This window comes from Dermacentor variabilis, chromosome 8 (genome assembly GCF_050947875.1).
Source record: "Dermacentor variabilis isolate Ectoservices chromosome 8, ASM5094787v1, whole genome shotgun sequence".
In the NCBI taxonomy this organism is placed as follows: Eukaryota; Metazoa; Arthropoda; class Arachnida; order Ixodida; family Ixodidae; genus Dermacentor; species Dermacentor variabilis.
This window is the reverse complement of record NC_134575.1, coordinates 129,457,263-129,968,091: the sequence shown is the minus strand read 5'-3', so window position 1 is coordinate 129,968,091 and position 510,829 is coordinate 129,457,263. Positions and strand designations below refer to the sequence as shown.

The window sequence follows — 510,829 nt, the reverse complement described above, 5'->3', positions numbered from 1 at the left end:
ACTATTATTAATATTAATATTATTATTATTAAACCATATAGTTAGATATAAGTTTCCAGATAAGTTCCTCCCAAGTATTCTTATGTCTGGCACAGATTATTTATTTATTTATTTAACTACCTTCAATTGCAAAAGCTTTAAAGAGGGGAGCATGGTCACAATTTAAAAACCAGTTAAATATTCAGGAAAAAATTTCATATGCAAGTGTCAAAATATACAATACCAAGAAACTTTAACAGTAAAGATGGCATAACACTACACAATAGTGCTTAGCAAGGCGCGTAGTGGAATGGAGCAAGCTGTCTGAAGAACAAGTATGTTGCCAAAATAAGGTTATCTATATCTATGTTGTAACCCCTCCTGCTGTAACACACAAGGGCAAAGTGGGGTCAATCTTGATTTTAAAAACTTGGCCGACAATTAGACTTCTTGGTAATGCGATGTTTCAGCGCAGCTGCTGCCTTATTTCAACAACAGGCAGCCGCATACAGAACATGCAGTGCCGAACGGAGGCGGTTCTGCATTTCGTATTCGGCAGCACACACTGCGACCCGATGCTATCGAGCCAGCGCTCCGGCGACACGCCGTCTTGTAGTGGGCCACCGTCGCAGAGGTGGGGGGGGCGATTAGGAACGATTATTTAATGTTTCCTCCGAGGTGGGATGAGAAAATGGGTGGAAAACAGGGGTAATTCACACACTCATACTCACACACACTCAATCACTCACAGACAGACCTCAATGTGGCCGCAAAGGTTGGGGTGGAAAATAGAAGTAAGAGGACGAAACGCTATAACTGTCTTTCAAGTCATCGCAACGGCACTGCGCCAGGTGAAGGGAGGCATAGGGCAAGAGTGGAGGTGGGAGAAGGACAGCCAGGCGCAGCACTGCCAGAGACAACAAATGCCACTGGGGAACGCGCCCTGCAAACGGGGAAGCGAGAGACGTGGCAGCATAGGTCGGCGAACTAACTTGCACTCACTCGCATTCATTTCAAAGACTTGTTGTGACGGCGAGCGAGTGGCAATGAGTGTAAGTGCAGATGAGTTTGAAAATGAGTGAATGCATGTGAGTGTGAGTGGAAATGAATGTGAACGTGGCGTTTGCGAACGAGATTGGAGGTGAGTGTGAACATGGGCGAGTGGAGGCAAGCGTGAACGTGCGTTATTGAGTGCAGATGGAGCGTGAATGGGAGTGAATGCTTGTGAGTTGAGGTGACTGAATATGAGTGTGAATGATGGTATGAATGTGAGTAAGTGCCCGTGAGCGTTAGTAGACGGGAGTATTAACGTGGGTGAGTATAGCACAGCTAGCGCAATATAGCACAGCTTGCGCAACAATTGAAGGCGTTTGAAGTTCCCTCTAAGACTGGAATGCGATAGCGTAAACATGCCACGTTCGCATTGGAATTCATGGGAGGTGGTTGTTGGCGGGATCCTATCAAAGAGGAAGTGGACGCAGCATCAAAGGTACGTGTATGTGCTGCATCCAAACTTCTTCATATACAACCCCGTTCAAGAGCTTGCGCACCACCGACCGACGGTGGCCGAGTGGGTTAACATGGCAGTCTCGTAGCCCATAGTTCCTGGGGTTGAATTCCCACCCCACAGTCTTACTTTCAGGTTATCGTCTATTTATTTATTGCCTTTATCGGAAATTTTCGCTCACGGTTAACAGACGCCAACATCGGATTTTATGTGGCCCTCCGAGAAACAAAAACAAATGGCCATCTTCACAACTCAGGCTGACGAGCACGCCACTGGGATTCGGCCTAGTACTTTTCCGGTGATAGTAGGCGTAGCAAGAGAGGGGGCTAGCTGGGGTGTGTTATTTTAAAATTTTGCCTTTATGGTGAATGCATTACGTATGATTCAGCGACTTCTCATATCAGGGTGTCTACCAACCGGGGAAACCAGGAAAGCAGGGAATTCTCAGGGATTTTGAGTAGTCTGGAAAAACTCGGGGAATTTGTGCCTCTATCAGGGAAAATTAGCTGAAATTTTATTGAAAGGGTCGAAAGTCGCGGTAATGCTGGCTCAAGTAACAGCAGGAATCATAATGAATCGTCTTTGACACCTTGTCGTCGGCTGGAGGAGTTGCCAGTGTACTGTCAACGACAGACTTTCCGGATTCCCGATAATTTGGGCGGTTCGCGGCACCGCCACGTACCCCATAGAGTCAATGTACGTATCAGAACGTCTGAAATTTCGGATGCAAGAACTCTTCGCTGTGACCGCAGGTCCGAAACGGCATTAAAAGCCACCACCACTTCCATTTTGATTACCTCGCCGCCTCGAACCGGCGCTCTCGCACGCAGATCCGCTGGCAGCCGTAGCCACCACTGCGGCAGCGCTAGGCCTAGCTGCTTCGACGTTCGCTATGCAGCTTCTTGCCGTTGGGTGCCGCGCTTTTTATTGAAAGAATTCGCTGCTGTCAGCAATGGCACGGACTACGCCGTTGTGGTCCTCGCGATTGGCTTAGAAGGCTGGAAAGCACGCTGCGTTGCATAATGCCGGTCCTCGAAAGTCAGTTTCGCCGCTGTACAGAAGTGTTACTTGGTGAAGCATACACAAAAGTATTGCAGTGAAGCATAACAAGCGTGGGAAGGGTCTATTGCCACGGGACACAGCATCCATTGCTTAATTATACACGCGTGCATCCGGTATTTCCTGCCACAGTACGAGCACCAATATGCATAATACGTGTACCGACAGGCCTGCACAGCGTGTTAGAATGTGCCTGTGGCGGATTGAGTCCTTAAAAGCAGTAAATGACCTGCATTTATTTTTTCCAACTGTCCGATTTTTCGGACGTTTTTGCGGCCGAATTAGTGTGTTCGAAAAATCGGACGTGGACTGCAGCTGACCAAGAAGATGCTTCAAATGGTCCGTGGGGCGAACGAGTGCTGGAAGGAGGACAAGAACAGAAATGACCTACGCATTGGGGAATGAACTAGAAAGGAAGCGTGCTGCCGCCGTTTTGAGCTAAAAAAAAAATGTTGGCTGATGCCGAAATGTAGGTGTCCCTCATCCAAACCAAAATAAACTCTTTAAAGCAGTCAAACACAACACTGAGGTGTCGTGCGCGGGCTGAGAGTATGTCAGCACAGTTGAGGTCGACTTACGAGCTGTTGAGAGAGAATCTCAACTGTGACAAAGTTCGGGCCTCTTACCACTGAGCTTGCTATCAGTTGAAAGAAATATCTCGTATTCGAAAATATTTGCTTCTGTATGCATATCCTTTTTTATTTTTATTTGATAATGACCGACTCGATTTGTAATTTTTTTTCGAAGACATTTGGTCTGCATTTTACTTACCCCTCCCTTTTATTCTTTTCTTGAATAACGTACACACTACTCTTTAGTATTCAAATTGGATTTGGTCGTTTTTTTTATTTTTTTTTGCATATGCTTACTAGAGAGTGACAGCATCGGGCGATATAGTTTCAGCCCATCTTGATCGACATAGAGCATAGTTCTGTATCACTCAGGCAATTTTGCAGCGGCACTAAGGGAGAACCTGGAAAACTCTGGTAAATTGGAAATGTCAACTTGGTAGACACCCTGCACATAAGAATTTCTGAGGTTTCACTTTCCCAAACTAAGATATGATTAAGAGGCACGCTGCAGTGGCGGACTCCCGATTGAATTTGAACACCGGGGGTTCCAGCATTCCGCCCCCATCTGAATGTGGCCGCCGCTACCAGGGATCGAACCCGTGTCCTCGAGCTTAGCAGTGCTACTTTTCAAATATAATGACGCTTGGCAGAACCACAAGAATAGCCTCAAACGATAGCACAAGCACGAAAGCCAACGGATTTTGTTATGCTCAGTTCGATGTGCCTACTGGTGTAAATCCTAGGATTACAGGTCTTTCGGGCTGTTCACCATGTTTGTGATATTTCCGCCAAGAACTGCTTTGGTAGCAAAGTGAAACAAAATCTGCAAAATGTTCCAAGGAACTAGTTTCTTCAGGACTAAAAAAACTAAGCGTAGCGACATATCTCCTCATCCCAAATGCCTTGCGAGCTTCCTCTGGTCACTTGACACCACCTTCCCAGTTTCGGCACTCGGGAGTAGTAGAGCAGCCTCCTTAGGAGCTACGTGAGTTGAGACATTAAATCATAAGTCTGCTGCTTGCGCAAGTGTTTTTATCGTATCTTATATGGTGTAATACTTGAGAAACAATCGGAGAGTGCTGTTAACCTGCCCGAAGCAAGTGACTTTAGTGCATTTCGGCAGAATATCTGCGTTTCTCCGTTTTTTTATTTTTTACTTTTGTCGCGTTGTGTTGGCTGTCTCCTGCTAGTCGGAAGTGATTTGAAGTCGGGTCACTTTCTCCAGCCCTGCGAAACTTGCATGTACCACATTGCTGTAGTTTATACAGTTTTTTTCGTGTTCTCGGCATTTATTGTGCGAATGGCACTTTTGTTGAATCCTCGTTGTTAGGCAGGCCAAGGGTGGAAAAATGTTTCATTTCCTGCAGCGAAGAGAGCGCGAATCTAATGCGCTCAAGCAGGCAAACGGAAGTCTCACTTTTAGGAATACTGCCGATCTCATAAATGGTCTTTGCAGGGAGGGCATACATATTGTTACGGGGATGTTGCGAGTATATAAAAACTATATTTACAATATATATACAGGATGAGTCAGAACAGCTAAGATGGCTGACCGCCAACAACACGCAGTAGCCAGCGTCTCCAATCTTCCTCCTCTCTCTTCTCTCAACCTTCCGTAACAGGACTCCCGGGTGGCGAAGCGCCGTCTCGGCGCATGGCAGGCGAGGAATTGCGAGCGAAGTATGGTTTCAGCCGCGAAATGTGCGCAACGTCGACAGGCGTCTGGCTTGAGGACGCATAAAGATGTAGCGACGAAATCGTGTAATTGACGTCGTTAATTTGTCGTAGGACTTCATAAGGCCCTGTGTAGCGAGAGAGAAGCTTTTGGGAGAGGCCAACCCGACGATATGGCGACCAGGGGAGCACCGAAGCACCTGGTGCGAACCTAACATCGCGATGGCAGAAGTCGTAACATTCTTTCTGTATATGCTGTGAGGCTAATAAACGAGATTGGGCGACTTGAGGTACCATGCGAGCACGGAGCAAGAAACAATTAGGAGTGGAAACTCCGCTGCTTGCGGCGACCAGAAAAGGTTACAAGCCCGCGGAGCCGTTATCGTGCTGGCGGCGCCTGGCGGCCTGGAAAGAAATTACCGCCGTTGAGAGCGCGCCAGAAGCGCGCCTGCGCCTTCTACGACGCGCCGCATGGCGCCGCCACTGTATACGGCCCCGTCGGCGCATACAACAATTGTGACCTTATCTGGTCGCCCGCGCTCGCTCGTGCTGACGGCAGTTTCACCTCCTAAATGTCTTACTCCGTGCATGCGAGCGCGATCGATGACTTCACGAGCGTACTCAGTTGCAAAACGTGGCACAAAAGGGAGGATGGTGTGAAACGGCAGTGTGGGGTCGCGACCATACAAGAGATAAAAGGCTGAATATCCTGCGGTGTCATGTCGGGACGAGTTATTCTCAAACGTCACGTAAGCCAGCGTGGTGTCCCAGTCGCGGTGATCGTTGGAGACGTACATCGACAGCATCTCTGTGATTGTTCGGTTGAGACGTTCCGTAAGACCGTTCGTTTGTGGGTGGTATGCGGTGGACAGCTTGTGCTCACTGGCACAAGAGCGGAGGAGGTCGTCCACAACTCGAGGCAAGAACGAGCGGCCGCCGTCTGTAAGTAACTCTCGAGGTGCACCGTGCTGGAGAATGACGTCGTGAAAGAGAAAATCGGCGACGTCAGTTGCGCAACTAGTCAGCAACGCCTTTGTTACCGCGTAGCGTGTCGCGTAATCAGTAGTGATGCCGATTCACTTGTTCCCTCTAGTCGTCGGAAAAGGGCCAAGCAGGTCGAGGCCTACGCAAAAGAACGGCTCAGAGGGAACTTCAATGAAGTGGAGTCGTCCGACAGGTGCCAGGGGCAGTTTCTGCTGTCGCTGACACAATTCGCAAGTTGCGACATAACGACGCACAGAGCGGTAGAGACCCGGCCAGAAGAACCGGCGCAATACGCGGTCGTATGTACGCAAAACTCCAAGGCGTCCCGCCGTTGGTGCATCGTGAAGTTCGAGAACGACGGGTCGCAGATGACGAGGAAGGACAAGCAGCGACTCAGGGTCGTCAGGGTTGATATTGCTGCGGTAGAGGATGCCATCATGCAGCACGAACATGCGGCACGTGCCGTCGGTGCTGCCAGATTGCACTCCGGCGACGATGGACTGTAAGGATGCGTTGCGTTGTTGTACAGCGCGCATGTCAGTCAAAGCCATAACGCAGGTCACCGGATCACGCGCAACAGGATCGGGAGGATCCGCGGGGTGACACGAGAGGCAGTCGGCGTCCTTGTGGAGGCGTCCAGTCTTGTAATGAACACTAAATAAAAATTCCTGGAGCCGCAAAGCCCAGCGACCAAGCCGTCTGTCTGTCTTTCCTCCGGGACCCGACTGGTCGGGTCCCAGAGGAAAGACAGCCAGCAGAGTGCGTGGTGGTCTGTGACAACCGAAAACGTTCGGCCTTACAAATATCGCGGGAACTTGGCGACAGCCCAAACTAAAGCCAAGCACTCCTGCTCGGTGATAGAGTAATTTCTCTCGGCAGGTGACAGCAGGCGGCTGGCGTAAGCTATCACGCACACCATTCTGGTGTTGGGCGAGAACAGCACCAATGCCATAGCCGCTTGCGTCAGTGTGGACTTCGGTCGGTGCACACGGATCAAAGTGGGCAAGTATGGGAGGGGTGGTCAGAAACCCGATGAGAGCAGCGACGCGTGAGCTTGCTCAGGGCCCCATGAGAATGGTGTGTTCTTCTTAAGAAGATCTGTCAAAGGCCGAGCAACGTCGGCGAAGTTTTTGACGAAATGGCGAAACTCGCGAAAGTAAGAACACAGGGCGACGAAGCAGCGCACGTCAGAGGCAGAAGGTGGCACAGGGAAACTGCATACGGCGTGAACTTTTTCTGGTTCTGGTCAGACACCGGATGCTCATCGTCAACGAAGTGACCCAGCACGGTGATCTGACGGCGCCTGAATTGACACTTCCTAGAGTTCAGTTGAAGGCCGGCTTTTCGGAAGACCGCAAGAATTGCATCGAGTCGGGCAAGGTGACTGCCGAACGCGGGAGAAAAAATAATGTCGTCAAGGTAACAAAGACAGGTGGTCCATTTGTAACCCCGCAGAAAAGAGTCCATCATACGTTCAAATGTCGCAGGAACATTGCATAGGCCAAAGGGCCAATATGTTACGGGGATGTTGCGAGTGTATAAAACTATATTTACAATCTATATACAGGATGAGTCGGAACAGCTAAGATGGCTGGCAACCAACACGCAGCAGCCAGCGTCTCCGATCTTCTTCCTCTCTCATCCTTCTGTAACAATATATATACAGAAGAAGCACAATCAAGTAATTTATGCAATGGAAAACACTAAAACACTAGCAGAATTAATGTGCGAAATTAGTAGTAGCAGTGCGCTTGGTATGAGTAAAAATAGAACTCACGAAAAATACAATGACAGGATGCGCCATGATGCGATCAGATTATTCAACCAAATTCCGATACAGGTATTAAAAAATTGTTCTCAGAAACTGTTCAGCTTGGACATTAATTTCCACCATAGCTAATGTTACGCTTTGCTTGTGTGGCAACTGTTCGCGCGAGCGCAAATACAGTGAAAATCAGGCATGGGAAGACATTTGCAGACAGCGCCAAAGGGCCGGGAAGAGAAGGCACATTTACACCGAAAGCGGAGCATCTAAGCGGCCTGCGGATTTTCAACGCGGCGAGGCGGTGAGCGTGCGCGCCTGTTCAGACCGGACGGCTTGCTTGGCGGCCCGCGCCGCCGAGGAGGCGGAGCACCTAGCGTTTTCGTGGCGGACGTGTCGCCATCTTGTGGGACCGGTCGTCCGTCTTCAACGCGCGCGCGAGAGCGTCGTCATAGCGCCACCGTCGTCTGGCATTTTGATTGGCCGCGTGAAAGCGGAGAGCTCCGGCGGGCGGAAAAAGATCGGTCCTCGAGCGATCGGGCTCACCGCCTGGTTTTCCGCCTGCTTTTACCCGCCTAGCGAGGAGGTTTGACCGCTTTCCGCTTGCACGCTTTGGCCGCTCCGCCTTCGGTGTGGGTTACTCGGCTCGCCGACGAGTCGCCGAGACAAGAGTGTTGGAAGTCACGCGAGCCGTGTGTGTGTGTGCGTGTGTACCAGCGGCGCCCACTATTCCTTCGAATGCTCACCTCTTCTACCAGTCCGCCGACGCGACAAGTTGGCGTCGGATGCTTGCAGGTGGCGTGCGTCTATTTGTCGTACAAAAATCCCTCACGTGACCTGATCCCAGGTGCCTAGGGACTGCATCGTTTAGGGATTTTTGAGAAGGCGCGATGCTGGCGCCGAGCTACGCCGTGGCGTGTTCGTCCTCGGCGTGATCGTTCTCTGGACCCCGCGTTGTTCAACATTGCTCATGTGATTGTACGTGCGTTGCTTGTGTGTTGGTTGTAGGTTCTGCGTTACTTGGCGGAAAGCCGCGAGTAGTGGTGGTGCGGCAGTGCGGCTTTCGCCTCGGTGAGCTCTGGCAGTAGAGAATCTGCGTTGTGTGACCCGTGCTTGCTTGACAATTGAAATGTCGAAGTGGCCTAGCGCATCGGCAGCGAAGTTCTGCGAACCGCGATGTGGCGTCGCCGTGTCCGACTTTTAACGGACATCGAGGGATGTGCTGCTCGCTACAAGTCATGTAAATGCGACTGCGTCGACCGCCCACTGTTCAGTGCTGAATGTGTGTTAGGTGTGCTGTGCTTGAAACGAGTGGTTCAGCCGTGCAGCGGGGGGTGGTGGAGGAGCAGAGTGGCTTAGGGTCTCCATTTGCACGTTCACAGATATGTGCTCCCGTTTTGGTCTCATTAGCGGCTGTCGCGTGATTGTGGTGTGCTCCTTGCCTAGTATGAAGTTTACGATGCTAACACACAGCATGTTCACGTTTTTCCGTGCTATATGTCATTTGCATGACGACCGAGTTGAAAACAAGGCATATGTATCTGTTGTTTTCGTTTGTGTGTTGTAAATTACTACCTGTTGTGGAAGTTCTGGAAGTCTTATTACGCAAGGAGTACGAACGTAAACATATAAACATATTTCTGTGTGTGTGAAATTATGAATTACCCAGAATAGCCTTTACGACTGATAAGTGGGCTACACAGCCTGTGTGAATCAGCTACCTTTTGTTGCGACGCTCTTCCATGTGGTAGACTGATGCATGGTGCGCGTTTATTTCTGTACTGTTGTAAAAAGCATTTGTTTATTCACTCAATACAAATGTACTGCTTCTTCGCCGCAGTGCATTTTAGTTACGCGGTAAAGGATACTAAAAGTGGGAGGGGGCCGCTATCACCCAGCATAGTATGTCCACTCAGGCGACCTGAGAGGCGGCGGTTGCGCGAGTGTATAATCATAGGGTATAATTAAAGAACTCTTTTTATGTCCAGTGACAGTGGCCCCTTTCCACTTTTAGTATGCTTCAACGCAGTACATTGCTTAGGCTTCACCGCAGAACATAGGTGTATTGCAAAAAAGTTAATCTTAAAAAGCTCAATTATGCAACGTTTCTTTCGTAGCTTGCTACACCGCAATACAGAGGTGGAAATAAGCATTGTGCAGTAAAGCATACTAATAGTGGAAAGGGCACATAGGTTTGCTCATTATTTTCAATTGTGATATAATTTGCAAGTGCATCTGTGCTCTTGGTAAGCTTAATTGACAATTCTTTGTACATTACAAATTCATATTGCAGGGAAGCTTACTAAGGCACATTCGTCATTTTGTAACGCAGTATTCACCTTCAATGCAGGAGCACAATGCGGATTCATACCTATGCTTCTGGCTGGACTGCACATGCTCTTTGAGAATTGATTCGTTTTGCGTAAGTGCACTGGTACTTTACTCTAAACTGGAGGGCTGAAGTTTATACGGAAGCACAATTTTTATTAAGGGGACAAGATGTTGCCAAGATGGTTGCAGCACAGCTTTTTTTTCTTCCAGGCACCTTTTATATTAGAAGCTTCCATTGCAGTGTTTCGAGCCTCTTTGAGCCAGCATATAGTGTATATAAAAATTGGACACCGATTGGGAACATCACCTATGCTCTCTGCAATAAGCTGTGCACAGGATAAGTTCATGCCTATATATAGAAAAAAATGTAGCATGACCAGACAAAATAAAAGGGGGTGGGCTGCAGCAATACTAGGTGTTAAGTGGTGCCTTATCTTTTGCCTTCAGTTTTCTGTTTTGTGCTTTCTATTATGGATCCTCCACAGTAACCACATGAGTGCTGAACTTGAGCTTGTTGGTTTCAGATCTGATGGTTGTTACTAACAGAACAGTGTGATACACGAACAAGGGCTTGGAGGCATCCGGTCACCTTGCTTGTCTCATGGTGTCGCTTTGTGAGCACCATGAGCCTCCAGACCAACTCGGAAGAAAGGTTTCTTGCAATCGCTTCTGAACTGTATTGCCACCAAACCAACAGTGCTCTCAATGACAACTTTTGGACAGTAGAATGCTTGCACCCAGCAAAGTCTAAGAAGGAAGCATTCAGGATGTGCCAAGTGGGCCTTTTGAAGCTGGCCGCATTGCTGAAGGGGCTTTGCCTATCCGCCCTCTTTATGGATGCACAAGGATGATTACTTCTTTCAGAAGGATTGTTTCACAGGTGTCACATGGCAACAGTGTTGGGTGTTTAGTAGCAGATAAGCTTGCCTTTGGCCACTGTCAATAATCTGTTTTTTCTCCAATGCCCCTGTGAAGTGCCTACTTTTTGGACACAACGTGCTCTCCATGCATGCATGCATTTTTAGCTTGTAAAGATGTCTATTACCCCTTGCCTCAAGCCGGTCCTTGCTGATGTCAACCAAGAAGGCAGTGGGGAGTATGGCGATGCATACTTACAAAGCACTGCTAATACCAGTGAAACCAGATTAGTGGAGCTGCCGTTTTTTTTTGTCCACTCCATCTTCATCAGTTACAATGAGCAGTTCTTTGTCCAAACAGAAGGCATATGTAGTTGCTCATGCATAGCCTGCACACTAAGATTTGTTGGCGTGTTACAAGAGACGTGCCTGAGAACCTTAGCAGTGTCTATACGCAAAAACCTTCTGATGTGTTGATGACTTCCTTCTCTTTATCACAGTTTGCCTGATGAAGTCAGCAACTTGGTCAATTAGATGTTCAACAGGCTTCCCACTAGTTTTCCCAGCGTCTCCTTTACCAGTGTGCTGCTCATAGATATCTGTTTTCTTGACCTTGCACTGCACTTCAACCATGGCTACACCTGCTGAACCTATAGTATGCGATCAGAAAAGTGCTATACATCACGTTGCTCCAAACTCATGACAAGCTAGAAGGCCTTGAGGAACACCTTCATTAATTTCCGTCCTCATCATACTGTAGGAAGCTTCGCATGACAAGTGCAACAATTAACATCTGCTGGTTTTTCAGTGCTATTCCTGTCCAGCTTGCTGAAAGCTATCCTGAGTGTTTCAAAAGCAAAACTGCTGCCGGACAAGAAGTGCATAAAGCAAGGGTAGCTATAACCATATATGTCACACAAAATGAAGAAGGCCACCGAGTGTACAGGCGGTTTAATTCATATCCAACAAGCTTGGTTCTCTCTTTGCAAGTGAGTAAACCCAACTTGCCCCAAAAACATGGCCTGTGACAAACTATGTGCCAGATGCTGTGTCCCCTGCAAAGCTGAAGATGTGTACAAGATCCTGACACCCGCAGTGGCTTCTACACTGCGCAAACAGTTTACTATAAGAACGACTGCCTCAACTAATATGCTAATAACATGAAAACGGGCAGAAATTTGGCTATTCATTGGGCCCCACTGCAGCTGCAAGCCACTCTTCCGCCAGATGCGTGTTGTTCACAGGAACTGGAGCTATACAAATGCAGATAAAAACAATGATGTTTGAAAGTAGTAGAGTTGAACTATATTCTGCACAAACTTGCAGTGCTGGTAACTTATAGCTACAATTCATGGCTGCCCCACCATGCAAAGGCACTATTCTTGAATTAACTTCTATTTATGGTGGCCATATATTGCAAGTACATATCATCCACATTGTGTGCAATATGATTAAATGATGTCAACTTTGATAGCCATTCCTAATCTGAGATACAACAAAAGAACTAATATAGGCAACAAATCGTAATTCAAAAAGACAACCAGTGCACAGGATAAGTGACAGACTTCCTTTTATTGAACAAAAGTCACATGTCAACAACAGTGGGTAGCAAGCTTGGGTGACAGAGGCAAAACTTAGCGAACTGCTACACTCATACTCAAATGTAAAACGGCCTATGAGACAAAAAACATTATATTTTACTGAATGAAAGGGCAAGACTCCATCCAAGAATGCACTATGGCACCACATAATTGACATGGTGTAAAAGATGTTAACATGCCCTCTCCATCAAAAAAAGAAACACTTAAAACATGCCTTAAAAGGCAATGTGCAGAGTCTGAAAGCAAGGAAAAACAACCCAAAAAAGGTTTCGCTAAGTCTTTCAATGATTAAAATTGTCAAACTGTCTTGTCACTTCTTAATCTGCACAGCGGAAAAGGATGAAAAGAAAGCCCAATAGCAGGGCCACAGAAAATGTCACCAAATAAATAAACCTTGCTTACCAAGGATACTGGTTTAGTTCTCTGACTCAGCAAAATAATTGTGTATGAGCTTTTCTTGTTTAGAACGGTTTAGCAGATAGCTGAAAAAATGGACATGAGAGCACCAGGTGCATGCATAGTCGATGCACGAAGAGCCACTGTTTTCTTACTTTTTTTCTCTATTACTATTCACGAATATGTAAGTGCCTTAATAGCACTGCTAAAATCCTACTGCAAAACACAAGATTGGGCAAGTTGTGGCAGAACGAAAATTGGAGTTCCACTCATACTGTGAAAGTGATGCAATAAGTGGTGAAATATGCGCAGGAAGCTTGCTTCATTCGGTGTTTGTTGAAGTGAACACTTGCCAGCGCAAGTCAGTAATCTCCTTTAAAGAAGTAAAATAAGTGGGAGTTGTGCCTCCCAGTGTTGAAGTGGAAAGACTAGTTTGCTTCCTCCTCTTTCACATCCAGACTTGGTCTCTGGTCTCCAGAAAAACAACCCTTTAGCTTCCTACTGCTGAATTAATTTGGTTTTCTCAAAGCTATATTTGAGCTACCCATTGCTAGGTCTCGCGCTCTGCCCCATCAACCAGCCCCATCCAGCAAATCAGAGAAGCCAAGCACTAGAAGATTAATAAAGCAGATGCATCCAATCACTGTCATTACATGTAAGAAGAAAAATTAACATAGTACTGCCTTCACAAGTAGGGAAAGTGATGAATAAGAATTTGAAGGCGTGGACGCCAGCTCTATATACAGCACGCAGACATTGAACAGGTGTTAGCCAATCATGGCACCTGTTGGCTAGATCGCACTCTCCAGGATCGGTATTCGCCACGACTGTACCTTCAGCAGAGTGGCTGAAATGTAGAATTGTGGACTGCCAATCTTTTGATCATATGTTTGAATGAATCACAATGAGAACTTTATCTGCAATATTCTAGCAATAAATTTGGGAATTAGAGTGACAACACCAGAAGACATGAGAACCAGGGGAGTTGGCCCATAGCAGCTATTGGTGTAAAAAAGAAGACTGGCATAAGAAGAATTGAGATGTGCACGCTACATGCCTTTGTTCTGGTAGTGTTCCACTACTTTGGTGCTACAGTTAATGATCTCGAATGAGTTCAAGGAGCAAGAATTTAGTCCAGAAAAAAATATTACGCATAACAGCTGTATCTAGTTGTATCATTTGCCTATGCCGCTGTATATAACCCTGTCCACACTGCTAGGAAGGGAAGCGTAGCAGAGGGCGGCAGAAAGTTGGGTGGGCGGATGAGGTTAAGAAATTTGCAGGGACAACATGGCCACAATTAGTACATGACCGGGGTAGTTGGAGAAGTATGGGAGAGGCCTTTGCGCTGCAGTGGGTGTAACCAGACTGATGATGATGATGTCCACACTTACCTAAAGCACATGAGTGGCATCCTAAACAAAATTGAGCTTTTGATATTGCTTTGGAGAAAATTAATCTGTTTCAGCCTAACAGTATGTATACATATTGCGCATACCTGCATTCGGTGTACCTTATCACCAACTGTTAAGTCACCTTCTTACCTCATCAGCAATTCACTCCTGCAACCAAGTGTGCTGGTCCGGGTTTTACCTGCATTTCTACCTGTGCAGTTGGTAAAAGTCTTTGGCTGTTTACTATAACTTCATATTCAAACATATGGTTGCATTTGAGGCTTTCACACCACTAATGACTGGGCAGGCTTCACGAAAGGCCACCAGTACCTCCTCATTGCAGACTGTGCTCAACATCCTTCTTGGTTGGACTGTGACTAAGAACCCATACATCTTTCCTCCAAAGCGGCTGGCATTGACGATGGTTTGATGCAGAAAGAGGCTATTGTCTTTCCCAGATGCTGGTTCAGCCTCGCGAGGCACATTCCTTCAGTCAATATGCACACTGTCAATGTGAGTGAGACTGATCAAAGGTTGTCTATGGTGTCAGGTTTCTTGCCTGGTTTCGGTAGTGGCATCATGACCAAGTGTTTTCACTCTGTGGGGAATTCCAATATTCCATATTTCATTGATTACAAGCAATAGTGCTTGCTTCCTTGTTTCAGCAAGATTCCTCAACATCTGAAAAATGACTCCATCTTTGCCATGTGCACTCTGTGGTGTCTGCTTCGTCAAGGTGGCATCCTCTTGGCCGTATGTCTTTGCATCCCCAGTGCGGGTGATGTGCATTGAGCTCACCTCGACTGAGTATTACGTGCTTGTGAAAGCGAATTTGAAGCTATCAAAGCCAAGTGAAGTCGCCTTGGCTGTGGTGCCTGGTTTTGGGACAGAGGTAGACCAATGCCAAAACGGCTTTTAGCCTGCAGCACACCACCGCAACTTTCTGATGAGACATATGTTTATTCAAGCCGTTTCTTCCTTGCCCTAATTCAATAATAGCCAATTAAATTTAGCAGCTGCAAATCAAGCTGACTTCAGAAGACTGCTGATTTTTTAGCCACTTCTAGTAGATTATTGCATGGTTAATTTTCTAGTTGGCATGACATGCTTTGTGCTTAAAAATGAACTGTTTAAAGAATTATTGGAGTAATATTAGGACAGGCAACTCTGATTGAATCATCACTGCTTTTGTCGCAAAATGTGGCAATGAGCTAGGCAGATGCTGTCACAAAACCATAGGTTGTACAAGTACAGAAGAAACAAAATTGGAGTTGTGAAATTCAAAGCCATATTTTTACAGCCTCTCTTTATACTGCTGACATTAGAGAGCGTTAGATTAGTGGACGCAAGCAGCGTGTGTAAACAAGCACCATGTTTGGGTATTTCTGGCACCCATGTGGTTTGCATAACCAAGCAGCACACGAGTCGCTTGTGTCCTCTTATGCAGTACTATTATTTTCATTGTAAAACAACCAATATCAAAGTAAGTCTGATCAGCCTGCATCAATATGCTAGAAATTTTTAAGCACTTAAGGTGTGTTGGTTGAATGTTTAAAGCACTTCACCACACCCTTGGTCACTAGACTTGAACTTTCCAGTATTACTTGCTAATCAACTCTTGAGGTGTTTACGTTGCTTTTCTGTGCTGTAAGATTAGTTTGACAGTCCTAATAGAATTGTTAAAGTGAAGGTATGAGCTGTTGTATTGGCCATGTCATTCCATAACTGTTAGATCTGACACTGTCAAAGCACTTGGCAACATTAATCAGCTTCACCTCACTATATATATGTATTGCGGTAGGACCATTCAGCACGTGAAAATAAAAATACCGGCAAATAAAGAGTTCGAGAGCACCTGAGATTACAGTAAAGCGGGCGGGGCAGTATGTTCAAGGTAACAAATGTGTTGCGGTGAAGTTATTGCAGACGTATATACACATTCATTCGTCCCAACTTTGCACCGAACCCTGCGTCCCGTTGCTAAAACTAAGAGCGCGAAAAACGGGCACAAATGCAGCTGAAGATTACAGGGCACAGTATTAGGCTCCACCTCACTGTGCTTATCGCGCCCTTAGTACGAATAATATTAAACATCTACTCTGCATTTCGTGGAATTCTGGCAGATCATGTGACATCACTAAAGCTCCGTTATGTTCACAGCACTACGCGATAACTGTCGTAAAGCCCACGATAAAAGTAAATCACATGAAGTGACGGATAGTGCACTAGCGCTGAACACGATTGAAAACATGCGCTGCCCTATTTCAAGGACGCGTCAACAGTTGTGAGCGAACACCACCTTATGCATTATATTACTTACGTAAGTCGTGGCGAAAAACACGTGCAATACCTCCGCCTACGAGTCCCGTCAAGTAAAAGTGTATGTGCGATGTGATGACGCTGCCGAAAAGGGGCGAACACGACGACGCTGCTGCACAGCGCCGGTTCGCAAATTGCATTGCCGTGGCGCAACGCCACTTGAATATTTCAATCGTCAGCACCAATGAATTCTTCAGAAATACGGATCTCACACCACCAGAGTTCACCGAGACTTAAAGCCGACATGCCACACCACTACTACTGCGCGACTTTTGGCCAACAAGTACTGATCCCACTGCGGAGACACACGACCAGCGGTCGGCGTGGGCCGGAGATTCAACGCACGCCACGGCATCGCGGTTCGCAGAACTTCGCTGCCGAGGCGCTAGGCCACTTCGACATTTCAATTGTCAAGGAAGCACGGGTCACACAACGCAGATTCTGTACTGCCAGAGCTCACCGAGGCGAAAGCACAGATGGCGAAAGCCGCACTGTCGCATCACCACTACTCGCGGCTTTCCCGCTAAGTACGTACAACCAACACACAAGCAACGCAAGCACAATCACATAAGCAACGTTGAACAACGCGCGGTCCGCGCGAGCCGCTGAACGATCACGCCGAGAACGAACACGCCACGACGTCGCTCGGCGTAACCATCATGCCTTCTCAAAAGTCCCTAAACGATCCTGTCCCTAGGCACCTAGGATCAGGTCACGTGAGGGATTTTTGTACGACAATTAGACGCACGCTTGCAGGTGCGCACATGAGACGGTTATGCCCATCTTGCACCTGCGTTCCTGAATGGACCAAACCGTGCTAGGGTGAGGAAGGGTGAGAGTTTTCCGGAGAACTGCCATGCCGCCGCGCCACTCTGCCGCACCCACTAGCACCCTCGGGCTTTCTCCGCTGTGGAGGCTGCGCCAAAGCAGCGGGCATCCGCTATGTGTTTGATATTTGGTCGCTATTAGCCAACATTGTGATAACTAAGCTCCTATAATACGCTACGTAACTGCAACATAACACTGCTGCGACTCGCCACACAGAGAACGCGTCTATGTGCTGTAAATACGGGGATTTTGTATAGTTCCTTCTATGATTGCAGGTTTGTGACCGCAATGGTGCGAACTTACGGGGCTGTTTCTGACACACATTCAGCGCGCACATCATTGTGAGTGGAGGTACTTAGTTAAGTGTGGCATGACGAACGTAAACGTGCTGCAAAACAGAATAAGCACCAGATGACGCGCATAACGGAGAACGAAGCAGATGTAAACGGTAATGCTCATGCTAACGCTTTGCGCCTTCCATTTACTTTCTTTTACTTCATGCGTTGGATTTGCTTTACAAGACCGCCTCCCGCGCTCTGCTATTTGCTTTTTAACATGGAAGTAACTTTACCAATTTATTCTTTATGCTCGCCGGTTCATGCATACACAGCAACTATGACTTGCTCACCAATTAACACGTAGTTGTAATTACATAATTAAAAGAGAGAACTTATAAGGACGTAAACTTTTAACCTTTTACTGCCATTGAAGACAATTTAAGTACTGATATTTAGCGTTAATAGAAATATTTGCTGTGCATCAAGGGTGGTAATTTAATGCAAACACATAACATCGTCGTGCACAATAAGTGCTTGCTAGTTGGACTTGCGGATTATATAACAAGGCTGTTGTAACAGTTAAACTTTAACATAATGAATGCGTAAACGGCTGGGGTAGTAATAGTTGTATTGTGACGTCACAGTTACGGGCCGACCTTTATTGAGCCTGAGAGACGCGGCGAAGGACGCTGGGCCTAGTGCACTATGATGATGCGACTACCCGCACGATGAAGAGGAGCATACACATGATGATGATAATATACAGATTATAAAGGAGTGCACAATAAATACCCACACTAATTTCCCCCGCGCGAAAGCGGCCATCCTGGCCGCAGCCTAGAGGTAGGGGGAATGCCGCGTGAAGGGCTGCATACGAGAAACGTGGACCACTTCGGTAGAGCGGCAACGGCGGTCAGTTGAGGGAACAACAGGGGTCACGCGATAATTAACGGGAGAAGTCATTTCCAGGACCGTGTATGGGCCAATAAAGCGGGTCTGAAACTTCTCGCACAACCCAGGAGTGCGAAGTGGTGTCCATAGCAGCACTTCATCGCGGTGCTGGTAGAAAACTACGCGATGAGATGCGTCATAATGATCCTTTCGATCCTGTTGTCTGGCTTCGGTGTTGAAGCGGGCACGCTGGCGACAATGGTCAAGGCGGGAAACATATTCTTCGCAGGAAGATGGAGATGGACTGAGAGGGGCAGAAAAGAGAAACGTCGAGAAAGGGACTGGACGAATGGCCATAAACAAGGTAGAATGGCGAGTAACCGGTTGTGCGTTGAACGGCGGTGTTATACGCGAAGATGACGAATGGCAAAATTGCGTCCCAGTTTCTATGATCTGGTTGAATATAGGCGGCTATCATGTCAGAGAGCGTACGATGAAACCGCTCAGCCAGGCCGTTGGTCTGAGGATGGTAACCTGAAGTAGTCTTGTGAGTTGTGCCAGAGGCTCTGAGCACTTCGCCTGACAATTCTGGAAAAAATGTCTTTCCGCGGTCGCTCAGAAGGACACGAAGGGCGCCGTGACGCAAGGATTGTGGCTTGAAGAATGAAGCTAGCAACTTCGGAAGCAGATGCGGAACTGACACAAGCTGTTTCGGCATAGCGCGTGAGGTGGTCGACGGCTGTAACTATCCGTCGACTACCAGCTGGAGTCATGGGAAGTGCCCCATAGAGATCAATGCCAACAACCTCGAACGGTTCCGCAGGGCACGAAACCGGTAGTAGCTGCCCAGCAGGCCTGAGCTGATGTTGGCTGCTTTGGATGCTGACAAATGACGCAGGAAGAGACGTATCTTGCCACACTGGTAGACAGGCCAGGCCAGTAGAAGCGGCTTCGTATGCGGTCGTAAGTTTTCTGGATGCCAAGGTGACCAGCAGTCAAATCGTCATGAAAGGCCTGAAGGACACGAGCACGAAGGCAGCGAGGCAGTACGGGCACCCGGCGTTGTCCGTCAAGATGATGGATATGGCGGTACAGCATGGAGTTTTGTAACTTGAATTGTGTCAGCTGTCGACGGAGCCTGGCGTTAGGCGGGCGCCCAGCTCCACGAAGGCGGTCTATAATACGTCGACAGTACGAATCGGCGAGTTGTTGAGACGAAAATGATTCACGGTCGTGCGAAGTGAGATGGTCGAGTGGCAAAGGACAAAATCGCCTTTGAAGAGACGTTAGGGATTGCGTCCCTGGAGGTGGTTGCGGAGTCATTGATAAGTGCGGCTGTAGGAAGCGGGAAGCGAGAAAGAGCGTCTGCGTCTTGATGCTTTTTACCAGACTTGTAGGTGATCTCAAAGTCATATTCTTGCAGACGAAGAATCCAGCGACCAAGACGTCCTGACAAATTCTTGAGTGTTGAGAGCCAACATAAGGCGTGATGGTCCGTAACGATGGTAAAATGCCGGCCGTGGAGATAAGGGCGAAACATCTGGATGGACCAAACGACAGCTAGGCATTCCTGCTCGGTGATGGCATAGTTCTTCTCGGCAGGTGTGAGTACGCAGCTTGCATATGCAACGACTCTCTCACGCAAAGAGGTGTCTCGCTGGAGGAGGACAGCACCACTTCCATGGCCGCTAGCGTCCGTGTGAAAGATTGTGGGTGCAGTCTCATCAAAATAACAGAGGACAGGTTCAGATGTGAGGGCGCCCTTCAGCTGGTCAAAGGCAGATTCACATTCCGGTGACCACACGAAGGGAGCACCAGAACGAAGTAGGTTGTTTAAAGGAGCAGCTATAGAGGCGAAGTCGCGTATAAATCGGCGAAAATAGGAAGCGATGCCAAGGAAACTGCGTAGTTCTTTTGTCTTTTCTGGTCGAGGAAAGCAAAGCACCACCGAAATTTTGTCGGGATCAGGTCGAATACCATCCTTGCTCACAATGTGACCTAACACCTTGATCGTGTTGCTTGCAAAACGGCACTTTTTGGTGTTGAGCTGAAGACCAGCGCTAGCGAGGCATGTGAGGACCTCGTCCAGACGTTGTAGGTGCTGGGCAAATGTCGATGAGAAAATAACGATATGGTTCAGATAGCACAAGCATGTTTGCCACTTCAGGCCGCGCAGAACAGTGTCAATCATGGACTCAAAAGTTGCGGGAGCATTGCAGAGGCCGAAGGGCATGACGTTGAACTCGTGAAGGCCATCTAGGGTTGCAAGCGCTGTCTTTTCTTTGTCGTCTTCGTGCATCGGACCTGAACGCAGATCAAGGCTGGAGAAGTACTCGGCACCTTGCAGAGAATCGAGGGCATCGTCAATGCGAAGCATAGGGTATACATCCTTGCGCGTTATCTTGTTGAGCGCTCGGTAATCGACACAAAATCGCACCGAGCAATCTTTCTTTTTGACCAAAACGATGGGAGACGACCAAGAGCTAGCAGAGGGGCGGATTATCTCACGTTGCAGCATGTCGGCGACGTTTTCCTCAATAATCTTGCGCTCTCAATAATCTTGCTCTAGCGCTCAGCTACAGACACCCAATACGGCCGGCGACGTACGATGGATCTGCCGTCTGTCTGAATGCAATGCGTTGTGACGGACGTCTGGTCCAATGTCGAAGAATGGGCGTCGAATGAAGTTGGATGCCTCTTCAACAAACTAAGTAACTGCGAAGGGGTCAAGTCGCGGCTGATTACGGCTGCAAGAGCGGAGGTAGAGGGAGAATGTTCAGCATAAGTGATTTCAGGTGTAGCCGCCTTAAGGGGAACGACACAGAGAGGCTCGGAATCAACAACGCAAGCCAAAGTGGCGCCTTTAGGAAGGAGAATTTTCTCGGGTGTTGTGTTTCTTGCGGCGAGAAGCGCAGAACCATTGTTAAATCTAACTATAGGCCTGATACAATGGCTATCCCTTTTGTGAAACAACGCGCAGAAGGTAACACTAACGCATCTCCATGGTCGATGACTTCGGACGAGATGGTCAGAATTTGCTGAGAGCCTGGAGGGAGCTCGGTATGTTCTGCAGCGAGCAGACAAAGTGGCTGGCACTGTTCATCTCCAAGCAAATAATCGGTGTCGGTCGTATGTACGAAACGTTGCCCACAACATATAGCAGCAGAAGCAGAGGCAAGGAAATCCCATATTAAAATGAGCTGGTGGGAGCATGGTGACAGCACAGCAAACTGTATGCGGTATCTACTGCCGTCGATCATTACACGCACAGTGTAATGATCAAAAAACGCGGAAGGGCGGATAGAGTCCCCTTGAGCTGCAAGCAGCAGTGGTCCATCGTAAGGCGTTGTCACGTTTCTGAGACGCTTACACAAATCAGCATGTATAACAGATAAAGTGGCACCAGTGTCCACCAAAGCTTCAACTTGAACACCCTAAACGAACACAGACATCATATTACAAGGGCGCGCTGGAGGAATTGTAGTACTGTCGGTAAATGCAGTTTTGCCTCCTAAAACTGCATTACTTGGTTTTCCGGGCGACGGTCAGAGGTGAACGTGGCAGGTCGTAGCGGTGACGAGGAGCGGCGGAAGGGCGAAGGTGAGTGGCGTCTGGTATTCGATGTCTCGGTTGTTGCGGGCGGAGATGTGGAACGGCGCGGAGGGGACGCGTAACGCCTGTTTTGGGAAGGTACCCCAGCAGAATACGCATCGCGTTCACTCGTGTCGTACCCGCGACGCTCAATTTGTTGGCGCTTGCGGCAACAAGATGAGATAACTACAGCAATATATAGCATATAGGGCGAGAAGGTCGCCGAGGCGGGTAGTATAGGGGCCGCTCGATACGCTGGGAGATAGTGCGGTCAGATGGGGCGATGAAGGGTCAGTGGTATCGAGGGGACATTGGCCGGAGAAGCGACACCAATCGGCGCGTATGTGGGTAGAGACAGCGTTGAACGGACGTCGGTTGGAGACGCGTTAGCAACCTGGGCGTACGTTGGCAAGGGGCGAGGACAGGAGGGTCAACATGCGCAGAGCAAGTGATGGACGCGAGCTCCTCCTCGATGGCGTCGCGCAACGCTGCGCCAGAAGACTGAGGAGGAAAGACCAACGGAGATGAAAAGCCAAGGGATTGAAGTTTCCCGAATCATTACACGCAGGTCAGGGTCAGCCGTAGAACGGTGTTCGCAGTCCGGCTGCAAACGTACGGACTCGAGCTCGTCGAGGCGCTGGCACGTCAAGACGATGTCAGCAACTGTAGCCGGGTTCGTCACGGCTAGCGCGTTGAAGGCCACAGTCCCAATGCCTTTAAGAATATGACACACCCTGTCCGACTGAGCCATAGCATCATTGACACGGCGACAGAGTGCAAGTACATCCTCGATGTACGATGTGTAAGACTCACCGGAGTGTTGTTTGCGAGCATCCAGAGTTTTCTTCGCAAGGGCGGAGCGAACCGCCGGCATTCCAAATATTTGTCGAAGCAGCCGCTTGAAGGTGGTCCAATCGGATAAATCAATCTCATGGTTGAAAAACCTGGTCTTCGCCACACCCGTCAGATAGAACGAGACATGGCGGAGCTTGATGATGTGTGGTGTTTTACGGCGCAAGGGCCAGGTATGGCCAAAGAGCGCCATGACAAAGGTAATGTTAACGGTGCATTGTGAATGATGTAGACAATGAATTAGACAAAGAATTTCTCATGGTATATGTGACATGGCTGTAAAAAGGCCTAAAATCGGTCGCTGTGGATGGCGTAAAATATATAGTTGCTAAAATAATGACACTGACTGAGTAGTGCTGTGGGCTATGGTAATGGGGTTTCGTTAAAAGCATGATGCAATAAAACATAACATTGACACTTTAGCTTCAAGAAAGCCTTTGAGTATAGGGCTGTTATACGTGAGCTAAAAATTTCCTGGCCAAATGATTTCCAGAGTGTCTGTTTCAGCTAAAAACTCTAAGACTAGTTTCGGATTAAAAAGCGGTTCATTGCTGAGCAAAAATTTCGGGTGAAGAGGAATATTTTCGCTATATGTAGAAATGAAATACCTTTTCCTCTGTGTTTCTATTGCAGGGCATTGAATAAGAACGTGCAGGACTGTGAGATTCTGGCCGCACTTACTACAAGTGGAAGGATACCCCCAGTTAAGAGGTAAGAGTGAGTGCCGTAAGTGTGTCCTATTCTTAATCGGCAAAGGAGCACTTCGTTATATGGTGATGTTCTCTGCGATACCCGATATCCTAATTTGAGTTTTATCAAGTGCAGTTTATTTGATATTGAGCATTCTACTGTTGCCGCCAATGGATTTTCAGCTTGTGACGCAAGTATGCTTTAAGATCTGCGGCTGGGATGGGTATGTTTATGTCCGTGTCACTAACAGCTACTGAAGTAGCTTTCTCGTCAGCAGCTTCGTTGCCGTTTATGCCACAGTGGGCAGGTACCCAGCATAGGAAGATCATTTGTTTAGCACTATAAGCTGAGCATAGCAATATATACAGTTCAATAAAGACAGTGTTTTTATGTTTACGTACATTCATTAGGGCTCGCACTACACTCAATGAGTCTGTGAACACAATAGCCCCAGTCAGATTTGTTTGCTTGATGTGCTTTAGTGCAGAGAGTATTGCATATGCTTCCGCAGTAAAAATACATGTATGTGGGTTCAGTGTACCGGATGTTAAGAATGCTGGTCCTAGTGCTGCGTAAGCAACACCAGAAGAAGACTTAGAGGCATCCGTGTAAAATTCAGCACAAGAATATATCTCCTGAAGCAAAAGAAAATGTGAACGTATGTGTGCCTCAGGTGCTCGTTTTGATATTTCTGCAAACGAGACGTCACATTCGATAGTCTGCCACTCCCACGGCGGTGGAAGCCGCGTAGTTGCCATTATGACGTTCTCTAAAATCGGCGCATCCGTTTCTTCGGACAATGCTTCCAACCGAAGGGACAGAGGAGGTCTAGTGCCTGGGCGGTTACGGAAGCGCCTAGCCGCAGACAGGTCTTAAATAACTGAATGGCATGGATGATGGAAATCTGATTTCACATTGAGGGCGTAAGAGAGGCTTAAATATGTTCTTTGAAGATGCAGGGACCATTCGTTAGATTCAGCATACAGGCTTTCTACAGGGCTAGTCCTAAAGGCACCTGTAGCAAGGTGGATACCTAAGTGGTGAATAGGATCTAGCATTTTTAGAGCACTAGGTCCGGCATAATTATAGACTATTGCTCCGTAGTCAAGGCGTGTTAATATTAGACTTTTGCACAGCTTTAAAAGGCGCCGCCTGTCGCTTCCCCAAGATGTCGCTTCCACAAGAGCTTCAGCAGGTTCATAGACTTGAGGCACTTTGATTTCAGATACTTCAGGTGTGGTACAAAAGTCAGCTTGCTGTCTAAAAGGATTCCTAGAAATTTGTGTTCATGGCTCACAGATAGCCGCTCTCCATTTAGATCTATTGCGGGGTCCGCAAGTATGCCTCTTTTGTTAGAAAACAGGACGCATGTGCTTTTTTGTGGGTTCAGCTTGAAACCGTTTTTGTCCGCCCATTTAATTATTTATGCAAAGCTGTACTTGTCGCTCGCAGATACTTAGGTTACATGATTTGAAACCTATCTGGATGTCATCCATATATACAGAATAAAACATAGTATGTGGTATGGCAGTCTGGATCGAGTTCATTTTGACAATAAAAAGAGTGCAGCTCAGCACACCACCTTGTGGAACACCAGCCTCTTGCGTAAATGGACGAGACAGAACGTTACCAACTCTAACACGGAAAGTGCGATTGGAGAGGTAACTCTGAATCACGTTCAGCAAGTTGCCTCGAACTCCCATTTCAGACAGGTCACGGATGATTCCATAGCGCCGCGTTGTGTCGTATGCCTTTTCCATATATAAAAATAGTGACAGGAAAAACTGTTTGTGGACAAAGGCATCACGGATATTTGTCTCGATGCGGAGAAGGTGATCTGGTGTAGATCTACCCTCCCTAAAACCGCACTGAAAGGGATCGAGTATCTTGTTGCTTTCAAAAAAATGGATGAGGCGACGGTTATTCATCTTCTCAAATAATTTGCATAGACAACTTGTCAGAGCTATAGGCTTATAACTGTTGGGTGACGAAGGGCCCTTGCTTCTTTCCAGACAGAAGGAATGTAGTCGGCAGAGAACATGGAATTGAAGAGTGACAGTAGTGTTTTTTGGGTTTCAGGATGTAAGTGTCTGATCATCTTATACATTATTCTGTCACTTCCTCGAGCGGACTTGTTGCAACAGTTCAGTGAGGCCTGGAACACAGCTATTCGAAATGGACGATTGTATACTTCATTTGATGTGCTTTTCCGACCCAAATGCAGCTGTTCTGCTAGTCGCTGGTATTTCAGGAATGTATCTTTAATGAGATGTACTGGAAATGTGCACCTAGACAATCAGCTTGGTCCTCAAGAGTGTCTGCTTGTGCATTTACTAATTGTAGAGGATGAGTTTCGCGGCCTTTTATTTTGTTTACTCTGTTCCAGGCTTTTCTTCGTCTGCATATGAATTAATACTAGAGATGTATTTTTGCCAACTTTCCCTTTTGGCAAGGCGGCGCGTTCTTCTACCTTCTGATTTTATTTTCTTGAAGTTGATCAAGTTCTCGGTAGTTGGGCAATCGCGAAGGCGACTCCAAGCCTTATTTTGATTTTTGCGGGCTTCCTTACACTGCTCATTCCACCAAGGAATACGTCGTTTAGAGGGTGATCCATTCGTTTGAGGGATACATATTGATGCAGCATCAGTTATAAATGCCGTCAAATATGACGCTCTATCATCGATTGAGAGAGTACAGATGTCATTCCAGGTCAATTGTTTCAGCTCTCTGTATCGTTTCCAGTCAGCACAGTCGACCTTCCAACGGAGCAGATGTGGAGAGAACTTATCGCTTTTTGTTAGTTTTAAGACAATTGGCAAATGGTCACTCCAATATGGATTTTTGATCGCGTCCCACTCCAGGCATGGCACTAGTGTACTTGATGTTATACTTAAGTCAATAGATTAGAACGTTTTGTTCGCCACGCTGCAGAATGTGGGTTGTTTCTTGTTTAGTAAGCATGCATTGGAGGTTAAAAGGAACTTTTCTAATAAGCGCCCTCTCATATCACAACGAGAATCTCCCCAGAGGGTGTTATGTGCGTTTAGATCACCTACTACAATGTAAGGTTCGGGGAGTTCCGCGATAAAGCTCTGGAATTCTGTTGTAGAAAGTTGATGGCACGGAGGGATGTACAGAGAGCTAACTGTGACTAGCTTATCAAATAGCACGGCTCTGATTGCCACTGCCTCAAGGGGCGTTTGCAGATGTAAATGTTGGCAGGCCGCCTGACGAGGCGAGAGCGTTACTGCGATCTTTGCGGTAAATGGCATACTGTTTCAGAAAGTTAGTATGTGAAGGACTGAGGTGGTGTCTCTTGCACACACAGCACCCTTGGATTAAACTTGCGAAGGAGTTCCTTAATGTCATGGAGATTGTGTACTAGACCTCTCACATTCCAATGCATTTTCTGTGTGGCCATATTGGAAGTGTTTTATGGTGCGTGTCAAGAGATATCAATTAGGTTGGCTCACGAGACCTTTCCAGGTCCCTTAATGCGGGGTCTTTCTTTTTTGTTGGCGCGCTCCAGGGAGCAACGCCGTTCTTTCGGCGTCTTAGACGCCCGCTCAGCGGGCACTCTCGAGGTTTTTTCGGGCCTGTCTGCACGAGCAGTGGCCCTGGGACCGGCAGGCTCGGAGGTCTGCTGGCCCTTCGTGGTAGGGGGCGGAAGAGCAGTGGCTGCTCCCGCCAGGGGGGCTGATGGCGTAACCGCCGTCACACACTGTGTCGCGCGGCCACCAGAAGATGTGGCGCTGCCCCCCGGCGCGTCACGTCACAGTAGGACGGATTAGATTGGTTATGGACAGAAAAACGCTTGCGCGCTTCTGGAAAAGAAATGTTTAGTTTGACCTTCAGTTCAATTATTTGTTTTTCTTTCTTCCATGACGGGCACGATCGCGAATAGGCGGGTCGTCTCCGTCACAGTTAGCGCAGTGGGTTGTGGAAGAACAGTTGTCTGATGTGTGGTCTTTAGATGCCCATTTTGCACAAGTAGCACGCCCTCGGCAGCTCTGAAACCCATGCCCAAAACGGTGGCACTTGAAGCATCGGCGCGAATTGGGAATGTACGGTCGTACGCGTAGTTTACACTATCCCGTCTCTAATGCATCAGGCAGTTCACTTGTTCCAAATGTTATTATTAGATGCTTTGTTGGAATTTCCTTGTCATCGCGCCTTAACTTAATTCGTTGCACCTTTACCACGTTTTGCTCTTGCCATCCTTCCAACAGCTCGCTCTCACTAAGTTCAAGGAGGTCGTCATCGGAAATGACACCACGTACAGGGCCCACAGAAAACAGGAATGTCACCAAACACAACATGTTTAATCAGTTTGCTGTATTGGAGATTGTCATGCACTTCCAGAAGAAGGTCGCCGCTTATCATCTTCGTTAGCCGATTGCTTCTGTCAGACATTTTGCGACCACAAATGGGGATATTGTACTGACTGTGTTGGTTTCATGTTGACTATTAGTTACGTGATACTTGGGAAATATTTCTTTTGGTTTCATCAGAAAGTTGAAGGTTTCATCAGTACGCCCCCTCTTCAGGGAGCGATCAGGGAGTGTGGGGAAATTTGAAGCCATCTATAGGATTACTGTATTCGGCAGGAATGCCCGCCGCCCACCTCGGAGCCCAACCTGGGGACGTCACAGGATTATAAAAATTCTATTCTGCGTACGCCAGCGGTACGTTCCCACTATAACCTAATATATATATATATACCCAAGACTGCATATATCACACAAGGTTAACCCTTGCGGCCAGGAAACAGGAAGTTAAAAGAAATGAATACAAGACAGGAAAGATCGAAAAGTGGGAGAGAAAGACGAAGAATGGAGAGGAGGACATGAAAAGGCGACTGCCAATTTCCTCCAGGTGGGTCAGCCTGGAGGTGCCGTCTATGTGAAGCAGAGGCCGAAGAGGTGTGTTGCCTCCGCCGGGGGGCCATAAAGGTCCAAACACCCAGCATTGGCTCAACCCCCAGGATCCCCCTTTCCCCAGACACGGCTAAGCCGCGCACGGTTACACGCGGGAAGGTCCAACCCTCGTGTGCTCGGGTACGTGGTGTCGCAAGACACCAAACGCCGGCTGACGCAGATGCCCCTGCGGGGACATCGCGGAGCTTGAGTAGGTCATCCTACCGATTAGCAGAGCTTACGCGCTCGTAATCGTCCAGACAGTCCTCAACATCTTCACCGCCAAGACCAGCGACCAGATGGGGATCACGCTGGTTGCCACTGATGATCAGAGAAGGTGCGGGTTGCGGTGTTGAGATCGTTCATTGCATCAATGAAGCGCCAGGTTGCTCGTCCTGCGACATGCTGGCGGACAGTCGGCACAAGCGGCGACCTGAACGAAGATCCAGGGAGTATGCTAGGCGTGCAGAGGACGGGGGACCAAGAAGCACCTCCGCCACTTGTGACGTCACAGTTAAGGGCCGACATTTATTGAGCCTGAGAGACGCGGTGAAGGACCCTCGGCCAGTGGCGTAGCAACAGGGGGGGCCGGGGGGCCGTGGGCCCCGGGTGCAAGGGGCCAGTGAGAGGGGGGGGTCATATATGTCTGAAGACACCCCTCTTTCCGCCGGCTACACCCGGGCAGGGGGTGACAGAAGACCTATGGGCCCCGGGTGCCAGACGACCTAGCTACGCCACTGCCCTCGGCCCAGTCCACTATGACGATGCGACTACCCGCACGAGGAAGACGAGCATACACATGATGATGATAATGTACACATGATGAAGAAGTTCAGAATAAATACCCACAATATAGTCATTTCAATCTAGAAAAAAATTTGTGTATATATCGAAAATTTCCTAAAAGGAGGAGGGGCCGGACAAATGCAGATGACGCAGATGTAAGATTCAATGCTTCTGGCGGGTTGACCGTACGTCTGCGTCATATCACTTTGAGACCTTGTTTCTTTCTCTCTTCTTATTGAACTCATCATCATCATCAGACTGGTTACGCCCACTGCAGGGCAAAGGCCTCTCCCATATTTCTCCAACAACCCCGGTCATGTACTAATTGTGGCCATGCCGTCCTTGCAAACTTCTTAATCTCATCCGCCCACCTAACTTTCTGCCGTCCCCTGCTACGCTTCCCTTCCCTTGGAATCCAGTCCGTAACCCTTAATGACCATCGGTTATCTTTCCTCCTCATTACATGTCCTGCCCATGCCCATCTCTTTTTCTTGATTTCAACTAAGATGTCATTAACTCGCGTTTGTTCCCTCACCCAATCTGCTCTTTTCTTATCCCTTAACGTTACACCTATCATTCTTCTTTCCATAGCTCGTTGCGTCGTGCTAAATTTGAGTAGAACCCTTTTCGTAAGCCTCCAGGTTTCTGCTCCGTAGGTGAGTACTGGTAAGACACAGCTATTATACACTTTTCTCTTGAGGGATAATGGCAACCTGCTGTTCATGATCTGAGAATGCCTGCCAAACGCACCCCAGCCCATTCTTATTCTTCTGATTATTTCCGTCTCATGATCCGGATCCGCAGTCACTACCTGCCCTAAGTAGATGTATTCCCTTACTACTTCCAGTGCCTCGCTGCCTATTGTAAATTGCTGTTCTCTTCCGAGACTGTTAAACATTACTTCACCTGCACCTGTTTAGTCCTACGGCGTAATCTTAGTAATGTCGACTCCGCATTATATCATCACTTCCAGTCTCCTAACGTTTCTCACTTCTCATATTGAGCTATCATACGGCGTAATGTCGTCCCCACAATGCATCACCGCTCCCGATGTTTCTTTGCTTTCTTATCTTCGCTCATTCCGCGGTTACGCGCCTCCGCCGCATTGCATCATTGTATCAATTCAGAGCCAATGATGATTTAAAGATGATGTAGGTGTTGCAAAGCCAGAAAATGTGGCTTGATCGAAAGGCTGATAGAAGAAGGCAACCAGTCCGGTGCATAACCGAATCACGCCGAACGCATGTCTTAAGAAAGTGTTGAAAGTCTCATTTTTTTAATATTTGCTGCCATGTGACTGGGAAGTTTGCTCTGAAAACAAAGTGTGAACATTGTCGCGATATTCTACGAATCAAGAAAGAATAATGCTACACGCATGTGGTATTTGAATGTTTAAACGAGGCGCGTGGGCGCCATCACTCGAGAAAAGACGAGGAAGAACGAACTGGGCTCGCGCTGTGAATGTAATCGGTCACCGCTGCAACCGCTGTTGTAAATATAACCTGTAAATAGTTGCTCGTCTTACTCGCCCTTCACGTAACAATATGTTAACCAATTCAGCGCAGCTGATTACACCCCGCAGGGGCGTCTGCGTCAGCAGGCGTTTGGTGTGTAGCGACACCACGTACCCGAGCACACGAGGGTTGGACCCTCCCGCGTGTAGCCGTGCGCGGCTTAGCCGTGTCTGAGGATAGGGGGATCCTGGGGTTTGAGCCGATGCTGGGTGTTTTGATCTTTATGGCGCCCCGGCGGAGGCAAAACACCTCTTTCGCCTCTGCTTCACATATACGGCACCTCCAGGATGACCCACCTGGGGGAAATCGGTAGTCGCCTTTTCCTGTCTCCGTCTCCTCAAATCTTCGTCTTTCTCTCTCACTTTTGGCCTATCCTGTCTTCTCTCTTCCATTTACTTCCTTTCTCCTTTGTAGCAAGTGTTAACCTTGTGTGGCTATCCTACCTTGGGTGCGCCATATTTGGTTATAGTGGCGGCGTACGGCTGGCGTCGCGCAGACTTGTACACAAGCTCTGCCGCGTCCCCATGTAGGCCTGCGTGGTGGGCGTTGGCGCTGTTGCCGAACATACATATTTTTCTCATGGCAGCGCAAGCCTGTGGTGTCTATGATCGGCGTCTGAATAGATGCCGCACCGAAGAAACGTCCCAGTTGTCTTTTCAGAGCAACGCTCCATCATTTCTCAAGTACTATGTACTGCACAGCGAAAACAACATACCAGTAAGAAAGCTCTCCCTATTCCTCGTGGCCAAGTGTCTAAAATAAAAAATCGGGCCTATATACAAAGCCTGAAAAAGGTCTAGCGGGGACCTCCTCCTAGAACTAAATGACAAAGATCAAGCGCAAATGCTCTCAGAACTTACCGGTATTGGTAACGCGACAGTGACAATTTCACCACACAGAACACTAAATACAAGCAAGGGTGTGATATCAGAGGAAGATTTTATTGGCTTGAGCGATGAGGAACTGCTGGAAGGTTTCCAGGGGCAAAATGTTACCAAAGTACAAATTGTCTTCCGCAGGAACGACCAAGAAATCCCGACAGGACATGTACTCGCCTTCGGAACAAGTGTAATACCTACCTCGCTGGTTGCAGGTTATGTAAAGGTAAATGTTAGACCATATATCCTGAAACCCAGACGATGTTTCAAATGCCATAGGTTTGGACATGTTTCCCATGCATGTCGAGGACAAACAACTTGCGCTAAATACAGCTGCAACGATCACCAATCTGACAATTGTACCTCTTCCCCACATTGTGTTAGCTGCAAAGGAGATCATCCAGCTTACTCGCGGTCTTGCCCTTGCTGGAAAAAAGAAAAATACGTAATTGCACTAACTGCCAAAGAAGAAATCTCGTTCTTTGAAGCGAGAAAGGGATTGTCATTCCCTTTACGAAGAAGTTACGCCGATGTGATGTTGGTGGGGGCAGTGCCACAGAGGTCTCGGGAGTCCTCCGAGCCCACGCATCAGGCTCGTACCAAGGATTCTTTTTAGGGGGGGGGGGCAACCCAAGGTAACTTTTCTATGCAAATGGGGGGGGGGTACCTTTACTAGTACAAATGTTAATAACGCCGGCCATTCGCCATAAAGACGCGTAAACCCGCAAAGGAGAAATGCAATAAGGTGTATCTCACAGGTACGCCTGTGAGATACACCTCTCCTTTACTTGACAAACAAAGAACCACGTCAAATGGACTCGCGCAGAAAGTTAGTTAGTTAGTTAAATGGGGTTTAATGGCGCAAAAGCGGCTGAGGCTATGCTGCGCCAAACACGAGGTGTCTTAAAATCCAGTTTATGAAAGAAGGCTTTGTTAATCTATATTTTATGTAAAAAGCCAGTGTCATCTAGAAACTTACGGACTTCACTTAATGGTACTAGCGGATCACCACCTAAAATTAGAGCAGGTTGTAAAGGAATGTGTAGTTGATATAATTTGTACAAAAGTGCTCGTCTGTGTGTTTCAATATGCGTACATGTCAGTAATATGTGCATAAGTGTTAGTGGTTCTTGACATTTCTCGCATGTTCGTGTGTCTTCTTTTGTAAGTAAATAATTGTGTGTGAGGTGTGTGTGCCCAATGCGTAGTCGGCATAAAACTACGATGAACCGCTCCCGATGATAACATGATTTCCAGTGTGTGTGTGTGTGGTTTTTATTGGCGCAAGGGCCAGGTATCGCCAAAGAGCGCCAAGCCAGTGTTGTTGAATTAGCAGTGTAGTAAGAGTTCAATGAGGTTGATGTGACGTGGCTGTAAAGGGGCCTTAAAAATAGTTGCTCTAGAGTGCGTAAAATTTATCTGTTATAAGAATATGTCGATGATAATGACATGTTCTATGAGCAATAAAATCAATCGTGAGAGAATGGTGCATTATAAAAGATATGTGAGATAGTAAAATTACCTGGAGCACTACTGCCTCGCCAGAGCCCTTGAAACACAAGGGCGTGGTGGCATGTGTTATACAGTATGACTATCAAAGCGGCATCCTCTCAAGAGAGGAAGCGCTACGAATGTATGGGACTAATAACGTGTAGGACAACATCTCTGAGGAAACCTAGGACTGTGTTTGTATTAAAAAGCGGTTCTGGACCGAGAAACATTGCAGGATGAAGAGGAATGTGTTGACGGTATGCGAAGAAAAAATGTCTCCTTCTCTCAGATTCGGCTTTCCGACACTCCAGGAGGACGTGGAGCACGGTCAGCCGCTCTCCGCACCAGCGACAGGTTGGAGGGGTCATTTCCTGTGAGTAAAAAGTTATGGGTGCCAAATGTGTGTCCTATTCTAAGACGACAGAACAGGACACACATATGATGACATGCTGGTTACATATATACGCTTCACATAAGACGGAATATAGTTCATTGATTACTGGATTTTTGTGCTTACAAAATGACTTCAAAGCCTTCACAGCACTTAGGGAGTCCGTATATGTAACAGATTTCTTGAGTTTTGTTTTCCTTATATGCTTTACAGCCGACAATAGTGCGTAGGCCTCAGCCGTAAAGCTGCTTGTTTCCGAATGCAGTACATTGGATTCCGAGAAGGATGGGCCGACGGCTGCATATGACACCCCCTCGCGTGACTTCGATGCGTCTGTGTAGAACTCCATGCAGGAGTGTTTGTATTGGAGTTCCCGGAAATGCATCTGGATTTCAATCTCTGGACCGTGTTTTGTAACTTGCATGAAAGATATATCGCATTGTATCATTTGCCACTCCCAAGGAGGTAGCAGCTTAGCTGATGGCATTAGGCGATGTTTGAGGATTGGGACATCCATTTCAACACTAAGCTCCCTCACACGAAGTGAAAAGGGCTGTCTTACAGAGGGACGATTACGAAAGAGTGTATCATCTGTCATATCGTTAAGGGTATTAAAACACGGATGTTGAGGATTAGAGTGGACTTTCAGGAAATATGTTTGGCTGATGTATGTTCTCTGGAGATGGAGTGACCACTCATTTGATTCTACATACAAACTTTCAATGGGACTTGTTCTGAAAGCGCCAGTGGCTAGTCGGATTCCTAAATGGTGAACCGGATCTAGCATCTTTAGTGCGCTCGGGGCTGCAGAATGATAAATCACGGCACCGTAATCCAATCGTGATCGAACGAGGCTTTTGTGAAGATTCATCAAACATTTTCTGTCGCTGCCCCATGTTGTATGGGATAAAATTTTCAGTAAGTTCATTGTTTTTAAGCATTTCACCTTCAGATACTTTATGTGTGGAATAAATGTTAGTTTAGAGTCAAGTATGATACCTAAGAACTTGTGCTCTTTGTTCACGGGGATTTGCTGGCCATACATTCGATATTGGGATCTGCAACGAGCCCTCTCTTTCTTGTGAAAAGCACACGAAAACTTTTGTTCGGGTTCACTTTAAATCTGTTTTCGTCAGCCCATTTAGATACTTTGTTCAAGCCCTGTTGTACTTGCCTCTCACACACTGCAAGGTTGCAGGATTTGATACCTATTTGTATGTCATCTACGTAAACAGAATAGAAAATGGCTGGCGGTAATGAAGCACGGAGCGTGTTTATCTTAATGATAAAGAGAGTGCAACTGAGTACGCCTCCCTGGGGTACACCAGTTTCCTGTGTGAATGTACGCGACAGTGCATTACCTATTTTCACCTGAAATGTACGGTTTTGTAGGTAGCTTTCGATAACGTTTAACATATTGCCGCGGATGGCCAGCGCCGACAGCTCGCGCAATATTCCGTACCGCCAAGTTGTATCGTAGGCCTTTTCCATGTCAAGAAATACGGATAGGAAGGATTGTTTATGTACGAAAGCATCGCGAATGTTTGATTCGATGTGCATGAGATGGTCGGTTGTAGATCGCCCTTCCCTGAAGCCACATTGAAGTAGGTCAAGCATATTGCTGGACTCTAGACAATGTACGAGACGGCGATTGATCATTTTTTTTCAAAAAGCTTGCAAAGACAGCTCGTAAGCGCTATAGGACGGTAGCTGGTCAGCAGTGATGTATCTTTACCGTGCTTCAAAACAGGGACAACAATAGCTTCTTTCCATTTAGATTGGAGGTACCCGGCAGCCCATATAGCATTGAAAAGTGCGAGTAGCGTTATTTGAGTATCCTTGTGGAGATGTTTAAGCATGTCGTACATGATCCTGTCAGGTCCAGGTGCAGAGCTCTGACATGCAGCCAAAGCAGCTGTCAATTCGGCAATGTTAAAAGGCTGGTTATATAATTCGTGCTGTCTGCATTTGGGGTTGATAGCCTCACGTTCTGCTATTTGTTTGTGCTTTAGGAATGCATTAGAATAATGATTTGAGCTGGAAATCCGCTCAAAATGTTCCCCGAGTGTGTCAGCTTGATCTTCTAAGCTATCGTCTTCATCGTTTACTAGGGTGAACGGATGAATTTTTTGTCCCTTTAGCCTTCTAAGCCCATCCCACACTTTAGCCTCTTGAGTATATGAATTTATAGCTGAAAGGAACCTCTGCCAGCTTGCCCTCTTTGCCTGTTTTCGCGTTCGTCTTCCCTGGGATTTAATCTGTTTAAATTCTCCATAAATTTTGGGCGGTAGGGCATTCACGTAGTTTGCCCCAAGCTTTATTTTGTCTCCTCCGTGCGTCTCTGCAATCGTTATTCCACCAGGGGACCCGTCTTTTCAATGAATTGCCGTTTGTCTGAGGGATGAATTTCTCTGCTGCATCAATGATAAGAGCGGTAAAATATGATACGGCATGATCTATGCTAAAATCACTTATAAAATCTGGTAATATGTAGGTAGATTCCTTAAAGCATTCCCAATTAGCCTCGGCTCATTTCCAGTGAGGAACAGGCGGAGGGGAGTCATGTTGTGTTACTAGGTTTAGAGTTAATGGGAAGTGATCACTTCCAAATGGATTTTTAATTACAGACCACTCTAAATCAGGGAAGATAGAAGCAGAACCGATAGAAAGGTCTATTGAGGAGTATGAATTATGCTCTGGATTATAGTAGGTCGGTTCTTTCTTATTAAAGAGGCACGCACTAGAGTTTAAAAGGAAATCTTCAATGAGACGACCTCTCGCGTCGCATCGTGAGTCTCCCCACATCGGGTTATGGGCGTTAAAATCTCCCACGAGTATGTAAGGCTCGGGGAGCTGGTCAATGAGGTTATGAAAGTCTGTTTTTTCGAGACGCTGGTTTGGCGGTATATAAATGGAACACACTGTTACTAACTTGTGAAAAAGAATGGCCCGAACTGACACTGCCTCGAGGGGGCGCGTTAAGGGCGACGGGTCGGCAAGCGACAGATCTTTGGGCTACTATTGCTACACCGCCAGATGCGGTAGTCTCGTCGCGGTCATTCCGAAAGATAGAGTAATTACGAAGGAAATTAGTGTTTGTAGGTTTCAGATGTGTCTCTTGAACACACAGCAACCTTGGATTATGTTTGTGTAACAGTTCGTTAATGTCGTCGAGGTTACGTAAAAGTCCTCGTACATTCCACTGTAGTATTTGTGTTTCCATTATGATTAATGTGTTGGGTGCTGTGTGTTTAAGGGTTTAAGAGAGAAGGATTAGCTCACGGGCCTTTTTCAGGCGCCGTGACGGGAGTTTTGTCTCTTTTGGAGCGGTCGAGAGTGCCTCGCCGCTCCTTAGGCGCTGGTGGCGCCGTCTTGCTGGTGGTTGTGTCCATCGCCTCTTGCGAGGCGCTCGATAGGCGCTCTTCCGAGCGCTTTGTTTGGCGTGAAGGCCTCGGCACGTTGGACGAGGCCTTTTAAGTCACCTGCCCGGAGGTAGATGGCCCCTTCTGCTGGGTTGGCGTAGCAGCGCTAGCTGCAGCCGCCGGGGGGGGGGGGGGAGGGCGGATGGCGTTTCTGCCGCCTCACTGGGTGTGCGTCGGACAGCCGCCAGAGACCGTTGTGGCGCTGCCCCCTGACGCGCCACTTCGGCAAATGTGTTTTTGGGCAGGTAGGATACCCGCCTGCGTGCCTCCTTGAAACTTATATTTTCTTTTACTTTTATCGTCACAATTTCTTTTTCTTTTTTCCAGGATGGGCACGACCGCGAGTTATGCGGCGTGCTCCCCTTCACAGTTTACACAATGGAGAGTGTTCTGCAAGCTCCAGAAGTATGTTCATGGGCAGTGCACTTGGCACAGGTTTGACGGCCTCGGCAGCTCTGCGAACTGTGGCCGAAACGTTGGCATTTGAAACATCTGAGCGGATTTGGCACATATGGCCTAACACGGAGCTTGATGTACCCTGCCTCAATTGACTCGGGCAGGACACTTGATCCGAAGGTGATTATCTAGTGCTTCGTTTGGATTTCTTTGCCATCTCGCCTCATCTTAATTCTTTTGACATAGGTTACATTCTGTTCACTGAAGCCCTCCAAGAGTTCAGCCTCAGTGAGCTCCAGCAAGTCATCGTCCGACACAACGCCGCGGGTGGTGTTCATAGTACGGTGCGGGAATACTGTTAGTTGGTTATCCCCAAATGACACAAGCTTAGGCAGTTTCTCGTATTGCTTCTTATCGCGGAGCTCCAGGAGGAGATCACCGCTTGCCATCCTGGTCGCCTTATAACAGGCTGCAAAAACATCAGTCAAAGTCTTCGATACGAGGAAAGGTAAAATGGTGCGCACTGGTTTGCCTGGTTTTTCCGAGTGAACTACATGGAAACGTGGGAAGTTGTGGACTTGGCGTTCGAAAAACTGAAAAACTTCATCGGTGCCCCCTATTTTCTGAGGGCGATGAGGGAGTTGAGGAAAGGAGCTATCCATAAATATATGTGATACTTCGGCAGTAACGCCAGCCACCCTCCGTGGAGTCCTACAAGGGGACGCTGCAGGACCTGTGAAACACGGCCTGCAAACGCCAGCTGTACATTACCACTATAACCAAATATGAAATAACCTAGGTTGGCTATTCACACAAGGTTGACCCTTGCTGCCTAGAAAAATTGGAATAAAAGGAAGCCAGAAGAAGACATGAAAGGTGGAAAGTAAGGAAAAGACGAAGGCTGTAGGGAGAGAGAGACAGGAAAAAGCAACTACCGATTTCCCCCGGGTGGGTCAGTGCGGGGGTACCGTCTATGTGAAGCAGAGGCCAAAGAGGTGTGTTGCCTCCGCCGGGGCCCTAAAGGTCCAAACACCCAGCATCGGCTCAACCTCCAGGATCCCCCTTTCCCCAGACACGGCTAAGCAGCGCACGGCTACACGCGGGAGGGTCCAACCCTCGTGTGCTCGGGCACGTGGCGTCGCAACACACCAAACGCCTGCTGACGCAGACGCCCCTGCGGGGAACATGACTTCCGCTCGCCAACTATGGGTTTAGTGAGATGTAGCTTGTTGTCGGCACAACGGTCGCATTCGCGTTGCCATTTTGCCGTTAAGGCTTTTTGAATCGCACGGATGCTATCTTTGTATGGAAGTGTTGTGTTTGTTAACTCTCGGTACGCTGCCATCGATGCACATCTATCAGCTGCTTCGTTACCCGGTATCCCAACATGGCTTGGAAGCCAGCAGAAACGAATTGACCTCCCGTATTTGTTAAGCGCCAACATGTTTAAAATGTCTCTTATCAGGGGTTCACACTCAAATTTCAGCTGTAGAGCCTTCAGTGTGCTTAAAGAGTCAGTGTATATGAGTGCATGTTTGTGTTTATCAGTGATAATCTTTTTAACAACAACCCAGATAGCGTAAACTTCGGCCGTGAAAACAGAAGCGTGTTGTGGCAATCGAATACCCTTTTCCCAATTTTCCTTTACGGCCCCCACACCCACGTGATCTTTTGTTTTAGAGCCATCAGTGTAATATTGCATGTTATTTTGATATTTGTCCTGAAGAGCATGGAATTCTTGTATAATGTGTTCGCGTGGAGTGTCTCTTTTCCTTAAATGTGTTAATGTCCAGTCGCACAACTGTGCGAAATCGTACCACGGGGCCCACCGTTGTGGTTCCTTGGCAACCTGGAGGACTTCGTGGGGAATGTCATAATCCCGACAGTATTGCTCATACCGCAGGACAAGTGGTCTAATCATGTTCGGTTTATTTGTATAGTGTAAGCGTGAGTTGCATTGTGTGAGGATGTTGTAGCATATGTGTTGCGGTGATGAATGTATTTTGACTACGTAGGAAAAAGTGAGTAATGCTCCGCGCTGCTCTTAGGAGGGTTCATTGCACTCGACGTATAAACTTTGAATAGGTGAAATTCTGTAGGCACCACTTGCCAGTCGCAGTCCAAGGTTATGTACTGGATCAAGTCGTTGGATGTAGGACTGTCTGGCTGCGCCGTAAACCACGGCGCCGTAGTCTAAAAGGCTACGCACAAGAGACCGGTAAATGCGTAAAAGGCATGTTCGGTCGGAACCTCAGTGCTTATGAGACAAAAATTTAAGGATATTTAGAGCTCTATTCGCTTTAATCTTTAGTGCTTTTATGTGAGTTATGAAGTTTGGTGTCAAAAATTACTCCTAAAAACTTATGGTCATGTTTCACCGGCAATATGGTGTCGTTCAATTTTAGGACTGGATTGCTGTGTAGCCTTCGTTTCTGTGAGAACAAAACAGTAACTGTTTTCTGTGTGGAGAAACGGAAACTATTTTTGTTAGCCCATTGTGTAAGTTTATTTATTGTCACTTGAAGCTGCCTTTCAAAGGTTGGCAAATTTAAGGCGCGGCAAGCCACTTGGAGATCGTCTACGTAAACAGAATGCATAAGAGACGACAGTATAATTTTATTAACTGAGTTCATTTTTACTATAAACAGTGTCGTGCTGAGAACACAGCCTTGTGGAACGCCATTTTTCTGCGTAAATGTATGAGAATATACTGAACCCAGACGTACCTGAAATGTTCTATTAGACATAAAATCAGCTAGGCAATTCAGTATTTTACCGCGGATGCCGAGGTCAGCCAGGTCTCTTAAAATTCTATATCTCCATTTGGTATCATAGGCTTTTTCTAAATCGAAGAAAGCTGCAAGACAGTGTTGTTTGTGTAAAAATGCATATTGACACGTGTACTTATATTTAACGGGCGACCACGTTTCGCCGCCTAACAAATGTTATCGCACAGCGCGGGACGCGTCTGCATGTATCCGAAGTTTCTGGAAAGTTATCGATGCTTCTATCCGCTGACGGTTGTCGCCGAACCTTGTGTTATCTGATTTCATCGCGTGACTCGAATGTTGTAGAACTTTGTGGTAGGCATGCGGGTCCCAACGATTAGTCTGGAACGTTCGATGACTGCTGTATAAAAGCCGACGCACTTGACCCGCTGATCAGATTTTCGACGATCGCCGACTGTGTTCGCCGCTGTTACCGCTCTTCTAGTGTAGCCTGTTTTGTGGGCACAGGTTCGCCCAATAAAAGCTAGTTTTGCCTTTCACAGTATTGCTACTGTGTTCCTTGACGTCACGACCACGTGACATCTGGTGGAGGTGCTTTGCGTTCATGTACCGGACGCCCCCACAAAGCCGTGACCCAAGCCCTCACGCGGAAGACACCAACGTCGCCAAGAACCAGCGAGGTAGCCGCAGGCTGCAAGGACTGCCCCCGGAGCACGGACTTTTGCCTGAGACGACTAGGAAGATGGCCACCAAGTCCACCCCAATGGCAGCCCCAGCGTCCCCCGTCATGCTGCAGCAGCCCAAGGAGCCTCCGACCTTCCGCGGTTCTACTTTCGAGGACCCGGAAAGCTGGCTTGAGATGTATGAGAGGGTCGCTACGTTTAACAGTTGGGACAGCGACGACAAGCTGCGACATGTTTATTTCGCATTGGAGGACGCCGCCAGGACGTGGTTCAAGAATCGAGAAGCCACCTTGACGACGTGGGACCTGTTCCGAAGCGGCTTTCTGCAAACATTTACAAGCGTCGTGCGAAAAGAGCGAGCCCAAGCTCTACTGGAGACCAGAGCGCAGCTGCCGAATGAGACGATCGCGATCTTCACTGAGGAAATGAACCGTCTGTTCCGCCACGCCGATCCGGAAATGTCCGAGGAGAAGAAAGTCCGCCTGCTGATGCGTGGTGTAAAGGAGGAACTTTTCGGCGCAATGATACGAAGCCCACCGACGACCGTAGAAAAGTTCCTTCGCGAGGCCACCAGCATTGAGAAGACGCTCGAAATGCGGAACCGGCAATTCAACCGCCGCACGAGCTCGGCAAGCTACACCGGAGTTCAGTCACTGGCCACCGACGACCTGCGCGAGACTATCAGGGCAGTCGTACGAGAGGAGCTTCAAAGGATCTTCCCTTCATCGCAACCTCAAGTGGCCACAGTCGCCGAAATTGTCAAAGAAGAAGTTCAGCGATCGCTCGGAGTTCCCGAGTTGCAACCACAGTCATCGCAGCCCCAGCCAGAAGCGATGACCTACGCCGCCGTCGCCCGCCGTCAAGGTCCCCCTCCACGACCGCGCCAGGGCCCTGCAACGACGCAATTCCGTCGTCCGCCGCCGCCAGCACGCCCACCCGTCGCCCAGCGCACCTACGCGAGGAAGACGGATATTTGGCGAGCCCCCGACCACCGCCCGCTCTGCTATCACTGCGGAGAAGCCGGCCATGTGTATCGCCGATGCCCATACCGGGAGATGGGACTGCGAGGTTTCGCCGTCAACGCTCCGCGCCCGCAGCGAGGTGAACGCCCTCGCGATATCGACTACTACCTCGCCGCTACTCAGTGGAACTCTCGACGACCGTCGCGCTCGCCATCACCCGGCCGCTACCTCTCGCCGCAGCGCCGACCATACTCGCATATGGGCTCACTGACCAGCCCGGGGCCGGTCAGCGAGCCCATATCCGGAAAACTAAAAGCAGCAACCGATGGAGGTGCGGTTGCTGTTCGTCGAACTGACGAACATCCTCCGCCGCCGACGAAGACGAAGCAGATCGCATCTCTAAGACATAATAACGACACGCCACCTTCCCGATGAAGTCAGGAAGCCAAGACTACACCGACGAAAGACGAGTTGACGACGCGACGTTCCAGCTTCAGTTCAACACGACGCAGTCGTGATCCGACGCCAAGACCCAACTGCAACGCCAGACAAAGAACCACCGACCTCGACGTACTTCTCGACGGCCACGCAGTCACTGCCTTAGTCGACACAGGGGCCGATTACTCCGTAATGAGTGGACACATCGCCGCCCAGCTGAAGAAAGTTAAGACCGCATGGGAAGGCCCTCAAATTCGGACCGCTGGAGGACACCTCATTACGCCGACTGGAATCTGCACGGCAAGAATAACCATTCATGACCGGACTTACCCTGCCACCTTCGTTATCCTCCAACAGTGTTCGCGAGACGTCATTCTCGGCATGGACTTCCTGAACCAACACGGCGCAATCATTGACCTGAAGTCGAAGTCCATAACGCTGTCGGAAGATCGAGCGATACCGCCGGAGAGCTCTAGTAGTCACCATGCCTTAAGTGTGCTCGAAAGTCAAGTCAGCATCCCGCCTCGCTCCAGCATTGTCATATTCGTAGGCACCAAAACGCCTGCCGACGTAGGGGGCGTCATCGAGGGTGACCAACGTCTTCTGCTAGAGCGTGAAATTTGCGTCGCAAGAGGCATCGCTCGACTGCATGGAGGGAAAACTGAAGTGTTGCTGACAAACTTCAGCCACGAGTTCAAGCACATCAACAAGGGCACGACGATCGCGTACATCGAGGAAATTCTGGAAACCAGTAATGCGCTTGTCCTCTCGGATTCCACCGCATCTACCCCGACGACCATGGTTCCCGAACCAGACTACGACATTAATCCAAGTTTCCCCGTGATTAAGCAACAGCAGCTCAGAAGTCTGCTTCAACGTTACAAAGGCTGCTTATCGACGTCATCGAGGATTCGACAAACACCAGTCGCCAAGCATCGCATATTAACCTAGGAGAGTGCTCGACCACTCCGCCAGAGCCCTTACCGAGTTTCGCCGCGAGAACGTGAAGCTATAAGACAACAAGTCGACGAAATGCTGCGCGACGACATCAGCCAGCCGCCGAAAAGCCCGTGGGCATCCCCTGTTGTCTTGGTGAAGAAAAAGGACGGCACCTTACGTTTCTGCGTCGATTATCGTCGACTGAACAAAAGCACAAAGAAGGATGTATACCCCCTACCACAGATAGACGACGTATTAGATCGGCTCTGCAACGCAAAATACTTCTCGTCGATGGATGTCAAGTCTGGCTACTGGCAAATAGAAGTCGACGAGAGAGATCGCGAAAAGACCGCCTTCATCACGCCAGACGGCCTCTACGAGTTCAAGGTCATGCCATTCGGACTCTGCTCGGCGCCTGCAACATTCCAGCGTGTCATGGACACGGTGTTAGCAGGATTGAAGTGGCAGACCTGTCTGGTTTATTTGGATGACGTCGTCGTCTTCGCTGGAAATTTCGACGATCACCTCAGGCAGCTTGCGACAGTACTAGAGGCCATCAAGTCGTCAGGGCTTACTCTGAAGCCGGATGTTGATGATGTCTTTGATGTCACCTAGATTGTGCATGAGACCTCTACAATTCCAATGAATAATGAAAGCCATTTTGAAATTAAAAGGTAGGAATTGGCACTACGGAGATAATAAGAGGTGAGATGTTAGGTGACATGGGTTTAAAAAGGCTAATACAAATGAGCGATAACCTTTAGGTTATCACTTTCTTATTTTGAATGGTTATTGGGATTTTGTCCCTCTTACCGCGCTCGAGAGAGCGCTTGTCCTTTGGTGTCAATGACACCGGGGTTTTTGCGTCGACCTCCATCGCTCTCTCTGAGGCGCTGGAGGATCGAGAGTTAGGCGCCGATACACGTGTTTCGGGCCTTGGGGTTCGCTTGATCTTATTGCCCTGCGGGACTGGTGTCTGCAGGGCCTCTGAAGAGGATGGAGCAGCGTCGGCTGCTTCCATCACGGGGCGGGAGAGGTCACTGCGGGACCACTGCGCGTGGGCTCAGAGGACTCCTGAAGCCTCTGTGACGCTGCCCCCATCTGCGTCACATCGGCGTAACTTCTTCGCGGAAGGTACGATAGCCGCTTTCTGGCTTCATAGAACGAGATTTTTTCTTTGACTGTTACAGCAATTACTTCTGTTTCTTTTTTCCAGCAAGGGCAGGACCGCGAATAAGCGGGGTGATCTCCCTTGCAGTTGACACAAAGTGGCGAAGAGGTGCAATTGTCAGTTTGGTGATCGTTCGAACTGCATTTAGCACAAGTTGTTCGTCCTCGACATGCATGCGAAGCATGTCCAAACCTTTGGCATTTGAAACATCGCCTGGGGTTCGGGATATATGGTCTAACATTTACCTTTACATAACCTGCATTCAGCGAGGTAGGCATTACACTTGTTCCGAAGGTGAGTATAGCATGTTTTGTGGGGATTTCTTGGTCGTTCCTACGGATGACAATTCTTTGGGCTTTAGTAACATTTTGTTCCTGGAAACCTTCCAGTAGTTCTTCGTCGCTCAAGCCAATCAAGTCTTCGTCTGATATCACACCCCTGCTTGTATTAAGTGTTCTGAGCGGTGAAATTGTCACTGTTGCATTACCAATGCTGGTAAGTGGTGTGAGCTTTTACGCTTGTTCTTTGTCATTTAGTTCTAGGAGGAGGTCCCCGCTAGACATTTTTGAGGCTTTGTATGAAGGTGCGATTTTTTCTTTTAGGCACTTGGCCACAAGGAATGGAGAGAGCTTTCTCACTGGTGCGTTGTTTTCGCTGTGCAGTACATAGAACTGGGGAAATGATGGAGCGTTGCTCCTAAAAGAGAACTGGAACGTTGCTTCGGTGCGGCATCTTTTCAGACGCCGATCATAGAGAATAGAGGCTTGCGCAGCCATGAGAAAAATGTGTATGTTCGGCAAAAGCGCCGACCACCCACCACGGAGCCAAACGCGGGGAAGCGGCAGAGCTTGTGCACAAGTCTGCACGATGCCAGTCGTACGCCGTCACTATAACCAAATATGGTGTACCCAAGGTAGGATAGCCACATAAGGTTAACCCTTGCCGCCGTGGAGAAAGGAAGTAACTGGAAGAGAGAAGAAGACAGGAAAGATCACAAAGTGAGAGATAAAGACGAAGGTTTGAGGAGAGCGAGAGAGACAGGAAGAGGCGACTGCCGATTTCCCCCGGGTGGGTCAGTCCGGGGGTGCCGTCTACGTGAAGCAGAGGCCAAAGAGGTGTGTTGCCTCCGCCGGGGGGCCTTAAAGGTCCGAACACCCGGCATCGGCTCAACCCCGAGGATCCCCCTTTCATCGGACACGGCTAAGCCACGCACGGCTACACGCAGGAGGGTCCAACCCTCATGTGCTCGGGTAACTGGTGTCGCAACACACGGTATGATCTTATTAACTGAGTTCATTATTACTATAAACAGTGTCGTGCTCAGAACACAGCCTTGTGGAACGCCATTTTCCTGCGTTAATATATGAGAATGTACTGTACCCAGCCGTACCTGAAACGTTCTATTAGACGAAATCAGCTAGGCAATTCAGCATTTTACCCCGGATGCCGAGGTCAGCCAGATCTCTTAAAATTCCTTATCTCCATGTGGTATCATAGGCTTTCTCTAAATCGAAGAAAACTGCAAGACAGTGTTGTTTGTGTAAAAATGCATATCGAATTTCATGTTCTAGACGGACAAGATGATTAGTAGTTGAACAACCCTTTTTATATCCACACTGGTGGGGATCAATAAGGTTTCTTGATTCCAAAGTAAATGAGAGTCTTATATTGATAATGCTTTCATATGCTTTTGCCAAACAGCTTGTGAGGGCAATAGGTCTGTAGCTGCTTGCAGGTGTTGGGGATTTACCGGCTTTTAGAAATGGAACTACTATTGCCTTTTTCCACTCTTCCGGTATTGTTGTGGTCGTACCGCTGGTACGATTTGTTGGGAACTCGGCGCTGACGCCCGTTGTTGCACCTGGGTCGCAAGCCCCAAGGGTAGCGTTGGCCTGGCGGCCTGGGGTACAACTGGAAGCATCCGAAGGTCCCGGCAAAGCATGAGTCGACTGGTAACAACAAAACAACTTGTTTATTCTAACATCGCAAAGAGTTGGTGGTCAGGTTGACCGAAGTAGAGAGACGGGAGTGCACTTTACTCAACAGAAGAAATCGGAGCCCTCCTTTGGCGTCCGGGGGCAGCTGCTTTTATACTCTCGCAGTTGAGGGCAAGAAGGAACCCCTCTCTAGATGAGCACGTGACTGTGCCGCTCGGGCACAATGGGATAAGGTGACGCATACTGTCGTGTCGCCGCCGGTCGGGCACAACGGGGAGGAGAAGGTGACGCATACTGTCGTGTCGCCGCCGGTCGGGCACAATGTGGAGGAGAAGGTGGCTCACACTGTCGTGTCGCCGCCGGTCGGGCACAATGGGGAGGAGAAGGTGACGCATACTGTCGTGTCGCCGCCGGTCGGGCACAATGGGGAGGAGAAGGTGGCTCACACTGTCGTGTCGCCTGTCAGACCCCCTCGCTTCATAGGGGTTGGGAGCTCCTCTCCCCGGCTGCCGCGCTTCGACAAGCGTGGGCACCAATATGCACATACACTCACACACGCACATGAAGACACGTGGCATCGGAACCTGCCTGGACGCGCTTGGCGGGGAGGCGTAGCGGCGACGCCGAACGGGCCAAAATGTCTGCCGCTTTGTTGCAGCCGCGCCGGCTAAACCGCGCGTCGTAGGCGAAACGTAACAGACCGCCCCGCCGGGGGAAGGAGATCCCGATGGACAGGGGACTGCATCCGCTGTCCGGAGGGATGTCGCTCGATGATGCTCATAACCGAAGTCGGGCGTCCCTCGACGTTTCTTGAGCGCAGCGCACAGAGAAGGCCTCGTTCTCTCGTTCAGGTTCGCACAGGACACTGCAAAGTGACTTCGGGAGAGTTCACATTTTTGTTCTCGTTCCCGGCAAGCGTTAGAACTACGCTGAAACTCAACCGCTCAGTCAGCAAGCACGGCACAACCCTCACTAAGCCCTGCCAGGCTCTTTCCCCTTCTATACCACTGCCTAGTTCCTTACAGTAGTCTAGCAGCACTTAGAACGCGTCCACAAATTGGAAAATTGCACTAGAAAGCATGTCATCACTTTGAAACACTAAACAAAAGCAATATGTTAAAAATCCTGCCTCAGGAAGAAAAACATCAGTAACAAACAATTTTGAGGCTGATTCCTACGTTAGGGGCTTCGACTTAAGCCATCGGCGTTACCGTTGAGACTCCCCTTTTTGTAACGCACCTCAAAGGAATATTGTTGCAAAGCGAGGCTCCAGCGCAGGAGGCGGCCATTTTTGGGAGAGATGGTCTGCAGCCATTGGAGAGGGCAGTGATCCGTCTCAATGATAAACCTCGAGCCGGCTAGATAGCATGACAATTTCTGAACGGCCCACACGAGACATGCACACTCTTTCTCGGTGGCGCTATACGCCTGCTCACGACTGGTCAGCTTACGACTAGCATACAGGACGGGGTGTTCTACTTCTCCATTTTCCCGTTGGCACAGTACAACGCCCATGCCTCGCTCACTAGCATCGCACTGAACAACGAACCCTTTTGTATAGTCTGGCGATCGTAGCACAGGCTGGCTTGTTAGGGCACTCTTTAGGGCCCTAAAAGCTCTTTCCTTTGTCTCGTCCCAGACGACTGTTTGAGGCTCTGTTTTTCTTAGAGCATCCGTCAGGGGAGCCGCGATATCAGAGTACCTGGGGATGTACCTCTGATAGTAGCCGGCGACACCTAAGAACGACCGAATATCGGTCTTCGTGCGCGGTTGCGGGAAGTCTCGCACAGCGGCCACCTTTATTTCAGAGGGGCGGCGACGACCCTGACCAATCACGTGACCGAGGTAGACAACCTCGGCCTGTGCTAACTGGCACTTAGGAGCCTTGACTGTCAAGCCCGCTTCGCGCAGGCGGGTTAGCACTGCCCACAAGTGTGCCATATGCTCAGACCAGGATGCGGAGAATATCGCTACGTCGTCTAGATACGGTAAAGCGAATTCTTGCTGTCCCCGCAACACTTTATCCATGAGGCTTGAAAAACAGTATGGCGCGTTCTTCAAACCAAAACTCAACACTTTAGGACGGAATGTTCCCATTGGTGAAATGAACGCCGCATACCTACTAGCCTCTTCTGTAAGTGGAACCTGCCAATAACCCCTGACAAGATCTAGGGTGGAAATAAACTGAGCGCTACTAACTTTCTCAAGGCGCTCCTCGATGTTAGGGATCGGATAAATTTGATCCTTAGTGATGGAATTAAGCCTGCGGTAGTCGACGCAAGGACGAGGTTCCTTGCCTGGTACCTCAACTAAAATCAAAGGGGAGGTATAATCACTCTCACCTGCCTCAATAACACCGAGCTGTAGCATTTTCTTTACCTCAGCCTCCATAATATCGTTCTGGCGGGGTGACACCCGATACGCCTTGGATCGTACTGGCTCTGGGGAGGTAAGTTCTATGTCATGAGTAAGTACAGAAGTCCTACCAGGCCTCTCAGAGAACAGACCTTGAAACTCTTGTAAGAGCTGGTGTAGTTCGGTTTTCTGCTCAGGCGACAGCGATGCTCCACTGACTAAGTCACTAATGACCTGATCGGTGTCTTTCCTGTTCGTCACTGAGCCTAGTCCCGGAAGCTCGACCGGAAGCTCTTCAGGAACGTTTACCATCATGCATACTACTGCTTCCCTTTGTCTATAAGGTTTGAGCAGATTACAGTGGTAAACTTGCTGTGCTTTCCGCTTTCCTGGCAGACTTACCACGTAGTTAACGTCCGACAGTTTCTGAACAATTCGTGCTGGGCCCTCCCACTGCACGTCTAGTTTGTTGTTTAGCGATGTGCGCAATATCATGACCTCATCGCCCACCTCAAAACGACGGGCCCTGGCTGTCCGATCATAATAAACCTTGGCCCTCTGCTGGGCCTTTGCCATTGCTTCACCTGACAACTCCTGTGCCCTTCTTAAGCGTTCGAGGAGCTTAAGCACGTACTCCACCACGACTGGGTCGTCGCCCCTGCCTTCCCACGATTCTCGAAGCATGCGAAGCGGAGACCGAAGCGAGCGACCGTACACCAGCTCAGCTGGCGAAAACCCCGTAGCTGTATGCGGCGCGGTCCTTAATGCAAACATCACCCCAGGCAGACACAGCTCCCAGTCAGTTCGATGTTCAAAACACAATGCTCTCAACACGCGCTTCATGACGGAGTGGAGCTTCTCAACGGAATTCGACTGTGGGTGGTACACTGAGCTGTGTAGCAGCTTTACCCCACACCTTTCGAGAAAAGTTGTCGTCAAAGCGCTAGTAAACACTGTGCCCTGATCTGATTGGATTTCCGCAGGAAAACCAACTCGCGCAAATATGGACAGTAGTGCATTGACTATCTCAACTGAGCTGAGTTCTTTAAGCGGCACTGCTTCAGGGAACTTTGTCGCTGGGCAGATCACAGTCAAAATGTGTCTGTACCCCGTGGCTGTTACCGGCAGAGGTCCCACTGTATCAATAACGAGCCGTCTAAAAGGCTCCGTAATGATAGGTACCAACTTCAACGGCGCCCTCGATTTGTCCCCTGGTTTGCCCACCCGCTGACAGGTGTCACATGTCCTCACGAAATGGTCTGCGTCCCGAAAACACCCTGGCCAATAGTACTCTTGCAAGAGACGGTCCTTAGTTTTCTTAACTCCAAGGTGTCCGGACCACGAACCCCCATGCGTCAAGCGCAACAGATCCTGACGATAGCATTGAGGAACGATCAGCTGATCGAACTCCACTCCTCTGCGGTCTAGATACTTCCGGTACAGGACTCCACCTCGTTCCACAAAACGCGCATTTTTCCTGGCGATACCTTCCTTGACATTGCAGCGTATGTTTTCTAGGCTACCATCCTTCTTTTGCTCGGCTATCAAAGCCGACCGGCTGACTTTTAGCAACCTATCAAGTCCGTCTGACGTAGGCGCGATGAGCAAATCTGCAGATAGCTCTTCTAACTTTCCCGCATCGGGATTTTCCTCTCCAGTATCTGGTGCCTTTAACGTTACAGACTCAATTTTATTCAGTTCGGGCGTGCTCTGAATATCGGCTTGCTGCGCCTCTGACCCTTTTTCATTGTTCGATAACGTCGGCCCCGCAACTACCGCCTTTGCAGCGAGCTCCCGAACCTTCGATCTGGTTAATGCCTGAACGCTAGCCTCACCAAACAAAAGCCCTTTCTCGCGCAGGAGGTGATCGGACCTGTTTGAAAATAGGTACGGGTACTGGGGGGTGGGGGGGCAGCATAGATGACACTGCGGCCTCCGTCTCAAGCGCTCCGAATGGTCCTTCAATAAGCACTTTTGCTACGGGCAGACACACGCTACGAGCTTCCACGGCTTGCTTGATCCATGCGCACTCGCCTGTGAACATATCGGGTTCTACGTAGGAGGGGTGAACTACATCCATCGTAGCTGCGGAATCGCGAAGCACTCGGCACTCTTTCCCGTTCACGAGGAGGTCTCGCATGTAAGGCTCGAGAAGCTTCATGTTCTCGTCAGTGCTGCATATTGACAAAAACACAATTTTTGGTTTTGTTTCTGGACACTGCGCCGAAAAGTGACCCGGCTTCTGGCACGTATAACAAACGCGCGCTTGCCTCGTCTCGAACCGCTTTCTGCGTTCGGCTTCGGCTGCCTCCGTCTCTTTACGTTCGGTCGCACTGCTTTCACTCGCCTCCGCACTACGTGTGTTCCCCTTTGCTCTCATGGGTGTGAACTTCGGCCTCTCAAACTTGGAGCCAAATTCACCCTTTTGACCGTCCTTAGCTCCGCGAGCCCGACGCGTCACAAACTCCTCGGCTAGCTCGGCGGCTTTAGCCACCGTACAAACGTCTGGCCTATCCAAGACCCAGTACCGCACGTTCTCCGGTAACCGACTATAAAACTGTTCTAGCCCGAAACACTGCAGAACTTTCTCGTGGTCACCAAACGCTTTCTCTTCTTTGAGCCACTCCTGCATGTTTGACATAAGCCTGTACGCAAACTCTGTGTATGACTCACTTCTGCCTTTCTCATTTTCCCGAAACTTCCGACGGAACGCCTCTGCTGACAGCCTGTACTTCTTTAGCAGACTCGATTTCACTTTGTCGAAATCCTCTGCCTCCTCTCTATCCAAGCGAGCGACTACGTCGGCCGCCTCGCCGGGTAACAAAGTGAGCAAGCGCTGTGGCCACGTTTCCCGAGAGAACCCCTGCTTCTCGCACGTTCGCTCAAAGTTAACCAGGAACAAACCAATGTCCTCTCCAAGTTTAAACAGCCGCATCAGGTCAGTCATTTTGAACAATACTCGTTCTCCTGCACCGTGTGCCTGACCTCCATTACGAGCGCGTTCCATCTCTACCTCGAGACGCTTCATTTCCAAAGCGTGTTCGCGCTCTTCTTTTTCTTTCTGCTCTTTAAGTTCGCGCTCCTGTCTCTCTTTTTGCTCTCTAAGTTCGCGCTCCTGTCTCTCTTTTTGCTCTTTAAGTTCGCGCTCATGTCTTTTTGACCTCTCCTCAATAGTCTCAAGGCATTCCGACAGCTCGTCATCCTCAGCCTCTAACTCAAGAATAGCCTTTAGCAGTTCTGGTTTTCTGAGTTTGTCTGAGACATCCAGACCCAACTCTCTTGCAAGCTCCAGCAATTTCGGTTTGCGCAACGACTTCAAATCCATGGCTGCTCTGAATGCTGCTTTCTCTACTGCCTACTATTGTCTTGCCGCAAACTAACCCGGCAGCAACGACAACCACAATTACCAGCTCTGTTTCTGACACTAACAAAAGCCTGGCAAAGCTCAGAAGAAGAAAGTCCCGCACTCACCAAACCTCGCAGCCAAGAGTTCAGCGCAGTCGTTCCGCTGCAGGCAACCAGTCATCACACAGGGCTCGTTGCACTGCTCCCGGATCGTTGTTGAGCTGCTCAGCATACCGTCAACTGCATATCTTCGCTGCTGGCCTCCGTTGTCGCGATCTCACCGCTGGCAGACAGTTGTTGCGGTCGCACCGATGGTACGACCTGTTGGGAGCTCTGCGCTGACGCCCGTGGTTGCACCTGGGTCGCAAGCCCCAAGGGTAGCGTTGGCCTGGCGGCCTGGGGTACAACTGGAAGCATCCGAAGGTCCCGGCAAAGCATGAGTCGACTGGTAACAACAAAACAACTTGTTTATTCTAACATCGCAAAGAGTTGGTGGTCAGGTTGACCGAAGTAGAGAGACGGGAGTGCACTTTACTCAACAGAAGAAATCGGAGCCCTCCTTTGGCGTCCGGGGGCAGCTGCTTTTATACTCTCGCAGTTGAGGGCAAGAAGGAACCCCTCTCTAGATGAGCACGTGACTGTGCCGCTCGGGCACAATGGGATAAGGTGACGCATACTGTCGTGTCGCCGCCGGTCGGGCACAACGGGGAGGAGAAGGTGACGCATACTGTCGTGTCGCCGCCGGTCGGGCACAATGTGGAGGAGAAGGTGGCTCACACTGTCGTGTCGCCGCCGGTCGGGCACAATGGGGAGGAGAAGGTGACGCATACTGTCGTGTCGCCGCCGGTCGGGCACAATGGGGAGGAGAAGGTGGCTCACACTGTCGTGTCGCCTGTCAGACCCCCTCGCTTCATAGGGGTTGGGAGCTCCTCTCCCCGGCTGCCGCGCTTCGACAAGCGTGGGCACCAATATGCACATACACTCACACACGCACATGAAGACACGTGGCATCGGAACCTGCCTGGACGTGCTTGGCGGGGAGGCGTAGCGGCGACGCCGAACGGGCCAAAATGTCTGCCGCTTTGTTGCAGCCGCGCCGGCTAAACCGCGCGTCGTAGGCGAAACGTAACAGTATAATGCCAGATTCCCAGATTGAGTTAAAAAATTTAAGGAGAGGGTCTACAGATTCTTGGGATAGATGAGCCAGCATGGCGTAGTGAATACGGTTGTGACCTGGCGCTGTGTTTTTCCCTGCAGAAAGAACTCTGTTTATTTCTTGTTGTGTGAGGGGGGAATTGTACGGTTCATTTGATGCGCCAGTAGTGGGCAGCTTCTGTTTTTCAGCAGACTGTTTGTACTGTAAAAATTCCTTCGTATAGTTACCTAAACTGGATACATCGCGGAAATGTTCTCCAAGTGTATCTGTCTGTTCTTGTATTTTTGTTTGTGCGCCTGGACTTGTAAGTAACGGTATTGCGTAAGATGTGTAATCTCCCCGAAACTTTCCAACCTGTTCCCACATTCGTTTAGATGTGACTGAACTGTTTATTAAAGATACGTATTTTTTCCACGATGATTTTTCTGCCTGCCTTCTGATAAATCGTGCTTTGGCTTTGGCCTGCTTAAAGCGTAAGAGGCTGGTATAGGTGGAGTGTCTTTGTAACATGCCCCAGACCCTATTTTGCAGCTTTTTTGCTTCTGTGCACTCAGGAGACCACCAGGGGTAGATTTTCTTGCGCAGAAGGCTAGATGTTTGTGGTATTGTCTTTTCTGCAAATGAGATTATAACTTCAGTGATCTTTTTATGAAGTTCATCAATACTAAGCTCTGGCGAAAAGACATTTTCCAGTTTCGCGTTCTCCATAAAAACCTGCCAGACAGCGAGCTATAATTTCCATCGGCGTGGTCTAGTTACTAGGGTTTGTGGTGATGATAGGAGTTTGATGAGTGCGGGTAAGTGATCGCTACAATATGACGTGTCGAGAGCTTCCCATTTAAGATGAGGAAAAAGAGAGGGCTTACAAAAAGCTAAATCTAAACAACTAAAGTCCGGGAAGTCGATGAGAAATAACTTGGCGCACCTGAGTTTAAAAGACAGATGTCATTTGATAGAAATCTTCAACGAGTTGCCCTCTTTGGTCAGTTTTGACACTGCCCCAAAGAGTACAATGAGCATTAAAATTTCCTACTAACACAAATGGCTCCGGTAACTGATCGGTTAGATTTTCTAAGTCTTTAATAGTAAAATGTGTGTGGGGTGGAATATATAGTGAGCAAATGGGGATGGTTCTGCAGGATAGAATGGTGACAGCTACGGCCTCTAAAGATTTATTTAATTGGACATTTCGGGTAGGAGTGCCGCCCTGCACGACTATAGCCACTCCACCTGTCAAACGGCTGGAACATTCGCTGTCCCTTCGGACTACGGTGAAACCTTTGAGAATTTGACTATTTTTTGGACCGAGATTTGTTTCCTGGAGACATACTGCAACTGGTGAAAAGCTGTTGATGATGTCTTTGATGTCACGTAGATTGTGTATGAGACTTCTACAATTCCAATGGATGATAAAAGCCATATTGAAATTGAAAGGTAGGAAATGGCACTACGGAAAGGATAATAGGCGAGATGTTAGGTGACATGGATTTAAAAAGGCTAATACAAATGAGCGATAACCTTTAGGTTATCACTTTCTTATTTTGAATGGTTATTGGGATTTTGTCCCTCTTACCGCGCTAGAGAGAGCGCTTGTCCTTCGGTGTCAATGACACCGGGGTTTTTGTGCCGACCTCCATCGCTCTCTCTGATGCGCTGGAGGACCGAGAGTTTGGCGCCGAGACACGTGCCTCGGCCTTGGAGTTCGCTTGATTTCAGGGCCCTGCGGGACTGGTGTCTGCAGGGCCTCTGAAGAGGATGGAGCAGCGGCGGCTGCTTCCATCACGGGGCGGGAGGGGTCACGGCGGGACCACTATGCGTGGTCTCGGAGGACTCCTGAGACCTGTGTGACGCTGCTCCCATCTGCGTCACGTCGGCATAACTTCTTCTAGGAAGGTACGATAGCCGCTTTCTGGCTTCATAGAACGAGATTTTTTCTTCGACCGTTAGAGTAATGACTTCTTTTTCTTTTTTCCAGCAAGGGCAGCAAGCTGGATGATCTCCCTTGCAGTTAACACAATGTGGGGAAGAGGTGCAAGTCTCATATTGGTGCTCGTTGGAGCTGCATTTAGCACAAGTTGTTTGTCCTCGGCATGCATGTGAAGCGTGTCCAAAACTTTGGCACTTGAAACATCGTCTGGTGTTTGGAATATATGGTCTCACATTGACTTTAACATAACCTGCATCAAGCGAGGTAGGCATTACGCTTGTTCCAAAGGTGAGTATAAGGTGTTTGGTGGGGATTTCTTGATCGTTTCTGCGGATTATTATTCCTTGTACTTTGGTAACATTTTGTTGCTGGAAACCTTCCAGCAGTTCCTCGTCGCTTATACCGATAATTTCTTCTTCAGATATTACTCCCCTGCTTGTATTAAGTGTTCTGTGGGCTGGAACAGTCACTGTCGCCTCGACAATACTGGTAAGTTCAGACCGCTTATCTGCCTGATCTTTATTATTGAGTTCTAGGAGGAGGTCCCCGCTAGACATTTTGGAGGCTTTGTATGTCTGTCCGATTTTATCTTTCAGGCATTTGGCTACCAGGAATGGAGAGAGCTTTCTAACAAGCATGTTGCTTTCACTGTTGACTACATAGTATTTGGGGAAAGATGGAGCGTTGCTACGAAAAGTGAATTAGAAGGGTACTTCGGTGCGGCATCTTTTCAGACGCTGATCATAGACTACAGAGGCTTGCTCTGCCATAGGAAAATGTGTTTGTTCGGCAACAGCACCGACTACCCACCATGGAGCCCAACGAAAGGGACGTGGCAGAGCTTGCGTGCAAGTCATCACGACGCCAGTCGTACGCCATCAATATAACCAAATATAGTGTACCCAAGGTAGGATAACCACACAAGGTTAACCCTTGCCGCCAAGGAGAAAGGAAGTAAACAGAAGAGAGAAGATAGGAAAGGCCAGAAAGTGAGAGAGAAAGACGAAGATTCGAGGAGAAAGAGACAGGAAGAGGCGAACGCCGATTGCCCCCGGGTGGGTCACTCCGGGGGTGCCGTCTACGTGAAGCAGAGGCCAAAGAGGTGTGCCGGGGGGCCTTAAAGGTCCAAACACCCGCCACCGGCTCAACCCCTAGGATCCCCCTTTCCCCGGACACGGCTGTGCCGCGCACGGCTACACGCGGGAGGGTCCAACCCTCGTGTGCTCAGGTACGTGGTGTCACAACGCACCAAACGCCTGCTGACGCAGACGCCCCTGCGGGGCTCGCGCAGGAAAGAAGCGCAGGAAGAACACAAGAACAAGTAAGGAAGCGAAACTGTAAAATAAAAATTACATTATTAAAATAGAATTAAAAGAAAGAGCAGTTGGCAACAAAGGCACACGGACCGCGCGGAGTTGTGTTACTCCGCCAGCCACTCAAAGAAGCAAACAATATCGACGTCATACGGCCTTCTCAAAATCGCGTCGTACTCAATACCTCCGGAGCTTTTGGTGTTCTTGAAGACTCTTTTCATCGGCGGAAGCAATGAGGTGTGCAACAGACATGGACAAAATGTATGTAGTCTGAGCATTTCAATCTTCAAAAGTCTGCGGTGCAGTTCATTTCACTGCTGCAACCGTTTTACTTATGAAACTTCACCGCCAACTGAAGTGAAACATCACAACAAATAGTTGTAGCGAAGCAACCATGTTGATGATGATGTTTGAGGTTTAATGGCGCAAGGGCCAGGTATGGCCAAAGAGCGCCATGCTAGTGGTAATGAATATGTAGTCGTCTGATGGGTTCTGTGAAGTTAATGTTACGTGGCTGTAAAGAGGCCTAAAACAGTTGGTGTAAAAATGCATAAAATGTATACGTAAAACATTATGGCAACGATTAATGACGTGTGCTATGATCACTAAAATGCATTAAGGAAAAATGATGTATTATATAAAATATGCGAGATGCTAAATTGCTTAGAGCACTACAGCTTCGCCAGAGCCCTTGAAACACAAGGGCCTAGAGGCGTGTGCTATTCAAAATAATTATCACAGCGGCATCCTCTGAAGAGAGGAGGCGCTACGAACTAATGGGGCTAATAACATGTAGCACAACTTCTTTCACGAAACTTAGGACAGCGTCGGTATCAAAGAGCGGTTCTGCACCGATTAATATAGAAACATGAAGGGGGATGTGCTGCCGGTATGCTAAGGGAAAATGTTTTTTTCTTTCAGATTCGGCTTCCCGACACTCCAGAAGGACGTGGAGGACGGCCAGCCTCTCCCCGCATCTACAACAGATTGGAGGCTCGTTTCCGGTGAGTAAAAAGCTGTGTGTGCCATATGCGCGTCCTTTTCTTAGACGACAGAATAGGACATATGTCCGGCGTGATCTTGTTACAAGAGGCCAGAAACCTAATTGTGGCTTTATTACATGCAGCTTATTATTTGTTTCCATGTCCCACAAGCGTTGCCAGTAGTTTCGCAGTTTCCTTCTTAAGAAAGGCTTCAGGTCTGTGACAGGGACCGAAGCAGTACGATTAACTGCATGCAATGAAATTGATTTGGCCATCTGGTCCGCTAGAACGTTGCCCTCGATGCCCATATGTCCACGCACCCAGCATATAATCACATCTTGATTAGATATATATGCTCCACACAGGACGGAGTAGAGTTCATTATTTACCGGATTTTTGTGGTTTACGAAAGACATCAAGGCCTTCACAACACTAAGGGAGTCCGTATAAATAACTGATTTCTGGAGTTTTGATTTCTTTATATGCTTTACAGCAGACAACAGTGCGTAGGCCTCAGCCGTAAAGATACTAGTTTCCGGATGCAGTACATCGGTTTCCGAGAAGGATGGACCGACGGCTGCATAGGACATCCCGTCGTGTGACTTCGATGCATCTGTGTATAACTCCGTGCAAGAGTGTTTGTACTGGAGTTCCCGGAAATGCATTTGGATTTCAATTTCTGGAGCGTGCTTTGTAACTGGAGTGAAAAATGTATCGCATTGTATCAGCTGCCACTCCCAAGGAGGTAGCAGCTTGACTGGATGCATATGGCGAAGCTCGAGGAGTGGAACATGCATTTCTTCCCTAGGCTCCCTCACACGCAGCGAGAAAGTCTGTCTTACGGAGGGACGATTGCGAAAGAGTGCAGCATATGTGATGTCGTTAATGGTATTAAAACACGGATGTTGAGGATTAGAGTGGACTTTCAGAAAATATGTTTGGCTGATGTATGTTCTCTGCAGATGAAGTGACCACTCAGTCGATTCTGCATATAAACTTTCAACGGGACTTGTCCTGAAATCGCCCGTGGCTAAGCGGATACCTAGATGGTGCACAGGATCTAGCACCTTTAGCGCGCTCGGGGCGGCAGAATGAAAGATCACGGCACCATAATCTAATCGTGAACGAACGAGGCTCTTATAGAGATTCATTAAGCACTTCCTGTCACTACCCCACGTAGTCTGGGATAGAAGTTTCATTACGTTCATTATTTTCAGACATCTTTCTTTAAGATGTTTAATGTGGCGGACGAAAGTGAGTCTATAGTCAAGTATAACACCCAGAAATTTGTGCTCTTTGTTTACAGGTGTCTGTTGTCCACATAGTTCTAAACAAGGATCTGGGATCAGGCCTCTCTTTCTTGTAAAAAGAACACAAGAACTTTTGTTAGGATTGATCTTAAATCCACTTTTGTCTGCCCACATTGACACTTTGTTCAGGCCACGCTGGACCTGTCTCTCGCACACTGCGAGGTTACAAGATTTGAAAGCTATTTGAATGTCGTCCACGTAGACAGAGTAAATGATGGCCGGTGGTAATGAAGCACGAAGCGTGTTCATCTCCACGATGAACACGCTTCATCGATGAACACGATGAACACGCAAGTACATTGCCGACTTTTGCCCGGAAGGTACGATTGGACAGATAGCTTTCTATTAGGTTAAGCATATTACCATGGATGCCCATTTCTAACAAGTATCTTAAGATTCCATAACGCCACGTTGTGTCATACGCCTTTTCCATATCCAGAAATATCGATAAGAAGAGCTGTTTATGTATAAATGCGTCCCGGATATTTCCTTCAACACGTACGAGATTATCAGTTGTGGAGCGCCCTTCTCGGAAGCCGCACTGATAAGGATCAAGCATTTTGCTCATTTCAAGGAAATGGATGAGTCGCCGATTAATCATTTTTTTCAAATACCTTAAAAAGGCAACTTATGAGGGCGATAGGGCGGGAACTTGCCACTGAGCAAGGATCTTTGTCTTGTTTCAAAACAGGAACCACAATGGCTTCTTTCCATGCAGTTGGAAGGTATCCTGCAGCCCAAATGGTGTTGAAAATTGTGAGTAGTGTAACTTGGGTGTCATTGTGTAGGTTTTTGATCATTTCATACATGATTCTGCCGGTCCCGGTGCAGAGCTCTTGCATGAGCTGAAGGCAGCTCTCAACTCGGCAATACTAAAAGGGAAGTTGTACGGTTCATTCTGTGGACATTTTCTTATGGTTGGCTTACATTCTTCTATTTGTTTATATTTCAGAAAGGATTTCGAATAATGTTTTGAACTTGACACGCTCTCAAAGTGCTTCCCAGGAGAGTCTGCCTGATCTTGCAGTGTATCGCCCTTTGTGTTTACCAGAGGGAGTGAATATGTTTGCCGCCCTCTAATCCTATTAACCCTGTTCCAGGCTTGGGCCTCATCTGTAAGCGAGTGAATACTCGATAAAACTTCTGCCAACTTTCTTTTCTGGCCTGTCGGCGGGTTCTCCTGCCTAGGGACTTTACTTTTCTAAAGTTGACAAGATTCTCTGCGGTGGGAGAAGCGCGTAGCAGCCCCCACGATTTGTTCTGTTTTTTACGAGCGATCCCACATTCGTTGTTCCACCACGGGACACGCCGTCTGCATGCCGAACTACTTACTTCAGATATGCAGTTAGATGCAGCGTCTATAATGAAGGCTGTAAAATACTCCACAGCAGCATCAATTCCTAGCGAGGACATGTCATGCCATGAAATACTAGTAGGAGTTCGGAATTTCTCCCAGTGGGCTGTGTCAATCTTCCACCTAGGAGCCTGTGGTGGATATTCCTTTTCTTTAGGTGTTCTTACCAGTATGGGGAAGTGGTCGCTTCCGTAAGGATTGTTGTTAACTTCCCATTCGAGTTCAGACAGTATTGACGGGGAAACTAGGCTAACATCAATTGAAGAAAAAGTTCTGTTTGCGAGACAGTAATAAGTGGGTTCCTTTTTGTTCGGCAGACACGCACCGGAAGAAAATAGGAATTGCTCAACAAGGCGACCTCGCACATCGATACGACAGTCTCCCCATAGGCTGCTGTGGGCATTGAAATCGCCAAGAACAACATAAGGTTTTGACAATTGATCTATCAAGGACTGAAATTCATGTTTGTTTAGTTGGTAATGCGGGGGTATGTAAAGCGAGTAAAAGGTGATGAGTTTGTTTAGTAGGACAACTCGAACCGCCACTGCTTCAAGGGGCGTTTGTAGCTGTAAAGGTTGACACGCTATACTTCTATGAGTGACAATGGCAACACCGCCCGATGATGCGACGGCATCATCGCGATCTTTGCGAAAAGTTACGTAGTGTCGGAGAAAGTTTTTGTGTTTGGATTTTAAGTGTGTTTCCTGTAAACACAGCACTTTTGGATTGTGTTTTTGGATGAGTTCCTGCACATCATCAAGATTTCTACGAAGACCTCTGACGTTCCATTGAATTATTTGTGTATCCATATAGGAAGTCAATAGGTGCTGTGTGTACAGAAACAGAAGTATTAATTACAGAGATTTCAGAGATTAGATTACAGAGCTCTTTCGAGGCCCTGTAATCGGTGTTTTGCCCTTTCTGAAGCGTTCGAGGGAGCCTCGCCGCTCCTTAGGCGCTTGGCGCGCCTTGAGTATAGGTGTAGTGTCCATTGCCTCTTGTGAGGCGCCGGACACGTGCTCTTGCGATCGAGAAGTTACCCGAGAGAGTCCCGCCTTGGAGCGCAAGACTCCTGGGCCCACCAGCCCGGAGGTCGATGGGGTTTCCTGAGGGATTTGGCTGCGCTGGGCAGCCAAATCCCTCAGCCGAATGGGCAGGTTGGGGCAGCCTCGGCTGCGCCCGCCTTCGGGGTCGATGGCCCCGTCTGCTGGGTTGGCGTAGCAGCGCTAGCTGCAACCGCTTCGGGGGCAGATGGCGTAACTGCCGACTCACTGCTTGTGGGTCGGACAGCCGCCGGAGGCCGTTGTGACGCTGCCCCCTGACGCGCCACTTCGGCAAAGCTTTGCTTTGGCAGGTATGCTACCCGCCTGCGTGCCCCTTTGATCGATATATTCTCTTTTACTTTGATTGTTACAATTTCTTTTTCCTTTTTCCAGGAGGGGCACGACCGCGAGTACGCGGCGTGATCCCCGTCACAGTTTACACACTGGAGAGCGTTCTTACAAGCTTCAGTGGCGTGTTCATGGGCACTGCATTTGGCGCATGTTTGGCGGCCCCGGCAGCTCTGCGAACTGTTGCCGAAACGCTGGCATTTGAAACATCTTAGGGGATTTGGCACATATGGTCTGACACGAAGCTTGATGTACCCGGCCTCTACAGACTCGGGCAGAATACTTGAACCAAATGGGAGTGTTAGGTGCTTCATTTGAATTTCTTGACCATCCCCTCGCATCTTAATTCTTCTGACATTGACAACATTCTGCTCACTGAAGCCCTTCAAGAGCTCAGCCTCTGTCAGCTGGAGCAAATCAACATCCGAGACAACGCCGCGGGTGGTGTTCAGAGTGCGGTGTGGAGTTACTGTCAACGAAACATCCCCAAATGATACTAGACTAGGCAACTTTTCTTATTGTTTCTGATCATGCAGCTCTAACAGGAGATCACCACTTGCCAGCCTTGATACCTTGTAGCCTGGACCAAGGACATCAGTTAAGGACTTGGAAACTAGAAAAGGGGAAATGTTTCGTACTTGTTTATCGAATTTTTCTGAATGGATCACATGGTACCGTGGGAAATTCGGTCTTTGGCGTCCAAGGAACTGGAAAACATCTTCGTTGCGCCCTCTTTTCTGAGGGTGATCTGGAAGGTGAGGAAAGGAACTAGCCATAGAATAATGTAATTTTCGGCAATAACGCCAGCCACCCATCGTGGAGCCCTACAAGGGGACGCTACAGGGACTGTAAAAACAGGTCCTGCAAACGCCAGCTGTACGTTATGCACTATAACCAAATATGAGATAACCTAGGTTGGCTATTCGCACAAGGCTAACCCTTGCTGCCTGGAAAAAGTGGAAGTAAGCGGAAGCTAGGAGAAGATAGGAAAGATGAAAAGTAAGAGAAAGACGAAGGCTGGAGGGAGAGAGAGACAGCAAAAGGCAACTACCGGTTTCCTTCGGGTGGGTCAGTCCGGGGGCGCTGTCTACGTGAAGTAGAGGCCAAAGAGGTGTGTTGCCTCCGCCGGGGGGCCTTGAAGGTCCAAACACCCGGCATTGGTTCAACCTCCAGGATCCCCCTTTCCCCGGACACGGTTAAGCCGCTCACGGTTAGACGCGGGAGGGTCCAACCCTCGTGTGCTTGGGTACGTGGTGTCGCAACACACCAAACGCCTGCTCACGCAGACGCCCCTGCGGGGAAGCAACCATGTTATCTCAGTTCAATAAAGAATTAGGCATTCCCAAATCCACTATAATAGGCGAGTGAAAGGTATAAAATTACGCGATAATAATTTTATTTTTTTGCAGTTACCGCCTTATTTGGCTTGCAGAAAAAGTTTGAAGTACGAAGTATCTGCAGTCTCGCGGAGGAACAGTGGCTGGCGGTTATGAGGGCGTGGGCGGGGCTTCATTACAGACTTAAGTTGTATCCCACTATGTTAGCGTTTTTTGAATGAGCTCTGGAGGAATTACACGGAAATATATATTTGCGGACCAACCACAGTTCTTTTGGATCCCTCGTTTACTGCTCTAACAAGTGCCACAACCGGCTCGTATTGTTGTTTGGGAAGTTACGTAACGATGCGTGGCCGCCAGTCGCGTACAACCGCGTATGCCACAGGAAGCTACGATTCTACACGTACTGCGCCCAGCGTGGAAGGTTAGAAAAATACCTACATAAGCACAGCAGAGGAGTGGCTACGTTAGGCGGCTCGAGTGATAACTATAGAAGCGTCATTCAGCACACGGAATCGTCCCACCACTTCGCGCGGCGTTTTCTCTACTTCCTTTTTAAATAAAAAGATGTTGGTCTATAAATATTTTGATAAACAACGGTTAAATTTGTTAATTTTCGCTTTTCCTTCCTGTTTCGCTGTTGCCTTGGATCTTTCCCTTAGTAGATCGCTTAATTTCTCAAATCCTTGCTACTCTTGTCGATTATTCACGAAAAGAGCTGTACAATTAGAGAAAACCCAGACGAGTTACCGGGTGACAGTCATATTGCCTATGAGTTTAAGGGTTATTGCAGGGTTTGATCATGGACGTTGTCTCGCAATATTTTATTTTCCACCTTATCTAACCCATATCACGGATGTATGGTTCCTAGCATCTGTCAGCGTCGCGGCGAGCCGTCACTCGAGGAAATAATGAAACAAAAAGAAAAGTTAAACGCAATTGGCATTTCCTCTGGCCGCAACTAGTTCCACGTGCATACAGACCAGCTGACCACGAACTGAACCCCTTTCCTGGTCCCTGGATCAGTCTAAACGAATAAGGTTGAACTAACGAAGCAACAACGATGCGCGTGACCGTTATATAGACGGTGACAACTGAATGCACCGAATCGCGCGGGCATCGAATCGGTGAGGAAACTGGCCTTCACATCCCAGGAGACGCCGATAACTACCGCCATCCAAAAGGAGTGAAAAAGGCGGCAAAATATTGACCGCCGAATAGCTGTCAAGTCTCAACATTGATTTGGCAGCGCTTTAGGAATGTGTGTGAGAAGTGGTGGCGTGGGCTGGGAGTGGGGGGAAGTATGCATCTTAATTTCGAGGGGGGGGGGGGGCCCGGGCCCCCCTTTGATTACTTGCCTGCCACGCATAGTGGTCCCGCAGTGACCCCTCCCACCCCCGTGGTGGAAGCAGCCAGTGCTGCTCCATCCTCTTTAAGGGCCCTGCAGACACCAGTCTCGCAGGGCCCTAAAATCAATCGAACTCCAAAGCCCGAAACACGTGTCTCGGCGCCCGATTCTCGGTCCTCCAGCGCCCCAGAGAGAGCGATGGAGGTCGACACAAAAACCCCGGTGTCGTCGACGCCGAAGGACAAGCGTTCTCTCGAGCGCGGAAAGAGGGAGAAAGTCCCAATCACCACGTTAAATCAGAAAGCGATAACCTAAGGGTTATCGCCCCTTTTGTATTAGCATTCTTTAGATCTGTGTCACCTAACATCTTCTTCTCATTTACTTTTAACGCCATTTGTTACATTTCAGTTTCGAAATGGCTTTCATTATCCATTGGAATTGTAGAGGTCTTTTTAACAACTTACGTGACATCAAAGACATGTTAAGTGACATATCTCCTGCGGCTTTCTGCTTACAAGAAACAAACTTAGGAGAAAAGCACAAAAACATTTTAAAAGGCTTCACTGTTGTGCGGCGCGACCGTACTCAGGCGAATCAGCTTTCGGGTGGTGTAGCCATTGTTCTGCAGAGCGGCATTGCAGCTTGAGAAGTTGCCATTAATACTGACTTAGAAACCGTTGCTTTCAGTGTTTTAGCACACACAACCATTACCATTTGTTCAATATACGTTCCACCGCATTCATATATTACTGTAAGAGATCTGGAGTTAATTTTAAACCAGCTACCTAAACCTTTTTAATAGTGGGTGAGTTTAACGCTCATAACATATTATGGGGTAGCAAAACAAATGACACCAGGGGACAAACACTTGAAGATTTTATCCTGACAAATGAAATATGCCTCTTAAACACTGGTGCGGCAACCTACTGCTCCCCAAGCACAGGAGCTATGAGCTGTCTAGATCTGGCGCTGTGCACTCCATCTCTCTTTATCGATTTTAAATGGAGTGTTATTGACTATTCTTATGGTAGTGATAGTATGCCTGGCATTATTAAAACATCTCATTTCCCTACAGTACCACTAAGACCACCCCGCTGGAAACTCCATCTAGCAGACTGGCCTCTCTTCAGCGAAAAGGCCAGTCAGGATAACATATCATGTGAGCTAACCACAGACGAAACGAATGATAAGATTATCGCCTGTATACTTGCTGCAGCAGAACAGACAATCCCACAATCCTCTGGCTTCCTAAAAAAAACCCTAAAACCCTAGTGGACAAAGGAATGTAGGCAAACAAAAAATCTACAAAACAAAGCGTGGGGTATCTTTCGACGATACCCAACACAAAATAATCTACTCTCTTTCAAAAAAGCAAAAGCGAAAGCCAGGTACACACGCAGACAAGCCGAACGGCAGTCCTGGAAAATAATGTCTCGTCAATAGATAGCGCGATAACTTCCAAAACAATGTGGGATAAGGTTTGTAAGTTTAGAGGCGAGTACGTTCCCTTACACGATTCCTATATACTTTCACCCCAAGGCACACAAGCAAATTTAGTAGAACGAGCAGACATATAAAGGCAGCATTTTCATGATATATCCATCTCATAAGCTATTCTGCTACATTTCTAAAGTATAAGCAATCAGCAGAAAAACTAAAGCATCCGACCACAGGAAGTTCAGAGAGATCGTATAATGCCCCCCTAACACTACCGGAAATCAATAACGTACTCACCACTCACAAAAGAACAGCACCTGGTCCGGACAGAGTACATTATGCAATGCTCGCTCATCTATCTCCTAATTCAGCTGAAACCTTTCTTCGCTTTTTTAATATAATCTGGGAAACGGGAAAAATGCCGAATGAGTGGAAGAAAGTCATCATAATCCCTTTCTTGAAAAGTGGAAAACCTCGCACAACAGCAACCAGCTACAGACCTATAGCACTCACAAGGTGTCTTGAAAAGCCTTATGAAGCCATTATAAACATAAGATTGACATACGTTATTGAAACGGAGAACCTGCTAGATAACCATCAGTGTGGGTACAAGAAAGGTTGCTCTACAACGGGTCACCTAGTCCGGCTAGAACACGAGATACGCGCGGCCTTTCTACACAAGCAATACTGTCTCACTGTTTTCGTTGATCTAGAAAAGGCGTACGACGAAACATGGAGGTTTGGTATTTTAGGGGACTTAGCAGGTTTACGTATCCGCAGTAGCATGCTCAAATGTCAAGCCGATTTCGTGTTGGGCCGAACATTCCAAGTGCGTTTAGGAACGGTGCTGTCACGTGTATTCATTCAGGAAAATGGTGTACCACAGGGATGCGTATTAAGCACAACATTGTTTGTGGTGAAAATGAACTCGGTCAATAGTGTAATTCTATCCTCTGTAATGCATTCATTATATGTGGATGATCAACAAATTGATTGTCGTGCATCGAACCTTGCAAGCTGTGAACGGCAAATTCAAATTACATTAAACAAACTAACGCAGTGGGCGTCTGAAAACGGTCTTCGCTTCTCAAGTGAAAAATCTGTTAGTGTTGTCTTCACACAAGAAAGAGGCCTACGACCAGATCCCATCGTTAAGCTACAGGAAGCCACACTACCGATAAAACAAGAACACAAGTTTCGGGGTGTTCTGTTTGATAAAAAGTTAAACTTTGTCGCGCACAAAAATAGCCTTAATATTAAAGCGAACAATGCACTTAACATCCTCAAAGTACTGTCCCCGAAGCGCTATGGCTCTGACCGTAAATGCCTGCTACGCATCCACCGTACTTTGGAGCGTAGGATATTAGACTACGGTAGCATCATATATCGTTCAACCAGACAGTCTTACATCCGACGACTTGATCCAGTTCATAACCTTGGACTACGACTGGCAAGTGGTGCTTACAGAACATCGCCTGTCCAGAGTTTATATGTTGACTGTAATGAGCCTCTTTTACAGCAGCGCCGAGTGCTACTAACTTTTTATTACGTACTCAGAATTCAGTCCTCACCACAACATACATGCTTCAACATTGTATAGTGTAAGTTGCACTGTGTGACAAACAAACCGAACATGATTAGGCCGCTTATCCTGCAATACGAGGAATATTGTCGGGATTATGACATCCCTCGGGAAGTCCTCCAGGTTGCCAGAAAGCCAAAACGTTTGCCCCCGTGGTGTGATTTCACACCGTTATGCGACTGGACACTAACAAATTTAAAGAAAAGAGACACTCACACGAACTCGTTATACAAGAATTCCGCGCTCTTCATGACAAGTATAAAAATTACATAGAATTTTATACTGATGGCTCTAAAACGAAAAAAAAATACGTGGGTGTGGGGGCCGTAACAGAAAATTTGGAAACAAGTATTCGGCTACCACAGCATGCCTCTGTCTACACAGCCGAAGTATACGCAATATGGATGGTAGTTCAAAAGATCGTCACTGACCAACTCGAAAACACTGTCATATACACAGATTCATTAAGCATACTCAAGGCACTACACGTGAAATCCCAATGTGAACCCCTGTTAGGGGATATTTTAAAGGCATTATCGTCCAACAAATACGGCAGATAAATTAGGTTTTGTTGGGTACCAAGCCATGTTGAGATCCTGGGTAACGAACCAGCGGTACATGCGCTTCAATGGCAGCATACAAAAACATTAAAAATACAGCACTTCCATATAAAGACAGTATCAATGCGATTCGGAACGCCTTGACGTCAAAATGGCAGCACGATTGGGGCCATTGTTTAAACAACAAGCTACATCTTATTAAACCTGTAATCGGCGAGTGGAAGTCATGCAGTCACCAGCAACGGTTCTACAAGGTGATCTTGCGTCCGACTTCGAATTCGACACACACATGTGACGCACAATTTCCTCCTCAGAAAAGAAAACCCGCCAAATTCCGAAAAATTTCATGAACGTCTTATTGTCACGCACATCCTAATAACATGTCCACACATCGACACACAGAGACGGAGGTTTTCACACAGTCTATACTATTTGCATACTCCATTACACCCTGCCCTATTACTAGCAGATGACCCCCTAGTGCCATTTACTAACCTGTTCGACTTTTTAGAGAAAACTGGTTATTTACACCAACTATAATGTAATGCAGGTTGACCTGCTCTAACGTTGCGTTTCATTTTGTCTTGTGACTGGCGCAGCATGGCCTTGGTTGCCTTTGTGCCATTAAGCCTAAACTAACAGCTGGTTACACACGTCTAGCTGCGGGACAAGGTGGGCTTGCTGTGCCCGTCTGGCCATCTCTTTAGACGTATAAGAGATTTTGAGAAACTTTTCACAAGGTGTTTCAGTACTCGGGAGCTTCATCACGAAAGCGTGATGCATGGACGTTATTGAACTCAGCAGGAAAAAGCGGGAAGTTGCGGTCGGGTGCCCCATTCGCGTGCACTCACTTGCCGCTGAGATTATTGCTTTCTATGTAGCTACTCGTCTCCATTTTTTGCAAAGTCTTTGAAACGCGCGAACGCTAACCACCGTGAATGTTCAAAATATCCGAAGTTAAGCTGCTCTACGTGAGAGTTGGTTATTTGAGCCTGTTTAAAACGTTCTCATCTATTGCACTTTTTATCGTGAAGCAATCCAGCACGTCGGATGAATATTTTGTTATTGATGTAGAGTGATCCTTGTAGAAAGACACAAATCCGATGCATGACTGACCCCAGTATACTCTGAAACGTCCACTCTGTACCTGTTTATAATGAATACTTGTGTTCTCGTTATGTTTTTGTCAGGCACGGAACATAGGAGACCCCTATGTGATTATATTTGTTATCTATATAGGGCAGGTTTGTATTCCTGAAAATTTTCTGAAGTGATTGAGATATCACTTTTACGTTTGTACATTGCTTGCCGTATTTTTGATTCGGCAGTTATATAAATTATACAGCGAAAATGCTCGTGTCTATGCCTTCAATTTAATTTTATCTGGATATTTGTAAATTCTCTTTCTCTGGGACACGTTTTGTGTAAAACCTTGTGGAATAAAGTTTACCTGGCATTTCTTTTATTTCTAATGCCTGCATTTAATGCAAGCTTCGTGTAAGCATGGCGAAGCTCGTTGCTGCACGCTATCTCTGAAGCGAAACAAGCTAACATGATTACGGCGCTACGGCCGTCTCAATTTTTCATCTCGTTTCCCTTAACCTCTCTTTCGGTGCTCCTTAGATAATAAAGTACTACAGGAAGGCTGATAAATTGGCGAATGAAGACATCTGGACATGGCGGTATACCACTGACAACCGTGACTGGAAAGCTCGTAGTAGTGAGCGAAGCTGTAACTGCACCTATGTACTGCAGTTGACTGCGCGAGCAATTTAGTTTTTGCCCTTTTGCCCAATTACCCATGCGAATAACTTTGTTTTCGTTCTCTCCTTGTGCGTGCGACTTCATTTTGCGCGTTTCTACGCACGTACAGCTCTCACATTACCGTTTCCCAAATCTAGCACCGGAACTAGGCCGCGCTGGTGCCGTTCGACACATGATTTTTGCATTATCTTGCTGCTCCAGCACTAAGACAACGCTTAAAGATACGTAACTTCCACGCCGTCCCGCACCATTGAAGTTAAATGGCTTCCAAGTGTCTTGCGTAGAAACTGAACGCAAGAAAACTGCAGCGCGTAGCAGACGCCCCTGGCTTAACACTTACTTCCTGAGCGCAGAAGGAGGAGCAGGAAACAACTTTTTAAATAGTAGAGGAAGGGGGAGCCAGACCATGGGGGAGGCTAGGTAGGAGCCCAGGGGGCCGCAGCTGTCGTCGTCCATTCCGCCAGCCTGGACTGTGATTCTTGGTCGACATTTCTCAACGCTTTCTCTCATTCCTCAGGTGAGGGCCGGGGCTAGCCGCAGGAGCGCTTTTGGGGGGCGGGTGGCGGTCGCATCCCCATAGAATGTGGTCCTGTCCAGCCTGAGCTAAGCCGCAAAACGTACCTGTCGAGATGCTGTCATCCTTCAGGACGACCGCTAGTCTCCTGGGGCTGAGCACACTGCGCGTTTGAGCTCCGCGCAGGGCCACGGCCTGTTGTCTGTTTAGACCGCCGCACAGAGGCGGGTAAATCTGTTGTTCCTCTTTTTTCCGACGGAGGCAATCTCCGTAACTTAGTGACAGTGTTTCAGTGTTTTCCGGAGGAGGTTGCCCCTCGGCCCGGTTAGTAGTTGCGCGGGCTGTGAGGTGGGCAGCTTCCTTGCCGATGTTTCCCTCGTGGCTAGGGACCCGGAGAAGCCTGATGCTTATTTCCGGCCTCTGTAGTTTTCCTGCCACGGTTTGGCTTACTTGGTCAGATCTGAAGCTTTTGAGCTGACATTGAGTCCGATACTATGAAGAGCGTCCCTGCGACAGCGGTTGCACGAGCAATGACGGCCTCTTCCGCCTCTAGGATAGACCTCGCTGCGATTTCCTCAGTTCGGAGGATCCGCCCCGTTCCGACCACAGCCGCTATCGCATATGTGCCGTTCCCACAGGCGAGGCGTTCACATACGCGGCCGGTTTGACGGGGGGAAATTTTGCAACTTGTTGCCAAGAAATTGAAAAATATCTTCGGTGCTCCCTCGTTTCAGAGGGCGATGATGGAGTCGGGGGAGCGACGAAAAGCCATAGACGTAACCATAATTTCGGTACCTATGCCAGCCGCTTACCACACAGCCCAAGAAAGGGACGATACGAAACTCGGAGGCAACGAAGATGCCAACTGTACATAGCTACTATACCCTAATAGACCCAAGTTTGGATGCAATACACTAGGCTAACCCTTTGTGCCTGGAAGATTGGAAGTAAAACGAAGACAGGAGAGATAGAAAGCGAGAGAGAAAGATGAAGATTGGAGAGAGAGAGAGAGAGAGAGAGAGAGAGAGAGAGAGAGAGAGAGAGATAGGAAAAGGCAGCCACCGATTCCCCCCGGTTGGGTCAGTCCGGGGGCGCCGTCTACGTGTTGCCTCTGCCTCGGGGCCGTAAAGGTCCAAACTCCCGGCATCGGCTCTACCCCCAGGATCACCTTTTCCCCGAAAACAGCTAAGCCGCGCATGATTAGACGCGGGAGGATCCAACCCTCGTGTTCTCGGGTACGTGGTGTCGCAGCACAACGAACGCCTTGCTGACGCAGACGCCCCTGCGGGGACTGAGTGTACATAAAACATTTCAGTAAACTCATTTTGTTCAGCTATTCTCAATGTTCGAGCACCATACCTGTAAATTGTCCTACATTTTCAGAGTTAGACAGTAGAATTGTTTGCGGCACTAATGGAGCAGTATGCGCATACCATACTATGCATTCCATCTGTTGCTTAATCACTTAAGCACCATATCTTTCTGAAATATTACAAAAATGTACTATTCCATTTCCCTTGGTCCACAGGCGATGAGTAGATTGCACTGCATGTGCACCTTTCTGCATCGGTATGAAAATGCATGGATCCATATGAAAAAGCCACGTATGCCATTTCTACAAGAAAATACAGCCAATAAATACCACTATCAATTGAGTTAAACTGCACTCTAAAGGGCTGCATGCAGTACTAATGGCAGCACAATTGAGTGGAAGTGTGAGGAGACTGCATACTAAGCAAGAGAAAACAGCATACAGAAAGCTTGTTTCCCGTCTCTGCACGGACATAACATTCCAAATGGCTCATAGATGCTTAAGGGAGCAGTAAAAAATGCGGTTTATTTCATAAATACAATTGTTATTTAATATGATTGCTACAAATATGACTAATACAGCGGGTCCTTCGTAAGTGCAAATTCTTTACAGTGAACTTAAGATTATTAATTATCAATGCAACAAAAATAAAATCCTCTTAGTTAAAATAGGTAGCAAATGTTTATAAAACAGGTAGAGGGACCAATTCAATATTTTGAGAACATCATTAAATTTAGTCGTTTTTATTTCCAAATAAAGCAAACATCATATAGGAAGAACAGGCTAAAATTTGAACAGAATTGTAAGCTCAAAAGGCAGCAAAGGTGCATTCACAACGTTCTCTTGAAGAAATCTTTCTAGTAATCAAAAAAACTTATTCTGCCCAAATCATAACTGCAAAATCTATAAAATTCTCAAAACTCGCATGCACAAAGCTTATTTGTGGTGCTTTCGAAAATCGGCAATTGGAATTACAACTGAACTGTGGCTGGCCTACTACAAAGAGCTCTTTGCGACCTGGAGCTTTGTTTTGATTAGGAGGCCCACCATTTATGCCAACCGAAAAGGCTTGATTTTTACCATGGAATACTTTGTTGCAAACTTCTATGGACAAAGGGACTCCCATGCAGAAAGCTGGCCGATGAGATCACAGCTACGTAACTGCCTTCTTCGTGGTTCCTCGGGTAAAGGTGCAGCTACTTACACAAGGACTGGCGGGCTCAGTGGTTTCTGGTATTCTGCACAAGCCAACATAAGACATGAATAGTGTAAAACAAATTGTGCATCAAAATTGTTATTGTCTTTTAAGATCAGTTCATGCACCTAAGAGAAAGTTATTAAGGGAGTTCTGGCACAAAAATTGTGTGCCCCGATTTTGTGATTTTGTGACCCCACAATTATGACATGGAGCCCCAATTTCTTGAGCAGCACAAATAATTATTACATCACATTTTATGCAGCTAGTTTAAAATGTACAAGTGCAGCACTACTTTAGACATGTAGCAGTATACTATTCACAAATCGAATCTATTGCTGGAATTCATGCCGTAGCACAAAAAAAAACTCAAGCACGAGCCCGTTGGCTCAATGCAGTTGTTGACGGTGATGTAATGACCTTGTCACTAAAAGTCATCAAATTGACCCTTCCAAATGCCCGCTTCTTTTTAAATTGCCCCCCAAGAGAACTCTCGTCCCTGTTATCCTTTCGAGATTTGAATTATCTGCTTTCACAGCATGGTCATAGTGTGTGTGTATGCGTCAGTTGTTTCTGGTACCATGAAACCGTCACACTGAGTCCTAAAAGAGAAAAAATGGTGTTAACCGAGGGGCACGATTTTTATTAACCATATCATGAGAAGCCAACAAAGAAACCAAGGAAAACACAGGGGAAATTACTTGTACTTACTAATTGAATTAAATAAACGATTAATTAATGGCAGTGCAAGTGGATGAAAAAAGAACATGCCGCAGGTGGGGAACGATCCCACGTCTCCGAATTACGCGTGCGATGCTCTAACCGATGGAGCTACTGCGGCACGGTTTCCCCACTGGCTTTCTCGGATATTTATGTGTTACTACTAGAATTAGCCTTGGGAGTGTTAGCCAGCGCCACCACTCACAAACCTTGGTGGAGGATGCGGAACATCCTTCCTGCCGCAGGCGTCACGAGTACGTGATCTTTCTCGGTTAATAAAGCCGCACATTTTGACTGAAGGAGTCAATGTTGCCGTATACAAGACCGTCGTTATGTAAGAACGAGAAGACGGGGGTTAACCGAGGGCCTCGTTTTTTATTAATCATATCATGAGAAGACAACAAAGACACCAAGGATAAAACAGCAAATTACTTGTACTTTCTAATAAAGCTAGAGTTCAGATTTATATTATTGACTAAATTAAAAAGCTGTAGGTTCCTCACCAATAAATGGAAGTGCAGCTCACTTTCATATATGCCAGAAAACTGAGTAAGAATTCTATGTAATAAGGTTATAAAATGCATCACCTTTCAGTCGCAGCTGAAGCTCAAGCAGCAGTTTTGTCAGCCGGTCTGCCACTGTTTTGATAGAGTGTGACCGCATATTAGCTCCCGTTGTGTCGTTCCTAGCAGCCTCTGAAACTCGAGAGAACATTGATCAGCTGGTGCACGTAGCACAAATGACTAGTTAGATTAGAATAGGAAAATAATAGCACATCGGCTATTAGACGTAATAGTTCTGCGGAATGCCGCAAGGTTGAGAGAAGTAATTAATGAAGGGAAAATTAGACAACCACCCGTTCGTCGCAATTGCTACAAAGGAAACCCTTACGGGTTCCTCGAAAGAAAAGCCTCGCAGTTGATGAAAAAGAAAATGCGAGGCTTTTCTTTCGAGGAACCCGCATGGGTTTCCTTTGTAGCAATTGCTAAGAAGGGGTGGATTTCTGATTTTCCCTTCATTAACATCCACTATTAATAGTTTTAAATTGCACTGACCTATGTCAAGGAAACAGTTCAAACGTGATAGCTCACTACTCAACAAACAAAATGCACCTTGTGTTAGCCTTTGTTGTCTCAAATTTATCGTCATCGCTTCCTCTTTGCAGCCAAGTTAACCCTACATTACTTGAATGCCACATTCAAAGGCAGCTGTGAATCGCTTCCTCCAAGGTTTTCCTATTGCAGTGAGAAAGGTAACGTCATATGAACAGTGATAGCTTACACATAATTCTAAGTGCCACCTCCAAGTGAAGACAGCTGCTCCGAAAAAGAAGAATTCATATGCTCCGAAGAACAAAAATGAAAAAAAGAAGATGCATACTACATTCACTTCACACTACTGTGTGACAACACTGCAAGTGACACAGCTGTCCTGACATTCACGTGTGTTAGTGCGGCACGGAAACAGTTCTTTAGAAATAGAACGAAGGCCAACTGACAGGTAAGGTGTATTACTTAAACAAATTTAAAAAATAATTTATATCCATTCAGCCAAAACAATACAGGCAAAAGTTATTAAAAGTTCACCACAATTACCGTATAGGCTTTTTACATTTCTCACAGGATAATTGAAGAGTCACGGGGTACTAAATTACTTAACCGTGAAATTGCAAGTTTCATTTAGCTAATATGTAAGGGTGATATTTTTTTATGGACACGAAGTAGATTTTTTTAAGCAAGCTGACAGCTACACCGCTTACAAGATTGACCGTGTCGCCCCCCCCCCCCCCTCAGTTCACTGTATGTATTGGGGAGCTGCCCCGCTCCCTCTCTGCTATCGTTGAGGCTGCCCTGGATCCTCCATGGCAGTGCCTTCGAAGTTTTTACACTTATTCTAATTGTATTCACAACGGTAATTGGTGACATCAAGTGCTAGCCATGGCGTTGAAATTTTTTGGCATATTTTTTCGAACTAAACGTCTTCGCAATGGCTAGTGAGATTAGCCCAGAGACATCTAGTGCTAGCCATCTTGAAAATGTCTAAAATAAAGCTTGACATAAATATAGCTGCTTCTAGCCTGCTCAAACTATATCAAGCTAGCCAGTAGCCAACTTGCGCTTCCTAGCGCAGTCCTAATTGTGAGTAGCTATGAGAAGCAGCGCATTTCAGCATGCATTGCATTCGGCGTTCCTAAACGCTTGGAATGCAGACCAATAAGTTGCTCGAAAGACCACAGGAGAAGACGTACTGCTTATACCTTTGATGGCAACGTAACTAAGGATGTGGTCATTTTCACGGGTTTCCAAGTCAGTAAACCAGTGGAAACTTGAAGTAAGTCATCGCGACGCCAGCGTCAGATCTAGGGAGCTGCGGCACGACGACCTTCTCAACAATGTCTAATCGGTTCCCGGTGCCAGTCGTTTGTGAGCCGAACGTGTCATACCCTCAGATTATCAGGATACGAAGCTTTTGTTTCCGCGACGTCTGACAGAAGTGGTAAGGTCCTCTGAAGGAGCTCACCTACGTGGCCCAGGCCATGCCTCCCCGTGACGCATGTGTGCCTTAGCATAAAGAAGAGGTTCTATCTTTCACGCTCATTGCAAACTACATTTCCCCATGTTTATGAAAAAGATCACGTTCTCGTGACGCCTGCGGAAAAAAGAACGTTCCACGTCCGCCGCCAAGGTCTGTGAGTGGTGGCGCTGGCTAACACTCCCAGGGTTCTACTAGGACACATAAATACCCAAGAAAGTGGGTGGGGAAACGGCGCCGCGGTAGTTCAATTGGTAGAGCATCGCACGCGAAATGCGAAGGTTGTGGGTTCGGTTCCCACCTGCGGCAAGTTGTTTTTTCATCCACTTTAATTTCCATTAATTTATCGTTTCTTCATTTCATTTATTAAGAACAAGTAATTTCCCCTATGTTGTCCTTGGTGTCAGTGTTTCTCGGATTCTTATGATATGACTAATAAAAATCGGACCCCTCGGTTAACCCCCCTTTCTTCTCGTTTAGTACATAACGAGGGTCTCGAATCCGGCAACATTGATGCCTTCAGGTAGCATGTGTAGGTTTATTGACCAGTTGCCTTCGCCCAAAAAATATCACGTTCTCGTGACGCCTGCGGAAAAAGGACGTTCCACGTCCGCCGCCAAGGTCTGTGAGTGGTGGCGCTGGCTACACTCCCAGGGTTCTACTAGGACACATAAATACCCAAGAAAGTGGGCGGGGAAACGGCGCCGCGGTAGCTCAATTAGTAGACCATCGCACGCGAAATGCGAAGGTTGTGGGTTCGGTTCTCACTTGCGGCAAGTTGTTTTTCATCCACTTTAATTTCCATTAATTTATCGTTTCTTCATTTCATTTATGAAGAACAAGTAATTTCCCCTATGTTGTCCTTGGTGTCAGTGTTTGTCGGCTTCTAATGATATTTCCCCATGAAGTCGTTTAGATTGCAAAAAGCTTGAAAATGCTTTGACAACGACCTCCGGTTCTTGGATAATCACAGGATATTTTAATGCTCATCACCTACTTTGGGGGACTACAACAACAAATTTAAGAGGCAGGATTGTTGTATCTTTTGTTTCGGAGCATGATCATTGCTTCTTGAACGACGGCAGCCCGACAGAAGCGTAGGCATGTTCACTAAGCGAGGTATGATATGGTAAAGGACAAAAGAGAGATGTAAGGCGCATTTATGAATTACCTCCACATGACAAGGTAAAAAGACGTGACCTACAACAAAAATGCGCCTTCTAGCACTGCATTACTTTAGTAAAGCGAATAGCTTTATGGAAGCTTCGCTGGTTTGTCTTCCGTTCGCTTCGCCAATCGTTTATCGCTTTTATATTGTACATGCATAAAACAAATCGTGGCACGACCACGCGAGGAGCAACTATGCCGTGGCGGAGCAACGCCTTGCAGTTACGGTGGTGCGGCGCCCTCTGCACTACCGACGGTCCAGCCAGCGCCATGAGTTCGGCGGGCCGGTAAGCTCCACTGCGTCGCCGTTACAGGCGACACAAATATCGACTAGAACCTCATTTTACGCCATAATAATGGTCGCTAGAATTAAATGATGTCTATTCTGTACCTTGTACAAGTGCCTAGCGTGAACGAGAGCTGCAGTACCAACCAAGTTCAACTAGAGCAGGCTTGTGCACATTGCAGAAAAAAAGTACCCAATTACAAGTACAAATACTTCATTAAAATGTAATTGGTCGCAGTTACCAAACATTGCCTCACGAAAGTAATTGAAGAATCACGCAAAAATAAGCGATTATTGTTACGCTGCTTTCCTCAGAACATTTATTAACAACGCACAGATACCGTAAGCAGAACGAATCGGCCTGGCACATTCAGTGCACCCTCTGCAGGCCTTTAATCATTGCTTATCTTTGCAAATATTTCCTTTTAAAAATTTCATCGGTCATCTTCCGTCGTTTTTGTCCCGAAGACACAGCGACACAGAAAACTCCCCGATGTGCGGGCTGGGAAGCAGGGCGGTGTTGCAAGATGTGCCATCTTGCGTACAAAATTTTTGTTACCCACCATCTGGTTCCTTGGCGACGCGCGGCGCTTCATTGTTGCTGGGACTTGAAGACCATTCCGTTTGGGCGAGTTAAACAAAGGGAAATAGCAAGGAGAGAAAAGGCAGGGAGATCAACCAAACGAGCGCCCGGTTTGCTACCCCACTAAGGTAAAGGGGAGAGAAAGAGGAAAAGAGTGAGAGAGTGAGCACTGAGTGCACGTGGGATGGTGCACAGGGACACTATAAGCGGTCTCTTAAACTGGTGCACAAGACCAGACTGTGGCCCAGTGCAGTTTCCCGCTTTGCTTAGTCTTGCTCACACTGCGTATGCGCGCAAATTCTCGCTCGCTTCACTGCAATACACTGAATGCTTCGCCGCATTACAAAAGTGCCTTGCGTTGAAACCATCATAAATTACCGTTTTCCTTTTTTTTCATAACTGAAGAATCGCAGCCAGCTCGGTGTTTTAGTAGAGTTTCCCCCTTGGTCTACTCTTTATTCCAATAAGATGCGAGGTACTTGCGTGTTGGCCACGCGCTTTTCCTTCATGCATAGCGGGCATAAGAAAACATATCACGGCAGATCATGCGGCAGATCTAAGCCGCACGCGCGGCAGCAGGAAAGTCCTTATGGCTTGAAGCACGCTTTGAAGGCTTATGGACGCACACTTGTGCAAATATATGCGCGCTTCCCATTCTGCGTGGCATGTACTCAGTCACTCTGTGCGGTGTCGAATTATTTTGGACAAGTGTGCGCTCTGCGTAACGTATGCGGCAGTGAGTCTTACCTCATCGTACTAGCGTTCTCCGAAGTATGCACTTTGAACTGCAACAAAAACTTACCGTGTCGTCGTTATTGTTGTGGCATCAACACGTGGCTCCATGATCATGCCGCCGTCTTCCTTTTGGCTGTGGGGCGTGTCCGCTTTACACATGAATGCTTTTTCAGCGTCATTGAAAACAGAGTGACGCGTCTTTCGGAAGCGAGGCGTAGTGTTGTCAAAGGCCTGCACACAAGCCTTGCACAAGGTTGCACGGGCGCTTGTTGAAGCATTTCAAGTTGCTTTACGTGCCTCGGATACACCACAATGCAAGTGATGCGGGCTGCTATCACCAAATGAGTGTCAGTGCCCACTGCTGCATCATAGAGCTGCATATCGTTCCCCGGGGCGGCAGCCCAGCGTCGGAGCGTAAACAAACTTAAATCTCGGAGGCAACTTCGGAGACCGCGTTCCTTGGTGCCGCCATGCTACCGGAAGTGGCCTGTGGCGAGAGCCACTGAGGAACCAGCTCTCGACAGATGGCGCCCCAAAAATAACGGGATAGCGCCGTCTGTAGTGACGGAAATGCATTTTTCAGTATACACACTGTGCGAGCAATGCTGTCATATCCGCTGCCCGCCGCGTCGACGTAAGTTTTGTGGGCCCCACGGCGAGCACGTTTTTGTCGCTTGTTTCTGTTGTTGTGTCGTGGTGGGTTGCAACAGTTTCACAAGTTTCAAAAACTGCGCCGCCACTTCCGCGGCTGCAGCATGGCACCCGTAGTGCTGCGCTGCGGTTTTAGAAAATTGGCCGGGATCGACGAATATTTCAGTGCCAGTGCACGTGAGAAGGGCCGAAAGTTCAGCACAATGCGTTGTCTGGCTAGTTGGTGCGAATCCATGAATACTTTAGCGCAAAACAATAGACACAAGAAAGACGACAGGAAAAGGCGCTACTGTCAACTGACATTCCGCGCAAGTAGCGGACAGCTTTCAACCAATCGTCATTTGAAACAAATGTCAGTTGAGAGTAGCGCCTTGTCCTGGGGGGGGGGGGGGGGGGGGAGTGTCGTCTTTCTTGTATCTGTTCTTTTGCGCTAAAGTATTCATGGCCGGAAGTTGTGCGCTGCGAAGTACTTTTACGACGTCGAGGAGACCCTGGAACGCTTTGATGGCGATTCACAAGTGGCGGCGAGATGCCACTCGCAAGTGCGTCAAGCTACGTACGACGTCAACATTCAGGTAAGCTCGCATATTTGTTAAGCTTTTTATTATTTCACAATGACCGCGAAGATTGGTGTCTTGTGTAGTTTGACCAGCGTTTACGGACTTCATATGCTCATTAATTTTAAGTTTTATGCGGCGTAGCGAAGCCTCACAAACTAAACAATTTCGAGCGCTGCTTATCTCGTGTATGCCTAGCGCAGATTTCGCTACGTCCGTGCGCGGTAAGAATCACGTTTTCTATTGTTTGACTAAATGGCCATATTTTTGCGTCGGCAGCTGTCATCGCAGCGGCGAATACTGGGTGCGCAGTGCACGTGCAAGGCCGGCCTTGGTGGCGGTTGCAAACATGTGGCTGCCGTCGTCCTGTTTGTCAACGAGGCCGACGCGCCGTTTTCGACTGATCGCCATCAAGGGTGGGGTCGGCCGTCCTCTAAGCCGGACACTTCTCTAAGGGAGGTACACTGTACATTTTGTCTTGCAAAGATGTGGCGTGGAGAACTACTGGTTCTCGGTACAGCGGAAATTGAAAGCCTTTTGGAAACACAATTTCATTGTCGTATTTGTATGCCTGTTTGACAAGGCGACATTAACGTGGTCAAAGTGGTGTCTAGCTGGTTTTGGGCATGCTGATAAGCATACGTGGAAGGAAGCTATGTGCATGTGGAAGCTTGTGTATGTGTGTGGGTATGCAGCAAAGGGGGGGGGGGGGTCAGCAACACTAAGCTGCTGGTCCTGTCGCTTGCGTAGTGACGCCCCTGCATTGACAATGCAACAGTGCCATATCTAATTAGCATGCATTTTCTGAGCATGGAGTCGGTGTGTATGCCTAGCACAACTTTGGCTATGTCTGTACTCAATCACAATCATGTTTTATATTGTTGCACTAAATACTGATCATACTTTGGCATCTGCAGCTGTCGTCACGGCAATTTCTTTGCTTTTAGTTTATTAAACATGTAGTTCACAGCTATTATCTCGTGCAGAGTACAAGCCCCTGTATGTTGGCGGCAAGTGCCCAAAAGAAGAACCATCATCCTATGTTCTGCACCATTTCCCCGACATAAGCTTTGTAATGAATTCAGCTTTGATAAGTGAGGAGCGAGGGTGAAATGAACGAGACGTGCAAGACGTCTTAGAAGACCATATTTCAACGGCAGCACTCCATGCTGACATATTAACTGTAGAAGAGGTGTTGATCTGGAAAGGTAGTCTACCTCACTATACAGCAGGACATTGTGCCTCACTCACTGCAATTGAGCAGCAATTTATTGCCACAAAAGTGGCAGGTACCGGCTACCAGGCAACCGTGACAGCTGCTGAAACTATAATGCAGGGAAAATGCCCCCGGTTTGTAACAAAGCACTGCACATTTCTGAAATTTCGCATGCTTTTCTTTTCTTACCTTTTCTGCTGCATGAGCACATGTAGTACTCTATACTATTTCTTGGTACATGCATGGATGCATGCTTTCAGAATGTGCTCTACGTTTTATTACTGGCCATGAAATTTAACTGATCCTTTTTTGCAGGTGGCACAAAGAAAGGTCGGTAAGGATATCCAGCTCCATTGCACACCGCATCCTGACTAGGCAAAAGGCCTTCGAGTCCCTGGCCGAGCAGCTGCAGAACTCCAAGACACCACTTGTTCCGGCGCTGATGTATGGTAGGCACCCAATTTTTTTTATAGATGACTTGATGCACATAAGACATGTAATAGAAATTAATAAATTTTGTTTTAAAGCAGCAGCCCTGAGCCAGCGATAGCACTAAACACTGTAATCCACTGTAATATACCGCTTTACATCACTTAGTAACACCTCAATCATGCAACTGAACAAATGTTTACACATGCGATGCTAAAGATTGGTCTTTGCTTGAATACTACTGCAACGTGGATCAGGTTATCAGTGACAGTAAAATTTGTAGCTCTGTGTTCCGTTAAATGCATTAGTGAGGAACAGTTCCTCCAGAAGTGCACATCAGCAAGGGAACATACAGCAAGGGAACATACAGATTCTTGCGCAGGCATTTGAACTCGAATGCCATCTGCCTACATACACCCTGCGAGCCTGTAATCAACATATTGGTGTCAGTTGTATTCACACAGGGAGACGGAGGCTTCAAGAAATTGTTTTATTTTCCGTGCTGCCTACTGGTAGCATGAAAGCAACAATTGATGATAGTGCAGTACACAAACAACAATATATATACACCAAGATACAGTCATACATGGAACATCATGGTGACATTCATTAGCCAGGTCATTGTCCTGATCAGCCAGGTCATTGTTTGTCTGCTGATGGGGCCGATTTGCCAGCGCACCACAAGGCACGTGGATGCCATAGTGAATTAAAATAAATGTTCGTTACTCAGTGTGCTAAGAAAAAGAAGCAACTAGAGGTTGAAGTGGCGGCAATGCTTGGGTTGGGGTTTGGACGTCCGTGTTAGTATGCCATCGTTTCACTGACAGAAAAATAAAGTCTTGAGCAGCAGATATGGCCCTTTGGGCATGCGCAATACACAGTTTTTTGCAAATTATTTTTCTTGTATATCTGACGTTGGCTTTGCATGTAGTGTTTGATTACCATGTTCGTAAGAGTGATTATGGCTGGCCATGTGTGTGCACTTTACTCCACTGGGTTTTCATCAAATTTTGAGTCGTAAGCCAGTGCTTGTGTATCATGTAGTATTCCTTCAGTCCTGTCTGTATAATTGTATTTCACGTGGAATGAAAAGTAGTTGTGGTGTACTGGTAGGGCACTTGTTTCAGAGTTTTGCTAGTGTGTAGATGTGCTTAACAGACGACAAAAGAAAGAATGAGATGCGCACAGCTAGTGTGTTACGCGTGTCTCGTCATCTCTTCTGGAATGTCTGGTAAGCACATGAACATGCACGATTGCAATTCTCAACTCGCCCAACTAGCTGTGTTGACCTGCTTGGCAGTCATGAGGTTCTTTGTTCGAAATTCATGAACCTTTTCTTTGTTTTCATTTCTGACACTTCAAGTTTGATGTTACCAGGGGCCATGATGTAAAAGGGATACACTCATAACTGCTTAGCACACTAAAAATGTTCAACACTGCTACTGACAAGTGATTTGTCGAAGGGTTTCAGAGCAAAATCCATGAGATCATTAATGAACATGAGGCTCTCTAAGTGTTTCTATATTGAACTCATACGATGGAAGCATGTGCACATAGCATCTGCATTTTTTTCTACTTTTCTGAAGGTACTGCTATGGAACCAACAGCAAGGGCAGCATTCGAAAAAAAAATTGGTGCCAAAGTAACGCAGGTTTGTAACTATGTTCATCATCATCATCATCAGCCTACTTTACGTCCACAGCAGGACGAAAACCCCACCCGCCGTGGTTGCTCAGTGGCTATGGTGTTGGGCTGCTGAGCACGAGGTCGCGGGATCGAATCCCGGCCACGGTGGCCGCATTCCGATGGGGGCGAAATGCGAAAACACCCGTGTGCTTAGATTTATTGCACGTTAAAGAAACCCAGGTGTTCGAAATTTCTGGAGTCCTCCACTACGGCGTGCCTCATAATCAGAAAGTGGTTTTGGCACGTAAAACCCCATAATTAATTAATTTGGGTGAAATCCTCTCCCTGCGATCTCCAATTACTTCTGTCCTGCGCCATCAAATTTCAACCAGCACCCACAAATTTCGTCGCACCACCTAGTCTTCTGCCGTCCTCTACTGCGCTTCCCTTCTCTTGGGAGCTATTCTGTCGCCCTAAAGGTCCAATGGTTATCTAATCTGCGCATTAAATGACCTGCCCAGCGCATTTTTTTTCAATGTCTATTAGAATATCGTCTATACCTATTTACTCCCTGATCCAAACCAACCTCTTTCTGTCTCTTAAAGTTATGCCTAGCATTCTTCATTGCATCGCTCTTTGCGCGGTCCTTAACTTGTTCTCAAGCTTCTTCGTGAGTATCCAAGTCTCTGCCCATATGTCAGCACCGGTAAAATGCGCTGATTGTATACTTTCCTTTTCAGCGATAACAGTAAGCTCCCAGTCAGGAGCTCACGATGTCTGCTGTATGCGACCCAACCCATTTTTATTCTTCTGTGAATTTCCTTCTCATGGTCAGGGTTCCCTGTGATTAGTTGACCTAGGTAAACGTACTCCTTCACAGACTGCATAGGCTGACTGGCGATCCTGAACTCTTGTTCCCTTGCTCGGCTGCGTATCTACAATTGTTCGTATGTATAGCGGGACGTGGAACTTGCGCAGACGAAGGATGTTTGCGCGCATGTGCGAGTAAGAGCGGTTGCAAGAAAGGAAATGTGGGGTGTTTTGCTCCTTGAATATGTGACTCGGCCTAGGCACTACGAAGGAGTTTCTTAGCGCATGTTCTTGACCGATTTTACTCTTTTTCTGTTCAAACTGAGGTGAATACTAGCCCTCACTAACCTATGATCATTGCGCTTCACCCTACCTATCACTTCTACATTCTGCAGTATGCTGGGATCGGCAGAAAGTATGAAATCAATTTCATGTCTTGTTTCACGATTAGGGCTTTTCCAGGTCCAGTTTCTGTTGCTACGTTTCCTGAAAAAGGTGTTCGTTAATCTCAGCTTATTCCTTTCGGCGAATTCTACCAGCATCTCTCCTCTAGCGTTTCTAGAATCGACGCCGTAGTTGCCAATTGCCTGTTCACGTGCCTACTTTTCCCCCACTTTTGCACTGAAGTCGCCCATTACTACAGTATACCGAGTTTGCACTTTTCTCATCGCTAATGCAACGTCTTCATAAAACTGATCTACTTCCTCATCGTCGTGGCTGGATGCAGGAGCCTTTAATCTATACCTCTACTGCTACGACTGAGGTGAATACTAGCCCTCACTACGACTACTGCTACCCTCTTCATTAAAACTTCTTTCTGGGCGAGTTGGTGCATACTTGAAATAAAAATTCCACAAAGTAACAAGCGCTTGTCTCTCGTCCTTTGTGGATGTATGTGTTGGCGCTGTTACAATTTTTATGTCAAGTATGCTACCCTCTCGCTATTGCTGTAGAATTCGTCAGTATTGCCCGCTATGTCCTTATGGATTAGGAACCCTACCCGGTATTGCTTCTTATCAGGGAGACCTCTATAGCAGAGGACATGGCCGGTATTTAGCAATGTATAAGCCTCACCGGTTCTTCTAATTTTGCTAAGGTCGATAATATCCTAAACAACGTCTCATAGTTCCTCAGAGTTTTGCTAAGCTAGCCTCACTCGACAGAGTTCGGCTGTTAAAGGTTGACAGGGTCAGTTTCCATTGGCGGCCTGTTCGGACACAGAGATTCTTAGCATACTGAAATTGTCACAGCCACTGCTGCACACACGGTGATTGCTACTGATACTTGAAAGCATGACTGTTAGGCAAGACATATTGAATATGGTGTTCGTGCATGTTGTACATATTATTTGCTAACTTTACAAAATATGCTTTGCAGGTTGGCGTTGTGATTCACCTCTGTCAGCCATGGCTTTGTGCAAGTCCCTATGGGCTTTTCCAAACAACCAGTGGTGCCATTTGGCTTGAAATGAAGTGCCTCTACAGTCGTAAAGATGATATAATCATAGATCATGCTCTGTGCGAAAGCTACGTTAGCTATGTGACATATCATGATGGAATGCTTCAGTTGCCTCGCAGCCACCCATATTATTCACAGGTTCAGGTTGCCATGTATGTCACTAACACTACAGAATGTTTCTTTTTTGTTTATACAAGCAAGCAAGACATTACTATAGTTGTTGACAGAGATGAAGACTTCCTTGGTCGAAACATTCCTCGGTTGGATGCGTTTTATTATTCATATTACATTAAGCAGCTCATGCGTTAGACCAGATTCCTGCTTGCAGGAAGTAAGTTGGCTCTTAAAGGTAGATACAGCCACTCAGCACATGAATTCAGATAACCCTGCTTATGGGATGATTCCCTATCGTAGCGGCTAAAACAAGCCATGTTGTTCTCATTAAATTTGAAAATTTAGTTTTTAATCCATCACTAAAAGTCGCGAAATATTACCTTTCGCGCACCACGTGGCACACACATGAAGCTGCATAAGAGCTCTACCACGTGACTTTCTACTAGTGTACGCGGCTACTGGTCTTTTTATTAGTACTGAAATGCAGCATACTTTCTATTATACGTTTTTCCTGACTTACAGAGTGCAGATAAGCCTTAGCTTATACTGTGCAGAAAAGTAGCGCTGCCTTCATTTTCGATGAGTTGGCCCACTTGTGGCATAGTCGACGTCATATTGTATTTCATAGGGGGGACCACAGAACTTAGGTTACTTGCATGCAAATTCGCCTGTGTACAAAAGCATCCATGTGTACCATTATGCATGCTTCTTTACCTTTTAATACTCACAGATTAAAGCACCTGTGATTTTAAGGCAGGTAAAGCACAAATAAAAAACAGCGGAAAGAATGAGAATATACATTGTGATTGCCATACATGCTTTACCAAAACATGTTACTGTCTCAATCTTCCACTGTACCAACTAGTTTGGATACAAACCCTAGGCCTGTGTAATATAAAGTCTGATTTGTAAATTATGCTGCACTTATTAACAGCTAAATTACCTACAGTATGTTAGTATCAAGGTTTCACCTCCAGTGAGAGTGACAAAGTGTTTTTCGATTTCTGTGCCAATTTAAAATTATAACTGCTACCTAAAACATGTACAGCATCCTTGTTTCTATCAATATAAATCATGGTCTTTTCTTTTCCACCATTTCATGACACATTTTTTGCACTTGTCGGCCCTTTAAGGAAGTTGCTAGAGCGTTTTTACACTGTCAAGCTACCTGATGGTGAAAGCTGGTTTTAGTCTGAATCTTCTTCTGAAATTGCCTGGCCTCCAGGAACTTGCAAGTGAACAGCAATGCTTTATTACCACCAATTTCTTTGCTTATTGTTGCTTTATAACTGCAACATGAAAGACTGCATCAAAAAGATTCTGAATGTGTGCCATGGCTTTTATACGTCCGTTCTGTCACTGAAGGAGTTGCAGCGATTCTTTCAGTTGTATCTGTAAGCTTGCAGACTGTATGTCCTTATTGAGAGCCTTTGCTGTTGCACAGTTAAGGCTAGTTCACAGTTGCAGTGTTTAAGCCCTCTTTGATGCCTGTAGTGAGTGTAGCCTTGAGGCCCATCCATTCAAGACATCTATATCAGACCAGAGGTCTGATCGCCGTCGACCTGATCATGTCTTCTTTAATTTTAATTGATGTCTCCCATTTTTGTGTATGATGGTTAAGAGCCACACCATATCTTTTTAGGTACATTTGCAAATTTGTTCAGCCTAGTGCTGTCCCCTTGCTTTACAATTTCTCATCCAAGTTTTCAATTTGACAGTCACAGATAAAGCTGCTAGCTTTCCTGGTGACCTGGGCACTACTATGTTAGCTCGCTAAAACATCACTGCTACGAGCAGTTTCTTCAGTGTCCATACTGCACTTAATGTTCTAAAAATAAAGCACAGTAATTTGTTTCTGTATTGTGCTAGCCTGCAAAACAGCAGTATTGTGTTTGCAAGCTAGACACATAAGTCTACACATGTTTACACGAATGGATTGGTCCGCTTTTTATTCTCAAAAATGATGAAAAACATACATGACCAGAATATTTTTCAACATCTCGGTGGGGAAGTTGGCATTTAAATATCACAATTTTTGTAAAAGTGGGAGCAGTGCTTATGCCAAAAATATGTTTGTTACTCTGTGCTTGTGTATATCAGTGAAAATAAAGCACCTTACTTTCTGTTGCTTTGAATTATTGGACTTTGCAGATTTGCCAAAATGCAGCACATATGAAAAATCTCACTCATGGCAGGAATCAAACTGACAGGAATACGGTGCTCCAAAATTCCATGAGTTTTTATGCGCTGTATCACTCTCTCTACATGGACGCGCACTTGAGCAACATTGTACGTTTCTTGCAGTTCTGCAGGTGAGAAAGGCTGGTCGCCAGTCGAGAATGGTGGCACAATCAGTACGGCCCTTTTACCTGCTACACCTGCTAGTATTCCAGGAAAACCCTTATCTGCAAGAATAACATCATGTTGACCAATTATTTCAAGGAATCCTGATTCCAGCACGATTTGTGTGTCTGAGCAACGCCCACCATAGGATTTGGACTCGAATACAATGAGGCCAGAGTGGGCAACCGCAACTAAAAATTTCAATGTAAAGCCACTGTAACGAAGAAGAGTAGCCGCCTGCGCCACAGCACCATCGCCACCGGCATGAGCTCGTGGTTGCTGTCTTTCGCCGGACGCTTGTGACAGCTACCCGTTCGCGCCCGTTGCTAATAAATCTCTTAGCAAGTGGTGGACGTGCTGGGTTTCGACCACCCTGGAACTTCGGAGTCGCACTCTACCCCCCATTATGCCCGACGACGCACGCACTCCTCCTGCTCCTCCAACGGCGCCGGCCACCTTGGTTTGTGCCGGTGCCTTGCGTCAGCGAGATCCCCCTATCTTCTCCGGCACAGATGACAAAGACGTTGAAGATTGGATCTCGTCTTATGAGCGAGTGAGTGCCCATAACCAGTGGGACGACGTTACCAAGTTGAGAAACGTCGCATTTTATCTTACGGACGTTGCGAAACTATGGTTTCTAAACCATGAAGCCGACCTCACTTCGTGGTTGGTCTTCAAGACCAACTTTACCCAAGTTTTCGGTCGGCCTGCAGTAAGAAAGCTTCGTGCAGAACAACGTTTGCGCACACGAGCCCAAGAGGCCGGAGAAAACTTCACAAGCTACATTGAGGACATTGTCGACCTTTGCAAACGGGTGAATGCGTCGATGTCAGAGGAGGAGAAGATAAAACATATAATGAAGGGTATTCAGGACGACGCATTTCAAATGTTATTATCGAAGAGTCCTCACACTGTCGCTGAAGTGATAGAATTGTGCCAGAGTTACGACGAGTTGCGCAGGCAACGGCTTCACACCCGACGTCCCACCCCACCCGCCGACTCTCTCTCAAGCCTTGGAGTCGACGACAACCATGCTGCTCTCTTCGTAAAAATCCAGGAATTCGTTCGCGCAGAGGTCGCCCGCCAGCTATCTTTGATATCTTCTGTCCAAGAACCACCCCCTGCTTTGCATCCTACGATCCGGGACTTCATTCAAGAACAAGTCTCTCAAGCCCTTCCTTCAGCCGTTGAGCAGACACCAGTCACGGCTCCTCTCACTTACGCTGAAGCAGTTTCCCGATCTCGTCCACAAACGCCCCTGCCGCCCTCTATGCATCGACCACCGACATTTTTGCCGCCATCTATGCCGCTTCACGACCGCCGGCATTTTCCTCCTATGCCGCTTCCCGACCGACAGCATTTTCCGAATCCTCAACCGCGACTCGGACCTTACCCCCACCAGTGGTGCACCTTCGATGACCGCCCAATATGTTTTGCTTGCGGTGGTGCTGGTCACGTGGCGCGCCATTGTCGTCGTGGCATGCTTCCTCTTCAGAACATCCGGCGAGCGCCACCTTTCCCCGCTCCGTTTTCCTCTTCGCCTTCCAGCCTTCCTACCTCTTCCTTTTCCCCTGACCGCCCAACCACCTCTACTCGCCGCTCACCATCTCCCCGTCGTCGCTCGCTTTCTCCGATGCGGCGTCGTCCCGTGTCCACCGAGCAGGAAAACTGATGGCCGCAGTTCCCGAGGCACGAACTGCGTCCACGTCGCAATGCCCAAGTCCTCGTCCCTCTCCAGCCAACGTCATTGACGTCTCTGTCGACGGAATCGCCGTCCTGGCACTTGTAGATACAGGAGCCGCCGTATCCGTAATTTCCGCCGAACTCTGCCGCACACTACGAAAGGTTTTGACGCCTCTCTCCGACTTCTCCCTTCGAACCGCGAACGCTCAAAATATAACGCCTCTCGCTGCCTGTACTGCTCGCGTCTTCATTCAAGGTCTACTGTATACCGTCGAATTCGTCGTGCTGCCCACTTGTTCCCATGACATCATATTAGGCTGGGACTTCCTTGCAAATAATAACGCCGTTATTGACTGTTGCCACGCCGAACTCGAACTTTCTGCACTTCCCGACGTCGAGCCTATCGAAAACGACCCTTCCAGTGTTAAACTGTTTGTGTCCGAAGACAATTCCGTCCCTCCACGCTCTTCCCTGCTTGTGCCTGTGTCGTGCGCCGCTATTTCTGATGCCACTGTTCTCTTTACGCCCTCTGAGCTGTTCATTCGCCGCCGATGTTCTCCGCTGCCCTTTGCTCTCCTTACTCTTCGCGATGGCGTCACGAAAATGGTCGTCGACAATCCCACAGCCTGCCCTTTAGCTTTATCCCATGGTGAATGCCTGGGCCTTGTTCAACCGGTCGACACCTTTTGCATCTTTGACACTCCTGCCGTTTCTACTTCTGCGGGACTTGGCGCACTTACTTGTGACTCTGCGATTGATCAGTCACTCCTCGACGCTTTCCACTGCTCCATCGACGATGGCACGTCATCTTCAGAACGAAGCCAGCTTATTGCTCTCCTGCAGAGGTTCAGCGCTTCTTTCGACAGCCATGCTTCCGGTTTGGGCCGCACATCGACCGTTTTTCACCAGATAGATACCGGCAGTCATGCACCTTTCCGGCAGCGCCCTTACCGAGTTTCCGCCTCTGAGCGCCGTGTCATTGACCACCAGGTTGCTGACATGCTCAAGCGTGGCGTTGTGCAGCCTTTCAACAGTCCCTGGGCATCACCGGTCGTCCTCGTTAAGAAAAAGGATGGCTCTATTCGATTCTGCGTCGACTACCGACGTCTGAACAAGATAACGCGCAAGGACGTTTACCCGTTACCGCGCATCGACGACGCCCTCGACTGTTTGCAGGGAGCTGAGTTCTTTTCTTCGCTGGATTTACGTTCCGGATACTGGCAAGTCCCCTTGGCACCATCTGATCGACCTAAAACAGCATTTGTAACACCTGATGGATTGTACGAATTCATCGTAATGCCTTTCGGCCTGTGCAACGCCCCAGCCACTTTTGAGAGAATGATGGATAATATTTTACGCGGCCTCAAATGGAACACATGTTTATGCTACCTGGATGACGTAGTTGTCTTTTCTGCTAATTTCCGAACCCATCTCAGCCGTCTCGAGCAAGTTCTCAAATGCCTCACTGACGCGGGACTTCAACTTAACTTAAAAAAATGTCGTTTCGGCGCCCGAAAGCTCACTATTCTTGGCCATGTTGTATCACGCGACGGCGTCCTTCCGGATCCAGCCAAGCTCCGCGCTGTCACCGACTTTCCGCAGCCAAAGAAGTTAAAAGAGCTTCAAAGTTTCCTTGGTTTATGCTCATACTTTCGACGTTTCATTCGAAATTTCGCTTCCATAAGTGCACCCCTGACAGCCCTTCTAAGTGGCGACAAAGAACTTTCCGCTTGGTCACCCGCCTGTGATGACGCCTTCACGAAATTACGCCACCTGCTAACCTCGCCACCTATCCTCCGCCACTTCGATCCTGCAGCGCCCACAGAGGTCCACACCGATGCCAGCGGCGTCGGACTTGGCGCCGTACTCGCACAACGAAAAGCGGGCTTTCATGAATATGTCGTTGCCTACGCGAGCCGAACTCTGACAAAGGCCGAGGCTAATTACTCTGTTACAGAGAAAGAGTGTTTAGCCATTATTTGGGCCCTTGGAAAATTCCGTCCTTATTTGTATGGCCATGCTTTCGATGTCGTCACTGACCATCACGCCCTTTGTTGGCTGTCTACCCTTAAAGACCCATCTGGCCGACTTGCTCGCTGGGCCCTTAAGCTACAGGAGTACGACATCCGCGTTCTCTACCGTTCCGGCCGCAAACACACGGACGCTGACGCCCTTTCTCGCTCACCGGTCTCCGCTGACTGCGCTTGCCTATCCGCCCTTGAGCCCACAGTTCCATCTCATGCACTGCGCAACATGCCGTCGGAGCAGCGCAAGGATCCCTGGATCAGTGCTCTCATCAGCATCCTTTCTGATCCATCCACCTCTTCACCATCTCGCGCTCTTCGCCGCCAAGCTACCCACTTCTGCATTCGCGACGGCCTTCTTTATCGTCGTAATTACCTCTCTGACGGTCGCAAGTGGCTTCTCGTGATACCCCGCCATCTCCGTGACTTTATCTGCGACGCTTTCCACACAGACCCTCAGTGCGCACATGCCGGCCTCTTCAAGACCTATGCTCGGCTACGCATCCGATTTTATTGGCGCGGCATGTATAACTACGTCAGAAAGTTCATTCGCTCCTGTGCTCAGTGCCAACGTCGAAAATTACCTCCCGGACAAGTCTACCCATCACAACCCCTTCCCTGCCCTCGTCGGCCCTTTGATCGTGTTGGTATAGACATCTACGGACCGCTACCCTCCACTCCAGCAGGCAACCGCTGGATTATTGTTGCAGTGGATCACTTGACCCGCTATGCTGAAACAGCTGCTCTGCCGACTGCCACCGCCCGCGACGTTGCATCGTTTCTGTTACGACATTTCGTTCTTCGCCACGGTGCCCCTCGCGAACTTCTGAGCGATAGAGGCCGCGCCTTTCTTTCCGAGGCTTTGAAGGCACTACTCGACGAATGCCGAATCGTTCACCGCACCAGTACAGCGTACCATCCGCAAACTAACGGCATGACCGAGCGCTTCAACCGTACTCTTGGCGATATGCTCTCCATGTACGTCGCCTCTGATCATTCAAATTGGGACCAAGTTCTCCCTTTCGTGACGTATGCGTACAATACTGCGACCCAAGCAACTACTGGTTTTTCCCCTTACTTTCTCCTATACGGACGAGAACCTTCTACTACTCTCGATACCATTCTGTCATATACACCTGACGCCTCCGAAAGTACTCCGCTATCTGAAGCTGCTCGCCATGCCGAGGAATGCCGCCAGCTTGCCCGCTCTTTTTCCACCGAGGACCAGTGGCAGCAGCAATCCCGTCAACCTGCCGGCCGTTCTGCACCAACTTTTTTGCCTGGCTCTCTCGTATGGCTTCGGGTACCCGCTACTACACCCGGCCTCTCCTCAAAACTTGTCGCAAAGTACCTAGGACCCTACCGCGTTCTCGAGCAAACGTCCTCCGTCAATTACATCGTAGAGCCCCTCACGCCATCGGTGGACCTACGCTATCGTGGCCGCGAACTTGTCCACGTCTCTCGCATTAAGCCGTACTACGACCCCATAGTAGTCTCTTCGCCTTAAGCCGCCAGGATGGCGCCTTTTTCTGCGGAGGGCGATTGTAACGAAGAAGAGTAGCCGCCTGCGCCACAGCACCATCGCCACCGGCATGAGCTCGTGGTTGCTGTCTTTCGCCGGACGCTTGTGACAGCTACCCGTTCGCGCCCGTTGCTAATAAATCTCTTAGCACCACTTTTGTACGTGGAGTAGAGGACATGTTGTTGCCTCACCTCTGATGGTGTTTCTGTAAGCACCTCAGTGCAATCGACAATGAATGTGCAGTCAGGATAGTTGACCTTAAAACACTCTGGACGTGTATCCCGTATCACTTGCATATGTGGCTTATATATCCACTTTCTTGTAGCACCCGCAAGCGTCCCCAGGACTGCATGAAACTTTTGTGCTGCTGTTGTTTCATGATTGCCAAAAATTACTGCAATTGCACTAAAAGACACTCCATGTTCATTTTGAATAGAAATATTAAAGGTTTGTTTGGAAGGCTGCCATCAATATTCTTATCTCTCGTGTGAGGCAGGGGACTTAGCAGGAGCGAGAAAACATTGTCAGAAACGCCACAGAGGTCTCTCACTGCACCGGGTGTTAAGGACACTGTGTCGAATACCCCCAAAGAGCAAACCCTAGTGTCTGGTCCTGCGGCACGGTGCAATAGACATGGCAAATTTCCTGCTGGTGTTGTGAAACACGGTGTGGCTGATTCTTCTTTCCGGCACACCTTTTGCACTGTAAAGTCTTATGCATCAATGTGCTACTCTTCAAGATTGTAATCAACCTGAAAGTCGCAAATGAGAGAGAGTATGAATCAGGCTCCAGCAAAAGGCGAACGTACCAGCTCCAGGCTACTGTGTCCGTTTGGCGGTTCAAGGCATGACTGCTGCTAATACAAGTTTCCAACCAAACTGTGAGTGTCCTTGTCCTGTATAAATGGAAAAAAGTCAATTAACTGCTGCTGATTGGAGCCTCCAACCAAACCGTGAGTGTCCTTGTCCTGTGTAAATGGAAAAAGTAAATTTTTCTATGATTTCTGAACAAAAATGCAACAACATTGTTTTCCACTTGCCCTCCTTTCACTTTGTTGTGATGGCACCTGCCAATTCGTGGGCGATTTCGCACGTGCTCGAGCTCGCTCTGCCCATCTGGTAAGAAAAGAACAAAGAATCGGTGCACTTGTATGTACGAATTTTAACGACATCCCCTACTGCATCAACGCGACATTAATGTGATAGGTTGATGAAGACGTTTAAGATTAGTCGAAAGGCGACTCTTGGACTTTGAAAGCTATCACCTCGTCAGCCGCTATAGTATTTGTATCGTTGAAACCAATAAGCTATAACATGGAGTTTGGTGTCGCAATAGCCCGAAAATAAAACCGTCAGCTGTGTACAATTAAGTGACTGGGGTATGCGAACGTACCAAGCAGCAGTGGTGTATTGAGATGTCGACGCGTACATGGAGGCTTTTACTATAAATCAACAATTTGCATCGTTTCTACTGCAATACAGAAATAGCCGAAGAAATAATAAAGGCGGCCGCGATCGTTCGTGGCCAGGGCGACGTTCGATCGTCCGCTTTATCTAACGGGATCAGCCGGCCTTGAACGGTGGATGACGAGTGGCATAAAACGAACAGTGTGGCCTTTAGGGTTGTCAAAGACGTGCTCACTGGCACAGTAGCCGAACGCAGCGCAAATTTCTAACCGCCTGGCGGGCCCTTACGCGCGCGTCGTGCAAGCTCCGCTCCTCTCGGCAACAAGTTGACGGAGCGGCTTTCGCGAGACGCGATCGCTCGATGCCTAACCAACGCAATTTAACACAACCCCCAACGATGACACGTAGTTTTGCTTTAAAAAACCTCACCGGTGGTAACGCTCTGTTGGTGCCGAAGGGTCGCAAGGAACCGTGCAGCGGTATGCTGAAGGAAAAATTGTTGGCACGTAAACGGGATGGTGCATGCAATTACTCTTTGCATTGTCGAAGAACTGCCGGCTGCATATTCTGGCGTTTGCATTCAGCTGCCATGGCTTGCTGTCAGGCCTGTCGAACAAAATTAAGCATATAAGTTCAAGCGTAGTCCCACCTGTTTAGGTGCCACGCTTTAAAATTCAGCACACTCACCCAGCACGTCGAACCGCTTGTATCCAACGCTGCCGCCGCTCTAACTCGTACGGCTTTGAAGGGAATGTGTAAAAAGACACGCTGCTATCAAAGCCTTCTTGGCTGTGGCACTTAAAAACACAGCAATACCGCCGGCCTCGAAGTTTCTTTTTCCGGGTTTCACCTATGATTTCACCATCATGCACCGCGGTGTGGTTGACGTTAGCTGCCATTTCTATTTGTTTGTATTACTGAAATCTTCCGGCCGCGTCCAAGAGAGCGGCGCTGCATGTTTGTTGAAACTCCAACGCTGGTTCCCCATAGGCGCGCAGCTCTGACCCCACGGCGCCGTGGGGATGTATTTTCCGTATACGCCCCCATTCCCCGCCCACGCCACCACTCCTCACACACATTCCTAAGGCGCCGCCAAATCAATGCTTGGACTCGACAGCTATTAGGTGGTCAACATTTTGCTGCCCTTTTCACTCCTGTTGGATGGCGGTAGTTATCGGTATCTCCCGAGATGTGAAGGCTAGTTTTCTCATAGATTCGGCGCCCACGCGAATAACTCGAGATGCGTTCAGTTGTTACCATCTATTCAACGGTCACGCGCATCGCTATTGCTTCGTTAGTTCAATCTTCTTTGTTTAGACCCTCCAGGGACCAGAAAAGGGATTCGGTTCGTAGTCAGCTGGTCTGTATGCTCGTGGAACGAGTTGCGGCCGGAGAAAACGCCAGGTGCGTTGAACTTTTTCCTTTCCTTCATTATTTCCTCGAGTGACCGCTCGCCGCGACGCTGGCAGATCCTCGGAACCATATACCCCTGATATGGGTTAGATAAGGGAGAAATTAAATTATGCGAGACAACGTCAATAATCAAACCTTGCAATAATTATGATGATGATGATGATGTGTGGTATTTTGTGGCGCAAGGGCCAGGTTTGGCCAAAGAGCGCCATGACAAGTGGTAGTGTTAACGATGTATTATGGAAGATGTGACTTGGCTGTAAAGTGGCCTAAAAATAGTAGCTGTAAAGTGCGTAAAATCTACGTGCTATAAAATTATGGCGATGACTATGAACATTAAAATCCATCAAAGAATGATGCATTGTTTAAAATATGCGAGATGTTAAATTGCTTACAGCACTACTGCCTCACTCGAGCCCTTGAACCACAAGGGCCTAGAGGCATGTGCTATTCAAAATAATTATCGCAGCGGCATCCTCTGGAGAGAGGAAGCGCTACGAACGTGTGGGGCTAATAACATGCAGCACAACATCTTTCAAAAAACCTAGGACGGCGCTGGTGTCAAAGAGTGGTTCTGGACCAAGCAACATAACAGGATGAAGGGGGATGTGGTGGCGGTATGCTGAGAGAAAATGTCTTTTTCTTTCGGATTCGGCTTCCCGACACTCCAGTAGGACGTGGAGGACGGTCAGCCTTTCCCCGCATCTACCACAGGTTGGAGGCTCGTTTCCCGTGAGTAAAACGTTATGTGTGCCAAAAGTGTGTCCTATTCTTAGACGGCAGAATAGGACATCTGTCCGGCGGGATTTTGTTACAGGAGGCCAGAAACCTAATTGTGGCTTTATTACATGCAGTTTATTATTTATTTCTTCGTCCCACATGCGTTGCCAGTGCTTTCGTAGTTTCCTTCTTAAGAAAGGCTTCAGGTCTATGACAGGGACCGAAGCAGTAGAGTTAACTGCATGCAATGAGATTGATGTGGCCATCTGGTCGGCTAGAACGTTTCCCTCGATGCCCCTATGTCCAGGCACCCAGCATATGATCACATGTTGGTTAGATATATATGATTTGCACAGTGCGTAGTAGAGTTCATTAAATACTGGATTTTTGTGATTACAGAAAGACATCAAGGCCTTCACAACACTGAGGGAGTCCGTATATATAACTGATTTCGGGAGTTGTGATTTATTTATGTTTTACGGCCGACAGCAGTGCGTAGGCCTCAGCCGTAAAGATGCTAGTTTCCGGATGCAGTACGTCGGATTCCGAGAAGCATGGACCGACAGCTGCATAGAACACCCCGTCGTGTGACTTTGATGCGTCTGTGTAGAACTCCGTGCAGGAGTATGCATTAGGATTTCAATCTCTGGAGCATGCTTTGTGACTTCCACGAAAGATATATCACATTGTATGAGCTGCCACTCCCAAGGAGGTAGCAGCTTGGCTGGATGCATTAGGCGAAGCTCGAGGAGTGGAACGTGCATTTCTTCACTAAGCTCCCTCACACGCAGCGAGAAAGGCTGTCTTACGGAGGGACGATTGCGAAAGAGTGTAGCATATGTCATGTCATTAATGCTATTAAAACAGGGATGTTGAGGATTTGAGTGGACTTTCAGAAAATATGTATGGCTGATGTATGTTCTCTGCAGATGAAGTGACCACTCATTTGACTCTACATATAAACTTTGTATGGGACTCGTTCTGAAAGCGCCAGTGGCCAGTCGGATTCCCAGATGGTGCACTGGGTCTAGCATCTTTAGTGCGCTCGGGGCGGCAGAGTGATAAATCACGGCACCATAGTCTAGTCGCGATCGAATGAGGCTTTTATATAGATTCATTAAACACTTCCTGTCACTACCCCACATAGTCTGGGACAGAAGTTTCATTATGTTCATTGTTTTCAGACATTTTTCTTTAATATGTTTAATGTGGGGGACGAAAGTGAGTCTGTAGTCAAGTATGACACCTAGAAATTTGTGTTCTTTGTTTACAGGTATCTGTTGTCCACACACTTCTAAGCAGGGATCCGGAACCAGGCCTCTCTTCCTTGTAAACAAAACACAAGAACTCTTATGAGGATTGATTTTGAATCCATTTTTCTCTGCCCACCCTGACACCTTGTTCAAACCATGCTGTACCTGTCTCTCGCATACTGCAAGGTTACAGGATTTGAAACCCATTTGAATGTCGTCCACACAGACGGAATACAAAATGGCCGGTGGTAAGGAAGCACGAAGTGTTGTCATCTTAACAATAAAGAGTGTGCAACTGAGCACGCCACCCTGGGGTACACCGGTTTCTTGTGCAAAAGGACGTGACAGCACATTGCCTACTTTCACCCGGAAGGTACGATTGGACAAGTAGCTTTCTATTACGTTTAGCATATTACCATGAATGCCCATTTCTGACAAATCTCTCAAGATTCCGTAGCGCCAGGTCGTATCGTACGCCTTCTCCATATCGAGGAATATCGATAAGAAGAACTGTTTGTGGACAAACGCGTCACGAATACGTCCTTCAATACGTACAAGATGGTCGGTTGTGCAGCGCCCTTCTCGGAAGCCACACTGAGAGGGATCAAGCATTTTGTTTTGTTCAAGGAAATGGATGAGTCGCCGATTTATCATTTTTTCAAATACCTTACACATGCACCTTGTGAGGGCTATCGGGCGGTAATTTGCCACTGAAGAAGTGTCTTTCCCTTGTTTCAAAACAGGGACCACAATGGCTTCTTTCCATGCCGTTGGAAGGTACCCTGCGTCCCAGATAGTGTTGAAAAGTGTAAGTAGTGTTACTTGCGTGTCATTGTGCAAGTTTTTGAGCATTTCATACATGATTCTATCGGATCCCGGTGCAGAGCTCTTGCATACGCTCAAGGCAGCTTCCAACTCGGCAGCACTAAAAGGGCAATTGTACGGTTCATTCTGTCGGCATTTATTGATGAGTGGCTTGCATTCTTCTATTTGTTTATATTTTAGGAAGGATTGCGAATAATGATTTGACCTTGATACACTCTCAAAGTGCTCCCCAAGTGAGTCGGCCTGATCTTTCAGTGTATCGCCCTGTGTATTTACTAGAGGGAGTGAATATGTTTGCCGCCCTCTAATCCTATTAACCTTGTTCCAGGCTTTGGCCTCATCTCTGAACGAGTTAATACTCGCTAAAAACTTGTGCCAGCTTTCTCTACTGGCCTGCCGGCGGGTTCTCCTACCATGGTATTTTATTTTTTTAAAGTTGACAAGATTCTCAGCGGTGGGAGAAGCTCGCAGCAACCCCCACGCCTTGTTCCGATTCTTACGGGCGGTCCGACATTCGCTGTTCCACCACGGTACACGTGGTTTGCATTCCAAACCACTTACTTCGGATATGCATTTTGATGCGGCATCTATTATGAATGCTGTAAGATAATCCACAGCAGCATCAATTTCTAAAGAAGACAGGTCAGCCCATGAGATGCAAGAGAGAGTTCGAAATTTCTGCCAGTCGGCTGTGTCTATCTTCCACCTAGGAGCTTGTGGAGGATACTCGTTTTCTTTAGATGTTTTTATCAGTATGGGGAAGTGGTCGCTCCCGTAAGGATTGTTCATAACTTCCCATTCGAGTTCAGGCAGTATAGACGGGGAAACTAGGCTGAGGTCAATTGATGAAAATGTTCTCTTGGCGAGAGAATAATATGTGGGTGCCTTCTTATTCAGCAGGCATGCACTAGAAGAGAAGAGGAGCTGTTCAACAAGACGACTTCGCGCATCTATTCGAGAGTCGCCCCACAGGCTGTTGTGCGCATTGAAATCCCCAAGTACAACGTAAGGTTCTGGCAATTCATCTATGAAGGACTGAAATTCATGTTTGCTTAGTTTGTAGTGTGGGGGTATATAAATCGAGCAAATAGTGATAAGTTTGTTTAGCAAAACAATTCGAACCGCCACTGCTTCAAGGGCCGTTCGTAGCTGTAAATGTTGACAGGCTATGCTTTTATGAGTGAGAATCGCAACACCACCGGATGATGAGACGGCATCATCGCGATCTTTGCGAAACGTAACATACGTTCGGAGGAAGTTTGTGTGTTTCGATTTTAGGTGTGTTTCCTGTAAACACAGCACCTTTGGATTATGTTTGTGGATGAGTTCTTGCAAGTCATCAAGGTTTCTAAGGAGTCCTCTGATGTTCCATTGAATAATTTGTGTATCCATATTTAATGTAAATAAGTGCTGTGTGTACGGAAATGGAAATTATGCCTTAGATTACAGAGCTCTTTCGAGGCCCTGTAATCGGGGTTTTGCCCTTTCTGGAGCGTTCGAGGGAGCCTCGCCGCTCGTTAGGCGCTTGTCGCGCCGTGAGGACAGGTGAAGTGTCTATTGCCTCTTGCGAGGCGCCGGACACATGCTCTTGCGAGCGAGAAGTTTTCTGTGAGGGCCCTGCCTCAGAAGGCGAGACCCCTGCGCCCACCAGCCCGGAGGTCGATGGGGCTCCCTGAGGGATCTGGCTGCGCCGGCTGTTGCCAGCGCTGGATGGGGCCGGGGAGGTTGGGGTAGCCTCGGCTGCGCCCACCTTCGGGGTCGTTGGCCCCGCCTGCTGTGTTGGCGTAGCAGCGTTAGCTGCAGTCGCCGAGGGGGCGGATGGCGTCACTGCCGCCTCACTGGGTGTGGGTCGGACAGCCGCCGGAGGCCGTTGTGGCGCTGCCCCCTGACGCGCCACTTCGGCAAATGTGTTCTTAGGCAGGTATGCCACCCGCCTACGTGCCTCCTTGAATGATATATTTTCTTTCACTTTGATCGTGACAATTTCTTTTTCTTTTTTCCAAGATGGGCACGACCGCGAGTACGCGGCGTGCTCTCCATCACAGTTTACACAATGCAAAGAGTTCGCGCAAGCTTCAGACGTGTGTTCATGGGCACTGCATTTTGCACATGTTTGGCGGCCTCGGCAGCTCTGCGAGCTGTGGCCAAAACGTTGGCATTTGAAACATCTCAGGGGATTTGGCACATACGGTCTTACTCGGAGCTTGATGTACCCGGCCTCGATTGACTCGGGCAGGACACTTGAATTGAAGGTGAGTATTAAGCGTTTGGTCGCGATTTCTTTACCATCTCGCCTCATCTTGATTCTTTTGACATTTATAACATTCTGTTCACTGAAGCCCTCCAAGAGTTCAGCCTCAGAGAGCTCCAGCAAATCATCGTCCGAGACAACGCCGCGGGTGGTATTCATCGTACGGTGCGGGGTTACTACGATTTGGGTCTCCCCAAATGATACTGGTTTAGGCAGTTTTTCAAATTGTTTCTGATCACGGAGCTCCAAGAAGAGGTCACCGCTAGCCATCCTCGACGCCTTATAGCCTGGGCCAAAAACTTCGGTAAGGGACTTCGATACAAGGAATGGGGAAATTGTTCGCACTGGTTTAGCTGGTTTTTCAGAATGGATGACGTGGAAACGAGGGAAAGATTCTTTTTCCCGACCAAAAAATTTGAATACTTCATCGGTGCGCCCTCTTTTCTGAGGGCGATCAGGGAGTGGGGGGAAGGAGTTAGCCATAAGATATGTCAGATTTCGGCAGTAACGCCAGCCACCCACCGTGGAGTCCTACAAGGGGACGCTGCAGGACCTGTGAAACACGGCCTGCAAACGCCAGCTGTACATTACCACTATAACCAAATATGAAATAACCAAGGTTGGCTATCCACACAAGGTTAACCCTTGCTGCCTGGAAAAATTGGAAGTAGAGGAAACCAGAATAAGACAGGAAAGGTGTAAAGTGAGGGAAAGACGAAGATAATAGGGAGAGAGAGACAGGAAAAGGCAACTACCGATTTCCCCCGGGTGGGTTAGTCCGGGGGTGCCGTCTACGTGAAGCAGAGGCCAAAGAGGTGTGTTGCCTCCGCCGGGGGGCCTTAAAGGTCCGAACACCCGGCATCGGCTCAGCCTCCAGGATCCCCCTTTCCCCGGACACGGCTAGGCCGCGCACGGTTAGACGCGGGAGGGTCCAACCCTCGTGTGCTCGGGTACGTGGTGTCGCAACACACCAAACGCCTGCTGACGCAGACGCCCCTGCTGGGAAACCCTGCAATAACTATTAAACCTATAAGCAATATGACTGTCACCGGTTACCTCGTCTCGTTTTCCCCTAATTTTACAGTACTTCTCGTGCAAAATGGGCAACAGGAAACAAGAGTCGCAAGGAGTTGAGAAATTAAGTGATCTACTAAGGGAGAGAGCAACGGCAATAGCCAAACAGGAAGGAAGAGCGAAAATCAACAAATTTAACTACTGTTTATGAAAATATTTATGGATCAACATCTTGTTATTTAATAAGGAAGTAGAGAAAATACCTCCTTAAGTGGAGAACAATTCCGTGTATTCTGAGTGACGGTTCTCCAGTTATCAGTCAAGCCGCCTGACGTAGCCACTTCTCTGCTGTGCTTATGTAGATGTTTTTCTAACCTTCAGCCGCGTCCTGCGTTCTACGCGGTTTTACGGGACCGGCGGCTGCGCATCGTTACGCAGCTTCCTAAATAACATTACGAGTCGGTTGCGGTACTTGTTGGAGCAGTAAACGAGGGAGAACCGTGATTGTTCCGCAAATATATAATTCTCTATAATTCCTTCAGAACTAATTGAAGAAACGCTACTGTAGTCGGATACAACTTGAACACTGCAGAGAAGCTCCGCCCACGCCCTCATAACGGCCAGCCACTGTTCCTCCGCGAGGCTACAAATACTTCGCACTTCAAACTTTCCCTGTTAACCAAAAAAGGCGGTAACCACAAAAATAATATTATTAGCGCGGAATTTTATACGTTTTCCCTCGCCTATAATAGTGGAATGGCGAAAGCCTAATTATTTATTGAACTGAAATAAAATGTTTGTTTCGCTGCAACTATTTATTGTCAAGTTTCACTTCAGTTGGCAGGGAAGTTTCATGAGCAAAACGGCCTTAGAAGTGAAATGAACTGTGTCGCAGACTTTTGAAGATTTATTTAATTAATTATGCTATTTTACGTGCCAAAACTACGATGTGGTTATGAGGTACGCTGTAGTAGGGGAATTCCGGAAATTTGGACCACCTGTGCTTCTTTAACGTGCACCTAAATATAAGTACACGGGTGTTTTCGCATTTCGCCCCCATTGAAAATGCGGCCGCCGTGGCCGGGATTGAATCCCGCTACTTCGTGCTTAGCAGCCCAACACCATAGACGCTAAGCTACCATGGAATGTAGCTTTTGAAGAGCGAAATGCTCACACTCTATACAATTTGTCCATGTACATTACACAGCTGATTGCTTCCGTCGATAACAAGATCCTTTAAGAACAGCAGACGCTCCAGGTATCAAGTACGACGGCATTTTGAAAAGGCCGCATGAGGACAATTTGGTTTGCGTGACATAGTTACTAGCACTAACAAGACTAACGAAAAAAAGGTGGGGAAGGTCAGAGCGCGACAGAGCGCTTTTTTTCCCCGTTAGTCTCGAATGAATGAATGTATGGTGTTTAGTGGCGCAAGGGCCAGATATGGCCAAAGAGCGCCAAGCCAGTGTTGATGAGTTTGCAGTGAAGTTATGACTTCTGTGCAGTTGATGTAAAGGGGCCTTGAAATACTCGCTCTAAATTGCATAAGCTATGTGTAATAAGGTTATGGCGATGACAAATGACGTGTACTATGAGCAGTAAGGTGCATTGCGAAATGAATAGTTTGTATATCGTTTTATACGATATACAAAATATATAAGATGCTAAAATTGACTAGAGCACCACTGCCTCGTTAGAGCCTTTGAGACATAAGGTCCTGGAGGCATGTGCTATACAAAACAACTATCACAGCGCCATCCTCTGGAAAGAGGATACGCTACGAATTTGATGGGCTTATAACATGTAGGACAGCATCATTTAAGAAATTGAGGACTGCTTTGGTGTTAAAAAACGGTTCTTTACCAAGAAATATAGCTGGGTGAAGAGGGACGCAATATTGATATGCAAGAGGAAAATGTTTCTTTCTCTCATTTACGGCCTTTTGACCGTCCAAGAGGACGTGGAGGACGGTCAGCCTTTCACCACACCGACCACAGGTTGGAGGTTAATTTCTAGTAAGCAGAAAATTGTGGGTACCAAATGTGTGCCCTATTCTGAGACGACAGAATAGGACATCTGTTCGCCGTGATTTTGTTGGGGAGAGCCATAGACCTAACTGTGGCTTTATAACGTGCACTTTATTATATATTTCTGCGTTCCACATGGGTTGCCAGTGTTTTCGGTTTCTTTCGTAAGAAACTTTCGGCTTCAGATCTGTGACACGGACAGCCATTAGTCTTGTTAGCGCTAGTAACTATGTCAGAGCAAATGCATCAACACCAACTAGCTGAACTTTCTGCAGTGATGTTGTTTGTTTCTGTGATTGGCTGGCGGAGTAACACAACCCCACGCGGTCCGTGTGCGTTGGTTGCCAAGCGGTGTTATTCCTAAATTGTGTTCTACTACAGAAATCTTTATTTTACACTTTCGCTTGTTTACTTGTTCTTTGTAGGGTTCTTCCTGCGCGAGTCCATTTGATGTTGTTCCTGGTTTGCCAAGTAAAGGAGAGGCGTATGTCACAGGCGTACCTGGGAGATACACCTTATTTCATTTCTCTTTTGCGGGTTTACGCGTCTTTATGGCGAATGGTGGGCGTTATTCGCATTTGTACCAGTCAAGGTACCTCTTCCCCCTCATTTGAATATAAAAGTTACCTTGGATTGCCCCTCCCTCCCGAAAAAAATCCTGGGTACGTGCCTGACTCGAGTTGAAGAGTATATGCCGCAATCGGCAGTGCGCGCGCTGCATGCAAGCTAACTTTTTCAACTGCGCTCTGTTACCATGAAATATGTTTGTCCACATTTTATAATTTATCTTTATACAGCCATTGTTTATTATTTATTGGTTAAAACATATTAAAAGTGATTATAACTGTTATGTACTTATCTGCAAGGTGGTGTATGCTGGAAGGCCATGAATCCAAGCCAGTATGAGCTCTGGATGTCATGCTTATAATTTATTGATTAGAATAGTAGCGCGCCACATGTAACAACAAAATCAGAGTACGTTTTCTTATTTTTACATTAACGCAGCTTTCAGGCGATATTTAGCGCTGTCTATGAATTCGACGTTTAATTATTTTACCACTAACGCCGCAAATAATTACGAGGTCAAAAACCTAAAGTATAATCGACAAACAACACTGATTTACCGAAACACTAGTCAAAATTTTATTTTAATGGGACTTTGAACAGGTTGGTACAGTTTTATTTTGAATACACAGTTAAAAAAAGGCGTTTTATCCTGTTCACTGGTAAAAAATATTTACTTGTTTGTTGGTGTATAACCTGAACGTAAGACGGCTTCTCCGCTTTCGCCTTCGCTGCGCAACCTTATTGGAAAGGACCGTTTTGTACTTCCATCCACTTTTCCTTTTTTTCTTCTTGAATACACTAGAAGGAGAAGCTGTTTCGGGAGCGGAGATATCTGTCGACCACATTAAAGCCTGATGAAGGCATCGTTTTCATTCCGACGTCAAGACGCACTGACAGCATGATGATGATGATGATGTTTCAGGTTTAATGGCGCAAGGGCCAGGTATGGCCAAAAAGCGCCATGCTAGTGGTAATGTATTTGTAGTGGTCTGATGGGTTCTGTGAATTTAATGTGACGTGGCTGTAGAGGGGCCTAAAAGAGTTGGTGTAAATTGCACAAAATCTACACGTAATAAAATTATGGCAATGATTAATGAGGGTACTATGAAATTTTGCGAAATGCTAAAATTGCCTAAAGCACTACTGCCTCGCCAAAGCCCTTGAAACACAAGGGCCTAGAGGCATGCGCTATACTAAACAATATAATACAGCGCTATCCTCTTGATAGAGGAGGCGCTACGAACTAATGGGGCTAATAACATGTAGCACAACATCTTTCAGAAAACCTAGGACTGCGTTGGTGTCAAAGAGCGGTTCTGGGCTGAGTAACATCACAGGATAAAGGGGAATGTGTTGCCGGTATGCTAAGGGAAAATGTTTCTTTCTTTCAGATTCGGCTTTCCGACACTCCAGGAGGACGTGGAGGACGGTCAACCTCTCCCCGCATCTACAACAGGTTGGAGGCTCGTTTCCGGTGAGTAAAATGTTATGTGTGCCAAATGTGTGTCCTATTTTAGACGACAGAATCGGACATCAGTCTGGCGTGATTTTGTTACAGGAGGCCAGAAATCTAATTGTGGCTTTATTACATGCAGCTTATTATTTGTTTCCAGGGCCCACAAGCGTTGGCAGTATTTTCGCAGTTTCGTGCGCAAGAAGGGCTTCAGATCTGTGACAGGGACTGCGGCGGTAGGATTAACAGAATACGATGCAATTGATGTGGCCATCTGGTCCGCCAGAACGTTACCTTCGATGCCCTATGACCCGGCACCCAGCATATGATGACATGCTGGTTACATATATACTCTTTACATAGGACGGAATACAGTTCATTGATTAATGGATTTTTATGCTTACAAAATGACATCAAGGCCTTCACAGCACTTAGGGAGTCCGTATATATAACAGACTTTTTGTTTCGTTTTCCTTATATGCTGCACAGCCGACAATAGTGCGTAGGCCTCAGCCGTAAAGATGCTTGTTTCCGGATGCAGTACATCGGATTCCAAGAATGATGGACCGACGGCTGCATAGGACACCCCCTCGCGTGACTTCGATGCGTCTGTGTAGAACTCCGTGCAGGAGTACTTGTACTGGAGTTCCAGGAAATGCATTCGGATTTCTATATCTGGGGCGCGCTTTGTAACTTGCATGAAAGTTAAATCGCATTGTATCAGCTGCCACTCCTAAGGTGGTACCAGCTTAGCTGGAGGCATTAAACGATGTTTGAGGAGTGGAACATTCATTTCAGCACTAAGCTCCCGGACACGAAGTGAAAAGGGCTGTCTTACAGAGGGACGATTACGAAATAGTGTAGCATATGTCATATCGTTAATGGTATTAAAAGACGGATGTTGAGGATTAGAGTGGACTTTCAGAAATTATGTTTGGCTGATGCATGTTCTCTGCAGATGGAGTGACCACTCATTTGATTCTAGAGATAAACTTTCAATGGGACTTGTTCTGTAAGCGCCAGTGGCCAGTCGGATTCCTAGATGGTAGACCAGATCTAGCATCTTTAGCACGCTCGGAGCGGCAGAATTATAGATCACGGCACCGTAGTCCAATCGTGATTGAATTAGGCTCTTGTGGAGATACATCAAACATTTCTGTCACTGCCCCATGTTGTGTGGGATAAAATTTTCAGTAAGTTCATTGTTTTTAAGCATTTCACCTTGAGATACTTTATGCGTGGAATAAATGTTAGTTTTAGAGTCAAGTATGATGCCTAAGAACTTGTGCTCTTTGTTCACAGGGATTCGCTGACCATACATTTCGATATTGGGATCTGGAATGAGCCCTCTCTTTCTTGTGAAAAGCACACAAGAACTTTTGTTCGGGTTCACTTTAAATCCGTTTTCGTCTGCCCACTTGGATACTTTGTTCAGGCCCTGTTGTACTTGCCTCTCACACACTGCAAGGCTGCAGGATTTGAAACCTATTTGTATGTCATCTACGTAAATAGAATAAAAAATGGCTGGCGGTAATGAATCCCGAAGCCTGTTCATCTTCAAAGAGCGTGCAGCTAAGCACACCTCCTTGGGGTACACCAGTTTCTTGTGTAAAAGGTCACGAAAATACATTGCCGATTTGCACGTAGAAGGTACGAGTGGACAGATAGCTTTCTAGTATGTTTAGCATATTTCCACGAATGCCCATCCCTGACAAGTCTCGCAAGATCCCGTATCGCCACGTTGTGTCGTACGCCTTCTCCATATCGAGGAATATCGATAAGAAGAACTGTCTATGTACAAATGCATCGCGGATATTTCCTTCAATGCGTATAAGATGATCAGTTGTGGACGGCCCTTTTCTAAAGCCACACTGATAGTGATCAAGTATTTTTCTCAGTTCAAGGAAATGAATGAGTCGCCGAATAATCATTTTTTCAAATACCTTAAATAGGCAACTTGTGAGGGCTATCGGGCGGTAACTTGCCACTGAGGAAGGGTCATACATGATTCTGTCAGATCCCGGTGCAGAGCTCTTGCATGCGCACAAGGCAGCTCTCAACTCGGCAATGCTAAAAGGACGGTTGTATGATTCATTCTGTCGACATTTTCTGATGAATAGCTTACATTCTTCTATTTGTTTGTATTTGAGAAAGGATTGTGAATAATTTTTTGAGCTTGACACACTTTCAAAATGCTACCCAAGTTAATCTGCCTGGTCTTGCAGGGTATCGCCTTGTGTGTTTACCAAAGGGTGGGAATATGTTTGTCGCCCTCTTATGCTATTAACCTTATTCCAGATTTTGGCTTTATCTGCATATGAGTTGATGCCCGATAACAACTTCTGCCAACTCTCGTCTGGCCTGTCGGCGCGTTCTCCTTCCTTGAGACTTTACTTTCTTAAATTTAATAAGATTCTCCGCAGTGGGAGAAGCGCGGAACAACACCCACGCTTTGTTCTGTTTCCTGCGAGCAATCCTATATTCGTCGTTCCACCACAGGACACGCCGTTTGCATGCCCAGCCATTTACTATTGATATGCATTTAGATGCGACATCTATTATGAAGGCTGTAAAATACTCCACAGCAGCATCTATACCTAACGAAGACGTGTTAGCCGATGAGATACTTGTAAGAGTTCGAAATTTCTCCCAGTCGGCTGTATCAATCTCCAACGTAGGTGCCTGTGGTGGATATTCGTTTTCTTGAGATGTTCTTAGCAGTATGGGGAAGTGGTCGCTTCCGTAAGGATTGTTCGTGACTTCCCATTCGAGTTGAGACAGTACAGACGGGCAGGAAACTATGCTGAGATCAATTGAAGAAAAGCTTTTGTTCGGAAGACAATAATATATGGGTTCCTTCTTATTCAGAAGGCACGCACCAGAAGAAAAACAGGAACTGTTCAACAAGACGACCTCGCGCATCTATACGAGAGTCGCCCCACAGGCAGCTGCGCGCATTGAAATCACCCAGAACAACATAAGCTTCTGGCAATTAATCTATAAAGGAATGAAATTCATGTTTGTTTAGTTGGTAGTGTGTGGGTACGTAAAGTGGGCAAACGATGATGAGCATGTTTAGGAGAACAACTCGAACCGCCACTGCTTCAAGGGACGTTTGTAGCTGCAAACGTTGACACGCTATGTTTTCATGAATAAGAATGGCAACGCCGCCCTATGATGCGATAGCATCATCGCGATCTTTGCGAAACGTAACATACTGTAGGAGGAAGTTTGTGTGTTTGGATTTTAAGTGTTTCCTGTAAACGCAGCACTTTTGGATTGTGTTTGTGGATGAGTTCTTGCACATCACCAAGGTTTCTAAGAAGGCCTCTGACATTCCATTGAATAATTTGTGTAACCATATTAGAAGTAATATGGGTGCTGTGTGTACAGAAACAGAAGTAGTGATTATAGAGATTACAGAGATTAAATTACAGAGCTCTTTCAAGGCCCTGTAACGGGAGTTTTGCCCTTTCTGGAGCGTTCGAGGGAGCCTCGCCGCTCCTTAGGCGCTTGGTGCGCCGTGAGGATAGGTGTAGTGTCCATTGCCTCTTGTGAGGTGCCGGACACGCGCTCTTAGCGAGAAGTTTTCCGAGAGTGTCGCGCCTCGGAGGGCAAGACCCCTGCGCCCACCAGCCCGGAGGTCGATGGGGCACCCTGCAGGACTTGGCTGCGCCGGCTGTTGCCAGCGCTAGAAGGGGCCGGGGAGGTTGGGGCAGGCTTGACTGCGCCCACCTTCGGGGTCGATGGACCCTCTGCTGGGTTGACGGAGAAGCGCTAGCTGCAGCCGCCGCGGGGGCAGATGGCGTAACTGCCAACTCACTGCCTGTGGGTCGGACAGCCGCCGGAGGCCGTTGTGACGCCGCCCCTTCACGCGTCACATCGGCAAAGGTTTTCTCGGGCATGTATGAAAACCGCCTGCGTGCCTCCTTGAATGATATATTCTCTGTTACTTTGATAGTTACAATTTCTTTTTCTTTTTTCCAGGATGGGCACGACCGCGGGTACGCGGTGTGCTCCCCTTCACAGCTTACACAGTGGAGAGCGTTCTCACAAGCTTCAGTGGTGTGTTCGTGGGCACTGCATTTCGCACAAGTTTGGCGGCCTCGGCAGCTCTGCGAGCTGTGGCCAAAACGCTGGCATTTGAAACATCGGAGCGGATTCGGCACGTACGGCCTAACACGGAGCTTGATGTACCCGGCCTCGATTGACTCAGGCAGGACACTTGAACTGAAGGTGAGTATTAGGTGTTTGGTCGCAATTTGTTTAACATTGCGCCTTATCTTTATTCTTTTTACATTGACAACATTCTGCTCACTAAAGCCCTCCAAGAGCTTTGCCTCTGTCAGCTGAAGAAAATCATCGTCTGAGACAACACCGCGGTGCGGAGTCACTGTCACTTGAACGTCCCCAAATAACACGAGACTGGGTAACGTTTCGAATTGTTTCAGATCGTGGAGCTCCAAGATGATATCGCCACTTGCCATTCTTGTTGCCTTGTAACCATGACCAAGAGCCTCAGTTAAAGACTTTGAAACTAGAAATGGGGAGATTGTGCGTACTTGTGTATGTGACTTTTCCCAGTGAATGACGTGAAATCGTGAGAAGTCGGGTCTTTCACGACCAACGATCTTGAATACATCTTCGGTGCGCCCTCTTTTCTGAGCGCCATCAGGGAGGGGTAGGAAGGAGTGTGCCATAGAAGAATTTAATTTTCGGCAATAACGCCAGCCACCCACAGTGGAGCCCTTATTGGGGATGCTACAGGGACTATAAAAAATAGATCCCGCAAAACGCGAGCTGTACGTTATCACTATAACCAAAATATGAGATAACCTAGGTTGGCTATTCGCACAAGGTTAACCCTTGCTGCCTCGAAAAATGGGAAGGGAAGCCAGGAGAAGACAGGAAAGATGAAAAGTGAAAGAAAGACGAAGGCTGGAGGGAGAGAGAGACAGGAAAAGGCAACTACCGATTTCCCCCGGGTGGGTCAATCCGGGGGTGCCGTCTACGTGAAGCCGAGGCCAAAGCAGTGTGTTGCCGCGGCCGAGGGGCCGTAAAGGTCCAAAACACCCGGCATTGGCACAACCCCCAGGATCCCCTTTTCCCCGGACACGGCTAAGCCGTGCACGGTTAGACGCGGGAGGGTCCAACCCTCGTGTGCTCGGGTACGTGGTGTCGCAACACACCAAACGCCTGCTGATGCAGACTGCGGGGGTTTTCGTAGGCTAATTAGGGCTCTCACTACACTTAATGAGTCTGTGAAGACAACAGCCTTAGCGATATTTGTGAGCCGTGTGTGTTGAATAGCCTTAAGAATGGCGTATGCTTCCGCTGTAAAGATACTGGTGTGGGTTTAGTGCTCCAGATGTTGAAAATGAGGGTCCCAGAGCTGCATAAGCAACACCAGCTGGCGAATTCGAAGCATCTGTGTAAAATTCATCACATGAGTACTTCTCCTCGAGTTCCAGAAAATGCGAATATATGTGTGCCTCCAGGGTTCGTTTCGATATTTCTAAGAAAGAGATGTCACATTGGATAGTCTGCCACTCCCAAGGAGATGAAAGCCGTGTAGGAGCCATTAGGACATTGTGTACCAGAGGGACCCCTGTTTTTTCTGAGAGTGCGTTCAACCGGAGGGACAGAGGAGGCCTAGTAACTGGGTGGTTACGAAACAGCCTAGTAGTGGACAAGTTGCATATAGTAGAATGACAAGGATGTTTAACATCTGAGTTAACTTTCAGGGCGTACACTCTAAGCAAAAAGGGACTAAAAAGGGTAGGTAGGTTAGTCTCTTTGGGGAGCAAGTGCATTGCCACAACCATTAGTCCCTCAAGGACGAAACCTTCGTCCCTTCGAGAGTAACTGCAAAAGGACCAACTCTTCCTCCTGTAGCATTTGCTCCCAAGGGGACTAACAGATGCTCCTTGCACATGCTCCCACAAAGGACTAAATGTTCATCCTTCCAGATGCTCCCCCTCAGACTAACAGTTCGTCCTGTCGGACTAAACATTTATCCCTGTACATACTCCCCACAAGGACTAAATCTTTATCCTTTCCAATCCTCCCCCACCCAGACTAACAGTTTATCCTCGCAGATTATCCAGTGGGGAGCACCACTTTCTCCCTTTGGACCAGCTTTTACACTAGCTTTGCGCTGCCAGGAATGAATTCTTCCTCCACAGGGGATTAATGTTTCATCCTCACATGTTCCATATATAGCCTTCTCAGTGTGTTCCTTGGCTGAGGGTTGCATGCTGCAACTTGGTCAAAACAATGTCACAACAGAAAAGTGGGGTGGGGGAGTGAAAAATAGTTTATTTTTGAATCAATATTACTGCTGCAGCAAGGTCTGTGCCACACGGACAAGTGGTGTCACTTGGATGCCACTGCTTATGCCAATCAGGCGGCACAGAAGATCGAAAGTTTTCTGTGCTTTTGCACAAAAAACAATATCGAAAGTCCAATACAATGCCATTTGTGCGGCGACAGCTTGTAGAAGGTTGGGCGCCTGGATCTCCAGCGCTTCCAGTTGGACCGTAAACTATTGCACCTCCAGTATGTTGTTGGTGTGGGTGACGGTTGGCACAACATGCACCGCTTCAGGCTCCTGGAAGAGTGATGCATTGCAAGTGGCCTTAGGAGTAATACCATTCAGAAAAAGCAACGTGTATTCAGAATAAAATACATGACTAGGGTTCAGGCACTTTCAATTTCTTTCCACAAAATCTGGCAAACATTTTTTTGTCTTTGTGTTGATTTATACCCCATATATTCTTTTCAGTGAACAAATCTCATCAGATGAACTTTCAGTGCCTTTTTGATCAGCTGACTAAATTTATTGATGCTGATATTAGCAGTTATAATTTCGTAATTTGCACTTAACATTAAGTTTTACAGTGCCCAGAAAGATGTACTGAAAAGCAGCCTTGCAAGAGTACACTAACACAAACAGAATTACCCCTTATTTGGAAACGTTATGCAAGTACAGAGCTGGAACAAACACTGCAGAAAGTACATGCTGTGTTGCCAGTGAACTTGTACAGTTCATCCACCACAGCAACGTTAGCATAAGGAGTGCACAGCCCCATGTTCCCCAGCTGTCTGCATAATTTAGCTTCTCCGCTGAATTTCTTTTTCAGAGGACGTAAAAAATATAAATTTTATAAAAAGTAATGATTGCTAAGGCAAGAGGGGCTGAAGACTGATCTCGACTTTGCTAGGAGCCTTTTGTATCGAGCACACACAGTTTCTACGGATTCATAGGTGCCCATGAATTGCTTTCTTAGCTCTCTGAGAAATTGTTTTAGAGATGCTTTTCTGCTGTAAATAAATGCCGCAAAAATTTTCTGCACAAGTTTTCATTTTCTTTTTTTTAATTACAGTAAGTGTATTTTATGCCTACTTTCAAACTGGCATCTTTGTACTTTCACATCAAACGCATCACATAGGTATAGGTATAGGCTTAGGTATAGTCGTGTTGCTTATTCAAATCAAGGCATTTTCTAAAATGAGTGATTTATAATAAGCATAAAATGCGTACTTTATGCCTATTCTGAAGTTTAGGAAATGCCCTATTAATGAGACATCAAGACATTTGGTTTAAATAATGAATGCAAAAGTTGCTTCCCCTGGCACTGCTGTTTATTTCATGTATCTATTTTGCTACTGCTGTGGGAATATGCATTTCCTGAACTTCAGAACAGGCATGAAGTAGGCCTTTTATGCTTATAATAAATGACTGGTTTTAGAAAATGCCTTGCATTTGAAATATCCGACACATGGCTACACCCAAGGTGCCTATTGAATGCTCATACACCATTATCAACCTTGATAGCCTGTTTACATACAAAGGTACAACCGAACGTCGCAAAACCATTGCACCTTACAGCAGCTGTGAGCATTCTAATGTGTTCTATTTGTCCTAAAAGAATGAAAGAACTCACGCGACTGCACAAAACGCCTCAATCCGTTCCTTCACCAGGCTGGGCAGCACAAATATAGCCGCGGTGAGCATCAAGTCTGAAAAATAACAAGGTGGTAGAAAAGAAAGATTAATAAATACGGCAAATATGAAAGATGAACTAGCCTCTTGCCGCATACTGAAGTCCAACGTCCTGCTTGCTCTCTTTTCTTCTCCTTTTGCATTCCTTTGTTTGCATTATATACTACATGTGCACAGCAGTTTGTATCCCCTAACTTTGAATATCCAAAACCTAAAACTCTAGTAGCCACAGGCTTTTGTTCATTCTGCTCTTTAATAATGGTGGTAACCACAGGCAGGGATGCCGATGCTGAGATATAGTGTTTGCCACCTGCCTCAAGCTTGAGAAGCATGCGCATGACTAAGTCACTAAGCGCTGTTGCCACACTTGCAGGCACACTACACGCTTTTAATAGATCATAACTAAAACACTCTGTGCTGCTGAGTCGTTGTGCAGGACTGCTAAGTGCATGTCGCTTGTAGAAACGGAAGCAGCTCATTGTCACTACACTGATATCGTCAGGAGTAGAGCGCGTATGAAGAAACCTTACTGCACAGACACTCCCAAGGCATACACGTACACATGGTTCTCTCGCCAATGACAGCATGAGCTTAGTAGGAAACGCACTGCACACAGCTAATTAAAATGTTTCACTCTAGGTGACAGCAGGTGCTGCATTTCCATGATATGGCACCGGTTTTCTCTCAGTAGAAGATTGCTATAGGATCATTCCATGCAAAACATCCCAGACACCTAGAGTGACCGGCCATCAGTCATTTTCTTGAAAAAATTGGGTTAGATGGCTATTGTGTGAAGAAGGTTTTACCAAAGTATTTTAGTTGCAAAATATGTTTTGATCATGTGAGCGCTGAGATTTCTGCAAGGAAGCAAAAGTTGGTTGTAAGTACCTATCTTTTAATCAGGTCTGAAACTAGGTGCAATAGCAAATTTTATTTTAGACAATTGTATTGGCATCCTTCTTTCATATGACGTCATAATTGAATGCATTTTACAATTTTCCATGTTTATTTGGCTCAGTAAAAATGCAATAAAAGTTGCATTTTCATAAATTTTTTCCATAAACTGCGTTATTTTTTCAGCTACCATAATTCTTCTCCCTTTTTGCCTGTTGCTATAGTGTATGCTAAAAATAATTTGGAATTATTAATAAATATATCTTTCGAAAAGAATACCTCCAAAGTTGGCAGGAAGTGAATTTTACGCAATATTCAAGCCAAATTTAATCATTAAGGCTCTCCAGATAAAAGTGTGTGAGGTAGCTCAATATACGCACCAACCTCTTAGCTTGCGATTCAGAAATTTTCGTTCGAGCAAATGTTGCCTGAAGCGAGAAAACAATTTTTGAAGTCGACATCCAGCATCACCAGCAGCCACTCTCTACATGCCGCCACTCTCGTCATCTGCGCCTTCTCTGGCCTTTTCCTTGTCATCTGCCGCCCAGCAGACGACGGCTAGCATACGGGGCGATCATTTTTCAGTTTTATGGAATTTTTCAAAAACCGCATGTTGCAGATACCGCAATTCCAGTCCTTGAGATGGATTGTTCAGAGAGGTGGACATGCACCAAAAATCGAAACACATCTTCAACAAAATTACGAACGCTCACTAATTAACATCCTAATTAGTTATTGTACGGCACATATTGTCAGACGTATCCATTTAGAATGAATTTCCAGAATGACACCGATTTCGAAATACTTCCCAAAGTATGGGATGAAATACAGTTACTTTTGTACTTCAATGCATAAAAGAGCGTTTTGTGAAAGAAAAGTAAGCGGACCAACAGTGAATCTTTACGGAGATTTTGATGACGCATATCGAAACTGGTGGCATTGTGGAAATTCATTCGAAGTGGATATGCCTGTCAATCTCACCAGCTACAGTGTGTAAATTTCAATATGTATTTCAATTAGGAAATTGGTTAGCCAACATTTGTTATTTTGTTGAATATATGTTTCGATTTTTGGTGCAAGTAATGTCCACCTCTCTGAACAATTCAGCTCAAGGACTAGAATTATGGTATCTGCAGTAGCCAATTTTTAAAAGTTACATAAAACTGAAAACGATCACCCCGCATACTAGCTGTTGACTTCTGGGTGGCAGATGACGAGGAGAAGACCAGACGACAACACAAAGACGACGACAGCAGTGGCATGTACACAGTGCCTGCTGGTGATATAGGTTGTTGACTTCAAAAATGGTTTTCTCGCTTCAGACAAAATTTACTCACACGAACATTTCTGAATCACAAGCTAAGAGGTCGGTGCGTATATTGAGATATTCGAAATATCTTTATCTGAAGGGTCTGAATGCTTAAATTTGGCTTGAATATCACAAGAAATTAAATTTCTTGCCAACTTTGCAGGTATTTTTCTAAAAAGATATATTTATTATTATTTCAAAATTATTTTCAGCAAACAGTAGAGCAAGAGGCAGATTGGGAGAAAAATTATGGTAGCTCAAAAGCAACGAAGCTTATGGAAAAGATTTCTGAAAACGCAACTTCTATTGCTTTTTTTTACCGAGCCAAATAAACACGGAAAATTCTAACATGCATTTAATTACGACGTCATATGAAAGAAGGATGACAATACAATCTGTTATTGCACCTAGTTTCAGACCTGAATAAAAGATATGCACCTGCAACCAACTTTTGCTTCTTTGCAGAAATCTCAAAGAACGCTCATGTAAGCAAAACATTTTCTGCAACAAAAATACTTTGGTGAAACCTTATTCACACAATAGCCGTCTAGCCCAATTTTTTTCAAGAAAATCAATGACGGTCACTTTTCGTGTCTGGGGCGTTTTGCATGAAATGACCCTATACAAATGTGCACAGAGGCGTCGGGGAAAGCAGGACAAGTCGGCTGCCTGTTCTACCACATCAGCCGCTGCGCATGTTCCCTGTCATGGTTTGTAAATGCTATTTGGCATTGCATGGCAATGAAATCTTGTTAAAAGTTAGTGCTTTGTGCTGTCTTGTCTATCCCTGTCATTCTCTTTGCACGCGTAATGCGAAGACGTAGGATCATTTCCACTTACGGCAAGTTGTTTTTTCATCAACTTTCATTGCCATTAATTTAACATTTCTTTAATTCAATTAGTAAGTACAAATAATTTCCCCTACGTTGTCCTTGGTGTCATTGTTTGTTGGCTTCTCATGATACAAGTGCTTTCATGTGGCACAAGAAGTTAATGTACCTTTGCTGAAAGTAAACATACCGCTCTGCTCCAGCTGGGGGATGCCATCTTTCATTTTCTCCAGCCCTATGAGAAAATCTTCAAGGTGGCGTTTCTTCTGCGCACTTTGAAGAATTTTGTGGGCTATTGGGTCAAGGACTCCTCTCAATACATCAAGCAGCGTCACATTAGTGATTGCTTTAAATTCCTGGAGGACCTAAAAAGTACAAAGTTAGAAAGCGAGAAATTAAGAGCAAGAATTCCAGGCAGCTTTACGGTGTCAGACACTACAGAAGTGCTTCAATTGCTGTGGTAACTGGTTCCTTAACTTGACACTGGAATGGTGAATAATCTCGCAGCACTTTGATGTTTGTATATCTACAATTGGAAAACGGAGCCTGGTGAATAAAATAGGATGCCACCTCCTTTATCACAAGATCTTTAACAGTGGCTCGAGAAGTAGGTTAGGAATAGAAGAAAGGGTAGAATTGATGCTTTAATGCAGAGATTGACAGAAATTGAGGTATTACTGAAAGCTCACTACAATAAATTATGTAAAAATCCATAAGCAGGAAAGAATATGCAGACATTGACCCGAGTATACCATGAAACTACAGAAATTGAAGAAAAACAGAAGAGCCGATTTGGCTTCATACAGACAGTTTTTGGCGACATGGTCAATGCAGAGTCCTTAAACACTGTGCAGCTTATAAGTTCTCAAGCAATTATCTCATTAATCATTGAAGATTGCATGCATTAGGTCACACTAAAATGTGCATCGTGTGAGAAAAGAATGCACAACAAATGCGTACCACGGAGCCAACAGCAAGGGCAGGATATTTTTCGACAATGTCCTTGACACTTGGCGTTTCTTCCGAAATCCACTTTCTCCTCTCGGCAAATGTGCGCATCATAGCATCTAAGAGGTAAGTGGTGTCCGGAGAGGCCTTCCTTGCCTCTTTCTGCATGGACTCCACAAGCATGAGCAGGCTCATGTCGTCCTCAGCATCGCCCATGTCATGAGCCTGGAAAGGCAAGCACGGTTATGAAATACACGATTTTCATGTCATTTATGCAATATGTTGCACCCCACACACAAAAAGAATGGCATGGCTGTTAGGAACAAGGCCTAAACTACAATCTATTTTCATAATAAACCTTGGCAGTCTGGAAAACAAAAATACATACTGTCGAATCAGGCTATATCGAACTAGCAATAAAACGCCTATCAGTTCGATATAGAGCGTAATTCAATATAAGCCCGCTAAATAATTGGATGTCATAAAAGTGCATAACATTTGTAAAATCACTTTAGTGGTGAACCTAGCTTAGTTTCGCATGAAAGTCCTGCATTTTCTTCTGCTTGAGCAATTTCGCTGCCTGCGACGCACGCACTTCTCCACATTGTCTAAGGAGGCGCAGTCGGAGCAGCTGAGGCCGCAACCTTCCGCATTGCTGCAGAAGCACCAGACTAGTGCGAGCGCACCAATAACTTCAGAGGATATGGGCAAAGGACCGTCGTTGCTTTCCTCATTGTGCCCACTTTCACTTGTGCTCGGTACAATGTCGGCAATGTAGTCTGCGTTTTCGGGCTCTCCCGTGGTCGCCACACCATTGTTTGAACTCACAAACTTATCCACCATCGATTCGTCAACAGCTTCCGACAATTCTGACAGCTCACTGCAAACTTCGGCAACACCGCCAACGGCTTCGTCGCATTCATCGGAATTTAGTCATCACCAAGCATGCAGAAGCCGTGCCGGCACGGCTGAAGCAATTTTGAATGAACCACTCGTGCACGGCCGTGCGTACGCGTCGGGCACCACGGAGGGCATCGGGTGGCGAGTTTGGCCACTTCAGCCCTAATCTCCCCCTTATTCTTCCAAGATCATGCTGAGAGTCCTCCTCGAATTCTTGCATGCTGCGGGGACATCCGACTTCTCACCGCGTTCGACTCGATTTAAGATTTCGAGCTTCACGACGAAAGGCAAATTCTACCGCTTCATCACGGCAACACTGCGGCAGAAGGCACACAAGGCGCGCACACAATTAACCAGAAAAGCAGCGAGACAACTCGCACTTCCGCCATCTTGCACGACGAGGGCACAATAGCCTCTGATTGGCTGTCTGAGCAAGCGCTGCGGGAGGGCCAAGATCATATTTTGCAGGGGGGTGGTTACTACTCGTCCAAGGCAGCGCATTCTTGGTAGGGAGAGCGGTTGGATGGAGCCGCGCCGCCCGGTTTCCCCACCACCGCGAGGGAAAGCCAACTTCTGGGGGCACTTTTCTGCCGCTTGACGTTCGATATATCAGGATTTGCTGCTATTTTTGCTCGATGTAAGCGTCATTTTTTGCTATATATACTCATTGTAACTATACGGTGTCCAGAAATTGTTCGGTATATAGAATAATTCGATTTAAACGGGTTCGATATGGTCGGATTCGACTGTAAATAATAAAATTCAGCTTATAACGCAAGGTTTTCGTAAAACATATTTCTTGCATTACATCCAGATACTAACGTATCAAGATATCTTAAGAAGAAAATGCAGCCTTTAAGCAATTAACAATGGTCAAACAAAGAATGTTACCGAGATTGACAAGGGGACTCGTCTGCCTCAAAGCAGCAACTGGTCTGCTTAGCAGTGTTTATATAAGCAAAGGCCACTCTTCTAGACAGGCAATGGAGAAAGATGAGAACAAGCTGGTGTATAGAGTAGGGTGAAGGAAGTCAAAGTGTTCAATAAAATAGAAATGGGGGGAAAAGTGGTGGTGTTTAGTTGTTATAAGACGGGAACAGGTAGGAACACTGCTGTTGGTTCTTCACCGAGTGGGGACATCAATAATGGGGAAGGACCCACACATCTACGCACACACTGCAACTTGGCTGGGGCCTATTTCCAGAGAACAGGAAATAGAATGATGTGCCACTTAGAACTTTAAAAGGAGAGTGCATTTCTCACATGGAAGAAGATATGCTATCCCGACATTTCAAAAGCAAGCTTCTTCAGATGTCCAAATAATTGCCGTTCTTGTTTTACAAAAGAAACATGCTTGCACTTCATTGCATGTGTCATCACTTGGCCTTCTTGACACCTGCACTTATCAGAGGAGCACCAATCTGGTCATTTCTTATACTAAGCAACCCAAGTTTATTTTTTGTTTTAGCCCCACCCCGTAATAACTCTTATGAGCCCCTTTATTATCTTCCTCCAACGTGGCTGTGGCAGATTGCTATATGAAAGCAATTACGTCCTCGATGAAGATCTCTCAGTCGAAATGACAGATAACCATTCAAATAATTTTTTTTTTCATTTTAAATGATTAGAAAATAAATATTCTTAATAGCTTAATTACATACTCTCAAATTTTGGTGGCACCAATCCTTCCTGCATAATACTTTGATATTCATTAAGTAGGATATTATGGTAGTTGTGTTGTCTTTACAACTGAACAGCCCATGAAATGTTCAGGGTGGAGTGCTACCTAAACAGCAGGGCTGTCCTCAAAAGAAGGAGACACTTCACCACATCTCGCTTCTTCACCAGACTCGCTTCTGTGTGACCTCCTCAGTGTTCCTGGTTCTTTTGAGAGGCAGAGAACCAGCGGCCTCATCTTGCGTCTTTAGCTTTCTCCTTTGATATTTTGCTTTAAAACGGAGCTGAACACGCCAGGAGTCCTGGAAATAAATTAAGCAACTATTAAAAAAATTTTACACATAATAGAAATAACAGTCAACGCAATTAATTAGCAGGAAATTCGCCTAAATTGAACACAGTGAAGCACCATGTACATTTCAATGCGTGCTGCTGAGTGCTATCCAGACTATTAATGACGGTGCTGCCACCTACGGCATACTGTTGCGGCCAGCGCAAAAACTGATTAGCATGTTGCCCTGTCCCTTCTATGTAACAGCCAACATTACAACTGGTGCCAGGGCAATGCCTTGCTCTGTAATGTGTCTTACAGTGTATGACACTGAACAACAAAAATTTATATTACACATTGTGTGTCAGCTAACTTTTGGACCTGTACACTTATTTTGCACATTGACAGCACAGAAAATGTGACATGTGCTTACATATCCAGTTCCTGTTGAGCACGGAGCAAGAAACATTTAGGAGTGGAAACTCCGTTGTTTGCGGCGACCAGAAAAAGTCACAGGCCCGCGGAGCTGTTATCGTGCTGGCGGCGTATGGCGGCCTGGAAAGAAATCACCGCCGCTGAGAGCGCGTTGGAGCCGGCTGCCCGGGCGCTGCATTTTTTTTTTCTCGCTGCGGCTTTTACGACGCGCCGCATGGCGCCGCCACTGTATATGGCCCCGCCGGCGCATACAACAATTGTGACCTTATCTGCTTGCCCGCGCTCGCTCGCGCTGACGGGAGTTTCACCTCCTAAATGTCTTACTCCGTACTGTTGAGTCAGCCTGACTGGGGAAGTTTGTGATGAGTGCTCTCGCTGCCTCTTCATATAGCTTTCCTGGGTACCTATGGAAAGTAAAAAAAATATTTCAGACGCTAATTATAACCACACTGGCAGTTGCACATGCAGAGTTTTTTTCGAAATGTCAGTGGCCTGAACAGTTACATGCCAGAAGGTCATCCAAGGTGGCAGTACAGCACATAAATGAAGCATGCATATTGTTACGTGTAGAAAGACCCCGCACCTCCACCAGAATGTTACGTGTAGAAAGACACAGACGGAAGAAACTATTTACAGGCTGTTTACACTGGAGCTAGAGCGCCAGGCCGACATTCGCTCGCGCCAAGGGCACAGCCCCACTTTGTCGTTCTCGCGGCGGCTCGTCTTTTGAGCATCTCGTGATAATATCGTAACAATATAACTGAAGAAGCCTGTTCCAAATATGTTAACATAGCTTCTTATTTTCTTTACTTATTTATTTGCATATACTGCAGCCAAACATTTGGCTATAGCAGTAATAGGAAGAGAAGAATGAATTTCACAGATACATTACAACTAATAGCTGTAAGAAATTCATCTAAAGGGCATTCATGTACATTCCCAGGCAATGCATTCCAGCACTGAATCATATGAGGGAAAAAACTGCACAAAACCAAGTCTAAATGATAACTATGCGGAAAAATAGTTCGAGCATGATATTGACGAGTATTTGAGGGGGCTGAAAATGAAATATAATGCCGAGAATAACATGGCGAACTTGCATAAATGCGCAAAAACTTCAAACAAAGTGCGACGTTTCTGGCGTGTGATAAAGTTCAGGTTAGAAAGGTTGCAAGAGGGTGAAAAATATCTATCATAACGACGACAGATACAGCTTTTTTCTCTACTGATTCTAACAATTTGACATCTTTTTTATGATGGGGATTTCATGTGATAAAGGAACACTCCAATATTGCGCTTATTAGGGTTATATAGGTTAATAGTCTAGTGTGTTTTGGTGCGAATCGAAGCGCGCACTTCAAATAATCGAGGCGTCGAAGAGCTTCTTGCATGTTAGTTTAATGCGCAAAGACCAAGTCATATAGTGCAAAAAAAGAACTCCCAAATATTTATCCCAGGAAAATCCAACCTTAAGGAGCATAGAGAAATACGCTCACTAGCCTGCTGCTGCTCGGTATGAGAGACTGAAAGATATGAAACAAATGCAGTGCTAGCTAGATGACTGCAGGAATTTGAAAGAACCAAGGAACTACACATTTTCCTGGGTTTCTGCAGCTAGCACAGTTTTGCTTTATCTCTGATGTCCCACTGTTACTATATATTCCTAACAATAACCTCATATGTGCTGCTAATAAGTTTGTTTCGTCACCTTCACCACGTCATACATGTGCAACTTCCAGGAACATGGAAGGAACTTGGAAAGCACATAAAGTGTGTCACTTCATAATTGCGCATGCACTACGCGTCACACAAGCTTTTTTAAAAGGGACTACATATGTGGCTCCTGAATGAACAACCCTGCAAATACTTTCACCGGAGTATGCATTGTGCCCTTGCACAGTTATAAAGTAATGCCATGGCATTGACACTTGCATGGTATTATTAAGACTCTGGTGGGTTCCACGAGAATTTAAAGTACTAGAAGCTAGCATGAAGTTAGCACTGAGCTGCGCTTCACACAAAGGAGGCAATGCTGTAAAAGCTGCGAAACTAGTGCAGTCATGGAAATTTCACTAGGCTTGTCCTGCAGGGAAGTTGTTTATCAGCACATTCTCCAGAACAACTAATTTCTTGGTATATTAAAACAACACTTCTGGCATAATCTTATGTCAAATTTCATATCGTTGTACACCTTTTTACTTTGAAAAGGTGACCTGCTATTTTGGCTGCAACACCTAGCGGTGCAGTGTGGTCACTGGATGCAGAAACTTCCCTTTGGTCGTGATTTAGTAAATATTTTCCAACTGTGAAGCTTGTCACGTAATAGATGTGTCACATTTTTTGACGCACAAGTACGAGACTTAATAGAATTACTTGACACATAGAGCATTTTTCGGTCTATAAGTCGCATCTTTGTATAAGTCACATTCCCTTCAAAATGACAGTTTTTCGAAAAATAAGATTGTGTATAAGTTGCACCGTTCTAAGGTGCATTCGATGACAAATCAAGAAAAAGCCGTGAGTTACACCGAAAACACGGAACTTATATTTTTCACTTTCCTGGTCACAAATGCAAGCAGTGAGGAAAGTCTCCCTAGCCTTCACAGCATTGCCTCCTAGATAAACACAGTACATGTAATTGCCATTACAGCAATTTGTGTTCTGTGCTACCGGATTTTTCAAACATGCTTAAGGTCTTTATGGTACAAGGAATGCTTGGAAGCATAATTTAAAAAAGGGTAGGCGTGCAGACACAGACACAAGAGAAGAGAATGAGACAACACAAATGACAAATATCAACTGAAAGCACACTCTGTGGTGGAAAAGAAAGAGACAAAACTCATTTGTGCATGCTCCAGTATGCTAGTGCCATCTGTCAATCAGGAACACATGCAGGCCTACACCAGAGACCTTTTATGCTCTATTAGTCACTGAATAATACAATGACCTGTCTGCCGTACGTAGAAACGGCCGCAGGTGAAAGAAACTTTATATTGGTGTGGTATTCTTGCCACATTGTTGTGGTATTGGCGCCGAGAATATACCGTGGCGCTGTCTACCGTCAGCACCCGATTATGCAGAAAGTAGGATCACGTGCAGAGCATCTGCTACGGTGTCGCCCACTGCTAGGCTTTGCAACGTATGGTTGCAGAATAACGGCCTGTTGTGGAAAGTATTTTAGCCGAGAGTCTGATTCAGTTGGTTTGTATGCTGTATAAGCAAATCCTCTGGTTAATTTTCATATTTCTGTGCCTTTTTTATACTGCTTCGTTGTGAATTCGTACTGCAAATACATTCTGCTGGTACTGACGATAGAGCTTCTCTAGAAGGCAAGCGCTCGTTAAAAAAAGAAGAAAAAAAAGGTGGCTGGCTCTACGAAGCAGTGACAAATTACGGTGTGGGAATAGATTCACACTTCATATCTGCATAAAAACGATGGCAACGCAAAATTTTTGAAGGAAGTGCAACGAGCAATCCGTCCGCACCTATTTCAAGCAAAAAAAAACTTTCTTTTTATACCGTGCGGGAAGTAAACACGCAGCTGTCGTTGCTGCAGGTATACTTGCACGCGGTATCACAACGTACTGAGTAATGGCGTTTAGCAAGGCTGACAGTTGGGCAAGTTGGTGAGTAATGATGATAATGTGTATGTGAAGCATCCAACAGAATAGGATAAACCCGAGAAAACAGCAGCTGTCTCGCTCCTGATCGACAGGTGGCACTGCCATACCCAAGTGTGCCTAGATAACTATGTCTACTTTCTTTTTTGCCACAGAGTAAGCTTTCAGTTGATAGTTTGCATTTGTGTTGTTTCATTCTCTTCCTTTGTGTCTGTGTCTGCTTTCAAATTATGAATCCATACCAACTAACTCAACTTACTGTCGTTCTAAGCTTGGTAGCATTAACAAAGTAGGTGGGGTGGTGACTCACCATTGCTCATTGATTACATCACATGTTACGATTTGTACTATATTAAAACATTGCTACATTGTTGCCTTCTGTCTTTATGTGGGGTAGTGTGGCTTATCGGGGCGCTCAAACGCAGCTTTTATCCAATTATCTTGTGTTATGTACGTACACCAATGTATGTACCAATCAAGTGAAAAATAAGTCAACTAGCCCCTTACAGACTTATATTGCTCGAAATCCTGTACTCGAAGCATGCACAAGGAAAAAAACTATGTATGTGGTGTAGCCATTGACTGCTGCTGTTTTACTAAGGTGGGCGATACCTGCCCACAAAAATGCTCCAAGATTTTGCTGCGAGGAAGCTACTACCTCAACTGCTGAATCTCCTTTCTATACCCACAACTGAAAAACAGTCTTCTTATGGCTTTTACAGGAAAACAAGAGCCACAATGGCAGCTCAATAAAACGTGTCACAGTAGCACATCACATACATAATCATGCAGGATGAAGTGCAAGCATGAAGACATCTCACAGCAATGACATGCCCATAAAGTAAAAGGAGTGACACAGCAGAGGGATCAGAAAATTGATCACCCTGTCATTTATCCCAAAGATCCTCCTTGTTATACAGCAGCGAAGAGCACCCCACCTCTGTCCAGAGGAAGGGCCACATAACTGCTGCGCCTGCTCAAGGCAAAAGTGGTAGCAAAGGAAAGGAAGAGAAGGCAAAGGTTATTGACTGGTAGAGATATTGCATGTCACAAAAAATGGCTGCCAGATATTTTCTTCCTTTTTATATGATGTAAAGAGGTGGCATAAGTGATCTTAACCAGGGTATCGAACCAAACCCGGACCAATAAGCGTACCCGAATTGGAAGTTCGGCCAGGACTGAACCTGAACCAATATTCTCAAATGTGCCTGAACCTGAAAGAAACCTTAGCCAATATATATATATATATATATATATATATATATATATATATATATATATATATATATATATATATATATATATATATATATATATATATATATATATATATATATATATATATATATATATATATATATATATACGCAGGAAAGAGACGACGAACTTTTTGGGAGACTTCTTTTTCTTACTTAACGTTTTCGGCTGGTGGACCAGCCTTCGTCAGAAGTCTCCCAAAAAGTTCGTCGTCTCTTTCCTGCGTATTTTACGTCGGGTCCTGCGTGCTGAACTTTGAAGAAAACCCCTATATATATATATATATATATATATATATATATATATATATATATATATATATATATATATAGATGAAACTAAAACTCTCCACTAATCCAAATGGAGACTCATCTAAGTGATTCTGGTGCATTGCTGCTGTTGGGTTGACAATTAGGTTCCTGGAATATATATATATATATATATATATATATATATATATATATATATATATATATATGTATGTGTGTGTGTGTGTGTGTGTGTGTGTGTGTGTGTGTGTGTGTGTGTGTGTGTGTGTGTGTGTGTGTGTGTGTGTGTGTGTGTGTGTGTGTGTGTGTGTGTGTGTGCGTGTGTGTGTGTGAAGGAGGTGAACGTATCTAAAATAATTAGCCACCGTTGCGCCAGCGCTTCTTGCCCTTTATGCAGTGCTTGTCAATTCGCTGTTTTGGTTTAGACAAAGCAGTTTATTCCTTCGCCAACCTTAACATGTTTGTATTCCTTCAAAATTATGCACAATACTGTAGTCTACAACTCAACAAGCACTGCACTGCCCACTAGCTGAATCTAAGTACGGCGCATTATTAATGATAACTTTCATTGTGATTGTGCACCAGATGATGCCTTGCCGTGTCACATGTAGAATAAATGTATGTAAATAAGTTTTGTTACCGAACAGACTCTAGAAACTATTTGTTTTATTTCACTTCAATTCATATTTGACGGTTAATTAATTTGCTCTATTCGACCAGGCTCCAATTTTGCTCTCTCCAAACATCAGAGTAAATTTCTAGTGTTTTACTCGCTCTCAGTATGATTAGCAATATAAAGAAATTCAGGAAAATGAGCACGGAGAATTGCGAGTGGATGCATCGAATTGGTGCACGTGCTTGCCGCGCAATGCAGTCCTCGAAAGATGGCCGGGTTTATCAGCATGCCCATTGTAGCTATTTCCAATGATTGCACTTATATTTATATGACAACACCGATTGTCTTTTCCGGTCTGCCAACAGGACAATTTCTTCCACTTCCTGACAAAACTTCTGGTTGTCCCAAGAGCTCGGTACAACATGATTGGAAATGAAAAAGAAATGTAATGAAACTTAAAAATACAAGTCCTGGGTGATTTACGAGTGCAGCCACTTGAGCAGTGTTGTCTGGAGTGTTTAAGGTTAGCCTGTTTAAGTCAATAGCATTGTGTAATGTGTAACAAATAAGTTTATTGCGCTGGACCGGTTCGGCGTTGCCAACTGGCTCACAAACCGTTCTAGGTCTTTATCCAAGATGGAGTGAAAGGGAGCACGCTAAACCCGAACTGAACCCATACTTTTTCCGGTTCGACACCCTGACCTTGACATACATTTTGGTGCACAAAATATAATATGATTATTTTACAGAGAACCTTGCGAGTTATATGCAATATGTCTTGGCAGTAATGCTGTTGACTTGATCAAATAATAGAAGTTGAAGGTTGCCTCATATGAGTGAACACCTAAGAAGCATGCTTACTTGTTTGGTGCAGAAACAACAATCAAAACAAAACAGCAAAACATGCACGAACAAAACAGCAAAAACATACACGAACACTGATGACAGTTGCTGTTGTTCCGATTTTAAAAAAAGCTGTTTCATTACTCAAGTACACGTTTACTCAACGTAACACTTTTTCATGCTTGCCTGCTATAGCTTCCAGCTTTACTGCACCATACTGCTCACAAAAGGAATATATAAACATTATTAAAATTAATTTTTGTCACCAGCAAAGATTTTACCATGCCGCCTACAATCCCTTCACTTGTATGGGAGCGGCAAGTTCGAGCGAAAACCTGGATATAACACATCATCATCATCAGCCTGCTTACGCCCACTGCAGGGCAAAGGCCTCTCCCACACTTCTGCAACTACCGCAGCCATGTGCTAATTGTGGCCATGTTGTCCTTGCAAACTTCCTAACCTCATCCGCCCACCTAACTTTCTGCCGCCCACTGCTACTGCTTCCCTTCCCTTGGAATCCAGTCCGTAACCCTTAATGAACATCGGTTATCTTCCCTCTTCATTACATGTCCTGCCCATGCCCCCATTTCTTTTTCTTGATTTCAACTAAGATGACATTAACTCTCGTTTGTTCCCTTACCCAATCTGCTCTTATCCCTTAACGTTACACCCATAGTTCTTATTTCCATAGCTCGTTGCGTCGTCCTCAATTTAAGTAGAACCCCTTTTCGTAAGCCTCCAGGTTTCTGCCCCATACGTGAGTACTGGTAAAACACAGCTGTTATGCACTTTTCTCTATAACACGTTTCCACCTAAATAACTCTAACCCTCAAATGCAGAGATCTAACTTAGATCGTGGTTGGACTTGAAGTCTGCCTGAAGCAAGAAGCAGACTTCAAAATGCCCAAGTCAGCTTTCGCGTTTCATAGACGCTCAAGCTGACTAACTTCATCAAGTCAAGACTGTGCTTCAATGCGAAAGTAGGTTGCTCGTCTGTATTGGAGGTTAACAATAAATTTATTAGCGTAAGGCACGTTGTACAGCAAAAAAAGTATGTATCTTTCCAAATTTCTACCAGGGCATAAGTGCTGAAGCTTAGTTTGGGTAAATCTATTCCATCTCGCGACGTCCGCCGCTGCTAGGCGCAGTGTTGCTTGCGGAAAGCGCCCGTTACCGGCGGGTTGAAGTGGTCTTAAAGTTTCGGTGTTTTGGCACGCTTTTTGAGTTGCAGGTTTCACAATTTCTTCAAGTCAGTGCTCCAGATTTAGGCGACAGTGTATTTGAATGTAAATTAATTTTATAGTCACATTTATTTTGGTTTTAGCTTCTTTTTAACTTAGAGGTCTTGTTGCGCGTTCGTATATCTGGCCGTAGAGAAGCGAACGAAATGGTTGGTTCGTATGGTGGTCTTTCAACAGCTTTTGTTCTCGATTGCCGCAAGGCGTTCATGCGCCGTCTTGGCCGGCAACCGGATGCAAGAGGCCGAGACGAGGCATACGGTCGGTTTCTGAGGCAACTTTTCGCCTATAGGCATTCCAGCAGGAAGGCAACGACCCTTGTTCTCGTCGGGCTACGTGACCCTTTGAAGAAAAGGCCAACCTATTCGAATGCGCTAGGTCGGAGTCAAACAAGAAAAATTGCAACATGTGCTACGAACGAGGAGTAGCGAGCGCCGTAGAGTCCCCTGTCCGCACCCATATGGGCGACAACAGCCCCCAATAAAAACAGAATAAATAAATAAAATGACACGTGCAAACTATTTGTCTACTTCGCATGTATCTTCGTCGAGAACAACAAGAGGGAGAGTGTGGCACAGTCATAGACATCGCAAATTGGCAGCGCATGTCTTCTGCTAGGAAAACAAGTTGTGGGGCTCGCGCGACGGCCGCGCGCCGCATTTGGTACGAAATTACTGTCCTGTCAACAGGCTTTGACACTGAAATGTCGTGCTCACACACTCTCCTCCCAAGAGAATGCACCGCAACGCAAGACGGCACCCCGTTTTACAGAAGACGAAAAGAGCCTGCTGACGGCCCTCGTGAACGAGTAGAAGCATATTGTGGAATGCAAGGAAACTGATGTCGCGTCGTTGACCAAGAAGAACGAGACATGGAAAGAAATAGCAAAACAATATAATGCCATCCACGGGATTACGAGGCGCGATCACCTGCAACTGAAAAAATGCTGGAACAACCTGAAGCAAAAGCGGAAAGAGGAAGCTGCGAAAGAAAAGCGAGAACGCCAGAAAACTGGTAAGCGCACATGGTCTGCATGACTGGCTCATTTGGGCTACTTTTTATTATGCTCATGCGCATGTTTCGTATTCGGTATATGAATGCGTGACAGTTCGGCATGTTGAGCGTAAATATGGTCGTGAGCGCTAATAACTAGTGATGGCATGTGTAACCATTAGAGATGAGAAATCTTTCTGCGACTGCGGGAAGCGCACCAGCACCGGGCGCAGGTGCTTCGCGATGAGCAGGGTCATCTTTGAAACTGCGCGGCACACTGTTGACTAAGGAAAACGAACCAGACTCACGGTGACTGTTTGAAACGTGCCAGCACCGTAAAACATCAGAGCCATAAGCAACTGCAGCATGAGTGACACACATGCTGTCCTTCCCGAATAGGCAACATAGCGAGAAATTGTCGCACGGCGTTCTTCATGAATCTACTGTGACCAAGGAATCGTTCGTCGTCGTCCAGCTCCATCGGATACCCTCGGTCACGTAGGGCGGGTCGCGGAATTTTCAGCAAGGGCTGCGCCTCTTTAAATGCTGTATCCATGGCGTGGCAAGCAAACTCGAAAGCAACTAACCTCCGCGCGACGTCTGTTCGGGAGGCTGCCATGTTGGAATAACGCAGGAAGTCAGTTTCAAGCTAGCCCGGGAGCAGACTTGAAACTTGGAAGGACTTCGACCCAGCCAAGTCGTTCGAAAGCTCGAGAACAATTTAAGATGCGCGGCGAAGCTGTCTTCAGACTGCCAGGAGTTAAGTTCGAGCCAAGTTAGATCTCTGCATTCGGGGGTAAGCTCCCAAACAACTTAATGGGCAGCACAGTTACCATGTCAAGTATGCCACATAATTTGTACTTGCAGAGTCAAGGAGTTTTTTTCGCATAGGAATAATTTTTCGTCAACTGGGAAGCTCTCTTTCTAGTAGCTTCATGCTACAAATGAACGGATGACAATTTTTCCTGTCATGGGAGTCGGCAAATGCATGAATCTTATGTATACAAAAAGAATAGCTTCAGAAAGTTGATTTAAGAAATTGGGTAAATTTAAGTAGAAACATCCATAAGATCTTCACATTCTTTTGTAGTTGTACGGTAAAGTTCGATTAACAGTTCACTGAATGTAATTTCACCACGTGAGAGGCGAATCAAAGTCTGATCGAACTAACAGCTGTTGCCACACTGAAAGGTGGGCAGTGCCACTAGTATACCCACAGCATGCTGCTAAAGGTGGCCTGTAGTGGCAATGCAGAGTGCAAATAGCTTACTGTATGTTTTACATATTTTCTCGTCATTGTCACCCATCATGCGCCTTTTCTTCCCTCTTTCCCTCCTCCCCTTCCCCCAACACAGGATAGCTGGCTAGAGGAATGTACCTCAGGCCGACCTCTCTGCATTTCATATCATTAAACATTTCTCTCTCTCTGTCTATATATATATATATATATATATATATATATATATATATATATATATATATATATATATATATATATATATATATATATATATATATAATAACGCACCCTACTAAGCAATGCATTGATGAACTGAAGTTGTAAGGGTTAGCCAGCTTACATTGTGCAGGTGCAGAGGTCGTGGTACGGCCACTCAACCCCTCTGCGTCGATTTGCAAAGTAGCGGCCTGGCTGGTGCTTCTCAATGCTTAACCTGATATCTACAGGCACAGACGGCAGGGTGTAAACTCTGCGTGCAGGTGGTTCTTGTGGTGCCGCTTGGAGGACCTCCACATCAATGACATCAACAATTCTGCAGTGCATTTAGAATAATGATAGATACTGCACAATTTGCTCATAAAAACCTTAACATGTTAGGTGCATGTCAAAAAATTTCATCAATTTAACGAAAGCGTCTGGGCATGCTGTTTATTTTTTTCACCCCTAAAGGACTTTCTCTTTAAATTGACAATTCCTAAATACAGCACAAAACTTACCAATACTGGCTCCCTTTTTTATCTCCAACTTCGACTTGTTCCCAATGATAAAGTCATCGGCCACATCGACATGCAATCCAAAGTCGGCATCAAAAACCTGTCAAAAATGTTTGTGGCAAATGAGCAAACACTTCTACGCAGCCCTGGCCTCAGTTTAAGCGTTCGAAAAGAAAAGCGAATTTATGAGGAAGCCATAGCTCGGGACCCACTACAGTGGTCATAGACACGTAAAATCCAGAAAAGGTTTTGTGGTAACCCAAGGACCAATTTAAATGAAATGTGCTCCATTTGGCAGAGAAAGCTGTAATCTAGTAACTGTAGGCAGTATAATATTGAGTAAGGGCCTTTGATGTTTCATAAAAAGAAACAAAAATTGGTAAAGGGAAGCAGCTCGAGGTTTACAAATCTAACTGCATCAAATGGTTATCAGAGTTCTGCAGGCTGTGTTCACAGAGCATCCATAGCGGTCAAATTTTATATATGAAGTCACAGCATCTGTGAATGTCAGAATTTTAACAAGGCTTTCGAAAAAGTCTCACTCGCCAATTAGGTTTATTTATGAGGAGTGCATATATTTTGCACGCCTTAAAATCATGTGCAGTTATTAACAATATTGTCCGACTGTTTACCATTGTCTGTTCAGGCCAGTAAACATTATTAAGAACTGGTATGCAAACAAAGACACGTGGTGCATGCCACTTAAGCAGGGCACATGAGGACATAGAAGAAACATGCCATATGCACTAAGGTCGTGCCTTTTGCATTCAAACATTTATTGCCCTTCATTACAATGAAGTTGAATTCATGGGCAGCATGTTGTCTTGATGTGCCTTGCTTATCTGGCATACAACACGTGTAATTCTTGTATATGTATATAAATTCTTGTCAATGCGATAAAGCGTTCAGTTGAGCCAGTGCTCCTGTTGTCTGAAGCCCTGTCAGTTATTTTCCTACCATATCAATACTTGTTGCTGGGCCAGTAGGTTAATCTTATTACGCAAAGTTAAGACTCGACCACGGGAGGAAAAAGTTCAGGACAAGAAGCAACGTCTAGAACATTATTTCCGCTGTAACCTGTCAAACTTTTCTTTCTGCCGTCGGTTGCATCTTAGCTTTGCCTGACACTGCGTAATACATCAGTAATCACAACCGCATGGAATGTTTTAACTTTAAGCTTGCCGTAGGTAGCTGAATGAAACCCTCACAATCTCCTGAGTTGAAGGCAAACAATGGAACGTGACTGGAGACACCGCAAATATATACTGAAATTACACTTACAGTCAGTGTTGCGCTGCCGAGGATTATACCGGCGAATGCCCGCTCACGCTTCAGGTATTCGAAGAGCTGTGCGCGCTTCCAAGGGCCAACAAAAGGCACGACGACGTTCTTGTCGCCAAACGTCACCAAACATTTGCATGCCACGGCCTGACACACACCTTCACAGCAATAAGCAGATAAGATAGCCCGATAAGCGTTCTAAAAAATGTCGGCGTCGCTATCGAATAAGTGACTACTTTAGCGGGTCAAGCAGTGTCCGCGATATAGGTATTGACAGACAGGAGATGTCGAGCGCGTGAAAACAGACCAATGTGGCATCGGTAGCCAGTGAAGCGAAGATATTCCTCGCCGAGGTAGAGTAGTTGACAACAAGTGTTGGGCCGGCCCGTGTTGTATGAAGCATTATTTCCATTTTATTAATTACAAATTATTATGCAAAATATATCGCCAAACTACTAAATATTTTTTGGCGACCTTGCAATAACTGAAAGGAAAAACGTAAATGCGGAACTACGTCTAGGCAGTGGTCTGAGAAAGCACGTGAGGCAAAGTTGAAAAACCTGCTGTGTGCCTTTCTGTAAAGACAACGATAGATGTAAAGTATTGCCCTAAGTGCCCGTACTTTTCTTGTCAGCTGACAAAAGTTGTCAACCACATAGGCATAACCCACAGCGCCGAACCGAATTTTAGTGTGTTTTGTGGCATGAACGGCTGTGCGAGTACGCACGCGAACGTTTCTTCTTACCGATCGCAGTTGTATCGTCGTCGCAGGAGTGTGCTCGAAGAAAACGGGAGTAACTTCCAACGTGTATTCCAAGTGCAGGAAAATGACGCAGCAGAATCTCAGCACGGGGAATCTCCTCCAAATCGGCAAGCTTCAGAGAATGACTTGCCACATTGACGACCACGCGCCGTCAAGTGATTCATCAGACAAGCAAAAACCACAAGTTCACGGGTTTCATCAGTTTCTCCAGCAGGCGAAGTCAACTATCTGGAACTTTTTTTTAAAGTAACTGAGCAGCACAGTTTGCCTCATACTGCTGCGGAGATACTGTTGACCGAGTTGGAGCTCGTCTTTGAGCTGGTGCTCAAAGCTTATTCTGAAGAAGTCACTCATGCTATGAAAGCACCACAGACAGCAGCTGACCTTAAGTGTCTGCTCCAATGCTCGTTTGTGTCACAACTATTCAATGTTATTAAGGGCAGACGACAAAGGGAGAGGTATGGCAAAGAGAATTTCCCCTTTGTTGAGCCAGAGCAGCAACTGGTTGGCCAGAATGCCGTGTATCACTATGTGCCGCTACCAAAGCTGCTGAACGCTTTGTGCAAAGAGCCAGACATTGTGTCTCATTTGACCACACCTGAGTTCATGGCGTCAGAACTTACTGTGTGCAAAGACTTCAATGATGGCCTTATATACTGTGATGCAAGGTTCGTGTACTCAAGGGTTTTAACGGTTATCTTAGGCGGAGCTTCCGAGAACCTAATTGAGGACAAAGCCGTTGGTTTCGAAAACACACACACAAACTTTTAATGAAACTAGAAAGAGGCTTAAAATAAATAGAAGGAAATAGAAAGCATAAAATAAACACTCAAATATACATCACGGAAGTAAGAAACACACTTGGGGCTAGTATGACGTTAACTAGTACGCGTTTCCAGGCTTGCCACGACGGCAGGGACGCATAACAGTCTCGACGCGGAGACGCGGTGACAAGTTGATGAAAGGAGTTGCGCCGGTCTCACCGAAGGTCGGGGTATAGGATGGTTGACCGGGCGACCGGAGCGCCCTTGCTCTGGCTTGAAGATAGAGGCAGGCGGCACGAGTAGATGGCGGCGGCGTTCTGGCCGGGCAGCTGGGCGTAGAGCTCGGGCCCATAGCCCAACTGCTCTCGTCCTGACCACGGAACAGAAGCGCGAACGCCGGCCTCGGGTAGCAGGCGGCACGAATAGATGGCGGGGGCGTTCTGGCCGGGCAACTGGGCGTAGAACTCGGGCCCGTAGCCGGACTGCTCTCGTCCTGCCCACGGGTGCAGAAGCTCGCCGGCCTTGAGCAGCTGGCCGCACGCTCGGATAGACTGGCGACGCGCAGGAATGGGTTGAGAGGAGGCCTCGGTCGGGTGAAGTCCTGGTGGCTCGGGTCCGGAAGCCGACGGCCCGTCTTCAACTCCCGGTCCGGTGGCCGACCTTCTCCTGGCGTCGCTTCCTGGAGCTCTCCCGGCGTCTCCCCATTCTGCCAGCGCGCCTCGCCTTTTCTTCCGCTCTGGCCGATTAGTCATTTTCCGATTGGCTGCCTGGCGCCCCGTGGTCTTTCCTTATTGGTTGGCATTTTACTCTTGTTTTTTTTTCTTGCGCCGCGCGTTCACGTGCCGGACGCTCTTCGGCGTGTCGTTTTCCTCCAGCACGGAATTCACCTTAGCGCGCGCACTCCTTGTCTGCTTCTGTCCGTCCCGACCACCGCACCACGTCGCGCGCCACACACATCACCATATACAGAGAGGAGGAGGAGGAGGAAGTAAACTTTATTGCCCTAGAAAGAGTAATTCAGCGGTCGGGCCGGATGTCTTGATCTTCTATTGGTTGATGAAGATCTCCGGCCTGCATGGTTGGCGCCCCTATTCCAGGGCACCACTGAGCGTGGCTGCTCGTCGGGCATGATCCACCAGCCTCCGTTGGAGGCTAGGGTCGCCGCTGGAGAGCACGCTCTCCCACTGCTCCGCACTCGGATTTTCTATTTTGTGGAATGCCTTATTCGTATTGCACTCCCATGTGATGTGATAAAGTGTGGGTATTGCGCCACACCACGGGCATGTGTCCCTGTATTGACCTGGGAACATTTTGTATAGTTTATGTAAATTTGGGAAAGTTCCTGTCTGCAGCTTTCGCCAGTAAACTGCCTGTTCTTGAGTGAGTGTATTGTGAGGCGGGGGCTATCTGATCCTCGTCCCTCTATGGTAATTTAGTATGTCAGAGTACGTTGGGATTACTGTCATGAAGTCCTCAGGATCTCTGTTTAGGTCCGCTCGGTTTGTATGCTCGCGAGCGATCCTATCTACCCTTTGGTTGCCCTCAATCTCAGTGTGCCCCGGTGGTACCCAAAAGATGGTGTGTTTAATGCGTTTATTCTGTTGGCCAGCGCGGAGGAAGATTTGGAGCGCTTTTAGACCGATTCTGCCGTTAATGTAGTTTCGGCAGGCTTCCTTGGAGTCTGTTAGAATTATAAGGGATCTATTTGTGCGGTAGCCCTCCACAGCTGCTAGAGCAACAGCCATTTCCTCTCCCTCGGTTACCGTACAATCCCGTGCCGACGCGCAGGCGATTTCCCTATAGTCCGAGCCTATTACTGCCGCGACGACTCTTTGTTCTTTTTCCCTCCGTTCTCGAGGATATACCGCGGCGTCCGTGTATACCGTGTTCGCCTTGGTTGCTAGGTATTTTTCTACATACTTTGCCCTAGCGTTCCGCCTGGCTGTGTGTAAATTCGGGTCCATGTTTCTTGGCAGGGACCCTACCTTGATGGTACTGCGATACTCATCGGGTAGGTATGCCATTCTTTGTTCTTCCCTTTCAATTTCTTTATGCCCCAGTTTCTTTAGGAGCTCTCTGCCCGTGGTAGTCTGCTGGAGTCTGAGTAGCTGCGACCCTAATTGTGCTTCTTTGAGCTCCTCGAACGTGTTGTGGAGTCCGAGGGCCAGCAGCTTCTCTGTCGAGGTGTTGGCCGGCAGGTGAAGCGCTGTTTTGAACGCTTTCCTTATGATGGCGTCGGCCTGGTCCCGTTCGCCTTTGTTTGTGTTGTAATATGGGAGGGCGTACGTAATCCGGCTGATTATGAGGCTCTTAACCAACTTGACTGTATCGTCCTCCTTCATGCCACTTCTTTTTTGCGAGACGCGGGTGATCATACGTGCCACCTGTGCCGTCGCTTGCTTGAGTAGTTTTATGGTGTGTGTGCAGCGTTGATTGCTCTGCACCCACATTCCCAGAATCCTGACGGCTTCTTTTTCTGGTATTTTTTGCCCTTCTAGGGTGACGCTGATTTGTTCTTCCGAGCGTTTTCCTCTTCTGACTCGCAGGAGCTCTGACTTCTCCGTCGAGCAGGCGAGGCCTCTTTCCCTAACACATTCTTCCACGCATGTTGCTGTGGCTTGTAGTCGTTCTTTTTGGCTGAGCGAGCCTTGGTTAGTCCAGATAGTGATATCGTCGGCATAAATGGCGTGATGTATGCCGTCGATCTCTTCCAGCTTCCGGGCTATCCCAATCATTGCAATGTTGAAGAGGATCGGTGAGATCACGGATCCCTGCGGGGTTCCTTTGTTAGGCGTGTGGAATTTGTCTGTCCGCAGGTCTCCTAACCCCACCGTGGCTGTTCTGTTTGATAGGAACGCTGTCACGTAGCCGTGGATTCCTCGTCCGCTATTGAGATCGTCCAGTCCCTTGAGGATGGCCGCGTGGGTGACGTTGTCGAATGCTCCTTTGACATCGAGTGCCATTATTATGTTTTCTCCGTTGTAGGGGATGTTGCTTAGAACCCCTTCTTTAATTTGTAGTAGGACGTCTTGGGTTGATAATTTGGTGCGAAAGCCGAACATACTGTGGGGATACAGATCTTCATCTTCAATGTATTGTTGTAGCCTCCTTGTCACGATTCGCTCGTACAACTTGCCAAGGCATGAAGTGAGTGATATCGGCCGTAGGTTTTCTACTAGTAGCTTTTTTCCTGGCTTGGGAATCATAACTACTTCCACATGTTTCCATTCCTCTGGCAGTGTCCCCGCTTCCCAATGTGCGTTGAGGAAGTTCGTCAGCTGTGTGACCGCCTCATCACTTAGGTTGCGGATTAATGCGTTCCTAATCCTGTCTGCACCTGCTGCTGTGTTCCGGGTCGATGCCTTAACTGCTGCGAAAACTTCCTCCCTGGTGATGGGTCTGTCTAGGTCGGAGTTTTCTTCGCCTCGGTATCTCTCCGTGTACTCTTCGGGTTTATCTTGCCCGTAGCACTTTACACGGACTTTTTCCAGTAGCTCTTCTTCTGTTCCTTCAAATTGGTGTACTAGTCTTTGGATGGCCTTGTTACTTTCTGACTTGGTCTTGGTTGGGTCCATTAGAGCCTTGAGGATACGCCAGGTCTTTGCGGTGCTGAGGGTTCTATTCAGAGAGTCGCTAAACTTTTGCCAACTTTGTCGTGTGAGTTGGGCTGCGTATTCCTCTGCCTCCTTGGTAACCTCTGCTATCTTCTTTAGCTTCTTATTTATTCGTTGTTTCTTCCACCTTTTTGTTAGTCCACGCCTTGCCTCCCATAGCCTGAGGAGTCGCGAGTCCACCTCCGGTGTTTGCTCTGACCTTTCGACCTCCTGGGTGTATTGTTGCTGTATTTCCTTAAGTTGTTTGCACCATTCCTCTATGGAGGTTATCGCCCCCTCCATGTGCTTGCATTCTTTGCGAAAAGCGTTCCAGTCCGTTATTTTGGCTGTTCCTATCTTGCGCTTGATGTTCTCTGCTGACACTTGCGTTCTTATAATATAATGGTCGCTACCCAGGTTCTCCAGCAGGTTCTCCCACGTGGCTTGCCTAGCTCCCCTGACGTATGTCAGGTCTGGGCATGTGTCGGGACTAACGCTGTTGCCTAGGCGCGTTGGATGGTTTGCGTCCGTTAAAAGGGTGCAGCTTCTGATTTCTGCTGCGTCGCTAACTTGCGTACCCTTCTTAGTGTCTTTTTGATATCCCCAGCTCTGTCCCCTGGCATTAAAGTCACCCATTATAAGCAGGGTGTTGGATTTCGCTAGCTTGCTGCCTCCTACGAAAAGTTTCTGAAAATCCCCGTCATTTTGTCGCGGTGGACTGTATAAGTTTATGATAGAAGTGCTTTTTTGTTTTCCCTTTTTCTTTGGAATTATCTCTGTCACGATGTGTTCTATCCGCGTGCCCGGAATTTCATCGTGTGCTATGGCGACTAGTTGTTTACTAATTAAGGTGGCCGTGCGATCTTTTTCTTGGCACGTGTATCCCTTGAGTGTCGGCACGGTGTTTGTCTCCTGCAGCGCGATTATGTCAGGAGGACTTAACTGTGAATTTATGAATTGCTGCAGCGGGCCTTGCTTTTTGCGGTAGCCTCTGCAGTTCCACTGCCATATATCTAATGTGTTGTTTCTAGCCATGTTGGTTTATCGTTGGTTGTTATACTTTGGTTTTCGGTGCCGAATCTTCTTTCGTGATAGAGTATCTCTGGCCTCATTTGTTATCTTTTGCGTATTTTGATTTTTTATGTAGTTGCGAAAGCTTTGATCTTGCATTGAGATCTTTTGTTGCATCAAATTCATTTGCTCCTGCATTTTTTGCATAAAGGATTGCATTTGCAATTCTATGGTTCCATTTTCCGGCTGCTGTGGCTGTTGCTCCATAGTTGGAGGTGGAGTCTGCTGTCGCGGCAGGCTACCCACCCTTTGCTCTCGCAGTTCCCTGATTAGTTCTTTGATTCTCTCCTCTAGTTGTTCTGTTTTCTTCCTACTCTGCTCTAGTTCTCGCCTTAGAGCCTTGTTTTCTTCCCTTAGTTGTTTAAGTTCGTTGTCGTTATTGTTATTGTCCGAGTGCGGAAACAGTGATTTGGGAGGGCCTGCCCCCCAGCTTACCTTAACTCCGCCCTTCTTTTGTTGTTGTTGTGGTTTTGGCTGCTGTTCCCACTGCCTTTTGGCTGCGGGTGGTGGCCCCAGCGGTGGGAAGGAGCTGTCCCTGGAGTGGCTCCGGTCCCGGCTCCGCGTTTGGCTGCGGCCCCGGCTCCGTGAGCGGCTCTGCTCTCCTTCTGAGCTCAGCCACCTGGGACGGCGCCTACGGCTCCGGCTCCGCCCTCGGCCTTTCTGCGAGGCTCGTCCTCGCAGCTCGTCGATGTTCTTGAGGCGCATCCGGCAGTCCCGGGTACCGGCGGCGTGTTCGCCTCCACATACCAGGCACTTTGGTTGGCACTGATGTCCTTCAACTGGGTTGTTTGCTCCGCACTGCCTGCAGGTTCTCGCTCCCGGCGTTGGGCAGACGTCCGAGCGGTGTCCTTGCGTGCCGCATACGTAGCAAAACTGTCTGGTCGGTCTGTAGGGGTATGTCTTGTATTCTACTGCGCTGAAGATGACCCACTTGGGAATGATGGGGCCGTCGAAGGTGATTAGCGCCGTCTCCGACTTGCCCAGCATCCTTGCCGCCAGGATCTCCACCCCTTGAGTACGTAGTCGCAGCTTGGATTCCAGTATTTCAGATGGTAATCCTATCGGTAGCCCGTGGATGACTGCCCGCTTTACGTCCCCAGGCATGGCCACGTAAGCGTTTACTTCGTAATTGATGCCGCTGTATGGGAGGTGTTTGATCTTCCTGATGACGTCCGCTACTTCTTCCTTGGAAGCACTTGCGATGACGATGTTGGACCCTGGTCGGAGCCTGACCAGAAAGTCTTCTTCCTTGAATTTCATCCCGCAGGCCTCTATGATGGCTTGCGTTGCTTGATATGGTTTCATGTCCTTAATTTTCAGCCCCCCTCTGGGCCGGATGATGATCTTCGCGTCGTCCGTCGGTAGCGGTGGCAGCCTCTGCCTCGGCTGCCGCGGCGCTCCCACCTTTTGTTGTTGTTGCAGCGCTCCCGTCACGCCGTCTTGCGTGACGCCGCTGCCAGCTGTGGCTGCCGGCGTCATCTTGTTATTGTTCTCCGAGGCTTGGGATCCTCTCGTCTTCAAAATGACGTCGCTCTCTGTAGCGCGCTTGAGATTCTTTTTCTGGCGCCTGGAATGGTAGATTTGCCAGTTTTTTTTCCCTGTCTTGCTGCCGGCTCGCCTCGCCCGTGGCGTCCTGCTGCATGAGATCCTCTTCTGCGGCTCCGGTGCCCGCTTCCTCCGTGCTCGAGTGCGTGGTGGCGGGCGCCTCCTCCATATCTTGGAATTCTGCCGGGTTTTGGGCCGGCCCGGCCATAAAATTGCTTGTCACAGGGTTGGTAGCGCCCCGGGGATCCATTTCGGTCGAAGCCTTGTCGCTCCGACCTACTTGGTGCCCGCCCGGGTGTCGGGTGTGGCTAAGCCTAACGCGAGACTTAGCTCCCCGGCCACGTCGGAGATCTTCGAAGTCCGATAAAAAGTCCAAAAATGGGCCTACCGGCTCGAAGGTGGTATCCTCGTGGTCCTGACGATCAGCTGCGTTGATGTTGCCAAAAAATTTGGTGGCCTAATAAAATTGTCCTGTCGAAAACTTCGAAAATTTGCTGAGCCCATGCGACGTGCGTCCGCTCGCTTCGACACTTCCTTGACAAAAAAAGCATATACAGAGAACATTTCAAAGACATAATGCGAGAATGCAGTGAATGCACCATACTGCTACTCCTCTACACAGATGAGATTGAAGTTACAAACTCTTTGGGACTAAAGCGAGTCATGCATAAGCTACTGGCTGTATACTGTATCTTGCTAAACCTTCATGTGAAGTATAGATCACAGCTGCAGAACATATATTTATTGTTGCTGGTGCGCTACACCTATGTCAAGACTTATGGCCTGACAGCCATCTTGCAGCCTTTGCTAGATGATTTGAATAAATTCTATGAGCATGGCCTCAGCTTCGAGTGCAGAGGATAAAAAATGTGCTCAAGTGCTAGTTTTTGGCATCTGTGGCAACAACTTGTCTTTGAATCGCCTTGGCGGCTTCTGCTGTTTCAGCCGTGGCCGAGTGTGCAGATTCTGTATGGTGTTTAAGAACCAGCTGGCAGATAAAACATCGGAAGACATGTGCAAACTGCGCACTGCACAAAGGCACAAGATGCATCTTGCAGCCATTGCTGTTAACAGCACTACCAACAAACGCCTATATGGGGTAAATGATGTATCTCCACTTTTAACACTTCCAAACTTTGACGTAACCCGTCAGATACCCCCAGATATAATGCATGATATCTTAGAAGGAGGGGCAGAGTGTGTGCTGCGTCATGTTCTGAGAGGACTTCTTTCTTCTGGCTTGCTCTCCAAGCAAGACTGGTCTGATCTGTCTGCATTTGAATATGGTCCTAATGACTTGAAAAACAAGCCCGCGTCGTTCGACATTACTTTCATCACTGGCAATGCTGGTTTAAAAGGAACAGTTTCAAATAAGTGGTGCCTGCTCAGGTTCATTACATTGATCCTGATAGTAAAGATACCAGAGAGCAATGAGGACTGGGAGCTGCTGTTGCAGTTCAGAGAAATCCTTGACATTGTGTTTTCACCAGAAATCCCAGATGAAAGCCTCACATACTTGAGTGTGCTGGTGCAGGCATTCCTCACTGAATTTGTGAAGTGCTATGGCCGAGATTCAGTGATACCAAAATTGAATTTTTTTGTGCACTACCCAAGATTTTTGCGTGAGGTGGGACCTCTTAAGCACATGTGGTTGATGAGGTTTGAGGCAAAGCATCAACAGTTCAAGAAGCTGGCCGCAGCCGTAAAAAATTTTAAGAACCTTACATTTACACTTGCTATGCGGCACCAGCTGAAGCAAAGCTACCAACTGCAGAGCTATCAGTTGTATGAGGGTCTTTCGACAGTACAGAGCAAGCAAGTTGTGTGGGATGCTCTTCCAGAGTGTGCAAGAGAGGTTTTGCCAACTGCTCATCAAGTGCACCGTGCAACCCTTGATCATTGCAATTATAGATGTGGAAGCGTCCTTGTGAAACAAAATACAGGGCCAGAGTTTTACAGAATTGAGTCTCTCCTTGTTGCAAGAGGCAAGCTTTCTGTACCAACAAGAATTATGGAAATTGAACATTTTGCTTTTGCGTTAAATGTTCAGGGCAGTCGCAAATGATGGAACCTGCAGGCCAGTTTCAGTCTTGCATGTTGGAGTTGTACCATTGCAGAAACATTGTCTCAAAATGGGAAATATAGTAACTTTCTATGCATTTCAAGTCTCGGGAGAGAACAAGCTTTTGTGTGTAGTGTTTGTATTATCAAGTTTTTTCGTGATGTGTATGCTGCTGCATTATTTGCACATCTGTGACTGTAGGAACTTGCCAATTTGAAGTCGTCGGGGTTGTTTCTCATTGACCAGGGCCAATTTACAGGATTCATTCACATATTTAATTCATGGTAAAACATCACTTTTCATTAGAAATAATTCGTTCAGTTAAGGACATTGATTACCGTTTTCCTGCTGATGAAATGAACAGTCTCAAGAGGCTCAGGTTCACACATTTCTACGCATAATGCGATGAACAGCATGCAGCTACTTCAAGCTTATCAACTTGTTCAAATAGAACTCGTATTATTATGTTGTTAACAAGTCTGTGATGTTTGCATTATAACTACTTGTGACCTTTTTGATGAAAGGAGTGAATGGTTTTTGACCGATTAGTGATGGGCCTGTTGGAAATTGTGGCACGCCTGGAAGAAGACGAAGAAAAGGGCCAAGCACATGGGGTTGAGCTAGCGAAGCTTAGACTGTAATGCATGGCATATCTGAACAGTATCACGCTTGGCACCAATAAAGCCCGCAGACGGACCTTTTGCCACATGCTGTTTTGGTGCCTGTAGCGGCACTAGTAGCAAAGGCTTGCGATGCCTGCCGAGGAGGAAGAAGATGTCGGATGAAGATGAAGAGGATGAAGAGGTCAGGCACGAGCTAGAGAATGCTTCAGACAACCAGGCTGAATGACACCATGATGCTCTGCTGACCAGCCGGTGCTGCTTATTTCTTCTACAAATAAATTCTGTGGTACACTGCCTCCATCAACCAGCCTCGTACAATTGGTGACTTCGAACATAGGGAAAAGCAACAGGCTCTGCAGTGCTGCCGCCGAACCCTGCGTACAGACGTGAACCAGTCAGCTGATGAATAGTGCTCAATGACGCTTTACAACTCTTGGCTTCTGCAGCTGCCGCCCTCACAGCCCTCTCGTGTTCGTACAAGTCTAGGCCCAGCTATTCGTCAATATTCTGTATTCTCAGCTGTGATGGTACCGGCTTTGCAAGTGGGAGATTCCAGCAGATGTTATCGCGCCTCTCCATCTGCTGCTCCTTGATGGGAACATATTTGATGGCCTAAAGGGTGCCTTCTTCATCCATTTCGGCTTACTGCTGCACAATAGAGACAATTAAGTTCCCTGCGGCATCGGCTGCCAGCTTTTTAACATCAGATGCCATTTTCAGTGAGGCTGCCACCAGGAAAGGGCGACTGAGGACAACGCACCTACTTTGCCTGCATATGCCACATTGGCCAGCAGACAGACAACCAGCATGTCGCCCTGCACTCATGGTTTTTCGCACCAGCTACCCAAAGCCATTCCACAACCACAGGCGTGCCGTCTTAGCATGCTGCAGAGTGCATGCCACCTGTAACCCAAAACATACTTCTTCACGAGCCCTTGATGTGCAACACCAACTGCTGGGTGAGCAATCATATGCAGGTACACCGGTCACAACGGCATCAATACCTGAGCTCGATCCTGCACCACCGCATCTACAAACGACAGCAAGAGGGCAGCAGTGACTGCCCGTCCTATGCCGCCTCCGTCCACACCCACGAGATATATCTATCCTGACGACCTTCGCTACGGCGACAACGCGCGCACCATAAGCAGGAAGTGCTTGGCCACAACTGTGACCACGCTGTACCAAGACCAAACTTTTGTTGGTCAGCAGGATCCACCGCACTGCATAACTCCACTGGCACTAGGCCCCACAACACCGTATGCAGTCAGGTCAACTTGCTTCCTGCCACCACTGAGCATCGTCCAGTGACGGTGCACGCAACGTCTACCTGAGACAACGCTTCCAGTGCACAATTTTATCCCGGTCGGGTATGACAGCAACATTACTCCGCCCACGGCTGCGTCCCCAGTCTGGCGCGTGGTTTCCGGACACGCCAGGACACCATGACCTATGGGATCGCGACATGCTTCCGCGCTTTCTTTGGTTACACACCACTTCTGCAACGTCTGTCTCCTGCCCACACTTTATACGTTGATGCCCCACGCTGCTTCTCCACTGTGGAATTCTCAGCCTCGACCACCTGAGTGCTCATTCCGCTCTTTTACAATAACACGGACTCTGCCTGGACTTCCCAACAAACATTATATAAACTGCCCCTCATGTAATAGTTTCTCTTTTAGCTCTCTGCACCTGTTTTGTATATATGCTTTCATCATGCCGAGCGCCGGCGGGGAGCTTTCTTTGTGGCACACGTAGCAAAGGCTTGTGGTGGGGAATAAGATCAGCCAGATGTGAGTTAGAGAATGCTTGAGACTACCAGGCCGAATGGCACCATGTTGCTCTGCTGGCCAGCCTCCGTGCCGAAACGCGGGAGGCAAAGTGTATAACACAAAGTTATGCGAAGCTCTTCAGATGGATGCGATGCTGCCGCTGAAAAGCACAAAGCACTAGCTCCAGGAAGTAGAGTAGTGACAGCAGGAGCAACTTTATTGTGTTGTTCAGCGCGAAGCACACGAAATGCCAAGTGACACTGAAGTATTTGCTGTTCAGCTGTGCGGATGGGGAGACACCCTGACAATTTGCATTATTGGTAGGGTGCCACAAGGTGATGTGCACTTTTTATAGGACACTTCACAGCTGCCTGCTCACAGAACAGGCAAAGCTCTTGGCAAAGCAGGTCAAGTGGAATCAGAAAATGAATGAGTTAGTTAATTGGGTTTCAGTGGCACTAAAGTGACTAAGGCTATGCTGCGTGAGCCGCAAGGTGTTAGATAATGAATAGTAAAAGCTGCATTGTTCTAAGATGTATTTAAGACATCAGTTTCCTGTAAAATGTTTAGCACGACAGGCGTGTTCAAGTGGGTCATCTCTTAGAATCAAAGTGGGGTGTAGGGGTATATGTGCAGCTTGTATGATTCGGGCAGAGGTTCTTGTCTGTGTTGTCATACAAGGACACTTCATTAGGACATATATTACTGTTTACCTTTCCTAGCATTTGTCACATGTCGGTTCTTTCTTTCTAAGTAAAAAGTTATGTGTGAGACGGTGCCTGCCGTATTTAAAGTCGGCACAATAAAACATCAATAAACCATTCTTGGTGATGGCGCATCTTCCATTCACCAAGTGCGGGTTCAATTAGATGAAAACTGTTACCTTTGCAGGAATCTCAATGGTGCTGCCATTTTAATGGCACCACCATACAAATCGTTCGGAGACTCATTCAGTGGTTTTATCATTTTTACCTCCTTTGTATGCCTCTGTATGCTGCCAAGCAGGTGCATTTATCTGCCTTTCTGTTGCCTGGTATCCCAAACTGGTTTGGGACTCGGCATAATTGGATGGATCTATATCTTGTTTGTTTAAAATAAGCATGTTTAAAGTACCGCCAAGTAGAAGTTCATACACCGATTTTAGGTGTACAGCCTTTAATGCACTTAATTAGTGTATTAGTGTAGGTGCTTGCTTTTCTGTGTTGATTAGTGACGAATTTTGGTACTGCTTTCCATGTGGCATAGACTTCAGCATTCAAAATGGAAAAATACAGGCACTCTAACACTCATTATGCACTCTTTTGTCATGAACCCGATGCCCACATGGTTTCTTGTTTTCGAGCCATCATGGTAATATCCTGTATAGTTGTTACATTTCTCCTGGAGAGGCTGGAATTCCTGTATTATGTTGCATTCATTATTTAGACAGAATTAGTGAAATATCACAAGACTGTCATATAAAATCGTGACGGCAGTCTTGGTGGTGTCTTAGTGACATTGGGTGTCTCGTCAGGGATATCGTATACACGACAGTATTTAACTCGTAAAACAAGTGGTTTGATTGTGTGTGGTTTGCTTGGATAAATGAGCATGAGTTACACTGTAAATGTTGTAGCATATGTGTTAAGATGATGACTTAATTCTTAAAACATATGACACGGTTAACAGTACTCTTCCGTGACATAGAGGAGGTTCGTTGCAGTCATTGTGTAAAATCTGCATCGGCAATGTTATGAAGTGTCATTTGACAGTCACAGTCCGAGATTGGGCACAGGATGAAGATGCCAAATGGGTAGGACTGCCGTGCTGAACCATAAATGACACAACTATAGTCTAAAATGCAGCGTACCACAGAACGGTAAATGAGTAGCGAACATAGGTGATAGGAAGCCCAGTGCTTATTTGATAATACATTGAGAATGTTGTGCACTCTATCTGCCATGAGAGCTGGAAATTTTTCCTTTTTCTTGAACGTTACTCCAAGAAACGTGTGTTCTTGTTTTACTGGCATTGTGATTTCACTTAATTTCAGAGAAGGGTCCAAGTGTATTCCTCTTTTTGCATAACATACATAGCAGAAACCGTTTTTTTTTTTTCGGTTGGAGAAGTGGGAATTTTTTGTCTGGCCATTGTGTAAATTTATTTATTGTGATTTGAAGCTGCCTCGCTCAGGTGGATAAGTTTACGTCATTCTACGCTTATTAAAAGGCGAATAGCAAGAATGTGTGAAACGCTAAGCATTCAGCAACATTTAGCATGATTAGACGAGGCGAGGTTTTCGATCAATGTGATGCTGTCGGTTGTTGAAAGGCTGCTCAGATAGGCACAGACAGGAAGGGCTGCATCCTCCATGGCAGCTAGCACGGAGTCCGCAAGGAAGACAAATATTGCTGTTATCTCGTATGTCCACCGCCTTTAATATAACCTGAATAAAATAGGGCTGCGTGGAAAGGCGAAAGTAGTGTTTGCTCCTCTGAATGGTTAGCTTATGTGCAAAAAGAAACTGTAAGTGCAATTAGAAACACATATGGAAACAAGCACCGAAATAAGTACACTAAAACAACACCTGTGTTACTTATTGAGTTCTGTTATTCTGTGGAAAAAATTACATCTAACAAACCAGCAGTTGCATGAATAAGAGTGTCAGAGAACGCTCTAATTAAGTGAGCAAATTCTTGGTGGATGGTTTCCTTGCACGTAATTTTCACGACGTATTATTGCATTCCCTGCTTCAAAGAAACAGAAATCATTGTAAACAACCAGTCTCAATAATTTAAAGCACTCAGATTGAGGTATTTGGCGATACATGTGTAAAAAAATCGTCTTTGTCATTCTTCACGAAAGAAATGGAATTCCTGTAGATGTTTGAGGCATTATATGAATGCCTGGTTTTGTTTGCAATATTTTATTGTCGGGGTGCTTTCCGTTAGCATGGTTAGTAGACACGTGCTCATGATGATAAATGCCACGTATAAAGTGTTGTTAATCAAGGGAAAATGAGACATCCACCCGTGTTAGTTTGGTTTTTCTTCAAGTGCGAACTTTTCTTTCGAGGAACCCGTATGGGTTTCCTATGTAGCACTTAGCTCGTTTGGGTGGATGTCTCATTTTCCCTTGATTAATTACTTCTCTCCACCTTGCGGGTTTTCCGCAGAACTTACGTCATAAAGTGCTGTTCTGTCCCAGAAATAAATATTGTTGTTTGAAGTTAATGCTTCGTGTGTGTCCTGTTCCTTTCTTTTTGCTCCCATGTATTGGGTGCACTAAAACGAAAAAAACGTGCAAATTTTCTCATAGGTTAATGAGATCTTATGTTGAGAAGGCGTGTAACAAGCTGAAAGAAAAAAATAGGCAACTTAGCTTTCTTTACTAGATGTTTTCAATCTTTCCTTTCATGCCTTCTTGCAATACGCAACGTCTGCCCGAATATTCACAGCCAGATTTTTTAAATGTCCAACTATTGATGATGTGTGGTGTTTTGTGGCGCAAGGGCCAGGTTTGGCCAAAGAGCGCCATGACAAGTGGTAATGTTAATGTATTATGGAAGATGTGACTTGGCTGTAAAGTGGCTTAAAAATAGTCGCAGTAAAGTGCGTAAAATCTACCTGCTGTAAAATTATGGCGATGACTAATGACGAATACAATGAACACTAAAATGCATTGGCAAAATGATGCAATGTACAAAATATGTGAGATGCTAAAATTTTCTAAGAGCACTACTGCCTCGCCAGAGCCCTTGAACCCAAGGGACGAGAGGCATGCGCTATGCGAAACAACTATCACAGCGCTATCCTCTATAGAGAGGAGTCGCTACGAACGTATCGACTAATTACATGTAATACAACATCTTTCAGGAAACCTAGGACTGCGCTGGTATCAAGGAGCGGTTCTGCACCGAGTAACGTAACAGGATGAAGGGGGATGTGCTGCCGGTATGCTAAGGGAAAATGTTTCTGTCATATTCGGCTTCCCGACACTCCAGGAGGACGTGGAGGACGGTCAGCATCTCCCCGCATCTACCACAGGTTGGAGGCTCATCTCCAGTGAGTAAAAAGTTATGCGTGCCAAAAGTGTGTCCTATTCTTAGACGACAGCATAGGGCATCTGTCCGGCGTGATTTTGTTACAGGAGGCCAGAAACCTAATTGTGGCTTTATTACATGCAGCTTATTATTTGTTTCCAGGTCCCACAAGCGTTGCCAGTAGTTTCGCAGTTTCCTTCTTAAGAAAGGTTTCAGGTCTGTGACAGGGACTGCAGCGGTAGAATTAACAGTGTGTGATGCAAATGATGTGGCCATCTGGTCCGCTAGAACGTTACCCAGGATGCCCCTACGGCCAGGCACCCAGCATATAATCACATGCTGGTTAGATACATATGCTTTACATAAGGCGGAATAGAGTTCAATTATTATAGGATTTTTGTGCTTACAGAACGACATCGAAGACTTCACAACACTAAGGAAGTCCGTATATATAACTGATTTTTTGAGTTTTGATTTCCTTATATGCTTCACGGTCGACAATATTGCGTAGGCCTCAGCCGTGAAGATACTAGTTTCCGGATGCAGTAAATCGGATTCCGAGAAGGATGGACCGACGGCTGCATATGACACCCCCTCGCGTGACTTCGATGCGTCTGTCTAAAACTACGTGCAGGAGTCTTTGTATTGCAGTTCCCGGAAATGCATCTGGATTTCAATCTCTGGAGCGTGTTTTGTAACCTGCATGAAAGATATATCGCATTTTATCATCTGCCACTCCCAGGGAGGTAGCAGCTTAGCTGGAGGCATTAGGCGGAGCTCGAGGAGTGGGACATGCATTTCATCACTAAGCTCCCTCACACGCAGCGAGAAAGGCTGTCTTACGGAGGGACGATTGCGAAAAATGTAGCATATGTCATGTCATTAACGGTATTAAAACACGGATGTTGAGGATTTGTGTGGACTTTCAGAAAATATGCTTGGCTGATGTATGTTCTCTGCAGATGAAGTGACCACTCATTCGATTCTATATATAAGCTTTGCATGGGACTCGTTCTGAAAGCGCCAGTGGCCAGTCGGATTCCTAGATGGTGCACTGAGTCTAGCATCTTTAGTGCGCTCGGGGCGGCAGAGTGATAAATCACGGCACCATAGTCTAGTCGCGATCGAATGAGGCTTTTATAGAGATTCATTAAACACTTCCTGTCACTACCCCGTGTAGTCTGGGATAGAAGTTTCATTATGTTTATTGTTTTCAGACATTTTTCTTTAAGATGTTTAATGTGGGGGACGAAAGTGAGTCTATAGTCAAGTATAACACCTAGATACTTGTGCTCTTTGTTTACAGGTATTTGTTGTCCGCCCAGTTCTAAGCAAGGATCTGGGATCATTCCTCTCTTTCTTGTAAAAAGGACAAGAGCTTTTTGTTAGGATTGATCTTAAATCCATTCCTGTCTGCCCACATTGACACTTTGTTCTGGCCATGCAGTACTTGTCTTTCGCATACAGCGAGGTTACAGGATTTACAGCGAGGTTACAGCTATTTGTATGTCGTCCACGTAAACAGAATAAAAAATTGCCGGGGGTAATGAAGCGCGAAGCGTGCTCATCTTCACGATGAAGAGTGTGCAGCTGAGCACACCTCCTTGGGGTACACCCGTTTCTTGCATAAAAGGACGCGAAAGTACATTACCGACTTTTACCCGGAAGGTACGACTGGATAGATAGCTTTCTATGAGGTTTAGCATATTCCCATGGATGCCCATTTCTGACAGGTCCCTTAAGATTACGTAACGCCACGTTGTGTCGTACGCCTTCTCCATATCGAGGTATATGGATAAGAAAAACTGTTTGTGTACAAATGCGTCTCGGATATTTGCTTCTACACGTACAAGATGGTCAGTTGTGAAGCGCCCTTCTCGGAAGCCACACTGATAAGGATCAAGCATTTTGCTCTGTTGAGTCGCCGATTAATCATTTTTTCAAATACCTTACAAAGGCAACTTGTCAGGGCTATCGGGCGGTAACTTGCCACAGAGGAAGGATCTTTGCCTTGTTTCAACACCGGGATCACAATGGCTTCTTTCCATGCAACCGGGAGGTATCCTGCAGCCCAAATTGTGTTGAAAATTGTGACTAGTGTAACTTGGGTGTCTTTATGTAAGTATTGGATTATTTCATACATGAATCTGTCAGATCCCGGTGCAGAGCTCTTGCATGCGCTCAAGGCAGCTCTCAACTCGGCAATACTAAAAGGACAGTTGTATGGTTCATTCTGTTGACATTTTCTCATAAGTGGCTTACATTCTTCTATTTGTTTATATTTCAGAAAGGATTGCGAGTAATGGTTGGCACTTGACACGCTCTCAAAGTGCTCCCCAAGTGAGTCCGCCTGATCTTGTAAGGTATCGCCTTCTGTGTTTACCAAAGGGAGTGCATATGCTTGTCGCCCTCTTATCCTATTGACCCTGTTCCAGGCTTTGGCCTCATCTCTGAACGAGTTAATACTCGATAGAAACTTCTGCCAACTTTCTCGTCTGGCCTGTCGGCGGGATCGCCTGCCTTGGGATTTTACTTTTTTAAAGTTGCTAAGATTCTCCGCAGTGGGAGAAGCGCGTAGCAACCCCCACGCCCTGTTCTGTTTTTTACGAGGATCCTACAATCGTCGTTCCACCACGGGACACGCCGTTTGCACGCCAAGCCATTTACTTCCGATATGCATTTAGATGGGACATCTATTATGAAGGCTGTAAAGAACTCGACTACAGCATCAATTCGTAACGAAGACAGGTCAGCCCATGAGATACTAGTAAGAGATCGAAATGTCTCCCAATCAGCTGTCTCTATCTTCCACCTAGGAGCGTGTGGTGGATATTCGTTTTCTTTCGGTGATCTTAGCAGTATAGGGAAGTGGTCGCTGCCGTAAGGGTTGTCGGTAACTTCCCATTCAAGTTCAGGCAGTACAGACGAGGAGACTATGCTAAGATCCATGGAAGAATAGCTTCTGTTTGCAACAGCGTAATATGTGTGTTCCTCTTATTCAACAGATACGCACCAGAACAGAAAAGGAACTGTTCGACAAAACGTCCTCGCGCATCTATACGAGGGTCGCCCAGCAGGTAGTTATGTGCATTGAAATCGCCAAGAACAACATAGGGTTCTGGCAATTCATCTATAAAGGACTGAAATTCATGTTTGCTTAGTTTATAATGCGGGGGTATATAAAGTGAGCAAATAGTGATCAGTTTGTTTAGCAGAATAACTCGAACCGCCACTGCCTCAAGGTCCGTTCGTAGCTGTAAACGTTGACAGGCTATGCTTTTTTGAATTACAATTGCAACACCGCCCGATGATGCGATAGCATCATTGCGATCTTTGCGAAAAGTAACGTGCTGTCGAAGAACATTTGTTTGTTTTGGTTTTAAGTGTGTTTCCTGTAAACACAGCACTTTTGGATTGTGTTTATGGATGAGTTCTTGCACATCATTAAGATTCCTGAGAAGACCTCTGACATTCCATTGGATGATTTGTGTATCCATATTTAAAGAAAATTGGTGCTGTGTTTACGGAAACGGAAAGGGTGCCTTAGATTACAGAGCCCTTTCGAGGCCCTGTAACAGGGGTTCTGCCCTTTTTGAAGCGTTCGAGCGAGTCTCGGCGTTCCTTAGGCGTTTGGTGCGCCTTGAGGAAAGGTGTAGTGTCCATTGCCTCCTGTGAGACGCCGGACAAGCGCTCTTGCGAGCGAGAGGTTTTCCGAGAGAGTCCTGCCCCGGAAGGCAAGACCCCTGCGCCCACCAGCCCGGAGGTCGATGGGGCTCCCTGAGGGATTTGGCTGCGCTGGCCGTTGCCAGCGCTGGAAGGGGCCTCGGAGGTTGGCTGCGCCCACTTTCGGGGTCGCTGGCCCCGTCTGCTGGGTTGGCGGAGCAGCGCTAGCTGCAACCGCCGCGGGGGCAGACGGCGTAGCTGCCGACTCACTGCTTGTGGGTCGGACAGCCACCGGAGGCCGTTGTGACGCTGCCCCCTGACGCGCCACTTCGGCAAAGCTTTTCTGTGGCAGGTATGCTACCCGTCTGCGTGCCTACTTGAATGTGATATTTTCTTTTACTTTGATCGTTACGATTTCTTTTTCTTTCTTCCAGGATAGGCACGACCGCGAGTACGCGGCGTGCTCCCCATCACAATTTACACAGTGGAGAGGGTTCTCGCAAGTTTCTGTGGTGTGTTCGTGGGCACTGCATTTTGCACATGTTTGGCGGCCCCGACAGCTCTGCGAACTGTGGCCGTAACGGTAGCATTTGAAACATCGAAGCGGATTTGGCACGTACGGCCTAACACGGAGCTTGATATACCCGGCCTCGATTGACTCAGGCAGGACACTTGAACCAAAGGTGATTATTAAGTGCTTCGTCTGAATCTCTTTAGCATATCGCCTCATCTTAATTTTTCTGACATTGATCACATTCTGTTCGCTGAAGCCCTCGAGGAGTTCCGCTTCAGTCAGCTCAAGCAAATCATCATCCGACACAACACCGCGGGTGGTGTTCATTGTACGGTGTGGGGTTACTGTTATGCGGGTCTCCCCAAATGAGACTAGTTTCGGTAGTTTTTCACATTGTTTTAAATCGCGGAGCTCCAAGAGTAGGTCACCGCTTGCCATCCTGGACACCTTCTAACCTGGGCCAAAAACATCAGTCAAGGACTTTGACACAAGGAATGGTGAAAAGTTTCGCACAGCTTTGGCTTTTCAGAGTGAATAACATGGAACCGGGGAAAATTCTGGATTTGGTGTCCGAAAAACTGAAATACATCTTCGGTGCGCCCTCGTTTCTGAGGGCGATCAGGAAGTTTGGGGAAAGAAGTTTCCATGAAAATATATAAAAATTCGGCAACAGCGCCGACCGCCCACCACGGAGCCCAACGAGGGGACGCGGCAGAGCTTGCATGCAAGTCTGCACGACGCGAGTCGTACGCCGCCACTATAACCAAATATAGTGTACCCAAGGTTGGATAACCACACAGGGTTAACCCTTGCCGCCAAGAAGAAGGAAATAAATAGAAGAGAGAAGGAGACAGGAAAGGTGAAAAGTAAGGCAAAGACGAAGGTTGTAGGAAGAAAGAGACAGGAAAAGGCGACTGCCGATTTCCTCCAAGAGTCGGTCAGTCTGGAGGTGCCGTCTATGTGAAGCCGGGGCCGAAAACGTGTGTTGCCTTAGCCGGGGGGCCTTAAAGGTCCAAAAACCCAGCATCGGCTCAACCCCCAGGATACCCTTTTCCCCAGACACGGCTAAGCCGCGCACGGCTACACGCGGGAGGGTCCAACCCTCGTGTGCTCGGGTCCGTGGTGTCGCAACACACCAAATGCCTGCTGACGCAGACGCCCCTGCGGGGGGCTACGCGCGGGAGGGTCCAACCCTCATGTGCTCGGGTCCGTGGTGTCGCAACACACCAAATGCCTGCTGACGCAGACGCCCCTGCGGGGGACAATTTGCAAGTGCATCTTTGCTCGTTGTAAGCTTCATTGACAATTCTTTGTACATTACAAATTCATATTGCAGGGAAGCTTACTAGAGCACATTCGCCATTATGGTACGTGTTATTCACCTTCAATGCAGAAGCAGAATGCGGATTCTTGCCCCTGCTTTTGGCTGGACTGCGCATGCTCTTTGAGAATTCATTCATTGTTCATAAGTGCACTTACTTTACTTTAAGCTTACTTTACTCTAAACTGGAGGGCTCAATTTGATATGGAAGCACAATGTTTATTAAGGGGACAAGATGTTGCCAAAATGGTTGCAGCACAGATTTTTTTTTCTTCCAGGCACCTTTTCTACTTGAAGCGTCCATTCAAGTGTTTCGAGCCTCTTTGAACCAGCACATAGTGTATATAAAAATTGGACACTGATTGGGAACATCACCTGAGTTCATGCCTATCTATAGTAAAGAGATGTAGCACGACCAGACAAAATTAAAAGAAGGGGGTGGGCTGCAGCAATAGTAAGTGTTAAATGGTGCTTTATGCTTTTCCTTGAGTTTTGTTTTTGTGCTTTTTATGGATCCTCCGCAGTAACCACGCGAGTGCCGAACTTGAGCTTATTGGTTTCAAGTCTCATGGTTGTCACTAACAGAACAGTGTGATAAACGAACGAGGGCTTGGAGGCATCCGTGCACCTTGCTTGCCTCATGCATGGTGCTGCTTCATAAGCATCGTGAGCATCCAGGCCAACTAGGAAGGGAGGTTTGTTGCAATCGCTTCTGAACTGTATTACCACCAAACCAACAGTGCTCTCAATGACAGCTTTTGGACAGTAGAATGCTTGCACCCAGCAAAGTTTTAAGGAAGCATACAGGATGTGCAAAGTGGGCTTTTGAAGCTGGCAGCATTACTGAAGGTGACATGTGCTACAAGGCCTTGAGGAACACCCTCATTTATTTACGCCCTCATCATACTGTATGAAGCTTCGCATAATAAGTGCGACAATTAACATCTGCTGGTTTTTCAGTGTTATTCCTGTCCAGCTTGCTGACAGCTATCCTGAGTGTTTTAAAAGCAAACGACCGCTGCTGGACAAGAAGTGCTTAAAATAAGGGTCGCTATAACCACATATGTCACACAAAATGAAAGAAGGGCACTGAGTGTACAGGCGGTTTACTTCATATCCAATAAGCTCGGTTCTCCCTTTGCAAGTGGGTCAACTCAACTTGCCCCAAAGTTACCAGATGCTGTGTCCCCTGCAAAGCTGAAGATGTGTACAAGATCCTGACACCCTGCAGCAGCATTCACCTGGGAAAACAGGTCACTATAAAAACTACTGCCTTTACTAACATGCTAATAACATGAAAACAGGCAGAAATTTGGCTATTCATTGGCCCCAACTGCAGGTGCAAGCTACTCTTCCACCAGGTGTGTGTTGTTCACAAGAACTGGAGCTATACAAATGCAGATAAGAACAATGATGTTTGAAAGTAGTAGAGTTGCGCTATATTCTGCACAAGCAGTGCTACCTGCACCGCTGGTACCTTATAGCCACAATTTATGGCTGCACCACCATGCAAAGGCACTATTCTTGAATTAACTTCGATTATATTTATGGTGGCCATATATTGCAAATGTCACATGTGTCATGCCACCAGTAGTGGGTAGCAATCTTTCAAGCTTGGGTGACAGAGGCAAAAAAGCAAAATGCTACAATCACACGCAAATGTAAAACAGCCTTGGACACAAAAAACCGACAGAATGAAAGGGGAAGACTCCATCTAAGAACAGTCTATGGCACCACATGACATGGTGTAAAAAATGTTGACATGCCCTACCCATAAAGAAAAAGCAACAAACACAGAAAACACGCCTTAAAATGCAATGTACCGAGTCTGAAACCAAGAAAAAACAACCCGAAAAAGGTTTCGCTAAGTCTTTCAACGATTAAAATTGTCAAACTGTCTCATCACTTCTTAATGAACCTGCACAGCTGAAAAGGAAGGGAGGAAAGCCCAACAGTAGGGCTGCAGAAAATGTCACCGAAAAAATATACTTTGCTGACCAACGATACCTGTGGTTTAGTTGTAGTCTGTTTATAAACTAATTGTGTATAAACTTTTCTTGTTTAGAATGGTTTAGCGGATAGGGAAAAAATTACCTTAAGAGCACCAGGTGTATGCATAGCCTACGCACAAAAAGCCACTGCTTTCTTATTTTTATTTTTTTTTCTCTACTTTTCATGAGTATTTAAGTGCCTTAATAGCACTGCTAACATCCTACTACAAAACACAAAATTGGGCAAGTTGTGGCATAAAGAAAATCGCAGTGTCACTCGTAATGTGAAACAATGATGCAGTAGCTGGTGAAATATGCGCAGGAAGCTTACTTCATGCAGTGTTTCTTGAACACTTGCCAATGCAAGTCGGTAATCTCCTTTAAAAAGTCAAATAAGTAAGAGTCGTATTTATTTGTGGGAGTTGTGCCTCCCAGTGTTGAAGTGGAAAAACTCGGCTTTTCTTCCTCCTCTTTCATATCTGGATTTGGCCACTGATCCACACCAAAACAACCCTTTAGCTTCTTACTGCTGAATTCGTTTTGGTTTTCTCAAATCTATATTTGGGCTACCCATTGCTAGGACTTGCGCTTAATCAAAGAATGAATCAATGAAATAATCAATTCTCAAAGAGCATGTGCAGTCCCGCCAAAAGCAGAGGCAAGAATCCGCATTGCGCTCCAGCATTGAATGTGAATAACACGTACCATACTGGCGAATGTGCTTCAGTAAGCTTCCCTGCAATATGAATTTGTAATGTACAAAGAATTGTCGATGAAGCTTACCACGAGCACAGATGCACTTGCAAATTATGTCACAATTGAAAATAATGAGCACAGTGTAAACCTATGTGCCCGTTCCACTCTTAGTATGCTTTACTGCACGATGTTTATTTACACCCCTGTATTGCGGTGTAGCAAGCTACGAAAGAAACGTTGCATAATTAGGCTTTTTACGATTATCTTTCTCGCAATACAAAAACATTTCGCGGTGAAGCATACTAAAAGTGAAAAGGGGCCACTGTCACTGGACATAATAAGAGTTCTTTAATTACACACTCGCGCACCCGCCACCTCTCAGGTCGCCTAAGTGGACATACTATGCTGGCTGATAGCGGCCCCCCCCCCACTTTTATTATGCTTCACCGCGTAACTATAGTGTACTGCGGCGAAGAAGCCGTACATTTGTATTGAGTGAACAAACGAATGGTTTTTACAACAGTACAGAAAAAATTGGAGGACGCTTAAGCTTCGCCTTCAAGAGTGGAACGCGACAGCGTTCCCATCGACCCGCCAAGGGGTGTAAGACAATGCGCTACGGCGCAGGGATCACTTACGAGGCGCCCCGCATCGGACTTTGCGGCCACCTATCACACGGAGAGCGTCGAGCAACGCAGCGTTCGGCGCGGCAAAGAAACGTGCGCCTGAGCAAACGGAACGAACCAAAGAACTCGGTGTCTCGGAGGGGGAAACGATCTACGCCAGCCAAACGTCGTGATCGGCACGGGCAGAGAGATAGATAGATAGTGATCTAAAGAAAGGAACGGCGCTTGATTCTGCAACCCGCGTGGGAGCACGGCGAAGCGTCGTCAGGGGAGAGGGAGTCGGAGCCGCGACGCGCCTGGCACCGGTCCGCGCACAGCCCCAATGCGCGCATGGCGCGCCACCTGTCGGGGCAGCGCCGTACATTGAGAGGAGGGGGTCTTCTGTGTTTGCCGCAAGATGGCTCTGCGTGTGCGGTAAGCGCAGAAGAAATTTAGCGGAAACTTACTTCGCTACTCTTGTAAATGCAACTTCTGTAAGTTACATGCTCATAATTACCGATATAAACCGCAGTATAACTTTGTACGGCACGTTTTTAAGGCAACACCGCGTTCACTAGAAGCGCGTTTGTACCGCTTTCAAGCGTCGAACTCGTGGCTGAGTGGTAGCGTCTCCGTCTCACACTCCGGAGACCCTGGTTCGATTCCCACCCAGCCCATCTTGGAAGTTGCTTTTTATTTATGAAGTGCCTGCCATGATTTATCGCTCACGGCCAACGCCGCGGACGCCGACGCCGACACCCGACACCGACGACACCGGCTTTTCTGCGACACGAGCTCCTTAACGCTATCGCGTTAATAAACGCGCATCATGCATCAGTCTACCACACGGAAGAGCGTCGCAACATACGGTAGCTGATTCGTACAGGCTATGTAACACACTTATCAGTCGTAAAGGGTATTATGGTTAATTCAAACTTTCAGAAACACATATGTGTTTATGTTTACGTTCGCACTTCTTGCGTAATAATACTCCCAGAACTTTCACAATAGAAAGTAATTGACAACACACAAACGCAAATAACACAGACATATGTCTCATTTTCAACTCGGCCGTCATGCAAGTGACATATAGCGCGGAAAAACGTGAACATGCTGTGTGTTAGCGTCGTAAACTTCATACTAGGCAAGGAGCTAGCATACCACAATCCCGCGACAGTTGCTAATGAGACCAAGACGGGAGCACATGTCTGAACGCACAAACGGAGCCCCTAAGCCACTCTGCTCCTCCGCCACCCCCGCTGCACGGCTGCACCACTCGTTTCAAGCACAGCACACCAAACACACATTCAGCGCTGAACAGTGGGCGGTCGACGCAGTTGCATTTACATGACTTGCAATGACCAGCACATCCCTCGATGTCCGTTAAGCAAAGTGGGACACGGCGACGCCACATCGCGGTTCGCAAAATTTCGCTGCCGAGGCGCTAGGCTACTTCGATATTTCAATTGTCAGCCCCGCCGAGTTCTCAAGAAAGCACGGGTCACACAACGCAGATTCTGTACTCCCAGAGATCACCGAGGCCAAAGCCGCACTGCCGCACCGCCACTACTCACGGCTTTCCGCCAACACAGAACCTACAACCGAGACACAAGCAACGCACGTACAATCACATGAGCAATGTTGAACAACGCGCGGTCCAGAGAACGATCACGCCGAGGACGAACACGCCACGGCGTCGCTCGGCGCCAGCATCGCGCCTTCTCAAAAATTCCTAAACGATGCCGTCCCTAGGCACCTAGGATCAGGTCACGTTAGGGGTTTTTGTACGACAAATACTCACGCGCCAGTGCTCACTGACGACGCCGTTCCCACAATATTCCCTGACGCACTCGCCTATATGTCTAAGAGTGTCCCGAAAAAGAGAAAAGAGAGGAACCTCGCAGATAGTTACGCCCCAACACCGAAGCGCAGAGCGGGAAACGACCCCCTGGAAGACGGCAACGCTCAGGAACACGGCAATGTAAGCTTCTCAGAGGCAAGACCACACCCATTCAGCGACATTCCACTGCCTTCTGTCTGCGGCAGCTGAATTGTGCTGGAAAATGAGCCTGCAACGTTATGCTTTGGTTGGCACTGCAGCTATGGGGTAGAAAATTTGTATGTCAGTAAGCATGTTGCTTTCATGCCGTATTCAGAGGTCGCTTGTGCTGAGACGAGTGCTTACCGTTGCTGTGTGTACTGTCGGTACGTAAAGGTTGAAGAATTTTGTGTCAAGACGCCTGACGACGCAGCGGCGGCATTGACAAAGATATTGACGATATCTTAATACCTTGCCCAGGCTTTGAAATCTACCCAATCCAGCCAGGACAGTGCGTTGAGTTTGGAGGCAAGCACTTTGCAAAAAAACTACCTCAGGAGATCAACTGACGGCAACTGTTTGCGATGAAAGTACACGAAGAAGCTGGCACTAAACAGAACATATCGGCTTAAGAAAAATCCAAGTATATCATACAAACAATGAAGTGCCAGGAAGGCCCTCCGATTGCTGCGTGCACGGAGGAAGCTGGCAAACGCCGAGAAAAGTGTTGCAGAGCTTCGGGTGATCAATGAATCTATTTCCAGCTCTGTCTTGGAAACAGAAACAAAGATAAACGGGCTTCCACCAAAGCAGCGCCTTGCTGTTAAAACGTGTTTTGATGCAGCCCGCAGAAAGTCGAGCTGCGGCATGCGGTACGACAAATTATGGATATTGGAATGCATCCTTATGTGCATGCGAAGCCCCAAGCTCTATGAGCACATCAGGTGGCACGAAATAATGGCTCTGCCTAGCAAATCGTGCCTGGATAAACATACGCAAAGTTTCAATGGTGCATTTGGGTTTATCACCAGCATTCTCTCAGGTGTGCAAAGAAGACCCAGGACATGGATGAGTTCACTCGCCATGGTGGACTTGTCTTCAATGAAATTAAGCTTTCAGAAAACATCAGTGTGAGACCATCTGGCGAGTTTACTAGTTTTGTAGACCCTGGACCACTTACTGACGACACAACAAAAACGGCAACAAGTGACCATGGCCTTGTCATGTTCCAGCCATTACAAGGTAAGTTATGCAAATTGAACGGTTGCAACGCTAAAATGGCTGCAAAGATTTCAACATGCAGTTTTATCCTGTTATTTTGTTAGTGATGTTTGTCATTGCTTTTATAATAAAAGTGGCTTATGTTGTGAAAGTGCTTCACCTTGAAATTGATACAGCTACCTATGTATTGTTTTCTGTACGGCTCATCAGGGTGTATGCACGAAATCAGGAGGCGCGGTGCATTGTGGGTGAGCGGCCATCTTGTTGTACTTCTTAGCAGACGCCCGCTGTAGCCTCCGCACCCGCTAGTGCAGCATGCTGCGACGATAAATGGTATAACCGCTCCAGTGACGCGCTACAAGTTGCCTGTTCGCAAAGACAATGACTTCAGTTGTTGAAGACTATGCAGCGACGTTATCTGAACCTGACAGACAACGTTACGAGATCAAAACAAAAGCGATTGGCCTGGACCCTTTTACGATGCGTGCGACTGCATCAAAGACATCGGCTTTGATGCGTGGATAGCTCAGACATCTACGAATTCTTGGTTCTGAGGACTAGCTTCACGACGCGTAAGCAGTTGAAGTCGCGGAAGGCGCTGGATGGCCACAATTTTGTGACGAGCGGCTGGGTGCACGAGCCGTCTGTGAAGGTTGTGTCTGCCGATACCGTAATCATCGTAACAAAGGTAAGGCGTCTTCTTTTGCACCATAACATTTGCTGATTGCGCATTTTATTCGCAGGTAAACCACTCACAGAGCCTCAACCAGGCTCCGCTAACAGTGTGGGTGTTGGCCAATAGCGACGGCGACATAAGCACTGCGCACTGCACTTGTATGTCAGTGAACGGCGAAGCCTGCGCTCATGTTTCTGCCGTTCTTTTTTTCCTCGAGTACGGTGGCGTGGGCGGCAAGAACGTTCTTGAACTGACAGCGCGAATGCCTGGCTTCCAGCCCACGTACGAAAAGTGGAAGTGCGGCCCATTGCTGCCATGGATTTCGCGTCGAGCGCGCGGAAGAAACGTCGGCTCGATTGTGAAGGAACTTCAGTTTTCGCGGCCAGTGTGTGTTTGTGTGGCCAGTCGTGATGAGCACGGATCCCACGTACAGCGACATGTATGTCTGCGGCAAGAGCTTGCAATGGTGCACACCTGCGTCGACTGTACGACCGCAGTGCACAGAGCTTGTCTTATGGCCAGCTGGCACAACATTGCAGTGTTGTTTACAGTAAGCTGCAGATTAGTGACGATGCAGTCAGCAGCATAGAGGCAAGGACTAGGCAACAGTCGACGAGTACTCGATGGTTTGCATACAGGGCTGGCCGTATCACAGCGTCCACATTGTACCTCTGTCATTTGCTACCCGCATGAAAATAAAGCGTCATCGCCTGCACTTAGGTACGGCAGGCAAAACGAATCAAATGCACTCGGCGAATACGAACTGACTGCCACAAAGTTACACCAGCAAGTACAATTTAAGGAGGCAGGGTTGGTAGTTTCACAAGCCCACATTTACCTTGGTGCCATTCCCGACATGCTGGTAGAACGTGCATGCTGTGGTGAGGGCCTAGTTGAACTGAAGTGTCCCTGGAAAGCCAGGGATGGGAACATAAGTGACCTCCTGTGTGACGCTAACAGCTGTGTCGTCCAACCTGATGGTGCACTTGAGCTGAAAAGTAATCACCGGTACTATTACCAAGTTCAGCTCCAAATGCTTGTGTGGCAGAGAACTTACGGTGATTTTGTGTTGTGGAACAAGAATGGAATGAACGTGCAAAGAGAAGGCGGATTTTTCTTTTGTTGTACCTTTATTGACAACAGCAGAGAAATTTTTCTGCAAGGTGCTTTTGCTTGAGCTGGTAGGCCGTTGGTACACAAGGCAAGAAGAAAATCGACCTCCGACACTGGGTCAGTCCGCTACAGCCTTAACTGCTAACATGCCTCTGACGGCAGTGATAGCACGGAGTACTGCATATGCAAGGGACCAGAGAAAGGCAAAATGATTGCCTGCGATGGCTCGAATTGCCCTATTACATGGTTTCATTTTAAGTGCATAGGTATGACAAGAGCCCCAAAGGCTGACCAATGGTTTTGTCAGTTTTGCAAGCAGTGAGGCTTGTTTCATTTTTGTGAAGTGTGACGTGCATATGCGAGTTATGTACCTCAATAATCATGTAAAGTGAGTACATGATTCAGTCATGTAAAGTGACTACAAACGACTTTTGGATTTTAAAAGCCTACTTTTGGCAGCTGTGTCAGATACAGGTCACATTCTTTGCCAGGGCCATCTTTCACTTCTGAGGTTCAGGTTACAGCAACGTAAACTGCAGGAGCGTAGCCACCCTTTAATCAAATGGCACTACAGAGTTGCAACGATTTGTAGGGGCAGAACACACGCGAGCAATTTTGTCTATTTGGCATTCCCCGTGCTCATTTGCTTCCAGGGCTTCAACAGGGAGGTTCCCTTTCAGTACGGTGAACTTGTTTCTCACCATTCCTATTACTCTCTCCATGTGGATTCTTACGTTTGCTATCTCTCTTGTCCGCTCAATGTCACTGCTACTCAATTGTCTTTTTTCTTTAGTGAAAGCAGGTGTAGCCGGTGATGCATGGCACAAACCCACACTTTCCGCTATCAGGAAACTGCTGTCGGCTAGCACAACATCCCCGTATTCAAGCAGGTTCAGTACCCCACATTCCTGTGTTATGGCTTTGCCACTGGCTCGACCACCAAATGCCTGTGACAAAACGTAACTGAATTCTGTGGACATATTCCCAACAGAAATTTCACAGTATTATTATGTTTGTATGCCGACCATGTCTCTGCTCGAGGCAGGTACGAGCTTGGTAGATTCAGTACACTCGAAAGTAATTGCGGCAAACAGCCGAGCTGCTTTTCGCTAACTGCGCCACTACGCCGAGCGCGGCCACTGTGCTTGAAAAGTACCCCAGAAAGTAGCGAAATTAGTTACAATAATGTCTGGGGTCAGTGAAAGAGCCAAAACTTGCCCCGGTAAGATTCAGTACATGCGAAACTGCGTCACACGGCCAAGGTGCTTGTCGTCGCAAAGCCAGGTTCGGCGAGCGTGCCCAAAAACTACCGAAATAAGTTATAATTATGCTTGGGCTCATAGAAAGCGTTGCAAACATCTCCCAATACGAGTAATTAACTCACATTAACTAGGCTTGGACGGCGGAGCTGTTTTTCGATAACTGCGTTACTATATACGTTGTTTTCTGCAGTAAACCTAAATGTGCTTGAAGTGCGTCGCAGACTGTCAAACAAAATTCCTCACCTTGCTGTAGTCCAGTAGTGCAGTGGTGCCGTGTAGAAATGCAGATGGAACACAAGAGAACGCCGGGAGCCCAAAAAACGGGCTACATCCAAAAGAGACGGGTCGCCGAGCACGCGAGCTTCACATGCGCGGCCAGCCTCGCCCACTCCTGCGGCTTGTCCGGCGCATGACGTATGCACGCGCGCCTGGCGTGCCGCTAGCTTGTTGCTAGGCAACGCAACAAAAATAAGTTGCAAAGTATAAGTTCATTTAAACGCAAAACTTTTTCATTTTTAGTGGGAAAGAATAAAAAAAATAAAATAAAGTTAATTTCACATTCTTTTTTTTTTCTAATGCTCGTGTCAACTAACGGATGGAGTTGAAACTAGGCGTGACGTGGTTCCTGTTGCCAGTTTTTGAAGAGTGTCCCCTCTTGTTGAATTTTGGTCTCTTCAATTTGGCTGCACTAGCTGCACGAGTTCAGAGAGTGCAGCACTGTCGTATACGTTTTGCCATAAAATCCCTTGATATTTTGCAAGTAGCGACACTCTTTGAACTCTGCCGCCGCCGCGCGACCTCGTCGCCCCTTGCGCGTTCCCCCGCGGCAACCAGTTCTGCCCCCGTTTTTCTGCACGACGATTGGTCTCCCTGACGTTGCCCTTGGAAACGCGCGGATCTTGAGTTTTGCTTCTGCTTTTCTTTTTCGTTCGCGCCATTTTCCTCCTGAGCACGGCTGGCTCGGCGCTTTAGCTCGGCGTAGCGAACGTTGTACGCTGTGTTTCCTGCTCTATGTGCTAGCGCTATGCCGAGCTGTTGCGCATATAACTGCAGCAAGAGGCCTGAAGATGGTCATGCCGTTTTTATGATACTACAAGGAAAGCGTGACGGCTTGCGCAGGAAGCAGTGGCTGCATGACAGTGGCCGAACGAACTTTGTTCCGACAAAGAACAGCGTTGTTTGCGAGCTGAGGCGTCTTTCTTATAGCTCGTAGCAAAGCCTCCCGTAATGCTGCATTTTTTTTTTCATTCTTCCGGCCGGCCACCAGCGTTTTTGTTGCGGTTGTCCTTAGTATACTTGATATTCCGGGGCGTCTCCATCACCTCGCACGTCGCTAACTGTTGTTATTCAGTCGGAAATGAAGCACTATAGATTCTGCATTGCGCCCTGAAAAAATTAGTGGCAAGTGTACCCATGGCATTGCAGGTGATGAGCGTTAGCTTGTCAACATTGAGTTTTTTTTTTTAAAGTTTTAAGGCGAAATCCTTTAGTAATCCTGTGTTTCAATGTCGCGTTGTAAACTGGAAGTATCACGTGACCCAAGGAAGGCCAGAGGTGACCCAAAGCACGTCCACCACTGTATTAGAGAATGATTACCAAAGTTAATAAATGAATCATTAGTGATTGACATAAGGTGGATTATGGAGGATTAAGGTCGATTAGAGTGCATTAAGAAGGATTAAAATGCATGAAAAAGATTAGGGTGGGTGGAGGAGGATTAAGGCGGATTATGGTGGATTAAGGTGAAGGGTTGATGAAAGGGTATTAAGACCGATTAGGATGGATTAGGGTGCATGAACAAGGATTAGGGAGGATTAAGGTGGATAAAGGAAGATTAAGGACGATTAATGTGGATTAAGGTGATTTAGGCTTGGTAAAGGAGGATTAAGTCTGATTAGGAACCATGGAGCTGGATTAGGTTTGATAGAGGTGGATTAGAGTGCATTAAGATAGATTGGGACTAGTAAGCGGAATTAAGTTAGATGAAGGTGCATGAATAAGGATTAAGGTGGATGAGGGAGGATAAAGGCATATTATGATGGATTAGGGTTGATAAAGGAGGATTAAGACCGTATAGGGCAGGCTAAGGTGCATTAGGGGCGATGTAGGTTGATTAGGTTGTATTATGGTGGAATGGGAGTATTCAGCTGGATTAAGGTGGATGAAAGAGCATTAAGGTGGACTAATGTGAATTAGGGTTCATTGAGTATTTAGACCAATTAGTCTACCATAATCCTCCTAATGCACATTAATCCACCGAATCCACATTCATCGACCTTAATCCTCCATTCACTTTAATCCACCATATTCCAGGAAAGTCCTTAACGCACCCTAATCCACCTTCATCGGTCTTAATCTACTCTAAGCCTCCTTAGTGCATTTTAATCCTCCTTAATCGACCCTGTTGCTTCCTCATTCACTTTAATCCACCCTAAACCACTATATTCGTCCTTAATTTACCTTAATCCACATTCATCTACCTTAGTCCACCCTAATCCTCCTTTATTCACTTTAATTCACCCTAGCCCACCATAATCCTGCTTAATGCACCTTAATCCTTCCTAATCCACTCTTATCCTTCTTCATGCACTTTAATCCACTATAATCGTCCTTAATGCACCTCAACGCACCTTCATCCACCCTAATCTACCTTCATCGACCTTAATTCAACCTAGTCCTCCGTTATACACCTTAATTCATTCATACTAATGCACCTTAATCAACTTTAATCTACCTTAATCCTCCTTAATACACTCGAATTCATCTTAATTCAATCACTAATCAATCATTACTTTGCTAATCATTAATCATCTCTCATACGCGGCTGCACATGCTTTGGTTCGCTTCCCGTCTTTCTTCGGTCACATGATATTTTCTATAGCTCACAACGGGATCTTGAAACAGAGGTCTAAGGCTTTCGCTTAATAAGCCACACACAAAGGGGTGTGTCACAAGCAATACTAAATCAGAAGCACGAAGTAAAGCATCTGATCATGTGGCAGAAAAATTGTCTGGAGTATAGATCTCGCCTCAAAGCTCCCGTTACATCGGTATACCCCGTTCATACGGCTTTAAGAAAAAACCAACCTCCTCATAAACGTTGCCTCCAGCATTATCGATGCTGTTAGCATTTCTCAAAATTTTCAACCCCACTGGGGCGCGTAACTGGCCCAAAATAACACGCCTCCATAGAATCCTGCGGCCCTTACGCGGGAGCCCAGGAGGAAAAGCGCGCCGTGCGCAGCCGGCGGGCAAGGAGAATCGAGGAGGAAAGCGCAGTGAGGAGGAGAGTCGCTGCTTTCAAATTTTCAAGGGGCTTTATTTTGCCAGTGCAGCGCGCGCCCTCTGCACTTTCCTCTTCTTTTTGTACAAGTGCAGGCCTAGTTCTCGACGAGGTCACGACTGCGCTGCACTCACTTCGGATATTGGCCTCGAGCTCCACCACTGGAAAAGCTGGCGCCACCGTCGGCGTGACGTGCTAGGAGGGATCACGTGGACATAGCGGCCGCGTCGGCTGCTTCGGGAGCGCCGAAGCGAGCTGAAAGCGAGTTTAAATTCCCTCGTACGCTGCGGTCCTCATTTAGTGGCGAAATTTTCCCGCTTCGAGTGTCTCCTTTACAACGCTTGAAAGCACCACAATAGGTAGTGGCTGCCTTTGAAGGCGCGCAACATGGAAGGCTACTGCTCGGTGCCGCAGGGCCGCACGCGCGTAACGGAGGCCGGTGTCAGCCTTATTCACACGTAGCCGCAGCACAAGAAGCTTCGTGAAGCTTGGCTTGCGAAACATAAAACCGGCAAACAGTCATCGGCTACAATTCGGGTATGCAGCAAGCACAGATGCGAGGAAGATTTCTGCTACGGCGCCCGGTCTGCGATGTTCTGAAAACGCGCACTGAGACGCTCGCCCGAGGCCGCTGCCCGACTAAAGTCATGACGGTTTGGTCTATGAACTTGTCGATGCTATAGATACTGGCAAGTTCAGTGGAGTGAAAAGGCAGCGGTAAGAAGCACATTTAAAAAAAGCATGGCAGATGGTCATGTTTGTGTTATGAATTAATGCACTGGATTACAAAAAAGGAGCAGCGGGAAATTGCACGCTGAGAACACCGATAAACATACAGTGCGACGCAACTCGAGAAATAATATTGAAAGGTGAAAGAATTTAGAAGAAAAAAAAGATTGAATCGTCGCGACGGCACATCACAGTCCCTGTAGGCGTCGAAGTCTCTACAATGAAATTATTTTTGAAAAGCTCTGATAGCGCCCACGCAACAATGGTTGCTTGTATACCGTCAAATGCTCATATTCTGCGGCCTAAAGCTCATGGCACGGTGCGAAAATGCGCGCGCGGCGAAAGCGAAACAGTGCGCGGACAAGCGTGCAGACGCGCAGTCGGTCGCTGCGAAACTGCGCGATCGCCGCATTGAGTCGTTCTATTACGCTCCATTTAGTTATACAAACACTATAAGAACATATTTCACATAGTTTGCTTTCAGCGTTTACCTACCTTTCACGCAAGAAGCCGGTTCGTGAGATTTCATCGCGGCAACCGCGCACAGTGGCGTTCAGTGTACGTATTCGGTAAATCGATAGCGTCTGTAAACGATTGTGTGCTTTCAGTTCGCCCAAGATTATTATTTAGGCAGTAAAAAACGTCTCTCGTTTCGAAAGTACCTACAGAAATGTCCGGGAGAGCTCGCGCGTGCTGTTTTCAGTGAGCGCTGACAGCAAAACCTATGAGGAGCGCGCCGCGTGATCCCTCATACAAGCCAGCGAGGCGCTTCCGATAGATGGCGACTCCGTAACTCCTCGCCGCCAATAGTGTCTAGAATCATAGAGTTTTCACTACAACACCTAGGGGGAAATCTGGCGCCACCGTCTGTGGGGGTTTCTTAAGGGGGCACCGTGCCGTCATGGGAATGACCATGGGAATGACGGTATAGACCGTTTCATCGGGCGAGGAGGATAGGGCGCGCGGAGAGCCTTTCCTCCTCTCTGACTAGGGCTATCCGGCGCGGCGCTGCTTGAAAGTATTGCTGTCGCGTGCTGCGGAACGATTTCGAGATGCTTTAGATGGTACTTTGTGAAATTTACGCCGTGTCCGTTCATATAAGGTCGTCAGGGAAGCCTTTCGGTGCATCGGTAACTACAGTAGGCGGAAATATCTTTTGGGGGCGCAAAAATGTGACGCGTTTTATCAGCCGCGGTGTACGTACATTATCAGTCGCGGTGTGTGTATGTGTTGTGAACCATTTTGCTTATATCTGTTTTAATTCAACAAAGAAAAGCGGTGTGTCTGTATTAGCAGCATGAAATGGTAAATCTGCTCAATATCTGATCGCTTGGCGTAGGGAGTAAAACATAAAGCATAAGAGCGCATGCTCGTGCACGGCCAACCTAAGGCAACCATGAAACACCTAAGCGGCAGGCGCAATCAAATATTTGTGATACACCGGCATCGTTCTCGCGCATTTCAAGTTTAGTAGGCTTCAAATTACCATATGTCTACGCTAGCCTTCCTGCATCAGGCCGATGGCGCTGCTCAACAAAGCGATCACTGCGGTTGGTGAACCAGCACGGTGCATATGTAAGCTGTGCGCTTCGGCATTGCCTTTTTGGCCTGCATACAGCCATAATATATGAGGGATCGCATAAAAAGGATGCGATGCCTATTTTTGAGGACAAAATTTCCGTAATGCGTGTGAGTGCGTCGTAGAGAATGGAACCAACACAACCGAAAAATAAATTCCGTTATCATCCTCTTTCTCGAAAAAGCAAGAGAAAACGGGCTAACGCCGCAATAGGGCCTCGCATAGTCACGCCGCACAACGTTTATAAATATGTAACCGCTGATGCGGTATGCTTGGACCATGCGGTATATAGAACAAAGATATATGTAATCCAGCACCTACCACTGCTTAGGACGCTCGCGCAGTTCGTAAACAGTCCCTTTGCTGGACAAGCGTAATTCAGACTGTAAGGTATGCTGCTATCATTTGCCAAAACTATTTTATTCAGGGGCGGAAACCTCATCCATCGAACCAAGTAGTCACGCAATGTAACCTGCAGCGAACAGTTTGAACGCTTGTCAAAGTATAACATCACAGCTCCTATCGTAGTAGAACGGTACCCACGCTCACGCTGTTACGATCGTCGCGTATGTTTCACGGCTCCTAAACCGCAGCTTAGACATAGAGGATAATACTGCAATAAGGTCACGTTAGTGACTGGAACATTCAGAAATACACAATTCATCTCCGAGGCTGATTGTAGACTCGAATATGCGCGCGCGCATCGTGCTGCGTGTTTCGTCCACCTCAACGCCAGCAGAAATTCCGGCCATGACTCCTTAAACCACTTCAGCACGTCTCACAGAACCGTTTACCACGTAGAAGACACGTCATACTAAGCAGACCGCACGACCGCGAAAACAAACGCCAGAACCTGCCGCCGAGCGTATACCTGCCATGCAAAAGACCGCTTTCACCCAAGCCAGCATGGCGCTGCTCATAGGCGGCGCCACTGCGTTCACAATATGGCGGCGCCTACGAAAAAACGGTCTATATGTTTCTCCGAGGCTCGTGTTGGCTGATGTTGTACGAGGCTTCGTCTAAAACGTGGTTATGGCTACACAAATAACGCGTTCTCAAAAGTAAAATCTTCATGAAATGTTTCCATTCACGCATATTACATCTTTACTCACCTACAATGCATGACCAAGCGAAGAAAAGCAAGAACAGACGACAAACTGTTTCAAAGCGAGCGCGAACCTTGTCTGTCCTCCAACTTTAGCGGCCTGTTGATACTTTTTACGTAACATATAATCGTACACGCAATAACAAGTTCTCATAGTTAAACAAAACATGTTTTTGCGTAATAATAAAACCAAAACAGCTTTTCACGTGCTGTTGTAGTAGAAAATGAATCATTGCGACAGACGGAAGGGTGCTTGCCAAGCGCGTCTTCAAGGTGTCCTGTGTCTCTCCGAGAACGATGCCAATCCGAAGTCACAATATACTGGCATTCCCATGCATACCAAAGCGCAGCAGCACCAGATTTCTCTCTAGGTAATGTAGTGAGAAACTCTATGCCTAGAATATACTGGCTAGTGTGTTCAACGCGCGACGCGCACTACTTGGCACTACGCGAGAGGGTGGCTCCATAGAGTTTCTCACTATAACACCTAGAGGGTAATCTGGCGCCACCGTCTATGGGAGTTTCTTAAGGGGGCACCGTGCCGTCATGGGAATGACGGTATATGTGTCTGCGAGGCTCGTGTTGGCTGGTGTTGTAAGAGGCTTCGTCTAAAACGTGGATATGGCTACGCAAATAACGCGTTCTCAAAGTAAAATCTTCATAAAATGTTTCCATTCACGCATATTACATCTTTACTCACCCACAGTGCATGACCAAGCGAAGAAAAGCAAGAACAGACGACCAACTGTTTCAAAGCGAGCGCGAACCTTGTCGTCTGTCCTCCAACTTTAGCGGCCCGCTGATTCTTTTTACGTAACATATAGTCGTACACGCATTAACAAGTTCTCATAGTTAAACAAAACATGTTTTCGCGTAATAATAAAGCTAAAACAGCTTTTCACGTGCTATTTTAGTAGAAAGTGAATCATTATGACAGACGGAACGGTACTTGCCAAGCGCGTCTTCAAGGTGTCCTGTCTCTACGAGAACGATGCCAATCCGAAGTCACAATATGCCGGCTCTGTCAATAGAGGGCGATGCTCATCGGGAGGGTGCCAGAGCCGCAGCATACCGCAGCTCCGCTCGCTGCGCAGACTGGTCGCCGTCGGTTTTGGCGCGTGTACGAGATTTCTGCGTGTTCCTTGAGTGGTTGTTTTGCGGCCTTCCTACTTCTGTGCGTGTCTTGTGGCTGCTCTGTCATCAAGCGCGAAGTTTCCTAAATTCACGACACAAATGCTAGTGGTGCAGCACGATGTCAAAGGCAAAGCGGCAGTGCAAGGAAAAGACGTGTTTCGTGCCGCTTTGTCGGAGAGGTTACAAGTCGAATAAAGAGCATGTCTCGATGTTCACTGCTCCAAACGACCCTGCGAGGCTCGCGGAGTGGGAAAGGAAAATCAAGAGAGGGGACAGAAAGTTGACGCCGTCAGCTGTGGCGTGCTAAAAACACTTCGAAGACACCTGCATCGAGCGGTCGTTCAAGGTAACAGTCAACGGCGTTCTTAATGAGATTCTCCGAGAGAAACCCCGCCTAAAGCCCGATGCTGTCCCGACTGTTTCTGAGAACTACCCTCCACACCTTGTACGGAAGGAAAGAAACTTATGCGAGCAGCAACCAGCTCGTAAACGCCATAAGCGGGATACAGGGACTGGACACGGCAAACCGGGCTCGGAAATCAACGAGGACTCCTGTTCTTTCGGAGCAGGCTTCCAAAACTGCAACGACTGCTCCAGTTCCAGTGAAGCGGGCACTGTGGGCGACTCTGCAACACTGCAGACATCTAACCACCACGGAGGCCGTCATCCGTTTGAGGACATTCTCATTCCGGTTACATGGATGCGGATACCTACAGTGGACTACAGCCTAGCTTATGGTTGCTGCGAAGCACAAGCAAATAATTTTTCAAATTTGTTCGTGGAAAGAATGGTCAGGTTTGGAAACCCTTCAGCTGACGAAGGCTTGGTCGTGGCCACTGTTTATTTGAGAGGCCGGGAGGAGGGCAAGAAAGCTGTAAGGACACTGAATGAGGCGGAATCTTTGATTGGAGATGTTAATTTGAAATACCTATGTGGTGACTGCCGTACGAAGCCTACCTCAAAAAAGTACGCTTCATACTGGGATATGTATTTTGCCGAGAGGTGCCTCCTCACAACTCCATCCAGAGGGGAATCATGTGTGCACCGCAAATATCAACGCAAGCTTGCACAAAATTAAATGCGCAGAACAAAGGAAGAAAGTGCATGCGATGAAAAGAAAAAGTCGAAGAACATAATTCGCAATTTGGCCAGAACACGAAGGAGGCTTACCAGGGCACAAGCACAAATTTCCCAGATGAAAGAACGCAACGAAGCACTACGTGAACAGGAATTTGAGAGAAGAATCCAAGCACTCCCTCGCAAGCAGCAGCTGGCGGTGAAGAACTGTTTTCTTGCTGCTAGGAGGAAATCAACTAGAGGCATGAAATTCGATGACGAGTGGATTTTCGAGTGCCTGCTGATGAGGATGCGAAGCCCACCGCTTTACGAGCACCTAAGACGAGAATGAATAATGATTCTGCCTGGACGCCGTTGTTTGCAAAAATACCTTCAGCGTTTTAAGGTGGTTTTGGCCTTAACGCAAATATATTCACAGCTTTGCGTGAGAAGACTAAAAACATGGACACATTCAGCTGCCATTGAGGCCTCGTCATCGACGAGATCAAGTTTTCAGAAGACCTGAATGTAAAGTCATCGGGTAAGTTGTCTTATACGTTCATGCAGCTAGGATGACATCCAATAAGCTATGTTTTGCATAAGTTTAAAAGCGCCCGTTGTGTTTCTTTTGCAATTCAGGTGAGATCAAAGGCTTTGTCGACCTCGGTGAGCATACACCTGACAAAAGCAAGGGAGTTTTGGCCAACCACGGAATGACTCTATTGTTTCAGCCGTTCACTGGTAAGTTTCGTTTCCACAATGCGCTGTAAAAAGTGATGCTATCAGGAATAGCTTTGCTTCACGCCAAACTCTTCTTTTTCTAGGCAACTGGGCACAAATACTTGGTTTGTTTGCTTCAAGAGGAAATGTCAAAGCACATACATTAGCCAAGATAATTTTGGAGAGTATTGTGCTCTCCGAACGAGCTGGCTTGTACTTCGACTCAGTTACCTGTGACGGTGCGAGTTGGAATCGAAGCATGTGGCTACGTTTTGGAATCCAAGGTAAGATTATGACAATGCAATTATAATCCACTGCTGTACAAAGCATATCGGTGAATAACCTTCAATTCTTTTGTGCCGGTTGAATGTCACATAGTTTTAACATTAAGTTGGAGCTACTTTACGATAGCATGTAGAACATAGTCGTTTGTAGTGCTTAGATCTGAACTAATTGACATTCTGTATTCCTTCCATAGGATCAGCTGGTCATGTCAAGTGCAGCGCTAAGCATCCAGTGGACACGAACAGGAAACTGTTTTTCGTGTCAGATTTACCGCATTTAATTAAGAATGTCCGGAATGCATTCGTTTCCAAATGATACCTCACGCCCAGTTGTCGTGTTCATAGCTGTATCATTCAAGCTGCTTTAAATGCGGACCGCGAAAATGTAACCCTTAAGGCAATGCCGAAAATAACAGATGCGCACATAAGGCCCAATAATTTTGAAAAGATTAAGGTTGACCTCGCATTTCAACATTTTGGAGATGAGGTAATTAAGGGGCTTTTTCTACACCACCGGCATGTGGAGACTATATACACTCGGGTGCAACCAACAGAAGACTTTGTCAAGCTAATCAATCGTTTGATACGAGTAATGACCTCCAGAGTAACCAACCGTGCACTTAAGCTAGGCAGCTCGGACATGCGTTTCTTGGAAGACTTTTTAGGATATCTGGACAAGTGGGAAGAACATGATAAACCATCTGGAGGTGGTTTTTTATCTGAAAGTAGAGCTGCTGGGTTAAGAGTGACAATAACGAGCACTCTAGGCTTGCTTTCCTACCTAAGCACTAATGTGGGTTTCAAGTATATATTAACATCCCGTTTAACCCTCTTTGGGATCATTAGACAATCGTCGGGATGTAACGATCACCCAACTGTCTCACAGTTCCTGGTGACTGCTCAATTTGATGGCATTTTATAACCTTGCCAAGTCGCCACGAGGAGGCAACTGCTCCCAGGATGTTGTCCAAGCACTGCTGCTTGGACAACAATAAGACATCCGTTAAAACTGTTTTAGATTCTATGGACAGCTTGATGGACCGAGGAAGGGTCGATGAGGCCGAGGATGTAATTGACACTCTGGTTGCAGAAAGTGACCGTACAGGATACACAGAAAAGAAAAGCAACAACGCCCTACTTTACTATGTAGCGGGCTATGTGGCGAGAAAAAATTATTGCAAGAACAGCTTGCCCCAGTTGTGCTGCTCAGCTTTGCATAAGCAATACTGAAGCAAACGCAAATGCGGATGCATATTTCACTACCCACTTTGACAACGGTGGGATCATTTATCCAAGTCAAGCTTTATCGAGTGTTGTAAAGCTCATGGAAGATAGCTTTACATCATGTTTGAGAAAGAACAAGTTGCACATGGAAAGCTTACCTGAGTTGGCCAGCCTTTTACATTCCCTAACGTTTCCAACTCTTGGTTTCCCCGAGCATCAGAAGCAAACACTGTCAGCTGTATTAAAGTTCTATGCTCTATTGAGATTTAGATTCTTTGTCAAGGGTCTTAACAAGGAACGAGATGGACAGCGAGAGAGACTAATACTTCTAAAGCTGCGCCACTGCAATTGAATACACGCTTTTTCGCAGCTTGTGTTCGCCAAAAAGCATTACCCTCCACTCGCACTGGCCCCTTTGATTAAAAATGCTGTATTCGCTCCATTAAACCAAATCTGTTTTTTGTGTTTGGATTCCACCAACCGTTGGCGCTCGCATGTGCGTTTATATGGTTACCGTGTGGTTCACGTACTGAGCTTTGAAGCTGTGGAAATCTGTACGAAGCAGGCTAAAACGTTACATTATTCCTAAGTTCCTGAAATAGATGTAAAGCAAAGTATTAAACGGGAGCCGAAGCTACGCGCAGCGCACTTTCCAACTCTGAGCAGCGCGGCGCAAAACCGTTTCGCCCCGCTGCGCGCGCTCACCATACACGGATGGATGGATGGATGGATGGATGGATGATTGTGGCTCAACCCTTTGAATCGGGCGGCGGCGGCGCGCGCCACCTAGCCTTTAATGGTTCTATATGCATGCATACCTATGTATTTACTCCTTTACTTTTGCGTTGATATTGTCCACCAATCAGATAGCCTCCGTTTAGTTATTTCTACCTGTTCAAAGTCTATTCTACTTTCACTGTCTTTAAAACCCAAGGCTTTGAATAGTTCCCCGTTAGATTCAACTGCAGGGTGAAGTTGTTTACAAGCAAGTATCAGGTGTTCCGCCGTTTCCTCCTCCTCTCTACACGCCTCGCACACCAAATCTATCTCCTGGTATCTGGCTCGGTACGTTTTAGTCCTCAGTACACCTGTCCTGGCTTCGAACAACAATGAGCTTCCCTTAGAGTTATCGTAAATATTTTCTTTGGCTATTTCTTGCTTAAACGTCCTGTATGTCTCCAATGCCGATTTGGTTTGCATCTCTGTACTCCACCTACCCCTCTCTGCCTCCTTAACCTTTTTCTTGACAGATGATTCCTTACTTGTTCCCCCGCTACTGCCCAAGTATTTGCTTGTCAATTTTCTAGTTCGCTTCCTCCACCTCGTGTCAACATTCCTCGTGTATAAGTAACTGAAAACCTTCCTAGCCCACCGAATTTCCCCCATTTTTCTCAATCGCGCCTCAAATGCTATCTTGCTACTAGCCTCTCTGCCCTTGAAAGAAGACCATCCCAGATCCCCCTGCACTCCAAGATTTGTTGTCTTGCCATGTGCTCCCAGAGCGAGCCTACCCACACCACGTTGCCTAATTTCCAACACCATCACGGACCACAGCGCCGCCATGCGGCCGCCGCCGGCAGGCATCACCTCTGGGGCCACTGCGCCGCTCGCGCTGAGCCACGGCCGAACTCGAGCAGCAGCGGCGCGCGTTCTTGTTACGGCCTGAGCATTCGCCCGGCGAGCAAGGGAAAAATTTCTCAGTGCCTCGCGCCACTGCTCGCCGCGTGAGGGCGCGGCGACCCTACCCCTCCTAAAACCCCTTGATAATTTGAAAGTAGCGACACTCTCCTCCTCACGGCGCTTTCCTCATCGATTCTCCTCACCCGCCGGCTGCGCACGGCACGCTATTCCTCCTGGGCTCCCGCGGACGGGCCGCAGGATTCTATGGAGGCATGTTCTTTTGGGCCAGTTGCGCGCCCTACTGGGGTTCAAAATTTTGAGAAATGCTAATAACAGCATCGATAATGCTGAAGGCAACGTTTATGAGGAGGTTGGTTTTTTCTTAAAGCCGTATGAATGGCGTATACCGATGTAAAGGGAGCTTTGGGGCGAGTTCTATGCTCCAGACAATTTTTCTGCCACGTGATCAGATGCTTTACTTCGTACGTCTGATCTAGTATTGCTTGTGACACATCCCTTTGTGCATGGTTTATTAAGCGAAAGCCTTAGACCTCTGTTTCAAGGTCCCGTTGTGAGCTACAGAAAATATCACGTGACCGAAGAAAGGCGGGAACCGAACCAAAGCATGTGCAGCCGCGCATAGGAGATGATTAATGATTAGCAAAGTAATGATGATTAGTGATTGGATTAAGATGAATTCGGGTGTATTAAGGAGCGTTAAGGTGGATTAAAGTTGATGAAAGTGGATTAAGGTGCATAAAGAGGACAAGGTTGGATTAAGGTCGATGAAGGTGGATTAGGGTGGATGAAGGTGCGTTGAGGTGCATTAAGGACGATTATAGTGGATTAGGGTGGATTAAAGTGCATGAAGGAGGATGAGGGTGGATTAAGAAGGATTAAGGTGCATTAAGGATTATGGTGGGCTAAAGTGAATTAAAGTGAATGAAGGAGGATACGGGTGGATTAAGGGGGATTAGGGTGGACTAACGTAAATGAATGTGGATTAAGGTGAATTAAGGACGATTATAGTGGATTAGGGTGGATTAAAATGAATGAGGAAGCAGTAGGGTTGATTAAGGAGGATTAAAGTGCATTAAAGAGGGTTATAGTAGATTAAGGTCGATGAAGGTTGATTAGGGTGCATTAAGGAGGACTCGTGGATTATGGTGGAATAAAGTGAATGAAGGCGGATTAAGGTAGATGAATGTGGATTCGGTGGATTAATGTGCATTAGGACTGTGGTAGTCTAATCGGTCTTAATACTCAATGAACCCTAATTCACCTTAGTCCACCCTAATCCACCTTAATGCTCCTTCATCCACCTTAATCCAGCTTAGTACTCCCAATCCACCTTAATACAACCTAATCAACGTACATCGCCCCTAATGCACCTTAGCCTACCATATACGGTCTTAATTCTCCTTTATCAATCCGCATCCATCATAATCCGCCTTAATCCTCCATCCACCTTAATCCTTATTCATACACCTTAATCCAACGTTATCCTGCTTAATAGTCCCAATCTACCTTAATACACCCTAATCCACCTTAATCTACGCTAATCCATCCTAATCGGTCTTAATCCCCCTTTATCAATACTAATTCACCGTAATCCACATTAATGGCCCTTAATCTTACTTTATCCACCATAATCCTCCCTAATCCTAGTTCATGCACCCTATTCCACCCTAATCGGTCCTAATACCCTTTCATCAACCCTTCACCGTAATCCACCATAATCCGCCTCCACCCACCTTAATCTTTATTCACGCATCTTAATCCTTCTTAACGCACTCTAATCCACCTTAATCTTCTTTAATACATTCTAATCACATTAATCCTCCCTAATCCACCTTATGTCAATCACTAATGATTCGTTAATTGGGTAATATTACCCAATTAATGAATCATTAGTGAGAATGATATCATTCTCTTATACAGGGGTGGACATGATTTGGGTCACCTCTGGCCTTCCTTGGGTCACGTGCTACTTCCAGTTTACAACGCGACCTTGAAATATAGAGATCTAAAGGCTTTCGGCTTAAAACTAAAAAAAAAACAATTCAATGTTGACTAGCTAACGTTTATCACCTGCAATATACGGGTATATTTGCCACTAATTTTTTGAGGGCGCAAAACAGAATCTATAACGCTGCACTTCCGACTGAATAACAACAGTTAGCAACGTGCGAGGGTAATATTAAGCATACTGAGGACAACCGCAACAAAAGCGCTGGTGAGCAGGTCGGAAGAACGAAAAACAAAATGCAGCATTACGGGATGCTGTGCTACGAGCTCTAAGAAAGACGCCTCAGCTCGCAAACAACGCTGTTCTTTGTCGGAATAAAGTTCTTTCGGCCAATGTCACGCAGCCACTGCTTCCTGCGCAAGCGGTCACGCTTTCCTTGTGGTATCATAAAAAATTACCGACGATTACGTTACTTCCTAATGCGAAATTTGAGCGCAGCAAATAAGCTGTTTCACCTTTTCGATAGATTGAGGCAAAGAAATCGAGCAACACATGTATGCGCTATCACAGAATTTTTTTTTATTTTTCACACGTATTCCTTTAACAAAGACTCCACTAACAGTTCTTGACAGTCATGAAGGAAGCTTTGTGGTCGGAGAAATAGACTGATATATGTTCGACTTGGTACACCAATGCTTGATTCTCAAAGACGAGATCTATACAAGTGCCTCGCGAGGTTGTCACAGCCGTGGGACGCGTTACGAGCGAGAGGAACGGGATGTTCTCCCGCATAAGTGTTAGGAAATTGCTGTTTGTCTTTATGTCAAGCCGCCACCGATCTGGCTCTCTGATTGCCACCGCACAGGGCGAACGGCAGCGGCAATTTCGGCTCGGGCGGTGCACATATACAGATCCGCCGCCACCGATCTGGCTCTCTGATTGCCACCGCACAGGGGTTGCATTGGAGGAGGAGCGAAGAAAGGAATTAAGTTCGAGCCGGCGCTTTGACAACCGGAGACTCGCAGGAAGAGGGGGGAGGGGGGCGGCGTGTACACCCAGCGGCAAACGATGGGGGCAGAAGCGCGCGCAGCAAGCAGACAACACGATAAAGGGAGGAGGGAAGAGATAGCAGCGACTGACTGATGCCGCTGACGCCGATAGTGAGTCAACCCCAGCTGCGGAGCTGCAGCAAGAAGCCATCTTGAGGCTTCTTGCTGCAGTTATATGCGCAACAGCCCGGCATAGCGCTAGCACAGAGAGGAGGAAACACGGCGTACAACGTTCGCTACGCCGAGCTAAAGCGCCGAGCCAGCAGTGCTCAGGAGGAAAATGGCGCGAACGAAAAAGAAAAACACAAGCAAAACCCAAAATACGCGCGTTTCCAAGGGCAACGGCAGGAAGACCAATCGGCGTGCAGAAAAAACGGGGGCAAAACTGGTTACCGCGGGGGGAACGCACAAGGGGCGAGGAGGAGGCGAGGAGGTCGCGCGGCGGCGGCAGAGTTCAAAGAGTGTCGTTACTTTCAAATTATCAAGGGACTTTAACCCCTCCGAAAGTCACTGACCCCTCTCTTCCCTGCGCGCTGCCCCGTAGCGCTGGTAGCACGTTGAATCACGGCTGGACTACAGGCAGCAGCGTGCGCTTTTTTCTTGAATTTGCGACTTTTGGGGCACTCCGGCGTCGATAATTTATTCGTCACGGACTTCGTGCACTTTGACCTTTCTCTTACTAGCCAGCGAATCTTCTTAAGTTTCGACCCATGCCACGTACTCAACAATATCCGAAGCCGATTTCTAGAGCGTGAACTGACGGACGGCGCAGGTGTCATCAGTAGTACGTTGATGCAAAAACTATATGAGTACCAAAAAGACATGACGGTGAAATTGGCAAGGAATTTAACGAGGAAGTATGTGTATCCGACAAATCTGGAGAAGATGAACGTGCTGCGAGCTGTGCAGGTATTCTCGCCCCCACTGATCGCAGCGCTGGAGCACCTTCAAGAAAACTCGCACAGTGACCGGGCTCTCTTCGTTTTCAAGGAGGCAAGCTCTTCAACTCACTTCATGACAGCGATGAAGAAATGGTTTGACATTCACGATACAACTTACAAAGGAAGTGGACAAAAGGTGCCGATTTCTGTAGAAGATGACGTTCGTTTGCTGTGCCTTGAAGGCGAATTTCCCAGCTACATAAAGAACATCCAGAACGTTTCACTTGCCACGGGAAAGGATGCTTTCACGAGTGAAACATTCCAAGCCCTACTATTCACGTCAAAGTCAACTGTGGAGACAGTGCGCTACCTGCTAAGGAGAGGTGTGAACTACGTGCTCACAAAAAAATTGAACAGTGAACCCATTGAAGCACTTTTCGGCAGGCTAAGATCGATGTGTGGTGGCAACGATAGGCTGGACGCAAGAGCTGTTACGGCTTCACTGGATCATATCGTGAAAGAAAAAGTCTGACGTCCAAAAGACGTCAAGGTACTTGAAGTAGGCGTTCAGGAACTGGCTGCAACACTGTCGCCAGCTCTGTTAGAAGACCTCAAAAACGTGACAGAGGATTCTGCTGCTCCGACGCCCTCCGTAACATGCTCGGGCCTCGCATATGTAGGCGGTTATATTGTAAAGCTAATCGCTGAATTTGGATGCGATGCCTGCACTCTGCTTGTCACGACTAGTAATCGGAGTGATCCAGTTTTCAAGCTTCTGCAGGGCCAAGACAGAAGTGGGCTCTATTATCCAAAGCCAGAACTGTTAGCCCTTTTGGATAAAATAGTGATTTTCCTTGAAAAGGCTGTGGAGCAGTTGCCGCGGACAAATCTTCTTGGGTGTTTCAAACAATACTCGAACCGCAGCTTGAAAGGTCGTGCCTACTCAGATGCCCAGAAGGGGTGGATAATAGCCATGCTAGAAGGTCGGCCTGCTTAATTGCTGAGAAATTCGTAAGAATACTCCTCATTAATTACACGAAAACGGTCACTGATAAAAATGATAAGTCATGTGCCTATGTGCACAAGCCTTCAAGGAAACATTTCAGGCTCTAAGGTTCCGTAAGTTAGAGTTACCGCTGCGTGTGTGCTTGAGATTTCATATTCAAGTAGCCCTTTGTAACAGAAAGGCGTGTTTCATCATTCGAACTTATTTTAATGGCAAAGGCGTGAATCCATATCTTAGTGTTTACATCGTAAAAGCAGTTATGTATCAGTGATGTTTTGCCATTTATATTACTTTAAGGAAGCTTGCTCATAGTGTCAGATATCATTGATGTGCACTGCTCCGATAAATTGGTTTACTGTAAATAAAATATCTGTTAAACATTTTATTCTGTGTTCTTTAGTAAGGGGAGCGTTAACGCTTCCCTTTTTTCATTACAAAATTTGAGCAGAGTGTTACCGTTTACCGGTATCGTTGCCGTATGGCGGTGCACGTGCCGCCCAGATCCGCAGTACCTGAGGGCAGCTAGAGCCTGACGTAACGGTAACTGCTGCAGAATCCGGTCCCGCTCTGCATTACATCCCACGTATGGCGGAACGCGCAAAAAAGCATTTTCTAAGTGGCGATAGACATTACATTTAAGTCTCCCAGTTACTGAAACAGAAGAATTAAGTTGTACCAGCCAGAACTGCGTCGCGGGGTGATAGTGCTGCTATTTCGCAGCTTATCAGCACAGCAGCTGGGTATAGGCTGATTTCCTGATACTAGAAAGAAAAAGGCAAGCATGAAGCATTTCTGCACACTGCTGCCTGATGCTGCGCAATAGTAACAAGCCCCAAAAGCCCGAAAACCTTTCAAAATTGATCCTGCAGCGAACGCCGCATGCATTCCGCGCGGGCCGCGCCGGCGGAGGGGCAGGGCTGCAGCGCCCCGTCAAAGCTGCGGCCGCAGGCGGCAACTACCCCCATTGCGCAGGCCGTAACAAGAACGCGCGCCGCTGCCGCTCGAGTCCGGCCGTGGCTGAGCACACTTGGCCTCGAGCTCCACCACTGGAAAAGTTGGCGCCACCGTCGGCGTGACGTCCTATTAGGGATCACGTGGACATAGCGGCCGCGTCGGCTGTTTCGAGAGCGCCGAAGCGAGCTGAAAACGAGTTTAAATTCCCTCGTACGCTGCGGTTCACATTTAGTGGCGAGATTTTCCCGCTTCGAGTGTCTCCTTTGCAAGGATTGAAAGCACTACAATAGGTAGTGGCTGCCTTTGAAGGCGTGCAACATGATAGGCTACTGCTCGGTGCCGCAGTGCCGGACGCACGCAACGGAGCCCGGTGTCAGCCTTCATACGTAGCTGCATGCAAGAAGCTGCGTGAAGCTTGGCTCGCGAAACATAAAACCGGCAGACAGCCATCGGCTACAACTCGGGTATGCAGCAAGCACAGACGCGAGGAAGATTTCTGCTACGGCGATGGGGCTGCGATTTTCGGAAAACGCGCACAGAGACGCTCGCCCGAGTCCGCTGCCCGTCATGACGGTTTGGTCTACGAACTTGTCGATGCTATAGATACTGGCAAGTTCACTGGAGTGGAAAGGGAGCGGTAAGAAGCACATTAAAAAAAAGCATGACATATGGTCATGTTTGTGTTAAGAGTTATGCACTGGATTACAAAAAAAAAAAAGAAGCAGCGGGAAATTGCACGCTGAGAACACCGATAAACATACAGTGCGACGCAACTCGAGAAATAATATTGAAAGGTCAAAGAATTTAGAAGAAAAAAAAGATTGAATCGTCGCGACGGCACATCACAGTCCCTGTAGGCGTCGAAGTCTCTACAATGAAATTATTTTTGAAAAGCTCTGATAGCGCCCACGCAACAATGGTTGCTTGTATACCGTCAAATGCTCATATTCTGCGGCCTAAAGCTCATGGCACGGTGCGAAAATGCGCACGCGGCGAAAGCGAAACAGTGCGCGGACCTGCGCTCGTACTGACCGTTTGAGGAAGCATTTTGGTATTCGCAAGCAAAGTCGCACCACGCTAACGCCAGAGACTAGTGCTGTCAAGGGAAATGAACCCTATGCGATTCCTCGGTCACTTCGCTAAGTTTGCGCGTCTACAGCTCGTTCTCCTTATGTTTTTTTTTTCAGACGGCGAACGCTACACTCTTGTGTTTCAAGCTGAGCACACACCTGCCGGCCAACCATGTGCTTCTGACGAAAGCGCTATAGAGACATTTGCCTCTACCTCAGCAGAGGCAGTTGCCCCTATTCGCAACTCCAGCAATTCATGCGACACCTAGCGGCAGTAGGTAGAAACGCCATACGGAGGTCCAGTCGCCGTGTGTGCCGTAGAGGCTGCTGTCGCGGACGGAAGAATGGAGCTGCTAGCAAAGAAAAAGCGAACGGCCAAGCAGTTATGCTGTGTTCCTCGGTGCGTGCCAGCGAGATGGAGGGACAGCGATATTTCCGTTCACCCATTTCCCTCCGAGTCGAAAGGCTGAAGCCGCAGAACCAGGTGGATCGCTAACATCCGCATCGGCAAGGCTGTGACGCTGACATTGACTGTTTGCTCACGGCATTTTGCACGGGATAATTTCTCCTTACCAGGTGAGACACTATTGTGAGCTTGTGAACTCGAACCTAATGCATGACCATTGTGCGTGGCCATTATACATGTCGCTGTGTCACCTTATGTAAACACGTTTCACATTGCGAGCACTGGCGATTGGGCTATGCATTATTTGCTGTATATGTTAGCCACAACGCGAAATTCGAGCACAGGTTCGATACCTGTCACAGCGGTTTCTCCGAGGAACGTCTCCTCTGCACTCGTTAACCACATTGGCTGTAATTAGAGCTCATGTTCGACGCTTCACAGCGGTTTCTGCGAGGAACGTCACCTCTGCGCTCGTTGGCTACACCCGGCTCTAACTCGGGAGGCTTTTGATGCCCAGCACGTCTCGCGCAACTTACACGGGCGTCGGAGATTCAAATGTTTACGAATGATGTACTAGCAAGTTCGGGAAGTGTTGAGTGTAAACGTGCCACGTATGTGGCATGCTAAAGCGGAATAAATATCATGCGTGGCGCGGATGAACTTGCAGCACAGGCGCACTGCACACGGGCACTTCCCAGCGCGACTGATTACGAATTTGGCACTTGCACTTGAGAATCTCCGACGCGCTCAAGAGTGGCCATATGGCACTGGTATTTCGCACCGACGGCGAGCCTATAACGTTCATTGCAGAAGTTTGCCACTTACGCGACAGCCACATGTCAATTTTACACGCGTTTGCTAGTTGCGAGGAAAATTTACGGCGTCCGCCGTCTACTGACGTGCCGCATATGTATGTGTAACGTAGCCCAGCCTAGCGGGAGCGCATTGCCCAGCTGGCAACCCTGAGCTTCCAAGAGGCTGTTGCGCGTTCTCGAGTCGTCGGCGTGCGTTGCAATAAAGTCAGTCTTTGTTCAGCACTCGCCTTGGTGTGCGTGTCGTTACTCACGCTCGTTACATGGTGTCAGAAGTGGGGTAGCCGTTCCCGCGCAAGCGACCGTTGCATAGCAAGCTCGAACTTCAAGCCTGCGCATGGAAGCCCTACCGCCTCCTGCTCCGCTGGTGCTCGCTCAGAACGCGGCAGCCAATTGGAAGAAGTTCAGGCAACGCATCGAGCTATATTTCGTAGCCACGGGAAAGGCACGTATACAGCGCGGAGAAGGCTGCCATTTTTTTTACATGTGGCCGGCCAGGAGGCCATTGATGTCTTCAACACTTTTCGACTTACGTCTGCCCAAGCGGAGGACTACGATGTGCTAGTGCGCAAGTTCGAAGAGTACTGCGCACCACAACAGAATGAAACATTTGAGCGATACGTCTTCCGCATGCGACTCCAGAATGAAGGTGAGCCATTTGAACAGTTCTTGCGGGACGTGCAGCTCAAGGCGCAGTCGTGTAACTTTGGCGATCTCAAAAACTCCATGGTGCGTGACGAGTTAGTCTGTGGAACTCGGGACAAAAAGTTGCGCAACAGGCTGCTGCGCGAGAAGGACTTGACACTCGAGAAGGCCATTGATTTCTGCAAAGCGGCGGAGGCTGCCACGAGCCAGGCGCGAGTATGGGAGCAGGCAGAGACGGCACAGGTGATCGGCGCAGTGGAAGGAAAGTTAGACGGGCCGGCTCGGAGCAAGACTTTGCGGCGGTGCAACTTCTGCGGCAGCTGTCACCCGCCGCGAAAATGTCCGGCATGGGGAAAGGTGCGTGGTGTGCCGAAAACTGAACCACTTCGCGGCGTGCTGCAGAGCGAAGAGAAGCGTTCAAGAAGTTGAGTGCCCTGAAGAAAAGTCGGATGATGATTTTGAAATATTAGACGTGCATATAGCCGGCGTCGCCAGCTCGTCCCGGTTAAAGTTGACATAGATACAGTGCACATGAAGGTCGACACGGGAGCCCAGGCGAATTTGTTGCCGTTATCTTTATACCGGAGACTCAAGCGAAAGCCACCGTTGCGCCCCAGCCCGACTGTTCTTTCAGGCTATGGATGCAATGCTATACAGCATGTTGGTACAACGGTGCTGCCTCTTCAAGTGGGCGATAAATGCGAACAGCTGGTTTTCTATGTGGTGAAGAAGGGCAAACAGGCATTACTCGGCCTTGAGACACGTGAGAAATTCGGCTTTATAGCACGAGTCCGGTCAGTGTCACAAGAGGAAGGAATGGACAAGCAGCGGACTATTGAAGAGTTTCCCGCTCTATTCCGTGGCCTAGGATGTACGAGGCGGAAATACAGGATCAGCCTGAAAGACGATGCGCGACCTATAGCGCTACCATCGAGGAGGGTGCCACACGCACTGAAGGAGCCCCTGCGCCAGGAGTTGGACCGCATGGAGGCGGAGGGCATTATAACTCGGATGCAGGACCCAACTGATTGGGCAAGCCCGCTTGTCATCGTAACTAAGAAAAATGGGAGATTAAGAGTGTGCATGGACCCGCGGCGTGTGAATGAGGGTATCCGAAGGGAGCACTACGAGCTGCCCCGAAGAGAGGACATTGAGGCAGAGCTGGCCGGAGCCAGGTATTTTAGCAAACTGGACGCTAATAGAGGCTTCTACCAGATACCTCTAGATGACTATACGTCCTGCATTTGCACGTTTAGCACGCCGTTTGGCAGGTAGCGGTTCCTGAGGCTTCCATTTGGGCTGAGTTCAGTGCCGCAGGTTTTTCAGAAAGCCATGAGTGATGCCTTGGACAACCTCTCGGGGGTGCGAGTCTACATAGATGACACCTTAGTATGGGGAGCAACCAGGGAGGAGCACGACGCCCGATTGAAGGCGGCGCTCAGAGCAATTGAGACTGCAGGCTTTACCCTTAACCCGGAGAAGTGTGTAGCGGCCGCTGACAAGATCAAGTTCCTAGGTGATGTCCTCTCTAAAGAAGGAATACGGCCCGATCCGGATCTGGTGCGATGCGTAGCCAGCATGCCCTCACCCACGTGAAAACAGGAGGTGCAAAGACTGCTAGGCGCAGTCAACTATTTCGGAAAGTTTTTGCCTTGTCTGTCTGAAAAAACACACATGCTACGCTCCCTCGTGAGGAAGGACAGTGAATTCGAGTGGACAGAGGCGCATGACAAGGAATGGAAAAACTTGTGCGGCATGCTATCCTCTGCCCCCTTGTTGGCCATTTTCGACACTCAGAGGCCCACTAATGTGTCAACCGATGCGTCCAACTTTGCCTTGGGTGCTGCTCTCCTCCAGCTACATGAGGGGGGTTGGAGACCGGTGGCGTATGCCTCGCGTGTTTTAACGCAAGCGGAAACCCGGTATTCTCAAATCGAGGAGGCACTAGGAATAACATTCGGCTGCGAACGCTTCAGAGAATTCATAGTGGGGTCTCATGTCACCATAGAAACAGACCATCAGCCCCTTCTAGCTATTGCGAATATGGGACTGAATGAAATGCCCCCTCGTGTTCAGCGTTTTTTCTTGCGTCTGATGAGTTCGACTTCACCCTGCAGTTCGTGCCTGGAAAGCAGCTCCTACTGGCGGATGCGCTGTCGCGTCTGCGGATCCCACCAGACTCAACTCGGGCAGAGGAATGTGAAGATGTAGCCATACATGCTGTGAACGTACTTTCAACCCTCGTCAGTGACGCCATGGTAAAGAGGCTGCAGGCAGCGACGGCTGAAGATGAAGACCTCAGGCAAGTGATGACGCTCTCGAGAATCGTGAGGCCATTCAAGGGCAGTTATCGCCGGTGGCAGCAGAGTTGTCGGTTGTGAATGGTATCCTTATGAGAGGCGCTAAAGCAATAATTCCTAAGAAGCTACGGAAAGAAATGCTGGACCGCGTGCACGAGGGGCACCTCGGGGTGAACAAGGCAAAGGCGAGAGCTAGAGCCCTAATGTATTGGCCGGCTATGCAAAAGGACATTGAGGAAAAGACGTCGAAATGTGAGACCTGCTGTCGCTACGCGTATCTGCAGCCATCAGAGCGAGTGCTAATGAAGCCTGTCCCTTTGTCGCCGTGGTCAAGAATAGGGTTGGACCCGTGTGAGAATGCGGGAGTGCACTACTTAGTGGGCTATGACGCTCACTCAAACGACCCAGAAGTAGAACAGCTGACTCAAACAACGAGCCACCAAGTCACCCAGAAACTGGAAATGTGGTTTGCCAGGCATGGGATACCTTTAGAAGTGTGCACGGATGGGGGACCGCAGTTCTCCTCGAGGGAGTTTCTAGAGTTTGCCAAGCTACGCGACTTTCGACACGTGGTTTCGAGTCAGAGGTTTCCAAGGGCAAATGGGCTAGCCGAGAAAGGAGTACAAGTGTTCAAAAGACTCCTGAAGAAAACAAAGCATGCTAATGAGCCTCTGTGGCTTGGACTTCTAAACTACAGGTCATCGCCACTAGAGGATGGAAGGAGCTCTGCGCAGCTGCTGATGGGAAGACAACTTCGAGGCCGTCTTCCAGGCTTCTCCACCCCTCAGGCAACCGAGGTGAAGAAGCAGACACAAAGGCCAAGGCCGGAACGACCGCCACTCAGGACAGGAGACACGGCCCGCCTTTTAGAAGATCAGGGTTGGACTAGCAGAGCCAAAGTAACGCGGCAGGTCACACCACGATCATATTTGATGGAAACCGAAGACGGGAGCCTACTGCGTCGAAATCGGCAGCACATCCTGCGGACGGCAGAGCCGTTCCACTCGCCTAGTGACACAGCGGGCAGCCCCCACCATCCTCAGAAAGCTAATGGCAGCGGCCAAGAAACAAGCCCTGCAGGCACCCCAGAACGTCCACCAGCCTCTGGCCTGCACGACGCAGCAACTCCCATGCGCCGCCCTGTGCGGGCAAGGAACCCGCGAGTGCGTCTAACTTACGATGAGAACTTCGAGCAAGAACCTGGACCCTCACGTGGGAGTGAGGGAGGTGTAACGTAGCCCAGCCTAGCGGGAGCGCATTGCCCAGCCGGCAACCCGGAGCTCCCAAGAGGCTGTTGCGCGTTCTCGAGTCGTCGGCGTGCGTTGCAATAAAGTCAGTCTTTGTACAGCACTCGCCTTGGTGTGCGTGTCGTTACTCACGCTCGTTACAGTATGTGCAGTATTAGTACCTAAGGTAGCTTTATGTGTGTTATTAAATCATCCCCAAGTCAGTGGCAAAACTACTCCGGTCATGTGGTGGTGTTTGCACCTGTGTACTTTGCGTTATGAGCAGCTTTCAACTACGTTTTGCAGATGCTACATTCGGTGTACAACGTTGCATAGCCTTGCACACTCAAACCGTGCTTCATTTCCTTGCAAATGCGTTTTTATAAATATTGTGGCCTTGTTTCTGAGTTAAAAAGAAAAAAATTCTGGGTGCAGCCCATATTGAGGCACAATAAAGCATAAACAATTCATTTATTTTTTCAGATGTAGCATGTCAAAGACAGCGGCTGAAAAAAATGCAATACCAACTGAAAACCTGCCTAGGACGTCATGTTATGATGAGAACAAGGATGCTCATATGAAAGAGCTTTCACTGGCAAGACTTCGCCGACGTGCGTATCGGTCAGCCAGAGTAAATTAATTTGACTGCATGGTGCAGCACTTATATGCTTATGGTACATACACCATGTCTACAAGCATGCAATAGATGTCAACACCTTTTAATGCATTACAGAATGAATCAAGCAAAGAAACTGCTGCCTCCCCATTAGAAGCAAAGGTGTTGCTCCATGCACCTGTCAGCACGACCACCATGGTAAATTGGCTGCCTGCAAATTGTGCACACATTGCTTCACCACTAATTCCTTGGGATTAAACTCTGACATTGCAGGACGATCTCCCATCCCCTGACAGCAACAGCATGGACCAAATAAGTGACAAAGGAAATATGGTAATTTCTTTTTGTATATGTATGTGTTGTGGTAGCTGTCTTTACCTAGACGGTGGCATGCTTTCTGGATTTACATCGTAAAAGCATTGTAGCACGTGGTGTGTGATGGGTGCATATTAACTGCAACTTGTGCACATATTGCTTAACCACTGGTTTCTTGAATTGAACTCTATCTGACATTGCAGGAAGATTTCCCATCCCCTAACAGCATGGACCAAAGCCTTGCAAACACCATAAGGGACAAGGACATAGCAAATATGGCAATTTATTTTTTATATATATTTGTGATGTGGTAGCTGTCTTTACCTAGCCGGCAGCATGTTTTCTGGATTAACTTCGTGAAAGGATTGTGGTGTGTGATGGGTGCAAATTAACTGATGCAAAAAGCCTGGCTTTCCTACTTCCAACATTGAATTTACCACATTGACGTGCATTATTGGAATGACAAAAAGAAGCTGCATCTCGCGTCAGATATGTCAGACATTATAACTCTTGCTTTTGTTTTGTGACAGGAATGTGCTTGCCAACCTGGCCCCCAGACATTAATGGCAGAGTACTCAAGATAAGAAAAAGACGTGGCACATTTCCTACTAGAAATGGCTTCAGGGACAAGGCTTACAGAAAGCAAGGCTGACCAAGTGACATCGGGTACTTTTCCACAGAAGTTTGTGAACACGATAAATAGTAGCAACGTAAATACATTCACAGGCCTGCCATCATTCGATGTTCTGAATGCTCCTGTGACGTGCTACACAAAAATTCATCCACTTTCAGGACGGCACCAGTTATGTGTAAAAACAATTGCATTGACATTGGTGAAATTGAAGCATAATATTTCCACTGCATTCTTGAGTCACCTTTTTAACTGTTCTCGAACTACATGTAGCAACATAATTGCAGAGACTGCTCAGTTGATGTCTGAAATTTTAAAAGTAACTGTGGCTGTGCCACCAAAAGATGATGTTGAACATTTGCCTGTCTGTTTTAAACACTTCAGTAATGTGCGTGTCATTGTAGATTGCACCGTAATTCCTATTAGCCAGCCCAACTGTTTGCGATGTGCATTACAGACCTACCCCTTCTATAAGAAAGGTTTCACGGTTAAATATATGGTGACTGTTACAACAAGTGGTCTTAGTGCCTACATAAGCCAAGGATATGGAGGCCGCACCTCAAACAAGGCCCTGTTTGAGCAAAGCTGCCTCGTCAAGCAACTAGACCCGATATCAGATGCCATAATGGCAGACTGTGGCTTTCTTATTGATGACATTTGTGCGGACAACTTAATTGAGTTAATCAGGCCTCCATTCAGAAAACAAAAGCAGATGTCAAAGGGTGATTCACTTAGGACACAAAAGATAGCGTCAGCAAGAGCTTATGTAGAGCGTGCTATGCAGCGAATGAAAATATTCCTTGTTGTCAACAAGAATCCCATGGAGCATGGTGGGATTACTTGACGACATTGTCATAATAGCTGCAGGCATCACAAACCTTTCATCACCGATTTTAGCAACACATCGATTTTTGTGAGTCCTGCATCAATACATTTCCCAAACGTATTATGTGCATCGTAAAAGTGGTTCGTGCTTTCCATGCAAGGAATTTTAAAAAACGTTATAGGAGTGGAAGCGCCATGTTCCTTACCAGCAGAGGTGAAGCCAGAGCTTGCCCTTATTTTACATTTGAAATAGACCTTCGTTGGGTTGTCCTCTTACAGATCAAGTAAGATCTGGCTCTGGTAATGTAATTGCGTGGCTAATTAGAAACTAAAAGCATGTTGTTCCTGTCAGAAGTATTATCTTCCTCTGAGTATTGATTACGTTATTTCTGAAACAATTTACCAAGAATTTCAGGCTTCATCTTAAAACCAGTAACACTAAGATACACGTCAGCCAGTCTCTGTATGGCAAAATAAGCCACGTTAATGGGGTTGAGACATCAAATTTTTGGCTTGCGCATTCTTTGTTTCAAACCTTTCTTATTGATCCAGGAAGCATGGTGCACACTCGAATATTCTTATATTCTCAGTAAACAAGTTAATATTGCATTATTCATGTGAACAATTTTCAGTTTCGGTTTGTAGGCGCAGAGTTGGACAGTGATGTCAATGTCTAGAAAGCTTGGTCACGTGGGCCCACCAAGCTGTGACGCGCACACTGCTGCATCATCTGGTCTCGCACACACATTCTGTACCAGTGCAGGCAAACAAAACCACGCCGACAGTTGTCTGGGCTAGCTGCAGCAGCTCCAATTATGACTCTACGACTGACGCGGCTCATTGCCCTCTAGACTCAAGCCTCTCTAGGCTTGCCCGGTGCTGTGGGTCCCCACTCATTGCACGTCACTGCAATGTGGTATGACGTCACTAAAATTTTCGTTGTGCTTCCAACAAACACAGTGACATCGGTGTCAATCGCGGTAGCGATGGGTTTCGATCACGAGAACGAGCATTTAGGCACTCTTTGGAAGAGAATGAAAACATACTTTAAACTTTTCTGTGTCTAGCACTTCATGTTGAGTGTCTTTGCATACAGAGGAAGCCTACAGTATGCTTCTTATAGCCTCAAAATTTGGCGTCTCAACCCCTTTAAACTAGTGGGAAGTGTGAGGAAAGCACTTCTTTTCCTTCATTGAAAAATAATCTTTTATAGTGCCCCTCCTAAAATGGTGTTGTTGGTTCACTTTTGGCACATAAATTCCCCTCCAACAATTTTTTTATATTCCTTGTTTCCATTGTGTACTTCCTTACTATAGCCTGTTCTAATGTTTTGTTTGCAATTTTTTACATCTCCACAATCTTGTGTATTGTTGCAGCCCATTTGAACTTAACATGTGTTGCTACGTTGCCGGAGTTTATTTTTCTTTGTTAGGAAAACTTAATTGGTGCATGGCTTCGTAAGGGCCCCTCACCAGGCCCTATTGCAAATTTTGGTTATACACTGGTATATGTAAGGTGTCGTCTAGAAAGCCTTTTTTCGAAGATTTTCAAATTAATTCACCCGATGTCACTTGGACAACCTTGGTTTCTGTAAGCCAAGTACCTGAAGCCATTTCTAACAGGAAATTTGCCACATCTTGGGAAATGGAAGAACCTGTCCTGTTACCATGCTGCCAGAAGGCAAGCGTTACTACCAGCAGACATTTTGTCTCTGCCTCGACTAGGGTGCGCAAGTGTTCTTTCCCTGCCTTCTCCAATACCAAAGCGAAAAGACCATGTCACATGAATGTGTCGTACCCCGCATTTTTAAAAAGAAATTCTTCACAATTCCAGTGGCACGTTTGCATATTTGGCATTAGGTGATTCACCTGAAGTCATGTGCCATGGCTGGCGATATTGCAAGTAGCCTGTATTGCATAGAGGCATTTGTGCGTGTGACCTTGGCTCCATCAAAGCGTGGCGGCCTTGAGAGTAAGTGCGGTCTTCTGTTTGGAAATTCAGCATTTTTTATGCCACTCAGCCATTTCATACTTTTCAGACACGGTCGTTGCCATGTGATCTACATGCTGCACTTGTTTGCATTGGCCAAACCTGCAGACTTCAACTTCAACACACTTTTTGTAAATTAGCAATGCACATTCTTTTGCAACTTGTATTCTTCATTGAAGTGCTGATTTACGCTACGCATTCTGATGCAAGTTTTCATCTTATGGTATTCCGAGATATTTGCAGTTCACTTATGATCTGTGTGCATAGAGTTGTGGTTTTTCTTCAATGGCTGTTTGTTGTCCCTTGCCTTACTTGTATTTTTTCACAAAATAAACCACATGCACTCAATATTTTGTTCACTGTACTCTGTGTCAAGGTGTTTGCCTCATACGTTTTACTCAAGCCCATTTTTGTTGCACTTTTTAGCATATGAGGGTATATCTTGCCAAACAGAACATGGGAAGTAACATGGAACAGTGTCAAACCTGCATACGATGAGTATTTAAAAAGTTTGGCCACGAGAGTTGAGTACCCTGAAAGAATGGTTTGATTCAAATGACCCCAGCTGGTATATGTACCATAACTTATGCTTCTTCCCAATTTGTTGAATACAGTGCAAATGGCTGTCCTGGGAAGCATAACTAAACCACTGGTAATACAACATGGGGAGACACTTGTGCAGACTTTATATCAGTGAATGATAATTAGTGACCTCCAGAGAGCATATAGAGCTGTCCTTACTATCAACATATCAATAAATGGAAGGTAAGTGACATAAAAGTTTAACATGCACTTAAAGCACTTAACAAACACTTAAAGGGGCACTGAAACACTTCCGAATGATCATAGTTATCTCACTACAAAAGGACATCGCCTGCTGCAAAAATTTTTCGAATCATTGAACTGTAAGCGGAATTAGTAGTTATTGCACTGACGCATTGCTTTCTCCTTTCGCCTCAGCTAGTGTGCTGGAAGCTACACGGTGCATGGCAAGGTAGCAAGGTCCTGGTCAAGTTTTTTCTTTTACACATTGCTACTTGTGGTTCAGGCATGTGTGGCACTCTCTAAACGCGAGATGGACGCCTGGAGCTACATCACTTACAGAGACCAATAAATACACACGGCTGTCTGATCGTCCTGCGAAAAGAGCTTGTGGTGGTCGCGGTATCTATATTATGCAGCATGCCAATTTCAGGGCCCCTTTAAGAAGGGCACAAACAAAGACAACAAAAGTTGGTTTCATGAGTTCTGCCTGAGTCGCCACTGATATCACGCACTTGCTCGTGCACAAATTGTGAAACAATAACGTATGAGCCATAGGAGAACAGTCATGTCGGCAAAAAGAAAGTAGGATATGTATTGTGATAGGTAACCTCAAGCACCACAGCACAAGGTGAAGCTAAGTTGCAGTTTGGCACATAATAGGATCTCTTCTGCTTACAACGGTGCACGCACATGAACATTTCACTGTATACGATCTTTGCAATATGAACAGCATTGAAACGCAATGTAGAGATGAAACATTAAAGGGACTGACAACTACACCAAATGTTCCAGGATAAGGTGCCAGGAGAAACAGCCGAGGTGTGCTTGCACTTTTGCGACAATCCAGCAGTGCACGAGCACTTTGCCTCCACGATCGATGGGTCCCGGAATGCGTCGGCGATTCTCACCACAATCTCGTGCGGGTCCGCTGTCACGCCGGACGGAGGTTTGCACACACGCGCGACCACTTCTACTTAATTACTCACTGTACCACTGGTACCGACTAAAATGAGGTGCTCGGCGTCCACTACCCGTTCTCCCCCCACAAAACAGCGCGAATTAACATCGCAGTGCAACAAACTTAATATTTTCACCAAGGACAGCGTACGCGGGGACCTCCGTAAAGCCGCCATACTGCACAGTGTAGCCAGACCGGGCCAGGCTTCGCAGCGCCCCCTAATGTTGATTTGAGTTGCGAATACCTGCTTCTGCGGAAGCTGATTCCGAACTTTGGACCGCAGCAAAAACGCGCTTTTTAATTGACAAATATGTTGACCTTAAGGACCTGGTCGGCCAGAAAGGGGGATTCAGGTATGTGTCCATCCCCGATTCTATGCAGCATGCTTGCAAGCGCAAAAAAAATGTATTTGACAAAAGTGCGAGAATTCTTTCCGAGCGGTTACTGTATTTGAATGCATTGGCAATAATTGTAATACAAACCAAAGTGCATTTCATATTTCATCCCAGCATGCTTTTGTAAATATGACCCCTGTTTTTGCAGTTGAGTTTAATAGTTGCTGCAGTACGTGTTTCAGTTCTGGCTTGATTTCTTTAGGACAAAAAAAATGTTGTGGACAAAGTTTGCGAACCTCCTCAACGACGAGTCTGGAGGCACCCTTTCGGCTGTCCAGGTCGAAAACAAATGGAAGTCATTGGAGCGCAGCTACAAATGAGCGAGAACAAAAAATAATACATCGGGGCACCACCGTGTGCCGTGCGAGTATGAGGAGTGAGTACCCAGTCCAATGAATGTCTACCTGACTTGCTGAATAGTTCTAATAGAACTTACGCCTTGTAGGGAGCTGGCCTAGGTGTTGGAATAAGAACATCATATAAAACCACCAGCACTTTTCGAGACTGGAGTCTCTGCAGAAAACTCAGAGTAAGTATACTAAATACAACTGGAATGCTTACAACTGGCTTACAACTGGAATGGCAGAATAAATTTGGTACATGAGAAGGAACACGCATGACAAGGCTAAGCATTGACTACAACATGGAATAACATTTACATTGTAAACAATGATTATTATTTTCCTACGCAGTTAGAGCAAAAGAAACATGTCATATGTGTCCATTCTTGTGCAGCTGGTTTTCTAGTGGAGTACTTGGTGCAAACTACAGAAAGTGATGTAATGTTTGCATTCATGTGTGCAAAGTGTGGCCGCAGAGGACATGGACTCCTACAGGGACATGGAGGAGGTGCCCGCCAGCATGCCCCCCAGGAAGAGGCAGAGGACATCTTCAATGTCCTTGCCGAAACGCTGATGAAAATGGATGCAGCCACAGACAAGCGCCACGAGGAGCGCATGGCTAAGTTTGACATATTCATCGATGTCATGCGAACAAACAAGCAGTAAACACTTGCACGTTGGTGTTTCGTGACCTGTGTGAAAATACGTTTCCGCATTTATTCGCTTCACTTCAACTTGAACAGCACTAGAATTCATGCAAGCACTACACAGACAGCATGGCAGTAGCATGACACAATCTTCATGAAAATGAGGCTGCGTTAGCATTGCTGCTTTGCAATGTATTCCCTCAGAGTCTCACTGTAGCCTAACAAATTAGGGTCAATATGACCTGTTGGCTCTCGGTTTCCTGCATCGTCGAAAGGTGGCAAAGTCTCCAACTCTTCCAAAAAAACCTTTCTTCATTACAAAAATTGTGTAAAAGGCAGGCAGCCATTACAAGGAAGCAGCTCTGTACTACAGTTTTGGCGTCAACGAAGTACAACCTTCGAAAGCGTTGCTCAACAGTCCAAAAGTGTTTTCAATGGTCACCCTTTGTTGGCTATGCCTTCCATTGAAGTTTCTTTTACACGAAGGAAAACTGTTCTGGTTGTCTCTGAAGGGGGCCATGAGCCACGGGATTAGCGGGTAAGCGCAGTCCCCAAGAAGATACCCACCGTCGCATAATGCGGATGCGTTCTGAAAGAAGGAGCTTTCTCTCAGCACACGCGCATCGTGTGTTGATCCCGGAAAACCGACGAACACGTGCGTGAATCTGTTCTTATCGTCGCAGATTCCCTGCAGTATAATGGACGGAAACTTCTTCCGGTTGTAATAAGAATGTGCAGATTGATCCGGCCTAAGGATCTCCACATGACATCCATCGATGGGGCCCCCTGCCACCACTCTTCGCAAGGAATCCAGCCTTCACGCGGGCAATCTCCGCGCTGCCAGGCCAACAGATTACTTCGTCCCTGATGGCGTGCAAAAACTTGACGACTCGGTTGACACAGACATGCACCGACGACTCCGTCACGTCAAATTTATCGCCAATAGCGTACATTGAGCTCTGGGAGCCTATGTAGACTAAAGCTATCAGGCATGTTTTTTCAGCCGAAATCTGCCGCCTTCCTTGTACAGCATCGGGGAAGAAGGCGGATGCCATGAAGCGAGCGCTCAGCTCATCGAAAGTCCTTCTAAACAGCCGGAAGAGTCTCTTGAACTCCACTTCGAAGTACGTGCCCACTACAGTTTCACAGTATTCAGGGATACGATGACGATCGTTTCTGACGACACCACCACAGAACACCTATACAAACTTAGAGAAGGGAAACTGTACCTTCCACAGTGCAACGGAAATAAGCGTAGCGGTGGCGTCGCGAACACAGATGGCGCTGTACAACAGGAAAGCAGCCGAGGAAACTTGCTTGGATTTTGTGGCGAATGGACGTGCTTTTCGGGGCTCCGTGGCGACGACGAAATCATAAGCTTTTGTGCATGCTTTGAGCTTGCTTCTGTTTTTATTTGCTGGTTTTTTGCATTTAAATAGTAATTGGGTGGTTTTCCTTTTCTTGTCTCATATTTCGGGTGCGCGGGTGTGCTTCGTGTACATTTGTTTTGCAGGGTGATTAGAGCGTCTTTTCGTGCCACGTGTTCCAACACATGCAGCCGAGTGGGACATAGTGTGTTTGTAGTCTTTAAATAGTAGCTTGAAAGTGGCAAGACAAATAGCTATTAGTGGTTTTACTGTGCGTGTTGGTAGAAAAGTGAGAGCGTGGCCGCGTGGTTGAGCGCGTGCGAGGGTTCTGTCTAGGAGCGAGCAAAAGAAAAGCTCGCGGAAAATTCCCACGTGCGCAACCTCGTCATAGTAGCAGGTGGGCTAATACCCCTGTTACATGGGCACTTTAACGGCTGTTAAGGAAAACGGCAGTTGGCCTTAACGGCCGTTAGGCGGAGTTACACGGCAGCGCGAGCGCCGTTGGAAATCCAACGGCGATTGACATCAACGGAGCTCGCCGGTCTCCGTTGCGCCGCCGCTTCCGTCCGTTTCGTCGTGCAGTAGACAAGGGGCGCGATCTTGTACGCGTTCCAAAATAGAACGGACCGCCTCCGTTCTAAACGTCACGAAATAGGCGGTTCGCAGTGTTCGCGAGAACGAGAGGAAGCAAACAGCCAATGAGCGAAGTGGAAGCCTGCGTCACGCTTTTGACGTCTGCTTGGGGACCGCATAATATATTGAGAAGCGTTTGCAACATGTTGAGAAATATTTTGCTATTATGAGTGAGTAGCAAAATGTGTTGTTGTTGCTTTTAAAAGATTCAATTTGGAATGCAAAACGACTGAAACAAAATATTGCGGTTAATGTCTTCAATTGGCGCTAGGTGGTGTCGCAGTTTTGCGAAACGTTTAGTGATGGCGCTAGCTACCACCACGTTTCAATCACACGGCGCGAATTTCGAAGCGGTTGGTTTAGTCGTTCAGTTGAAGCCATGGCGCTTAGCGTAGAAGCACCGGCGAAGGGGCCGCGCGTGTGGGAGGCTCAGAAGGAGACGGTGGTCGCCTTCATGCAAGAGCATCCCCAGCTGGCTATAAGATCCAGCGAGCTGGGGCCACGCTTCACTGCTGGCGACCGCCGACGGCTGTGGCAGCAGCTAGCCGACCAGCTCAACACGCAAGGCCCCGCCGTGAAAACCGTCGAGCAGTGGCAAGAGTGGTGGCGGAAGCAAGTCTTCGAGGCCCGCCGCAACGCTGCCGCACTTGCCCAAGAACAAAGGTGAGTGACCGTCCAATGGCCTGGGCGATTTGTCCTTCGACATTGGCGTGTATTTTCAGAAAAAACAGGAGGGGGGCGGCTGCATGGCTTCCATGGCAGAGTACTGCAGCTCACCGGGACGGTCCGCCTCCACGGCGTGACCGACCTCCCCTACCAAGAGGTAAGCACACTGCCGCCGTAATATCATGGATTCCTGAATGGTGCCGGTTTAGAGTTTGCCATTATCTGTAAGTGCTACATTTAGCAGAACGCAACACCGTTGGTGAACAGAAAAATAGCGTAGGAGAGAATGGAAAAGCAGGTATGTTAATCAACTAGAATCTCAGTTGGCTGCGTTTTCGGGAAAAGGGGGGTTAAGTGATTAACACAGAATTAAAATGCCTTCACGGAAGTGCACGAGGACGGTAACACATGGGATCATTAAGCACTCAATAATTGCACAATATTTTCGCAAATATTGTAACATAGGCATTGTAACGAATAGCCACGCTTACGACATTTTCCAGCAGGCTGACGTCCCCACCTATGCGATGGAAGTCGTCGTCGAAGACGAGGCTGCGGGCGTGAGCACAGCGACACGTAAGCATCAGAGGAATGATTGTTTTAATTATCGCCAAGTGTGTGTGCAGTTCGTAAACATTAATGTGTTTACTCTACAGCGGCAGAGGATCCACCGCGCGGCGCGGCGCCTGCCGAAAGGGTGGCCGCTGCACCTGGTAAGTTATTGATCCTCAAGCTGTTAAATAAAATGAGCTCTTGTATTTTATTGAACTAGCCCAATAAGCCATAACATGGCCATAGCCACTTTTATTGGTACCATAAAATGCTGTGTGCTTTCAGTGTTGCAGCACCCTGTTCGGCCACCACGTCGACCGCGACGGGTGGATACCCTGACTACGATGTCGTCGCAGTGTGCCCGCAGCCTGGAACAGGGCGACGAGGTGCTGCAGGTTGGTAGGCCCTTTGGTGTCATTTTACATGAAGGACATAAATATTCTTTATGCTTTGCTATAAGTAAATCATGAATCTGAAAAACAAACCAGCTTGGGATGTAAACAAGAAATATGCGTTGTATAGAGGGCTCGGTAACGTATCTTGCCAACGATCAGCCGCCGGACGAAAGGTTGGTTAGCCCTGAAAACGGCTGTTTGGTGGTGAGAGATGCATTAGAATAGATGACGGAAGAGTAGTTCCAGCAGGTCTTTGTCTGTCCAAACGAAGAGGGTATAGCTTGTACGCGAAGCTTGACACTGCCAAAGAATGCCATCAGGCCCGTGGCTCTTCAGCAGAGAGGGAATCGTTGTGCACGTTGCAGTTCTTCACAACAGCAGCTTGCAGCCGTGAGCTGGTTGCGACTAATCAGCAACTGATGCGAACAGTTCCACCATAATTATTCATTCCAGGTGCTGCGCAGAATCGAGGCTTCCCCAAACCCGCCTCGCTGTCGCGGCAGAACGGACGGCAGCAGCCCAGGAGGGGATCCTGGAACAGGTGCGCGCCATAGCGCAGGACATCGCTGAGCACCTGCAGCAAGCGAGAAATTAATTTATTTTATTCATTTGTTTCACCAGTTCCGTTTGTTTTGTTTATTTATTGCTTGAGTTTCCTTTGAGTAATAGAGGATTTTTTGGTTGAGAGGTGCAATGCGCGCGCCCATTTTTGTTCTGTTTGAGTTTCCTTTGAGTAATAGAGGAGGATTTTTTGGTTGAGAGGTGCAATGCGCGCACCCATTTTTGTTCTGTTGTATTTGCCTCTTTCTATTTATGCTTATCCAGCTGCAATGCCAGCGTGCTTTTCTTATTTACACATTTCGGAGGCGCCTAGTCATTCACACTGGAATCGTTACAAATAGTTGTCGATTTCTGTGTATGGGTTTTCTACTGCGATATTTATATTGCTTCACTGTGTTGTAGCTTACTGCACTCATTATGAAGCGTTACCGCATAGTGTTTGCACTGTGATATTTTCATTTCGGCACAGTGAGGCTAAGGTGCAACGACTACAATGTCGTCTTTATTCCGAAGCACCAAACTAGTCACTCTTTAAGTTGCATAGTTTCACGAATAAAAATGACCATCATCATTGCACCACACCAGTGATTGGTTTCCTGTAGTCTTCGTTCCAAGGGAGTCATTGCAAGAATAACTTTCACGCGTGACACTTTCTGGGTGCTGTGAGATTGTAGAGCCAATTATTCATGTTTTATGTAACATGTTTCATCACAGCTGGCAAGTGCACTCACCTTTTTACAATTATGATTCACCTGTTGTTTAGCATCGCACTACAATTGCTGCCGAGAAATGAATGCTTCTAGTCAGTGACTCATAACACTGACAAGGGAATGGATATACCTGGGATAGTCATTCTTTCTTGCAAGGTCACGTAAATGTAACTGCAAGTTTTACATGCCGTGGTGAAAACGAATTGTGTGATGCTGATGTTGCAATGTTGTCACATGCTTTGCTACCTGAAGCATGTTGTACTACAAGGTTTGTGATGTACTTGTCATCATAGAGTGTGATAAAGTTGACCTATTTTTTGCGCTTTTACGTTAATTTACATCTACCCATTTGGACATGATGTGACGAGTGTAATGCTGTCACTACACTCGGCGTTACATTTTTGTGTTTGAATCCGCATTCATTACGCTTTACTTGCTTGCCTCGCCTGCGTATTCATGCTTGCACAGAAGTTTTGATACAGCTAGCACAAGAGATGGCTAGCAAGCATATTGCCTCACTCCTACCAACGTACACTGAGCGTCAAAATGCACAGGATGCGGCGGTTGCGTTCATTCTGATGCGTTTTATGAAAATTTTTCGCACCTTTTGCTGATGGTGACCATGAGTACAGAGTGCCAATCATATGTATTGCTTCCATCAAGTCTGTCATGACTATGATGGGTCAAGGGATGTTTTTATTTCATATTTCATGTGATATTTAAAGAAAAGGCTGCACTTTCACGTTGCTACCGCGTTTCATGTTCCACTAGGAAAGAAGTACTTTGTGATGTGCATATTGCATAAGACAATGCTAGCTTGGGAGCAGCAGCGAATGCAGTTCTTCAGATGAAGGGGCATTAAGCATTGCCTTACGACTGCTTCACGAGTACTACTGTTATTAAGTGGCAGCCTTGCAGACTCTTGCATAGTGACGAGGGTACAATTGTTTCCGCGGCTGTGGCATTCTATTTAAAGGATTCTTTGTATAAGTGTACTTCATCATCATCATCATCCTGGTTACGCCCACTGCAGGGCAAAGGCCTCTCCCATACTTCTCCAACTACCCCGGTCATGTAGTCCCTGCAAACTTCTTAATCTCATCCGCCCACCTAACTTTCTGCCACCCCCTGCTACGCTTCCCGTCCCTTGGAATCCAGTCCGTAAAGATTAATGACCATCGGTTATCGTCCCTCCTCATTACATGTCCTGCCGATGCCCCCCATTTCTTTGTCTTGATTTCAACTAAGATGTCATTAACTAGAGTTTGTTCTCTCACTCAATCTGCTCTTTTCTTATCCCTTAACGTTACACGTATCATTCTTCTTTCCATATCTCGTTGCGTCGTCCTCAACTTAAGTAGAACCCTTTTCGTAAGCCTCCAGGTTTCTGCCCCGTACGTGAGTACTGGTAACACACAGCTGTTATAAACTTTTCTCTTGAGGGATAATGGCAATCTGCTGTTCATGATCTGAAAATGCCTGCCAAACGCACCCCAGCCTATTCTTATTCTTCTGATTATTTCAGTCTCGTGATCCGGATCTGCAGTCACTACCTGTCCTAAGTAGATGTATTCCGTTACCACTTCCAGTGCCTCACTACCTATCGTAAACTGCTGTTCTCTTCCGAGACTGTTAAACATTACTTTAGTTTTCTGCAAATTAATTTTTAGACCCACCCTTCTGCTTTGCCTCTCCAGCTCAGTGAGCGTGCATTGCAATTGGTCCCCTGAGTTACTAAGCAAGGCAATATCATCAGCGAATCGCAAGTTACTGAAGTATTTTCCATTAACTATTATCCCCAATTTTTCCCAATCCAGGTATCTGAATACCTCCTGTAAACACGCTGTGAATAGCATTGGAGATATCGTATCTCCCTGCCTGACGCCTTTCTTTATTGGGATTTTGTTGCTTTCTTTATGGAGGACTACGGTGTCTGTGGAGCCGCTATAGATATCTTTCAGTATTTTTACATACGGCTCGTCTACACCCTGATTCCGAAATGCCTCCATGACTGCTGAGGTTTCGACTGAATCAAACGCTTTCTCGTAATCAATGAAAGCTATATATAAAGGTTGGTTATATTCCGCACATTTTTCTATCACCTGATTGATAGTGTGAATATGGCCTATTGTTGAGTAGCCTTTACGGAATCCTGCCTGGTCCTTTGGTTGACGGCAGTCTAAGGTGTTCCTGATTCTATTTGCAATTACCTTAGTAAATACTTTGTAGGCAATGGACAGTAAGCTGATCGGTCTTTGGCGAAACAAAGTGTACTTCGTCTGTGTTTAAATTATCATAATCTGTCGGATGTGTTGATTTGGAACATTGACCATCCGTATGGAGGTGCACTTGTTGTGTATACAAATTTTTCAATGTATTTTCCGCTGTACAAACACAGTCCTGTGATAGCCTAAGGGCACTGCACTTTGTATAAATAAATTATGTATTATGAAAACTCACCATTCCTGTGTCCTTCAGAAAAGGTTGACAACGGCGCTGCGCTGCTGCCTTCCTCTGAGGAACACGTCGTGTGGTGCCAGCACCTGGATGTCTCCTGGCTGCTCTGGTTCCTCAGCTGGTGGCACTTCCCCACCATAATCGTCCGATGTCCAGTCGCCCGCGTCCAAGGCAATGTTATGGAGAGCAACGCATGCATAAATAATTCGCGCTGCTCTATCGGGGCTGTATAGCAGTGTCCGAAAGCGCTGCAAGCAGCGGAACTTGCTTTTCAACACCCCGATACATCTCTCCACAACATTGCTCTGAGTGCTCTGCCCTAGTTAGGGGTACGCATTACGAATACTAACCAAGCAGATACTCGCCAGGCTGCAGTTGTGCGGCTAGGCGTGCACGCAGCGGGTTATGCTGCCACACCCAAGAGTCATGGCACGAACCAGGGAACCGGGGGTCCACAACAAGAATGCGAAGTTCCGCGTTGCACACCTGCAATGGGGAGCAATACAAAATAGCGCTGCAGATACGTTCAAAATCCGTTTTGCCATTCATATGCACAAAAGAATACACGTACGCTGGTACAAGTAGCAGACTGTTTCAGCCATAGGCGTGCACAGGGTCTTGCAATTGGGGGGGGGGGCAATGCGCCCCCCCCTTATGTGGACGCCTATGGTTCGCACTAATTGATAGCTAAATGAAAACTCGAGGCCCGATATTGCGCAAGAACCCCCATACGAGCCAAAGCCAGCCCATGTAATGGTTGTAAGTACTTCCGTGTTCAAAATGCTTCCATCGTGTCTTCCCTACAGTGTATCCATTTCTGCTACGACTGCTGCCCATTTAAAACACAATTTTGGAACGGCAGACTGATTATGCACAACACATGGCACTCACCATTACTCCCGACATGTCATATTTCAACGAGCTCGTAAACAGTTCCCCGCATGTCCTCTTTTAATCGTTACATTACTTGTTATGCCAGCTTGGACATTAAACTGAACAATTGCAACTATGGGCGAGTAAAAATGGCGACAACAGTTTGAAGTAAAACATTCCAACGGTACTTACGACCATGACGTTTAAGGCGTAATAACCCTTTCTCGACATGAAGCTCGCCGTGTCGGCCGGGCTGAGTCCCTCTGGCTTCATGATGGCGATCAGCGTGCCGTCGTCGCACGCTAGCACGCCTGGAATGGCGCCGCGTCGCGCGAACGCCGCCTTAGCCTCATCCTTGGCAGACGGTGCGAAGGGAAAGTCCACCAACTTTCTCCGGGCAGACACGGAAATGATGGCCTCCGTCACCTCGTGAATGGTGCTGCTCACGGCCGACTGTGCCATGCCTACGTGTTCCTCGCGACCAACGCTCCTCTGGAAGCTTCCGGTGCCGAAGAATCGCAGCGCGCACAACACCTTCCTTTCTGTGGAAAGGCCACTGGCTCGCTGGCATCCAATGATAGGGTCAAGCTCGTCGCACAAGCTACGCACTGTTCGTTTGGACAGACGAAAATACTGCTGGAACTCTTCTTCCGTCAACTCTTCAAATGCATCATCTACCTCGGGTCGTCGTCTCTGCGCGACTGCAGCAGCCGCACAGGCGACACGAGAAGGCACGGCAGAGAAAAACGCCATCTTCTCCAACTGTTGGGAGCGCGGAATCGGATTGAACCGGATACGAAAGATGCTAACTGTCCCAAGAACTTACGTTCTAATCCAATCCAAGCCGTCTGGTAGCCGTTCTAATCCGTTCTATCGCTCCGGACGGACTCTCCGTCCGTTCCGTGGCGTTCGTCCGTTAGCAGACGACACGGAATGATTATGAGCAGCAAGACGTCACGGCTCACGTGACAATTGACGTCATGGCATTCGTCGCGGTTCAAATTGACCAATTGTGTGCGGCTCGATGGAACGGACCGCCTCCGTTCTATTTTGGAACGCGTACAAGGGGCGCGATCGGAGATATTTTGTTCGATACGCGTTCTGTTCAGTTGCTGCAACGTCACAGAGTTGCAGTATGCAAAATTTGTGACAGCGGGGCGGAGAGAGCAGCCAATCAGGAAGCGGTGACCTCCCCGGGAGTTTACTTGCGTCGTTTGTCGTCTGCTTGCAAACAGTGTACTACAAAACCAAATGTTTCTCGTCTTCCAAGTGAATTAAATCTTTATCTAAAGAAATGTATTTTTTTCTTCTCAAGCCCAAACACGTTTTCAAATAGTAGTACGTGTGACTACTGCAATTTATAACTATTAGGTTCTTTGCGTCGTCCCTAGGTGGTGTCGCGCGCAGCGAGAAGGAAAAAGAAAAAAAAACGACGGGAAGAGTGGCGCACTTTTCAAGAGGCAGCGACAACATTCCAGTGGCTCGCTGGCACCGATGATCTTGTCGATTTCTCTGTACAACCAACGAATTATTTGTTTCGAGAAACAAAAACGACGCCGGAATTCACTTTCTGCCATCTCTTCAAACGCGTTTCGCACCGCCACCCGCTCTCCTCCTTCCTCTAGAAAAGCCAGCGCAACAACCTAAGTTTCCAACGGAAGCGCCATTTTCTAGAATTAAACTATGAATTGGATTCAAACCTCCCATTCCGCAGCCGAAAAGGCCGCCTGTTGGATCCAATACAATCCACCAGACGCGCCATGCGAAGCCGTATGATCGCTCCAAATTTCTCAACTCCCGTCGCGTTCGGACGAAATGCTCGGTGGGCGGATGATTGACAGGAGCGTGTCGTCATTTTGACGTCACCAAAAACGGGGCGGCGCCCCACGGCTGGCGACGTCGGCGCGGAGTAGGCCAATCGCGCGCGCCGGTAACCGAACGAACGGGCCGAACAACCATCTCCGATCGCACCCAAGATGGCAGCCCCCAGCAGCAACGTGTCCCCGCTGCAGGTGAGCGCGCCGGCGCAAAAGCGCTTTGCTTGGACAGCGTCACTGACGCATTTGCTTATTAACCTGTGGCAAGATCACCTGGCCGAACTGCGAGCGCAAAAGCACTATGCGCCCGTGTACCCGAGGATGACGGCGTTGTTTAACCAGCTCGCAAGCGAGGAATGTGGGCACGCTGTGTGCATCACAGTCAAGCAGATTAAACACAAGATGGAAAACTTGGCCCAGGCTCACAAGTAAGTTACCATGCATTTATTAGTGATTTTTAAGCCGACATATATACGCCTTGTCAGGCATGTTCAATAAAATCTGGCGCCCCGCACTGCCCGACGTCTGTTTCGGTGCCATAGGCAACGTCGAATTTTGCTTGAAGTGGGCTCGAACGTGATTTTCTCGACACTTTGGAGTCATTGTAACGCTCATGCAGCAATGCGGGAATAGCAATGACATCTTAGCGTAGTACAATTCGTTTTGATATGTAGCCGTTTGCCGTAATCTAGGCATGGCCAGCGTAGCCTGACAGAATGTATTTGCACCGAGAAGTCTGTTCTATCAGCTACTCGAAATAAGATCTTGACATGTGCAGTAGCTTTCCTGTAGCTTGCGATGCAGTGCAGCTAACAATCGCTAAAGTCGCACTATGAAAGCAGTAGTGTTCGCACTAAATGCAAAGAATACTGCTTTCTTGTTTTATTTGAAATTCCATTAGCCACAAAACAATAATACTATACTAATAAAATTAATTACATGCATTATTCTTTTAGTTGGAGTGGAGTGGCACGTTCTAGGTCGTTTTCGACACAAAACACCAATGTACTGATCAAGAACCTGCCTTTTCAACGCCACCACTCAATTTATTATAGTTACACACTATTTTCAGAGGCTGGGGTGTGGTGGTACTTTTAGGTAGCTGTCAACACAGTGTGCTAAAAGACTTGAAATGTTGTTATCTGACCAAGTCGTGCATATAGCAATGCAGGAAAAAGCACACTATGTCGTGCATATGGCATCAGCCCAAGTGATTGAAATTTACGTCTTGAATAGAGCAGAAAGCGCTGAATGCATATCCTAATCAAGAATCTCACCCAAACTTATGTCTTGACATTGTCTATAGGCTAATAACTTGTATTTTGATTATCAGCTGATTTTGATCGAAGCCTATTGAGCTCGCATGATAATTCAACAGCTTTCTCCTTGTTGTTTACCACTTTGCCTGCAGTTTTAACTTTCAGCACAAGGAGGTTCATTGTTCTTGGCAGTTTGTACTTGTGCAGAAAAAAAATCGTGTTCATCCCTTACGACGTAAAGAAGTGACTCTTAGCTGTACTTTTTATTTCAGAAAGGCAAGCACTGCTGGCACTGGGTCTGCTGCAACTCAGTGCCCATTCTACAAACGGCTTCACACCTTCCTGGGAAACCTGCCTATGAATGACAGAAGCCTGGTTGAAGAGAGCTTTCAGGCGCAACATTTGTTTATTTTGGTTGTATGCAAACACTAGAAATGGGCTGACACACTGAATTTTTTTTCTTTTTTTGCCGGTCAGGTTTGTCGCTGGAGACAGTTGGGAGTAAAGTTGAGAGAATTTCATGTTACTAAAGCACATGACATGAACACGATGCATCGTTGTGTGCCAGAGTACTAAAATGCACAGATAATTTTAATAAGCGTCAGTCTGTGTAGCTTGGAAATCATTGGTTAACATTTCCGACATACCGGAAGGCACAATACTTCTTACTTTTCTTGGAGTTATGAAAATAGGGTGAGATAGGTAAGGCTGGTTATGTTACAAAAGGGTACCAGCGTAGGCCATGTGCTCTAGGGTGTACCAAAACTCTTTTAGAGAAAACAGCAACTATTGCATAAAATTCTAGTATATTGAAGTGTTTCTGCACGTTATGTGTACCATTTCCACTCATCATGCAACGCTGTAATAATCACTTAGAAACAACATTCAGTAACCTTCTGTTCTTATTCTTTTCTTAAGCTGGACATGGTGGAGCGGCTGCCAGAGGGTGCAGAGATTGTTGCCTCAAGACCGGCATCAGAAGCGCCGAGCAGTCCAGACACCGTAAATGTCGAGGCGTCGACCAGTCTGGCCTCTACCAGTGAGGCATCGACAAGCCAGGCTTCAACACCTGCTGCATCATCCGAGAAAAGTCACACGCGCAAAAGGCGACAGCCGACATCATCTATAGATAAAGTTGTGCTGCTTCTAGAAAGGCAGGAAAACCGTGCCGAAAAGATGGCGAAAAAGGAGTACAAGCTATCCAAAAAGACGGTCAGACTCCAGGAGGAGGCCAATGACCTACGCCGTGAGATGGTCACCATAATCCGCCAATACTTTGAAAGCCGGCAGGAGCGTCAACCTGACTGCCCAGAGAGCCCTGAATAAAGACCCGTGTACACACATGCTCCAAAAATTGCCCAGTCTTTCACGTTCTGTTCATTGTTCACAACTGCATGCCTAAAATATAGCTTTTCGAAGTAGTCATGGCTTCAATGAAAAGATGTGCTTCGCCAAAGCACGTCGGACACTTTCACCTGACGAGCTCACTGCGTTGCTCACACAAACAGGATGCGGAAGCTCCCCAGCTGCTGCTTCAGCACTCCACTGTGTCTCACTGATCACGCATGTGCTCGCATACATTGTGACGGATGCAACAAGCTCGCACAATGCTGTTGACATTTTCGATTTGGCACTCAATTGCCTTCAAGACCCTGAACCTAGCCTTCAATCTCTCAAAGGCATTCTCAACGACACGCCTCACTTTTGAGAGTGTGTAATTGAACGTTTGCACTGTTAGGTTGCTTGCACTCATGTGAAGGAAAGGCTTCATCAAGTGACGCTGCAAAGGAAAGGCCTGGTCACAGAGGAGGACAGCTCCTATTGGTATCCCGTCAATAATTTGGCCTGGTAGAGTGAACAGATCAGTTCCTACTACGTCCGGTAATATCGAGCCTCTGTACACTGCTGCATCATGAATGCGCCCTGGAGACCCTACATTAATAAACATGAACTTGTAGTTGTGGTCTACAACAGCAAGCAAAATTATGCTATACCAGCCCTTATAGTTGTAATAGTCCTGCGCATCTTCTTTGGGTGGCGAGACTCTTATATGGCAACCGTCCAGCGCGCCAAAGCCCTGCGGAAAGCCTGTGCAGGCTTCGAACTGTCGCACGCGGTCTCTAACATTGTTCAGTGACGGAAACCGCACAACTTGGGGCTCGAGAACATCTACGACAACGTCACAAAACTCTCGGAAGATCAGGTTCACGGATGGTCGATTCACACCGAAGAGATGAGCCACAGTTCTTTCCTCTGCCGATGTGGCGAGTCTGTACAGCGAGAGGGCGACGCGCTGGTGTAGGGGTATGCAAGCTCGCATGTTTGTATCCTCCCGTGTTAGTGAAGGACACGAGCTCACGATGTAGGCAAATGTGGAACGGCTCACGCGAAAGTTGGCCTTGAAATCTTGATCCTACAACGTCGGCACGGTGGTGTCGTACCAAGACGGTGGTCTGGAAAGCGTCCACACACTCCTTTGCCTGGCAGACATCACCACAGCGAGTGCAGCGAGGCTGCGACATCGCCTCTCGGCCGCCTTCCGCTTCTTCTTGATTGACGCTTTCTGAATGCGCACAGCTTGCAGTTCAGCCCTTTTTGCAGACGACAAGGCCTCGTAGTGCGCAACCAGGAGAAGCAAATCGGGTGGACAATCACGGTCGCATTCATAAGGAGGCCGGCTAGCCGCCATTCCGCGGCTGTTCTCGGGTGCGCGTCGCAAAGTCGTACCACGTTCAACACTGCACCTGCTGAATCGCGCAGACGGTCACTCGCGGTACGCAAGAAAAAAGGAAATGCACAGTGGTGCTGCGGTTAGTACAAGCGATGGAACGTGAAATCGGACGCTTCACCACGTTATGGTGGCTAGAGGGGGGTAGTGTGACGGGCGCCTCATCCGCGCCGTGGAGGAGGAGCGCGCGGAACGCGGTGAAAATTTAGCCACCGCTAGGGGCACTGCTGTGTTCAAAGGTGCCATGCTTGCGACGGCCGGGCACTGACAAGGCTTCGCCGGCTGCGTTGACGCTTCGCTGTCGCCTCTGTCGTCGTCTGTGAAATTTGTCGGCAGTGTTGGGTCGTCGCGTTGCCACATGAGGAATGGACTCTTCAGATTCAGACTGTTGGATGTAATGAACCCTGCCGTCAAGCCGCTCAAGCACGTGCTTTATACCTGGATGCAAAGGCGGGTATCGATCTTGCTCGCAAAAGCTTTCTGTATTTAAAGCCCCAACTGATGTCTTGCGAAGGGAGCAGTGGGCGTGAAATATTAAACGGGCTGAAAAAGAACTTACCAACGACAGCGTGGTTTGTGAATGGCACTTCGACGAAAGGTTCGTCAAAAGGACCTACCGGCACGCAGTCAACGGTGAGGTTGTGGAATTGCCGTGCGATCGTCCGCGTCTGAAAGAAGACGCCGTGCCCACTGTGTTCCCTGCGGCACCTAAGTATTTCACGAAGCTCCGATGAAAAGGAAAGAGAGAAATATATGCGAGCAGCTTGGACCTGCTGCACAACGGCGAAAGCTGAACGCAATCAACATGCAAGACGCCCAGCGAGAAGACACCGTAGCGCACACGCAGCTACGCCAGGGGCCAGATATACCAGATATCATTGCCTCAGATAAACAGCACGCCGTGCAACTTGAGCGTCCGTGTCATAATGTCTGCCTACCTGATGCAACATGGAATAAGGTAACGTTTCCAAGTGAACGTTACAGTGTGTTTTCCGGAGCCAGTGAGCTCGAGGGCGAGCAGGTTGACCACATCTTGGTGCCGAAGTTAGTGAAATTTAAGTCAGAAAGCAACCAACCGGAATCGTTGTGTTACTCTGTATTCCTCAGGGGCCAATTGCGCTCACAGTGCACTGTTTCTTCGCCAGAGGAAGCGCAGTCAGTGCTCAACAGCACACATGCACTTATATTGTGTGGAGGCTGCGGCGTGAAACCAGAGAAGCAAGGAAGATATATATCGTTTGCTGGGTGTTACTTTTCCATCAAATGCACTTACGTATGTGAAAGTAACGGATCCTGCATTCATTGCAAATACTTGAGAAAACTGCTGCAGAATCAATTTTCACGAAAGCGACGGAACGGGAGAGAAACAGTTAAAAAAATAATGAATGAAAATGTTTGGTGCAACAGAGCCCTGACTACCAGCATTGCCATTTCTACTCTAAAAATATAAGCTCTCCAAGGAAAGGAAAAAGAAAAAGAGAAAATTAAATTTAAGCGATTTCAACACTGAACAAAACCTTCGAGAGCGAAAAATAAACACGCGAACCATTGCTTCTTATAAGAGAAAATATTAAGCAGTTTACACTCCAAACAAAGCACATAAAGAAACAAACACTCCAGACACAGTTTCACTGTGCGCTCACGTAAATGGATTAATTCACATGAAGTTGGCGAAACATATCAAATCTGGTCAATGCTGAGAAACATTTAATTATAAACTAAACGCCGCTTGCCAGATGCGTCTATCAGAAATATTGCGGTTTTCGTTTATGTTAAGTAGCACCATTTAAAATTTCAAACGCACGCTTTTCAACGAACTAACAAATTGACTATTTCATGTCCTGTTAACACGGACGCGGCGTATAATTATTGGAAACAAGGTGAAAGTAAAAACACGCGGCCCAACGCCAAACCGGCCAGGGCCGCTGACACCTGCCGCGCAGCCAGCGCCATCTACTGGGCCCGCCATCTTTCATCACAAATTTGTGCACCCCTCCGCTCCCGCCCGTCACACTACCCCCTCTAGCCACCATAACCACGTTGAAACTAGAGTGTACTAGAAAGGTTTCGAGTATAGTGAACTAGAATACTTTCTAGTGGCGCGACCGGTGGCTGCTGGGGCCAGCTCGGCTGAAGCGAGTTGACACTGACGGCCGCCAGGGGCGCTGCTGCGCCTTTTCCTAGCCTCCGGCGCGCGCGTTGGCAGCACATGGCAATGCGGTGTGTGATTTAGCTCGCTTCGCGCGCGCGCTGTCACGCAGTTAATTTTACTTTAGCGTTCGTATCTTGCTGTTAAGTAGGGATAGCAGTGAGCAGGAACTATGTAGCATTAGTGTCAGGGAATTTAACGAAGTTATGGAGAAAAGAAGAACTGATTTCCACTGTTTTGCGCCAGGCTGCCGCACCGGCTACCCGGGCGCGCCTAAAGCATCGTTGTTTGCCGCACCAAGAGACGACGAGTTGCGAGGGAAGTGGGAGCGGAACATGCGAAGGGACGACAAGAGCCTCACGGAACTATCAGCAGTGTGTGAGCACCATTTTGAAGCCCACCTCATATTGCGCGACTACGTTCACGTAATCGACGGCGTTGAGGTGCGTATACCCAGAGGCAAGCCGTCGTTAGCTCCCGGTGCCACTCCGACGCTGCTGCCTGGGTGTCCAGCCTACCTCTCTGTTAAAACCCCTAAACAGAGGACTGAAAGGAAAAGATCTGCTTGTCAAACAATTCCACCACGAAGCAAGAAGCCGTGTCAGGACGTGAACAGCGCTGACAACGAACATCAAGAGCCGGGAGAGCTGGCTGCTACAGAATCCTCGCCTTTCTCGTTTCAGGCGCTCCGTGGACTCGCTCCTTCGACGAGCTGGTGCCGCTTCGAGGACGAACGTTTCGGGTTAATTTTTGCGACGTCTCCTTTGAAAATGCAAGCAAGGCTTGTGATTACGGATGAGCGAGCTGTGGTTTTCAAGCCTGTCGAAGGCAAAGTTTGTGCTGACATTTATTACCAAGGAGTGATGTGCACAGAAAAAACAGTTGCCTCTGTTGGCGACGCTGCAGCTGTACTGCAGGATGCCGAAGCAACTTGTGTTTGCAAGGGAGCAATGACGGATGATGAATATAGGCAGGTGTTACCGAACTTGACGGTGAAACTTCAGGCAGCAACATGCAGCAACGGACTCTGCGTCTTCAGCATAAAAGGCTCCGGAAACGTCCCGTCCGTTGGTAAGTAATTTTAAGAGACTCATGTACTAGTCTCGTATGTATGTATTCTTTATTCCAGCATTTAAACAGTTGCGTTTTTTTTTTCATCGACAGGACTTATCTGCCCAGAGTGCAAGTCGCATCGAAAGTTATTGCTGACCCGAAAGTCGAGCTTAAAAGCCCGTGTGTCCAAGAAAGGAGCTCTTGCTCAGCGTCTAAAACTTCAAAGGCAGAAGACAAAACGTTTGAAGACCAGCGCCACTGCATTAAAGGCCCAACTGAAAGCAATGGCAGCTAAAAAACAAAGACATCAATGAGAAAGAATTTGCCTCTAGAATAGAAAGTCTCCCTCCAAAACAGCGTGAAGCAACACTTCACATGTTTAAATCTGTTTCAAGAAAAAGCACAAAAGGCATGCAGTATTCTAACGAATGGGTCCTGGAGTGCCTCATAATGAAAATGAAGAGTGCCAGGCTTTATGAGCACCTGAGGAAGGAAAAGATACTGTCACTCCCGAGTAAAACAACTCTACGCAAATATTTGAAATCCTACAGAACAGGGTTTGGTTTTTGCCCAAAGATCTTCAATGTCATCAGTGAAAAGACGGCCACAATGGATGAATATGCACGCCACGGTGGAATTATTGTCGATGAGATGAAGCTCTCTCAGCATCTTTCTGTGACAACGGCTGGCCACATAGATGGTTTCGTGGATCGCGGCAAGTTTACATCGACTGAGGACAAACACACACCATGCGATCACAGAATGGTTCTGGTTTTCGTACCGTTTGTTGGAAAATGGACCCAAATTCTTGCGGCATTTGCAACAAGAGGGAACATTTGCGGCAGTACCTTAACGAAGATCATGATTGAAGCCATAATTTTGGCAGAAAAAGCAGGGCTGAAGGTTGACTTCGTAACATCAGACGGAGCAAGTTGGAACCGACGGATGTGGACATTAATGGGCATCAAGGCGTCTTTGGACCACATTAAATGCAGTGCACCACATCCTGTAGACGAGCACCGTCAACTTTTCTTCATGTCAGACTTCCCTCACCTCATAAAGTGCCTTCGAAACCGGCTGTTGTGCTTGGATTTCCAAACACCAAAGGGCCAAGTAAGTATTTGCCAAAGCGACATGCTTAACTGTTTTCTGTAATTTTTGTTCCAGTCATTCTAACTGGCAGTAAATAATTACTGATTTGCCTTACTTGCAGGTGACAATGCGAACTATTCGAAAAGCTGTGGAGCTGGACGGAAGCAATGTTACCCTGCAGGCCATGCATGGCATCACATCCAGCCATACGAACCCTAACAATTTCGAGAAAATGAGAGTCTCCTTGGCGTTCCAGCTCTTCAGTGAAAAAGTAATTCATGGGCTTCAGCTGCAAAAAGCCAAGTTAGAGCCTCTGTGCGGCAGCATAACAGCGACAGTGCACTTTTTTGAGTAAGTATTGCATATCATAGAATGATAACTCCACTACTCCAGGTACAAAGAAAATGCCTTATTTTGTCAACCTAACCTTCAACCATAGCCTAGATCAAACTGGGACTAGCCTGCCTGACAACAAGTCTCACTTAATACAGTGTGCTATAGTGAACTGGTGCACGACCACATGACTAACTGAACGCTTTATTATTTATGTGTCGTAAATAAGTTAAATAGCTCAGTGTGATTGAAATTGAACATTAACATTGCTCTTGCAGGATCATTCATGGTGTTATACAAGTCATGACGTCACGCTTTCCAGCTGAAGCACTGCGTCCCAACTCTGCATCGGCCGACAAGTTGAATTCTTTTCTGTCGTTTCTGTCAGAGTGGGAACGCCACACAAATGGGCAGCGGGGCTTTCTAAGCCAGTCCACAGTAACTGGACTGCGTGTAACTCTATGCAGTACCTTGTCGCTGTTGAAGTACTTGACTCAACACATTGGTTTCAAGTATGTAATGACAAGCAGGGTGAGCCAAGACCCCGTGGAACATCTTTTTGGCATCGTCAGACAGTCATCGGGATGCAATACTCATCCTACACCTCAGCAGTTCATTGCTACAGTGAACTGTCTCAGCTTCAGCAATCTTGCACACTCTGTGTCAAGAGGAAACTGCGAGCCTGCTGTTTTAAGTTCACTCTTGAATGCAGATGCTGGTGAGCAGGACACTTGCACTGGGAGGGAGAAACTCATTGACAGATTTCTCGATGCCGGAAACTTGGATGCAGCCGACGCCCTGCTCACAAAAGCTGTGCCTGACCATTCTTCCATTGTTGTGGCATCAAGCGACTGCAGGCTAACCTTTTACATTGCTGGTTACATCGCGCGAAAATGCGTTCTAAAAACTGGTTGTGAAAGGTGTCTTAACCTTCTTTTGCTCACCAAGGAGGCAGCGGACAATTTAAACATGGCCGAGCTTGTCCGTTTAAAGGACAATGGTGGGTTACTTTACCCTTCAAGCAAGTTGTTTAAATTTGTGGCTGACCTCGAAGAGTCATTCACAACCTGCTTTAGCCTTTCAGAGCTGCACTCTGAAAGTGTGCTTGATGTTTTGGACCTTGCTAAGCAAAAGCAGCAAACTGAGCTTGGATGCCCTGAGCACGCTCATACCATAGCTGCAGAAATAACTGCATTTTACCTAACTACTCGTCTGCATTTTTTCACGAAGAGCATTAATCGAGCCAGCGACAGCAAGCGGCAGGTGTCAAAGCACCTTAAATTGAGTAGGTGCTGAACAAGGCAACGGCAGGGAAGTTGTGGATTTTTGCAAACAAGATTTTTTTCTGATCATTTCTGCACTGAAGTCAGTTGTAAATAAAAGCTTCATATGGTGTTCATGTGTACATAGCTGTGACATCAATTTTATAATTATTACTACATCAAAAACAACACCAAAACTCACATCATAGCGGTAAATCGATCATATTTACAAGACCATTGACTTCTCTGAGCCATATATGAGCTCAAAATGCCGCATAAAATTTAGCTTAAACGGTTTACTTCTGAAAGTGTGTGGACAATAAATGGCTGTGAGTACACACACTAAATGGCATTGCTTTCAGGTCTTGATCTTCATACCACAGCAATGGTCGCGCAAATAATTTGCTCTGTATGTCATGCTGACCGCTTGTCATTCTGCGATGGTGTTTTGCGCCAAAAAATCACTTTTGAGTAAGTATTGCATATCATAGAATGATAACTCCACTACTCCAGGTACAAAGAAAATGCCTTATTTTGTCAACCTAACCTTCAACCATAGCCTAGATCAAACTGGGACTAGCCTGCCTGACAACAAGTCTCACTTAATACAGCGTGCCGAAGTCGGAGTTTAGCAGACGACGCGACAGTAGGAATGTTGTATCCTTGCTTAGGTACGTGGTTTTCGGACGCGTTTAAATAATTAACAAGCCTAGTCACTGTAACTGACAGGCGGAGAACAGCAAGAAGTAATAAATGAGCGATTCTTATTAGTGAATGAGATGAAAAACGCAAGATGACAGACGACCTTTTCAAAACTAAGCGAATTCCTGTGCCTTTGAAAAGTTGCGGTGGCGCCATCTCATGGCGTCTGTTAGAAAACGGCTCGCCAGCGCCTCGCCGCTCGCGCCGCTAGAGAGTATTCTAGTTCACTATTGGCCTCGAGCTCCACCACCGGAAAAGCTGGCGCCACCGTCGGCGTGACGTGCTAGGAGGGATCACGTGGACATAGCGGCCGCGTCGGCTGCTTCGGGAGCGCCGAAGCGAGCTGAAAACTAGTTTAAATTCCCTCGTACGCTGCGGTCCTCATTTAGTGGCGAAGTTTTCCCGCTTCGAGTGTCTCCTTTACAACGCTTGAAAGCACTACAATAGGTAGTGGCTGCCTTTGAAGGCGCGCAACATGGTAGGCTACTGCTCGGTGCCGCAGGGCCGGACGCACGTAACGGAGGCCGGTGTCAGTCTTATTCACACGTAGCTGCAGGACAAGAAGCTGCGTGAAGCTTGGCTCGCGAAACATAAAACCGGCAAACAGTCATCGGCTACAACTCGGGTATGCAGCAAGCACAGACGCGAGGAAGATTTCTGCTACGGCACCCGGTTTGCGATATTCTGAAAAAACGCGCACTGAGACGCTCGCCCGAGTCCACTGCCCGACTAATGTCATGACGGTTTGGTCTATGAACTTGTCGATGCTATAGATACTGGCAAGTTCAGTGGAGTGGAAAGGCAGCGGTAAGAAGCACATTTAAAAAAAGCATGGCATATGGTCATATTTGTGTTATGAATTAATGCACTGGATTACAAAAAAGGAGCAGCGGGAAATTGCACGCTGAGAACACCGATAAACATACAGTGCGACGCAACACGAGAAATAATATTGAAAGGTCAAAGAATTTAGAAGAAAAAAAAAGATTGAATCGTGGCGACGGCACATCACAGTCCCAGTAGGCGTCGAAGTTTCTACAATGAAATTATTTTTGAACAGCTCTGATAGCGCCCACGCAACAATGGTTGCTTGTATACTATAAAATGCTCATATTCTGCGGCCTGAAGCTCATGGCACGGTGCGAAAATGCGCGCGCGGGGAAAGCGAAACAGTGCGCGGACAAGCATGCAGACGCGCAGTCGGACGCTGCGAATCTGCGCGATCGCTGCGTTGAGGCTTCCTTCTATTATGCTCTATTTAGTTATACTAACACTATAAGAACATATTTCACATAGTTTGCTCTTAGCGTTTACCTACCTTTCACGCAAGAAGCCGGTTCGGGAGACTCCATCGCGGCGACCGCGCGCAGTGACGTTCACTGTACGTATTCGGTAAAGAGATAGCGTCTGTAAACGATTGTGTGGGTTCAGTTTGCCCAAGATTATTATTTAGAGAGTAAAAAAACTTCTCTCGTTTCGAAAGTACTTACAGAAATGTCCGGGAGAGCTCGCGCGTGGTGTTTTCAGTGAGCTCTGACAGCAAAACCTATGAGGAGCGCGCCGCGTGATCCCTCATACTACGCCAGCGAGGCGCTTCCGATAGATGGCGACTCCGTAACTCCTCGCCGCCAATAGTTTCGAGTGGGCCGAATTACCGGCTCCGCGCTTGCTAGGAGGTGAGGCGCTCCGCGTGGAAAATGCTGCGGTGGCGCTGCGGTCGAAGTGGATTGGGTTGCGCCGGAGCAGACGAAGCGTCAGGAATGTTCTCGAGCAGCTAGCGGCGGCGGTTTTCTTTGCGTAGCTCGTTCTTTTGTGATCACTGTTTTATCCTGCAGTTACCATCAAAGTGTGTGGCATGCCTAATCGAAGGCATCGTCACTGCTACGCACCGGGATGTCGCACCGGCTACGCGGGCGTCCCAGCCGAGAAGAAGCTGTCGTTGTTCAGCGTCCCGAAAGATGCGGTTCGAAGGAAAGCCTGGGAGCGGAACCTCCATCGCGCTGACAAGCCTCTGGATGAGAACTGCGCAGTTTGTGAGCTGCACTTTGAAGAACGGTACATACTTCGTGACTACGTGCACGTAGTGGCCGGCAAAGAAGTGAGAATCGCACGCGGAGTGCCCGCGCTCACACCGGAAGCAGTGCCCACGCTTTTGCCCAATACGCCGAAGTATTTGAGCTCAAAGGCACCCCCGAAACGTGCACCACGCAAGCGTGGCACGTCTACCGTGCTCGAAAGCCCGGGCTGCAAAAGGAAGAAAGCCTGCACGAGTGTACCTACGGCCGTGCACGACTGTGGAAACTGCGACGACGAGTCGGCAGTGGAGTGCACGCAATGGCCAGCTCTTGACTCAAACAATCTGAGGGACCTGAAGACCCCTTCAGCGTACTGGTCAGTGCATAATTTTTCCGACTACGAAGGCACTGTTTATGCACTGTCAAGCTTGGAAGCAAGTTCTGGCACGGTGACCTCTGAAAGGGCTGTTCTGTTCAGCCTGAGTGCGACCGAGATTACGTACAGAACATTCCTCAAGCGAAAACTCGTTGCTGAAGGTGCTGCGAAGACTGTGCTCGAAGCAGAGCGAGTCATTTCTGAAGCCTCCGATTTTCTTGCATGTCCTGGTGCGCACTCTACCTCTGCTATTTTAGAGAAAGATCTCACTGCAAAACTTCTGGAAAAAATAACAGTCATTCATGGGGCCTTCCACAGCAAGACATGCACAGGGATGACAACAACCAAAGGTAAATTTGTGAAGCGAAGTGACAGATGCCGAGTAGTACACTATTTCATGTGCAGTAAACTGTGAAGGTCACGCCCTGTGCTACTGAGGGCAAGATTAGGTTAAAAGCCTAATCACGATGATTAAGATGCGCGCTACATGTGGTAGCAACAGTCCAGAAATTAAGCAACAAGCGTATTTTGCAATTTGTGTTGCTTTGTATCGCTGACCGAGGCATATGCAATGCAAAAGTGCTGTGATAAGAATTGGAATAGGAGTTTTGTTAATATTACTAAAATATATCAAATTACCCAGGTGTGTTTGCTCAAGCATGCGAACAAAACCTTTTATTGTTCATAAAGCCCTTTCACGCTATAGAGCACTTGCATAAGTAGAATGATAAGTGATGACAAATTTCTCAAGTATTTTGCAATGAGCTTTGGTAGTAGCTTCACTACTTTTGACATTCATTCTTATTTCAAACAATATTGCTCTCCTTACATAATTGTGACTAACTGGTGTGTGACATGAGGGCTTAACAAAATACCTAATTGCTTTTCAGGAGTCCCATGCCTTTCATGCCGTTATCTGCGCAAGACCCTGCTGACACGGATGTCTCGGCTCAGAAACCGTCGTCACAAGCAAATCACGACAGTGGGCCAAAAGCTCAGGTCTATGTTGCAGAAGCACAGGCGCCTCTCCAAGAGACTAATAAGCCTGAAGGGACAAATCGAGAGCATGAAGGCACGAAATTCTGCAATAAAAGAAGAGACTTTGGCGGAAAGCATTGCTATGTTGCCCAAAAAACAACAGGAAAGCGTGCGGCACTGCTTTGATGCCTGCAAAAGAAAGAGTACAAGGGGCACGAACTTTACTAAAGAATGGGTGCTTGAGTGCATTTTAATGAAAATGAGGAGCCCGAAACTCTATAGGCACATCAGGAAGCACAACATTCTTGTACTTCCAAGTAACACCACTTTGAAGAAGTACACTGCAGCATACAAAAGTGGCTTTGGATTCAACAAGAAGGTGATGGAAATCCTCAAACAAAAAACAAGTAAAATGGACAGCTTCAGTCGTCATGGGGGCCTTCTGATTGATGAAATGAAGTTGTCAGAGCACCTATCAATGGAAAAGTGTGCAAAGTTGCGTGGATTTGTTGATCTCGGCCCATTCACACCTCCCGAAGATGCAGGGCTTCCATGCGACCATGGAATGGTTGTCATGTTTGTCCCGTTCACTGGGCGGTTTTCGCAGATAATAGGAACATTTGCAGCGAATGGAAATGTCAAGGAAAACCTGCTATGCAAAATACTTATTAAAGCCGTGATTTTGGCTGAGCAAGCGGGACTCTTTGTAGATTTCGTGACCTGTGACGGTGCCTCATGGGATCGGAAAATGTGGACACTAATGGGCATTAAGGCATCTGCCAGCAAGATTACGTGCGGAGTGAAACATCCTGTTGACGCAAAAAGGAACCTGTATTTCCTTTCAGACTTCCCGCATCTACTGAAATGCCTTCGAAACTCACTGCTGAAAGGTGGCTTTAATACGCCAGACGGACGAGTAAGATTCTATCTGTTTTGAGTGTTCCAGCATAGTTATCCTGTAAAGTGACTAACAATGTGCTTCTTTTTTATGATGCAGGTTTCAACATATTTTGTTAAAGAAGCGTTCAACTATGACAAAGATAATGTGACGCTGAAGGCGATGCCAGGGCTGACTTTAAGCCATCTGGACCCAAACAATTTTGAAAAAATCCGGGTCACCCTCGCGTACGTTCCAGCTCTTCGGTGACCGCGTGTTGCGTGGCTTGCATCATTATAAGGACAGACTTGAATCAAGTTATGGAAAAGGAGCCATAGATGCTACGGAAAAATTCTTCAGGTAACGTGTTTTGTACTCTCAATCTGTGCATGTGATAAGGCAGCATGTGCGACAAAAAGTTGTCTTCAGTTGTTGTTGATGTTGATGTTGATGTTGAGTTTAATGGCGCATAAGCAACTAAGGCCATCATGCACCAACAGCAAGGTATAATGTAGGGAAAAGCTGGGTAACCTCAAAAGGTCCTTTTCTGATAGAGGACCCCGAGGATTCCAACAAATTAAATAAACACCTCAGCGTTCTTCTCAGACATGAGAAGGTGGATGAGGTGTGTCACTAGATGTGAAAGAGAACAGGGTCAAGCTTTACAATTTTTCGAGAAAACCGGTTTCTTTTAAAAAGCTAAATACATGAATTGTGCCAACCAGTGCATCTTCGCTTAAAATCAATGAAGGATGAAAAGGAATGCGTTCGCTGTAAAATGGCGTAAAATATTTTTTTCTCAATGTCTCAAGTCGTCTGCAGGAGAGTAAAATGTGGGTTACTGTAAGTTCGTCTCCGCATTTGTCACAAACAGGCTTGTCTTTTTTTGTCAGCAAGTAATTATGGGTGAGGTGTGTGTGTCCAATGCAGAGTCGACATAAGACAACTTCAATAAAACGTTCTTGGTGTGAACATGACTTCCACTCTTCAATGATGGGTTTTACAAGGCGTAGCTTATTATTCGTTTGGTTGTTCCATGCGGACTGCCATTTTTCTTTCAGTTTATGGCACACTAATTTCATGCAATCTCTGTAAGGAATTCTTATGTTTTTGATTTGCTTATTTCGAGCTTTCGCTGCACTCTCGTCTGCTTTCTCATTTCCACAGATTCCTACGTGGCTCGGCACCCAACAAAATTTGATGTTTTGTCCCCGCCTCGCGGCTTCTGTTATGTTGTGTAGGATGTCACCGATTATTGGCAGAACTGCATTCCTAGGCTGAAGTGCTGTAAGCATACTTAGTGAGTCTGTATAAATGATGCTGTTTTCAATGTTTTCATGTAATATTCTTTCCACAGCCATGGAAATTGCATGACTCTCTGCAGTGAGAATTGATGCACATTGCGGCAGCCGTACTATTTCTTCCCAGCTATTCTGTATCACAGCACATCCCACGTAGTGTGCAGCTTTGGAACCATCGGTGTAAAATGCTGTGTATTCCACATATTTTTCTTTTAGTGCTAAATATTCTTGTAATATATGTTCCTGCGGCGTTAGTTTTTTCTGAAAACGTGTTAATGATAAGTCACAAACAGAAGGCAAGCAATACCATGGTGGCAGTGGATCAGGTTTCTGGGCAATATTAGGCAGTGTGTCCGTTACATGTAACTCTTGTAATTTCTCTTCAAAACGGAGAAGGAGTGGTCTGATAGCCTGGGGTTTGTTTGTGAATAATATTCTAGATGGGCATTTGTTAACTATTGGGTAACATATATGTTTTGGCAAGGAACGGATTTTTAGAACATACGAGCATGTCAGCATGCTTCTTCTGTCGGCAAGTGGGGGTTCGTTAGTTTCTACATACAAACTGGTTATGGGCGACGTCCTGTAGGCACCAGTTGACAAGCGTAAACCTAAATTGTGTACTGGGTCCAATCGTTTCAAATATGATGATCTGGCAGAGCCATACACTATACACCCATAGTCTAAGGAGGAGCGTATGACGGAGCGGTATATTTGTAGAAGGCATGCCCTATCAGAGCCCCAGCGTTTCCGTGAAAGGACTTTAAGTATGTTGAGTGCTCTAGAGGCCTTGTTTTTCACCGTGTTTATGTGAGGTAGGAATGTTAGCTTTTTGTCAAATGTAATGCCAAGAAATTTGTGCTCGTTTTTCACTGGGAGTTCGGTTTCATTAAGGTGTAGGGTGGGATCAGCCTGTAAACCTCGTTTCAGTGAGAACATAACGGCCACTGTTTTCTGTGGAGAAAACTGGAACCCATTTTTATCTGCCCATGTTGCTAGTTTGTTTATAGTTAACTGTACTTGCCTCTCGCATGTTGATACGCTTGATGATGTGCAAGCTATCTGGAGATCATCAACGTAAACTGAATACATAATGGATTTCGGAATTATTTGTGCTAGGGAATTCATTTTTACAATAAAGAGTGTAGTGCTTAAGATACACCCTTGTGGTACCCCATTTTCCTGACTGAACTTCCTTGAGAGAGTTGAACCGAGGCGCACATGGAAGGAACGGTTGGACAAAAAGTCACGCAGGCAGTTTAACATCCTGCCGCGAATGCCCAGATCTACTAGGTCGCGGAGAATGCCATACCTCCAGGTAGTATCATAAGCCTTGTCTAGATCAAAAAAGACGGCAAGGCAGTGTTGTCTGTGGATGAATGCCTCTCGAATTGTGTTTTCAAGTCGAATAAGGTGATCAGTTGTAGAGCACGTTTTTTTAAAACCACACTGATGGATGTCGAGTAGTTCACGGGAGTCTAGAATAAACATCAATCTAATATTCAAAATGCTTTCGAAAGATTTCGCCAGACAGCTGGTAAGGGCTATTGGCCTATAACTACCGGGAGATGTCGGTGGCTTTCCGGTTTTCAAAAAGGGTACAATAATAGCTTTTTTCCAGGCCTCCGGTATTTTCCCTTGTAACAGTATCTTGTTAAAAAAATTCAGAAGTGCATTTATAGCGGATTCGGAGAGATGTGCCAGCATTTCATAATGAATTTCATCGGGCCCTGGCGCAGTTTGTTTCCCTGCAGACAGTACTCTAGTGATTTCTTGATGAGTGATTAAACTATTATACGGCTCATTTGTGCTGCCACTAATCGGAAGCCTTTGCTTTTCAGCCGCGTTCTTATATTTTAAAAATGACTGAGTGTAGTGTGAAGAACTAGAGACTGCAGCGAAATGTTCTCCTAATATGTTGGCCTGTTCTTCTATACTTGTTTGGATGCCGGGGGTTGTCAGGAGAGGAATTGTAAATGGGGAGTAGCTACCATGGAGCTTACGTACCTGCTCCCACATGTTTTTTGATGTGACTGTGCTATTTATTGATGAAACGTATGCTTGCCATGACGCCTTTTCGGCATTACGGCGGACGTATCGTGCTTTAGCTCGTGCCTTTTTAAAGATTAGGAGGTTTTCCTGAGTGGGATATCGGCGAAGGACACCCCAGGCTTTATTTTGTTTTCGCTTTGCTTCTTTGCATTCCCGAGTCCACCACACCTTGTGTTTTTGTCTCACCACTCCTGAAGTCTGGGGGATAGCTAAACGGGCAGCGGCTAAAATACAGGTTGTGAGTTGTTCATTGAGATCATCGACACTAAGGTCTTCAGAAAAGACTTCATCTAGATTGGCTTTTTCTCTAAACAGTGTCCAGTCAGCTGCTTGGAGCTTCCATCGTCGTGGTTTGTGTGGAATGATTGCAGGTGAGGATGGAAGAGTGATTTTAACTGGTAGATGATCGCTTCCGTATAGGTTATCTATGACGTCCCATTTAAAATCGTTAAAAATACAAGGTGAACTAAAAGATAAATCGATACAGCTCATGTTTCCTGAGCTTGGGGAGCAGTATGTTGATTTGCCAGAATTCAACAAACAAACATTATTGCTTAAAATAAAATCTTCTATAATTTGTCCTCTTACGTCTGTTTTCTCGCTTCCCCAAAAACTGGAATGCGCATTAAAATCCCCAACTACCAGATAGGGTTCTGGTAATTGTTGGAAAAGGTCCTCGAACTCATGGAGGGTTATTTTTAGGTGTGGTTCTAAATACACAGAGCACACCGTAATCGTTTTGTATGAGAGCAAAGTGGCTGCCACAGCTTCAAATTTGGTTTTTATTTTGACTTCACGAGCTGCAATGCCACTTTGTACAATGATGGCTACCCCTCCTGAGAGCCTGTTTGCTTGCTCTCGGTCACGGCGAAAGACTTTGTATTTTTTTAGTACATTTGTATGCTGAGGACCTAAGTTCGTTTCCTGTAGGCACATTGCTACAGGAGAGAAAGAATTTATGATCTCTTTTATATCACTAAAATTATTTAGGAGTCCTCTGCAATTCCAGTGTATTAGGAACGCCATATTGATTTATGTGTGTGGGTTCGGGATACGTTTAATTGGTTTTCGCCCCGTGATTCGGGGGTTTTCTTTATACGCAGTATCCAAGGAGTTCCGCCGTCCCTGTGACGTTGACGGCACGGAACCACCCTGGCTCGTCTCCATTACCTCATCAGAGGCGCTGGAGGGTCGTGCAGACTGCACGTCGGCACTTTTTTCAGACCTCTCCTCGTGGGTAGAGGCCTTGAGGCTTGCCAACTCGAGGGACGGCATAGCCTGCTTTGCGGCTGGTGGAGCAGCGTGAGCTGCTCCCACCGGGGGCGAGGATGGCTCCGTCCCAGCCTCACTATGTGTGGTCTGGGCAGGTGCCGGAGGCCGGTGTGGTGGATCGCCCTGTCGCACCACATCGGCGAAGTTCATGTTCGGTTTCAGTGAAAACGTGTTTTTAACTAGGATGCGGTTTCTAGCCTCTTTGAATGAAATGTTCTCAATTGTTTTCAATGTAATGATTTCTTTTTCTCTCTTCCATGAGGGACAAGATCTGGAGTATGCAGCATGCTCTCCTTCACAGTTCGCGCAGCGAGGTGCTGCTTCGCATATTTCAGAAGCATGGTCTTTGGATGCGCATTTCGCGCAGGTTTTGCGACCACGGCAACTCTGGGAGCCATGGCCAAATCTCTGACAGTTGAAGCAACGTCGAGGGTTCGGTATGTATGGGCGAACTGCAACTTTCGTATACCCAACTTCAATTGTCTCTGGAAGTGTGCAGCAAGTGAAAGTCAAAATTAGATGCTTGGTAGGTAACTCTTTGTTGTCTTTTCTTATTTTAATTCTCTGAACGTTGCTGACATTTTGTTCGGAAAGCCCATTTAGCATTTCTTCTTCGGAGAGATCCAAAAAGTCAATTTCAGAAATCACCCCACGCACTGTGTTCAGCGATCTGTGGGTTGAAATTAAGACGGGGATGTCTTCAAACGACACGATATTAGCAAGTTTGCACACTTGAGCTTTGCTTTGGATTTCTAGCAGTAAGTCACCGCTAGCGAGCTTTGTTACTTTATAGTTGGTGCCTATGGCTTCTTTCAGACATCTGGCTACTGTGAACGGGGATATTTTTCTGGCCGGTTTTTCTGGCTTTTCACTGTGTATCACGTGATACTTAGGGAAGATTTCTTTGGTTTTTTGAAAAAAATCAGCTGTGACATCGGTCCGCCCTCTTTTGTGAGGGCGATCTGGTTTGGAGAGAGGAGGTGCCATGGGAAAAATATATTATTCGGCCGCGGTGCCAGCCACCCACCATGGAGCCCTACAAGGGGACGGGAGAGGAACTTGTAAGCAAGTCCTCTCCACGCCAGCTGTACAGCGCAACTATAACCAAATATGGCTGAACTCAGGACAGCTCGCCACACAAGGTTAACCCTAGCCACCAAGGAAAAAAGGGAAAACGCAAGAAGAGATGAGGAGATAGGAGAGTTGTGAGAAAGGAGATAGGAAAGTGAAAGATATAGGGGAGGACAGGAAAAGGCGACTGCCGATTTCCCCCGGACGGGTCAGGCCGGAGGTGCCGTCTACGTGAAGCAGAGGCCAAAGGAGTGTGTTGCCGCCGCTGGGGGGCCGTAAAGGTCCAAGCACCCGGCATTGACTCAACTCCCAGGATCCCCTTTTCCCCGGACACGGCTAAGCCGCACACGACTACACGCGGGAGGGTCCAACCCTCGTGTGCTCGGGTCCGTGGTGTCGCAACACACCAAACGCCTGCTTACGCAGACGCCCCTGCGGGGTGTCTTCAGTTGTGAAAATAGTATTGCTCTAACCTGTAGTGACAGCAGATCTTTATTTTTTTCAGAATGATCAACGAACTGATCAAAACAATGACATCGCGCTACAAGTCTGAAGCTCTCTGGCCAAACTCAAGAGGTGCTGCTGCGTTGGCGGCTTTCCTGGAATACATCACTAAGTGGGAGGAGTGCACCGTCAACGGGGTTGGCTTCATCAGCAAGACAACGGCTGTCGGCTTTAGAGTGACATTGTCTGGAGTGTTGCGACTTTTGGAGTATTTAACCAAAGAAGTTGGATTTAAGTACTTAATGACGGCCAAGTTAAGCCAGGATCCAGTTGAAAACTTGTTCGGGGTTGTACGGCAGTCATCAGGGTGTAATGACCATCCTAAACCTGAGCAGTTCTTGATAACTGTTAACTGCCTCAGCTTTTACAGCCTGGCCAGACCTGTTGATGGTGCCAGTGTTGAGCCACTAGTCCTCACAGCGCTACTTGACACAGGAAACACAGACCTGTCAAATTCCACAACCTTGGAAGACACAATTGACAGCTATATTTCAAGGGGGTACCTTGATTCCCTAGAGGATGCTGCCAGCCAGAAAGGCAACGGTGTTCCCAGTGAGCACAAAAGTCTAGTTCAAAAAAGAAGTGACTCGCGCCTTATCTACCACATGGCAGGATATGTCGCCAGGAAATTTGTGAAAAAAACTGGATGTGATGCATGTCGCACTCTTTTGCTTGTGAGCAATGCAGAGGGGAGGTCAGACCTGCACTCTGGTTTTACCAGCTTCGCTGACACAGGTGGACTGCTGTATCCATCTAAAGAGCTCTTTGAGTTCATTAACTACTTAGAGAGTGCCTTTACGGGCTGCTTCAGCATGAATCAATTACATGCTGACAGCATTCTGGATGTGCTGTCACTGCTCAGGACCAGAACAAAAACAAGTGGATGCACAGTCCATGAAGGCGAAGTAAAGTGCAAGGTTGTGAAGTTTTATATTGTAACACGGCTCCACTTCCTGATTAAGGGCCTAAACAAATGAAATGATGAAAGGCGTCAAAGGATGAAGCACCTAAAAGTGCGCAGGTGTCAGTGACACTGACAAGCAGTACTGCTGGTTGCTTTCGCGAAATAAATGTTGACATATTTTGCATTTGAGTTGCACTTGCCATCAGTGGTTTATAATATACATCATTCCTGTCCAATTATTGGCATGTTTCACGGCCTTTTATTGCCATAACCAAAAATGTATTCATCCTTGTGCAACACCAAGAAAATATTTTGCTTGTACAACAGAACTTTGGTCAGTGATAGCCTGCCTACTCACAACGAAAAGGTTCAGAGAGAAGTAAACTGAGCGCTGAGTGGTGTTCGAATCCCAGTCTTGCACTCAGCTGTTGCGATTTGCGTACGCGGGGGCCCTTGAGCGCTCCGACTTTGTAACATTTCTCGACTCTGCGATTCCAGACTTTCATTTGGAATCGCGCCCGAACGTATTCCTGCGCTTTATTTTTGTGCGCGTCCATGCATTCCGCGTAAATCTATTTCGTTCTCGCGCTGACAGCATGCTTTCGCGATTCTACTGCCTAATACACATCGTCTGGTTAAGGACTTTTTTTTATTACCTTTGCATGACGACGGATATTTCATCAGTATTCGAAGAACAAAAGTTATGGTAGACTCCGTGTAAGCTGCCAGGCCAGACATACACGCGAACTTGTGGAGTGCGCGGCAGTTGCAACTCGCCTGACGCGCACACGGAGGGGACGGTCAAGCGACTACAAGCGTTCCGAAACACCTCGGGGCCTATCTTGTGCCGTACTGCGCCAATGACCCCTGTTTGAATAAAAAGAATCAACCCGTACAGCCAAGACGCCGCAGAAGGGGCCGCAGCGCACAGCTTGCGCCGCGTCTGCCGGCGCGCCCAGCCAATCCACTTCGATCACAGCGCCCTCTATTCTCTCGACAGCCAGCGCCTCGCTTTGAGCGCCTCGTTCGTCTCACTCAGATGTTCTAGTACACTCTAGTTGAAACCATAGAGTTTCCTAGAAAAATTACTAGAGGGAACTCTGGCGCTGCAGTCGTTGTCCTACCTTGGGAATGATGGGAAGTACATGGATTTGTCTGATCTTCGTGCTTGTGGATTCAAACGTTCTTGTGGCTTTGTATATTACGGTATATAAATCTTATTGTCGTATATTTCCGCGCAATCTATATTCTTCGAAGTGCAGAAGACGCCGGGAACGCGTACAATTGCTATTACTTGCAACGATTGAGCTTGTCCATGTGGCTAAATCGAAACGCGCCAAGCGTCTCAAGGCACTGGCATGCCCGCGATAAATTCATAAGGGCGTTTCATTCGCTCGTCGATACATGCGTCCGTGGCTTAATGGTTTCAATATCAGGCTTCTGTGTTAGAGTCCCTGTGTTCGAATACTGTCGTCGGGCAATTTTAATGATGTTTATTTAATTATTTATTGTGCAATATACTGTTGAATATGACGAGTTTACAAAGTCACAAAGCCGTTTGAAGCCAAAAAGACGAAGTTTAGGCAAATCCATGTACTTCCCATAATTCCCATGCTGGGACAACCGCTCCCATTGCAGCTCATGTAGAGACTAGCGCCACAGTTCCCTCTAGTAATTTTCGTAGGAAACTCTATGGTTGAAACCACAACAAACGCAGCCATTTTGCAACGCCATGGATCGGATTGGATCGCCTAACTGAGCTTCTTCGCTAGTTTTGCAAACAACTTTTGCAAATAGTTAAACAAACACATTGTACAGCATGTAGCGCAGAAAATAATTGGAGAAACAAATTTTTTTTAGAGTTGGCGAGGTAAAAAGTTCAAGAGTCATGTGATCAATCGTCGAAACGGAAGTGAACCGACAGCATGGAAAGTGCCGTGTGAGCGCTGCCATCACCGTTCCGTTCCCACTGCCGTTACAGCGTTCAACTACCGTTTGCGTTAACGGCCGTTGCAAGTGCCCGTGTAACAGGGGTAATGACGTTCCAAACAGGAAAGGGCCAGGACTAGCCCAGCTCTTGGCGAAGGGGGTGGACGACTTGCGTGAGCTATCCCCTCAGGTGCAGATTGTGGTGTGCACGGTGCCGGAGGTGCCTGTGCGTGACAGTCATGTGCAAGAGCTGTAGTGGCTGCTAATGAGGCAATATGGAAAATGAGCCGAGAGAAAGGCTTCGAGGTTGTCAAAGTAAACAGGGAAGTGAGAAGTTGTGGTGGTTTTAAGCGAGACGGGATCCACTTCAATTACAGGCTAGCACGAGAAGTGGGCTGGCGACTTGGTGGTCGCGCCGTTGCTTTTTTAGGGGGCCCGCGGGCGCTCAGGAGGTCAGAGTAGATAGTAATGAAGAAGGTCCCCTAGGGGAACATCAGAAGAGCATCGCCGTCGATAACAGAAAAAGGAGGAAAACAAGAAAAAGAGCTCGCCATGCAATAGGCTACATAAACATGCAGAGCGGCAGAAGAAAGGAAAAGTGGGCAGAGATTGAGGAGCGGTTACACAAAACAAATAGGGGTGTATGTGGTTACAGAAACGAACCTTAGAGACTCGGAAGAGCCGCCAGTTATTGAGAATTATGTTTGGGAAGGGTGCAACAGAACTAAGTCGGAAAGAAAGGGAAGGGGAGTCTGAACGCTCATCCATCAGGGAGCCAAATGGAAAAGAGTAAATTCACAATGTCAAGAGCATCTTTGGTTATCAGGTACAATGAGTGGGAAAGAAACTTGGCTGGGCGTTACGTATTTGTGGACCGGAAAAAATTGCACAGAGAAGAATAAAGAGTTAGTGGAATGCATAAGCGCTGATATTAAGGGTTTCGGGAATGGTGCTGAGATTGTCCTATTAGGTGACATGCATGCCCACATACAGGATTTAGATGGCTATACCGACAATAACGGGAACTCAATGCTGGAACTTTGTGAGCAACATAACCTCGTGATCGTGAATACAGGGCCGAAATGTGAAGGACAGATCACGTGGGAAGTTGGAAACCGGCAACCGACCATTGATTACTGTCTGATGACAGAAGGAATTCATGATAAGTTGAGAGAAATGGTCATCGATGAGGAAGGGTTTAACAGCATAGGGAGTGACCATAAACGCATCATTTTGAAAATGGTATATGTAGTTGTGAAAGAGAGCAAGGAGAGCAAAATGGCCAGTCCAAATTTGAACGCTGAACAAATAGCAAATACAGTCACTAGAGTTGAGGAAGAACTTGGCAAATGGCCAAGTAAAGAGTGGGAATATGGTGAGCTTCTAAGTGTAATAACGACAGAAATACGGAAAAAGAAACAACATGTTCGTTGGAAAGGAAAAAAAAACCGAAAAGCTGGTGGAACAAGGAGATACGAGAAGCGATTGCCGAACGACAGATAGCCTCTCGAGAGCACAGGCAGGCAAAGAAGGCGCAGTTGCCACAGGATGAAGTAACCAGTAAATGGGAAATATACCGGGAGAAAAAGTCTATGGTTCAAATACTGGTGCAAGCAAAATTAAAACGTGAAAGTGAACGTTGGTTGTCAGAAATACGCGAGAAAAAGAAGGCCGCACCTAGAATATTTTCGAATCACATAAAATTATTAGGCAGGAAGTCAACAACAATACAACAACATATCCTAGACGAAGATGAAAACAGACTGGAAGGATAAGCGGCAATAAATTACATCCGAAAAGCAACAGCCGAATCTTTCCAAGGCAATGGCGAGGTTGTACTTGATGGAAAGAAGAGCATGAAAGAGACCCAAGTGAAAAAGGAGCTGGTGCTGACAAATTTAAACATGAAGAAAGCGGAAGAGAAAATTCCTGAGCGCACAGCCACAGGGCTAGACGAGGTTCCCGTTAGGCTGATAAGTGAACTGGGACCAAAAAGTAAGGAAGCTGTGGTGAAAGCAGTGGAAAAAACTTTAACAGATAGACGAATACCAGACAGTTGGCGACAAAGTAGAATGAATTTAATTTATAAAGGTAAGGGGGAGAAAGACAGAATTCACTCGTATAGACCGTTGACCATTACATCGGTAATATACAGGCTAGCAATGCAGGCAATCAAACTAAAGCTTCAGGCATGGGCAGAGAATAATGGCATTTTGGGAGAGCTTCAGAATGGCTTTAGAATAGGTAGGCGTTTGGATGATAACTTGTTTGTCCTTACTCAGTGTATTGAAATATCAAAAGCAGAAAGCAGACCGTTCTATGTGGCCTTTTTGGACATTACAGGAGCCTACGACAATGTAGACCGCAGCATTTTGTGGGATATTGTGGAAGGGGAAGGCTGAGGTAACGATTGTCTACAGCTTTTGAGAGAGATTTACCTAGAGAATACCATTTGCGTTGAATGGGAAGGGATGAGGAGCGCGGAGAAAGTTCATATCAACAAGGGACTGAGGCAGGGGTGCCCTGTATCCCCGCTGCTGTTTATGATGTACATGGTGAGGATGGAGAGGGCGCTAGAAGGAAGTAATATCGGGTTTAATCTCTCATACAAACAGGCGGGTACAGTAATAGAGCAGCAACTCCCAGGTTTATTTTATGCGGACGACATTGTGTTGCTAGCTATCAAGCAAAGTGATTTGCAACGTCTGGTTAATATCTGTGGGCAGGAAGGCAACAATTTAGGTTTGAAATTTAGTGTTAGAAAATGAGGTGTTATGGTATTCAATGAAAACAGTGAACAGACAGTGGAGATACAGGGCCAAGAAATACCTCGGGTAACAGAATATAAATACCTTGGTATATGGATAAACGAAGGCAATGGATATATGGAAACAGAGGAAAAAACCATAACAGTAAAGGGGAAGAGAAATGCAGCCATAATGAAGCACGGAGCGCTATGGGGATACAATAGGTACGAGGTCCTCCGAGGTATGTGGAAAGGTGTAATGGTTCCAGGACTTACTTTTGGAAATGCGGTTGTTTGCTACAAATCAGGGGTACAATCAGGACTCGACGGGAACCAAAGGTCAGTGGGTCGACTCACATTGGGCGCTCACGGGAATACTACAAATGAAGCTGTGCAGGGTGATATGGGCTGGACTAGTTTTGAAGTGAGGGAAGCTCGCAGTAAAATTGAGTATGAAGAACGGCTGAGGAATATGGAAGAAAGTAAATAGGCTGGGAGAGTGTTCAGGAATCTGTACAGGAAATACATTGATTCACAGTGGAGGAAAAGAACTAGGAAGCTTACCAGCAAATATGCGGCCTGTAGGGTGGACAACACAGCAACAAAGAAGGTGAAGCGGAAAGTCAGAAAGGCTGAATTAATCTCATGGGTGGCGGCAATGGAAAAGAAACCTGCCATGAGTAACTACTTAAGAGGAAAAAAACGAAATCAGAAAGAAACCATTTATGATAACTCAGAGAAAAGCTCATTACTTTTCGAAACGAGATCGGGATGCCTTAGAACACGCACCTATAAAGCGAGATATAAGAAGGAAGAAGAAGCATGTGTTTGCTGCGGTAAAGCTAGGGAAACTACGGAGCATGTTTTATTAGAATGTGAAGACGTCTACCCAGCGGTCGATTTAGGCACCACTGGCCTCCTTGAAGCCCTTGGGTTCAGAGGGAGCAGTGGTAAAGCAAAGATGTCCGCAATAGACATTAGTAAGAGGCGACTGGAGGATTGGTGGAAGTAGGGAAACGACAGAAGACGGAGACGTACAAAAGCACAGTTCGCAATAGATCAGAAAATTTGGGCGTGGTAGTTGACAGTGTTTTTTTTTCTTTTTTCATTGTTTAACCTAGGTAGGATATTAGGCAGTATAGTAGCAAGAGCGTGGTGGCGCAACCCACCGCACCGTTCCAAAGGGGACGCTCACAATATCCATCCCATCCGGAAACGGGGCTTTGCACAGTATGGCCGCAGGTGTTCTGTGGCTTTACTGGGTTTCTGGCTGCTGCGCCTCGATCGTGCTCCCGCCAGTTTGGTTGCCGTGTGGAAAACGTAGCGCCTAATTATATAAATATATGTAGCGCTGAATGATATTGAGTTAAGGCACACTCTGAACTGACTTTTAAGGGCATCCCGAGCGGTTTTTCGTTTATTACACCGCCGTTACCCCGAGTTGTGCCGCCGCGCTCCAGCTGTTGCATTTCGAGTAGGGCTACTGACCGAGTGCAGTTTCCAGGTGGCACGATGACCTCGACTGGAATAAACGCACACGACACCAAAGATTGAGTAAGCCTGAAAATATTTTATTTGCATTTTACAAGTACAATAAAAGCACACGTCTACGCATCCACACAAACGCGGTTACATACAAGAACATAGTCAAGAAATGGCTCATTAATAAGGGTAGCACAAACGCACAAGAAGGAAGACCTAGGCTACAAAACGTACGGTCGGCTGCTAAGTATAATAATTTCCCTGTCACCGCGTGTCACTTTTATACAGCATCTTTACAGCACTACCAGGCCGGGTAGTTTGGCGGAAAGAACGCAACAGCTTACGGCCGTCAGCTGCCTCTTCTTTACGGGTGTCATAATTATCCTAATCTCCGCATCAACGTCGTGCAAGTCCGCATACAGGTATACCAGACAACACCAAATGGCCTAAGGACGTCCGAAGCAAGTACTGAAGTCCCAAGTCCAAAAAAGGAAGTAATATGGATGTCCCATGGACTTAAGCGAACGGATGTCCAATAAACGTCCCAGAATAGCACATGAATGGGCACCTGCATGCAATATGCAATATATATATATATATTATTGTCGCATTATTGCCGTTATGTCGCTGTGTTTACCGTTTGGTTGGAATGTCGCGTCCGTAACTTTTCTGTCATTGTTTTTCGTTATTACTGTTTAACACTCTGATCTTATTAATTACACGACTTCACTGAAAACAATCTGTGTGATTTATTCCTTCTTATTAAATTATGTTTCTTATGTTTCTTCTTTTCCCTAGTGAATCGTGAACTAAATAATGTTTTTTTTCATCTCAGTTGTACTTGCGGTTGCAGGTTGTAAACAGATACGGTTTATAGATTTCTTGTATTCTATGTATTTTCTATTTACTGCCCCCCCTTACTCGATGCCTCACTTTGAGGCCTGTAAGGTATTTTTACATAAATAAATATATTGTAGTGGGTAATATAATCTTACGGCATTTCGTCTTACGGTACGGCGCACCGCGAGAACTGCTCAGTGACCGAGGCCGTGTCTGCTTGTCCGAAGTTATTAATGAGCTACTCGCCGCGTGCCGCACTATTCACCGCACCACTACGGCGTATCACCCACAGACTAACGGTCTAACGGAACGATTCAACCGCACTCTTGGGGACATGCTTACCATGTACGTTGCGTCTGAGCATTCCAACTGGGACGATGTCCTCCCTTTTGTGACGTAAGCATACAATACCGCCGTTCAGGCTACCACAGGCTTCTCACCATTTTCCCTTCTTTATGGACGTGAACCATCCACTACCCTCGACACCGTACTACCATATCACCCGGATGCCTCTGAATTCACCCCTCTTTCCGAAGTTGCTCGCCATGCTGAAGAGTGCCGCCAACTGGCTCGCTCGTTCACGTCGGATACCCAAGGAATCCACAAAGATTGCCACGACAACGATCAGCCCACACAGTCCTTCGCCGTAGACTCTCACGTCTGGCTTCGGCTGCCCTTCCAAGCTCCAGGCCTTAGCCAAAAGCTTGCTCCGAAATATCAAGGTCCGCACCGGATCATCGCGTGTACTTCGCCTGTGAATTATGTGGTCGAACCGGTGACGCTATCTTCGGACAAACGCCGCCGTGGCCGCGAGACCGTTCACGTCAGCCGCCTGAAGCCGTACCACGACCTCCCTATCGTATTACCTTAGATCGCCAGGATGGCTCCTCTTCGCCGCGGGGGAAGTTGTAGTGGGTAATATGCATGTGGCACAGTGCAGACTGCCACCGCTGCGGCGCGAGACCTGAGCCCGGGCTGTTGATGCGAAGCGCTAGGACTCGTGATCTAGAGCTACCTGCGATCCCTCGAACGAGCGACAATAAACCCCATTCAATATATATATATATATATATATATATATATATATATATATATATATATATATATATATATATATATATATATATATATATATAGTCAGATCAATACGTATGCTTCTATGGTGTTGAGCTGCTGAGCACGAGGTCGCGGGATCGAATCCCGGCCACGGCGGCCGCATTTCGATGGAGGCGAAATGCGAAAACGCCCGTGTACTTAGATTTAGGTGCACGTTAAAGAACCCCAGGTGGTCGAAATTTCCGGAGTCCTCCACTACGGCGTGCCTCATAATTAGAAAGTGGTTTTGGCACGTAAAACCCCATAATTTAATTTAATTTTAATACGTATGCTTATATTTCACGAGTATTTTATGTGCCATCCCAGTACACGTACGCGCTCAAATTAAACTTGCGTAACCCTGCACACATAATACGCATTACGGAGGCGAGAACACAAAATGTCGCTTATTTACTGTAATTTTGCATATGAATTGTGCCGTTCGCGCGTTAATTAGCAAGCGCAATACGTACGTGCGTGAACAACATCGCGCGATAGGCTACGTTGGTCGTTAGTCCCACATTTATATATGCATCAACCTAGCTTGCGCACTAAACTGGTTCAACTCCGATGGCGCATGAATGTAGTTCAACGTAGATTATTGGGGATTGAAACCATCGATCCGTGCGACAGACCTGCCTACATGCTTCCAAATTCTCGGAGAAGCGGCGAGCAGTTTCGGTTTCAGTTCTTTTTGAATATATATTTTACTCCATAAGTAATTCTAAATAGGCAGCAAAAACACAATAAAACAAGAACTTTATTATTAGTACTTAAAATACCGAATAGCTTTTTTTACTTTTGATTTTATTATATGTTTATTATATACGGCATGGCGGCTATGGCGGCTGTGCCTTCTCTGTTGCCATGGTTTCGCATTTTCTCCCGTGGGCTCCGATGGGCTCCGTGTTCGCATAGCACGCATAAAACCTCTGCATCTACGCGCCACCGCCGCTTTCTTAAGTAGCGACAACCTTTGTTGTGCGACGCCTTTTCCCCTCACACCAAATCCGGTTCCGGTATTTCCGGTTCCGGCATTCCCGGTTTAAAAATTTCCGGTTCCGGCGTTTCCGCTTCCTGTAGTTGCGCTGCGGGAATTTCTGCTTTGACTGCTGTTAGACGATGGTGAGACGCCCCCGCGTGCTTAGCAGAGCTGTGGCAGTCACCACAAGAAGAATGCAAAGGGGACAAGCTGTTGTATTCCGCTGAAGTAGTAGTTCGCGGTCGCTGTTGTCCAAATGCACGAATAACGGCAGTGGTCTCCAAGCGCCCAGGCACTACATTCCACTGTACGTTGTCGCTTGTGCCACAACCCGTCGCAGGTTGACGCGAAGCAGCGAACACGTGCACATCGCTGGTTACAGTAGGCGGTGGTTCTTGGATGGAATCGCATTCGTAGTTTCAACCGCAGCTCGTGCAATTAAAGCCTCTCCAGCGGCGCGAAAGTAAACAACGCTAAAAAACAAAGTGTCACTTCCACTCGGAACAGGAAGCTGCAGCTACGTAAGTTCCGCTTGACGCCGGAAGCTAAGGGGGTGAGTGGGGGAGGGGCGTGGAGGAGGAGGGCAGGTTGGCGGTACTTAACCTGGTCGGCGGAAACGTGTATGGAGGGGCTTTAAGCACGCATAGGTCCTAGTAGTGCGGTATACCCACATGAAAATGGGCTCTGAATTTCTAGCTGGAAATGGTCTTTCCAGTCAGGTTTCCAACTGGAATCAGCCCTTCCAGCTAGAAATTTTCCAGAGCCAGCTGGAAATGGCACTTTCCAGCTTGAAGTGGAATCCACCTCAGCTGGTTTTTCAGCTAGAAGCAGCACTGCCAGCTGGAAGTTTTCCAGCTTCAGCTGGAAACAACTGGATACAGCATTTTTTAGCTGGAAACAGCGCTTCAAACTGGAAACAACTGGATGGAGCATTTTCCAGCCGGAAGTAGAATCTATCGACTGGAAAGTGGAGCTTCCCACTTGCATTAAGACATCTTTTGTATCTGCAACATGCCCATATTTAGCCCTAGGTGGTGTTTGTATCAGAACGAAGAGCTTTTACTCTTGCAGCAATATATATATATATATATATATATATATATATATATATATATATATATATATATATATATATATATATATATATTCGTTTGTGTTGACAACAATCATAATTGCATGAACTGCATGGAAACGCTCGACACTCCGGGTACCTTTGATCGCGATCGGGATTGATTGCAATCTAAAGTGTCCTGTGGGATCGAGTTGCCAAAAAAAATATTTCCAGGAAAAACTGCCTCTTTTATTGAACCTTACTTGTAGTAGACAAAAGCGACGCGCTCTTGGTCGACACTGTGTTATCTTGATACATTGCCGACGTCGTCTAGCGAGGAGCTTGCCCGATTCGTCATGATGAGCCGTTGCGCAAACGGCTAGTGTTTACAGCATAGCAATTCCTTCCCTAACAAAAAAGAGCCTTAACATGTGGCACCTCCAGCAGTTCAGGCTGCAATGACCGCTGCTCCAATTTTTTCCTTTCTGCACGTCTTTCTGCACGACGCCGCTACAATCGCCGCCATATTTGTTGAGTAGTTAGGAGCTTTAGTCTCGTATCTTGTCTTGATGTACTCTTTTGACAGTAATAATAAAATGATAGCGTGTTATTGCAATATCAGTATTTTTTAGAAAAGCTCGGGTTTTTATTCACAGCAAACAGCAGCATTATAAATGCAGGCCGAATATAAAAAATGTGACGACGCCACAGGGGCCCTAGTTTCGTACAGCACATGGCCACGGCGAGGCAATTTTATGAGACAACGAGAGTCTCTCGGGTGTGCGTGTGATCAAGTTTTTGTGAGGAACCTGCATGATCTTGCACATGAAGTAATTATTTTGGGACAGTTTCTTCTCTGGACGGCGTTACAAGTACAGGAAAGCGGGTATCAACGGTTGTTATTGCTGTACTTTGTGGTGTTGTGATTCACCAGTGCGGATCGAAGAGCACCGTTTTCTCCAGCCCTGATTCTACAATTTGGAGGTAATTATTTCACTTGCTTATGTTTTGAGCGTAAGTTAATGTTTATTTTTATCCTGAATGTTGGCACGCTTGAGCATGATATCATAGGTCCCTGCTGTACGTGATGTTCGTATACAGGTTGATCATTTTTATGTTTTACGGAATCTGTAGAAATGGCCTGTGGCAGATATCATAATTCTTGTCGCTGAGCGGAATTATTCGAAGAGGTGGACATTATTAGCATGCGAAATCGAAAGACATCTTTAAGTAATTAGCAAAAATTGATAAATTAACTTATTACCTTGCTGCACATATTGCAATGTACGAATTGTGTAGCCTGTGTGTTTGCAAGATGGATCCAATTTAAATGAATTTCCAGAATTACATCAGTTTCGATATATTATTTTCTAAAGTGTGAGACGAAATAAATGGACGTTCCAATTACTTTTGTGCTCCAATACATAAAACAGCGTTTTGTTAAAAAAGTAAGTAGACCAACAGCGCACTTTTACGGCGAGTTTGATGACACACATTTCCAACTGGTGTCATTCTGGAAAGTAAGTCCAAGTGGATACGCCTGGCAATCTCAATGGCTACAATTCGTAGATAGCGATATGTGCCGTAATGTAATAAATTAGGAAGTTCATTATTGAATTTTTAAAAATTAGTTCAATATGTGTTCCGATTTTTCGTGCAAGTAATCTCCTCCTCTGAAGGATCCAGCTCAAGGACTAGAATTACAGTATCTTCAACAGGCGATTTGTTAAAAATTGCATAAAACTTAAAATTATCACGCAGCATATGTGAAGTGCTTGCCAGTTTGCGTAAGCCCCTTTTGTCTCCAATAGCCCACTTGAATATAGTGCCATGCAGTGTTTGTGCCCAATGTTGCACACACGTACGTCTATTAAATACTAGTGCGTATATGTCAATCTGCCCAACGCAATAGAAGCACATTTATGGCGTGCTTTCACTGCAAGTGCGTGCTCGCAGACACGTTGCCTCGAATGGCAGGCATTTGAATTGGTGCAAAACAACGATAACATAAAAAGACTGGCCCTCAAGCTCCTGTGTTATTCAGCAGAAAAATGCTTCTTGGGAGGCTGTTGAGTTACATCACACGCCTAGTTCAAAATACAAATGAGCTCAATTGAATTCTATTTGCACTAAAGCCACAGTCAATGGCGTTAAACAATTTAGCAATCATTGCATAGCTTCTGCAGCTCAAGTTGAGAGCCTCTTGAGAGCTCAGGTTGCGGCCTTGCGCCACATAAACTGTAGAAGGGGCTGTGATGAAGGTAAACTGTGGTACTGTCCAAAGGCTGTTGATACAATCCACATGATTTTGGTAAAGGTCACTGTTTACTAGAACTGAGTGGATTAAAGTGATGATTGTTTTAAAGTTCACTCACTATGTCTAAATATTTCTTTCAGATGGTGTACAAGGAGATGTGCAAGTGTATTCCACATCTTCAGGGAGATGCAAGATGTGCTTCCGCAATCCTTGCTGCAAGTGTTCAAATAAATGGTTGCAAGTTTCAGCACCGTGCTCTTTTGGCTGCATGTATTTTCACCGAACCAGTTGGTCCAGTGGCCAGTCACATTAGGAACTAACTGTTACTTGCGACAGCAGGCTAAGATCCATGCGAGTTCTGGCCAATTTGTATCCTGCTTCATGCGAGCTTACACCCTGGTATTTCACCTGAGCATGGCTCAACACCATGGCGACCGGTGCTGTGTGCCAGCCCGATCTGTGGGTCTATAGACCCACAGATCGGGCTGGAGATTCTAGCTGGAACCTCTTCCAGCTGACTTACAGCTGGCATTTCTTACAGCTGGATCCAGCTGGAAGACGTTCCAGTTGGGACATATTCTAGCTGGATTATGGAACCGGAAATTTCACCCAGCTGGATTTTTTCCAGCTGCCTTCCCAGCTAGAAAAGTATGCAGCTGGGTGAAATTTCCAGTTCCATAATCCAGCTGGAAGTAAAAACATTTTCACCTGGGTAGTTTCGGCGGTTTCGCGCGCTTTCTCTAATAGATATACTTGGGCTCGCGGAGCCAGTCTGCGTTTCAATCGAAGGTAACTGTTGTCATTTGCTAACTGTTTCTGTTCGGTCTGGCCTGCGGACATACGTGTGATGGCCTTATTTTTCACCTTCTTTAGAGCTTGCGGTTGGCGGGAAGCGCGCCATGGAAAGCGAATACGAAAGTAAGTTATCGTCGCATTTTTCATTCCTCTATCTTCGTAGCGTTCATCTGCCGCTTTTAAAGTGCAGTCCAGTGGTACACTCTCAATGTCACTCGCGTAAACAACACGCACACGTCAATTTACTGGCCATTGAGAATCTGAACAACGAGGAATACAAGCGAGCAGTAACGTCAGCATGGCTTTTATGTCGAGAGCGACTGCCTACCGTCGCGTCAGCCAAGCCCTGCAGGCCGATGTGCGCGCAATATTGGCAGCTGCTGACGAACAGGGAATCTTCCTGGCGTTGCTGCCACCTCCTTTCGGCCAGTGGAAGTTCGCGAACCACCTCCGAACCTTTCGCTCGGCCAAGTTGCAAGTGGCGGCATTTGTGGCGGTGCGCAGGAATTTTGCGGTGTGGACCAGTCTGGTGACAGCATGCATAGCAATCGCAGCTTTCCCGTGGAGCCCGACAACGTGCTTGGCAGGTGCCACAGAAGCGTTACAGAGCAGGACACCGTAGCGGATTCTACTAGCACAAGCACATTGTTTAAAGAACTGGACATTGCTTCATTGAAAGAAGACCTGCGACAATAGAGCTTACAATCGAGTGTACCTGACGACGTCATCACAAATCTTTTAAAGGTTCTTCGCTCATATTCTTGCTTGCGTGAGCTACCAAACAGCGCCAGGGTACTTTTGTCTACACCGAGAGTTGCAAATGTCACACTGATGGATTCTGGACAGTATTGTCATTTTGGCTTGTGTGAAGGGCTTCACTCAGCTCTCACACATGTTGTTCATGTGCCTGATCCTATTGTTATCCATGTAAATGCACACGAGGTCAGTTCTGGCCCATTCTTTGTTGTGTGTCCAACTGCAAACCAAGCGAACCATTTCCAGTCGGTGTCTTTTTTGGGGAGTGCAAACCATCTCAGGCCAATGTGTACTTGCAACCATTCGTGCGGGACCTGAAAAGTGTACTCCAAGAAGGCCTGACATTAGGAAGCAAAAACTTTGCTGTGCAAGTTGGAGTACTAATCTGTGATGCACCTGCAAAGTTGTACGTTCTTGGCATCAGAGGGCATAATAGTTATTTCAGCTGCTCCAAATGCGTAACTGAAGGAGATTTTGAGCAAGGACGAATCTGCTTTCCTGAATTAGGTGCGCCATTAAGAACAAATAACAGCTTTTGCACAGCAGAACAAGAAAAGCACCGTACCATGAAGACCATTTTGTTGGAATTACCTATTGACATCATTAACCATGTTCCACTTGATTACATGCACTTGATTTGTCTTGGCGTGGTACGGAAGCTCCTGCTACTTTGGATCAAAGGTGAAAAAAAATACCGTATTGCAAAAGATTCAAGAGACGCAGTGTCGGGAGCAAATTCAGAAATGAAGCACTTTGTGCTATCTGAATTGTCCAGGACGCCCCGAAGCTTGTTGGAGCTTGATAAGTGGAAGGCCACAGAATTTCGCATGTTTCTGTTATATACAGGGCCTGTTGTTTTAAAGTCGCACATTGCACAGTGCCTAATGGACAACTTTATAACATTGCATTGTGCTGTCAGCCTGCTTTGTAGTCCGCAACATTGCAATCAATACTTGGAGTACTCGAGAACGCTTCTGAGGCATTTTGTAGAGGTATACATCACATTGTTTGGTAAGTACCCAATGGGCCATGAATGTCCGTTGGACGTCCCGTCTAAAGCCGAACGTCCACGTCCAAAACGCAACGTCCGTAGGACAGCCAGCGGATGTTTGTGTTCGGCTGTTTCCGAACGTCCGTTTGGTCTTTTTCTCGGCCGTCCCTGGGATGTCCTCACTGGATTCATAGCGGATGTTTTCAAACCGGATAACCCAGGGACCGCCAAAGGACGTCGCCTCCCGTCCCACCCGAGTGCGTCGTTTTATCACATGCAAGTTTGAAAACATATATCTGTATGGCCTTAAGGTCCGGTTCAAAAACGTAGACCTATCTACAATTGTTGATAGGTCTACTTTTTTGAACCGGACTGCATTTTGTCGTGTAACTTAGCGCAGCTTGCCATCAGATCTTTTGACTACGCATGACCGGAGGCTGAAACAGAAATAATGAGTCGACCAACCGTGTGCCATTAGTGCTATTTTTGCTGCTTTATTACCCTTATTTGCCTCAGATTAGCCCCTAAGTTGACACGCAGGTAGCGCTCTGTTGATGGAGCCTAAGCCAGTTAGGTAAAAGAATTTTGAATGCCAGAAAGGTGTCTCGAGAAGTCAGACTCGGTGAAGTTCCTCTAGCCTGCTATTCCACACTTTGAGAGGGATTTCGTTTCGACGTTACCCAGCCCTAGAGAAAACGTGTGGTGCTGAGCGATGGATGCACGGAGCGCGTACATGTATTTTTTGCATTACATGAAAAGTATTACGTGCCTTTGTGTTGCAATGTAACTGCATTCAGCATCCCAATGATCCCCCAATGCTCACCAGTGGCTAAGAAAAAGGCGCCGGATGCCATGCCGTGCGAATGTCACGTTTCAAACCCTGAGAACTGCATACGTACATTATTTTTTGGGGAACTGCGCATGAAATAATACTTCCAAATATTTCAATCGAACTGGCAAGAGGCCGCATGTCGTCAGCGCAATAAGCATTACGTGACGGTTTAGCCAGCAACTTTTTATTATTAGTACGTAACGTGCAATGAATAATTTAAAAAAATCTGACTATCAACGCATTTCTTAAACAGTGCATACCAGTACACTTGCGTGTTTACAATTTGTTGCTGCGCCCGCCATTACTTAATCATAGTTGCCAACTGTTATAACTGCCACCGCCATCCATAAACGTGGGCCGCTACTGTTTAGTCACCCCTGTTTTTCATTTCAGCTGCTAGTAAATTTGTTGTCACCGCATTTTCTAAATTTTAAATTATATACAGTGGAGTTATTACACATTTTTATTGAGCTCACGTTTATGTCGTTTTAAAACTAAAATTGCGTCTATCATCATCACTGCCACCAGTCACTCTGCGCGGGATACGCTGTAGGGGACGGCCGCCATTTCTTTTGTGTGCTTTCGCGGGCTTTTCAACAACTTCCTCTTCTAGAACTGCGAACCTGGCTTCGCGCTCGGTAGAGGTTCTTCACGACTGGAGATCCCGTGTCCGACTTGCGGCCGTGGACGAGCTCCTTGTCTGAGGATTACGCGACCAAGGTGAGCGGGACCGCGCGCTTGTCAAGGCTGTGATCGCTTGTATGCAACCAGTGCTTTCTTGCTTGTAGTCGCTAGAAGCCAGGTGACAGTTGTGACTATCAAATTTTGTTAGGATTTCTACAAACATGCAGAGGCCTCGCAAAAAGCTCGTTACGGAGAAGGCATCGCGGGAAGCACGGAGGACACATCTGCTAATTGATCCTTTGTGCGCTTTGCCGGAGTGTTTGGGAGACAATGCGTGTGCGGCCCCCGTCACCCAGCCATGTCGAGAAGAGCCACAACGTTTGGCAGTTGCAAAACATGATGACTTAGCTGTGCATAGTGATTCTACTAGTGCCTCGCATGAAATCGCAATATTTTGCGAGTAGTGATGCCGATTCCACACAATCGTCAAATAGTTCGTCAGGTGATTCAGATGATTTGCCTGGAGCCTCATCTCAAACTTGCATTTTTCTTCTGTGCCCATTGTTTCATCAGATGAAGTAGCACCGCAAAAAGAAAGCTTTCGAGAGGCACTGCGTCAATGGGCAGTTGAGATTAACATCAAGCGAAAAGCATTAAACCAGCTATTGAAGCTGCATAAATGTTACAGCATCTTTTCCGAACTTGACCTCCCTGATGACGCGCGTGCACTCCTCAAAACGCCGCGACTAGAAAACACCGAGTACCCCGTGGTGGCCCTGTCTCCAGGCGAATATTGTCATTTTGGTCTCGCTGCCGGGCTTAAACATTCGTTGAAATTCGTGAAAGACCCTCCTAGTATTGTTTCACTCATTGTCAATGTAGATGGTCTGCCCCTTGCAAGAAGCTCAAGAATGCAACTTTGGCCTATACAATGTAGAGTTAGTAACTGTGGTGAGGGCTTTGGGCCATTTGTTATTGGGGCTTATGCGGAACCTTCAAAGCCGCATTCATCCAATAATTTTTTGAGAGCTTTCGTTGATGAGTTGCAGTATTTGCTGGCAAATGGGCTTGTTGTCAATGGCAAGCCAATCGAGGTTTGTCTGAAGGCTCTTGTTTGTGATGCGCCAGCACGGTCTTTCGTAATGATGACCAAAGGCCACAGTGGCTACAGTGGCTGTCCCAAGTGCTGCATTGAGGGTGCATACATTGGAGGCAAGGTTGTGTTCCCCGATTCAGACTGTCCCCTCCTCACAGATGCTAGCTTCAGGCAGCAGCACGACTCCGAGCATCACAGAGGAACGTCAATTCTTGTTGAGTTGCCTCTTGACACTGTGTGTGATGTTCCTCTCGACTGTATGCATGTTGTTCTGTTAGGTGTTGTGAAAAAGCTTTTTTCCCTGTGGCTTTCAGGTCCTTTAAATGTTCGACTGGGACCACTTCAACGTCATACTTTCAATGAGCAAAGCACAGCCTTGCGTCTCTACATCCCGCACGAATTTCCACGTAAGCCTAGGGGTGTCAATGAGTTAGATAGGTGGAAGGCTGTTGAATTTAGGCTTCTTCTGCTCTACACAGGGCCTCTTCTTCTCAACGGCATTCTCGCAGATGACATTTATAAACATTTCTTGCTTCTCCATGCCTCGCTGTCAATTTTGGTTAACAAGCAGTTGTGCAGTCATCATGCTGACTATGCCGGGGCACTTCTGAAACATTTTGTTGCCAGTTTTGCCCATTTGTATGGAAAAGAGCACATGTCGTTCAATGTCCATTGCCTGTCACACTTGTCTGATGACGTCAAACGCCATGGTGCATTGGACTGCTTCAGTGCGTTTCCCTTTGAAAACAATATGAAGCAATTAAAGAGGCACCTTCGCAAACATGGGAAACCATTACAACAACTTGCAAATAGAATGGCAGAGGCAAATTCAGCTGCTTCTGAAGTGCCTTGCAGGCGATATGATCTTACTCCCAGACAACCTTGTGAAAATGGTCCACTCCTTCCCACATGCTGTCTTCCGTGCTTCAAAACTCTGAAGTATCAAAATTTTGTGCTGAGCACAGAAGAGCCGGACAACTGCTATATGCAGGGTGAACATATTATTATTGCAAGAAACATTGCTTCCAAGAGGGGTACAGAAGAGATTTGCATCATTGGTCAAGAATTTTTGCATAAAGAAGATTTCTATGCACACCCATTTGAATCTTCAAGACTTGATATTTATATTGTTTCAGGTCTTTCAGACCTCAAAGTGTGGCCTGTGAGCAATGTGCGAAAAATGGTCAAGCTCCCATGGAAGAAGCAGTTTGTAGTAATGCCAGAGTTGCATACCGTTTAGTATGTGTTCCAAGATTAGCTCATTTTAGTGTCGTGTTCTGTGCTTTTTCCTTGTAGCAGTGAGGAACTTGCTCTGGTGCTGACTTTTCCCTGAACACTCTTATCTGCCTTCACACAAGCTCTTGTATGAGTGTGGTGGCGAATGAGAGGCCTGACTGGAAGTTTTTTTCTGGCTGTTGTAAAATAATTCTTCATGCCACTAGACAGTGCCACAATAGTGAGGAATTTGGGCATCTGCAGCTGTTGTAAAGTATGTGTATTTCTTTTGTTGGCTCATAGCTGCTTATTTCGATTCCCAAGAAATGTTAGAGAGTATAGATTGTTTTCCAAGCATCTTACGTGGGGATCCTTTGAAGCATTTTAGCAGGACCATTGACAACAGTTCTATAAAAACTGCTGTGGCCTCCCTATGTAGCATCTTATTTTGGTATTTACCACAGCTATATTACTTGAACTTTGAAGGAAGTGCGGAGCTTGTTTTCTACTGTTGCCATGTAAACTTTTAATCTATCCTGATTCTAAAGGTCTGGCTTCACTTGCAAATGCATTTCCTATGGCTTGTCAACGATGTTCTGATTTGAGGTTTTATCATGTGGCGATGAAGGCATTTTGGTGCAAAATTTATTTTTGAACAGCCAACATGACTATGTTTTCGCCGTATAGGTAGAGTTGTGGCTTTTCTGGCCAAACACTGAGAGCTATAGCTTGAAAAAGCATGAAAAATTATTTTGAAACATGCATCTCCGAGACCAGGTCAGTGTATTCTATGTTCAACTTAACTCTTGATTAGCTCTCTGCTATTGTGTAATCGTGAAAGCCTGATCATGATTGAGCATGTAATGGTAAGTTATATACATAGTTTCCATGGTACTATTCTTATTTGAAGCAACAATGTGCTTATAGTAAAGAAAATTTGTACTGTTTGCAAAGTTGAAATGCTTCCTTGACAAAAAATTAGGAAGTGCTGTTTTGTGCAATGCTGGCACTACAATTCAGAATTCTTTTCCAGATGAGCTATGCTATTGTGGAGTTCACTGCCTCTAAAGAGGTTGAAATTATGCCAACTACTTGGGTCACCGGGAGCATGTGCGTCTGGCCGCATAATGTAAAAGTGGAGAAGGCTGGGAAAATGGCACGGAAGCAGCATCCACCACAGTCATGGTGGAAGCAGTATGAAATTGCTATGAAAGGTTTGTTTGGTAAGCGCATTTCAGTCACCTTAAGTCTTAAGCCAGGGGTGATTATATTGATCACATTTTGCACTTTTTCAGATACCTATGAACATGCCCGGAAAAAGCTAAATGACAGTCAGTTCCATTCAGACCTGGCCAGTGAAACTGAAATGCCCCCATTGAAGAGGCGTAGACGGCCACCAGCAGCATGGAGCAACTCTGACAGTAAAGAAGAGGAGGGAGAAACTGCCACAAGCCAGCCAAGACTGCCAGCCATTCCAAATAATTTTCCATCTGGTAGTGTAAAATGTATTTGCCATTACTTTTCAAGATGCAGCTGTGATTTGCATTGCACTAAGGGCGTAGCTTTAGTCTTGCAAGCAGTCAGTTGGTGCATGAGGCCAATTTTTTCTCAACCCTCCGATGTTACAATGTACCACCTCTTTTCTTTCATCTGCATTGAATATTTGCATACCAGCCATGAAGAACTGCTCGTTCGAAGAGAAATGCAGGCTGGTAGCTACATTCGTAGCTAGCCTGTTCTTAACAATGCTCATGTGCCATTATCAATAGGATTTTTAAATTTACAAAGCACATTTCCAAAAAGTAAAATTAAGATGACGGGCGAGTGGGCATGTTGGTAACAATCCATAACGAAGGTGGCAGCGCACGGTTGAAACACACAAGGACGAGATGGGACGAAGCGCTTCGTCCGTTTCGCTCTTCCCCTGTGTTTCAGCAGTTCACTGGCAACTTCATAGTAAAATAGAAGCAAAGCTTGGAATGCCTCCTCATAATTTCACATTGAATGTCTAGTCAGCATATGTTTTCAACAAGTGTGAACAAGGTATTTACCTTGCATATACACCGAAACTTTGCTAGTTGCCCCTCTGGCATTTATTCACCTTCCATAAATGTTTATCATGGAGTATAGCATGAATAGAATTGTGACATTCATGCAATTGTAGCAGATTGCTGCAAAGGAAATTCATCCTGCAACACTGAACTGCGGAATTGTAACTTTGAAGTTCAGTATAAATACTGGAGCTCTTGTAAGTTTGTTTTATATAGGAGTATACTGTGCTCCACGGCCAGTGTATGGCTGTGATTAATGCTAATAGGAATCATTACATAATGAACTACATGTGTTGCTTTCTAGGAATAACCTCGAATGAAGCAACAAGTGTGCCCACATTTGGCCAGGGAGACAAAGGCACACCAGGTATTCTCACACATATACAGCTGCCTCATTACAAAATTAAGATTTATGTGCATATTTATTATTTTTTGTGTGTAACAAATTTAACTTTCTGTGATTCTAACCTATAGGTTAGAACCACAGATAGCTGTAAAGTTTCTTAAGAGCCATGCATAGATGAATTCTCCAGCATTGTAGAAGTAAGATGAAGCAAAATATGTTAACCTCTATAATTCAATTTTATAATTGAACTGGTAAACCTTTGCTATTAGTAATTTTCTTTGCTCTGCTGGGCTCTTTGTCACTATCTGTTGCATATCAGATTTTCCAACTAGTGGAGCGGCTCTTGTGGCTCACTGCTCTCTTCTTTCACACTGCAGGGACCCAGTTGTCAGAGACAAACTCGCCACAAGGCATGTCTGATAACCACTCTGCTGATGCAGGTATGTGCCAGATAAGGAAGGTCAAAGTTAAATAAATCATTAACCATTTACCCCAAACTACTAATGAATTGAAATTGTGCTTTTCAGGTGAACAGATAGAGCAAGAACGGCCACAAAACACACCTCATCATTGTTGTGTAGAGAAGAGTACGCACCTTTTGAAAGATATGAATGCAGTTTTCAGTAAAATGGTTTGCTTAAAATGTTCTTGAATCATACTAAGTTTTAATAGCGTTTGTTTACTATATTTTTCAGACTTCCAGCGGCATGTACTACGACTGCTCAACACGCTTCGCTTCATGCTAGAACAACAAGCAGACACCCTGAACAAGTTGTGTGATATGCTACCTACTTCTTCAGTCACCGAATGCGCAGATCTCTTAAGCCAGCCACTAAGCAGTCTTGAAGAACTACAAGAGTTTGACGACAAGCTCGATGCTGGAAAATTGAAGATCCTGGTAAGCTATGTTTCTTTTTTTTCATTGTTTTCTTGTTTCAGTTCATCGAACTCATAGAATATTCAAGATGTTGAAACACTGAACTTTTGCAATATCAAGAATGCCATGGGTTTTCGTTCATTGCTTACTTGCTTTATGACTTAATACTCTTTTTCATATTCTAAAACATTCACATCATCCAACAAGTTTCTTTGTTGAAAAGAATTTCTTCTCTTTTGTACACAGGTTCATGAGTTGACACAGCTCGGCGGGAAAGATGCCTACTGGGCAACAAAAAGAATCTTGTCATACTGCATCACAGACGAGGTTGCTGCACAATTTTCCTGGATGGGTCGAAAAGGAAAACTGAGCTTCTCCGCCTTAAAGATTGCTAAAGCCATAGCAGGTGTGCTCTATAATACACCTTACTTTTGTGTTTTACGCAGAATTAGCCTTCCTCAGGAAAAACGAAAACATGCTCATTGTTCTAATTTTTGCCACATACATATACGAATGTCTGTTTTTTTTTAAATGCTGCCTGTTTATCTATTTTGTAAGCTTGCAGTGTCAGTTATCACCATTGCTATGGGTTGCATATTTCAACACTGCAAGGATGCTGCAATTTCACTGTGTACTTAAATTTTAATGTTGACTAAAAAAGCCTACATGGTAAAAAATGAACAATTTGGTAACACTCCAAAGGTCCAGGCTTAGCTTCAGAAGCTAAAAACTTAAAATATTATAGTTTGTTGGGTAAAAAGCAAAGGGCATAAATAGAGTGTAAGATCACCATGCAGCCCTTCAGTGGAAGGCAGTGTGAGATGATTGAAATAGCAGTCTAAATAAAAAATGCAAAGCAATCATTAGACCGTTTTGGCTGGTGTTCTGCCTCATTATCATTTGAAAAAGCAAGTGCAACTGAAATGCCCAACTCTATTCAATATACCAAATTTATAATGTGTGGAAGGACTTTCAGTAGGCAGTAATTTATTTCTCAATTTTTTCGCAGGTTCAGCAGACTGTGTACGACTCTTGAAATTTGTATTTTCACCAAGACAACTATATATTGTCGAGAAGATTTAAGGAATCTTGTAAATTTCAGATGCTGCTCGCAAAGCGCCAAATGCAACTGCTGCTGACATTGAGGCCTCTATCAAATCGTGGCTCCGGCATGCTCCCGAGCGCCTTGCCACCAGGTTTCAGAAGTCAAAGCAAAGACTACTTGAGCAGGCAGCAGGTAATGGGATTCACATTGTGGCATCATGTAAAATCCTGAACAGTGCACAAAAATGTATGTTGTGCCAGTATTCCTAATGTGCAAGTGTTCTAAGCAGTCGATATGGTGAAATCTGTGTTGAGCTTGCGACCGACTTTTATACTCTTTGTATAATCTGCCAGGCTCCTGTACACTGCACAAACTGGCTCGGAAGAAAGGCCCCAAAGTTCCTTACTTGTTTTACCCTCTGTTGCTGCCCTTGTTCTTAGTCGTGTAAAATGTATGTTCCCATTTTGCAGCCGACTGAAACCATGATAATGAGATGTTGCACAGTAGACGCCTATAACAATCCCATTTCACAAGTAGCTTCTGACATGGCATGTTTGCTGTTTCAGATACTGACTGAAACTGTCATCACGGCAGAGGGTCCAAGGCTTCCAGCTTCCGATTCCCTGGTCATTCTGTGGAAATTGATGGCAGCAGATAGCCAATGGCAAAGACAAGGACCATGCACTGTTGGCAACCAGCTCAACTACAACTTCATGGTGGTATTTCTCAACCGATGTGCCACCTCCACACTTCAGTATAATACCTTTCCTTTAAAAAATGTGAAGGGTGCTGCCACAATTCGTGTTTTGCAGGTAGCATCCACTTTAGGCGTTTGAGGTTATGGGCAACATAGTGTTTCTTTTTATTTGATGAATAATTTCTTTAAAGATACAGCTGAACTAAAGGACATTGCAAGTTTGACTTTTGACTTGTGTCCACAGTATAATGTATGTGTGTTATCCACTGTTATTGTGATCCTCAAAGTCATGTGCAGTTTCTGTTGCATTGTCACCATGTGCTTCGGAGACTGTTGCCGTCATACGAGATAGGTGAAAATGTCTAGTCAGCTGTAAAAGCTGTACAGGTCTAGTTTCTACGTATTGCCCACTCCTCTGGAACACACGGTAACTCTCCTTCCATTGCTGCTTTCTGTACCTGCCTTCAGGCAGCAACACAAGCTTATGCTAGTGCCACTTTGGAAGCAGCTTGCATTCCTGGAAACGAAGGCAACCTTACATTTTGTTTACTTAAAAGCCAGTTAACTAACCATGTGTTAAATTGAATGATCCAGACCATAAAATGCTCTTTTTGCCTAATTTGAGCAAGGATGGGGAACCAATAAGTGCAAATTTTTAAATAGGAATTTAAGCTAAATATTGTTGCTCTTGCATGTATGTTTACCATTTGTAACAGTTTCTAGCACTTTGAGGCAGTATCTGTGTTATAAGTTTTGCTACCAAACTCTTGAATGCAGAGTTCTGTATTTCTAAGCAAGTAATTTCATACTCGAAAAGGTCACATTTTTTTTTTGAACCTACTGACAGAACTTTGTTCTGCAGTTGTGCACATAGTGAAGTACGTGGTTTTTTGTTTGCACTGTTAACTGGATTCAATGTTCAGATATTGTGAAAATAGTTCTATAAGTTAAATTCTCCCGCTGCAGCTGTATTGTAATATGCTAATATAGCCCTCAACTGCTTTGCAGAGCTTAGGATACTACAGTCACTCACTAAGTGTAATTAGTGGCTTTATTGTGATAACTAAAGCACTTTACTCATAGTAAGCTCAACAGCTCTTACATGACGTTCTCTGTTGCAAATGATGTGATACATTTTTATTCTTACCAATAGTAATGTTAAATTTCTTTATTCAACTTCTCTTACTATATAATGCAGTATTTCCCATCGTGAGTGTCAGTGGCTGCATTTTTTTTTGAGGTAGTGTGTAGTTATCTTTATTGGTTATGCTGAAACAAGGTGGCCTGTGTGCAATTATGTATATGTTTAATGCAATCTAGTCAGAATCTGTAAGCTAATGGTGTGCTTGGCCCACATGTCCCAGCTATGCTTGGTTTTCTTGGTGTTTCTTAATTTAATGTCATAAAACTGAACTTTTAGATGTTTTATGCCCTCACTTTTTAGTAGGGTTGACAGAGTAGAGCCTCTGGTCTTTGTGTTGGAATTTAATGTCTTTAAATGTTTTTAGATGTATGTCTCATGCGCTCATAGTTTAGTTACCTTAGTGGTCTATTTTGATATGTAGAAGCCATTTCCATTTGTACGGATATTGTTGTGCTTGGTGAGAATAAGGGCTGTGAAAGATTGATGGCATTATGTTTCTTTGAAGGAAAGTGCCCTTATGTATTGTTTCTGGTGGCAAGAGACAAGTCTCTCATCATATCGTGCTTTGGAGTATATACATTTAAGGAAATCTAGTCAGAATCTGCAAGCTAATGATGGGCTTGGTCCACATGTCCCGGCTATGCTTGTTTTTCTTGGTAGTTTTTAATTTGACATCATAAAACAGAACTTTTATTTATATTTTATGCACTCACTTTGTAACTGGGTTGATGCAACAGAGCTCGTTGTGTTTATGTTGGAATTTAATGTCTTTAAATGTTTTTAGATGTGTATGATGCACTCATCTTTTAATAAGGTTGCTTTAGAGGTTTATTTGCATATGTAGAAGCTGTTGAACGATAACCATGTCCATTTGTACGGATATTGTGCTTGACGAGAATAACGGCTGTGACAGATTTATGGCATTATGTTTCTGTGAATGAAAGGGCCCATATTTATTGTTTCTGGTGGCAAGAGACAAGTCTCATCATATCGTGCTTTGCAGTTGTATACTTTTAGTGCCTGGTGTTGTCTTTGTGTTAGGTTTACTAAAGTATAGTTTCCTAGAAAATGTGTAATGATTTGAGTTGATCTGCTGATCACCCCCGACATTTCTAGATTTCTTCTGATGCACTAGAGCTGATGACACTACATCCACTTGCAGGCTATTTGTCTTAAGCATCGGAGATAGGCTTTGCAGTGCTTGTTCTCTGGATGCAGAATCTCTTCTACTGTGATAACACAAGACCAAAGACCACTGTATTTTTGCTTGTTTTTGCTTTACTGTGAATAAAAATGAAAGCTGTAACATTGTCTTTTCCTAGCTGTGCCCCAGTATGACGGGTCTCCTTCAGGATCAATGCCTTAATTCTTTGTGTGTTGTAGCATTTAATAAATATTGCAGTAAAAACGCATATAAATGCTGCAACAACATTGAATATGGCACTGACCCAAGAGGTTGAAGACCACATCTGGTGCCAGCATGGTACGTCCAATCAAATTTAAAAAATCGCTATCCCTCGGACATCCCATATTAGCAAAATATGTATCCAACGGATGTCCCTTGGACATCCTGAAAGAGCAAATAGCCTGCTGTAAATGTCCCTGGGACATCCACATATCCGGCTTTGACGTCCATGGGACACACGCTGGATGGCCACCTTGGTTGCGCCTTAAGCTCCAACGGATATCCATAGTACATCCGGAGGATATGTGCGGATGTCCGCAGGACATCCAAATGTCCACTAATTGTTGTCCGCTGGATATCCAGTGGACATTCATGGCCCATTGGGTATGCAGTGTCCCACAATATTCATGGGCGTATTCATGTAGCAGATGATGTTAACACTTATGGACCATTGGACAACTACAGTGCATTTCCATTCGAAAACTACATGTGTAGGCTAAAGAAGTATGTGCGAAAACCCGAAAGGCCACTGGAGCAGCTACACAATCGTATTTTTGAAGAACGTTCTTTCAACAAGCCTTCACCTAGTAGCTCAGCCCAACCACCATCTAGCTGGGGTGTCATTTTTATAGGTACAGAACGTGCAAAGCTGAAAGGAAGGCACAAAGAGGGACCTTTGCCTCCTGGATGTGTTGGGCCACAGTACAAAGCCCTTGAAGTTGATTCTGTTACTTTCAAACCAGGCAAAAGGGACTCCACAAGTATGCTTGATAATGGCACAATTGTAAAAATGGAGAATATTGCACACTCTGATGATTGTCAGCCTGTAATAATTCGCAGAAAATATGAAAAGTTGGAAGACCTTTACATGTACCCATGTAGTTCTTCACTTTTAAATGTACATCTGGCAAACCAAGCTTCTGGTCTGCAACTCTGGCCTATTTCAAAAATCAAAACGAAATGTGTGAGGCCTCCAGTTGGCAAAAAATTTGCAGTATTTTCGTTTGTGCACCAAAAGTGACTGTGCTCTTCAGAACATTTCAGCTACTGTTATTTATTCTTGTGTGTGTGTGTGTGTGTGTGTGTGTGTGTGTGTGTGTGTGTGTGTGTGTGTGTGTGTGTGTGTGTGTGTGTGTGTGTGTGTGTGTGTGTGTGTGTGCATTCAGCTTGACACGCCAACGTCACAAACTGCACAAACCTTTCAGGCTCCATGTTAAATGACAAAGAAAAGCATTCTGATGAGTTTGATAAATTGAATAATTGCTTGTGGTTAGGTGACCCCTTTGCTGTGATCTCATTCCCTGAAGAGGAGGACAGTTTGGCCATCATTCACACGTCATGGCTGAAAGGAGACCACCGCTCTACGTTTCGGCCAATAGAAAAAAAAACCCTGGCAAACGGTGAAAACTAACGATGCAAGGCACTAAGCCAACAGACTCTTGGATTGAAGTGCAGTGCGTCGTCAAACACTGGGCTGGTAAGGTTGACTGTTGCTTTCTCAATTTCTGTGTTGTAAAAAACTTTTTTCCCCCAGATGCCTATGAGAGGGCGCAAAACAAACTTAATTCCCTCCAGTACTCATCTGACAGTAACAGTGGAAGAGAATTGGGACGGGGCAAAAGAAGGCGGCAACGTGCAATGCATTTTCGAGATGACGAGGAGAATGGCAGCTCAGACTACGATGAAAGTGATGAATATGTCCAACCCAGGGCACCAGCACCACCTCAGCCACTATCCGTGACAGGTGAGGGAGATGTTGTCAGCATGCTATTAATTAGAAATGTGAATGACATTTCAAAGATTTTGTAAAGCTACTTTCAAGTTAGTTATCGCCTACTCTGCTGTGCAAACAGTAAATCTTCTGTGGCGTGTGTACGGGTGTAGAATAGAAATTTAGTTTCTAATCATTTTTTTCTTTAGGCAGGTGTGAGCCGACCTCGGGAGAGCCGTCTTACCAACTCCCGCACTGTACAGGTAACCTGCCTGAAGCAACTCAAATGCTTTATAGTAACCATTCTTTTACTTCAGTTGTTTGGGACTGTTCATTGTCACTCATGGAGGCTTCACAACCAAGTTCACAGGCCAGTATGTCTTTCACTTTTGTGGCTCTCTTTTCATCTCTGACTTTCTAAGTTTAGCCTAATGGATTTCGGGTTAACCGTAAGCTATATAATTGTCTACGTGGTAATTTCATTTTATTTCTAGCATCATAGAAAGTTTACTTTCACTGCCGTTCAGATTTTTCAGCTGCTTATATGCTTATGTCTAGGACTCATTCATACGTCCTGCAAGAAATTGCAATTGCTGCATTCTACTCTAGTTAGGTCGCTGTTAGGTGTGGATGCAGTGCCTGGTGTGTAATTGCCAAACATACGGGCCAGGATAGTTGTCCACCCCAAACTGTTCTGTCATTTATGCTGTGGTAGCAATTAAACCGGTATCATACTCAAAAGTTAATTAAGCCTTTTTGTACCCGCCGTGGATGCTCAGTGGCTATGGTGTTGAGCTGCTGAGCAAGAGGTCGCGGGATCGAATCCCGGCCACGGCGGCTGCATTTCGATGGGGGCGAAATGCGAAAACACCCGTGTGCTTAGATTTAGGTGCACGTTAAAGAACCCCAGGTGGTCAAAATTTCCAGAGTCCTCCACTACGGTGTGCCTCATAATCAGAAAGTGGTTTTGGCACGTAAAACCCCAAATATTATTATTACTATTATTAAGCCTTTTTGTACACCTTTGCCTTGGGACCACTGGTCGCACCATATCGAGTCTTCAGCCAGGCACACTTAAACTTGCTCTACCCTTTACTCAGCTGTTCTATTTGAGTTCTAATCAACAAACAGTTTGTTGCCTGTGAATTCTATTGCTCTTGAGGATATGAAACTACGACATGCTTAGTGCACTGTTCTTAAATTCTAAATATTTCACAGCATGCCTCACTTGGAACGTTGGCTTGACGAACTGAGTCTGCAGGCCTGAGTCAGTGCAGGGACAGGCGTTCACTTTATGCATATTGTGAAGCATTGTGCTAATCTTTAACTTCACCTACAGCTCCTGACTTAGTAACTAGTTATGCTGATCTAACTTTCCATATAAGCCTCCAGATTGAGGATGAAATCCATTTTCTGAACTGGCAGGAATGACAGCATCTGCTTAAGACTGTCAGATTGTTGGAAGCTTCATCCACAGGCTCAGCAAATTACCATATTACATTTCTTTCAAGGTTTCTAAGCCGGCCTTTTAAGACAGCCACTCCAACATAAGAATTTCGTTCTGCAAAGTTGTTAGCAAACTGGTGCATAAGGTTTGTAATGTAACTTTACACGACTATGTAAAGCTATTTATTCTCCTGCAGCTTCTTGATTGTCTCACCAGCCGTGAAATAATGCCTCTGTGCTGGCACATAGCGTTTTCTTTCTTTTTATATGTATTTTGTGTTGAGGTGAAGCATAACCAGTGGCCTCTTTCTGTTTCAGCTGTACTGTACAGACCAGCATCTATACAATTTGAGAGAAGGCAGGTAGAAGCACAAGTGCCTGGTATGACTTTAGATACGTGATTGCAGTTTAATGTTGCTTTGTACCACATTTGTGCACTGGAGCACTGCATATTACGATTAAAATGCATTGTACAGATCATAGAAGAGGGGGTATATTCTGTAAGTATCCACACAGTGGACACTTACAGAATACCCCCTTGCCCCACCATCTCAGCTTCTGCACCTTTTGTAAAAAACTAACTGGCTACTGAGGCTTTTTTGAATGAATATCAGCATAAGACATAACAGGACATGACACAAATGCTTTGTGTGTCATGCATGCAGTTTATTGACACATTCAGCTTTTTGCTTGTCTCAGCTAGTATATTTAAATTTTTGTCTGCTTGTGCATTCTGCTATCAAACAGTGTAAGCCATGGTGTCCCTGTTGTTTCAGATGCTTCGCACAGGTCTGTAGCTACCCATGCTGAAGCTCCAAGATTATACGCAGACTTGCAAACTCAAGGTTAGTCACCTATGTAATATGCATCTTTGTGCAGCTGTCATTCGCTGTTCCTAGTATTCGTTTTTGTGCATTTATTACACTGTGGTCATGAGGAGCATAACCTATGGTCTGTTTTACATTCAGGTTCAGCCTACAGGCCAGGATCCACACCTCTTGCTGAAACTACAAGGTCATGCACAAATCCACATGTGCTCGGTGTGTAATTCATATGCAATGTTATGTTCTTTATGTTGCTGCTGTTCGATTCTTGCTTTTTTGCTTATGCATTCTGTGGCCAGGTGGAGTTTAATCCACAGTGTTTTCATTTTAGATGCTTTGCACAGGTCAGAAGCTGCCGGCTCATTCACGGAATTGCAAAATCGTGGTATGTCATTTATGGGATATCCATCATTTTGTTGCTGTCATTCATTGTTACCACTTTTTTATTTTTTTTACATTTATTAGCTATGGTCAAATGCCTATTTTTTATGTTCAGGTTCATCATACACACCAGTATCTACACCCCTTGCTGGAGCTACACGGTCACGCACGGAACCACATGTGCTTGGTGTGTCATTCTGATGTCATATTGCTATGTTTGTTATGGTGCTACAGTTCTTGATATTTAGTTTCTTTAATGCAATTAGGATTCTTTGCCTACTTCAGGCGTTTTGAGCCTATCTAACTATCCTCTTGCGTCTTTGTTTCAAGTGCCTTATGCAGGCCTGCTTCGACACATGCTGAAGTTGCCAGCTTCACTGAGTTGCAACCTCTTGGTATGTCCCACACGTAATATAAATCTTTATGCTGGCTTTGTTCAGTGATTATAATTTTTGTTTTTGGACATTTAATGCACTGAAGTCAGGCAGAGCATAACCTGTGGTGTCGTTTATGTTCAGATTCATCGTACAGGCCGGTATCCACATATCTGACTGGAGCTACAAGGTCACACGCAGATCCACAAGTGCTCGGTATGTCGTCCACCTTCTACTAATCGTTATAGTTAATAGGGTTCAGTGGTGGATTTTAGTGTTGCTTGGGCGAAATTTTCAGGGTTTTATCTGTGAAAACTGATTTGTCTTCCTTTCTCATTTAATATTTACTCGAGACAAGTTCTTTTTTGTATTCTATATGTACCATTCACATTCATGATAGTCCATTAGCACAAACATTGACTATTGTTCATTGTAACGTATTGGAAACAGAAGGTGATGCTCATAGCACTAAATCAGCTTTCTTCTTTAGTTATCTTGCTGCTTCATGACAGAAAAAATTATGATAGAACCCATCTCATGATGACTGTTGATTGTAAGGTGATTAGCAAGCATTCAAACAATTTAGCAGCACACCACATTGCTGAAGCCACATTCGTTTAAAATCTACAGTGGCCATTCTGAGATCATCGTTGCTTTGGCTATAGGCGAAGTATGGTGTCTCTGGTATCAGCTCACTTTGTTACAGAACTCGCTTGGCGAGGTTGTCCATGAGCATGACAGCATAATGAAGACTGTGTGACGAAGATGTAATGATGAAGTGTGATGTCTAAAGAACAATGAAGGTATTATGACGACAACGCCATGGCGACAAGGAAATGGCAATTTTGAAATGATGACTATGGTATATCATGACAATGTGACGACTACAGCATGCATACAATGGGATGATGCACATGGCGACGACTGTGAGTGATGAAGGTACGGCAACAGCTGCATGACAACGATGGCGACGACAATAAGATGACATGTTTGAAGTGATGACAATCGAAAACAACAGTGCGATGACTGGTGTGATGATAACCATGTGATTACGATGATGCGATGATGGCATGGTGAGAGTCGGTGATGATGTTAGAATGACGAAGGTGGAACGACCATTACGGCATCACGACGGCAATATGCCAATGAAGTGTCCAACCATTCTGCCGTGGAGATAGCCAACTTTTTTGTTGGTCAAGGCAACTGAATGCGGGCTGACCCTAAAAATTTTAATTCTGGCTTTTTACATGCCTCCAGCAATATATGATTATAAGCCAGGCACACCGTAATGGGGGGCTCTGGAATAATTTGGACCACCTGGGGTTCTTCAGCTTGTACCCAGTACATGGCACATGAGCATGTTTGCATTCTGCCCCCATCAGAATGTGCATGCAGCAGCCAGGAATTGAGCCTGCGAGCTCAAGCTTAGCAGCACAACACCATAGCCGCTAAGCCACTGCAGCAAGAAGTGAGCTGACATATGAAAGCCCTTTGCAATGCACAGTGGTGCATAGTTTCCTTGACCAAAAAAGAAAATGGCTATCTCCGTGACTAAGAGATTAAATGCTCGTTTCGTTTTCATTATGGACACATCTGGTATTTAGGTGCTTTTTTTAGTGCCTTCTTTTTGATTTTCTAAAGCGTATATATTGCAGTTGCAGAATAAATGTGCTTGATAGCAGCTAGTGCTTAGTCCTATTCTCTCTTTCTCGTCCCATTCGTCACTCTGCTTTTCTGTCATGAAGCCATACTAACAAGCACAAGGTCAGAATTTCTTGCAATATTGCTGACTGTCCAGTCATTAATATATCTGCATTTTTATTTTTCAGCATGCATTCACATGTTCCCTGTTGAATGCTTTGGCGTAAATGATAAGCAGCAAGTTCTTAGAGCTCCATCTCTTAAGCTTGCGTAATTGAACAATATGTTTCTTTCACTTGTGCTATGTACCTGTGTAAATTGAAACACAGACAGCAAAGTACGTAGCTTCTACACAGTTTGCCTCACCTAGCTTTCGCTTCACGATAATGGTGTGAGCGTGAGTATTCATTAGCCAACCCTACACAGCTATGCAGCATGTAAGAAAATCTTTTGTATGTTGCCGCTGGCACACTACCTTTTCTCAATGTCATCATGATGGAGTGACACTGCCATGAGTCAGCGGCGCAGTTTATCGCTTCTTCCTCCTTTAGGAGCGCGCCCCATCATTCAAGCTATGACGGTTGGTAGCGTGCAAGCGGTGACTTAGAAAAGCACTTGTGGTCCATGGCGTGGCTGCAGCATTGTACAAATCGTGAATCCTAACTCACACTGTTATCACAAGGCCAGTGCTAGGTGATGAAAACTATAAAGAAGACATGTGCTCCGCTGTGTGTGTTCCAGCTATGGATTATAGTACGTTTAGTAGTGCTCATCACTGTTTCGTTTTTCTAAGTGTTGCCACATCAACTACCATATGTACACGAAAATAGGTTGACTACTGACATACTTGAACCCTATATAATAAACTCGCTGAAAAATTTTTAAAATATGATTTGAATATAGGTAGACCTATATATTTCTAGAAAAATGAAACACTTTGACCATGACACACCTTTATTTACTGCTCTGCTACTAAATCTCGTTAGTTGATGCCACAAGCTGTAACTTCGTCTGAACTGGCAGAGAAGACATCCTCGCTGGGTGCTTCGCAGGCATCTTTGGCGTCCCAAATGATGTTGTTTGTGCACCATTGAGCGCGTTAAATAGGCAGCATTCTTTAAAGCCAGTCTTAATAGACTGGCCTTACGGCAGGCGTAATGGTGGAATTCAGCTTGGTACTCTGGCTAGCCGTGTTCACAAATATGGTCGATAGCTAATATTAGGTAACAGTTTCGAGAAAAAAAAAGGTCTACCTATATTCGAATAAATGCCGTAATTTTTAATCTTGCAAATAGCGCTGAAATGAAAATTTACATAATACTAATGCCATTAATTTTTTTCTTTTTTTGTAGCCTTCGTGGAAAGGGTCTTACAGATACTTAATGGTATTAAGCAGACCCAGCAGGCCCATTCACAATGCCTTAATGAGCTGCTCAGCAATGCCAACAGTGCACCTTCACAACCTTGTGACCTCCCTGATTTGCCTTTTTCGGATGCGACTATGACAAAAAGCTTGAGACAGACAGACAAGCTCGACATCAGATGGTAATTTCTCTGCTTCATCTATTTTTGTAATTTTGCCAGTTTTGTGGCTGTAAGCATGTTTTAATTAGTGCTCCACTCCCTAATCATGTTGCTTCATGGTCTAAGCTCAGCGTAAAATTGCCTGTCTTGTAACTACAGTGGCCTGTAGTTACATGACAGAAATTGATACTGATGTTACTTATGACACTAAGTCTCATTCATGACATGCTGTAGGATTTTACATTAACTGCCTATGACAATTTTAAAGAATATGAGTAAAAGTAAAAGCCAGTTAGCATTTTTCTATTACAAAGAAATCATTTAGCTTGCAAAACTTTCAATGTTAACTGAGTCCCAATTTATCTTTATAACTGTATATTTTGTTTCTTTCTGACAGAAGAAGCACTTGGCTGTCCAAGGAGGGGACTCAACAAAACAGAAAACAACACGCATTCTACAGTCCCTCCTTAGTAGGAACGCAGCAATAAGCTTCAGTTGGTTTGGAACGAAGGGGAAGAAAAAATTCTCAGAGTTGAATCTGTGCAAGCTAATGGGTGGTGAGTTAGGTGTAGCAATTTTGATATCACTTCTTTTTAAATCTAGTGTCAAGCAGTATACTCACTATATTTAGGCTGCTTTGGCAGATTTTATACCTGATTGCCTAACTAGATGGATTTTCCATGGCAAAATATATATAATGTATGACATTGTAACAGCTTATGACTTATACACCTATTATTCACATTTTGCTAAGTTTAGTGCTGGTATTTAGTTTTATCTCTTTAGTAGAGTATATACTGGTCTAAGTTCTGCGTGGTGTGAAAAATTTATAGGAATAATTTTTCTCATGCATGCAGGCACATTGACTAATGACTTCAGGCACCCAGATGCCACCCTAAAGGATGTCGAGAGGGCCGCCATGACGTGGTTCCGCCATGCTGCCGAGCGACTTGCTGCTCAACAAATATAATTTTTTTTTAATTTCGCCACCAAATACGATCATGCTGAAGTCAGCTTTCTTGTTGCAGATTTTCTGCATGGCCTGTATGAACATATATTTTTTCACTAGTGTTTCATCCTTCTTTTTGTTTTGTTTTTATGTTACCATTTGCCACATTCAGTGCCATCATTTACTTAATGTATTGTTTCCTGTGCCTAGCTGAAATTTTTATTCCCTGAAACATAATTTCTTTATTGGTGCACACAGCTTGCACTGCCCAACTCTCTTCTAGCAGTGTAGGATTAAGAGTTAAGAGAGCAGAACTAAGACTAATTAAATGCATCATTGGCGTAACTGGGAACACTGTTGTACAATGTTTAAAAAGTGCACAGCAATGTACACAAAAGCACCTTAGCAAGTAAATACAACCTTGAATTCTGCACTACTAGATGAGTGTTAAGCAGGCTGTGCAAACCAGTAAAGAAATTAGGTTCCAGTAAATCAAAATTTCTCTTGGGCACAGGAAACAACACAGCAAAAGATTATTTTAAACTTTGTATTAATAGGTTCTGTGAGAAGAATGTGACTTAATTACATATGTGTTCATCTTATAATGGGAAGCGTGCAATAAAAATTAACATTTCGAAAGTTCAACTCTCGTGAACTATTGTCTAAGTTATAGTGCATTGTCCAACATGAAATTAATGTCGTGCATTTACAACAAGAAATCCAAAAACACTACATGCTTTAACAATTTATTTTTCTGCCAGATCATTTCTAAACTTCAGCCATCTTCAGTGTACTCCAAAATTCGCTGCCTTGTCACATTACTTTTTCTTTTATTTCTGTTCTAAAACTGTTTAAAGCATGATGGCCTTCAGTGCTTTTGTCATTTGCTCCTTTACCTTTTTCTCGTCCTGAAAACGTCTTCAAGCTCTTGTTCCAGGCTTGGAATTGAAACACAGAGGGCAAAATCCATTGTTGTTCATTTTATGTTGGGAACTTACACCCATTGCTGTGTAGCTGGATATGCGTGTACTTCTGTCCCCTCAGCAATGTTTCCAGTGTTCTCAAGATTTGGTAAATACAAAAACAAAGGAAAACAACAGAACCACTGAAAGCCATAAGCCTGCAGTCTTGGGAAAAAGCAGGAAAACGAGTGAATTACATCTCGGGAAGAATACGTTGAAAGTGATTGAAGTGAAGAAATGTTTAAAAAAAATGTACAACTTTCAAAAAGACAATTCTTTGTATTTATGGGTACCTGCCCTTTAAATGCCTCATGCACTGGTAATTTCTAGGAACAGCGGAATATGTAACATCCGAATGTGATCCCTGAATGTCCCAGAGAGCACATTTAATGGACGTCCTGTGGATATCCAAATAGGATCCCGAAATGTCCCGGGATCCATAATGGACACATAATGGAAGATCCTGTGGATGTCGTTTTTGTCTCATTTGGGAGGATTTGGGGATTTGTATTGGACATCCCAGGGACATCCCACACCTCCTAAGCAGGACATCCCAAGGATATCCAAAGGACGTCAGTGTGTTGTCTGGAATCTGTATCTCAACCATATGTGCCAGCTTCATACATGTGCAGTGAAATTATGATAACCACTGCGTCTTATCAAACATGTATTGGTTTTGCAAATGCGCATTACAGCTGACGGAACGACATACTGTAAGTGAAGCACAAGAGAACAAGGACAAAAGGAGGATACAACACTTGAAGAAGAAATGAAGAATTAGTAGGCGTACAGCAAACAAGCGATGACGGAGAACACACAATGATGCATCGGGTGTTCTGCGACATCGGTTTGACTACTTACGGTGTTATGGAGATCGACGGCATAAAAACGTACCTTCAAGTGTACTCCCTCAACCTCCGCCGCATTCAATATGATAATCAACGCCTAAACAAAATGAGGCACTATTTGTTGCCAAGAGTAGACCTCTTTATAGCAAGTCTATGTAATGACTCGCAGACGAAACCAGCATGCTTTTCGAAAATGTTTTACCGCCGTAGTATTCGAATGCCAACGGCCAGGAAACACATCGATACCAATAGGCTGTCGGTGGTTAATCAAGTACAAAAACCTTGACGCTATGACTAAAAAGCAGCTTCAACAATCAAATAAAAAAAAATCAACTGCCTATTTGCCTGAGGTAAAAAAACATCCTTAGACACTACGATTATTTATGTCAATGGTTTGTGTAAAGTGAAAAAATTCAGCATGTTCAGCGCCCCTAGCAGAGAAAGCACAAATTAAAGCAGCTCCACTTGCGCGCTTATGCTGAAACGCGCCTCGATTGATTTTTCGTTCTCTGTGGCCATTTGTTGAACTTGAGAGTGTGCGGGGCCGACACCACATGCAACTAAAATGCACATCTCGTCGAATTCTTCGTCGCTGTCGGACTAACAGCTCCATAGCCGCTTGCAAGCAGGCAGCCATCTTGATCACGTTTATACACACGCACAAAAAGTTCGATGCACCACACAATAAAAAAAAAGCAGCACGAATCAGTGGAGCACCCGGCCACCGAACACCTATCTATCGCGGAACTAGTGCAGCCAGTCCAGACAAATCGAAGAGACCTTTTCTTTCTCTATGCTATGGTTTTTTCTGCAAGTCCGCGCATGCAGCTCAGTGGTGGATGCACGGTGTCGCATTGCGACCTGCGTCATTTTCTCGTGTTCGCACAATCGGTGTGAGACATGTCGCACGTGAAATGTTTGATAGAAGTGCCTCACGTCCAAGTGATGTGGCCGTACGGGTCACGATGGAAGAATACCACAGTGCGCTGACAGCGCTCCGTTCTCTCACCTAGCCTATCTTCCACCGTGGTACGGGTGCTGTGGCGGTGTGCCCCGTTCTCGGAAGCGTCATCGGGTTTTCGGCATGCAGATTTCAGGTGCAGGGTCGTTCAAAATATGTGCGAACGCGGCGAATCGTGGCCACGCTCCGCGGAGTGTCAGCGCATCCGGTGCGGTCGCGCATCGAAACAATGTGGCGCAGGCGCACAGAAGACTGGAGACGGTGCTTCGTGTCATCTGCTACAGCGCGGAAGCGCACCGTGCTTGCTTTGCTTGGAAGAGCACCTAACTGTGTGCTGGCAGCACCCAGACGCGCCGAGATGGAATTGCCGTATTTTACTGACTGCAGCGCGTTGTTCAGTCCTGTGGAAGGGTATCAACTGGCAGAGAGAGCTAGCTTGGGCACGGCAATCTCTTATCCGCTGGTGCGGCTGATAAGCTGCTGCAAATAAGTGCCAAGCTAAGCGACTGCTATGTACTAGTGAATGATTGTCGGATGATTTGTGAAAGCACAATCCACAGCGAATTCTTTATGTTCATCGGCTGACAAACGTCAAGCTATTAGTTTTAAAAGTAGTGATGCCACTTTTTTTCCTTTTCTTGCTTATTTCTTATGCTGCCTCAGTAATAAAAGCGGTGTAATAGTCGAGGGGTGTGTCATTTTTCGCTGAACCTTGGGAGAGCAAGCGATGTCTTGTGTTCCAAAGAGCGAAAGATGGCGAATTGTAGCGCTAAGCCTACAAGCATACTCTCAGAGGAGGATATCAATGCTACCAAAATCGGCCACTTTCGACCGTGAACCGGATCGTTTGGGCACATCGAAAGAAGCGAAGAATCAAGGATCACTCACGGACAGGAAGTCCCAAAGTCACCAATGAAGACGACGGAACATCGTTGCGGCCGCTGTGGACAAGCCCACTGCCAGTGCGACTGAAATTAAGAACACTGTCGGGCTTCTGGGTGTGTCGAACGCAACAGTGAAGTGTCGCCTGCGCGCGGCTGGCCTCAAGTCAAGAATAGCTGCACAGAAGCCACTTGTGAGCGAAAAGAACAAGCAGAAGCGCCTGTCATTTGCCCGAGATCATGAGCAATGGACAAAGGAGCACTGAGGAAAGGTCGTCTTTACTGACGAATCTGCTTTCACGACCAGGTGGGACCAGCGTCAGCGAGTCTGGCGGCCTGAAAACTGCCGGTAAGTGTAATCATTTAAGCAATTGTATCCTAAAATGAAGGATCATTTTAGGCACTAGTATTAACTGTTATTAAGCTTTAAACATTAATATGCATGTTCTAACAAGTATCAAGAATAATTTTTGCAGTGGCCTAACAACTGTAGTTTTGCAAAGCGCGTACGTTAAGCAAAATGGCACATTAAACTTGGACAAAAATAAAGAAATTCTTTAAAATAGCGGCACAGCTATATTCAGTGACGAGCGCTGCAATGACGAGCTGGAGTTTCAGAGTTTGTGTCAGTTACGGCTGAAATCTATTGACATCAAATGTCATAAGCTGGCGTGTACATTTATATCGTGCAGAACATCTTATTCATCAAGAAATATGGGAATGGGGAGAAAGTGACTGTAGCATCGATTAATATTAGGAATATATTAGTGGCAAAGGAGGCTGCTATTGTCCTAACGTGCGTCAGTACTAAAGCCAATATCGTCTTGTCTGACAGTAAGGCAGCTGTTCACAACTTTTGTAAGCGGGTGGTCTCCAGTCAAGCCACCAAATTACTAAGAGGATACCCCTCAAGCAGAGAGGTATCCCTCATATGGGTTCCTGCTCATGAGGGCATTACGGGGAATGAGGCTGCTCACAGCCTCGCTCGAGAATTATACGTCCGAGCTGCTCTGGAAGCGCCCCTGAGTGGGAATAAAGACGCTCTCATGACGTATGAAGAAACACCTAGATAGCATAGGAGAACACTCACTTCCGGATGGGTCACCCATTCCAAAGGAGTGCAGGGCCTGGAGGAGGCTTCAGGTCAACAGATTCTTTCCGTACTCTATGCTGCACGATGAAGACACTGGGGAGCCTGAGCTCTGCAGTGGCTGCCACAGAACGACTTCGCAATATCACTTAATTTCGGAGTGTCAGGATTCTCCTGGGGCTAAATCACAAAGCATCCCAGACCTTGCCACCTGGGAAGAGCTGATCCGGAGCTACGACCCGGATCAGCAAAGACTCATCATCCGTCAGGCGGAGACAGCTTACTACCAGACTGTCTCCGCGGTCTCCGGTGCTGAGAGCCGACTGGGAGGCACCGCCTCCTAATTGCTGCGCCCCGACCGTGAGGCCCCATTATGACGGAAATGTTCATTCATTCATCAAGAAATAGGTGCCGATAGAGAGCCAATTTTTACAGTGTGGCATACGTAGGAATCACGCTTTGCCTGAGTCTTGGAATATTTGATGATCTCTCAAAACAATTGAATTCATAAATGAATGGCCTCGTTCGCAATCTTTTGTTGATTGTGTTAGGTGGCCCGGTAATGACTGCTAGACAATCCTAAAAGATAGTCATTGATATTTTTATTCCTTCTAGTTTGCTGGTTGCACCTGCATTTTTTACCAACGCTAACACTTTTTTTTTTCATTTTCTGCCAGTACATGCCTGAGTACATGCAGCAAGTCGCTGCCAGCGGCCGGTCCACTGTGAATGTTTGGGGCGCTGTGACCGCTGAAGGCCTGGTACCCCTGGTTCGCCTAGAGAGCCGTTTCAATGGAGACGCCTACTGCTCAATCCTAGACGATGTGCTCTTCCCGTACCTCCTAGAAGGACCATTTCCGGACAGCGACTTCAGTCTGCAGCATGGTAACTCCCCAATACACAAATCGAAAAGAGTTGCTGCATTTCTTGAGCTCCGTGACATCGCAGTGCTGGAATGGCCTGCTCAGTCCCGTGACCTAAATGCTACTGAGAATGTTTGGGGCATCATGAAGAGCGCTATGACCGACCGACAGCTGCACGGCCTCTCAGCGGACGCACTATGGCTTGTTGTTCAAGATGAGTGGGAGCGGCTGAGGTCCAATGCGAGCCTTTGTAGGTACCTATATAGGTCCCTCCAGTACAGGATGAAAGCCGTCATAGACGTAGGAGGCGAACCGACCTGCTACTGACGTTGGTCATGGAACTCGTTGAAGAGCAGCACATGCGAGAAAATAAAACTCCACACCTGAGCAAACCCTCAACGGACTGGGTGGATAATGAATTTTATTTCCTACAATCAGTTTTGCGTTCTCAATTGGATGCTTTATCTCGATGTCTACTTTTTTGGTCCATGAAAGGATACCTGATGTGCGGGTTTGTAATTTTCCTGCCAGTTGTCGACTCTGATGGATGGTTGCTTGTTTCATCATGTTGGCGATTTTTAAACGCGTACTGTATTCCTACCATGTGCAAAATGTCCGTAGAGGAGCACGGACACCTTAGGCGTCTATAGCAGGATACAATCTCAACTTTTGACGCGCTATCAGCGCAACTGTGTACAAACTAAATTCGCACATTTTTCTGGGAGTGTGAGGCACGTAGGAGCTTTTTCTGTCTCATGACGAAAGTAGTAAATAATATTTCGGGACACACTGCGTAGGGTTCAGGGTAAGCTAAGTGAAAAAAAAAGCTGACAGCAGAAAGTCAAAGGGAATCGGTGCAATGCTTGAGCGGGAGCCTTAGTTCGCTGTGCAGAGTAGGACTGTGAGTAGGGCTTTTCGTCGTTTACATTTTTATGCAGCAATATTCTGCGAAGTAAGAGAGAGAATCGGTTTTGTAACACGATGCGTAATCAGCGGCTTTGGAATTGCAATTTATTTCACTCTCTTCCAAGTGTTTACTTAATAAATCTTGGCATTTGGGAGTTCCATTTCTATGTGTTCTGGCATTATGTACGTTTTCACATCCCCGCAAAATATTAGCAGCTGGTATTTTAATCCGCAAAACTAAGCAATTTCATTGTTAAGAACTGAAAAAAAAATACTTCTTTTCGACGCGATGAACTTGACTGTAAAAGGGTGCAAAAAAAGAAAAAAACTGCTAACGGTATATAGCAGTGGGCCGTGTGCCATGAGCAATCACAACAGTAAATAAAATAAGCTTTTTATGTCTGACAACAACAATGACCGCAGAGGCATTGAAATTTTAAAGCTAATTATTTCGTCTAAGATTTTTCTGTTGTGAATGAATTCTGTGTGCCGATCTTGAATGTGATTCCACCTAAAGCCTTCAATCAACCTACGTGCAAACGTGTCATTTTGTCGCTTTCATTCCTAGAGCCATTTATTATGAGGTTTCTGGCCTCAAATATCCTGCTGCAAGGAGTGTTTAACTGGCATAGAGCCCAAGCGCCGCATTCTATTTATTGCCACCGTCACCACCTGAAACTTTTCGACTGGAAGCCTATAGCAAATGTGCTTCCTGCAATAAATATTTGTTCTTGATTAGGCCCTTTTGTCGCGGTTACATACGGCTGTTTCCTTGGTGTTATGCTACGGCACACCACGTTCGAAGAAAGCGATGCCGGCAGAAAGCGTCAGCGGAGACAAGAAAAACACATGAGTGGCGCGGATACCGAGAAGAAATAATTCTAATAAGGCATTTCAGTGCTACGATCAGGGTCCTTTGACTTATGGCATGAGCTTCCAACCAAATACATTGTTGTTCAGCCTTCTTAATGGTGCAAGTAAGGATATCTGGAGTAAAGAAAAAGTCACACGATTGTACAAATTTACCTTGATACCTTTTAAAAAAATTGTGCAAGGTTCGGTGATTTCTTTCATTTCTATAGTAAAATTCCAAGTACTATCAAGCAAGCTGCGGGCTCTTTCGCCCTAGGCTGATCACGGACCAAGAAGAGCAAGGCTGAAGCCAACTCCGTGCACACGGTTTAGCAGCGCTTGCTGTAAAACATCTCATTCGACTTAGGAAGAATGCACAGAAGACAAAGCTGTGCTCCGTTACCCGTCGCCTGCAGAGTGCGGTCAAGTGCTGAGAATGTCTCGCTGCGTCTGCTCTGCGGGGAGCGCCTGACTTCAGAGTCGGGGGAACGAAGTTTGATCTCAGCCACTGCGGCCCTCTTTTGAAGGAGGCGAAAGGAAAGATGGTCATTTAATGCGCTATATCCGTGCATGGTAAGAATCGCCGGGGGTCGAAATGATCCAGATCCCTCTACTACGTCGACATCTCCCATAGCATGAGTCGCTCTTGGGCATTTAACAGCATAAACCAATCCAGACTAGAGCTGAGAAATTTGAAACAACACCTGCATTTAACCGAGAATGCTGCACTGCGAGCACACGCTGCTGATTTGCCGTATGCGGAACCACCAACAACGCGCTGCAGTCAGTAAAATGCGACAATGCCACCTCGGCACGTCTGGGCGCTGCCAGCACACAGATGCGCTTCCCAGCAAAACAAGCACGGTGCGCTTCCGCGCTGTAGCAGACAACACGAAGCACCGCCTCCAGTCTCCTGTGCACCTGCGCCACATTGTTTCGATGTGCGACCGCGCCGCGGAGCGCGGCCACACTTCGCCGTGTTCACACATATTTTGAACGACCCTGTACGTGCAAATCTGTTTCGCCCTCCTATTGAGCTCCGGAGAAAAGCGTGCAATAATTCATGTTAAAGATGCAGTGCCCGTCATCATGGTGTGAATTTCTAGCGGCAAACGAGAACTGCGGTCCCTAAGTCAGTGTGGAAATTGTTTTACGTTGCTGTAATATATTGCTAGTGGCAACGATAGGTATGTAAATGGGAAGCGGTAATAATATTAGAGAACAGACAGTTGTTTCGCTCGATGTTTGGTCGTGTTCATGGCGTTATGAAGGCTAGAAAACTAACTGGCTTGATGGGGCTTAGTTCTAAGTTCAACGGGCGTAACGTTGGGGCTGTATGTGTTTGTTTTCCGTGCCGCGAGTACCACTTTCATGTTTTGTTGCATGAGTGGTAGCTGCTACGTGCGGCCTGGGCAGAATAAAATGAAAGCAATTTCCTCATTTCATATGTATGCAATGTGACGTGAGAAAATTTCCAGCGTTTTATTCGGAGCGTAAATATCCAATATAGTTTAGTAGGAAACTCAAATTGTATCTTGGATTAGTAGCCGTGAGACAAGTGAAACTCGCATTCCTTTTTTAAATGTTCGCCCAATTGATCTGCCAGGGGCGGTGCGCCCCTGGCAGATGCGTCATCGGGTATTTGACAGTAACTTCGCCACATGAGTCGTTTTATGCGCAAATATTGCCCGGTTACGTATCCTGTTAAATTATGCAGACACTCGTTCATCTTATTTTTAAGCGATAACTATCCCCGAGTACCGGACAATGCTAAACTTGTGACGGTAGCAAACGCGAAAAATTCAAAGTGGCGTGGCTGCAAGTTCCTGTTTTTACGTTTCTTGCATTCAAAGGAATCACTGATCTATTTTCATTTCTGCTGTACTTGATCAATCTAATGTGACAACTGTGTTTGCTCTTTAATTTTCTCACTTTATTGTGTATTCAGCTTGTTATATCTGTTGTATCTTGATTACTGTGGATTACTGTGGAACTGATAAGAGAAAGGACAACGGATGCCATGGTGAGCGGTTGAATCAGCACTGGCCTATCCCCAGTTGAAAGTGGCGTTTATTGTGCAACTAGCAAAGGGAAACGTAGAGGGCGCTAGCGATTACATAACACGCCGCCACACAAGAACTGACAACAAAAGACAAAAAAATAACACACACACAAGACGTTCACAGGAGAAATCTTGAAGGAATTCTCACTGGTCTTCCCGAGCGCGTCTTTTTCGGGAATGCTTGCGTTGGCACCGTTCTTGGGTCTGAGGATCGGTCAGGTGGAAGACTTTGGTGTGAGGAATGGTGTGGCTCACTTTCTCCTGTTGACTCAACAGGATAGTAATCTTTAGGTGTTTCCTGGGGATCCCTTGAGTGGCTTCGCACTCATAGGTGGTGTCGGTTGCGCATGTACGCTTGACCATTGGCTCCTGTGACTGTGTACCTCCGTGGCTCTGGGCATACTTAGGTTATGACTGCTTTTTCCCATTTCTTTCCATGCCAGGACCACACTGGTAGGTTCTTGCCCAATGGTGGCAGGTATCGAGCATGCTGGTGTGCGTACTTGTGCTGTGCCTGCTGCCTTGTTTGAAGCTTGTTCTGGAGCACCTTATGGTAGCAGTGTGGTAACAAGGTTCTGGGATGGGCTGGAATAAATGTTCTTATCCTTCTTCCCATAAGCATCTCTGCTTGGGATAGGAGGCCATTCATTGGAGTTGCTCTGTGGTTCATGAGCACCATTGAGAGTTCCTTGCCCTCAGAAAGCGCTTTAGTCATTGCTGCTTTTATGGTCTGGACCGTTCTCTCAACTTGTCCATTTGAGCGAGGGAAAAGAGGTGATGTGGGTTTGTGGACGATGTCCCATTCCTTGTTGAAGTTTCTAAACTCAGTGGAGTCAAATGGAGGTCCTTGATCAGTCACGACTTCTGAAGGTATGCCAAACCGTGCATACATGTCCTTGGGCACTGAGATCACAGGTGAGGCTGCAGTTGACATTTTCTTGACGTCTACAAACTTGGAGTAGTAGTCTACTAAAAGCAAATATGTGGCACCATTGTGATGCAAAAAAACCATTGCCACTTTTTCCCACGGACGTGTCGGCAGTTCTCGGTCAAGGAGCGGTTCTCGCTGATGGTGTTGGCAGAGCTCACAACCAGACACCATCTCCTCAATGTCCTGGCTTATTCGAGGCCAGTAGACACTCTGACGAGCTGTATTCTTACACGAGACTATGCCACGATGGGTCATGTGGATCCTTGAGAGAACGTCCATTTGGCATGCCTGGGGCAGAACAAGTCGTTCACCGTAACGGAGAAATCCATCAGTTGTGTACAGTTCACTCCTGATTGAATAGTAGGGCTTCACTATTGGTGGAACTTTTGAGATTTTGTCAGGCCAGCCTTTCTGGATGTACCAGGCTACACGTTGAAGTGTGCTATCAGTAGCTGTGCAGCTTCTTATCTCAGCTAGCTTTGGGGTTGAGGCCTGCACCAATGTACAGGTCAGAACCTGATACTCTTGTTCTGAGGTCTTAATGGTTGCTGCTGGATCAGTGGCTCGAGACAACGTGTCTGCAACTGTTAAGTGTTTACCAGGTATGTACACCAGCTTCACATTGTAGCGCTGCAGTCGAAGTAGTAGGCGTTGCAGCCTGGGGGAAACTTTGTGGAAATCCTTACGCTGAAGACTGATGAGAGGTTTGTGATCAGTCTGAACCACAATACCGCGACCACAGACATAATAGTGAAACTGTTCACAGGCAAACACCACAGCTAACAGTTCCTTCTCAATTTGCGCATAGCGCTGCTGGGCTGGTGTGAGTGCTCCAGACGCATAGGCTAGTGGATGCCCATTCTGAAGTAGAACGCTGCCGATTCCATAGGAACTTGCATCTGTGGATATGGCTATAGCCTGTGCGGGGTCGAAATAGTGCAACACTGGGGCTGTTGTCAGCTTGTTCTTGATCTCATTGAATGCATCCGTCATCTTAGGAGTCCAGTGACATGCGATGTCAGACTTAAGAAGTTATTGAAGGGGCTGTGTCTTTGCTGAGAAATTTGGGACGAACTTCATGAGGTATGTTGCCATTCCCAGAAAGCGAAGAAGCTCAGCTTTGCTAGTTGGTGCTGGTATTGCATTGATCGCCTTGACTTTACTGGGATCAGGGGTGATGCCTTGCTGTGTCAGTTGATGTCCTAGGTAGGTGACTGAGGGCAAACCCAGTTTGAGTTTGTCATAGTTCAGTTTGAGGTTGTTAGCTCGTGCTGTGCTGAGCACTTTACACAAGTGTGCCACATTCTCTTCAAATGTTCTTGATGCGATCAAGATGTTGTCAAAGTATGGCGTGACAAGGCCTTGATGTTCAAAGATACTGTCAATTGCTTGCTGAAAAAGTTCAGGGGCTGTATTGAGGCCAAATGGTACCCGAAAGAACCTATAGCATCCCCAAGGTGTGGCAAATGTGCACAAATACAAGCTGCTTTCGTCAAGAGCTAACTGCCAAAATGCACTCTTAGCATCCAAAACTGAGAACACTTTACACCCACTCAGCCGCGCGAAAAGTTCTTCTGGAACTGGAATGCGATAGTGATGTCGCTTCATGGCTGCGTTTAAGTTCCTTGGGTCAAGACAGATTCGCACACTTCCATCTTTCTTTGTGATTATGACGATAGGATGCACCCAGTCTGTTGGTTCCGTCACACACTTGATTATGCCATTATGTTCCATTCGTTCGAGTTCAGCTTTCACAGTCTTTTCTAGTGCACTAGGTACACGACAAGGGGTAGTAACTGTAGGCTTAGCATCTGGCTGGAGGTGTATGCTGTATTCTCCAGGTAGCCTGCCAGTGCCTCTGAACACATCAGGAAATTCTTGGAGCACGGCGTCAAGCTGTTGAGAAGCTGAGGGGTATGCCTTTTCCACTGCTTTAATGTTCCTGACTCTGTGCACCAAGTCCAGCGCTGTGCATGCAGCTGCTCTAAGTATAGGCTTGAGGCTTTCTTTGACTAGCAAAAATTTTAGAATGCTTTGCTTGTTTTTCACTGAGCAAGAGAGCTCGCATTCATAATCAATGTTGAGCTGCTCACCGAGGTAAGTTGTGACCTTTGCTTTTGTTGTTACAGTGGGCTGGGGCTTCCATTTCAACACTAGCTGCTCAGGGAGAATGTTCACGTCAGACCCCGTGTCCAACTTAAAGTTCGCGTCGCAGCCATTCACTTTGACGCATTCGAACAAGTCTGATGATGCATTTTCCACAATGTCCACGGTGAGGCTTCCCAAGAAGAGCTCGTGGTCGGGGTCGTCACTCTGGTCGGCGCCAAGCATCCAAACTTTTCTCTGTATTGTTCGTTGCTTCTGACAGCAAACATTCGCGTAGTGTCCTAACTTCCCACACGCGTAGCAGGTAGAGCCGTAGGCTGGGCAATGTCGGGGTTAGTGCAAGGTTCCACATCTGCCGCATGTGCGTTGAGGTACTGTTTCTCTAGGCTGACTGTTTTTTCGATATAATGATGGTTGTCCTCTCGGCTGTTGCTTGTCGGGTGCTTGTTGTCGAGCTTGCTTGTGTTTTCTGTTCAAGTTGTCCACATTCACTTCTTGTCCATCCACTGTCGCTGCTAGCAAAGACACATGCTGCTTGGATATTTCCGCAACTCTGCACGTCGCGACAATTTTCTCCAGTGTTAGGTCTCTCTCGCGAAACAGCCTTTCTCGAAGTGCTGCATCAGGAATGCCGGCAATGATCCTGTCGCCCAGGAGGCCGTCATGCTTGTCACCGAAGTCGCGTCTTGCTGCTTGCTGCTGGAGTTCAGCAATGAACTCGTCAATGGGCTGGTTTTCTTTCTGACACATGCCGTTGAAGACGGCTGTCGCTTGCGTCACATTTTTGTACTGAAGGTATCTCTCGTCGAACTTCGCAAAAATGGCTGTCACTGTGTCGCTTCTTTGCTCACCCTCAGCTGGCAGAGAAAAACAGAATGTCTCCACGACCTTCCGCGCTGTTGGACCCATGACGTGAAGTAGCAGTGCTCGCCTTGTTGCTTCTGGCTTCGCGCTGTACTCGCATGCTGCTTCGTAAAGCTGATAGGCTGCTTTCCAGTCCGAGCACGCTTTGGCGGGATTGCTGCCCGGCTCGAAATGTTTGGGTGGTTGAATGAGCGGGAGTGCCATGCTTAATAACGTTGATGCCGCATCACTGAAGGGCCTAAGAGCTGCTGCGTTGGGTTAGTTGACTTTTGACACCATGTTATATCTGTTACATCTCGATTACTGTGGATTACAACTGATAAGAGAAAGGACAACGGACGCCATGGTGAGCGGTTGAATCAGCACTGGCCTATCCCCAGTTGGGAGTGGCGTTTATTGTGCAACTAGCAAAGGGAAACGTAGGGGGCGCTAGCGATTGCATAACACAGCTTGGCTGCCAGAAAATGTTAGAATTTGTTTCAGTATTTGAGTGACTGAATGTTTCACTGACGGCCGTGTGTGAAACACACAAGATCACAAAACTGATAGCAAAATGATCAGATGTTTCTTTATTTATAGAGTTTGGACTCGACTTTTGGTGAGGATGTCGATTGACCTTGGGCCTGGTGACAGCACACCTGACATGGCCAAAGTGCAGCCTGTCAGTTGAGTGCCCCCGAATGGACCATCAACATCAGAAAATGAAGCAGAGCAGGTAGGAGCAATTTTCACTTTGGAACAGAATACTAACAGCTGCCTTTTTTTTGATGAACTAAATAACATATTTACAAAAACAATCCTTTCTCTTCGTGCAGCCTACATAGAATTGTTCTTGCTTGTTATACAGATCTTCGGAAAGCAATCCTTCTGAACCCATTTTGCATGCACAAATAAAGAGGAGTGCACTTTCTGAAGAAATTGATGCACTGAAATGTGCATTTGCTACACACAGAGATGCAAAATAACCAAAAACATTAAAGCAGTAAAAAAAAGAGGTTTGAAAGATGTTCTAGTTCTAGCATCCCAACCCGCCTTGGCATATGGAATTAAATGTAACAGCAACAGAGGTGCATGCAGAGAAGTGTTTGTAAATGTTTGCAACATATGGACATTGTCCAAGAAATTGGTCTTATTTAGTCGGAGCTTCTGAATTTGTCTGACGATGGGAAGCACATGAATTTGCCTGATCTTCATGTTTTTGAATTCAGACGTTCTTGTGGCTTTGTGTATTATACGCTATATAAATCTCATTGTCATAAATTTCAGCGCGGTCTACACTTTTTGAAGTACAGAAGACGCTGCCAACACGCATAATTGCTATTAATTGCACCGATTGAGCTTGTCCAGGTGGACAAATCAAAACACGCCAAGCGTCTCAAGGCACTGGTATACCCGCGATAAATTCATCAGGGCGTTGCACTCACTCGTCGTTACATGCCTCCGTGGCTTAATGGTTTCAATATCAGACTTCTGTTCTAGAGTTCCTGTGTTCGAATCCTGTCATTGGACGATTTTAATGATGTTTATTTATTTATTACACAGTGCATTGTTGAAAATGACTAGTTTACAAAGTCACAAAGCCGTTTGCAGCCAAACAGACGAAGTTTAGGCAAATCCATGTACTTCCCATAATTCCCATGCTGGTACAACCTTTCTTGTTTCATGTCCTGTAGACACTAGCGTCAAGAGTTCCCTCTAGTAATTATTGTATGAAACTATGATTTCTGCACCTCGCTCGTACAGAAGCAGCACCACACCTGCTGCGTAAACATGCACTGCCTTTCGGCCAAGTGCAGGGGATGCTGTGAACTCGCCCCGTAAAAAGCCTGCACTAAGTAAAACAAATCACAACGTGCAGTTGCTGCCATGTTGAACTGGTGAACGAGTAGTGAAATGCAGCACCTCCTGAACTAGTTCAGAAAGTGGAGGTTAATCGAGTGGAGATTATATAGTAACAGAAGTTGAGTGATTCTGCATTACATTCATGAAATTACTTCATGATACCTTTCCATTCATTTCTTTCGTTATTAAGAATCCCTTTTGCATTGTTGGACAAAACTACACAATGCCAACATATTTTCTAGCATTCACTGGTAGCTAACATGTCAAAACTTGTTCTAGTTTCTGGATTGCCGCTTTACCCGTAAACCCCCAAGTTAATTCCGGAAAAATGTACCAAATTTTCCAAATTCTTATGTACTCATTTTTTTGGTCTCATTCTCATTCTAAAAATATATTACTTCATTGGTCTCTGGTTAGAAATACACACAAAAAAAGCTGCTCTTGAGGGTAGCTTTCCCTGAATGCCGACTGTAACATCTTTGACACTCGGAGCAGCATAACATCAGGCAGAAAGAGTGCGACTCGTCATTGGCGATATTGGTACTACCTCCAGTCACTAGTACAGCTCGGGATCAAGGGTTAAAGGTTGCGACTTCGTTGCTGCCCAATTTTAATTCTGCAGCTGTTACACTGGGTGTAGCGTGTGTATGTACGTGTGCATGCATTAAAATGACTTCATGCTAGAGCAAAGCTACTGTAGTGCAGAGAGGCATCAGTCATCTTTATATATTTGCTTTGTAAAGATGCGCTAAGTTTATCTTTTGGAGTATAGACTTGGCGCTCTTTGACCAAAGATGCTCTTGTGCTATTAAAACCTATCAATTATCTTTTTGCAGTAGCAGGTGCTTATTCTTTTTTCAGGATTGGTGCGCCAGTTTTAATTTGTTTTTCTTAAACCGTGCAATTCCCACTCACAGGACTGCATGTCATCCGAGGTGTTCCTTTTTCAATCAAGAATGTTGAGGTTGTCTTTGTGAAACTCGATTTCTTGCCTCAAACAAGCTTGTACAAACTGACCAAGCTGATAATTCTACCTGCTTATATATGAAATATGTTGCGGTTATGAACCCTCATAATGAATGACACATAGTACAAAAATTTTATGTATTAAAACAATTTCATGAAATTTTCGTGTTTTTCGTGTTTGTGTTGTTCACTTCTCTACTCTTGTGTCCTGTCTGCATGCCTCACCTCTTTTTTTGATATTTAATTTTGTCTAAACTTAACCATGCTTTTTTACCACAATGCAGGGAGAAAAAGTTCCGGTAACACCAAGTAACTCGAGAAGCAGTTGGCAAAGAACGAGCCTTTATTAAAGGTCAGTGTAGCTTTTATAGCCTTTATCTTGTGACGTCACCACAGCCACTGCCGATTCACAAGAGGCGTGGCCGGTGAATCTAACACAACAAACACGTGTCAGCGGCACATGCTGATTCACAATTCTTCCCCTTTAAGGAGTGAAGCGGTCCGGGGGCCGGGGCTTCCGTTTCGACCTACGCAGTGTCACTTCAGCGCGGTCAGTCGCTTGCGTCTCACTGGTAGCACCCTCGGCTTCGGCCCGCCCGTCTGACGGCGTTCGAATGTCGGTGCCTACTTGAGACTGCTGTCGTGTCCTCGAGACTGCGAGTCTGCCGCTGCCTTCTGGCTGCCTTTAGTCGTTGGTACTTGCATGGGAGCCTCGGGTTCCACTGCTTCTCCTCCCACGCTGGTTCTCCTGGTCTTTAGCTGGTCGTGGTGGTGGCGATGTTGATCCCCATCTGCAGTCTTTACCATTGCATTCGCGAGCCTTCAGTGGACTCTACCGAGCCTGGTTTCCATTTGTCACCCACTGCGTAGTTCTTGCACCAGACGTCTTTGCATAGAGGTTGGCCACTGTTGCACGCACCTGCAGAAGGGAATGGTCCGTGACACGACGTTGTGCAATAAAGAACGTGGCTGATATCCGAGAAGCATAGAAGCTGGGGTTTGCCTATTTGGCAAGGGAGTGCGCTGATAATGTGAAAGAATGTGGTCCAGCCGAGCTTGCAAACTGCCGCGTGTGTTTTTGTTTAACCCTTGTTTGACAGTCCGTACTGCTCTTTCCGCCAGGCCATTAGATTGCGGTTTGTAGGGAGCTGTCCACAAATGAGCGATGCCGTTGCGCTTCATAAATGCTTTGACCTCTTCGCTAGTAAACTGCGGCCCGTTGTCCATCACAAGGGTCCTCGGCAAACCGAACCGGCTGAACATAGTCTGCAATGCTTCAATTGTCTTTGCCGAACTAGCGGTCTTCATGGCGGTAACCTCGATCCATTTTGTATGGGAATCAACCACGATCAACAGCATGTTACCTTCCACAGGACCCGCAAAATCAACATGGACCCTAGACCATGGCTCCTCTGTGTCCGGCCAAGGCACGGGTTGTCGAGCAGGAGGCATGCTGCCCCATTCTATGCATGTTGGACACGCATTTACCAGCTTCTCAATGTCCCGATCGAGCCCAGGTTACCAGAAAACAGAACGTGCCAGGTTCTTCATAGCCGTTATTCCTTGATGTGCATCATGCAGCATACGCAGCATTGACTGCCGCGCACTTGTTGAAATAACTGCTCGATGGCCCCAGTACACAATTCCATGGCTATACGTCAGTTCGTCTTTCCTGTGCATGTACGCGCATAACGGCTCCTGAACAGGTTGCAAATACCGTGGCCAGCCGTTCTGAATGTACTCCTGGATTTCCGCGAGTTCGCTGTCGTCAACAGTCATCTTAGCCAAGTCACTCACCGACAGAGGACCGGTATTGAGGTGATCGGTCAGAAGAACATACTCACGAGTGTCATCTTCTGCAGTCTTAGTGTTGTTATGCTCCTGCCGCACCGGTAAACGGCTGAGGGTGTCTGCAGAAATCAACGGCTTTCCTGGCTTGAACTGAATTTTGTAGTTGTAGGCGCTTAGCAAGAGGAACCAACGCTGAATCCAGGCAGCGGCCATAGCGGGAACGGGCTTGTCGGGGCTGAAATGGCTCAGAAGAGGTTTGTGATCTGTAACAAGCGTGAAATGATTCCCGAGCAGATAGTCCCGGAACTTTGTACCCCGAAGACAACAGCCAATGCCTCTCTTTCAATTTGCGCATAGTTACGCTCAGCAGCTGAAAGCGTTCTCAACCAGAACCCAATTGGTCGATCTCGCCCACTTACTCTGTGATATAGCACTGCGCCGACGCCACACGACGACGCATCGGTTTCCAAGACAAGCGGCTTACTTGGATCGTAGTGCGCCAGGAACTTAGCTTCCTCTAGCAGCCGCTTTGTTGCTCGGAACGCGTTATCTTGTCTTTCTCCCCACTGCCAGCGTGTGTTCTTTCTTAGCAGCTCATGCAGGGGCTCTAGCACAGTAGCCAAGTTTCCCAGAAATGAGTGGTCGTAGGTCACGAAGCCCAAAAACGTCCGTAGTTCCGCAACACCGGTTGGCTTCGGCATTTTCATTATTGTAGCAATGTTGTCCATCTTAGGTAACAATCCGTTCGTATTTATACGATGTCCCAGAAATTCGACTTCTGCTTGTCGGAACTTCCATTCCTGTGGATTCAGCTTGACACCGTGTTGCCGGAAACGTCTGAAAACTTCACGCAGCGTCTCACAGTTGCCGCGTTTCTCCGCGACTACCACATTGTCCAAATATACTTGAATGCCCGGAATGCCTTGCAGGATGTCGTCCATAAGTCTCTGAAAAATCACAGGAGCAGAGGCTACACCAAAAGGAAGTCTATTAAAGCAAAAGAGGCCTTTCGGAGTGTTTATGACCAAAATCTTCTTCGTTTCCTCGTCAAGTGGCAACTGACTGTAAGCATCCTTCAAGTCGATGGTGCTGAATACTTCACCACCATTTAGGTTTGCAAAGATATCCCTTATTTTTGGCAATGGGTACTGCTCCGTGACACACGCAGCATTTGCGGTCACCTTAAAATCACCACACAACCAAATAGAACCATTCTTTTTGATAACGGGAACCAGAGGCGTGGCCCACTCTGCACTGTCGACAGGCGAGAGAATGCCATGCTTAACAAGTCTGTCTATTTCATTTGACACTTGCTCCCGCATTGCATATGGCACAGAACGTGTTTTGCAGAACCGCGGCATCGCATTTTCCCGCAACCGCAAATGATCTGAGGGGCCATCAATTAGCCCTAGACCTGGTGTAAACAAATCGCCAAACTCCTCTAAGCGTGCGCTAACCAAAGTACTGTCAGGGACATTTTGCTCACCGGAGGTTTCCTCGCTGAGAATGCTGAGGACGGGCCTTCCGCTACGCTCAAATGCGCTGATGACATCGCGCCCGCACAAGTTCGGGCCATCGCATTGCAGTACGGTTAGAGTTGCATCTAGGGCCTTTCCCGCGTACGAGACAGGAAGCTTCAGTTGACCCCTCACGGGAAGCTTGCCAAGGAAGCAAGACAACTGCAAGGACGTCTCGCGTGCTGATGCTTGCAGTATGTTTTCCACGTAATGATGGAGACAGGCGATCCGGTGTCCACTTGCATTGTCAGCGGAATTGCGCTCCAGCAGAGGGTGCGAACCACAGGCTTGACCCAGTTTACCGACGTAGTGTACAAACTCAGTAGACAAAGTTCGTTGCCATCGCTCTCTGAAGAATGCTCCTCACAAAGGGCCACCCCTTGTTTCCATACACACATTTTAGCTAGGTGCCCTTTACGTCGGCAGCGAAAACACTCCGCCCGGCGAAACTTGCACTTTGCTGCCTTGTGCATCGTACTACCACAGCACGGGCAAACGACGTCTTCGCTTGGTCGAGAAGTGCTCGGATGAGTCTTGTGGTAATACGGTTGACCTTGGACCTTGCTCCTCACGGCATGAACGTCGCCATAATCCTGTGTCCTCTCCATGTGGTCAACGTTGAGAGCTGCCATCTCAGCTGCTAATGCTATATCTTCGGCTTCTTTCAGCATCAGCGAAGGTCTTGCCAAAAAGCTTCCGACGAACGCCGGCATCACGTAGACCAGAAACAAGTCTGTTTCGTAGCATCCTGTCCCGTGCCTCGCCAAAGTTGCAACTGCAGGCCTTCTTCCGAATTTCCACAATGAAGTCCTTTGTTGCCTCATCGGGAAGCTGGCATCTGGTGAAGAACTTGTAGGACTCCGCTATTTCGTTGCTCTGTGGCGCAAAGTGTTCTGCCAGCAGTTCAAGCAGCTTCTCGTAGGTGAGGTCTTGAATCTTCGCCGGTGCACACCGTACTGTTATTATGCCGATTGTTGCCGTGCTTAAGGCTGCCCTTAGCAGGGCTCGTCGTTTCTTCGAGTCGACGATTTCGTAAGCTTCAAAGTAGGACTGCAGACGCACCTGGTAGGCATCCCAACTGTCTTCCGCTTCGTCGAAACCCGGTGCTCCGGCGTGGGCCCCCATGGAGCAGGCACGGCCCGGTGGTGGACAGCCTTGTCGCCACTAATGTAACTCGAGAAGCAGTTGGCAAAGAACGAGCCTTTATTAAAGGTCAGTGTAGCTTTTATAGCCTTTATCTTGTGACGTCACCGCAGCCACTGCTGATTCACAAGAGGCATGGCCGATGAACCTAACACAACAAACACGTGTCAGTGGCACATGCTGATTCACAACACTTTTTTTTGCATATTAAATGTTGTCTAAACTTGACCATGCTTTTTTACCACAATGCACGGAGAAAAAGTTCCGGTAACACCATGCATTCAGTATGGTGGCCCATATGTGTATGCAAGCAACCTCCTTCATGTGGACCAAGAACTACTCTTTAGTGTCTCGCAGACTTCCATACGAAGCCCTCAACATTTCTCGTCTCAATGGAATGGCTGCTCATCTATCTGCGTGTCCATCACCAAGACTGCCAGTTGTGAAGCTTCTGAACCCCTTCAAGAAAGCTTAATGATTTTTTATTTACTTTTCATGGTTGGTCGTAGAATCTGAACATTTTTGATGTTTCTAACATTTTTACCTGGCACAAAGTGGTGCAATAACTTTTATACCAGTGTAATGTATTTAAGTGGTGCTCACTGTAATGCCTACCTGGTTTTGTTAGTGTTTAAGAAATTTGAATGTCTGATGAGGTAACAGCATTTGAATTTGTCATCGTGACTCCTTTCAATGAGCTGCTAGGAAATAAGACGCAAAACTTATTACAGGCCAGTTGTAGCATTCTTGTTTTCATGACTACAGTATACACGTTTCAAAAGATTGAAAGTGGGGAAAAAAGCCTCAAGAAAATAATCATCCTAGGATTGCCATGTTTGTCATGTCCTTACAGCTTTGCAATGACTAATGCCTCATACATCTTGGGAGCACATTGGTCGCAGTGCCTACAGGTATATTTGATGAGCATAGCTTGCACCCAGATTTGCAGCACAGTTGATGGCTGATGGCTTTCTTTTTTTGTCGTCTTCATGTTACTACTATGTATTCAATATTCATTTGGATGTAAAAGACACTGCAGACACTGAAGTACCAAATGGCACTTGCATTTCAGGGGGCAAAGTGTCCAGCATGCCCGTCACAAAACGTGTTCTAGGGGCTACCTTGCCTCTATAGGTAAATAGACACCAGATGCTCTGTGTACAATGTAATCGGTGTACTTGTCTGGAGTGCTTGAAAGATGTGCTACGAGCTGTACTGGCACTGTCTGAAGATAATGCATGGTTCTAGAAAGCCTGCAGCTGAGCATCTGCTACCGTACTGAAGGAACCGTCCTAATTTATTTTGTTGATGTGGTTGAAATTTAGGAGCTGTAATGAATAAAGGCGACTGTGGCAGTGCTGCCGAACCAAAGTGCAAATTACACACCTCGACTCACACAATGCATTCTGAAAGTTTTGCTACGTGGTATCAGTGTTTGCTGCCTGACCTTATGGCACCTTTACGAACAGTTGCAGGTGATTGCAGCTGCTGAGGCTTTATCAACTGGCAAGGTGAAAACAAGAATGCTGTGCCACCAGTGTGGCTGCGCACTCCGAGATACAAGCTATATTGAACCAGGTGTTCGGTAGACGGTACCTGTGCAGCCAAAACATGGTGTTTGAGCCCTCTAGGCAACTGCGTTCACGACTGCACACAAGTGTGTGGTCACAAAAGAAAGTTGAGAACAGGCAGCATTTTTACCGGTGTTTCTTCAAAACATTAGTGCAAGTCATTCTTTCACCAAGGCTGGTAATCATGCATAGGTAATGAGAACAGGGCATTTGTGACACACAAGGGGTCATATGCCTAAAGTTTAATTAGATCAGTAATCTATGAGATGGAATTATAAAAAGTATACCTTTTCTTCTCAGTGGTCTCTTGGAGAGACATGACCATTTCCGGCAGTTTATTTTTGGCTTTTTATGTCTAGATTTGGTGTGCATATTGCAACTACAGTCAACGACTGAAGTTTCGGACATGCCTGATATTTCGGACGTCTTCGCGGCACCGCCACGAGCGCCATAGAATTAATGTACAAGGACATCTCAAGTTTCGGACGCTTGAACCCCCCGCCGTCCAATTTTCCGGACTTTTTGATGCGACGGAAGGTCCTTTGGCTCCTCACGCAGCGCCCTTGCAGCCGAAGCATATCACCGCTTTGAAACACAACTAGCCGAATCTAGCCGTCACACACCGATTTGGTCTGGCCACGCTGGCTATGTTCATCGCCGCACTTCCGCCTCCGGCGGTGTTTCCGGAGTGGCACCATTTCGTTTGTTTGTGCAGGCCTCGTTTTGGCTAGCCTGGTGTGTGGTTGTGCTGTTGTGTCAAGTGTGCTCTGCGACGCTAGGCCTAGGTGCTTTGACGCTCGTCAGTGAACTCGACTGTTCGCAACTTGAGGATTTCGCTTGCCTTCGATGGCCCCCACTCCGTCTTCGTTGTCCTCGCCGATGGTATTGAAGCGCGGAAAGCAGTATCGTTGGTTAATGATGGAGAAGAAAGCCGCCATTATTAAGCAAGTCGTGAGCGGCCAATCGCAGGCTGATGTCAGCAAGGAGTTCGGCATGATCGCATGCAACCGGAACGCCGTCCAAACAACAATCAACAAGTTCTGCAAGCTACTGCAGCAATAATACCGGCTGCCCGACGATGCACATATACATAATGAACTGGCAGTCGGCTGCATACAGGGTTTTTGAACACCTCTTTTTACAGCCACTTCACTGATGCTTTGGCAGGGTTTCGGAAGCCTGGTACTTCGCCCTTTACCTCTAGATCTGAGAAAAAAAAAGAAAAAAAGTGCGTTTTTTGCGTGCATTCATTTTTTCTAACTGCCTGAATATTCGGACATTTTTACGTTCCCTAGAGGGTCCGAAAAATCGGTCATTGACTGCATAACTAACAGTCAGTGCTCTGTCCTGCCCAGTTTTTATGCTGTCTGTGATATTTGCATTATCGTGCAGTTCAGCTGAGCGAAGTATATTTCTTTACTATTACTAGTTTACATGTTCAACTTTTGTGCAGTGCTCACTAGTTATTACTAGCCATGTTTTGTTCACATATGTTCTTGGATTGTAGCGCGAAGTAACACGGACACTAGAAGCAGACAGGACAAGCGCTAACTCAACTAAATTTTATTGAAACGAAGAACGTATATATATATATATATATATATATATATATATATATATATATATATAATGTATAGGTGATCGCAAAAAACCGCAGCATAAGAACATGACAAGGTATGAAGACATCAGTTAAACCTATCAGGAAGTAGGGAAGTCGAAAAAGGAACAACAAAAAGACACTACTTCAGATTAACACATGTGTTGTGAAGATACTGAAATTCGCATTCTAACAGAGAAAAAGATGCATGGCTAACACAAGTCCCTCCTAATCTTTTAATGTGTAATGCCTAGATTATTTCCCATGTGGTTCGGCATTTGTGTCTTGAAACAATGTGACGCTAGATGTGAAGCATTAGGGTTGTTAAGTGAATGTTTGTGTTCTTTTGCTCTAATGTTAATGCACCTGCCGCTCTGTCCAATGTAGGTCTTCCCGCACTGGAGAGGAAAATGATAAACTATACCAGTGTTGCAAGGCACAAAAGGGGACACATGTCTAACGCCACAATCATCTTTTCTTTTTTTGCCACCCTATTCAAATTTCCTATTTATCATAGGGCACATGACAGACAACTTGCGGGGGCCAAGAAAACTGTATCGACGTCATATCTATTGGCCACGTTACGTAAACCATGGGATAATCTATGTACATAGGGCACCACAGCAAACCTTTTTTTTTCTGTTGCTCTTGTTTCTTCGCGAGGCTTTTTACCCATTTTAAAAGTTTTTCACATGTTAGTGATAATAAATGCACAGGATAACTAGCCTTCTGGAGCCTATCTATTTGTTGTGAAAAACTTTGTTTCATATTGTGTGGACATGACTTAGTAATGGCAGACTGAAGAGCTGAGTTAGCTAGTCATATCCACACAATATGAAACCAAGTTTTTCACAACAAATAGATAGGCTCCAGAAGGCTAGTTATCCTGTGCATTTATTATCACTAACCTGCGAAAAGCTTTTCAAATGGTTAAAATGCCCTGCCAAGAAACAAGAAAAAAGGTTTGCTGTGCCCTTATGAATAATCTATGCCCTATGTACATAGATTATCCCATGGCTAAGGGAACGTGGCCAATTAATACGGTTCTCTCGGCCCCCACAAGTTGTCTATCATGTGCCCTGTGATAAATAGGAAACTTGAACAGGGTGGCAAAAAATAAAAGATGATTGCAGCATTAGACATGTGTCCCCTTTTGTGCCTTGTAACACTGGTACAGTTTATTATCAGATGCCTCTCAAGTGTGGGAAGACTTACATTGGACAGAGCGGCAGGTGCACTAATATTAGACTAAAAGAACACAAACATTCACTTAACAACCCTAATGCTTCACATCTAGCGTCACATGGTTTCAAATGCGGTTGTAAACCTTTGTTTGAAGACACAAATGCCAGAACACACAAGAAATAATCGAGGCATTCCACATTAAAAGATTAGGAGAGACTTGCGTTAGCCATGCATCTTTGTCTCTGTTAGAATGTGAATTTCAGTATCTTCACAACACGTGTGTTCATCTGAAGTGTCTTTTTGACTTCCTTACTTCCTGATATGTTTAACTGATGTCTTCATACCTTGTCATGTCCTTATGCTGCGGTTTTTTGCAATCACCTTTATATACATACACATACATATCTATATATATACATATATGTGTTCATTTCAATAAAAATTTAGTTGAGAGTTTGCGCTCATCCTGTCTGCTTCTAGTCTGTCCGTGTCACTTCGCGCTACAATCCAAGATCATGTTACCGTACCAACTTGCCCAACTTTCTATCCTTTTGTTCACATAGACACACTCAGATTTGTTCTTTCTTACGTGGCCGGGTATTTTCGTACTTTATGATAAGATGCAGTACTTTTCGAACGAAAACATGTGATAGTTCGTAGTGAGGTTATTTAAATAAGCTTTTCTGTTTAAAATTTAATTGAACAAGCCTGTGCCATTATTCGGTGCTTATGTCTGTATTGGTATGGTTTTACTCTTTATATTCCTTTTTACTTTTAAAATGTGCAACCATTTCTCTTTAACGAAATAATAAACACAGTTTTACAATGTTTTTATTCAATTAGGTAACCTTAGACTAGCTGATTGTTATTCTGGTAGCTTAACTTGCAATGCCTGTGGGATGTTCAGTGCAAGCACATGGTGAAAAATAAACGAAATTATTGGGTATAAGCAGCTCACTGGCAGTAAATGGAGCATACATAAATTTCAGGAAATAGTGCATGCTTATATATTAAGAAGCATGCACAGCTACACATGCAGTTTTGTTTGTAAATGCTGAAACATTATTCTAAGTGAAAGCGCTTTGTTGCACATTGTTCTTTGGGTTTCAGTGCTACCTTTACGTCATTATATATGTGAAGGTACTAGTAGAAGCATCCCGTGGAGATAAATGACAACTTTGATGAATAGAGGTATAAAATATGTGCTTAAAATGGCAAAAAACTGCTTGACAGGCAAACATTTGCTTCTGTAGTACTGCACTGGTTACTGTCGCCAATCCATGCATTGCTTGCGCGCTATTGCATTTAGTGAGCTACGACGAGCTGTGGTGGCTTTCCCTCCTGGTCGAGCTGGTGTTGCTGCGAAAATTTTTGACCGAGAAAACTGGATGTTTTTTAATTATTTCAGAAATGCATGTAACATCATGCTTTTGGTTGTGTGCTGTTTCCATGCAGTGATAAGTACTGGTGCACCAAGGTGCAGGAGATCCTGTGTCCTTAGTGCTGCGCACTTTGTTATTGCGCTCTGCATCCTGCCAGCAGTGTACTACCACTGCAGAGGAAGATGACGAAAAGCATAGGGTGTGTGCATTGCTGTCATTGGGGAAACATAACTTTTTTGCCTGAAAGGGTCGCACGTTATATATGCTACCACGACAGACCAGAAGCGCAATATGACGACGCCTCACACATTCTCGCTCATACTGACAAGGTAGTACCATAGCTAAGGCTAGGCAGCATTCACAACAGCTAGTCTGTCTATCAACTACATGGCTGTAGTGAACGCTAAAATACTTGCAGTGATAACACCCTTTTGGAAGGGTGTTATCCCTGCAAGTATGAGTGTATAGAGTATATAAGTATGAGTGTTTCTTTCACGCTTCCTTACATTCATTGTTCCACCAGAAAACATGTCGTTTAATAGGCGATGCATTTGTTTGTTGGATACATATTGAAGCTGCGTCAACAATAAATGCGGTTAAATATGACACTGCATCGTCAATACTAAGCGCACGAACATCATCCCATGTGATATATGTCAGCTTTCCACTGAGGCGCATGTGGAGAATATTTGTCCTGTTTCCTTCATTTTAAAACAATTGGGAAATGATCACTCCCGTGTGGATTCTCATGTACTTTCCACTCCAAGTACGGCAAGACTGTACTTGAAACAATGGTTAAATCTATAGATGAAAATGTATAGTTTGCAGCGCTGTAAAAAGTTGGCTCCTTCTTATTTAGCAAGCATGCACCTGTACTTGACGATGTGTTGTGTTTTATGGCACAAGGGCCAGTTTGTAAGTAAGTACATCTATCTGTACTTAAGAGGAAGTTTTCAATCAGACGCCCTCTGGAATCACATCGAGAGTTGCCCCACAAGGCATGATGAGCATTTAGGTCTCCAACAACAATGTAGGGCTCCGGTAGTTGCACAATAAAGCTTTCAAACTCAGTTTTGGAAAGTTGACAGTTTGGAGGAATGTATTAAGATGCAATTGTCAGCAGCTTACTAAAAAGCACTACTCTGACTGCAACTGCCTCTAGGGGCGTATTAAGCTGTAATTGCCGGCAAGCAATACCCTTATCTACAATTATTGCTACACCGCCAGACGAGGCAAGGGAGTCGTTGCGGTCTTTTCGGTAAAAGGCATACTGCCGGAGAAAGTTCGTGCGTGAAGGATTAAGATGCGTTTCTTGGATTGTACTTATTTAAGAGTTCCTTAATGTCGTCTAGGTTGTGGAGTCTGACGTTCCATTGTATTATCTGCGTATCCATCCATATTGTATGTGTTTTGTGCTGTGGTGGTGGTGGTAACAACTTTATTAACAATCTGGCAAATTCGTGGCCTGGGCCTAGGCCGCCCCCGAGGAGGTCCGGAGATCCTGTCTCCTCGCCGCCTCACGGGCTTGCTGGATGGCCCATAGTTGATTTTCGAGGCTTGAGCTGCGCAACGCGGCCGTCTGGCGGTGTAGCAACTTCATCTGGGAAAACTGCATTTTCTCTGCATATAACCTCAATTCCCAGAGAATGTGTCTAAGAGATGCGTGAGCCCTGCCGCATAGTTTGCAGTTATCATCTGAGTAGATGTCCGGATATATCCTCCTGAGATGAACGGGGTTGGGGAAGGTCTTTGTTTGTAGCTGCCTCCAGTCTACCGCTTGGGCCCTGCCGAGTTTGGGGTTAGGGGGCGGATAAACCCGCCTTGACTTTTGATAAAATTTTGTAATATCACAGTATCTGGTCATTCTGTCCCTCTCTGTCCATGCCTCCGTTGGATTTCCAACCCCAACAGAGGATCCTTCTTCGCGGGCATGGAATGTGAGACCTCGCACTACGCGGTGGACCTCCTCTTTGAGGTTGGGTACGGGGGTGTCGGGGGACGCATGAGCTGGGAACCATATAATGTGCCGTTCCTCCGTCGCCTCGGAGGTGACATAGTTCACGTTGGCTTTGAGTATAGCCTTAGCCTTCGGCGAAATTCTGCCTTGTGCATAGTTTCTGACCGCCGTCTGCGAGTCACTGAGTACGTATCTACAACTGGGGTTAATGATGGCTAGAGCTATCGCCACCTCTTCCGCTAACTCGGGGTTTTTTATACGTATGCTACAAAAACTGACCAATTGTTTCTCGGTATTGAGGGTGGCCACTGCAAAAGCATGTCGATCCTCATATTCTGCCGCGTCTACGTACAGCGCTTCCTTGTCCCTACCGAAGACTTGGAGTAAAGCCTTGGCTCTACTCTCTCTTCGACCCTGATTGAATTCGGGGCTCATGTTCTTGGGTATATTAGCCACCTGCAGCTTTTCCCTGATCGTGCTTGGAAGGGATGTCTTTTCGCCGTGCTGCTTGTGATAACTTATCCCGAGTTTGTCCAGAATGCTCCTGCCCGTTCGTGTCTTTGCTAGTCTCTCGAGTTGCGAGATTTGGTGTGCCTCAATTAACTCTCCAAGCGTGTTGTGGACGCCCAGCGCCATCTTGTGTGCTCTTCTAATGAGGGTGTTCAGTTTGGCATATTCGGCTGCGTACCAGTTGTGGTAGGCGGCCACATAGGTAATGTGGCTAATAACGAAGGAGTGTATGAGTCTGACGACGTTGGCCTCCCTCATACCCTGATGTCTGTTGGTGATTCTTCTGATGAGCCTCATCATATTCGTGATCTTAGTATCCAAATGCCTGACCGTTTCTCCATTGTTGCTGTTCGATTCTATGATGAGTCCGAGCACCTTAATCTGCTTCACCCTGGGTATTTCTTGTCCGTCTTTGGTGCGTATGCAAATTTCTTCGTATGCAGCATGCTGGATGTAAGCCTTGGGGGGTCTTCCCCTAAGCGTCGGGCGGTAGAGGAGGAGTTCCGATTTTTCTGGCGAGCAGACGAGACCGGTTCCGACGAGGTACTCTTCCACCACCTCGACCGTGGTCTGTAATCGCTGTTCGATTTCTCCGTCGCTTCCCTCGGACACCCAGATCGTAACGTCGTCCATGTATATTGTGTGATGCACTCCCTCGATGGCGTTGAGGCGCTCGGGGAGGCCGATCATAATGAGATTAAAGAGCATCGGCGAGATGACCGAGCCTTACAGGGTGCCGACGCTGCCTATGTTCCTGTCTTCAGATGCGAGTTTGCCCAGCATTAAGGAGACTTTCCTGTTTGTGAGGAAATCCTGAACATAGCTGTACACTCGGTTTCCTAGATTGAGTGCGGCAATGCTGCGTAGCATGGCTGCGTGAGCTGTATTGTTGAAGGCTTTCTTGAGGTCTAATCCTAGAATGGCCCTGGTACCTCTTGTCTTGTTGTCGAGTATCTGGTGCTTGATTTGCAACATTGCATCCTGCGTGGAGAGATGAGCTCGAAACCCGAGCATGGTGTCTGGATACGCTTCCACGTCGTCCAAGTGTGCGTTGATCCGGGTGAGGAAGGCGTGCTCCATCAACTTGCCGACGCACAATGTAAGGGATATTGGTCGAAGGTTGGCCAGATCTGGGGGTTTTCCTGGTTTGGGGATGAGCACCATTTTTGCTCTTTTCCCCTGGTCGGGGATGCATCCTTGGGTCCAGCAATCGTTAATGTACTTGGTCAGTTCGGAGATGGTCTCGTACAAGTTACGAAGGGTCTTATTAGTTATGCCGTCCGGTCCCGGGGCCGACTTGCTGTTGAGCTTTTGCAAAGCGGCCCGGATTTCCGCCTCACCAAAGTCTCTGTCCAGAGAGAAATTGTGTGTCTAAGAAATATAGATTAGCTCACAATACCTTTCCAGGCCCCTTGATACGAGCTCTCTCTTTCTTCCTGGCGCGTTCCTTGGGCGTCTGAGTTGCCGGATTTGTGTTCGTATCCATCACCTCGTCTGAGGCGGTGGGCACTTTCGCGGGAATGTTGGGCCGATCAGCACGGGCAGTGGCCCTGGGTCCAACAGGCCCGAGGTTCTGCTGGTCCTCCTTTACGGGGGCCGGTACAGTGCTGGCTGTTCCAGCCGGGGGGGCTGATAGCGTGACCGCCGTCACATGCCATGTGACTTGGGAGGCCGTCAAAGGATGTAGCGCTGCCCCCGGCACACTACATCGGTGTAGGAAGGACTAGACTGATTGTGGAGAGCGAAACGTTTACGTGCCTCTGGAAAAGACAGGTTTAGTTTGACTTTCAGTTCTATGATTTCTTTCTTTTTTCCACGAAGGGCACAATCGCGAGTAGGATGGGTGATCTTCTTTGCAGTTGGCACAGCGCATTGCTGAAGTTTAGATGTCTGAAGCGTGTTCTGTTAAACTACACTTAGCGCAAGTATCACGGCCTCTGCAGGTTTGCGACCCATGCCCAAAACGCTGACACTTGAAGCAACGACGCGGATTTGGGATGTACGGCCTGACGCGAAGCTTACAGTAACCGGTTTCTTTTGTTTCTAGTAGGTTGCTGGTTCCGAAAGTAATGATTATGTGTTTGGTCGGTATTTGTTTGTCATCTCGCCTTAATGTTATTCTTTTGCACTTTTACTACGTTCTGGTCTTTCCATCCTTCTAGTAGGTCATCTGAGACGACCCAGCGCACCATGTTCATAGATCTGTGTGGGCCCACTGACACTGGAATTTCCCCAAATGCTACAAGTTTTGAGAGTTTGTCATATTGCGCTTTGTCGCGAAGTTCGAGAAGAAGATCACCACTTCCCATCTTCATTACTTTATAGTCTGGGCCAATTCCTTCCATGAGGCATTTCGCTACACCAAATGGTGAGATCATTCTGACTGTTTTGCTGTCGTCGTGCTGACTGTGTAAAACGTGGTACTTGGTACCTGCAAACGCCAGCTATGTATCGCCGCTATAACCTAATATATATACCCAAGATTGGATATATTACACACGGTTAACCCTTGCCGCCAGGAAATGCGGAAGTAGTAAGAAGTGAGAGAAGACAGGAAAGATTGGAGAGGAGGACAGGAAAAGGCGACTGCCGAGATTTCCTCCAGGTGGGTCAGTGTGGATGTGCCGTCTATGTGAAGCCGAGGCCGAAAAGGTGTGTTGCCTCCACCTTAACGGTCCAAACACCCAGCATCGGCTCAACTCCCAGGATCCCCCTTTCCCCAGACACCGCTAAGCCGCGCACGGCTACACGCAGGAGGGTCCAACCCTCGTGTGCTCGGGTACGTAATGTTGCAACACACCAAACGCTCGCTGACACAGACGCCCCTGTGGGGAACATTACAGGATGAAGAGGAATGTGCTGCCAGTATGCTAAGGAAACATGTCGCCTTTCAGATTCGGCTTCCTGACACGCCAGGAGGACGTGGAGCACGGTCAGCCTCTCCCCGCATCTGCCATAGGTTGATGATTGAAGTTTATTGGAGCAATAATAATAATATTTGGGGTTTTACGTGCCAAAATGACTTTCTGATTATGAGGCACGCCGTAGTGGAGGACTCCGGAAATTTTGACCACCTGGGGTTCTTTAACGTGCACCTAAATCTAAGCACACGGGTGTTTTCGCATTTCGCCCCCATCGAAATGCGGGCATCTAAGGCCAAGAGCACCAGGACATGTGTTTTGGTTTAGTAAAATTGTGAGTTTAGGGCTATGACTTAAAATAATAGACTTAAGTCATATAAAGACTTATTAAGTCATAATAATATGACTTTAATAATAAAATAAAGGCTGTATAGAGGCCTACACGTAAGATAGATCTATAAATACTAGTGCATAAATTCTAAAGTAATTACTAATATAAATATAGGGCATTAAATGCATTGGTTACAGGCACACATGTTAAATTATTGTGGATTGTCCGAGTCCCTTGCTGTACAATTCTTGCTTACGCAAGAAGTGCAAGAGTTCAGACATACTTTTGTGCATCAGACTGTACCTCACCTGTGAGGCACAATCTGATGGTTAGGATGATATGAGATGATGTCTAGAAAGTTAACTTCTGCAAGATAATTAAGCACTCTTTTAAAGTTAAAGAATGCATTCTCTGATAAGAACATTGAGGGATGTGGGGTATACGATTTGAGTAATGTTCCCTAAAATGAGCCACTTGCTCTTGGTGATGTTCAGGACATTGAATGAGGACATGTAGGACGGTTAAGATCTCACCGCAGCATGTGCACGTCGGTGGGTCAGTTGCAGTCAAGAGGCATTTGTGTGTGCCATAAGTGTGTCCTATTCTGAGTCGTGCAAGGGTGACTTCGGTGTGTCTATCAAGCTTCAGTGGAAAAGATTTGGTTAACTGCGCTTTAAGCAGGTGCAGCTTATTTTCAACTTCCTTGTCCCATTATGCTTGCCGATGATTACGGAGTGGCTTTTGTACCACAGGTTTCATGTCCATACCAGGTATCCAACTTACATCAACGGCATCCCGATGAGCTGCTTGTCCAGCATTTTTGTCCGCCATTTCATTGCCTGCGATTCCAGAGTGGCCTGGCACCCAGCATACAACAAAAGCTAGGTTTTGTTCATATGCTTAAGGAGCATGTTTAATACAGGGTTTCGGCTTGCTGTGTATATTATAGACTTTTGTATTTCGTGCTGTACTATGTGCTCAACAGTTATCAGAATACCGTACGCTTCCGTTGTAAAGATGCTGCCATGGTTGTGCAAGGTCTTAGAGTTGGAGAAGTTTGGGCCATGGGCTGCACATGATACCGAAGTTGCAGACTTTGAAGCATCAGTGAAAAATGCCATAGATATATACTTGTCTTCAAGGGCCAAAAAATGTTGCTGGATGAGGGCATTTGGACAACTCTTTTTGTTAAGTTCCGTAAAGCACAAGTCACAGGAGACTGTACATTGCTTCCAAGGTGGGATGGGTTCAACGTAGTCACTTTCCTGCAGGTCTGTTAAAACTACTCAGAGTTTTTGCGCAACAGATTTTACTGCTAACAGGAATGGCAGGGCTTGTGACGGCCTGTTTAAATACAACTGACTGATCACCAATGAGTGCTTTGCATGAATCTTGTTTTAGCGACATGGTTCTTATTGTATAGGCGATTCCGAGATATGTACGCTGATAATCCAGTGACCACTGATGCAACTCTGCATAGAGACTTTGGACAGGGCTCGTACGAAAGGCACTTAGTGCTAGGTGGATACCTAAGTGATAGACAGGATCAAGTAGCTTAAGTTTTGTCTTTGAAGCGGACTGGTAAACAGTACATCCGTAGTCTATGCGTGACAACGCAAGGCTTTTAAGAAGAGATAGGAGGCAATACCTATCTGGTTCCCCACGACTGGTGAGATAAAATCTTTAAAAGGTTCATAGTTTCAAGACATCAGCTTCAACTGTTTTATATGCTCCATGAAGGTTAGCTTACTATCGAAGATTACACCCAGAAATTTTTGTTCTTTTCTGTTTAAGAGGCTTCTTCCATGCATCGTAATGCAAGGGTCAGGACATACCCCTCTTCGTCTAGAAAACAGCACACAGGAAGTCTTTTCTGCACTGAATCTAAATCCGTTTTCGTCTGCCCATTTTGTGAGCCGATTAACACTCAACTGTATCTGGCATTCCCATATTGATAAGTTGCAAGATTTAAAGCTGATTTGGATATCGTCCACATAGACAGAATAAGGCACCATGGATGGTATAACAGAGCGAAGAGAGTTCGTTTTGATTACAAAAAGTATGCAACTTAGCACTCCTCCCTGTGGTACACTATTTTCTTGGATAAAAGTGCGCGATAGTAAACTTTTAGGTAAAGACCTAAGCTGCAGTTTAGGGTCTCATAAGGCAGATTCTTGATTATTTCATATGTTATTGTGTCAGAACCTGGAGCCGAGCTACCACAAGAGCCTAGGGCAAGCTCGAGTTCATGGAATGTTAATGGTCTATTGTGCCGTTCTGATGACTTGTTTGGACGCAGAGGAATATTTTTAGCTATTCTTTTATGGTTTAAGAACTTTTCGGAATAATTTTCCGAACTTGATACTCTCTCAAAGTGCTCGCCAAGAGTGTTTGCTTGATCTTCTATCGAATCGCCAGAGCCAGTGACGAGAGCAAAAGGATTTGGACGTTGTCCTTTTATTTTACATACCCTGATAATACTTTGCTAACATCCGTGTATGAGTTTATTGAGGATATTTAGCGTGTCCAGCTTTCTCTTTTGGATATTCGGTGATTACGGCGGCCATTTCCTTTGCACCGCTTAAAATTTATTAGATTTTCTGTTGTTGAGTAGCGTGAAAATCTGCTCCATGCTTTGTTCTGGCGTTTCTTTGCAATTTCACAGTCTTTGTTCCACCACGGCTTTGGACTGATTTTATCTGTGCAGGACTGAGGTATGCAGTTTCGAGTAGAACAGAAGATGTGTTCAGTGATGTAGCTGGCCAGCTCCTCTACACCTAGGTGGTCCATATCTTCCAGGCACAGTTTACATATGTTTCTGAATTTTGACCAGTCTGCACTATGAAGTTTCTACTTTTTGGGGTAAGCTGGTCCATCGTTCCACTTTGTTGTTTCTGGGAGTGTTGGGAAATGATCGCTCCCATGTGGATTACTGATAACTCTCCATTCCAGGTATGGAAGTAGTGATGCTGACCCTATGGCTAAGTCTATACACGAATACGTGTTGTGTGTAGGACTGTAAAAAGTTGCCTGTCTTGTTAAATAGGCTCCAGATGAAAGAAGGAACTTTTCAATGGCCCATCCTCTCGCGTCACCCCAGAATGTGCTGTGAGCATTGTAGTCTCCGATTACTATATAGGGTTCGGGAAGCTGGTCAATCAGCTTTTCAAATTCTGCTGTGTCAGGGTGTCTACCAACCGGGAAAACCGGGAATTCTCAGGGATTTTGAGTAGTCTGGAAAAACTCAGGGAGAACACAGGGAATTCGTGCCTCTATCAGGGAAAACTAGCTGTAATTTTATTGAAAGGGTCGAAAGTCGCGGTAATGCTGGCGTGAGTAATAGACAGGAATCGTAACGAATCGTCTTTGACGCCCTGTCGTCGGCTGGAGGAGTTGACAGTGTGCTGTCAACGACCGACTTTCCCGATTCCCGATAATTTGGACGGCTACGCGGCACCACCACGTCCCCATAGGGTCAATGTATCAGAACGTCTGAAATTTCGGACGAATGAACTCTTTGCCATCCGATTTTCCAGATGTTTTGCCGTGACCGCAGGTGCGAAACGGCAATAATCAAAGCCACCACCACTGCCATTTTGATTAACTCGCAGCCTTAAACCGGCGCTCTCGCGCGCAGATCCGCTGGAAGTCGTAGCCACCACTACGGCAACGTTAGGCCTAGCTGCTTCGGCGTTTGCTATGAAGCTTCTTGCCGTTGGGTGCCGTTGGGTGCCGTATTTTTTATTGAAAGAATTCGCTACTGTCAGCAGTGGCACGGATTCCGCCGTTGTGGTCCTCGCAATTGGCTTAGAAGCTTGGAAAGCACGGTGTGTTGCATAATGCCAGTTCCCGAAAGTCAGCTTCGCCTCCGTACAGAAATGTTACTTGGTCAAGCATACGTAAAAGTATTGCAGTGAAGCATAAGAAGCGTGTAAAGGGGCTATTGCCACGGGACACAGTATGTATTCCTTAATTATACACGCATGCATCCGGTATTTCCTGTCACAGTATGAGCACCGATATGCCTAATACGTGTACCGACAGGCCTTCAGAGCGTTTTCAAATGTGCCTGTGGGGGTTTGAGCCCTTAAGGGCAGTAAATGACAACCATATATTTTTTCCAACTGGCCGATATTTCGGATGTTTCGGACCCTAGGGAGTTCAAAAATCGGACGTGAACTGTGAAACTGACCAAGAAGATGCTCCAAGTGGTCCGTGGGACGAACGAGTGGCGGAAGGAAGACAAGAACATAAAGTACCTACGCATTTAGGAATGAACGAGAAAGGAAGCGTGCTGCCGCCGTTTTGGAGGAGCTTGAGCTAAAAAAAAAGAAAGTGTTGGCTGATGCCGAGATGCAGGTGTCCCTGATCCAAACCAATATAAACTCTTTAAAGCAGTGAAACGCAACACTGAGGTGTTGTGGGCAGGCTGAGAGTATGTCAGAACAGTTGAGGTTGACTTACGAGCTGTTGAGAGAGAATCCCAATTGTGACAAAGTTCGGGCCTCATACCACTGAGCTTGCTATCAGTTGATAGAAATAGCTCATATTTGAAGATATCTGCTTCTATATGTATCTCCTTTTTATTCGTATTTGAGAATTTCCGACTCGATTTGCATTTTTAAGACATTTTATTTGCTGTGCGTTTTACTAACCCCTCCCTTTATTCTTTTTTTGAATAACGTAAACACTACTCCTTAGTATTCAAATTGAATTAAGTCGTTCTTTCTAAATATTTTTCATATGCTTACTAGAGAGTGACAGCATCGGGCAATAATGGTTTCAGCGAGTCTTGACATAAAACGTAGTTCTGTATCACTCAGGGAATTTTGCAAAGGCACTCAAGGAAAACCTGGAAAACTCAGGGAATTTGTAAATGTCAACTTGGTAGATACCCTATGTGTCAAACCGTTCATCAGGCGATAAATATATGGCGCAAATAGTTATAAGTTGGTTGAACAATATAGCCCGAACAGCCACTGCTTCAAATGAACTTTGGAGTGATACATGCTGGCACGCTACTGACTTTTGGGCTATGATTGCCACACCACATGAAGAAGAATTACCATAATTTCAATCTTTACGGAAAATTATGTACCGTCTTAAGAAGTTCTTGTGTGTAGACTTTAAATGTGTTTCTTGAACACAGAACAGTCGTGGCTGATATTCCTCTAGTAGATCTTCGACATCATCTAGATTGCGAAATATGCCTCTGGCATCCCACTGAATTATTTGTGTAGCCATATCGAGGAAGGCTTTTGTTGTCTGTGTTGAAGAGCACGTGGTAAAGATAGAGAAATATGTATACAATGGCGGTAAGCGTTTAGGTTACCGGTCCCTTTCTTTGAACAGTTACAGGAATTTTCTCTCTCCTAGCGCACTCCGAAGAGTGCTGATCTTTTGACGTCGATGACACCAGGAATTTTTGATCGACCTCCATAACCTTCTCTGAGGCGCTGAAACTTACGTTCCAGGCCATGGAGTTCGGTTTAGTTTTGGGACCTGCGGAACTAAGGTCTGCAGGCCCACCTTCGATGTTGATGGAGCAGCACTTGCTGGAGCCACCAGTGCGGCAGGCGGAGTTATTACCGGACCACTATCACTGACCGTGGTAGACTCCCGAGGGATTTGTGACGCTGCCCCCCGTCGCGCCACTTCGGAAAAGCGTGTGAGATTTAAGTATGAAAGATGTTTCCTTGCTTCGTGAAATGTTATATTTTCTTTGACCTTTAGTGCAATGATTTCTTTTTCTTTCTTCCATTTAGGGCACGTTCTAGAGTAGGCTGGATGGCTTCCATCACAGTTCACGCAATGTGGAGATGAGTCGCAAGTGTCTGATGGATGATCGTTCGAGCTGCATTTCGCGCAAGTCTGCCTTCCTCGGCATGTCTGGAATCCATGCCCATACCTCTGGCACTTAAAGCACCGTGGAGGATTTGGGATGTACGGCCTAACACATACTTTGATACAGCCTGCATCCAATGTACTAGGCAACACACTGGTACCAAAGGTTAATACAATGTGCTTTGTTCGAAGTTGTTCATTATTCCTGCGGATTAGGACTCTTTCTACCTTGATGACATTTTGGTCCTGAAAACCTTCAAGCAGCTCTTCGTTACTAAGGTCCAAGAAGTCGTCTTCAGAGATTACTCCACGGCTTGTGCTCAAGGTTCGATGAGCTGACATAGTGAGTGACTGCTACATCGCCAATGCATTTCAAGTCAATAATTTTATCATGTTGAGTTTTATCCTTCAATTCAAGGAGGAGGCCTCATTTGGATATCTTTGCGGTTTTGTAGCCAGGTCCTATCGTGTTTGCGAAGCATTTTGCCACCAAGCAGGGGGAGAATTTAAGCACACTCGTGTTGCATTCACTGTGAATTACTTGGCACATAGTGAAGTGTTCTTGATTGTTCGTCCAAAAGAATTGAAAGGTTGCATCGGTGTGCCCTTGTTTTAGAGGGCGATCATGGGAAAGTGGTTTACTAGAAGCCATATTATAGGGGTCTTGAGTTCGGCAGCAGCGCCCACCGCCCACCACCGAGCCCAACATGGGGACGGAGCAGATCCTACGAGTAAGACAAGCCCTCGCCAGTTGTACGGTGCTAGTATAACCCAGTCTGGAGTACCCAAGGTTGGCCACCTACAAAAGGTTAACCCTCGCTGCCAGGAAAGTAGGAAGTAAATAGAAGAGAGGAGAAGACAGGAAAGATTGAAAGGAAGAGAGAAAGATGCAGAATGGAGAGGGGGACAGGAAAAGGCAACTACCGATTTCCGCCGGGTGGGTCAGTCCGGGGGTGCTGTCTACGTGAAGCCGAGGCCAAAGAGGTGTGTCGCCTCCGCTGAGGGGCCGTAATGGTCCAAACACCCGGCGTCGGCTCAACCCCCAGGATCCCTTTTATCCCAGACACGGCTACACGCAGGAGGGTCCAACCCTCATGTGCTTGGGTACGTGGTGTTGCAACACACCAAATGCCTGCTGATGCAGACGCCCCTGCGGGGGAGCTGCAAGGTGACCAACCGCCTCCGAGCCCTGCTTCGCCTGGCGGCGGCTCACCGAAGACCACCCCGCAAAGCATATATCGCTCCCTGGGGAGCTGTCTCTGACGAGCGGCGACACGTCATCCTCCAAGAGTGGTGACAAAACCCGAAAGGCGTCGCCGACCAGGCAGGGGAGCCTTATCCCCAGGAACTTGGATAGCAAGCGTCAGCGACGTAGCAGCGTGAGCTTCGTCAAGACTCCCACCGTTCACTAAATACCACCGAGAAACCGAAGCGCTCCTGTCTCCCCGCCCGGGTGTTTGGCCGCGGTAGACAGCACGGTGGAGCTTATCAGCACCAAGATGAGAAAGCTCGTGAAGGGCAAGGTCCAAACGCCTCCCGTGAACTCGTGGATGAAGGAAGTGCAGACCAGGCGCTATTGATGCGTTTGCGGCCAACTCTACAACTGGGGCGAGCACCCTAGTGCAGCCAGCGTGGCCGGGCCCAGCAACGCAGTGCCCGAAGGCAAGTGCAATGAGTGCAACAACTCGGGCACTATGGCGCCGCTCGCGGGTTCAGAAGACCTCACTGAGTCGGAGTGCGAAGAACCTGCCATTCAACATCCGCCAGTCTCCATCGTGGTGCACCCTCCCACGGATGAACTTGTGCTCGAGGAGCCTTCGGCGTAGGAGCCTCAGCCTGAAGAACCTCCGTCGGAAATGCCTATGCTCGAGGAGCCTCAGCCGGAAGAACCTTCGTCAGAAATGCCTATGCTCGAGGAGCCTCAGCCGTTCCAGGATAGAATCCGTACTAGGATAGGATCCGTCCCAGGATATTTTTAGGATTCTATTTCGACCCCGTCACTGATCTTGCTGGTTTAGAGATGGAGTGGGAAGGTTTGGCAGCGATAGCTATAGATTTAAACCTGTCAAAACACGAGACGATGAAGTTTTTCGAGTGTGCTCGACAAGAAAAGGAAAAGGAACACGAACGAACGTGCGAAGAGCACAAAAGGGAAAAAGAAATTTTAGAATTGAAGATAAAGCTTGCAGAGATGGGCGCAGGCGCTCGTGAAGGTACGAGTACTTCTGGGTCGGGGTCATCCAGCTCACCTTCTTTCAGGCCAAGATAGATTTGCCCTAGGAAACTGATGGCACCTTTCGATGAGCGGAAGGAGGACCTGGATGCATATTTGCATCGGTTTGAAAGAATAGCAATCAAGCAAGGCTGGGAGAGGAGCTAGTGGGCTAACGCTTTGAGTCTATTTTTAGTGGGTGAGGAGTCATTAGACTATGACAAGGCAAAGAAAACTTTATTGCAAAGATTCAGGTTGTGTGCAGAAGGGTTCCGAGAGAAGTTTAGGTCATGTAAGCCTGAAGATTCAGAAACAGGGAAGCAGTTCGGGTGTCAGCTCACAAATTAGTGTGAGAGATGGATAGAGCTGTCCGAGACAGACAAAACGTATGAAGGGGTTCGTGACAAGGTCATGGGTGAACAGTTTCTTGCCAGGTATAGCAGCAGTTTGGCGATATTCCTTAAGGAAAGAAAACTACAAACTGTGGAGTAGATGGCAGAATAAACTGATCTATGAATGAATGTATGGTGTTTATTGGCGCAAGGGCCAGGTATGGCCAAAGAGCGCCAGGTCCATGGTGATGAGTTCGCAATGTAGTTGTGAGTTCTATGAGGTTTATGTGACGTGGCTGTAAAGGGTCCCTAAATATAGTCGCTCCAGAGTGCGTAATATCTATCAGTAATAAGATTATGTCGATAACAAATGATGTGTTCTATGTGCAATAAAATCCATCGTGGATGAATGATGCGATATGGAAAATATGTTAGATGGTGAAATTACCTGGAGCACTACTGCCTCGCCAGAGCCCTTGAAGCACAAGGGCCTAGAGGCATGTGCTATATGAAACAGCTATCACAGCGGCATCCTCTAAAGAGAGGAGATGCTACGAGTGTGTGGGGCTAATAACATGTAATACATCTTTCAGGAAGCCTAGGACTGCGTTGGTGTCAAAGAGCGGTTCTGGGCCGAGTAACAATACAGGATGAAGGGGTATGTGCTGCCTGTGTGCTAGGGAAAAATGTTTCTTTCTTTCAGACTTGGATGCCCGACTCTCCAGGAGGACGTGGAGAATGGTCAGCCTCTCCCCACATCTACCGCAAGTTGGAGGATAATTTCCAGTGAGTAAAAAGTTATGCATGCCAAATGTGTGTCGTATTCTGATACGACAGAATAGCACATCTGTTCGCTGTGATTTTGTTACGGAGAGCCAAGAACCTAACTGTGGCTTTATTACGTGCAGTTTGTTATTTATTTTTTTGTCCCACATGCATTGCCACTGGTTTCAGTTTCCTTCTTAAGAAAGGCTTCAGGTCTGTGACAGGGACCGAAGCAGTAGGATTAACTGCATGCAATGAAATTGATGTGGCCATCTGGTGCGCTAGAATGTTACCTTCGATGCCCCTATGTACAGGCATACAGCATATAATCACACGTTGGTTAGATATATATCCTTTACACATGACGGAATAGAGTTCATTAATTACCGGATTTTTGTGGTTACAGGATGACATCAAGGCCTTCACAACACTAAGTGAGTCCGTATATATAACTGATTTCTGGAGTTTTGATTTCTTTATATGCTTTACAGCGGACAATAGTGCGTAGGCCTCAGCCGTAAACATACGTTTCCGGATGCAGTACAACGGATTCCGAGAAGGATGGACCGACAGCTGCATAGGACACCCCGTCATGTGACTTCAATGTGTCTGTGTAGAACTCCGTGCAGGAGTGTTTGTACTGGAGTTCCTGGAAATGCATTTGGATTTCAATCTCTCGAGCATGCTTTGTAACTTGCATGAAAGATATATCGCATTGTATTAGCTGCCACTGCCGAGGTAGCAGCTTGGCTGGATGCATTAGGCGAAGCTCGAGGAGTGAGACATGCATTTCATCACTAAGCTCCCTCAAACAGCGAGAAAGGCTGTCTTACGGAGGGACGATTGCGAAAGAGTGTAGCATATGTCATATCGTTAACGGTATTAAGATATGGGAAGCGGCTTTCTCGCCGTTTCCCATCGACCGCTCGATGGCACTTGGAAATCAACCGCCCGACGCAACTGCGCGTCCCGGACCCTCGCAGGTGACGGACACGCACCGCCAGGACCTTGACAACATGGATTTTCAAGACTCTACTGCTCACAACCTCACGACACCAAAAGTACCCAGCCACCAGAATGCCGGGACAGAGAGCGAAAGTCAAACAGATGGGGATTGGCAGACGGTCCTCACGCTTCGGCAGAAAAAGAAATGATGCGAAAGAAAAGACCAGAGCACTGGAATATTCGGGGACCTTGAAGAATCAGCAAGTTTCCGCTGGTCAAGCAACCGGAAAATCTAAACACAAACCAGCATACAGGCGGTTACCCCCCCTGCCAAAGGATGATTTCAAGATAGTGGTGCGACCGCATCAAGGGCTACCGGTCAAGAACCTGACTAGTCCACTACTGGCGGATGCCGTGATTGCTGCATGCAACAGGCAAATATCAGGTGAGCAATTTGTGCTCAGAATCAAGCCGGGTTCCAACATCTTTATCATGTCCGCGCTGCACCAGACAGTGGCGGACTGCGTTAGGTGTATTGCAATGCTAAACATCAACGCCCGGCCTCACTCGGTCAACGCCTATGTAGCGACAAGTGACGGGACAACCAAGGGTGTCATTCACGGCTTGGACCCGCACACGACGCCTGAAACGCTAAAAGCGAATCTACGCATACGCACGCAAGGAGTAGAAATTCTCCAAGCGCGCATGTTCCTTAACACTAAAACGGCCATTATCACCTTTTTTGGAGGTATTACGCCGCGGTATGTCTACTACAACGGCGGAGAACTTGCTTGCTATCCCTACAAAATTACCACTCTGGTGTGCAAAGTGTGTCACCAAATTGGTCACAGATCGGACGTCTGTCCCCAGCCGGACACTCCAGTATGTCGTACATGTGGACAACGGGACCCTGTCGAACGCCAAGGACTGGCGTTCAACGGACTACCCGGAAGGACAGCTCAATGACACCACCTCAACGCCTACGTTGGTTCAGTTCCAATGATGGAGAATCTGCATCGGATCCCTCGCCAGAGGTATCAGAGACTCGTCGTCGATCCAGGTCAAGATCGCGGACCCGAAAGAACTCCAATCTCAAAAACCCACCTCATTCCCAATCACCAAAATCGCCTAAATCGGGGGCTTTCGGCACTGCGACCAAGCGGGCGCCACAATATAACATGGTAAGCTGGGCACGAGTCGTTTCTCCTACTGCTCCTGTAACAGAAAATCTCGAATATCGGAAGATATTCTAAGCACTAAGCTTAAAGAGAAGTACGTAGGAGCAGTAATCACTTCCCCATGCACCTTGCCATACCAAGGGCAAGAAAACGCAGTGCTAGACGCTCTGATAACTAAGGCAGAATGCTTCGCGGCAGCACAAGCTGCGAAGAGAAATACTGCTCCAGGACCAGATCAGCTCACAAATGCTATGATCCGGAACCTGAGCGACGAGCACCTAGAACAGCTTACCCGGTATTTTAATGAAGAGGTATGGGAGAGGGGCGTAGTTCCACAACAGTGGAAGGAGGCCAAAATCTTGCTTATTCCGAAAGCAGGAAAACCTCATGATCTACAAAATCTCAGGCCGATATCACTAACCTCCTGTCTTGGCAAATTATTTGAGAAGGTGATCCACACACGTCTCGCGTCTTACGTTGAAGACCGCAACCTATTTCCCACAAACATATTCGGCTTTTGCCAACATTTTTCGACACAAGATGTTTTCCTGCTACTTCGCGAAGCTTTTTGCAACACCACGGTTGGTGCGGAACATCTCGTCCTGGCTCTTGATTTGAAAAGCGCATTCGACACTATTTCACGTGAACTTATCTGAGCTAAATGACATCAGTTGTGGACAAAGAATCTATGACTACGCCAGCTCTTTCCTGACCTCTCGCATCGCGACAATAGGCATTGGCACTACGAGATAAGACCCTTTTCCCATTCCCAATAGAGGTACACCGCAAGGAGCGATACTCTCCCCCCTTCTTTTCAGTATCGGCATGAGGCGCTTAGCCAAAACACTCGACGTCATACCTGGGCTAGGGTACGCGTTATATGCAGACGATATTACCCTATGGGCAACCAGCGGCTCGTTAGGACAAAAAGAAGAAATCCTGCAAGAAGCAGCGACCGTTGTTGAAACCTTCGCTCCAGCAGTGGAATGAGCTGCGCTCCCGATAAATCAGAATTTATCAGGATACGAGGTCGAGGCCATCAAACTCACAAGCCGGTCAACCTCTTTCTAGGAGACAGCCAGGTAAGGGAGGTCCAGAAAATGCGAGTCCTCGGACTGTGGCTGCAAAGCAACAAACGAGTAGACCACACCATTAAAACCCTTAGGACTACGGTGAAACAGATCTCCCGTATGATTCGTAGAGTAACTTACCACCGAATTGGTTTCAAGGAAATGGAGACGATCCGGCTCGTTCAGGCTTTTGTGCTAAGTCGTCTCACATATAGCTTCCCTTTCCAGGACCCCACGAAAACAGAACTAAAGGCTCTAGATGCATTGATCGGAACGTCATACAAAGGAGCTCTCGGCCTACCACAGGGAACCTCTACTGAACGCCTGCTGGCCCTCGGGATTCTCAATAACTACGAGGGGCTACGAGCAGCGACGCTCATATCTCAACGGGAGAGGCTTAGCTTAACCTCCTCTGGCAGAAAATTACTTTGCCGCGTGGGTTACCCTACTCGTCCACAGTATGTGGGAGAAGAACTCGAATCTCTGCCCAAAGTCCTTCGTGAAAGGATCATAGTACCCCAATCCCTAAGAACATGAGTCCGAAATACCACCGGGGACGTAGAAGTGCTCGAGCTCGTAAGTTAATGCAGCAATTCGATGGAAACCCGGATACAGTCTACACAGATGTTGCTCGATGTGGTGCTTAGAAGTACGCCCTCGCAGTGGTAGGAGCGGCCGCAAATCAAGGGCTTGACTTGCGCCACGGCTAGAGTTGCATCTGCGAATACTGCAGAAGCTTCAGCCATCGCGCTAGCTATTAAAACTAAGGACGCTCTAGGACAATCGTCAATAATTCTTACAGATTCCCAAGTCGCATGTAGACTCTTCCTCACTGCGAGGCTACCACACAGCACCGCTCACCTATTAGAATCCAACCTAATGCAGAAACACATGATCATCTGGTGCCCAGGTCACGCAGGACTCGAGGGCAGTGATAGAGCAGACGGCGCAGCTCCTGCTTTTATCAACCGAGCGGCCGACCGCTTTGACGAAAACCCCTTTTTACCAGGAGACATCCTTGAGCACCAACGGTGCGAGCGAAGAAAGTACAGTCCACCACACCCTGACCTATCCAGGCAGGACTCTTATGACTGGCGCCGAATACAGACGCACACATTTCCAAACCTTTATTTGAAAAATACCATTCACCCAACGCTGTACAGCATTCACTCTCCTTGGTGCGGAGGCCGGCCAACTCTCGCCCACATTACGTGGGACTGCCCGAACAGGCCACCCAAAATTAATGCACCAAAAATAGCCGGCAAACTTTCCTGAAGGGAGCAGTGGGAGACTTGGCTCGCCATCGAGGATCGGGAGATGCAACTAGCGCTTCTCGACCAAGCACGGCGGACCGCTCAAGCCAGTGGGTCCTGGAATAAGGACTACACCCACTCGCTTTCTGCATTTTTTTAATAAACGTTTTGATATACATATATAACGATATTAAAACACGGATGTTGAGGATTAGAGTGGACTTTCAGAAAATATCTTTGGCTGATGTATGTTCCCTGCAGCTGAAGTGACCACTCATTTGAGTCTACATATAAACTTTCAATGGAACTTGTTCTGAAAGCGCCTATGGCCAGTCGGGTTCCTAGATGGTGGATCGGATCTAGCATCTTTAGTGCGCTCGGGGCGGCAGAATGATAGATTACGGCACCGTAGTCCAACCGTGATCGAATGAGGCTCTTGTAAATATTCATTAAACATTTCCTGTCGCTGCCCCATGTTGTGTGGGATAAGACTTTCAGTAAGTTCATTGTTTTGAAGCATTTGACCTTGAGATTTATTTATTTATTTATTTAGTACATACTGCAGACCACATTGTGGTCCTTGCAGGACGCGCAGACATTGAGTACACGACATATACAAGATACGTTCAGATACATTCCTAAAATATATAGACTCTACAATGATATATTGCTCACAGAAACATTTAGTAAAAAGATCATAACGCAATACCTAAATCAATTAATGGTGCAAACAGAACAATGTAAAAGAAAGGCAAGGGAGTTTGAGAGCCGAGTACCTGCCCCGCTCATTCAACAGAAAGAACACATTCTATACAGAAAAAACAACACAATAAAAACTTACATAAAACACAGTCACATGTTGTAAGGGGCGGGCAGCGAATTCCATTCAGAAATAGTTCGGGGAAAGAAGGAGAACTTATAGCTGTCTGTACTAGCATAGATAGGTGTCAGTGTATCCGAACGATGGTGTCGTGTATACCTAGTGGAGAGATGACTTACATATTGTGAAGGGTCCAGAGCCAATTTGTGATTAATTAGATTATGTAAAAAGTCTAGCCTGTGTTTCTGTCTTCTTTGTTCAAGCGAAGGAATATCGTTAGCCAACATCAACTCTGACGGGGAATCCGAAATTTTGAACTTAGAATAAATAAAACGAACAGATTTTCTCTATTCTCTCAAGTTTGTTAACATTGACTTTAGTATAGGGATTCCATGCAACGCAAGCATATTCAAGTTTTGGCCGGATATAGGTTAGGTAAGTGAGTAGCTTAACGTTTGAAGGGGCATTTCTTAGTTTGTGTCGCAGATAGGTTAGCTTCCGAAAGGCGGAAGAACATGTGTTGTCAATGTGAAGGTTCCAAGAAAATTTATTAGTGAACATTACGCCAAGGTACTTGTAACTCTCAACTTGCTTTAATGAAACAGATCCCATTTGATACGTGTATTCCAGGGGATTCTTTTTATGCGTTATGCGAAGAGAGACAGTTTTATCTATGTTTGCAGCCATGCCCCATTCTTCGCACCACAAAAATATATTATTCAAGCTAGAGTTAAGTTCCTTCTGATCATCCACGGACTTAATAGTACGGAATACAACGCAGTCATTTGCAAACAGCCTTATTTGTGTTCCTGGTTTGACGACAGTAACAATGTCATTAATATATAAAAGAAAGAGCAATGGACCCAGGACATTGCCCTGGGGAACACATGAAGTGACTGGTAGATATCCCGAGTTGTGATCATCAACTGAAACATACTGTTGGCGATTATCCAGATAGTCTGTAATCCAGGTAATTATGATGTTTGGAAGATTAATGTTCCTTAATTTTAAAATTAGCTTTCTGTGAATTACCCTATCGAATGCTTTACTGAAGTCCAAAAATACTGCATGAATTTGACCGTTGGCATCCAAAGCTTTGGCAATTAAATCAATGATTGTTACTAATTGTGTGGTAGTGGAACAACCTTTTCTGAAGCCATGTTGAGCACTTGTTAGTATGGAGTGTTCATCTAAAAATTCATTAATGCAAGTTGCGATTATGTGCTTGAAAAGTTTGCAGCAAGATGACGTTAATGATATGGGGCAGTAATTCTGAAGCAATAATCGATCGCCTTTCTTAAAGACCGGAACAACTCGAGCCATCTTCCAATCTTCAGGCACTTTCGCGCATAACAAAGATGCTCTGAATAATATAACTAAGAATTTGGCAACAGTTTCGGCGTATCGCCTAAGAAACACATTCGGGAGGTTGTCAGGGCCAGGGCTTGTTTTGGTTACATAGACACAATGCCATGGTAAGATATAAAGTTCGCCTCATGCTCTTCAAACACTGCAGAACTCAAAGGTGGGCCTGATCACGCACGGGAGAATACGCTATGAGAATAAGTGTTCAAATGTTGTGCGATGGCATTCAAGTCGTTAAGAATGGTTCCATTAACTGCAATTTCCGTAATAGTCTTCTTGTTATTGCCAAGGTATCCCCAAAGCTTATCCGGTGCGTTTTTTATAAAGTTGGGCAATGTTGTGGAAAAATAAAACATTTTTGAATCGCGCACGGCGCATGACAGCTGTTTTTGGCGTTCCGTGATAACGACTGTGCGTGGATGCTTCTTCTTTATTCGTTTGATCTTGCGCTTTAGTTGTATTATTCCATGCGTCATCCAAGGCATACTCTTATTGACTTTCTTAGTTTTAGTGGGTATGAATGTATCTATACAATGCCTGTACATTGTAGAAAACGCGGTCCAAAGTGCAGACACATTACTACCACTATCTGCAAAGTGCGTAAGACAAGTTTCCATGTAGTCGACTATGCTGGCGTCACCCGCTTTGTGTGTGTGGATATTTTATGTGTGGAATAAAAGTTAGTTTAGAATCAAGTATGATGCCTAAGAACTTGTGTTCTTTGTTCACAGGGATTTGCTGACCATACATTTCGGTACTGGGATCTCCAATGAGCCCTTTGTTTCTCGTGAAAAGCACGCAAGAACTCTTGTTGGGGTTCACTTTAAATCCGTTTTTGTCTGCCCATTTGGACACTTTGTTCAAGCCCTGTTGTACTTGCCTCTCACATACTGTAAGGTTGCAGGATTTGAAACCCATCTGTATGTCGTCTATGTAAACAGAATGAAAAATGGCTGGCGGTAATGAAGCACGAAGGGTGTTCGTTTTCACGATAAAGAGCGTGCAGCTAAGCACACCTCCTTGAGGTACACCAGTTTCTTGTATAAAAGGTCGTGACAATACATTGCCGATTTTAATGTGGAAGGTACGTTTGGACAAACAGCTTTCTAGTATATTTAACATCTTTTCACGAATGCCCATTTCCAATAAGTCTCGCAAGATCCTGTATCGCCACGTTGTGTCATACGCCTTTTCCATATCAAGAAATATAAGAACTGTTTATGTATAAATGTGTCCCGGATATTTTCTTCAATACGTACAAGATGATCAGTTGTGGAGCGCCCTTCTCTGAAGCCACACTGATAGGGATCAAGCATTTTGCTGAGTTCCAGGAAATGAATGAGTCACCGATTAATCATTTTTTTCAAATACCTTGCAAAGGCAATTTGTGAGGGCTATCGGGCAGTTACTTGCCACTGAGGAAGGATCTTGGCCTTTTTTCGAAACAGGGACGACAATGGCTTCTTTCCATGCAGTTGGAAGGTATCCTACAGCCCAGATGGTGTTGAAAAGTGCGAGTAGTGTAACTTGGGTATCATTGTGTAAGTTTTTGATCATTTCATACATGATTCTGTCAGATCCCGGTGCAGAGCTCTTGCATGCACTCAAGGCAGCTCTCAACTCGGTAATACTAAAAGGACGGTTGTATGGTTCATTCTGTCGACATTTTCTGATGTATGGCTGACATTCTTCTATTTGTTTGTATTTGAGAAAGGATTGCGAATAATTTGTTGAATTTTACACGCTCTCGAAATGCTCCCCAAGTGAGTCTGCCTGGTCTTGCAGGGTATCGCCTTGTGTGTTTACCAAAGGGAGTAAATATGTTTGTCGCCCTCTTATCCTATTAACCCTGTTCCAGACTTTGGCCTCATTTGCCATACGAGTTGATACTCGATAAAAACTTCTGCCAACTCTCTCTTCTGGCCTGTCGGCGGGTTCTCCTGCCTTGGGACTTTACTTTCTTAAAGTTGATAAGAGTCTCTGCAGTGGCAGACGCGAGTAGGAACTCCCATGCTTTGCTTTGTTTCCTGTGAGCAATCCTACATTCGTTGTTCCACCACGGGACACGCCGTTAGCATGCCAAGCATTTATTCTGATATGCATTTAGATGCGGCATCTATTATGAAGGCTGTAAAATACTCCACAGCAGCATCAATTCCTAATGAAGACATGTCAGCTCATGAGATACTCTTAAGAGTTCGAAATTTTTCCCAGTCAGCTGTATCAATCTTCCACCTAGGAGCCTGTGGTGGATATTAGTTTTCTTCAGATGTTCTTAGCAGTATGGGGAAGTAGTCGCTTCCGTAAGGATTGTTCGTGACTTCCCATTCGAGTTCAGACAGTACAGACGGGGAGGAAACTGCTTAGATGAATTGAAGAAATGGTTTTGTTTGCAAGACCGTAATATGTGGGTTCGTTCTTATTCAGAAGGCACGCACCAGAAGAAAAAAGGAACTGTTCAGCAAGACGACCTCGCGCATCTATACGAGAGTCACCCCACAAGCAGTTGTGCACATTGAAATCACCCAGAACAACCTAAGATTCTGGCAATTCATCTGTAAAGGACTGTAATTCATGTCCATTTAATTTGTAATGTGGGGTATGTAAAGCGAGCTAATGGTGATGAGTTTGTTTAGGAGAACATCTCGAAGGGCCACTGCTTCTAGAGGCGTTTGTAGCTGTAAAAGTTGACACGCAATGCTTTTGTGGATAACAATGGCAACTCCGCCCGATGATGCGACAGCATCATCGCAATCTTTGCGAAAAGTTATATACTGTCGGAGAAAGTTTGTGTGCTTTGATTTTAGGTGTGTTTCCTGTAAACACAGCCCTTTTGGATTGTGTTTACGAAGATAAAGAAGAAGATAAGAAAGAAAAAGGTTGAAGAGGCGGACAGGAACAGGCGACTGCCGATTTCTCTCGTGTGGGTCAGTCCGGGAATGCCGTCTACGTGAAGCAGAGGCCAAAGAATGAATGAATGAATGTGTGGGTTTTATTGGCGCAAGGGCCAGGTATGGCCAAAGAGCGCCATGCAAGTGTTAGTGATTTCGCAGTGGAGTTGTGAATTCTGTGAAGTTGATGTGACGTGGCTGTAAAGGGGCCTAAAATATAGTCGCTGTGAATTGCGTAAAATGTACGTTTAATAAAATTATGGCGGTGACAAATGACGTGTACTATGAGCATTAAGGTTCATTGTAAAATAATGATACGATATAAAATAATGCATAGGTTTCTAAAATTAACTAGAGCACCATGGCCTCGTTAGAGCCCTTGAGACACAAGGGCCTGGAGGCAGGTGCTATATAAAACAACTATCACAGCGGCATCCTCTGGAGAGAGGATGCGCTACGAGTTTATTGGGCTCATAACATGTAGGACAACCTCATTTAAAAATTTGAGGACTGCTTTGGTGTTGAAAAATGGTTCTTTACCAAAAAACATAGCTGGGTGAAGAGGTATGCAATAACGATATGCAAGAGGAAAATGCTTCTTTCTTTCAGGTTCGGCTTTGCGACACTCCAAGAGGACGTGGAGGACGGTCAGCCTCTCACCACATCGACCACAGGTTGGCGGTTCATTTCCAGTAAGCAGAAAATTGTGTGTACCAAATGTGTGCCCTATTCTGAGGCGGCAGAATAAGACATCTGTTCGCCGTGATTTTGTTGGGGAGGGCCAAAAACCTAGCTGTGGCTTTATAACGTGAAGTTTATTGTTTATTTCTGCGTTCCACATGCGTTGCCAGTATTGTCGCAGTTTCTTACGCAAGAAAGGCTTCAAATCTGTCACCGGGACAGCAGCTGCAGAAGAAGTGTTTAGTGATGTGAGTGATGTGGCCATTTTATCAGCCAGTACATTACCCTCGATACCTCTATGGCCAGGTACCCAGCATATTACTACATGTATATGTGATATATAAATACTGCATAAGAGGGAGTAAAGTTCAATGAATACAGGATTTTTAAGCTTTTGTAATGAAATTAACGCTTTTACGAGACTTAGCGAGTCTGTGTATACAATTGCTCTGTCGAGTTTTAATTTCTGTATATGTCTTACTGCAGACAGTACTGCATAAGCTTCTGCAGTGAAGATACTTGTTTGCGGGTTCAGTAAGTCAGATATAGAAAGAGAGGGACCAACAGCAGCATAAGATACACCAGCATGTGATTTAGACGCGTCTGTGTAGAATTCGGAGCACCTGTACTTCGATTGAAGTTCGCGGAAATGCATAGCGATTTCGATGTCGGGTGCGTGTTTTGTGACCTCTACAAAGGATACGTCACAGTCTATCACCTGCCACCCCCAGGGCGGTAATAGCTTAGTTGGAGGCATTAGTCGATGTTCAAGAACAGGGACATCCATTTCCGTGCTAAGTTCTCTTGCACGCAGTGAGAAAGGAAGTCTGATGGAGGGTTTATTATTAAAAAGTGTTTGACACGTTAAGTCATTAACAGTCTTGAAACACGGATGTTCTTTATTGGAGCGCACATTGAGAAAATAAATAAAGCTGATGTACGTTCTCTGAAAATGTAGTGACCATTCGTCTGACTCTGCATATAGACTTTCCACCGGGCTTGTTCTAAATGCGCCAGTGGCCAGGCGGATACCCAGATGATGAACGGGGTCTAACATTTTTAGCGCACTCGGTGCAGCAGAGTGATATACTACGGCACCATAATCTAATCGTGATCTAACTAGGCTCCTGTAAAGATTTAGGAGGCACCTCCTGTCGCTACCCCATGTAGTGTGGGATAGAACTTTAAGTAAGTTCATTGTTTTTAGACATTTTTCTTTAAGATATTTTATGTGTGAAATGAAAGTGAGCCTGGAGTCGAGAATAACACCTAGAAATTTGTGCTCTTTCTTGAAGGGAATTTGTTGTCCACCCAGTTCTACACAGGGATCAGGTACCAGGCCTCTCTTTCTTGTGAAGAGAACACAAGAGCTTTTGTGCGGGTTGATTTTAAATCCATTTTGGTCTGCCCACTTGGACACCTTGTTTAGGCCCTGCTGTACCTGTCTTTCACACACAGTAAGGTTGCAAGATTTGAAACCTATCTGTATATCATCTACGTAGACCGAATAGAAAATGGCCGCTGGCAGTGAACGACGAAGTGTGTTCATTTTAACGATAAAGAGAGTGCAACTGAGTACTCCTCCCTGGGGTACACCTGTTTCCTGTATAAAAGGTCGCGACAATACGTTGCCGACTTTCACGCGGAAGCTACGATCCGACAGATAGCTTTCAATTATGTTCAGCATGTTTCCACGGATGCCCATCTCCGACAGGTCTCGCAACATCCCGTAACGCCATGCCGTGTCATACGCTTTTTCCATGTCAAGGAATACCGATAGAAAATACTGCCCATGTACAAATGCATCGCGGATGTTTCCTTCAATGCGCACCAGATGATCGGTTGTCGACCGCCCTTCTCTGAATCCACACTGATAAGGATCGAGCATAATGTTGAGCTCAAGGAAATGTATAAGTCTACGATTTATCATTTTTTCAAAAAGCTTACACAGACAATTAGTTAGAGCTATTGGACGATAACTTGATGCTAGAGAAGGGTCTTTTCCCTGTTTTAGAACAGGAACTACAATCGCTTCTTTCCATGTGGATGGGAGGTATCCTGAAGCCCAAATAGTATTGAAAAGTGTAAGAAGTGTAACTTGTGCGTCAGTATGTATGTTTCTGATCATGTCATACATGACTCTGTCAGGTCCCGGTGCAGTGCTTTTACATGTGTTCAAGGCAGCTCTCAACTCGGCAATACCGAAAGGCCGGTTATACGGTTCATTCTGCTTGGACTTTCGTATGATTGGCTTACGTTCTACTATTTCTTTATGTTTAAGAAAGGATTGGGAATAGTGCCTTGAGCTCGACACTTGCTCAAAGTGATCCCCAAGTGAGTCTGCCTGATCTTGCAGTGTATCGCCCTGTGTATTTACCAGAGGGAGTGAATATGTTTGTCGCCCTCTAATTCTATTTACCTTGTTCCATACTTTCGCCTCATCTGTATAAGAGTTTATACTCGATAAAAACTTCTCCCAACTTCCTCTTCTAGCCTGTCGGCGGGTTCTTCTGCCTTGGGACTTTATTTTCTTAAAGTTGACAAGATTTTCTGCAGTGGGGGAAGCGCGTAGCAACCCCCACGCTTTGTTCTGATTCTTACGTGCGATTCTGCATTCATCGTTCCACCACGGGACATGCCGTTTGCATGCCGAACCACTTACTTCACGTATGCATTTAGATGCGGCATCTATTATGAAGGCTGTGAAGTACTCTACAGCAGCATCGATTTCTAAAGAAGACATGTCATCCCATGATATATTAGTTAAGTTTCGGAATTTCTTCCAGTCTGCTGTGTCAACCTTCCACCTAGGAGCCTGTGGTTGATATTCATTTTCTTTAAGTGTCCTTAATAGTATGGGGAAGTGATCGCTTCCGTAGGGATTGTTCGTAACTTCCCATTCGAGTTCAGGCAGTATGGACGGGGAAACTATGCTCAGATCGATTGAAGAAAAGGTATTGTTTGCAAGACAGTAATAAGTGGGTTCTTTCTTATTTAAAATGCACGCACCAGAAGAGAAAAGGAATTGTTCGAACAGACGTCCTCGCGCATCTATACGAGAGTCGCCCCACAGGGAGCTGTGCGCATTGAAATCGCCAAGAACAGCATAAGGTTCTGGCAATTGGTCTATAAACGATTGGAATTCATGTTTCGTTAATTTGTAGTGTGGGGGTATGTAAAGCGAGCAAATGGTGACGAGTTTATTGAGAAAAACAGCTCGAACCGCCACTGCTTCAAGGGGCGTTTGTAGCTGTAAACGCTGACAGGAAATACTTTTATGAATAAGAATGGCAACACCGCCTGATGATACGACAGCATCATCACGATCTTTGCGGAACTTGACATACGGTCGGAGAAAGTTTGTGTGTTGTGGTGTTAAGTGTGTTTCCTGTAGACACAGCACTTTTGGATTATGTTTTTGGATAAGCTCTTGTAAGTCATCAAGGTTCCTAAGAAGACCTCTGACATTCCATTGAATTATTTGTGTAGCCATATTGGAAGTAAATAAGTGCTGTGTCTATGGAAAGGGAGGTGATGCCTTAGGTTACAGAGCTCTTTCGAGGCCCTGTAACAGGGGTTCTGCCCTTTCTGGAGCGTTCGAGGGAGCCTCGACGCTCCTTAGGCGTTTGGTGCGCCTTGAGGACAGGTGTAGTGTCCATTGCCTCTTGTGAGGCGCCGGACACGTGCTCTTGCGAGCGAGAAGTTACAGGGGAGAGTCCTGCCTTGGAGGGCAAGACCCCTGCGCCCACCAGCCCGGAGGTCGATGGGGCATTCTGCGGGATTTGGCTGCACCGGCTGTTGCCAGCGCTGGAAGGGGCCGGGGTGGTTGGGGCAGCCTCGGCTGCGCCCACCTTCGGGGTTGATGGTCCCCCTTGCAGTGTTGACGGAGCAGCGCTAGCTGCAACCGCCGCAGGGGCAGATGGCGTAACTGCCGACTCACTGCTTGTGGGTCGGACAGCCGCCGGAGGCCGTTGTGACGCTGCCCCCTTACGCGCCACATCGGCAAAGCTGCTCTTAGACAGGTATGACACCCGCCTACGTGCCTCTTTGAAAGATATGTTTTCTTTGACTTTGATTGTCACAATCTCTTTTTCTCTTTTCCAGGACGGGCAGGCACGCGAGTATGCGGCATGCTCGCCATCACAGTTCACACAATGTGGAGTGTTTTGGCACGTTTCGGAGGAATGTTCGTTGTCACTGCACTTGGCACAAGTCAGCCGGCCTCGACAGTTCTGTGAACTGTGGCCAAAACGCTGGCACTTAAAGCATCTGAGAGGATTGGGAACGTATGGCCGAACACGAAGTTTGATATAACCAGCCTCGATGGACTCGGGAAGGACACTTGAGCCGAAAGTCAGTATCAGGTGTTTCGTCTTGATCTCTTTTCCATCTCTCCTCATCTTAATTCGTTTAACATTGATAACATTCTGGTCACTGAAGCCCTCCAAGAGTTCAGCCTCAGTGAGCTCCATTAAGTCATCGTCAGAGACAACACCACGGGTGGTGTTCATCGTGCGGTGCGGGGTTATAATTATTTCGGTTTCCCCAAATGACACTAGTGTTGACAATTTATCATATTGTTTTTGATCGCGGAGCTCCAAGAGGAGATCGCCGCTTGACATCCTCGACGCCTTATATCCAGGACCAAAGGCTTCAGTCAGTGACTTGGAAACAAGGAAGGGTGAGATAGTTCTTACTGGTTTATCTGGTTTTGCAGAGTGGATGACATGGAAACGCGGGAAGGATTCTTTTTGGCGGCCAAAAAATTGGAAGACTTCATCGGTGCGCCCTCTTTTCTGAGGGCGATCAGGTAATGGAGGGAAAGACGTAGCCATGAGTGGACATGTAGTTTTCGGCAGCAACGCCAGCCACCCACCATGGAGTCCAACAAGGGGACGCTGCAGGGCCTGAAAAACAGGGCCTGCAAACGCCAGCTGTACGTTGCCACTATAACCCAATATGACATAACCAAGGTTGGCTACTCACACAAGGTTAACCCTTGCCGCCAAGAAGAAGGAAGTAAATAGAAGAGAGAAGGAGACAGGAAAGGTGGAAAGTAAGAGAAAGACGAAGGTTGTAGGAAGAGAAAGACAGGAAAAGGCGACTGCCGATTTCCTCCAGGTGGGTCAGTCTGGAGGTGCCGTCTATGTGAAGCCGAGGCCGAAGAGGTGTGTTGCCTCCGCCGGGGGGCCTTAAAGGTCCGAGCACCCAGCATCGGCTCAACCCCCAGGATCCCCTTTTCCCCAGACACGGCTAAGCCGCGCACGGCTACACGCGGGAGGGTCCAACCCTCATGTGCTCGGGTACGTGGTATCGCAACACACCAAACGCCTGCTTGCGCAGACGCCCCTGCGGGGCAGAGGCCAAAGAGGTGTGTTGCCTCCGCTGGGGGGCCTTAACGATCCGAAAACCCGGCATCGGCTCAACCCCCAGGATCCCCCTTTCCCCCTGATACGGCTGCACGCGGCAGGGGCCAACCCTCATGTGCTCGGGTACGTGGTGTTGCAACACACCAAACGCCTGCTGATGCAGACGCCCCTGCGTGGGATCCGCAAGGTGACCAACCGCCTCGGAGCCCTGCTTCGCCTGGCAGCGGCTCACCGAAGACCACCCCGCAAAGCATATATTGCTCCCTGGGGAGCTGTCTCCGACGAGCGGCGACACGTCATCCTCCAAGAGTGGTGACAAGACCCAAAAGGCGTCGCCGACCAGGCAGGGGAGCCTTATCCCCAGGAACTTGGATAGCAAGCGTCAGCGACGTAGCAGCATGAGCTTCGTCAAGACTCCCACCGTTCACTAAATACCACCGAGAAACCGAAGCGCTCCTATCTCCCCGCCCGGGTGTCTGGCCGCGGTAGACAGCGCGGTGGAGCTTATCAGCGCCAAGATGAGAAAGCACGTGAAGGGCAAGGTCCAAACGCCTCCAGTGAACTCGTGGATGAAGGAAGTGCAGACCAGGCGCTATCGATGCGTTTGCGGCCGACTCTACAACTGGGGCGAGCCCCCTAGTGCAGCCGGCGTGGCCAGGCCCAGCAACGCGGTGCCCGAAGGCAAGTGCAATGAGTGCAACAACTCGGGCACTATGGCGCCGCTCGCGGGTCCAGAAGACTTCACTGAGTCGGAGTGCGAAGAACCTGCCATTCAACAGCCGCCAGTCTCCATCGTGGTGCACCCTCCCACGGATTAACCTGTGCTCGAGGAGCCTTCAGTGTAGGAGCCTCAGCATGAAGAACCTCCGTCAGAAATGCCTATGCTCAAGGAGCCTCAGCCGGAAGAACCTTTGTCAGAAATGCCTATGCTCGAGGAGCCCCAGCCGTTCCAGGATAGAATCCGTACTAGGATAGGATCCGTCCCAGGATATTTTTAGGATTCTATTTCGACCCCGTCACTGATCTTGCTGGTTTAGAGATGGAGTGGGAACATTTGGCAGCGATACCTGTCAAAAGACGAGACGATGAAGTTTTTTGGGTGTGCTCGACAAGAAAACGAAAAGGAACACGAGCGAACGTGCGAAGAGCACAAAAGGGAAAAAGAAATTTTAGAATTGAAGATAAAGTTTGCAGAGATGCGCGCAGGCACTCGTGAAGGTACGAGTACTTCCGGATCGGGGTCATCCAGCTCACCTTCTTCCAGGCCAAGATAGATTTGCCCTAGGAAACTGATGGCACCTTTCGATGAGCGGAGGGAGGACCTGGATGCATATTTGCATCGGTTTGAAAGAATAGCAATCAAGCAAGGCTGGGAGAGGAGCTAGTGGGCTAACGCTTTGAGTCTATGTTTAGTAAGGGTGAGGAGTCATTAGACTATGACAAGGCAAAGAAAACTTTATTGCAAAGATTTAGGTTGTGTGCAGAAGGGTTCCGAGAGAAGTTTAGGTCATGTAAGCCTGAAGATTCAGAAACAGGGAAGCAGTTCGGGTGTCAGCTCACAAATTAGTGTGAGAGATGGATAGAGCTGTCCAAGACGGATAAAACGTATGAAGGAGTTCGTGACAAGGTCGTGGGTGAACAGTCTCTTGCCAGGTGTAGCAGCAGTTTGGCAATATTCCTTAAGGAAAGAAAACTACAAACTGTGGAGCAGATGGCAGAATAAACTGATCTATGAATGAACGTATGGTGTTTATTGGCGCAAGGGCCAGGTATGGCCAAAGAGCGCCAGGTCCATGGTGATGAGTTCGCAATGTAGTTGTGAGTTCTATGAGGTTTATGTGACGTGGCTGTAAACGGTTCGTAAAAATAGTCGCTCCAGAGTGCGTAATATCTATCAGTAATAAGATTATGTTGATAACAAATGATGTGTTCTATGTGCAATAAAATCTATCGTGAATGAATGATGCGATATGGAAGATATGTTAGATGGTGAAATTACCTGGAGCACTACTGCCTCGCCAGAGCCCTTGAAACACAAGGGCCTAGAGGCATGTGCTATATGAAACAGCTATCACAGTGGCATCCTCTAAAGAGAGGAGATGCTACGAGTGTGTGGGGCTAATAACATGTAATACATCTTTTAGGAAGCCTAGGACTGCATTGGTGTCAAAGAGCGGTTCTGGGCCGAGTAACAATACAGGATGAAGGGGTATGTGCTGCCTGTATGCTAGGGAAAAATGTTTCTTTCTTTCAGACTTCGATGCCCGACTCTCCAGGAGGACGTGGAGGATGGTCAGCCTCTCCCCACATCTACCGCAAGTTGTAAGATAATTTTCAGTGAGTAAGAAGTTATGCATACCAAATGTGGCCTATTCTGAGGCAACAGAACAGGACATCTGTTCGCCGTGATCTGGTTACGGAGGGTCAAGAACCTAACTGTGGCTTTATCGCGTGCAGTTTGTTATTTACTTCTGCATCCCATATACGTTGCCAGTGGTTTCAGTTTCCTTCTTAAGAAAGGCTTTAGGTCTGTGACAGGGACCGAAGCAGTAGGATTAACTGCATACGAAATTGATGCAGTTAATGGAACTTTTGAGGTTAACCCTTGCCGCAAAGGAGAAAGGAAGTAAAAGGAAGAGAGAACACGCCAGGAAAGGTCAAAAGTGAGAGAGAAAGACGAAGATTTGAGTAGAGAGAGAGACAGGAAAAGGCGACTGCCGTTTTCCTCCAGATGGGTCAGTCTGGAGGGGCCATCTATGTGAAGCAGAGGGCGAAGAGGTGTGTTGCCTCAACTGGGGGGCCTTAAAAGTCCAAACACCCAGCATCGGCTCAGCGTCCAGGATCCCCTTTCCCCAGATACAGCTAAGCAGCGCATGGCTACACGCGGGAGGGTCCAACCCTCATGTGGTCAGGTACGTGGTGTCGAAAGTCGCCAAACACCTGCTGATGCAGACGCCCCTGTGGGGAACAAACAGATCAGTTCGTAGAGGCACAGGGATTGAGAAATTTGGGAAAAGGTGACAAAGATGCGCACACGACAGCAGTAGGAGAGACGACGAACCAGGGGCAGTGTACAAGACAACGGGGACCCCAGGGATGTTTTCTATGCAACCAGTTAGGTCATGTAGCAGTGAACCGCCGAGTGAGAGGTAATGGTCACGAAACGCTGGTGGTTTGCCAGTTAAGCCAAAAGAAAGGTCGCAAAGCAGACGAATTCAGGACTGCAGCCGTGGATAAGATGGCATGTATCATGAGGTCAAGAGAGGATGCACAGATAGAGCAGGACATGCCTGTAGTGGAAGGCGAGGTACAAGGACGCAAGGCTACGGTCTTGAGAGACACGGGAGCCAATACCATTTTAGTAAGGAGTCTAGTGCCACCAGAAAGCATGACCGGGTACTTTAAACCAGTAATCTTGGTAGATAAGTCCGTTAAATATCTGCCAGAGGCACGGGTTCAAATATTGACACCCTTTTTTACAGGACTAGTCACAGTTAGATGTGTGGAGGACCCCCTTTATGATTTAATTGTGGGAAATATACCTGGGGTGAAAAAGGCAGACGACCCAGTCCCAAGTTGGAAGAGGCTAGGGAAAGACGTGCAAGAGAAAGAACATTGAGCATTGTTCATGGGCCCTAAATACTGCTTTCGAGGACCCATGGCTGCGAAAATCTGAGCCAGCAATGGTCAACACGGCAAACACAACAGCGGGAGCTGGATGACTGGATCGGACTGGATCGCACTGGACGGTACTTGCGAAAAGAAATACCTTTGTTAGAACAACTGCACTAATATTTGTTACTTTTATTGACATGTAAATATCTATGTTAATATAACATTTGTTTTGTCACTTATATATATTTAGATTTTTATATTTATTACTACAATTTATTTTATTTTATCAAGTGCTCAAATCCAATGCAGTCCGATCTGATCTGGGCAAGTTTTTGGTGAGACCCACGTGAGAACTATGCCATGCCTCGAGTTGTGCGTGCGATTGCACTAGTTTGCATTAAGAATGTTTGCTGTCGTGAGATACACCAGTGATTTTGACGGAAAGCTGCATGTAATTCCTGCTTTGGACATCAAAATTTTTAGGCCGAAGAATGATTTAGACTGCGATAAGTTAACTATTCTGTATTTTGGCAGTACCCGGTAGACAGTGAGAACACAGGTTACTACAACGCCCAAGTCCTGATGCCAGCAGGTATGGGCTTTGGATCCATTGTGAGTTCTTGTTAATCATTATTACCGTTACTATGCATTCCTTAGAAGCCGAAACTGAGGCGTGTAGAAGAATGAATGCTAAAAGGCTTAAAAAGCCAAAGATTTGGCCAAATCTGAACAGCAGCTCGGACAAAGGGGCTGAGACAGACGAGAGTACAACACAAAGAAAAGAAGTGCAGAAAAAGGTTAGTATCTGCCATATAAATCTGCAGTAGTTAAGTATAGTTAGTGCTTATCAGAAATATGCGTGAAGATGCACGCGATAGTCCTAATTTTACCAAAACATTTTGTGTGTCTAATTTCACACATTGACAGAGTTCACGTGAATTGATTATACCTCATAGACACAGAAAAAAAACCGGGAGACTGCAAGGGATGCAATGTATGACAGCATCATCAACAAAACCCTTGAAGACGCCCATGCAAATTTGCACGAAGTGGCGCACAATCACTAACTGTAAGTCACGTGAATGAACTCGCACTCGGCTGAAAAAGTTGAGAACTGTGTGCACTGCTAGTGTAATTAATAACCCACTTTATTGACTGCAGCGCAAACGGGCCCGCACTGTGAGTGAGTTGGGGAGCTCCGACAGCGACTCTGACTCATTATGCGCACTTAGCGAGCTGAAGGCAGCCCAAGAAAAAGCGGAGATGTGGAAGGCAAGGGCCATGGAATTAAAGGAAGAAAGTGAGTTCCTCAGAGAATGAGTCGTTTCGTTAGAGAAATGACTCGAGAGCAAGATTTTTCAGCGTGAGTGTGACATTTTATTACTAATTCGTTCAATAAGTGCCCTGAGATGCGGCAGTGGTGCACTGTTGCTTACCCTTTAACTGCTTTTCTTATAGCGAAAGGCACACTTCCCCAGCGGCTCTCCCAACGCTGCAGCAGCGGCAAAGGTTTCATATTTTATTATTACTTCTAATGAAGTGAATGTAAATGGCCATTAACTTTGGAAAATTGCCATGCAAACTTGTAAGTATGTGGTAATTTTTTCTGTTCATGCATTTTCATGCAAAAATTCATGCATTTCAGCCCCATCCGTGACAGTGGGCAGATGTGAAGCTGGTGCCAAAGTTCCCAAGGAAGTGAAAAACAGCGGCATTGACAGAGGTTTGACCTTTTGTTACTTATATCCTAGATTTGTTGGTGCTAGCTGTAAACTGTATAATCACTTGGCAATCGTTTCACCTAGCTGGGTATGCATTCTTAACTTGTGAGATCATGGAGCAGAGCTGCAGCCAAAGTTAAGAAATATTGCTGCTGAGAGCACTGATAACATGTCTGAAAATTTGTTTTATTACATTTGGTTTTACTGCAGAAACCTCGCTCGGTGAGGAGTTGGCTTGTGGTGAGTCTCTTTTCCTTCTCTGACTGGCACATCCAAAGGCAGGGTGAATAAGAACCAATTATTTCATGTGCTTTTCTACACATTTGGCTCTGTGTTTAGGCTCCCCTGGATACACAGCTCCTGCTTCGCAACAGCCAATGTTGCCTGCACCACCAAGTATGCTTATTCTTGTTCTGGCCTATGAAACATGCCTAATAGGGTTCAGTATTCTCAGTTAAATACAGTAAAAATTAAATGGAAGGCAATTTTTGTACCTTTCAATTTAAATGACGACCTCAGTCAGCGTGCACCCTCTTGAATACTAATGCAGCAACAGCCGCACTTGCTCTGCATTCTCACATTTGTGCCCAGCTATAGCAACTTCTGTTAGTCTCAGTTCACTTTCATCATGTACCACCATGTTACTTAGAGTTAGGCTTCCTCGTTGGCTATCAACATTGCTAAAGCTGAGAAGTTTTAAAATATAGTGCACATGCATTGAGCATAACACCTTGGTAAATAAATATAACATGCGATACAGTCAGGTGAAGCACTGGTTGCCATTCTATTATCCTTAATCAAAGGTTCTTGCTAAGGGTGAGACATTGTCAGTACCCGTCCATGCACTTTCATGTTTTCTCGTTTGCTTTTGTAGTTTTGGATGTCAACAGTACGTGAACGTTAAACGCCTTGTCACATTTTAGTTAACATTTATCCATGTCGCTGGGAACACATGTGGTGAATGCATATTCTCATGCAGTGAGCAGCCACCTATTATGTTGCTGTGTGCTTATTTGTAAAAGTGTTGACAGTGCTAAAAGCAAAATCAGGGACACAATTTTTTGTGCTGATCAAATGAAGATGCAACATAATGCATAACTACAGCTTTTTCAAGCAAATAAATTAAGCAATAAAAGCTGAAAATTACTTCCTAGATGGAAACGCCAATAGGTGTTCATCTGGAGTTTCTATCTAGAAAGCAGTTTTTGCTTTTATTGGCCAATTACAATTTTGGCATGCACCAAAATTGCATTAATAAGACTGACGTTACTTCATTGCACTAATTTGCAGAACACAACAAAAACAAAACGTAACCAAGTGATCTTTATATTGCAGGCCAAATCAGCAGCAATGCAACAATAGCTGCTAACTTCACATACTTGGATGATGGCACTGTGAGTATAAGCAGATTAGTCTATAAGCCATTACCACAATTCCAGCTAGGTACACCTTTGACCTTAGGCAGAAAGCTGATGCCTTCTATTATTTTAAGTTTTCTTTCATTTTCCTCATGGTCTGCTGCCTCATTATGACTTTGTATGTATTATATTGCTTCTTCTCGCAGTTCCACCGTGCCAAGGGAGTCATGCGGGCTGAGGCGGCTTTCAAGATAACGCGCAACGTTAAGCCGACACTTGTGAAAGATACGGCTGAAGCTGTGTAGGGAAAAGATGTCCTTGAAAAGAAGAGCGTCACAGGCATGGTGGCGCCACGCAAAAAATGCCTGGGTGAATTGGCTAAAGAGCCACTGACACCTGAGAAGGTTGCTGTTGTTGCAGGTGAATTGATGAAAAAAATATTTAGAAAACGTCGAACTGTTGCTAAGTTGCAATGTATTGACGGCTGCCACAAACAGTGACAATGGTTTAGTTCACATACACTAGCTTAATTGCAGCTTCCATTCAAGCTTCTTTTGAGTTGCGCTGTGACAGCTGGCACTGGAGCTTTTTAATCTGTTTCTCATTCTACATTTGCTCTTTTCACAGCCACGCTTAAGCACTGGGGTGCAGTAAAGAATATGGACATAGAATCGACAGTACTGAACCTGGGCCACCTGCTGTCGGAGAAGATTCGGGACGTCTTGAAGTCAAAGCACCGGCTCAAATTGTAATTATAATAAAACCTGGCAAGCTGGACATTGTCAATTATGCATCTCTTGATATATTGAGGCCTGTGGCCAGTTGGCTGCTGTTGCGGCCAGCTACCCTCATCAGCTTCATCAGCTGGGAATTCGTGGAAGCTTAAGCCAAGTTTTTTTTTTGTGCTGGATTTGCAACATGACACGCATGTTCCTGAAACTACAGGAAATAATCTACGAGGTCAAAGTCCCTGATTATCGAAATAATGTTTTGTCTGAATCAAAGTGACTTGAACAACACGATAATACATAACACATGGCTGATAGCAGCAGAGCCCCTTCAGCAGCAACACTTGAGGGCTGGGAAGCCTGCTCCCAACACCACTCAAGTTCCCTTGAAGCTACACAATGTAAAAAAATAAAAGCCATGCGTGGAAGGGCCCCGAGTATATAATTTGTCCAGCATGAGGCTAAAGAAAATGGACCTCAAAAGATAGATCGAGAAGACAGTCAGGGGCCACGTTGAAAGAAAAGCCCGCAAACAAAAAGAAAGGAAGACAAGCGTTGCAGGGGCCTCAAAAATACTAGCCAAAGCTACCCTCAAAAAATACTTTGCTCCGGTATGTTGGGAAGTCTAACAATAAAAGTGGAGTCACACCGCTGATGAAAGAGCGTCTCATGCAAGAAGTCAAGCAGCTAAAAAGCAAGCAAAGATGTGTTCAGTAATTATTGACGAAATGGCCATAAGCTCAAAATACATATATGATTGCAAAATGAACTGTTTGTTTGGTCATGAAACAACAAAGCCTGACACCATCAGCCAAGAAAATGTAAGCAATGTTGTAGTTGCTAATAAGGTGTTGTGCTTTGGTGGCTGCAGGGCTGTCAGCGTCTTACAAAATTCCATGCGGCTTCTTCACGAACCGGCTAAGTGGTAAAATGCTGCACAAACTGATAAAGCATGTGATCGAAGAAGTCGAAAAGTGTGGTCTTCATGTAGTACGAATCGTTACAGACAATCACAAAATTAACGTGACTATGATGCGCTATTTTGGAAATAGATCTTCAGCGCTGAAGCCAGCTGTCACTCACCCATGTGACCCAAGCAGGCCACTATTTTTGTCCTTCGACCAATGTCACATCATAAAAAATGTGCGAAATCTCTTTCTTGAAGGCGAAATGACTGGTGGAAGCCTTCCAATAACGGGATTATACATAAAGAAGCTCTATGAACTCCAGAAGAATGAGATTGTGAAGCCTGTTCGTTTTCTCACTCAAAAGCACATGGAGCCGAGCAATTTCGAGAAAATGAATGTTGGGAGGGCAGTGCAGCTTTTCTCGGATGAGGTGATTGATGCAGTTTCCTTTCTTCTGTAGTTCCCTACTTATCACCCAAGAGCTGAGCCCTTCAGAAATGCTGGCACAACTGTGCAGTTCATGAAGGCAATCCAAAAGTGGTTTGATATCCATAATGTGGCCAACAAAAGAGCCCATGTGCACTTAAACAAGCCCAACCAGATGCATTTCTTCTGTGCGACAGAGGGACGCTTGAACTGGCTTGAGGACGAATTCCCGCAGTACCTTGTCTCCACAGTGCCTGCAAATCAAGTGGAAAAAAATTCCTAAACCCAGAAACTTATAAGGCACTGCTGCTCACAAGCAAGTCTTCTGCTCTTTGTATTAAGTACTTGCTGGAGAGTGGGTTTCTTTTATGTACTCACAAAAAATCTGTCAAGTGATCCGGTTGAGGTCCTCTTCAGTGCTTTGCGTCAAATGGCGGGTTGCAATGACTGTCTAGAGCCTGAATGACTAGAGCTAGAGCTGTCACCTTCGGCCTTGAAAATTTACTGCGGACTCGCATCCTGTGTGCATCGCAGGCATCAAATGTGGGAAATGGTCAGAGTGTTATGAGGTAAGCACACAAGTTTTGCTGCAAAATTAAGTGTATTTCGCTGTATATCAAGTTCTTGTGGTTTAATTTCACTTGTTCACTAATGCTAGTCTGCGCTGAGCATGCAAGAAAATTTTCTTGCCATTTTTTCTTTCTGATGTCATTTCTGTCGTATTCACTTTTTGTACAGTGCTTCTACATGTACATGTACAGTGCTTCTACATCAACCCAATCGAGCAGAGTTGATCCAGCTGTGCCGAGCGGGACATCTTCAGGACTGGACACATTGAGCATTCCTCAGAACACCTCGGCTAAAACCAGTAGTGCACTACTCAGGTATGCACATCCGCTGCAGCAGCATTTATTTGATGTCAGTTTTTCAAAAAGGATGCGCGCTTCCTTTGGTTCTTCTACCTCTGTACACCACATAAAGTGGTAACCAACTTCTTGTTCTTGCACTGTTGTTTTTCAGCTTGTCTGAACAACCTGATATTGCGGATGATCAAAGCAGTGTGTCAGCAGCAACTAGTGATTTCCTACCTAGGTATGCATAAGCCCCAGCTCCGTTTAAAAAATGTGTTTTTCAAGCTAGTGCTGTTTCCTTATGCTGGTCACTAATATATAGTTTCTGTACCGTTTTGTTCTCTAGCATTTGTGAACCACCGAGTTTCATGGATGATGTCAACAGTTTGCTGGCACCCTTGAAAGTGATGCCCTGTAAGTAGGCAGACTTAATGTATTGCGCATGCAGTTATAATTGCCTTTCGAGCTTATTACATTTTCAAGCCGGGATTGGAGCTCCATATTCCTTAATTAGTCCTGATATGAGCACTTTGTTCTTACCTTTTCTTTTTCAGTGCAGCGGCCACCTTCAACAGTGGAAACCGCTGCAGTAGCATACGTTACCGGTTTTGTCATGAAAGCGATAGAAGAACAAAGGATGTGCAGCACCTGCCCAAGACTGAATGATTCGGGACCATCAATATCACCAGTGATGGGACTTATTAACTACCGAACTAGAGGGGGTCTGTGTTCCCAAATCCCGAGTTTGTAGCTGTTCTTGTAAAAGTAAAGAAGGCCATCGACATCGCAGTGCCACGTATTGGCACAAACGATGTGTGCAAGAAGATCATGGCAATGATTTTGCCGCATCTGGAGAGCTGCCCTCTATTTGTATGCGAGGCAAGAGAAGACGATGCCTCGGTCACATCCTCAATAGTGGCAAAGAAATTTATAAAGCCCCTCCTATCAAGCATTGCTGCTCTTGTTACGGACAGAGTGGCCTATCGCAAAAAATTAATCACTAAGCCGCTCAATCGAAAGGTTTTGCACGTTTAAACAGCTCGAGCGCGCACGAGCTGACAACTCTTTATTGTAACTAAATTCCTGCATACACTGACTTTGTTGTGCTGGTAATTTTTACCACAAATATAGCCATGATATTCGAGTATACAGACTAATCTTAGCCACAGGACGTTGCTCTCCGCGGCTGTCGACTCTGGTGAGCAAATTCTCTCATACAGGAGGAACAGTGATCAGCTCGCCTAAGGAATATAAAATTGACAGCTCAGCGTGCAACATTGCCTGCCCATTTTCTTCATAGTACAATTGCCATTTTTCTTCCAGGCTGTTTTTTGACCGGTAAAGACGTTCTGACCAAGCTAGTACATCATGCAAAAACGTTCATGAATTTACAGGAAAAAAAAATTACTACTGCGTTGCGTCGTGAGACGTAGCACTTCTTTTATGAAGTAATGCCTTTCCATACTTCCATGCTTTCATTGGCCTGCTGCGCCCAAACCCGCAGATATGATTGTTTTCCGGGGAGCACTTGTTTTGCATGGCATCATGACTGCCCGCTTCGGGCAACATGCGGCCGCAGCGTCTGGAGCTCAGTAAGAAAATAAATACCTAGCCGCAGGAGGCATTGGTGTTCTTGTGTAAATTTGTATTCATCGCGGTTTTCCGCCACTCTTCATCACGCAATACGTCCAAGGCGCCGCAAATCGCCTCGTGCAAAGCCATAGCATGGGAGACGAGGGGTCGGGTACGCGCGACGCGGTGCGGCGAAAGGAGCGGCCACGCCACTCTCCGCAATTACGCCTTCTCCGTCCGAAGCAAGCCCCGCCGCGCGCGCGATAGAGGCGGTCGTGGGCACGGCCGGACTCGAGCGGCAGCGGCGCGCGTTCTTGTTATGGCCTGCGCATTCGCCCGGCGAGCAAGGGAAAAATTTATCAGCGACTCGCGCCACCGCTCGCCGCGTGGGGGCGCGGCGGCCCTACCCCTCCTAGGGTGCCTCGATGCCAGCGCCGCCGATGCCAAGGCCGGCGGCGCTGGCATCGAGGCACCCTAACCCCTCCTAAAGTCACTGACCCCTCTCTTCCCTGCGCGCTGCCCCCGTAGCGCCGGTAGCACGTTGAATCACGGCTGGACTACAGGCAGCAGCGTGCGCTTTTTTTTCTTGAATTTGCGAGTTTTGGGGCACTCCGGCGTCGATAATTTATTCATCACGGACTTCGTGCACTTTGACCTTTCCCTTACCAGCGAATCGTCGGAGAAAAACCTGCGGCACCGCGGACGTCATGGTGCCTTTGCCTGTATGTGAGTGCTCTTCGTCCCGCATACCGTGAATCGTACATCGAACCATGGTGTACTGTTGTGTTCCGTTTTGCAAATCTCGGTCCGGGAAGAGTCCCGGTGTTTCTATTTATCAGTTTCCTAGTGATGCAGAACTGTGTGCTAAGGGGCTGAAGAACATTTCGAGAAAAAATCTCGTCATCCATGACAAGTCTGCATCGACTGTAGTATGCAGCAAGCACTTTCGTGACAGTGATTATGCTCCCGGATGTCACATAAAAAAACTCCTCCCAGGGGCTGTTCCGACCGTTTTTGAAGTGTACCCCTCCTATCTGGCACCTTGCTCTAAGAAAGCTCGGAAAGATCCCACAGATCGAGACCGTGTACCCCCTCAGATATTAGTCAAGTGGAAAGCAGACGCAGCAGAATGTGAGCATGATGTTCCCAGCACAGCCAACGATGTCCCTGAAAAGCGCACAATGCTTGATATCAGCACACAAACGACAAACAACGCCACTCAGCGCGCCAGTCGATACCTTGCAGTGATCGGAAGACTTCGCTCGCAGGTTACGTATCACCGTTCTAGGTATACGGAGGTCCTGCAAGATCTCACAGCCAAAAAGAAAGTGGTTGAATACTACCGTAACAGCAAAAGCCATGCTTCAGTCAAGAAGATTGTTGCGGATTCGCAGGAAGGAAACAAGAAGGCAGTATTCCTCCTTCATCAGATTGAAAGCTATGGACTGCAACGACCATGCTAGCCAGAGGAAATCATTCGAGAGTGCGTGATATGGAGATTTCTATCGCCAAAAGGCTATGACCACGCCCGAACATCCAGTCTTCTAACACTGCCAGCCAAGTGCACGATCCAGAGATACATGGGCCCAACTCCAACGTCATCGGGGATGAGCTCCGCGATGCAAGAGAGGCTGATTCACAAAGCTTCGATGCTTAGCAGCAAGTACCACATGGCTTTGCTAATAATAGACGAGGCTGCTCTAAAGTCTAAATGTCTTTATGACAGAAAAGCTAAGACAGACCGAACAACAACGTGCCATCCAGCTCAAAGACCACTCTAGCAAACAGAGTCTTGTGCTTTGTCCTCCACGGTATCACTAGCCAGTACAAAATATCGTGCGCTTACTATTTTACCAGGCAGCTGAGTGGAAGGGACTTGCTAGCATGGACGAAAGAGGTCATAGCAGCTGTGGAGTCATGTGGCTTCATTATTGTCCACATTGTTACGAATAATTACTCTGCCAACACGACAATGTTCAAGCACTTGGGTAACGGGTGCCTCTCGACGGTAGTGGAACACCCCCATGACAAGGACCGAATAATCTTCTTGAGTTTCAACCCACGCCACGTACTCAAGAATATCCGAAGCCAATTTCTAGAGCGTGAACTGACGCACGGAGCAGGTGTCATCAGTGGTATGTTGGTGCAAAAACTATATGAGTACCAAAAAGACATGACGGTGAAATTGGCAAGAAATTTGACAAGGAAGCATGTGTATCTGTCAAATCTGGAGAAGATGAACGTGCCGCGAGCTGTGCAGATATTCTCGCCCCCAGTGATCGCAGCACTGGAGCACCTTCAAGAAAACTCGCACAGTGACCATGCTCTCTTCGTTTTCAAGGAGGCAAGCTCTTCAATTCACTTCATGACAATGATGAAGAAATGGTTTGACATTCACGATACAACTTACAAAGGAAGTGGACAAAAGGTGCCGATTTCTGAAGATGACGACGTTCGTTTGCTGTGGCTTGAAGGCGAATTTCCTAGCTATATAAAGAACATCCAGAACGTTTCAGTTGCCACGGGAAAGGATGCCTTCACGAGTGAAACATTCCAAGCCCTACTGTTCACGTCAAAGCCAACTGTGGAGACAGTGCGCTATGTGCTCACAAAAAAATTGAACAGTGACCCCATTGAAGCACTTTTCGGCAGGCTAAGATCGATGTGTGGTGGCAACGATATGCTGGACGCAAGAGCTGTTACAGCTGCACTGGATCATATCGTGAAAGAAAAAGTCTTACGTCCAAAAGACGTCAACATACTTGAAGTTGACGCTCAGGAACTGGCTGCAACACTGTCGCCAGCTCTGTCAGAAGACCTCAAAAACGTGACAGATGATTCTGCTGCTCCGACGCCCTCCGTAACATGCTCAGGCCTTGCATATGTAGGCGGTTATATTGCAAAGCTAATCGCTGAATTTAGATGTGATGCCTGCACTCTGCTGGTCAGGACTAGTAATCGGAGTGATCCAGTTTTCAAGCTTCTGCAGGGCCAAGACAAGTGGGCTCTATTATCCAAAGCCAGAACTGCTAGCCCTTTTGGATAAAATAGTGATTTTCTTTGAAAAGGCTGTGGAGCAGTTGCCGCGGACAAATGTTCTTGAGGTGTTTCAAACAATACTCGAACCGCAGCTTGAAAGGTCGTGCCTACTCAGATGTCCAGAAGGGGTGGATAATAGCCATGCTAGAAGGTCAGCCTGCTTAACTGCTGAGAAATTCCTAAGAATACTCCTCATTAATTACATGAAAACGATCACTGATAAAAATGATAAGTCATGTACCTATGTGCACAAGCCTTCAAGGAAACATTTCAGGCTCTAATGTTCCGTAAGTTAGAGCTACCGCTGCGTGTGTGCTTGAGATTTCATATTCAAGTAGTCCTTGTAACAGAAAAGCACGTTTCATCATTTGAACTTATTTTCATGGCAAAGGTGTGAATCCATATCTTAGTGTTGACATCGTAAAAGCAGTTATGTATCAGTGATGTTTTGCCATTTATACTACTTTAAGGAAGCTTGCTCGTAGTGTCAGATATCATTGATGTGCACTGCTCTGATAAATTAGTTTACTGTAAATAAAATATCTGTTAAACATTTTATTCTGTGTTCTTTAGTAAGAGGAGAGTTAACGCTTCCCTTTCTTTATTACAAATGTTTGAGCAGAGTGTTACCATTTACCGGTATCGTTGCCGTGTGGCGGTGCACGTGCCGCTCACATCCGCAGTACCTGAGGGCAGCTAGAGCCTGAGGTAACGGTAACTGCTGCAGAATCCGGTCCCGCTCTGCATTACATCCCACGTATGTCGGAATGCGCAAAAAATCATTTTCTAAGTGGCGATAGACATTGCATTTAAGTCCCCCAGTTACTGAAACAGAAGAATTAAGTTGTACCAGCCAGAACTGCGTCGCGGGGTGATAGTACTGCTATTTCGTAGCTTATAAGCACAGCAGCTGGGTACGGGCTGATTTCATGATACTAGAAAGAAAAAGTCAAGCATGAAGCATTTCTGCACACTGCTGCCTGATGCTGCGCAATAGTAACAAGCCCAAAAAGCCCGAAAACCTTTCAAAATTGATGCTGCAGCGAACGCGCGCATGCATTGTGCGCGGGCGGCGCCGACGGAGGGGCCACGTGGGAGGAGCTAAAGGAAGGGCAGGGCTGCAGCGCCCCGTCCAAGCTGCGGCCGCAGGCGGCAACTGCCCCCATTGCGCAGGCCGTAGCAAGAACGCGTGCCGCTACCGCTCGAGTCCGGCCGTGCCGTGGCAAGAAGCTTTATACTCCTCATGCGCTCAGTTGGTGGCGCCACCGCTCTCCTAAAGCCCCTTGATAATTTGAAAGTAGCGACACCCTCCTCCTCACGGCGCTTTCCTCCTCGATTCTCCTCGCCCGCCGGCTGCGCACGGCACGCTTTTCCTCCTGGGCTCCCGCGGACGGGCCGCAGGATTCTATGGAGGCGTGTTATTTTGGGCCAGTTGCGCGCCCCAGTGGGGTTGAAAATATTGAGAAATGCTAATAACAGCATTGATCATGCTGGAGGCAACGTTTATGAGGAGGTTGGTTTTTTTCTTAAAGCCGTATGAACGGGGTATACCGATGTAAAGGGAGCTTTGAGGCGAGTTATATACTCCACACAATTTTTCTGCCACATGATCAGATACTTTACTTCGTGCACCTGATCTAGCATTGCTTGTGACACATCCCTTTGTGTGTGGTTTATTAAGCGAAAGCCTTAGACCCCTGTTTCAAGGTCCCGTTGTGAGCTACAGAAAATATACGAAACCGAAGGAAGGCGGAAAGCGAACCAAAGCATGTGCAGCCGCGTACAAGACATGATTAATGATTAGCAAAGTAATGATTGATTAGTGATTGGATTAAGATGAATTTGGGTGAATGAAGGTGGATTAAAGTGCGTAAAGGAGGACTAGGTTGGATTAAGGCTGATGAAGGTAGATTAGGGTGGATGAAGGTGCGTTGAGTTGCAATAAGGACGATTATAGTGGATTAGGGTGGATTAAAGTACATGAAGAAGGATAAGGGTGGATTAAGAAGGATTAAGTTGCATTAGGGAGGATTATGGTGGGCTAGGGTGGAATTAAAGTGAATGAAGGCGGATTAGAGTGGATTAAGGAGGATTAGGGGTGACTAAGGTAGATGAACGTGGATTCGGGTGTTATCAGGTGAATTAAGGACGATTATAGTGGTTTAGGGTGGAGTAAAGTGAATGAGGAAGCATTAGGATTGATTAGGGAGGATTAGCGTGCATTAAGGAGGGTTAAAGTATATTAAGGTCGACGAAGGCGGATTAAGGTGCATTAAGAAGGTCTCTCGTGGATTATGGTGCATTAAAGTGAATGAAGGAGGATTAAGGTCGATGAGTGTGGATTCGGTGGATTAATGTGCATTCGGAGGATTATGGTAGACTAATCGGTCTTAATACTCAATGAACCCTAATTCACCTTAGTCCACCCTAATCCACCTTGATGCTCCTTCAACCTCCTTAATCCAGCTTAATACTCCCAATCTGCTTTAATACAACCTAATCAACCTGCACCGCCCCTAATGAACCTTAGCCTACCCTATACGGTCTTAATCTCCCTTTATCAACCCTAATCCATCATAATCCGCCTTAATCTTCCTTCATCCACCTTAATCCTTATTCATGGGCCTTAATCAAACTTAATCCTGCTTAATAGTCCCAATATACTTTAATACACCCTAATGCACCTCTATTAAACGTAATCTATCCTAATCGGTCTTAATCCTCCTTTATCAACCCTAATTAAACTTCATCCACATAAATCGACCTTAATCTTCCTTTAGCCACCTGAATCTTCCCTAATCATTGTGCATGCACCCTAATCCACCGTAATCGGTCTTAATACCCTTTCATCAGCCCTTCACCTTAGTCCACCATAATCGGCTTTAATCCTCCTCCACCCACCTTAATCTTTATTCCTGCACATTAACCCTTCCTAATGCACTCTAATCCACCTTAGACTCCTTTAATACACTCTAATCAACCTTAATCCTCCCTAATCCACCTTATGTCAATCACTGATTCATTAATTAACTCGGGTAATCAGTCTCTTATACAGGGGCGGACTTGCTTTGGGTCACCTCTGTCCCTCCTTGGGTTACGTGATACTTCCAGTTTGAAAGAGAGATCTAAAGGATTTCGCCTTAAAATTAAAAAAGCTCAATGTTGACTAGCTAACCCTCATCATCTGCAATACCACGGGTATACTTGCCACAAATTTTTTCAGTGCGCAAAGGAGAATTTAAAATGCTGCATTTCCGACTGAATAACAACAGTTAGTGACGTGCGATGTGATGGAGACGCCCCAGAATATTAAGCATACTGAGGACAGCCGCAACAAAAACGCTGGTAAGCAGGCCGGAAGAATGAAAAAAAAATGCAGCATTACGGGATGCTTTGCTACGAGCTATAAGAAAGACGCCTCAGCTCGCAAACAAGGCTGTACTTTGTCGGAACAAAGTTCTTTCGGCCAATGTCCTGTAGTCACTGCTTCCTGCGCAAGCCGTCACGCTTTCCTTGTGGTACCATAAAAACGGCATAACCATCTTCAGGCTTCTTGCTGCCGTTATATGCGCAACAGCCCGGCATAGCGCTAGCACATAGACCAGGAAACACAGCGTACAACGTTCGCTACGCCGAGCTAAAGCGCCGAGCCAACCATGCCCAGGAGGAACATGGCGCGAACGAAAAAGAAAAACAAGCAAAACTCAAGATTCGCGCGTTTCCAAGGGCAACGGCAGGGAGACCAATCGTCGGGCTGAAAAACGGGGGCAAAACTGGTTGCCGCGGGGGGCAACACGCAAGGGGTGAGGAGGGGGCGAGGAGGTCGCGCGGCGGCGGCAGAGTTCAAAGAGTGTCGCTACTTTCAAATTATCAAGGGACTTTACGCTCTCCTAAAGCCCCTCAATTTTTCAAAAGTAGCGCCATTCTTAGATCTTTCCGCCACCCCGCTCACCCTGGCGAGTCCTCCTCCACGCCTCCTGCCGCCCCAGCCTCCTCCGCTCCCCCATTGGCCAATCTGTGTCACGTGGAAGCAAGCGCCGCGCTTTTATATATTTTTTCTTTCCAGCGCGGAGCAGTCGCCGCGCTTTTGTATATTTTTTCTTTCCAGCGCGCGTCGACCTCCATTGTTGGGCCTGCGCGACGAAAGTACGGCAGGCGGACTGACGGAGTGCGTTAGCGTAATAGAATGTGTAGGGCCGAGAACTTAATTGCGATGCCATGCTGCTGCGCCTTCGGTTGCCGCAACAGACACAGCGAGGGCAGAAAGCTTTTTGCTTTGCCGTCCGGCGGGGGCAACGCAAAAAGAAGTATGGATTCGCAGGATCGGGCGGGCTGACTTCAAGGAAGTGGCAAAGAACGCACGGCTGAGTGAAGTAAGGGCCACGGCTACTCACAACCTCTTACTTTGAGCCTAGTTCACGCCTTCCGCTTCGAAAAAGTGTGTGTTCATGGTCTGAGTGGATTTTAGCGCGTTGTTTGACTTTTTTTTTCGAATGTGCTCTCTTTGTTTCGTAGTTTCGTTTGCGGTAAAATGCACGCATCTGCAGCTGGCCTGTGAAATAAAAGCGACTTTATTCAGGGTGTCTTTTGAGCTCCACCAGGAGTTAGCACATTCTCGACGCTTTTGCAATGCTCACTATGACTTACCATGCAGTCTTTTAGCCTCGAATGTACGCCCGCATGTATTGATTTGGTTTGCGGTGAATAACGTTTTTAACGTTCCAAAGCGACTAAGGCTAGAATGGAGGTCGTAGTGGATGGCTCCGGATAACCTTATCTAGCTCGCCTGGGGATGTTTAACGTGCACTTTGATCGTAGAGTCGTACGTGGGCCGGTAAATTCCTCGTTGGCGTTTCATAATACTCGCGTGCTAGCGCTGCTTTAGAAGTACGTTGGCGCCACGGCGCGATTGTATTTCTTCAATAAATTTTATTTACTAGTTGTAACAACTTGTCATTATTCCGTATTACTGATGGCGCCTCCAGGGCACCAAAGCGGCAACGGGAACACCAAAGCTAGAACCTGGGCTGGATGGGGCTCGTCGAAGCCTGTGCATGCCAAGGGGGTATAAGATCGCGGACAGCCAATTTTGTATGCGAAACCTCCCGGCGACGCCTGCATTATTTAACGTCACGTGCTCTTTAGAGGCCACCGTTAGCCATTACATGTGCCCTCGTGGAGCAGTACTTGAAAAAAAAACATATCGTAGCGGTTACCAAAGCACCCCGCAATGAAAAAAACGGCCCTGTTGCCCGGGATTGCTGACCGCACACAGCCGGAATCTCTCACGCGCCGGCCGAACAAAAGTATCCTGCAGGTACATAAATGAACCTACGAAACCACGCACACACACTTTCACGCTGTCAGCACCTGAAACTTTGGTAATTACGCGCGTGTTTGAGTACACCGCGTGCTTGCGACGTGTTTCAGCAACACGAACTCTCAACGTCGCGCGCTTTACGCCTTAAATACGCTTTGAATAATGGTCCTTTTCACAATTTCTTCCGCCATTCCAACACGAAATTCTAAAGGCCAGTTAGCAACTGACGAAGAAAGATCTCGATTGAAAAAACTGCTCGTTCGAGCCCTGCTCCGCAGGGCTCGAACGAAGTTTTTTGCGAATTTTCTCCCGTAGCGTGTTAGCCGTCGTCTGCTACGGCAGGCCCACCACCGGCGGCGCCACCGTCGAGGCCGCGCCGAGTGGAGGAGGAGGGAAGCGAATGGCGCTACTTTGGCAGATTGAGGGGCTTTACGCTCTCCAAGTGCGCAGCGCCAATGCGGCCACATCGCGCATTTTGTCCCTGTTCCCTTCCCGGCGCGTGGCTGAAAGTTGTGTCATGTTGTGTACGGTGAACGTCGGCGCGTGAAAATGGCAACGCAAAACGAGCCCCGCTTGCTGTTTTGCGGCTACGGACGAATGGCAAACTCTCAGGAATACTTCAAACGAAGCAGTTTGCTTCGTGGTGGCGACTTGTACTCCGCTAATCACGTTTACTGCGTGAGAGAAGAACCATACAGTGCCGTCGGTCCGTCGCAAATGATAGGAAAATGCGTCACACAAATGAAGAGTGTGGAGTACGACGTGCGTTTAGAGGTGAGTAAACTTTTTTCGGTAACACTGAGCTTAGTGTCACATATTACTCCCCCATGAGACGTTCATTTGAGGAATCGCCAGTCGTTTGTCGGGTGCGAGAGGGAAAATCTGGGGGCGTTCGCGCCTTGAATTTTCCCCTTTGCCTAGGTACCACGGAGGTGGGCCCCCCTTCTTGTGGCTTCTGGATTGGATTAGCGCGGCTCGCAACGTGCTTGCGCGCGCTTTTCCGAGCTATAGTGAACTAGAATACTTTCTAGTGGCGCGAACGGAAGGGAAATGGGCGCTCTTGACACGCCGGACGCCAATGACGGCCGCTGGTGGCGCTGCAGGTCTCTGCAGGTCTGCAGGGAGCCGCTGAAGTGGTTGGTCGTGGCTAAAGTGTACTAGACCGTTGGGTAGTGAGCTGACTCTCCGGTGGCGGCGTGCGCTCCCGCGTCGCCGGAAATGTGAACATTTTTATGTTTTCCCGGGGACCCGCGCGGAGGCGCTGTCGTCGTCGTCAATGTAAACCTCCGCTGCCTCCGCCGCTGCCTTCCTGGCTTTGCGCGCCGCTGCCTCCGCTGTGCTTTCTTTCATGTGTTCCGAAGTTTACATTACCAATTCTAATGTTTATAAGAAATCGTAGGGAAGTATATCGTGCGTCGCTATTGCGTGTGAAATGGCACCACGCCGTTTGAACCACTGTTTTGCGCCCGGCTGTAAAACGGGCTATGTACATGTAAAAGGTGCCCCAAAGCCGTCGTTATTCAGCGTGCCCAAGGATGAAGCACTTCGAAGACTGTGGGAAAAAAACCTCCATCGAGCGGACAAGCCTCTCGAAGACACAAGTGCCGTGTGCGAACTACATTTTGAGCCGCGCTACGTAATTCGCGACTATGTACACATCATTGGTGGCAAGGAAGTGCGGATCCCACGTGGTAAGCCACTGCTTAGCAGTGATGCTGTGCCAACTATTCTTCCAAACCTACCCGCGTATTTGACGAAAAAAGCTGTGAAAGAGAGGCCTGCTCGTAAAAGGAAGTCAGAGAGTTGCGCGTCTCCGGCGAAGCGTAGACCGTGCTCGAACAGTGACACGACGGTGTCCTACACAAGCGCTGCAACGATTGCTGAGCAAGGCGCGGCCTCCTCGACGGAAGCAGGCATGGAGCCGGACGCCGATGCAGAATTTTCATGCCCACTGGGTCAGCAGGAACCCATGCTGTTATTTGACAGTCTTCAGGTACCGTCGGAGCAGTGGACCAAGCACAGGTTTCCTGGACACGACGGTGTCGTGTACTGCACGTCTGTGTTGACATCAAGAAATGAGGTGTGCTCAGAAAAAGTGGTAATGTTCTTTCAGTCACAGACGCACAGTTACTACAAAGTGTTTGTGAGAGGAATTCTGCTAAAAGAAAGCACATTGCAAACAAGCGGGGAAGCAGAAGATGTGCTGAGAGCAACTGATTCCATGAGTGTTTGCACTGGAGTAATGCGACTTGAAGATTATGAAGAAAGGTATTTTACGAAGAACCTTAAAGGGACACTAAAGGTTACCAGAAACTCAAGTTAAAGTGGTAGAGCAATGTTCTAGAACGTCTAAGGCGTCAATATAATCGCGAACAGAGCTTTAGTAACCGAGAAATTGAGGTAAATGCATGACACGATTTGAGACCCCCCAGCGACATTCCGGTACTAGCCCGATGACGAAAGGTCTCCTCATAATTTGTGTTACTAATACTCAACTACTCGTATTAAAAATATCATTTCATTCGATTATACGCCGGAAAAAATGCTACTTGTCTACGTCTATTCGATTCTAGGAAAAAATAACATTTTGACGTTACCCTTCAGTAATATGGGTGTTCGAAAGGTTTCGTTTTCGCTCGACTCTGCGCCGCGCACGCTTTGGAGTTTCAGTAGTTTCGTTATCGCGTCGTGCTGTGAGGGTTCTGCTCGCGAAACTTTCATTTGGAACAAGCAGCGAGAATGCCACGTCCATGTGATGTCGTGGGAAGCCCTCGTTGCTTTCCCGCTCCGGAGAGCCGGTGTCGAGGCCGCCGTCGTAGTACGCAACGACGCCGGCAGTGCGAGCCCTCAGAAGCAGGTCGCGCTCGTCGGTGCTCAAATCGCTGAAGTTGAGCCCACCATCGCGAGCCAATCTGTCGGTGTCAGGGTCCATTGCGACGAGCGTCGAAGTTAGCGTCATAGAATGAAGTAACAGCTTATGGGCGTCTTGCGCTGGAGTGTGAGGTATAGTAGCGGCGCCTGGTGGCGGTGCGGGAAACGACATCTGGGTCGTGCCAGCTTGGGTCGTATTGAGCCCTGGCTGTGGCGAAGCACGTTTCTGGGCCGAGTTTTGCGTCGATTCGCACATTTTTATGCCCTGTTGCGAGTGCGAAAAGGCTCGTCGCTTCTCATAGACCACGCCGACCACGCTGCGAGCTCGCTGCAGCCTATAGTTTAACGAAAACGGACTCTCCGTGTGCCGTGGGACGTAACGTGGGACGTAATTCGTTTCTCCTTCCGCTAGCCACCATACTCCCGCTTTCGCTCTGCTGTCGGCTCTGTCTTGGCTCTGTTTCTGGCCGCGCGTTCGCGTTTTGCGCAGAAAAGCCGTAGCGCCGTCTGCGGACGCCGTTCTACTCACCGATGGCGCAACGTCACTATGAGACCATGATGTCAGTTCTCGATCGGAGGGCGGGCGATTTGAACAGCGCTAGAGGTACGCGGACGCTTCAGAACGCATTTTCTCTTAAAATAAGTCTCTCCTTGGCACGAAACAAGCGTTTCGAGGTTTCTGGGATGGTATTTCAACAGTCCACGTTGACTTAATAGTAACCTTTAGTGTCCCTTTAAATCCCACGTAGTGACCCTCGAGCAAATGTACTTCAGCAGCAATTGCCTGGGTCAGGTCGCTGAAAGAGGTAATTATGCTGTCCATTTTGCCTAATTTGCAACTCATTTTATGTTGCGTTCATTGATTTTTTGGCTCCGTGGGAACTCAATTCAATGCACTTTTCTTGCAGGTACGCAGTGTGTGTCTTGCCGCTACTTGAAACGAGCACTGCAGATCAGACGAGCGAGGGTCAAAAGAACTGATAAAAAGAGCGGCCGATCTGTTGTGCTTAAACTGCGAGCTGCAGCGAGAAGAAACAAGAGGCTAGTTGTTCGCCTAGGAGATGTGAAAAATGAACTTGCTAAAATGAGAGGGAAAAATGCTGCCATTCAAGCAGAAGCATTAGAAGCACAGATCTCAAAACTGCCCCCCAGACAGCAGGAAGCTGTTCGACAGTGCTTCGCAGCTTCAAAAGTGAAACCTAATGGTCTACGCTACACGAAAATGTGGGTCCTGGACTGCATAATAATGAAGATGAAAAGTCCTCGTCTGTATGAGCATCTTCGCCGTAATAGCATTCTTTCCCTACCGTGCAAATCAACCCTCAAGCGCTATGTATCTGCATATCGCACTGTGTTTGGCTTCAGCGACAAAGTTCTGAGGCAGCTAAAAGTGAAGTCAGCTGAGCTTGATGCCTGGAAAAAAAATGGTGGATTAGTTATAGACGAGCTAAAGCTGTCGGAACACTTTGCAGTTAAAACGTCTGGGGTTATTGAGGGTTTTGTAGACCTAGGCCCTTTCACAGCAGCCAAAGACAAAGGTGTCCCATGTGACCATGGCATGGTTATACTATTTGTTCCCTTTCAGGGAAAATGGAGCCAGGTAATTGGCTATTTTGCCACACATGGCAACATGAAGGGGGACATTCTTGCCAAAGTTGTTATTGAGGCAACCGTATTGGCCGAAAAGAGTGGCCTTTTTGTTGATTTCATTACATGCGACGGCGCAAGCTGGAATAGAAGGATGTGGAGGATACTTGGGATACAAGCATCAGCTGAGTCTACCACCTGCGAAATTCAGCACCCCAGCGATGCATCACGAAACCTCTTTTTTATATCCGACTTCCCTCATCTTATCAAATGTCTACGCAACTCATTGTTGAAATCTGGATTCAACACTCCAGCTGGCCATGTAAGGCTTTTCTTCATCTTATTGAGGATTTTGTTGTGCTATTACTCACTCTTGAAGCTTAACAGGGTCCTCTCCAATTTCTTTTTAGGTACTACTGACAGTACTACTGACAAACAAGCATACTGTCCAAGCTCTTTATTTATATGAGAAACGAGCATTCAAGAAATTAGACCGTTTCTACAGCGGCGACCACGTACCTTTCGCACGGCCAAAGCGCGGCCGCTTACATTGAATACAGTGGTGGCGCCATCTAGCAGGCGAGACGTAAACCGCGACAGCGGATGGAGCTCAGTCAGCCCACTACCCAATATTCTAGTACACTTTAGTCGTGGCCATAGAGTTTCTCACTATAACACCTAGAGGGTAATCTGGCGCCACCGTCTATGGGAGTTTCTTAAGGGGGCACCGTGCCGTCATGGGAATGACGGTATATGTGTCTGCGAGGCTCGTGTTGGCTGGTGTTGTAAGAGGCTTCGTCTAAAACGTGGATATGGCTACGCAAATAACGCGTTCTCAAAGTAAAATCTTCATAAAATGTTTCCATTCACGCATATTACATCTTTACTCACCAACAATGCATGACCAAGCGAAGAAAAGCAAGAACAGACGACCAACTGTTTCAAAGCGAGCGCGAACCTTGTCGTCTGTCCTCCAACTTTAGCGGCCCGCTGATACTTTTTACGTAACATGTACTCGTACACACAATAACAAGTTCTCATAGTTAAACAAAACACGTTTTCGCGTAATAATAAAGCTAAAACATCTTTCCACGTGCTGTTTTAGTAGAAAATGAATCATTGTGACAGACGGAACGGTACTTGCCAAGCGCGTCTTCAAGGTGTCCTGTCTATCCGAGAACGATGCCAATCCGAAGTCACGATATACCGGCATTCCCATGCATACCACAGCGCAGCAGCGCCAGATTTCCCTCTAGGTAATGTAGTGAGAAACCTATGGTCGCGGCTCGCGGACGCTCCTGTGGACGAGGCTTCAGCGACTTCGTTCGTAGCTAAGTACTCTTTTATCTTTATTAGCTAGTGTTTTGAAGTGTTTTCTTTTACATGGAGTAGGGGCGCAAATTTTGAATTTTTGGTAGGAGTAGGAAACGTACCGGCTTTGTCTAGGTCTGGCGGCTCCTCCGTTAGGCCTAGGGGGTAGTTCTTTCAGCTAGCTCTTCGGATTCTTACATGGAGTAGGGAGTGATAATTCTTTGTTTTTGTTTGCGATAGCGGTCGAGGTCGGGTTTGCGTGAGTGATTTGGCGAACTTGCTCGTTGGGCCTAGGGACGTAGGCCTAGCGATGAAATCGAAAAACGTGAAGGCCGCGGGGGACGGGGAGCAAGTGCAGTGCGACGAGTGCCTGCGCTGGTGCTTCCTCGACGAGACTAAATTCCAGAATTTAGCAGACGCGGTGGGGTCTAGCTTCACGTGCAGGTCGTGCGAGGGCGTCAGGGAAGCCGTCCAAAAACTGGAAGGGAATTGGGCGGCTAAGTTTGAAGAGCTTAAGGCAAACCTGAGGGAGGAGCAGGAGAAGCGGGTAGCACTGCAGGCGAAGGTTGAAAATTTCGTCAAGGTGGAGGAGGCCCAGACCGCGCAGTTGGTGAGGACTGTGGCCGAGCTTGGGGAGGCGAAAGAAAGGAGCGCCGATCTGCAAAGGCGGCTCGACGCTCTTGAGACTCGGGCAGCGGATAATGTCGGGTCAGGACACCAAAGCGAGGGCGAAGTGGGAGGCAGGGAGCCAAAGCAAGCGGCCGCCAGCTCGCCGCCGGTGAATCGGCGTAGCTATAGCGAAGCAGCGCAACACGCCCCGAGTGAGGCGACGCTGCAGCCACAGGAAGCCGGGAAGCAGGGAGAGGTAGGAGAGAGTGAAAGGGTGATTATCGCTGGCGACTCAAACATGGCTGGGTGCTCAAAAGCAATTGTGGAGAGGGTGAAAGGCGACAAAAGAGTGGCGGTAGGGACATTTCCAGGGCAGACACTGGGTTCTGTCATGGAGCGAGCAAAAGAAAAGCTCACGGAAAATGCCCACGTGCGCAACCTTGTCGTAGTAGCAGGTGGGCTAAATGACGTCCTGAACAGGAAAGGGCCAGGACTAGCCCAGCGCTTGGCGAAGGGGGTGGACGACTTGCGCGAGCTATCCCCTCAGGTGCAGATCGTGGTGTGCACGGTGCCGGAGGTGCCTGTGCGTGACAGTCACGTACAAAGAGCCGTAATGGCTGCCAATGAGGCAATATGGAAAATGAGCCGAGAGAAAGGCTTCGAGGTTGTCGAAGTAAACAGGGAAGTGAGAAGTTGTGGTGGTTTTAAACGAGATGGGATCCACTTCAATTACAGGCTAGCACGAGAAGTGGGCTGGCGACTTGGGGGTCGCGCTGTTGCTTTTTTAGGGGGCCCGCGGGCGCTCAGGAGGTCAGAGTAGGTAGTAATAAAGAAGGTCCCCTAGGGGAACATCAGAAGAGCATCGCCGTCGATAACAGAAAAAGGAGGAAAGCAAGAACAAGAGCTCGCCATGCAATAGGCTACATAAACATGCGGGCGGCAGAAGAAAGGAAAAGTGGGCAGAGATTGAGGAGCAGTTACATAGAGAACAAATAGGGGTGTATGCGGTTACAGAAACGCACCTTAGAGACTCGGAAGAGCCGCCAGTTATTGAGAATTATGTATGGGAAGGGTGCAACAGAACTAAGTCGGAAAGAAAGGGAGGGGGGGGGGGGGAGTCGGAATGCTCATCCATCAGGGAGCCAAATGGAAAAGAGTAAATTCACAATGTCAAGAGCATCTTTGGTTATCAGGTACAATGAGTGGGAAAGAAACTTGGCTTGGAGTTACGTATTTGTGGACCGGAATAAATTGCACAGAGAAAAAAAAAAGAGTTAGTGGAATGCATAAGCGCTGATATTAGGGGTTTCTGGAATGGTGCTGAGATAGTCCTATTAGGTGACATGAATGCCCACATACAGGATTTAGATGTCAATGCTAGACCTTTGCGAGCAACATAACCTCGTGATCGTGAATACAGGGCCTAAGTGTGAAGGACAGATCACGTGGGAAGTGGGAAACCGGCAATCGACCATTGATTACTGTCTGATGACAGAAGGAATTCATGATAAGTTGAGAGAAATGGTCATCGATGAGGAAGGGTTTAGCAGCATAGGGAGTGACCATAAACGCATCATTTTGAAAATGGGATATGTAGTTGGGAAAGAGAGCAACGAAAGCAAAATGGCCAGTCCAAATTTGAACGCTGAACAAATAGCAAATATAGTCACTAGAGTGGAGGAAGAACTTGGCAAGTCGCCAAGTAAGGGGTGGCAATATGGTGAGCTTCTAAGTGTAGTAACGACAGAAATACGGAAAGAGAAACAACATGTTCATTGGAAAGGAAAAAAGAAACCGAAAAGCTGGTGGAACAAGGAGATACGAGAAGCGATCGCCGAACGACAGAAAGCATCTCGAGAGCACAGGCAGGCAAAGAAGGCGCAGTTGCCACAGGATGAAGTAACCAGTAAATGGGAAATATACCGGGAGAAAAAGTCTATGGTTCAAATACTGGTGCAAGCAAAATTAAAAGGTGAAAGTGAAAGTTGGTTGTCAGAAATACGTGAGAAAAAGAAGGCCGCACCTAGAATATTTTGGAATCACATAAAATTATTTGGCAGGAAGTCAACAACAATACAACAACATATCCTAGAGGAAGATGAAAACAGACTGGAAGGAGAAGCAGCAATAAATTACATCCAAAAAGTAACAGCCGAATCTTTCCAAGGCAAGGACGAGGTTGTATTTGAAGAAAAAAAGAGCATGAAAGAGACCCAAGGGGGAAAGGAGCTAGTGCTTACAAATTTAAACTGGAAGAAAGCGGAAGAGAAAATTCCTAAGCGCACAGCCACAGGGCTAGACGAGGTTCCCGTTAGGCTGATAAATGAACTGGGACCAAAAAGTAAGGAAGCTCTCATGAAAGCAGTTGAAAAAACTTTGAAAGATAGACGAATACCAGACAGCTGGCGACAAAGTAGAATGAATTTAATTTATAAAGGTAAGGGGGAGAAAGACAGAATTCACTCGTATAGACCGTTGACCATTACATCAATAATATACAGGCTAGCAGTGCAGGCATCAAATTAAAGCTTCAAGCATGGGCAGAAAATAATGGCATTTTGGGAGAGCTTCAGAATGGCTTTAGAATAGGTAGGCGTTTGGATGATAATTGTTTGTTCTTACTCAGTGTATTGAAATATCAAAAGCAGAAAGCAGACCGTTGTATGTGGCCTTTTTGGACATTACAGGAGCTTACGACAACGTAGACCGCAGCATTTTGTGGGATATTCTGGAAGGGGAAGGCTTAGGTAACGATTGTATACAGCTTTTGAGAGATTTACCTAGAAAATACTGTTTGCGTTGAATGGGAAGGGATGAGGAGCGCGGAGAAAGTTCATATCAACAAGGGACTGAGGCAGGGGTGCCCTTTATCCCCGCTGCTGTTTATGATGTACATGGTGAGGATGGAGAGGGCGCTAGAAGGAAGTAATATCGGGTTTAATCTCTCATACAAACAGGCAGGTACAGTAATAGAGCAGCAACTCCCAGGTTTATTTTATGCGGACGACATTGTGTTGCTCGCAAACAAGCAAAGTGATTTGCAACGTCTGGCTAATATCTGTGGACAGGAAGGCAACAATTTAGGTTTGAAATTTAGTGTTAGAAAATCAGGTGTTATTGTATTCAATGAAAACAGTGAACAGACAGTGGAGATACAGGGCCAAGAAATACCTCGGGTAACAGAATATAAATACCTTGGTATATGGATAAACGAAGGCAACGGATATATGGAAACACAGGAAAAAACCATAACAGTCAAGGGGAAGAGAAATGCAGCCATAATGAAGCACAGAGCGCTATGGGGATACAATAGGTACGAGGTCCTCCGAGGTATGTGGAAAGGGGTAATGGTTCCAGGACTTACTTTTGGAAATGCGGTTGTTTGCTTTAAATCAGGGGTACAATCAGGACTCGACGGGAACCAAAGGTCAGTGGGTCGCCTCGCATTGGGCGCTCACGGGAAGACTACAAATGAAGCTGTGCAAGGGGATATGGGCTGGACTAGTTTTGAAGTGAGGGAAGCTCGCAGTAAAATTGAGTATGAAGAACGGCTGAGGAATATGGAGGAAAGTAAATGGGCTGGGAGAGTGTTCAGGTATCTGTACAGGCAAAACATTGATTCACAGTGGAGGAAAAGAACTAGGAAGCTTACCAGCAAGTATGCGGCCTGTGGGGTGGGCAACACAGCAACAAAGAAGGTCAAACGGAAAGTCAGAGAGGCTGAATTAATCTCATGGGTGGCGGCAATGGAAAAGAAACCTGCCATGAGTAACTACTTAAGGGGAAAAAACGAAATTAGGAAAGAAACCATTTATGATAACTCAAAGGGAAGCTCATTACTTTTCGAAGCGAGATCTGGATGCCTTAGAACACGCACCTATAAAGCGAGATATAAGAAGGAAGAAGAAGCATGTGCTTGCTGCGGTAAAGCTAGGGAAACGACGGAGAATATTTTATTAGAATGTGAAGACGTCTATCCAGCGGTCGATTTAGGCACCACTGGCCTCCTTGAAGCCCTTGGGTTCAGCAGGGGCGGTGGTGGAGCAAACAGGTCCGCAATAGACATCAGTAAGAGGCGATTGGAGGATTGGTGGAAGAAGGGAAACGAAAAAAGACGGATACGTACAAAAGCACAGTTCGCAATAGGGTATCAGAAAATTTGGACGTGGTAGTTCACAGTGTTTTTTTTTTTCATTGGTTAACCTAGGTAGGATATTAGGCAGCATAGTAGCAAGAGCTTGGTGGCGCAAGCCACCGCCCCGTTCCAAAGGGGACGCTCATAACATCCACCCATCCATCCTAGGACCGCGCGCGCGTCGGTCGAAGTCTTTGCGGCTTTGCGTTCGGTACGTTGCGCACGTTTTTCTGCTTGTGGCCTTGAAATTTCACGTGTGTTTCGCGTAGCACCAACGAAGACGTCTTATATCTCTTCGAAAGCACCATGTGAAGTACGCAATGGCAAGGAGAAAGACGGACTCTCACTGTTTTGCTCCGGGATGCCGAAGCGGCTATCCGGGTGCTCCCAAAGCATCTTTGTTTGCTGCTCCGAGGGACGAGGAGCATCGAAAAAAGTGGCAGCGGAGTTTGCGAAGACAGGACAAGCCTCTCACAGAAACTGCTGCGGTATGTGAGCACTACTTTGAGCCGCATTTCATTTTGCGCGACTACGTTCATGTGATCAATGGCAGCCAAGTGCGGATTCCACGCGGTAAGCCATCGCTGGCACCTGACGCGGTGCCTACGCTCTTGCCTGGTTGCCCGGCCTATCTTTCCGTGAAGCCCGTGAGAGCAAGGACTCAGCGGAAAAGACCAGCTCCAGCAAGCGTGTCAACAAATAAGAAGAAGCGCCAGGATTCTGTCAGTAGCGCAGCGAACGATGACAATGAAATTGTGGACTCATCGGGAACTGAAGCGTTCACGACTGGTGCACTTCGTAGTTTAGAAGTTTCCCCTGAGTACTGGTGCCGATTTATGTACGATGGTGCCTCAAGTCTTGGCTTTGCGACAACAAGCATAGAAACAAGCCCTAGGCTTGAGGTTGTACATGACAAGGTTGTTTTGTTTGCTGCCACCGGACATGAAGTGCGCCCACAAGTATTTGTTAGAGGTGCGTTATGTAGTGACACTGTCGTGTGTTCGCTGGCAGAAGCGGACAATGTGCTGCGAGAGACAGAGGGAATTTGTGTCTGCAAGGGAGCCATGCTGGACACTGAGTTCAGTCAAATAACGGAGCGTTTGACAGAAAAACTACAGGCGGCAAGCATTGTGAGTGGGCGTGGCAATTTCAGCACAAAATGTCAAGGAAAAGTGAATCAAGAAGGTAAGCTCGGCTTCTTAGCCTTTTTTTTTTTTAAGTACAACTGCACTATGTGATTCTTATGGTCAAATATTTGAATTTGCAGGAACTCCTTGCGCTGAATGCAAGGGCCTTCGAAAGTTGCTCCTTACAAGAAAGTCGCAGACGGCACGCACCAGAGCCAATCTGTCAGTGAAGAGAGCGTGTGCATTGCGGCTCAAGCTGGAAAAGGAAAGAACAGCTCGTCTGAGAAAACGCACCACCTCCATGGAAGAGCGGCTTGTCGCGATGGCGGCAAAAAACAAAAAGATTGCCAAGGAAGATTTTGATGCCAGAGTCGCTAAGCTTCCTCCGAAACAGCGCGAAGCGGTACAGCACGTATTTGAAGTGTCATCACGCAAGAGTCCGAAAGGCATGAAGTACTCGCCACAGTGGGTTTTGGAGTGCATAGTGATGAAAATGAGGAGTGCGAAGCTCTATGAGCACATGCGAAAAGAGAACATACTTGCATTACCCTCTAAAACAACTCTTCGCAAGTATCTCAGTTGCTACAAGGCAGGCTTTGGATTCAATACAAAAGTTTTTGATGTGCTGAAACAAGCTACTAGCACCATGGATGAATTCCATCTACATGGAGGTCTCATTGTGGATGAGATGAAGCTATCTGAACATCTCTCCGTAAGCTCTGCTGGCCACATAGATGGCTTTGTGGACCTTGGTCCATTTACTTCTGATGAAGACAAGCACAATGTAAGTGACCATGGCATGGTGATAATGTTTGTTCCATTCGTGGGAAAATGGACACAGGTCCTGGCGGCTTTCGCAACAAAAGGCAACATCAAAGGGACCCTGCTCACAAAGATTATGGTTGAGGCTGTCATACTGACAGAGAAAGCAGGCCTCAAGGTCGACTTCATAACGTCGGACGGTGCGACATGGAACCGAAAGATGTGGGCCTTAATGGGCATCAGAGCATCTCTGACCGGCACTAAGTGTAGTGCGCCCCATCCCGTGGATTTGAAGCGACGGCTCCATTTCCTTTCCAACTTCTCTCATTTAATCAAGTGCTTGCGCAACAGCCTGCTTAGCCATGAGTACTTGGTGCCAGAAGGGCGGGTGAGTTTTCTACTGTATACATTACAATCCAAATACATCCCAACATAAATAATGCTCCTTTCATTTGCTGATGCATATGCATATACCAACCAAGGCGGCATATTTTTTGTTCATTACAGGTCTCCTTGCAAGCTGTACGTAGAGCCGTGGCAATGGATGGGAACAACGTGACACTCCAGGCACTACATGGCATCACCACCAGCCACACTAACCCGAACAACTTCGAAAAGATGCGGGTTTCTTTAGCTTTCCAGCTATTCAGTGACAAAGTTGTCAAGGGCCTGCAGCTCTACCGGGAAAAGATTGAAGAACGGTGCGGTGATATTGCAGCAACACTACATTTCTTTGAGTAAGTACTACAATAATATAGCACTAGTAATTCATATTAAATATGTGATGACAACTAGTTAGCTGCATCACCTTTATTGCACAGTCAAAATTGTATTTATGTCGTCTTAATTATGCAGGACCATCCGTGACCTCATCTTGATAATGACTTCCCGGTTTCCTGCCGAAGCATTGAGACTTTCATCACCATCTGCGGACAAACTGAAGAACATGCTGGTACTGCTGGACAACTGGGAACGTCACACAAAAGGACAGCGTGGCTTCCTGAGCCAGTCCACTGCAACAGGGCTCCGAGTTACTGTCTCAAGTGTATTGTCATTGCTGAAATACCTTTGTGAAGTCGTAGGTTTTAAATACCTGTTAACGAGCCGGACAAGCCAGGACCCCATTGAGTACCTTTTTGGTATAGTGCAGCAGTCATGTGGATGCAATGCCCATCCGACGCCACAGCAGTTTGTTGTTGCTGTAAACTGCCTATCGTTCAGTAATCTTGTTCACTCGGTTGCAAAAGGAAATTGTGAGCCTGCAATACTCAGTTCCCTCTTAGGCCAGTCAGCACAGCGGTCCTTCTGGCAAGCAGCAGCTTGTTGATATGTGTCTTGATGTGGGCAATATTGATGCTGCAGATACTTTAATGCTCAGTGCAGAGTCCGACCATACATCGTGTGCTGTGGCATCAAGCGACAGCAGACTTATATTTTATATGGCTGGCTATGTAGCCAGAAAATGTATCCTCAGGACTAAATGTGAGGAATGCCTCAATCTCCTATTGATTAGCAAAGAAAAGTCGGAGGTATTAAATTTAGCTCAATTCACTCTCCTTAAGGACAACGGGGGCCTTTTGTACCCTGCAAGTGTGCTGTATCAGTTTGTGGCTGACCTTGAGAATGCCTTTACAGCATGTTTCAGCTTAAACGAGCTGCATTCAGACAGCATTTTGGATGTGCTGAGTACATTAACGGCTAAGCGAAATTACAGCCTTGGGTGCGCGGACCACTGTCAAAATGTTGCAGCAGAAATGACTGCTTTCTACGTAACCACTCGCATGCACTTTTTCACAAAGAGTATTAATCAAAGCAATGACAAGAGGCGCCAGGCTTCAAAGCACCTGAAGTTGAGTAGATGCTCTTAGATCATGCGATCTTTAGTTTCACTCTAGAAAAAGAAATTGAAGCATTGTTAACTGATAACGTTGTATGTTGCCTTGTTGTTCTTGCCTTTTGTGCGATGCTAATAAAATTTGCCGGCGTGAAACCTTGCAGTGTGCTTAAACACAACTTTATTGCCCTCCTCGTATTTTTTGCATGTTGTGCATGATCATCACAAATGAAAATAATGTTGGTGCGTAGCTTGTAGAAATGGTCTATAACAGATGTTCCTTGAAAAGAGAGCACTGATATGACACCACTAAAAATCCCCGGGTGGCTAGGTCCGAAAACGTACGTTTTGTTTGTGATCACTACCTGTCTAAAAAAAAAACGTAACATCTCAAAGCTGCTCTCATGAGCAGCTTTGCAATTGCCAAGCTGCCTAACAATATGCAGGTATCCTGCTTAATGAAGAATTCGCGGATGCTGGTCTGAAAATGCCGAATTTCATACTACAATAATAGGCTTTATTTCTAAAAACGGAGAAAAAAATGGTACTTGAACCGACGCGCGCGGCTAACGAGAAAAGCGAAAACCCGCGCGCCTGTCAGCCGGCCACCATAAGGAACCGCGCGCCGCCAGTTTCTCGCTGATACTTGAGTTTGCCCTCTAAGAAAGCGGGTCCTGCACGGCTGGACAGAATGCACTGCCTGTAGCACCTGCCGTGGCCAGGATGCTTTGTAGTGTGTGATCACTCGTCCGATATCAGCCGCAGCTAACGCCAGTAAATTACAAGGGGTGAGCACTTCCGCAGCTAGTGCAGCCGTGAAGGCAAGCTCAATTTCGAATTTAACGCGTTCTAACGTAGGTGCAGCTCCAAATAAATCTCCACAAGGAAAGAATCGCCGTTTCGTACTAAATAAGCGCACAGAAACATCGGTATATGCCAGATAATAGCCGGAATGCATTGAAAGCTTCGCTAGAAAAGGTTGCAGTGGCGCCACCTCGCGGCGTCAGTGCGAAACGGCGTGCCTGGGCGTCGCCGTTCGCGCCACTAGAATATATTCTAGTTCACTATATCCGAGCGCAGATTGGTGTGCGCCTGGTTTCTGCACTAGGCTGTTATGCGATCGCTTTTTCGAGGGGAGAGGTTCTCCGCAGTACGTGTCACATGGCTCTACACTGCGCATGGCCGGCCGTCGCCTAGCAATGGTACCACCGCTATGGTGTTCTAGAAGGGGGTAGTGGGCTCAGGAGCCGGAGCGCCCTATGCATTGCAGCGAGGCGGCGAGTGTGGACGAGACGCGGATTTCGGTGGCGGCGCTGTAGTCGCGTGGGCTGGCTCCCTCCGCTGCTTCGCCATAGAATAAAGTGCTTCGCGCGCTTGTTCATGCAGGCTTGCTTCGCGACGTTGACTGCTTTTTGGTGTTCAACCTACCGTTCGAGTCCGTTTCGCGCGCAGTCGGCCGAACACGTGAGAAGTAGGAAGGTCGAAACGTCAACGGTAACGACACTGCTTCGCTCCCGGCTGTGAAACAGGATATAAGTGCAAAAAAGAAAAGCAGCTAGCCGTTGTTCACCGCATCAAAAGACAAATAAACACGGCGAATTTGGGATTGCAACTTGCACCGCCAAGACAAAAAACTCGACGAAACATGTGCGGTTTGTGTGCGAAACACGCTAAAAGAATAGGTGGATTTTTAAGCGATCCTACTGCAGATGGCCTAAAGGTGACGACATCCAGCACATTATCACTGCTGGATTATCGTGTCAGGCAGGGATTTAGGTATATTATGACATCCAGGTTAAGCCAGGATTCGCTGGAAAACTTTTTCGCTATAGTCAGGCAATCATGTGGGTCTAATGTCCACCCAACACCAACGCAGTTTCTAATTGTCGTTACTTGCCTATCCTTTTATAACTTTTGCGAAAATAGTACGCTCAGGCAATGCTGACCTTAATGGAGCTAGTGGAGAAATGAGTTCTCTCCTGAGTGCGCAAGATGCTCCAGCACAATAAGCCAGGGCTGCTGCAATCGACCATCTCATTGAGGAAGGAAACCTTCAGCCGAGCGCATGCCTCGTAGTATTCCTACTGAGCACAGAGAGTTGGTGGAGCAGAAGAGCGACGACCGTCTAATACATTACATGGCAGGGTATGTTGCTCGAAAGTTTCTGAAGTGTTATTACTGCATGTCTTGCAAGGCCTTTCTTTTGGAAACCCCCAATACGGAAAACAGAAACTCTGAGTTCGCTGTGACATGCGACAAGGGAGGGTTGTTATATCCTTCGCTGGAGCTTTTCAGGGCAGTGAAGAAGTTGGAGGACATCTTCACTGTGCATGTTCTTCAGCCCAGAGAAACTCTGCAGTGACAGCATAGTGGATGTAATGTTGCTAGTGAAGGAGAACTTCGGCTATGCCTTAGGCTGCAGCCAGCACTCGGATGCGCTCACAACAGAGTTGACCAAGTTCTATGTGCTGACCAGGCTGCACTTCTATGTAAAAGGGATCAACCAATCGCGACAGGAACGCGTCGTAAAAAGAAATTGCACGCGAAGATAAGCCGTTCCTCATAGTGCCTCTTTCGTAGCAGCCATGCACTTTGAGAAAGGAGTAGCCGCCCATCTTTTGTACCAATAAAGAGTTGTTTGTGGCCACACTGCACTCGTTGGGTCGGCTTTATTTTCACGCAAGCTCGAAAAACGTCCGTCTTTCCCCCTTTCTCTGCGCCTTGTCTTAATTTCAGAGGAAGTTTTCAGAAAACATGCTACGGAGCTGCGCGCTTTCTTTTTTCGGCGTGATACCAAGCGCACACGGCTTTCTCTACCTGGAAAATGCTCAGAGTTTCGCGTTCCGTACAGCCCATGCTCTTGTGGCACCATCTGGCGGCGTCGACGTGAGATGCCACGCCCGCGGCGTGGCCTCCGCGATCAGCTCCGGCGGCGCGCCGTTGCTCCGGCCGTCCCATTCGGCGCGTAGCGCAGCGGAGAAGTGTAATTATGCTAACTCCGCAACACACCGCGAGGTGGCGACCTTAGCCCAAGGCTCAAGCGGCGCTCGCCTGGCCGGCACTGCCTGCGATTTCAGTGGCGACATCAACGCTGTTGGCACGTTTTCACGCAGAAGAACGGTGAATACGAAGTCAATTTCTTTCGACTCCTTCTTGCAGCTACAAAGAAGTCGAGGTACGTTGTTAAACACTTACGGATTGCTTTTGCATGCAGCTTTAGTGGTCGTCTAAAAGCCGACTGGGGCAACCGAGGCTCTTACCGCGCAACATTTCGTCCAGATTGCATGCCATCGTGCTGAATGTCATTCTTTTGTTGTTGCAAAAGTTGCCGCGCTGTATGACAAAACTCAGGTATGAATTTTGTGCCTTTCACTCGATTTTTAAAGTAATGGGCAGCTACTTTACAGTGAAACTCTCTCTGGCTCGAACAACATAATTAATTACGATAAGCGCTCGTGCATTGTTTATACGCCACCACGAGAGTCAGAAGTTCTGAGCTCTGCTTTCTTGCTCTTGAAGCGAGAACTTTCTGCTGGGCTTTGTTTTGCTATGGTGCATGTGCTCCTGGTAGTTGCGAGTGGTTTCGTGTAGCTAATGTGATCCCGCAATGAAATTATTTGCTGTGTGATGAAAACTGCATCGGTTCTCTGTCATGAGCTTCGCACCACAATCCTATCTGCTTCTGTATTTTGCAGATAAATGTACTGCTGCGTACCTTTCTGCCGCTCTGACAGAAAAAAGAAACTTGGAATAAGTTTTCACGAATTTCCCGCGAATGATGATCGCCGCCAAGCATGGCTGAAGGCCATATCAAGAAAAGATTTTGTCCCAAATGACAAGTCTGCTAGCAGTGTCGTCTGCAGCCTTCACTTTTTAGATTCGGATTATACTTTGGGGTCCACAAAGCTGCGGCGCCTGAAACGGGATGCTGTTCCGAGCGTGTTCGCGGGCTACCCAAGCTACATGCAGCCACAACAGCCACAAAAAAGACGCAAGTTGGAGCGATTCACGCAGAATTCTACTCCAAACCAAGAAAGGGCATCAAATTTATCAAGCGGCCCTGATGAAGCTGCTGGTTCAGCCTGTGGTCGCGAAAAAAGCACAGGCCATTCGGCAACTTCTGCCTGCTCGTTTGCTGTAGTGTATGAAGATAGCCTGATTCATGCACCCTTGTTAGGAGATGAAGAAGCAAGTCCTAAAGGTGCAGGATATGAGGAACCAAGTGCACAAGATGCAGTCGGTGAATTACAGCAGTATAGTGAGGCGCTTGATTGCGCAACGCAAACTACCGATGACCTTCTACCGCGCAAGCAGTCGGATTCGAGGACTATAAACCGAATGAGAGTGCAATTGTTCAGGAAAGCAGATGCTATCGGGAGACTGCAGCGAGAAAACAGCCGCCTAAAAAAGAAGCTCAGTGGTTTTGAAAACCACGCTCTCCACTCAGCGTTGAGAAAGTGCTTGGACAAGGTCGGCACAGCCCAGTTCTGCTTAGAAGACTGCCTAGCGGAACAGATCGCCAATGCGTCAAGGCAACGGCCCGTGTGGTCTCCAGACTTTGTCCGGGAATGTGTAGTCTTGTACTACTTGTCCCCTAAGGCATACCGTTACATACGCAACAGAGGACTGCTGAAATTGCCTTCAAAAAACACGCTACTTCGCTATGTTGGCAAATCCAACAGTGAAAGTGGGATCACACCATTAATGAAAGAACGCCTAAAGCAAGAGGTGGGGCAGCTGAAAGAGCAAGCGCGGTTTTCCTCAATTATTGTGGATGAAATGGCTATAAGCTCCAAATACATCTACGATCGTAAAATGGACTGCTTTTTTGGTCAGCAAACTGTGAGAGAAGACGCTGGGACAGGAGAGAATGTAAACAACATCGTGCTTGCCAACAAGGTGCTGTGTTTCGTTGCAACAGGCCTGTCCACGTCGTACAAAATTCCTTGTGGCTTTTTCTTCACTAACCGATTAAGTGGCAAGCTCCTGTATCAGCTGACAAAAGAAGTGATCGCTGAAGTTGAAAAGTGTGGCCTCTACGTCGTCCGGATCGTCACGGATAACCACAAGATTAATGTCACAATGATGCGCCACCTGGGCAATGGCTCCCTCAAGCCAGTGGTCAGTCATCCATGTGATCCAGAAAGAAGCCTATTCTTGTCCTTTGACCAGTGTCATATTATAAAAAACGTGCGAAGCCTTTTTCTGGACGGGGAAATGACAGATGGCAGTCAGCAAATAACTGGAGAGTTTGTGAAGCAGCTCTATGTCCTTCAAAAAAACGAGATTGTGAAACCTGTTCGATTCCTGACACAGAAACACATAGAGCCAACTAATTTTGAGAAGATGCATGTGGGCAGAGCAGTGCAGCTGTTTTCCGATGAAGTTATCTCGGCGCTTTCCTTTTTGAAAGAATACCCCAGTTACCACCCTCAGGCAGAACAGTTCAGGAACGCAGACGCAACAATATTGTTTATGAAGATGATGCAGAAGTGGTTTTCCATCCACAATGTGGCCAACCGAACAGCACATGTGCATATGAGAAAGCCTGACCAAATGCACTTTTTTTGCGCTACCGACGAACGCCTACAATGGCTTGAGAAGGAGTTCCCAGACTACCTCGAAACTCTCTACAATGCCTGTAAAAGGAGCGGGAAAAAGTTTCTTAGTGCTGAAACCTACGAAGCTATCTTGCTGACAAGCAAATCTACGGTACTATGCATTAAGTACCTTCTCGAGAGCGGCTTCTTTTATGTTTTAACAAGGAACTTCTCGAGCGACCCCGTCGAGCTCCTCTTCAGTTCTTTGCGGCAAATGGCTGGCGGCAACGACTGTCTCGATGCAAGAGCCGTGACATTTAGCCTGGAGAGGATCTTGCGGACTGGCAGCCTGTGCCCATCCCAAGCTTCAAACGTTGAAAACGGACAGACTGTTTTGAGGTACGTGCATGTTATTTGAGCTCCGGGACGAGTGCTCATAGTTGGGAACTGGTTGTATCTTGTTTCAAAATAGAAAGCTTATCACATTTCAGGCCCTTGCACAACTAAGATTTCACGATGCGAGCAGCTACTAGTGTTGTAGCCTGCCGGCTGACTGGAATTTTTTACAGTTCAGAACACACGAGCACGCAAATCCTGCTGTGCCGATGGGCAATATGTCTTACAAGCAGTTTTTGGTTTTATGTGGCTGCTGCTTAGTAGTGGTGGTAACTGTTTTACATGTATTGCAGTATGCATGGTGCCTCCCTGAATGTGACGTCCTCCGAATTTGATGTTCCGGCTGAAGCAAAAGCACAGGCAACCACGCATGATTCGACCGAGACAGCGCAAGTTGCCCCAGCCAGGTATATCTTGCATCAAATGTTTCTCAAGAGCTTACGCTTGGCTGGCTCGCTGGACTACTAGTGCTGTTCTTTTGCAGCCAACAGCGATTCGTCTAATACATATATTTGGCTGATATGAATAGTGTGCATATTTTTGTTTCAGGTTCACGGGCACTGAAGATTTTGTGATGCACATTGACGAGCTCTTCACATCCCTGAAAGCGATGCCTCGTGAGTGCACACTCGTTCACCTACTCCACCCATGTGAACTGCCACCAAAAAGCGATCATTTCGCGTTATGTCAAGGCTATAACAACTGAGTGGTATCAATGCCCAAAATTTGAAAATTTTGAGGGAATGCACGTTGAGTGGCGATATGATAAATGTCATATTTGGTTTATGCACAAGCTTTGTCTACATGCTGTCTAAAATTTGCTCTGCGAAACGTTTTTATAGGTTAGTGCCAAAAGCAGTTTTTTTTGTGCTTTCACAAATGGGAATACATTGCAGAATTTCTAGCTCCATATACTAATATGGGTATGTTCTATTTCAGTGCAGCGGCCCCCATCAACCATAGCAAATGCCAGCATCGCTTATATAGCAGGGTTCGTGGTGAGAGCAGTTGAGGAGCGGAGAACATGCAGCTTCTGCCCTCCCCTCCACCAGTCGGATGGACCCAGCCCCGTGCTGATGGGGCTTATTGACCTGCAATCAAGGGGTGGGCTAACATTCCCAAGGTCAGAATTTGTCACGGTCCTTGTGACCGTTAAGAAGGCTGTTGACATTGCCCTGCCGCACATAAAAAAGAGCAACGTGCGTCAGCAGCTGGCTGAACTGTTATTGCCTCGACTAGAGCAGTGCCCCCTTTTCGTTTGCCCAGCAAGGGAGGACCACGCCGCAAGCACACTATCTGTAGTGTTTGATAAGTTCATGAGGCCACTCCTCGCCAACGTCGGCGCTACTGTGACAGACAGGGCTGCTTACCGCAAGAAGCTGGCCTGCAAGCCACTGCACAGGAAAGTGCTCAGTGTTTAAAATAAACACAATGTAAAAACGGATGCCGAACAATATGGCTCCGATTTTGCCTTTGTAAATAAAATGTCATTTATCCTCAAATGGTTTTATCTGTCCTCCTGCCAAGCTGTAGCTTCGGCGCTTTAAACCCTCTTTCTTGCTTGCCGCGCGCGAAAGAATAAAAACGAGACCAAATTCGCCTCAGTTCCAACCATGCACAACGTAAAAAAAAAACCTTATGCATTGCAGGCTTTTATTTATTTGGGGATACTGCTAGCCTCTTTCGAGGCTGTAGCAGGATTGGAGTACAATATGATACATTTGAACGCGTCACAAAAGAGCCATCTACAAAAAGGAAGCCCGACATTTGAGTGGGACAATGCATTCAGTGGCATCTGCAAGCGTTAAAAGCTAAACATATTACACGCATGTAAGTACAAATCACATTTGTACCATTTCTAGAGGAAAACTGACAGAACTCCTTGATCTCTATATATCAAAAGTAATTTCAGGTTCTAAACTAATATGTAAAAGAACTGCAGAAAAAAATAATCCTTTCCGCTCAACTGTAAAGTGTTCCGTGTTTTCAAACCATGCACGGCTACAGAAATAAAGAGAATTGCCTGTGTGTTGTGAAACGAACGCTCTCATGACGATCTGCCTCACCCCGGTCCTAAGTCTTCGTCATAATTTAAAAAGCAATTGCCTAATTGCACCAGTCAGCTACTTGTGCTGTGCGATAATTTTCTAGTGCGCGTCGCATACAGACTGCGAAAACTGCGTTTTCGTCCTCTGCGCCCGTCCGCATCAGGCAAAGCGAGCCTTGGGTTGCGCGCGCCACGGTGCGGCGAGAGGAGCAGTCACACCACTTTCTCCGATTACGCTCTCTCCGTGCGAATGGAATGGCCGGAGCAACGGAACGGAGCCGATCGCGGAGGCCACGCCCGCGGGCTCTCCCTGATCCCACTACCACCTTCTAGTTCACTATACCACCGCTTGCGCCGGCGCGTGCAGCAGACGAGAATCGAATGAGCGCACTGGATAATCACAAACTATAATATACGACTACACCACCAGGCGTGCCCGTGTGCCTGTGGCCGTCAAGGGGCTTTAGTGGCCGTGAGCGGATTTTCGCGCCACTTTTTCTGTGGCGGGGGTCACGATGGAGCCTGCCGGGTAACACTGAACTTAGTGTCACACATTACTTCCCCCCTCTCCTTTGGCTTCTGGATTGGATTGGCGCGGCTCGCTACGTGCTTACGCGCGCTTTTCTGAGCGCAGATTGATGTGCGCCTGGTTTGTGCACTAGGCTTTTATACAGTCGCTTTTTCGAGCGCAGATTGGTGTGCGTCTGGTTTGTGCACTGCGCTTTTATACGATCGCTTGTCGCTGCTTTCCTTTTCTCTGGCTTGATTCGGTGCGGCTAGGTGCAGGCGCGCATATTTGGTGTGCGCCTGCTTTCTTGCGCTGGTCTTTGAACACATCGCTCGCTGCTCGCGCTTATATATAAGAAAACGCTGCGCCGCTGGCGTACCGTGTACGTAAGCGCGCAGCAATGCCGGGAAACATTCATACAAAAGCAAAGGGTCAGAACACTGCGCTTTGTTTTTCATTACTTTCTCATGTACCTTCACACTGGGTAGCGCCGAGCGATCGCTTCTAACAAACGCAGAAATGAGTCTTTGCAGCGCGTGTGGCCATTAATTGACTACCCAACACAGCCATGTGAGGTGCGACTCCAGGCGGAGAGGAGGTGGCGCTTCACTTTCTGCATGCCAATAATTTTCCATTTTTTGCGTGTGAACGCCCGTGATCGGGTCCACTTCATGCCCAATTTCATGCTGTCTGGTTTAGTTTCCCATTGCAGATTGAGGCTCACTCCGTTAGCATCCGCTAAGTTCGGGATGCCGTTGTATGCGGCCCATTCATCACTGTGGATGGTGGCCCCCGGTTCAACGTTGGCTGCAATAATGGGGCCTAGCGTCGCCGCGTCTCGTCTGTCGACCTTGAATAGTCGGAACTGCCCGGTGGTCACGCAGGTCATGCCGAATACCCATGGTCCAAGGTCTGCAATGCCGCCGTGATTCTGCCGGCTCGGCGGAACCTTGTCGCCCTTCATCAGGCGGCCTCGATTGTGTTTTCGCTTGCCGCGAAGGAGGCACATCAATTTGCACAATCCTTCGGGGCCACCGAGTGGGTGTCACGCCAGCAGCTCGTCCCGCACGACCTCAAGAGCTATCACGGGCGTTCACACGCAAAAACTAGCAAGTTAATAAACTGAAGCGCCACCTCCTCTCCGCCGGCTGCAGGGTAACGGCACCGCTGCTGGAGTCGCACCTCACATGGCTGTGGTGGGAGTCAATTAATGGCCACACGCGCTGCAAAGACTCATTTCTGCGTTTGTTAGAAGCGACCGCTCGGTGCTACCCAGTGCTAAGGTACATGACAAAGTAATTGAAAACAAGGCGCAGTTTTCTGGCGCGCTTACATACACGGTACGCCCGCGGCGCAGCACTTCCTTATATATAAGCGTTAGCAGCGAGCGATGTGTTCGAAGACCAGCGCAAAAAAAAAAGCAGGCGCACACCAAGTATGCGCGCCTGCACCAAGCCGCACCGAATCAAGCCAGAGAAAAGGAAAACAGCGACAAGCGATCGTATAAAAGCGCAGTGCACAAACCAGACGCACACCAATCTGCGCTCGAAAAAGCGACTGTATAAAAGCCTAGTGTAAAAATCAGGCGCACATCAATCTGCGCTCAGAAAAGCGCGCGTAAGCACGTAGTGAGCCGCGCCAATCCAATCCAGAAGCCAAAAGAGAGGGGGGAAGTAATGTGTGACACTAAGTTCAGTGTTACCGCCTGCCGTACCGATAGCACCCGAAGAAGAAGTTTTAAAGAGGCACCTGCGGGACTTGAAAAAGTGTGGAAACACCTGGGCCGGTTATGCAGACTCCAAAGAAGTATACGAAGAGCTTCTGAGGGACCTAGCCGCTGTCAATGTGTGCTTCCAAACTGAGCACTCCGTGAAGCCAAAAGGTATGTTCATCGCAAGCGTGTAGTACGTATAGTACGTACCGCGTCAGGATCGACGGTACGATGACATAAATATTTATTTTATATCAGGCAGGCTGATGTTCAGCACTCAGCGCGGACATGTGGTCGTGAATGAAGACATGCCTTTTAAGGTTGTCCAAGCCGTGGACAGGGGCTGCCTCTTTGGGCGAGACCTTCACAAGGTGCAAGATTCAAGAAGTGCTCGACAGGTATGTGGCAATTGCACGGATACCACGCAGAGCCGATATGGGTAGAACGCGCTCATATATCTTACGCACTGAAGCGTGCAAGCTTCGGTACGTCGCACGAAATTCTGCTTATGCGCGTTCACGACAGCATATATGCCGTCCGCATCACTGCAGTGAAATGTTATAATTTTCTTTAGGTTTTAAATGGGAAATAATACATGCATACAGAGGGAGGTTTCATAAGGAACCTTCCGCTAGAGATGAGTAGAATAAGTAAATCCAAGGCACCAATATGCCACATAAGGCACTGTTCAAAATGAGATACTATAGCTAACACTGTAAGGTATTTTAATAACACAAAATAATTGATAATAAAATGGTGATGATGAAATGAACATAAGTGAAAAAATTCACGGAGGGTCGATTTAAATGTGTATAAATGACATTGTATCTTAATACAACAAGTTAATGAGTTACTGAGTTGTGTGGCGGAAAAAATTAGTAGTGAATTTACCATGATTAGTTCTAGGTTGTGGTAATGAATAGCTGTTGGTAGAAGTGAACCGGGTGGATGTGGAGTGAGGAAACTGGTCGTGAGTAATTAATAAGATGTCTTTTTCGACCCTATCATGTGAAGTCAGTGGAAAATCATTCAGAAGGGCAAGAGGAGCCACAGAATGTGTTACCTTACTGCGACGCTTTGGAAACTGTTGCACAGGAATGCGAGCAGACACTGCTGCTTTGCATTCAGACTGAGTTCATGAGGGAACTGATGCTCAAGTATAGTGATGATGTGGTATGTCTTGATGCCACATATAAAACAACGGATTATGCCCTACCACTATTCCTTATTGTAGTGAAGACTGCAAGTTCCTATGCTATTGCTGGTGCATTCATGGTGCAATTTGAAACAGCTGATTGCATCGAAGAGGCACTAAACACCTTTAAGGCCTGGAACCCAACTCTGAGTCCTAAGTTTTGGATGGTGGACTACAGCCAGGCGGAAATCAGCGCACTTTCTGCTGCCTTCCCGAACAGTCGAACAGGCTTGGCACAGGTGGATTTCAAAAAAAGAAAATGAAGTAGAAGATGTCGACATTGTGAAGAAAATGCTCAGGCAAGTAGCATCCAGTGCGAATGAGGATGATCTAAAAAAAGCTATTGAAGCTGTGAAGCAGTCACCACAATGGAAGAAAAATGAGAAGTTGCAAGCCTATGTAAGCAGTAAATGGCTCTCAGTAAAGGAAATGTGGGTGAAGATGTATAGGTTGGACCTCCCTTTTGGCACGAACAATGGAACTGAATCAAAAAACAAGGAGCTCAAGACATACTTAGCTGGAAATAGCGGTCGCCGTAGTCTGCAGGGGCTTTTAAAAGTCTTGGCTGAAAATTTTTTTCTGCAGAAAGAGGTGCAATTCTTGCAGACGAATCTGAGTTTTTCACCTTCATACCGTCTTTACCACCATGCTGTGCCCGAGTTCCTCCATGGGAGGCCTCCTGTTGTAGCAAAACACATTATGGAGCGGCTTGCACGAGCGTCTGATACAGGTCCGAGGACGTGGAAGTTGGCAGCGAGGAAGGAACATTCCGTATTCGTTCTGTTAATGAGGGGAGGGGCTTTCATAAAGTTAACTTCAGCACTCCAAGCTGCACATGCTTCGACTTTAACAGGTCAAAATTACCATGCAAGCACTTTGCTGCAGTTTTTTTGCTTGTTGATAGGTGGGGTTTTTCACGTCTGCCTGCAGAATACAGGGAAGGGCCGAATATGACTGCTCATGCTGTTACAGGCTGCACATCTGATGCACGACACACTGAAGAGCTAGGTGATGTAGACACTGAACATCTTGAGTGTGATTTGAAGAAAACATCTGAACAGAGCAGGCGCCATTTCAAATCGTAGATAAGGGCTGAAACCGAGCGCATACTGTCTTCCCTGCACTACATTCATGATGACACAGTGTTGCAGCAGTTGTTTGGCTCGTTACATGAGCTAAGAATGCTAGCTGAAAAAAACTTGACCTCAAGCAATGGAATTGCTGTTAGAGGTTCACCGACAAAAGGGTGCTCAGGTGTGAAAGCAAAAAAAAGAGCATTGGCATCACCGGCAACTAGAGTTGCAATGAAGAAATTGCAGTTGCACAAGGACCATCTGCGCCAGAAGGAGCACTGGGTTTCACGGGGAAGGGTGGGCAGAAAGGCTGAAATTGTGAGGGAATGTTACAAATCACCATTGTAATAATTGTAAGCCTATATATATGTTTGGTGCTTGGAAGTAAAAATACTATAATAAGTAAAACCATTTCTTCATTTTCATCCTTCGTAGCTTTTATGCCAATGTTTTTCTTTAGCTGTGCCTGTCTCATATTCGATGCTCCAATTATGTTGTGTTATATTCTTTGTTGGTTAGTACTGCTAGGGTTAGTGAGAGGTAGGCTGTAATCCTTGGCATGATGACAGAGACATTTCACGTGACACCTTCATTTGTTTCTTTCCTTCACACTCCATTAACGATGTTCTGTGATTTTGCTCTTCTGCACTGTGGTTTACTGGAATCTGCTAAATATGGAATATGTTGGTATTTCATTTATTTCGTACTTAGCTGGAAATAGTGGTTGCGTAGCCTGCCATGGCTTTTGAGAATCTTGGTCGAAAATTTTTTCGGGACGTGTGTGCGAGTGCACATCATTGGTTGATTTAATACAAAAAATTATCTCAACCATAAGGAGTGAAAGACTTGGCGGGAAGCACAACAAAAAAGCAGCCGACAAAAATTTTAGTTTCTTTATTGCAATTTACAGCTAAACTATCCATCATGTGTTTGGAAAGTCAATTTTTTCTTGATTGTTGTATTGGCCTATTCGTTGTGCCTGTATCACGTCAAATGTTACAATCGCAGTTGTAAATGCCCATGCTCTTGTTCATTGCCATATATATGTGTGGGACGCTTCTGAAAATCAATCTGTTGGAAGTTAGCACGTGTCTGTGTTTTCACCCCACCCTGGTGTGTCTTGTGTGCTAGATGAAGAAATGCTACAGATATACCAGTCTTTTATGTGTCCTTGTGGGTTGCAGCAATGTTTTTGTAGTACTTTCTATGCATATTTATTTCTCTGCTGCCCATGTGTACTTACCTCATATATATTACTCGTTACCTTCAAATCTAAGTTTTATGTTGATTTACCAATCCCTTACACTCATTTGTAACAGTGTATAATAAATGAATGCCTGTGATGTAGCTTTCTTGTAGCAACATTCGTCTTACTTGCCACGGCAAGTCCTCGAATACGAGACCTTAATTATGTGCTTTGTATTTATAGTAAGTAAGCTTTAGCAAAAATAAACTATGTTTTGATGCATCGTGGTCAGCAGTCCTCATTTTCTCTTCTTGCATGCCCATCAGTGCAATAAACATAATGCACGCGCACGCAACAGCCATTTATGAAGTGGTCAGTGCGGCTGCCAGTGTTGGCTTTTCGTTGTTGTTCAAAATATTTTGCTTGTACATGCGTGGACGTCTAGCTTGCATGGCTTTGGTTGCCAGTGTACTGGCGCCCAAAGCCATATGCCCCATATGCTGCGCAATACGCGCATTATTTGGAGATACTCACAACCGCCACAGCAGAGCACCCTCCTGAGACCCAGTTAATGGAGAGCTTTAGCGCAGCTGCAACAGCCGTACGGTAAATAAGGAAGCGCGTAGCCGTTGCTACCGGTGCGAAGTGTTTGCCACGCCAAGTTTGCGTGTGGTAGCAATTGCAGCATTTGCCGCGTTTACCATAGGACGGTGCTAAAACGCTCGAATGAATGACCTGTACAGCAGAAACGTTCGGATAGAGTAGACCAACACTAGTGCTAACCTTTAATATCTTCATATCTTCATCAAAAACACAGCCGCGGGCGGCTGCCTGCATGCAGCACATATAAATGCCTGTTGCAGCAGCTGTAAGTGCAACATTTCTTTCAGATATGCCTACCTGACAACTTTCGTATCTTTCAAGTTCTTCGAAGCTTGATTTCGACTACTGTAAAGCGACATATTTTATTGGGTCCTCTGAGTCGTCTGCGCTAGGCGTAGGCTAGCGCGCGCTGCATTAAACACGAAGGTGTAGTCGCTCGTGTCTCTACGGCTGCTTCCGGCCGCGATCGCGGAGCACGCGTCTCCGTTGCTAGGCGACTGCCGGGCATGCGCAGTGTAGAGCCATGTGGCACGTACTGCGGAGAACCTCTCCCTTTTTCGAGCGCAGATTGATGTGAGCCTGGTTTCTGCACTAGGCTTTTGTACGATCGCTTGTCGCTGCTTTCCTTTCCTCTGTTGGTGCAGGCGCACAGACTCGGTGTGCGCCTGCTTTTTGCAATTGGCTTTCCAAAGACGAAGTGAGCGTCGCTTACTGCGGCGCTCACTTCGTCACGTTAAGAACACAGGAAACGTGATTCTCAAATTTTACTAGCTGAAAGCAACTAAATAAACTGCGCCTGTCTTGCAGAACGCGTGCCTGGGGATTTGGAGAGCCCCTTGTCGGCTCAGAGCGTTCCACGAAAGTTCGTTATGCTGCCTTTGTGCTGAATCCATGGGCGCACCACAGGTGTTACGAATGGCCTGTGTAGTGCACAATTTGCGTCGCGCTGCTAAAACCACGACGAAAGCCCATGCGTTTTAAATTCGCAGAGCTGCCAACAATCGTTGAAAATCCGCAACGGCGAAGAGCCGTTAGCCTTTGTGCGCGCATTCTCGTCTCCTTCCCCACGCGCTCGCGACGTCCCGATGTCTACATAGGCTCGCCAGTACTCTTTCCTCTCAGCCAGCGCGAACATTAAGCTTCGTATGTGCTTTAGTTCCTTCTCCTCCTCCTCGGCAGGGTACACGGCGGTGCGCGTGTGTGCATGTCAGTGCCTTTGCCTGTGCTGGCCCAAGCGCGGTTAAAAAATCCGTTGAGCTTTCTCCTGTGTCCCGAGCGGGGGCCGCAAGTGTGGAGAGCGTTCGCCCTCTCTCCTTCACTTGAGCGAGGGCGTTCCAGGCTATATAAAACACGCCCCCGCCAACGAGCTTCAGCGTTTGAGCAAGCTAGACTGCGTGTCGCTCTGCGTGATCGAGGAAGCTTGAAAATATGTCGTTTCGCATCTGTGCCTGGGCCCCTGCATGTTCGTGAAGCTCCAGACCGCCAGGTCCACGCTACCTCAACGTTCCTGGGTGAGCCGTCCTTAACAGAGGGTTCTGCTGTAACGGATCCCGGGGCTACAAAAGACGAGCCGCGTCTCTCGCTGCACTCGTTGTCATGGCCGCCACGAGAATTGACCCCAATATTGTCACCATCTGCCAAATTATCAGCGATGCAGCTGCGGAGGAAGAGTTCGTATGATCGCTTCGGCTTGCTCCGGCCTCAAGCGCTGTCCGCCCACCGCGCCCCAACGCCAGACCAGGTCGAGTGGCGTCGTCGGAGTACTGGGGCACCTGCAAGGAGCTGGGGTTCAACCCGGACCAACCAACCTGCGAAGGCGAAGTCGTCACATTGTATAGGAAGACTCAGAATGGACGCCGGGCTGCTTTCCGGTGCAACAGGTGCCGAAAGCAGCTGTCGCAGTTACACGGTACCGCTGCACTGCACGGGCAGAGAGGTGAGGGAAGTTACTTCACCAACACGGACCGCCTCGGCCGCCCGAACGTCCACGTCTCCAGGCGGCAAGTGATTTGGCTCACGTACTGCGTGAGCAAAAACATAGGCACGTGGCTCTTGAAGGAGATGACCGGCGACTTGCTTAATCTGTCGGTCACGTCATCGCCGACTGGAGGAACTACGCTCGTGAGGTCGTGCGGGACGTGCTGCTGGCGCGACCCCCACTCAGTGGCCCCGGGAGGATTGTGCAAATTGATGAATGCCTCATTCGCGGCAAGCGAAAATACAATCGAGGGCGCCTGATGACGGGCGACAACGTTCCGCCGAGCCGCCAAAATTACGGCGGCATTGCAGATCGTGGACCATGGGTATTCGGCATGATCTGCGTGACCACCGACTATTCAAGGACGACTGACGAGACGCGGCGACGCTAGGCCCCATTATTGCAGCCAACGTTGAACCGGGGACCACCATCCACAGTGATGAATGGGCCGCATACAACTGCATCCCGAACTTATATAGTGGGGGCTAACGGAGCAAGCCTCAATTTGCAATGGGAGAGTGTTAACCACAGCGTGAACTTTGTGGACCCGATCACGGGCGCTCACACGCAAAAAATCGAAAGTTACTGACAGAAGGTGAAGCGCCACCTCGTCTCCGCCGGCTACAGGGTAACTGCACCGCTTCTCGAGTCGCACCTCATATGGCTGTGGTTCTAGGCTTGCACACTCGAGCAGGCTGGTTCTGTTGTGTGGATTTTCTGAAAACACTTACTTCTGTGCGGGCATAAACAGACTATTTTTCTTCCACTAGTTATCAGCGCACGAAAGAAAAATTGTGCAAGCTTATTGCACGTGCAAGGTTGGATGTCGTGGCTGGCGCAAGCGCGGCGCTGGCTCTGTATGTCAACAACCACCAACACACGTCGTGTACGGCCCTGCCGTGTGCTTGGCAGAAGCTATCGACCCGCCCAACGCTTGACACAAAGAAGTCCATCAGCGAACTATTCCCGAGTAAGTGTGAGCGTCCGTTTACACTTTGCGAAATCATCTTTTTGAACATGTGCAACTGTGTTTTTCGTTCAGGTGGTCCCATCATAAAGCCAATCCTGAGGCCCCTCAGCCTGACAGTCGTGCACAGCCCGTTTCCTGATGTGAACTGCGCGTTCGGGCATGTCATAAATTTTGAAGAGTTGCGCGTTTGACGCACCTGATGCTGTTGACGCTGTTGCTGTTGACGCTGTTGCTGTCAAGAAAGTTGACGAGTTGCACTGCGACCTTGTAAAAAACAAAATATTTGGTAATAAGCGGCAGCTTTACCATAACTTTGAAGTTTCAACCACATTACCTCTTAGGCTCAAAAAGAGTGACATGTTGTCCACGCTCTTAGCAAAAGAGAAATGCTTTTATGAGAGTGTGATAAGCAAAAGAATGGATGAGATTGTTGAAATTGCTTTAGCAACAAGGCGGCAAGCATCAGTGACAAGGTTTCTTGTCATATACCTAGTGTATCCACTTGTGTTTCCTCTTATTGATGAGCATGCCTAATCACAGATGGCACACAGAACACCGTCTACGGATAACAAGCAGCAGTGCACACCGTGTCAAAACCAGGTGCAACTATGAAACTCTGGCAAGTTCCCTTGCAAGGCCAAGGTTCTTTTCATCTTCTGCAACTTCTTATGGTAAGCTAGAATTCAGAAATAGGCTAGATAATCTAGGCACTGTGTGAAATCGTATGAAAGAAGTTCACAGATATTTAACGCATAGCATGACAAACATTTTTTGGTGCTGACTGTGGAGTCACCTTTTACTGATGCTTTGTGCAGGAAAACGGAAAATGAAGCCAGAACAGAGCTGTCGATTGCACTTGGCACTGTCATCCACGAAGTAAAGATGTATGCATACTTTGAAAGAAAGTTTGAAACTTATGCTACTCATTTGATTTGCAGGTTGGCCTTTTCATAGACCCGGAGCAATCCTGGCTATGCTGCAGCCCAGGTGGCATTCTGGACTCAGATGGAAGAATGTGTCTGGTCGAGATAAACTGCCCATTTTCTTTAAAGGATAACAAACTCATCAATCATGAACACGAAGAAAGCTTCGTGCCATAGATCCACTATGTGAATGGCCAACTTCGTCTGAAGTATTATTCTCAGATGATGATTACGCTGTATAAGAGAAGCGTTTATTATTTATTCATCACAGCAAAGCATCACTGCATGTGTAGAGTGCGATGAAACATTCCTCGCAGAATATATGCCCGAACTTGAGACCTTTTACTTTAAACATTTCTTGAGTGAGATAGTTAATCACACCTGAAAGCATACTCATTGTTTTGCTTCTTTTATGCACTATGTGATGCATCAGTGATATTGCCCTAGTGCGCCAGTACGTGTAAATGGCACTCTATGTTGGTTTATGGTGTTTAACGTCCAAAAGCGACTCGGGCTGTGAGAGACACCATAGTGGATGGCTCGGGATAATTGCAACCAGCTCAGGTTCTTTAACATTGTCTGCTATGATCGGACCTTTTGTGTTTGGAGCTGAACACAAACCGGCAACACCGTGAGGGGTTCGTTCTGAATAATCCATGGGAAAGTTGATAAGCTTGGTGACTTAAGCCAAGCGGCCAGATGACTGGTGCAAAGAGAGCCAGAGAAGGTGACTCACAATAATGACATGCTCAGCACCTTTTGGTGTCTAGGTGGAGGGATTTGTCACCCTGCGTCTAAGGTACTGACGGCTTCGGCATTGTTGCATTGTCACCACCACTGATAACAAATGCTCTGTCAAGTAATAATCCCCTTGGGGTGTCGTATTGACTGATACTGCATTTGATAAATGAGGTGAACAATGTTTCCCCTATTAAGTGGTCTAGGGAAAGCAAGACATTTAAGCCGCGTTTCCAGATGTTAGATTCCGCACCGCAGCCAGCATGATGTGAATCAACACCTTTTCGATTTAACGATGTATGGCTCCTGGCAGTACAGACATTGCAGCGTACACGAGCTTCTGTAAATAAATAGTAGTCTAGTCACCAAATCACAGCATTTGTTTGTTCGCACTTTTGTGTGTCCTGGAAGAGCACATACCCTGATCCATTGTCCACCTGGTGCGGCTAGGCGAGGCTGTGCGGAGGGAACAGGGACATTTCGCAAGCCGCCGTCGCAGTGGTGCTGCATGTCTGATTCGAAACAGCAGCGCTCGAGGCCTATAAAGAACGTTCAAGCAGCTCGGCCTAGCATTTGCCACGGTGGTGAGGTAATAAAACGGTGGAAGTGGTGGCTTTGATTAATGCCGTTTCGGACCTGCGGTCACGGCAAGAAGTCCAGAAAATTGGACGGCGAAGGGCTCTTGTGTCCGAAGTTTCAGACGTTCTTAGACATTGATTCTATGGGGTGCGTGATATTGCCGCGGAGCCATCGGGCGTCCGGAAAGTCGGCCATTGACTGTAAACTCCTCCAGTCGACGGCGTCAAAAGATGATCCATTACGATCCCTCTCTGTTACGCAAGCCAGCATTACTGCGACTTTCGTTCACTTTCAATAAAATTACAGCTAATTTTCTCTGATAGAAGCACAAATTCCCCAGAGTTTTCCCTGCGTATTTCCAGACTATTCAAAATCCCTGAGAGTTCCCGGTTTTCCCAGTTCGTAGACACCCCGGTATTACGGTCCTTGCTGTCGCACTGACCATTTACAGTTTGGTTTGTTATATCGAAGGGCACGCGGCTTTCACAGTGTGCACATTAAGTAGTCTAGGGAAAGCAAGACATTTAAGCCGCGTTTCGAGATGTTAGATTCCCGCAACCAGAATGATGTGAATCAACACCTTTTCGATTTTTTCGATTGCGTGCTGGCAAGCACTGTCTAAACATCAAGAAAATGAAGTACCTGATTAGTTACCTGCTAAGCAAAATGATAACTGAATTGTTTGCATTAACTGTGAACTAATGGTTGTAACTGAGCATCCTCAAAATTGCATCTGAACATATTGCTTTTTGCTTATGAATTATTTGCGCATTTCATTCTTGTCTCCTGCAGGTACAGCTTGAGTCAAAAAAAGAAACAGCGTGGAATGAGCATTTGGTGTATGGAAAAGGCGATTCGCATGCCTGAGGATAAAGCTGCTGACGGAGACTGACCGGTCTGCAGTCATTATAACAGCTTATTCGGCACTGCACAACATTGCCTGTATGCTGCGAGACTTTAGTCCGCATCCTGATGAGGAACAACCAGGCAGGAGTATCCCGACACACTTCTGGGCACTGAAGCATGCAGCTGCTCAGTGTTTACTATGAGCAGTGCATGTTAGCTGCTTGAAAAAGATATGTTCCAGCTAGCCTCTCAAAACAGTTGCATTCTTTGGGGTTTATATTTGCCTCAAAACAATAATCGTCATCTATCTTGCTTGCATTTCCTTTCTTGAAAAGGCTGCACTCACTACTTTGCTGGTGATGCGCATGCTGTTTGTGACTTGGAAGTACCGGGATCGCGGCATTAAAGAATGCAAATGTGGGCAAGACAGCCAACGATTATTGCTGTGAGGCAAATGTACATCACAGTCAGTGTAGTTTTTTAAGAGTGCACCATCAGAACACACTTAAAAAAGTTTACACCCTTTGGGTTGCATTTTGTCCCCAAACAATAATCGTCATCTGTCTCACCCGCATCTCCTTTCTTTAATGCTCCGAGCCTGGTACTTCCTAGTCACAAACGGCTTGCACGTTATCAGGTTGACACAGCATTCTCAACAGGAAAGTAGTGAGCGCCGTTTTCAAGAGAGGAAACGCAAGCAGGGCAGATGACAATTATTGTTTGTAGACAAGATAAGCCCCAAAGGGTGTAAACTTGTTTTTAGAGTGAAATGTATGCTAGGTGCTTGCTGGAAGAATGTTCCAGCTACACTCAGTCTCTGATGAGGCTGGCTGACATATCATTGAGTAAAATGTTGTGTTCTGATTGCAGAACAACACGCGTCCTGGACGTCTGAGGAGTGGAAAAGAGTAATATTTACAGATGAATCCACCTTTTGCACCAAACAAGCCCAAAGGAAGAGAGTCTGGCGGCTAGAAAACGAGAGGTGATGCTTGCATTTGTATTTTATTTCCCGTTGAGTAGTCTCAATAGAATTATCCTAAATGTAGGAGGAGGAAGAGGAGAAAAGCTTCACGCAATCGATGTCGACTGCAGCTCGAAATCCATGTTTCGAATCATTGCATTTGTGATCCAGACGCGATCACAAATGCAATGATTCGAAACATGGATTCGGTAGCCCTAGCGAAAATCACAAAGACATTTAATAGCGAGTGCTGGGCCAAGGGAGACTTGCCCCAAGAGTGGAAATTGGCTAAAATAATCATGATCCCCAAACCAAAAAAGAATCCCTCGATTGATACACTACGGCCGGTGTCGCTCACGTCCTGCCTAGGTAAGCTCTATGAAAGGGTTATCCATAGCAGATTGCAGCGATACCTGGAAGAGCGGAGCTGGTTCCCGGACTCCATGATAGGATTTCGCACGGGTTTATCTTGCCAGGACGCGTTCCTCCTACTTAGAGACGAAATTCTAACTAATATACCGTACGGCGACGAGAGACTAGTCCTAGCACTAGACCTGAAAGGAGCCTTCGACAACGTCTCTCACGCCGCAATATTGGAGGAACTCGAACTCGCGGGTTGTGGTGAGCGCATATACAATTACTTAAGAGCGTTTCTTTCCAACCGCGAGGCGAGCATCAGTATAGGCCAAATAACTTCGGATTTATTTAAAATGCCTGACAAAGGAACACCTCAAGGAGCTATTTTATCTCCTCTTCTCTTCAACATAGCGATGTGTCGCCTCGCGCGCGATCTGGATCGGATACCCGACCTAGGTTACACGCTCTACGCGGACGACATCACGCTGTGGACGAGCAGAGGTTCACTAGGGGATAAGGAATATACGCTCCAAAGCGCAGTATTAGCGGTGGAGAAGTTTTCTAGATGGAGTGGCCTGAAGTGCGCACCCGAAAAATCTGAGGTTATCCGGATACACGCGAAAGGCTACAAATCCAGAGGATCCATTAACATCGTGGTTGAGGGCCAATCAGTCCGAGAGGTACCCACGATGCGAGTCCTGGGTTTGTGGCTTCAGAGCGACGGGAGAGCAGTACAGACACTCAAGACCCTCAAATCCACAGCCAACAACATAGCCCAAATGATACGTCGCGTGACGTATCGAAAAGCGGGAATGCGAGAAGACGATACCCTAAGGCTCGTACAGGCCTTAGTGGTTAGTCGAATAACGTATGGCTTACCGTACCAAATCCTGAACAGGGAGTAGGAAAAGCAGGCTAACACAATAATCCTAACCTCTTTCAAAGCTGCTCTGGGCCTGCCTAAATGTACTTCAACGGAGCGCATGTTAGTTTTGGGAGTGCACAATACTTTCGACGAACTGAGGCAAGCCACCCTGATGCGACAGAGGGAGCGCCTCAGCTTCACAAAAACTGGTAGGGCAATATTGGCTAGACTGAATATCCCAGCACACCCCATTTATCTCACAGAGCAGGCCGTGCCTCTCCCTCTTTCGATGAGATCCAAAATTACAGTAGCCCCAATTCCTAAGAATATGCATCCCGAGTACAACAAAGAAAGGCGCAAAGCACGCGCACAACACATTCAATCAGCGTACTCTAATAACCATAGGTACAACACGTACTACACGGACGCAGCTCTGTATGCAGAGGCGCCCTGGCAGTCGTGAACACTATCAGCCAACAGCAAATTACCGCGTCGGCCACGGCAGGATCTCCCACCTCGGCTGAAATATTAGCAGTGGCGATCGCACTCGCCCACGCGGAGCGTTCGCAAAGGGACTCGGTCGTGGTCACGGACTCCCAGGAGACATGTCGCATGTTTCTCAAGGGGCACGTGACTGCGGCTAGCCTCGCGATAATTCCCAAATCCTTCAACCACCATCATCGCCTACTCTGGTGCCCGGGCCACGCGGGGGTACAGGGGAACGAAAAGGCTAACGCGTTAGCTCGAGGGTTCACTAACCGAGCGACGGCGTCCTCTTCTAACCCCAACCACCCGCACTATCCCTCACAAAATTCCACCAATTTAAATGCCAACGACATCCTTGCTCATCAGCGTGGAGTCCGCAGAAAATACCCGCCGCCCCACCCACAACTTAACGGGGAAGAGGCCGCCGATTGGCGTAAAATACAGACCGGGGTGTTCCCCCATTTAAAATTGCTAAACGCCATGTATCCCACTCGTTATAGGGCCAACTGTCCTTGGTGCGGTGGCATACCTACCCTAATACACATAACCTGGGAGTGCACTAAGCACCCTCATAGGCTAAATACCAGTAGGACAATGGAGCAGTGGGAGGCACAGCTCGCCCGCTCCGACCTGGCAGGACAAAAGTCCTTAATTAGCCAGGTCAGGCAGGCGGCAGAGGCCAGTGGGGCCCTGGACTGAGAGGCTCCGACCACCCCTCCTTCAAATCTTTACAATTGCAATAAAGTTTCTCTCTCTCTCTCTCGGCTGCAAATGCTAGAATGAGTTTAGTGTTCGCCAGTCTCATTCAAGAAGCTTTGTATCCTCTTTGCACATTTGTGCTTATTGTCCATGCGCGCACTCTTTATTTGCAGGCACCATCCGACCAATATTCAAAGCGTAGCCGCAAGCGGCCGCACAACAGTAAATACCTGGGGAGCCCTCTCGCATCTCGGACTGGGACCGCTGGTCCGTATCGAGGGCCACTTGACATCCGCCCGTTACAGCGAACTTCTAAAGGACGTTATGCTGCCTTACGCTCGCCAAGGACCCTTTCCCAACGGCAGTTTCATCTTTCAACAGGACCTTTCCCCTATACACACGTCTCGCCGTGTCAAGGAGCTGCTGGAAGACGAAAGTGTAGAGGTCCTGCAGTGGGTTCCAAAAAGTACTGACCTGAATATTATAGAGAATGTTTGGGGGCGGATGAAGCAACGCTTGGTGCGGCGTCCGCTTCAAAGTACGAATGCTGACGGCCTTTGGCAAGCGGTGCAAGAAGAATGGTAGCGGCTCCGTGAAGATGGCGCATTTGTTGCCTCCCTCTACTCTTCTTTACCGAAGAGGATGGCTGATGTCATTCGCCTAAAAGGCTGTGCTACTCGCTACTAGAAGCAGGCGAAAATGTTCACAGTTACCTTAAGTGCGCGATGCTTTCCACAGTTCTCACTGTAGTGCGAGTAGCAGTTGATTTTTGCTAAATTCTTCTTTCTCCTCCACTCTCAATAAAATGATTCTCCTAACCGCAAACTGTGCAGTGCTTGTGTTTTGTCTTTGACATATATGCACGCAAACTAGTCAGTAGTGTTTTACTTGAAAACATATCTGTATATATAAAATATATTCACACATAAGAGAACGAAAAACGTGAGTGTCTTTGCAGACTTAGCTTATGGTCAATTTTTCAGACAACTGAGGCCACTACAATGCGAAATATTGAGAGAAGCAGCAATGGCATTCCTCGAGATGTCACAACATATCTTTAGTTGTAGTAGTGCATGACTGTTGAAGGCGCCACCTCGATGAAACCACTGGTAAAGGTTATTTTAAAACGTAATTTTATTATTTTCTTTTCGCACCCGGAAAGTCTATCTGCAACTATAAGGTATACCGTACTACACTGTTGAGAATATCTGAGCGGCGATAAAATGGTAATAACATCAAAATGACCATATGCATAGGTTTCCTTGCCATTGGTTACAAATTCGCACGCCCAACATCCAGGCACTCCTTTTGGAAAGGAACACATGTTGCTTTAGCGGCTGGGAACCTGCATCAGATTATCGCTTTGCACATGCATGGGAAAGTGACAGCCGCTTAGTGCCCGCGCCTTTGTTATCAATTATCCGTTATCGCTGTGCGAAGTAGACAGTGAGCGGGAGCTGGCTGGGAGTGCATCCGCTGATCTAACAGCCTTAGCCGCGAATATCTCGTTCGCGAAGTTACTGCCAGCGTGCGCTAGACTGCGCTGATTGTAGTTCGGCACGCTTTCCCGTGTTCACGCTCATAAATTTTTCGACTGTACATGACAAGGTTGTTTTGTTTGCTGCCACCGGAGATGAAGTGCGCGCACAAGTATTCGTTAGAGGTGCGTTATGTAGTGACACTGTCGTGTGTTCGCTGGCAGAAGCGGACAATGTGCTGCGAGAGACAGAGGGAATTTGTGTATGCAAGGGAGCCATGCTGGACACTGACTTCAGTCAAATAACGGAGCGTTTGACAGAAAAACTACGGGCGGCAAGCATTGTGAGTGGGCGTGGCATTTTCAGCACAAAATGTCAAGGAAAAGTGAATCGAGAAGGTAAGCTCGGCTCCTTAGCCTTTTTTTTTAAGTACAACTGCGCTATGTGATTCTTATGGTCAAATATTTGAATTTGCAGGAACTCCTTGCGCTGAATGCAAGGGCCTTCGAAAGTTGCTCCTTACAAGAAAGTCGCAGACGGCACGCACCAGAGCCAATCTGTCAGTGAAGAGAGCGTGTGCATTGCGGCTCAAGCTGGAAAAGGAAAGAACAGCTCGTCTGAGAAAACGCACCACCTCCATGGAAGAGCGGCTTGTCGCGATGGCGGCAAAAAACAAAAAGATTGCCAAGGAAGATTTTGATGCCAGAGTCGCTAAGCTTCCTCCGAAACAGCGCGAAGCGGTACAGCACGTATTTGAAGTGTCATCACGCAAGAGTCCGAAAGGCATGAAGTACTCGCCACAGTGGGTTTTGGAGTGCATAGTGATGAAAATGAGGAGTGCGAAGCTCTATGAGCACATGCGAAAAGAGAACATACTTGCATTACCCTCTAAAACAACTCTTCGCAAGTATCTCAGTTGCTACAAGGCAGGCTTTGGATTCAATACAAAAGTTTTTGATGTGCTGAAACAAGCTACTAGCACCATGGATGAATTCCATCTACATGGAGGTCTCATTGTGGATGAGATGAAGCTATCTGAACATCTCTCCGTAAGCTCTGCTGGCCACATAGATGGCTTTGTGGACCTTGGTCCATTTACTTCTGATGAAGACAAGCACAATGTAAGTGACCATGGCATGGTGATAATGTTTGTTCCATTCGTGGGAAAATGGACACAGGTCCTGGCGGCTTTCGCAACAAAAGGCAACATCAAAGGGACCCTGCTCACAAAGATTATGGTTGAGGCTGTCATACTGACAGAGAAAGCAGGCCTCAAGGTCGACTTCATAACGTCGGACGGTGCGACATGGAACCGGAAGATGTGGGCCTTAATGGGCATCAGAGCATCTCTGACCGGCACTAAGTGTAGTGCGCCCCATCCTGTGGATTTGAAGCGACGGCTCCATTTCCTTTCCGACTTCCCTCATTTAATCAAGTGCTTGCGCAACGGCCTGCTTAGCCATGAGTACTTGGTGCCAGAAGGGCGGGTGAGTTTTCTACTGTATACATTACAACCCAAATACATCCCAACATAAATAATGCTCCTTTCTTTTACTGATGCATATGCATATACCAACCAAGGCGGCATATTTTTTTTTTTCATTACAGGTCTCCTTGCAAGCTGTACGTAGAGCCGTGGCAATGGATGGGAACAACGTGACACTCCAGGCACTACATGGCATCACCACCAGCCACACTAACCCGAACAACTTCGAAAAGATGCGGGTTTCTTTAGCTTTCCAGCTATTCAGTGACAAAGTTGTCAAGGGCCTGCAGCTCTACCGGGAAAAGATTGAAGAACGGTGCGGTGATATTGCAGCAACACTACATTTCTTTGAGTAAGTACTCCAATAATATATCACTAGTAATTCATATTAAAAATGTGATGACAACTAGTTAGCTGCATCACCTTTATTGCAGTCAAAATTGTATTTATGTCGTCTTAATTATGCAGGATCATCCGTGACCTCATCTTGATAATGACTTCCCGGTTTCCTGCCGAAGCATTGAGACTTTCATCACCATCTGCGGACAAACTGAAGAACATGCTGGTACTGCTGGACAACTGGGAACGTCGCACAAAAGGACAGCGTGGCTTCCTGAGCCAGTCCACTGCAACAGGGCTCCGAGTTACTGTCTCAAGTGTATTGTCATTGCTGAAATACCTTTGTGAAGTCGTAGGTTTTAAATACCTGTTAACGAGCCGGACAAGCCAGGACCCCATTGAGTACCTTTTTGGTATAGTGCAGCAGTCATGTGGATGCAATGCCCATCCGACGCCACAGCAGTTTGTTGTTGCTGTAAACTGCCTATCGTTCAGTAATCTTGTTCACTCGGTTGCAAAAGGAAATTGTGAGCCTGCAATACTCAGTTCCCTCTTAGGCCAGTCAGCACAGCGGTCCTTCTGGCAAGCAGCAGCTTGTTGATATGTGTCTTGATCTGGGCAATATTGATGCTGCAGATACTTTAATGCTCAGTGCAGAGTCCGACCATACATCGTGTGCTGTGGCATCAAGCGACAGCAGACTTATATTTTATATGGCTGGCTATGTATCCTCAGGACTAAATGTGAGGAATGCCTCAATCTCCTATTGATTAGCAAAGAAAAGTCGGAGGTATTAAATTTAGCTCAATTCACTCTCCTTAAGGACAACGGGGGCCTTTTGTACCCTGCAAGTGTGCTGTATCAGTTTGTGGCTGACCTTGAGAATGCCTTTACAGCATGTTTCAGCTTAAACGAGCTGCATTCAGACAGCATTTTGGATGTGCTGAGTACATTAACGGCTAAGCGAAATTACAGCCTTGGGTGCGCGGACCACTGTCAAAATGTTGCAGCAGAAATGACTGCTTTCTACGTAACCACTCGCATGCACTTTTTCACAAAGAGTATTAATCAAAGCAATGACAAGAGGCGCCAGGCTTCAAAGCACCTGAAGTTGAGTAGATGCTCTTAGATCATGCGATCTTTAGTTTCACTCTAGAAAAAGAAATTGAAGCATTCTTAACTGATAACGTTGGGTCTTGCCTTGTTGTTCTTGCTTTTTGTGCAATGCTAATAAAATTTGCCGGCGTGAAACCTTGCCGTGTGCTTAAACACAACTTTATTGCCCTCCTCGTGTTTTTTGCATGTTGTGCATGATCATCACAAATGAAAATAATGTTGGTGCGTAGCTTGTAGAAATGGTCTATAACAGATGTTCCTTGAAAAGAGAGCACTGATATGACACCACTAAAAATCCCCGGGTGGCTAGGTCCGAAAACGTACGTTTTGTTTGTGATCACTACCTGTCTAAAAAAAAACGTAACATCTCAAAGCTGCTCTCAAGAGCAGCTTTGCAATTGCCAAGCTGCCTAACAATATGCAGGTATCCTGCTTAATGAATTCGCGGATGCTGGTCTGAAAATGCCTAATTTCATACTACAATAATAGGCTTTATTTCCAAAAAAGGAGAAAAAGATGGTACTTGAACCGACGCGCGCGGCTAATGAGAAAAGCGAAAACCCGCGCGCCTGTCAGCCGGCCACCATAAGGAACCGCGCGCCGCCAGTTTCTCGCTGATACTTGAGTTTGCCCTCTAAGAAAGCGGGTCCTGCACGGCTGGACAGAATGCACTGCCTGTAGCACCTGCCGTGGCCAGGATGCTTTGTAGTGTGCGATCACTCGTCCGATATCAGCCGCAGCTAACGCCAGTAAATTACAAGAGGTGAGCACTTCCGCAGCTAGTGCAGCCGTGAAGGCAAGCTCAATTTCGAATTTAACGCGTTCTAACGTAGGTGCAGCTCCAAATAAATCTCCATACGGAAGGAATCGCCGTTTCGTACTAAATAAGCGCACAGAAACATCGGTATATGCCAGATAATAGCCGGAATGCATTGAAACCTTTGCTAGAAAAGGTTGCAGTGGCGCCACCTCGCGGCGTCAGTGCGAAACGGCGTGTCTGGGAGTCGCCGTTCGCGCCACTAGAATATATTCTAGTTCACTATATCCGAGCGCAGATTGGTGTGCGCCTAGTTTCTGCACTAGGCTTTTGTACGATCGCTTGTCGCTGCTTTCCTTTCCTCTGGATTGATTCGACGCGGCTTGGTGCAGGCGCACAGACTCGGTGTGCGCCTGCTTTTTGCACTGGGCTTTCAAAAGACGAAGCGTTACTGTGGCGCTCACTTCGTCACGTTAAGAACACAGGAAACGTGATTCTCAAGTTTTACTAGCTGAAAGCAACTAAATAAACTGCGCCTGTCTTGCAGAACGCGTGCATGGGGATTTGGAGAGCCCCTTGTCGGCTCAGAGCGTTCCACGAAAGTTCGTTACGCTGCCCTTGTGCTGAATCCATGCGCGCACCACAGGTGTTACGAATGGCCTGTGTAGTGCACAATTTGCGTCGCGCTGCTAAAACCACGACGAAAGCCCATGCGTTTTAAATTCGCAGAGCTGCCAACAATCGTTGAAAATCCGCAACGGCGAAGAGCCGTTAGCCTTTGTGCGCGCATTCTCGTCTCCTTCCCCACGCGCTCGCGACGTCCCGATGTCTACATAGGCTCGCCAGTACTCTTTCCTCTCAGCCAGCGCGAACGTTAAGCTTCGTATGTGCTTCAGTTCCTTCTCCTCCTCCTCGGCAGGGTACACGGCGGTGCGCGTGTGTGCATGTCAGTGCCTTTGCCTGTGCTGGCCCAAGCGCGGTTAAAAAATCCGTTGAGCTTTCTCCTGTGTCCCGAGCGGGGGCCGCAAGTGTGGAGAGCGTTCGCCCTCTCTCCTCTTGAGCGAGGGCGTTCCAGGCTATATAAAACACGCCCCCGCCAACGAGCTTCAGCGTTTGAGCAAGCTAGACTGCGTGTCGCTCTGCGTGATCGAGGAAGCTTGAAAATATGTCGTTTCGCATCTGTGCCTGGGCCCCTGCATGTTCGTGAAGTTCCAGACCGTCAGGTCCACGCTACCTCAACGTTCCTGGGTGAGCCGTCCTTAACAGAGGGTTCTGCTGTAACGGATCCCGGGGCTACAAAAGACGAGCCGCGTCTCGCTGCACTCGTTGTCATGGCCGCCACGAGAATTGACCCCAATATTGTCACCATCTGCCAAATTATCAGCGATCCAGCTGCGGAGGAAGAGTTCGTACGATCGCTTCGGCTTGCTCCGGCCTCAAGCGCTGTCCGCCCACCGCGCCCCAACGCCAGACCAGGTCGAGTGGCGTCGTAGGAGTACTGGGGCACCTGCAAGGAGCTGGGGTTCAACCCGGACCAACCCGGACCAACCAACCTGCGAAGGCGAAGTCGTCACATTGTATAGGAAGACTCACAATGGACGCCGGGCTGCTTTCCGGTGCAACAGGTGCCGAAAGCAGCTGTCGCAGTTACACGGTACCGCTACACTGCACGGGCAGAGAGGTGAGGGAAGTTACTTCGCCAACATGGTCCGCCTCGGCCGCCCGAACGTCCACGTCTCCAGGCGGCAAGTGATTTGGCTCACGTACTGCGTGAGCAAAAACATAGGCACGTGGCTCTTGAAGGAGATGACCGGCGACTTGCTTAATCTGTCGGACCACGTCATCGCCGACTGGAGGAACTACGCTCGTGAGGTCGTGCGGGACGAGCTGCTGGCGCGACCCCCACTCGGTGGCCCCGGGAGGATTGTGCAAATTGATGAATGCCTCCTTCGCGGCAAGCGAAAATACAATCGAGGCCGCCTGATGACGGGCGACAAAGTTCCGCCGAGCCGCCAAAATTACGGCGGCATTGCAGATCGTGGACCACGGGTATTCGGCATGATCTGCGTGACCACCGACTGTTCAAGGTCGACCGACGAGACGCGGCGACGCTAGGCCCCATTATTGCAGCCAACGTTGAACCGGGGACCACCATCCACAGTGATGAATGGGCCGCATACAACTGCATCCCGAACTTATATAGTGGGGGCTAACGGAGCAAGCCTCAATTTGCAATGGGAGAGTGTTAACCACAGCGTGAACTTTGTGGACCCGATCACGGGCGCTCACAAGCAAAAAATCGAAAGTTACTGACAGAAGGTGAAGCGCCACCTCGTCTCCGCCGGCTACAGGGTAACTGCACCGCTTCTCGAGCCGCACCTCATATGGCTGTGGTTCTAGGCTTGCACACTCGAGCAGGCTGGTTCTGTTGTGTGGATTTTCTGAAAACACTTACTTCTGTGCGGGCATAAACAGACTATTTTTCTTCCACTAGTTATCAGCGCACGAAAGAAAAATTGTGCAAGCTTATTGCACGTGCAAGGTTGGATGTCGTGGCTGGCGCAAGCGCGGCGCTGGCTCTGTATGTCAACAACCACCAACACACGTCGTGTACGGCCCTGCCGTGTGCTTGGCAGAAGCTATCGACCCGCCCAACGCTTGACACAAAGAAGTCCATCAGTGAACTATTCCCGAGTAAGTGTGAGCGTCCGTTTACACTTTGCGAAATCATCTTTTTGAACATGTGCAACTGTGTTTTTCGTTCAGGTGGTCCCATCATAAAGCCAATCCTGAGGCCCCTCAGCCTGACAGTCGTGCACAGCCCGTTTCCTGATGTGAACTGCGCGTTCAGGCATGTCATAAATTTTGAAGAGTTGCGCGTTTGACGCACCTGATGCTGTTGACGCTGTTGCTGTTGACGCTGTTGCTGTCAAGAAAGTTGACGAGTTGCACTGCGATCTTGTAAAAAACAAAATATTTGGTAATAAGCGGCAGCTTTACCATAACTTTGAAGTTTCAACCACATTACCTCTTAGGCTCAAAAAGAGTGACATGTTGTCCACGCTCTTAGCAAAAGAGAAATGCTTTTATGAGAGTGTGATAAGCAAAAGAATGAATGAGATTGTTGAAATTGCTTTAGCAACAAGGCGGCAAGCATCAGTGACAAGGTTTCTTGTCATATACCTAGTGTATCCACTTGTGTTTCCTCTTATTGATGAGCATGCCTAATCACAGATGGCACACAGAACACCGTCTACGGATAACAAGCAGCAGTGCACACCGTGTCAAAACCAGGTGCAACTATGAAACTCTGGCAAGTTCCCTTGCAAGGCCAAGGTTCTTTTCATCTTCTGCAACTTCTTATGGTAAGCTAGAATTCAGAAATAGGCTAGATAATCTAGGCACTGTGTGAAATCGTATGAAAGAAGTTCACAGATATTTAACGCATAGCATGACAAACATTTTTTGGTGCTGACTGTAGAGTCACCTTTTACTGATGCTTTGTGCAGGAAAACGGAAAATGAAGCCAGAACAGAGCTGTCGATTGCACTTGGCACTGTCATCCACGAAGTAAAGATGTATGCATACTTTGAAAGAAAGTTTGAAACTTATGCTACTCATTTGATTTGCAGGTTGGCCTTTTCATAGACCCGGAGCAATCCTGGCTATGCTGCAGCCCAGATGGCATTCTGGACTCAGATGGAAGAATGTGTCTGGTCGAGATAAACTGCCCATTTTCTTTAAAGGATAACAAACTCGTCAATCATGAACATGAAGAAAGCTTTGTGCCATAGATCCACTATGTGAATGGCCAACTTCGTCTGAAGTATTATACTCAGATGATGATTACGCTGTATAAGAGAAGCGTTTATTATTTATTCATCACAGCAAAGCATCACTGCATGTGTAGAGTGCGATGAAACATTCCTCGCAGAATATATGCCCGAACTTGAGACCTTTTACTTTAAACATTTCTTGAGTGAGATAGTTAATCACACCTGAAAGCATACTCATTGTTTTGCTTCTTTTATGCACTATGTGATGCATCAGTGATATTGCCCTAGTGCGCCAGTACGTGTAAATGGCACTCTATGTTGGTTTATGGTGTTTAACGTCCAAAAGCGACTCGGGCTGTGAGAGACACCATAGTGGATGGCTCGGGATAATTGCAACCAGCTCAGGTTCTTTAACATTGTCTGCTATGATCGGACCTTTTGTGTTTGGAGCTGAACACAAACCGGCAACACCGTGAGGGGTTCGTTCTGAATAATCCATGGGAAAGCTGATAAGCTTGGTGACTAAGCCAAGCGGCCAGATGACTGGTGCAAAGAGAGCCAGAGAAGGTGACTCACAATAATGACATGCTCAGCACCTTTTCGTGTCTAGGTGGAGGGATTTGTCACCCTGCGTCTAAGGTACTGACGGCTTCGGCATTGTTGCATTGTCACCACCACTGATAACAAATGCTCTGTCAAGTAATAATCCCCTTGGGGTGTCGTATTGACTGATACTGCATTTGATAAATGAGGTGAACAATGTTTCCCCTATTAAGTGGTCTAGGGAAAGCAAGACATTTAAGCCGCGTTTCCAGATGTTAGATTCCGCACCGCAGCCAGCATGATGTGAATCAACACCTTTTCGATTTAACGATGTATTCCTCACTGATGCTTGAGGGCTCCTGGCAGTACAGACATCGCAGCGTACACGAGCTTCTGTAAATAAATAGTAGTCTAGTCACCAAATCACAGCATTTGTTTGTTTGCACTTTTGTGTGTCCTGGAAGAGCACATACCCTGATCCATTGGCCACCTGGTGCGGCTAGGCGCGGCTGTGCGGAGGGAACAGGGACATTTCGCAAGCCGCCGCCGCAGTGGTGCTGCATGTCTGATTCGAAACAGCAGCGCTCGAGGCCTATAAAGAACGTTCAAGCAGCTCGGCCTAGCATTTGCCACGGTGGTGAGGTAATAAAACGGTGGAAGTGGTGGCTTTGATTAATGCCATTTCGGACCTGCGGTCACGGCAAGAAGTCCAGAAAATTGGACGGCGAAGGGCTCTTGTGTCCGAAGTTTCGGACGTTCTTAGACATTGATTCTATGGGGTGCGTGATATCGCCGCGGAGCCTTCAAGCGTCGGGAAAGTCGGCCATTGACTGTTAACTCCTCCAGTCGACGGTGTCAAAAGATGATCCATTACGATCCCTCTCTGTTACGCAAGCCAGCATTACTGCGACTTTCGTTCACTTTCAATAAAATTGCAGCTAATTTTCTCTGATAGAAGCACAAATTCCCCAGAGTTTTCCCTGAGTATTTCCAGACTATTCAAAATCCCTGAGAGTTCCCGGTTTTCCCAGTTCGTAGACACCCTGGTATTACGGTCCTTGCTGTCGCACTGGCCATTTACAGTTTGGTTCTTTATATCGAAGGGCACGCAGCTTTCACAGTGTACACATTAAGTGGTCTAGGGAAAGCAAGACATTTAAGCCGCGTTTCGAGATGTTAGATTCCCGCAACCAGAATGATGTGAATCAACACCTTTTCGATTTTTTCGATTGCGTGCTGGCAAGCACTGTTTAAACATCAAGAAAATGAAGTACCTGATTAGTTACCTGCTAAGCAAAATGATAACTGAATTGTTTGCATTAACTGTGATGTAATGAACTAATGGTTGTAACTGAGCATCCTCAAAATTGCATCTGAACATATTGCTTTTTGCTTATGAATTATTTGCGCATTTCATTCTTGTCTCCTGCAGGTACAGCTTGAGTCAAAAAAAAAAAAAACAGCGTGGAATGAGCATTTGGTGTATGGAAAAGGCGCTTCGCATGCCTGAGGATAAAGCTGCTGATGGAGACTGACCGGTCTGCAGTCATTATAACAGCTTATTCGGCACTGCACAACATTGCCTGTATGCTGCGAGACTTTAGTCCGCATGCTGATGAGGAACAACCAGGCAGGAGTATCCCGACACACTTCTGGGCACTGAAGCATGCAGCTGCTCAGTGTTTATTATGAGCAGCGCATGTTAGCTGCTTGAAAAAGATATGTTCCAGCTAGCCTCTCAAAACAGTTGCATTCTTTGGGGTTTATATTTGCCTCAAAACAATAATCGTCATCTATCTTGCTTGCATTTCCTTTCTTGAAAAGGCTGCACTCACTACTTTGCTGTTGATGCGCATGCTGTTTGTGACTTGGAAGTACCGGGATCGCGGCATTAACCTCTTATGACCTGTTGTCGCGATTTCGCATCATACCGGTTTTAAGCCGCACCACCAGAAGAAAACATCTGTAGCCGCTACCCCTGCGCTCAGAGGGAATCCACAGATGTCTGGCAACACGTGGAAAAGGCAGCGCCATCTATCGCCGATTCAGTAAAGAGCTGACGGCTGCCATTTCTCCAGTTGATGCCGACGAAGAACATTTCTCACTATCCATCCATTGACATCCGTCTCCATTCAAGGTATGTAAGTTTTTTGAATATAAAAAAATTTTGCATGATAGGCACTTGGTTGAATAATGCACGCAGATCACGTAAATAATTTGTTTTTGAAGATTAGTTGTGTTTTCAAGCGTGTGTCGCTTTGTCGCGTTTTCGCATCAACAGGCTGTAGCGTCCCGATTTGTGCACAACTTCGTCTTCCTCGGCATGTGGTCAAAAAACTAGTAATTTTTGTTTTTTGCAGTTATTCGGTGCTTTTTGTTCGTGATGGACACCAGAAGGTTCTACGGGATCAGGGTTCCACCCGTTGAAGAAAGCGAAGATAGCTGCCTCAGCGACAGCGATTCGGAATACAGCCCTGACACAGTACATGCTGCCCCATCAGATCAATCTGGGCAGTCTGGGAGCGACACAGGTGCGCAATTTTTTGTTTGTTGGGCGAGTTGCATTCGGCTGCAATGTGAAACGCCGTCAGCGTTCTTTCGTGTTGTATTGCAGTGGCGCGTCTTTTTCTTTTGAAGCCAAAAGCTTCACTACGATAGTCAACACCGCGTTTGTCGGAGCACGAGTGACGTCACGCACTGCGCAGGCTACTGCCCATGTGCGCCGTCGCTTCTCCGCGCCACCGTTTGACCTTTCGCCGCAGCCGTGCGCATTTGAAAGGAGGGGTATATAAGGCGCGCTTGCCCATAAAACAGGCGCACGCTGCCGTGCGCTATGCGTCATCGTTTGACGTTCGCCGCAAGCGCGTGTTTATCGCGGATCACCGCAGCTTTTCGCTTCGAGATATCCAGGCCCTTAGCTAAGCCCCAGCCAATTTTTTCAAGCCAAGGTTTTTGTGGCTTCTCAAATGTGGTTTGCGACCTCGCAGTGATTTCTTTTTCTTTTTTTGTTTGCAGATGAAGAAGGTGAAACGGAAGAGCCGTCAACGTCAAGCGCAAGAAGTTTCCTCTGGAAGCAAGTGAACCATCCGCGGACATGCCACCCTCAATGGGAAGACGGTCTTCCAGACCCTCCAGATGAGCCGAAAGCTCCCATTGCGTACCTCCGGTATTTTTTTGACGACAAGCTTCTTGAGGAGATTACAGACCAGTCCAATCTCTATGCAGTGCAGAAGAATGCCAACAAAGCATTGTGCCTAACACGCGCTGAACTGGAGCAGTTTCTTGGGGCCACAATGTATATGTCCATATACAGGCTTCCGCGATCGCGCATGTACTGGAACCGCGAGATGCGAGTAGAAAAAGTGGCAGAAGTTATGTCACGTGACAGGTGGCAAGCGATAAAGAACAGCCTTCATTTCAACGACAACAATCTCCTACAAGCAAATGCTGGCAAAGACAGGCTCTTCAAAATGCGACCACTCATTGACAATCTGCTGCTCAAATTTCAAATCCTTCCAAAGTCACAGATGCTGGTGGTCGACGAGCAAATTGTGCCGTTCAAAGGCCGCTCCTCACTCAAGCAGTACGTCCCTAGCAAGCCTCACAAGTGGGGCTACAAGATTTTTGTACTTTGCGACACCCACGGACTTGTCTCTGACTTCTCTATATACACAGGGGACATCCGCCCTGTTCCTGGATTACCTGACCTTGGAGCAAGCTCTAATGTTGTGCTCGAGCTTTCGCGCTCCATCCCAGAGAACAAGAGCTACTTGCTCTTTTTTGACAACTGGTTCACATCCATAAAACTGCTGGTAAATTTGCATCAGCGTGGTATTCCAGCAATGGGAACTGCACGCGCAAACAGAATTTCTGGATGCCGACTGCCCAGCGATGCAGAAATGAAGAAGAACGGTAGAGGAAGCCACGTGGAGAGGCAGGCTACTATTGAAGGAGTCGAAGTCCGAGTAGTGAAGTGGTACGACAGCCGGGGAGTGAATATTGCTAGCACATTCGGGAGTGCCCAGCCTCTAGGAAGCTGCCAGCGGTATGACCGCAAAAAGAAAGAAAGATGTGAAGTTGAGCAGCCAGCCATTGTGAAGGCTTACAACACTTTTATGGGTGGAGTCGACCTTCTCGATGGGCTCATGGCGTACTACAGAATTTTTCTGAAGTCGAAGAAATTCTACCTGCGATTTTTTTTTCATTTTGTGGACATGGCTGTTGTGAGCAGCTGGCTGCTCTACCGGAGGGATTGTGATGCTCTAGGAATCCCAAAGAAACATCAACTGGATCTTCTAGCGTTCAAGGCTTCTCTAGCCAGCTGCCTGTGCAATCAAAACAAGGACGTGATGAAGAAGAGGGGCCGGCCGTCTCTTTCCGTGGAAGGAGAGCTTGAGAAGAAGAAAAGAAGAGGACCAGCAGCTCCAACACCTAATGCTGAAGTCCGTCAAGACAATGTTGGCCACTGGCCTGAAGTGTCGCAGCAACGACAACGATGCAAGATGCCTGGCTGCAAAGGCCAACCTGTTTCCTTCTGCACAAAGTGCAAAGTTCATCTGTGTATAAAAAAAAGTTCAAATTGTTTCATTTCTTTTCATAAGAACTGAGATACAAATGTGCTAAACTCAAAGAAATGAGCTCTCAAGTGTGTTTGAAAATAAACATTTTTTGATCCATTACGACCTGTTGTCGCGTTTTCGCGACATAGCTGTAACTTTCTTCCTAAAACCCCGACACGCATAAAAGTTGCTGTGTAACTTCCTCATAACCAGAACATAAAAAGCCACAGCAAAAATAATTTTTTTATGCAGTATGCTAAATTCAGGCTAGAAGAGGTTAAAGAATGCAAATGTGGGCAAGACAGCCAACGATTATTGCTGTGAGGCAAATGTACACCACAATCAGTGTAGTTTTTTAAGAGTGCACCATCAGACCACACTTTAAAAAGTTTACACCCTTTGGGTTGCATTTTGTCCCCAAACAAGTCATCTGTCTCACCCGCATCTCCTTTCTTTAATGCTCCGAGCATGGTACTTCCTAGTCACAAACGGCTTGCACGTTATCACGTTGACACAGCATTCTCGACAAGAAAGTAGTGAGCGCCGTTTTCAAGAGAGGAAACGCAAGCAGGGCAGATGACAATTATTGTTTGTAGACAAGATAAGCCCCAAAGGGTGTAAACTTTTTTTTTAGAGTGAAATGTATGCTAGGTGCTTGCTGGAAGACTGTTCCAGCTACACTCAGTCTCTGATGAGGCTGGCTGACATATCATTGAGTAAAATGCTGTGTTCGGTCAAACATTCTTAAATATAAACATGACGTGTTCCAGTTTAAAAAAAACATTTCAGACCCACAGTTTCACTTGAAAATGACATAACAATTTATTTACACTTAAACACAACAGTTACATGTGTACAATGATTAGTTTTTACCTGTGAAACAAAATGAAGAACCTGAGCATTCTTGCCACCAATTGCGGTATAATGTACTTAAAACATTAGCTAAGCATGCTCACCTTTCTTTTACAATAGAATAAGCGCCAAAATTGACGACACACAAGAAGGAATACAGCGCCTTGTCCTGTCTGTATTCCTTCTTGTGTGTCGCCAATTTTGGCGCTTATTCTATTGTAAGTTATGCACCAACTAGCCCCACAACGTGTTTTAATGCTCACCTTTACATTTTGACAAGTTGCTAGAACATGCTATCACGAATATCCTTTAATCAGAGTCAGCCACTTGCAGCTGCTTTTTCAGAAACTCCTGCTTCAGTTTTTACACCTTTTTTTTTTCTTTAATGATGTAAACCTTCATATTGTGCAGCGCATTTCGTTTTTTCCTCTCAGCACCATGCTGCTCCTTTCGGTATCAACTTTTTTAGCTCACGTTCTTCTGTGATACATCTCATTTTTTCGTTGTATTCACTTTCTTCATTGCTTTTTTTTCACTCCTGATGGCATCGAGACGAGCTTAGAGTTCAACCTCAAGTGTCTGCTGCAGGAGGCCTAGCTTCCCTCCACGGACATGCCACATGCTTGGCTCAGCTACTGCACCTCAACTATTATGTGTGCTTGCATTGATTCCAGACTCATGTATACAAAGATTGTCATTGCTCCAGCGTGATGTACAAGAGCTCTGCGCCACTGACTGCATCGCTGCTGAGTTCAAGTGTTTCTTCTGCAAAAAAGAAGTTGTCACAGACCAGCGCCAACCATGTTACGTATATTTCTTTAGAGTGTGTTGTTTCGGGCCTCCCCTTCAGGAGCTACGGGAGGAGGTCGTGAGAGAGGGCTGAGAGGACCGCCCAGGGTCGAAGGGCATCTGGAGACGGTTGGCTTTGTGAACTGCGCAAGCGGTTGTTCTTCGAAGGCAGCTTCGCTGTCCCCTTCAACAGAGTCAGGGCTTGGCCGTGGTGTCAGGTTACCAGAGCGGAGCAGGCAGAGTGCATGGTGAAGAGAGTTGTGCGTTCTGTGTCCACTGTTCAGTCGCTTCTGCTGGTCGGGATCGCGTGGACAGCCAGGCCATAAATCGGCAGAGCGCATACTGTCTTCGGTGGCGCCGAGGAGGACGCTCGTAAATAACAGCTGGGCACAACACTGTCTTTGACCAGCGCCTTCTGCCGGCTCATTAGCAGTTCCGTGAGCAGCCGACACAGCCGGTTGGAAACGGACAGCGAAGAAGCTTGTGTTAGCCTTTGCGGCGTGCAGGGCCGAATTCCTGCCGGCAAGGCACAGGCTTCATCGCACCGGGCTCACCGCCTACCACCCGAGCCTTCCCTGTTCTTCGATATGGGCTGTCCACCGGCTTGTCCTCTTTTTTCTGTTAACTCTCAATGATTCGTGTGCCTCTAAACTCAATTGTTTGCTTTTGTTGTAACCCTGCTTGATTGTGTGTTCTCGTCATGTCTCGAATTGTGTGTGCTTTTTGCCAATTTTGTTCGTTCCTCTGTTCAATTCTTTGTTCCCTTATGGTCCTTGATCAGTCCTGTGCCTTGTTATCCCCCTTCAACAAGTTGCTTCGTGATTGCCGATGCACCGATACCTGAGCACCTTGCTCGGGCAGACCAGCCCTGAATAAATAAATGTTGTACAAAAACCTCTCGCTTGTAGGCCGGGCCAAAGCGTAAAACGGACCCCTGTACTTCGTCGGCTTGCAGAGGGGTCGGCGAGCGAGTTGTATAACTTTGTGACAATTGGCGTCCGTGCTGAAGATCCGAAGGAACTCGTTTGAGGGGTCGTGCTAGTGGCAAGAAGTCTACTGTTTCTTTGAGCATGATGGCAGAGGCCGAGTTTAATAAACTCGTTGATCAGGGACAGCTACTGCTTTGAAGGTAAAGAATTGTTTTCTTGGATAGAGCAAGAGAGAGCTAGACGTGGAGAAGAGCGCAATGCAGAATGCACTTGGCACAGGGAAGAAGCTGAACGCGAAAATACTATGAGAGAGGAGGAGTCCAAATTAAAGCTCGAGATGGAAAGAGAAGAGTTCACCTTAAGAATGGCTCTGCTTGAAATAGAAAAGCAGGTGTTGTTGCTGAGGCAGCAACCCGGCAGTCCCTCGGAAACAGACTGTAGGTCTGGGTCGAAAGAGAAGGGGGCGATGCAGGGAAACAAATTGAACCCACACAAAGTTATGCCTGTGTTCTATGAACAACATGATGACCTCGACGCGTATTCGATGAGTTTTGAGCGTGTGGCTCGAGGCCAAGGTTGGCTACGAGACCATTGGTCCACTACATTGAGCCTGTGTTTGAGCACTGAGGCACTGAGCATTTTCGGTAAGATGTCCGTGCCAGATTGCACGGATTAAGAAAAAAATAAAGCAAGCATTGACGCTACACTTTAGCATGACCGAGGAAGGGTTTAGAGAAAAGCTCAAGGGTATATCCCCTATGAATGGGGAAATGTGCTCCCAGACAACCCAAAGTCGGCTCAGGGAAATTGATACATATTAACAATGGTGGCTTACGGCACTCAATATTCCGATGCGGTTGTGCTCCCCAGTGATGAAACGGAGCGTGTTGCTGAGGTGCTCGTCAAGATGTTTTCACGCGTGGGAGTCCCAAGAGTGGTATTGAGTGACCGAGGGACGAACTTCACCTCGGACGTGATGAAAGAAGTGAGCCGACTGCTGTCTACAAAACAGTTCCAAATGACCCCTTACCATCTGATGGCAAACGGTTTGGTGGAGCATTTTAACATGACACTCAAACAGATGCTAAAACGAATGTGTCAAGAGAGACCAAGGGACTGGAACTGGTATCTCGCTCTGCTGCTTTTCGCATATCGAGAGATTCCACAAGAGAGCCTCCAGTTTTCCCCATTCGAGCTCCTTGACGGGCGGAGCGTAAGAGGGCAACTTGCGGTACTGCAAGAGCTATGGACAAATGATGCCATTCTGGATGAACAAAGGACCACCAACGAGTACGTCCTGGCACTTCGTGAGAGACTGGAAAACACCTGCAAACTGGTGCATGAAGAGCAGAAAGCGATCGCTGAAGCCTGGTGATCAGGCTTTAATCTTCTTGCCGACTGAAAACAACAAACTGTTAATGGAATGGAAGGGTCCCTATAACATTTTCAGTCGAAAGGTAAACAGTGACTATGAAGTGGATCTCAGGCACACCACCAAGGTTTTGCATATAAATATGCTTAAAAAGTATCGTCGAGAGGAGAACCCGAGAACCCACTGGGGAAGCAGACACAAGTGAAATGGGAGTGCCTCACGACTATCAGTCACAGACCTTTCATGACGTCAGCATTGGAGACCAGCTGACCAAGGAACAGAGGGGAGAGACCCGGCAACTTCTGCAAGAGTTTGAGAAAATATTCTCAGATCGTCCAGGTCAAACCAAGCTAGCCGAATGCAAGCTTAAACTGTGGACCGAGCAACCTGTAAATGTCAAACAGTATCTTATGCCCTTCGCAGTCAGAGAGGTCATAGAGAAGATTTCCAGCATGCTACAGCTTGGGATCATTGAGTGGTCTGAGTCGGCATATAACTCTCCGGTAGTAGCGGTGTGAAAGCCTGATGGCACGCACTGACTGTGCATCGACTTCCAACGGCTGAATCAAGCTTTGGTAGATGATGCCGAGCCCATTGCTTGCTACTGTAGGGTGCAAAAATTTTTTTTTCTAAGTTAGACTTTGCCAAGGGGTATTGGCAAGTCCCTGTGCCGGCTGACTCGAAAGCAGACAGCTTTCACCTCCAGTAACAGACATTTCCAGTTCTGCTACATGTCATTTGGCAAAAAGACAGCCCCTGCGGTCTTTTTCATTAAGCTGATGCGCAGCATCCTTTTGGGAATAGCAGACGTCGCATACTACCATGACGACATCCTCATCACGAGCACATGGGAAAAAGCACTGCGAGGTGTTTAAGCGGATCAAGGAGGCAGGGTTGACTGTTAAACCTGCTAAATGTCATATTGGAGTGAGCAAAGTCATTTCTGGGCCACCAGATCAGGCCGGAGAAATGTCACCCCTTACTGCCACCCTCAAGAAAATCCAAAACGCCCCATGACCAGAGAGAAAAAAAAAAAAAAACGGGTCTGTTCATTCCTTGGGCTAACTGGATATTATCGAGATTTTATTTTGGGGTATGCAACTTTGACATGTCCGCTCTCTGGCTTGACCCGAAAGGGTTACCCTACGGCCGTTAACTGGGGCTCTGACCAGGAAGAAGCATTTGTCAAGCTAAAACGCTTATTGACAATTGCCCCCATTCTCAAACTTCCAGATTTTGAGAGACAGTTCATTCTCAGGACTGGATGCTTCAGACCGGGGGCTCAGAGCCGTCCTACTTCAAGAGCATGATCAGGTGCTCCACCCAGTAGCTTACGTGAGCCGCAGACTGCTACCGCGGGAGCTAGCCTGCTCAACTGTGGAAAAGGAGGTTGTGTGGGGAATTGAGAAATTCCAAGCTTTCTTGTATGGAAGGAAATTTCTCGCTTAGTGCGACCATTAGCCACTAAAGTTCATTCATGAGACAAAGTCAGGGAACGAAAGTGTCTTTCGCTGGAGCCTAAAGCTCCAAGAGTATGCCTTTCAGGTTGAATACATCAAGGGCAGTGACAATGTCGGAGCAGACTATACGAGTCAGATCGACTAATTTGCTGAGGCGGGTTGTTATCACTGTATAGTGATGCATTTTTTTTTTCAACGTCAGTGCTTGTATGTATTCATGTCACTGACAATCTCATGCAGTGTTCTTCCATGTGTTCTGTGTGGAGGCATTAGGTCTAGCTTTGTGTAAGTATGATATAATACGGTGTGGTTGCTGTCTTTGGTGTCATGCGATATCATGTGCTTCTTAGTATGTACAATACTGTGGACTTCGTAAGTGCAGTTGGGTACGCGTCAGATGACAGTGCCCATGAGGCTGGGTCCAGATCCTCATGCCATTGGGATTCGACTATTGCTTAGGACAATGCAACTGTGAAGTGTGCATATCCACCTGTGCGTCCATAGATTCTACACTAGTTTTGAGAGTAGATTCCTGTTCTGACGTTCGACGCTCACAGGCTTCCTGTTATCATTGTGTGATTTGTTGCTGGCCTGTGCCTAGTAAAATATTACACTAATATTCTTGAGCAGGGAGCAATGTCACAGACCAGCGCCAACCATGTCATATATATTTCTTTCAAGTGCATTGTTTCGGGCCTCCCATTCAGAAGCTACGGGAGGAGGCCGCGAGAGAGGACCGCCCAGGGTCGAAGGGCATCTAGAGACGGTCGATTTGTGAGCCGCGCAAGCGGCTGTTCTTTGAGGGCGGCGAGACTTGGCCCGGAGCAGGCAGCGCGCTTGGTAAAGAGAGTTGTGCACTCGCTGTCCACTGTTCGGGATCGTGTGGACAGCCAGGCCATAAATCGACAGAGTGCATACTGTCTTCGGTGGCGCCGAGGTGGATGCTCGTAAATGACCACTGGGCACAGCACCGTCTTTGACCAGTGCCTTCTGCCGGCTTGTTAGCAGTTCCATGAGCAGCCGACACAGCCGGTTGGAAACAGGCAGCGAAGAAGCTTGTGGGAGTCTTTGCGGCGTGCAGGGCCGAATCCTTGCCGGCGAGGTGCAGGCTTCATCACACCGGGCCCACCGCCATCGAGTTATCGCCGCAATGACTACCACCCGAGCCTTGCCCGTTCTTCACCCGCGCTCCGATACGGTCTGTCCGCCGGCTTGTCCTCTTTTTTCTGTTAACTCTCAATGACTCGTGTGCTTCTAAACTCAATTGTTTGCTTTTGTTGTAACCCTGCTTTTTTATTGTTTGTTCTGGTCGCGTTTCGAATTGTGTGTGCTTTTCACCAATTTTGTTCGTTCCTCTGTTCAATTCTTTGTTCCCTTATTGTCCTTGATCAGTCCTGTATATGATTAAATGCTTTGTTATCCCCCTTCAACGAGTTGCTTCATGATTGCCGACGCACCGATACCTGAGCACCTTTCTTGGGCTGACCAACCCTGAATAAATAAATGTTGTACAAGAACCTCTCGCTTGTAGGCCGGGGCACAGTGTAAGGCGGACCCCTGTACTTCATCGGCTTGCGCCTGGCATTTCATCCGTGAGAACGACTTGGGATAAAATATAAGGAAGCACTTCATGAAATAATGTACAACTAAACTTGTTAAACACTTGCCGTTTCTCTTTCATGGATTTTAGGCATAGTTAGAAATGATAACATAAAGCAATATCAGTGCACCTGCCAACAGTTCAGGCATACTGTTAAAGGTCTGTATAGAGAATTTTGTCATAATGAAGTATAACTTTTCATAACCTCTTGACCATAGAAAAGTGCATTTAAACTTCAACATAACGAAGGGTGTTTGTGTGCGACTTCGATACATTTAAATCTTGATGTAACAAAGGTAAGATCGGCACTTTGCTTCATTATATCTAAATTTCATTTTACCAAAATTCGACTTTTTATGCTAATAAGTACAGTTGGTGATTGATTTTTCCTACACAGAAAGGGGCCGCAGCATTTTTCGAATTATCGGGCAGTCGAAAAAAGCAAATTTGAATGAGAAAATAATTCATTTCGATGAATTTGGGAGTAGGTGAGAAATGATACGGTTTCATGCCACGTTGACTATACCTTCACACTGGCAGTACGAATTAAACGAAGCCAGCCACACTTCTGTGTGCCTACACAGCTGATAGCATCGCTCGCACTGAGATGACAATATCATGTAAAGCTCCGGCAGCAGGGTGCATATGCTTCATCTGCCTTTCACACCAATGGGTTGCTGAAACTCGAGACTACAGAACTTCCAATGCTAAACGTGCAGTAACACACCTTCTAGGATGCCACGCCGTCTTGATCCGGCTTCACTTCGGCGGTCGTTCTTGTCGCGCTGCGAGCAATTTGAGAGGTCCATTTGCAAGCAGCCGCTTTTAATTCAACTATCTTACCATCTGCGTCCATGGAAGTTTCCATTTATTGGAGAGCTTTAGGTTAAGGGGACGCAAGTGTTGGGGCCCACTAGTGCTTGGGGTGACGGTACTGTGCGCAGTACTGTGGAACCGCTGTACCATGTTGATCCTAGATCAACATGGTGCAGCAATAAGTGACAACAGCACCTGCTCTGCAGACCCATCAGGGGCCTCTGTGTGGAGTGCTCTTACACACTTCAGTTCGCGTGCACATCATCAGTCACGCCATACAATCTTGGATGAGGTTGCTGGGTACTTGAAGGCTTCTTTCCCGGTCCGAAGACCCCCTTGTGTGGTGGAGAAGTAAGGGCAGCCACCTTTACCCAACCCTGGTTGCAGCTGCCCATAGGTATCTTTCCATACCAGTTTCCCAGACAAGAAGTGAAAGGCTTTTTTCGACTGCAGGAGCCATTGTAAGCTGCAGAAGGGAGCACCTCAAACCCCAGCATGTGGAACAGCTAGTGTTCTTGCACGAAAATTAGTAGATTTTCGTAAATAATCAAGTTGTTTACTTTCTTTGAATAAATCCCAGACCTTAGCCCTCAGCTGTTTATTTTTCTTTACTTGCTACTATTCGAAGTATTCGCTTCGAAATTATTCGAGAAGAATTACTATTTGCTCGAACCGAAAAAGCACTATTCGCACAAGCCTAGTTTTTGCCAATTGCTCCCCTCTTATTTAGTGTGGATGAGTACACAACTAGCCCAGTTATCTAATTTACCAAACAAAGTTTTTCATTTCGTTACACTCACACCAAACTTGCTTTGTATGAGAGCGTAATTACGGTGTCAAAATAAATACTAGTTGAAAATGATGTACTTTCCTTTTGAAGAGGATATGGAAAATACACACACCGTGCACGGCTCACACGGTAGACGGATGTCCGGTGTCGTGCTGTACGCTCGGCAGGGTCACAACCGTAGAGGCTGAAGAGATGGCCATAGCCTTCGCAGCTAGTCACGCGAGGGTGAAGGTGGTCATTAGCGATTCCAAAAATGCAATAAAAAATTACAAAACAGGACAAGTTACGACAGCTGCCGCCCAAATAATAAATGGAGCGAGGGGGCCCAAGGAGCGACTTCTGCTTGTGTGGGCGCCCGCTCACCAGGGTATCTGGGGTAATGAAACCCACAAGGTCCCCGAGGTCTCAGATTCCAGTAGGCCCCCACGGCACTTCAACCAGCTGAGGACGTAGACAGAAATTAGGAACTGAAAACCTATCAGGAAATCATTACATTAAAGCATTACAAACTAAACAGACAGGCTATTCTGGCGACATACCACAGCTTAGCAAGGAAGCAGAGGTAGTATTGCGGCAGCGGTGGACAGTGGTCTTCCGAAACCCACGCTATATAGCAAATTCCATCCAGAAGTCTTCAAACCACATTGCAAGTTCTCCATAGTAGTGAATATAGTCCACATGGTGTGGATGTACAAAGCAATATACAATAGCTCAAAGACGATAGAATCCTGGGAGGCCTTACAACACAACTGGGACAGCAAGACTCGATGAGAAATCATCAGACAAGCTCTAGCTGCCTCCGAGCGCTTTGGTATCTGGCCGACAGATAGAGGCGCTGCGGAGGAAGACCATCTTTTGCGGTGTTGATTGACTGGTGGAAATAAATGTTATTTTTCTCTCTGGCGAAGTCGGTGTAGTGTGCGTGCGAAGCCAAGGTGCTCGGAAGTGATGTGCGTGGAACGAAGAACAGCAGGGTGCAGGTTTTCTGGCACAACTAGAAGCAATGAGGGCCATCAGTTGAGTAATGTTTTTTTGTACAGCAAACCATTACAAAAAGTAAATGGTGTCATTCCTGCTGACTCACGTGCAGCTGGCCCTAGATATTTCAAGGTAGGGTCGCAACATTGCTCGTTCTCGAAGGCACTGAGGTCTGGAAACTCGGAGGAGATGGAAACTAGATCGTTATCATACTTATCATTGTCCACGTTAGTGTGCGACAAAGGGACAGGGGATAGAAAATGAGCATTCGTGTGATATTGTCCGCTCTTGTAGGTGACGGAAAAGCTGAACTTTTGAAGGCGCAACGCCCAGCGGGCCAACCGGCCAGACTGGTCGTGCAGCCCAACGAGCCAACATAGTGAATGATGTCATTCACTCTCATGAATGTGCGGCCGTGCAGATACCGACAGAACTTCTCAAAGACAAAGATGACTGCTAGACATTCGAGTTCAGTAACGGTGTAGCTTCTGTCCGCTTTTGTAAGTGTCCGACTACCATAGGCAATGGCATGCTAGCAGCCACCGCATGCTCTGAACAAGCACAGTGCCAACACCCCCACCGGTGGCGTCAGCATGGAGCTCAGTTGAAGCCTCTGAATCAAAATGCAACAGAACCAGTCCAGAAATCAACAAAAATGTTAGCTGTTGAAATGCAGACTCGCAGTCCACAAGTATGGGGTGTCTTTGTAAAGGTGCGCCGTGAGGGGACAGGCAAGCTGTGGGAAATTCTTGACAAACTGTCGGAAATATTAGGAAAGGCCCAAAACACTTCACAGGTCTTTTACAGTCTGTGGTTGTTGGAAGTCATGAATTGCTGCTATCTTTTTGGGGTCTGGTTGTATGCCGTCTCTGTCGATCGGAAAACCTAGTACTACAAGGGCTTGACGCTCACCGAAATGACACTATTTGGAGATTAAAATAAGGCCAGCTTGCTGGATACAGTCAAGAACGACCGACAGCCATTGATTGTGCTCATGAAAAGTCCGGCCGTATATAATGATAAGCCAGAGCAAGAAGAATGGGGGTGCGTGAGCTCTGGTGTACCCTGCAACTCCACCAAAGATGTTACGAAAGATGTTTATTTACAGAGTGAAAAGAGGTCCAGGAGGAAGCTACAAAAAAGGACCAGCCGGTGCGGAATACAGTTGGGCTCACGCACCCCCACTCTACTTTCTCTAGCTCAGTCGTGCAGTGCTGGGACAGTACTATTAGAGAAAACTGTTCTTGCATAAGTGCTCACTTATATGCCGTGTAGTTCTCTTGCAAAAATGCGGATGCCATCGCTGAACCCGTTGCTAACTGAGCGAGGCAGCTGTTTAGGCTAATGCACAGCCTATTGTTTTCCAATGGACACAGAGGTCAACAAAAGCATCTCTGGAATTAAAAAATGTCTCAGTACAACATTACGTACAGATCCAACCACCTAAGTAGTGAATGCAATTGGGCAGCCTTCGGGAACGGCGACATACTGATGTTGGCACAGCACTGTATTGCCGCCTCCCGCTTATTGTGTGCCATGCAAAATGAAGGGCAGTTGCTTTCAAATCACAAAAGCCACAACTGAACTATAAAAGCAGTTACCTTCATCCTAACTGCTTACATATTTAGTCCAGTTCTGTTGGTAGCAGGTGCATGAACTAGACGATTCCTCTAGGCCTAACCTTTGCTAAACAGGACCAAAATCTGCTTAAACTTCATGTGCACGGCTTGAGAGAGTGGAAATTCTGCATTTTAACCTTGAAAGAATGCTTCAACTCATTCTCTGCCTGATTAAAGGTGATACGGCTATGAGGTTATCAGTTCAGTGGTCGGTCGCACGGAGATCAATCAAACAATGATCGGCATGCTGATTTTGTTGGTGCCACCAACATGAAAGCCCATTGCACCACGATAACTCCCACTCGTTGGTTGCATCGTTGCCATCCTGGTATGATGAAATGGTCTCAGCGACATACTGTGCTCAATAGTAAGCCAATCCTTTACGTCGGCGCCTTATACCGACCCAGTGTTACCGCGCGTTTTAAACAAGTATTAGTATAAGTGCGCTGTCACTGCATCTGATGGACAAGGAATTTATGTTCCTCGCCTTGGCTGAAGTTTCTATGCCCCCCTCGTCTGTCCCCCTCCCCCGAAGGCTTTTTTTTTTTTTTGAATGATTCCTGTCAGGCCACTTGCACGTGCCGTTCGTGCTATCACCCACACAAGCTGTCGTTATTGATGCAGTGAGGTATGCCACGTTGTTAGGCGATTTTAAATTTTTCTAATGTTAATTTTTTTCTTCACATTTCTCGATGGCAGCGCATGCGCAATATCGTTCCTGGTGGTTTGCCTCTGAAAATACACTTAGTAACAAGTGAGCGTCTTTCCTGTCCAGGTCTCATTTTTTTCGCAACGCTTCCGCGCTCCCCTTTGCAAAAATGATGTGAATTCAGCCACACACTGCCACCACCAGCAAGGGAGAGCCGACAGTGCCAAAAGCCACCAATGTGATGTTTTTGAAGTGTCCCCGTAGTGTAATGCAGGGATATTTTCAATAAATTTGCTAGCAATCAATGAAAGCCTGCTGTATGTGCTTGATGGTGCAGTCTGGACAAAGCCCTGGCCAGTTTCAGTTTTAAACATGGAGTTGCAGTTGTAAGCAATGCAAATTTTCTCAGCACTGCACTGGCACAGAGCTACTGGTGGAGTTGCAACATGATACACGGCACAATTGCAGCAATGTGCATCCGTGCGCTTTCTTATTTTTGGGGGGGGGGGGGGGGGGGCACTTCCCACCGAGACTCTGACAAAACATTTTACAACTAATCTGCTGCGGCAGGGCTCATGCGTCATATGCCATGAAAAAGGTGCACTCAGGGAACCAGTAAGTCTACTCTGCAGTGCATGTCACACTGGCTGTAGACCTTGAGTTTTTGCCCTCCAGAAGGCTGATGAAAAAAGCACCAACAGCATATGCATATGCCTGATGCCTGATGCATATGCCTGGCATATGCGAGCATATGCCTGATGGTAAAGAGACCAGGCAGTACAGCCTTGGTGCATTTTAATTAAATGTCCACTGCTTGTAAATTTTTGCAGACCATTTACTACACACAGAGAAAGCAGTAACTCGTGTAGTGATTCCCTGGATAGGAAAAGGACAGGCATGTGGCAGATGTAACTGTGTGGACATTGCAGCAGTGAACCCAGCTTTCAGTAAGGGCTGGATGCAACTGCCAGCAAGACATTGTGAAGCAAGGCAAAAAAGGGACACAAAACACTGCCAGCAAGTGCCGATGCCGCAGTTGCAGCAGACGCTGTAGGCCAAGCCACAACACTTGTGAGCAGTATTATGTACAAAGGGTCTTTTCGATTCAGCTGCACCACTTGAACCAGTTCACGCGGTGCCGAACCTTGCCGTTTGTTTCAGCAGTGCAGCTTAGCGCCCCCTGCAACCCCAGCTCCTGTTTCAAAAAGTGTAGCAAAGGTGCAGCGCTGGTTCAGGAACTTTCGGAACCTGCTCTGCAGGTGGTCCCGCGTTGGTGCACGCGCGGTTCACGAGCTTCCACACCTGAGAGCCGACCACAGCAGACGATGTCAGCGAACGACTTGCCGATGCTGTCTGTACTTGTAGACGGGGTGCAAACGCAGGTTACCCCTGTAGTCGACGAGGATGGGAGTCGTGTTCCCTTCAGTGATGGTTTTGCCTACAGAACGCCAGGTATGTTAGCCCTTTTTAGTCATATGGGGTCAATTTCTTGTTGTAAGCTCCTTCAACTCAGCTGTTAGCGCCTGTGAATATGGTGAACACTATGTATTCGTTGTTTAGCTATAGCAGTGTGCCTGTTTGTCAATATGCCAGTACTGAAGTGTACAAAATGCATGTTATTCTGATCCGGAAATTTATAGCGCTTTGTTTCCCGTGCAACAAAGGTGGAGGAAATAATAAGTATGTAGTAACATGCGTAAAAATTTAAAATATTGGCTGCGACAAAAGAAAGAAGACGTTAACATTTATTTGTTGCACTGCACACAACAAACTCGTATGCCAATCGAGAAAAAATTGAAGTAACTATTAGTAGGCTTCACTGTGGCATTCTGGCACCCTCACCGATTTGTTACATGTGTAGTGAAGATGAGACCATAAAACATTTTTAAAAATTCTTGTCGACGATTTATTAGCTTAAGTAAACGAACCCTACAAACACCACTCTGCCTTCTTGGATTAGATTTAACTGTTCAAAATGTACTATCTTTGGGTGCCTCTACAATTTGGCATAGCGACGGGAAGGTTAGCGCTGCCATCCAACATTTTCTTTTAGGATCAATGAGATTTCTACTCTGAATACAAAATTTTAAGCCTCCTTTTCTTTCACTAAAATTGAATTTGAACTGTTTGATTATAATTATGGTAGAATTTTCATTTTCGTAAAATCATGCAGGCTCTACAATCTTTGCCTTTTGATTATTACTTACCTATTATGAAATTTTGACTTATTTCACACTTTCCTATAAACTACCCAATTCTTGGCCAATCCCCCAGAGTGGTACGTGCCACTAGGTCAGAAGACTCTACATGTACATCTACGTCTGAGTGCGTAGGCTGACAAGTCGCTCCTCTTTACTACTGAGCCCACGTGTGAAGCTTCGAATAAGTCAGTCCAGAGTAGATGCATACCTACAACTCAATGCGGTACTATTTTCTGTCACAGATGGGACGGTCATCACAGTGATATATTGAGAATGTGACACTGACATGTCATCTGCCATGGAGGCAACACCTGCGGACCTCGGCGCCACACCGATGGAAGAGCGATCCGGATCCCCTGAGGCTGAACTTTGGAGTGCTCAAAGGACCCGATTCCTCATTTTAAAATACCAAGAGCTCAATCCTCTCATCGAGAAAAAAGGCAGCCTTAAGCAAGTTTCATTTATTTTCTCATTGACGTGTTAACAAAAAGTTAAATTTCAACTTTGTTTGCTTTGGCACTTGTGAGCATACTTCAGCAGCTCTTAATGTGCTAGATTTGCCCAATTTTAATCCATTACTTTTTTTTTCACAGGACAAAAAAGGCCTTGTGGCAAGATATTGCTCTTATGATCACTATAGAATTCTCAGCTGTGATGACTGAGCTGCAGGTGCAAAATAAATGGAAGTGCCGCGAACGCTTTTATAAGAAGACGAAAACAAACAATTCATCTGGGCACTCGATGGCTTCGTGTGAATATGAAGAGTGAGCGCTGTCAACTATTGCATACAGTCTCGGGCTTTTGTATTTGCAACTAATTCTTTTCTTCTTTCATAGAGAGCTAAGTGACGTTCTTGAAAAAGAACATCACATCACACCTTCAGTGCTGATGAAGCCTGGAGCAACAATTGAAAAAGACAGCAGGTGCAGTTCCCTCATTTTGACAGAAGTTTAGTTATCCGCCTTAATCCTGCACATTGTTTTTCAACAAGTCTCCCGGCGCTAATGACGGCATTGACAACATGGAGCCAGAACTGTCAATGGGCAAACCCCTGCCAAGCCCTTCATCAGCTGCAGTTGTGAATGCACGCCCAAAGGATGCCTTGCCAAGAAAAACAAAGGACAGCACATCGTAGAATGCTCTTTTAAAAGAATTTAAGGAGGCAAAGGAAGAGCGGGCCGAACGCTTTGACAGAAAAATGGCCTTATTAGAGTGGCTGGTTACAGCTGTTGAGAAGCTTGCCAAAACGGCTCCTGAATAAAAATTTCAAAAAGAAACACTGATAGTTATGCGTGTGTGTGTATTGTGTATTATTACCAGACAACACAAGACAACCATACAAAGTAGCCTGGGGCTTGCAGGCCCTAAACGTCTCGATTCTTTATCTTTCACAAACGTCTCAGAAAGTATATTTGCAGCATTACACAGAGCTAAGCAAAATTTATCTGCATAAGTACTGCTAGCGGCACAAGGATATGCACTTAAGTGTTTTAGCACTGCTTTTCGGCAATTGTTTTTCGCAGGCACTCACTGTAGCCTGCCACACTGCGGTCAGCAACATGGCCACTGTCCTCATCGTTTCCGACTTCCTCCAAATCCGGGAGTTCCTGCAGCTCCTCAAAGAAATCTCTCTCCTCATTGCATAAGTTGTGGAGGACACATGCGCCCATGATTATAAGGCAGCACTGCTTGATGCTGGCTGCATCCACCAAGTACAGCCTGCGAAATCGCTGCTTAAGTATTCCAAATGTCACCTCAATGGCAACTTGCTGCTGGTAATGGCACTTGTTATATTTCCTTTTCCAGGAGGGGAAGCTCCGCTGTGTATCCTTGTAAGGCGTCATAAGCCATGGTAGCAACGGATAGGCTGAATCCCCCAGGATGTAACCACTTCTGCATTTCGTTGCTGCAGCTTCAAAAAAGGGGCCATCGTGGAGCACCCTGGCGTCGTGTGCCGAGCCGGGAAATCCAATGAGCACATCTGTGAACCTGTTCTCATGGTTGCATATGCCTTGCAGGATCAAAGAAGGAAACTTCTTTTGGTTGAAGTACGAGTGCGGGGATTCCGTCGGGGTATTTATCTCTACGTGGCTTCCGTCCACGCAGCCAATTGTGTTTCATGGCCCCTTCCCAGCGCTCTTTATTAAGAAGCCACCCTTGGTACGTTCTTGCTGTTGCTGGTCCGGCCACGCGATCACTTCTTCACTCATGTTATGTAAAAGGTTGAGCACCCTCTCAATGCATGCGTGCACAGATGACTCTGTAACATCAAATCTGTCTGCAATTGAGTACATGCTGCACTGGCTCCCAAGAGAGCTCAAAACGATGAGACACATTTTTTCGGCACTGATTCGCGCGCGCCCTCCACGAGCTTCTGGGAAGAACGGTGATGCTTGATAGCGGTCTGCAAGACAGTTAAAGGTCTCGCGTGACAGTCAGAAGAGCCGCTTAAACTCAAACTCAAAATAGCTGCCAACAATGTCTTCATGGTATCATGGAATATGATTTCGGTCTTTCCTCACCAGCTTTACGGCCAACATTACGACCAAGTCATTGAACTCCTCATCACTGTCCGAGTCCACAAGGTCCATGGCTACTTGAACGACAGTTGAGAGTGTGGCACAGTTCGTCGTTGTTCAGTGCAGCTGCAATGCTCACACACACACACATGCAGACACAATAGCGCTGACCAATCTTTTCTACAACCGCAAACAGCGCAACGCAAATAGCACAACTCACATAAAAATTCACCAGCACGTGAACAACGGGCGACACGATGCAGAAGGCCTGCACAACACCTGCACCTTGGCATCCGTTTCTCCGGGGCGCTAGTGTCGCGCTGCAGCTGCACCACTGAATTGGCGCAGCAAAAGTGTGAAACTTGCCGTGAACCACCGTGAACTGGGTTCAAGTGGTGCAGCGAATCGAACAGACCCAAAGGTGGTTTGCCAGAGAAGGAACATTCTGTCCACTATTATCATTAACTCGTAGTTGCCCAGGACTGAACGCAAAAGGTGCATTGCCTGCAGGCAATGTTCTATACTCTACCACTGTACAGTAGCACCCTCTGCAATTAAGAGGCAGTTTGGTAGAGAAAAAATGCATAATGATGCGTGGGGACAGTATTGTCACGAAGGGCAGCAGTGAATGTTACCTCCTCTGTATTCCTGTTCCTTTATGGTAGTGGTGTAACATAGCGTGCATCACCTATGTTCTTGCATAGAACATAAATATAGGCAGCTATGAGACCGCAAAACAGAGGTCCCCCCCTAAGCCTTCCCATCTCCGCATTCCCCCTTCCCCCAGAAAGGTATTCCCTCCACCCCACTCAAAACTGATGCAACTCTCCTCCCTACTCCAAAAAAATTTGGCGTCTAAAGCAGAACAAGAGAAAGTCCTTGCAAAAGCAATCCATTTAATGTTTTTGAGGTGTGGGTTTACTGAACAAGAAAATATTTTAATGCGTATAAAAAGTTGTTCTATTTCAGACTGTGTGGTCACTATAAGCCAAGAAAGGGCTTAGCCAGCTTAGTAGCTGATAAATTCAAAACAAACAATATGGCTGACATGGCGACGCTGGACTAGAGTGTACTAGAATGGGGGAATGGTTCCAACGGAGGCCACGGAATGCAGCGGGAGTGAAGCGAAAAACAGTGAAATTTGCAGCGGCGCTGCCGTCACCTTCTTCTGAAGTTCCGGCCAATCCGGTGCCTTGGCGGCTCAGCGGAAGTGCGTGTACCGGCAGCAATTAGAGCGCTGCCGAGCTGTCGTCTGCTTGACACCATTGTGTTTGCATTTTTTACGTGATTTTTTAATTGATTTTTTTTACCTAGTACGTTCAAAAACAATACAATAAAATTATTGCTTTGCCATGAATGGAGGTTCATCGCTTCCATCAAACGATGCTGCCTGCACGATGTATAGGCGCGCAGATGGCCCGCACATATGTACATATGTGGAATATGTCTAGAGTTTGTCTGGTAACTCGACAACTTGGCAGAGTGTTCAAAGAATGAAAGGATGAGCACACCTAGAACACCTTGGTGAAAGAACTACTGTTGCGTAGTGGCTTGCAAAACCATACACAGTAGATGCCAAGCTGTCGCTCCTTGGACTCCCTAAAGGTGAAGAAAGGTGCCGCATGCGGGAGCGCAATCTTCACCATATCGATTGGGTCTTTAGAAGCCACCGGCTGCATTTGTGGACTGCACTTCGAGGCAAAGTACATGCTGACGCATTATGTACACATTGAAGGCCGGGAAGTATCTACTAGGCATGGAAGGCCTGCCCTTCGGTCTGATGCGGTATCCACAATCTTGCCGGGTCTTCCGGAGTATCTCTACAAGCAGCCCACATGAAAGAGAAAGGCCTCACAAGCAATAGATGAATGCCGGTCATCAAAGAGAGCACCCCCGCCATCAGTTGAACAGTCATTGACACTGGAGGCATGTGACAGTGGAAACCTGTGCGAGAGCTCGAAGACAGAAGACCTATATATTCAAGCAAATATACTAAATATATTTTTCTTTATTCACCCAGGGGACCTTAAAAACCAACTGTCTCAGCCGTATGACGCATAAAAATATGGAAGTAAATGGCTATTCCATAAATATTTTCAAAACACACAATTAACCTACAAAAGAAATGTGCTGCGCCTAATCAATAATGTGGCCTACATTCTCCCTAAATGTCGAATTGCTGCCGTTATTAGGCCATAGGGGAAATTTTGCTTGCATTCAATATATTGCCTTGAGAGAAGCAGTAAACGAAGGTATACTAGTTTTTATTTAACAACTAATTAAGCCACACAGTTCATTTATTCCTGTACCTCATCCCACTCCTGTACATGATTCCCATTTCTTAGCGATATGAGCTCTGAATTTCGTTCCCTCGTGACACAGTAGAAACATGCACATAAGGTTTAAAAATGAAAGCAAACTGCAAGCGCCATCCATCTCATTACGTAGCTGTGGCTGCTCCAGGCACGGCCACACTCGAACACAACTGCAACGCTGTGTTTCAGCGCAGCCGTGTTGCCGTTCGGCATGCTCCGATGCTGCCGGCGGGCGCGTGCGGCCGTGGCATTCAGGAGAAGGCAGCGGTGGCGTCGTCTGTATTTTCAATAACAAATTCCTCAGCGCAAAGCCCTCGTTGGACCTAAAGCCCCTGCATCTACGCGTCACCGCCGCTTTCTTAAGTAGCGACAACCTTTGTTGTGCGCCGCCTTTTCCCCTCACACCAAATCCGGTTCCGGTGTTTCCGGTTCCGGCATTTCCGGTTTAAAAATTTCCGGTTCCGGCGTTCCCGCTTCCTGGAGTTGCACTGCGGGAATTTCCGCTTTGAGTGCTGTTAGACGATGGTGAGACGCCCGCGCGTGCTTAGCAGAGCTGTGGCAGTCACCATAAGACGAATGCAAAGCGGACAAGCTGTTGTATTCCGCTGAAGTAGTAGTTCGCGGTCGCTGTTGTCCAAATGCACGAAAAACAGCAGTGGTCTCCAAGCGCCCAAGCGCTACATGTTGTCGCTCGTGCCACAACCCGTCGCAGGTTGACGCGAAGCAGCGAACACAAGCAGATCGCTGATTACAGTAGGCAGTGGTTCTTGGATGGAATCGCATTCACAGTTTCAACCGCAGCTCGTGCAATTAAAGCCGCTCCAGCGGCGCGAAAGTAAACAACGCTAAAAAAACAAAGCGTCACTTCCACTCAGAACATGAAGCTGCAGCTACGTAAGTTCCGCTTGACGCCGGAAGCTAAGGGGGTGAGTGGGAGAGGAGCGTGGAGGAGGAGGGCAGGTTGGCGGTACTTAACCTGGTCGGCGGAAACGTGTATGGAGGGGCTTTAGTTGGACCCACTCCCCCAATCTAGTGCACTCTAGCTAAGTTTCAGCAGGTGAACCGCTTAGTTACTGCGTACTTTGCATTACGTGCAAAGCATAATAATAAGAGGAAATGATAAGACCTTCAAATAGATGCACAAGCAAGACACAGTGACGAAACTGAGTAGCACATTCAAGCAAACTCGTTCAGTGTTGCGGCTGTGATGGCAACTGCTTCCATTATTCACCAAGAGCGTTGGACTTTTCGAAGAAATGAGCGTTGGTTTGAAGACACTCTGCCAAACCTTGAAGAAAATCATTTCAAGCAAGCCTTCCATGTGTCGCCCTCTACCTTGAGATATTTGGTGGAATCCTGCAGATCTGTATTGGAGCAGCAAACCACACGATTGAGAACACCTATTGCTGTGGAGAAGCAAGTGGTAGTAGGATTGTATAGAATGCGTTCCCATGCAGAGGACAAACCATTGCACATCTTTTTGGCAACTGTAAACATGCTGACAGAGAATACTGCAAGACCATAATTGATCAGCCTGAAGGGGAGCAGCTACGTATGATCTGTCACCAAGAAATGAAATAGCACACGAAGGAGTTCTTTGCTCTAAGTGGCTTCCTCAGGGTATTGGCTCTATTGACAGCTGCCACTTTTGTAGATTACCACAACTATAACCACCCGAGTTCCAGCTATGGAGATTTTTCCAATATATCAGACATGAAATACTCCGCCACTATGCCGACTTCAGCATACTTTCCCCCGTAGAGCCCAGTTGTACAATATTATAGATGCCTACTAGCACCACGTATGAAGTTTCGTTGAAGTTGTGCCAGCAGATCTGGCGATAGGGGAGATAACATGGCGGCATTCTACAGCAATCACTAGAGATCTAAGTGCTGTTTTTAGTATATTTTTTAGTTTTAATGTGAGAGGTGTGGTTTACCAAAAAGGCAATGACACAGAGAGCTTGCTGGATGGAAAATTTTAGTTGCCTGTACGCTTGCTTTTCTTTGCTAGTGATTTGATTTTGCGTGTCCAACACGTTGGACACTGGCGCTAAAAGCCATCATCTCGAACATACTGAAGCATCTTCAGTGCATTGAACGCGGGTTCTTGTCGTTATCACGTGGTGTTTTTTGCTTGTATTTTCTTTATGCAGCGCATGAATGAAATGCCTTTTTTTTTTTGTTCAGGGGACAGGTCTTGTGTCGGACGACACAGCAGAACAGATTCTTCAGCGAGTAGCCCAGGGGAGCTCGCCAGACATCAACTTATCAGATAGCAACGACACCATCATGGACCCGAGGTTTTCTGCGTCCCTTCAGGGTGCGAGCTCTGAAGAAGACGAAAGTGGTAATGATGATGGCCCATCCACATCTAGCAGCAAGTCAGATGGGGTATCCTGGAAGTAGCACCAAGGGTAAACATCGTGGCGCAATGTGTCATGTCTCCGTCATCACTGTTTAAGCAAACTTGCGAGAACGGGATTATGCTCTTTCACGCTGATTCATTTTTAAAATTTTAATGCAGGCCTGTTCTAATGTGTGTTCTAACCGCTGATCCTGCTGACATACGGATTTCTTGGATTCCTTCGAATACTTCCTTCAAGACGTACCCAAAGTGATGTACGTAAAAATGGTGTATGCAATGAACGGAAGCCATGGCGAGCTGTCGGGTCGTTCTTTGAATGTGTCAGCAAAAGAACTTAAGGTATATTGCCGCCCTTGAAAACGACGTTTTTTCAGAAATAGTGAATTTCATTTTTTTATATTTTAAGAATCTACAGGCATTCAGAATTGTGCTGCTGCAAAAATTACGTCTCTATTTGGTTCTGTTCAAAAGTTATGATGTTTTTTTACAACTAGCGGCAGACCTCTCTGAAACCAAAACTGACATTTTGTGAAAACGAAACCTACATCTCAATCATTAAAACAAACTGATGTTTGTGCTCAAATAGGCAGGATACATTTAGGTTAGTTTGTGGTCAAGTATTTTTAAGGTTGATAACATTGAGCAATGGTGATTGCAATCATTTTTTTTTTTATTCAAACGGAACAAATTTCCACGTGGGGGTGCATGATGTGTCATCGTGTTTACACTGTGACGATGTGTTGTACTGCTATTTAAAGCTATTGTTTCGACACTTCAGTGTCCTGGATTGTTGTCTTACAGAATATAACAAGTTATGGCTAAGTTCCGAGTGAAACAAAGGCCGAAACGCAAGTTATATGGCAATCGGTACACGACGAATGACTCGACGAAGTGTGGCATGAACGTGGCTGTTTCGGCAAGTGAAGTGAAACTGGGCCAGTTGGAGGAAGACTGTGAAGTGCCACCAGAAGGTGTTGTGCTACAGGATAACAGGATTATAGATGTCAAAATTCTTTTTTCAGTTTTGGCGTCGCTGGCGTGCCCAGAATGCAAAATCATTTCACTGAAGCTTGAGGAGCGCTCACGCCAAGGGGATGTTTTCCATACGCCGTGGTATGTAGAGCATGTCCCTACAAACATTTGTTTTCCTTATCAAAAAAAAGCAACAAGTGCAGCTCAAAACAATGTTCGGCTTGCCTACACTATGTGCCAGCTGGGGAAAGAACGTACTGGTGTTGTGACATTTTCGGTGGTTATGAATATGCCACTGCCACTTTGTCATTCCGCCTATGGCAAGGTTTCTTCCAAGCTCTATGAGGCCGTGAGAATTGTCGCATCAAAGTCAATGTTGGATGCTGCTGCAGAAGTGCACCAGCTTGTCAGCAGTAATGAGTGTGGCGTATTGGGTGACGACACTTGGCAAAAGCGTGGGCACTTCTCTTTGAGTGGTTGTCTCTCTCTGATATCAGTGGACACAAGAAAGGTGATTCACGTGCAAGCAATGTCCACAAAGTGCAAGGCATGTGAAAATATGAAGAAGTATTCCACAAGCATTAAGTTCGAAGAATGGTAGGTGAACCACACTGACTGCCAAGCCAACCACATAGGCACAGGCAGTGCTCGTAGCATGGAGACGGTAGGATTGTACCGTATGTTTGAGCGGTCTGAAACGACGCACGACTTGAAGTACATTGATTTTTACAGAGACAGCGACTCGAAAAGCCATGCAGCTGTCAAAAATATGTATGGAACTGGCACTGTGTGCAGACTTGAGTGCATTGGGCACGTGCAAAAGCACGTCGGGTGCCGACTGAAGAAACTGAAAAAGAAAACTCGTGGACTCCCAAGTAAAGGGAAGTTGACGGTTATGATCGATAGATTGCAAAATTATTACGGTATCGCAATCAGGGCAAATGTAGGGAATCTACAAGCTATGAAGCAGGCCACACTATCAAGTCTGTTTCACTGCAGTTCAACTGACGAAACTCCTAGACATAGCCTTAGTCCTTTGGGTGTGAAAAGTTGGTGTGCCTACAACCGAGTGAAAGCTCTGGGCACAGGACGTTACAAGCACAGGGAGGTTTTTCCAATGACATCTTGAACAAAGTGAAACCTGTGCATGCGACCTCTGTTCTGATGAACTTTTGACAAAATGTCTCTACGGAAGAAGGCAGAACGCGAATGAATGCTTAAACGAGATGCACTGGGTAGGCCTGCGCAGTGTTTGGTTTGGATTATACGATTGTATATGTTACTTCAACAATGGAAATAGTGGCACGCTGGACATCTTGAGGCAGGCTGATGTAGATCCTGGCTACTACAGTGCAGTCCACTTATAACGATATCGAGAAAAACGAAAAATATGATCGTTATAAGCAATTATCACTATATCTGGACTGCAGTTATTCAAAAAAAAAAAACGCTGAAAATACCTTTACTGCTCCGAACTCGAATTTGCTACTTGCTCTAAAGAATAGATGATGTAGAAAGTAGGCTGTGAAAAACAAACTTTATTTCTAGCGCCAATGACCGTGTCAAGGGTTAGGCGCGCCGAAATAGTCCAAAATCTGCACTTGCTTTTGCGGCAGCTTCAGCTTCACAACCGCGGTAATCCTTTAGCATGCATAAAATCAATTAAGGAGCCGATCGACGACAGTGCACTTTGCGTGGACATCCAGGTCGGGGTCAAGGAGCCACTGTCAATCTCGTTGTCACTGTCGCTGCTGCCGTCGCCACCATCGGTGACTTCATTGCAGAGCTAAGCAGCACTGTCTGCAGTCAAAAACTACTCCATCAACGCACCACTTGTGTCACCAGTAGGAACGAGCTCCCAGAGCTCGGTTATGTCAGCGGCTTCCACCGGGGTCTCAGTGGGTTGGGGAAGTTCATCCTGGCGCACAAGGCCCGCCTTTTTGAAGCAGTTGTATATGGTTGACTGCTTTACTTCATACCACGCACCATGAATGAAGCGCACGGCTTTCAAAAGGCTGATCTTCAGGTCAGGGGGCCTATCTACATGACCCAACAAGCCAGGAGCTGCGCAGTCAATGGCTAAAATTAGCCACTCCAGCATGCGCTGCCAATACAGGACTTTAAAGTTGGTGATCATGCCAGCGTCCAACGGCTGCAGGCCTGCCGTAGTATTCGGAGGCAGAAACATCAATTCGACAGATGATAGCTTCGGGCTAACACTGTGTGCGCTACAGTTGTCAAGTAGCAACACTACTTTTTTTCCTTACCCTTCAATTATACTGTCGAACTTGAGCAGCCATTCTTCGAACAGGTCGCGGGTCATCCATGCCTTCTTATTGCTGTGATAGCGGACCGAGATGTGCTGATTCTTAAAGCATGTTGGCTTCTTTGATCGCCCGATCATGAAAGGCTTGAGACGATGGCTCCCGTCCATGCTAATGCACAGCAACATGGTCATCCTAAGTTTCGAGTTCTTCCCGCCGGGGCATCGATCTCCTTTAAGGGCTCACTCACACCAGCGATTTGAGGAGGTTGCGCGACCATTTGCGACTTGCGACCAAAAAGCGACCGAAGGCGACTGATGTTCACACCGGCAAGCCCGGCTGAGCGCGACCCGCAAGTCGCAATCCCAGAGATTATCGTTCTCAGTGAGAACTCTCGAAATCTACACAGTCCGCGTGCACTTCGCTCGTCTGCCGCCAACAGCCATGGATTTGAATTCTAGCGAAGAGGAAGACGTCGTCAGTGTGCTGATGTGCTCTGCCGTGGTGTCAGTCCTGGCAACGCGGAAGCCTCCAAAAAAAAAAAAAAAAGAATGACGCTGGTGGGTGGGCCCGTGCCTCTGTACGTGAGAAGTGGCCGACGCAAGCCGTCTCCTGCCCAAACTCCGCGCGCATGACGAGGAGTATTATCAAGAGGAAGTTGTAAAGTTTGCGGTGTCTGGGAATCAGGGCATAATGTGTGTGCTTTCTTTTGCTGTTGTTTAGCTTCCTGCGAATGCCGCCCAGCACATTCGACACATTGCTGGAATTGCTGCACCCCAGCATCACATAGGAAGACACCAACTACAGGCCTGCAGTCCCGGCTCATAATCGCCTAGCCATGACCGTCAGGTAAAATGCATGTCATCTCAAGAATAGTATAAATCACATGTGCGTATGCTTCGCATGTAAAGAAGCCACAACACGAGCGATGAACATCGATGTGAGGTCAAAGCAAGTCCGACGCTTTCTTTTTTATACACAAACTGGTTTAAGTACACTTTATTCGTTGGATTTCTTTTTTCATTAGGCCGGGGGAGATAATTATGGCACTCAAGATTGTTGCTTGCATGACGGAGCATGCATTGATTTCATGAGAAATAGCAAAGTTCTGTATTGGCGATCGGCGAGGTACATAATGACCTCTGAATAGCCCCTTGCACAGTTGGATTTGGGCAGTAATGTGCTATTATTTTTAAGAAACATTCCTTTGCACCACTTTGAATATATGCCTCAACAAATAGTGCTAGAAAATACATTCGCAGTACAGTTATTCTAAGTTCCCAAAAGCTTTCATAGAATTAGGACGGAAAAAAAGGTGACCGTATATTCCTATGTCTTAATAAAGAAGTATATTTCATTGGCTTGACAGGTTCTTGGCCACAGGAGAGACACAGCGGGACATGTCGTTCAACTTTCTGGTGGCAAGATCGACTACATGCGGCATTGTGTCAGCAGTGTCCGCCGCTCTGTGGACTGTGTTGAAGCCGCTGTATCTTCAGCGTCCGCAAGGAGCTGATGAATGGCTCAAGGTACGCTATACTTATTTCACTAGGTGTTTTATACGAATGATTTGTAACATACTGCTTGTTCGTACTACTTGTTTGGCATATTTAATAAAAGAAACCACATCAAACATTATTTGCCTATGTGAAACGGCCATGGAATGGCTCTTATGCTGCAGGTATCAGCAGAGTTTGAGGAGCGGTGGAATATGCCATACTGCGTCGGGGCCATTGATGGGAAGCACATGAACGTAGAGTGCCCCACAAATTCTGGAACGCTTGACCATAACTACAAGGGTTGAATCACTCCTTGCTGTCTGCGACGTACAATACAGGTGAGACTGGGTCCTTGCATCCCAATCTTTACTCAACGTTAGTGGAAGTGGCATTGCAAGACGGTAAACATCCAGCTCCTTAAGTGTAATGACAGGTTTGTATGTTTATAAAGTATCACGTAGCAGTAAAAAATATCAATCACAGATAGTGATACGCAGAAATACATGTGCATGAGCACACACTGAATGTGTTGTGCACGTTGCACATTTTTAGTGGCTATGTGATGCACTTCACAGTGTTTATCCAACTACCTCTGCATGTCACATTCTATTTCATACTTATCACGTGTAACAGTTTTTTGCGACCGCCCCGTTTCTGTGCAGGTTCCTGTACATGGAAGTTGGCCACAGCGACAGCGAGAGTGATGGCGGCATTTTTTCACGGTCCACTCTACAGAAAGATCGCCAGAGGGACATTAGGGCTGCCACCGCCAAGACCTGTTGGGAGTGAGGGGCTTCTCCCATACTTCCTTGTTGGCGATGAGGCCTTCCCGCTCAAAGAATACATGATGCGGCCATACCCATGACGGAGTAGGTGCACAGCATATTACCGAATATATGTTTCTGTCTGTTATGCTATTAGCTGTATGACGACGAAACTTATCTGTATGACAGGCTACGGAGGTGAAACTAAATTGTGTGAAAAAGCTGTGAAATCCACCATGCTTACATTCTCCAATTTCAGATCTTGTTCAAAGGGAGAAAAACAAAGCAACATTATAAGAGGTTACATATGTTATTTTTGGTGTTACTAGGGCTCATTTGTGCACAGAAGGTTTCCAAAAAGAGAGAGAAGCGCATTAGTGGTAGGCTTAGCGTCGCAAAAGACAGACGCTGTGCTGTGCAATGTACTCGGAATATTTTGCGTTACATGTCGTTTTTGCCATAGGGTATGCCATACTGCATTGCAGCAGTTTTAGTGTGTTATAGTGATGAAATTTTATTACAACACAAATTGTGCATTTTTCCTCATTTCATTGATAAATGCTTTTTTTTTGCAGCACTGCATGAAGACTCACGCGAGACGCACAAGCGGCGAGTTTTCAACTACTGCTTGAGCAGGGCCCGGTGAGTCATCGAAAACGTCTTTGGAATCCTGGCATAACGGTGGATAATTCTGCGGCGACTGTTCAAAGCCAAGACCGACAATATTAATAGATATGTGGGAGCCTGCACAGTGCTGCACTATTTTTCGATGAAGGAGTCATCAGCCTCTTCTGCTGCATACTGCCCACCAGGTTCTGCCGACAGCGAGGACTGGGAAGGGCGACTTTCTCCTGGCAGCTGGAGGAAGGAGGAATCAGCCGGTGGTGCCCTCTTGCCATCAAAGTCTACTGGGTGTCACGCTGCTCGGTGCAAAGGTTACTTGTATTTCAAGATATGTTTGCTGTTAGAAATTTGAAAGGTAGGCAAATTAAACCTCGCATATTATGTTTGTAGGTATGCGAAAGAACGTCGGGACAAGCTGGCACACCACTTCATCACAGCCGGCCAAGTTCCCTGGCAAGATAAAGTGGTCACCAGTACTTTAACTGCACAAGGTGTGTTGTCAAATAAGCTTATTCAAAACAAACACTCGCATTTTACATAGGAATTTCTTGCGCAAGAAATATCACAAATGCACAGGGAAACGAGCAACGGGAGTGTCGTACGAAGGTAATCCTTGAAATTGAAATATCACACGTCTTACCTGGACACATAAAAGCATTGCATTTTCATCTATGTTTGACAAAGGCACACATGCAGAAATATCACAATGACACCTTGAATACAAGGCAATAATTGGTAAAAAAAAGTTGCGACATTTGCAGTAGCAGCTTAAAATATTCCTTAATATTTCAGGCTGTGTGGTAATACAACTACAAAGCTCACCACAGATCACTAAAAAAGGTTACTGTAAGGCACTGTTTCAAAAAGAAAGTTTTCGCAATACTAAAGAAAAGTATGAGGAAAATACAAAAAATTAACCTAAAAATACGCTGATGATGATTATGACTAGAATATGTAACAGCACCCAAGGTAAATGTTCCTTTCAATTGCTGGTGTTCCTATTTTCCACTTCTGCCTGATATATCATGGACTCCATCAGGTGCATCAGGTCTTGCACTACATGAATTGGCAGTGCCCGCAGGTGCGCATCAGTTCTCAGCGCAAAATACGCAGTGTCGTCCCTTTTGATTGCGGTTTTGTGCTCCCTTAGTTACGCTAGATGCTTCAGCTGCCTTACTTCATACCACGCACCTAAACGAAGTGCACTGCTTTCAAAAGGTTGACCTTCAGGTCAGGGGGCCCGCCCATATGCATGACCCGACGTGCCAGGAGCTGCGCGGTCAATGGCCACTACAGCATGCGCCGCCGATAAGTTGGTGATCACGCCGGCGTCCAACAGCTGCAGGCCTGTTGTAGTATTCGGAGGCAGAAACATCAATTCGACAGATGTTAGCTTCGGGCTAAAGCTATGTGTGCTACAGTTGTGAAGTAGCAACACTACTTTTCTTGCTTGGCCTTCAATTATACTGTCGAACTCGAGCAGCCATTCTTCGAACAGGTTGCAGGTCATCCACGCCTTCTTATTGCTGCGACAGTGGACCGGGATGTGCTGATTCTCAAGGGGGGATGCGGGGCTAAAATACCTATTTCGGTGAAAAAAGACGTGTTTTTTATTCTGAGTTGTTCTGAATTGCTTGTTTAATAAAGAATCTTCTCACTAAGTTTGGTAGTTATCTGAGCAGTTGAAAAGAAGAAAATGAATTTTTTCACAAGTTGGTGGCACGCATTTCCCGTCGAACGCGACTCTGAACACTGTTTTTCCAGACGCGGCTGCATAGTGGGCAAGAAATGAAACGCAAAGTTAATGCCCACATTAGGAAGTTTGTTCGCGCTTTTTAGAGAAATTGAGAAACTAAAGAAAACGACGAAAGGTCTAGGAGGCAAGAAGAAACTGTGACACAAAGTGTTGTAAAAAACTCACTGCTTACTATGCATCTGCCCTGAAAGACAATGCTCCACATGTAAAAAAAATGCAACAAGGAGTATTTGCGACGCTTTTTCACTCCAACTCAACAGATGAAGTCCCACGACATGACACTTGCCCATTTGGTGAGGACTCTTGGTGTCACTACGATCGGCACAGAGCCCTAGTTGCAGCGGAAAAGCCATCAGTGCCAAGATCCCATCGTCCAGCTTTCAGCAGAGACATTGCCAAAGAGCTGGTGCCTGTCTCCAACAGGCTTAGTAAGCCAGAGCTTCTTGCGCGGTGTTCAAGGATGCAGACACAGAATGCAAACGAGTCCTTCAATGCTCTTCTATGGAAATGGTGCCCAAAGATGGAATTTGATCACTGAGAACAGTGGAGACTGCAGCAGCCCTGGCTGTTCTAGACTTCAATGAAGGAGCATCAAGCATTGAGAGAGTTCTCGACAAGCTGGAACTCGAACATGGAGTCCAGACGAATAAGCATGTTCAGGAAGTAACGAAGCAAGCCATTTCACGAGCGCAGGCAAGAGCGATGGATAGCTCTAAAGTTGAAAAAAAAGAGACAACACCTTGAAGCGATCGCCGCAGAGCAGTGTCGTGTTGAAGGGGAGGGCCCGACATATGCAGCAGGGCACTTTGATTCATTTTTTCTGATCATAAGAACAAGTTCCATGCTCTGAAATCTTTGAATTGATTTTTCTCAGTTTGCACTTTTTGCAAAAAAAGGAGCTTTAGGAAAAGTATCATTTCCAAACTGCTTCACCAAATGTTGCTTCCAACATTTTTTCCAGACTGAAATTTTGTGAAGAACAAGATAAAGTACTTTTCAGACGCCTAAAATTTTTCCAACATATTATATTTAGCAGATCTTTGACATGTAATGACAGCGAAAAAAATAAACTTCATTTTCAGAGTGATGACATTTTTACAGAAATTACATAAAAATGTGCAACTGACCTTATCCTGCACTATAAACCATCTAGGACGTATCTAATCACAAATAATTTGTATATTTTCAGTATTTTGTAAACGATAGTTTTGCTAAGTTGACACACAAGATTGCTCAATTTCACAGTTATAACTTGCTTTCTCGTTGCACTAGGGTGCTATTTGGAAGATATTCTAATGACAACAAGATCAAGTACCCCTGAAAATTTCATAAAAATTGGTTGAGCGCTTCAAAAGTTTACCCTTAAAGCATGTTGGCTTCTTTGATCGCCCGATCATGAAAGGCCTGAGACAATGGTTCCCGTCCATGCTAATACACAGCAACACGGTCATCCTAAGTTTTAAGTGCTTCCCACCGGGGCATCGATCTCCTTTAAGAGCGTGAGTCTTCGACGGCAACATTTGAAAAAAGAAAAAGAACAGAGCAGTTTCGTCGCAATTATATATGTCCTCCGCGTAGCGCTCCAGCACGCCGGGCAGCTTTGTCTGCAGCCACTGCTGCTTTGCCTGTGTGTTCAAAGACTCCGCTTCCCCTGCCACGTTTTTGTAAACGATTCCGTGCCGCTCTTTAAAGCGCTGAATTTAGCCTCCCCCAGGCTCAAAATTTGGGCGTCCCAGAATAAAGGCGAAGTTTTTCGCTTTGGTGGCAAGTATTGGCCCATTAATAAGCACATTATGTGCGCGGGTTGTGATGAACCACTGGTAAAGTGCCTCTTCAACATCGGCGTACAAAGGGTCTCTAACCCTTTTCTGCTGATCGGCATGGCTGCTGATAGCTCCTGCCTTCACAATCGCGGTGCTCCCGGCTTTCAAGATGGTTGATATCATCGACTGGGCGAGCACATACTTCCTCACGAGAGCACTCACCTTGAAGCCGCGTCGAGAGTCCTGCAAAATATCCATCTTCGTGTCAAGCGACAGCTTCGTGCTTTGTCGGCGCCATCTTCGAACTGGGTTGTACTGTTGGTTGCATGCTGCTTTGGTGGCGTGAGCCTGCTATCGCGCTTGCTGAGAGAGAGAGACTGAGTGCGGGACGGACCTCCTAGGCTAGAAGGCCTGAGTGCTCGGCGAGTGACATCACAGAGAAGAGGCCGGCGGCACGCTTGGGGATACGGGTTGAATGATGGGATCGCGGCTTGGTTCACCTAGCAGCAGTATTCTTCGATTGACTACTCCACACTTTTTCTTCAGTCGAAACTGTGGAACGAGCAGCAGAAACTTTACAAAGCATTTAATTAGAGGCACAGATATAGAACAGCTTTGTAAAGCTTGTGCAGGTATTTATGCCAGCAGCTTTTTATAGCGTAGCGCTTTGTCCTCTTTGTAATGTACATTTTTTTGTGAATTATTATTATTATTATTATTGTACCCCATACTTCATACCTATTACTTCAAATAAAATGAATCCATAAAATCTTTTCCTTCTGTATTATTGTACTCAGGGTGTCTACCAAGTTGGCATTTCCAAATTCCCTGAGTTTTCCAGGTTTTCTCTGAGTGCCTTTGCAAAATTCCCTGAGTGATGCAGAACTATGTTTTATTTCAAGACAGGTTGAAACCATATCGCCCGATGTTGTCACACTCTAGTAAGCATATGAAAAAAAAAACTTAAAAAAACCGACTTAATGCAATTTGAATACTAAGGAGTAGTGTTTATGCTATTCAAAAGAATAGAAGGGAGCGGTTAGTAAAATGCACAGCAAATAATATGTCTTAAAAGAATGCAAAAGAATGCACAAGTGTTTGAAACTATATGCAGTGGTCACGTCTAGAAAAAATGTGCGTTCGGAAGCATGCAACAGCGTGGGCGAGCATGCCGGGACTTGGTTAACCCCGAAGCTATTCAAGGAGCGGCACGGCTCCTGGAACTATCGAATTGTTGTCGCCGCTGTCGTACCCTCCGTCTTCTCCGAATAGCCGGAGTTAACCATTGTATATCTTTCGCGCTTTATTTTCAACTTTTCAACACAGGTGCGCCACTCGTAGCTTCGTAGCACGCTGCACGGAACTTCTATGTAGGCCTCTTTTGCGTGACATAGCTCAAGGGGAGAGGGTCAGCCAGAAGGCCTTAAGTTCTGTAGAGGGTGTTGGACGGACGCAACTGCGCCGCTTTGCTTGTTGCTTTTTTTTTCTTTCTCTCTCTTTCGGAGCGACTGTGGCCGACGCGCATGAAGCAGCCAGTGCCATCTTGTGGCGCGCTGCGCCTACTCAGGTACTCTCCGGTGCGCGGGCGGGGCAGGACGCAGTAATGGCGGCAGATACAAACTTACGGAGGTAAACATCGCCTCGTCTCGACATCGTTCGTTTCAGGGAACTATTCGGAGCGACTGTAGCCGACGCGCATGAAGCAGCTAGCGCTATCTTGTGGCGCGCTGCGCCTACTCAGGTACTCTCCGGTGCGCGGGCGGGGCGGGACGCGGTGCGCAGTAATGGCGGCAGATACGAACTTACGGAGGTAAATATCGCCTCGTCTTGACATCGTTCGTTTCAGGGAACTAAACAACGCAAATGTTAAGATTATTTGGCACAGAAAACGCCGCCAGACAACAAAATTTTGATCGTTGTATCCAATATGCGGTGAATAACCTATCATTATAAATGTTTTTTTTCCTAATAGACCTAATGCATAAAATGACACTCACATGTCGACCCATCGTTATAACCAATATCGTTATATCGTTATAAGTGGACTGCACTGTACACCACAGCAGCTTGTCACAGCAGGGACCGAAGACTCTTGAAGAATGCCAAGCACCAGTCAATGGCGGACAAAAACAAGCCCGAAAAAAACGATGAGCTGCTAAACAATCTCACGGTGAACTCGTGGCAGTTAAGGAAGGGCCCAGCTATAAGCCTGGTGGCTTTTAGCCTCCCACGATCTTCCAATGATGTATGTATATGACATGTTTAAAATACTTATTTCTTGTTTTTTTTACTTCATTTTCAGTTCTTTTTTGTTGTGCAGGAAGTCATAACTTTTGAATAAACCAATATTTTCTGATGAAACTTCCCATGCTTCTTTCTGGAACATTACTCTGCACAATAAACTAGGATAATTGAAGACCATGAATGGCTTGCCAGCAATGTAGCTGTACATGCAGGCTGTGTAATGAACTAGAATCTTCGCCCTGTCATCAATATTAAGCATGGTTTAGTCAAAAAACGGAAAATTCCGTAACTTGAGGCGGTTGCATTTCTGGCAAGCCATTTTTGTTTTGTATCACAGGATCGGTACTTATGACTGTTGGCATGATGGGCATATTTTGGGTAATTTCAGTAATTAAATTGTGATTAGTTCTCACTTTTATTGTCTAACATACTTGAAGGGTCTTCTTAAACAGCCCTTGTTAAGGCAAACTCAAAGGAATCAGTTTAGGATCGCAATCTAAAAAGATTTTTAAAAAGGTGGCAACATACCGAACTTCAATCATTTTTGGGACATCGTTAGCAATGTCTTGCTTCGCCTACCCACAAATAAATAGCCTCTTCTTGCTAATGATGTTGCACAGAATAAGCACAGACGTCGGCTCCAGCTTGTCAACAAACTCGACATTACAGATGAGAAAAAGGAAGACCTGCTTTGGCAAATAAGACCACTGGTCTGCTAGGTGCTAGAAGGTTGTCGTAAGCTTCCTCTCCCAGAGCTCAAAACTGAACGAAGTTTCCTAGATAGAATGTTACACTTACGATGAAACTGTTTGTGAACAGGGCTGAATTATTAGCAGACGTATAAGAACACCTTTGCTTACATTTTTGCCTTGCCGGTAACATCTGCACAACATGTTAATACTTGAAGACACTTCAAAAAAGGAAGTCACGCATGACAAATACAGCAAGGAAATGCATTGCAAAACACCAGAGATTGTCAAGGAAAAGAATGAAACATTATATTGTCGCATGTAAGCACACTCGGACAGTAGATCCACGGGATACAAGTTGAAAATGCTCGAATGACTGAGGAAGTCTTTTGGACAAGAATCCAAGGCCTGTCCCAAAGCAGAAGGAAGCAGTACTTCACATCTTCAGAGCAGCAAAGTGCAAGAGCATGCGTGGAATGACGTATTTGAGGAGCTGCATCTTAGAACGCACCAATATAAAGATGAAAGGACTCAGGCTTTACAAACATATGTGGCGGCACCAAATTCTTGCTTCGGCCACAAAAGAAGCACTGCAAAGCTATATCAAGTCATACAAAACAGGATTTGGCTTCAACGATAAAGTGTCTTGAAGGAAAAGAACGCAGAACATGAATAGGTTCAAGAGGCACGGCGGGCTCCTCGTTGTTGAGATGAAGCTCGTGCAAAATCTCTCTGTAACAGCTGCGGCTCACATTAAAGGATTTGTTGATATCCGCTTCTTCCCTTCCGGCACGAAAAGCACGCAGTGTGTGACCATGGAATGGTAATTACTTTTGTTCTGCCCGTTGGCGTTTGGATGCAAATTCTTGCTGCACCTGCCAGACATGGAAATGTGAGAGGTGACCTGCTTGTCAAAATCATGATCAAGGCAGTTATTCTATCAGAAAGAACAGGCTTATATGTTGACTTCGTCACCAATGATGATGCAGGATGGAATAGAAGGTTGTGGTATGTCATGGGCATACAAGCGACTTCACAGTCCACCAAGAGCAGCGTGCAGCACCCTGTGAATACAACTGGCTCACTGTATTTTGTCTCCAACTTCCTGCATCTATTGAAATGTTTCAGAAACAGTCTGCTGAGATCATGCTTCAACACTCCGTCTAGCCAGGTACAGTACCCAAAATTTCTGTGTAGCTTATAATATATGTGCGAGGAGAGCGAGAGGTAACAAAACTATGCACTGTTGAATTTCAGGTATCACTGAGACCTGTACAAGGGACTCTGAAGCTCGATGGCTCCAATGCGACGTTGCAGGCCATGCCTGCGATTACAGGCTCCCACAAAGAGCCAAACAACTTTGAGAAGATGTGGGTCGATTACGCATTCCAGCTCTTAGTTGACACCATGTTAAGGGGGGACACGGGTCTTGACGAAAAAAATTACGAAAAAGTCAATTTTTTAATTTTGCTATGATCGCATTCAGCACATCATTCTGCACCTGCTCGCAAAAAAAAATAGCGCTTAAAAACGCATAGTTTTGCTAGAAAGTAAGCTTTATTATGCAACCGCGCAAGTTTGATGCACGAGAAACGCCCCAAAGTAGCCAATTTGGCGCCGTTCGTAACTTTGCAACCATTCACCGGAGCCCTGCATTATTGGTCTCCTTCGAAAGGGCATCCTTCGGACTTCCTTTCCCGCCAAGCATGAGCATTCAAATCTACACTGTGCAGGGCTGTCGAACAGAAGAGAAATACGAAATCTTGCTGTCTGATTGGTCCTCAACCGACATGTGACAAAACATTGGCTTGTTATTGGCTGTTAGCAGTTTCGAGGGCACCTCAGGAAACCTGGCACAAACAAGGTTGTCGCCATCTTGTCATAGACTGTCATCGAACACCGGCGAGCGCTATGCCTAATGACTATTGGAAGTTCTGCACTGTGTACCATTTCAGCAAAAAACGATGAAAATGTGCTGCGAAGAGAAGAGTTGTACCGCTGCCATTGATAGAGATGATAGTGAGCATCGAAACAGCAGCGGAGAGCTCTACATAGACAAAATGCGTGCCAGCAGCCGACGCGGACGCCTTGGATGCTGCCCTGACAGTTGCGATAATGGCCTTAGCAGAGAGTTTAACATCGACGGAAGGCACGCTGGCAAACAATGCAGACGCTATGGACGTTACCCCGGCAGTTTCGATAGCGGCCCTGCAGGACGACAGAGCCGTGCAGCCCCAACGCACAAAGCCTGATTCAACTTTTTTGACGAGTGCAGATTGTGCCGTCCGGAGCAGCGAGCTCGGCAGAGAATTTCTGAACTCACGTTGGTTTTGGCGACGGAACAAAAAACGAAGTGCCTCACGAGTGAGTGCAGTGCAGAGAGTTCTCCCACAACGTATACGATTGTAGACATGGACGCCGCGAACATCTTGTTGGAAGTTGCTGTTTGCCGAGTGTGCGGTGGAGCACTGACTATTGAAAGGGACATGCGTGAGTACGGCATAGTCGTGAAACTGAAAGTGTTGTGCAGCAATTGTGGGGAACTTCGTTGGCAGTGGAGTTCGCGACGAATTGCAGGATCGGCAAACTGCAGCTCATTTGAAATAAATCTTCTTGTGGCGCCCGCTGTGCAGAGCACGGGAAACGGGCAGAGTGTCCTAAATGTTTTTTCCGCAATAGGAGTGTCCCACAGAGGTGTGCATAACAAGACATACCAGTATTATTTGAAAAGCAAGTTGAACCCAGCAGCAACCAGAGCATGCACTGAGAACTTGGAAAAGTGTACCGTTGCCGCAAAAGAGCTTTACAAAGAGCTAAATTTTGGAAACCCGGGCAACATTGCCGTTTCTTTTGACGGCACATGGCACACCAGAGGCCACACATCTTGCATTGGGGTGGCCACTGTAGCTGAGCTGTTCTCGGGGTATGTGCTTGATTATGTGGTCCTCTCCAATTTCTGCCTCAGCTGCGAGTGTGGACCAAAACCAGACAGCCCAGGTTATGCTGAATGGAAGGCAAAACATTCTTGCCAAAAAAACACAAGCTGCAAGGCAGGCCAAATGGAAGTTGAGGCAGCGAAGATACTGTTTCGATGTTCACTCTCACTACATGGCCTCAGGTGTACCACCATGCTCTGTGATGGGGACAGCAGGTCCTTTAATGCCTTTTGAAGAAGCCAAAGTTTACGGCTTTATTGTGGTTATATAAAGAAGACTGCACAGATCATGTACAGAAGCGCATAGGCACGACACTTCGTAACCTTGTGCAAAAGCACAAGTCTGATGAACCTGGACAGCGCATTAGTGGCAAAGAACGGCTGACTGGAGACCTGATCACAAAGATCTCCAGCTATTATGGATGGGCAATCAAGTCTTTTGGTGGAGATGTTGACAAAATGTTGACAATGCTGTATGGGCCATGTTCTATCATTTTACATCGACAGATGAGCGGCCCAATCACAACTTGTGGCCGCATGGTTCGAACTCGTGGTGTAAGTATAACTCTGCCATGGCAAAAAATGAGCCACCACCAAAAAGCACGTACAACCTGCCAGAAGTGGTAACCAATGCACTGCGTCGTCTTTGGGCGCCTGGCCGACAAAAAACTGCTACAACGGTGCCAGCGAGGGCAGACGCAGAAAGCCAGTGAGGCAATGCACTCTGCGATTTGGAGCCTTGCTCCTAAAAACAAAAATTCTTCATTGTTTGCAGTTGAGGCAGCAGTTGCAGAGGCAGTGATGCGCTTCTACCTTGGCACCCATGAAGCCAACTCAAACATATTGAGAGAGCTGCAATTAGAACAGACCTCTAAAAGTAGTCGGAGGGTCACTGAAAAGGACTGTCGTCGCATTGTTAGTCAATAAGGCCATGAGCAGGCAGTGACAAACTGTGGAGTGAGAATTTGTAAAAGTCACCAGAGCGTTTTCCTTCATAGATTTTCATAAGAATCACGAAATGTCACACAAGAGTGTAGAACAAATATACTGTGTGCCAATGGGACAGAAATGTGTTGTATATGGTGTGATGAGCATGTGACGCCCCCCCTCGGGCATAATCTTTGGTGGCCCTCCAGGCTCGGTGGGCAACATTCGTCCCCGTACCAAATAAACACTGATGAGAACAGCTGCTCGCGGTCAGTGATCGTTCACCACCACCACGCTGCAAACCGTCACTCTGACGGAAGGTGCTCTGACGGAGCTATTGAAGGGGCTGCCGTGTGAGTATGGCTTGAACAAATTTGCCCTTGAAAGCATCAAGGTACATCTGACTGGTAAGCCAGAACATCATACGTACGGAACCATAATAATTGACGAGGTGAAGCTCAGGGAAACAACGGAATTCAACAGTTTCCTGCAAGTTTGACGGTTTTGTCAACTATGGTGACATGGCCACTATGGCCACAGCAGACACCAACAAATTAGCAGACCATGTTTTGGTCATCATGTTTAACCCCATGTTTAAGTTATGGGTTCAGCTTATTGCAAGTTATGCAACAAAAGGCACCGCACCAGGATGGGTGTCGGCAAAAATAGTTTTGAAAACGGTGCTGGAGTTGAATGAGCATGGTGCTAAAGTGGTAGCAGTGATCAGTGATGGCACAGGAAACAATAAGTCACTGTGGACACACCTTGACATCAGTGGCAAACTCGCTGGTGCCCGGTGCAAGATTGCACACCCATGCATTGATGGTGCATTTCTTCATTTTATGTGTGACGTACTGCACATTATCAAGTGTGTCAGAAATCACATGAAGCACAAGTACGGGAAGTTAAGTGTACCCATGCTCTAATCAAACCATTGTGTTAATACTTGGAATACCTGATCTTGCTTACAAGCATTCCCGTTATCGAATTATTGTGGACCATCTGCATTGCAAATTGGGGAGCATCAAACAAACTACCAGCATTATGAACGGCTGTTTGAAGCACAAAAGAAGGCCCACATTAAAATCGTGCCGAAACTGACGGAGTACCATGTGAAGCCACAGAGGTTTGAAACCATGAATGTGCATCTGGCCACTCAGGTAGGATATTTGTGACGACCATTTTGCCACTATAACCTCCTCTAGAGGCCATCACCTCTCTCGGGGACTGGTGTTGGCATTTTAATGTTACGAATTGCATGGGCACTGTTGTACAAAATAAATACTGCACATTAGCACATTGCATGTGCATTCATTCGCACGGGACAAGCTATGCCTCATTGTGCAGGACTGTGTGTATTTGCAGTTGTTTGAAATGCTAAAAAATGCTAAAATTCTATTTCAGCTTTTCAGCTGGAGCATTGCTATAGGACTTAGGGATTACCGGCAGCTAAAAGTACATGGCTTCGCGGACAGCACTGGAACGGAGGAGTCTACATTGCTCATAAATGACCTTTTTGACATACTAAATGCGACGGTTCCTCCAGCTGGGATAAGGAAAGGATCCCCCAAGATTCAGGTAAGCATAGTAAAGTATATATACAAAACACAGGAAACAAATATGCGAGCCTTGCAGTGGTAAAGCGGAGAGCGGTGTGTTGAAGTGCGACTGAGGCTTTGCAGTCTCATTATTTGTTTGTTATTGTCGTTTCTTGCATTGCAGTCTTTGAAGAATTTTCTGGAGATGATGAATTGGATGGAATCAAAGAAGAATGTAGAGCTCTTTGCATCTGCTCAAACTGTCGAGTCCATCCGTGTCACACTGATGTCAGTCCTATCTATAATTGAATTCCTGCACAGCAAGGGCGTCAACTATATTCTTATGGCAAGCTTGAACCAGGACCCACTCAAGGTAACTAAGTTGAAGTGCTGCTGCATTTAATATTGTTAAGATATGTCTTTCTTTTTCTTTTCAGAGATTCTTTGGTCTTTTGAGATCCTTTGGAGGCAATGAAGACCATCCGACGGTGACGAAGTTCAGCCAAATATTTCATATACTTTCACTATACACACCTGTGAAAATGGCTCTCAAAGGGAATTGTGAGACAGGTAGTGATGGTAGTGACCACATCCTCTTAAGTGCAATTGAGAGCCTTGAAGCAAAGCGTCAGGACGCACTCTGCCAGAAGAGTGTGCACAAAGCGCATGTTTGGAAGAAACTGATGTCCATTCCATTCATGGAACTGTGCATTGCTGCTGATGACCATGGCTACAATGCTCCTGCACCAAGAATGACAGCACTATATTAGTTGGCTGGCTATGTTGCTTCTAAATTGAGAAAAGCCACATGTTGTGAAAACTGTATGAAAGAAGCCCTGGGGTCGCAGGATTCCCTTCCTCCTGAAGCCGTGCTCATAATTGAGCGTGCTTTCGCCATGGGAAGCCTTGTATTCCCCTCAAACAAGCTGTTCACCTGTATAAGCTCTGTGGAGAACACATTCAGACAAGTGTGCAAGGGGGAAACATTTGGGGACCTTTTCTGGGACGTTCTGGATGCCCCTATTAAGAAAGGCACAAATATTGTTGGCTGCCCAGAGCACGCTGATAAGTTTACAGCTGAGCTAATACATTTTTATTTGGTGACCCCCATGCACTCTTTTGCATGACTGATGTGCCAAGAAAATGACAGTGCAGTTTGTGCACAAAGGGAACGAAAGAAAGCGAAACTTGTCTAGATAGAACCGTGACTGCAAAAGTTTCACCAAGTCAATGTAGTTTGTGAGTGCCATTGTTAATAAAGTTCCTCTTTTTCCCATTTTGAAAACAGTAACTGCACGGATCTAAGGTAAGGTTTCACCTTGGGCTAGTTGGTTCTTTTCTTCGTCCTTGTGTGCGCGCACCGATCATGCTCATACAATCACTGTGTACTGCATGTGCATCGCGATACACATGTATTGGGCAAGCTCATGTCGAATATCTCTTTAAAATGGAATGAGTGTGGAGAATTTAGGATGGAAGAATACAAGTTAGCACTCGATGGTTACGAGTTGTGCAGTCGCTGAACTTAAAACAGGCAGCCAGCTCCTGAGGCTCAGAAACTAAGCTATGCGAATATTTACGCATATCATAAAGAAAAAAGTTGTTCTGCACGATTGTGAGGAAATATCATTCGTGCTGCAATAGATTCACGCGATTGGTATGGCAAGCGAATTTGTGTGCACACTTGACAGCCACTGATGTGCGGATGTTCATTTAAAGTGCTGTCATTCTTGATATTTTAGCCACCGCTCAAAATCCCTGGGCGTACACATTACTCCTTGCACAATATGGCCTGTTTCAAATAAATCACAAAATGGAATAGCCGCAACAAAATGCCGAGCAACTTCCCGAGAACAGTTATTTCTTCTGCAGTACACAGCCAGAATTGGTGAGAACCTGAGATGCCGAAGGCGGAATGCTGCCCGCTATCAGACGATGCTCACTCTCCTAGTGCAACCCATAACCACAGCACCGCGGTGGCGAGAATCGCGACGGGCCACCTTCTCTCTATGGGCGCGGCGGAGAGATACGGGACTGAAAAACTATCTATAAACGTTGGCCGGAGCACCACATCACCGACGGAGTTTGGGACACCGGCATCAAAGACAGACAGGTTGACTAGCCGACATCAAGGCAGCAACGTCTACGGCGTCGGCAATGAGGAAGATCCGACAGGCATCATACTCCGAGATACGTGAGACGACAGAAGTTTGTAAGAACACTACTTTCTGACGGCGTCGCAACCATAGGCTAGGGTTGCCTGACTTTTGCTTAGGAACTGCTAAGGACGAATGGAGATGGGGATAAGGACATATTTAGGCTATGCAAGTGTTACTATTGCTTAATGGAGTTATTTTTAGTCAATCGAGTTTTGAGTTTTTCATTTTGAGTTTGGGTTAATTAAAATCTGTTTGCTGTGCTGCCCTGCATCTCTCGACTCCATCTCTCCTAACATCCGCATGCCCCTGAAATCAGTGACACGCAACAAATTCGTGACAGGCGCTAATCGTCGAAAGTTTTCAAACTGAGGGTCCCAGCACAATTTGGTACAGACTTGTCGCCTGCCGCTTTATAAAGTACTTTCCTCCCACAGCAAAACATCGGAAACCAACAAGATGCTGCTTCGTTTGTTGGAAGTGTTCAGAAAAAGATCTGACAACGACCTGTCAGAAGGAAATAAACAGCGTTATGAAGAATGTGGGGTGGCACTCTGCACTATTCCATAGTTTGAAATTTATCAAAGTTGACTAACTAAGCGTCTGACATCCCTTGACAAAAGTATGCGCTCCTTTTCTCAAACTGCCTTCTGAACTTCTACAGAGCAATATTCAGGACTGCAGTGACAGGGATTCACCGCTGTGCAGTGCCGAAAAGGTGATCTTCCATCTGAATTCTAAAAAAAAAAGAAAGATATCTTGTGCCATTATTTCAAATAAAGTGTCTTTCATTAATTCTTCGATGGTTTTGAGACACACAGAATTGCTTAAGCAATTAAAAGGATACATATTTCTTTCCCATTTATGGTCACAGAACGATCCAGTTCAGGTATAAGGTGCACGAGATGACGAAAAAATACATTCCCTTGCGCAGTTTTCGTTCTAACCTGAAAGCACCATGGTACAACATCCGCCTTAAACGGTTAACTAATCATAAGAAACGTTTCTTCAGGGCAGCTAAGCGCTTTCCCTCCGAACGGCGTTGGGCTTCTTATAAGCTTGGTAACAATGCTTACATTGACGAATTAAAACATGCGAAAAATAATAACCCTCAATACACATTGCTCTCAATACTTAACGATCCTAAAAAGTTTTGACGTGTTATTAATCCTCCCAAATGTAACTCCATTCAGCTAGTCGATCCCAGTGCCTCTCCTACACCGAATGTCGGTTGCCCATCTGTACTTAATTTAAAAATTTTGTAACCTCTTCTAGTAATTTGCCTCCTTGTGAGGCCAACTATGTGTACCTGCCAACGAATTCCATTATGAATCCACATGGCATTGCCAAAATAACTGAATCGTTGAAAGTGTCAAGTCCCAGCTCTGACCTTATTATTGCTAAGTTCCCAAAGAGCACTGTTTTGTATTCGTCTATTATTCTGGCTGTAATGAAGAAGAAGAGCACAAGGACAAGGCTAGGCAGATCGTCTTTCCATGCCTGCATTGCACCCAATGGGCCAGCCGGATTGTCAGTGCTTAGTACGAGTGTGAGCCATTCAGGCAACCAGCTGTTCCTGCTCTGTGTCACCTGCCTTCTCGGTTAAGAACAGATGCTATCATGTGAATTGTTCAATACACCCCATTACAATTGGTGGAGGTGCGGGGTATTCAAGAACATCTACAACCTGGAACTCCGGTCTTGGACTCTGCCTCCCTTCATGCCTGACTCTCCCCAGCCGACGTTGCCACCACCCTCCGTTGCCTGCTCTGGTGCTGTCCCGCAACGCCATCCAGCGGTTTTCAGCGGTACGGATGAGCAGGACGTCAATGACTGGTTGTCTACCTACGAACGGGTGAGCTTGCACAATCGATTGGACGGTACCGCCAAGTTAAATGCCGTCATCTTCTACCTTGTGGGAGTGGCTCACCTGTGGTTTAAAAATCACGAAGCGGACTTTCAGTCCTAGTCCGCATTCAAGACCAGTTTCTCTGAAGTTTTTGGTCACCCTGCCGTCCACAAGTTGAAAGCCGAGCAGCGGTTACGAGAGCATTCACCTGTTATATCGAAGAGGTTCTCGACCTATGCAAACATGTGGATGCTTCTATGCCCGAAAATGACAAATTGAAGCACATTTTGAAGGGCATCGCCGATGACATTTTCCAAATGTTGATCGCCAAGAGTCCGTGCACCGTAGCAGAGCTCATAAACTTGTGCCAAAGCTACGACGAGTTGAGGAGGCAGCGCAATTTGACGAGGCGCCCCTCAGTGGCTGATGAGGCCCTCTCTTCCATGACAGTCTTCTCTGATTGCTCCCCCCTGCTCATACAAATCCAAGCTTTCGTGAGGGAGGAAATTGCATGTCAGCTTTCTCTACTGCCCTTCGCTGAGCTACCCCAACACCAGCCGCTGCTGCAACAGCCTCCTATGCAGCTCGCCCCTATGCTCTGGCGGGTTATTGAAAACCAAGTTGCTGAGGCTTTACCAATGCAGCATCAGCAGTACCCTGTCGCCGCGCCACCTACTTATGCATCCGTCGCCATGCAGCCTTCTCGTCAACCACTCGTTGCGCTACATCCACGGCCACTACCACCCGTTCATCATCCCGTTCATCGACCTGCTCTTACGTTTGCTAATCCTTGGCACACACAAGACAACAGGCCCATATGTTATGCTTGCGGTATTCCTGGCCATGTTGCACAACTCCGCCGGCGCCACATGCTGCACTCTGATGGGTTTGTGCAGTCGCCTTCCTACGCCGACTCTCACGTGAGGTGACAGTGGAAAAGGCCGTGTTTTTCACTGCAAACAGTGCTGGTACTATGCACTCGAAGACGTTTGTGCTGGGTAAGTAGGTGGCTAGCGCATCAGTGGCAACTACTCAAGATGCTCTAACCACTCTGCAGGAAGCACATGATATGCATATCTGCAAAGGTGCAGCGTCACAGGATAAAAGCTGCCTAACTACCAGCTTAACAATGAGATTGCAAGGCCAAATTAAGATCGAGGCAAGAGCAGTTTATAGCAATAACTGCCAAGGCAAGACAACAAAAGAAGGAATGGCTTGCGTCATTTGCAAGTATTTAAGAAAAGCCCTTGTTAAGCAGCAGTGGCGCCTTGAAAGGCATCATGGTCGGAACCAAAGTAGCAATAATGCTAGCTCGCGGTGGCGCAACAGTGTTTTGAAGAAGCTGCAAGCATGTACCCGTAAAAACCACCGGCTTTTATTGAAGGTAGACAAGCCTGCCTTGGACCTCAAGAAAATCAAAAGCAAGTGTGCTGCAACAGCTGAAAAGTTAAGCTTTTTGTCACCAAAGCAGCAGCTCGCTGTAAGGCAGTGCTTCGAGGCATCAAGAAGGAAGAACCCGCGGGGCATGAGGTACGACAAAGAATGAATCCTTGAATGCATCTTGCTCAAAATGAGAAGCCCGAAGCTGTATCAGTATAAACCGAGGCAGAACATTTTGGTACTCCCGAGTGAAACAACCTACGTAAATACACTGCTCAGTACAGTACAGTACAGTATGGCTACGGGTTCAATGAGAAAATGCTGAGTGTGTTGGGAAAAAAGGTTGCCTACCTGGATGTGTTCCACCGACACAGTGGAGTAGTCGTGGATGAAATGAAGGTAGCTGAACATCTGTCAGTGACCACAAGCGCGAAGATTGAAGGTTTTGTGGATCTGGGCCCGTACACCCCCCCCCCCCCCCACAAAAAAAAAAGAACACTGCCATGCACTCAAGGCCTTGTTGTGATGTTTGTGCCACTGGTTGGCAGCTGGACCCAAGTTATTGGTGTTTTCGGGAGCAACGAGAACGGGAAAGGGGACTTGTTGGCCAAAATTGTGCTTGAGTCCACAATTTTAGCAGAAAGGGCTGGCCTCTTTGTGGACTTCATAATGTGCGATGCAGTGGCCTGGAACAGGAAAAGGCAGCGCATCTTTAACATTCGAGCGTCTTTGAAGGAACTGGTCTGCAAGAAGCCACATCCTGTTGACAGCAGTCGGTTCCTACATTTTCTTTCTGATTTTCCTCACCTAGTCAGAAACGTGCGAATCAGGCTCCTCACCACAACTTTTGACACCCCTGATGGTGCAGTTTCAATGCAGTTTGCAAGAGAAGCTCTCAAACTGGATAGCAATGCTGTCACAATGAAAGCAATGCCTGGAATAACCAGCGTTCATGTATTCCCCAACAATTTCGAAAAAATGTGGGCAAGTTATGCATTCCAGTTGTTTGGACATGGTCCTTTGCGGGCATTCTTTCATTACCGTACTCAGTTGGAAAGGAGCTGTGGTAAAATTGAAGCGACAGAGAAGTTCTTCGTGAGAACGAAGTCGCTGATTGCTGCGATGACTCCAAAGTACACAGCCAAAGCTCTCCGACTCCATTCTGCAGGTGAAGAAACCATTAAGGAATGCTCAGTTTCCTGGATGTCTGGGAGCGCTATGCTGATAAGAAGTCCACAGCAGAAGGCATAAGAGTTACTCTAACAAGTACTCTTGAGCCCTTTGCTATTTGCATGACCAAGTTGGCTTTAGCTACTTGTTGACATCCCGGCTGAGCCAGGATAAAGTGGAAAACTTTTTTGGAATTGTTAGACTCTCATCTGGCTGCAACTCACACGATGCCACAGCAGTTTCTGCTAACTTTTCACTGTCTCTCTTTCTATAACTTGGCGCGGTGTTGCAGGTGGGAATGCAGAGGGAGATGTCATCAGTTCTCTTCTTGATGTTGGGGACTGGGAAGAAACTTCAAAGCAACAGCTGATTGACCAGATGAAGCTTTGCACAGGAAAATGAGTGGTAGGTTCGCGTTCACATGGCAATGAAGCAGTGGAAGACGAGTACCATGTCCAGAGGAGCGACTCAAGGATTATATATTACATTTCCGGATATGTGGCGAAAAAGAGTGTGCTGCCCGCCAAATGCTGTGCATGTAATGACAGCCTCTTACTTCCAATAGAAGAAGGGCGCCACCTGCATGCTGTAGAATTTGTGCACTACAATGATGAAGGAGGTTTGCTCTACCCCTCAGTGGAACTGTTCCAATTTATCACAAGGCTTGAAGACATTTTCACAAATTGCTTTAGTGCACAAAAAGTTCATCGGGAAAGTGTAATGGACATCCTGCACATGATTCATTGTGCCGCTCCCTTGAAGGTGGGATGCAGAGCTCATGCAGAGAGCCTGACTGCTCACATAGACAGCTTTTATGTCACCGTATGGCTCCATGTTTTTATCAAAGGTTTGAACAAAGCACATATGCTGCCGAAAAGAAAGGCAGCACAGCACCTGAAGCTAAGCAGACTGACTCAGCTCAATTTCTACACTGCTTGTTACGTGCATTAAAGCTCTCAGGATGAACCTTGTGCTATTGCAGAGCACCTGCAATAAAGTCGTATGGGACAAAGAAAGCAGTTTCGAAGTCATTCTTCCTTCTTTTTTTCTGTGCGTCATATTTTGCCTTGCATAGCACATGCTTTAAATATGAAGTGCTTTCTCGTGTAAATATCCAATCAGCCTTAATCGGCCGGATTTCTGTGCATGTGCACCCTAGCAGATACTGTAAACAAGGTGTCTTTTGCAATCGCGAACATCATGCAAACATTTGGTTCCGCGAATAAGTATTGCTTCGCAAAATTTAGTACTAGCAAATTATTCCAGTACTGCCATGTAGCACGATCTGGCGACTAAGCGTGAAAAATAAAAAAAATTGCAGTGCACAGACTGTCCTTCGTCTGCTACTGGCTTTGCTTTGCAAGACACGCCTGAAATCTTGTGGCCAGCTCAAACACCTCTACACATATAAAGTACCCAAAAAAATAATTGCAAACCCAAGCTGAATTACGTTAAAACAGCGGCTGTACATAACCAAACACACTTTATATTTTTGTGTGCCACATACGCTGCAGAGGCGAACCAGGGCGAGCTTTCAAGAGCGGTCGATTGCAGCGCCGCCGCTGCAGGTGCGACCGCGTGGGTCAGCGGAGAGGCGCGTTCTTGCCACTGGAAAGTATTCTAGTACACTGTACCAGAGGGGATGCAGATAGAACTGTAGAGAGGAGAAGGAGAGGGAGGAGGAGAGGCAGTAGGGGGGTAGGTTACGTGAAAATGCTAGGAAATACCTCTACTATACAACAGCAGTTGCGGTGAAACAGGATAAGCTTAACTTCAAGGTACGGTACAGTACATTGCTGCTATTTCTGAAAAATAAATGCCATGCAAATATGTCAAGTGGGCAACTTACGCAGAGTGTGCAGAAGCAGAGCCGCATTAATTAAATCGCACCGCAGGGTCCAGGAGACACTACGGAAGCAGTTGACCATTAAACCAACACTTCTGTGCCCGCCACCTTAGCTTTGTAGCTGTGGCATTGCTAGAGGTCGTGGATTTGATCCAAATCGCGGCAGCCGTATTTCGACAGGGGCGAAATAGAAAACGCACATGCACTTGGATTTTGGGACACGTTAAAGGACATCACGGTGTCAAAACTAGTCCGAAGTCCGCCACTACGGCGAGCCTCATAATCTGAGCGTGGTTCTGGCACGTACAGCCCCATAATCCAATCCAAGTTTAATACTTCTGCCAGAATGCGATGTGCCATGTGAGGCAACGACAATGCTCAACCCTCTCAGAGGTTATAAAATATGGCACACAACAACCCCTCAAGCAAACACCTCTCCCTGTGTGTTCTGTGTACTACACAGACAAACAGCAGTGGTGCATGCAAGGTAACGTTTAACATCAACTCACCACTTTCATGTTAGCCTAAATGTTGAAGAAATTAAGCTCTAGCTGTCAACATCACCGCTAATTATCGTCAATCAAAGCATCCAGCACAGAAAGATTCGCTTATGTCGATTCCCACAGCACGTGGAATCTGCATAATTTTTGTTAATTGAGTTAGTCAGGCCTCACAGGTCCCGTATGATAGCAGAGAAGTATGCTGCTGTCAACCTCACCACCGCAGTTGCCTATCTATAGACTCCTCCGTTGCACCTGCTGTAAATTTTTTTAGGTGATGGTGATGCAACGGAGCGTTTGACATCTGTGTGAGTCGGGCCAAACGAGGACTGTGTGTGTCGGCTGTAAAGGTCTGCATAAATAATGTCTCCAGCACATGGTTTTTGGTGAGTCACCTAGGTACCTAAACTATGACATATTGAAAAGTGAAAGTTCTTCCATGATAAGAGGCATGATCAAAAAAATTATTGAATTTTACGGGCTAAAACCACAATCTGATTATGAGGCACGCCATAGTGAGGGACTCTGGAATAGTTTGGACCACCAGGGCTTCTCTAATGTGCCTTTAAATCTAAGTACACAAAGTTTTTGCATTTTGCCCCCATCGCAATGCAGCCGCCGTGGCCAGGATTTGATCCGATGGCCTCATGCTTAGCAGCCCAACACCATAGCCACTAAGCAACCACAGCAGGTAAGGTGCATGCCTGAACAAGCATTGAAGACAGTGGTGGGAAGAACTCCGTCAGCCTGCCTTGAACCTCTATCACAGGCAGCCACAAGTCATGAGCGAAGACTCCCGATAGAGGCGCTGATATTGTCTTCCCGAGGAGACCATGCCGGTTGGAGCTCGCGCTGCCCGCATGCACTTTACCGCGTCGTTCTTGGTGCTACGAGCCAGCGCGCTTCTCGTGTTTTCCCAAGTGAAGCTACTGAAAGTGCTGAGCGTGACCGTTTCTCTGTTTGATGCTGCCGTTGTCAGCTTTTGGGTAATGGAAGAGAAGAAGAAAAAAAGCAATACGCATTTTATGCGCCCAGATGCAAGAGCGGGTATCCTGGTTTTCTGGAAGTAAATGGGCGCACATTGTCTCTTTTTGGAGTGCTTAAAGACAATGACCGGCGGAAACAATGGGAGAGGAATCTTCACCGCAAAGATAAGCCACTCTCTGAGACTTCAACTGTGTGTGAGAGGCAGATTGAAGCACATTTTATTTTATGCGACTATGTTCACCTCATCAACGGTGAGGAAGTAAGGATTCGTCTAGGTAAACCGGCGCTGACCAACGGCGCGGTGCCCCGCTCCTGCCCAATTTGCCATCCTACCTCTCAAAGGAAACGCGTCAAAGAAGACCAGAGAGAAAACGTGTTGCACTGTGCCCAGCTGCACATATGTCTCATCGTGACGTTCATATTTCATCACCCAAGATGATGGTGCGGATGGCAACGACAGCCTGGATGTGACAGTGCCCCAGCATGATCTTAAAAATATCGTAAACAGTGTGATTGTACTGAATAGGTGGGCACGACTTGATGCAGTAGACTTCGATGGAGTTCTGTTTGCCACGACAAGTGTGAGACAAAATCTATTTGCTCTTTTTCACGAAAGAGTGCGGATGTTTACGACTGACTGCGCAAACACAGTTATCGCCCGCCTATACTTTCGCGGAAAAGGGAGCAAGGAAGTTATATTAAGATGGATAAAGGAGGCAGACAAGACTTTTGAAGACTCAGATACTGCTATAGGCACCCTCCAATCGTCGGGCGGCGCCACCAGCGCGCTGCCATCTGCGCCACCAACGGAGGTGTCGCCAAACACGAAGGCGCTCCGTTCATTGTTGCCGCCGTGCTTGCATTGCCGGTATTGCTTCCCGTGGGTCGCGCATCCGTGATTTCAACGCTTCTGAACGGTGCAACGCGCTAGCTTTTTCTGTGGACATCGTTCTGCTACGTTTGCAGCAACCTTCACTCTTGGATTTGCCATTATCGCTTGTCAGCATCCAGTGAGAGACCGCCAACACCCGCGATGTCGCGGGTTCTGCATTGCGGCTTCAAGTCGGTTGACGGCCTCGATCAATACTTTCGGCCATCTATACTACGGAAAGGACGCCGCTTCCGAAACTTAAGAAGTCGCACAGATATTACACCCAAGTGCAAATTTTAATGTACTTGCTGAATGTAAAAAAATGTTTTTTTTTTTTGTCTACTCGAAGAAAGAACACCTAACTATTCATGTTGGCAGGGATGACTCCTTTCTGCAAGAGGCGATACCAGGCCTTGAGAAGTTTTTTTTCAGCTGGCTTCTGCCTGCTGCAGCAAAATAAAACGTGTTCATTGGGATCTGCATGTAGTACCAGACTTTGCTTGCCACACGTGATGGAAGAAAACAGTTCACATTTTGTACTCCTGCTGTGCAACATTCAATGTCAGATTTATTCATACATAGCTGACAATGGTAGAAAACCATTAGGTAGTTGAAAAACATGACCATTGTGTACCACTTCTCCCACTTCATGTGAAGGTATCATAAGCAGTTGCACTAAAAACATACAGCCTTACGCCTGGCGTCCCTTCACGATTGTGACAGTCTTTTACAGAGCAGTACCTCCGCCCACTTTTCTTCTTCACAGCTTTGGCAGGGGGCTGATCACACGAGTCCAATGACGCCATCGGACCTTCAACAGGCGCACAGGTTCTCTTTCGGGTGCGAAAGACAGAAGCTCTAAAAGCGCACGCTGAACAACAAAGGCAATGGCAGCAAAGGGTCTCCGCGCGCGCGCGATTGCCTGGAACGCCTTCACGCTTCTTGCTTCCGCCGCCAGATGGCACGGCCTGTTCTGCAAACTGCATTGCAGGGTGCCTATTCTCTGCAAGGGTGCCATGGACCAAGCAGAGTTTGACGACGACTACAGCAAGGACATCACATGCCACCTCAAGCACTCCGTTGACATTTGACAAGGCCCTGTGGTCAGCAGATTTTGCTCGGGAATAGTAATCAAAAAAAGGTAAGCACTCAACTTGTTCTGCAACAGTGCGCTATTAGATTTTTTTTTTTTTTTCATGTGGGATAAAACATCCCTTGAGACATGGAAAAAAAAGCCAAATCAGCTTCACTTGTACACTGGCTTGCATGTTATATTACGTAGCTACAAATTTGAGACACCTTCAAGGCCCTTACGTTTCAGCAATCCCAAAGAATACTATATCATAAAACCATCGTACCTATCCAAGTACAAACTAAATGCTTAATTGAGAAAACCCGCCGTGGTTGCTCAGTGGCTATGGTGTTGGGCTGCTGAGCACGAGGTCACGGGATCAAATCCCGGCCACAGCGGCCGCATTTCGATGGGGGCGAAATGCGAAAACACCCGTGTGCTTAGATTTAGGTGCACGTTAAAGAACCCCAGGTGGTCGAAATTTCCGGAGTCCTCCACTACGGCGTGCCTCATAATCAGAAAGTGGTTTTGGCACGTAAAACCCCAAATATTATTATTATTAATTGAGAAATGCTGTCACGCACAGTTTACAGCACCTACAGGGAACTATCCCTTTGGATTCACCCTATCTAACGTGTTATTACAAATTAATAACGGTAACAGGAGCCCACGACAGGAAAGCACAAGTGAAATAGGTGTTTTGGCTGCGAGAATAATGTTGGACTGCCACGAGCAAAATATAAAAATTTGGCTCATGTGTCCTTTTATTTTCACATATTGTGACAGGTATTGAATAAACATTGCTCTGAAAATGAGAATGACCAGCCCAACGTTACTAGACTAGCTTCAGTTGTAAAACTCCCCGCCCGCGTGCTTACAGCCGCTGTCGCCACTTCTGTGACAGCCGCCAGATGGCAGCACTGTTCCATCGGGCTCCACTGCAGACGCCTCGTCACAACCTTGAGCTCGTGCAGACGGGCAGGGTGCGCGTGTTTCACGCTCGCTGGCGTTCTCCCTTGTCCGAAATAGTGATACCACGAGAAAGCGGTATCCACCTACAACAATAAGATTTTTCGCACCAGTTCATTAATACTGAAAGAAAGGTAAACTGCACGAGAGGAAGAAACGCATACAGCGAAGCGCAGAAGCTGCATTTCTAAACGTCGTGTGTTTCTTCCTGTCGTGTTAACGTTTCGCGCAGTTTAGACTCACGAGCCTGAATCTGGCCAAAGTGCGTGATTGTAGGACGATCTTCATCCCCACCGAAGCTTCTCACCATGCCACAGAAGCGCTACAAAAAGAAAGATGAGGTCGGTCTTTCCCCCCCCCCCCCCCCAAAAAAAAAAGTCAGATTTTTCATTCCGTGAAGATGCTTAATCAGCGAAGCTGCAACGTACGGCCCCTGTGTTTATCACTGGGTTAATCCCGAGGGTTCATTAAAGTATTTCTCATTTATGAGGTTACACACCCAATCGGCTGCGACGGAGAGAACAACGGCACTGACGGTTTGCCCGCAGTCCGCAGTTGTCGCTTGCGTTCGATGTCTCGAGTTTGCTCGGCGGCGTGGTTAGCAGCCTTCGCCTGCGATTTGCCACTTGATTCTTCGAAATTAAATTTCTTCAAAATTAAATCTTTCCATTATGTAAGACGATGAGTGGCTCATACTCCTTTAAGCAATGGCTCATACGCCCGTAAATGCAGCCTCCCCATTACGACGACAGAAGTGAAGTGAAATTCTACGCTGGAAAGATGAACGGCTACGCAGCCAGCTGCGGAAGACGACGACGAACGCAGGAGCAGTGGCACGAGCGCGTGCCGTGGATTTCGCAGGAAGTTCCCGGTCGGCACGAGGAATCGCACTGTTTCATGCTGAGAGAAGCGTCGCATTGCTGGGAGCACAGAAAAAGTGGTGCGTCGAACTGTCGACATCGTTCCGATAGCAGCCTATGCAGCCAGGTACGCAGCACGTCGGCATCGTCTGCTGATATTCTTAAGAAACTCGGCGAAGGCTACAGTTCCAGAATGACATGCTTGCTGAAATTCGCTGTCAACAACGAACCGCAGAATACACCAACGCTGCACCACGTGCTTAATCCGGCCCGCCCGCGTAGCCGGCTAGTGAGGAAGTGAAGCCGGGTGCGACTGCAGCGCCACGCAGGCGCGGGCGGGTGGCGGTTCCGCGCAACGGCGCCGAGTTTTAAAACTGAAGCTAGTCTAGTAACGTTGGACCAGCCAGACCCTTTTTTTGTGTGTGTGTTTTAGGTGCCGCCTGTGTAGCGTGGCGCTATCTAAGGAAAAGCCTACAGTCAAGGAAGTCCTGGCTGAAGACAAAAAAGCCTCTGAAGAGCAACATTCCTAAGTACCTGAAGCTGGCTTGGCAAAGGAGAAAGCGCCTGGCCACACGTGCCAGAACACTTCAACAGATGGTTTGTGAGATGAAAAATGCAAATTCAAAAATCACTGAAGAAGCCCTCAAGAGCAAACTTGAAACATCATCATCAAAGCAAGAAGAGGCTGCTAATCATATGTTTGCAGCAGCTAAATGTAAAGGTATGCAGGGAATGACGTACACAAAGAGCTGGATCCTCGAGTGCCTAATTATGAATATGAAAGAACGCAAGCAAAATATTCTTGCACTCCCAGATAAAGCAACGCTGAGCAATTACCTGAAGTCTTATAGGACTGAATTTGGCTTTAATGCAAAAATTTTTAGAGTCCTTAAGGAAAAACCAAGCATGTTGGACTGTTTCAAAAGACACGGCGGACTACTTGACGATGAGATAAAGTTTTCAGAAAACCTTGCTGTTACTTCTGGTGCACTTATTGAAGGATTCGTTGACCTGGGCTCCTTCACAGCCAACACTGACAAACACACCGTGTGTGACCATGGAATGGTCATTTGTTTCGTGCCATTTGTCAGAAAGTGGACACAGGCCCTGGCTATTTTTGCCACTCATGGAAATGTAAAAGGAAGCCTGCTAACGAAAATGATGACGGAGGCAGTTATCCTGGCAGAAAATGCAAGATTATTTGTTGACTTCATTACTAGTGATGGTGCAATGTGGGACAGGAAGATGTGGTCATTGATGGGAATTGGAGCGACTGACTCACTCACAAAGTGCAACGTGCAGCACTTCACTTTGTGTCTGACTTTCCACACAAGTGCCTCAGGCTTTGGATTAGACGAAAATTTGTTTGCCATCTTAAATGACAAAGTGGGAAATCGAAGGACTGCATCTTGGACTACCTTGGTGGTTATGTTGCAAGGAAGTTTGCTAAAATAAGCTGCAAGGACTGCCTCCAAACACCAAGGAGCACCTCCCGAGAGCCAAGTCCACTGACTGAAATGAAAACTAGTGGATTTTTGCAAGCGCCATCTGACCGGCTGCTGTGCCTTCTGCAAATCGTGGAAGAGCACATTGAAGTGTGCACCGTGGACAATATAGCCTGTGCCAATGTTTACATGAACCATGTAGAAGACATTCTGCTGGACAACCGTACTTCCTTGGCCAGTGTTGGCTGCGGGGAACATTTTGTCAGCACTACGGCTGAAATTGTACACTTCTTTATTAAGTGCCGTTTGCATTTTTTTACTCGCAAAAGGAACAAGTTATTTCGTGCTGGTGCGTGTTCATCTTGTCCAGCCACAGGAGGAAGGAAAGCAGTGACATAAAAATTATTTTTGCAGGTAATTTTGTCTCATTACCTCCATCCACCCATTTTTCTGCCACAGTCTATCAAATACAGTCTTTATTACAACCATATGTGCTAGTAGTGCTTGCGGCAGTTTTGAATTCTTGACACTTGCTAGTAATTACTGCCTAATAATCGTATAGCATGCCGTTCATTCCGCTTTTTTACCAAGCAGACACTGTCCTGTAAGGAGTAGCCTAGTTAGCATAATTCAAAATGCTATCTACATTTAATTGAAGACCTAGGCAGATGTTTGCTATTAAGCAGAAAATTTTCACAAAAAGAATGTTAGCGTCTAGTTGGGTTAAAAGAGAACTGGGCGTATAGAGACAAACAAGAGGAACATGCAAAAAAATTAATATAGTTATTCAGTTTGATGTGTAAATGTAGTCTTGATTAGCCTAGTGATGATGGAAGGTCAGAGTTGGTTTCAATCTGTGCTGGTAGTATATTTTAACTGTTATCTGCACATGCTCTGTATTTCGTTCCACTCCCTTCTGTAATGCCTTCAGGCCTTGAAGGTACAATAAATAAATAACAAAAATAAAGAGAAGGCTTGGGCGGTGCTTCGGGTGACTAAGTAAAGCGCCAACCTTGAACTGGTAGCCACTGCAACATTAAATGTGAATGGATGAAAGAAGACAGTCACACAGGTCTGAAGTGATCAGTGATATCCGTGAATGCCTATACCTGATATGTGATATGCCTATACCTAGCAGGTGTAGTTCACAGCTGCTGCAACAATTATTGCCAAGATGGCTTCATCTTAAAACTTGCTTGTTCTGCGCATGAAATTCTCAGTGGCAGCTTAGTGATGCCCAGAATAAACAGGCAATTCGCAGGAGAATGAGCGTTGTGGGCTTTCAGCGCGCGGTAGGGCCCACCATAAGTTCTTGTGCCAGTGACGTTAATCTGTGGGTCAGCTACATTTAGTCACGGTGTACTGTATAATTTAAGCGCAATTTTAACCAACTAGACAGGAATCGATAAGCGTAGACATAGGTACGAGCACAAGCGAAATTGCATCACTTGACGGGCAGCCTTGCTCGAACCATTGCTAACAATCAATGACTTGAGCTACTAAACAACTGGCATGCTATCTTGTTTGGTCAAGAGTTATCACCGCTGTGTTCAGTTAGTGAAGACAGTGAAGAAAGAAATGTGGGCTATGTGTTTTTCATGGCAAACTCCCACGCGAACCCACAATTGCGCTTACAAGCGCAGCAGATCGGTGCCCTTCTACTCACGGCGGCGCCTCTGGTGGCAGCTTTTGTACCCATATGAAACTTCGGCGGGGGTTTCATGACCAGAACAAAAGTATTGAATGACCCTGGTTTTATTTTCAACATTAGGCAAACCGGGTTTTTGAACTCATGGTCAATACATTTACACAAGAACCAAAATTCATGCTAGTTGGTGCAGACTAGGCCAAATTTCAGTTTTTTTTGTGTTGAATGTTACCTTCATTTTGTGTTCTAGTTGGCACTTAAGATATGCCAATAGACAATTTACCCACAAACCGTTTGTATTAGACAGACTCTTGAACCTTAAAATGCAAAAAATATTACCATCGAAGACAGAAAACACTAAAATATGGCGAGAAAGTCTGAGAATTGTTTTCTGTGCAAGAAATATGGTTGGCTTTTGGCAAGGCTCTAAAAATGTTGCATAATTTGGTTTTCTAAAGCGAGTTTTTCTGTAATACAGCCGTGTTGCGCTGTGAAGCATATCAAAAGTGAAAAGGGGCTGCTGTCACAGGACATGTGTGTTCCTTAATTACACATGCATGCACCTGCCATCTCCTGTCACAGTACAAATACCAATATGTAATAACTGTACTAGCAGCCATTCAAAGCTCTTTATATGGAGATTTAAGGCCCATGTTCTGGGGTGAAAAGTGCGGCCCTAGCTGTAGGAAAGTAATATTTTGTTTATCAAGCCGAAGTTCATGGTGGTCATGTTTTTTTAAGTGTTCATTATTTTTAGAATATTAGCTACATCCTTGCAAGGCAGTCGAAACAAGAGCTCACATTGCCACAGCCATGTCCAAAGTAGCTCTGATGGCCTGCTAGTACACTTCACAGGTATATTGGTGCTTTTACTGACAGGAGACGGCTGGTGCACGCATGTATAATTAAGGAACACATTATATGTCCCGTGGCAACGGCCCCTTTCCACTTTTATAATATGCTTCGCCGCTGTACATTGCATATGCTTCACCGTGTAACAAAACTGTATTGCACCAAAGCTGATTTTAGGAAACTGAATTATGCTGCAGTTCTGGGAACCTTACCTGGCTTCATTCTGTAAAGGCACTATGAAAAGGCACAATGCTCTACATATTCGCAGCAAACATAATCTGCGTCATAGAAAAACAAGTGTTTGTGATATTTATTCGCAAAATATTCATGTAACGTATGCCAACATTTCACCTGCCATTTTACTTCTGGCACTGCTGTCAGCAAGTCCGAATAACAGAGTAGGTCTGAGTAGTCTGGCTCTAAAAATTTCCCATTGACCATATTTGCATTCCGTTGAGATCAGTTTTTGCCCTTAATAGAGTGTGAATGAAAAAATATTATTGTGACGTAGGAGTTAGCACGACCTTTTATTAAGCCCAGAAGATGTGGCGGACCGATCACGCTGAAGGCACAGATCAATCTTAAGATGAGTCCCCACAAGAGATAAAGATGAAGAACCCGCTGTGATGATGATCACGTGTAGACGATGAAGAAGTGCCTAAGAAGTGCCCACATTATAATTATTGGTGTCAATACAACAATTGTAAGCAACCTCAAGAAATCTGACATTTTGTGATAAAACTGTAAAAGTTCGCAGGTATGTATTGCAACATCGAAGCAGGAAATAATAATTTTGTCATCAAAAAACGTCATGTATGCATTCACTTTTTCATCCTCCCTGTTGTGCTTGGGCCTTCATTAGCCTTCATTGTGCAACAGGTAAAATGATGATGTGAAAAATAACTGAAGAAATTCTAGCCTGCTAACATAAACCTACTCAGTGCACTATTGACACATCCCGATTTACTAAGCATGCTCATCTGTAAAGTCGGGCACAGAAGCAGGTAACTAAAGCTTCTGTTCTTGAGCTGAATATAAACCATGCTTACATATAGGGTCCATTATGAAAGTTTTGCGCATGATTTTATTATCACGCGACTATCCATGGCAGTGCGGTAAAACCGTTCGGGAAATGTGGCGAGGGTTCTACCCTGCCAATGCAGCCAGTCGCCAGTTTGTGCCGAAAGTTTGTGCCGAAGTTTCTGCCGCTTGTGCCAAAAGTGTTGGCAGAAGATCAGAAAGAACTTCGAGTTTTGCGCTGTCAAGAATTGTTGGACTTGATTCGAAAAAGGAGTTTCTTAACTCTGCGACTTTTTTTTGTTTCCCTGACTGAAGAGAGTATTGAAAGGAAAGCATTGGGAGACCGTGGAAAACATCCAAAAGCATGTTACACCGTTCCTGAGAGACATTCTCATCGAGGACTTTCAGGGTGCCTCCCAGGCATGGCAGACACATCTCTGCAAGTGTATAGATGCAGGGGGAGAGTATTTTGAAGAATTTTAACCATTTGTACAGGTCCAGTCAATAAATCTATTTTTCCCAGAAAATGCGCATTCCTTTGATCGTGCAGGAAACAACTTTAAGGAGGACAATTGTTGACACCCATTGCAGACAGTACTATGGATCAAGCATGGAGCTGACCACAACGCTCTCATACTCTTCCCAACATACATCTCCCATCTAGCATCCTGGGCCAACCTTCTGGCTATCCTTTGAAACTACTGTCAGGTCTCGAACCAAGCCGAATCGCTTTCTGGCTTTGTTCTCCTCCTCTTGCCATTTCCACCCTCATTTATGTTTGTCATATTGACACAGCTATTTGATGATTTTTCATTTGCATGTAGTTTGGGCAAAATCAATTTCAAATAAAACAAAAGTCACTGAGCGATTTTTTTATGTCCTAACTTTTTGCACTCATTGATTATGCAGACCTACCTGCACGGCTGCAACTGATAGGACCAATGTATATGGCAACTGACTTTTTGACAGATGTTACGTGAATAGTTAATTAATAACATTCATATACATTTCTGCGTGTCCACAGCATAGACCCATTGCGGCTGCGACTATATTGAGCTGCATGGCTGTTCACAGCATCATTAGGGAACAAAATCTGCCAGTCTTTACTTAATAAACAGTAAACATAATGAACAATTAAATAATTCTTAGTAGTATATTTTTCTAAATTTAAGTATTTTCTGGCTTGTACTGTCGTGTCCTTATCTATAAAGGTTGGCAGGCCTAAAATCTTGACAGACCATGTAACCATGTGGAGTAATTTTTTAGCCAAGCGTATATTCACTGCCTTTGCCTACTTTCCACATGGCTATTCATAATCAGTAGATGTGATGCAGGTTCTACTTATTTGGAATGGGTGACTCAGCCAAAATCTCACAGCACCCAAAAGAAAATAAAGCCATTTGCATACATGCAACAAAAAGTTTAATGCACACATGGAAGGGAAAGTAAATCGTAAAGATTTAAATGAGAAGCTAAGAGGCATTTTGTCCTGACGTGAAGTAATAGCAGACCGCAACAAATAAAACAGTGGCACAAAACAAAGCGAATTAAGAAAATACTGTTTAGCCAAAAAAAAAAACAGTTCGTTGCAGCAAGGTGGGATGATGATGGAAGCGGCAATGCACTCGCCCCAGAAACTACAGGCTTGACCGAAGGGTCCAAGACAACAAGAACGTAATGTCCACACTTTGCCAAAAAGCGGGGACCATCGGGAACCTTGAACAGGAACACCTGGAGAACGTGTCCAGGCTAGGTCGCTGCCTGCAAGTTTAGACAGACCCAAAGCTTGTAAGCTTGTGTTCTAGCCACAGAAACTCGTGAAGTCGGGATCAGCCACCAGAACCAGAATGATAAGACAAAGGAGAGTTTGCACTTTTGTGTGCGACCAAATGAACAGGCATCATACTGAAGGCATCAAGAGCACAAGGATGAAGCGAAGGCACTTGGTAGCTTGGACAGACAGAATCACGCTCTTGAATGCAGAAAGATTGCTCAAGACAACCGAAGCCCTGAATGCAAGAAAAGAGCGAAAATTATACTTTGTGTTAAACAAAAAACAAGAATTTCCTTTCAAACACAAGGTTAAAATAACACTGCCCAACAGCACAATATAGTAAACGTTATAAACAGCTCCAAAATTGCATAACTGTGCAAACTCGACCTTAAAGCCTGAAATCGATGGAATAAAATTTGTTCCTTGTGAGCAAATAAGGATGTGTGGCTTGGATAGGCTGAAGATGTGCAGTTTTGGCTTGGCATAAAGGTTGTTAACAGAAAGGTTATTAATCAATTAAACTTCTATAGTGGTGACCGAAATAGAAAAGCAGCAATAGGAAAGAAAATAACATTTGTGTGCAGTGGTGTGAGAGATTATGTGGGTAGAAGTGCAGTGTGTAAACAGGGTTTATTTTAGGCAGAAATACCGAGATAAATATTGCACTGATGTTGCACTGAGACAGATTATCTTGACAGGAAGCAATAGCCTGCACTTTTATTTGCAGAGATTTTGCCATACAGTTTGCCAACACTTCCATGGCTGTCACACTATCGCATACATCGGCAAAGCCAGATGGCTGTGTAGTGTGTTTTCAGGTGGTGGATAGAGAAACACTGCATGTGGTAAATGTCATTTATATAATGTGGCCATTTATGCCTATTCACCAGCAGGCATATCTGTATTTTATGACTATGCACAAGTTTATTGTTGACAGATACCGTATGTTGTGCATAATGTAAAGTATATCCTTGCATTCATGCTGGACGGCAACAATATTCTTCAGTTCTACCCCCCCCCCCCCACCCCTCTACTCTCGGTCTTTGTCCAGAGAAGGAATGCCTACTGCTTGAGTGCCCTTGACAGAGTCGATGCTGCTTCAAGCTTCAACAATTCTCGTGCTAGTTACACCTATGCAAGCCAATATTTGCACTAAGAAAATGTTACTTAGCTCCTTAGATTTTTCAAGTAAAGTACTTTACCAGCAAAACTATGCCCGGGGGCTATCCCCTTTCCAATTTTCTTTAGCATTTACAACACTTACTCAGACCATAAATGCTGATTCCAAGCACCCACGTAGGCCGGACATCTTCTGCAAAGTTCCAATTCTCGTGCAGTATGCACTACGAAGCACCTTTTTAATGCTTTGCATGCCACACTATTACCCCGATGGGGGCGAAATGCAAAAACACCTATGTACTGTACATTTGGTGCACATTAAAGAAACCCGGGTGGTCAGAATTGATGAAGAGTTCCCCACTACAGCATGCCTCATAATTATATTGTAGTTTTGGAAAAAAAAAAAAAACCCGAATTTTTCATTCTGACCAAAAGTGGCCAAAGTACTTTTAAAACCCCAGTTGGCAACATGTTTTAGCTTCTCATAAAGAATAAATTTGCTTCTGCTTGTGCTGTCCCATGGATTATGTGTTGCCATGGATCAAAGCGCGCACAGGCATAGCATGCCTACTGCAGCGCGTCAGTGCAGGTTGAGTTGTGCATGCGCAATTGTTGCAGCATTTCTGACGGTGATGGTGGGCTTATGTGTTGCGTTCAGGTGTACCAATCGCATGAAGAAGCCACCAGGAATAGCATTTCACATGCAAGTACACCGAACACATTCTGTGACTTGCTCCCTTATGTGTTTCATGCATCAGACTGTACGAGCACATGAAGGCATCGTTAAAGACAAGCCTTGGAGATGCATATTGCACGTGGGCCTTTTTTCGCGAATCACTGGTTTCCCAGGGATGACGCCCAGCATGGAGCCTGGGAGCACGCAGTGTGGCGAGTTGGTAGGGAACCCAAGAAAGCCGACGTTCTGTGCTCCGTTCCTTTCGAAGCCAGCTGCTTCGACAACTGGTCAAACAACAAGGCTGCGAGCAGGCAGTATTCCCACCATATTTCTGGAGTTCCCAGCCCATCTTCAGCAGCCAGTAAGTAAAAATAGTATTTTAATAGATTTAGATTTAATAGATTTAGAAATAGATTAAACTGGCCTTACAGCTGCCCATTACTGCGCTATTTGTGATGAAATGTTGATGTTTCGGTATAATTCTTCTTTTCTGGTCACACATTTTTGGTAATAAATTTTTTTCGTATTCTGCTTGGAAAAAATGTTGATTGGGACAACTACCACTGAAGCGAGAAATTCCTCCTCCAAACTTTGATATATACCCTTTAGTATTAAGCATGTTCTTTTTAAAGGAAAAAAATATTTGCTACACTACTGAAAAACTACTTTTCTTGTGATCAGGAAAGTGTTAGTTACTCTACATGGATGTGGATATGGAGAGAGCAAGCGATATAACGAATTCTAACATACTCTCTTCCTGACAGCAAAAACGAAAGCGAGCTCCTCCGAAGTCCTGGGCAGCGCCTCCATCAACTGTGCCTGATGTTAGCGAACAAGAACCAGACATCATTTCAGAGCCCTCTTCTCCTACAAGAGTTTTAAAAGCAAAAGGCACAACAATCAGCTGATGAGGTTCTACAGTTGAAGAAAGAAGTTAAAACATTGCAGCAGTCGAAACGAAGGTTAACAAAGCGTTGTGGTGATTCAAAGGACTTTATCGAGGAGCTGAAGAAGCAAAACCTGCTGTCTGATAAAGGCTTTGAGGTTTTTCAAGCTACACATGCAACTAATATTCAGCAGCTTCTTGCACAGCCCTTGCACGAGTCCATGAAAAAACAAACGTGAAGTATCCTCCTGAACTTCATGTGTTTGCCCTAACGCTGCACTACTCCTGCCCAGCTGCATATGAGTATGTGCAACTTAAGTTCAACAGTGCTTTGCCATCTCAATGCACACTGCGTGAATGGTACAAGTCCGTTAATGGCCAACCAGGTTTTACTTCTGAAGCCTTTGCCTTCTTGAAGAATATAGCACAGAGCCAAGGGAAGCCACTGCTTGCTGCACTAATGATCGACGACGTGGCTATTAATACACATGTGTAGCTTGTGGGCAATAAAGTGTTTGGTTATGTGGACGTGGGAATAGAAACCACGGGCGACAGCTTACCGGAAGCCACGAACGCTTGTGTTTTTATGCTTATGGCCATGAATACGAGGTTGAAATTGCCTCTTGCTTATTTCATCTTTCCCTTTCAGGATCTGAGAGAGCTGATCTCACAAGAGAATGTCTGTCCAGAGTGTTATCACTGGGCATATAAATAGGGTCACCGACCTTTGATGGAGCAGCATCAAACTTTTTTATGGCTAAATATCTTGGAGCTGAGCTGAAGTGCCATTCGAGGGCTCTCCACACCAGATTCCAGTGCACAGAAGAATGTGAAAGTAGAGTATTTATCACACTGGATATCCAGCCTGTCATATGATTAAGTTGGTATGAAACTGCTTAGGATCGGTCACTTGCCTCGTACACCCAAATGGCTCAAAGGTGGAATCGCTACATACTGAAGAACTAGAAGCACTGCAACGACAAGAAGGACTTCAGCTTGGCAACAAACTATCAAAAGTTCACATTGAATGGATGAACCTGAAGATGAAAGTTAAATTGGCCGTTCAAACCCTGCGTTCATCCGTTGCAGATGCACTTGACTTCTGCGAGTTCATGTGTTAAATTGGCACAGTTCTACGGCACACATGCTACAGCAGAGTTCAGTCATATTTTTGACCACCTTTTTGACATTCTGAACTCTAGGAATCCTCTAGCATGGTCCTATAAAGTCCCCCTTCGCAAAGAGAATGCAGCCACTTGGAAGGCATTTTTTCACACAGCTGAAGCGTACATAAGAGGGCCGAAGGATGTAATGGGGCGACCGGTGATTGAAGGACTAAAGGAAACTGGATTTATAGGCCTGCTATTTTGCATGCAAAGCATTACAGCTCTTTTCAACTGGTGGTAACTGGGAAGCTGAGGTACCTGCTGACACACAATATGTTACAGGACCATTTGGAGACCTTCTTTGGCTGCGTGCGAGGAAGGGGTGGTTACAATAACAACCGCACTGCCTCTCAGTTCGCAGCTTCATACAAAAGGCTCCTCATACAGACAGAGGTCACCTCATCTGACGCCGGTAACTGTTCCAAGGATGTAGTGACTGTGCTTAACGTGTCAAGTGGCGTAACTCTTGCAGAATCGTCGACAGCGATTACAATGCAAAGGAGATCATCTGTGCTCCAAGCCTGGGATGACGATCACGACTATACAGATCACGTGAATCTTCCTAAAAGCCTGTCGGAGTTCGCTCGAGCAGTGGTTCCTTACATAGCAGGATTCGTGGCTTGTAATGTGCGTGCGCCACTTCAAGTGAGGAGTGCTCCATGGCATTGCAGTCGACCGAGTGCCCGGCTTTGGTAGCTGCAAAAAACCAAGGTGGTCTTGTGGCATCGTCCAAGGATATTGTCAAGATATGCAATATTGTGGAAAAGGGGATACGAGTTCAACATCAGTGCAAAGATGTTAAAACCCTGCTTATGAGAAGTGAAAGTATTTTGGTGGAAGTAATGTCAGCTGTCTTTGAACAAGTGCTTTTTTGAGAGCTTGAACGTCACCTCATGGATTGCGACCCCCTTGACAACCACATTTACGTCCTGTCCAAAAAGATTGCAAACACGTACTTGAAGATCAAAGTCCATCACATCGCTAAGATGATTAATCAAATTAACTGCAAGAACAAGGTGAGGCAAATGCTCACCAGGGAGATAATCTTCAAGAACCAATAAAGAACATCCACATTTTTTTATTGCTACTCATCCGTAACTTTTCACCATTCAGCGACATGACAAAGCTCGACGCTGCTGGCTACATACCTGTGCAAAAATATTCTTTAATACACACCTCCTCTGTAGCTATGGCCCATTCTGCAGATTATTTTTCTTCTCTGCAGAAGCTTATTGAGACAACTGCTGTGCCAATTATCTTGCTTGATGTTTTATTACAGTCTCCATACTAAATTCTACCAATGTTTTCAATCACAACACTGAACATGCCAGGAGCTTGCACATGCAAGAGAAAGAAAATAAGGCTTTGTTTTGTATTTTCATTGTTGTTGGTCACAATCTGAGTGTTCTCATTTACATAAAACATTTTTGTTCTTTACTAGCTCAAAAAAAAAAAATGCCTGTTGATTTGTATGAACAGCCACAACCTTGGTGGCGGCATGCAAGCGAAGATTTCACCTAGCCACCTGTCGGACGCAGCTGCCCACAAAACTACAGCGCGACAAAGTAGCCGAGAAAAACAAAACCTTAAGTGTAGCCATAATGTAAAAAAAATGCTTTGATCACAGTAACGAGTGGTAGCGAACGCTTCCAAGCTTCAGCCACCCCAGCTCTCCAAGCCGCGCAAGCCCCCTTTGCCCCGAGAAGATGGCCGTTGGCCGCGCCACCAGGCTTCACCCGGTTGCATAGGCGGGTATGCAGGACCTCCGCTCCAACAGTATTAGTATAACCTCCTTGGTGGAGACACCCGTGACATCACACGAAGAGATTCGCTCGGCTGCTCAGTCAGGTTTCGGTTTCGTTTTTGCGCTTTTTTGCTTATTTAAAATTATTTTCGAATTTGCAAAACAATTCTACTACCAGACGCGTGACAGAGGGGTCTTGGGAATCTCAGTATTCTATTACCTTGACATGGTAAAAAAAATCGCTGGAGTTGCACTTTAACTGTAGGTATAATAGTATGAGAGCAGAGAAATGGATATTCAAAGACAGTTGGGTGCGTTGAGACATCTGTTTTGTGTGTGAAAAGGTGACAGATACACAAAATGGGACAAAACACATGCGCTTTCATCTTTTCTCACACACACAAAAAAAGCCCATATGTTTGCTCTCAAAGGTAATTCTGATTCATTGGATTTGTTCTTGTGCTGTTTATTTTCTTGGGTGTGCTTTAGTTTTTACACATTACTGTTTCAAACTCATTTTTATTTTCATAGACTGAACATCCCACATGTTGGTTTGACTTCCTGGTACAGGCTACTCGCATTAAACATGGAGTGATGAAGCAGAATGGTGTACTTTTATTAAATGCACAGACTTTAGCACTGTAACAACAGTTCATAAAAAAAAAAATGTGTGCTGAAAGTAAAGTGTTCGTACCCACATTCCTCATTGTCTAATTATGCTCGTATTCCTGTATTCTCTTCAGCACAACCACATATATGGGGAGTTGATCGTGATAAGTGCTCGTGAGCATTTTAAAGAACAGCCTTGAACCCTCTCTACTAGTGTACTGGTAAAATATATACATGCAGTGAAACTGAAACAGAAGGCAAAATAGCAAACACAAATGCTTGATGCTGTATTTGTCAAATTTGTATGTCAGCAATTTTTGCATAAAACACTATACTAAGACAGATCATATAGCACTGCAAAGCACCCATCTTTCATGTTAGGCATACATTACCACAAGCTCTTTAAAGGTGGTCACAAGAGAGATGCTGGCTTTAATGAGAAACTGTAGACGATGTTACAAGAAGGCGCAAGAGATGGCGCCACCATCCCGCACGTGCTGGCCGCACGCCCCTTCTGAAACCTCCGCTCCCACCGTCGCGGCAGCCCTCCTCCTCTATGAACTCTGAGCAGACGACATATCAAGTTGCGTCTGGCTCTCCCGCTCCTCTCCTGCTGGTCGGCCGCCGCCCCGTCTCAAGACACTCTACTCTCTGTACCTCCATGTAACCACACCCATTCCTGTGTAGTCCATGCTTAATAAACCCAGTTAACCTCCGTTAACAAAAGTCCAGTGTTCTATCGTCCTCTATACGAGACATAACGAAACATGGTGTCAGAAGTGAACTAGTTCTAACGTCAGCCCATCAGCAATGGAGAAGATTCCTGCACCTGCGAAATTCGACTCCAGAGGAAACGCTGAGGAACAATGGCGAGCCTTCAAGCAGAGCTTCACGCTGTACCTCAAAGCAACTAACACAGCGAGAGCACCATCTGACCGGCAAGTAGCACTTCTTTTGACCGTCGGTGGTTCTTCACTGCTTGATATCTACAACACTTTGGACTTCGGGGGATCGACTGAGGAAAGACCAAACCCAGAATTTAACTACGCACATGTCATCAGCCTCCTCGACGCGCATTTCTTACCGAAGCACAACGAGCTGTACTCGCGATATGTCTTCCGAACTCGCATGCAACGGGAGGAAGAGCAGTTCGACAGCTTCGTAACAGATTTGAAGCTCAAGGCGCGCGATTGTGGATTCGGAAACGAAAGAGAAAAAATGATCCGCGACCAGATCGTCTGTGGTATCTATGACGAAAAGGCCCGTGCAGACATTCTCAAGTTAGAAGATCCGACCCTAGAGAAGGTTGAAAAGGTGTGTCGAGCACACGAAGCCACGAAAATTCAAATGAAGGCATATAAAGAGGGTACTCCATCAAACAGCGTGACAGTGCACGCAGTGAAGAAATTCGTCCATCGCAACAATGCCAACTCGAAAAGCGTGAAAGGAAAACCACAAAAAGCTAACGTACCAAAATGCAGGTATTGCGGTGGTAGCCACGAGCGCAAAAGAGAAACATGCCCGGCTTGGAAACAAACATGCAGCAATTGCAAAAAATGAAATCACTTCGCGGCAGTTTGCAAAAGCAGCAAGGTGATTGCTGACCTGGCAGTAGATAGCGAGGACAAAAACATGCTGGCAGTTCAAAGCCACAAACTAAGCTCAGTTCACACGTCTCTGAGAGTGAACGGAACTCAAGTAAAGTTTCAAGTGGACAGAGGTGCAGCTGTTGACGTCATCCCGGCTAGACACGTCAGGCAACAGCAAATACAACCGTGCACAACACTGCGAACATGGAATGGCAGCAAAGTTCACTGTTCAGGCAAGGCGCAACTAGATGTTACAACCGCAAACGGACAGAGACATTCTGTGGAATTCATAGTGGTTAAAGATGACTTCACTCCTCTCATCGGAAGATCGACAGCTGAGAAAATGGGTCTGATAACCATAGACTATAACCTTGTGGCTGGAATCGACGAAATTCCAGAACAAAATTTCACTCATCACATAGTGGAAAAATACCCAGATGTTTTTGGTGACACTCTAGGAACACTCCCGAGGAAAGTACACTTGGTGACCAAGCCAGATATGCTTCCGAAAGCGATAACAAGTTGCAGAGCGCCTGTCAGCATTAAACTGCAATGAGAACAAACATTGGCAAGTCTGGAAAAAAGAGGTGTCATTAAAAGTGTAGCAGAGCCAACGCAGTGGGTGAGCAGATTGGTTGTCGCAACCAAAAAAAATGGTGAAATGCGAATATGCATTGACCCACAAGCACTGAACGAGGCTCTCGAACGAGAACGTCATACATTGCCCATCCTCGATGATGTGCTACCCGACCTTGCCAAAGCAAAAATCTTCTCAAAACTAGACTTGCGGGAAGGCTACTGGCAATGTTCTCTCGATAATGAGTCAAGTTTTATGACCACATTTCAAACACCAAAAGGTCGTTATCGATGGCTCTGCCTGCCCTTTGGACTTGCGGTAAGCAGCGAAATTTTTCAGAGAAGACTTCAAGTGGCACTTGAAGGACTTAGCGGAGTTCTCTGCGTTGCAGACGACATTCTTGTCTATGGAGTGGGCGAAAATGAAAAAGATGCTGTCAAAGATCATGACAAGAAATTAGAGTCTACTCCAGAGATGCCGACAAATCGGACTTCGTCTCAACAAAGAAAAAACTCAGCTCAGAGCCTCATCAACTGTCTTCCTGGGACACCTGCTGACAAAAGAAGGACTAAAAGTTGACCCAAATAAAGTCAAGGCAATTGACCAAATGCCAAAGCCAGTCGACGTCCAAGGAATACAACGCTTCTGCGGAATGATCAACTATCTCTCCAGATTCTTGCCGAAAATTTCGCGTGTATTAGAGCCATTGAGAAAGCTCACTGTCAAGGATACACCATGGCACTGGGGAAAACCGCAAGAAGAAGCATTTCAAAAGGCAAAAGACGCTGTGACAAGAGCTCCAATTCTGGCCTACTTCGACTCACGAAAGCAGTTAGAAATTCAGTGTGATGCAAGCGATCTTGGACTCGGAGCAGCTCTTCTTCAAGACGGACAGCCAATCTCGTTCGCCAGCAGATCACTTACACCGACAGAGAGCCGCTATGCACAAATTGAAAAGGAAATGTTGGCTATCATCTTCGCACTAAACAAGTTCCACCAGTACACATTCGGAAGAGAAACAAAGATCATCAGCGATCACAAGCCACTACAAGCGATCCTGAAGAAACGATTGGATCAAGTTCCAAGACGACTACAAGGCATGATTCTTCAGGCGCAAAGATGCAACATTGTCATCGAGCACAGACCAGGCAAAGAATTACTTTTGGCTGATGCGATGTCACGTGCGTTCCTTCCCAACGAAAGCAATGAACAACAACTTGAAAACATCAACGTCTTGCACCACCTTCCTGTGAGAAACGAAACCCTGGAGAGGATTCGGTCTGCGACTGAGAGAGATGAATCACTGCAAAGGTTGAAAGCAATCATCTTGTCAGGTTGGCCACAAGATAAGCGTCAACTACCCCAAGACACGCGCATGTACTTCACATACAGAGATGAGCTTACAGTTGAAGACAACCTCATTTTCAAGGGATTACGTTTAATCGTACCAGTTTCTCTGAGAGGTGAGATCAAAGCAACGCTTCACTCATCACATCTTGGGATTGAGAGCTGTCTAAGACGTGCTCGTGAATGTGTCTTTTGGCCCGGAATGAATGCAGAATTAAAAGACCTCATCGCAGGGTGCGAAGTGTGTCAAAAGCACGCACACTCCCAGCAACGAGAAACTCTCTGTCCTCACCCTGAACCAAGTTATCCATGGGAGCGAGTTGGATGCGACATTTTCGAATTGAACGGAAATAACTTCTTGATCACAGTGGATTACTACAACAACTTTTGGGAAGTGGACCAACTGAAATCAATGAGTTACACGCATGCACTTCTACACAAGAGATGTGAATCGCTGGCTGGAAAGCAGAGAAAAAGTCACCATTGCAAATAAAAAAGCTCGTCTTCTGTAGGCATTCCTACCGTGTTTCGTACCAGGTGTGTCTGCATTCAGTGTTTGTTTGTGTGCACTTAAATAAATGCTCAAAGTGAACGTGAAAAACCCTGCTCTCTGTGCTGTGCTCCGTACGTCGGTAACAGAGCGCAGAATTTCATGACTGTTCTAGAAACAGAACGGAACATGGCTATTTTAAATCGTCCTTTATCGTTCGTGAACTATTCACAAGAACTATTGATAGCGTTATGCCAACAGGTACTAAACTATCCAGGATAAACATCGCAAATACGATACGATAGATAAAGCGCGAAGCAAGTAAACGATCGCAGTTTTTCGCGATCTTGCTTCAGCCTGCTCTTTATCTCACCCTTACTGCTCAGGCCAAACAGTTATTTAACCATGAGACTGAATTCAGTTTCTACGTGACAACTAAAAAAAGGCCAACAAATTTGAATTCTGCGCGTTCGTTCGCGAAGTTATAGCGGATGAGATCCGGCGGAGAAGGCTGCCACAGCCGCTGCCGAGCGCGAGCTCTCCGGACCGACAGTGACAGCAGCGCCACATGGTGAGTGGAAACGGAAGGGGGCCGCTTTCTCGTACGCGGCTCGGTGGGAGCTTGCAAACTGAAAGATCTAAAAACGTTGAGCGGATCTGCGTGCGAGAGCGCCGATTTGAGGCGGTGAGGCTATCAAAATGGCAGCAGTTGTGGCGTTAATGCTGTTTCGGACCTGCGGTCACGGTGAAACATCCGGAAAATTGGACGGCGAAAAGTTCTTGAGTCCGAAATTTCAGACGTTCTGATACAAATTGACTCTGCAGCATGTGGTGGTGGCGAAGTCGTCCAAATTATCGGGAATCCGGAAAGTCGGTCGTTGACTCTACATTGGTAGCACCTCCAGCAGACGACAGGACGTCAAAGACGATTCATTACTATTCCTGTCTGTTACTCGAGCCAGCATTACCGCGACTTTCAACCCTTTCAATAAAATTACACCTAATTTTCCCTGATGGAGGCACAAATTCCCCGAGTATTCACCGAGTTTTTTCAAACTACTGAAAATCCCTGAGAATTCCCGGTTTTCCTGGTTGGTAAGCACCCTGATACTAGAAATGCAGTAATTTATTTTAAAATCCCAGGGTGAAATGCTCTTGCAAGTATCATGGTACTTCACTACTTATAAAGGTAGTAATGACAGGATATTGTTTGTGGGTCTACACACTAATAAAAGTGATCACAAACTTAGAATATTATTATAAAATCTTACATGAAGATCTAATAAAATATTAGAAACAATATTTCTGTACACTTCATTAGCTGTGGATGTGCAAGAATCGTTTATAGTTGACCCTTTCAGCCCTGGAGTCGTCAAATGATGACAGGACTTACAAACGGCATTTTCAGTATCAAAACAAAACTGAAGCTGCTTGTATTTTTATATCATACTATTGTAAGTGCTAATGCCATCGCCATGGGTAGTCACGTGACTCCACGGAGCCATGTCCATGGAGGAAGGAAAGAACTAGAAGGGCACATCACATGACCATCTTGAACCCTAGTCATAAAAAAATTAGAGGAATGGGATGATGGTAAATAGGTCCTGACGTGATAAGAAAGCAGCAGATTTAGTTGGTTTGCTGCTGCAGGGGTTCTGGAATATGCGCACATAGTAGCATGGCAAATACACGCTGAGGTTGAGTAAAGGAATTAAAGTGTCTGAAGCAGTTGAGTCTCTGTTATTCAGTCAGATGATGCACCGAACCACTATGCAGCTCGTTGCTTAAGCAAGCAGCAACACAGGCACCAAGGTTGCAGCAAAAAAAAGGTTAGTGGCATTATGCCCAACAAACCATGAGGGGCACCTCGAGGATAACTGGTCGCGTTTCTGGGTGGTTTCAGGGAAACAAGGAAAGCTTTTGTTCCGCAAACGTGTGAAGGCAACAAAGCCACCCTTCCAATGGCAATTTGTCACATTTGGGGTCATACAAAATTTAAAAGTTATATCATGGGGCTTTACATGCCAAAACCACGACCTGATTATGAGGAATGCCATAGTGGGGGACTCTAGAAGTCTGGACCACCTGGGGTTCTTTAATGTGCATCTAAATCTAAATACATAGGTGTTTTCACATTTTGCCTCCATCGAAATGTGGCCGCTGTGGACGGGATTCAATCCAGCGACCTCTTGCTTAGCAACCCAACACCATAGCCACTAAGCAACCATGGCGGGTTGTTTGCGGGCATCGTGTGGGAAACAATGTCTTTCACCCCTGAAAACATGTGCAGGCGACCAAGCAAGTGTCCAGGGTCCACGACTGCTTTTCCGTGTGAAAAAAGTTCGTCCCCTCTTGTGGCCAAATTAGGAAACGTTGGACACAAATTCCGTTGAATACCTAACTCAATCAATCTGCAGTCTAGAAAGTGGACACCATCCGCGTCCTGGGAGCCCACATTAATAATCAGATCAGCAACAACGCAGCAATTGAAAAGCTCCATCCTACCTGCACCCGTATGTCACAAATGATATCCAGAATTGCCAACTGACACCGTGGCATTAAAGAACCAGACATACTGTGCCTTGTAAAGGCCTTTGTCATCAGTCATGTCACTTACAGCTTCCCATACCTGCACATTTTTAAAAGGGATGAACTCAAACTGGATCACGCACTCCACCTTACATATCGGAAAGCCCTCAAGCCACCACTATGCACCATGAATGACAGCCTGCTTGGGATTGGCACCTATAATACAATGTCAGGGCTCTTCCAAGCTCATTACAAGAACCAAGTAATTCGGCTCGCATGCACCAAAACAGGTTGCGCCACATTGGAAGCAGTGGGCATCAATGCACCCACACAGGTCACCAGCAAGCGATCACTACGACCAGAATGGCCCAAGGAAGTCATTACTTACCCGTTGCCTCGGAATATGCACCTCATCCACCACAAAAACAAGAGTGCTGCCAGAGCCAAAGTCTACAACATATATTTAGATCAAGCAGGTGCCTTCTTTGCAGATGCAACCAAACCCCTGCACAACCACTCTACAGCAACCGTTGTACACAGGGGACACGTGGTAGACTGAATCTCAGCCACTGGAATAGACATCACTACCATGGAAGAGGCCAATATAGCCTCAGCCGTGTGCAAACCAAAAGCCACCTTTGTCCTAACGGATTCCCAGGGAGCATATCAAAGTCAAGTCTGCCACCTTGCACATTTAATACTGCAACAGGCTGCGGCCAATTGTCAAGAGGGTCAGTGGAAATACCTTCTATGGATGCCAGGGCATGCAGGAGTTCCGAGGCAATGAGATTTCTCATGCCTCCGCTTGAGAACTTTTAAACCAGGACTCCACTGATTCCTCCACAGTGCAACTTCTTGCTGACCAGGATGACCTCCAGCCCCTACTTTCATGTTCTGAGATCCTGCAACACATTCGACTGAGTAGACAAACTCTACTCGCACCTGATCCCAAATGAGATAAGGCAACACAGGTTGCAAGGCAATGATTACATTGTCCTTTCCAAATCTTAATGTCCTGCCCAATGTAGATCCTACAGGATACAATCCAAAATGTAAATTCTGCCCCAGACTGCCACGTTATGCCATTGTGCCTGACTTCAGTGCATCTTTTTTGTGGTTGTTTGCTGGCACGCCTATATCCTGTATTCCAACAGTTTCATTCTATTCCCACCAAGACTTGTGCTCTAGGCATCTGGAAGAATGCACGGATGCAATTTTTTAGGGACTTCATAATGGAAGCTTGTCTGATGTGGAGGGAGAAATCGACAGCTCTTCCGACAGCAGTGACGAATTTGAAGTCTCAGCCAGAACAGGTGGAAAGTGCAGATGAAAGTGCGGACGATTGCCAACTATCAACAGCTGCATGGACAAGAAAGAAGTACATAAAACCAGACACAACTTTTGAGTAAAAAGAATTTGCTTCCTTGAATGCTGACGAAGAAATGCACTCACTGTGGGAGTATTTCTGTTGCTACATTCCAAAGAGCATATTTACTTAACTGGAAGAAAATACGAGCCAGCATTCCATACCGAAAGAAGGCAAATCTGTAAGCACAAACGAACAAGCGATCCAACAACTCATTGCAATCCACCTCATCATGAGCATCATGCTATACCAAGGCTGCAGTTATAGTGGAAGCTGCAAATGAAGACTAGGCTGGTCACATCTACCGAGCTTTCACGCAACCACATTGAAAAGCTGAGATATAATCTTCACATTGTTGACGTGTATCGGCCTGACCTAGATGATCGCCTCTGGAAGGTGAGACTGCTTCTTGATAAATTCGAAGAAAGGTGTCGGGCACTGCAGGTGGAGGAATGATTGTGTATTGATGAACAAATTGTTCCTTTCAAAGGAAAGCTCGATATAAAACAGTATGTGAAAGGAAAACCTCACCCCTGGGGTGTAATAATCTTGAAGCTTTGTGGAGAGTCTAGCATCGTGTATTCTGCACTGCCGTATCAGGGGTTAACAACAAGGATAGAAGAAAACCTAAAGCAACAATAATGTTTGACAAGTGCTATAGTGTCACAGGTGGCTCATCGAATTCCCTGAAACAAGGGACACAAGCTACTTTTTGACAATTATTTCATGTAGCTGCCTCTGCTGCGCAAACTGCTAGACAAGAAAATATTTGCAACTAGAACAGCAACCCATTCGTCGTGAACGTTCTTGCCGAGCGCATGATGCAAGCCACCGGGAATCAGTAAACGATGCTAAACAATGATTCTGATACAATAAGCATCTCCCACTGCAGTCTTTGCACCATAACGTCGCACAGGTATGTGAAGAAAAGTCAGCGCCTGTGGCAACACTTGCTGCCGAGAAGCAGACAACAATGTGCACGCAATCGGTTCGGGAACTGTATGATGAGTCGGAGATTGGAAATGCCGGAAACACTGCTGCATCATGTGATGGTTCCCAGATAATGTGCGGCCACTCATCCCACATTGGCATAGGCACCGCCATAGAGCTGTTTATGGGGCTAGTCATTGACCATGTGGTGCTCAGCAACTTCTGTGCTAATTGAGAGTGTGGACTAAAGGATGATGACCAAAATTATAAAGCTTGGTAGGAGAGCCACACCTGCCCGAAAAACACCACCATGAAGGCCTACAAAATGGAAGTTGAAGCTGCCCTCACCCTTTTCCAGAGGTCATTGCAACAGCATAACCTAAGGTAAACCATCCTACTCTCGGATGGTGACAGCCGCGTTTTTCTTGCACTGCAGGAGGCCAGAGTGTATGGACACATTACAAAGGAAAAGGAAGACTGTATAAACCATGCACAGAAACGGATGGGCACAAGCTTGCAAAACCTTATCACAAAGCATAAGGGACCTGGATTGGAGAGCCTTGGTGGTGAAGGCCAACTGACTACTGACCCAGTCACAAAGCTGACACAGTACTATGGCTGGGCCTTGAACAACGACAAGGGTGACATGCAGGGAATGAAAAGGGCAGTGATGCCTGCTTACCAGCACACATCACCAATTGACTTGGTATCAGACCACAGCTATTGTCCACCAGGATTGAGTTCATGGTGGCGGCAAAATGCAGCAAGCACTAAGGATGAGGCAGCCCGTAAGCACCGCTACAATTTGCCTCCACATGTCTGCGAAGCTCTGTTGCCCATTTAGCCTGTCTGATGAAAGGCCCCTTCAGCAGTTCCAATGGGGCAGTACTCAAAACAGCAACGAGTCTCTCCACTCACTGATATGGGCACTTGCTCCAAAGGAACAGCATGCTTCACTGTTCACCGTGCAAGCCGCAGTGGCTGAGGCAGTGATGAAATTTAACACTGGCTGCGAGAAAACCTCTGCAGCAATACTGAAAGAGCTGCACCTCAACTCTGAAATACCAAGCATGAAACGCATGGTGGAAAAAGACCACCAATGAGCAGTGGCATCTGCAAACAAGCACAAGACTATTACGGACATGCAGAATGCTTTCAGAAAACACTATCTGAGTGGCCGTAGTTAGAGTGACTACATTCCTGGTGGATTTTAGCCACTTTCACTGCAAAATACTGAAAATATTTTTCTGCACTTCTGATTTAAAGTGAATTTATTTATTTTTTCTCGTTTTCTCAAAACATCGATTTTTTTTACTTCTTGCTGATTTGCAGCAGCAATATCCCTGCCTTCAACGTAGGTAGAGCCATTTTTGTTATGGCTTGTAGCTGAATGTGCAAAGCACACAATGTTAGGAACAGACTTTGGAATTTATGTTTTAGCTTTTTTCATTTCCGCTTTACATCAGGCAGTAGGGTACCCACATTTGGAACAGTGAAGATTGAATTGCTGTAGAATTCATAATATTTGTCATATCAAAAAAGTACTTTAACATTGCGTTCCTTATGTTTCCTAGTACCTAGGCAAGTTCCAACATGAATTTTTGTAGCACGGTTATTTTTCTGTTGTTTCTACAGATAATGAACAATGAATTTCACTTATCATCAGAACTAAATGGTTAAGTGGAAAAAGAACTACAAATGCGAAATCAGTTTAAGGTATGTAATCAGAATACGAAATTTCATCAACTTTGGTGAAAAATTAGGAAAAATAGCTTTAACAGCTATGTCCCTCCTTGATTAAAAATTTTGTTAGGCCCCATAAAACACAGATTTTCATAAAAAATGTACTCTAAGATAAACTAATACCTTCTATGATTACAAATTTCAAAATGTTTTCTGAACTTGGCGTAACAACTGACATCTTGACCTCAACGTTCACTGCACCCTCATTGCTAGCGGTTGAGGGGAAGAATAGAGAGCTCAGAAAGAAGCTCAATATGTGGCAAAAGAATGAAAACGAACAGAGGAGGAACTGAGCATGACAAAATCCTCCAACGTAAAAGTAGATATACAACTAGAGATGAGATGAGTATTGCTGAAAAAGGAGTTATCAGTAAAGACAGCAGTGTTTCTCCTCCAGAAATGACAGAAGGCTTTCAAGGCTAAAAGCTAATCTATGTACTGTAGTTACTCAACTGTAACGCGTTTCTTTTTTTCTAGATTTTTGTTTCTTGGAAGTTGACCCTCACATTACAATCAATGCTGAAATTCGAGTGGCCTAAACAAATGCCGCAATGTGCGCAATTTGAATAGCAAACTTCAGTTACAGTGACTTCAAGGTTTATATTGGCTGCATGTGCTGAGCCTAATTCTATCCCAAGCCTAAACATTTTTCTTTGTTTCCATTTGTACTGGCACTGCACAATCATTCTTGTAGCATCGTTTGTGATGTGCCCACGTTTCTGTGTGCTGTCTACATTCTCCTCTATAATGGCAACGTGTTGTATGATGCCCAGTACGACACTCAGTTTAAGAGAAGAGCCACACTCATTCGAAATCACGCAACCTTTAATACTAAACGCATGGTAAGACAGGTTACATGGTGCCACATTGCTTTGGCACGCCCCCTCTTTGTACATGCAGCAAGCAGCCGCCCGTAATTCAATCATTTAACCATCTGCGTACACACAAGTTTCCATTTACTGTCTCGGCATTCCTTTGTGATGGCAATGAAATTTCGTTATATTGAAATTGCATGCAAACACACTTTGTTATACTGAGGTTCTAAATGCGTCGTGTTCTATGGACAAGAGGTTTTGAGAAGTTCAATACTTCATTATATCGGGAATTTTGTTATATTGAAGTATGTTATATCAAGGTTTAACTATAACTGCACTGTTGTTTGCCATTCGAAGCATCCAGAGGCCATCTTGCATGAGTGTCCCATGCAGATGGATGGCATCAACACAAGGTATATTTTTTTATCCAGAACACTATATAAGTTAAGTGGGTAAATTGCAGCAAACAGAATAGGGAGGTATGTGGTAGAACACAAGACAATGTGAAAAACGACTTCATAAAAGAGCTTTGGTCTGGTATTGCTACTGTTCCTTGTAATGATACCTCAACATAAATGTAACCATGCTGATACAGAAAGAATGTATCTGAAGAGAGGTGAGCTAGCATGCTAATCAGCTTTAGAGCAGTTTGCAGCGTCCATCATTAGTGCAAAATAATTGCATACAGAATCCAACGTCAAAACAGATCTAGGCCAGTAATCTGTATACAACATGGTATAATCTGTATACAAGTCCTCACATTTTGTTATTTCCAGGACAAAACCATCTGATGACGAAACCCTTGGCGGACATCACCTTTAAGAAACATGTGCTGTCGATTAACAAGACGGTGCACGTTAAGGCTAAACGAGAGCTTCCTCCTCATCTGAAAACAGCTGAGCAGTCCAGATTGTTGAAGTTTAGGAACACCATTGCCACACATGCACCTGAGCTGGTGTGAAACTGTTAAACCGAGGCAAGCACCAGTGAGAAATGTCAGCCCCATTATGAATGAAGAGGACATGAATTTGCAGAAGTGTGCCACATTGTTCAATGAATATTTGAAGGCTAGATGTCCTACAAGAAGTATGCTCTGGGGTTTTGTCTGGTTTAGCAATGCGACACGGACACTTTGAAAATAAATATCAGAAGCTAACGCATGCACAGTGACAATACAGGCTGAAACAGGTTGGCGAAAGGGTAATTTAATAATACGAGAGAAATCATTTTTCTCTTTAGTGTCCCATTTCAAAAGAAGCATTGTTGAAACCACGACTGGCTTTATTACTTCGCGACCTGTTCACCGGCGCCGCCTCCGTAGCCCCCGATTTTTTACTGCTTGTTTAGTTCATTCTTAGTTCGCCCGACCACCGCTGCTCTCCGTAGCGCCAAACTTACCCCCACGCCGAGTGCAGGCTGGCGTAGCGGTAGCAGTGGCGGCTTTTTCGTTGTGTTTTTGTGCGCGTCTGAACACCGTGTTTCTGGCTGTTCTGATTGCTGCCCGCAGGACGTGCCAAGAACGCAATTACTGGTGAGAGCTTATACATTTCGTAGGCCGTAAAAATCATTGCCCGCGATGGTGTATTGCTGCATTCCGCTCTGCAAATCGAGCGGGTGCACAGCGAAGGGTATCACATTCCACGAGCTTCCTGTAACACAACTGCGGACCCAGTGGCTCAAGAGAATTTCTCGCCAAGCAGAAGGTAAGCAGTGGGAACCATTAATATCTCTACGTGGCTGTGACGGCAAAAAAAAAATACACCTGAAACGTTGACGCTTCACATGGAATGCGTCCTAGTCAGCGGGCCTCTTTTGTGCCATAAATGTTCACTTCACGACTAGCTTTGTTTACTCTCCTGTAATTTTTGCATTGATATTCTCAACTGCAAAACTGCATACTCTACAGTGCGCGCTCCACGTCGTCAGGGCTTTAGTCCATGGTCTCTTTTTGTGCTTTCTTTACAATAGACGGAAATTTGCAGGACCTGGGAAAGCGCCATGGACGCCTAGCGACCACAGTAAAGTGTGCAGCCTGCACTTTAAGGGTGCTGACTTCAGAGAAGGCCTCAAGATAAGGAGGTTAAAGCCAGATGCTGTGCCGTCGGTTTTTCCGCAGTACCCGACGCGCCTGCAGCAGGGGGCCAAAAAAGAGAGGCGTCCTTTAAAACGTAAAGCTGCAAAACCAGCTTCGCCCACAGGGAGAGATGCCAAGGCAGCGAGGCAAGTGAAATTTTTAAATATAAATTATCTTCGTCAAGAAATTTAGCTCAATTCAGTGGCTTTTAAGAATCCTCTAGACAAAAATAAATTTCCTTTGCTTTCTTTCATTGATTACATTCTACGTTAATAAAACCTCAGTACAATGTCCATGTTTCAGGCTGGATGCAAATATGACTGATGGCTCTCTAGCTGTGATCTCGGTCACTATGGCAGAGGTTCCAACACTTTAATGCCAACAGCTACTATGTTGCAAGCAGCTGACAGCCATGAACTGGAAGTAATTTCTCAAGGACTCTCTGGAAGCATTCTGTCATCTACAAAAGGCACTTCACTTGAGCCTGTGCAACAATCCTCACCTGATGCTTCCCCTGAGCCCACTTTCAGCACAAACATCACCACATTGACGCACGGAGTGCAAACAAGATTGACGTTTCCACGCATGATGAAACTTCTAAAGCAAGTCAACACGTTGAAGCGCAAATGCCGGAGACTCATAAAAAGGCGGGATGAGCTGCAAGCTGAGATTTCTGTGCTTAGACAGCAGACTAAAAGGACAGAAACAGCTATGAAGAAGTCCAACTTGGCAATTCTTCAGGTATGTATGGTGTTGAGAACTAACTTGAGTACTCAGGTTAGTCTGCGAATATTACTTAATGAATATCATTCTTTTCTAGGAAAAGGTGCAGGAAGAGGATGCAAAGGCTCTTTTCCTGCAAGAACAGCTTTCATTTTTGAGCAAACCGAAGGGTCGGTGGTGGGAGGAAACCATCCGCAATGGTGCCGCATGGCATGCAAAGTCCCCATCTGCATACAACCTGCTTCATGAAACTGGGGTTCTGTCATTGCCAAGCCACTCGACACTGAAGAGATTTATTGGTGCATGCACTGGAGAAGTGGTGTCGTCATTTATAAAGCAACGTCTACACATGGAGGCAAAACTACACTCTGAGCAGGTGAAATATTTCAACTTTATTTCAAAAGGATTCTGTCACATTTGGATATTAACATCTGTAGGCCCGCTTTGGCTCCCTGGTGATGGACGAAATGTCCCTCAAGCAAACTACCTCCTACCAAAAGCAGTCAGATGCTGTGCATGGCTTTGTTGAGCTGGGAGGTGCAGAAGTAGACTTCGGGCTTCACGACCAACTGGCAACTCATCTCTTCTGCTTTGTGTTCGTAGGACTCTCTACCCACTACAGGTAATTAATATTCCACCTGGGTTGGCAGTTCTTTGGCTAAACCGAGACAGAAATGTGTCTTGAATCTCATTTGCAAATGCAACTATTGTTTCCTTTAGGCTCCCAGTAGGGTACTACTTCACAAAGGCCTTGTCAGGAGAGCAACTTCAGCTTCTTGCCTTAAAGGTAATGCAGTGTGTGGAAGAATCAGGATTCAAAGTTGTACACCTTGTTGGAGATAACCACAAGTCCAACACCAAGTTCTTCTCGAACCTGTCGGGGGGCCCCATACAACCTGTTGTTGAGTAAGTAATGCTAGTTCAAACGTGTGCATGCCTTCATTGTAAGCATATTATTTAGAACTTTCACCACAGCTAGGCTAATTTCTGTGAATATAATTTTTTTCAGGCACCCTCTGGATTCAGATCGTGAACTTTTCCTGTCTTTTGACTATTGCTACATAATGAAAAACATCAGATCCTAGTTCCTTGAAGTGAAGAGACTGTTCAGAAGAAATGGAAAATTCGTCCTTCCAGACTTCTTAAGGTATAAAGATGGCATTTCTGCTTCAGCTATTCAAACATGACTAATGTTTCGCCTTGTTACAGACTGCTGTACAAGATTCAGGAAAAGCAAGGCGCCTTCAAATTGGTGAGGTGCCTGACCAAGAAGCACCTGTGGCCTACAAATTTTGAAAAAATGAACGTCAACAGGGCTGTTCAGGTTTTTGCGCCACATGTAAAGTATGCAAGCATATAGTTTGTTGACCGTGTAAAGGATCCTTGCTTCAAACGTAAAGGATCAGTTTCTGGGTTACTGCACGCACTGAATAACATTTTTCCTCCTCGACTTCGCAGCATTAAGCAGGGTGATTAGCTACATTAGAAGAATGATCATCATTGACTCTCATTCTCGTTTAGGTCACCACAGTCCTGCGATTTTTGCAGCAACATGGTCAGAGCCTTGGAGCTCCTGGCTTTGGCGACTGCCTGCCAACAGTGGAATTCCTGGAATTGGTGCACAAATGGTTTGTGCTCCATAATATTAAGAGCACCACTGTCCACTGGACAAGCAGAGATGCCTTTAGGATGTCATTTTACTGTGCAGAAGACGAGAGGTGTGTCTTAGTTTTGCTAGTGTTTATGCTGACCATATTTAACTGATTTATGGTTTGCGGGGTTTAACTTCCTAAAGCGACACAGGCTATGAGGGATGCCGTAGTGGAGGGCTGCAGATAATTTGAAACATCTGGGGTTTAGCCAACACGCTCAAGAGAACTTAAGGCCTTCTGGCTGACCCTCTCCCCTTGAGCTACGTCACGCAGAAGAGGCCAACATAGAAGTTCCGTACAGCGCGCTGCGAAGCTACTAGGGGGTACCTGTGTTGAAAATGAAGCGCGGAAAATATACTATAGTTAACCCCGGCTATTCGGAGAAGACTGAGGCGACAACGGCGGCGACAACAATTCGATTAGTTCCAGGAGCCGTGCCGCTCCTCGAATAGCTTCGCGGTTAAACAAGTCCCGGCATGCTCGGCCATGCTGCCGCATGCTTCCGAACGCACATTTTTTTCTAGACGTGACCAGTGCATGCAGTCTCAACACTTGTGCTGTGCTTGCGATTGTGTGTACCGCGAGTCTTCATTGCCCCGGAATGTGGAGTGCCATGCCAAGGTATGCCTCATAAGTGCTCCGTGCCCAATTGCCGGAGCAATTACAAATCGGGGGAGAAAAATCACGTCTTCAAGTTTCCGCAAGGTGAAGAAGCCCAGAGTGCCTGGATTAAGGTGATACCACGTGCAGATTTCATTGTTTCCCCGCACTGCAGGGTAAGATGTTCAGCACTTCTTTAAATAATTACTTTTGAAAAATACGGGAAGGTTAATTGCTCAATTACAGAAAGTTCCCTTAAGTCAGGAATGTTAGAATAAAATTTAGAACTTTTAAGTTCCTTCTAGGTTTCTGAACTTCACTTCATTGAGGCCGACATCGTGCGGGAGTTCCCTCACCTTGACGACCTTACAGGGCACACCGTCACTGCACCACTCTCACGCCTGCGTCTTCGCCCAGGCGCAGTTCCATCAACGTTTCTTCAATGTCCACCTTATCTTTCCAAGCCAAGCACCTCGAGGGAGGATTCTGATTCCAAGCGCATGCGTCTTGAAGCTGCTTCTTTGAAGAAAGCATGTGAAGCGTCTGCTGAAGCATTCCGCAAGGAGAAGGAAGCGGATAAGATTCTAAACCTAGACGACCTGATGCAATTTATAACAAGCAAAAAGTCTACGTTCAGGAAGAGGAATTTACTAATCTGCCAAACCAACGTCGTTTAGTCACTCACCTCAAGCTTGAACTGCTCGTCAGTGATGATTCCTCAGAGTTCAGCGCTTGCGAGGATGGACACAAACGTCAATTTGTGTTAAGGCACCTTTTGCGGTGTAGCACGAATATTTTATTGAAGAACTACTGCTGCAAGATGAATGACAAAATATTGGATGCCAATGCTAAGGCAAGGAAGAGAAAAGCTAAAACTCTGCGCAATAAGGCAGCTGTTTCCTTGTAAATAGCTGCACGAATGTTTTATATTCCATTTCTATACTTATTTGAGTTGTTGTAAATTAGCACACTGTGGTAATTAGTGCGTCGACAGCGATATTATTCATTTAAGCATAATCTAGATTGCAATAAGTACATGTGTCCCCAATAAAATTGTTCATACGCAATTGTGAAGCTAATAGAGTGCGTTACATTTATCATTGCCTCGCCATAAAAACCATAGGTACAAAAATACGGAAGGAAAAGTTTTTATGGATTCAATTTATTTGAAGTAATAGGTATGAAGTGTGGGGTATAATAAATGATAACCATTATTATAATACACAAAAAATGTACATTACAAAGATGACAAAGCGCGACGCTATAGAAAGCTGCTGGAATCAATACCTGCACATGTTTTACAAAGCTGTTTTGTATCTGTGCCTCTAAATACATGCTTTGTAAGGTGCCTGCTGCTCATTCCGCAGTTTAGACTGAAGAAAAAGTGTAGAGTGGTCAATAAAAGTATACAGCTGCTTGGTGAACCAAGCCGCGATCCCTTCATTCAACCCGTATCCCCGAGCGTGCCGATGGCCTCTTCTCCGTGACGTCACTCGCCGAGCACTCAGGCCTTCTTGACTAGGAGGTGTTGGTTTAGCACATGTTGACGCGGCACAATACACAGGCTTCTAGCATTTTGCCTACATCAAGATGCAAAAGCCGTGGCCGGGATCATACCCACGTCTTTCAGGTCAGCAGCCGAGCACCATAACCACTCAGTCATCGTAGTATTTTACTGTTGAAAGCATGGATTTGTAGAGTTGAACATTCAAGTTTCGGCTTCTAGTGTGGAGCTAATGGAAAGCAGGTTTTCTTTATTAACAGCTACTGAAGGTCTTTGCTGCTTTTCTTGTGACATGCGCTAATTTACTACTTTGCAAACCTTTCGTTTTCAGACTTTCATGGCTAGAAAACGACTTTATGATGTACTTCATGGAATGGAAAGAAAGCGTATCATATAAGATGGAATTCCTGTCTGACGAGACATATGAGGCACTGAGAGTGACCAGCATGTCGACAGTGCTATGCACAGAGTTCCTCTTAAACTCCGGGTTTCATTTTGTGCTCACAGCTAAGTTCTCAAGCGACAATGTAGAGTCACTATTTTCTACAATATGACAATTGAATGGGTCCAATGACCAAACCGATGCCTACGCAGCCCTATCATCTCTACAGAAAATATTGGTGACTGGAATCATCCACGCGTCATACAGTGCCAATGCTGGGAGTGTGGTGGGCTCGCTGGGGAAGGCATCAAAACTGTTTCCCATTCTTGTGAAGGCCACTTCCGACAGTGGTATCAAGAAGCTTCTGCTCCCACATCTTGCTGCACTGGAGCGCTATCCAAGTATGCTGGGACAACCCTTTAATAATTTGGGCTTTGTATGCTAAATGTACACATGCAGCTTCTAAATTCACAGTGAAAAGCTAGGAGGCCTGGTGCCATTTCCGTCATCGAAGTTTTAAGGATTCTGCTTTTCAGAAAAGTAGAGATATTGATCGAAAACAGTGAGTTCAGGTGCTGTCCCAAAATAACCTTTAGGGTCTGAATGAAGGGATCAACGACTGAGGCTTCGACCAAGAGGAACAAAAGGAAGGGACAGCGTTCATTCTGCACTTAGCTGTGCCTGAACGGTGACCTCCGAAAAGTGTTGTTGCCTAAACAGCTGTCTTATAGCCATTGACAAATTACCTGTTTGCATGAATTACGGACATATTACCAATATTTGGGCACTGTGCTTGTGAAAGATTGATTTAGGACTGAAATGCTGCCAACAATATACGAATTCTTAGCTCAACAGAACCAAGGTAATTTTGTTTGCCGTCGCTTGTAGATATTCAGTTTATTTTTGCAATTCACCTAATTATATATTTAGTCTTAATTAATTAATCAACTTCTCAATTATTATAATTAGATGAAAAGTATCAATGAGAAAATTGTAGAGCACCATGGGGAACTCCCGATACAGCTTTCTGTTGCTCCATACGTGCAACATAAAAATGTTTTTTTTCAAACCTGCAAGAGGCCCGCGAATACATGCAAAGTGCCTCGAGTGGCCAATCACACGGCAATTTTGCATGTATTCGCGAGCTTGCTTCACGCTCAGAAAAACACTTATATGTAGCACGTATTGAGCAACAGAAAGCTGTATCGGGAGTTTTCCATGTTGCTCTACGACTTTCTCATTGACATTTTTCATCTAATTATAATAACTGAGAAGTTGATTAACCTCTTATGACCTGTTGTCGCGATTTCGCATCATACCGGTTTTAAGCCGCACCACCAGAAGAAAACATCTGTAGCCGCTACCCCTGCGCTCAGAGGGAATCCACAGATGTCTGGCAACACGTGGAAAAGGCAGCGCCATCTATCGTCGATTCAGTAAAGAGCTGACGGCTGCCATTTCTCCAGTTGATGCCGACGAAGAACATTTCTCACTATCCATCCATTGACATCCGTCTCCATTCAAGGTATGTAAGTTTTTTGAATATAAAAAAATTTTGCATGATAGGCACTTGGTTGAATAATGCACGCAGATCACGTAAATAATTTGTTTTTGAAGATTAGTTGTGTTTTCAAGCGTGTGTCGCTTTGTTGCGTTTTCGCATCAACAGGCTGTAGCGTCCCGATTTGTGCACAACTTCGTCTTCCTCGGCATGTGGTCAAAAAACTAGTAATTTTTGTTTTTTGCAGTTATTCGGTGCTTTTTGTTCGTGATGGACACCAGAAGGTTCTACGGGATCAGGGTTCCACCCGTTGAAGAAAGCGAAGATAGCTGCCTCAGCGACAGCGATTCGGAATACAGCCCTGACACAGTACATGCTGCCCCATCAGATCAATCTGGGCAGTCTGGGAGCGACACAGGTGCGCAATTTTTTGTTTGTTGGGCGAGTTGCATTCGGCTGCAATGTGAAACGCCGTCAGCGTTCTTTCGTGTTGTATTGCAGTGGCGCGTCTTTTTCTTTTGAAGCCAAAAGCTTCACTACGATAGTCAACACCGCGTTTGTCGGAGCACGAGTGACGTCACGCACTGCGCAGGCTACTGCCCATGTGCGCCGTCGCTTCTCCGCGCCACCGTTTGACCTTTCGCCGCAGCCGTGCGCATTTGAAAGGAGGGGTATATAAGGCGCGCTTGCCCATAGAACAGGCGCACGCTGCCGCGCGCTATGCGTCATCGTTTGACGTTCGCCGCAAGCGCGTGTTTATCGCGGATCACCGCAGCTTTTCGCTTCGAGATATCCAGGCCCTTAGCTAAGCCCCAGCCAATTTTTTCAAGCCAAGGTTTTTGTGGCTTCTCAAATGTGGTTTGCGACCTCGCAGTGATTTCTTTTTCTTTTTTTGTTTGCAGATGAAGAAGGTGAAACGGAAGAGCCGTCAACGTCAAGCGCAAGAAGTTTCCTCTGGAAGCAAGTGAACCATCCGCGGACATGCCACCCTCAATGGGAAGACGGTCTTCCAGACCCTCCAGATGAGCCGAAAGCTCCCATTGCGTACCTCCGGTATTTTTTTGACGACAAGCTTCTTGAGGAGATTACAGACCAGTCCAATCTCTATGCAGTGCAGAAGAATGCCAACAAAGCATTGTGCCTAACACGCGCTGAACTGGAGCAGTTTCTTGGGGCCACAATGTATATGTCCATATACAGGCTTCCGCGATCGCGCATGTACTGGAACCGCGAGATGCGAGTAGAAAAAGTGGCAGAAGTTATGTCACGTGACAGGTGGCAAGCGATAAAGAACAGCCTTCATTTCAACGACAACAATCTCCTACAAGCAAATGCTGGCAAAGACAGGCTCTTCAAAATGCGACCACTCATTGACAATCTGCTGCTCAAATTTCAAATCCTTCCAAAGTCACAGATGCTGGTGGTCGACGAGCAAATTGTGCCGTTCAAAGGCCGCTCCTCACTCAAGCAGTACGTCCCTAGCAAGCCTCACAAGTGGGGCTACAAGATTTTTGTACTTTGCGACACCCACGGACTTGTCTCTGACTTCTCTATATACACAGGGGACATCCGCCCTGTTCCTGGATTACCTGACCTTGGAGCAAGCTCTAATGTTGTGCTCGAGCTTTCGCGCTCCATCCCAGAGAACAAGAGCTACTTGCTCTTTTTTGACAACTGGTTCACATCCATAAAACTGCTGGTAAATTTGCATCAGCGTGGTATTCCAGCAATGGGAACTGCACGCGCAAACAGAATTTCTGGATGCCGACTGCCCAGCGATGCAGAAATGAAGAAGAACGGTAGAGGAAGCCACGTGGAGAGGCAGGCTACTATTGAAGGGGTCGAAGTCCGAGTAGTGAAGTGGTACGACAGCCGGGGAGTGAATATTGCTAGCACATTCGGGAGTGCCCAGCCTCTAGGAAGCTGCCAGCGGTATGACCGCAAAAAGAAAGAAAGATGTGAAGTTGAGCAGCCAGCCATTGTGAAGGCTTACAACACTTTTATGGGTGGAGTCGACCTTCTCGATGGGCTCATGGCGTACTACAGAATTTTTCTGAAGTCGAAGAAATTCTACCTGCGATTTTTTTTTCATTTTGTGGACATGGCTGTTGTGAGCAGCTGGCTGCTCTACCGGAGGGATTGTGATGCTCTAGGAATCCCAAAGAAACATCAACTGGATCTTCTAGCGTTCAAGGCTTCTCTAGCCAGCTGCCTGTGCAATCAAAACAAGGACGTGATGAAGAAGAGGGGCCGGCCGTCTCTTTCCGTGGAAGGAGAGCTTGAGAAGAAGAAAAGAAGAGGACCAGCAGCTCCAACACCTAATGCTGAAGTCCGTCAAGACAATGTTGGCCACTGGCCTGAAGTGTCGCAGCAACGACAACGATGCAAGATGCCTGGCTGCAAAGGCCAACCTGTTTCCTTCTGCACAAAGTGCAAAGTTCATCTGTGTATAAAAAAAAGTTCAAATTGTTTCATTTCTTTTCATAAGAACTGAGATACAAATGTGCTAAACTCAAAGAAATGAGCTCTCAAGTGTGTTTGAAAATAAACATTTTTTGATCCATTACGACCTGTTGTCGCGTTTTCGCGACATAGCTGTAACTTTCTTCCTAAAACCCCGACACGCATAAAAGTTGCTGTGTAACTTCCTCATAACCAGAACATAAAAAGCCACAGCAAAAATAATTTTTTTATGCAGTATGCTAAATTCAGGCTAGAAGAGGTTAATTAATAAAGACAATTTATCTAATTAGGCGGATTGCAAATATAACCTGAGTATCTACAAGCGACGGCAAACAACATTACCTTGGTTTTGTCGAGCTATGAAGCATATGCATATATTTAAAGTTCGGCCCAAGTTAACACCCTGTATATAACTATCCTCCTGGTCGAAGGGCTGATGTTAAGGCGTGTGTAAGCTTTAAATCTCCTTCAAAGTTATAATCTCCTTCGGCGTTGACCACACTGATGAGTCATCTTTACAGCGGAGTGTGTGATGCAACCAGCGTCAAGCCCTCTCGTCCATTCGTCCAATTCAAACAACGACCAGCGGCGTTTCCTGATTGGACGGTTCAAGCTGCTGGCTGCCTCAACGGATCCTGGAGCTACTAAAAACGAACCACACAAAGTGGGAAGACAGACAGTAAGAGGCAGCAAAGCTATGCACCCTGCCGTTCATCACAACGTGCCTTAGTGCAAGCCCATTCTGCTCTCAGCCTCTAGGCCAACTATTTAACGCCCTTGTATACATTGCACATAAATGTTTCGTTAACTCACCGTCGCCTTGACTACGTCATCGATCAGCTCTGCGCAGCAGTGGCAGCAGGCAAAGATGCATAAAACTGAACAATATTCTCCTGGCAATTTGTTTATGACACAGCTCCACTTTGCATAATACGTTTCCTGATAATTGTACATTGAGAATGCCATTTATAATCTGTTTCCTGTTCCCTTTCACATTGGCACATCAATGTTCACACACACGTAAAGTTCAAGTAAAGCTACTCTATATTTAGGAATAATTATGTGCTTGCATCAACGCCAACTAGCCCAACTTTCTGCGTTAACTACTTTGTAGTTAGCTCTACATGTAAAAATCACTGTACGCTGTCAGCTATAGATACTCTCCCTGCACAAAATTTATTGCTGTATTTGCAAGAATGATTGGCTAGACCTCACTGCATCAAGCATTTACATTTGTCAGTGTGCAAGCCACTCCAGGGGCGGTCTCGACCATGTTTGACAAACAGCTGAATGGGGCTGCTGCTATGTCAAGCTAAGCAGTTTCTGTAGGCTCTTTTCAGTGACACAGTCCTAGTAAAACCACTGTCTTTATTTCAAATGTACAAATGCAGTGATAACATCTACACTTGTAATTTTGGCCTTCATATGCCAGCAGTTGCCAGATTCAGGCCCTCTGCAGAAAAACTACAGGTCATTATCTCTACTGTTTTGGCTGCTTTCAGTAGTTTTCCTTGCGAAATATTCAGCAAGTAGTTCTGACATGATCACTTGCGTGAAAAATTTCTCTGTAGAAGTCGGCACGGAATCCAAAAAGGTGTCATCCTTAGTAACCCTTTGTTAACCCTGACGATGGAATCCAAACAACAAAATCACGATGTTCTGTTGCATACTGCCATTTGTGTTTTAACTTAAAAGTAGTATGGGTGTGCCTATTTCAATGTCTGCTTTCCATTCACATTCTCTAGACAACAACCTGGGCCGTTTCTCACTTTTTGTATACCTCTCTTGGCCAGTGTGTAAGGGCATTTAACCTCAACATTGCCACAGCGTATACAGCTGAGGGAAGCATCTGGTGTTGCTGCAAGATGCGAATGCTGTGTACTCAAGTGAACTTTTGGCCTAAAGTATTGAAAGTCAACATGATGCAGCATCATTTCATAAACAAAGCTCGTGAATGCACCATGCTCATGCTCCAGTCCCCATGTAGTCGATGCAGAGGTGAACTTGTGCTGCTATGGCTTAACACATTTTCTTCAGAAGACTTATTCAAGCTTTTCGAGCACACACATTTTGTCACAGAATCTGCAATTCTGCCAGCACGATACGCAAGCCACTTTGGACAACTTGATTGTCCTTCTGTGGAGCCTTCAACGTGGTCCACCATTTCTTGACTGATGTGATACTCAGCAAGGAAGTTACCACCACATTGAAACAGTGTTTCCAAGTCCTTGGACCATGTTCCTGCAAGTGGCTCGAAGCTAGCACTTCGTTGTAAGAGCACGATGAAGAAAGCTGGTGCAGCGCAAGAGCATCAGCAAGATTTGAATACAGTAGTTGTAACTCTTCTTCATTTGTAGGTGGTGGTTTAGCTGGCAAGGCTCTTGATGTGTCTGCAACCTCAAGTAACATCATACTTGCAATGCTTGGCTGCAAGAGGATTGTGTCCATTTTTTTCTTCCTCTTCTAAGATGATGAGAAGTCACTACATCTCTTAGGTGCTTGGGCTGTGCGCCAGGGCAGTCGGCTGGTAGCCATGCGCAAAGTGCTCTAAAGAAAGAAAAGGAAGCAGCTGCCACTCACCTTAGTACAGTCGATGATGAGGCAAGCAACTAGGATGAAAGGGGCAAGGAGAATGGTCTTGGATGCAAACAGGGGCTCCGCTATTGTGACACCTTGTGAGCACGCTGCAAAGGACATGAGAGTATGTTACCATCATTTGAAAAACACAAAAAGACCTGGACCAGAAAAGAAGGTGACAAACACAGCATTGACTCACAATTAAAGGTTCAGTTTGAAAACAACAAATTAAGTAGGATGTCACAACAGCAAGCATGTGACATCAATGTCCTGCCTGCACACTAAGAAATGCAAACAGCAGTGCAAATGACATTGCTGCTTTCAGCAGCAATATTGATGCAAAGAAGCCACCTGTACCAAAGGGAAGTGGACACTGGTCTTAAATATATGCAATGCTATAGCAAGAAAGGGAATGACAGGAACATGTAGGTTTCTCCGTTTCCCTTTCGGAAACTGAGTATGCTAATGGGATAATGCAAGTGTAAAGTGAACATGAAAGTAAGCTATGCTGGGACAAGGCAGAATAACAGCGTGTTGCCGATAGTAATCGAATGACATATATTCTTGATCAAGCAGAAACTTCCTCCATTTTTTCGGTGACACGAGCATCTGAGAGTGCGGGGAAAGAAATCTGACAGCTTGATGGGAACAGCGTTATTTTGTTTGTAGCTAACCTTGTATAACTGCAGCAAAAATTATTTCCTCTTTTTGTTAATACATACATTCTTGTTTGCTCCCGAAAACCACTCAGCTCTACATACCCGTGGCCTTGACGGAAATACAAAATAAATACAAAGAAAATCGCACTACGGTAGTCAAAAAGTTTACAGCGCAATATGGCCCGACACTGACAAAGTAAAAAAAAATCATTTTTGGGTTTTACGTGCCAAAACCAACATATATGATTATGAGACATGGCGTGGTTGGGGACTCCGGATTCATTTTGTTCATGTGGGGTTCTTTAATATTGCTACGGAACAATATGTACGATCACGAAAAGGCGACCAGTGTGAAGACGACGACGACGATTAGAAGCTAGCGCGGGCTGTTGCCTCTTGGCCAAGCGCAGCGTATTTTCTTGTGAATATACTTGTACAATATGCACCCAATGCACGGTACCACGGACGTTTTTGCATTTCGCCCCCATCAAAATGCGGCAGCGGTGGCCGGGATTCGTTCCCACATCCTCGGGCTTAGCAGCGCAACGCAGCCACTAAGCCACCACGGCAGGTACACGCTGACATATTACATAAGGGGCTATGACAAGTTGCAATGATTTTGCTGAAGCCGTGCACTTGGGGAGATGTTCACACAAACATGAATGACGAGAACATACACAGACGCTGATCTACAACTGCGTTTATACAAGAGCTTCCCCACCTGAAATATGACACGAAAGTCAAATGGAGAGAATTTTCGGCAGGTATCCGCAACTACACCAACTACACCGACACGTCACGTGTGGGGAACATCATTCCCGTCCGCGGCGGACGCGCTTCGCACAAGAGAACAAACGAAGCCCTTTCTCTCTGACTAGGATTTATGACCAACTTGCGCTACTGACATGCGCAACTAGCACAACGCCTGCGAAAAAGCGATCTGTCACATAGGCGCAGGGATAAAATACAAGCACATTTGGCGCATTTTGAGATTTGCGGCTGTGCGCGCGGCTCGGCATGCGAAAATCTTGGATTGACTTTCGGCACGACTTCAAGCCTTTTGGATGCAACGTCGCAGCGCCGCAAAAATGGCGAAAAAACCGTCACTTCCGGCGGGAGGTGTCTCAGTGGGACATGGTGGGACTTTTGTCTGCAGAGCGAGCTAATAATAATATTTGCGGTTTTACGTGCAAAAACCACTTTCTGATTATGAGGCACGCCGTAGTGGAGGACTCTGGAAATTTTGACCACCTGGGGTTCTTGAACGTGCACCTAAATCTAAGCACACGGGTGTTTTCGCCCCCATCGAAATGCGGCCGCCGTGGCCGGGATTCGATCCCGCGACCTCGTGCTCAGCAGCCCAACACCATAGCCACTGAGCAACCACGGCGGGTAGAGCGACCTAAGCGAGCTGACAATTGGTTTTAGCACATTATACACTTTCCAAATTGATCATCACTCCCGTCACGGTACGAATAGACGTGCTATTCTAATTATCAAAGTGTCAATCGAAAATCAGACCGTGAAAAAAGGAAGAAGTATCGCTTTCCTTTGACAAGCTTTATATTAACAAACGCGCATATATTTGGGACGAAGAGAAGAAGGACAAAGTAAAGATGAAAAAAAAAAAAAGACACAGTATCAAACCGCCGAATAACCCGCCGAGCCGCACAAGCGGCACAATCAAAAGATTAACATTGATAAATGTAAACGCCCGCAGTGTCCTAAATAAAAACGAAGCCTTGGAAAGCGTCCTAGTCGACTACGAGCCCGATATTGTGGCCATAACGGAGACTGGCTATCACCCGCTATATTCGGCCACGAGATTGCTCCGCCTAAAGCGCCTCGATACACGTTTCCGCCGGTGGCGCTTGGATGGAGGGGCTTTAGCTCCACCAAACTACACAATCATCCGAAAAGCCCTACCTTCACGGGGTGAAGGAGTGGCGTTACTGATAAAAAACTGCCTCCGCTTTGTCCTTCTTCCCGAGGTGGACAACGCTGAAGCCCTTTTCTGCAAACTTTTGTGCGACGGGACGTCAATTGTAACCGGCTGCGTTTATCAGAGCCCTTCGTCGGACAGTGCGTGCCTTCACTAGCAAAAATTCTAATACAAAAACTAATAGCCTATGAGGTTATTGACACTAATACAATCTAGATTATGTCTATTATTGAATTAGTCTAATAAAACTATTGGTGTATTGGCCTATTAGTCTGATAGCTATACTGGTGTATTAGTCTATCGGCGTGTTAGTCTAAGGGCACATTCACACCGGCGACTTGAGGAGGTCGCGCGACCATTTGCGACTCGCAATCAAAAAGCGACCGAAGGCGACTGATGTTCACACCGGCAAGCCCGGCTGAGCGCGACCCGCAAGTCGCAATCCCGGAGATTATCGTTCTCAGCGAGAACTCTTGGAATCTACGCGAAATTTGAACGCGACGCCAAAGGAGGCCGGATGTAGACACACGAAAGATCACTTCCGGTGCACCGCTGATTGGTTTATCAGTTTTGCGACCACGGTCGCGCGACTGAAAAATCGCGCAGAGAGCGACTGGCCCAAAATGGTCGCTTTTCAAGAAAGGCGACCGTTTGCGACCATTTGCGACTGGTCGCTTTGCGACCAACTTGGTCGCGCGACCACTGTCAGTCGCCGGTGTGAATGTGCCCTAATAGCTAGGTATATTGGTGTGAAAGAAAAGTTTGCAAAGCACCAGTTACAGAATGAAAAACAGGCATAATTGCTAGAAGCATTTATTAGCACATCAAATATTTTTTAGATTTCTCTTTCGAGATCCTCGTCAGGTCAGCAATCTTGATTGCCAGAGCTTTTACTCCACCACTTCGACCAGAGAACGTCCTTTTGATAGGTTAAAAAAACCTGGACAGAAACATACACCCATATAGAAACATTTAAAAGCAGGGGTGCTAGTTCTACCACTAAATGTTTAAGCTGGCAATATTTGTTTCTAAATTGGAATAATATGGCCCCGTAATTTCCAAACTAATTTTAGGACAAAGCGTGATATGCTTAGTTCGACATGTTTATCGTAAAGAAAAATGACGTCAACTGATATGACAGAACAATCAGACAGCACATAAAATGAACCTAAGATGTTCTGTGTGCTACATCGAAACTGTAGGCAGATAAGGAACAACTCTAGACAGAAATCTTGCACAGCATTGCCGGAAACAGGCATGTCATTGCTGCTATGCGCACAACAATCGGCCCAATGACACTGTACTGAAGTGAATCCACCATTGGAATAAAAAGAAAGAAACAACTTTATACTATACTATAGAAGCATAAATAAGTACAATAATTACCTCCAAATGATAGGGAATCGGCGCCGGCGAAAACACATCACATCGATGCACGCTGATGGATCCACAAAGCCACGAAGCACAGGGGTAAAAACAGTTGCCTGCCGTTGTTTTGAAGTCACACAACACCCATATCCAACTATATTTCTGCAGGAATAAGATTGCGCAGACGCCAACACCTCAGGTTCCTTAAAATCACATCGTTCATTCACTAAAAATCACGCACACCTCGCCTTCACATGGCTACAGTAGACTGCAACATGACAGCCTGGCAGCCACCAATGCACGGCCATGCACACGTGCTGTGCGCAACTACGGCTGACTACTGTCGCACTTTTGCGATCTTCCCGCCTGCCGTGTTCCCATCTCTGCGATACTGCTCTTTGATTTCAATAAATATTACGGCTTTGTATGCGGTATTAGGTTATCAATTTGGGTTACAAGCTTATGCGCACTTCAACAGAAGATACGGGACTAACGAAACTTCAGTGGCAAACAAATATGCTCAAATACGTATGCCAAACAAACATGGTTGTTGCGATTGCACCATCGTTCGCAAACCCACTGGGCATCGCGACTCTGCCTTGTAGTATGGTGTTCTAGAAGGGGGCAGTGGGCTCAGGAGCCGGAGCGCCCTATGCATTGCAGCGAGGAGGCGAGTGTGGACGGGACGCGGATTTCGGTGGCGGCGCTGTAGTCGCGTGGGCTGGCTCCCTCCGCTGCTTCGCCATAGAATAAAGTGCTTCGCGCGCTTGTTCATGCAGGCTTGATTCGCGACGTTGACTGTTTTTTAGAGCGCAGCTCTTTGGCGTCCGTTCCTGGGTTTCGCGTCGTCGTCGGCGTTGTCGTCGGCCTCGTAACCAGCTCCGCCCCCCTTTCATCCCCCCAGCGCTAGCAGCGACCGACTGATACCGCTGGATGCCGCTGACGCCGCTAGAGAGTCAAGATAACGTGACTGCATAGAACACCGTCGCCGCCATGCAGAAAGAGTATCAGTCAAAGGCATCAGTCAGTCGCTGCTATCTCTTCCCTCCTCCCTTTATCGTGTTGTCCGCTTGCTGCGCGCGCTTCTGCCCCCATCGTTTGCCGATGGGTGTACACGCCGCCCCCCTCCGCTTCCGCTTACTGCTGGTTGCTCTCGACGGTGGCGATGAGCCTCCGCTTCGGCGGCGCGAACTGCAGGGTCTTCTCGGCGGCGGCGATGAGCTTCTGCTTCAGCCTCGCTTACTGCTGGTTGCTCTCGACGGCGGCAATGAGACTCCGCTTCGGCGGCGCGAACGGCAGGGTCTTCTCGGCGGCGGCGCTTAGCCTCTGCTTTCCCCACGGCTGTGACAACCTCGCGAGGCACTTGTATAGATCTCGTCTTTGAGAATCAGGCATTGGTGTACCAAGTCGAACATATATCAGTCTATTTCTCCGACCACAAAGCTTCCTTCATGACTGTCAAGAACTGTTAGTGGAGTCTTTGTTAAAGGAATACGTGTGAAAAATAAAAAAAAATTATGTGATAGCGCATACATGTGTTGCTCGATTTCTTTGCCTCAATCTATCCAAAAGGTGAAACAGCTTATTTGCTGCGCTCAAATTTCGCATTAGGAAGTAACGTAATCGTCGGTAATTTTTTTGTGTTTTAACCTACCGTTCGAGTCCGTTTCGCGCGCAGTCGGCCGAACACGTGAGCAGTAGGAAGGTCGAAACGTCAACGGCAGCGACCCTGCTTCGCTCCCGGCTGTGAAACAGGATATAAGTGGAAAAAAGGAAAGCAGCCGTCGTTCACCGCGCCGAAAGATGAATAAACACGGCGAATTTGGGAACGCAACTTGCACCGCCAAGACAAAAAACTCGACGAAACATGTGCGGTTTGTGTGCGAAACACGCTAAAAGAGTAGGTGGATTTTTAAGCGATTCAACTGCAGATGGCCTAAGGGTGACGATATCTAGCACATTATCACTGCTGGATTATCTTGTCAGCCAGGGATTTAGGTATGTTATGACATACAGGTTAAGCCAGGATTCGCTGGAAAACTTTTTCGGTATAGTCAGGCAATCATGTGGGTCTAATGTCCACCCAACACCAACGCAGTTTCTAATTGTCGTTAATTGCCTATCCTTTTATAACCTTGCGAAAATAGTACGCTCAGGCAATTAATGCTGACCTTAATGGAGCTAGTGGAGAAATGAGTTCTCTCCTGAGTGCGCAAGATGCTCCAGCTCAATCAGCCAGGGCTGCTGCAATCGACCATCTCATTGAGGAAGGAAACCTAGCTTCAGCCGAGCGCATGCTTTGTAGTATTCCTGCTGAGCAGAGAGAGTTGACGGAGCAGAAGAGCGACGACCGTCTAATACATTACATGGCAGGATATGTTGCTCGAAAGTTTCTGAAGTGTTATGACTGCATGTCTTGCAAGGCCTTTCTTATGGAAACCCCCAATACGGAAAGCAGAAACTCTGAGTTCACTGTGACATGCGACAAGGGACGGTTGTTATATCCTTCGCTGGAGCTTTTCAGGGCAGTGAAGAAGTTGGAGGACATCTTCACTGTGTTCTTCAGCCGAGAGAAACTCTGCAGCGACAGCATAGTGGATGTAATGTTGCTAGTGAAGGAGAACTTCGGCTATGCCTTAGGCTGCAGCCAGCACTAAGATGCGCTCACAACAGAGTTGACGAAGTTCTATGTGCTGACCAGGCTGAACTTCTATGTAAAATGGATCAACCAATCGCGACAGGAACGGCGTAAAAAGAAATTGCACGCGAAGATAAACCGTTCCTCATAGTGCCTCTCTCGTAGCAGCCATGCACTTTGAGAAAGGAGTAGCTGCCCATCTTTTGTACCAATAAAGAGTTGTTTGTGGCTACCACGAGTTCCCTTTATTTTGCTGTGTTACGAAATTTCGCTATCTCTGGTAACCACTACGACCGCATAATAGTGGCATCACCAGAGGATTAACTCCCTAGCTTTAACTCCGAAACAAAATCGCAGTTAAAGGAATATAACCTCATCATATCTGGCCTCTGTTTTGAATGTGTTAGTACACGCGCCGCAATTGTTTGGCTCACTTGAACTTGTGAATGCAATTGTGTCCTGACCTGTATAAAAAGTGTTAATGGCAAATGAATTAAGCAATTTACCCATTCACATATTTACCTCTTCTACGGTGTTCGCGAGCTTTTAGTTTAGAAATCAGTCGCATCGTCGTGCGGCCGTTAGTCTGCACTCGTTGGGTCGGCTTTATTTTCACGCAAGCTTGAAGTCAAAGCTGAAGAGTTTTGTTCACGTCCTTCGCGTCGTGGCAGCAACAAGATGGGGCCCCTCGGAGTCGTCATTACTCCAATTGTACCGAGCACTATTCGTAGGGTATATACGGTACAGCATGCCGGCGCTCTCAAGCATGGGACTTAGTTGTGTGCGCGCGCTGGAGAGCATTCAAGCTCAGGCATTGCGCACATGTTTGGGCCTCTCACGATGCACGTCAACCAATGGAACAATAGCGGAAGCTCGTGCTTGTCCTATTCGGGTGTACTTGCTCTGCGAGCCTCTTCGAATGTACCTCCGCGTGTTGACCCGACACAGGCACCATCCTCTGTCATCGCTCCCTACCACACACCCAGGTTCCAGCTTTTCAATGACTATATCGCGGCATCAGAGTGTTTTGCCGTCGAGATTCTCGCCCGACTGTATTCCGAGAACACCCCCGTGGGTTCTGCCTAAACCTGTCGTTACATTGCAGATCCCTGGAATTACTAAAAAGTCTTTCGTTGCATCTATTGGCCTCAGGCAACTCACCCTGTTGCACATTTCTACAGAGTACGGAGATACTGTACATGTGTATACCGATGGCTCTGTCACACCATATGCCTCCACTGCAGCCTTCGTCATTCCACATATGATCATCGCTCGCCGGTTTAAACTAGACCATAGCTCAACATCAACTGCCGCAGAACTTGTTGCTATCCGGGAAGCACTTCGATTTCTCTCCGAGAAGCGTCCTCACGCATGGACGATATTCTGCGATTGCAAGCCAGCTCTGCAAACGATTGACTGTGTCCTCAGACGGGGCCCGTATTATTCTATGGCTATAGAAATTACAGATTATCTCGACCACGCAACAAGAAATGGCCACAATGTCACCTTTCAGTGGATACCATCACACTGTGGCGTGATAGGGAACGAACAGGCAGACGCTGAAGCAAAAACTGCTTTAGATAATGCTTGTGAAGTACGCATTCCGTTCTCACGAACAGACACAAACGCCCTACTTCGTCGCGTAAACCACAACTCTACGTTGGAACACTGGGCCCAACCAGATCGACGACACAAGCGGTTACACAAATGGGACCAAGAAATGAGATTTCGTATGCCTCACAAGTTCAATAGAAACCACACGAGCTTGGTGCACCGGATTCGCCTTGGTGTCGCATTCACCAACCGTTATAGAAATATGATAGGTGCCAGTGATACTAGCCCAAACTGTGAATGCTGTGAGGTGCCAGAAACACTTGAACATATATTTTGCGTGTGTCCCGCGTACGCGCAATAACGACAGCAACTTGTCTCTTCCATAGCAAACATCCATGAGAGACCGCTATCGGACGAGTTTCTTTTAGGTCCTTGGCCTAATGCAACCAGCGCAGCCCTGGTAACAAGAGCCGCTGTAGCTTTTCTCCAAGCCACTGGGCTGGACGCACGCCTCTAGAGATACCACAACTCTGTGAACTTGTATATACGCATCTCTTCCTTATACCATCATCATTCATCAGCCCTTTCCCTCCCCGTCCCTTTTCCCCAGAGTGGAGTAGCAGGCCAGAGCAAGTTATAGCTCAGGCCGACCTCTCTGCCTTTCTGTAAATAAATTTCTCTCTCTCTCTGAAGAACGTCCGTCTTTCCACCTTTCTCTGTTCCTTGTCTTAATTTCAGATGAAGTTTTCAGAAAACATGCTACGGAGCTGCGCGCTTTCTTTTTTCGGCGTGACACGAAGCGCACATGTGCACGGCTTTCTCTACGTTGAAAATTCTCAGTTTCGCGTTCCGTACAGCCCATGCTCTAGTGGCGCCATCTGGCGGCGTCGACGTGATATGCCACAACCGCGGGCTCTCCCTGACCCCACTACCCCCTTCTAGTTCACTATACTTGTGAGCTACGGCTGGTTGTTCGTTCTGCCTTTTTTTTTTTTCGTGGCGAAGTATTTGCCGTGTTGTAAACACTAGCCGTTTCCTCACGACTCATCGCGACGAGGCTGAACAGAGGCCTATAATAGTATTGTGAGACGTCGCCAGTGAAGCAAAATTGGCAAGACCATGTAGGCGCGCGTCGATCGCTTTCGTGTATATCGCTGAGAGATAGGGGCCAGTTTCACTAGCTTAGTGCGATGAAACTAATACAAACGTGCGAATGCTGTGTGCTGCACATTTTGTACAGCAAAATTCTTAATTATTCAGCGAATAATCAGAGACCTCTCTGCAAATGGTCCCCAAACAGACTTAAAGGGACCCTGAAACGATTTTGACGATTTTCTACAAACGTACTGAGTCGTTAGAGCAGGTCCTTCTGATCATTAACAGACACATCTAAGTGCTCCGCGTAAAGCATGTAATTTATTATAAGGTTTCAGAAATGCACATCGCTGCCGATCGCAGCACACTGCTCGGCGGAATTTTAAGCCGCCCCTACCCATATGACGGAAATCGCCCATATGACGTCAGTGGGGTGAGCTATTCGATTGGCTGGCCAGGGCGCATGATCGATAATTTTTCCAACTTTATGGTAAACAAATGATGTTTGTAATAGTTGGAATGTTAGTTAATTTGTTTTTTATAAAAAGAAAGCAACATAAAGAGAATGTACAAGAACAATTTTTCAGTACACTTGAGCACTTCCGGCACACAGCAAGTGTCGTCTGCTTGTGTTACAACGTGCTCCGTCTTTGACGAGAGCTCCGCCGTCAGTGTCGGTCTGTCTTTTCGCGAGCGCTATGACTCGACTTTGTTGCGTTGTGGACTGCAAGCGTAGCGACTGGCAATATGTCAAGCTGCGACATCGTGTCCCTCTGCAAGCCAGTAGACGAGCGGACTGGCTGCAGCGCATTGGACAGCCGCTATCCGATGGGCGCCCGGATTTGCGCGATTGTGGCCGTCACTTTACACCAGAAGATTACTAATGCAATAGCGTTTCACGAGTCCCGTAACAGAGTAAACGCAAGCGCGAGGGTCCAGGGCCTGGCCGTGTGCCCTTGCGTGTCGTTTCAGGGGATGAACAGAAGCGCAAATGTGAATGGTCTGCACGGTGCAGCCACCTGGTGGCATAGAGCTCAACCACACACAGTAGAGTAACAAAATATATTCCTCTTTGCCGCTGGTGCAAATTTTTCTCAGGAGTGTAATCGTTAACACGTTGTTTTTGTAAATGTTTAAAATGTTTTACGCTTGGTTAGAGCAATATTAGCTCTTTCTTTGGCTGGTTAAGCTCTGCGCCAACGGGTGGCTGGACCGTGGAGACCGATCAGGTAGCTCACGTACGTCTACGCTAAAGTTCCTTCATCAGCTTGAGTTTATGCCTTCACCGTTCCGTCGAAACGTTCTGCTAGTGTGTGATTACCGGAATAGCAGCCACGTTCGGCGCTACGACAGAATGCTCGCAACGCACGCTGCTACGATAGCTCTCGCTTGGGGTTGACGACCAAGCCGCTAGCGGACACGATTCGCGCGGGCGGGGGGCGGGCTCCAAAACAACCGGAAGTGGACGACGTGACGCCGCATCGTGACATAATAATAATAATATTATTATAATAATGGGGCATTTGTAGGCACAATCAAGAAACATCTAACAGCCATGTTTTCAGTGACGTACAAATTGCGTACTAATTTTCCCAACTGATAAATAAACCCCGTGAAATATAGAAAATACCACGTAACTGCGCTCCTACTCGCATTAGAGTAGGGGAGTAGGGTGCCTCGATGCGCGCGCTCCCTCTGCCGCCGTGCCGGGTGAAGACAACTGCGTCGTCTGCTACGGCGTCCGCCATTATGATGACCGCTCCGTAGGCAGTCAACGGGCGTCGCGCAGCTGCATGTACAGTTCGCTTTGATAGCGTGTGCTGCTTTAATAATATGTCGAGAACACAAAATTTTTGCATCAGCAATGTGAAGGTATCAATTTAATATTCTGTCATTTTTATTTTTAAAGCGGCATTTCCAACTGGACTTGCTGGCAGCAGAAAGCTGCCGTCCACGCCAGCCGCGCAGACCTTAAGAGAACGTCTTGTTGGGCTAGCTGGTGGCTGTTCATGTTGGTCAAAGGCACGAAACATACGCACGCACGAGTCCCGCCGTCTTTCGCTACGTCTTTGTGTGAGTTTCGTGCCTTTAACCAAAGCGTAAAGACCGTTTGGCTGCCAGCTGAAACCTGAATAACAAACCGAGTGCTGCCACGGGACAAAAGAATAACTGCCATCGCACACGCTACTTTCAAATCTTGTTTTCGAATCAGTCATCCGTTAGCCCATTTACGGGCTGAATGCTGCAACGCTGAGTAGAAAGCGGTGATCGTAACAGTCAAATAGCCACTCTGGGGCTGAAACGAGGCCGTGTGTAAGTGATGTTCTACCAATGTTGAATGGTTGTTTCGGGGCCACGGAAACTGTAGTGAATGTGGCAGCTTTTCATTTGTGTCGGTGTTACCTGTCTGTCTTACCTGTTTGTGTCTGTGTTACCTGTGCTGAAATTTGCGAATTTTTCAACGTCACATATTTTAACCAATATCACATCCACAGCCTTTCTTTGCGATTTCGTAGCATCGGGTGTGATGGATCCGTGTTAAAGGGCATCGGAAATTTTGACCACCTGAGGTTTTATTAACATGCGCCGATACCGAACTAGTACACAGCACCATGCGTTTAACCTCTATAGAAACTCGGCCGCCGCGGCTGGGTGGCTCCCACGTCCTCAGGATCAGCAGGCGAGCGTGATAACTACGGAGCCTATACATCCGGGCCGCTTTTATTGCTTCATTGTAGTTCGAAACGTAATTTATATTTGTTCTGTGGGATATTACACACTAATACTACGAAATGAACCATTTCTGGCACATTTTTATGTTTAGCTTGAGTATATAGCATGCGCTTTCATTGAACGTTTTATTTTATTTTGTGGCCGTATTCTGTTTAGCAGTGCTTCCATAGTTATTCTTAATTTTGTCTTGAATTCGTTTACCTTACTGTAAATATGCAGATGAGGGTAAACAAAATATTGAATGCATACCAGATTATTTGATGCCTTACATGGGGCTTATGTAGCACTAAATCACGACTCTCACGTAGTAATTGACTATAAAGTCCTGTTTAGCATATTTTCTGCACGAATACATTGTCAACTGGTAATTGCTATAAATCGGTCATCGATGCTGCTAAAATAAAGTGGCCATACGGCTTCTCAACACTGAGAAAAAGTGCATTCGACAGATAGCAATTTCTGACGTGATAGCTTGTTTATTTGGTCGGGAACATTAAGGATTTTAAGAACAACAAGCGCTACAACTTACTGCAAATTAACTGCAACGCATGTCTTGCTTCCATTCTCACTAATTCTCGCAGCTTCGAGCTGGCGCAGGTGAATGCGTAGCCTTACTCTTGCATAACTTGATATCAGCATGTGTTCCAGAGGATCCTTGTGTCGCTGGCATGCCTCCAGACTGCACTGAGCCCTCTTTATTAAACATTCTGTCACAGCCTTTAGAGGAGACTTCAGGGTGAACAGGTTGTCAGTCCAGGACGTGATTCCTTTAAAGTGCTCTTCGCAGGATGTGAGCAAGCTCATAACTTCACTGCTTGGATAAGTTGTTACCATCATGAACACACTCCTTTATTGCAGTTAAATATGCATGCTCATGGCTCGTCGAGCCCAGCATTGCAGCCCTGCACTGCTCGCAGTTTTTCGTTTTTTTTCATAATTCCTTTCACAAGAAAGCCACCAATATGGTGCAAAATGCTGCACCCAACTGAAGTCAGTGCTTCAATGAAAAGAATTTCGCCATCATCAATTTCTTCTTGAACATATTCAGCACACTCTCTTTTTCAGCACCTCGTCGCCACATAAGCCATCAGCCACGACGTTGACATGCTGGTCTTGAATGTCTGTCGGTAAGGTATCAGAAGGACTGTGTCGATGCTGCAGAGTATGTGTTCCTTCTTCGGCCGCAAGTGCCCCTTGTGGTAAAAGCCTTTCTTTTGGCGGCTTCCTGTGCTTAGGCATCTCTGAAAAAAAGAGAAACCACAGACGCTGCATCTCAACGGGTACATCCTTTTATCATTATGAACGAACATGCTCCGAGTTATGCTACATATAGAATAAAAATTTAACAAAATACGAAATTGTCAGTAGCATGCCTCTGGATGGCAGGCGCGGTTGATTCATCTCTCCATAAAAATAGAGGAAACGAGCTATTTCATTAACCGGTGGTATGAAGAGCATCTTGCTGTAATGTGCGTCTTTTCTACCTCTGAAGAAACACCTGCATGGATAATCGCTCCATGTGACTAAGGATGGCCGGTCATAACAGTGCTAAGCTAGAGCAACAAACCGGCAAAGACTGCAAGAAGGAACAAGCTCCGCAAACTTTAGTTAGTGCAAAAATATGTGGCGTCTTACCTCTGAACGAGAAGAGCGTTGGCACAGCATTGGGCTTCATTTTTTTCCAGCCGTCCGCCCGGTTCTGCTCAAAGGCGCTTTCTTGAAAATGTGCCTGCAGCACGGAAGCACGCAATGGTGACACCACCTTATCACTGTTTAAATTGAAAATGCTTCACGCTAACCTTCTAAACAGCCCAAAATAACTAACACACACAGGAACTTTCACGAACAGTGATAAGTGAAATTTATGGGCTCGCTAAAATATAATCAGGAAGAAGCCAAAGACTGTCGGCTTTCTCTGAACAAACAGGAACAGTGTGAGGAAATTTTACAATATGAACTGAAGGCGTGTGCGCTTTCCAAATTAATATATTAAAGCTTCTTGCCTATACTGACAGGTGGAACAAGGGTAGCGAGCTAAGAAATCATTTTAAATATAAAAAGTGGCACCCTGTTATACTATATGTATGCTCAAAAAGGCAATGTTGTAGGTCAACAGTGCCGTCATGCTGTCCACAAAGTTCGCGGCGCCCAAACACAACAGCTCTCTTTTTCGTCTAATTCTGTCACCGCCCAAAATAAATTTGTGTCGTTAAACGGACACGTAGCATCGAAATGCTCATCAATCATCTCTTATACGATATTCAAATAATTCGCCGATCATCGGGTGGGGAAAAAATAGCGAACGCACAGACAATGCATGGTCGAATTACTCATGCCCAATGGACAACTACGTTGCTTCTATACATAGCAGTAACCACCAATTAATTGTCGCTAAATCAGTCATGATGAGTCGTGAGATGACACATATGCTTGTCATGACCATACATGCGCCATGCGCAGTCATTGGTTTCATCCCCCCCACACACAAACACACGCATGAACACACACACGCACGGACACGAAGTACCGCCCGAGTTGGACAGCGGCACAAGAATAACGCCGGGAAAACACGTCAACACGATCCGTATGAAATTACATGAAAGGCAAGCTTAAAGCTCACCTTACCTTCTGCTGCGCCATGCGTATGCTCTTCCAGCTAAGTACAATATCAAATTGTACGAGGCGCCGGTCACAAAGAGCGCACAACGTGCGCGTACTGTACATCTTGACACTCTTGCAGCCGGTGAGCAACAAGCGATTAAAAACAAAGCATTTTGTGTTATCCAGGAATAAACGAAATACGCATGCATATGTACCAGATATCAAGAATACAAGACGAACACGCTAGGGAAAAAGCACACAAATGAACGAATAACTACGAACGCAGAAATGGCATAATCTTACGCTGCACACACACGACCGGTTCGTGGGTTACCACTTGTCGCGCTTGACCTTAACCAGCCAGAGGAGTCGTCTTTTCGATTCTTTAGGAAATCGGACCATCTTCCAGTCATTCCATCAGTGGTTCGTGCACTGGGGCACGCAACACCCGGGCATTTTGGACCAGAAAATGCCGTGCACGTGTCTCTTTCGACCGACCTAACGAAATGTGGGGAGCGCAATGGCGGCCGGCGGTCGGAAGGCGGCACTGACCCCTTCGCAGAATGACTCCACCCTCCGAGAGCGCGCGCGCATCGAGGCACCCTACATTAGTGTGCCTTGGTGCCCCCGCGAATGTGAGGACATCCGCGTCGTCTGCTACGACGGCCGCCATTACGCCGCCCGTCGCAGCAGGGTAGCATGCGAAATGCGCTACCGCTTGCGGTATACGTTCGGAAACAAGTGCACGTTAGCGAGCTTTTTTCCTTTTTTGAAGCTTGGACAGTACTTGGTGCTGTTGCTGCCTAAATGCTTATTAAGGGAACGATGTACTTCATATAAGTTGACAGCCTGCGCATGTGCTATGTGCTAGAGGTTGACGTAGACTTCCTTGTATTAAAAACGCATCTTCCTCATGCCGGAAAGGACAGAGTTTCGATAAGGCTAAACCCTAACTTATTTTCCTCGTAAACTCTACATTCCAAATACACAAAGAATCGTTTAAATCTCTTATATATATATATATATATATATATATATATATATATATATATATATATATATATATATATATATATGGTGTGTGTGTGTGCGCGCGTGTGTGTGTGTCAGCAGCAGCAGCAGCAGTATGTGTATCTCAACACAAATTTTAGTGTTGCGAAGCTACCTAAGCGCGATTATGGTGGCTTCTTTTGTTAAGTTTACAAACAATTTACTTATTTATTATAAATGGCATTATGCCTATTGTACAGAGGATGAAGTGCCGAGGGGCAGTATGGTGCAAATATCCTGCTAAGATGAAATAACGGCTTCTTTATCATTATTATGCTTGCTCAAACGATTTAAATACTCAACTATATATATATATATATATATATATATATATATATATATATATGTGTGTGTGTGTGTGTGTGTGTGTGTGTGTGTGTGTGTGTGTGTGTGTGTGTGTGTGTGTAAACACCTGCCGCGTTCCCCTATTAATATCTGACGTTCGGTACTACCTCCCCCGCTTCACCATTTAAAGCATGCACTGTGCGGGCATACCTGAAACATACATGTTAAGCCCAGACCACATATACGTACGCTTTCGAACGCGCGCAAGCGCGCGTTCACGCGCCCACGCATGCGCAGGCGGTGCGGCATGGCTCGTACGCGTCGAAACGCGGCGTGATATCGGGGAACAGCCCCTCTCTGTTATCGCGCGCTTGGGTTGCCTCGAGTCGGCGCGCCTGGCTACGCATCTACGGTGCGGAGCGTTCAACCCTCAGTGAAGCAGATTTACATCGTGCAGGAAAGTGGTTCTTTCCTTTTTGCGCGGCTCTAACAGCTATAAAAATATAACAATTACGTTTATAGATATCGGAGCATTTTGAAACACTGTCGATACCAAAGTACGAAGTGGCGCCTACCAAGGTGCGTGTGAGCGAGCCCATGCAGTGAGCGCGCGCTGTCGCGTGTCTTTGTGGATGCAAACCGCCATTACTCGCGAGGCGCGGCAGGCGCGCAGACGCGAGCTTGCGCGCGTCCGCAAGCGTACGTGTGGTCTCGGCTTTATCACTTCACTTCACTTTAGTACCTTAAAGACCCCGGTTAGGGGGTATTACATAAGGGGTGGGCTTACAAATAAAGGTTACAGAGAGTCATCTTCACGGCAAACAAATGCAGTTGAGTTGTCCGCAAAAGTTGATGAACACGTGATGGCTGCAATGTCACGGGGAAGGCCATTCCAGTCCACTGCTGTGGGAAGAAAAAAATGAGGCCGCAAAAGTAGTGGTGCGAGCACGTGCGCGTGCGATTGAGTAAGGATAGGACGTACGGGGAGATATGCGCGCCCGTTGGATGATATACGGTGCTTGATTGAGGGAAGTGTGAAATAATTTGTGAAACAAACAAAGAATGGCGATGCGGCGACGCACAGAAAGGTTAGCAAGATCGGTTTTACATTTTAGGGATGATATGCTTATGTCGTATGAATATGAAGAATGGATGAACCTATAGTGGCACGATTTTGTACAGATTCTAGTTCGTTTCTTGAGTATACCTGGTGCAGGCTCCAGATGGGCGCTGCACATTCTAGTTTCGATCTGATGAGTGATTTGTACGCGAGAAGTTTTATGTCTGATGGTGCGTGACGCAAATGACTCTTTAAAAAACCGAGGGATCTATTCGCGGATGATGTAATATTGCTGATGTGTGCGTTCCATGAAAGGTCAGAGGATAAGGTGACGCCTAGGTATTTGTATTTGTATTTGTATGTGCAGGTATTTGTATGATTGAACTTGTTCGATAGTGGAGTGAGAGATTAGGTATGAGAATGATAAGGGATTAAGCTTGCGTTGAAAGGAAACGAGCTTGCATTTAGTGGGATTAAGCTTCATTAACCAAAGATCACAGCACTGTTGTACAAGGCTAGGGTCATGTTGGAGTGCAGTTTGATCAGAAATTTTTGTAATTGTGCGATAGATGACACAGTCGCCCGCAAATAAACGGATATGGCAGGATACATGTACGGGCAGGTCGTTAATATATATTGACACGTCTACATGTTGATCTTTCTCGGGTGACCACGTTTCACCGCTTAACAAACGTTATCGCAGATCGCAGGACGCGCCTGCATGTATAGGAAGTTTCTAGAATGTTATCGATGCTTCTATCCGCTGTCTGTTGTCGCCAAACCTTGTGGTATCTGATTTCATAGCGTGACGCGAATGGTGTAGAACTTTGTGGAAGACACGCAGGTCCCAGCGATTAGTCTGGAACATTCGACGACTGCTGTATAAAAGCCGATGCGCTTGACCCGCTGATGAGATTTTCGACGACCGCCGATCGTGTTCGCCTCTACCATTGTTCTTTGAGTGTAGCCTGTTTTTGAGGGCACAAGTTCGCCCAATAAAACACAGCTTCGCAGTTTCGCTGCCTTCTTAACCGTCACTACCACGTGACATCTGGTGGAGGTGCTAGTGCGTTCATGTACCGAACGCCTCTGCAAAGCCGCGATCCAAGCCTGAAGCCCGAGGACAAAACCGACATCGCCCAAGACCAGCGTGCTAGCCGCAGACTGCAAGGACTGCCCCCAGAGCGCGGACTTCTACCTGAGACGTCAAAGAAGATCGTGGCCAAGACAACCCCAATGGCTGCCCCAGCGTCCCCCGTTATCCTGCAACAACCTCGGGACCCACCGACCTTCCACGGAGCAGCTACTGAAGACCCGGAATCCTGGCTGGAGACTTACGAACGAATCGCGACTTTCAACAACTGAGACTCCGACGACAAGCTGCGGCATGTATACTTCGCCTTAGAAGACACCGCCAGAACGTGGTTTGAGAACCGGGAGTCGACCATGACAACATGGGACCTGTTCCGTAGCGGCTTCCTGCGCACCTTTACGAGCGTCGTGCGCAAGGAAAGGGCCGAAGCCATGCTAGACGCCCGAGTACAGCTACCTAACGAGAACGTTGCCATATTTACGGAAGAAATGAGCCGTCTGTTCCGCCACGCCGACCCGGATATGCCCGAGGAGAAGAAAGTCCGCCTACTCATGCGTGGTGTGAAGGAAGTACTTTTCGGCGCAATGATACGAAGCCCACCGAAGGCAGTAGAAGAGTTTCTTCGCGAGGCCACCAGCATCGAGAAGACACTCGAAATGCGGAACCGGCAATTCAACCGCCGTACAAACTCTACCAACTACGCAGGAATTCAATCACTGGCCACGGGCGATCTGCGCGAGACCATCAGGGCCATTGTGCGCGAAGAACTGCTCAAGGTCTTGCTTTCGTCGCAGCCTCAAGTGGCCTCGATCGCCGACATCGTGAAAGAAGAGGTGCACCGATCGCTTGGAGTTCCTGAGGTGCGACCACAATTACCGCAACCCCCCCCCCCCCCCCAGAAGCGATGACATACGCCGCCGTCGCACGCCGTCAAGGTCCCCCTCCGCGACCGCGCCAGGGCCCTGTAAAACCGCAATTCCGTCATCCGCCGCCGCCGCCGCCAGCACGCCCACCCGTCGCCCAGCGCACCCACGCGAGGAAGACGGACATATGGCGAGCCCCCGACCACCGCCCGCTCTGCTATCACAGCGGAGAAGCCGGCCATGTGTACCGCCGATGCCCATACCGCGACTTGGGACTGAGAGGGTTCGGCATCAACGCGCCGCGTCCGCAGATTGGGGAGCGCCCACGTGACATCACCGATTACTTAGCCGCCACTCAGTAGAATTCTCGACGACCGTCCCGTTCGCCGTCACCAGGCCGCTACCTCTCGCCGCAGCGCCGTCCATACACTGGCCCGACCCGGGGCCGCTCTGCGAGCCCATATCCGGAAAACTAAAAGCAGCAACCGATGGAGGTGCGGTTGCTGTTCGTCGAACTGACGAAGATTCCCGCCGCCGACGAAGACGCCGAAAAGACTATCTCGACGACATAACATTAACGACACGCCACCGTCTCGACGAAGTCAGGAAGCCAAGACTAAACCGACGAAAGACGACTTGACGACGCGACGTTCCAGCTTCAGTTCAACACGACGCAGCCGTGATTTGACGCCAAGACCTAACTGCAACGCCAGACAAAGAACCACCGACCTCGACGTGCTTATTGACGGCCACGCAATTGCCGCCTTAGTGGACACAGGGGCCGATTACTCCGTAATGAGTGGACACATCGCCGCGCAGTTGAAGAAAGTTAGAACTGCTTGGGAAGACCCTCATATTCGGACCGCTGGAGGACACCTCATCACGCCGACTGGAATCTGCACACCCGCCGTGGTTGCTCAGTGCCTATGGTGTTGGGCTGCTGAGCACGAGGTCGCGGGATCGAATCCCGGCCACGGCGGCCGCATTTCGATGGGGGCGAAATGCGAAAACACTCGTGTGCTTAGATTTAGGTGCACGTTAAAGAACCCCAGGTGGTCAAAATTTCCGGAGTCCTCCACTACGGCGTGCCTCATAATCAGAAAGTGGTTTTGGCACGTAAAACCCCAAATATTAAAAAATGGTATCTGCACGGCAAGAATGACCGTTCATGACCGGACTTACCCTGCCGCCTTCGTTATCCTCCAACAGTGTTCACGAGACGTCATTCTCGGCATGGACTTCCTGAACCAACACGGCGCAATCATCGACCTGAAGTCGATAACGCTGTCGGAAGATCGAGCGATACCGCCGGAGAGCTCTCGTAGTCACCATGCCTTAAGCGTGCTCGAAAGTCAAGTCAACATGCCACCTCACTCCAGCATTGTCATTTCCGTCGGCCCCAAAACACCTGCCGACGTAGAAGGCGTCATCGAGGGTGACCAACGTCTACCGCTAGAGCGTGAAATTTGCGTCGCAAGAGGGATCGCTCGACTGCATGAAGGGAAAACTGAAGTGTTGCTGACAAACTTCAGCCACGAGTTCAAGCACATCAACAAGGGCACGACGATCGCGTACATCGAGGAAATTCTGGAAACCAGTAATGCGTTTGTCCTCTCGGATTCCACCGCATCTACCCCGACGACCATGGTTCCTGAACCAGACTACGACATTAATCCAAGTCTCCCCGCGATTAAGCAACAGCAGCTCAGAAATCTGCTCCGACGATACAAAGGCTGCTTATGGACGTCATCGAGGATTCGACAAACACTAGTCGCCAAGCATCGCATAATCACCGAGGAGTGCACTCGACCACTCCTCCAGAGCCCTTACCGAGTTTCGCCGCGAGAACGTGAAGCTATAAGAGAACAAGTCGACGAAATGCTGCCAGACGACATCATTCATCCGTCGAAAAGCCCGTGGGCATCCCCTGTTGTCTTGGTGAAGAAAAAGGACGGAACCTTACATTTCTGCGTCGATTATCGTCGACTGAACAAGATCACAAAGAAGGATGTATACCCCCTACCACGGATAGACGACGCATTAGATCGGCTCTGCAACGCAAAATACTTCTCGTCGATGGATCTCAAGTCTGGCTACTGGAAAATAGAAGTCGACGAGAGAGATCGCAAAAAGACTGCCTTCAACACGCAAGACGGCCTCTACGAGTTCAAGATCATGCCATTCGGCCTGTGCTCGGCGCCTGCGACGTTCCAGCAGCGCGTCATGGACACGGTGTTAGCAGGATTTAAGTGGCAGACCTGTCTTGTTTACTTGGATGACGTCGTCGTCTTCGCCGGAAATTTCGACGATCACCTTAGGCGGCTTGCGCCAGTACTAGAGGCCATCAAGTCATCAGGGCTCACTCTGAAGCCAGAAAAGTGCCGCTTTGCTTACGATGAGCTTCTGTTCCTAGGCCACGTCATCAGCAAATCTGGAGTCCGCCCCGACCCGCAGAAGACAGCTGCCATCGCAAATTTCCCGTAGCCCATCGACAAGAAGGCAGTGCGTAGATTTCTTGGCATGTGTGCCTACTACAGGCGATTTGTCAAGGACTTCTCACGCATCGCTGAGCCGCTGACACAGCTAACTAAATGTGACGTCGAGTTCCAAGTGGGAAACGCCGCAGGTCGACGCATTTCAAGAACTCAAACGACGCATGCAGTCGCCGCCCGTACTTGCGCACTTCGACGAGCATGCCCATACCGAAATCCACACTGACGCCAGTAGCCTAGGCCTCGGTGCCGTCCTAGTCCAGGGAAAAGATGGACATGAACACGTGATAGCTTACGCTAGCCGGTCGTTGTAAAAACCGGAAGGCAATTATTCTACAACCTAAAAGGAATGCCTGGCCATCGTTTGGGCTACAGCGAAATTTCGCCCTTACCTATATGGCAGGCCATTCAAAGTCGTCAGCGACCATCACGCCTTGTGTTGGCTAGCGAATTTAAAGGATCCTTCAGGACGGCTGGCGCGGTGAAAGAATATGATATCACTGCAACCTACAAGTCCGGACGAAAACACTCTGAGGCCGATTGCCTATCACGCGCCCCCATTGACTCGCCGCCGCAAGATGACGAAGATGACGACGCCTTCCTTGGCATTTTAAGCGCGGAAGATTTCGCTGAACAGCAGCGAGCAGACCCGGAGTTGAAAAACCTCGTCGAGTATTTGGAAGGGCACACCAACGTTGTCCCTAGGGCATTTAAGCGAGGATTGTCTTCGTTCTCGCTTCAAAACAACCTGCTCGTAAGGAAGAACTTCTCACCAGTGTGCGCCAACTACCTCCTTGTTGTCCCGTCAGGACTGTGTCCAGAAGTATTGCACGCCTTACATGACGATCCGACCTTCTGGACGCCTCGGATTTTCCCGGACACTATCGAGGATACAGGAAAGGTATTAGTAGCCGCGCCTGACCGCCGACGTCGCCCGTTATGTCAGAGCATACCGAGACTGTCAGCGACGAAATACACCACCGACAAGGCCAGCCGGATTACTACAGTCAGCCTCCTTGCCGACCATTCCAGCAGATCGGGATGGACTTGTTGGGACCCTTTCCGACGTCAACAACCCGAAATAAGTGGATCGTCATGGCGACGGACTACCTCACCCGCTTCGCTGAAACTAAAGCTGCCGAAAGGTAGCGCAGCCGAAGTGGCGAAATTCTTTGTCAAAAACATCCTGCTGCGACATGGCGCCCCAGAAGTCCTCATCACCGATAGAGGAACCGCCTTTACAGCGGAGCTCACCCAAGCCATTCTGCAATACAGTCAGACAAGGCACAGGAGGACAACGGCCTACCACCCACAGAAGAATGGTCTTACGGAGCGTCTGAATCAGACCCTCGCCGACATGCTAGCAATGTATGTCGACGTCGAACACAAGACCTGGGATGCCGTCCTGCCGTACGTAACATTCGCTTACAACATGGCGGTGCAAGAAACAACAGAGATCACGCCATTTAAGCTGGTTTACGGCAGGAACCCGACGACGACGCTCGACGCCATGCTGCCGCACGTCACTGACGAGGAAAATCTTGACATCGCTATCTCCAGCGCGCCGAAGAAGCCCGACAGCTCGCCCGCCTGCGAATCAAGAACCAGCAGCGTACCGACAGCCGACACTACAACCTCCGACGACGCTTCGCCGAGTATCAGCCCGGTGACCGTGTTTGGGTTTGGACCCCAATATGTCGACGAGGACTGAGTGAAAAACTATTGCGACGCTATTTTGGACCCTACAAGATCATCCGACGTGTTGGCGAATTGGACTATGAGGTCGTGCCAGACGGCATTTCGCAGTCACAGTGAAGCCGCGCACGATCTGAAGTGGTCCACGTGGTGCGTCTTAAACCCTTTCACGGACGCTGACCAACTTCCTTATTTTGTTGTTTTCGTTGCTACGAGTGCTTTTCTTTATTACTTTCGTTTGTTTGCAGCATCGGGTCGACGCTTTTTTAAGAGGGGGGTATTGACACGTCTACATGTTGATCTTTCTCTGGTGACCACGTTTCACCACTTAACAAACGTTATCGCACAGCGCAGGACGCGCCTGCATGTATAGGACGTTTCTAGAATGTTATCGATGCTTCTATCCGCTGTCTGTTGTCGTCAAACCTTGTGGTATCTGATTTCATCGCGTGACGCGAATAGTGTAGAACTTTGTGGAAGACACGCAGGTCCCAGCGATTAAGCAACAGCAGCTCAGAAGTCTGCTCCGACGATACAAAGGCTGCTTTTCGACGTCATCGTCACTACCACGTGACAATATGAGGAATAAGAGCGGTGCGAGTACAGATCCTAGGGGGACGCCGGATGTTACTGGAAGAGAGCTGGAACGGCTATTTTTACTTCAAACAAACTGGGAGCGTTTATTGAGGAATGCTGTGATCCATGCGAGAAGGTTAGGGTGGAAATTCAGCTGGGAGAGGTTTAGTATAAGGCGTTTATGTGGTACTCTATCGAATGTTTTTGCGAAGTCGAGAAAGATTGCATCGGTCTGAAGGTTGTGGTCGAGATTAGAATGTAGATCATGAAGAAATATAGCAAGTTGGGTTTCACAAGATAAAGATTTAGGAAATCCGTGCTGGGAAGGATGCAAAATATTGATAATGTCAACGAAGTGCATAATGTGAGGTCATATGACGTGTTCCATGATTTTGCATGGGACGCTTGTTAGAGAAATGGGGCGGTATTTAGGGGGGATTGTTTATTACCTGACTTGTGGACTGGAATGACCTTTCCCTCCTTCCAGTCGTCTGGTAAAATTCCTGTTTCGAGTGAAAGTGAGAAGAGCATCGAAAAATACACTGCAATAATTTCTTTAGTATTTTTTAACAGTTTGGAGTTAATATCGTCGACACCAGCCGATGATGAAAGTTTTAATTTGTCAATCAGTGATGAAATGCCAGCGACAAAAATTTCAACAGGGACCATCATTGGTAGTGTCGTAGTAGGTGGCGTAGGAAGAGGCAAGTCGGCTTCTTCAGTGAACACGGATGAAAACGCGATGTTAAAGGTATTCGCACAAACAGCGTCGCTTGTAATTTCGTCTTCATCGTTTGTAAGTGTGACGTCATGTGTTAGTTGCGGGTTTATGACTTCCCAAAATTTTCTAGGGTTAGTTTTTAGAGTTTTAGATAAGTCATTATGATAGAATGTCTCTTTCGCTTACCTACCTTTATGAAACGACACCCGGCTATTCCAGTGCACAGGTCATTTGTTTGCGTACATAAATGCTGCGCTGACAGAAGGAATTCCCCAAATAAAACGCTACAACACCAGCTTGGGCTTGTAGGTTTTCCATCCTGGTGTTAACAGCGCAAAAAACGTATACGGGGACACGCGACAAGAAGATGACACCACGAGTGCTCGTGGTGTCCTCTTGTCTTGTGTCCCCATCTACGTTTTTTGCGCTGTCCACATCAGGAAATAAAACGCTCCATGGCAGAATTTGCTGAGGACTGACACTAGCCGCTACAGAGTGCTCGTGAATGAGTAACAAAAAAAAACCCCGTGAACCAAAATCTTTTAAGCGTGCAGGTGATCTGTGTTTCCATCTCTTACGAAAGGTTGACACCGGCACAAGTTTTTGCTTGCATGCCCATTCGAACTATACCGGCTGGAAACTGAAGAAAGTGGATGCGCAGTCTTATTCTTGCGTGCCTCTCAGTAAGTGTTCTGTATATACCCTCCTTGTGATCCGTGCATAGATACAAGCTGCGGCGATGTACCTTGCTTAGGTATGCTTTAGGTGAACGAAGCGGCGACTTCATCGTGATTATTTTATCCGTGCATCAAGAGTTGATGGCCGTAAAGTGCTCTTCCCAGTCCTTCAGGGCTTTCATCGCTCCATTGCTAGGGTAGATAAGGTTGCCTCCGTCCGAAACATACTCTTTCAGAGCTGTCAGTGAAGCATGCTCGTCACTGGCAGTTCCAAGGAGAGCATCTCTGCATTTTGCGGACTTCACGAGTTTCAGCATTCCCTTCAAAAATAAATCCTCCGAGGTAAAATAGAATACTGCATTCTGTTGACGGCAATCATTCAATGAACAAAATCTTAGAATCGTCCATTTCTTCAACTTTCTTCTCGACACAGGTCTTCTTCCCCTGGGATAGCAGGTCTACAAGGTACTCCCTGCCATCAAGTTCGATCGTACTTTGCCGTCCACGGCGTATGCGAAAATTGGCTAACGCTCACAAGTCTCAGAGCGCACTTGATATCGTAGGCACTGGGAAGTGGCTTCATAAGCCACACCACCGATAAAAGGTTCTTTAAGGAGTCTTGCAGCAGCCTGCTTGTAAGAAGGAACTTATATCCTTCGTCACTTAGGGGCAGTTCTAGGAGGCGAAGAGCAGCCGTAGTTTATATGAGCAGTAGGACGTTCTTGAGGGCTAGTTGGTTCGTACTTGAAGGTAGGTTAAAAATGCGCGAAAAACGAGGACAGCGAAAGAAACGCACAACACAAAACACCGCGCTCATGGTGTGTTGTGTGTTTCTTTCGCTGTCCTCGTCTTTCGCGCAGTCTTAGCCTACCTTCAAGATATGAGCAGGCCAGCTTGCGATGGTTTCCAGTGTGATGTCGCGCCCATTTTCATAGTTCTGATTGCTTCCTTTGCCGTGCGCAATGTCTCTTGGGCTTCAGAGCACTTGGCCTTGTTTGTGCGACTTAAGGCTATTACCGCATTTCGTGAGGGCATCAGTGTATACCACTTTGAAATAAGCTCCATGAACCAAGCTGTTGTTTCCGCTCCCTGTTTAAGTAGCACTTCCTTGTGTAGCTGAAGTTATCGCCCCCGTACTTGCTCACATCTTTAACATCTGTTTAGTAACTGCAGCTTTTTTCCCAAAAAATTCAATTAGCGAAAGCCGTTGTCCTTTTTAAAAAAGGAGATCGAAATGTTCTTGGTAATTACAGACCAATTTGAATTCTGCCAGTGTTCTCAAAAGTCTTTGAAAGAATGCTTCATATAAGACTGTCTTCGTAAATTCATAACTTCATTCATAAATTTAACCTGCTAACATCATTTCAGTTTGGCTTCTGCAAAGGCAAATCAAGTGAGTCTGCGTTGCTCGAACAAAAACAATATATAATAACACAACTAGAAAACAAAGCTATTGTTGTCATTGTCTTTGTCATTGGTGTGTTTGTGGATTTTTCAAGGGCTTTTGACCTCGTGTACCATAAAATCTTGCTGAATAAATTGCAGCACTATGGTATCCGAGGGAACGCACTATCATTATTGAATTCCTATCTATGATTTAGGCAACAAGTGGTATTAATTAATGCTACGCAGTCTGAACCGAAACCTCTCATGTGCGGTTTCCCTCAAGGAAGTACGCTAGGACCTTTACTCTTCAACATTTATATAAATGATATAATAAATATTAACCATGACGCAAAGTTTGTCATCTATGCGGATGATACAAGTCTGTTTTTCGCCGGTAATAACATTTCCGTACTTATCGATCAATGCAACGTCGCAATGATAGCCCTTGAGGATTGGTCCATAGATAATTCAATGAAGATCAACGAGGGTAAGACTAAGGCTGTCATTTTCAGACCGGAAAATAAACTTATCCCACCGCATGAAGATATTTTAAATTCACGTCCTGTAGAAATAACAGAGCAGTTCAAATGCCTAGGGGTTATATTTTCCTCCAATATGTCATGGGATTACCACGTTAACTACGTCTCAAACAAAATAGCTCAAATCACTGGTGCTATAGGTCGTTTAAAAAACATCCTTCCTACACAAACTAAAATGCTGATTTACAACTCAGTGTTCAACTCGCATTTGAATTATTGCCACTTAGTTTGGGGTACCACAAGGTTCATTAACCTTGAACGCATTCACCTAATCCAAAAAAGGTATCGCCGACGTGTATAATACGTCATACCGACATCAAAGTGCACCGTTATTTAGGCATTCTAGAGTGATTAAAGCACATAACCTCTATGGATATCGCCTCAGTGGCATCTTTAAATCAGAAATTAGGAATAACATAACCAATATCAGGAAATTAGCCGAACTAAAGAAAAACATGTTAAGCTATCCAACAAGACATGACGAGGAATGGATAGTACCGACAACTGGACCTAAATTTGGACAAGAACGCCTACATTATATTCTTCCATCTCTTCTTAATGGTTATAGTCTCATTAATTTCGATTTGTTTTCTTGTTCGCGCGAAGTGCTTCATACTATGTATTAAAATAACGTGGCTTTAGCTTACTTATGTGTACATATTGCTGTTTCGTGTATAGTTTAGTGATTCCTTGGCATACTTATCTGTTTTTTTTTTAATTGTGCAAGTTCTAGTATTGCCTCCCTGCTGAACATTAGGTTTGTAGTCTCGTCAAGTTGCCCTGGTGTAGCCTTTTTCTGCAACCTTTCCATCTCTATTGTAAGATGGGAAAATAAGATTGAAAGTGAAATTTATTTGGAAGCGGATAGCTGGGGGAGCTTCCCGTAAAAGCTGTACAGCGACACCAACCTTCATTTTGGTGAAGTAGTCTGTGTTGGTGCGCCCTTGTAAATCAATCAATCAGCCTTTTTATTTTCCTCTTTTGTATGCACGACAGAGCGAAAAAGGCGGCAAGAGAAAAAGCTGCTTCGTCGCAGCTTGACTGAGCTTCTGCCACCCGTACATATAGGCAATATACAGCAAAAACATAGGC

The 510,829-nt window shown here is 46.5% G+C and overlaps 5 protein-coding genes, 5 long non-coding RNA genes and 4 pseudogenes across 12 annotated transcripts; 12 read left to right on the top strand and 2 right to left on the bottom strand.

Annotated features, from left to right (window-relative positions):
• Positions 1 to 112,091: 112,091 nt before the first annotated feature.
• On the bottom strand, positions 112,092 to 121,453 carry LOC142591570 (uncharacterized; annotated as a pseudogene).
• A 39,710-nt stretch (positions 121,454 to 161,163) lies between these two features.
• On the top strand, positions 161,164 to 176,953 carry LOC142591569 (uncharacterized; annotated as a pseudogene).
• Positions 176,954 to 184,417: 7,464 nt separating this feature from the next.
• Positions 184,418 to 190,328, top strand: LOC142591277 (uncharacterized). 2 transcript variants are annotated; one of them, XR_012830430.1, is made up of 4 exons: positions 184,418 to 184,462; positions 189,759 to 189,906; positions 190,009 to 190,089; positions 190,165 to 190,328. It is a non-coding gene; the product is annotated as an uncharacterized LOC142591277 (long non-coding RNA). The 2 variants fall into 2 exon arrangements; XR_012830431.1 differs by having other exon boundaries at positions 190,009 to 190,328.
• Positions 190,329 to 200,006: 9,678 nt separating this feature from the next.
• LOC142590587 (uncharacterized) lies at positions 200,007 to 484,374 on the bottom strand. Its single transcript, XR_012830196.1, has 4 exons — positions 484,091 to 484,374; positions 482,714 to 482,817; positions 204,102 to 204,584; positions 200,007 to 200,944 (listed from the first exon to the last, which is right to left on the bottom strand). It is a non-coding gene; the product is annotated as an uncharacterized LOC142590587 (long non-coding RNA).
• Positions 219,126 to 221,882, top strand: LOC142590782 (uncharacterized). The gene is made up of 3 exons (XM_075703200.1): positions 219,126 to 220,107; positions 220,648 to 221,651; positions 221,733 to 221,882. The coding sequence occupies exons 1-3, from the start codon at positions 219,222 to 219,224 to the stop codon at positions 221,880 to 221,882; spliced, it is 2,040 nt and encodes a 679-aa protein (XP_075559315.1). The 5' UTR covers positions 219,126 to 219,221.
• LOC142591276 (uncharacterized) lies at positions 239,579 to 241,345 on the top strand. The gene is made up of 2 exons (XR_012830429.1): positions 239,579 to 239,825; positions 241,239 to 241,345. It is a non-coding gene; the product is annotated as an uncharacterized LOC142591276 (long non-coding RNA).
• Positions 242,431 to 247,525, top strand: LOC142590781 (uncharacterized; annotated as a pseudogene).
• On the top strand, positions 248,483 to 254,307 carry LOC142590586 (uncharacterized). Of its 2 annotated transcripts, XM_075702893.1 has the most exons (9): positions 248,483 to 248,630; positions 248,703 to 248,900; positions 249,763 to 249,825; positions 250,182 to 250,244; positions 250,332 to 250,391; positions 250,500 to 250,702; positions 250,928 to 251,087; positions 251,784 to 251,918; positions 252,293 to 254,307. In XM_075702893.1, the coding sequence occupies exons 1-9, from the start codon at positions 248,489 to 248,491 to the stop codon at positions 252,301 to 252,303; spliced, it is 1,035 nt and encodes a 344-aa protein (XP_075559008.1). In that variant the 5' UTR covers positions 248,483 to 248,488; the 3' UTR covers positions 252,304 to 254,307. The 2 variants fall into 2 exon arrangements, with proteins under 2 accessions (XP_075559008.1, XP_075559007.1); XM_075702892.1 differs by having other exon boundaries at positions 248,483 to 248,900.
• On the top strand, positions 259,638 to 262,843 carry LOC142591275 (uncharacterized). The gene is made up of 3 exons (XR_012830428.1): positions 259,638 to 259,729; positions 259,853 to 259,924; positions 262,702 to 262,843. It is a non-coding gene; the product is annotated as an uncharacterized LOC142591275 (long non-coding RNA).
• LOC142590780 (uncharacterized) lies at positions 262,853 to 263,957 on the top strand. Its single transcript, XM_075703198.1, has 3 exons — positions 262,853 to 262,894; positions 263,271 to 263,430; positions 263,731 to 263,957. The coding sequence occupies exons 1-3, from the start codon at positions 262,892 to 262,894 to the stop codon at positions 263,841 to 263,843; spliced, it is 276 nt and encodes a 91-aa protein (XP_075559313.1). The 5' UTR covers positions 262,853 to 262,891; the 3' UTR covers positions 263,844 to 263,957.
• LOC142591274 (uncharacterized) lies at positions 329,785 to 330,608 on the top strand. The gene is made up of 3 exons (XR_012830427.1): positions 329,785 to 330,166; positions 330,303 to 330,374; positions 330,480 to 330,608. It is a non-coding gene; the product is annotated as an uncharacterized LOC142591274 (long non-coding RNA).
• Positions 359,620 to 361,681, top strand: LOC142591273 (uncharacterized). Its single transcript, XM_075703608.1, has 4 exons — positions 359,620 to 360,239; positions 360,530 to 360,643; positions 360,786 to 360,853; positions 361,176 to 361,681. Exons 1-4 carry the CDS (start codon positions 359,647 to 359,649, stop codon positions 361,655 to 361,657), a joined length of 1,257 nt encoding a protein of 418 aa, XP_075559723.1. The 5' UTR covers positions 359,620 to 359,646; the 3' UTR covers positions 361,658 to 361,681.
• LOC142590779 (uncharacterized) lies at positions 362,799 to 379,100 on the top strand. Its single transcript, XM_075703197.1, has 5 exons — positions 362,799 to 362,812; positions 364,483 to 364,673; positions 364,761 to 364,900; positions 375,464 to 375,578; positions 378,138 to 379,100. The coding sequence occupies exons 1-4, from the start codon at positions 362,799 to 362,801 to the stop codon at positions 375,503 to 375,505; spliced, it is 387 nt and encodes a 128-aa protein (XP_075559312.1). The 3' UTR covers positions 375,506 to 375,578; positions 378,138 to 379,100.
• LOC142590585 (uncharacterized) lies at positions 413,102 to 417,056 on the top strand (annotated as a pseudogene).
• Positions 484,375 to 510,829: the final 26,455 nt, after the last annotated feature.

Excerpts from the sequence above, each read along its gene's own strand:
- LOC142590780 (XM_075703198.1), top strand. Across the intron at positions 263,431-263,730 it reads TCTGTGCAAGCTAATGGGTG|GCACATTGACTAATGACTTC; the intron begins GTGAGTTAGGTG and ends TCATGCATGCAG.
- LOC142590779 (XM_075703197.1), top strand. Across the intron at positions 364,674-364,760 it reads GCACTCCGTGAAGCCAAAAG|GCAGGCTGATGTTCAGCACT; the intron begins GTATGTTCATCG and ends ATTTTATATCAG. Across the intron at positions 364,901-375,463 it reads ATTCAAGAAGTGCTCGACAG|AACAACACGCGTCCTGGACG; the intron begins GTATGTGGCAAT and ends TTCTGATTGCAG.
- LOC142590782 (XM_075703200.1), top strand. The coding sequence starts at position 219,222 with ATGCCTAATCGAAGGCATCGTCACTGCTACGCACCGGGATGTCGCACC. Across the intron at positions 220,108-220,647 it reads AGGGATGACAACAACCAAAG|GAGTCCCATGCCTTTCATGC; the intron begins GTAAATTTGTGA and ends ATTGCTTTTCAG. Across the intron at positions 221,652-221,732 it reads TTAATACGCCAGACGGACGA|GTTTCAACATATTTTGTTAA; the intron begins GTAAGATTCTAT and ends TTTATGATGCAG.
- LOC142591273 (XM_075703608.1), top strand. The coding sequence starts at position 359,647 with ATGCATGTGGGCAGAGCAGTGCAGCTGTTTTCCGATGAAGTTATCTCG. Across the intron at positions 360,644-360,785 it reads GCGCAAGTTGCCCCAGCCAG|GTTCACGGGCACTGAAGATT; the intron begins GTATATCTTGCA and ends TTTTTGTTTCAG. Across the intron at positions 360,854-361,175 it reads ATCCCTGAAAGCGATGCCTC|TGCAGCGGCCCCCATCAACC; the intron begins GTGAGTGCACAC and ends GTTCTATTTCAG.
- LOC142590586 (XM_075702892.1), top strand. The coding sequence starts at position 248,489 with ATGCCAACTACTTGGGTCACCGGGAGCATGTGCGTCTGGCCGCATAAT. Across the intron at positions 250,392-250,499 it reads TCATTGTTGTGTAGAGAAGA|ACTTCCAGCGGCATGTACTA; the intron begins GTACGCACCTTT and ends TATATTTTTCAG. Across the intron at positions 250,703-250,927 it reads CTGGAAAATTGAAGATCCTG|GTTCATGAGTTGACACAGCT; the intron begins GTAAGCTATGTT and ends TTTTGTACACAG.